The sequence below is a fragment of the Astyanax mexicanus genome, chromosome 1 (assembly GCF_023375975.1).
Source record: "Astyanax mexicanus isolate ESR-SI-001 chromosome 1, AstMex3_surface, whole genome shotgun sequence".
In the NCBI taxonomy this organism is placed as follows: domain Eukaryota; kingdom Metazoa; phylum Chordata; class Actinopteri; order Characiformes; family Acestrorhamphidae; genus Astyanax; species Astyanax mexicanus.
The window spans coordinates 113,369,422-113,799,266 of record NC_064408.1 but is presented as its reverse complement, the minus strand read 5'-3'; the positions used below and the strand labels follow the sequence as shown (position 1 = coordinate 113,799,266).

Genomic DNA, 429,845 nt, shown 5'->3' with positions numbered 1-429,845 from the left:
AATTCAATTTTATTTCCGATTTTAGGGTCACAATTTGATTCGATTCTCGATTTTCTTTTTTTTTTTTCCCCAGCAGAGAGGCTTATTTCAAAAGGTGGGCTTGATATAAGTGATGCAAAGTGATATAAGTAATCTTTAATACACCACATAAAGCACTAATGGGCAAATGTAAATAATTTGATTAAGATATATATGTAATGCCATCTAGTTTTTTTTTTTTTGGTAGCAGCAGTGTGCACTATTGAAACAGCAAATTTGCAATATAACAAAATAAATAATAAAAAAAATACAGGAAGATTCATGTACAAAATAATAGAACAATTAGAGCTTTAACCAACTGAACTCTAAAAATAAGACTCGTACCTGAGAATGACAAATATTTATTTTTTAATAAAGATATATTATTAGCTTTATCTGAGAGAAAGATGCTCCTTTGTACCAAAACTATTAACATATTTGAGGCTAGACAAAACATCTGTTATTTTTATATTTTCAAGTTTTTCTTTAAGAAGATGAGAATGTCCACATTCTCTGGAGAAAGGGCTGCTCTTTCAGCAGTCACAATGCGACTACAGTGTGCTGTGCCATTTGTGTAGCGCGCGTCAATGCTCTTTTTGACTTTGAGGCTCGAGACCATGACATAATTCCGATCGATTTCGCTGAAATATCTATATCGTGACATCCCTAGTTAGTATACACCACATTATGATTACTGGATAAACATTTAATCTGTTTAGTTAAATTAATAGAGATGTTGATGTTGTCTGATGTAAAAGAAAAAGATTAACTATATAAATGAATGGTGAATCACTATTTGGAAAACGACAGGCCACTATTCTATTCTATTTCACTGTTCTATTTGTTTTATTTGTTGTAACTGCTTAATAATGGTCTAAAAGTATTTACAACATAATTAATAATCATTTATGAACTCATTTATAAACCCTTTATAAAGGAGCCTTGTTTTAATGTGGTACCTTATTATTTATATTTATTTGTATTTATTTAACAGCCAACATGAGTAATCTCATTCTCATGCTGTCACCAGGAGAGGCTACTGTTTAATAAACGTTTATGGGTGTTTCGCGCAAAGTGTCAAAAATAGACCCCAAATTTCTTTAGACCTTTTGGTACTCGGTAGTGCCAAGACATTTCATTTGGTACCTTTTTGGTATCGAATTTCGATACCCAGCCCTAAGTGTGAGTGCTTTGTGAAAATGGTCATATTACAATGAAATATTACAATGGGACTGTCATTTATATTTGAATAAAGCAATAGAACACTTGAGGGAGTGTGTTATCTCGAATAACATCACGGCTGTGATTTGGTCATAGATCATCGTAGATGATGATATTCGCGTGACAGATGACCTCGAGTGTTCTATTGCTTTTATACAGAGACTGTAAAAACAGATGGACGCCGTGTCTCCGTTCCCATTCATTCAATGAAAATGAAGCCAAAATCTTCCGCCATGTTGGAGATCCTGACATCCGATTCTGCGCAGTAGAGACCAGAGGAGGGAGAAAGACTGTGGATAGCAACCTACTCATTTGAATAACCCCGCCCCTGAGGGCTGCCTCGCGGTCACAGACTGCAGAGCGGAGCTGACGGTCTGTTATTGGTCCCGCCCATAAGCAGCCCTTTTACCATAACCACACCTTTTTTGAATAGAGCTGAATAACGTTTTAAAAACCGAATTCTGTGGGAATATAAAAATTTGACAATATAAGCAGAGGTTACACTAGCTGCTGCATTTAAATAAAGGAGATAGAATTACAGTATATTAGAAAAAAACGTGATTGAATGTTGTTTCTCCATTGAAACCTATGGGGATGGGTGGAGTTAAACAGCTTTCTGCAGCCGAACAGCAGGGGGCGCCCGACCTGTGGTGGCTTCACTTTTGAGAGACGATGCTCTGTCCAGCTATATACAGTCTATGGTTTTATACAACAGTTGTTGTTTTTTTTAAATGACTAAAGAAAATTTTTAATGAATATGCTTTAATACAGACTGTGCCTTCCGCCAAAAAGAAGTTCCACAGCAAGTGAACTGTAATAGAACTGTAGCTACAAAACAGTGTATGATTTATACTTTAGCTTAAAATCAAAATTGGGGGTTAAGGGGCTTAGTAAACGTTTGGAACGTGAAATAACGCCGAAACTCTCCTCTCCTGCTCCATGGTCTTCAGTTGAAAGCTGCGCGTTTGTAAGCATTTCTGCCTGTTTTGCAGGGTGGTGTTGGTTAGCTAGCTGCACCTGCAGGACTGTGGTTAGGTTAGTGTAGCTTGCTTTAGCTTAGCCTTAGCTTAGCTAAGCCTAGCTAAGCCTAGCCTGGCTGGTTACCGTTCTGGTACTTAAAGTGTGCTATTTAAAATATACTTAAGTAACATTTAAACATATTATTTCATTTATGTAATCCCCTATTTTAAATATTCTTACAGTCAAATTACAATACATTTAATTAGTATTACAAATGTATCACTATTATACACCAGGTATATTAGAAATGTACTAAGAATTGATGTTAAATATATTTGCATTAGAAGTACTATACTTCGTTGGGTCTAAAAATATATTTTAATACACTGTACTACAATTTTTAGCGTGCTATAAATTTACTTTATATTTTATAAATGTAATAATTTAATTTACTTTCTTAAAAGTTACATGATTGCACAAGTGAACTACTGTAACTGTAACTGCTAAAAATGTACAAAAGTATATTTGGAAATAAGTATTTTAGAAGTATATTGATTTACATTAAACTTAAAGTGTACTTTATAGTATTTTTTTATTTAAATACACTATTGTATTTAAAAAAAAAGTATGATCAAAGTTTCAAGCATTTTAAGGAAACGTAATATTAATTTACTTAAATCTGTACATTTACAGCATACTTAGACATTTCTGAATATGTTTTAAGTAGAGTTAGATATATATTTAGTTGTCATAAATTGTCATGTTAGCCTGAAACTCCCAGTGGAAATTGTACACTAAACATGATCAACTACATTTGGGGGCAAATGTGTAAATTTGATATTTGATCAAAAGCAAACATCATAAATTTAGATTTTGTATGTTTCCTCCCTTTTTCTTTTCAGCCATGACATATCTGAAATAAGCATAAATGAGATACAGTTAAAGTTACAATACACCTCATATTTAAGCTCTGTTTTCACTCTGCTATTGTATCTGGTATTGTTTAATGACCCGAGGCCGTTATAATCCTGTTCTGCTGGTTTCAGAACATGATGGCGTGGTGTCCTGCAGAGATGTATGTATATATTTTTATGTTTTTATTTTTTCGTGTATGCTGTAATGTGAGAAAGTGAGTTTTCATTGAGCTTTTTCGCTCCCCTGGAAGACTATCCTGTAGAACTAGTCGGCTGCTTAATCACAGAATCCACTCCCAGAAACACTCAGCATGACTCCAGCTCAGCAGCACCTCCCTCCCACACTGTGTGTAGAATCAGATTCAGTTCAGGCTGTGGAGGTTTGATAGGGTGTGACAGTGTGTTGCATAATAGTATGGATTAGCTTGGGGTTGCTTGGGTTGTTATTTAGGACATGGATACAAATAAGAGACAGACCAACATCAGACAGTCTCTATCACATTTGTGCTGGATACAATAGAATGAAATCTGTGAGAACACAAACACACAGTGAGAGAGTGAGCTCATGTGCCCAGACCGGTGGGCAGCCTTTACTTCTTGTATAAGGGCTCAACATTGCCATTTAAAGATATGGAACCCACAAACCTCACAGGTTTACTGCAGAAAATCAGATTTTGTCTTTTTTTTTCACTCTGAATTTACAGTCAGAGTCAAATAATAATGCAGTTTCTTCTTTGAGTCCAGCCAATAATCTTACAGAAACATCAAACGCAAACATGAATCACGCTTTTCTAGCAGATATGGATATTCATTTTTAAATGTTTCCTTTTTGACTGAACATCTGACCTGTCTAATTACATATGCATGCACACACTGAGTAAACTGAAATTAACCAGAGGAAAACTGTGCACATGAGAAATCTGATTACTGAGCTAAAGTTCAGCTCTCTGTAGCAAATTTCCTAATCAGATCCAGGCCTTAATCTGGTCTAAAAGACTGAAGTATGTAGCTAGTTTACGTGACTACTGCTATGTATACGTGGCCACTAAAAAAAATCAGATAATCCAATCCAGGAAGTATGCAATTTATGTTATCGATATAAGAAACTTGAGTATGACATTTACATGACCATTTAAAAAAAATAATAATCCAATCAGAAGAGTTGAAGTACGCCACTTACATTGACTGCTGGAAAGTCCAATAACTTAATCTCAGGAATTTTAGTATGCCACATATGTGACCACTTAAATAATCAGATAATCCAATCTAAGAAATTTATTTTTATTTACAGTTACATGGCCACCTGACAAATCTCATCATTTGGTCTGAAAAATTGAAGAATGAGTCATTTAAAGCAGCACTAGGTAGGATTTTCTTGATTTTTGATCTTTTTAAAGAAGTAAAATTGCAGCTTGAAACTCATTGCAGCGCTGCACTGAGGTGTAACAGGAGGAATCGTGGTGCTCTCGTGTCTGTGCCGGAGCTCCTCTGAGCTCAAACCAGACTCTGTAAGTTTTCCGAGGCGGCTGCGACCAACGCTCGCGAGAACTGCGACCTGCTTTCCGACCTTTAGTTCTAATGAAACATTTATTACACTCTGCAACTGTAGGGGGAGCCCACAAGCACAAAATCTCAATCCTACCTAGTGGAGCTTTAAACATGAATCTAAAGATCTGAAGATTGCAGTATGTCTTTTATGTGGCCACTTGAAAAAACAGGTAATCTGATCTATTAATTAGAGTATGTCTTTTACATGATAATTTAACAAAAATTAGGATTAAAAATTGGTGTATATCATTTGTACATGGCCACCTGAAAAATCTGATAATTCAATCAGAAAGTTTGGATAATGCTGTTAACATGATCACATGAAAAATCAGATAATCCAATCTAAAAACTGGAGTATGCCATTTACGTGTCCAATCAAAGACCTCAATGCATGCAATTTATACATGGCCACCTGAAAAATCTGATAATTCAGTATAAGAAACCTGACCACTAAAATCTGTTAACTCCGGAAATCTGATTATGAACTGAGCTTATGTAAACACACTTAATAACTCAGAGCTGTAATCACTGAGCATCCACTGCTCCAGTGTGAAATGAATGTAATGAGCTGAATGGCACTTCAGAGTGTGAGTTTATTTAATACTAATACAACAGTACAAATGCATGAGTATAACTGACAGAATACACTGGATTAGTTTAGAGAAAAAGCAGGACTAGCTCTGATTGATATAAAAGTAAATGTGCGATCATATCTTTAGCTGTAAAATCATCTGACAAAAAAGCCTTAAATATATATGATATGGCAGCTTGATTATTGGAGAGCATACTTAAGGCTATGTGACACATATATATCGTCACTGTTGTGCATGTCAATACCTGGTGATTTTATAAATAGTTTAAAGGCTTTGGTCACTTCTCATGACAAAGGATGGATGCTTGTTGGATTAACAAATAACAAATGTTAATACTGGTTTATATCAGTTGTCATAAAATGATTATATAAAGTGCCATATAGCCTTAATAATGATGCCTTACATTAAATCATTACTGTGTTATTAAAAGATTATTTTAAAAAAGGTTAAACATGTTGAATAGAAAAGGGTAGAATATTATATTGTTTGGTTACAAACCATAAAATAAAGCAAAATTTCATGTTTATCAAAACGCTAAACATTCAAAATATCACAAGCGCTCAGAACCTAAAAATCCATTCATACTGTATCTCATGAGCTGTACAGTCTGTGTTGCAGGAAAAGTCCCGTTATGAAGGCAGAGTGGGCAGAGGCAGAAGCAGCGGCGTTATTCCAAAACCATGTCAACAGTTCAATTCTAAATGAAATCCAGCTCCAGTTTAATTCATGGATCTTTAATCCCTTCAGCCCAGCTGTGTGAAGTACACCATGGCAATCAGCAGCATGAAGAACTGGGGGAACAAGAAGCACATTACAGACTTTATCAGACTTGAAAACATTTTAATATGTCCATCAGAATGCCTACGTTTATTTAAAGTACTTTAAATATATCTCCTACAATTTTTTTAATCTCTAAACACCTGTGTGACTTTATATACCAATATTAATTCACAATATTTTTTTATACATTAAATTAAATAGGCTGTTTTTAATACTGTGCCCTTAAATGACCATCTAGTACTGTGTTTCAACAGAACATTTAATACTGTATTGAACTGGAGAAACTAAAAAGATACTGTTACATTTTTGTCATGTGTGAACACAATACTTACCACAAACATTTGCACCGAGAAGCCGTACCAGCTCACTGCCCAAGTGTAACGACTGAGCACAGACTCAATGTGGGTGAAGCAACCCTGAAAAAACAAGAGCAGGTGTTTTATCAGTCATGGAGAGCATATTTTAATACTATATATTTTTTATTCCTGTTCCTGCGTCTAGCCACAAGAGGGCATAACAGTGCTTCCCTAATTGCCCTCTTAGAAGCTTCTCATATCAAAGGCTACTTATGGGTAGTGTACCTCCTGGTGAGAGATTGTTAACTACTAGACGTGCCTCTAATGCCCTAAAAATGTCTATAAATATCCCTATTGCCCTATAAAAAGCTATCAGGGGCAAATCTTGCGTAGTGTACCCCATGGTGAGAGATAACTGTTAACTGCTAGACGTGCCTCTAGTGCCCTTTGAATACCTCCGTTCCTGGGGGCGTAATAGTGCTTCCCTCACTGCTGCATAAAAAGTCTCTCAGAGGCGATTTTTGGGTAGTTTACCTCATGGTGAAAGATTGTTAACTGCTGTACAGGACTCTAATGTGCAATAAATGCCCCATTGACCCCTTAAAAGGCTCTCAGTGGCAACGTTTGGGTAGTGTACATCCTGGTGAGAGATTGTTGACTGCTAGACATGCCTCTAATGCCCTATAAAAATACTTTAAGAGTCTCCAGAAATGTTCCCATCAGATTGCAAAGACCTTCTTGGCCATCCTGTTTGCCAGATGTGTTGGCAATTATACATTTATAGGACCAGCTGGGATGCCAGCTTTAGCAAACTGTGAGTGTGCAGCAGAATCTAAAGACACAGCTACAGCAACATCTGTGGGTGAAAGGTGCTGCAGGATCCCACATGAAACCTGTATACCTCCATGCCCAACCGTCTCCATCTCATCTTATATCAAGGCTAGAGGCTCCAACAGGGTACTAGAGCCACTGTACAGTTTTCCCCAGTAAGCATATCCCTTTACTCTAATATTGTATCATCATTACATTGATTTACACATATAAAATTTCACTCTAATCCTACATCTCCTAGCTGTATGACCTTCTGGCTACAGTTTATTTAAGATTGAAATATGAAGCCTGTTATGAAACATGCAACAAGTGTTTCTGAAGACAGTGAAATGTAGCCTGTTGTTTTGAGGATAAATAGAGATGGTGACACACGTGGAACGCTGGCCGTTCTGCTGTATCAGAGCGTTTACCCGTGTGAACATGGTGCTGGTCTGGCCGATGATGCAGCCTTGAGAGTCGGCCACCTCGAAGCTGCTCAGACGCTTGCAGCAGTTGAGTGGCCATGGGTAAGTGGTGCCGTACAGCTGCCTGAAGGTGGAGTTATACTCAACCCAGTCCAGTGGGCTGTCTGTCCCACAGCATTCCACCTGGAGGCAGGAGAGGAGGAGCACTGCAGTTAAATGGTTGTATGGTTTTTATTTTGTGAAAAAGCTATATATTTAAATATAAGTGTACTTGAATTATATGCGAAACAATAATAATTATTTTTATATTTTTATCTGTTTAATCTGCATTCAATATACTTAAAAAAGTATATTTTATTTGGATGTGCTAATTTTGTACTTGTGATGTACTTAGTATTATTTTATAAAACTGTGCTTTTACAAAATGTAACTTTGGATCCTTATTTCTGCAATAAAACTGTATTTCAGTGAAATTTTCCAGCAAAACATTCATTTTGTGCTGCTCATGCTAATTAAAACTGTGCTGTTAAACCTTTTATGTGTTAAAACTCTATCAAAACTTTAGCAGTTACAGCTTAAGTTGTGTGTAGATTAAATAACTTTTGTAGGTTAAAAAGCTAATGCTTGCAGCATTGAGCTAATGCAATGTTAAATCTATATTTTAATCACACTTGAAATATGTTGAGTTGGACACACAAATATATACTTAATTGTATTAAATAGTGGCGAAAATAACATATGACTAGTGTACTCAGTATAAAACTAGTGCAAATATACCGTATATCATTTTAATTACGAACAAGAAGTAATTAAGTTAATTACTAGCTAATGAATAAATTAGTGGTTGCTAAATAACATAACATAAGTATAGACTTATTTTTAAATATACTTTTTTTTCCATAAGTGTTATTAGCTCAGTGTAAGAAACAAATTAAGAAATTGTCTTGCCAGTAATACCAACAAATTCACAAGTTCATAGATAATTCAAATAAATCATCTAATTTTTCAAATAAAAAAGAAAATGTTAAAAATTTGTCATTTGGACAGATATGTTTTAGCACAGTCACAGTGACGCACTTCAAGCCAGTTTAAGCCAGTTTAAACCTTATACTGAGATAAAAATGGCACAATCCGTTTGGAGAGTTATGTCATCTGCTGGTGTTGATCCACTGTGTTTTATTATCAAGTCTAAAGTCAGTGCAGTTTTGTTTTCCCACAAAATCTTACAGCACTTCATGCTTCCCTCTGATGACAACTTTTATGGAGATGCGGATTTCATTTTCCAGCAGGACTTGGTACACTGCCCACACTGAACATTGATTCATTAAAGATTACATAACTATCAATGGTTCAGCAATGCTTCATTTGATTGGCTTTGTTTATAATGCAGCACAGTTAACAGGTTAGTGTGACATTTCATTTTTTCCAGCATAAAAAAGCTAAAATAAAAACAATAAGAGATATATATGTTCCTTGAGCTACACAGCAAAAAAGGCAAGTGTTAAATTAACTCCCACAGAGTTGATTTTAACTCTTTTTCAGGGTTTATATAGCTCCACACTCTTTGGAGTTAAATCAACACCTTTAAAATAGTTAAACATTTAACACCTTGCCAGAGTGAAGAACAGAGTCTAAGGGGTTAAACTTAAGAAGAATAAACTTTTGCATTGAGAGAGATGATCAGAGCTCCTCTAATGTGGATGTGATCATTAACAGGGATGATAGAGATAGGAAGTAATAGAACATTAGATATAGAGGAGGGGCTTCAGGTCTCAAATTTTTCTCATAACTTCCCCAACTTTATTCCATGTTCTTTGATTGATTTATCAAATTGTGTTCTTGTCAAAAACGGCCTGATTTATTTTTGACCAGAAATAGAATAAGTAACAATTTTTAGCACATGAAATTTAAAAGAACTGTTCTCACCACTTGTTGATGAGTTTCTTTGATTTTACCAAATAAAAAAAAAACCTCTAGAATATAATCAAGAGGAAGATGGATGATCACAAGCCATCAAACCAAACTGAACTGCTAGATTTTTTGCACCAGGAGTGCAGACATAAAGTTATTCAAAAGCAGTGTGTAAGACTGGTGGAGGAGAACATGCCAAGATGCATGAAAACTGTGATTAAAAAACAGGGTTATTTCACCAAATATTGATTTCTGAACATTATGAATATAAACATGTTTTCTTTGCATTATTTGAGGTCTGAGGGCTCTGCATCGTTTTAATTTTTTCAGCCATTTCTCATTTTCTGTAAAGAAATGCTCTAAATGACAATATATATATTTTTTTAATTAGGGAGAAATCAGAGAAACTGATTTAGAAACTGAAGTGGTCTCTTATATCAGTGACTTTCTTACTGCAAGTAAAGGAGCCCAAGTGCTACTTCTTACATAGTAGATTTTTAGGGGGGCTGTTCACACTATTTTTAATTTGACTTTAATCTAACATTCATCTGAAGAGTTCAGACTCAAAAACGGAAGTGATAAAAAAAATGCACAAATTCCAATCTGGTTGTTCAGACAGTTGTATTGCTATATATTGGATATTTACAGTATCGTATTTTAAGTCTACATAAGACATTATCGAAATTGGAATTGAATATATCTGATTCCGTGTGTTTTTGTGTACACTGACAGACATCTGTGTCACATATGGTGGAAAAGATGGGATTGGGCCACATTTTTTACGTGCTGTGTAAATGTAGCTGTGTTAACACTACTTCTGAGTTAAAACTGACCCCACAGTGTGGAGGCTGTACCTCAGCTTGCCAAGCTCTCCCTGTGGGCTGTTTACAAGCTTCAATACTGTGCTCTATTACAGCCTTCAAGAAGGAAAACTAAATATCAGTATGAATTCTATGACACAACATAGTATCGAAAACACTTGATGAAACTTTATCCCACGTCAGTTTGTGCCCCGCTCTTGCCCTCTGTATTTCTGAATGTACGTCTTAGCGGTTTCAGTTTGCCACCTGTGCATCGGAAGTATGTTATCCGATCCGTTTCTTGCTTTAAGACAGAACAGGGTGGTACACTGAAAGCCCCCAGACTGGTTCACACAATGCCTGCCTGGAGTGCATGTAATGAAAAGGATGGGTCAGACATGCTGCGTCAAGTCTAGGTTGATCCAGAGGGTGTGTGTGTGTGTGTGTGTGTGTGTGTGTGTGTGTGGTAAGAAGCCAATCCCTTGTGGGTATGGCGCACAATACACTGAAACATGAGCTTTTATAAGAACAGGTGGATTGGAATGTGGCTTTTGGATGTGTTCAGTGGAAAGGCAGAGAATGATCTAGTAGAGATAATGTGTGTGTGTGTGTGTGTACTCACATCCTGCATCACTTTGTTCCATGTTTTAGTGATCTCCCGTCCTTTGGTACTGTCCTCTGCATAATACTGCAGCATCTGCTTCTTCACAACATTACTGTTACCCACCAACTACAACACACAGAAAAGAAACATTACAAATACAGATACAGTTTTCCTTGATTTTATCAAATTAAAAACCTTTGGAACATAATCAAGAGGAAGATGGATGATCACAAGTCATCAAACCAAGCTGAACTGCTTGAATTTTTGTACCAGGAGTGGAATAAAGTTATCCAAAAGCAGTGTGTAAGACTGGTGGAGGAGGACATGACAAGATGCATGGAAACTGTGATTAAAAACAGGGTTATTCCACCACATATTGATATCTGAACTCTTAAAACTGTATGAATATGAACTTTGCATTATTTGAGGTCTGAAAGCTCTGCGTCTTTTTTGTTATTTCAGCCATTTCTCATAATTAAAGCATGCCTAATTCTAGTTGTGAGCTTCTAGAGGGGTATAAAGCCCTCCAGTATTGAGCTGTGGAGCAGTGGAACTGTGTTCTCTGAAGATTGGCGCTCCATCCAATACTTTTGAGTTGATTTAATAAGTTAGGGATAAATAAGGTGAGGTATTGATCATATAACTAACCTATCTAATCCTGACTAACACTCACTAACACTTTTATTGCTGAATGCAGTCCATCAAATCCTCACAGCAATGTTTCAAAATCTAGTTGAAAGCCTTTTCTAGCAGTAGAGACAGTTTACTACTTTAGAAGACAAAAAAATCAGCCCACATTAGTGCACCATTTCAATGGAAATCGAACAAAAATCAAGTAAAATATGGAGAGAACAGCCTGACCGCAGAATACCTTCAAAATGGCACTAAACGCAAATAGAATCTCATATGACGTAAATATGTGCATATTTTTTAATAAAATATTAACACCGTTTAAAGTTCCAGAAACAGCTATTTTTGATTGCATAGTCTACTCACATAGTCTCTGTTGGTGGCAGCTGTGATGCAGGAGGCACACTCGAATATGAAGATGATAAACATTATGATCAGATACTGTTGGACAGAGGCAAAAAAAAAAAAAAGAAAAGTTAGTAATAAAAGAGTTTTGTATAAAGCTAAAACATGGGACAATGAGGCAATAACGTCCTCATGCAATACAAAATGTGCCCCGCCCTGCCGGACAGAGCTGTCAGCTTTCAAAACTTCCACATCAAACCTGTGAAAGCATGTGGTGTAAGCACTTTTATTAATTAACAAGATGTTAAAAAAAACAGTTAAAGCACAGCAATGGCAAGTTAAAAAATAATAATTACATTTTATAGTTTTATAGTCACCTATAGTCACGTTTACAGTCACCTATATTACCATAACTTGTTAATAGTAAAAAAAAAATGGATCATAGAAACTTATTCCACTTGTTTTATGGGGTGGTCTGAACAAATACTGCCTGAAAGGTCCAAATTATTATGTGGAATTATAGTTCATTAAAAACAATTTAATTTGTTTTTACTTTTTAACATCAAATAATTAAAAGTAACTATGTAACTTTTACTCAAAGTACATTTTAAATTGAGTACTTTTTTACTTTTACTCGAGTAGATTTTTAGATGGGTACTTTTACTTTTACTTGAGTAGAATTTTAGCACAGTAAAGGTACTTTTACTCAATTACAATTTTCTGTACTTTTTCCACCTCTGCAAATAACATTGAATAAACATATTTTTTTGGTTTAGGGTTGATGATGGGAAAACAATCTTAAAACAACCTTTAATTATCATTGCCTAAAAGACATCATAGGTTAATGATATAAATTCTTACACTGTATCAACATTCATATACAGGTTTTAAATTGAAAATCAAATTCCCATTAATGTTTTTAGACGGAAGGATCTTCCCACAAATAATAATATTAATATTTATATGCAGCTAGACCACAATACATGCTATAAGAATGGAATACAGACGAGAAATAGATACTTAATGTAAATAAAGTTTAATACAAATCACACATATTAAACTATAATGTTGAATCATCAATGTTGAACATATGCACAAATGAATGTGTTAGCAATGAAAAAATCAATTCAACATTCTTTTGCTATCTGGGTACTTATGTAACAGGTAGGTGGATCGGACCACAAAGAGGTAGTGATTTAACAGCATTGATAGCTTTGGAATGTATAAAAATGAAGTACAATAATATTAAACACATGTAATTTTTTTTTTTTTTGGCCAAGTTGTATGAGATATAAGTTACGAGATTTGAGATATGCACCTTACATACTGTCTTTTGAATAATCTAGAATACCTTTGCAGTCTGTTATAGACACTCACCGACAGCATAAGTGATCGCCTCTGTTTCCGAGCAGCATAGATGCCAAAGATGCAGGTGCAGAAATAGGCAAAGCCAGTGAAGATGGCTATCCAGGCTCCAGCAAAGATATCATCCTTTCCTGACACTCCAGATATTGGGTAGAGCTTATATCCATCCACTGCCACCCAGATAGCCAGAGCAAATAACGCCAGTCCAGCTGCCTGGAGAGAGAAAAGACCATAGTGTTATGTTGTGGACTGTTTTTTGGGGTCCTTGGACAGGTCTAGGAACCTTTTGGTGGATTTAAATATAAAAAGACCTTTTAAAATAGTTATTTCATTTATTAAAGGGAGAGAGAGAGAGAGAGAGCACTCAGTCAGAAACTTCACTCCTTCATTTCTTTATTTTTACTATGAGGGACAGATCTACTGAGCTCTGAATTTCACCTTCTGAAGTCTCCATTGCTTCACCACCCGCTCACGTTCAGTAAAACTGAGCTGGATCCTCTTTTAGAGGCTGTACGTGTAACGTAAGTACGTAAAGACGCGTGACGTAGCCAGAAGAACTCCTGCAAAAAGTGTGAAAAGCTGAAAAAAAAGCTGAATCTAATTTTACCACTAACCACAACCAGACCTGATTACTTCTACATTACCTGTAGAATCAAGAGATCACTTAAATAGAACCTGTCTGACAACATGAAGCAGCTAAAAGATCTCAAAAAGATCCCCGATCTGAAGAAATTTAAAAACAGATGAGAAAACAAAGTCATTAATCTTTCATCAGTCTGGAAAAGGTTACAAATTCATTTATAAAGCTTTGGGACTCCAGTGTACCATAGTGAGAGCTATTATTCACAAATGAAGATAACATGGAAGAGTGGTGAACCTTCCCAGGAGTGACCAGCAGATCGAAATTACCTCAAAAGGGCATGGACAACTCATCCAGGAGGTCACAAAGGAACCCAGAACAACATTTAAAGAACTGCAGGTCCCACTCGCCTCAGTTAAGATCAGTGTTAATGATTCAATAATAAGAAAGAGACTGGGTGAAAACGTTAAACATGGTGGTGGTAGTGTGATGGTCTGGAGCTGCTTTGCTGCTTCAGGCTCTGGACAACTTGCTGTAATAGATAAAAGCAGGAATTCTGCTGTTTACCAGACCATCCTGAAGGAGAATATCTGGCCATCTGTTTGTGACCTCAAGCTCAGGAGTACTTGGGTTCTGCAGCAGGACAATGACCCAAAGCACACAAACAAGTCCACCTCTGAATTGCACATAAAAGAATTGATAACTCGTGGCCAGTGATCAGTAAAGCTTGAGTGTAGTTGTTGCCGCCAAGGGTGGCACAATCAAGTTATTAGGTTTAGGGAGCAAAACACTTTTTTCACATATGGTTAGATTGATTTGGATTTTTTTTTTCCTTTAATAAGTAAAATTATAATGTTCACATTAACATGCTATAAGCTTATTTTGCTAACTAAGAACAACAAACATATTAGTATTAGTAGCAGTACTAGTAGCAGTGTATAAAAGTAAAAAATAAAAATAAAAATAAAAAAATTATGTACATTTATTACACAGGATTATTATGGATTATGGACATACCCTGGAAAAAATAATTATTTTGTGCCACACCCACATGTTATCAATGTTTGGGTTCTCAGACTTTGGTTTAGGCTTGTTCCTTAATAATTTTGATAAAAATGTATTATTCAGAGAGAATTAAAAAGTTATTTAATGAGTTTTTATTTATAATTAAATTAAGTAAAAACTAGAAAACATAATGAATCATAATTGGATTACAAGTGAAATGTTAACTACACACATATCTAATTAATAACAAAAATGAGACTTACAGCAGCAAATGCATTGCACAGAATGACAATGATCATCAGCCAGGTCAGGCCTCCTCTACTCGCCATGGCGGCAGTGTGTCCGTGGTGCTGCTGTCGTGGTGAAACCCGTCCTGAACAGAGACTGAATGATGGCTGGGGCTGATATTCAGCAGTAGTGGTAAAGAGAGATGGGATGGGATTGGGAGAGGCTTGTTTACACCATCAGTTATTCCGTGTGAAACAGGAGGGGAATAAAGTGAGCAAACCTGTTCTGCCCCTATCTTCAAGCAAAATAGCAGTTTTGGCTTCACTCTGAATCAGAGCTCATACTTGCTGCTTTAACTCACACTGTGAAACTATTTATTAGTATAAAATATCTGCCTTATGAACAATATTCACTAAATATTCATTTTCACTAAATTACCAATTGAAAAGGTATTCCTTGTAATATTCTTTAGGGAGAATAATTAAACACAGCTCTGGAAAAAATTAAGAGATTTTGCTGATTTTGCTATTAATAGGTTTATGTTTAAGTAAAATTAACATTGTTGTTTTATTCTATAAACTACAAACAACATTTCTCGCAAATTCTAAATAAAATATTGTCATTTAGAGCATTTATTTGCATAAAATGAGAAATGTCTGAAACAACAAAAAATGATGCAGAGCTTTCAGACCTCTAATAATGCAAAGAAAACAAGTTCGTATTTTCAAAGGGGTTCTTCACATCTTCTGTTCATTTCTAAATAACTTTTGTAAAGCTTAAAGGCCCTATAGTTAAAGAAAGGGAAGAACACTTATGTAAATATGTATTGGTATTTATAAAACCTAAACTCCTCATAGAAACATTTAAAAGTACCTTTTTTAATAGAACAATTTCAGTAGTTTATTTCTAAATTGCTAATATATACTAAATGGCAAAAGTCATGAGATAGCAATATGTAAAATGATCATGAAGTGTTACCTCAGGGGATTGCTTAGATAGATAGATAGATAGATACTTTATTGCTTGGGAATGCCCACACCTGTATAAGTTGTGAGGTGTTATCTTGAACACCGGTCATAGTACTCATGGCAAGAGCAGGTCTACATGACTTATATTTATTCCTCTGACATAAATTCATTTATTACGGTTCTTGAAGAAACATTTCAGGACTAGATGAGTTTTAAAGATCCATTCACTGAAAGATTCCTCAAGCGAGTGGTGCTCAAAGTCATCCAAAGAGTGAGACATTGCTAAAATTAACAGATTTATCAGCTCTGAAAGGAGTCTGCACCACAATGCACAAATTAAAACTACTTTTCTACATTCTAGGTGCACTTACATGTTCTCACTAGACAGATCTCCAAAACTTACAAACTGTCACTTTAGGAGTTCGCTTTCTGCAGGTGATTTCTGACCTTTTTCCCAAATGGTGTAACTAAGAAACAATTTAGCCAGTTTGTACTGTTTTGCATGTACTTACCAATTTATAATAAAAAGTCATGAAGCACATTTTAGTCAATTTATATTGTAATAAACCATTACTGTTATAAAAACAACCCCTTTTGTTCAAAATACACATTATACAGGTCTAAATCATATCTTTTCATCTTAAAATATATAAATTAATCACTTTTTGAATGGATGATTTTTTTTGTTTTACAATGCAGGTATGGCTAGGGTGTAACTAAATCTCAGAAATACAATGAAAGTGGGTGTAGAATTATGACAGGGAGCAGATTCACCTGACACAAGACCGTTAAACAGGAGCACACCTGTTCCCTGACGAGTCACAGCCTGCCCCGCCCGAACTAACTGCTCAACAGGTGCTTCCAGTACACCACAGGTACATCTGAGCTCTATACTGAGATTACAGGACTATATAAGCCCTGCTACTACATGCTTTCACACACACACACACACACACACACTGTTCAAAAGCAGTTGTTATATTATATATTAGTTTTCATATCATATCAACACCTGTTAATTTATCCAATAGTAAAAAATACATTTTAAACCAGCAACAGGTTCAGGTGCTGCTGCTTATACAACTTGCTGCCACAAGGTGGCGATGTGGTGATACAATTTTGCAACCCAAGGCATCTAAAACCAGAAAGTTGCCCATATAATTTTCCTCATATATAAGCCTGTGATGTTATACTTTGTATTTTTAATATACATGGGCAAAAGTGTTGGGACACCTGTTTAATTATTGTTTCTTCTGAACTAAAGGGTATTAAAAAGAGTTTATCCTGCTTTTGTTGGAGTAACTGTCTAGGAACTGGCAACAAGCTGTGTGTGTAGTTGGGTTTAATGTATGGTAGCTGCATGAATTTATTAGAAGGGGTTATTGCTTATTATAATATATTGTATTATATTATATTATATTATATTATATTATATTATATTATATTATATTATATTATATTATCCAGGTATGTAGTCAGTGTGAGGAGAATAAAGCAGAGGGAGCGAGTAGAGTGTAAATAGAGACATTTAGCTACTGAAGTAACTTCACTAAATTAACACTAAACCACTAAAAATGCTAATAATTACCACTAGCGCCTCTAAAGACTAATTCCTATTAGCTAGCACTTCTATTGCATTTCTTGTGTTTTTTTATCAATGAGCGAACAGTGTTTCTTTTCTGATGCTGATGGAAATATAGCTAAAATACAACAGTGCTGGTCTTAACGTAGCAGCTCCTACTAGAGCTTAGATCGGGCCCAAAAAATCTGACCCAACCAAGCCCGAGCCCGTGCACGTTCTGCCCGAGCCCGACCCAACCCGAACCATAAACTGGTTGTCATTATGAGCCCGAGCCCGATCCATGAACTGGCTGTTTTCGGGCTGATTGAATGAGCGAAATAAGATTAGAATTATGTTTATTAACACTGTAACATAGCAGCATAGAACAATTATTTAATTAAAATGATTTTAAGAACAGCTACACACAGTGCTGCAAGTCAAACGCGGAGGAGTTCACGTGTGCCCAGAGCTACGTGATTATAACATTTTTCACTATAGTTAAATTTTATTTTCTTTTTCGGTAACACTTTATAATACTGTTCCATAGTTAATAGGTAACTAAGCAGGAACTAAGCAGGAACTAATTAATAGTGCTGCATTAACACCTAAATATTTTCTATTAACTACCAGGGAGTACTGAATAATTACTCAGTAGATAGTACTGAACTAATGATTATAGTAGTTCACTAATAACTCCACAATAATTACTGAGACTTACATATCTCCCAGAGAACTACTTACTTATGTCTCCTTTATAATAACTATTCATTAATTACTGCTCAAATCAACATTAATTACTGAAAACCCTTACATCCCACCTGGGGAACTATAGATCTAAATCAGTCTACACAAACAATTATTCTATCAGTGGTGATATTAAAGGCATATTTGAGTGACAACATTTGTAGTAGTAGTAACCTTAATTACCTTATTATCATCATTATCTTCCAAATATTAGCAACATATAGTAAAATACTACAGTGTGTCGTAATCTGCTTAAACCCCATTTTTGAAAGAAAACAAAAACTTAATAACGTAATATTATTACATAGTAGACATTATTTATGTTCTCCAGAAGACTCTAAGACTGACTGTACTCAATTTTGTTTTAATGGTCACTGCTTTAATTTTCAGCACCAACCTTAAACGTTCATCTTTAGCCTTGCAGTCTCACAGACTTTTAGTGCCCATTATTAGGGTAATTACGGTAATTCCACAGCGCCAGACCGCTAGCCTCTATCAGCGTGTTTATCTGCTGCTGCAGGTTATTCTATCAGTGGTGATATTAAAGTCAGTGACACCACTTATCATATATTAACCTTACTTACCTTAGTATGCTCAATATCTTCCAAATGTTAGACACACTGAAATGTGCAGTAGTCTGCTTAACCCCCATTTCTGTAATGTTCTATCAGTGTGTTACAGGTGTTTATTCTAAACCTGTGCTCTTCTTCAGTCCTCCTGGAGATGTGCTCAGTAGAAGTGATGGCTCACATACAGCTTTACTGTAGGTTGTGTCCTACATCCTTATTCTGGGGGAAATCATGTTTAAATGAATAAATATTTGTGTTAGATAACGAACTAGGCATCCCTGTGTTCTTCATAGATAATTAATAAAGGGTCCCTGTCTTCTTTTTTCGGGAGTTAACAGCAGCACATGGTAACCCATTACTAATGACTAAGGAGTTACTGTGTTCTTATTTAGGAGTTACTGTAGATCATGTCACAGTATTATAAAGGGAAATATACATTAATAATAATAATAATAATAATAACACACATTTAACCTAGCTGACTAACACACACACATTTAACCTAGTTAACTAACACACACATTTAAACTAGCTAACACAATTAACCTAGCTAACACACACACATTTCCCCTAGCTAACTTAGCTTGCTAACTTACACACATTTAAACTAGCTAACTAACACACACATAACCTAGCTAACTTAGCCAGTTAACTAACACACACAACTTAGCTAACTTAGCTAGCTAACACACATCCTAAAGCTGGTTAACAACCCACAAAGAGTCCTCCTCTGATCCGGGGGTAAAATCAGCTGGAAAAGATCTCAGTATCTTGATTACTAGTTTATTTTCAATCAAATACAGAAATATGAAAGCAGCAGAGTTTCTCTTAATCCTCCTCCAGCAGCAGCAGCAGCAGCACAGCAGAGAATTTACACGAAGGACCTGGAGAGCTGCGTCCGCTGTGAAATTACCGTAATTGCCCTAATAGTGCGCAGTCAAAATAAATCTCTGTGAGAGTGCAAACGCTGAAGATACACTTTTATAAGGCTGATACCTAGTATTAAAGCAATGATTGTTACATTTTTACAGTCTTACAGTCATTCTTAGAGTCTTAGATGCCTTCTGGAGAACTTTCATCAATGTCTTCTATGCAATAATATTACGTTATAATGTTGTTTTTTTCTTCCAAAAATTGATGGTTAAGCAGAGTAATACACACTGTAGTATTTTACTATATGTTGCTAATATTTGGAAGAAACTGAGGATAATAAGGTAATTAAGGTTACCACTACTACAAATGGTGTCACTTGCTTAATTCAAATATGCCTTCAATTAATATGCATTTAACTCAAATATGCCTGATTTAGATCTATAGTTCCCCAGGTGGGATGTAAGGGTTTTCAGTAATTAATGTTGATTTGAGCAGTAATTAATGAATAGTTATTATAAAGAAGACATCATTAGTAAGTATAGTTCTCTGGGAGATATGTAAGTCTCAGTAATTATTGTGGAGTTATTAGTGAACTACTATAATCATTAGTTCAGTACTATCTACTGAGTAATTATTCAGTACTCCCTGGTAGTTAATAGAAAATATTTAGGTGTTAATGCAGCACTATTAATTAGTTACTGCTTAGTTCCTGCTTAGTTACCTATTAACTATGGAACAGTATTATAAAGTGTTACCATCTCATTCCCACCCCTTAATAAGTCATGGCCACACATTTATTTATTTTTTTTACTTGATGTCACCTTTGGGGCTCCGTACATAACATCCATCAGGCACAAACACTTCTGTGCCCTCTAGTTTCTGCATTAGAGCAAAAAAAGTCAATTTTCTCCTTGTTAGACCTCTGTAAAGTGGAGAACTGGAGCTTTACAGCTTTTATACTTTTTATCTAAAGTATAAAACATATTCTGGTTTGTTTAACACTTTTTGTATACAGAATAATTCTGCATGTGTTCCTGTATAGCTTTACATATAGTCTTCAATATTAAAATTACAATAGAACAGTAGAATATCATAAAAAGAAATAAAACACATTGAATGAGAAGATGTGTATCCAAACTTTTGACTGGTACTGTATATATAAAATAATAAAGAAAATAGTATTAACATTCACTATATTAACTGCCAGTCATAAACAGCTCATGTTTGTACTAAATGGCCTGCTGGGATAGTTCTTCCTCCTTCTGTCAGAAACTGGTTTGTGTTTGCTTTTCTGTGTGATTATATTATAAGATAACACCCTGTGACCTGCAGTCCTGTCCAAATTTACTAATGACCTCACCTTCTGAAAACTGATGTAAGATCAATATAGATATTTTTTCTATTTAAGCTTTATTTAACCGTATTTAATCAGGTTAATCCCATTAAGATCACAGATCTCTTTTAGAAGAAAGACCTGGTCATGCATGTAGCAGCACAGAGTCGCAACAAAGAGTTTACACAAGAACAATTATATAAAACATCTACACAAAGATGGTGTTAACTCAATTCATTTTGCAGGTGAAAAAGTTGGCCAATCATTCTGAAGAAGAAATTCTCTTCTTAACATTTGCTTATACCATTTTTAATTACAATTAAAATGAACCTACTGCTGGAATTTAGGTGTGTCTTCTCTGTTTTACTGCTGGAAATTAGGTAACTGTGAATTTAGTTAATTAGTTTGTGTAAATGTTATGGTATATAACTGAAAGTTATATATTAAAATATATAATAAGTTGTATTTAATGACCCATTGAAACTTTTTTTTTCATTGAACAAAAGAGTCAAATTAATGAACCGTTACTGTAATACTAAATATGTTCATTTTGATTTTGTTGTTCCACAAAAAGTGTTTTTTCTTTTCCTTTTACACAAGACAATAACCCATATATAGCTTAATCACCTGTAATTCACCCTCCTTACAAACACAGAGGGATACTGTTCCCTCAAACCCATTGAGAACTGTAGGTGAGAATACAGTTGTTTGGATTAAAGTCTTGTCAGACTGTTCCTTGGCTCAGTTCAGGTCAGCATGTTTGCTGAAGTTCTTTACTCACACCAAGTAAACTTTAACGCCCTGGGAACACTGTTTGTATTTCGCCTTGTCTCCCTGCCAAACAAAGTATTGACTTTGCAGTGCAGCATTATGGGCCCATCATATCATTTCAGTTCAGCTGGACTGAAGTGCAGACGTCTGGATTTTACTGCTGACCCTTTCCACAGGTATTTTCAGTGTTTTTTTGTGTTTTTTCAGTGAAATATTGATAGTAGTTCAGCTGTATTAACACTATTTCTTTCAGGAGGCGATGGAAGGGAAGCTTCCAGAAGAGCAGGTGAAGTCTTTGTTGGCTCCATGGAGGTTTTCCCTGCAGTCGAGTGGATTTGAGAACAGGCTTGTGACAGCTCTTGAACTTTACGAGCACTTCCCATTGGACATAGTTGTCACTGGTGGGACCAGGGATGCTAATGTACATCTAGCTAACGCTGTCTGTGCAACGAGTGATGAAAAGGTGGAAGAAGAGGAGGAAGAAGACGAAGAGGAAACAGGTGACAAAGAGGAGGAGGTAGAGAAAGATGACAAATCCAAAGATAAAGTCAGCAAAAAAGTTAGCATAGTCACTAAGGAGGATGAAAAAGATGAGGAAGGTAAACTAATAAAGGAAAAGAAGAAACAAGCAAGATCTGTACATTACGCAAATGTCGATTCAGTGGAAGAAGGTCCTCTTCTCTTGCACCCTAAAATCCCCAATGTCCGCATTTGGACAGTAGAAGGTGGACCTTCTTCCATTCAGATCAGCTATGATGTCCTGGTGATCCTCACCACTGAAATACACCACGAAGACCACATTCGGTTCACCATGGAACAGCGTGAGAAAGACAAGCCCTTGTACCTGGTCAGAGCTGACCAAGAATGGGATCTAGTCTCCGAAAAGCCTGACGGACCCTGCAAGACCTGCGCATGGGAGAGAATGAGAGCTCGCAATCTGGAGCTCCAGAAGAAACACAAGCTGGCATCTGAATCAGGACACCATGCAAAGGAAGGGGAGACGTCTTCAGAGTTTCCGTCAGTCGCAAAGCTTCTTGGCCTGAAGGAGATTGCAGAGGTTTTAATAGAGGCATTACCAGAACTGCGCAAAACAGCTTTCAGTCAGTTTCTGGTGGACATCACGAGAGAAACCAGGGTTTCTAAAGCACCAAATATGAGCACAACGTAAGTATCAAAGTTATCTCAGCAATATGATTGTTTTTACTTGAAAAAAGCACCATATATGATTTGAACAGATGCAAATCAACAGTAAAACGTAACAAGAAATTCTCATTCTAACTACATATGTTATATCCTGTGTTATATCCAGAGGTGGAAAAAGTACTAAAAATTTGTAATTAAGTAAAAGTACCTTTACTAAAATAAAAGTACCCATCTAAAAATCTACTCAAGTAAAAGTAAAAAGTACTCAATTTAAAATGTACTTTAATAAAAGTTACATAGTTACTTTTATTTATTTGATGTAAACAAGTACAAATCATAAATAAAAAAATATTATTTTAAATAATTTGGACCTTTTAGGCAGTATTTGTATAGACCACCCCATATTTTGTTTCTTTACTGTTAAAAGGTTATGGTCATATAGGTGACTATAAACTGTATTTATAGTTTTACAGTTCATTATTATTTTTTTAACTTACCGTTGCTATGCTTTAACTGCTATTTACATGTTTTTTTTAACATTCAAGCAGATTGTTTAGTGTTTTCAATAAAGACTTAAGAAAATATAATTAAAAACATGAAAACATACAAAGAAATGTTGGTCGGCGCATGCGCAGTGCCGTAAAGAAGCACATATCGATGGGTAGCATAACTCGACAGAACACCGGTTCCCCCTGAACCACGTAAACAGACCCCAGGCTACTGATTTAGTAAATTACTTGTGTCAAAATGTACTTGAGAAAAAGTAAAATTACCTAATTTAAAAACTACTTTAAAAATTACTAATTACTCATAAAATCTACTCAATTACAGTAATGTGAGTAAATGTAATTAATTACTTTCCACCTCTGCACATTTAGGACCCCCCAAAATTGGGACAGTAAAGCATTTCCTAATTTGTAATTTTGCCATTCCTAAAAGATGTTTTGGCACTGATCAATAAAAAGTACAGGTCCGTCTTTGTCACATTTTGTTGTTTTTAAAATTCTCCACACTTTCTACAGCAGGCAGGCCAGTTCAGTTTCTATACCCTCTTCTTCTGATTCATCCCTTCGTAAAGTATGCAGCATGTGGTTTTGCATTGTATTGTTGACAATTGTGAGGGTTTATCGTGGCAGTATTAACACAGGAAAGTACATTGAGATCTTTAAGCATCATATGCTGCCTTTAAGAAGACATCTGTTATAGGGACTTCTATTCAGTTTTCAACAAGACATGCAAAAAAGCAAGAAACAATTCATTACTATGTATCCTTGGGGCCAACAAATATAATACGTCTTGTAAGAAGCAATGGCAATATTACAAAGTGATAAATGCTTTTAATGTTTTTCATTAAAAGCATTTCATGAGTTCAATTCAATTATTTCTACTGTAGGGTTAAAACTTTTGTGTTGGATGTTAAAAGATAAATATTAATCAAAAGATCAACATTTCAGCTTTTATTTCCAGGTATTTTCATCTGGTACACAGTTCAGGAGATATCACCTTCTGTCTGAACCCACCTATTTTTCTTACGAGGAAAATTATTGGAACATGTGACTGTCAGGTGTGTTTTGTTGCCCAAGTGTATCCTGTTACATGTATTATTTAAACAATAGATAAATAGCACTGAATGTCTACACTCAGTTTCTGATTTGGGTTTTATCTGTGCAGACTGTGCATCTACAGTTCGAGGAGTAAACAACATTAAAACCAGAGAGCTGTCTAGGGGGTAAAAAAAAAAACAAGAAATTGTAAAGCTTAGAGAAGATGAAAAAATCGGAGCCATTGCTCTGAAATATTGTTCATAGCCAGTACAACCGTATGGAATGTCCTGAAGAAGAAAGTCGTCACTGGTGTACTAAACAACAGACCAAGGAAATCCCAGCAGTTGATGAGAGAAACATTGTGAGTTCTGTAAAGAAAGGCCCTAAAACAATTGTTGACATCAGCAACAATCTCCAGAGGGCAGGAGTGAATGTATCGCAATAAGCATAGGAAGACCAGGCCAGGCTATTTTTCATAAATTACAGAGAAAAGCCTGTGGACTGATTATGGACTGATAATCTCAAACATGCCAGCTCAACTGTAAAACACAGTGGAAGTAGTGGCATGGCTTAAGCTTGCATGATGTCTTCTGGAAATGGCTTGTTAATCTTTAAGTTTAATGAGTTCAGAAGTCTACCAAAACGTTTTATCTATCAATTTAAAGAAAGATGAAACCAAAATGATCATTAGATCTTTCATCATGCAGCACAAGATAATGACCCAAAACCCACTGCAGCCTGGAAAAGCATTACAGAAAAAGAACGCAGATAGTGATGCCAGTTGGTCACAGATGTGGTGCAGTTACTACAAGTAAAGCATTTGTAGCTAAAGATAAAGTCTTATTCACTTTAATTCACTTTAAGTTTATCTGTTTCAGTACTTTTGCTTACAAGAAAAATGGGTGGATTCAAACAAGAGGTGCTATCTTTTGAACTGTGTATCAGACCCAGATGTAAATTTTAATGACAAACCCAGGTGTTTTCAGTCTACAGCAGAACTAGTTGGATCGGCCTTACTGTTTCAATACTTTTTTGTAGAGAACTGTATCGTGTAAATTAAGAAAGAAATTATCTTGAATTTATGCTCAATAATAAAGTCAAAGTAAATATAGTTTTGCATTTTGTCCCAACCTTTTCTGATTTGGGGTTGAATTTGAATCTATTTCAAATACCTCTTGTATGTTTCTGCATGCCATTTAAATACCTGTCCATTACTCCACAGGCCTCTGGTATGCTCAGCTTTGAAAAGTGGGAAGATAAGTCAAGAAGACCTGGACCGAATCTCTACAGTTTTTCATCCCAGAGATCTCACTGACCAACCGTCCAAGCTTCTATCTGTCCTCAACGCCCTGGAACACTTTAGACTGGACATCGGTCTCATTGGGGAGACAGGCTGTGGCAGCTCCAGCTTGTTCAACTCCCTCCTTGGCCTGGAGGACAGCGACCAAGGTGCTGTCTCCATTGGCGTCACTGAGACCACTCAGGAACCGGTGTCTTATCCTTATCCAGGCTGCACCAATGCTTTTGTGTGGGACCTTCCTGGGCTGGGAAGAGTGGGGGACTTGAGAAACCAGTCTATTGGGTTTGGTTTGCACCAGACTCCTCTGTTACCTTCCGATCTCCCTGCATGTGATGTCTATATCTTGGTATCACCCCTGAGGCTCGGTCTGGGCTACATCCGGCTGTTACAGCACCTTCTGTCACAGGGCAAGTCCTGCTACCTGGTGATCTCCAAGGCTGACTTGATTGAGGAGAAGTCTGCTGGAGAGGTGAGGAGATGGACGGAGGAGGCTTTGGAGAAGCTCGGTCTTAAACAAGATGTGTTCTTGGTGTCAGCGCTCCATCCTGAGACCATGGATTATGATGAACTGAAGGAGACACTGGGTAATGCATTATCACTGCATAAGAGAGCTACTCTGGCCAGTTATGTGGCCAAGCTGCTGGATCAGGATGTCTTCTGGAAGAGGGCTGACCCCTGCAAGCTAATGTGACTCTATGTGCCTTATAAAGCAGGGGTCAGCAATAGGATTTAAGGATTTTATTGTCATTCGCATCACATGTGGTACATGAGGTGGAACGAAATTGTGATCTCACGATCCAGTTTACACCCAAGAGCTGTTGTTAAAATAGATATATAGATTAAAAAAAGCATTAAACATCTGGCCCATGAGGTTGTTTGAACTATAATGAACGATAATGAAAAAAAAAGCTTCTCTGGCGAGCTTTCGTTTACATTCCTCCTTTGTCTCTCTGTTGCACTCGGCACGACTTTAGTTTCCAGCAGTTCAGTTTTTCCGCCCGTTCTAGGCCCTTGTATAAGGGCATTTTTCCCCGGCTGTGTCCCAATTCACTAGCCGGGGCAGCGGCAGTGATCTATTGATCCCGTGTGAGGTGCGGTGTGTTTATTTATTTATTTTTTCCTTTCTTCTTGGGTTTACCTGCTTTGAGATCAACTGTTCTACAAATGGGTTCCACAACCCTCTGGGCTGGAGAGCTACTAGTCTGTAGCAGAGTTTATTTTGAATATTTGTTTTAAGTCCCTCATGGTTCTACTGTAGGACCTGTGAAGCTAATGTTAATTGTGACAGTTATGCAGCCATACATGTGTGGGCTGCAGGGTCTAAAGGGTTACATTGCACTCATTGCCTATTGGCACCAAGCCTAATGCCAGGTGTGGACTACAATATGGGTAGATCTGAAAGTGTTCTCTGGAATGCTGGTGCTCAATCTAATACCTTTGGTAACATCATGACCACAGTAACATTCTTCTCATCAAACAAAGTCCAAACTAATCCTCACAGCAATGCTTTAACATCTAGTAGAGACAGTTACTCCAACATAAGCTAGATAAGCTCTTTTAAATACCCTTGGAATACATAATGTAAGAGCACCAATACTCTCCGTGTTCATATAGTGTATGTACCTGATAATAATTCTGTATAACTCTGTATAATTCTGTTACTCTGTATGTAATCGTTTACATTCTTCATTAATAAAGCATTTTGTTTCCCATGCTTGGTGTGTTTGTTTGTAAGGGAGGATTTCTGTTTGCTTGGAAAGCCTAAAACAAACTCCACAGCTAATTAAATAAAAGTTCCATAATTCAGTGATGCTGTAATGAATTAGGACATCCCTTTTCAATATTTGCAAATGCCTCCAAATGAAAATACACTGCCTGGCCAAAAAAAAAAGGTCACACCCACTAATATTTGGTTGTACCGCCCTTTAATTACTGCTTTAATTATGGCATGCATTCACTTTGGCATAATTTGGCATAGCTTCTGCAATGTCACAATATTAATTTCTGGCCAGAGTTGCATTAATTTCCACCCTGAGATATTGTATTTTTATACAACAGTTAGTTCCGACCTCACAATCTGATTGGTTGAGAAGTGTTCTAGCCTTGACGATATTTGTGATAACATCAGAGCATTCTCACACTAAATCTGCATCACTCCGCCGACGTGTTGCCGAGTAACGCCGTAGATACACAGGACAGTTTTGAATCATCGCCTCCAGCAGCAGCAGCAGCATTAGCTTAGCACAGGCTAGCGCTCAGCCACGGCGCGCTCACCCACAGTGCTGGCTCGTCTTTTGTGGAAAAAGGGAAAGAAAATCACCTCGGCTAATGCCGTCTAACAGCCAGAGCGGTAACTTAACCAGCCAGGCTAGGCTAAGCTAAGTTAATGCTGAGCTAAAGCAAGCTACGCTAACCTAACCACAGTCCAGCCAGCTAGCTAACCAATAACACCTAGCAAAACAAGCCGAAATGCTTAAAAAACGCACAGCTTTCACCTAAAGACAACTCAGGAGAGGAGACTTCCAGCGTTATTTCATGCTCCTAACGTTTACCATCTTCGCTTATTGCCAATTTTGATTTTAAGCTAACATTCGTGGTGTTAGTCTGTATAAACCCAGACTATAAGCCCCATGAATCCTGCATTGTTATCTTGGAATTTGCTCGTGATCATCAGGGAAGAAAAAAAAATCCATTGATGAAATTACCTGGTCTATATTCATTATATTCAGGTTGTCTCTCTCTTCTTACCCTGATGTGCCATCACTCTGGAACAGGGTAAATTTAGACTCATCAGACCACATGACCCTCTGTCATTGCTCCACTGAGTCCAATCTTTATGCTACCTAGCAAATTGAAGCATTTTTGGTGGTTTACCTCACTATAAGTTGGTTTTCTTAAGTCTACACATCTGTTCAATCCAAATCCCTTGAGTTCCCTTCGTACTGTGTGTAAGGAAATGCTCGTACTTTCACTATTAAACATATCCAGTTCTAGTGTCGTTTTTCTGCATTTTAATTTCACCAAATGTCGCCGATCACAATTATGTCATTTTTCTGGTACCTCTCCTGCACTAGATGGTATGTTTAAACCCTAAGAAGACTTCATAGCTGACGGTTTTCCCAGGTAATTACATAATTATAAGTGCACCACAGCACATATGCTGAGCAACAAGGCAAATATAGAACTGAGGAAATCTCAGGTCTGTGGGTTCACTGGTTTTACAGGGATTACAGAGGGACACAGGACTTTAGCTCCCATACTTTATTAGCAGTTATGCTTATTAAGGTCATTTTTAGAGGCAGGCTTGCAGGATACAGCATGAAAAAAGGCTTGCTGCTTTTGTTTTTGCTGAACGATGGATAAACACCCTGTCATGCCAGCGGCATGCAGCTCACAGGCACTGATGAACATTCACCTGCTGAGCTGATCTGACAGCACCATCTCCATCCCTGTCACTCATCTGCTGCTTAGTGTTATTTACTCGGAAACAGTGGAGCGATCCAAACTGTTGGGTCTATCCTTTGGCGTCCCACCTGCCTTCTACCTACTCCACCCAAGTGCAGCCTGGAGGTGAGGTTATATAATTTAAACACTCTGAGGGTCCACTTAAATATTCTTTATTAATATGAATACAATAGATGATATGCTTTTTATAGGCATTATTCAGACATTGATGTATACAGCTTATGGATATGTGCAAATGTGCAAAAATAATGCAATCCAATAATAAAATTTGTCCAACTTTTAACCAAAATTACTACACACACCAAATAGGGCACAATTGTCGAACTAATAGCAAAGCTTTATGAGTTATGCCTTTTATACTGATCCAACTTACAGTTTAAAAAAACAACAACATCAAAGCATCATCAAGACAACACCTTAACAACCACTTAGAAACAACTTAGCAACTCTATCTTATAGCTAAACCTTATTATTCACCTAACAGGCTCTTAGCAACAGTCTAGCGTTTCCATAACAACCAACTCATTACCATACCAACTACCCAGGAACCCCTTATTACCACCACCTCTCAACACCTTGGCAACCAGCATTAGCATTGTAACCACCTTGCAATGCATTAGCAACCCCCAGGCAACATTTAGCAACCACCATCTGTACCCTAGAAACATGTTACTAAACATATTCCTTTGCAACTGCCAAGCAATACCTTAGCAACCACCAAGAAGCATCTTAGCAACCAACACCAATACACTAGTAACATCTTATCTACCACCTAGCAACACCCTAGCAATCCTCAGACAACACCTTAGCAACCAATGCCAATACACTAGTAACATCTTATCTATCACCAAGCAACATCCATTGCAACTCTCAGACAACACAATAGCTAAAGTATAGCAACACATTAGCAATCAAAATCTATACCATAGCAACAACTTTAACCTTTGATGTGCAACATATGCACCCCCAAGGGTCAAAAATTAGGGAATATCTAAAATTCTGATAAAGTAAATTAATTTATTGCTAAGATATATCACTGAAACCCAGCCATACAGTGATAAAATATACATACAGCCATAAAATGAATGTGGGTAATTTGTTCCATGAGTGTATTAGAGGGGTAGTGATACAAAAAGTGCTTTTATTCCAAAAGTAAGAAATGACAAAATAAAATTATTTGAGGAATACCCTGAATGATCAAATTAATTTATTGAAAAGATATAGAACATTAAAACTCAGCCGGGTCAATTTTGACTCATGTTGCGCATAAAGGGTTAATCAACACCTATACCTCAGCAACCATGTAGCAACACCTTACCAACCACCTAGCAACTCCTGAGCAAAAACAGCTACACCATTGCAACACTTTAGCAATAAAGACTTTGCTATATTATAGCATAACTGCTGAACTGCAGTCACACTCACAGTTTCTGCAGGAAATTCAGTCTGCAGTTTTTTTAATTTGTGAAGGATGACTGCTCGTGGACAAACCCTGAGGGCTAAATTCAGACATGCCTGTTTGCACAGGTGAATTATGATAGGCCAGACAGTTCTAGCCAAAATATTATAAAAGGCTATTGCTTCACAGCTTCTTCAGACAGATACTCAACATCTGTGAGGCATTTCTCACAAACAGGAACCTACCCGAGCATCTGAAGACAGTTTGTTCCTAGAATCTCACAAAGAACATGTTCTTTTACTAAATATCTGACCACTTTTTGGAAACAGGTACAGGAAACTCTGCTCTTACGTTCTTTGAATAGCGGATCTGCAGGGACCACAATGCAACTGGACAGCAACGGCCTGTCCGTGCAGTGCTACCTGAAGCCCAGGATTATGGGTAAGGTAAGGCGTCGTCTTCAGGAGATGAAGAGCCCCTCCACCCAGACGTCCACTATGGACTTGAGTCACAATGAGAGTGCCCGTATGGCCACTGATGCTCTTCTGGACCAGGGCCTGAAGGCCTATAAGGAAGTTCTGTCCAGAGAAGAGGAAGCAGACTTTCTGTCTATGGAGGAAAAGGGCTACATATTGGGCAACCTTAAAGAGCCTGGGATAAACAGCGTAGAGGAGGTGAAAGAGGAGGAGATGTCCTGCTCCAGCTCAGAGTCCAGCTCACAGACCTACTTCCCCATGGTTTCAGAGAGTGAAGCACCCTGCCTGGAAATGGGCTGGCCAGTGGCAGACTGGAGTTACCACCTACAGGGGGCTCCCAGTGTGGAGGTCTACTTCCAGTCACATCATTCAGCCAGTGTGAAAGATCTGCTACGAGAATTCATCAGAAAAGCTAGAACTGTGAGTATATTGTATTCAAAGGGATGTCTTTATGGAGGGATAACTTAATTGTATTTTATATATTTTGCTATATTATGCTCTGGCTTCATCCTTACATGCATCCCTAAACAGTGCAAATATAACATACCTCTTAACATACATTTTTTAGCCACACAAATGAGTTATTTATAGGTTTCTGACATTCCCTTTGGCAGCTTCTATTTGTAAAAATGTACAATCCCCATTATCCCATTTAGAAAATCACATTAACTCTTTCAGACCCTGCATCCATTACAATGAACATCATGTGTTTTCTTTATTTATTTTAAAATGTTTTGTTGCACACAATACTATTTGAGAGCTGTTGTCCATCAAAATAGACCATGAAGCAGCCAATGAATAAGTTTATAAATCAATGAAACAGTAACTTGGCCAAGCCCCTTAGTGTAATGTGATTTAGAATACTTTTTAATCTTTCTTTTTTTTACTATTTAGGGATGATTATGAAATAATAAAACATAACACACAGGCTTTAAACGCAATGAAATAAAAACTATTAAATATTTTGTATTTGGATTGGATTTATTTGCTATATAGATTTTAAAGTACAATATTAGAGTCTTTGTTTTTGTGCATTACAGACAGAAAGCAGCATTCTTACATTTTTTTCCAATAACTGGAGATAATTCAGGTCTGAACGGGTTAAAACAGAAAATTGGGTACCACTTTAAAATACAGCTCCTTTACAAAGGGTTTAAAAATAGTCTATGAAGGAGTTCATAAATGGTTAATAATTAGATTGTAGATACTTTATAAACCATTAATAAGTAGTTACAACACAAAATCAACACAAAAATAGTTACAACACAACACAAAATCAGTCAGTCAGTGTTAAAATCTAATCTAATAAAATAATATACAAAGTCAGTTCAGTTATTTAATTATGTTAATTAGTTATTTTATGTTAATATACACCACATTATGATTATTGGATACATTATCAATCTAGGTAGTTAAAGTTAATAATTATGTTATGTTATCAGTTATGATAATAACATATATGTTAATAACTGCTGACTGATAGAACAGATAAAGTAAGATAAGCATCCAGAAATATCTGGAATGGGGAATCACTAATTGGCAAACAACAGGCCACTGCTGCCCTTTCTATCTATGTGTTGTAACTGCTTATAAATGGCTTATAAAGTATTTAAAATCTAATTCATAACATTAATAAACTGCTTTACAAACTATTTAAAACCCCTTTATGAAGGAGCCTTATTTTAAAGGGGTTCTAAACATGTATTAATCAAATTATTTCAGTTAACCGCCCAGCCCTAATATTAATCCAATAAAACCCTTGGTGAGAGCAGCCAAGACTGTTCAGAGGATTCACAGCAGCGATATCAGTATTGCAATAGTGGTTAATAAACAACATGCTATTGCTGTCTAATCCTAATTACAGGTTCTGGCAATTGTGATGGACACTTTCAGTGATGTGGAGATTTTCTGTGACATTCTTGAGGCCACAAAAAAGCGCAACGTGTCCGTCTACCTACTACTGGACCACATCAACCTGCAGGTGTTTAAAGAGATGTGTGCAAACTTACAAATCAACAAATCACATCTTACTGTGAGTAAAAAAAAAACTTTCTCAGAAACAACCTTAGTAATAGTATATAGTATATTGTTGCTGTCCAATTAAAACTTACGTCTCCAAAACAATAATTTACAGAAAAGAGATAAAACCTTCTTAACTTTTAATGGAAGTGAATGTAAAAAGAGTTTATTTCAGGTAATTTTGGAGAATTTCTGTTGGTCCATTCACAGAGAAATTTTGATACAGTGCAAAAGAACAGTTTTTGTGTTGAAATTGTGTAGAAAAACAACAAAAATACTTTATACTTTATACTTTATTTTAATTGGACAGCAATAATAAACACTATATGGCCAAAAGTATCCGCTTGCCTGTATTGTGTTTGGTAATGTGTGACTTGGATGGAGCTACTCAGCCATGGAAACTCCCCATTCCATAAAACTCTCTACACTCTACTGTTCTTGATCTAATCTGAAGCTACATGACGTTTGGAGGTGTGTCGTGATGTAGTGACTCTGCAGAAAGTTGGTGAACTCTGTGCACTATGCTCCTCAGCATCCGCTGAGCCCACTCTGTTATTTTACACTGACAGAGCACAGAGTTGCTGTCGTTCCCAGTCTCTTCCACTGTGTTATAATATCACTGACAGTTGGCTGTGGAATATTTAGTACTGAGTAGTAAAAAATTTCATGACTAGACTTGTTGTACAGGTGCTGCATCCTATCACTGTACCACAGTGCTGGAGTTCACTGAGCTCCTGAGAGAGCCATTATTTCACTAATGTTAGTAGCATGACTATAGGTGCTTGCTTTTATATACCTGTGGTCATGGAAGTGATTGGAGGTTAATGATTTGGATGGGTGAGCGAAAACCTGATATTCAGACCATATTAAACAGTAATGTTTCCTTTTTATTTATTTTATATAGCACATGTCCATTCGTAGCATATGTGGAGAGACCTACTGCTCCAAATCAGGGAGGAAGTTCACTGGACAGGTGAAGGAGAAGTTTGTGATCATAGACTGCACCCATGTGCTCGTTGGCACATACAGGTAAAAACCACAACAGATATGACCAGGATGTACCTTTGTCAATATCTAAACATATTGTGGCGTGTGAGAGGAAAGAGACACTAAAGACAGCTTGGCTTTTTTTTTTTATATCACAGCAACAGTGCTGAACTTTCTCCATTTGTAGAGCGTCTGTCTTACCGTGGACACATGAACATCAGAGCTTTTAGAGATATTTTGTAACCCTTTCCATCTTCATGCAAGTCAACAATTCTGGATCATATGTATTCTGAAAGCTCTTTTGTGCGAGGCCTGATTCACATCAAGCAATGCTTCTTAAGAACAGCAACCTATAAGTGGTGTATGTTTTTTTATAGGGCAGGGCAGCTTTCAAGTCAAGTCAAGTCAAGTCAAGTAGTTTTATTGTCAATGCTGCATATGTACAGGACATACATAGAATTGAAATTACGTTACTCTCCTTCCCAATTTTACAGCAAGTACAGATAATGGATAATAAAGAAAAATAAAGAAAAAGGGGAGACACTATGTGTACAATACAGCAGCAGGGACACAGACATACATGAGACAGAACAAGGTGCAGTAGTGGTGGGGGTGAAATAGATATATAAATAGAAATAAAAAGAAATAAATATATAATCTAAATCTAAATGAGTGGGAGACACTATATGTACAATACAACAAAAACACAATAGACATTTGTGAGACAGAAGATAATAGTGCAATATTAATGGTGATTAAGATCAAGTGACAATATAAATAGAACCCGTATAACAGTAGTGCAATGTTGTATCTAGCTTAAAACCAACACATTAACCAATTCATCACATCTTGGCATCTTGGAACTCCTGGGTAATTGCTGTAGTGCCCGATGCAGTCCTTCAGGTGGACGGTCGTTTCCGGTTGAGAGTACGCTGTGCGCTATTGGCTGCGGCTTCTCACCGGTGTGTGGATGAGTGTTAATGTGTGAGGTGCTTGTGTGTAAAACGTGTCCTTGGGTTTCTAGAAAGGCGCTATATAAGTTGAACTTCATCATCAATTAGCTCTTAGAAAAGTCATTAGCCTCGGGGTTCACATACTTTCTCCACCCTCACTGGAAATGTTAACATGTGTTCAATAAAACCATGCAAACATATCATTTTTTTGTGTGGTATTAGTTTAAGCAGACTGTGTTTGTCTATTGTTGTGACTTCAGATCACAGATCAGAAGATCAGAACACATTTAACAACCAATTTATGCAGAAATCCAAGTAATCCCAAAGGGTTCACATACTTTCTTGCAACAGTTTTTTCTGCTTAATCTGTATTTCAGTATACTTTGAAAGAATATACAACTGCTTTTTATGATAAAACTATACTTTTACTAAATGTGTCTAAAGAAAGCTTTATTTCTGCAATAAAACTGTACTTTAGTGAAATTTGCTCATACAAATTAAAACTGCTGATGAAGCTTTTGAGTGTTAAAACTATACTTTAAAAGTTTTTTTTAGTTGTATGTAATTAAAATGTAGATATCTTGATTTTATTTTTTTAATGTGATGTTAAATCTATATTTTAAGCACACTTTTAATATGTTTTAATATCAGTTGGACACAGCTCACACAAATATTCTTACATTGTAATAAAATAGTGGCAAAAATAGCATATAACTAGTGTATATGGTATACATTTAGTGCAAATATATATCATTTTAATGATATAAACAAGTAGTAATTAAGTATATCAAATTAGTGGTGCAGACCTAGTTTAGCATAATTCTGTAAAAAAAAAAAGTATATATTTTTTTCCACAACAATTCTGATGGTTATCTTATATACATTCATATACAAAAAGTAATGGACTAATATTGTAGTAGTGTGTCCCATGACTTTTGCCATGTCCCATTAAGCCATATCAAGCCTTGCTTAAACTCAGATAATTCATATCGCTGTGTCATATGCAATACAGCTCTGGAAAAAAATTAACAGACCACTTCAGTTTCTCTGATTTTGCTATTTATAGGTTTATGTTTGAGTAAAATGAACATCGTTGTTATATTCTATAAACTAAGGACAACATTTCTTCCAAATTCCAAATAAATACATTGTCATTTAGAGCATTTATTTTCAGAAAATGAAAAATGGCTGAAATAGCAAAAAAGATTATATGAATTTATATTCACAAGTTTTAAGAGTTCACAAATCAATATTTGTTGGAATAACCCTGTTTTTTAGTAACAGTTTTCATACAACTTGGCATGTTCTCCTCCACCAGTCTTACACACTGCTTTTGGATAACTTTATGCCACTCCTGGTGCAAAAATTCAAGCAGTTCAGCTTGGTTTGATGGCTTGTGATCATCCATCGTCCTCTTGTTTTTATGCCAAAGGTTTTTAATCATAATTTTTAGGTGGTCTTTTATTATTTTTCCAAGAGCTGTATATAGAGAGTGTACAGCCTCACTCACTCATACAATTGTGGGCATTCCTAATTTAATCTGTCTCCTTTAGTGACTCTTCATGATCAATTTACATACTGCTGTCCCATGACTTTTGGCATGCCACTGTGTAATGACAGCCTTCTTATCTTCTCCTTCTTTTCGTTCTAGCTTTACCTGGTTGTCCTGGCAAGTTCACAAGAACATGGTGATGCTCTTTAAAGGAGCCAGTGTGAAGGCCTTCGACATCGAGTTCCGCCGGCTGTACGCCGCCTCAAAACCAGTCCCAGAATTCTCCACTGCAGCAGGTCCGGACGATCGCTTGAGTCCACTTCCACATTTCATACAACCACTGACTGCAAAGTTCCTGACAGGAACGAACGCTAACATGATCCCACAAGCCGGCGTCAGTCACCCCAGTCATCTCCCCCATCTCCAGAAGCCCAGCTCCCCCACACTACCCGTTATCCCCGGCCTGTATAGCCAGCAGTTTCTCAATACCAGACCCCTGCTGTCACTCTGGCGCCCGCAGAGGATTCATCAGCCTGCCGTGGGTCAGCGTTTCCTCCCAAGAAATTATAATAATAACTCTGGGAACGTTTCCTGGCATCTTCAAAACAACAACTACCACTACCAATTCCTCCACGGAGCAGCTCCTCTCAGCACTCCACGGTTTTCACACACCAAGGCAAACTGTGGACTGTTTGGGGAACAACACTGAAGGGGTGCCATAATGTGTTGCCACCATTATACCATGATTTCATGTAATCTATACAATTTTATCTTTCAAAAGTTTGGAAGGAACATCTGACAGTTGACTGCCAGGGTTTTAATCAGTCAGTGGCGCACCTGTGTTTTACGCTGCCAAGATAGCAAAACGTCAGAAATTTACCTAAATACCTCTTTTTCAGACCACCAGACCAGTATAGACCTACAGCTCTGGAACAAATTAAGAGACATTATAGAGTACATTGTAATAAAGTATTAAATGTGGTCTGATTATTACCAAAGTCACACTATACTATATTGTGCTGTTTTTCTTTTTATATATGGTTCTGAGTGTGCTCTCATCCAGCTGCAGCCTCTGCCGAGACTCCTCAATTCCCTTTTTTAAATTTTTTTTTTACAGTTTCTAAAAATTGGGATGTGACTAGGGCTTGTTAAAATTTCCAGTACCGATACGATACTTTGAATTCGATACCAATACCCAAACAACATTTTTTTATACCTTTTTCTAAATTGTAGAGCAAGAGAGGCCAAGAGAGCAAGAGACAGCGCGGGAGAGCGAGAGAGAGCAAGTGAGGGCGAGAGACAGAGCGAGAGACAGCGAGAGAATGAGAGACAGTGCAAAAGAGCAAGAGAAAGCAAGAGCAAGCGAGAGACAGTGTGAGAAAAAAAAGAGAGGGAGAGAGAGAGTGAGGGACAGCGTGAGTGAGAGAGTTTATGCAATGTATTGAAAATAAGCACCAACTTTTTTTTAGACCTTTTGCTACTGGGTAGTGCCGAAAAATGATAAAACAACAACTTCTGATTTCTTTAAATTGTAGTGTACATTTCAAACACAAAATCTACTATTTCTAAATCGTTTTCTACTATTTACTCGAAAAACAGTGAAGATGTCTTGTAGACAGTTAAAAATAGCACAGAATTTGTTATTACTTATTTGATCCCTTTTTGTTAAGTGTTATTGTATATTATTGATTTAAACATCTTTGAATAGTAGTAAGGATTCTGTAACTAGCTTAAGAACTGAAAACATTAATAGCTTACAAGATTTACGCCAATACGTCTGTGAAAGTATTTTAAACAAGGCTCTTGGTATTATGCCCATGGATGTTTTACATACAAAAAAATGATTCCACATGGTATTATTGTCATTATTTATTAAAACACATGGTAAGATCCACACACAACATTTTATTTATAAACTCTCCACCTCAGAAATATACAATTCATCATATCTGAACATTTACAGACAGGCATAAACATTTCACATAGCAAAAATGTAAAATTGTCATTCTTTAAAAAAAACTATAAATGATGCTTCTTAATGATAAATGCTCTTTAAAACTTGTATAATACACTTGTTTAAATACACTCCTACAGTAAAAGCTGTTGTGTTCATGTTCACCTGTTCTCCGGAGTCTTATTATCAGATAGATCGGTTTTCTCCATCAGCAGGCATGTGTGTAGTCTGTTCCACCACCTCTCGTCAAAGTCCTTGATGGAAAGACCTGATAAACTCTCTCCATCCTGGTTCTCCTCCCGCATCTTTTCTGGGATCAGATCTTCTGCCATCACCTGGATAGACAACAGCAGCAGCAATGCAGACTTTCTTAAATGTAATATTTAATCCAGTACTGTATATCTGAAGGCCTTTAAATGTTATTCATTTGGCTAAAGTTAGGGATTTTTCAATATTTCAGGCATTCTGGAACATTCTGGGAACAAGTCTTAAGCTCATACATGACTAACTAAAATTGTAATGAATTATTAACTATTTGTTTAAATATATTACTATTATTGCTATATTATTGCTTGGGTATCTTGCTTGGGATATATATATATATATATATATATATAGCGCTTTATTTCTCTCTCTATTTCTCTCTCTTTCTTCTGTCACACGCACACACACTCAAACATACATAAGTATATACTATTGTTTTAATCGACACCACTAATATACATATATAATTGCATTTTACATTCATTCATTTATTTAACAGTTACTTTCATTATATATATATATATATATATATATATATATACATATATACACACATTATATATATATATATATATATATGCTTTTATTATATATTTCCTGTTTGGCTTGCCATAATATATATATATATATATATATATATATATATATATATATATATATATATATATATATATATATATATATATATAGATATATAGATAGATAGATATACACACACACACTTAAGGTTTTAAATATTTTTGTGGGTAAAATAAATGAATCAATTAAAAAAAGACAAAAAAAAACTATAAATATAGGTCTCTATGATTACACATTTTGTTATCATTTCTTTTTTGATGTTTAATGTCATTTTTGATATTCTAATGCTTTCTTAGCCATGTTGTTCATTGTGTCCACATCTAAAATGTGTTTCCACTAAATTGGTAAATAACTTATTATAAAGTGTGCCTATCATTTTAGAACTATATTATTTCTTATTACAACCATATGTTTCAATAACAGCTAACTTTCTATAAATAAAGTGAAGAAAGAAAACAGCACTTTTCTACACATCTGAGATCACGAGTATTCTATTTCAATTTCTATTTATTCTATTTAAATTTAAATCAAATGTATTTAATGTGACAGTACTTTTAACAGGCCACAGGGGGCACTGTGCTCTGTGTGTCTTTGCTCCTGACTCCTCTTATTTTGCATGATAAAGTGTGCTCAGTGACATTCATCCTAGACCTTGTCATGCACCGTTTTGAAATAATCTGTATTTCTGTGTTGATTTTTTTTTATTTTTTATTAAATCTGTTCTGATCATTATCAAAGTCACAAAACAGTCTTATACAAGATAAATAGTCTAAAACTGTGCTCTATTTACGATGTAGTGCTCTGTTTTACCTCAGATATGGTTATGAGCGTGCTCTCTTCCAGCTTTAGCCTCTGCAGAGACTCCTCGATTTCCTTTAAGGCTCTCTGACTTTTCTCCAGCACGAATGAGAACTGCTGAATCATCAAAATCTCAAGCAGCAGCCTAAAGAAATAAAGAGAACACACACTTTACATATTTTATTAGTCTATTACCCCTTAATTTGAGGACAACTAAACATTTAGACCCCAAGATCAATTTTGCAGAACATTTTGATAGTTTAACATACCTATATTAAACAAAAAATTACAAAGTATATTATAGGAAACATTCACACAGGCTGGATGTTACTTTCAGGAGATTACGATATTTATATATAAGGAGATACCTCCCTCAACAAAAATAAAGCTTTTTTTTATTAAAGTCTGTAGTTACTATAACATGTAACTTCAGTATCTCCTTAACACTTATTCAGCTAACATTATTTTAACCCTTGTGTGGTGTTCGGGTCTATGGGACCCGTTTTCATTTTTCATCAAATGATACAAAAAAAATATTTTTTCTAACTCAAACTCATTGGCATTGACTCATTATTTGTGAAAAACATATATCAAAACCCATTTTCGATAAACACACACTGTACACCCCCCCCCCCCCCCCCCCCCACACATTTATATTACATACAGTCTGTTTGGCCAAGGGCTAATAAACATTGCTTCATTTGTAAATTTGAAACTAAACAAATTTTCTACTCATATCTTGAGTTTAATTCATTTTCTTTTACATTTTATTAAAAAAAAAATAAAAGAGTAGCACTTTTTGAAAGAAATGTAACATAAGAAAGATAAAGGACAAATATTAACCATGTAAGCTGTTTATATTGCTTGCAATTTAGGTGAAGCAAGTATGTGTAAAGCATTTTAATGTAGAATTGCTTAATTTTGCTGAATTAAATACAAGTAACAAAGTAAAAATTGAGTAACAAAAATATGAACACCACACAAGGGTAACTAATGTTAGTAATGTTAATGAAGGAGTGAAGCCTGTTTAAACTCACCTCAGCAGCTCTCTGCAGTAATTTAACTCACCACGGCTAATATAGAAGTCAGTGTTTAAACTGTACAAAACTAATAAAGAGCGACTTTAGAGTATAGCAGAGTTAAATGAGTTTATTTGTGTTTTCTGTGTATTTGTGTACACACAGAGCTGCTATTACACTGTATGCGCAACTTTACCGCTCTCTCTCACAGCTCCCATCCACACTGAAACCTCATTGGCCAACTAAGCATGAGAAGAGGCCAATCAGGATGCTCAGGATTTATGACTCTCTCACTATGTATGTGTGTCTTCCCCTTTTACCCTTTTTTCGACTGATCATAGCATCCTTAGTGAGCTTCCCCATCATGTAAGAGACTGGGGTTCAATTCCCGCTCTGGGTAACTATGCTGTGCTACACCAATAGAAGTCCTTGGGCAAGACTCCTAACACTACATTGGCCCACTTCTGTAACACAAATAACCAAGTACAGTGCATCACAAAAGTGAGTACACTCCTCACATTTCTGCAGATATTTAAGTTTATCTTTTAATGCGGAAACACTGACAAAATGACACTCTGACACAATGAAAAATTAGTCTGTGTGCAGCTTATATAAAACAGTGTAAATTAATTCTTCTCTCCAAATAACTCAATATACAGCCATTAATGTCTAAACCACTGGCAACAAAAGTGACTACACCCCTAAGAGACTACACCCCTAAATATCCAAATTGAGCACTGCTTCTCATTTTCCTTCCAAAATGTCATGTGACTCATTAGTGTTATTTGGTCTCAGGTGTGCATAGGGGAGCAGGCGTGTTTAATTTTGAAGTACAGCTCTGACACTCTCTCATACTGGTCACTGAAAGTTCCAACATGGCACCTCATGGCAAAGAACTGAGAACTGAGCAAAGAACTGAGCTTGGCATTAGATATTAATGACTGTTTATTGAGTTATTTTGATGGAAGAATAAATTTACACTGTTAAATAAGCTGCACACAGACAACTTTTCATTGTGTGAAAGTGTCATTTTGTCAGTGTTGTGCCATGAAAAGGTATACTTAAATATCTGCATAAAAATATGAACGGTGCACTCACTTTTGTAACACACGGTGAGTCGCTTTGGATAAGAGCATCAGATAAATGCAGTAACTGAAAATACAACGACCAGGTGTTGCATTCTACCATGTATACATTTGAATAAACTGAATAAACAGACCTTGTCCTGACAAAACACATTGAGGCCTTTAACCCAGCCAGTTTCTCCAGGCAGCTGCTGGACTCCAGGAGGCTGTGGTAGCTTGTAGCCAGTTTTAACCAGTGCCATGGATTGAATGGATGAAGGGAGCAGAGTTGCTGCAGGCTGGAGATGCTGTTCCTCCGATCTTCACAGCCATCGTAGATGGTAACCTCCAGCAGAAGGACACAGGTCAGGTGGCAGGTGTTTGTTGCCTCTTTCCTCTGTAAATGCAAGAGATCAGAACAACCAAATAAATATGTTCAGACAAGCAGGGAAATGAGACACAGTCCAAGCATGACTGATCCTAAAACTTCCTTCTTTTTTTTACCAGATTTTCACACGTCTCCAGAGCTTGTTCTCTCAATCCGAGATGACTGTAGCACCGGGCCATACTCTCCAATACATCTCTCTTCAGAGACAGATTGCCGTTAGGCACCAAGGAAAGGCACGTGGTGTAGTCGTCTAGCGCATCCTATAGTTTTCATATAGAAACAGCAATGTGTAATCGCTCTTTTAATCATTATTATTCATAATCTGATAAAATGGCAAGATCCAATTTAAAACAAAAAAACATATTAATCTGAGCAATAAAGCACCTGATACTGTTTCCTCCTGTATTTCAGGTCTGCTCTGAACTTCATGGTCTTCTGCTCGTCCAGAGCATCTTCAAATTTTTCATGATGACAAAACCACTGAAATAAGAACCAAAAAAGTCATGGTTGCATTGGCTAGCAGTATGTACTATACCAGTATTAATATTATTTGTAAGTAATATAATACATAATCCTGCACCTCACAACTGGGGTTACGCATAGGGCCTGGACGTATTATTATTATTATTTACCCAACTAACAAGTAAATAAACAATTAATTAAAAAGATATGTTCTTTTTGTTTCAAAAAGAAAAAATATGAAAATAAAACATATGCATTTTTTTCAGTATAGAAAAGCAGGCCTTGTGTGCATTCCATATCATCACAGTCATGATTAAGCATTGCATCTTTAACATGATATGGACATTAGATTTTTTTTTTCTATTCTGATCATATGGCCCTATTAAAAGGTATTTTTCTATTACTAAGAGAAGAATCTGTATTATATTTGGGTTTCAATACTGTATAAATATATATATATATATATATATATATATATATATATATATATATATATATATATATATATATATATATATATATATATATATATATATATATATGGCTTATTTGATTCACCATCTCTAAAACGTTTTGTGATAGTATATTGTCAGCAGTTTGGCAATGTAATTTAATATTTTACTTTCCAAAGGCTGCTTTGGGAGAAACTGTATTTTCACTTTAGTCTTTATTTTTCACTTAACTAAACCACAGATACATATGAATACTGTATCTTCAAAATTATTTGCACATTTGGTGTTTTTATTTGATGTTTTTGCATATTCTGTTCTGATAATATGCTGATAATATATATATATATATATATATATATATATATATATATATATATATATATATATATATATATATAATTTTATGTATATATATATTATTTTATGTATATATATATATATATATATTATTTTACATATAAAAAAATAATAATAAATAAAATATATATAAATATTCAATCTTTATTTAACTAAAATAAAACTAAAATACGTATGTATTATTATTATTATTATTATTATTATTATTATTATTATTATTATTATTATACAGATATAATATACTCTATGCACTGACTACAGGGAGGGACCTCTCCAGCAGGGGGCAGCAGCACTATTCTACACCAGCACAGTGAACGATCCATTTGTTTTGGTCCTGATTGGCCATGCTGGTCCTGCTGCTGCTGCTGGAGGAGCAGGGTGGTCCTGCTACTTATGGTCAAGGATGGTCATGTTAGTTCGTTAGTTCAGCAGTTTGATTAATGGGTAAATGGGTTAATGGGTTAATGGTCATGGTAAAGCTTGGTCATACATACATGTTATTCAGCTTTTTTCAGGATGCTCATGCTTGTAGATCAGATAAACCATTAAACTCAAATAAAAGCCTTCTCTAATGCTACTGATCAAGAGCTGATAACCTGATAACCAGCTTTACCAGCTCAGTACCTGAGCCAGGTTAGTAAATTTACAGATTCTCAGTATCACATGCTGTTACTATAAGAGCTATACTAGCTAACGTTACAGTACTAAACCCAGCTCACTGTACTCACCTCCGGCTCGCAGCTCTTGGGTTTGTACTCCGGCAGCACTGCAGATGATGAAGCTCTGTTTCTAGACTCCTCAAACACTGAATCATCAAACGTGCTGCCCAGTATCTCCATTCTACCCCACTCAGCTCATCCCTGCCCTGTTTACTGCACATGTGCAGCAGATCCTGCTCTTCTGCTGCAATTCAGCAGCGCTGCAGCCAACCCACAGCACAACATCTCCCCCTACTGCCCGATACTATGAACTACAGCAAAGGACAGAGGACAAGGATGCAATTCAAACAGCTGCCTGCACCCTATCTAGTGCACTAACCTTGTGAAAAGAAGTATACTTAAGAGCATTAAAATTATGTTCAAATTAGTGAAGAATATAGAAAAAAATCTATTAAAAAATATATATTTAAAACACATTAATTATACTTTCTCTTTTTTTTTTGTTTTTCCATAAAAAAAATATGACATGTTCTCCTCCATCAGTCTTACGCATTGCTTTTAAAAAACTTCATGCCACTCCTGGTGCAACTATTCCTCTTGATTATATTCCAGAGGTTTTTTAGTTTGGTCATAATTTTTAGGTGGTCTCTTATTTTTTTCAAGTGTTGTACGTTGTGTTTATAGAAATATACCACAGTTAGTTCCGATTCTGCAATGTGATTGGCTGAGAGGCATTCTATGAGTGCCATTATCAGCCGGTAATGAACTTTAACCAAAGCTCTCCATGTATTACTCCGCCACATACAGGTAACCTACCAACGATGCAGCGCTTACAAACCAAACAGCACAGCTACAAACAGAGCAGCTACAAACAGAGCAGCAGTGGAACTATTTTAACTCGCTGAGTTTTTATAACCAAACAGATCAAGGGTGGACATACATGGATTTTTATGCACTTTGAAGATTATGGATCTCTGAAGACACATCAAAGAAACATTCTTGCTCACTCCACAGCTGCACCAGTTTCTTCTCCTTTTGTACACTCCAGGAGAACCATGGTTTCCAAGCCATGTCCAGTTCCACAATGCTGTAAAATTGGAAGTAGGAGAATAATATTAATAATATTCCAGTAGATACAGTATTTTTCGTACGTTAAAGGGCAATAAACCCCCTGTTTTTAGCTGACTCCACCCTCAGCTAAAATTTTTAAAAGGCCAAAAAAATAGGATATAATACATCAGCACAGTGAATGTACAGTTTTTCTATTCTGGTCATGATCGGCGTGCTGGTCCTGTTGCTGGAGCAGGGTGAAGATGTGGATTTCATTTTCCAGCAGGACTTGGCACACTGCCCACGCTGCCCAAAGTACTTTTTATTTTGTTCTATTTATTTAGTTTACATATTTTATAAAATAGATCACTTTGTGTGTAATAGATTTATATATTATATAAATGTCACGTTTTGAACTGAATTACTAAAATAAAGTAACTTTTTTTAAAATAATATTATTATTTTTTTTAGATGCACTAGTATTGATGTATAGGGACTCTCCAGCAGCTCTGCTGCAGCAGCAGGGGGCAGTAGGGGTAATTCAGGGGCTGGTTGTGTCCAGTGCTGTTCTGCGTGCTGTAAACACATGGTGGTGAGCTGCAGTGTGTTTACAGGGTGAGAGAAGAGCGGGATTATCTGTATATATTAAACCCGGCTGTGTGATAAAACCCCGGGGAATAATCCGGTATGAAGGTGAAGGTGCTGTGCCGGAATCCGGACGACTATGTTCGGGAAACAACGCGAGATATCCAGCGGGGTGAGTGCGGAGCTAACGAGCTAATGCTAACTGGCTAACTAACACACACTTATATATAACTTAATATAATTAACTAACTATAGAGGCTTGACATGGAGATGAGCAGATTTAACCCTGATTAAAAATATCCAGTGTCTGTGTTTTCTACTGTACATTAATGTAAAATAACAAAATAATCCGCTTTTTACTGGAACCAAGTGTGGATAGTAACTAGCTAGCAACATGCTAACAATCATGTATAAACAAACAGCTCTGGAAAAAACAAGAAACCACCTAAAAATGATGAGTTCCTTTGATTTTACCTAATTGAAAACCAGTGAAATATAAATAAGAGGAAGTTGAATGATCACAAGACATCAAACCAAACTGAACTGCTTGAATGTTTGCACCAGGAGTGGCATAAAGTTATCCAAAAGCAGTGTGTAAGACTGGTGGAGGAGAACATGCCAAGGTGCATGAAAACTGTGATTAACAACCAGGGTTATTACAGGCCCAGGGTATTGTAGTCTCTGACATACAACAGCAGACTGTATAAATGAACCACAATATTCTAAATGTAAATGTAACCTAGTTGTGCACAAAGGTTTGATCATTCCTATTTTTAATTTGTAGAATTTTTCAATTTAATTTGGTGCCCATATCTTAATCATTACAAAAAAGATCTAAAGCATGGTTATTTGAGTTTTGTTGCATAATTTAACATGTTAAATGTTTAACTTTTTTAGCTATGTGTTTTATCCCCCCATTTAAGTAAAATAGAAAATAACTAAAGTAATTTATTTTCATAAGGAAAATCAACAAAACATTTTAACAAAGGTGTCCATTTTACAGCCACAAACATATTAGTAACGTTAAGTAGAATTTCATATTTGTTTGCCTGTCTGTTTATATGTTGTATAAACAACATATAATGTTCACACAAAACCTTGAAGCAACTTTTTAGGAGGAAAAAAAACACTCTTAACTCGCAGTGAATTTTATTTTGAAAAGATTCAATTTTAAGAACCAAATTACAAAAATAAATAATGTACCAGGTTTATGTTATGCCGAACATTTTTTTAAAGAGATTTATTTTGGAACAGAAACAGTGTGTCTTCATACAATCCAAACATACCATGTGTAAATTGTACATTGTACGCACAAATCTACTGATGTGCAGATAAATAACGAATACTGTGATGGACAAGAAAAGTGATGACAAGTATTACATATACCATAAAACTGTTATATTATGACAGTTTAAGCAATGAGTGTCATTGCACAGTGCAGGCTACAGAATAAATAGGACCCAGACAGAGAAATGCACTGTCCATGTTAAGAGGTGATCATGTATTTATGGTAGATATATAGTACATATAGTAGCTTCAGTTTACTGGTTTAGTTTGGCCATGTCATGCTTAAACCTTTGATCTTACTAGTTAGTTTTCATAGTATGGAAAGACAGATACTACTTAAGTTTTAACTTTTTTTTTTTTTTTTTGCAGTTCCCAGGAATTATGATCCTACACTCCACCCATTTGAAGTGCCGAGAGAATACACCAGAGCCCTGAATGCCACCAAGCTGGAACGCGTCTTCGCCAAGCCCTTTGTGGCCTCCTTGGATGGTCACAGGGACGGCATTAACTGCATAGCTAAGCACTCTAAGAGTCTGTCCACAGTGTTGTCTGGTGCTTGTGATGGAGAGGTAGGTGGCGGTCAAGCCTCTACCCTTATTTTTATACATATGGACTGTTTTTATTTGTACAAATATAAAGATGGCAGAGATGTAAGAAATATTTATATTGAATTGAGTGAATTATTACTATATATAAATATATATATATATTTTTTTGCAATACTCTTGTTTTAATAATCAAACTTAGATTAATACAATTTTTTAAAATCAGATTTTATGAGTAATAAAGAATATGACTGTGTTCGCCAAAAGAAAAATAAATATATTACCATAATTACAGTATTGCTGCGTATTACAATGTGCTGAATTAAAACCCCTGTATCATGATGTAAGTTATATCGTTTGTTCTTGGTAATACGCAGCCATAGTACAAATGGTGTCTTCAGGGAATTAGATTAGGACATACAGACAGACAGAGAGAAAGACAGATAGATTCACTGTTCTAGGATTAGCTTTTGAACAATCTTCTCTTTTGCAGGTGAAACTTTGGAACCTGAGTAAACGGGAATGTCTGCGCTCAGTCCAAGCTCATGAAGGCTTTGTGAGGGGAATATGCTCTCGCTTTTGTGGAAGCTCATTTTTCACGGTAAAATATATTTATATTTGCGCTATGTGTGCCTGTCTGTATATATTAAATGTGTGTGTATGTTTGGACTGTTCTTATTGGTTGTTGTGTCCTTTGGCAGGTTGGAGATGATAAAACGATCAAACAGTGGAACATGGGGCCTCCTGGTTATGGGCTGAAGGAAGAGCCTCTGAACACTATTCTTGGAAAGGTGAGGTGTTACATGTTTTTAAAGAATTTCATTTATGTTGTGTAGTAATTTATCATCAAACTAAATATGAAAATGCAGTTTATTGTGTTTTCTTGTGAACCACATTACAAGACAGAATGTGAAATACATGTTATTTGGGGGGTCTTACTTATTTATGCTGTACAGCTTATTTATATCAAATATAGAGTTAAATATCTAAAATTTCACACTTTTAAACAATAGAGTGCATCGCCAAGAAACTGTATTTTCTACTATTGATGTCTGTATGATTTTTAGAAGAAAGGATCCTCATTCACTTGCTCACATTTAGCAAGACTATCCACTAGAGGGCTCTGTCATAACTTGATGATTTGCTTTCTGTGTGTTTTGGTTAATAATCACATTTTTAACAATGCAGTGTTGTTTGAGCTGGAGTTAAGGAGTCATGAACTGGTGTACATTTTGTGTACATCCTGTATTTTGTTTTCAGATATGTTTATTTTGAGATATTACCTTAAAAACTGCTCTTTTTGTGGCACTTACATGTTACATGTTTCTTTAAGAAGAAACACCCACAAGACAAAAAAAACACCTTACAAACAATCCTTCCCTTAACCCACCCCTTATTCCTCAGACCCATGTCTGCCCTCCATTTCCTGGAGTGCCATGTTACAGGATTGCTTGATCGGTGTCCCTATCAAAATAAGAGACTAAAGGTTGCCAGATTTTCTCCCTCTGCTTGTCTTTCAGGATAAATCTAATCCTAACCAATTGGAGAGTGTCTGTCAATTCAGTCAAGCAGTGTTTAAAGGGAGGCACCCCTTTCTTTTTCCAGAAAAGTAAAATCATCAAAATAGAAGATGTTGCTGTGAATGCTCTACATTAAGTTTCCTAAGTTCCTCAGATACTTCTAGAATTATTAAAATATTAGAATAGGCTCTGGTTGTGTCTGAACCTCTGTTATCTTGAAAAATAAGGGGAATATGTGGCACTAGAACCCTTGTAACTTAGAATATAGGGCATAGCTTTTTGATAGGGTAGCCTCCATGAATTTCGCATTTCTCATACAGAGATGCTACTTCTGGAAATGTTCTATGCAGCTTTGTTTTTGAATAGTGTAATCTGTAGGATTTTAAATTGTATTTAACAGTGTATGGCATTAAGCTCTAAGCTCTCTTCCCACACACATGGAAGTATCAAAGTTCCCAGCTCTTTTCCCACTCTTCCTTTAAACTGTCCAATTTAGAAAGACACATATTTTGCAGTGTCTCATTGGCCTTTTACTTGTGAATTGTTTAGCTGATAAAATTAAAGTTCTGAATTATGATTAATTCTCTCTCTCTCTCTCTCTCTCTCTCTCTCTCTCTCTCTCTCTCTCTCTCTCTCTCTCTCTCTCTCTCTCTCTATCTCTCTCTCTCTCTCTCTGACAGGCTGTGTTCACAGGCATTGACCACCACCAGTCAGAAGGCACATTCGCCACCTGTGGTCAGACCGTGGACATCTGGGACGAGCTGAGGAGTAGTCCCATCCGGTCCTTCAGCTGGGGGGTGGACAGCTTCAGCTGTGTCCGCTATAACCCTGTAGAGGTGAGAACACACACACAAACCACACAGTATTCTCAAACTACCACACTTTGTACAGAACCAGTTCTAGCAATGTTGCTGGTTTTGATTGTCCAATACCCAATGAAAAACACTGCCAAAACAGCAACTTTACAGAAGAAAGATAAAATCTTGTAAACTTTCAATGGAAGTCAATGTAAAAAGAGTTAATTTCAGGTCATTTTGAAGAGTTTCTATTGGTCCGTTCATCAAGAAAATTTGGCAAAGTGTAAGGGACAGTTTGTCTGTTCAAATTAAGTAGTAAAATAAAAATCAACAAAAATGGAGATGTGTTTTTCATTGGATAGCGAAGATCTGCTTTTCAACGAAATAAACTGAATCTTTTTCAAATGTTTTTTACAGACTGAACTTCTTGCCAGCTGTGCCTCAGACAGAAGCATCATTCTGTATGATATGAGGGAATCTACTCCTCTTAAAAAGGTATAGGACGACTTCAGATTTTAGGGTGTAGAATCTATTCCTTTTGTGTAGCTCAGTCTAGATACTTTGGAGAACTTTGGAGAATTTTGCAATGAATGTTATTTGTATTTATTCTAATATTATTGTTTAACTAGGACTGGACAATGTTGCAAAAATCGATATAAAACTATATATATCACATGTATATCAATAAATTTCATAATTTCAGTCGATACAACACAATTCTGATATCGATATAAACAGTATAAAAGCCACACCTTTGGTCTATGTAATCACGCACTAATAGAGCTGGGCGGTATGGTAAAAATATTAGATAACAATATTTAAAGACATTTTTTTTTTACGATTCTCACGTTTTGTTTCATGTATTGATAAGCAGACTAAAGTAACCAGCTGGGGCAGATCCTGCTTTTGTTCTATTCAAATAGCCTTTCATGTATATTACTGTGACTCTTATTTAAATCTCGCTGCACATCGTCCAAATAAATAGGATTTCTATTGGGATGTCCCTGATATGCTTTTTGTCAATACAATGAAATTGATCCTGATATGATAGAATATTAGTATATTTTCCAGCTATATGTTTAACTGTACCATATCAACACCTACTGCCCAGATAAGGAGCTTACATTGCCATAGAAAGACATGGAACGTCAGGAAAAGTGTTGAAGCCTCTTCCAATAATTTATATAAGCCATTTCAGTCTGGCTTTCATCATTTTCTATGTTGTATGTTTTTTTTTTTTTTTACGTTTTTACCTTTCACTTTTTGGTTCTTCTTGACTTAACAGCAGTATTTTAGACCATAATTCGTGAACTTTTAATTCCTAGACAATGTCTGTATTACTGATCTATCCTTTCAGTCTTTGCAGTTTTATCTTACTGATAGATTTAAATATATCAGTATTAGCTCTCATAAATCTGCTGTAGGTTCTGGTTATCCTGGTTGCTATAGGTTTAGGTTATTATTCCTTCTGGTTATGTTTGTGCCAAGATTTATATTATAAGATTATTTTGTATATGCTAAAATTCTTGCTGTGCTGTATTTCAGGTTATAATGAAATTGAAAAGTAACACACTTTGCTGGAACCCAATGGAGGCTTACTACTTCACATGCTCCAGCGAGGACTACAAGTGAGTCATAAGAAGTGTATTATAAAATAATGGATGAAGTGTAGTGAGTTGATTGGTAGTATCCTAATTTAAATATTCTATTAGTGAGTATAAGTGACTATTACATTTTCCAGCTTAAGCATGTCTCTTGCCTATACCCTGCTGTATATATATATGTTTTTAATGAATGTTTACTGCTTCTCTCTCTTTTATTTTTTTAGTCTGTACACATATGACATGAGGTGTCTGGACTCTCCAGTGAGGGTACACATGGACCACGTCTCTGCAGTGCTGGATGTAGACTATTCTCCCACAGGGAAAGAGTTTGTGTCGGCCAGTTTTGACAAGACCGTCCGAATCTTCCCCAAAGACGGCGGCCATAGCAGGTCAGTGAGCAGTGACATATCCTCAGGCTTTTCATATAAAAGACACGGGATGGAAATCATGCTGGGGTGTTTAAAAAAAAAAAAAAAAGCTTTAAAGTAGGGTTATCAATGTTAAAGCATTAACACACATGATTCACGTGGAATCAGTAACATGTTATTCTTTTTTTTTTTACACAAGGTAATTACGCCACCAAGCGTTGGCCCCTGCCCAATGCGCAGGTTTTTTTTTGTGGTTGAATGAGCTTTGGGGCAGACGTGAAGCACATGGAGCAGATAAGACACTCGGACGTGTTTTGGTGTAATTCCATGTGCTTGTTTTAGTTCTTACATGAGCTATGGCAGCATCAAAGCACATTCATGGTGTTACAGAAATTAAATAAATAAAAGAAAGTAGCTTGGTGCAGTGGTCTACATGGTATCATTACAGCACCACACACTCTTTGCTCTCAGCGTAGTGCCCGCACACTTAGCATAAGAGTCACTTAAAGAGACAGTGTACACATTAGTAAATACTGGCTGTTACATATTTCCCCCAGGTCATTTAAATGCTCTTCCCCCCTTTTGATCATGTGTGAAATTGTGAGAATGTGTGAGATTTTTGTCCCCAGTAAATTAAGTTCTAATTCAGAAATCCTTACAACCAAGCTGAGATGTTTAGAATAAAGTAAAAAAAAGTTTCCTCTGTCCAATTTATCATGCATTCTTTATTCCAGCATGTATCCCCACGTTGGCTTTATCTCCCCTCAAACATACAAGTATATATTAGTGTTTTAATTGATACCTCTAAAATAAATATAATTGCATTTTACATTTCTTTCACTCATTCTTTTATTCGCTACAAAAACTTGTGTCTTAAGAAGAACAAGTGCGATCAAATGTTTTAATCTGACTGATATTTTAGACTGATATTTAATGATTTATTTATTAACCTCTGAACTTTTTAACTATTAAATTATTCAGTGAAACTCTTCAGTGAATATAGATAATCACTGTGTCTCTTCCTGTCTCACTGCAGGGAGGTGTACCACACCAAGCGCATGCAGCACGTCATCTGTGTGAAGTGGTCTGCAGACAACAAGTACATCCTGAGCGGCTCTGACGAGATGAACATACGCCTCTGGAAGGCCAATGCCTCTGAAAAGCTAGGAGTGGTGAGAGACTTTAGAATTAAGCTTCCAAAAGATGCTAAAATGCTGAACAGCATTCTTTTAATTTAATTACATTGTACATTGATTCTAATGATGCAGGATTTCTCAATGTTTAATGATAGATAGATAGATAGATAGATAGATAGATAGATAGATAGATAGATAGATAGATAGATAGATAGATAGATAGATAGATAGATAGATAGATAGATAGATAGATAGATAGATAGATAGATAGATAGATAAGATTACATTTGTAAAGTTATCTTTGCTTATCTTGAACAGCATGGGTGTTTTTTGGGATCTGCAGCTAAAAAAAAAAGCTAAAGTTTGTAGCAAAGGTCATCAGAAAGCTTTTTTTTGGACGACACGTACATCCCTCCATTCATTTAATAGATCTCTCATTTACTCTGACCCTCAGTGGCTCTAAGACGGTAATGCAGCTCCGTGCTGGCAGCTTTTTGGCCTCTTTCTGCACTGTACATACAGCGGATAAGATTTATTCCGGCGCTTTGCACTTAAGCGGATCGGACGAGCACTGCACCTGTCAGCACTTTAAATCGGCCAATCACTTAAAGCCGGCCACTTCGGAAAAATAATGAAGAATCAAACAATCAACCTGTAGAGCTGGAGTTTTATTTTTAATTAAATTCAGAGGAGATGCTGAATCGAGACTCTGATCTCATGTCAGCCAGAAGTAATACTATAGGACAGCTCCAGCTCAGTCTGTGGAATTATGCTGAATGTGCTGCAGTGCTTGTTACCAATAAAGACAGCATGTGCAGAACGTGGTCAAGAAACTTTTTAAAGAGTTTGAATGTCCGGGTTCTGCAGTAAGCTTTATGATGTGAAGTGGTGCAGGACTACCTGAACAGGAACTTTGTATTTGTGAGAGACAAGCAAAACATGATTTCTAACATCTCCTGTATGCAGCCAATCAGCTGAGACATGTGTGAAACCTGCAGTTTTTAGTTTAGAAATGGAGAGTCTAGGCTAATGTTGCTAGCAAACATTAAAAACATGCCTACTTTATTAAAAAACCTGTTGAAGACAGAGGAGTTGTCGGAGCTGAGCGCTCTCTCTCTTGAGCTGATTGGCTGAGCTAAAGGAACTAAGCTGTGAAATGCTCCTGCAGAGACATGTTGTGGACAAGTTTTTCCCGTTCACTTTAATAAAAGCAATAAACATGGATATACTGTATATACACCTCTGGAAAAAATAAGAGACCATTTAAAAAGATGAGTTTCTATGATTTCACCAAATTGAAAACCTCTGGAATATAATCAAGAGGAAGATAAATGATCACAAGCCATCAAACCAAACTGAACTGCTTGAATTGTTGCACCAGGAGTGGCATAAAGTTATCCAAAAGCAGTGTGTAAGACTGGTGGAGGAGTACATGACAAGGTGCATGAAAACTGTGATTAAAATCCAGGGTTATTCCACCAAATATAGATTTCTGAACTCTTAAAACCATTTAAATATAAACTTGTTTTCTTTGCATTATTTGAGGTCTGAAATCTCTGAATCTCTTTTGTTATTTCAGCCATTTCTCATTTACTGCAAATAAATGCTCTAAATGATAATATTTTTATTTGGAATTTGGGAGAAATGTTGTCTGTAGTTTATAGAATAAAACAACAATGTTAATTTTACTCAAACATAAACCTATAAATAGCAAAATCAGAGAAACTGATTCAGAAACTGAAGTGGTCTCTTAATTTTTCAGAGCTATATATATGTTTATATATTTTATGTACAAAAGAATATTTGGAAATAAGTATTTTAGAATTATTAAACTAAAAGTGTACTTTATTGTTGTCTATTTATTTAAAATATACTATTGTACTTTTTAAAAAGTATGAACGAAGTTTACTTTACAAACATGTAATGAAAGCATAATATTAATGTACTTAATTTAATTACATAAATCTGTACAAATTTAGACATTTCTCTATGTTTTAGATAAAATTAAGTATATATTTTTCCACCAGGGTACTAAAATAGTCATTAGTTGCAAAAGTCAGTAGTAGCAATAAGGATTTGATTGCATTTACTATCAAGATCACTAGTGAGGTTGGGTGACCACCACCCCATGCCATCCCCAGCTATACCTAACACATCTTCAGCATATCCCCCAAAGTACTGGATGAAGCACCATCGTTCGCACAGTCATGAAAAACCTAGAAAAGTCATGGAATTTGAAAATGGCAATTTCCATGTCTGGATAAGTTTTGGAAAAATTTAAATACCCAGAAAGGTTTTGGAAAATTAGAAAAAATGGAAATTTGGTCTACAAATCTTTGTGTTTCAGTTTATTGATGGAGAAAATCTATTTTAATTATTGTTTTAGTTGATTTTTTGTTTTATTGTCCATGTACCTGCACTGGTGTTTTAAAAATCGTATGGTCATGGAAATGTGCCATGTTTGAACCATGAGTTCTGTGGGGCTTTATATCCCTCCAGTCCACACCTGGCATTAGTCATGGTGCCAATAGGTTCATGTTTATCTGCTCCAGAGAGTCCTATTCTATTTACAGTACTGACTCTACTACAGGGACTAGACTAAGTTGTGTTTGTGCACTTGCACATCTGTGTCAGCAAAGTTATTTTAAAGCTGTATCTCCCCTGTGTACTGTAACAGTAACTCTAAAAGTTTTACGGTGTTCTGTGATGCAGTGTTTAATGTCTATAATAGTCTATACAGCCTTGTGCTACTCATCATCTCGCTCATGTGAACGTTGTTAAGAAGGTCGTAAATTAGGTTTAACGGGCCTCTGCTGTTTTGTCCAGAGAAGCAGAGTGTTTCTATAGCATCAGCAGCTATTAGCCTTAAACACATTCAATTTGGGAGGAAAAAAATCATTGCTTTTAATTAGAATAAAAGCCTTTAGTGGGTGGTGCGTTAGATGAGCTGCGGGCAGAGAGAGAGGGAGGACTTTTATGGGACAGTGAGAGAGAAGCCCAGTGTCTTTAAGCACAGAGCTTCTGCTGTATTGATGCATTCTTTTGTCTTCTTCTCATAGATTTATTGTATTGATAGAATAATTAAAGAGTTGGTTATTATTAGACACATCTGAACACATTTTGGCCATCATATCTATTTATATGTGAGCATGAGTCTTTTTAGAAGAGTATGCTATATAGAAAAAAGTATTAGGACAGTTGCTCATTCATTGTTTCTGCTTTTGTTTGAGTAATATGTTGTTCAGGTCATTTTTTCAATCATGTGAGAATTTGCAACACTTACATTTAGCAACATTCACCACCACAACCTATCTCCCCAACTTATCCTTAAATTATTGGATGGAGCTCCATTTGTCCACTGAACACCACAGGCGTGGGCTAGAGGTGTTTAGACATAGTTAGACATGGTTTATCTGTTCCAGAGAGTCCTACTTTAAATAGATTAAGACTTAAAGTAAAACTCTGGTGTGAAATGGACTGTGGGCATAGTGAAACATGAAACTGAGCATTTCCGTCTGTTAATCTTCAGCATTCTGAAATACAGCGCTTTTCAGACAATGTTAGAAATGCTAGAGATGCAAAGTAATGACTATTTTTACACCATTAACAAGCTCAAATTAAAAGAAAAATTGAAATTAAGTCACAATTAGGGGTGAGTTTAGTGTTAAAAGTTTCCTACCTGTACAGTACCTTGAATTCATGCAAAGTATCGAAAACAGGCACCGCTTTTTTTTTTTTTAGAGATATTATAATCTGTGCCTTTTTAGTATCGAATTTCGATACCCAGCCCTAGTTACAATAAGTCAACTGACGAGCACAAAGAAATAGGTAGGATAGGAGAACAGATTGCAAAATAAAATTAATATCCCTATAATGTTCATGCATTTCCACAAAATTCATTTTGCAAACCTGATGCCTATCCTACTAATTTGTTCTTTGCATGGGCAATGCTATGCCCCTATCACTAGCATTGTTAGGCTTTTAAGATCATCGGCTAAAAGTGCTGTATTTTAGAATACTGCGGGTAAATGGAGTTGGGCTATTTGACAAAATCTACTATATGTTCAGAAAATATATTACAAAGTATAAAATGTATTGTTCTACTTTTGTCATATTGCATATAACCTCTCACCACCCTTCTCTCAAACCCCCACCCATCTGTCACCCTCAGCTCACCGCCAGAGAGAAGGCAGCCTTACACTACAACCAGAAGCTGAGAGATAAGTTCCAGCACCACCCGCAGGTGAGGCGCATCGCCCGCCACCGTCACCTGCCCAGAGGCATCTTCAGACAGAAGCGAGAGCTGAAGGAGATAAAGGAAGCTCAAACCAGGAAGTAAGTGTCCTTCTCTTCTCTATCTTTACCACCTGACAGTACGCTGTTTTCTGCTTTCTGTGACCTGAAGAAGAAGCTCTGCACACCTCACCAGGCCAAGCTAATGTAAACTTTTGTGGGCAGAAATTATGAAGTACAGGCACCTTAAACTCAGAAGTATAGTTAAAAAAAAGGTTAGTTTTAAAGCTCTGTTTACCTAAAAACCCCTTAGCAGTCCAGGATTTTAGTCAATCTTCTGCCTGACATTACATCACTAAATCTTGAGGATTTAGTTACTGAAAAGCATCATTGTAATTGTAATAGAAAATCTAAAAAATATATAAGTAAATCTGCTAATGTCAAAATGTAATGACTAAAATCATAAAATTGACTGATTATTTCCTGAACTTCATTTTAAAATCAATATTTTCCTGAATACAGATCTAACAGTTAATGTTCTCCAAACTTAGTTTCGCTAGAATTTGTGCTAATTCCTGTTACTGATCTAAAAATTAAGTGAAGTGAAGTGAAGTGGAGCGTGAACAGGCAGCTTCTCCAAGTGTCTTCTAGGTGATTTCAAAGCCCTCAATTTTTCTGAATGTAAATAACCTACTGTACTGCAGAAAAAAGGGGTTTCTTATCACCTACACCTGTAGCCTGTATACAGGACAAGGCATTTTAAGGGGTTAATTAATGTCTGGTTTAAATCGGGCTCAGGCTCATAATTACAGCTCCGATTTCTTTGGGGCCGATCTAAGCTCTAATAGCGGCAGCCTGACAAACACCTGCAATACAACTGCAACCAGGGCGGTTTTAAGGCCTTTGGGGGCCCCAAGCAAAATGTATTGATGCTGTCATATTTTGCCGGCTGCAGGAATCATAAACCTGTTTGGCTGGCTACTTTCAGCAATGAGCAGGAGGGCCCCCTATAAGGCGATTCTGATAACAGTGTCCTTGTACATTCCTGCATTATTGACATTAAACACTTTTAGTTCTTAACCTGTTGTTTCCAGTGATTAACTCCAATATTCAACTTGCAAGTAGTTTTTGTAACAAAATTGTCAAATGACCAAAGACAACTAATATTGTTAACTGTAAATAAAGGGCACATGACTAATAGTGTCTCTATGTAGTGTCAAGTGTTAGCAGCAAGATGGGATTTTAGTGTTTTCATTGAGTTAACACTTCTGTACTGTATCTTTTCCTGGCGCACAGTACCAAGATGCACTCATATGACCCCCTCTTTTCCTTATGAAATGCACTACCTAAGCTTTAATACACCTGCTGAACCTAACAGTGAATATGTCTATGTTCAGCCAAGTGTTGTTTGGCTGAACATAGACATATTTGTGGGCACTAATTGAGTATCAGAACTTCATAACACACACAGTGCCCTAGCTATTGAGTAGAAAGGTAAATTGAGATATAGCCTGGATTTTATGCCACTTTTTACTGGACTAATTAGAAAACAGACCAATTCACAGATATTAAATGCTGTTTCGGGATTAAAGTGACTTGGCGCTGAATATAAGTAGAGGCGTGCAATTTTTTTTTAGCCAAGCTGATCATTTAAGTTCTGTTTTTTTTTGTTTGTTTTTTTAAATAAAGAAAACTAATTGTGAGTTCACTCAGTTATTCCTGCGATTAGTGTAACAGTCCATTAACAGATCATGTTTTAAATTATTTTAATTGCTGAGAGTTGGTATGTATACAGCTCTGGAAAAAATAAGAGACCACTTAAAAATGATGAGTTTCTTTGATTTTACCAAATTAAAAACCTCCAGAATATAATCAAGAGGAAGATGTATGATCACAAGCCATCAAACCAAACTGAACTGCTTGAATGTTTGCACCAGGAGTGGCATAAAGTTATCCAAAAGCAGTGTGTAAGACTGGTGGAGGAGAACATGATGCCAAGATGCATGAAAACTGTGGTTGAAAACCAGGATTATTCCACCAAATATTGATTTCTGATTTGGAATTTGGGAGAAATGTTGTCTGTAGTTTATAGAATAAAACAACAATGTTCATTTTACTCAAACATGTTCCTATAAATAGCAAAATCAGAGAAACTGATTCGGAAACTGAAGTGGTCTCTTATAAGCAGAACTATTTTAGAGTGCAGGTATATAGTGCACACACTCATTAGTTATCAGTGCAGATTTTGCAGGGCGAGTTTTTGGCATGGGTCTGCTTGGCACAGGTCTGCTTACTGCTTGTGATCGCTCTTGCACTGTGGCTGAGCTCCAGCAGCCAATGAAAGGTCCTTATGGGCTTCGTGCTGGGTGCTGCACCCTGAGATCCTGGCTGAATTCCAGACTGTACTCCTACTCGGTGGTGTGGTGGAAGAGAGAATGTGGAATTGCCACCTTGTTTCATAATGTGATTGTAAAATCAGGATCAAACTTTAACTTCTGCAGTTGATTATTTGATTATTCAATTATTAATGTAAACATTATGCTCTGATTTCTCAGGTCAGATTAACAAATCATGAAGTACATGTAAACCCACTTAGTGTTTCTTATATTATCCCACTAAAACACTTTTTCATGCTGTCATCATGAATTTGACTTTACCTGAACTGAGCATGGTCTGCAGTTGTGTAGATGTTTGTGTGGGTTCTTTTGGGATGATCTGCGCTCTTTTGGGGGGAATTTTAGTAGACTGACTGCTTCTAGGAAGATGCCCCTTTTTTATTTGGAGATAAGAGCTCTTACACTGGTTCACTGGAGTAATTAAAGAATTGGCTTAATAACTGTTTCCATATTTTTCATTTCTCCTAAAAAATAATTTTGATAGCAGCATTGTGCTGCTTGCTAAATCCTTTTAGCCTTCCTTACACAGCTGAAAAGCTGCTGTATAATTGATGTTTTAATTTGATAGGCCTGGCAGTAATCAAGCACGGGTGTGTCAAGTTTAATTAATCCTATTTATCTACTTATCTATCTATTATCTAATGAAATTTGGCTAATTGGTTGATTTAATTATTCTTTCTAAGATGGGCAAGAGCTTTGTCTGTATTAAATGGTATTTTAAAAACTGCGCTTTGATTGAAAAGTTTTTTTTATAGCAACCAGATAAAATACCACAGTAGCTTAAATGCAATAGCCTAGCGTCCACCTGGGATATCATAGCAACGACTTAGCCATTTTTTTCACACAGGGTTAACAACCTTCAATAAATTAGATGAAATGCTCGTTTAAAACAGCATTTTTAATTTGTTTGATCTTTTTCTTTTTTTCTTTTTTTTAATAAATAAACAGCCTAGTGTCCACCTGGGACATCATAGCAAAAACTTAGCAAGTTGCTTTATCATACTGATTTTTAGTAGCCTTCATTATTAGTAATCTTAATAACTCTCTGGTTAAGTGGTTATTTTAATCTCTAATTGCTTTCTTTATTTAAGAACGGCCACTTAGCTAAGGTTAGCTTAGCAAAATCATATTAACCATGTAGCAACTAAGGTATCTAACTGAATTTTGGCTAATTTATTTATTTTTATTTGTTAACTTTCTTCAACATTCAATAAATGAAATTTAATTCTTAATTCAAACAGCATTTTCATTTGTTTGATCAACCTAATTTGGATGTGAACTACCCAAGATCCACTTGGGACATCATAACAAGTACTTGTCAAAAATAATTAGTCAAAAAGTGATAAATATGCAGAAATACACAAGATCAAATACACATTTTCAGCAAATTAACTCCTCCCCCCCCACAACTTTTGCTTTTATCTATATACACTATGACCTTAATATGTGTAGACACCCCTTCTTATCTATTGCTGACAAAGATAGACAATGTGTATGCACAGCTTGTCTATCTACTGTAGAGAGGTATTGCCAGTAGAATAGGACTCTCTAGATAGGACGCTCTAGACTCTCTAGGCATGGACCTGTTTTTCTCTGTAAAGCTGCTTTGTGACAACTTTTGTTGTAAAAGCGCTATATAAATGAAATTGAATTGAATAGATAAGATAAACATGAAGCGATTAGAACCATGTCTAATACTAGGTGTGGGCTAATACATGGGGAACTGTGTTCTTTTGGGATGAGTTTGGAATAAAGTGAGGTGGTGAATGCAATCAAATCATCACAGCGATGCTCCAGAAACCAGAAGAAACCTTTCCCTTGAGGGTAGAGACAGTTACTCCAACAAAAGCAGGGTAAACAGAGACTGAGCAGGTGTCCCAATACTTTTGTTCATATAGTGAATGTATACAGTGAGTCATGGTGAGCTCTGATGTGTGTGAGTGTGCTTGTTTGGAGTTGTGTTCACCTCATACTCAATCTCATTGTGTGTGTGTCTCTCTCTCTCTCTCTCCCTCTCTCCCTCTCCTTTTTTTCAGGGAACAAAACGTTCGCAAACACAGCAAGCCGGGCTCCGTTCCCCTGGTGACCGAGAGGGAGAAGCATGTGGTGACTGTGGTGGAGTAGAGCGTCACTGGAAGAACTTCCAGTCGTCCCAAAATACCACTGATGCACATCATTCAGACGGCTTTTGGACCTTTTTGGACCTTTTTGGACCTTTTTGACCTGAGGACCTTTCCAGGCTCTCAACATTTTAGTTTGTTTTTGCTTTAAAGGAACTTTCTAAAGATCTTCCGTGAACATCAGAGTGGAACATCCTCGTCTGACTCTCCTTTTTTATGTTTTCTTTTGTTCCTTGATTGATTTGCAGTAAAAGACCTGATGAGACTTTAGGCGGCCACACAATGTGCTCAATGCCCCACGATGTAGCCCCTTAAAAATGTAAACCGTGCGTCAGCACTCAAGAACTCTGAGCATTGTTTAATTCCTTGCTGTATTTCTTTATTAAGACATTAAAATAAAACCAAAATTTAACCTCTATTTAATTGTAATAATATATGACTTTTGACTTCAAATGTACAGCCAGTGCAAGACATTTGCTGTCTTACTAAGAACATCTTGAACTTGTTGTTATGGTGTAGTTTCATAGTTTCAAGTTTTCCACTTGTCATGTATCAGCAAGGTGTCTACTAATTGCTGGGGCTTGCTTAGGATTACCCACAGACCTGCAAAATTTTTCAAAGTCTTTATATTATTCATATTACCTCCATATATGTCTATTTGCAAGGAAATTAAAACTATTTAGATATATAATTCTATTTAGATATATAATATATTCCTGATTCTTGACTTTTCAGTTTGGTCTGAATCAAAAATAGCATGTTTGAAATGTGATTCTAGCCATGGCTCAGACCCCTTCCCAAAATTTGGTCTAACAAAAAGAGACTCGCAAAATGGTTAAGTTAATTTGCAGTAAGGGCACCGAGTGTTCCACTATGATCAGGAGAGCGCTGGTTCAAGTCCCGGTCATGCAGCTTGCCATCTGCTGCTGGAGCCCTGAGAGAGCAAAATTATTGGCCCTGCTCTATCTGAATGGGTAGATGGCACTCTTTTCCCTCATCACTCCTAGGGTGATGTCGATCAGCCCAAGGCGTCTAATGTCTGTGAGCTGGTGTATCGGAACCGAGTCGCTGTGCTTTCCTCCAAGGGTGTTGTGATGCTACTCGGTAATGCTGCAACAGCAGCAGTTTAAAAAGAGGCGGTGGCTGACTTCACATGTATCAGAAGAGGGATGTGCTAGTTTTCACCGTCCTGGTGTTGTGGCATATACAGCTGAGTAATAGCTGAATGGGTGGGACAGTTAGCTTAGCTAAATTGTGAAAAAAAAATGGAAGAAAATTAGAAATAAAATTATAAAAAACAGAAAAAAAATTAATTTGCAGTGTGAAAGCCATTTTTGGATAATTCAGAACTTCAGACTAATTAACAACCTATAATTAATTAATTAATTCATATTTTTTTCATTATGAATGTGTTAACGAAACGTGTTTTGCCTGTACTGTTATATTACATAATGACTATTTTTCTTTTCCTTTATTTGGGCCAATATAAAAGTAACAGTTGTGATGTCATAATAATACACAACCTCTCATGTAAGCAATAATACACAAGAGGGAGTGCCTTGTGCCTATGACCAAAGCACAGCAGTGCCAATGTTACATGTTATAGCATGAACCTCGAGTGTATTATTGCGATTATACCACAATTCTATTATCACTGTTTATTAAAAGATTTTAAGTTAAAGAGACTGAGAAAATATGATCTGTTTGGTTATAAAAACTCGAGTTAAATCGTTCCATTACTGCTCTGTTTGTAGCTGCACTGTTTGGTTTGTAAGCGCTGCATCGTTGCTAGGTTACCTGTATGTGGCGGAGTAATACATGGAGAGCTTTGGTTACAGTGCATTACCGGCTGATCATGTCACTCATAAAACGCCTCTCAGCCAGTCACATTACAGGGTCAGAACTAACTGTGGTATAATATCTGTTATTAAGTAGGAATTAATCTCTGATAAAGCCTTATTGATTCCTACCTGATGCTTGCCTTGGCATCCTAACGAGTGATGACCCTTTAATCAGAGTCCTACTTATCCTTTTAATCGTAGCTCTGCTTCACCTCCCTCCTCCGTCCTAATTCCATAATCCCATCATTCCAATCTCCTCAGCTTGATCTCGGTTTGGCTTTCTCCACTGCTGTATCAACTCTGAGGAGACATTCAGAAGACTGGTGACTGGTGATGGTCACTCAAACACTTGTCATTGCTCAAGGTAACATAGTGTAGAGTAGTGTTCTGCAATAACTGTACAAAGCATAATATGCAATAAAACTTACTTGAGCTGTGATGACTATTCTATGATAAATCTATAATCTATGAAATCTATAAAAATATGCTTATTCATGCAGTTAGTGTTTATTTACTGAGTAAAAATCTAATACTACAATAAATAAATAGATGCCTAAAGTAGTGGATTTACATCACTGTGTCTTCTCAAGGAGTCTAGTGTTATATATAGTTCTCATCATACAATTAATAGCTGGTTTGTTTAATCATTGCTTGATAATTTTCAATCAAATGAGCTGGTGATGGAATAAAAGTAAATGCAGGCTGGCCTAGGGGTGTCCAGGAGAAAATGATCATTGATAAAATGATGAATAAAGAGAATACAGTGTAGTGCAGGGGTTAGTAATCCCACCAATACTAAAGATCAATAAATATTGTACCAGTACATATGTGATATTTGGCCTCAAATCAGTAGCAATAGCTATCTAGCCCCATCGGTTTTAGCTAATGTACTGTTCTGGGCTCAGAGATAAGACCAATTTAGTACATTTGGCAGTGTGGGCAGTGTGCCAAGTCCTGCTGGAAAATAAAATCCGCATTTCCATAAAAGTTGTCAGTAGCAGAGGGAAGCATGAAGTGCTGTAAGATTTTGTGGGAAAACAAAACTGCACTGAGTTTAGACTTGATAATAAAACACAGTGGATCAACACCAGCAGATGACATGTCTCTCCAAATCATCACTGATCATCAGTAAATTTTACATTTCATTTGTAAATCAAGGGAGCAGAGTCTGGAGGTTTGAAGAGACATGTCATCTGCTGGTGTTGATCCACTGTGTTATACAGTATTAAGTCTAAAGTCAGTGCAGTGTTTTCCTAGAAAATCTTACAGCACTTCATGTTTCCCTCTGCTGACAACTTTTATGGAGATGTGGATTTTATTTTCCAGCAGGACTTGGCACACTGCCAAAAGTACCAACTGGTCTTATATAATATTTAAATTTGAGACACTGATTGTTGGGTTTTCTTTGGCTGTAATCATCAACAATAAAATAAATAAACGCTTAAAATATGTTTCACATTTTGAACTGAACTACTGAAATAAAGTAACTTTTTAATGATACTCTAATTTTTTTAGATGTATATTGTGTTTTTACCTGGACCAGTTTTGAGATTTTCAGCAGGGAGCAGACTTTGCTGTAGAGGATTATGGAGGTCAATGTAAAGCTCTATAGTATATCACTAGACAGACATAATAATAATGGTAAATCATGGTGCAGTTGATGGGTTGTGGTGGATATGCTGAATGGTGAATCCTCAGTATGAGAAGATCAGAGATGCTGTGAGAGTCTTCAGGGCTTCTCCTGCAGAGCTGGTGAACACAGGCGTGGGAAATCCTGCTCTATGAATCTGCGGCTTTATTAGTGGGCATTTCTGCCAGTGTGGTATTTTTAGATCAGGATCCGGATCCTCCACTCTTTGATCCAGTCCGGGTTTTCGAGCTGCTCTCCTCCTGGCTGTCAATGAACGAACGTCCTCCCCCAACTGAGAGCCCGTGCAGGTTATTTCTGTTCCTCCACCCGTACTCGGACAGGCCCCGCCCACATAGCTCTGATTGGCTGTAGTATCCAGGCTTCTGTGCTGGGATTGGCTGGTGGTAGGCAGTCTCCTGGGATAGCATTTGCTAGTAGGCCAAAAGCCAGTATCTATCCTCCTGAATCAGGATTCCTATCGCTGTATATAAAACATACTTTTTAATATATTTTATCCAGCAGAGATAATATATATATATATATATATATATATATATATATATATATATATATATATATATATATATATTTGTACTATATGCTTCTGCATTAAACATTAAAGATATTGTACCTCTGAGGGTACATTTACTCTATTTGTAGTTAAATAAATAAAACAACTGTTTCTCGTATCTGAGCCTCCAGAACAACCATAATGTCTAATCAGGTTTACTTCTTTCATTTCAAGTGTTGTCTTGCTCTTATAAAAGAGGCTAGCTACTCATACTTGATTCAATATAAAACAGTTTTAGGAACAACATCAGAACCATTAGGAAAATGGAGATTCAAAGGCCACTGAGTGGGAGATTGCATTCTTTTCACTTATCACTACTAGGGTGATGTTGATCAGCACAAGGCATCTGTGAGCTGATATATCAGAACTGAGTCTCTGCGCTTTCCTCCGAGTGTGCTGTGATGCTACTCGGCAATTCTGCATCAGCATCAGTTCACTCCTTGTGCATCACCCGTGATAGTGGATATACAGCTGACTAGCAGCAGAATGTTGGGACAATCGGCCAAGCGAGAAAATTAGAAATTTAATTTAGTTTAATTAAATTTTATTTCTATAGTGCTTTTTACAACAAAAGTTGTCACAAAGCAGCTTTACCGGGAAAAACAAGTCCACGCCACCACAGAGATGCCAATTATTGTGGTGACAACAGTGGCAAGGAAAAACTCCCTTACATTAAGAGGAAGAAACCTTAGGAAAACCAAGACTCAGTCAAAGGAACCCGCCCCCCTCGGGTCAACACGCTCAGTACAAACAAATAACAAACAACAAACAAATAACAGAACAAAACAACAGTACAGAGAGATAATGTGGAGCTTTAGCTAATGTAACAGGTACTAATTTATGAATGTAAAAATGTGACTGTTCATAATTAATAATGGAGAGTTATCGCCAGTGTAGAAACAGATTCTGAGTGTGAGTAGGTGTGATGAGTAAATGCACAGTGTTAATGTTGATCAGTACAAGGTTTGTAGAGCAGGAATGCAACACAGAAGAGATAGATAGAGAAGACAGAAAGAAAAGAAGTTGATGGGTTCTGATAGGTCCCCTTTGTTTGAGTTAAAACCACATAAAACCCTCAGTATTAAGCTAAAGAAGATGCTCCCAGATCAGAAGACATCCAAGATAAAAACAGATGCTAGCATCTCACACTCACAGCCCAGCCCCCATCTGTGATCCAACAACCCACCAACCAATCCCTGCTCTTGGTGGGCGTGGCGTGTCGGAATACAGGTGTGAAAGGGAGAAGCCTCCGCGGGCGCTCTTTACGCATCTCCGTGGCTCCGCCCACGCGTCCGGTGAGAGGCTTTTTTTTCCTGCTTTTTTCGGTGCGTCCATTTTTTCCCTTCACTTGTACTGAAGAAATCTGGAAGAATCACCCAATCTGGAGGGACAGGGAGGAAGAGGAGGACAAAACAGAGGGAGAGGAGAAGGAGGAAGAGGAGAGCTCGGGAAAAGCGGACTGGAGAGGGGAGAGTCTCGAGCTGCTTGTTTCTACTGCGCTTTGGAGATGCCAAGAAGCTTTATTCTTGGAGGATGATGATGATGATGGTGGTGATGATGATGACGGCGGCGACGACGGGGCTGGGGAGAAGGATTTAGCTAGCTAACATGACTGCAGAATAGAAGAGATTAAACAGGCAAGGGTTTGTCTTTTTGTTTGGTTGTTTTCTTCACCATCAATTTACTGGGTGTTTGTGGTTTTGATGGATGGAGAGCATTGGGGAATGAGAATGAGGTCTGGAAGATGATGGGTGCTTATTATTGATATAGATACAGATATAGATAGATACTTTACTACATACAGCTTATATAGTGTTTGGATGATGTTCTAGATGTTCTAGCTAGCCCACCTTCTTTGGTGTATACTTTATTACCTATACTACTACTACTACTACTACTACTACTACTACTAGTAGCCTTAGCACTATTGATATAGAATCGTTGGAACATCTAAAAAAAAAAAACACCTGGACAAAAGCTGTAGGACCAGTAGGACCAGTTTGAACCCTCTTTGAGACCACAATAACCCAAGCTTATGATGCTATAAACCCCCTCTGCCCCTCTGTTATGTGAATGCCCTCGTGTTTGGTGTCAAAGACAATGAGGACAGGGCCTAACCCCCAGTAGAAATGTTTTTTGAAGGCAGATTAAGCTTTTTAAAAGCCATTCATTGGTGCTGTTTGTTTTGTTTTGTTTTGTGTGTTTCTCCTCCACCAGCCAGTGGTCGTGAAGATGTCCGCTCCACTCGGGCCCCGAGGTGGGCCGGCCACGGTGCTGCCGGACATGCCGGACCTGAGCCACCTCACCGAGGAGGAGAGGAAGATCATCCAGGACGTGATGGACCGACAGAAGCGAGAGGAGGAGAAGGAGCAGTCCATGCTGAAGTAAGGCCGGGCTGGGGTGCAATCTTGGGCTAGCTTTAGCCTAAGATGCTGCTGCTGTTGCCCTTTATTCCCTGTATTCAGGCTTGGTTTGGGTTCTTGTTGAGGTGGAGATTGGATGGGTTCTGGAGAACCTTTATCAGTATTAGGATCGTGCTTTGATAGTGTTATCCTATATCTAGCTCCTTTTTCTTTAGCCTGGACTGTAGCAGGCCTGCCTGCTGGCTCTCTCTCTGTCTCTGTTGGTTGGATATGGTTGTTTCTCTCTAGCTGTGCGGCTAATAACGAGGGACGCCATTTTTCGCATGTTTTACACTTTATATCGCAAATAACAACACTAATACAGCCGTCTACATCTGCAGCACACGGTCTAGCATGAGTTCCGTCGATGGTGTAAGGTTTAGAGCTGCTGGTAGAGCCAAACAGAGCGGTTGTGGTTGGGTGGTGCGGTTGGGTGGTTGGGTGTACTGAGAGCTCCAGCAGCTGAAGCTGTAGTGCTAGCAGAGCGCGGTTCAGCACCCTGGCGCTGTCCACTACTACTGTGGAGCTCTGCCATACACCCATACACTCATACACTCATACACCCAAACAATCCATTATAGCAGCTACAGCTGATGCTTATGGTTCTGATTGTTATCGAGAAATTTTCCTAGAAAGCTACAAAATATATTCTTATTATAGAGTCATTTAAGAACCATGTTTGGTTGCCTAAATACAATGAATGGTTCCTTTAAAGGGACATACTATGCAAAACCCATACAGCTCTGAAAACAAAATTAAGAGACCACTTCAGTTTCTGAATCAGTTTCTCTGATTTTGCTATTTATAGGTAAATGTTTGAGTATATTGTCATTTAGAGAATTTGTTTGCAGAAAATGAGAAATAGCTGAAATAACAAAAAAGATACGGAGCCTTCGGACCTCAAATAATGCAAAGAAAACGAGTTCATATTCATAAAGTTTTAAGATTTCATAATTTAATATTTGGTGGAATAACTCTGGTTTTTAATCACAGTTTTCATGCATCTTGGCATGTTCTCCTCCACCAGTCTTACACACTGCTTTTGGATAACATTATGCCACTCCTGGTGCACAAATTTGATGGCTTGTGATCATCCATCTTTCTCTAGATTACGATCTCTTATTTTTTCCAGAGCTATATATAGTAGCCTGCTTATGGCTCTGTTTGTTAGAAAGAGATTTTCCTAGGAAGCTACAAAAGAGATACTTATTACAATTTAAGAACCACATTTGGTTGATGTAAATCAATGGTGGTTCTTTAAAGGGAACATATTATGCAAAACTCTTATATAGTAACCTTATTGGTACTATTGGTAGAATCTACTATTGGTGGAACATCCAGCTTCATTCTTGATGTCGTGGAAGAATGATATAGTTGGTTAATGACCTGTTTTCCAATGTACATACAGAGACCACAACAAGAAGAGGAACTGAGGTGTCGAAGCCTTTTACTGGATGGTTCTTTAAAGAGTTTTTTTGGGTTTTGTAAATGAACTGTTCCCGTATCACCCTATAGGAAGGTACCACAAATATTTCTCAGAGCAATGCTATAGAATTCACATGGTTCTCTAAAGAGCTTTTTAAAATAGATGGTGCTATAGGAATGGTTCTTAGAAGCCTTTTAGTGGATTAAAAAAAAAAAACGTTTGAAACTGAGAGGTTTGCCCAAAACCCTACAAGTTAGGTACCATAAAATGTTTTTATTGCATTGCCATATACACTGCTTGGTTCTTTACAGAGCCTACTCTAGTGGATGGTTCTTTAAAGAGCTGTTAGTAAATTAGAGGTTTTTCTTGAACCATACAAAGATATTCTCAGTGTCAATTGTGTTTTGGTAGATCAAAACTTGGAGGTAGGCCTTCTCAGACATTCAGACACACTTGAATCATCCATTAGTTGATTACCAGACCAAGCGAGTGGGTTTGACTACAGCAGGTGCCAAACTTTGCAGGACATAATTCTGGTAATGACCAGTACAACTGATCTAGACATTTGTGTTTACAAATGCAGCCCCCTGTTTACTCATACAGCTGGGTAATATCCAGAAATGTATTTTTACAACTGATTGAGATAGCTGCTCTGGATGGGTATACTGAGCAGCTATACAGATTTTCCCTATAGCTCTATTCACGTTTATTGCACCAGTCTGACTCGTTCTGCTCAAACAGGTTCTTTAAAAAGGCTGTGTTGACACAATGTATGTTCTAAGGTATTTAGACAGTGCCTCTAAGTAGTGAATTCAGCTATTTTAAGGTGCACACACTGCTGACACAAGTGTCCAATTACACACATAGCACTGCCAACTGCCAGTGAATGATTCTGGAACAGTTGGACATGAACATAGAGTGACCATGTACAATCGTAAGCCTTGCCTAGAGGTGTTTTTATTCTGTTCTGTTGGTACCTATGGCTTCATCCAGCCTCGGTACCTGACTACATTGATGCTCCAGTGGCTGAATGCAATCAAATCTTCTCAGTAAAGTTGACACCCAGTGTAAAGCCTTTCTTGAAGAATATAGGCTGTAGGCTGCAAATACACTTTATTAATACCCTTGATTTAAGAAGGAACGGTAGATCAGCAGGTGCCTACAAATAAATACAGCTTTATTTAACGATGCAGTTAGTCTAGTTGTGGATATACGAGTGACATGACCTGTTGTATTCTAAATGAGGCCACATTTTATGGCCCAGCCCATCAATATGATAGCTGTGGACCCGACCCCACTATAAAATTATGACTGTGTGTATGTGTGTGTGTGTGTGTGTGTGTGTGCTGTAATGAGTATGGAAGATAGTTCATTTCATTAAATTATGTAGAAAAAGGCAAAAACAATGTGTTTTTAACTCTTAAGCTTTGAGCTTTTGACCATTGGGTCCAAGTGATCCATTCTAGAGGTTCTGGTCTCGAGTCTCGAGTATACTATATGGGCAAATGGACACCAGTTTATCCAGTGTTTCTTCCAAAGTTAAGGATATTACAAAGGTTTGTTTCGGTGTTTTACAGTTTAACCATGAAGATGAGAATATGAAGCAGGAAACATACATCTTGACGGACCAATCCCAGCGTTATTTCAGGCTACAGCATAGGGTATGCGGCAATGTGTTGGGTACATGTTAGGTACAGCACAGTTTCAGTGCAGAAGCTTAAATTGGCCCTTTAACTCTTTCTTCTCTTCTAAGGAGCCTTTCCACTAGATCAGTAGTGGGTGGGCAACTACAGTCTTGGAGGTTCAGGTTCCTGCTTATTTTGAGTTTTTCCTGCTGAAGCACACCTGAATTAACTCTCTTGGTAATTATCAGGTTTATGAGGTTTTAGAGAAATCAGCAGATTGAATGGACTCTGATCCCTGATTCCTGCCCCAGCACTAGAATCTGGAGCACTGCTGTAAGGGTTTGACTTCCTTCAGCAATTGGAGCATTTAAAAGGTCAGGTGCTGGATGATTTGTTCTGTCACTCCAACATCTTCCAGATGTATTGGATGGAGCTCAATAACCCAAGGGGAAAATTAATACCAAAGGGAAAATTAATACTGCATATACCAGTAGAGGCACTGGGTAGCGCTGTGTAGAACAACCGCCAAAGAAGCAGATACAGCTCTTTAGCTAACACTAGCCAGTTAGCATAACAAGCTAACTGGAGCACTGGAGTGACAGTAGGTCAGCTCTATGGAGTCAAACCCTCTGTCCTGCCTGGAGAAAAAAATGAAAACAGCACTTTATCTGAGGAGCTCCTGCTGCTGTTTCTCTCTGTAATGAAATTGTGTAATCAAGCTATAGCTCTGAGAATCGTTTCTCACATCTCCCAAACGAGCCCAGAGTCAGTCCTGGGTATAGAATTATTTATTCAGCACAAGTGATAAAACTCCCTATAACAAATCCCTGGATATGAGGTGAAAAAAACTTCAAGAGCAGTAACTATAGCCCTGTTTAAATATATTTATACTGTAGTTTAAAGGGTCATTTGTATGCACACAGAACTGAATTTATTTGTTAACTGGAGAAAAAGGGAATTTTGGCTGATGGTAATACTGGAATGCCTTGGCTTCAAGAGTAGCACATTGTAAATTGATATTAAACTTGTATCTAACTTGTAGTGTTTATGGAACTATTTAAAATATTTCATTTTGTGGGAGACTGGGGTTCAATTCCAGGTCCGTGTGACTGAATTCTGTGCTACACCAATCAAAGTCTTTGGGCTAGACTCCTAACACTACATTGGCCCACTTCTGTAATAGGAATAACCTCGTAAGTCGCTCTATGTAAGAGCATCAGCTAAATGCTGTGAATGTAATGCATTTGTTACTTATACTGCTGTGTGCATACAAATATTTTATTCTTTGCCAGATAAAATGGCTCCTTTGTATGAATGAAAAATCCGTTGTCTGTACTAAGCAGCGTGTGTCTTTAAAATATGGTTTTATTCCATATTGTAGCACCAAATAGGTTTTTGCTATTTTGATAAGCCATAGAACCTTTTTGTTGGTATCAGTTATCACTCAATCTCTGTCACTAGTCTTGTCCAGTCACATGTATCGTGAGCATGCTCAGTAGCTGTGTATGAAGCATGTGGTCAGTGAAAGCAAGCTAATGACGTGTTCTTGTGAAGGTCCCTCTGTAGCTGGATTTGTTTACAGTAGCTTTGGGAATGTTTGTGACAGCTTACGGAGCCGTAATGGAGGCTCGTAGTGGCACTTTCTCGTCATTAGTTAAATATTAATGCTGGTGGGCGTTAATGGGGGTGGGAAACCGAGCAGAGCTGGTGCAATACTTATGGTTAAAGTGACTCATCCACTCGATGCTTCTGCCACCTCAATGCTGGTGTGTGAATAATCCTATATGCATACACACACACTCTCACTCTCACTCTCACACGCCATTCAGTGTTTGGGAACGTTTCATTGTTCCTGAGAGAAACGGAGAGAGAGTATTAGCATCAATAGCGTGAGTAATGAGAGTCAGCATCGTCATTGGTTACTTTCATTACATTACCACCACCCTGGACTGGAGCCTAGTCTTTGATCTGTTGGCATATTGCGTGCAGACAACTGGTGTAGAGTTACAAAACAACAGAGGGGGCTAGGTAGCTCATGACTAATGCGTAGACCTCATGTCCTCCCTTTGTCAGAGGCCTGCGGTTGGCTCGGGCTTTGTCATGTGCTCCCCCGGCCTGCTTCATCTATTTTTGTTTGTTTGTTCGTTTTAGTTAGTTTCTTTTATTTAGAAGGGTTATTGTAAGGTTATTGAAGAGGCAATACTATTGATCATTTCATCAATTCATAACCTACAGTAGACCTAAATATTCATATCCCCTCATTGTTTGGAATTGAGCTGAACTGAGCTTTTCTGTGTATTATAATTGGTTAGTTCAATACTGTATCTGTGGTACTTTCAAAGATTCCTGGGAGAATATAGGGTTATAGAGCATATGAGTGTGTGCGTGTGTGTGTGTGTGTATTTATGTGAATGGGACAGGGCTTAGTTAGTAGTTACTGGAACCCAGTTGGCTTTACACTAATCTCACATCAGTCCCATGTAGGCTGTATACAGTATGTAGTGTACACAATCCATATGGGACCCATGTTTGACCCAACTTATATTACTGTCCTTGATGCTAATAATAATTGATTATTAATCAAAATGTGGGTTAATATGGAAGCAGTACACAAAACCAGTTGGGCTGCCAGTTGGGTTACCCATACAGGACTCACATGAGCATGTTTTCTGGGCAAAAAACCTAGAAGAGGCATTTGAAAAATATTTAAAAACTTGTAGCTTGCACAGAGAAATGTGTCAATCTATAATTTGTGAAAAGAACAGACAAGTGTTAGCTTGCTAAAAACAAACACTAAAGTCACTAAATGACATTGAAATTATGTCTTATTCCATTAAGTCTGCTCAAGAAGGAGAAAACTTTTATTTGATGGACATTTTCTGGGCTGTTTAGTACAGAATGGGAGCCTTTAGATTAGCTTTTGCTGCTGTAGCTTTTTTAATAATGGGAGGATAGATATAGAGCCTAAGTGTGAGTGTTTAGTTAGTGGTTACTGAGATCCAGTTGGGTTTCACACTAATCCCAGGTCATATATATGTAGTGTACAATCCAGATAGCGGCCGTGTTTAACTCCCCCAACTTCATTACTATCCTTGGTAAGCGTAAAAATATAGGACTAATATGAAACCAGTTTAAAAAACGTTCTGCTTACCAGTTGGGCTTACCCATACAGGCCCCACATGGGCATGTTATCTGAGATACAGCATGGAAGAGGCATTTGAAACATGTGTGTCAATCTATAATTTGTAAAAAGAGCAGACAAGTGCTAAACATCCTCATAGCATCTTTCTTTCCACTTTATCTCCCAATTTTGCTAGGTCAATTGTCCCAACCATTCAGCTGCTACACAGCTGTATATCCCCCATCACTGGTGATGCCACAACACATCACCCTTTGGAGTAATGAGGGGAGAAAATGTGCCATTTACCCACCCAGAGAGATCAAGGCCAATTGTGCTCTCTCAGAGCTCCAGCAGCTGCCATGGCAAGCTGCATGACCAGGATACGAACCATTATACCATCTTTCAGCTTAAAAACAGCAAGTTAAGAGTTAACTCACTGAAAACAAACAATAAAGTAACTCAATTATACTAAAAATACGTCTCTTTTCATTAAGTCCGCTCAGGAACAAGAACATTTTAATTTGATGGACACTTTTTATGGGCGGTTTGCTACAGAGCGGTAGCCTTTTTATGCTTTCAATTGTAGACAAAGCAGATAAGAAGCTCAGATCAAATCCATACATCAGTGTTCTAAAATCTACTGTAAGGTATTTGCAGTAAAACAGAAAACAGAGAAAATATACCGTATTTTTCGCACTATAAGATGCACTTAAAATACTTTAATTTTCACAAAATTGTCAGTTCACCTTATAATCCAGTGCTCCTCATGTGTGAATTCTATCAATCAGGTTGTAAGGAGCGGTAAAGCCACATTGCTCCAGTGTTATAAAGGAGTTTCAGTGAAGTTTCTCCAGCACCAAGGCTGGAGCTGATTTAGCATTAGTCACTAACTGTTGCGCTAGCTCTTTTTTGGCGTTCAGAGGTCAATATATCTGACTATATAGACTGTAGCCTACAAAACTAAAAGCTAAGTGGGACGAACCGCTAGCTGATAGAGCCCTGGCTTACCGGAACACTCAGGGTTCCTCAGTGTAGCGCTATCGGATGGCATTTGATAGCATTTAAAAGTGCTGCTAGTGCTTTTGCTAACATCTAGCACTGGATTAACATCCAGCAATCATTTCACTTTGAAAGAAAATGCTTTTTTTCTTACTTGCTGAATTAGAAGGAAAACATGGTGACACCCCTCCCTGTTCCTTATGATCTGGTGCTCCTTATACTTCGTAAAATATAGTACTCTGTATTATTGCCTTTGGTATCAGAAGCAATTACGAAAGAGCAGGTGTCTACAGTCCTTTCAGTGTACAGTTTAGACTGTAGTGTACATGTACATTGACCAGCCCCTTTATTAATACAACATTACTGAGAATAATGATCCAACACCCAAAGAATAATAATAGCTGCTCTGTGGTGGTTTTCTCTCCTGTGGGGTCCTGATCATTGATACATGATCATTTATCATAAGCTGATAAATTGATAAATTGATAATTGATAGCCCCTTCATTAATATAACATTACTGAGAATAATGACCCACCACCCAAAGATTAATAGTAGCTGCTCTGTGGTGGTTTTCTCTCCTGTGGCGTCATGATCATTGAAGAACAGAGTGAAAGGAGGATAATAATAAAATATACAGAGAAACAGATACAGAAATACAGTCTGTAATAACAGAACTACAAAGTGCTCCTATATGGTTTTAATTAAGTGGCCATTTATGTATATATAAAGGCAATTGCAATGTATTTATATTGGATACAGCAAATACTATTGTATCAGTATCGCATTCCTACATGCTATTTATTTAAAATCCGACGATAAATGTCTGGTCTTATATGACTGGAAATAGCTGTCCAGAGGCGTATGAGCAGATTTTCCCATAAGGCCGTTGACTCAGTGATTACTAATACTATCTTATGCTGAATCTTTAGAACCTCCTTATGCTTCTATTTCCTCCAAAGCCGTAACCAGCAGCCTCCAAACGGCCCTGTTCCTCCAGCACCCATCACAATCCCCGCGGTCAGGTGGAGAATGGTGTGCTGTTCCTGTTCAGAGGAACATGCATTATATTCACATATGGCACATATTCCCCTCCACCATGTACATGCGCTCTCACTGCTCGCCCCTCCGCTCCTCCCCCCTCACTCTGAGTGCCCCCAGGGGTCAGGACACTGCGAGGGCAAGTGCACACCACACGGCCGTGTTACGCTTGTGAGCATGCTTTCAGAGCGTGCGCAGTCCTGCAGACAGTAAAACAAGTGGCTTTTTCGATCCTGCTCCTGGAGTACTACGCCTGTCCTCTAACAAACCACCCCCCCCCCCACACACACACACATCCAGCTAATGAGCTAATTAACCCCTACAGCACTAAAGTCACTATACTATTAAAATGCAATTATGTCATTAAATCATTTAATAATTTAAGCCACACAGTATTTAAGTGCATTTGCCACAAAAAGTGAGAAAGAGGTGTACAGTAATAGATGTTTTTTGTCATTTTGTCATCATTTGCAGTTCTGGATCTGTGAATCTGTGATGTTAAAGGGCTGTGATTGGGTAACTTTAAAAATGTGTTGGGAAGCACACACACACACTTTTACTCAATTATCCATTAGAAGTCTGTTAGAGATATTAGTGTAAAATTGTACATTTAAAGTGCATTATGATTTAATTTAACTACGGACAACATTTCTCCCACATTCCAAATAAAAATATTGTCATTTAGAGCATTTATTTACAGACAATGAGAAATGGCTGAAATAATAAAAAAGATGCAGAGCTTTTAGACCTCAAATAATGCAAAAAAATATATATATATTCATAAAGGTTTAGGAGTTTAGAAATCAATATTTGCTGGAATAACCCTGGTTTTTAATCACAGTTTTCATGCATCTTTGCATGTTCTTCTCCACCAGTCTTACACACTGCAGTTGGATAACTTTATGCCACTTCTGGTGCAAAAATTCAAGCAGTTCAGCTTGGTTTGATGGCTTTTGATCATCCATCTTCCTCTTGATTATGTTCCAGAGGTTTTCAATTTGGTAAAATCAAAGAAACTCATCATTTAAAGTGGTTTCTAATCTTATTCCAGAGCTATATTTAATTCAATTTATATTTTATTAATTGCTGTGTTCAACAGTATTTTGTCCCATTTTATTTAAAGTTGCAGGAACAGTTATAGAAATTCTGGGTAATTTTTTATTCATATAAATTTCTACTTATATGAAAACGTTTTGTCATGGCTGGACAGAAATCAGACATGTGCAGAAGAAATTTAATACTTTATTAAGTAAAGTAACAGTACAAAGGGTGGTCAAAATGAGCATGGTCAATACCTGTCAAAACACAGGTAACAGCCGAGGGGTCAGTTTTGAAGAAACATAAAAAGTGTGTGTGGAGTGAAGGTATATTTAAAGTGCAGTGAATAGGTGAAATCAGTAATCCGGTGATTAACTTCCTGGTAGTGCCGTGCGCATTGTCAGGTGATCTAGTGAGGGAATGGGATTAATGTCTGGAGACTGGCTAGGCCACTCCACGACCTTAATGTGTTTTTTTTGAGCCACTCCTTTGTTTTGGGTCATGGTCCTTGTTTCTCAATATTAAAGTTACATTAAAGGTATTTAGCAGATGCCCTTTTGCACAGGGCTTTATTAATTTCTGAAAATACCCATAGCTTGTTTGTAGAGACTTGTAGAGAATCATAAATTTACATCTAGCGTCAATAGTCTTTAGACACCTAGGAGAAAAATGTGTTAGTAGATACTCTCAGGTACTGACCAGGCTGCAGGGTGAGGAGGTTCTGTAAAGGAACGTGGGGGTGTTTTGTTCAGTGAATTAGCGTATCTATTGTGGCTACTCCACTTGTGACCTGTTTTAAGCCATTTGGGCAGCTGCTTGGGTTCATAGACAGGGGAGATAGTGGTGTTATGTTGCAGAGCCTTCTGGAGCTTGTGGTCAAAGGGAGAGTTCAACCGAACAGCACCACTGTGTCCAGTAATGAATACCACCCACATAGTCTAAATATAGCTTCTGTTATGGTTCAGTCTGAATATTAATATTGCATTAAGCTATAATTAGCCACTGATGAAAATGTTCTACAGTTTCTAATAAGGTGTTTCATTCATTCATTCAAATGGGAACATGCTAACTGGTGTTTTTGGTTGTTTGTTCATGCATTTGTTGCATTGTGAATATTGAGTACGGTTAGTTTTGGTTTCACACTGCTCTTTGTAGAGAACAGGCCAATCAGAACCCTCTCTGTTCTGCATGTGCTTCATGAATATGCACACGAGAGGTTTGTGTTCACTCTTGGGTCACTCATTCTAAATTCATACCCATTTATATCTCTTTATGTGCTAATAGATTCATGTTTATTTGCTACAGAGAGTCCCATTCTATTGGCCATACCTCCCCACAGGCTGCGTAAATCCATTTGCAGGGGTGTCCATTAATATTTGGACATATAATGAAGTTGTAGAGGCGTTTTATTCACCTTAAAAGGCCCAGGCAGCTTACTGAAGGAAGATATTAACCCAACAAGGCAATCAGTCTAACAGTGAAACAGTGACTACCAGCTGATAATCATTTAAAGCGCTAAATGCTAATTATTAGCTATTCAGCTTCGTTTCTGGCTAGCATTATTAGCTTTTTCTGGCCAGACTCTCCTTATGAGCCGTGTGCTGGAACATTAGAGCAGTTTAGCAGCTCCAGGCACAGCGCAGAACAGCGTGGCACAGAAAGGCTCGGCTTGGTGTACAGTACAGCTCTGTCGTTACGTAATAGCATTGAAGCGTGGACAGAGAGAGAGAGAGAGAGAGAGAGAGAGAGAGGGAGGCAGCCAGAGAGAGCACTTGCTAGTCATGTGAAGGTATATGCTAGCTTCAGCAGGGCTAGCTCTACAGCTTTACAGACCTGTCACAATTATTACTGTATCCACTTATTGTACAATAAATGGACATTAGCTTAAGATTCTTTCACTAACCTCAGAATTTTACATTGAGTTTACTTGTGTGTTTATTAATCTTAGAGTTATTGTCTCCAGTTTTTAGCAAGACATGCAATGACCAATGCATCGATACGATAACAGTGCCTTCATACTAGGGTTACTAGGCAATATGGCTCTAAAAAGAGTATTTTTCCAATAACAATATTCTCGATGATCTTATAATGATTTTGTTTAATTTGTAGTATATCAAGATAAAATATGACAAAATTAATGATACATTTTATATAGTAAAATTAAGCATTTAATAGAAATGAAAAAACTAAGTAACTGATAATGTAAAACATATTTACCACTAACTTAAAATGCAGAATAATTTACTGTAAAGCTTTAATAGTATTTTTTCACATAATTGTTCATGTTTGCAGTTCATATGCATTATATACCACAATAATTTCTACCATCCTCTCTCTAAACGTGGGATTTAAGTGCCTTTTAAAGGCCCAGAATATGTTTAAATGTGCAATGTTCTGACATTTAGTGAGTAAATATGTATTCTGTTATGTTTGGACACTTTTGGAGACACAGAGCAAGTTAAGTGTAAACTGTGTGAGTGAGCCATTTACCCATCTCCCATTGGGAGTAAATATAAACAACATACCAGAGAGTAGTCAGGCAAAGCAGGGTCATACATGGTATACCCAGCAAAGCAAAGGAGAAGGCCAAAAAATATAAACAGTGATACAAAAAAGGGTCGGTAACAAAAAAGGCAAAACCAGTAGAACGCGTCATAGAAGAGCTAGGAAAACTAAATTCAATACTCAGCAGCAAGGCAAACTTAGAGGTATTTATACAGGGGAGAACAGGTGGAAACAATCAGTATCTCGGAGAGATATATCCCTACATTAATAGATATTGAATTAATCAAATTGAATCAGAAATTAAATAGAACTGGGACCTTCTGGGTAAATCGCAATTTAATCTATTTGGTAAATCAGTGATACACATCTCTTATATATAGTTACAGTAGTAACAGGCCTGTGTACAGCTGTCAGTGTCTTCCTCCAGGTTACAACTTTTTTGTGTTAGGTGTTAAGTGTTAGTTATGTACTATTAATTATTTTTCTTTTAAAGCATGCATTAGCTTTGCCAGTCTGTCTCAAAAGAAAATAAACATAAATACGTAAATTTTTGGCCACATTTTCCAATTATTTGCTAAATTTAACAAAAACACTACACCTAGTACTGTACTCTCTATAGGGCTCTAGGACGTGCCACCATCTGTCGCCCGAGAGACATTGTTTGGCGAAGCTCCTTGTGCAGGAAGCCCCCCTGGGGGTGCTTCAGTGGCCACAGAAAGGTCATCTTCTGCGTGCTTTTGTGTTTCAACACCACAAACACTGCTGCTGCTGCTGTTCCCAGAGGACAAGAGAAAGGGGCGGGGCAGAGAGAGATAGAGAGAGAGAGAGAGAGAGAGAGAGAAGGCTGGAGAGAGTGATTAGAGAACGGACAGTTGTGGGAGTTTAAAGGAGAAATATGGTGGTGGATCCTCTTCATCTGATTGGATGGAGGAGCTTGGATGGCCTGGACTGATGGCTGTACTGAGCTAAAGGAAATGAGCTGTAGAAATGTTGATTCAGAAAATTCAGATTTGGGCCAAAAGTTAATTTTACACAGTGGTGACTGTGGTGACTTGAAGCTAATGATAAAGTACTTAGACCAGGGAGTCCAGAAGGAGAAATAAAGCATATGTGCAGTCATGAAACAAATAATGAAACATACTACTTATAATAATACATTTTCTTGATTACTCTCATTTACACATCATTTTACTTTATCTTTGTCTATCTTTGACAATATTGTGTAAACTAAGATTTTTCAAATTGGTGTTTAGTTTCATAATGTCTCTTAATATTATTATACTCCCTTATTCCGGCACTGATTCCTGACAAATATAACATACACACTTCCCTCTGAAATCAGTAAAAAAAATAATAATAATTTTGTGCATTGCTGTCTTTTTTTCGTTTCTTTGAAGTTTCCATGTTCTCCCAAAAGCTCAGGAACATTATTGTAGGCATAATGAAAGAAGGAAAGGAGATGAGGAGTGTTTTAAATTGGGTTTATTTCATAGCGACACCTAGTGTTAAACTTTGAATCTCACATTATAAAAACCTGCTTAATAGAGAGAGCCCACTTTCAGTTTGTTTTTAAAATACCTTGCGGGCCATTCCAAAAAAGGAAATACCCTTGATTTGAATGTAGCAATAATTGAGAATTTTGTCCCAATACTTTGTACATAAAATACACGGTTAGCACTGCTGTATCCAATCCTATTGCAGTACTGAGAATAAATTACTCACCACCTAAATAATAATAATATAATAATAAAGTATACAGAGAAACAGATACCGCACTACAGTCTGTAATTATTATAGAACTTCAAAGTACTGAGTGGTAAAATCATTGAATTTTTTAAATATTAAAAATTAAGTCAAAAATAGGCATATTGTTGTGCCCTTAAAAAAAAAAATAACATAATATATACAAGGCTAATTGAATTTTCAAGCATAAAAATATGAAGAAAACGTGAGGTTTTATATAATTGCATATATTTATTGTCAACAAGCTAAAACACACATATCCTACGTCATTATTTGTAAGTCGCTTTGGATGAAAGCATCCACTAATTGAAATTTAACATAATGTAATGTAATAAAACTGAGGCTAAATACTAAAAACAGAAGTTTTTTTTATAATTATTATTATTATACTATTTTGCCACTTTTTTACCATTGTATAAATTAAATACTGTAAATATATTATATCTTAAAACTGAAATTAATATTTATTCAGTACTGCGAGTCCCGTGAGCGCGAGAGTGTTTACACTCAGTCCTGAGTGCAGGGGTCAGTGACTGCGCTGCTGATTGACTCAGTGCTTCTGTAAGCTCAGATCCAGCACTGCAGCCAGCGTACTAATCCCATAATATCACTGCAGAGAGAGAGAGAGAGAGAGAGAGAGAGAGAGAGAGAGAGAGAGAAACAGACAGACAGAAAGACAGAGAGAGAAAGAGAGAGAGAGAGAAAAAGAGAGAGAAATAAAGATAGAGAGGGAGAGAGAGATAAAGAGAGAGAGAAAGTCAGTTCTTCCTATCTACCACCAGTGTTTTTCTAATATTTAAGCTACATTAATGGCTAATTCTTTTGCATAAATGTAACATGACAGGTTAGTTAAATGTGCTCATGTTCATATATTGCATATAAGTGTTTATGTATTAAGTATTAAATATTAAAGTTTCGGTCCATATTTTTTTGTTTCTAATCTAAAAGCAGAAGCATTTCTGAATGAAGAAGGGATAACATATTGTGTTTAATGGTACCAGTGTATTGGAACAACCATCCCTGCTAAGGCTAATATATTCATTCTAAAAACTGAGGTGTTGGTTCACTTTTCGTGGGAGTTCTTCTTCTGTCCACGTCACGCTTCTTTACGTATTTACGTCGCACGTACAGCTTCTAAAAGAGGATCTGGCTCAGATTTACTGAACGCGAGCGGCTGGTGGAGCAATGGAGACTTCAGAAGAGGAAACTCAGAGCTCAGTAGCTCATGAACCCATAGTAAAAACAAAGAAACTAAGGAGTGAAGTTTCTGACCTAGCACGCTCTCTCTCTCTTTGAATGAACATAACCTGGAATCGGATTCATCCGCTCTGAAAGGAGACCGCATCACACCCTCCCAGTTTAAAATGATTCTTCCGCATGCTCCGTGCAATTACCCATTCTCACCAAAGAGGGCCCTGAATCTCCCAAATCCATAAATTTACGGACATCTGTTTTATGTTGTTCTTTATAAATAGTCACATCACAGGAAGTGCAATCGCATATGCAATGCCAGACTGTTGTAAACATCATAACACTTTAGAAAGCTTTATTTTCTGCTCAGCACAAAAGGAATATTTATTTGTATGTTTTAAAAAAAGCATATATTTCCCTAGTGTTGGGATGGACCAATAAACACTGCCTGGTCAAAAAAGTCCCCACCTAAATTTAAATAAGCAACTAAATAAGAGCCCCCATTGGATAATTACTGCATGGGTGATTATGATTCAGTTGGCGACACGTTTCCTAACCCTAACTGATGCAGTGAGTAGCTTCTCATTTATTAAACAACCATGTGGAAAAGCATTTCTTGTGGTATATTCCAAGACGACAATGCAAAGGTTCATGGGGCTTGGATTATAAAATAGTGCAGGGTTCAGGGAGCATGAGATCATCATTTTCACACATGGATTGGCCAGAGAATCTTTGGGATGTGCTGGAGAAGACTTAGATCTTTGGGGAAAATGATTGGAACTCTGGACAGAAGTCTGTGTTCACACCCGGTCACTTCAAATCCAGTTAGACTGAAATTGTATTGATGTGTTTCCACTGCTATAATGTGTCTCAAACGTGTCTCAGAAGTGGTTTGAGTGATTGGATTTGTATCTGTTTTAAATTGGTCTTGGGTGCGTTTACACTTTCATTTTAATGTGAGTTTGCCTTATCCAGATAAAACCATTATATTCAAGAAGCGTGTGTGTGTGTATGTGTGCGTGTGTGTGCTCACTAGTGTGTATGTGTGTGTTCATTTCATAGATAGTTCACTGCTTAGGCAGAGGTCAGTTTCCTTCTGTGTGCAAAACGAATGGTCATTAGGATTGTTATCGCCTATTAATATCTGTATTCATGCTTAATGGTATAGATTATGAATTATAAAGGCATAGTTTTGAACACATAGTTTTTTTTAGACTTGTTTTGACTGAAAGGTTTGACCAGGCCTGTGACGTGGTTTAAGCACATCTCCATGCTGATGATGGAAGTTGATATAGGTATCAGGTGACCGGTCCAGTCAGACTGGATAGAGCGGCCCGTAGTAAAACCACATTAACAAACAATATCATGTCCCCGTGTCTGTTTTCATCTGGCTTATGTGTGTGTATTTCAGTGAGAGAGTGTGTTTAATGCTGCACAATGCCTTGTCATAACCAATGAGCAGTTTTTTTTTATTGAAGTTGTTCAGAAGTCCCTTAACCCAGTTCTGGCTCATGCTTATTCTTTTATTCTTTTAAAAATGCTGTGGCAAGCCTTTAAATGGGCTGTATTTGGCTTAGTACTGTCTGTTGTCATTGTTAACTGCTGCTCAGCTTCTTTACTTTAAAGACAAAATTATTAGGGGTTGGATCACAGGGCATCTCACAGTTAGATATTATTATGATACATTGCCTGCAATCACAATGATATCACAATTCTCTTCAATGCTCTTTATTTCTGTGATACCTGATATATCACCAGACAATTCTCTACAACACTTCAGAGCAACTGTGTCACTGAAGAGGATAAAATGCTCTCAAATAAGCAAATACCAGGAATTATGGATTTACTAGTGTCAGTTTTACAGAGTTTAACAACCAATAATTTTTTTTACAGCAGGTTTACCCTATTCATTTATTATTGTGATTATAGTGCTACCATATGGAGTATTAAAGCAGTAACTTCAGTAAGTCAAACTAGAGGTCAAGTTTAGAGTGTCTATGCTTAAAAAATATTACACTCAAAACAATATGATATATCGATGTATATCTACAGAAAGATCACTTAAAAATAATGAGTTTCTTTGATTGTACCAAATTGAAAACCTCTGGAATAAAATCAAGAGGAAGATGGATGATCACAAGCCATCAAACCAAACTGAACTGCTTAAATACCAGGAGTGGCATAAAGTTATCCAAAAGCAGTGTGTAAGACTGGTGGAGGAGAACATGCCAAGATGCATTAAACTTAAGAGTAAAGAGTTTATTATGCTTTAGTTGTAGAAAAAAACTGTCTCTACTGTGCACAGAAGTCTTTCTACTAGATTTTGGGGCATTGCTGTGAGGATTTGATTGCATTCACCGACAAGCGAGCATTAGTTAGGTCTGGATGTTGGATGAAGACCATTTAATCTCATCTCATCTCATCCCATCTCCAACCCAGTAATTGCAAGTATTAGATGGAGCTCCATGATTCCACAAAACAAAAATATAAAAAGTTCTTCCACTTCTCCATAGCTCAGTACTGGGAGCTTTATAACACTCTAGTAGTCAGGTTTAAATAATCTGAAGAATGCATTCAATAGAAGAAGTGTCCACAGATATTGGGACAGATAGTGTGTGTGTGTGTGTGTGTGTGTGTTACAGAATGACCCAGTAAAGCTGAAAGGCTATCTGTACATGGGGTCACATGCTAAAGCAGTCAGAGTCAGGGCCTCAGTGAAACACACTTTCTCAGTATCAGGTGGACGTCCGGCTAAACATACACACGCACACACACACACACACACAAACACACACACACACACACGTGATCCCAGCTTTCTCTGAGGTAAAAGTACTGAATAGAAAATGTGAGAGGAAGTCTGATGAAGTGGGAGAAGACCTACACACACACACACACACACACACACACACACAGTCAGACACTTTCATTAGCCTAAAACACATCCTGTAGGCCGTTGCCCTGCTCTGACCCCAGGCATGTCCTATAGATGGCACAGTGGTGGGCACTGATGGTACGTTTGCGCAGCCATGCTGAGCGCTCGCCTGACTGGGGCAGGACTGACACACTGGCAGCTCTAATTGCAGAGTAATTATGCCCTGCGCTGCCGTGCTGGCTTCAGCTTGGCATTATGTAATGGGACAGTTTTTTTTCTTCTTCTTCTCTGTGTCCTGCTGGCGGATGGCTTAGTGGGCTGGAGAAAAGAGAGAGAGCGAGAGAGAGAGAATAAGAAAGAGAGAGAGAGAGAGAGAGAGAGAAATGACCCACTGTAACAGAGACACACAGCACTCTTATGTTACTGGCTGAAAGAGAGTTACACCAATCTCACTAAAAGGCTGTGTGTTAACCTGCGCTTTTAGCCTGCGCTGTGTGATCTGATACGCGTTACGCCGCGCTCATAATCAAGGATTTACTACAACTGGCTGTTTGCGTTAGTGGATTACAGCAGGGAGAATATGACTGCCAGGCTTTTAAGGCAGGTTTAATTAGAGGAGGCGGAAGTTTATGAATGGTTTTCATGCGGTCTGTCTTTCATCCCTCAGCTTTGATACAGGCACAGCCTTTAGATTGGACCTTTGCTTACTAATATATGTGCTGTATAATGTGTGTGTGTGTGTGTGTGTGTGTGTGTGTGAAACGTTAAGGAGCCTCCCAGCAACTGTTAAATACAAGTACATCTCTAAATAATTAGAATATCATTGAAAAGTTAGGCTTCAGTAATTCAGTTCAAAAAGTGAAACTCACATATTATACACTGCAAAAAAACTAAATCTTAGCAAGTGAAATTTTCTAAATTTAAGGCAATAAATCTTATTTTCTTCTCTGATAAGACCCTTTGTCTAACTAAGCATTGTAAGTGTTATACTATTTTGCTTATTTTAGAGATAAATATCTTAATCATTCTTACTTAGAATTTGTACCTTATTTGAACTCAAAATAAGCCCAATCAAGCAGCAATCAAAATATTCTGATTCTTGTGTCCAAAAACAGTGATTTTTTTGCTTAATATACATATATTTGTCTTAATTTGCATATATTTCTTCTAGTTTTTGCCAATGGATTTTTTGCAGTGTATAGATGTATTCAACACAGAGTGATCTGTTTTAAGCGTTTGTTTCTTTTATTGTTGATGATATGAAGATTTCGGCTTACAGACAATTAAAAGCCAAAAATCAGTGTTTAAAATTAGAACATAATATAAGACCTATTGCTAGTTTTGGAAGTTCTGCTGGAAAATGAAATCCGCATCTCCATAAAAAGTTGTCAGCAGTGGGAAGTGCTTTACTCACCCAAATAAGCATTTTTCAGGAGAGAAATCTGTGTAGATTAACATCAAGCACACAACATTCATTTGACTTTACTTAGCTTAGTCCTGCTGAATTAGAAGGAAAACATGGCAACACCCCTGTTCCTTACTAGTGTCACATAATGTACCTTATAATCCGGTACACCTTATAGTGCGGAAAATATGGTAGTTAATTAAAAAAGTATGTAAATTATGAGGGCATGTATTTGAGGGAATGTTTTGGAGAAGTGAAATTCTGTTTTTTTTCATCTAAGACTTTAATGCTGAGTTATGGAGTTAAGGAAATGTAATAAGGATGAGGTGGGATGTTATCATTCAACATATTGACCTCACTAATGCTCTTGTCACTTTTGTGGCTAAATGCAGTCAGATCCTTACAGCAATACTTTTAAATTTAATAGAAAGCCTTCCCTTGACAGTAGAGACAGTTACTCCAACAGTCAAATCAGCATAATCTCTTTTAAAATTAGTTTAATTACAGAGGAAACAATGAAAAAGCAGGGGTCCCAATACTTTTGGCCATATAGAGCATGTATATACAGCTCTGGAAAAAAAATAAGAGACCACTTAAAAATGCTAAGTTTCTTTAAATTTACCAAATTGAAAACCTCTGGAATATAATCGAGAAGGAGATGGATGATCACAAGCCATCAAACCAAACTGAACTGCTTGAATTTTTGCACCAGGAGTAAAGGCATAAAGTTATCCAAAAGCAGTGTGTAAGACTGGTGGAGGAGAACATGCCAAGATGCATAGAAACTGTAACTAAAAAACAGGGTTATTCCACCAAATATTGATTTCTGAACTCTTAAACTTATATGAACTAAGTTTCTTGGCGTTATTTGAGGTCTGAAAGCTCTGCATCTTTTTTTTTTATTTTAGCCATTTCTCATTTTCTACAAATAAATGCTCTAAATGACAATATTTTTATTTGGAATTTGAAAGAAATGTTGTCTGTAGTTTATACAATAAAACAGCAATGTTCATTTCACTCAAACATAAACCTATAAATAGCAAAATCAGAGAAACTGATTCAGAAACTGTAGTGCTCTGTTAATTTTTTTCAGAGCTGTACTACTGTTTGAAGCCTGTGCTGTTGTACACAAGAGAATCCATCCCATCTGGAGCTATTAGTATTGTACTGGCTGCTTCTGGACCTGCCACAGCTCTGATGATGAGGATGAGGATGATGATGATGGTGATGATAAGGCTGATGGTGACAGGGGGGACGTGCGTTTGAAGGAGGGGAGAATGTGATGACTAAGGGCTTCCTGTTTGGCCGTCACATTAGCGTGGGTTATCTCACACTGGTCTGTTACGGACGGGGAGAGGGAGAGAGCTTGTGCTGGATAAGCATTTTAAAGCTAGAGAGAAATAATTACCTTAATTTGACCATTAATTGAAATGGATTTCATTTATTTTCGAAAACAGTTAAAGAGATACAGCAGGTTTCGCCAGTTTTCTGCTGTGGAGAAACTGGATAGGTTGGCAAAGGGGGGGGGGGGGGGGGGATTATAAATTCGATATGTCTTTATATTTACACATATTTACCAACATAAGACATATAATCACCCTAAATCAGTCCAACTGTTTAACATGGCAGCTTATTGGCCATAGGCTAAAAGTGCATGAATGCAAATGTAAATAACTGCTGTGATTAAATAGAGTTAGTCATTTTTTCCCTTTATTATACTGAATATTTTTATAATGGATATTTAAATGTAAAATATAAGAGTCCACTCAAAATAATCAAAGTGGCATTTTATTTTTATATGTTTATATCTAAAAAAAACAGTTGAATTGTACTGATAAACATGACTGTGTGGGTGTTTATGTGTGTGTTTGTTGCAACAAAGAGAAAGAGAGAAGGGGAAAGAGAGAAAAGACAAGACAACAGGAAGAGGAAGGAAGTGTAAGAGAATGAAAGTTAGTTTTGAGATTTAATCCATTTTCCATATTAATGAAAAGTAAACTAATAATAGTAATCATCTGATCTTGACAGTATCGATGCTGTGTTAACATTGCTAAATAAAGCTGCTAATACTGCTAATAAAATAGGGAATTTATGGGAGGAAGTTTTGGCCAACTTGGTTAAATGATAAATCTGCATTAAAAAAAGTAAAGCTGTGAAGTTTCCAGATTAATGGTATGTGTGTGAATGCATTAATGCGGACAGTACAGGTGTGCCATATTGTATTGTACGTAATACTCTTTTCGATATGATATCCCCAACATTTTTGAATACGGTGAACGCTATTATACCCTGAAATAACGTGCCATATCACACACCCCTAATTATCTCATCAGGGTACTACTTTTTTACTGTTTTTAGCAAAAGAAAAATTCACACTGTTCTCATTTCCCATTATATATCTACTAGAGACTATTATATCTGGACAGTATAATTTATTTAACTTTAATCCTGGATATATGGAGATATTTAGAGCGCATTATTAGTATTATGACATTCTGGATCATTGACTTTTGTTACAAATCTGATAGTGTAGTAGTGTACTCTTGTTTTATTTTTTATTTAATGTTTTGTCTGACAGCAATAAAATAAATACAAATTAGTTTGACTGTACCTGACTTTTTCATTTTATTTATGTAGTTTTTACATCAACATTGACATGTAAATGTATAGGCGTTGATAATGTGTCCGTGTACTTTGGTACGCAGACACATCACAATATGCAAATGAGTCAATCAATAATATCGCCCCCTGCTGACGTCCAACCATCTGGGTCTCATCGCTACAGCCAATCAGCTCTCCCTCCTGCCCTGCCTCTAAACCCATACATCACCCAATACCTCTCTCAAGCCTTTTTCAAACTTGCGCTGAGGGTGGAATCAGCTAATCAGGGTGTTTAGTGCCCTTTTAAGACACATAATTTAAATTAAACAAGGACAAATTGCTATGGTACTACAGCATCCTAATCACGATGGACTGGTCACGATGGTGTCCCCAGTGTGCTCTTTTATAAAAACAAAAAATAGTCCTACTAATTAGGTTTGACTAAGTGTGTGCTGCCTGTGTAAGTGGAAATTAGAATTTTTTATCATTAATAAATCATGGTAAATCTGTGGTAAATCTAGACTTGCAGGTACTTTCCTGTACTGAACTCAATGATCCCTAACTCAGGTCAGTGCACCTCGTGTTTCTTATGTCCATTAGAGGGCAGTGCCTGTCCACTTCACCAGCCTGAGCGTTCCAGCTGCTCTCAGCGTGTGAAGTGACGGGAGAGAGATGACGGCGCGGACGCTCCTCTCTGAATCATACGTGCTAACACTGCTGTATCCATCTGATGGTGTCATCTTGCAGGAGATAACATGCTTGCGTGCTAGTTTTCATTTCTGGTGTCAGCTAGCACGTCTTACCGGAAGCTCAGATGGTGTGTCCACTCTGTGGTGACCACAGCGCTTTTCGGGCGTGCTGAGGATCTTTCTTACGGTTGATCGGGGCATTTTCTCCTTGGCATCATGTTGGCGTTCTCCACGTTTGCTTCAGAAATGATGTGAGGGAACTTGTGTGAACTCTTTTTTCCCTGGCTTGGCTTCTTTAAAATGAAGTGCTTTTATTGGCAATGCTCTCTTTAATGTTTCATTAAGATAATTAATATATTCTGCCGAGTAATGCTTGTGTTGGACTGTAACTTAAGGCTTCCTGGCTTGGACCTTCTTGGCAAGGAGTGGACTGTTGCCTTGGCATTTGTAAGACAGCAGTATCTTCTGTTGAGGAGGAGTGATGTGTGCTTTAAAATGTATCAGTCAGTGTTTATACAAGGTTTAGAGGATGTCTGTCACAATTATTAGTATTAGTAATATAGTAGTAAGGGCAAAAACTAAGGCTGAGCAATATAAAAATTAATATACAGCTCTGGAAAAAAATAAGAGAATATAAAAAATGGTTAGTTTCTTTAATTTTACCAAATTGAGAACCTTTGGAATATAATCAAGAGGAAGATGGATGTTCAGAAGCCATCAAACCAAGCTGAACTGCTTGAATTTTTGCACCAGGAGTGGCATAAAGTTATCTAAAAGCAGTGTGTAAGACTGGTGGAGGAGAACATGCCACGATGCATGAAAACTGTGATTAAAACCAGGGTTATTCCACCACATATTGATTTCTAAACTCTTAAAACTTTATGAATATGAACTTGCTTTCTTTCGTAGTTTAGAGAATAAATCAACAATGTTAATTTTACTCAAGCATAAACCTATACATAGCAATATCAGAGAAACTTATTTAGAAACTAAAGTGGTCACTATTTTTTTTCCAGAGCTGTATATTGATATATTTAAAATATTTTATAACTGGGATATGTTAAATATTTCTTAGATATCTGATTTTTTGGTGAAACACAGATTCTTTAACATTATATTTTAATAGTGTTTGTGTCATATAATATACTGTATTCCCATTCTATTGGCCTTGCTCTCTCTGGGTGGGTAGATGACGCTCTTTATCTTTGGACGCTGCTTAAATTCAGTGGTTTTCCATTATTTAAAAAACATTCTGCATTGTAGATTAATACTTAGGTAATACAAAACATATTGAAAATTGACTTCAGTATTCATTTACATTCATTTAATAAAAACATTAAATAAAAAAACAAACTTTTGAATGGTACTATGCATAACATTATGCAATATATGTGGAGAGTTGAGGGTTGGAAGACCACCAGGGAGGATGAGCCTTGTAATATGCCTGCTGTTGATTTATTTTTAATTTTTTAATTTGAATAATATAATGTTTTTAATTTGTGTGCTTTTATTTTCATATTTTTGTCCTTTTTTACACCAGAACTAATCAGTCATTTTATCTGTTTTGCATGTTGGATGGATCTATTTCTGTCCTTTTTGTGTGTATTTTTGTATTGTGTGCTGTGTGTGTTTTTTATGATGATGTCCTGTTCATTACATCTCTGTGATTAATTTTATGTCGATGTGCTCATTTTTTATGCTTTTGTTAAACTTTTAATTTAAGGAATACCTCAGTGGATTGAGCCTGATCCCTGTATGCTGCATATTTATCACATGATTACCACAGACAGTTGTTTAAAATATTCTCAAATCACACAAATAATAGAAGCCAGTGGGTAGAAGCTGGATTACGATGGTAATCATTTGCGGGATAAAGCTAAGGCTAAGACTGCCACTGTAATTAGAAGATTGCTGGTTCTAATCCCGGTCATGCAGCTTGCCATCAGCTGCCGGAGCCCTGAGAGAGCACAATTGGCTTGGCTCTCTCTGGGTGGGTAAATGGCACTCTTTCCCCCCATCACTCCTAGGGTGATGATGATCAGCACAAGGCGTCTGTGAGCTGATGTATTGGAACTGAGTTGCACCCTCCTGGTGTTGGGGCATCAGTAGTAATAGGGGATATACAGCTGAGTAGCAGCTGAATGGGTGGGGCAACACGTTTAAAAAACTTATATTATTTGTATATTTACTTGTAGTGTGCTGAGCCAATGCTCTGTCCACATGCTAACATGCTAACCTCAAGCAAACATGTGCATTTTAATTATATCTGACTCACAAATCTGTAGAATTTGTATTATTGCCCCTCCTGAAGTACAGACAGTAGACACTTTTAACCACTTTTACCACTAACCGGATTCCCGTCTTGCCTTTAGTTATTGGCTATAGGCTGATTGTGCTGAAAGATGATTGGAAATCGTATCAGCAATGCAATATCAGAAATAGGAGGATTTGTCCTGTCTAAAAATGATACCGCAGAAAAAGCAGAAATTGTTTTAAAATAAACTTTTATTTTGAAAGTGCGGCGAAATCTGCACCCCCGCCATGAAAAGTACCCCCTCCCAAAACCGCTTTTATAATTAAAGTTAGCTATAGCAATTATCTCTGCTTTTATCAAGAAGACGCTGTGTATGCACTGCCGAGAGGGGGTGCTTTTCATGGCAGGGGTGCAGATTTAGGCACTATTATGATGCCGGATACAGCACCCCCGCTAGGAAAAGCACCCCTGCAGGTGACGTTTCTTTTTCCTTATTTCTTACATTGCTTAGAAAATTATCTTAGGTATTTCTATTTTCTAAGTAAAGTTAAAGCCAATAAGACGTGGGTGTGCGTTCCTGAGAGGGGGTGCTTTTCCTGGCGGGGGTGCTGCCCCAAAAAGCTTAATTAGTCTATTTTAACTAGTTATAAGACAATTTTATACAATTCATTACATCACATAGATGCAGCAGACAGAGACTGGGCTGAAAACCACTGTAGCGTTTTTTTTTTTTTGTAACTTCAGTCTTTTTTTTTGTCTTTCTGTTGTGTTCCCCTCCCCCACTGAGTTGGTCATTTATTTTTATTTTTAGGGTCAAAGAAGATCCAAAGCCTCAGTCAGCGCAGTAAGTATCTCTTTACCCAGAGCGCTCCAGGCTTTGACCCTTCCCTTCTCATTGGTTGCTGTGTTTTTCTTTCTGTTGATTGTTTCTGGTGGCTTCCTCTGTGATCAGCAGTGCTTCCTCCCTCCTCTCTCTCTCTCTGGTCATTGGCTGGCTAGAGTTTGTCACTGCTTTTTTTCTTTATTGGCTGTGTTTGAGAGCTGTGTTTGAGAGCTGTGTTTGAGAGCTGTGTATAAAAGCTGTATGTGTGAGAGCTGTGTATGAGCTGTGTTAAAGGTTTTGAGAGCTGTGTGCGAGAGTTTTGTGTGCGAGCTGTGTTTGAGAGCTGCATGAGAGCTGTATGAGAGCTGTGGGAAAGCTGTGTTTGAGAGCTGTGTTTGAGAGCTGTGTTTGAGAGCTGTATGTGTGAGAGCTGTGTGGGAGAGTTTTGTGTGCGAGCTGTGTTTGAGAGCTGCATGAGAGCTGTATGAGAGCTGTGTGAAAGCTGTGTTTGAGAGCTGTGTTTGAGAGCTGTGTATAAAAGCTGTATGTGTGAGAGCTGTGTATGAGCTGTGTTAAAGGTTTTGAGAGCTGTGAGTGAGAGCTGTGTGTGAGAGCTGTGTTTGAGAGCTCTGTTTTAAAGCTGTGTATCAGAGCTGTGCATGTGAGCTGTGTGTGAGAGCTGTGTTTGTAAGCGGTGTATGAGAACTGTAAATGGAAGCTATGTGTTTGAGAGCTGTGTAAGAGAACTGTGTTTAAGAGATGTTTGAGAGCTGTGTTTGAGAGCTGTGTTTGAGAGCTGTGTGTGAGAGCTGTATGTAAGATCTGTGTTTGAGAGCTGTGTATGAAAGCTGTATGTGTGAGAGCTGTGTATGAGATGTGTATGAGAGCTGTGTATGAAAGCTGTGTATGATAGCTGTGTTTTAGAGCTATGTGTGAGAGCTGTGTGTGAGAACTATGTGTAAGAGCTGTGTGTGAGAGCTGTGTGTGAGAGCTGTGTTTATGAGAGCTGTGTATGGGAGCTGTGTTTGGGAGCTGAGGCCTTTTGCTTCATCCAGTCGGAGATCACTGGATGTGTCTGTCCTGCTTTACCTGCTTATCGGCACAGTCTGTCAGATCCAGAGAGATGCTGTGTTTGATCTCTCTCACTCTTTTTCTCTCTATCTCTCTGTTTCTGTGTGTAACATGTGGCTGTTCTGTGTGTTCTGAATGTGGTTGTTTGAAACACAGCCTATGTTTCACAGGCTGCAGCTCCATCTGCTTTCTTTGAAAATGAAATGAAACTTTGAACATAAATTACAAAGACTTTGGCCAATAATTTTAATATCTGCTTCTTTAGTTATGCACAGGAGCTACAAGGCTAGTGTAGTAATACGTGATAGAAACACCAGGCTGCACAGCATTACACAATTCATATTAGCATGAGCCTGCTTCAACAAAATTACATAGTGCAGTTAGCGGATACTGAGTTCTTAGTAAAGGCCAATATATACAGCTCTAAACTAAACAACTTAAACACTTCAGTTTCTGAATCAGTTTCTCCGATTTTGCTATTTATAGGTTTATGTTTGAGTAAAATGAACATTGTTGTTTTATTCTATAAACTACATACAACATTTCTCCCAAATCCCCCCAAAAATTGTAATTTAAAGTATTATTTGCAGAAAATGAGAAATGGCTGGAATAACCTACTCCGTAGCATATGTGAACCCTACACCATACACTGTAGCTTGACGCGCACCTCCCCAGATATGTAACTAAGCGTCACAAATGCAGCAGTATAAACTCGCACAGCCATAGAGCACACTTGTGCAGGCTATGCCATAAGCAATGCATTGACGACACAGAAGTATAAATGGTGTGTTTACCGTATGGCATGTTCCTAACTAGCATAAAAAAAAACACACGGAATTATTTAGTAAACAAAAAAGTGTTAAACAAACCAGACTATGTTTTAGATTTTAGATTCTTAAAAGTAGCATCTCTTGCTTAGATGACAGCTTTGCACAAGCCTATAATCCATATTATGGCAAGAACTACTCATCTAAGTAAAAAAAATAAAAATACTTAAAGAAATGAAGGTCATTCAATCTGAAACAATTCAAGAACTTTTAAAGTGCAGTCGGGAAGATCATCAAAAAAACGTTATGATGAAACTGGCTCTAATCAGGATCACCCCAGGAAAGAAAGAGCAAGAGTTACCTCTGTTGCACAGGATAAGTTTATCAGCGATACCAACCTAAAAACCACAAGTTAACAGCACCCCAGGAGAGTTCTTGTGTCTTTACGTACTTACGTCACATGTACAGACTCTAAAAGAGGATCTGGCTCAGTTATACTGAATGCGAGTAGCTGGTGGAGCAATGGAGACTTCAGAAGGGGAAACCTAGCTCGTTCACTCATAGTAAAAAAACAAAGAAACGAAGGAGTGAAGTTTCTGACTAAGCTCTCTCTCTCTCTCTCTCTCTCTCTCTCTGACTAAACATAACCTGGAATCGGATTCATCGGCTCTGAAAGGAGACCGCATCACACCTGCCTAGTTTAAAATGATTCTTCCGCATGCTTGGTGCAATTACCTATTCTTACCAGAGAAAACTCTAAATCCTTCAAATCCCAAAACTTATTTTGACAGATTTAACTGAACACTGCTTGTTCGCTACATTAGCGTTGTACCTCTCTAGTGCAGAACTAAAGAAGGAAAGAAACACAATTTAGGTATCAAACATGGCTAAATGATTACGTTAGGGTGTTAAAAAAGGGGTGTGTAAATGAGATTTTTGGCCAGACCATTGCTTTATTTGTATTTATTCTATCTTTCTATTATTGTCCTTTTCTTTCTCTTCCCAATTACTTTATCTATCTATTTGTCTCTAGCTCTCTCTCTTTTTTAGTGTGCGCATTGTTGATGTGCCGCTGGTTCCCTTCCTTTCTGTCCCACAGTAGTGTAGCGTGCTGTAGTGTGCTGCTGCAATAGTGATGATGGTCATTCTGACCTGCTGTAGCTCCTCCCCCTCTCTTATCCTGTCTTCTGTTCTGAGGGTCAGTCTCGCTGATGTCCTGCTTGTCTGTGCAGGTGGTTCAAAGGTCCCTTTAGCGGGATATCGGAGCTGGTGAATAATGTTCTCCAGCCGCAGACAAAGCCCGAAAACGAGCCCCAAAAAGAGTCTCCGAAGGAGCCGGATCCGTAAGTAAATCAGAAGGCTTTCATCCATGTCCTGCCCAGGTGAAAACTACACTACCCAGCAGGCACTTCTGCCCTGAGGCTGGCAGTTGAGTTTATTTATATAAGTGTAAAATAATCACTGATATAGTAACTTAATCATGCGCTTTAACTTAAAGACATCTAGAGTACATTTAATATATTTTTTAAGCTTGTTTGGGCCGTTAAGTTTAAGGAACTATTAAAAAATGCTCATAAAGGGCATCCTCTTTATTAGCCCCCTGAGGTCCACTTGCGACATTTGAGAGGATTTATGTACCAAACAGACGCAAACCGACATAATTGATTTAACCTTGTTTTTTCCTGTGTATTTTATCATTTTTTTATACCGTGTTCTTTGGAGTGATAGAGCTTTGTAATCAGTCAGACTGACAGAATTAACAATACAACATCAGTAGCTGATCTCATTGTATGCTGAGGTCAGCTGTATGCTAGGCTATATAAGAGACCACTTCAGTTTCCGAATCAGTTTCTCTGATTTTTCTATTAATAGGTATATCTTTGAGTAAAGTAAACATTATTGTTTTATTCTATAAACTACAGACAACATTTCTCCCAAATTCCAAATAAAAATATTGTCATTTAGAGCATTTATTTGCAGAAAATGAGAAATAGCTAAAATAACAAAAAAGTTGCAGAGCTTTCAGACCTCAAATAATGCAAAGAAAACAAGTTCATATTCCTAAAGATTTAAGAGTTTAGAAATCAATATTTGGTGGTATCCCCCTGTTTTAATCGGTTTTCATGCATCTTAGCATGTTCTCCTCCACCAGTCTTACACACTGCTTTTGGATAACTTCATGCCACTCCTGGTGCAGAAATTGAAGCAGTTCAGTTTGGTTTGATGGATTGCGATCATCCATATTCCTCTTGATTATATTCCAGAGATTTTCGATTTGGCAAAATCAAAGAAACTCATAATTTTTATGTGGTCTCTTATTTTTTTTTTCCAGAGCTGTAGATTTTGTCTAACAGAAATGTCTAATAGAAATGCATTTATTTTATAACCAAAGTGCAAAAAGCTGATTCTGGACAATTCATTAATATTAATAATTCTAGCACTGGAAAATCATGTGTTAAAATGTATGCATAAATTATATTTATTTGCTGAAATACACATATTGTAAAGCTAAAAAAAAAAAAAAAAACAATATACACTGACATTCCAAAAGTCAGCATTGTTACCTCAGGGCACAGCTTGGAAAAAGACCCTATGTGTATAAGTTGTCAGGTGTTATCTTGTGTATAAAGTTGAATACTGGCCAGAGTGCTCATGGCACAGTGATATGAACTATTGAGTAGGAGCGAGGGCCTGACCTTAATTGGCTGATCGCCAATGCTTATCAAGGGTGGGGTTGGGTGCCACATTAACATTCATTATTTGGTAAAGCATCATCATTCAGGACTTGTTAGGGATTCAGGATACATTCAGGATAATGTTATAAATGTTAATTGTTATATTATAGGAATGTTATATGCTAATTGTCTTTGAAGAGTGGCCGAGAGGGGAACTCTCAAGAGGGGTGTCCAATCAGAAATGTTACATTTGTTTTATACATGCTACAAATATGAAGATACGCTAAAAAAAGACTATAACTGACTTCTACAATGGATTTGATGTGATTCTGCTGCTGTACATGAGGTCTATATTGTCATCTACTAACTGAATGAGCAACTGCATAAGATTCGAAATAAAGCAAGTATTGGTTGAATTATTGGTTTCTGCATATTTGGTGTGAAATTGTCGAAACTGAGGACAGGAAGGCCACAAACAAGCTGCATCTGAAGACAACAGAAAACAACTTCAGTAAAGAAAGTCCACTGTGGTGGTGTACAGAGAAGCATTACTCATTGTGGACCCGACTGTACATACGGTGTTCTAGAAAGCAGGTCCAAAACTGCAGATGTGACATAAACGTCTGGTCGGTGGGTCGCGCTCCTGTCAGTCATACGAGGAGTCGGTATCGGAGTGTTGGTTTATGTTTCTTCAGACGGCAGTGCGTCAGCTGAGAGGTGAGGAGTATGTGTGTGTGTGGGTGTTTGTTATGAGACACAGAGCAGCGTATGGTTTCATGTGGGCTGTGTGTCGCAGCTGGCTGGCCTGCTATCTGACCCACTGCCTGCTGCCAGGTCCACTGGAGCCCATCCAGGGCCGAGGTGCCCGCCCGCCTGCCCGCTGTTTGGTGTCTGGGGCCTGGAGTCGCTCTGGGAACCTGGTGCAGTGGGCTGAGGACAGGGTGTAGAGTGAAGAGCGTTGGGTGGACAGGTTTCCCTTGGAAGTATAGTTTGAGTGGCTTTGAGTGGTTCTAGGGTGGGTGGAGGCTGCTGTGGAATCTCAAATATTACTGTATTTTTTTGTAATTTTCCCAATAATAGACAGTGCACCTTATGTAAGAATTCTACCAGTCAGGTATTAAGGAGCAGTAAAGCCACTGCACTGAAGTACAGCATTATAAGGGTGAGTTTTCAGTGAAGTTCTTCCAGCACTAAGGCTGGGTGCAGCAGCATGAGCGTTAGCCGCTAACCGCAGCGCTAACTCTTTCTCTGTTCAGAGGCAAGTATATATTGTACTGTAGTCTGCGTGTTTGCCATGTTAAAACAAGCTACTTGGGACGAACCGCTAGCTGATAGCGCCCTGGCTTACCGGAACACTCAGGGTTCCACAATTCTAGCTCTATCAGGTGGCACTTACGTCCCACTAGCACTGCGGTTAGCGGCTAATACTAATGCTGCTGCACCCAGCCTTAGTGCTGGAGAAACTTCACTGAAAACTCTTAGATCCCCTTTAGACACTTTAAAATTTTGGAAATTTAAGCTTGCTCTAAATAAACAAAAGCACTTTACTCATCAAATTAAAAAAGTTTTCAGGAGAGAAATCTGTGTAGATTAACATCCAGTGCTCGTTTGACTTTGAAAGAAAATATATATATTTTTTAATTACAGTTTTGTTTACTTAGGCCATTCCCCCAGCTCACTTCGATGTAGGCATCTTTACTAGTGTTGCTTAATGTGCCTTATAATCCAGTGCGCCGAATGTATAAAAATAGACCATAAAATAGACGTTCATTGATAGTGCGCCATATAATCCAAACAAATATCGTAGTCACTCAAACTCAGTTGGACCCATATTAGAATCAATGATTGCTCTTTAAATATATGGACGTTTGAAGCTCATAATATTTAGTCATGTAAGATTCCTTACTCTGACTGATACAGTAGTGAAACTATACATTTTACATATAAAAAAATTACAGATTTATTGATTTATTGCATATCTTACTGTTGATGAACCAATTAGTCATGTTAGACATAATCTGTATATTACATCTTGCCCAGGTCATCTTGGGTTAAAAATTTTAATGTGTCCAACTAGGCCTGTCACGATAACAACATTTTCAGGAAGATATATTGTCCCAGAAATTATTGCGATAAACGATAACATTGTCATTTAAAGCACAACTATAGAAAATGCTTTTTTCCTGCTTCTGGGCTCCCTAAGGAGCTTTAAGACAATGTGCCACAGTAATAAAATACTAGCATAATAATACTATTACACCATTTTACAGTTAAACTAACTTTTTATTATTAAGAGCAGACATTGGGCTTCCAATATAAAATATTTTAATATCCTAAATAACTAAAACAATTAAAGTACAACCACCCTGGGACTCTGTGGGTTCTGAGAAAAGTTACTAAATATTTTTATAACTTTTCATATAAATGTATTTAATGTAACCGTCAGACTAATTCCGAGCACAGACAGTCACTGCCCACTCTCACTGCCCACTCTCACTGCGTGCACTTCCTTTATTAACCGATAGATGTCGCTGTCGGACAGATCCGTCAAGAACCGGGGAGAGCGGGACTTGCTCTCTCATGTAAACAAATCCACGCGGAAGCCCTCGACTGTTATCGATGTCGGCAAAAATTATCGCGATTAAAAAAATTATCGTACGATAAGTCGATAACATAGTTATCGTGACAGGCCTATGTCCAACTATGGTTGGCATCTTTAGAAGGTGTTCATGTGGTGCCTTCTGTTGGGAAACTTGTTTTTTCTTTAAAACTAGCACCAACTGAAAGCAGCACAAGTCTGTCCTTCTAATGCAAGGAGCATAAGGAGCTTCACTGCATTTTTCAATGCATGCTTGCAGGTGAGCACGAGTTGCCAGTGCTTACAGCAGCCTTCGATGGCTAGCATTATTGCTAACACTTTGGAGCAAATTTACCAACCCAGGAATAGTGAGACCAGTTATGCTCCATTAGACTCTCATGCACAGATATCTGTGTCATCACTATGAAATAAATGTTCAATCTCCTGATGATACAGTCTTTTTTGAAGTATAATTTATATATTGGATTATTATTGGCCTGTAATCAAATTTCAATATTGGTATTGATATTAAAGTAGAAAAACTGGCATTGTGCACATCTCTTGTTTAAAATCGATGGGAGTTTAGGTTTGGAACGAATGTTCTCAGGCTATATCTTGTTTCAGCTCAAGACTTCAGGTAAAAATGAAGATAATAAAAGCACAGACTTTCTAAGATTGTTTTTTAAGCCTTGATTTCACTGAAATGAGGTTGTCTCAGTGTGGATTATGTGTTCTAGCACTACCTGGAGGCGAGCATGCTTGAATGGTTGATTATGTCTTGTGCACATGAAGAGATGGAGCCGTTGACCGTGAGGAGGAGGTGCTGAGTGGGTTCCGTGGTTATTGTGTGAGGACAGTAATCTGAAAGAGTAGGTCAGTGGGACAGGAAGGTCAGGCTATAGAGAGCTGATTCTGCATTGGAGAGGAGAGGTTCAGTGGCATTCATCTGAGATGACAGATGACTTGAGAGTTTCTTGAGAGTCTCTTGGCCAGACTCTTAAATCATGTTTTTTTAAATGCATGTCGTGAATTTAACACCAACTAAGCAGGTCAGATGAGTTTTAATGTGCAAGTTTAACTTTATCAGTATGTCATTTTCGGCTCAAATTAATTGTTAAATTAATGTGCATCAGATATGTGCAAACTCCAGCTCTGAAAAAAAAAATTAAGAGATCACTTTTGTTTCTGAATCAGTTTATCTCATTTTGCTTTTTGATGTGCTATAAAGTGCATCCCAGCAAAATTAAATAAAGCAGAACAATATGAAGTAATATAATAAGTAATATAAAACAATAAAAAGTAAGAATTTAATTAAATAGTAGGAAATAAGACATTTATATTAAAATAAAGTAAATAATAAAATAAATGTAATAACAAATGATAAAATAAGAATAAGAACAACAAAATCAATTGAATAAAAAATACGTATAAGCAGAACAGAACTAGTAGAAAGCTAAGCTAAACAGGAAGGTTTTATCTGCCTTTTAAAGCTAGTAACACTTGATGTCTGACTAATATTAATTGGTAACGAGTTCCATATTTTTGGGGCATAAAAACAGAAAGCTGCTTCACCAGTCTTTTTGTGATTTATTCTGGGAATGTTCAATAGAGCAGCTCCTGATGATCTTAACATATGATTTGGTATGATTTGGTACAACAATGATTATTGTTGTTTAATTCTATAAACTACAGACAACATTTCTCTCAAATTCCAAATAAAAACCTTTTCATTTATAGAGCATTTATTTGCAGAAAATGAGAAATGACTGAAATAACAAAAAAAGATGTAGAGCTTTCAGACCTCAAATAATGTAAAGAAAAGTTTTAAGAGTTCAGAAATCAATATTTGGTGGAATAACCCTTGTTTTAATCACAGTTTTCATGTATCTTGGCATGTTCTCCTCCACCAGTTTTACACACTGCTTTTGGATAACTTTATGCCTTTACTCCTGGTGCAAAAATTCAAGCAGTTCAGTTTGGTTTGATGGCTTGTGATCATCCATCTTCCTCTTGATTATATATAGGTTTTTAATTCTGTCATTTTTAAGTGGTCTAACTTTTTGTATGCACTATTTGGTGCATTATTGAAATAAATTGAAACATCACAAGTCATCACAAGTTAGCAGATTGTAAATTAATTATTAAGTGTTACCTCAGAGCACATTTTTGTATAAATTGTGAGGTGTTATCTTGTAAGTAATGGCAAGGGGAAGTGAAATATTGAGATTACAGAGATTGAGGACTGGTAATGGGTGCAGATGGATGGGAAATTCCATTTTTAAGTTCAAAATCAGAATCAGGTTTTATTTGGCCAAGTATGCTTACACATACAAGGAATGTGTGTTTGGTTACAGCAGCTCACACAATAACTGATACACAAAAGCACAGAGTGCAAAGACAAACAAAAAGTGCAGTACAGAAGAAGAACACAGTGAACAAAGTAGGACAGAACGTTCTGGGTATGGATTGTGTGTAACAGCCATGACTATGTAATAGACTGTATCCAGAATGTGGTGTTGTAGTGTTCAACTATTCATGAGTGTGAGGGAAGATGCTTCTTCGTAGTCTGGTAGCCTAAATACTCAGTTGGCTAAAACACCGCCCTGAGGGAAGATGCTGGAACAGGTGATGTCCAGGGAGTGAAGGATCAGAGACAATGTTCTGTGCATGCTTCTTGGTTCTGGAGGTGTTCAGATCCAGCAGTGTGGGTAGCTTCACTCTGATGGTGCTCTCTGCAGACCTGATGATGTCCTGCAGTCTTTGGGTGTCATGTTTGGAGTCTGAGCTGCCCCACACTGTAATGGATGCGATGAGGACAGATTTTATGGTGGTTCCTGGGGCAGGTTGAACTTTCCCAGCTCTTTTGATGATGGTGCTGATGTTGCAGTCCCATTTCAGGTCCTTGGAGATTTTTCCTTGTACCAAGGAAATTGTGAGAGTCCACAGCCGTCACAGTACACAGGTGACAATTTTTAAAAGCAGTTAAAATTCCTCCATCCAAAGTGTCACCTGTGTACCAGGAATACTTCACAGAGGACATTACCACCCACGGTGTACAGTGCAGTAATGATTGTGACTGGCAACATCTTGCTAGAAGCGTCCTTTGCTGAAAAGTTTGTTGAACTGCATGTTGACTTGATTCAAAAGCATATATTAAACGATGGGGTCCCTCTGTCACAGTTTATCCAGATCCAATTAAAGGGAGTTTGTGAAAAATGTGTGAAAATTTCACAAATTCCAAAATGTCCGACTGATGTTGACCAGTGTTGGGCACGTTACTTTGAAAAAGTAATTAGTTATAGTTACTCGTTACTTCTCCAAAAAAGTAACTGAGTTACTAACGGAGTTACTCCACTATAAAAGTAATTAGTTACCAGTAAAAGTAACTATCGCGTTACTTTTATTATTCGCCCTCAAAAAAAAAAGGAAATCAATTATGTATTTACTATTATTATTAGAAAAATAACAAACGAAAATAAACCCAAAATGTTGACAAAAATATAATCTAACGAATTTCAAAAGAAAAAAACGAAATTCTTCACACAACCAAAGAAAATTACTAAAACTTGTAATACTAAAAAAAACGGAAAAAACGAAAAAACGCGTCTGGGGATGAAATTAAACAAACCAAGCCACACTCAAAGGAAATATGTATATATAAAAAAAACAAAATAATGGACAAAAACAACAATGTAATGACCATTAAAATGGTATTAATATAACAGCTTCACCAAAAGAGAACTTAGATCGGGACCAAAAAATCCCACCCGACCCAGCCCTAGCCCGTGCACGTTCTGCCCAAACCATGAACTGTCATCATGAGCCCGACCCGATCCGCCCCATAAACTGTCTGTTTTCGGGCTGATTGAATGAGCGAAATATGATCAGAATTATGTTAATTAACACTGTAACATAAAAGCATAGAACTATTATTTAATTAAAATGATTTTTAAGAACAGCTACACACAATGCTGCAAGTCAAACGCGGAGGCGTTCACGTGCGCCCAGAGCTACGTGATTACATTTTTCATTTTTATTATAGTTTAATTTTATTTTTTTAAATTTTTTTTTTTGTCGTATTTTGCGGCTAGCGCGAGTGCTTTACACAAGAACTAACGCCACGGACCAGGTGCCGCGCGCTCGGCACAACAACTCCCGCTGTACAACTCCCGCTGTACAACTCCCGCTGTACAACTCTGCTGTACGACAGCGCTTATAAATAAATTAAACACGAAAATGAGGGTATTCAATCAGTAATTTCAGTTCATTTTAGTTAGTTTTATAAACACAAAATACAGTTCGAGATAGTTATGTTTTTTCCTTTTAATTACCGTTTTTATTAGATTCAGTTAACACAAATGTTTTTCACTTTCAATTTTCGCTATTTCGTTCGCTTTAGTGAACAATAATAATTGGTTACTTAGCAACATTGTGATTATCACACCAGAGCTTTATATAAAATAAAAATAGGAGCCCGATTTCGGGTCAGTCCTCGGGTCAGGTCGGGTTCGGGCAGAGAATCTAAGCTCTAAAAGAGAAAGCAGCAGCACCACAAAAACCGGAGCAGCTAAAAAGAGCTAAAAAGCGAAGTTAAAACAAAAAAAAATCGGCTAAAGTAACGTGCAGTAACGGGGTGTTGGAAATGGTAACGGCGTTATAGTTACAGTCATTAGGTAGATTACGCCGTTACTACCAACACTGGCTTTAACTAACCAATAACTAATACATGCAGCATCATAATATCTATGTTCCTATAAAATTTCAAGAATATTAGAGAAATTTAGAGACGGCCACAGCTAATTTATTAGCCGAACAAAATAGGGGACGACTGTAGTGAGTCTTAAGTGATCCTTGTTCTTTACGAGGCGGTCAATGAGCGTACCAAAGTTGGTGCATATTGACCGTTGCGGTTGTTTAAGTGTCCTATGGAGCTCCTGAACCACACCCAAGCCCATGCTCTATGGAACTTTTTCATTTTCGCTGAGTTTTAGGCCTGTGCCAATTTGCATCAGTTTTCAGAATATCGGAAAGGCTTTAAAAATGAACATTCCAAAAACAATAGGGCTTTGCACCTGCGGTGGAGGCTTCATCTGCGCCTTCGGTGCTCGGGCCCTAAATATGGTAAATTATAAACAAAATACGTAAACTTTTATCAGATTTACACATTTTGTTCCTTCCATTTGCCTGAAAAACATCCTATATAGCATCTAGTATCGTCCTGAGCCTGGCTGATTTGGCATCAACCATGCAGAATTGGGCCGAATGTGGTTTAAACTTAGCAACCGGGGTGTTGGCAAAAGTGGCCTGGGCCAATTCCTACATTATACTCTGCAAGTGGAGTGTTGGCACATGGGGCTTGGGCAGACTGCTGTTATATACTCAGTAACCGGGGTGTGGTTACATGCAGTACTCAGCCTGGACATGAGAATCGTTCACACGGTAAAGAGATATGGGTGATGAATAATTCAGTCCTCTAATGCATGTTGCAGGGGCAGATGTAGGGGCCAAAACTGGCCTAATCGGTAGATTACGGAGTGCACCGCAGGCTTCAGTTTCCACGGCGGCGGCTGATTGACAGGTGGCATACAAAATGCATGTGCGTCACGCGGGCGTGAAGGTAGCATTGCAGACGCACTGCCTGACCCCCAAACTCTGACCGCTGACCCTGGAGGGCTGACTCCTGCCCGGGCATGGCAGGGTTGTACGGGCAGTGGGAGGAGCAGAGGCTCCGACACTCAAATGACTCCCTAGTCCCTATGTAGTGCACTACAAAGGGCGCTAGCTTTTATACCCTAGACAGTTAAAGAAAAAGTTTGAACATATCTACTTATAGAAGTGCATTCCCATATTTGTACTATTTCCAAATTAGATTATTAAGAAATAATGCAAACATTAAATGCAGAATCTCCAAAATGGAGGAGGAATGTATCTTAATTTTTCATAATATTTTGACACAATCTAAAGTATGACTGCCAAATTTAAAATGTATCAAAAAGGGAAACACTTGACAACCACAAAATACCGCTCAGATTTATTCTAACTTGCAGCACAGCTGATTGGCTCAAATGCACAAATGACAGCAAAGTTAATTGACTTAAAGGCACCAATACAAACAAAGCTGATTGACTCAAATGCACTAATACAAATCGAGCTGATTGGCCCAAATGCACCAATACAAACAGAGCTGATTGGCCCAAATGCACCAATACGAACAAAGCTGATTGGCCCAAATGCGCTAATACAAACCGAGCTGATTGGCTCAAATGCACCAATACAAACAGATCTGATTGGCCCAAATGCACTAATACAAACCAAGCTGATTGGCCCAAATAAATCGATACAAACACAACTGATTGGCCCTACCACACCAATTGGCCCAAATGCATCAGTATGAACACAGCTGAATGGCCAAATGCATCAATGACGGCACAGCTATTTACCCTGAATGCACCAATGCAAACGAAGCTAATTGGCTCAAATGCACTAGTGGCAATGCAGCTGATTGGCCCTAATATACCAATACAAACAAATCTAATTGGCCCCAATGCATCAATGACAGCACAGTAAATCAGCTCAAGTACACCAATTCAAATAAAGCTGATTGGCCCCTATGCAGCAATAACAGCACAGCTGATTGGCCCAAATGCACCAATAACAACACAGTTGATTGGCCCAAATGCACCAATGACATCAAAGCTCATTGGCCCAAATACACTATTTATAAATCAGTTACTAAATATATGTTAGTGTCAGATGCAATTTCAAGCTCAAGCCTTTATAAAGTATCATGTATCAAATATCATGATTATAAAAAAAACATTTACATTTTTGACAATCAGGATAAAACTCTGTCATACTTGATTCAGGTAATCAGCTAATTAAAGTGCATCATTCTGGGTGTATAGAAGAAGAAAAAAAAGTTGGGTCCCCATTCCATCTTTACAATTCTAATTTAAAGTTTATTTTGGTGCAAATTACTAAAGATTATGTAACGTGCCAAACACATTTTGTCTGATTGACTACATATGGAGCAAAGTGTGAACTTTGTGTGTGTACATGAAATTGAACTGTGTTGCTTTGCAACATTGTTTCTGTATTGTTCTGCTGACACTAAAACACATTGTCTCGAACAAGAAAAGCACTTTGTAACACAGAGCGCATCACTATGTTTTGCCGCCATGTGAATGCAGAGTTTGCACACGAGCTTGTGCTGCTCCGGACTGTGAATGTGCCTGGTATTAGCTTACGGCTGGCCCTGAAATAGAAGCAGAGGCGCAAATGATTCATTAAACGACAAGGAACCTGAGAAAGTAGAATTAGATTCAGCCACAGCTTGGCACTCCTCCAGACCCCGCCTACTATTACTGATGGAGCTTTTTTAATCTGAGGGAGTGTCTCTGTGGATGGACAGCTGTTCACTCATTGGAAAGAAGGAGATGATGGAATGGAATGAAACTTATAAATATATATTTGAAAGTTGGTGATAAATATATTGATAATTAATCATAACTGGTCTCATAAATGCTTGATTGGTGATTAATCTGATGATTGGACAGGACAAAAAAACTGTTGTAGTCTAGTAGAGATATTCCTGCAAAACCCTTGCTGTGTGTCAGTGAGCATTATCCTGCTGAAACATACCATTTGGAGGCAACACAGAATATCCTGCACATATCACTGAGCTTTTAGTGTCTCTGGCATCACTACTAGGGGTGACCGACTGTCGGATGCAATAGCTGCCCTTGTCATTACACCATCAGTTGGCAAAATGTGTTCATATCACAATATATTTCTTAATTTGAATCGTTACGGGATAATTCTGACTTTAGTATAAATAATAATACTGCTACAGTTAACCTGCTAAGAGTGCCCAAAACAGATTTAAAATAAGACTACCTTTATAAAGGTTTATAAGTGGTTTACAATTAGTTTATTAATAGTTACTAATTAGGGTGTAAATGCCTTAAAAATCATTAATAATCAGTTATAACACATACGTAGAAAGGGCAACAATATGAATGACTGTGGGTTCACTATTTGGCAAACAACAGGTCATTGTTTCCCTTTCTGTGTATGTGTTATAACTGATTATTAATGATTTTTAAGGCATTTTCAACCTAATTAGTAACCATTAATAAACTAATTGTAAACCATTTATAACCCCTTTATAAAGGTAGTCTTATTTTAAAATGGTACCCAGATGTTTATACTTATAAATTCAAAACAAATTATTAGCTGTACAGACATAGAAATGACTATGTTCTTCTTGTTACTCTTGGTTGAGGTTGTCAAAGGCACTTAACACTGATAAAAATGTTCAGTTCCCCTGTTAAATGCTTAAAAAAAAAGTGTTTCTGTTCGGTTTTGCGAAGCAAGGAGACGTGGAAGCAGAAAAAAAAAAAAACAGTAAACCAAAATAAAACACAAAAACAAGATAAACATGCACTGCATTAGAGAAAACAAACAGATATGGCTACAAACACTAAATACAGAAAGAATCCAGGACAGAGGAAACTAACAGCTGTGTAATACGTACAAGAATTGACAAGGGACACTGAAACAAAGAGGATATAAATACACTCAGGAAAGAGGAACAGGAAACAAGAAACACCTGGGGTTAGGTAACGAGGGGGCGGAGTTATGAAAACAAACATGGGTGAAAACACTAAAGATTGAGGAGGAGACATGTAAGGAACACGTGTAGGGGAGCACATGGGAAAAGGACACACAGGGGAGCCGGAAAAAACATAGAAACAGACAGGAAAACAAACGTGACAGTATCTTCTCTGATCAGGTGATTATCCTGCGGTATTCTGATGTTCTGTGTATTGTTCTCTGCAGGAAGCTGCACCAGCAGTTCGAGTCGTATAAGGATCAGGTGAAGAAGATGGCAGACGAGTCCCAGACCACACCCGAGCAAAAGACTGATGCCCCCACCTGCGGAATTTGCCACAAGACCAAGTTTGCCGATGGCTGCGGCCACCTCTGTTCATATTGCCAAACCAAGTTCTGCGCCCGCTGTGGGGGACGGGTGTCGCTCCGCTCCAACAAGGTAAGACCACTCAGCGCAATCAGATCTGACTGTGCTATGAAATGAATATTTATTCATTTATCTGAGTGACATAAAAATATAAAAATGTATCTAGAATAGAATAGAATAGAATAGGATAAGATATCTTTATTGGTGATTATACCAAGTACAAGAAAACAATAACACACAAACAAACCAAAAATACAAAGGATGACTAATTGCACACTGCCCTGTTTAAAGTGAAAAATATTGCACTTATTATGAATTAGCAAATAAAATAAGACATATTACACAGTCCCATAATAAGTACTATATTGTACACCATTTTTTATTTAGTGCTCGTACTGTGGTGGGGTAAAAACTTTAAGTTGTTTTGTTCTAGTTTTTTTTTTTTAGTTCTGTACCGTCTACCTATCTAACTATATCTACGTTAAACATACAGTAATACAATATAATAATAATGTGCTCTTCCTGAAGAAACCCATTATTAACAGTTGTTCCCAATCAAACAGATTTTTTATCCAATTTTATCCATTATTCATTATAATAAATCAGGTGAGCTGCTGGTAGAACTGAATAAATCCATACAGTATCTGAGGTTCACAGAGCACAGCAGCATCCACATGCCCACAGAATGTTCTTCTAAATCCTATTTTTATGCTCATTTCTATACTTTAATAGAAAAGTTCCACATGCTGATCCATCAGTCTACATATTTACTGTGAAACAACTTCAAAAGCTGCAAAATTACACAAATGACACTTATCTGCAGAAAACCACTGGTCATGATCATGTTATCTACTTAAAAAGATCTATCCATGCTTAAGGTTTTTAAAGATCTGTACTATAAAGGTGAAATGTGTAAATTGGGAATATATAATGTGTACATTAGTCAGTTACAATAAAGGCCTACTAAAGGTGTTTGTTTATATATATATATACTGTATATCTCCATATCTTTCAGCTGATTTTTACATTTTGACATTGAATCTGGTAGTTGTTCTAAGTGCCCACATTTCAAGATGTATGAACTAATATAAAATGCTTCAAAATTACTTGTAATAAAATCTTTTTACATTGAATTCACATTTACATTTTATTTCTTGTAAAGTTGCAGTTTAGGAGTTATGGCCGCCAAACAAGTCTTGGGCAATTGACTTTGGGATATTGGGGAAATTTGGCGAGTTTTTTTTCCTTTTTCTAATTCCATTAAATGTACAGTTTAAGGTGTTTTGTTCCTGAAGTTTTGATATTATTATCTGTATTTTCTGTCATTTTTTGCTTGCTATCTCAATGCACTGAACGTACTGACCTCACTGAACTCTTAGATAAGTTTAGATTAAGACACATTAATTATTTAAGGAAAGAGAGACTTTGTTCTTGGCTGCTCTCTTAAGTTGAGCTCAGACAGTAGAAATTAGAGGAAGTTTAAGTCAGTATAATGTGTTGGAGGACCACAAGAGGGCAGCACTGCGTTAAGAATAGGCATAGATGTATATCCTGCACTATGTGTCCAAATGTTTGTGGACACCTCTTTTAGTAATGACCGCATTCAGCAGCTACTTTAGATTGCACTCATTGCTGACACAGGTGTGCAAATGCACACACACACACACACACACACACACACACACACACACACACACACACACACACACACACACACACACACACACACAGCTTGTCTAGTCCCTGTAGAGAAGTGCTACCAAAAGAATATGACTCTATCACAATACTTCATTTTATTTGTCAGTAGTATATATAATGGGAAATGAGAACAGTGTGATTTTTTTTCTTTTTCTAAAAACAGTAAAAAAGCAATGTCCTGATGTGATAATTAGGGGTGGGTGATATGGCGTAATATTTCAGGGTATAATATCGTTCACAATATTCAAAATTGTTGGCGATATTATTGCGTACTATATGATATGGCCCAACCCTAATAATGATCCCCAGCATTACGCTGTGGAGCAGTAAATAACCATGTTCTCTTGGATGATGGTGCTTCATCCAGTACTTTTGGGATTTTGAGTTGTGGAGTAATGCCTTTTATTTCAGAAGAAACAAAAAATGAGTAGGTATCCGAATACTTTGTCCATATAATATTTGAATATCCACCAGTTAGCATGATATGGTTTTCTAATTAATGCTAATTTGTGTTTGTTTGGTTGTCTTTTCTCTCTTTTTTGTCTCTCTTTTTCTCCTCCCTGTGGATTTGCAACAGGAGGACAACACGGTTAGCATCCTTTTATTTCTTTTTTAGTATTCCAGTCATGTTGTTCAACTAATGTGGTACTGTAGATAAATGTTAGAGTTTAGAGCATTAAGGAATTGTCCATGATAAAAATGGAAATGGGTTGTTTGGCCAAAATGTAAATGCAGCCAAAATGTGTATAAAATTCACTCATAAAAATCAGTAAGCATGAGTTTAATAATGTTAACTAGGACTAGCTTTTATGTCATTGCTAACATACAGGTGTTGAACAATAAAACTGAAACACCTGTCATTTTAGTGTGGAAGGTTTCATGGCTAAATTGGAGCAGCCTGGTGGCCAATCTTCATAAATTGCACATTGCACCAGTAAGAGCAGAGTGTGAAGGTTCAATTAGCAGAGTAAGAGCACAGTTTTACTCAAAATATTGTAATGCACACAACATTATGGGTGACAAATTGTTGGTGCACGTCTTACTGGGGCATCTGTGACCAAGACAGCAAGTCTTTGTGATGTATCAAGAGCCACGGTATCCAGGGTAATGTCAGCATACCACCAAGAAGGATTAACCACATCCAACAGGATTAACTGTGGACTCAAGAGGAAGCTGTCTGAAAGGGATGTTCGGGTGCTAACCCGGATTGTATCCCAAATCACAGCAGGTGTTTCAGTTTCATTGTCCAACCCCTGTATATCATCAAAGGTACCTTGTATTGGAGTTAAGTCACACTGTTTGTCATAGATTGTCAAAAATTCTTAGGCCACTCATTCTAGATTCTGGGCCATTTTTTCTGACTTGAGGGACATCAGGGAGCCGTTATTGATAGGTGGTAGACTCCCGCAACTTCCGAGAGACTTGGGATGTCTGCTTATAGAAAAGTTACCATCAAAAATACCCTATGCTGGTTAAAAGATAAGCTAGTCAACTAGTGTTTATAATCAGCAGGCTATGCTGTTTTTATCAGGGTACACAGTCTAATTTTAAACATTGAGCTGCCAATGGCTGTTTTAACACAGTAAAAACTGTACAGTTCTTTTCATCATGATTAACATTTCAGTGTGTCTGTAGAGTATGTTCACACACTGTATGGCTGCTTTCACACTCTACAGTACTGCACTGATGTGAGTGAGTGAGTGTTGCTGTGTTGGAGGAGTGCTGTGCTGTAACACTGTGTCTCATGTTGTAATAGCAGTGTGGAGCAGTATAGTGATGTAACACACTGACTCTGGCTGTATTAGTAATACAGTGATGTAATGTGTGTCAGCACTGATGGGGTTGACCAAACTGCTTTTTGACTCTCTTACTCCACCTAGCAGTGTGGAGGTGTTATATATAGCGAGTATTACCTTACTGTAGCAGTAAAAGTACAGTGATGTAACAGGCCTGTACATCTCAGTGTAGACAGACACATCACCGTGACTTGACAAGGAATATTTAGCGAATCATTAAATGCAATTTCATGCAAAATCATGATTGTATTACCAGATATTTTTATTTGTAATAACAATAACAGTAATAATCACAGTAACTAAAAATCTTTAAGATAAAGTTAAATATTTAGTAATTTATAATAATAACAAAATAAACAATATATAACAATATAAAACAACGACAAAAACCCAACAGTAACGACAACAATAAGAATAATGATAACAATGAAAAATAAAACATTAAAATAATATTATAATTATGAAAAAGTAAATATAGACTGTATGACCACATACAAAACACAATAGTGGAACATAAGCTGTAAAGAAAACATATTTATTCTATTATGGGTATGTTTTAAATGATTTCAAACATGTTTTATACATATATTAAATACAGTTGTATTGTATTCTTATATTTCAAAACTAAAGAAATTGTGTAACCACTATCAGATTGATGTATCACTGTGAATTGGTGTGATCTTACATAGAATAATATCCTGTAAAAAAAAAATCTATTTTAGCTTTCCATCTTAGATTTGCAAGGCTTGTAAAATACTTATTACTTAGTAATCTCAAACTGACCTCAGAACCAAATCTAATAATAATAGCTCTGAAAGCTGAGCTACACAGGTGTCCTTTTTGTTTTCTTTTCTTTTTTAAAGTATTTTCATCTAATATAACTATATAAGGGTCATTGATATCAGTGGACAGCTGATATATTGATCGATATTTTGCGCTAGATTTCACCGTATTCTAATGTATGACAGTGTAAGGTATATTATACATATATTCCACGTATAAGAGTGTGTAATAAATGTGTATATGTGCTTACACTGCAGCAGTCTGATGATGGAGTATCCTCATGGTTGTGCACTGGTCTGTACTGGCACAGGGCCTCTGTCTCTTTGTGTGGGTTGATAATAGCCACGGTGTCGAGTTCTGCTGGGCCCAGATGGTGCAGCTGTAGTGAACGTCAGAGGCGGGTTCAGCTGGAGTGTTCCGTGTCACACGCTGGGCATATTCCTGGCTGCTGGAGGAGTTTCCCCTACAAACTCATCTCAGAGTTAGAGCCCAGTCTCTAATACACTGAGTTACTAATACACAGTAGATCAACTATTAACTAGTTTAAACAGTTCTTACGATACGATATTATCATTATCCTAGAAATGCGCACTCTCCGCTTTTAGACTCTTTGGCACGTTTTTCTGCGCTAGAAATGTGCATCCACTCCGCTTTTAGACTCTTTGGCCTGTTTCTGACACCTAGAGTTCAAACTTTAAATCTCTCATTATAAAAACCTGCTTAACAGCGGCCAACTTTCATTCTATTTCTAAAATACCTCGCGGGCCGCTCCAAAAAAGGAAACAGGCCGCAAGTGGCCCGCAGGCCGTAGATTGGACACCCCTGCCTTACCCCTAGTATACACTCACTGGCCACTTTATTAGGTACCGGTTGCCTTCAGAAGTGCATTAATCCTTCGTGGCATAGATTCAACAAGATACTGGAAACATTCCTCAGAGATTCTGGTCCATATTGCCATATTGACATGAGAGCATCACACTGCAGTTGCTGCAGATTTATCAGCTGCACATCCATGATGAGAATCTCCCGTTCCACCACATCCTAAAGATGCTCTATTGGATTGAGATTGGTGATTGTGGAGGACATTCCAGTACAGTGAACTCAGTGTCGTGTTCAAGAAACCGGTCTGAGATAATTCTCGCTTTATGACATGGCCCATTATCCTGCTGGAAGTAGAATACCATACCTGTGAATCTGGAGTGTGGCGTTTGGTGTGTCCGGTTGCGGAACTTGGAGGACGCCCGTTCAAGCAGGTCATGGATTGGGTTGCTGGACAGTGCAGGGTGACCGGCTGCTCTGTGCTGAATGTATATTATAGTATGAGGTGGTGTTTGGTGGATCAGTATAAGAACACTTATCAAATGTGCACTACTCTGTGATATGTCCTCATCCAGGGCTTTTAAATTCTATCCACAAAGGGCCAGTAAGGCTGTCAACATCTGATGACATACTTCTGATGGCATGGCATTTCACAAATAGGATAGCACACCCCTTTCCTAGTCTAATGCTACAGTTAGTTGTAGTATAATGCTACAATTAAGGTTACTCTTAATATAGCAATAGTAATAATAGTGTTGTGTCACAGCTAAGCCACTAAACACTTGTACATTTGAGTGGTACAGCTCTGGAAAAAATAAGAGACCACTTAAAAATTATGAGTTTTTTTTACCAAATGGAAAACCTCTGGAATAGTATCAAGTGCAAAATAGATGATCACAAGCCATCAAACCAAGCTGAACTGCTTGCATTTTTGCACCAGGAGTGGGGTAAAGTTATCCAAAAGCAGTGTGTAAGACTGGTGGAGGAGAACATGCCAACTGTAATTAAAAACCAGGGTTAATCCACCAAAAAAAAAAAAAAAGAATGAACCCTTATGAATATGAACTTGTTTTTTTTTTTTGCATTATTTTAGGTCTGACAGCGCTGCATCTTTTTTGTTATTTCAGCCATTTCTCATTTTCTGCAAATAAATGCTCTAAATGACATGGTTTATCTGATCCAGTGACTCCTTTGCTGTTGGCAGCTGTGTGCTTTTGCACATCTGTGTCAGCAATAGGTGTAGCTGAACGCATTTACTGAATGGGGTGTCTACAAGTTTATTTGCAGTAAATCAGTGCTTTAACTTAAGGCTGATGTCCGTAAGTTTTGGGATTTAGGGCCCTTTATGGTGAGAATGGGTAATTGCACCGAGCATGCGGAAGAATCCTTTTTAAACTGGGTGGGTGTGATGAATCCGATTCCAGGTTATGTTCAGTCAGAGAGAGAGAGAGAGAGAGCGCTTAATCAGAAACTTCACTCCTTCGTTTCTTTGGTTTTACTATGGGTGAATGAACTTCTGAACTCTGAGTTTCCACTTCTGAAGTCTCCATTGCTCCACCAGCCGCTCGCGTTCAGTAAAACTGAGCTAGATCTTCTTTTAGAGGCTGTATATGTGACCTAAGTATGTAAAGACGCGTGACGTGGCCAGAAGAACTCCCGCCAAAAACAACACGACATCTCAGTTTTTAGAATTAATATATTAGGCTTAGGAAGGATGGTATATTACATATTAAACAAAAGATTTGTCCCTTCTCCACTCAGAAATGCTTCTGCCACTGAACTCAAAAAGTACAAATAGTGAAATCAGTGCAGGAACAAACAATCAGCATTCGAAGTCGATTAGTGGTCAGTCTAAGCAAACCCTTAGTCATGCTTGCACACAGACGTTGCCTCATGTAGTTTTCCCAGAGCCCAGCTTAGGCTCAGCTATCGTGTTGCCGGGGTGCTGAGTCCGACAGCTCTGCTTGCTGCGTGTGTAAATATTCATGGCGTCTCGGACAACACGATCAGTATGGCTGTCAGCGTGGTGGCGGAGGACAGAAAAACGCTGATGGAAAAAAGATTTCAACACTCTTCTTTTCACTGACATTCAAGCTCCAGAGTGAGTGAAACGCCACCAATTACAGACTGCAGTATCATCAGCTGTAGTAGCCTAGTGTTGATATCACTACACAGATACCACAACTACAAGCACAGCTTTAGAGTAAACTACAGCAAAGCGGAAGTGTCCCATGACTTTTGCCATGTTGCATGGAAGCTGAAGAACAGTGCACTGATGTTTGGGCCCTTCTACAATGAACTTGGATGCCACCAGACACAATCATTCCCACTCACTGCGGTGTCCACTCTGGTTGGAAATGTGTTCTATGATATATTGCCGGTACATATGTGCCACTCTAGATTAAGAAATGTTAAATAAGTGGACAACTTCACAAATATATTGCTCCGTTCATCACAGGAGTCACATTGTATAGTTTGTATTTTAAGACTGTTACAAGAACATTTACATTTTTGTAACCCTTCCTGCATTTTTGGATATGGTTTGTGTTTCCTCAGTGTGGAGCAGGAAGGTTTATCTAATTCATTTGGTTAAACTGTTCTAATACAATTTTCAAAATGGGATAATGAAAATTGTACATCTTTACATACAAAAGCTATTTACTTCTGTCAGAAACCTGCAGAGCTCTTTTATGAGGCAGTGATTTTCATACTTTACAATTTTCTTAACTGAAATACAAGCAGGTTATGTTTGCTCTGTGTTTAATATAAAAGCTTCATGTACTTTTAAAGGGGGCTGCTTACTATTTGTAAAAAAAAAAAGGAACATTTAAACAATAGCTTGCCCATTACTGTTTACAAATAAATCTAAAGTTGTTATGCAAGAGCAAAGAAATCGTAATCATAATCAAGAATCGCTCATATGTTCAAAGAAAATAATGATTATTGTTTTACAACATCGCCCAGCCCTACTAAAGTGTCCGTATCATTGTGCTTGTTTGCTTTTTGTGCCTTTTTGATATTCTTAGATTTAATCTGTGGTCTGATGTAGTCTAGAAAGAAGAAAGAAGAGATGGTAAAAGCTAGTTGTCTAATAAAGCCATATCTGGACAGAATTAGTTTCTCAGGGGGGACATCTGTAAAATGAAAAATATTTCACACTTCTACTCAGTGATAAAACTCCTGCATCTGGACTGCAATTGAAAAAACAGGAGGACCAGTGAATTTTTTTGATTTCTCGGTGACATGACATCGCGTTCAGTAGCTCCTCCATTTCCACTCGCTGTTGTGTTTACGTGGATCTCCGTGGAAATGCGCAACCAAAGTGTAATTACGGTGCGTTGCAGTGGACAAATAGCTATTTTATTAAACTCAAGGTGATGAACCTCAGAGATGTTGAGAAACTAATTCCGTCCAGATAGGGCTTCATTAGTTAGCTTTTATCCAAGCATGATACCCCATCACTTCTCTGCCTCTAGTTTCCTTGTTCTTAACACTGCAGTGTGTAACACTGATTAACATGATGGTGGTGTATGAGGTGTTAGTGTGTGTTGTGCTGCTGGTACAGTGAATGGATCAGATACAGCAGTGCTGCTGGAGTTCTTAAACACTGTGTTTGTAACTCAATGTCCTCCACTCTATTACACACTCCTACCTACATCTGCTCTACCTTGTAGATAAAGTCAAAGACAGAAGCTCTGAAGCTATAATTGCACAGTTTGTGTTGGTAAACTTCTAGTCTTATCTATTAGTGGTCATCAGATGCTGCCCATTGGACACTAAGGTGTTTAAAAACTCCAGCAGCACTGCTGTGTCTGATCCACTCTTGGGACTTAGCTTCTTAATGAACTGAATTAAAAAAATCTCTAATTTAGAAGGCCAAATACTCAACCAACCAATTAGGACTAATCCCATCACTACTAATGTCCCCAACACCAGGAGGGTGAAGACTAGCACATGCCTCCTCTGATACATGTGAAGTCATTCACCGCCTCTTTTTGAACTGCTGGTGATGCAGCATCATCGAGTAGCATCACAGCGCGCTCTGAGGAAAGTGCAGCTACCCAGCTCTGATTCATCAGCTAACAGATGCCTGTGCTGACCGACATCACCTTGGGAGTGATTTGGGAGCACCATAAGAGCCCCATCTTCCCACTCAGAAAGAGTGTGACCAATTGTGCTCTCTCTCAGACTCCGGCTGCTGATGTCAAGCAGCATGACTCAGGATTCAGATCCTCAGATCGTGGTGGCAGCACCTTAGTCTGCTGGACCATTCAAAGCTTAAGAACTTACTTATAGGGCTTATTGACCTGATGATAATCTTATTCTACGAGCTTCTCTCATATTATGGCTAATTCCTTTGATCACCATAAAAACAGACAAAAACCTGCCTTATTACACCAAGATCTTGCAATGTTTGATGTTTGTGTAACAGCGTGAGGTTGTGCCTACCTAATGAGTGAAGCCCCACCCATGCCATGCATATTCATTATTGAAGAGAACAGCACAACTGCTGCTGTGGCGGGAAAACGCTCCACGGTCCTGCTCGCGCTGTGACAGCTGTTTTGCTTTTCAGTCGCTGCAGTTTCCACTGATTGGCTTCGCGTCAGCGCATTTCCTCAATACTCGCTCAGCCGCACATCTCTCCTGCCTGCTGGAGGAGGAGGAGGTCGGGCTACAGGAGGTGAACTGGAGGCTGGTAGCGGCTGGAGGCTGCTGTCCTATAAGCCCTGCATTCTGATTAGAAACTGTTGAGAGAGGAGCTGCTGCTGCTGCCTGACATACTGGAATCTGAGGAGATTTCTGGAAAATATATGTATTAAAACAGCCTTCAGATTGGACCTGTTTAAAGAAATGGGCATTATGGGTAAGCATCTGGCTCTGTTAAGATTTTAATGTTAAGCGTTAAGCATTAAGCTGAACCTATTGGTAATGAGTCTTGTTTCAGCATGTTTAGCATCATTATACTATATATGGCTCTAATAATATGGCTAAAATGTTGTAGATGTTTAAGCTCTAATTATGTGGCTATTAATTATTGTTAATAGAATGTTACAAATCTCCATATTTGTCCTGTATATAAAGACAGGGATTTATACAGAATTCTTATAGCAATATTTTATACATAGTTTATACACTACAGTGTACTAATATGAAAATAAATTATAGTATATTAAATAATATATACTACATATAAACAGGTGTTGTAGAATAGATTGCTGTGGGAATATTGCAATATAAGATGAAACATGAAAAAAAAACATATTTTTGTTTTATTCTATAAACTACAGACAACATTTCTCCCAAATTCCAAATAAAAATATTGTCATTTCTCATGCAGAAAATGAGAAATGACTGAAATAACAAAAAAGATGCAGAGCTTTCAGACCTCAAATAATTCAAAGAAAACAAGTTAATATTCATAGAGTTTTAAGAGATGAGAAATTAAGAGTTCAGAAATCAGTATTTGGTGGAATAACCCTGGTTTTTAATCACAGTTTTCATGCATTTTGGCATGTTCTCTCTTCTCTTTATGCCACTCCTGGTATAAAAATTAAAGTAGTTCAGCTTGGTTTGGTGACTTGTGATCATCCATCTTCCTCTTGATTATGTTCCAGAGGTTTTCAATTTGGTAAAATCAAAGAAACTGTATGTTAGATAAATATGTAGTTATTTCATATATGTATATGGATATATATGTATAGTTTATATTGCTATAGTTATTTAGGGCAATTAAGATTATCTGCTGCCCACATCTGCCATCCTCTAGCCTGCCTCACCTCAAATCAGCACTGGACAGCAGAAACGCCCGCGGCCCTCTCACAACCCGTGGCATATGTGACCCTGCACTTCTTTTTATATATGTTGAAGCCCTGAAACCAGTTGTAGTTGGCGCTGCTCCAACTTTCACAAAATTCACCGACTTTCTGCAAAATAACAGTAAAATACTGGAACACCGGACTACGACACACTGGGACACTTTATAGCTGATGTTTAAATAGACTATTAATACCACTTAAACTCGTTTCATAGTTTTATAAATCATTGGTTGTTCAGATCATCAATTTCAGTTAAATATATCATATAGCAGATGAACACAGTGATATTTGAGAAGTGAAATTACATCAATATTTAGTAGATCCTTCTTTTGCAAAAAATCAACCAACCAATCAATCAATCAATCAACTGTTATTTTGACTCATTTTCAATGTAGTGATGAGCATTTACAAAATCATGACAAATTGGCATGACAAAGAAAATAAAAACTATGTTTAATCATTTTAAAATAACTGTAAATAAAATATAAAAATAGATAAAAACAAAAAATAGAATTAGATAAAACAAAATATTATAAAACTTGGTTTAATTTATAAGCAATGAAGATAAAAAGAAGAAAAGATTAATACAACGAAAAAAAGAGCTAAAACTACCTTTTACATAATACAATAAAATACAAATAAATAAATGAACTGAATATATTAAATCAATAATAATAATAATAATAATAATAATAATAATAATAATAATAATAATAATAATAATAATGATAATGATAATAATAAAATCTAAACAAGTAAACTATAAAAAAAGAAATGAAATGAAATGAAAGAAAAGAAAATAAAGAACAACGAAAATAACTAAAAAAAAATTAAGAATAAATAAGATTGAGTAAAACAGGTACAGGCTGTCTGAAGGTGGTTAGATTTTTTAAGTTTAAAATAATTTAATACAGAAATAACAGCCTCTAAACTCTTCCTATATCTTCCAGTGAGAGTCTGGCTTCTGGTTGAAGGTGTTTTGGATTATTCTTCTTTATAAATCATCTCCAGTTCAGTCAGGTTTGATTCAGGTTTCTGATCATGAACAGCTGCTTTAAATCACACCACAGATTGTTAATAATATTCAGGTCTGGGGACAGAGATGATCATTCCAGAACGGTGTACTTGTTCCTCTGTATGAATGATTTAGTAGATTTTGATCAGTGTTTATTGTTTAGGGTCGTTGTCTTGTTGAAGTATCCAGCCCTGGCGCTTTAACTTCAACTCTCTCACTGATTCCTGAACACTATTCTTAATAATCTGCTGATATTCATTGGAATCCACGCGACCCTCAACTTTAACAAGATTCCCAGTACCTGCACTGATCACACAGCCACACAGCATGATGATGAACCACCACCAAATTTTACTGTGGGGAGCTTTAAGTGTTGATCTTGTAATGTTGAGTTATTTTTCCACCAGGCATAAATAACCACCCTCCGAATAACTCAATTTTAGTTTCATCAGTCCACAGAACCTTATTCCAAAATGAGCTTACCAATGAGCTTACCAAACAATTTTTGTGTTCCAGTAATTGGTGCTAAAGGTATTTAATCAATAAAAAGACAATTTATGCACCTGCCTTATTTTGTTTAAAGAACTACTGCACACTTTCTGTAAATTCTATAAACTTCATTTCACTTCTCATCTGCTATATGATATATTTAACTGATATTGCTGATCTGAACAACCAATGATTTATAAAGGAAAATCATTAAAAATAGTGTCTACAAACATTTGGACATATAGTGTATAGTGTATAGTATTTATTATTATGTGCTGTATGTGCTTAGTAGATATCCTTAGTAAGGATAGTGCATTAATATTCAGCACACATACAGCAACATCTAAGCAAAATTATAGTCATTGGCTGACAAAAGCTACAAACCCCGCTGGCTGTGACCTTAAAATGTAGTGCTCAACCTGACCTCCAACACCACCACAATAACTGAATTTATATGTTCTTAATTATCTGTCATTAAGTAATAATAACCAATGCACCTAAAGTAATCTACAGCTCTGGAAACAAAATAAGAGACCACTTAAAAATTATGAGTTTCTTTGATTTTACCAAATTGAAAACCTCTGGAATATAATCAAGAGGAAGATGGATGATCACAAGCCATCAAAACCAAGCTGAACTGCTTGAATTTTTGCACCAGGAGTAAAAGCATAAAGTTATCCAAAAGCAGTGTGTAAGACTGGTGGAGGAGAACAAGCCAAGATGCATGAAAACTGTGATTAAAAACCAGGGTTATTCCACCAAATATTGATTTCTGAACTCTTAAAACTTTATGAATATGAACTTGTTTTCATTATTTGAGGTCTGAAAGCTCTGCATCTTTTTTGTTATTTCAGCCATTTCTCATTTTCTGCAAATAAATGCTCTAAATGACAATATTTTTATGTTGTAATTTGGGAGAAATGTTGTCCGTAGTTTATAGAATAAAACAACAATGTTCAATTTACTCAAACATTTACCTATAAATAGCAAAATCAGAGAAACTGATTCAGAAGCTGTAGTATTCTCTCTTAATTCTTTCCAGAGCTATATATATCAGTACTATAACCAATATAACAGAATTGATGTAATAAACACTATAACAAATGTAGCTGTATTTATTATTTATTTATTTATATGTTCAACAGCACTATAGCCAATTTAACTAAATGTAAATGTATATCAGTACTATAATCAATATACTGTAACTGAATTAATATGTATACCAACACTATAACCAGTTTAACTGATCTTTTTAAGCTTATAGCTGTTTTCAATTAGAACATGAGATCAGGACACTAGGGCAGTTACATAACCAAAGGAATTTGTTTATCTGTACCTGTATAACCAACATAACTGGATAAATCTGAACATTATCACTCTAATATAACCAATATAATTAAATGTATATGTGCATATACAGCTGTACTCAAGCAAAACATGAGATCAGGACACTGTTAGTGCATTAACTCATGACCATGACTATAATTTCTTATGTATTGCTATATTGGATAATGCATAATCATTTCCGGTTAGAGAGTGTTAACATTTCATATTAACACGTATTAATTTTTATTAAATTAAAGAGAAATATTTTACTCATCACCCCCCTCAATAACCATCTTCAGCTCAGTGTCAGTGAAGAGGAAAACAGCCATATGATACTGATGACATCTCACTCAGCGCTGCATCAATATTTCACTACATCTTTTTGTGCATCTCCAGCGCTTTGTGCAGAATGTTAGCTTGTCATATGAGAGAGGCTTGATATTCTTCATATGCAAAAAAAGCATGGCAGAACTAAAGACACAAAACCAGACGTTTCTGAATGTAGAAAACAAAGTGCATAGAAAGATTGAATGTGAAATTATTTCTGTCTCTGCAAAAACTATTGGATCTAAACCTTGAGTTCAGGATAAAAGTTTTTTGATTATCAACTGCTTCCTTTGCTGGTGTGATTATTCACATGAATGTATTAGACCTATTTGAATGTATAATTACTTTTTAACATTTATTTATGCTAAATTGTCTGACTGGATGAGGATGGGTCCAGCCTTATATACTGCCTGGCCAGTAGGGGTGGGCGATATGGCTCTAAAATAATATCACGATATTTCAGGGTATTTTTGCGATAATGATATACTTGGCGATATAGGAAAACAGAAAAATAATTAATTAATTTCAGGAATATAGTATAATAGTATAACAGAATAATCATAATGTGGCAAAATAAATAATATAGCATAAAATAATATAATGCAGCAAAAATATTGCAGAATATTTAGTACATGCATATAAACTGCAAACTAAAACAATTATACAATAAATAAACCTAAAGCTTCACAGTAAATAATAAACTACTTTTAAGACAGAGCAGCCCTATTATCACGATATGGATTTACTTTATAATCATATTTTTTTTATATTTAATATCATGATATTTCTGTGTCACGATATATTGTATACGATATAATATTGCCCACCCCTACTGGCCGTGCAGCACGCATTCACTGTGGCATTGTTTCAATAATCTTCTGCAATGTTACAAGATTTATTTCAATCCAGTGTTGCTGGATTCATTTTTCTCCAAGATCTTGCAGCAGCATTGATGATGGTAGAGGCTGACCACTGCTCAAAACAGCTCTTCTCCATCCAGCACATCCCAAAGATTCTCAATGAGGTTAAGATCTGGACTCTCTGGTGAACTCTCTCAATCCATGTGATGATGATGATCTCATGCTCCCTGAACCCTGAACTCTTTCACAATTCCAGCACCATGAATCCTGGTATTTTCATCTTGGAATATGGTCGTGCATCAGGGAAGATAAAATCCATTGATGGAATAACCTGCTCTATATTCAGTATATTCAGATAGTCAGCTGACCTCATTCTTTCAGCACATACTGTTGCTGAACTTAAACCTGCAGACCAACTGCAGCATCAACCCCACATCATTTACATACTTAAATCCAGGTGCAGACTTTTTTTTGGCCAGGCAGAGTAGATGACCTGGTATATAGCAGTTTAACAGTGACTCTTTCAGGAAAGTGGCCTGGCACAGACATGCTGTCACTGTTTTTTCTAACAAATGATTGATTCCTTGTTTGATTACAGCACCATCACTGTCAGTGGTCTATGTAAGATTTCCAGAATATCAAAGCTTCTTCCTCTTCCTCTTCTTTTTCTTATACTTATTATTAGAATTATTATTAAAAATCTAGCTGAAGCCAAGCAGGTTCTGATTGTCAGGGTAGTTGAAATGAATACATAATGAATATATAATGGTAAGTTAGCTGTAGGGGTGGGCGATATGGCCCTAAAATAATATCGCGATATTTCATGGTATTTTTGCGATAACGATACTTTTGCCGAACTTTTGACAAAACACTATTTTTTCTGATTTTTTAAAGAATATACTACTGCACAATACTAATAATTATGCTTTAATAATGCAATAATAATGACATTGGACAGATATAATCTATCTCTAGTAGATATATTATGGGAAATAAGAACAGTGTACATTTTTCTTTTGGTAAAAACAGCAAAAATGTTGTACCCTGATGTGATAATTAGAGGTGGGTGATATGGCACCATATTTCAGGGTTTAATATCGTTTACGATATTCAAAAATGTTGGCGATATTATCGTGTATGAAATGATATGGCACACCCCTAGTTAGCTGGTTAAACAGCTCTTGACCTGCAAAGTGTACAGTTACATTTACGTACATTCTGTTGTTTGTCCATGCTTGATCTTACTGGTTGTTTAGCTTCATCACTGCTTTGTGGTTTTTTTAGTCAATATGTAATAATGTAGTATTACCAGGTCTGCAGTATTTGCAGAGTTTTAAAACAAGTGCTATTGTATTTAATAAAATGACGAGCTCTGAGTATTTTAATTCCCATCCCTTTTCTAAAGACATAAAAGTTTCTGATGATTCAACTCTAACTAACTGATCAGTGCTGTCTGTCTGAAATTGTATTGCACTCACTGCTGTGCTTTCAGTGTCCCATTACTCTGAGTACTGTCTTTTGTTTGCAGTGTAATTTTATATCCACAAGAGGGAGCTATATGACTAATAAATGCTGAAAGCTCTGTATAATGAGTCCTGGTATTAAAAGACATTTAACCAGCATTCATTCATAGCAGAAAGTGCTACGATGCTTGAGTTATCTTAGTAAAGCGATTACAGATATTTAGCAACCAAATAAGGAAAAATATCAATACAATCTATGAATTTATGAGCTAAAACAGTTTCTACCAGACCAGTATGATCTGGTTAGAGACTAAAACTGAAAAAAAAAAGAGATCAAAAGGAAAATACAGTTTTGAGATTTGCTTAGTAACTTTCTATAGAGCATACAGAGCATATCTACAGTATCAGCAGCTTTGGAAGTTTGTACTTTGTTGGTGACGTAAATATGCAGGTAATGACTGTTAATGCAGTGCTCACCGTTTTTCCTTCTCCTATTCCTTACGTTTCCTTTTTCTCTCTCTCTCTCTCTCTCTCTCTCTCTCTCTCTCTCTCTCTCTCTCTCTCTCTCTCTCTCTCTCTGTGTGTGTGTGTGTGTGTGTGTGTGTGTGTGTGTGTGTGGTGCTGTCCATTATCAGAGTCTATTTTTGGACTCAAGTTCAATGACTATGAAATGTGCAGACTCAGGAAGAGGTGGCTGTGCAGGAGAGGAGGAGTAGGGGAAAAAGGGGGAGTGGAGGGAGGAAAAGAATAAGGGTAGTAACCTGGTAGTCCTGAATCTATTTCTCCAGCTTTCAGATCCAGATGAGTTTTCTTGATTTTAGTCAAAAATAATGCAAAACAACAGATAATGTAATTAATTTTTAATAATATTATATCTTTAAATAGACTGAACACACTGTTTATCTATTACATTAACACCACCGACAGTGTCATGAGTACAGATTAGGGATCTTTGGAGGAATGAATTCACAGTTTTAGGACTTAAATCAATATTAGGCAGGTGGTGTTAATGTTTTTGCAATTTTTTGCACTATAAAGTGCACTTAAAATCCTTTAATTGTCCCAAAAATCGTCAGTGCGCCTTATAATACAGTGCACCTTATGTTTGAATTGTACTAGTCAGGTTGTAAAGAGCAGTAGTTCTCCAGCACCAGGGCTGGAGCAGTATTAGCATTAACCGCTAACGGCTATTACTCCGTTTAGAGGTGAGTATTATCAGCCTGCAGCCTGCTGCCAACAGTGCTAGAGCATCATTAGCATTACCCACTAACCATGCTAGCTCTTTTACTGTTCAGGGACAAGAATTATCGGCCTGTACCCTGCTGCTAACCCTGGCTAGCACTGCTGGAGAAATATTATCATTATCTGCTAACCACGCTAGCTCTTTCTCTGTTCAGAGGGGAGTATTATCGGCCTGTTGACTGCTGCTAACCTTGGCTAGCACTGCTGGAGAAACATTATCATTATCTGCTAACCACGCTAGCTCTTTCTCTGTTCAGAGGGGAGTATTATCGGCCTGTTGACTGCTGCTAACCTTGGCTAGCACTGCTGGAGAAACATTAGCATTATCCACTAACCACACAAGCTCTTTCACTGTTTAGAGGGGAGTATTATCAGCCTGTAGCCTGCAGCTAACCCTAGCTAGCGCTGTTGGAGCAGCATTAGCATTAGCCGCTAACCCTGCTAAGCACTAGTTATCGCTTTTGCCGTTCAGAGGTGACTATATTGGCCTGTTGCCTGCGTGTTTACTGTGTTAAAACAAGCTTCGTGGGAGGAAACGCTAGCTAATATCATCCTGGCTTACCAGAGCACTCAGGGTTCCTCAGTGTAGCACTAGCAGTTAGCGGCTAAGACTAATACTCCAGCCTTAGTGCTGGAGAAATTCAGGAAACTAAGCTTACTGTAAATAAAGGAAGCGCTTTACTCACCCAAATAAACAGTTTTCCGGAGAGAAATTTGTGTAGATTTACATCCAACTCTTGTTTGACTTTAAAATAAAGTCTTTTTTGTTACAGTTTTGATTACTTAGCTTAACTTTACATAACTTAGTTAGCTACTCTCCAAGTGTCCCTTAAAATGCGCCTTATATATGAAAATAGACGAATATTGATAGTGCACTTTATGAAAATTGGGTATGGTATGTATATAAACGGTTTCTGCTTAAGACATTGACAGTGGACAGTTCATGGACAATTCTCAGTGGACATACTGTTGGCCTTTCTCGTATCAATGGTGCAAAAAGATGTTTTATAAAGGACCTTAACCCTATTTGGAATATTTGGGATGTGCTGGAGAAGGCTTTGTGCAGTGGTCAGACTCTAACATCATCAATGCTGCAAGATCTTAGTGAAAAATTAATGCAACACTGGATTGAAATAAATCAAAACCCACAGTGAATGTTTGCCGCAATCAAAGCTTAAGGCGGTCCACTGAAATATTAGAGTGTGTGACCTTTTTGTGGTCAGGCAGTGTATATAGAACAGCAAATTTATACCAAGAACACTGTTTTTTTTTACCTTTAGCCCAGGTTAAAACAATCAGGCCATGATAGCCACATAGCTTCCATGCATTCAGCCCTACTCCTTCATCAAATGAAGAAAATCGAGGGTCATGTTAGAACACCGTGGTCCCATCACTCCCTGTTTTGGAAGCTCCGGGAGTGATCAGAGAACTACCCCAGTTCATCTCATGGCTCGTGAATGCTAATGTCCCATTAGATATTCAGGATGGGGAGCGAGAGAGTGCCCAGTGGTTCCTGGGCTCCGAGCGTGTTTAATTACCCCTGGCAGATAGTGATGGAGAGGAGCACCGATGCTGACTCTCTGCTAATTGCGATCGGGGGCTGGGTAAATAGGTCAGAGCTGACGTGCTGGGCCCTGGCAGGGGCTGAAAGAACAGGGATATGTCCAGGAGAGGGTGGAGAGATTGGGCTAATGAAGGCTAGGGATGCCAGAGGAGCCTCAGGGTGCTGTGATGACTGTGCTGTGACCCTCAGGGAGCAGAAAGTGACTGTCTTTTGGCCCAAGGGGGCAGAAAATGACCTTGTTTTGGGGGGTGGGGTGGTTATGAATGGAAATGTACAGTTACACCAGTGTTCCCTTTAGATGGTGTGGTGATTAGGAGTGAGACGTGTCGTATTGTACGCAGTAATATTGGCAACATTTCTGACACACTAAAAAAACTACATATCGTGATATCGCATATTTATTGAGAGCAGTCTGTTTTGTAATTGTTTTAACATATGAACTGTATTTGCTTTTGATTTTTTGCAGTTTATATACATGCAGTCAATATGCTACATTTTGGTTTTGTGGTAGATTTTAGTAGTTATATTAGCTTATTTTTGTTAAATTTGTTTTATTTGTTACACTATTATTATTTTATACAATATCAGAGTCACGATAGGGTACCCATATGTTAAGAACTATTTATATTTATCCTTAGTAAAAATATTTTAATTTATTCTGTTGCAGTAGTATATTCTTGAGTTAAATTGTAAAAAAAATCATGTTTTTGCAATGTTTTGTCATATAGCTGAGAATATCCTTACTGAGAATACTGCAAAAAATACCCTGGTTTATTTACTATCCACAGCTCTGGGAAAAAAATGAAGAAACCACTTCAGTTTCTGAATCAGTTTCTCTGATTTTGCTATTTATATGTAAATGTTTGAGTAAAATGAATGATGTTGTTTTATTCTATGGACTATGGACTATAGACAACATTTCTCCCAAATTCCAAATAAAAATAGTGTCGTTTAGAGCATTTATTTGCAGAAACCTGTTTTTTAATCAAAGTTTCCATGCATCTTGGCATGTTCTCCTCCACCAGTCTTACACACTGCTTTTTGAATGTGCAAATCCACATTCAATGCATAAGGCACATATCCAGCAGATCAGTGCAGTTTTCTTTAGCTTTTATGGGATGTGCCATCAATATGAGGGCTTGCTCACTAATCCTCTGTTCATATCATGACAACTTAAAGAATGCTTTAGATGTTTAAATGTGTTTTTTCCTGGTTAAAAGTTTCTTTGCATTGGTGAAAAATCTTGGGTAGGGTTTTATTTTTACATCACATTAACATCAAATGTTAACAGTCCATAAGCTGTGAATTCAATCCTATAGAGCAGGTGTTCAACCCTAGTGAACACCCAGAGCAATTGGCAACCACCTCATCCCCCAGGTAGCATATGGGCATTAGGTGCCATGCTCAAGGGCATCTCAACTGTGAATGTTGGGTTGTTTTTTTTGCACTTCTGCTCCTGGAAGCTTTTGGCCAGGGTGTCAAATCTGCCCACACTGGGTTGGTGTGGCTGCAGGTTTTCATTCCAACCACCGAATAAACACATGATTTCAGGTGTGCTGATGGTTGGTTAGAATGAAAATATGCAGCCACACCAGGCCAATATGGACCGCTTTTACGCAGTGCTGTTGTGATGCCATAGAGAACCTGAAGGCTTTCATACTCATCCATATCTCACCTTGGCCATTTTTGGCAACTTGATTTGAACAGGAAATGCCTCCAGTGGAACCATATGGAGAAAATGTGAAGTTTAATTTCTTTCCAACAACTCCTACTTGATCCTTCTTGGTGCATACTTCAAATGATGAATCATTGGCGTAGGAACCGGGGGGGATTTTTTGGGGGGGACAAATCCACCTGTTTCTGATATTGGGTGGGACCCACTGTGTAAATGGGTAATCTCTTAGCGCCAATCACGGAGCTGGTTCAGGGAGAAAGTTCCGCCTCTCAGCAGAAACAGCCAGTCAGCTCGCTGGTTTTGTGGAGCGCGGAGGAGAGTGGGGAACCGCACCCCCCTACTAGCTGGGGAGGATTTTTTAAGTTTTTTTTTTATTTAGCAGCGGGGTGCAGCGAGCTGACGTTAAAACATATCTGGATATACGGTGATTTTTCAAAAAAAAAGGTAACGGGGTAATTCTGATTGCTGGTTAAAAATACACTAATCAAAACCCACAGATCAAACCCACTGTGAGTTTTATAAAATACAGTTTATGATAGTCATTGTGACTTGTAGACTAGGATTGCAGGATTACTGTAAACTATAATGAAGGAATGTTTTTTTGCTAGCCTAACTAGATAGATAGAAGCTGAATGTAGTAGCCAGAATTTAGTACAGTACTTTTTGATGGTAGTTTAAAGCAGGTTCTTAACCCTGATTAGATCCCTAAAATTGTGTGTTTTTCACAGGATTCATCTGATCAGCTAATAAACAATCATTTATTGAGTTTACCTGTTAAAATCCCTTAGCCCCTTAGATTTACTAATGGAATATATCTGGTCCTTTAGTAAAAGCTCATGAAACTAACAGACTAGGAGGGTTTGAGTTATCTAATGTTTATATTAACATCTGCCAAAAATCTCTATGAAACATAAGGTTACATTCTTTTACGTAAAAGACCACCATCATAAGTACTTTTAATCGAAAAAATATATATAATAATAATAATAATAATAATAATAATAATAATAATAATAATCACATCTGTTATATTATTTTAAACATTAGGTGATACCTCATCAGTTTTTTTCATATATGTATTTAATTCAGACATTGCATGCATATTTTTTTAACAACAGTAAATGTAAAGTGGAGTAACATGTTTAGGTTGTAAAGTGACCTTTACTTGGATGTAACTAATAAACAGAAGTACAGAAAAAAGGTTTATTTGTGATAAAAAATTTCGCAATAAGGTGGGCTTTGATTTATATTAGCAAATGTGTCCCCCCCAATATCAAACCCGCTCCTACACCCCTGATTTGAGGCACTGAACCATCCAATATTACAATAATCCAACTCACCCAGAACCAAGGTGCCAACAATTCTTTTCATCACTTCCTTTGTAAGGAATGGTCTACATCTTCTAACTAACGCAAGAGCACAACTCATTTTAGTCACTATTTTGTTAAGTTGTTTTGCCCAGGACAGTCGGCTGTTTGAAGTTACATCCTGTAACTTTGTTTCCTTTACCTGTTCAATGGGTATTTTATGCTTTAAGAAATGCTTGGAACCAAATAAAATACTTTTAGTTTTAGATAAATTAAGGACCAGTTTATCATTTGTCAATTTCCTACTAGTGTTTTTGCAGATGCATACACTGTTGTGTCGTCTGCATACATTACAACTTTTGCATCATTTACAGCTAAAGGAAGGTCATTGGTGAAGATAGAAAACATTAATGGGCCCAAACAACTTCCTTGTGGCACCCCACACTCTACCATTACACCATCTGAAAAACTCCCATTACTCTTACCATGTCTCTCATTCCTCAGGCAGCTGCTAAGGGGCTATTTTGCTATGCAGATGTTAACATTACATGACATGAATGAAAGCTAATGGTGGAAATAGATGGCGTTGATTTCATTCATAAGCTTGCTTTCTTTCATTCATCGTTGGCTGTGTTAGTGTTCCTGAAAGAAGCTCTTTCATTTCTCTCCCCCTCAGTTCATCCGCTTACGATTTCTCCTGGTGTCTCTCACGTTGGCCAGACTAGTCTCTTTTTGCCAAAATGACAGGGACAGTCTGCAGTGCCATATGCCACTGCATACAGAGAGAAAAAGATAGAGAGGGAGAGAGAGGGAGAGAGAAAGGCAAGGAGTTACTTAAAATAGCATCTGATGAGGAATACTGTCAAACAACAATATGCTGGAAGTTTCTCAGAGAAACAGCTGATATATTATCATTTCTTGCTTTATGTCAGTGATTACAAAGCTCAAACAGAGCTCTAAATTCTACTTTCTGTCTTTTACAATACTTCTTAGATAGGCATTATTTGCTGGGCTTTGGTGCCTAATGTGATAATGAGGCTTTGCTCACCATGCCGTGTACATGGCAGTTAAATGTGAGTTCATAACTGGTCTGTGTAAAAAAGAGGCGTGGCATAAAACAGAAATGGACAGCTTTGAGACAACCGTTTTGTAGCATTTGTTAAAATGTTTTTAATAATGAACACATTAGTATAGGTAGAATATTGCTGTGAAAATAATTTTTCAGCAATATCACAGTGCAACCTGTGGCCTTGTTCAGCCATTTAATTAAAAACAAGCCTTCTAATATTATTGGAATAGTGACAATATCGCAAGTAGTTATAAGCTCTGTTACGTTATTATCCCGCTACTGAAACGATCTGACTCTTCAGACAGAATCGTATTGCTCTGAATACATTAACCCCTTAAAATGCCTTGTCCCGTATACAGGGTGTAGGTGAGACACAATCCCTTTTTTCTGCAGTAAAATAACTTACTTACACTCTGAAAATTTGAGGGCTTTGAAATCTCCTACAGGACACTCGGAGAAGCTGCCTGTTTACTCTCTACTCCACTTAATAATTACAGATCAGTAACGGAAATCAACCCAAATTCTGCATATTTGAAAATAGACATAAAAACTAGACAAACATCACAATACTAAAAGTTTGGAGGACATGAACTGTTTGTATTCAGGAAAGAGCCAATTTTGTGATTTTATTCATTATTTTTTGACATTAGCAGATTTACTTTAATACTTTTTTATATTTTCTATTGCAATTACAATTATAGTTTTCAGTAACAGTCATTATCAAACATAAAATCTTTGAATGTAATGCTTGAATAGAAATCCTCAAGATTTAGTGTTTTTTTTTTAAATTAAAAAAATCCTGGTTGTTCCAAGTCATTATGTGGCGAGCCACAAAAAAAAAAAAGAAATGGGATGAAGTGCTACAAACTAGTAGCTCTCCGGTCCAGAGGGTTGTTCAACCCAATTGCAGAACATTTAAATTTAAAGCAGGTAAACCCAAGAAGAAATCTCTCACGCGGGTTCGAACCCGTGTCGCGGTCTAGGATCGTGGTCCAATACACTACCGCTATCCCGGATAGTGAATTGGGACATGGCCGGGAAAAACGTCCTTATAAGGAGATAGGGAGCCCAAGAACGGGCGTAAAAACGAGACCTGGCGGAAACTAAAGTCACACAGAGCGCGACAGAGACAAGGGAAGAATGTAAACAAAAGCTCTCCAGAGAAGCTTTTAATTATTTATTTATTTTCATTATCGTTCATTATAGTTTAAACAACCTCACAGGCCAGATGTTTCATGCTGGCAAGCCACGTCTGGCCCGTGGGCCGCCTATTGCCAACCCCTGGGGTAAAATTCCCAAATTGGAAATTAAAATATTAGATTGACTGTGTTGTTCACACTGATGTTGTTCACACTGCCACACAAATTTCACATTCTACACAAAAAGATTACACTTTAACCTGCTGTGTAAATGTAGCCTATGCCATTTCAATTCACCCTGTCATGAAGACCTGATCATTCTCAGCTCAGCGTCTAATTTTCTTCTTCCTCCCCTCCTTTTCTTGCTCTCAGGTAATGTGGGTATGCAACTTGTGCCGAAAACAACAAGAAATCCTCACCAAGTCCGGGGCCTGGTTCTACAGTGGGTCAGGGGCCGCACTGCCCCCAGGAGTGAGTGACCCCCGAGGGGTCTCGCGCAGGCGCCACGAGGAGGCTCCTCAGGAGAAGAAAGCCAAACTGCAGGAGGCCCCGCTCCTCTACCAGGGGCCGTCAGGGGACCGTAGCAGGGCCGCAGGCCTCTCCCGACAGCACTCTCTCGACAACGGCTCGGGGCTGAAGCCCGACGGCTTACTGGCCGACAGGTGAGTGGCGACTGGCTGTTATAATTTTTTTGATATCTTATAATGCTTGGCTGAGATGGAGAGTTGTGATAAGCTTGATGGACTTACAGCAGTTCTATTTGGAGTCTATATGGTCAAAGTATTTAGGTGTTTAGAAGTGTGTGAATGCACTTAGCACTGGTGGTACAATACTGGGGTTTAAGTACTGTATATGTGCAAGCTGGTAGTTAGTAACAGTAGCAAGTAGCATTGGTTTACATTGACTCAGTTTGTAAAGTTGTATTTTTGATTGGTTAAATAGATGGATAAATGGATGAATGGAGGCAGATTTATTTCAATACTGATACTAATTTTACACTGACAGGCCATGTGTCACAGTACAGAAACTAGTATAGTGTCCCATGACTTATGTCATGACCAATTAAAGCTAAAGAACACTATACTGACTTGTGGGATGTATGTGTGGAGCCCTCTGTATTAAGTGTGGATGTGCTTGTCTGCTCACATGGACAGTTCTAGCCAGATACGACCAGTGATGGTATAGTTACTTTGAAAAAGTAATCCGATTACTGATTACTGATTACTCCTTTAAAAAGTAACTTAGTTACTTTATGGATTACTTGATTTTAAAAGTAACTAAGGTGCTTTACAAGTTACTTTATTAGTTACTTTCAGCAGCTGCAGACACCACCTCCCGCCGCCTTAACATAAACATTATAACCAGTTTTGCCAATACTCCCTTTATTGTAAAATGCATTTTTAACAGCAACAATTTATCTCTATTAAGTTAAACTATTTCCTAAAAAAATAATTTTTTTTTATAAAAATAAAAAAAAATTAACTTAACATAATTTTTTTTATAAAAAATAAAATATGGTCTTTCTTGATTTTACTAAACATAAATACTTGTTTTTATAAAAAATATATAAAATAAAGAAAGTCTTTCTTGACCTGACATATTTAACACTGTAAAACTGAACACTGACCCTGTTGTTCTCTGCAGAGCAGCAAAGAGTGGTTTTATAAAACAGAACCGTGTATATGGTCTAGACCAGGGATCACATATTTGCAGACTGCGGTCCGGGTCCAGACCCAGACGTTGTCCAATACGGACCCATACCGGACCCAACTACTGAGAAGGATTTAATTCTGACAGTGTTCATTTAAAGCACCGGAACTTTTCTTGTCTTTACGGTATGTGCGCTCTGCGCCACAGTGAACTTCCAATCACGTGTGGTGTAAAATCTTTAAATGCTCTCCTCTGCCAATCAAATTTGTGGCAGACCGCTGCCCTGGCTAGTGATTTGCGACGTGGCCGCAAAAAAAACACCTTTATAAAGAGATAGGGAGCCGAGAACTGGCGAAAAACAAAAACGGGCGGACACTAAAGACACGCCGAGCGCGAGAGAGGGAGACAGGGGAGAAAGCGAGACGCGTGTGATTGGGGAAGAGCGGAGGGGGAATGGGTAAGGGAGCGGTGTGTGTGTGTGTGTGTGTGTGTGTGTGGAGGAGATGAGGTGGAGAGAGAGAGAGAGTAACGCACAGTGACTTGGAGAAGTAACTTTAATCTGATTACTGGATTGGAAATAGTAACGCGTTAGATTACTCGTTACTGAAAAAAAGGGTCAGATCAAAGTAACGCGTTACTAAGTAACGCGTTACTGACATCACTGGATACGATAATAATGTCCACCCACTGCACTGTACACTGTGGGTGGTAATGTCTTCTATGATGTATATGATGTATTCCACTCGACACTGTGGATAGAGGAATGTTAAATGCCCACCCAGCTTCAGAAATGTAATGTTCCATCCATCTGGAACCCACTTTTAAACCTCACTCCATCTCTGATAATTCACGATGCCTTGCCATGAGCACTTTGGCCAGTGTTTAGCCTCACTCATTCAAGATATCGCCTCACAACCTATGCAGACAGGTGTGGGCATTTCAAAGCCGTCCACTGAGGTAACACTTTATGGTCAGTTTGCATACTGCTGTCCCATGACTTTTGGACTACCCACCTCCACGTGTTTACATAAGTGTTTACATAGGATCTCCGGTGGATTTGGCATTTTATAGAGACTCTAAGACTAGGTCAGTGGCTGAATTGCACTTAGCACTTAGGGCATTACACATGTTGTAAAGGACCATATGACATTGCAAAGACTATTATTTGTGTAAAAATGATTTTATTTTAAAACATTTTTGTTGTCTGTCTTGCTGCCTTGCAGTGCTGTTAGCCAATCAGAGGTGATATGTTTGCATGTATGAATGTTCATGAGCAAGAGCTGAAATCCTATCGTTCTCTCCACTACCTCTCCTCCACCAGACTAAAGCATGGTTAAACTGGATCACTGGAGCACTGCTTTTTCACAAAAGACTGCTCACATGGCATTCATTTATACTAAAAAAACACAACTAAACGTTTTAAAATGAATAAAAAAATGATGGAATGAGACCTTTAAGCTTAGTCTTTGACTGTACAGCAATTTGAATGGAGATTTTAACTGGAAAGTAATATATAATCTTGAACTAATATATCATGAACACTGGCCTATAGTGTATTTAGACCTCTCTGCAGGTCTGCAATTCTATTTCTGACCAGACGAGGGCTCTTTTTCGTGTCTCTCTGCGGACTGCGGTCTCTTTCTCTCTCGCTCTCTCTTCCTATCTCTCTCTCTCGCTCCCTCAGCGCTGTGTGTGAAGTGCCCTGACAGTAATTCCACTGGTCCTGATTAGATTCCTTCATGCAAACAGATGTCTGCACCCTTGTAGCCGGGCCACCTGCTGCGTGTCATGTTGATCCTGTGTTCTTGTGCGTCCACGGGAGGCAGGGGATTGTGGGCAGTGTGTCGTGCAGAACGCCGCAGGGAAGGGCAGGTGATCTCACCTGGACTTGGCTGGTGTGTGGAGTGTGTGTGTGTGTCAGAGAGAGAGACAGTAAGAGAGAGAAAGAGAGAGTTTTACAGCATGTATACAGCTCTGGAAAAAAATAAGAGAGAACTTAAAAACGATAAGTTTCTTTGATTTTACCAAATTGAAACTGAACTGCTTGAATTTTTGCACCAGGAGTGGCGTAAAGTTATCCAAAAGCAGTGTGTAAGACTGGTGGAGGAGAACATGCCAAGATGCATAAAAACTGTAATTAAAAACAGGGTTATTCCACCAAATATAGATTTTTTAACTCTTAAAACTTTTTGAATGTGAACTTGTTTTCTTTGCATTATTTGAGGTTTGAAAGCTCTTTTTTGTTATTTCAGTCATTTCTCATTTTCTGTAAATAAATGCTCTGAATGACCATAATTTTATTTGGAATTTGGGAGAAATGTGGTCTGTAGTTTATAGAATAAAACAACAATGTTCATTTTACTCAAACAGAGAAACCGATTTAGAAACTAAAGTGGTCTCTTAATTTTTTCCAGAGCTGTTTATTTCAGCAACTTGTCACCACTGCGTTCGTATAAAAAAAGTGAAGTTTTTCACTATTTATTTCAGTAAAGGAGAGGCTGACTAGAGTGCGACTTACTCCATGAGATGCTCACCAGCATGCCCCATTGTTAATTATAGTAGACTAGACAGGGAGATCGGTTATTATTAAACATTTTTCCTTTTCTTCTTTAGTGTTGCAATGTTAATTAACATAATTCTGAATGGATTTCATTCATTTAAAGAGCCTGAAAATGTTTTAAAAAGCTCAGTTTTAAGGCTCTACTTACTAAGAAAAATGTCAGGTTTAAATCGGGCTCGGGCTCACAAAAGACACATAAGTTTATAGGGCAGATCGGGTCATGCTCGGGCAGAAAGTGCATGGGCTCGGACTGGGTCGGGCTAGAGTTTTTAGGCCCTATCTAAGCTCTATAATTGGTCCAGTCCACATTGCTTTTAGCTGCTGATTGTATATCTTTCAGCTTTCAGTCCAGAAATAGGCAGCTGCTCAGTGGATGCTATGGTTGTGAGGATGCTTGGTGGCTGCTATGGTATACTGTGCAGTTAATATAGGGTTGTTAGGTGGCAGACTAGGTTTTGATGCTATTCTGCAAGTATTTTATTGCGTTTAGTGATTACAAAAGTGTGTAAGTAAGGTCAGGATGTTGAATGACCCCCACCCACCTCATTTTCAAGTACCCAACTCATCCCATTCCAAAGGGCACAGTTTCACTGGTGCACAGCTCATTGTAGGAGGATTTATACCTGTTTATTGTCACTAAACAAGCTGTGTGTGTGTATTTGCACATCTTTGTCAGCAATACGTACAACTTATAGTAGTTAAATGCATTCAATAGAAGGGGAGTCCACAAACCTTTGGAGTTAGAGAGTAATAGATAGAAAGATTATAACTGGTGGGTTCCACCTGGCCCACTGCAGCTGACCAACTCAGCACAACTGGTGGGCTTTAAGCTGCTTATACCAAGGCAGCCCCACCAGCTTGGGATCAGAATGACTGTTGTAAAAATGAGAACACACACATATACATACACCCTTGCACATATATACATGTACACATACAGGGCCGTGAGGCAAATGTTAGTGCTGTTCTTTTAGATTACGGAGGCTGGCCTCATGAATTATAAATAAAAGCTCTCTGTAGTAGATCTGCATATAGTTCTTTGTGTTGGCATGCGCCCGCCGCTGAAACGCTTCTCCTCAGCAGAAAGGTGAGAGGTTTAAGGCGAGTGTACCATATGGCTCTGAAACACTGCCTGCCTTCATCAGAGCCCGCTCGCTCGCTCGCTCCAGCATTATGTAACAGGATGCATTAGAGCGCTGTAGCCTTCACTCCACTGGACTCCACAGCTCCTTTAAAGGCAGCATGAGTGAACTCAGTCTCTCAGTATACAAAAGCTCATCTAACACCATTTACCAGTGTAAACAGTTTAAATGAGTTATATATTCAAGTACCGTATTTATCGCACTATAAGGCACACTTAAAATCCATTCATTTCCCCTAAATTCATCAGTTATACAGGAGTTTCAGTGAAGTATCTCCAGCACCAGGGCTGGAGCAGTATTAGCATTAGCCACTAATCGTGCTAAGCTCTAGCTCTTTCGCCATTCAGAGGTGAGTATTATTGGCCTGTAGCCTGCTGCTAACTCTGGCTAGCACTGCTGGAGCAGCATTAGCATTACCTGCTAACCACACTAAGCGTAAGCTCTTTCGCCGTTTAGAGCCGAGTATATTGGACTGTTGCCTGTGCGTTTACCATGTTAAAACACGCTATGTGGGACAAACATGTGGGAGCTAATATCGCTCTGGCTTAAAGGAACACTCAGGGATCCTAAGTGTAGAGCTGTCGTGCGGCAATTATTAGTGCTTATGCTTAGTGGAAATCTGGAAATCTTAGCTTGCTGTAAATAAATGGAAGCGCTTTACTCACCCAAATAAACAGTTTTCAAGAGAGAAATATGTGTAAATTAACATCCAGCGCTCATCTGAAAATGTTCTTTTTTTTTTTTTAAGAATAACAATTACAGAATTTGCTTACTTAGCCCAGCTTTACTTTAGTTACCCCACCCCCCCGCCCCAATTAAGTGTTCAGCAGAAAGTTGTGTTCAAAATCATGACGTCCAATTATCTGCCTAATCAACTTCTGCCCTGCCCCTAAACCCATACATCACCCAGTGGCCCTCCCAAACTACTTCTCCCATTTTTTGGAATTTAAAAAAAATTGAGTTAGAGTGGAGTTAGCTAAAATCAGGGGGGTTATTTACACTTTTATAAAAAAAAAAAACAGATTTGATCAGTCAGCATTTTGCCTCTTGGATTCGATTGGTGGGTAAAAAATGTATTTGTACATTTGGACATTATGTGTATCAAAATTGTCTATTATGTATTGACTAATACAGTATAATACATATCTGACTGTTCATACAGCATACTGAAGCCAACAATAAAGCCCTAATTTCTATATCATACAGTTATTTTATTTAGCATCATCTACAGCTCTGTTGATCTGTCCGAACACACCCAAAACGTCATCTGTAAAGCCTGCCATTCGGTATATGTAACGGTAGACGAGAAGTGTACTGTTACAGTAACTGTATATGCTGTTTTTTATGGCTGAAATGTATATGTGTATAACGGTAGAGCATTAAGAGGAGTAAGTGATGTGCTCGCTGTGTGTTTTCCTGCTCTAAATCCATTGGGCTCTCCGGTCCTGCCGCCTGTATCTGCAGCAGCAGATCTGAATGCTGACTGACTCCAGTTCAGTTAATGCTCTGCTGAACGAGCAGCTGCCAGGACCGGACGAGGCCCGTCGGAACGGGTCCGGGAAAAGCCTGCTGCTGATGAATCCAGCTGCGGCCGCCTAAGCGCTGAAAAAGCGTGTTCATTAATCTTAAAGAATGTTTAAATTAACTCCCAATCTCCTCTACTGAAAAAGCGCTGACAGCCTATTTATATCCTGGAATAACGTGGGAAGGGGCCCTAATTTGTCTTGGTCTCCGAGGTGTCATTCGAGTGAACACACGGATATGGGATACGGGCGGAGTGTGTGTGTCTGCATAGAGAAAGAAAGAAGGAGGGAGGGAGGGATGGAGGGAGGGAGGGAGGGAGGAGTGGGAGAGAAGCGCTGTTGGATGAAACAACATTAATTGTGCTGGGATTCGAATTTAATTACGGCTGTGGCGTTTTCTCAAGGTTTCACACTTTTTGTTTTCACTGCCACCTCCTCCTCCTCTTTCTCCTCCTCCTCTTTCTCCTCCTCCCACCATCAGTACAATGCTTTAGATTAGTCTTATCACTGCAAAACTCAACATGGCAGCCAGCAAGCGGAGCTGGTTTTAGTGAGAGCTGACAAAAACTGCTGCTTTTATTTATCACTCTATATTAAAATTCACTAATATTGGATTTTTAGCATTATTTATTGTTGATACTGTCATGCACAACCCTTATGTTGTCTTATTTTTTCAGTTTTTTGGCTTTATTTAATCTGGTAGTTTTATATAGGTAGCTTTATATTGTTAGGTCATAACAGGGCTGAATATGGAGTCAAATTAGGGTCTTTAATGGTGACGAGAAAATAAAACTATTACACAAAAAGTCTCCATAAGTTACAAGAAATTATCCAATGTAGCAATCAAAGAAGAGAACATTAAGACAAGCACATTAATCAGTCACATTTAAAATACAAATCAGTTTTACGAACATTATTTTAAATAAATACAGCTCTGGAAAAAAATGTGAGACTTTAATAATATAATATATATAATATAATAATAATGATTTTCTTTGATTTTACCAAAGTTAAAACCTCTGGAATATAATCAAGAGGAAGATGGATGATCACAAGCCATCAAACCAAGCTGAACTGCTTGAATTTTTGCACCAGGATTGACATAAAGTTATCCAAAAGCAGTGTGTAAGACTGGTGGAGGAGAACATGCCAAGATGCATGAAAACTGTGATTAAAAACCAGGATTATTCCACCAAATATTGATTTCTGAACTCTAAAAACTGTATGAATATGAACTTTTTTTTTAATTATTATTATTTGCGGTCTAAGAGCTCTGCATCTTTTTTTGTTATTTCAGCCATTTCTATTTTTTTTGCGAATAAATGCTCTATAAATGACAATCATTTTATTTGGAATTTGAGTGAAATGTTGTCTGTAGTTTATAAAATAAAATAAAGTTCTTTTTACTCAAGCATATACCTATAAATAGGAAAATCTGAGAAACTAAAGTGGTCTCTTAATTTCTTTTTAGCTGAATTTTAAATAAATATATCTTATGTAGAGAGTGAAACATATCAATCCATATACTTACATTTTTTAAAATGTCATATGGTTCAATAGAGATGTGTGGAAATGGTCATGTACTATTAGAAAATGGTTTAGAATATTACGCTACCCTTAAGTAAATAGATAAATATTTTCTCCCATATCATAGTAATGATATTGAATTAATAGCTTTTAGAAAATTGTACATGGTAAATCCGTTTCATAATTTTTTTTACATTTTTACACATGTAAAATAAGGTGCATTTGGTGCATCCTTAGATCAAGATAATCGTCCTGACAAAATACAAAAACATATTTCCCCAGATAATAGTTTCCTTTTATTCAGTCATGTGAGTCACCTTCACAATAAAAACATAGTGGGTTGTGTGTGACAGGGTGGTAATTTCATCTTAAAATAGCCCCAGTTCTCAGTGTGATGCCAATTAATTTGAAATATAATTTAATTTGTATTAATAATGCAAGAAATGTAACAAAAAACTGTTTTCCCTGTGTTTTGCGTGATGAGGAGACGAGCTCAGTAATCAATCAAATTTTTACAAATGTTTTACAAACATTTTTTTTATAAATATTGTGAATAAATATATCTTGTGTAGAGAGGGACACATATCAATGCATATATTTGGTAAGATTTTAGATTTTAAATAGATTTCATATAGTCCAGTAGGGACATGTGGAAATAGTCATGTACTATTAGAAAATGGTTCAGAATGTTATGATAGCCTTAAAAAAAATAGTATTTTCGGTACCACTTTAAAATAAGGCCCATTTATAAAGGGTTTATAAATATTGTTTTAAGGAATTTATTAATGTTTTTTAATTAGGTTATAGATATTTTACAAACCATTAATAAGCAGCTATAACACATAAATAAAAAGGACAGCAGTGGCCTGTCGTGTTTTCCGAATAATGATTCCACATTCATTTATACTGTTAGACCTCAGATATTTCTTGATGCTTCTCTTACTTTATCTTTTCTATTAGTCATCATTAAAACATATCTGTTATTAACTGGTATTAACTTTAACTACCCAGATTAATCAAATCCAATAATAATGACATCTTATTTTATGTATATTAACATAAAATAACATTAAATAACTGAACTGACTTTCTATATTATTTTATTACATATATTAATACTGACTGATAAAGGTTAAAGGTTTAAAGGTTTATAAAATATTTACAACCTAATTATTAACGAATTACAAACTCCCTCGTATACTTTAAGAGTTTATAAATCCTGTATAAAGGAATCTTATTTTAAAGTGGTCCTGTTTTTTTCTCATATATTATGGTAATGATATTAAATTAATAGCTTTTGGATAATATTCATTATCCAAAATTATTAGTCTAAAAATGACAAAAAATCATTTTGGTATGTGGCCGAATTGAAATTGACAAACAATGTCTGCTGGCATTATAAAAATGTTGTTTCATGTTAAATAACATTTAATTTGTAGTTTTGTAAACTGCCATATTTTAGGCTATTCAGTTTATGTAAAGTGTCAAAATTAATAAAATAATAATAATCATAATAAAAAAAAATCTTTCGGTATTCAGCCTTTGGCCAAACATAGTTTAGTTGTCTCTCTTCTACAGTAGCTTCATTTTAAAGGTAAAAATGGTTCTCCTTTTATACCATTTTAAAGATACTCATTGTAACGCAGTACCTGCAGTTTATTATAACAGCAGTTTGTTTGGTTCACACTTCTGCGGTATAATACATTTGTATAGGTTCAGACTGCAGACCATATTTCACAGCAGTGCCTCACAGTTTCAGCCTAAGCCTCCATCACGCCGTGGTCTGTGCTGCAGCTGATGGAGCTGATGGAGCTGATGGTATGACAGAAGCGGAGCTGAAACAGGGTGCTGCTGTTTGTGTGAAATGCTGAGGCGGCGGAGTGTTTGTTGGTGCGTGTGGTCGGGCGTCTTGAGAAATGCTAGTGCTTTAAATGGTTGGGGGATGGGGGCGGCGCAGAGCTTAAGCTGCACCTGCACAGTCGGGGGATGCATTTACTAATATTAAATACCCACCTGTCTCTCCATGCAGCAATTAAAGTGTGATATTTAAAACACTTATAAACCTAGAACTGCAGGAGCTACCACTGGAAGAGGGGGAGAGGTACTGATCAAAGTCAATGCATTTGGCCAAAGTAAGTGAAGAATAGAAATAGATAGAAAAAAATGAGGTCATTTTAGATTATGTAATAATGCAAGAGGATTATAATGACATACATTATAGTTAAAACAACATTATGTTGCAATTTTACCTTAAAATCTTACCAGAAATACATTGAGGGTGACCCTCATTTACAAAGCAGCCGAGCATTTACAGTTTAACCCTTTCAGACCTTGCAACCATTACAATGGACATCACATTTTTTAAAGACTGTTTCACATAGCAATGATTGAGACATATTGTTAATCTGTAAAGACCATAAATCAGCCAATAAAAAGCTTATAAGACAATTAAACAGTAGCTTAGCCCCTCCCACTGCACTGTAAAAAACAGCACTCAACTCAGACATTATGGCAAGGCAGTGAGGCAATTTTACAAATTTTATGTTATTTATAAACCTTTTTATTATGATTATAATTGTTTTTTAAATAAAAAAGTATATCAATGTCAAATGTCAAATACAATGTTAAGCACAGGCGTCCAATAAAAAAGCAATTAAATATTTTGTTAATTGGGTTTATTTTTTCCATAGAGTTTATATCAGAATATAAGAGTCTTAATTCTTAAAAATTAAGTTTTAAAAGTTCAGTAATTAATATTTTGTGGAATAAGCCTTGTTTTTAATCACAGTTTTCATGCATCTTGGCCTGTTCTTCTCCATCAGTCTTGCACACTGCTTTTGGATAATTTTATGCCACTCCTGGTGCAAAAATTCAAGCAGTTCAGTTTGGTTTGATGGCTTGCGATCATTCATCTTCCTCCTGATTATATTCCGGAGATTTTAATTTGATAAAAACTAAAAACTAAAGAAACTCATCATTTTTAAGCGGTCTCTTATTTTTTGTATACATTAAATACTTCTGTGAGCTTGTCTTCTGAGTTTAAATTGAGTTAATTATAATGTTTTTAATCTCGTTTTGTGCCATTTTAGACCCCAAACACACCGTGTTCCCGTGTGCTTGTTTTTCTTCTACCTTAAAGGTACACAGTTAAACCTTAAGGGCCGTGCTGTACCTTTGAGGGTACACCTGCACTGTTTGTACTGATTGTTCTTAAAGGGACAGTTCAGTGAAAAGTCAAATAAACAGGACTTATTGTTGACCCCAGGTTCAGTCCACTGGTCAAAATATGCTTAATATATTGATTGTAAAAGGTTCAGTAAGGTCAGGATGTTAGATGGTCCCTAGTATTGGATGGAGCACCACCGTTCCAGAGAACACAGTTCCACTGCTCCACAACTCAGTGCTGGGGCTTTATAAGCCTCTATTGTCTACACTTGGCATTAGGGCCTAGGGATGGTCCCAATAGGTTTATGTTGGTTCATGTTCTATTTAATGCCCTGTTTACATTTTGCATTAACTTTAGCATCATGGGTGATGAGATTACAAATGTTTCTGAAAATGCATAGCAATTCACATCTGCAATTTTAAATATTTAGGGTTCTAAACATTATGAAAGCTTGGTGTATCTCTTGATCCTAGTCTCTACAAACTAGCAATGGCTATTTTGAAGTAAACAACAAAGCACTTTTGTAAGTCCCTCTGGATAAGGGCTGCTTAGTATTGTAAATTTAAGTCTGCTAAATACCGAGATATACTGCTAAATACTGAGATGCTTTAGGGTTCACGCTACAAAAATGTTGTGGAATTATGTGTCTCTAATCACCTCTTGATTTGGTTTGATTGTTTTACAGCACGTCTTCAACAAATAGTCTACCCAGTTCACACCTGTACCTATGATCGGGGTCTAAAATGGCAGGTGTGAATCACTCAGGACACATGTTCATGCCAAGAGCATAGGGTAGAATCTGTGCATTGTCATTTATGCATTTTGTAGAAAACTACCAGAAAACCCTCATCCTTTCAAGTAGTACAATTTTGGTTTACCACCCTGCTACAAAATCAGCTGATCATCCAGAAATATCTCATTCCTCATAGTTGTGGATCTGGGAGGGTGGAGGAAAGAAGAGAAAAAGAGAAAGAAAGTGAAAAAGAGAGGGATGAAGACAGGGAGAGATGCTGGACTGGGACTTTGGTTCTTAGAAGTATATAAGTAAATACGCTTAAATGGGCACCGAGTGGTCCAGAGAGCTACAGGAACCCCGAGGGAGCACACTTGGCCTGGCTACCTCTGGGTGGGTAGATGGCGCTATCCCTCCCCACCTCACTCCAAAGGGTGATGTCGCTCAGCACAAGGCATCTGTGAGCTGATGTATCAGAACTGAGTCGCTGCACTTTTCTCCAAGTGCGCTGTTATGATAATCAGCAATGCTGCATCAGCAATAGTTTGAAAAGAGGTGGAGTCCGACTTCACATATATCAGGGGAGGCATGTGCTAGTCTTCACCCTCCTGGTGTTGGGGCATGACTAGCGATAGGGGGAGTCCTAAGGAGTGGGATGGGTAGTTGGCTGAGTAAATTGGGGAGAAAATAGGGAAAAATTTTGAATAAAAAAATATATCATTTGAAAAAGTCTTGTTTTTTTTTTCTCAACAATTCACTTTGACCCGAACGAATTACCTCAAATGATTTGAGTAGTCTTAAATTATTAGGGGTAACATTCTAACTTTTTAGGATCACAGTGTGATTTGTTACTTTGCTATATTGTCATTATCACGCCACAATGATGGCCTATGTAAAAGACCAATTTCTTGGGCTCTATTTTTTTTCTGTTTGAGAAATCCCTCAGAAAACCCCTGTGTGCACTGGGGTGGGTTTTAGTGTGAGAATGAATACAGACTCCCGCCCCCCTCCTGTAGAATAACCCTTCTCAGTCCTTTATCACTCCATCCATCCCTCTTTCCTCCTCCTCCTCCTTCCTTCTCATCCCACTGTCCTCCTCCTCCTCCTCTTTCTCTTCTTTTTCTAGTTCCTGTTCCTTCTTCACTGCTGGAGCGCCTCACGCTCACTCTGGTGCGCTTTTCCTCAGTTAGCAGCAGGCTAGCTTACCAACAAACAGCGGCTGCGAGGAGAAGGAGGGAAGGAAGGAGGGAATTAAATAAATAAATAAATAATAAAAGCCCTGACGCCAGCAGAAACATCTCACTCCTCGTGGTTGTGGATCTGGGAGGGCGGAGAAAAGAAGAGAAAAGGAGGGAGAAGGAGAGAAAGAGGTGGATTAAAAAAAAAGAGGGAGAGATGCTTTGGATGTTAATGTTCGCTTATTGGCTTCGTATTTTTTTCTGAAGCGTTTTAAAGCATTTTTAAAGCCTTTTCGCCCATTTTTCCTCAGTTTTTCAGCTGTTTTTAACGCGTTTTTTTTTTCTCGCCAATTCCTCGCTTCGACCCGGGACCGCGATGCCTGGAGCAGCCCGGCGCGGCCAGCGGTGCTGCGGGAGCCCGGCAGGAGCAGCGGGGCGCGGGGCTGCGCTCCTCCTCCTCCTCCTTCTTTCCTGGAGGTAGTCGCTCGCCTGGCTCGGTGGATGGAGCTCAGTCGGGAGGAGATGATGGAGCTCAATCTCCGCTGAGAGGAGGAGAAGCTGAAAAGGGGGAGCGGAGAGGAGTGGGGGAAAACGAGAGAGGAAATAAGCGAACACAGCGATGCAGTTCGAGACGCTGCGTCAGTTTTGTAGCTCGGTGTTGTCCCATTTTAACGGGGCTTTCACTGCGCCCCAGAACATTCTGCAGACCGAGCTGCTGGAGCAGGCGCTCGGCAACATCGGGTAAGAGCGAGCGCGCGGGCGGGCGGGCTGGAGAGAAGGAAGGAAGGAAGGAAGGAAGGCTGGCTGTTACATGCATGCATGGGTGTTTGCGTGCGTGCGTAATGCTGTATAAATGTGTGTATGTGCGCCGCGCGCGCGTGTATCGATCAGTAGGCTATAGGAGAGAGATAGGTGCTGCTGGCTGGATGCAGTTAATGCAGTTCAGATGCGTTTGGCTTTCTGACGGAGCAGTGCGGCACTGGAGCCCAGAGAGAGAGAGAGAGAGAGAGGGAAATGCTACAAAGCTCTCTCTCTCTCTCTGTGCCGCATGAGTGTACGCATGTCTATGCGCCCGCCTCTGTACTCCATGGAAGAACATCCTCACGAGCCTAGCTGGGTTCTCCTCGCGCCTGCTGGGTGGGTTCTCTTATGCAAGACTGATGATGTACAGTAGCAACAAAACCACATGAATGTCATTCAGTGCATGCAGAACCTCAGGTTCCAGCCTTATTGTACTCTTAAATAATGAGAGTGCTACAAAGGTTTTTTTTTTTTTTTTTTTTACCAAGTAAGAGGTTGTGGAAGAAACACTTTTAGATCAGTAGGAATGAGAGGCATATGCAGCTCTAGAAAAAAAAAAAGACCACCTAAAAATAATGAGTTTTGAATTTTTGCATCAGGAGTGGCATAAAGTTATCCCAAAGCAGTGTGTATGACTGGTGGAGGAGGACATGCCACGATGCATGAAAACTATGATTACAAACCAGGGTTATTCCACCAAATATTGATTTACAAGCTCTTAAACTTTATGAACATGAACTTGTTTTCTTTGCATTATTTGAGGTCTGAAAGCTCGGCATCTTTTTTTGTCAGCCATTTCTCATTTTCTGCAAAAAAAAAAAAAAAAAATCAATGTTCATTTTACTCAAACATATACCTGTAAATAGCAAAGTCAGAGAACTTCATGAAGCATTTGTGGTTCAAATGAAATGTTAATAAGCAGGAGCTTTTCTTTTGCTTAGCACATAGTCTGTTTATGGATGAAGTCCTGCCTTTCAACACAGAGTCAATCTGCTCACTGGTAACAATGCAAGAAAAGGATGGTTAAAATGGTTAAAAATGGGAAAGGCCCTAAAGCAAATAATTGTGGTTGGTGGATTGCCATGTCAGTCAACTGTGGAGCAACGGTGGCAACTTCTCCTTCAAAAGCATCTTTACATTTGCGCACAAGCTGTGCAGGGCTAGGATAATAACACTTCTGAGCCAACTTATCCTTAACATGTGCTTGATTACCAAAAGTCTGTCTGCCTCCCTCTGTGTAAATTTCACTCACACATGGTCTTCTGTGGCTTTTTGTTTTCTTCATGTGGCTCTAATTTAATATAGCATTGTTAAAACCCTATTGTGGCATGTGTCTCCACTTCCTTTATCTGTCGTTTCTTTTTTTTGTTTTTTCAATTCTGTAGCAGCAAGGGCAGTAGTTGACTGGCAATTAAAAATAAGTTAAAAAGTCAGGAACTGAAAAACAAAACAAAACATTGCACATGAGGTTTTGTTTAGACTGTGTTTTTGCTTATAGGCTGTATATTATTGCAGTCAACCATGAGGTTGGGTTCCTCTTTTGAGACTTAAGCCCTATCTGGACAGGATTAGTTTTTAGGGGGACCTCCAAATTATTCCACACTTCTACACATACTACGTGAAAAAACTCTTGCATCCGGACTGCAATTGCAAAAACAGGAGGACCAGTGAGTTTTTTGGCTTTCTCGGTCACATGACATCATTGCATTCAGTAGCTCCTCCATTTTCACTCGCTGTGGTGTTTACGTGGATTTCCGTGGAAACGCACAACCAAAGTGTAATTACGGCGTTGCAGTGGACAAATAGCTATTTGAAAATTAAGAGATGTGCATCTGGACGGGACTAAAATTACCAGAGGACCACGGAGTTCAGGGAAAAACTGTAGGTAATTCAGCCTGTAATTTTCTCAGAGGACTTCTGAGAAAAAACAAATACATGGTCGTTCCGGACAGGAATAAAATCACAGAGGACCCCCCCAAAAAGAGAAAATTACCCCAGAACCCCCTGAGAAACTAATCCTGTCCGGATAGGGCTTTATTTTATTTTTTATTTTCTCAGACCAAAATCTCTATAAAGCTGCATTTTGAAAACGTTCAAAAAACAAAGAAAACACTTCTTTGTCTTAATATTTTATTTTATGTAGTTTTGAAGGAGTTATATTGGTTCATTCATCATGAACACAATATAAGGTACAATTGCTAGATTCACATCATGTCAAAAAGTGGAAAAAAGCAAAAAGGAGCGAGATTTGCACCCTGTGATGGGTCAGATTTCTCAGATTGTTTAAAACAAGAAAGGATATGATGTGTGTTGTTGCCTCAGTGTGTGCATCAGTGTGTCAGCAAATGACTGGGGAAAGCCTGAGAGTGCAGTAATGTGGGCAGCATAGATTTGTGTAATGTGTATAGAAGCATAGCCACAAGCAGCAGTTAGAAGGTTTGTGCTCATGCAGTTAAAAGCTCTAGAGCCCCTCAGTGCCCACCGCTTCTCAGCTCCATTCCCTCTGAGGTTTCAGGCTCGGTAAATGGCCGGAGCCTTTCAGTGGCGGGCCGTGCTGGAAGGCCCTGCGGGTTCAAGCCGTGTAGGCTGAGTGGTATGCTTTTTGTCCGGTGGGGGAAGAGAAGCTCAGAGCCGCTTCTATAAAATACAAGGACTTTTGTGTGCTTAACAATCCCAACACACTGAAGTTAGCACAAGCTTTTCACAGGAGGACGTTCTGCGCTGATGGAAGTTCTCTGGCTCATTCTTTCACTTTTATCCTTATCCTCAGTATGCCTGCGAGCTTCTTCTGCTCTTCTGAGGGTGAAGCTCTCTTTTATAGTAGGAACGTGTAGAGGATGGGTTTAGGGACCACTGGACTGTTGAGTGATTTTAATATACCCTTAAAAATAAGGAGTGCCATAGATGAACCATGTTTACTGATTTGCTGATGACACTTTTGACCCAGTTGTTTAGAGCCAGTCTAAACAATTTGAGAGTCTTATTGGAATGAAATGCGGTTTGGCATCATGGTCTCTGATCCACTGCAGGTCAAGTTGATTCTGAATATGGAGGAGCATGGAACACTTACAAACTGGCCAAGCCCAGTAGTTTAGCATGGTTAGCTAACCATACCACAGAACTGTTTAATAAGAGAGCTTATGCAGCATTCTATTTAAATCCTGTTTATTTACAGTACTGTACAGTACTGTAATGGTAGAGTCTGTGGAGGTTTAACTCTTTCAGTTGGCATTTGTGAAGTTTATATAGAAGCATATCCGTTATGATGTTATGCTGGCGTGCTAATGCTGTGGGAAGCAGCCGGTATGCTAGTATCGTAGTATCAGTGTTGAACAGGGCCTTTGGCCAGTATACTAAAGTTGTGTTAGTGATATTGGATGAGGCTGATCACCGGAATGCAGAATTAGATATTGCTTTTGATTATATCAAAAGATGCCATCAAGCTGCCGGCGTTAGAGGGAGCAAAATTGGCCCTGCTCCCTCTGGGTGGGTAGATGGCGCTCTTTCCCCACATCACTCCTATGGTGATGTCTGCAGCACGGGGCGTCTGTGAGCTGATGTACCGGAGCCGAGCCGCTGTGCTTTCCTCCGAGCGTGCTGGCTGCTCGGTAATGCTGCATCAGCAAGCAGCTCGAAAAGAAGCGGTGGCTGACTTCACATGTGTCGGAGGAAGCATGTGTTAGTCTTCACCCTCCTGGTGTGTTGAGGTATCACTAGTGATAGGGGGAGTCCTAATGAATGGGTTGGGTAATTGGCTGTGTAAATTGGGGAGAAAATGGGAAAAATAAGAAATAAAATTATTTTATATCAAAAGATGACTTCTGGTAAAGTAGATATTTTACAACCACAGTGTTGCTGAAATATCTAGATTTAAAAGTGAATTTAATTGAATTTAATTGAATCTTTAATGGTCAGGAAATCAATCAAAGGATAGTCAGAGGTTAACAGTTAGCGTACTGAACTACAAACAGATTAAGTCAAATCAATAAAATAAGTGTCCCGTGAAGGATATTGGATAATAAAATCAATTCTTCAGTATGAGTAATGAGCATGTTGTCTTCATTAATATTCATATTTAGCTGATCAGCAGTATCTTGACTCTAGTGTAGCCCTGCACTACATATGTTATGTTTTTTTTTTTTTTTTTAGAAATTTCTACCAAAAAACTAAATGAAATGGGATATACCATGACAAATGTACTGTTTTCTGCTTCTAGTGAATATATATTTGGCAGCATATATATTTTTGGGTGCATGAACTGAGTCAGTTGGGTTTTGAATGTTGACACAATGTTCTATAAAATAAAATAATGTATGTCACAGTTCTAATAAGGATCCTAAATAGAACAGGTTGGGCTATAGTGTAATTGTTCCATAGCAGTCCTGTGCCGGCCTGTCTGACTGTGCTCCTCTCCCTCAGTAAATCCAGGTCCTCTGATCTCCGTCCAGTCCCGCTGTGTCCCTCACACTAATGCACTCTGCTCCCCTCTCACGCTCCTTGCATTATGCATGCCTGGCTCCCACTCACTCCTAATGGGGGCTGCCAATTGTCCGCTGAAGTCCCGAACTGTACAGAAATGCTGTACTGTACAGTGTCTTCCTGACAGATGCCTGTCTGACACTTACTTTAGTGCAGGAATTTGGAGCTGAGTGACAGGCCAGGCTAAATGTCACTTGCAAGAATAAAATTTAAAAAAGAAATTAGGCTGACTTGAATCTTCCTGGTCTTTGTAATCTAAAAGCTCTGTGTTGGATTTGTGTGTTTATTTGGTTTTAATGTAATAGTTCTACTATTGTATGACCTTAAGGTTCACCATAAAGTGACTGTTAGATTCCCCTCATTTCAGCAGATACAGCTCTGGAAAAAATTAAGAGACCACTTCAGTTTCTGAATTGGTTTCTCTGATTTTGCTATTTATAGGTTTATGTTTGAGTAAAATGAACAATGTCGTTTTATTCTATAAACTACAGACAACATTTCTCCCAAATTCCAAATAAAACTAGAAAATGAGAAATGACTGAAATAACAAAAAGATGCAGAGCTTTCAATATTTGGTGGAATAACCCTGGTTTTTAATCACAGTTTTTATGCATCTTGGCATCATGTTCTCCTCCACCAGTCTTACACACTGCTTTATACACATTGCTGATAACTGTATGCCACTCTTTTCAAGCAAAAATTCCAAAACATGCCAAAAATTCAAGCAGTTCAGTTTGGTTTGATGGCTTGTGATCATCTATCTTCCACTTGATTATATTCCAGAGGTTTTCAATTTGGTAAAATAAAAAAGAAAATCATCATATTTAAGTGGTCTCTTATTTTTTTCTAGAGCTATATATTGTATGCCTACACAATACATTAGGTAAGTTAAGATTTTATCTAGAATATGCAGCTCCGAATTGAAAATACTATAAATACCTTTTCAAACCAATATTATCTAGCATTTTTGCTTTAATACTGGCACTTGTTCAACCCCAGATTGTGAAATATTGTTTTTTTTACAGTGTTTTCTTCACAATGATACAAAGCCACTAGTAAAACCCAAACAACTATACAGGGTTCCACCGGCAAACAGTGGGCAACACCCTAGCAACCACTTGTGACACCATAATCAACCACCTGGGATACTATAGCAACCCTTAGCAACCACCTAGCAATAATTTAAGAACCACTTCAAAGCAGTCCCCTATCAACACCATAGCATCCACCTAGCAAAAACCGGACTGTTTTTACATTCCTATTAGTGTATACCATCACATGTGCCACATGTCATGGGACAGCAATTAGTATCATATCGCATGACTTTTGCCGTGTCCAATAGAAGCTTAAGTTAGCAGCACTGACCTGTGGCATGTACAGCTCTGACAAAAAAGAGACCTCTTAAAAATAATGAGTTTCTTTGATTTTACCAAATTAAAAACCTCTGGAATATAATCAGGAGGAAGATGGATGATCACAAGCCATCAAACCAAACTGAACTGCTTAATTTATCTGCTCCAGGAGTGGCATAAAGTTATCCAAAAGCAGTGTGTAAGACTAGTTGAGGAGAACATGCCAAGATGCATGAAAGCTGTGTTTAAAAAAAACAGGGTTATTCCACCAAATATTGATTTCTGAACTATTAAAACTTTATGAATATGAACTTGTTTTCTTTGCATTATTTAAGGTCTGAAAGTTTTGCATATTTTTTGTTATTTCAGTCATTTCAGTATTTGGAATTTGCGAGAAATGTTGTCTGTAGTTTATAGAATAAAACAACAATGTTCATTTTAACATGAACCTCAAACATAAACCTATAAATTACAAAATCAGAGAAACTGATTCAGAAACTAAAGGGCTCTCTTAATTTTTTTCCAGAGCTGTATATATGTGTGGTGTCTCCTGCGTTAAATGTGGATGTGATTTTTGTAAGAGATGAGTGTCTCTGCTCACAGGGACAACTCCAGCCAGACACAGCCGGTCACAATCATTACCACACACCACTATGCTGTGTGTGCAGTGTGGGTGGTACTGTTAGCCTTCTATGACCCCCTATATTCCCTGTACACATGTTACACTGTCCCACTGTCTCCTAAGGTTACGCAATCAATTTATACATTGCTATTTAGACAATGCTATACCTTGAATTTAGACATGTACGTATATGTGATTTTGTAATCACATTTAAAAAGTACTGTAAAATTCTTGAGAATTGAGGATTATTGTTATTGAAGGCTGTATAATTAATAAATGGCATAAGGAATTGCCTTACCATTGGAGATAAAAGCCCTATAGATGCAGTTTAGTCCAGGAACGATGGACTTCCAAAACGACTTACAATAGTGAAGTACAAAAGTAAAAGAAGTTAAGGGTAAAAATATCTTTAGATAGGGCCTAAAGAAGGTCAAAGGGAAATAATGGGATAGAGGAGTGAAGGAGGGGGAGAAGGAAATGAGGTTAGAATAGTTAGTGTGTTAGAGGTGTTAGGATTGTAAGTGCCCTTTGAAGAGCTCTGTCTTCAGGAGTTAGCAGACACCTTTATCCAAAGCCACTTACAAATGATACAGAATACATAAGCAATAGAGGACATAAAAATCCAAGGCAGACATATAAAAAAAAAAACATTTACCAGGTCCTAAAAGAGGCCAACATGGTAATATTGGGACACAGGAAGTAAGGAAGAGCAGGGAAATAAGGGAGCAGGGAAATATGGGGTGGAGTTAATGCCAACACTAATCAACGCAAAACACTACTGTGGAAAAAATGTTAATGCAATCCACAAAATGCATTGCTTTTTCCTTGAAATCACCATTACATTACAGTTTACTGCATTTGATCTCTTTATTGAAAAAACAGTACTCAAAAATGGACATTTTCAAAGCCTTTTCAAAATGCTGAAGTAATTTTAGAATTACACACAAACCTCCTTAAAATGCAATCAGCTCAACTGCATTGTGTTTCACTGTGTGGTGCTGTGAATGTTCAAAAGCAAATCACAGTGCACATGATTGCATTTCGTCTAGGAGCAGTGCAGTATTTAAAGCAGCACTAGGTAGGATTTCCTTGATTTTTGATCTTCTTAAAGAAGTAAATTTACAGCTTGAAACTCACTGCAGCGCTGCACTGAGGTGTAATAGGAGGAGTAGCGGTTCTCTTGTCTGTGCCGGAGCTCCTCTGAGCTCAAGCCAGACTCTGTAAGTTTTCTGAGGCGGCCGTGACCAACGCTCGCGAGAACTGCGACCTGCTTTCCGACCTTTAGTTCTAATGAAACATTTATTATACTTTGCAACTGTAGGGGGAGCCCACGAGCACAAAATCTCAATCCTACCTAGTGGAGCTTTAAATCCCAAAATGGATTGTAATAACTGTCTTATCAGAACCCACTACTGTAATTGGGGCGGAGCTCCAACTATTTACAGTTTTACAACTTTTACAATTTTACACGGAAGTATTTGCTTTTCAGTTTGTCACTAATTCTTCTCTATAGGGAAAGAAGTTTGAAGTTTAGAAGGTTTTCTGGATTAATATCTTCCTTTCTAAAAAATCTCTAGGCAGTGTTTTTAAGTATTTTAGGGTTTCTTTGGAGGCTTAGAAAGGGACTTCTTTTAGGGCCCTATGAATCTCGGGATGCGTAGATTAGAAATAAAAGTGGAACTCAGCTATAAACATGGAATACACGTGGACACAGAATTATTTTCATTAATATACATGCATGTGCATTATGGTATACATGCATATATCTGGCAAGCTGGTGTGGGAATGTGCGAAAGCCTAGCTTTGATTGTACCAAAAGCAGTTTAACTGCAAAATTCATATTGTATTGTGCATTCGCGGGATTATTTATTCCACTTCTTCATTTTAAATGCTATGCATGGTACTAACTGAGTGCTACTTCTGACACTTTTGTGGAGCAATATTAAAGTAAACTACAGATATAGGATTGAATTTTGTTTAATTATATTTATTTACTTTAAAAAAATATTAACAACTTAAACATTTGTAATGTGAAGGTGAAAATTCATTAAAAAACAGAAAAGAATAAATTCGCAAAAGAATAAAACCGATTTCATAGAGGCATATTCTTTAGAATAAACTTAAATCAAATCAAATTTCAGCACTTTGTATGAATAAGGCACGCCAAAGAAGACAGTGGCAGGACTAACTTGTTCAAAGCTGGAGGAAGAAACCTTATAGGAGCAACAAAGGCTCACAAGGTGGACCCATCCTTCTCTGTTCAGGCTGCTTATTACTGAATAATTCATGTTTATAGGTCATTCTACCTCCATTAATGACTGTTGTTATGTTCAGGTGTACAGTGAGGGAGGTGTTTTTGATGATGTGATTAAATCACAAATAGCTGAAAGGTTAAAACTGTTCAGTGTTAAAATTGTTTTTTTAAAATTGTATTTATAGTATGTATGATAGGGGTCACAAATAACAGAACTCACAACAGTAATACACATAATTAAAAGGTTAAATAATGTCTCAACTATTACTTATGAGTAGTTAAGACATTATTTAACATTACTGGATGTTAATGCCTAAAAATGTTGTAAATAATGAATTAGGACATTAGTTTAAAAAAGCTGTAATGAATAATAATATCTTAACTAGTGTTGATTAATAATTAGTAAAACCATTCTGTTGTAATGTACTGTTGATTAATGTACCCTTATAATCAAACATTTGTACATTAAAAATAGATTATGTTTTAAATTTAGACAACTTTAATTTATGCAATGGAAAAAAAAGCAAAATGAATGAAAACGTGTTAAAGAGCACTAGTATGATCTTGTAATGATTTCTCGTGATCTAAATTATCCGAAAAATATTAAATGGAGCTCCATCATTCTAGAGAACGCAGTTCCTCCACTGCTCTACAGCTCAATGCTTTGTAGGGTTTATATAACTCAATCTATCTGTTTTAGAAAATCTAAAACAAAAATTCTGCCATCCGAAAACTGTAAATTTGTTCTTTTATGGTCTGTACTTACTACAAATCCCAAAATGCTTCTTTTTTTTTTTTTGTTCACATACATGCATGTGCATCAAAGTATGCAAGCATATAACTAGCTAGCTGGTGTGGGAATGTACGATAGACTAGCTTTAAATATACCAAAAGCCGTTTAACTGCTAAATTAATTCCATTATTCCAGAGAACACAGTTTAATCACTCCAGACCTCAATGCTGGGGGTCTTTATATCTTTTAACAGCAGTCAGTTAGAAAATCTAACTATACCAATCATTTTTATTCTTTTTATATTTATTAATTAATCACTGGTGTTTAACATAAGGATAAGGAGTGTTCTGGAGAGTTTTGTCTCCCTGTATAGTACAATAGTACAGTATTCCTGAAATATAAAGGTATCTGCTGGTCTTCCATGATCTAAATTGTCCTGCAGTGAGTGGAGGCCTGGCTGGCAGGCTGGCTGTGTGTGTGTGTGGATGAAAGTTCAGAGCATGGCGTGGTGTGAGGCAGCTGTGGGGGCAGGCAGGCAGAATTAAGGGCCTGAGCGCTCAGCCTCGGTCTCTGAGGAGCAGACCTGAGCCAGAACCACAACAGGACACTCATCGTCTTCAGGAGATTGCTTTGTTTAAGGATGAATTAAGAAGCGAGCTTTGTGGAGAATTGTGGACATGAAAAAAGAAAAAGAAGAAACACAGAAGAAAGACTGGGAATATGGACATGACTAGGGGTAAAACTTATATTGGCTTTATAACGTTAAAGTCATTAATTTGGAATCAGTAATGTGTTGTTATTTTTTTTATGCAATTCATTACGTCACCAAGTTTGGCCCCAACTTCCAGTTTAATTTTCCCCAAAAACGTCAGAGGGCCTTTTAATCCAGTGTATCTTATATATGAATTTTACCAGTCAGGTTGTAAGGAGCAGTAAAGCCACTCTGCTGAAGTGCAGCTTTATACGGGAGTTTCAGTTTAGTTTTCCAGCAGTATTAGCATTACCTGCTAACTACGCTAAGCGCTAGCTTGCTGGACGTTCAGAGGTGAGTATAATTAGCCTCTAGCTTGCTGCTAACCCTGGAGCATTATTAGCATTATCCGCTAAGCGCTAGGTCGCTCGACGTTCAGAGGTGAGTATATCGGACTGTAGCCTGTGTGTTTACCGTGTTAAAACAAGCTACCAAGTTTGGCCCCGACTTCCGGTTTAATCTGCCCCGCCTAATACACAGATTTTTTTTCTGGAGTGATTCGCTTGTGGTGAGAACGTGATCTGATCTGAATCCAACACAGCAATCAAATATATTTACTTTTAAATGTAATTAAACTGCTGATTAAGCTCTGTTTAATCTGATATGTTAGCCAGATTATATACTGTTGTGAACAAACGCTGTCTCTGCTGCTCCATGCTGTTTACATGCATGGTCTGTGCAGTGATCACTGTTTAGAGCCACACCACTCTGTTTACTACATCTGTGCTGCACGTCTCTTTATTAAAAACACTGTGTTGAAGCAGCTTTACACTGCACAGATATATGCTCTGGAACACAGAATCTTCTTGCTATATTTACTTCAGAGTAGATTATGTGCTTGTGTGGTTTATTTTGGTGCGCATTTTGGTGCGTTTAGGTTTGTGCTGAACAATAGTTGCTGCTTTTTCTTCACGGTGTGAAGCTCCAGCTCATCTCAAATCACCTCAAATCACCATCTCAGATGATCAGGTTTAGATAATTTTTGTATTGATTGAAGACCCAAGATTTAACATTGTTATTGTCACATTTTAGTCACAGAGTACATGTGTACAGGTATGTGCAGGTTCCCACAATTGTGCAGAGAACAGTATTTACAGCAAGTGGCAAAATAAAATGAAAAAATAATATACAGATAACTTTACAGTATAAACTATATACACAATAACTAAACAATAAAATAACACTATAGACATACTGACAAATGGTATTGCATGGAAATTATGCTAAGTAAGACTAAATATATAATGCTATAAAGATGTGCAGATATCGAAAGTGTGTGTGTGTGTGTGTGTAAAAAAAAAAGTAAAGTGCAGTACAAACACTTTTTTTACTGGTTACTACATAATTCTATATGTGTCCCTTAATTGTTTTCATGCCTTTAATATTAATCTACAATGAAGAAAATAAATGAAATATAGCATTAAATAAAAAAAAATATTGAATGAGAAGAGATATTTAAACTCTTAACTATATGCTATATATTGCAATAGTGATATTTTGTCCTACACCTAATTTACATGTAAGTGTAAAAAGCAAGCCCTGAAAGATATATTACTTACATAGAGATAAAAAGAGAGATGGAGAGAGAGAGAGCAGTGTGCCATGCAGTAAGACAGATTGAATGCTCTAGAGAGAGAGGGAGAGAGAGTGTTCTGGTCTTTCTCAATAGAGCAACGTGGGACAGGGACATCTGCATTCTTTCATGTTCAATGAGCGCGACTGATTCTCTGAAAAGATGAGAGTGTGTGAGTGGAGGCTGTGTGAGAGCTCTAATGGCAGGATGAAGAACGTTATTCCTCCAGGTGGAAGGTCTTATCCTGCTCGCTCTGTGTGTGTCAGAGAGTCCCTGTCTATAGAACAGCAGTGTTAAGGGCTGGACTTGGTTTTATACTGATTGAGAATATGTAAGTAGTGCTCAGTACAGTTAATAATCTACACACTCTGTATGTGTGGATGTGTTTGCATGTGAGTAATATGTACATAAGCAGTATGGGTGTTGGCATCTGTGTGTGCTATGAATAGTGCCATATTTTTTGCACTATAAGGTAGGGGTGGGAATCGATTACTATCTCACGATTCGATTCGATTCCGATTTTGGGGGCCACGATTCGATTCAAAATCGATTTTTGATTCAAAACGATTTGAATTATAAAAATTTCTGCTTCTGGCATATGAATCTTATTGAAAAAAAAACCCTCCATAATATACACTGGTCCTGGAGCAAGTAATGTGTTACAAAAACAATAAAATGTGCAGGAATGTGGGTCCTCAGTGACAGAGGAATCACTGGGATATCACAATGACGTTAATGAACAATAAATAAATAATAAATAACACTGCTTTATTACCAGGCTACTAGCGGTGGTGTGTAGGTGACGCTGCTGGGCTGATGTGATGATAGCAGTGGAGCGCTAAAGTTCAGGAGCAGCTGCTGATTAACTAGTTAATTTAAGGTCGTTGTATTTCTTCAGAAAGGGGGCAGGAGGTGGAGAAATTAATTCATATTGTCCATTCCTTAATTCCTCTGTGATGAGGAGCTGAAATGAGCTCTGATTAGCTTATTGTTATTTTTCCGTTCCGCCTTAAATGCTGCAGCCCGCAGCCACCTGTAGCGTTATTTAAGGTGGAACTGGAAAGTTAGCTTGTTAGCTAGCTAACAGTTACTGAAACTAACTACTAGCGATCTTTTTTATGCTTGTTATGAAGCATTCTGCCATAAAACATTAAAACTACACGTTAATCTAAGGTAATATAGTGCTTGTTCTGCCATCTTACCGGTGATTCTCAAACACCTACTACGCTCTGTGTGGGTCTGGAAGACCTCGGTTTGAAGGGACAAGCGGGTTGCCAGGTCCAACAAAAATACCCAGCCCAAAATCAGTCCAAAACCCGCCCCTCAGAATCGATTTTGGGACATTTTAAATCGATTCTGAATCGTAGTAAATGAGAATCAAGATTCTTATGTGAATCGATTTTTTGGCACACCTCTACTATAAGGCACACTATAAATCCTTTAATTATCTCAAAAATTGTCAGTGTGCCTTATAGTTCAGTGAACCTTATGTTTGAATTTTACCAGTCAGGTTATAAGGAGCAGTAAAGCCACTCCGGAGTTTCAGTTTAGTTCTCCGTATTATTAGCAGTATTAGCATTAGCTGCTAACCGTGCTAAGCGCTAACTCCTTCGTCGATCACAGGTGAATATTATTGGCCTGTAGCCTGCTGCTAACCCTGGCTAGCACTGCTGGAACAGTGTAGCATTAGCCACTAATCATACTAAGTCCAAGCTTCTTCGTCATTCAGAGGTGAAAATTATTTGCCGTTAGCATGCTGCTTACCCCGGCAAGCATTGCTGGAGCAGTACTAGCATTAGCCGCTAAGCACTAGCACTTTTGCCGTTCAGAGGTGAGTATATTGGACTGGACTGTAGTCTGCGAGTTTACCGTGCTAAAACAAGCTACGTGGGATGAACTGCTAGCTAATAGCGCTGTCTTACTGTAAATAAATGGAAGCACTTTACTCACCCAAATAAACAGTTTTTAGTAAAGAAATCTGTGTAAATTAACATCCAGCGATCTTGACTTTAAAAGAAAATGTCTTTTTAATTTTTTTGTTTCAGCTTAGCTTAGCTTTCCAGGTCTCACCACCCAGCAATGAGACCTGCTAAATTAGAAGGGAAACATGACCACACTCCTATTCCTTACTATTGTTGCATAATGCGTCTTATAATCCAGTGCGCCTTATGTATGAAAATAGACCGAAATAGACTCTTATTGATCGGCCTATAATCCGGAGGGTTATGAATAGCAAGGATGTGTCATTTGCATATGTGGATTTTACTTAATTATTTTATTAAAGCATTATTTTATTGTTGTATTTTGAAATAACTAATCTCTAAAATTAATAAAGTTAATTTAATTTCTTGTGAGTAAAAGTAAAATACTACTACATTTATTACTACGTAAAATGTGCAAAATTAGATTCAGTCGCACCATCAGCTGCAGATGAACAGAACATGGTTAGATAAGGATAAGGATGTTGGTAAGGATGTTGGATGTTCCATTCTTATGTGTCATGTGCTGCGCTGGCCACTCACATTCATGCAAACTACTGTTAAAATCACTAGTGGTATGTGCAAGGTCTTTAGAGTGCATATTTGAGGTGTGAATAAAGGTGAATAAATAGTCACATTAGACAGAGCAAATGGACATGTGTGTATGCTGAGCTATGATTTTAGAGAGAGAGAGAGAGAGAGACTGTCATTTGCATATCTACAGACTCAGTCCCCTGAGCGTGAGTGCGTCTCTCTGGAGGACTGTGTGCTCAGCAGTAAAGCAGATGCTGTGGATGTGGATGTGTGGGTTTTCTGCTATTTAATGAAGGAAAGAGAAACTGTAGCGTCACGCTCGCTGCGTCTCTATACACTGCGTCCATTAGTTAGCCTAATGCTGCCTAATGCTCTTATCTAAGCTACTGTAACTCTACTATAGCTTTCACCCTGTGAACCTCTAACCCCCGCCTGCTGTATAATGTTCCTCCAGGGTCAGCTCTCCTCTCTGAGGAGATCACAACTCACTTTACTCCAGAGTTCATGTTCATTACCTGTGCCTGATTATTGATTTAAAGACCTGTTGTAGTGGATCTTCTTTTAAAACACTTCAAATATCAAGACCCTGTAACTTCTCACACTCTACACTCTCACAATGATGGTTTTATCGCTAAGTATTACTTAGTTATTAGTAATTGTTAGCAAATTATCAAACATTGGATTTTACAGCCATAGCATTAACTCTAATGTTGGATAAAATAAAACAATATATACTTTGATTTACAGTGGCACCCATCAAGGGGTGAAAACAGTATATTAGGCAACAACTGAACAGGCAGTTATTGAAGGAAAACATTAGAATATGAGACACTCTGGCAAGGACTGAGTAATGTTCTTGACCAGTGGTTCTCAAAGTGGTACTGGTACCACTGGTGGTACTTAATGCATCCCAAGGTGGCACACTAAGCTTAGCTATAATTATAATAAATGTACTTCTAACAGTACAGTAACTCACAAACCTATATTAAAGCCCAGTCATGCAAAAAAAAAAAAATAAATAAATATACCATGAAATTGTCAGAATCTTAAAAAATACTGTGATATACATTTTGGGCCATACTGCCCAGCACTACTTCACAGTCTTAGGCAGGTGGTATCTTCTTTTCCCTCTGTTCTAACGCTCCTGTATGCATTTACAGTATTCTTATGCTGTAGGTTTGCAGGGCTGGTGGATGTGGTTTTCGTGTAGCTGCAGGAGGAAGCTGAGGGAGAATAAATCAGGCTTAGCTATGCTAAGTAAGGACTGAAACTATTCAGAACTGCTAGAATGGGGGCACTGAGTGGTCCAGTGGTCTAAAATGCTGACACTATGATAGGGAGATTGCTGGTTTGAATCCCAGTCATGCAGCTTGCCATCAGTTGCCGGAGCCCTGAGAGAGCACAATTGGCCTTGCTCTCTCTGGGTGGGCAGATGGCGCTCTTACTCTCTTCACCATCCTTGTGTTGTGGCATCACCAGTAATGGGGGATATACAGCTGAGTAGCAGCTGAATGGGTGGGACAATCAGTCTAGCTAAATAAAAAAAAGAACCCATAAGCCTACATTACAGACCTTTACTCTCAGAACCACAGTTTTATAAGTATTAACTTCAGTTACACTGGCCCTAGAGTAAAACACAGTGGAATGCCACAAGCCAGAGTCACTCACAAAAAGTTTCTGCACTACAATTAACAGCTCAATAAAGGTATTAAACACTGTAATTCACTCCCTGGCACTGTTGTTTTTTTTCCAGAAACAATAATCAAAACAACTTAACACACTAACTTAGCTCCACACAACAGGTGAAGAACAATCGGTAAAGGAAGTGCAACAAGGACTGCTCTGGATAAAATGAAGAGACCACTTCAGTTTCTGAATCAGTTTCTCTGATTTTGCTATTTATAGGTATATAAAATAGTATTATTTCTTTACATTTAGAGCATTTATTTGCAGAAAATGAGAAATGACTGAAATAACAAAAAGATGCAGAGCTTTCAGACTTCAAATAATGCAAAGAAAACAAGTTCATATTCATAAAGTTTTAAGAGTTCAGAAATCTATATTTGGTGGAATAAACCTGGTTTTTAATCACAGTTTTTATGCATCTTGGCATGCTCTCCTTCACCAGTCTTACACACTGCTTTTGAATATCTTTATTCCACTCCTGGTGCAAAAAGTCAAGCAGTTCAGTTTGGTTTGATGGCTTGTGATCATCCATTTTCCTCTTGATTATATTCCAGAGACTTTCAATTTGGTAAAATCAATGAATCTCATCATATTTAAGTGGTCTCTTGTTTTTTTTTTCCAGAGCTGTATATAGGTGGATACACATCTAGCTTAAACACACATGTTGCTGTGAAATGGCTTGTAGATGGTACGTGGAGGTTTTAGTTTGGTCATTGGTGGTACACGGTGTAAAACGTTTGAGAAGCACTGTTCTAGATGACTGGGTGAGGACATCAGGCTGGTCTTTTTGGGTGTGTCTTGTGTGCAGTGGTCAATACTGAACCTACCAAAACTGCTCCAACGAGTGGACTGGAGTCACGGGATTCTGACACTAATTGCTAATTGTGGTCCATTGCATGGAAATCAAACAGACACCACATGGCCCTTCAGAGAGGTCTTGTGAAGTTCATACCTCATATGATCAGATCTATTGTAATGGTACAATGGGGACCCTACTCAGTAGTGCTGGGTGGTATACCGGTTCATTTGTTTCTCTCATACCACCATACCACTAGAGGGTGCTGCAGAGCACCATGCAGAACCGAATCGTCAAAGAAGAGAGTCAAATAAAGTCTGATTTCTTCATATATTGTGTGATTTTGTTGGACAAAATAAACCCAATACTAATCAAAGCCTTAATTTAAAGCCTTAGTGTTTTATAATAAATGTACTTCTAACAGTACAGTAACTCACAAACCTATATTAAAGCCCAGTCATGCAAAAAAATAAATAAATATATATATATATACCATGAAATTGTCAGAATCTTAAGAAATACTGTGATATACATTTTGGGCCATACTGCCCAGCACTACTTCACAGTCTTAGGCAGGTGGTATCTTCTTTTCCCTCTGTTCTAACGTAACATAATCCTGTATGCATTTACAGTATTCTTATGCTGTAGGTTTGCAGGGCTGGTGGATGTGGTTTTCGTGTAGCTGCAGGAGGAAGCTGAGGGAGAATAAATCAGGCTTATTACGTGCTCTGCCAGAGCGTTCAGTCAGGAGCATGCAAGGCCAGGCTTTGCATTGTTCGGTTTTTCATCTGATATAACAAATAAATAATGCTCTTATGCTCAATAATGCTGTAATAAAGCTGGGCTGTGCTCAGCAGTTGCTAGGACACTCAGCTGTTGGCAGTTGCTGTGGAGGAACTCAAGGGCATTTTATAGCTTCCAGATAAACGTTGTCGGAGATAAGACCGGCCTGTTCAAGTGCAGACCCTCCTTAATTCATTACCAGCCGGTCCGTACGAGAGACGCTGTCTACTCCAATTACACTCAGCCCAACTAACCGCTATCTCCTCCTGATCTGTCTCTGTTTATCCTCCCGCCCAGACATCTCTCAGTCCAGCTGGGGGATTCTGGACTATTGTAGAGCATATTTAATGTGATTGTTTTGCCTACTGTATTGAAAGTTGGCTCTGTATTGTTATTTAAACTGGTATTATAGCAGTTGTGTTTAAAACACTTAGCTTAACAATTGGCTTTCTGAATACGAACTGCACCAGTCTATATATGGTAGGATAATTGCATTCATCAATTAGACTGAAATGTTATCATACTTTAGAGTCATCTGTGTGAGTTTTATCAAAGAAAAGAAATCAGAAATAAATCAGAAATTAACAGAAAGTAACTTTTGTATAAATTCAAGAGCAATTTACATGCTGACACCAACATGCCAAAATTCTACAAAGGATTAATATCATGTTCTATAACTTTTTTTCATGTTCAATGCTTATAGGTCCTCCTGAAATAAGTATAAACGAATTTATGCTAAAACATGTGGCCCAAATACATCTCATGTGTATACATCTCATTGCATTTTAATGTCCAATTAATCAACCTTTATTCTCACTCTGTAATACATTGAGGGTAACCCTCAAAATTAAAATCAAGTATTTAATCAGGTGAGATAAAATAAGGAACTTCGTAAACAAAACAATCTAAATTAAATGGTAAAGGCATTAGAAAAACAAGAAATATAACCAATATAAGATTAAATTAACAATAAATAAAATCATTCAGAATAAAGGTTAAAGTGGACAGGCTAAAATGTAAAGCAATAAAATGAAGAGATAAATATATCAAATAAAAAGGTAAAATGAACGACATAAAAAGGTTAAACAAGGAATAAATAAAAGGATGAAATTAATAAAATAGATAAAATAATCAAAAAGGGTAAAAGGTAAAACAGAAAATGAGATGAATAAAAAGACAAAATAAAAAAATAAATAAAAGGTCAAAGAAAAACTCAACTAAAACAGTTACAGGTTGTCTGGATATTTAGCATACACACCTTCTATCAAATTTCCAATTTTGACTTTTCAAGCAGCTGCTTGGTGAGTTTAAGCACAGAATTTGCAAAAACTATTAGGCCATGATGTGTTTCATGCTGCAGAATGAGCATAATTAGATTAATCTTGAATTATTTTATTAATGTTTATAAAAAAAGAGGTTATTATGTAGTTACTGTAGAAACAGCAATAATCTGTTGAAGAACCCGTACTGTTTCATTTGGGACTACATTGGATCTTTTTCTTCTAGTTTTGAAAGGGTGACAATAGCCTGCCTCAACCTCCGGAAAGATTGAACCAAAAAAAAGTGTGTGCCCTTGGGGACAGGGAGATAGGGGCGTGGCCACCATGACCCGGCAGTCTTTATGCCTGGCCCAGCTGGCTGCATAATTAGTCCAATACAGGCCAGCTGGGACAGACAGGGGCTGCAAGTCCGTCTCCGCACGTCACACACTGCAAACGAACGGGACCATGGTACGGTAGATCTGGATGGAGATCACTTTTGGTTCTGGTCGTGGTTCGTAGCCCCTTTCACACCTGCTACTTTGATTCAGATCAAACTAAGAAAAGTCTATGAATCTAGACCAAACAAGGCAAGGTGTAAAAACCTAGTAAGCTTTTTTGCACATTATTATCCCCCAAATTGTATCAGATATCCATTTGATTTCAGATATCCTGGAGAACACTGGACCAGTGTGTTTTCACCCTCACTATAGCAGGGTGAGGCTATTCTGCAGCCTGTGAGGATCTTGTGAGCACACAGTACCCTCAGCCTGCCTCCTGCCTCCTCGCCCAGAACTCTCCCGCTCTGAGTTTATTTTCTGCCTCCCTGCCTTTTAGTGTTCTCCCCCCTGGGGACGCTACGCTTCCAGAGTGTCATACACAAGCGTTGTGAGTGAACACCAATGCAGAGCCTTGGCATCTCCATCTCATATGCACTCGTATGAGTGTGTGAGTGTGAGTGCTGAAGCGGAAAGGAAGGCCAGGCTGCGGCCACGCGTGCCGCTCTAGCTCCAGGCGACACAGCAGGGCGCCGCAGTCTCTCCCTCACTCTTTCCTGGAAAACCTCGCTGAGGCAGCGAGAAACCACCAGCTGTGACGTCCCTCAACCGAACAGCTCCGTTTGCTCTGGACCCGGAGTCATTTTTCTTATAGCGCTTATAGAGAGAATAGTGGAGTTTAACCCCCACCCCCAAACCTCAACCTCAAACCTCCACCTTTAACCTCAAACCCCCACCTCAACCTCAAACACCCACCTTTAAACTTAAACCCCCACCTTCATCTTCAAACCCCCACCTCAACCTCAAACCCCTACCTTCAATCTTAAACCCCCACCTTCAACCTTAAACCCCTACCTTCAACTTCAAACACCCACCTTCAACCTTAAGTCCCCTACCTTCAACTTCAAACCCCCACCTTCAACTTTAAACCCCCACCTTCAATCTTAAACCTCCACCTTTAACTTCAAACCCCCACCTTTAACCCAAACCCCCACCTTCAACTTCAAACCCCCACCTTCAATCTTAAACCCCCACCTTTAATCTTAAACCTCCACCTTCAACTTCAAACCCCAACCTTCAATCTTAAACCCCCACTTTTAATCTTAAACCTCCACCTTCAACCTTAAACCCCCACCTTCAACTTCAAACCCTCACCTTCAATCTTAAACCTCCACCTTCAATCTTAAACTCCCACCTTTAACTTCAAACCCCCACCTTCAATCTTAAACCCCCACCTTCAACCTTTAACTCCCACCTTTAACTTCAAACCCCCACCTTCAGTCTTAAACCTCCACCTTCAACTTCAAACCCCCACCTTCAATCTTAAACCTCCACCTATGACCTCAAACCCCCACCTTCAATCTTAAACCTCCACCTTCAATCTTAAACCCCCACCTTTAACCTAAAAAAAAAACTTCTCCATGTTCACCTTTCAGTCATTTTAGACTAAGGGCCCTATCGTACATCCTGCGCAAGGTGCATTGCAAAGCTCGTTGCTATCTTACACCCCGTCAACTGTCTATCTTTACACCTTGCACCCACGTCGTTAAAATAGCATCAGAGTTAAGAAATAAATCTACACTGATGGGTGTGTTGGTCTGGAAGTGACGTGTGTTCAGGTAAATTTCTAGCATGTTTCATGGTGATGGGAAATACAGTTGTGCTACTGACTGATTAAAACCCTGACAACAGTCAACAGTCAGTCGCACAGTCCTATCTTAGCCATGCAGGAGTAAAGGACAAAGAATGAAATAACATTGCTGCTCCTTTAAATGCTTAAAAGCTGCTGGTGTATCTTCACAGTGTGATGGTGCAGGTCAGTATTCTCTGTTGAGATGCGCAAAAGCGCCACACTGTTAAAATACGAACGTGCCAGAGTCAGAGCGCATCTTGCACCTATTTCTTAAAGGGAATGGCAAGTGATACACTGATTGGTTCATTTCTCGCTACGCCCAAAACACACCCATGATTAAGAGTACTCATTAAGAGAATGAGAACATGCCTTTTGTGCATTTCGAGCCACAAAAGGTGTATTTTATACCGACACGCTCTAACTGATAATCTGGATGATAAGTCTTAATTTCTGTATAGACAAACAATGCTTTAAATTAGACAGTTTCATTGCACTGTGATAAATTTGTGATTAAAAAAACACAGACCAAGCTGTACATGTAACATCAGAGAGTATTCATTCATACATAATACTGTAAATGCAGTATTTCTCTATTTTTTTTGATGTGCCGTTTATTTCTTTAGGTGGAAAATGCATTCATATGATGACACAAGATCATGTGCTGGGAACTGAGCATCAGAGCCAGACTTACAGTAGCTCTGAATGAAAGAGATCAGAAGCGTTTACAGTACGTTCACTGCATCACAAGCTCATTACAGGAAATGATTCGTGGAGGCTGGAGGGAAGAGTCCTTGGGATTGGGATTCTCTGAGTGCATGGGCAGTGCGAAGTGCTGCATTACTGCAATGAGAAGTGTTGCACGCCGTGTGTAGTGGTAATTATTACTGTAGCACTCGGGCTTCCTTTTATCATAATTGATGGCGGTTAAAAATAAACTGTGTGATGATTGCTTTGGACAGTGCAGTGGGCCTCCAGCCATGTAGTTACTGCAGTGCAATCAGCTCAGGTTTAACAGCAGCACAAAGAAAGGCTTTGTGTTGTTTTCATTTTAACACCTAGTTCCTCTTCAGTACATTTGAACAGATACTGTTGTTGAATGTTTATCTTTAGTTTTTTTTTTGGACCTGATTGGAAATAACCTGGACTTCTGCATTGGGTGTCCTTGGGTGTCTGCATTCAGTCCTGATATGAAAATGCTTGTGCGAACCATTACAGAAATATTGATCAAATTTTGCATATTTGCCAGGAGAAATGGCCCAAAATGTTTGTGTTGTGTTGTTTTGTTGAGTTGTGTCGAGGTGATGTTTTTACACCAGTAGAAAACATTGTAAAGGTGGTGGTTGCGAAGTAAAGATTCAAGATTCAAGATTTGTATTGTCTCGTCACAGAGTACAGGTGTACATGAATGAAAAACGTGGGTGCAGGTTCCCACTAGTTTGCAGAGAACAGTATTCACCACAAGTTGAATAGTAAAATAAAATAGCGAAAACAGTGACAAACAAACACAGAAAGAAAGAAAACCTGCAAAAGTAAGTGGGAGCTCACAACACATACAGTTCGTGAAATTTACACTGGAATTGGATGATTCTTGGGCCTTCACTGTTTTTCTGAGGACATATTAGTGAGTCAAGATGATCTGTTTTGGGTTTTTTTTCCCCATTCTTCTAACAGTAGTACTTCTACTCTATTCATTTCTTGGCATTTCCTAAGGTAACACTTTATGGGTCCTTTTTTAGCGATAGGTATGTTTTGGGCATAACGTGAAATAAAGCAATCGGTGTACTAGCTGCCATTCCTTTTAAGAGCCAGCTGTGCTCTGACTTTGGCACGTTGCTGTTTTAGCAGCTCAGCACTTTTACACATCTCAGCAGAGGATACTGACCTGAGCGTTCATGCTGTGAAGGTATGCCAGCAGCTCATTTAAGGAAACAGCAATGTTATTTTATTCTTTATTTTGTTCTTTGTTGATTACATTACATTACATTACATTACATTTGGCAGACGCTTTTGTCCAAAGCGACTTACAATAGTGAAGAACAAAAGTAATAGAAGTTAAAGGTAAAACATATTAGGGCTGGCCCGAATAGCGTTTTTTGAGCTCCGGATATTCGGCACTGATTCGAAGCGAATATTCGAATATTCGTTTTTTAAAAAAGAGGTAAAAAAAAAAAAGCAAATCACGGCCCCTTTAATCCACTGAAAAATGTTCAATTTGCTCTGACCGACGAGACATATTCACCCCGGATTTTTGGTGTTTTTATCCCGGATTTTTGTGTTTTCACCCCATATTTTTTCTGTGTTTTTAGCCCAGATTTCTTTGTGTTTTCATCCCGGAATTTCTGCTGCCCCACACGCGGCTTATCCGCTGCATAAGCAGGCTAGGAGGCTGCTGCTGCACGGTTTCTCCGCTGCGCAAGCCAGCCCAGTAAATTGCTGTTTGTGTTTTCACACTTAGGCTATTTGCTTAAAAAACAAACAAAAAAAACGTTTGTTCAGGAAGTATTTTATATTCTTAAACATTGTTAATTATATTAGAGGACAGTCATTGTAAACTGTACTTGGTCTATTTCGGTTAAAGGATTGTGCAGGGCATATTACTGATTTTGTATTTTTGCACTTGGGCTATAAGCTCAATATTAAATATTTCGTTTGTTTAGAAATTATTTTATATTTTAAACCATGTTAAATTATATTAGAGTAGAGGAAAGTCATTGTTAATGACGTTATTGTACTTGGTCTATGTCAGTTTAAGCATTGTGCAGGGCATAGTCGTATTACTGATTTTGTATTTTTGCACTTGGGCTATAAGCTCAATATTAAATATTTCGTTTGCTTAGAAATTATTTTATATTTTTAAACCATTTTAAATTATATTAGATAAGAGGAAATTCGTTCAGACATCATTTTTGTAGGCCAGGCTTTTGTAACCGATTTAGCCCCTACTGTTGCCACATTACCCCTTACGTTTTATTATATAAATCGAAGAGCCTGCATTTTTTTTTTATCATGTATAATAGAGGTCTGCGCGAGACTGATTTTTAAACCCACTCTTCCACGCTCCCGCGTTTCTGTCTCGTTACCGCGCCGCAAAAAAATTGTCCCGTTCCTTACCCCAGTCCAAACACCATCGGTGTGTGCGTGTGTGTGTCGGTCCATCCTGCGCGTTGAGAGTTTTCTTTAGGTTTTTTTTTTTTTTTAAATTATTACAGTTTTCTTAACTATTTATTAATTTGCTCCCGCATCGTCTGGATTAAACTCCCGCTCCAGCCAATAACAGTTCAGTTCTGTCCCGCGCGCAAGATATTCTGACGGGACCCGCGAGAACAGAAGTGGTTAGAGTGAGGAGGAACTCTGGAAAGGAGAAAAAAAACGAATATCCGAATACCAAAATTAAAAACCGAATACCTACTCAACGAACGAATATCCGAATACCCGAATATTCGGGTCCAGCCCTAAAACATATTTAGATAGGGCTTAAAGGAGGACAAAGGGAAATAATGGGAGAGAGGAGTGAATGAGGGGAAGAAGGAAATGAGGTTAGAAGTAGTTAGAGGTGTTAGAGGTGTTAGGAGAGTAAGTGCTCTTTGAAGAGCTCTGTCTTCAGAAGTTTCTTAAAGATAGTGAGATATTCTCCTGATCTGGTAGTAGAAGGTAGTTAGTTAGAGGTGTTAGGAGAGTAAGTGCTGTTTGAAGAGCTCTGTCTTCAGGAGTTTATTAAAGATAGTGAGAGATTCTCCTGATCTGGTAGTAGAAGGTAGTTAGTTAGAGGTGTTAGGAGAGGAGGTGCTCTTTGAAGAGCTCTGTCTTCAGGAGTTTATTAAAGATAGTGAGAGATTCTCCTGATCTGGTAGTGGAAGGTAGTTTGTTCCACCATTGGGGAATTCTGTATGAGAACAGTCTGGATTGCTTTGTGTGAATGTTTGTTTGGTAAAGCGAGGCGTCGTTCATTGGAGGAGCGCAGCGGCCGGGAGGTAGCGTAAGTCTTCAGGAGTGATCAGTGCAGGTAGGAAGGAGCTTTTCTGTCATCACCTTGTAGGCGATTGTAAGAGTTTTGAATTTGATGCAAACATCAACTGGTAGATAATGGAGCTCAATGAGCAGCGGGGTGACATGAGCCTGTTTTGGCTGGTTGAAGAAGTAACTGTGCTGTAACAGCACTGCAGCTTATCTGTGTGTGTGTGTGTGTGTGTGTGTGTGTGTACGTTCACTGAGCATGCGCAATGCACATGGTGCTCCTGCTGGCTAAGATAGGATTGGACGGCTGACTGTTGACTGTTGTCAGGGTTTTAATCAGTCAATAGCTCACCTGTATATCGCACCACCAAGATAGAAACACGCCAGAAATTAAATACTTGAACCACCACAGCCATCAGTGTAGATTTATTCCTAAACTGTACTAAACTGAAACAATATTAATGTTGCAGGCGCACGATGCAAAAATAGAGGGTTCACTGGGTGTAAGATAGCAATGAGCATCGTGGCACGCCTTGCACAGGATGCACGATAGGGCCCATGATCTGTTTACCAGCGGTGTGCAGTGAGGCCCTTCTAACCCTTCAGAGAAGGGGTGACAATAAGTGCATGTAAATAATTACATAATTTTTTAATCAGGAAATATATATTATAGTTATTGTAAGTGTATGGACTTATTTTATAAATTAACTAAAATAAAAAACAGCAACTAATTCAGAGCATTAGTCTGCGTATTTCAGTTGCTATAGGACTCTGACTGACAACGTCACTGACCAATCAAATTTTTAAAAAATGGTTCTGCCCCCTTGTGTCTAATCATGGACCCTTCTCCTGATTTTGAGAAGGGTGTAGTAATGAGTCTGTTAGCAAAGTCGTAGGACAATCTAACCAATCAGATTCATCAGAGTGGGGGCAGATGGTTTTGCAGAAGGGGTACCCACTATATTCAGTGCACGCCACTGCTCTTTACATACTGCTGTCATGTGACTTTTGGCAGGTCAGTGTACTTAGTAAATATGATCACAACCATATATGGAATATATAGCTTAGCCTTATAGCAGAACTAAAAATTAGAGGCTCTTCAGTCTACAAACAAGCCAGTAAACTTCTGCACATCAAGTACTTAACTGTGTATGTGTGTGTGTTTATGTGTGTGGGTGTATGTGTGAGAGAGAGATAGAGAGAAAGAGAAAAAGAGAGAGAGAGAGAGAAAGAGAGAGAGTCAGGAATAGAAGACAGACTTCTATGAAAAGCAGGGCCCCCAGCATTAAGATGTGGTTATTTTTGGGGCTGTGATTATTGAAGCGTCTTCTGACTCACCCCTGGCTTTTTCATTACCTTCTCCCCCAATCTCTACAGCCACACACACACACACACACACATACACACACATACACAGCTGCCTGATGCTGCCGCTGCCTTTTTGACTTCAAATGCTGCTTCCCCACTGCAATGAAAAATGCATAGTTTGCAGACCTAGGAAGTAAGTGTGTGTGTCTGTGAGTGTGTGTATAAGGCCGAGTGAATGTAAATGTGTGTCTTAAGCTGGTTATTTGTCCTTTGTAGAAGGAAGTAATGTCCTGAAGCTTTGTAAAGTGTGTGTTTGTGTAAATGTGCGTCATTCATTCACAGTAATTCTGTACTGAATCTGCTGTGCAGCCTGTTATTTAAGATTATTTGAAATCATCCCGTTCTGCAGTTAGCCTGCATCCCAGACCAGCATGCTGGTGTTGGGCTGCTCACATGGGTGGAAAGTGGGCTAGGAGGGTTTCTAGTGGATATGAGTTCAGAGTAGGTTTGCATGTCTGTTTTTATTGTGACACAGATGGATCTCGCCACTGACATTCATACAGTATGTGGGGCCAACATGGATCCCATGAATTTTGGAAACCCACTCAGGCCCTAGTGCTGAATACTGTTAATAATCTAGTGATATGATATACATCATCATGATACAGGTGCTCAGTTTTATTACAATGTCTGGCCGAAAAAAAAGTCTCCACCTGGATTTAAGTAACTAAATGATGTGGGGTTGGTTGATGCTGCAGTTGGTCTGCAGGTCTAGGTTCAGCAACAGTATGTGCTGAAAGAATGAGGTCAGCTGACTACCTGAATATACTGAATATAGACCAGGTTATTCCATCAATGGATTTTTTCTTCCATCAGGGAAGAAACAAGATAACAATGTCAGGATTCATGGTGCTGGAATTGTGAAAGAGTGATTGAGGGAGCATGAGATCATCATTTTCACACATGGATTGAGAGAGTTCACCACAGAGTCCAGACCTTAACCTCATTGAGAATCTTTGTTTGATATCGCTTTTCCCTCATGATGTGTCAAGCTTGTCTGTGGGAGTGTGTTTAAAGCTGCTTGTTCTGTTGCACTGTTTATCGATGTTGAATTACGTCCAGTTAGCACAAATGCTAATCCAGTAAGCTACCTATAGAGCCATACACTACTTTCCTTCACTTCATTTTCCTCCAAATTATCAAAACAGCATCTCTGTGCTGCAAACTCTCTTTGTAAATGAATAAAATTAGTATCAAATAGCCAAATAAATAGCAGGATTTATTCGGGATCATTACATATACAGCTCTTGAAAAAAAATTAGACCACTTAGAAATGCTGAGTTTCTTTTATTTTACCAAATTGAAAACCTCTGAAATATAATCAAGAGGAAGATGGATGATCACAAGCCATCAAACCAAGCTGAACTTTTTTTGAAATTTTTTGCACCAGGAGTAAAGGCATTAAGTTATCCAAAAGCAGTGTGTAAGACTGGTGGAGGAGAACATGCCAAGATGCATAAAAACAGTGTTATTCCACCAAATATAGATTTCTGAACTCTTCAAACTTTATGTATTATAACTTGTTTTCTTTGCATTATTTGAGGTCTGAAAGCTCTGCATCAGCCATTTCATATTTTCTGCAAATAAATGCTCTAAATGAGAGTATTTGTATTTGGAATTTGAAAGCAATGTTGGCTGTAGTTTATAGAATAAAACAACAATGTTCCTTTTACTCAAACATAAACCTATAAATAACAAAATCAGAGAAACTGAAGTTGATAATTGATAATTGTTTAATAACAATAGCCGGTCATTCATTGCCTAGAAGTTCCCACCGTTTGCTGTTACATTATAAAAACACACCAGCATATGCATGAAAAGGCTTTGTTGCAATGTTAGAAATATACCAAATTCAGAATTAAAAACGAATCAAATGAAACTTTGGGGTCAAAATAAATGAACATTTTTTACCAGTGCATAAATTATATAGCCTTTTCAAAGGACAAGAAATCATAAAACTACAAATAAAAAAATATTTAACATCATAGAAGCATCGTCGGATTGTGTGTAGAGACAGTTTAGCATAAGTGAGGTCCTAATTGTTTTTGTGATTACTACCTCGTCTCATCCCCAACACCCCAACTCATGCCTAAAGGTAGTGGGTAAAGAACCTTCATTCCACAGAACACAGTTGCAGTACAAATCTACACAGACTAGACCAGACTAGTTAGAGTAAAGAAGCTTTTTTCAATTATTAGAAGAGGTGTTCACAAACATGTGGACATATAGTGTCTGTATATTGGGGTTATTGTTATTTTATATAGCGTCTCTTAGTGTATTATGTTGTTGTGTGTGTGTGTAATTGCTCTCAGTAATGAGTTTAGTGGGGGAAGCCGGTGTGTGATGTGGTTGAGTTGCGTCTCGGATCAGTTAAAGCAGTATGTGCTTCCTCCTGCTGAGGCCGTTAGCGTGAGATGTTAATTGCGGCTCCTCTGGTGTTGATTGCTGGATGCGGATACTGAGGTTTCCTCCAGGCTGTGGGGGGTCCGCGCAGTCTGAAGCTCAGCTGAAGCCACTTCTCCAGGCCTGTCTGACGGCAGGTCCACTTTACGCATTTGTTCTGAACTTGGTATCTTTTGAAAGTGTTTTGTGTGGTTTGTGACTGGGTTTTAATGGAACTGGTGGTACAGTGTACATATGAGGGGGATAAGGAGAGAACTTTAAAGGGATGTTGAATTGTTGTGTTGAGGAGGGAAAATAACATTTATTTAAAGGTTTGTTATGGTTCCACAAACTATACTTTTTAGTTATGTTATGCCAAATGGTATGATGCATGTGAGGATCAAACAGGGACACCCAGCTGGCCTGTAGTAGGGCACTAAATGCTTTATTCACCTACGTCACCACTGTCTACCAAAACAAGGCTGTCGGGGATACTAGCAATGCTGCCTCACTGCTGCTTTTACAAATGCAAAAAAATCTTATAAATATCAATCCTTCCATAGTTTCCCCAAAAGATCCTGTACTTTACTGTAAATGGATTCACAAAATCAGTAGAGATTGCCATTTCAGTTTAAAATGTATGTTAAGGCGCTAGCTAGCTAGCTAAGGCTAGCCATATTAATATTACTCAGCCAGCTGATCTATCCAGATGAACACTAGCAAGATTTTATAGTGGATATTTAAATGTAAATAAAAGAATGAATGTTAGAAATGTAAAAAAAGCTATTATGTTTATGTTAGTGGTGTCAATTAAAATACTAGTATATACTTGTATGTTTGAGGGGAGATAAAGCTAATGTGGGGCGCTGGAATAAAGAATGCATGATAAGTTTTACTTCATTGTAAACAAAAAATAAATAATTTGCGTTTAAAAAAATGATAATGTATTACTGATTCCAAATTAATCGCTTAATAGGTTTTTAACAGTTTTTTAAAAAGGAAATAAGTGGAATTAAAGGAAAATGGAAGCGAATGTCAACTTAGTTTATATTGTATACATTTAGCTAAAAAACAAACAAATTGAAGTTAATGTAAAAATGTATTAAGAGCACCTTGTCTGATTGCAGCACATCTCTTTTTTCAAACAAAGATTATTTTAGTAATGCTCATATATGCTTAATCAATACAGCTTTAAATCTGTAGTTCAGTTTAATAGTTTCTCCAAAAGGGGCTGAAGGTAGCACTCGGTTAGTTCTACTTTAGTACTTTCGATTTTAACATGACAAAGTGAAATAAATCCAAAATGACCACAACACAAAATTGACTCATAAGTACAAATATTTTTTTTATTTACCCAATCATAAAATTCAGAAATTGATTCAACAAAAAAATAAAAATCAGTTAAATGAACTTACAATTTAGGCATAGTATTTAAAGGTTTTTAGTCTGATTAATTCTAATAGTTTTTTTTGTTAAACATTACTTAAAAATCTTAAAGCGACCATTTTCCTCAAATAATTTAAGTGAATTCAACGTATCCAGGCTTACAGTGTATTAGAGAAGTGCATTCTAGGACACTGAGAGCCTCTGATGTCCCCTGGTGACTCCTGATCTAATCCCGCACTCTAATACAGCATAATTGTACTGCATAATACCTGATACTGCGTGATGTCTGGGTGATTATTTAAACTGTTAGACTGTGTGTTTCAGTTTTGTTCAGTGTACAGTAGTGTACGTGTGTGTTGTGAGTATAGAGAGAACAGTGTAACAGTGAGAGTAATAGACTGTAGGCTGGAGACAGTGGAGCCGGTCAGCCTGGGCACTGCTGTTTGATGGTGTGAAAGATAAACATGGCAGGAACACAATATCTCCGTACGCCGGCACCAGGTGGGGGCCGTGATGACGTGTTCACCACTGTGGTGCAGAGCGCTGAGCCTCTTCCTGTGTCCTCCTGTTCAGGAATGTTCGCTAACATGCGGGCTTTGTGGGTTCCTGCCATCACCAGATGCCCAGCTCCTTTTTAGGCTCCGGCTGAAAATAAAAAATAAAAAAAGGAGTCAGATCTGAATCACCCAGCAGATGGGAAGCTTGGGGTAGCTTGTGTGAATGGAGTCACAGGTAGGGTTGTGGTGATAATCGGATTAGGTGAATGATGTGAGTTTGTAATACTGATACTGATACTAACATGTGAATTAGTATTACAGTGCTCTATACCAGTGGTACTTTAGGGGTGCAAGAAAATATTGTAAAAAATATGAGGATTATAAGGCGCACTTAAAATCCTTTAATTTTCCCAAAAATCATCAGTGCACCTTATAATCCGGTGCTCCTTATGTATGAATTTTTCCAGTCAGGTATTAAGGAGCAGTAAAGCCACTCTGCTGAAGTAGAGCGTTATACAGGAGTTTCAGTGAAGCTTCTCCAGCACCAAGGCTGGAGCATCATTAGCACTAGTGCTTGCTCTTTTGCCGTTCAGAGTTGAGTATATCGGACTGTAGTCTTCGTGTTTACTGTGTTAAAACAAGCTACATGGGATGGACTGCCAGCTAACATCGCCCTGGCTTACCAGAACACTCAGGGTTCCTCAGTGTAGCTCTTTCAAACAAAGCATTTACGTCTCTCTAGCGCTGCTAACCACGGCTAGTGCTGTGCTGTTGAAAACACTGGAAATCTAAGCTTACTGCAAATAAACAGAAGCACTTTACTCACCCAAATAAACAGTTTTCAGGAGAGAAATCTGTGCAGATTAACATCCAGCGCTCATTTCGCTTAAAAACAAAATGTTTTTTTTTTAAATTACAGTTTTGTTTTCTAGAGAGACCTGCTGAATTAGAAGGTAGACATGGCGACACCGCTGTTCCTTACTGTTGTCGCTTAAAATGCCCCTTACAATCCGGTGCGCATTACGAAAATATGAAAACAGACCAGTGGACAATATACTGTTGAGGTAGGCGATTTTATTGTCCTTTTAAGATGTCCTTTTTATGTCACTCATATTTTGATAATATAGTAGCATAATAATGCAGTTACAACTTTCTAAAAAACAATGGACTTTTACTTAATAATATTTTGGAAGATGTAGGTTTTTTGACCAGTTTACATTCTTAAAGCATATTTTTTGTTTTCTCTCTGTAAAACAGGACTGTACGGTACAATCATAATGTTTAATTTTATTACTTATCTACTTACATTTACTACAAATACAAGGACAGCCTGTATTAATAATGCATAAAGGTTAATTGTGCTTGTTTAAGAGCCACTAAACCATATTTTGTTCCTTTGATAGCGACCCCCTGCTAATGCAGCTCAGCCAATCATCTCTTTCTCCTGCCCTGCCTCTAATACTTCACTTAGTGCCCCTTCCAAACTACCCCTCACATTTTTTTTGTTTTTTTTTTTGTTTAGATTTTTTAAAAATGAGCTGAGGGTGGAGTCAACAAAAATCAGCAGATTTTGTTACCCTTTAAAGCAGCATTGTGCAGGAATTGTCATCTCTAGCTCATAGCTTCCTCTAGCTTTAGCCAGGAGGTGTAATTTGCACTTTGATCCATCCCTAAAAGACACGTTGTACACATGAATTTCTGGACAAGCTGAGGGATACAGAATTGTCACTAAAAGTGAAAGCAGTATGTGGACCGAGGTGGTAGATTATATATTTCTGGTGCGGTTTCTGGTGTGCGTAAAAACAAAAAGAGTAAAACTGTTATTTTAAAAGAAACTATATATACTGTTAATTTAACTAAGCTACAAGTGAAGAACAGAATACAGGAATATCTAATTTCACCATGTTTTACGTATTTTCATTTCAGATGAACAAGTGCGCTCTTCATCAGTTCAAACTTCACAGATCTTCAGTCCTCATCCCTGTCTCTGGGTGCTCTTCATCCTCTGACGTGGATCAGAATATTGGCGTCTGTGGGGAGCGCTGAGATTACAGCAGCACCTGTAGTTGTTGCTGCTCTCGCGCTCCCGCCTGTCAGTCAGCTCCTCTCTGCTGCTGCTGCTGTGCTGTCTGTTATTAGCTTCCTGCCTTCAGAGGCTGCAAACTTTTCAAAGCAGTGACATTAATTGGCTAGGCCTTCTAACTTCCTGTTCTGTCATATTTTGTGATTTCTGAGGCGATTTATTAGTCACGGCTGGCCAGGCCCTCCTCGTCTGAAGCAGCGTTCTGCTGATACGGGTTCTTTTCTTTGTACTAAGAAAATATTCCATCATTTTGTCATTTATCCACTCGCCACCATTCGCTGTGCAGCTGTGTAGGCGGATACATGGTCAAACAGATGAAGTGTGGTGCACTTAATTAGTAGTTGTGTACTGGTGTATACGAGAATGTATTATTTTTTAACCAGAAAACTTAATAAATTAGATGTTAGATGTTTTAAGTTTTTTTATCATCAAGCTATTTTTAATTAGGGGTGGAACATAATATTGATACACAGCTCTGGAACAAAAATTAAGAGACCTCTTAAAAATAAAAATGATAAGTATTGGATTTTACCACATTGAAAACCTCTGGAATATAATCAAGATGAAGATGGATGATCACAAGCCATCAAACCAAGCTGAACTGCTTGATTTTCTTTTTTAAATCAGGAGTAAAGGCATAAAGTTATCCAAAAGCAGTGTGTAAGACTGGTGGAGGAGAACATGATGCATGAAAAACTTTTATAAGTTTTGTTTTATCTTATCCTTCCTATTTACTTTTGTGTACCATGTATACCTGCTGCTGGATGGATCTCTAACTGGGATTAAAAACCAGGATTATTCCACCAAATATTGATTTCTAAACTCCTAAAACTTTATGAATATGAACTTGTTTTCTTGGTATTATTTAAGGTCTGAAATTTCTGCATTTTAATATTTTTGCAATATAAACTAGCTTTGTCAGTGCATGATTACATACACCACAGGTGGTGGCTTTTATGCTATATTCATTTCGTAATTATATTGTATCGAACTGAATGAAGAAATATATTGTGATTTAAATCACAACATATCGTCCAGCTCTATGTGAAATGTATTTTTTTGAGCTTCTTAAACGTCATAGAGTTAAAATTCAGTGGAAAACAATGGAATGAATATATGTTTGGTAATACAGAACACTTGAAGGATCTTCTGCCTCTTGCTTTGTGGATTGGTGTGTCTGTCATCTGCCTCTTATATGTATTTGGTGGATTCATGCATGAATCAATTGTGTGAAACTGACCAAAGTGTGCCAAGTCCTGCTGGAAAATGAAATCCGTTGATGGAACACAGTGGATCAACACCAGCGGATGACTTCTCTCCAAACCATGACTGATTGTGGAAACTTCACACAAGACCTCAAGCAGCTTGGACTGTGTGTCTGTGATTTCATTTTCCAGCAGTTTTTTTATTGCCTGTAGGCCATAATCATCAACAATAAAATAAATAAAGGCTTAAAATAGATCAATCTTTGTTTAATATGTCTATATAATATAAGAGTTTTACATTTTGAACTGAATCACTGAAGTAAAGTAACAGTTTTTAATGATATTCTAATCATTTGAGATGCACTAGTAATATTGCGATAACACTAAAAGTAAGATTAATCGTTAACCCCTTCACCGTGATAGGGATTATCTGCGGCTGAACTCTGGATACATATCACTGTGCCATAATCTCAGGGATAATCATTTCCACAAAAAAAAATATCAGAGAGAAAATCAGGGATTCATCATTCTCTCAGACTCAGGATGCGGTCGTGTGTGGATGCGCTCTTAGAGCCGATTACGCTTAGAGCCAAATCCCTAGACGGGACGTCTTATAGGCTAAGCCTAATGTGTGTTCACCAATCATCACCAGGCTGACCCAGCCCCCTGCCCCAGACTGACTCCACCTTCTCTTGCACGATCGCTGACATTAGCCTTGTCTGAGCTCCCAGCATGCCTTGCGGCTGTTTTTTAAGCCTGGGCAGTGGCTGGAGGATGAGGCTGGACACACTCACTCGGACACGCAGCAGAGAGGATGCTGGAAAAGTGCAGCTACGTGTTGTACTGGACGGAGGAATAGTCAAAGGGACATGATTTCTGGATTGGAAGGATTTAGAGATTGGATTTGAGATTGGATCTAGTTCAAAGGATGGAGTCTGTTGGACAGGTTATACAGACCTCTACAGGCCATGATGATGCGGGCTGCTACTGAGGGTACATCATTTCAGTAAGGAGGACCAATCGAAAGGTCAATATCTTTAAATATACACGATTGATTGAGGAGATGTTGGTGGTGGACGCTCATTTTTACTTCAGATGTTCCATATTTATTTCTGAATTCTCCTTTATTACTTTTGTTGAGTGCCTTTCCACATGTTTTCACTGTAAATGTGGGTCCAATATTTCTAATACACTATAAGGCTCACCGGATTATAAAGCGCACTATCAATAAATGTCTATTTTCTGTTCTATTTTCATACATAAGGCGCAACGGATTATAAGGCGCATTTCATGCAACACTAGTAATTAGTAGTAGGAATAGGGGTGTCGCCAAGTTTTTCTTATAAAAACCTAGCTAAGATAAACTAAGTAAACAAAAATGTAATGCTTAAAAAACTTTTCAGACGAGTTGAACAAGTCAAACGAGTGCTGGATGTTAATCTACACAGATTTCTCTTCTGAAAACTGTTTATTTGGATCAGTAAATCACTTCTGTTTATTTACAGTAAGCTTAGATTTCCACTAAAGCTGGGGAATAAGCATTAGCGGCGAACCGCTAGCAGTCAACAGCGCTACACTGAGGAACCCTGAGTGTTCTGGTAAGCCAGGACAATATTAGTATTGTATAGTATTAGTATACTAATGCTGCTCCAGCAATGCTAGCCGTAGTTAGCAGCAGGCTTGACTGGTAAAAATAATACATAAGGTGCACCGGATTAATAGGCACACTGACGATTTTTTGGGGGGAAAATTAAAGGTGCTTCCTCCAGTACATTTTGTTCTACACCTTCTTCAGTGTATGCAGATCATTGGACAGCTAAACATGCTTGGAGGAGAACACTAACTTTCTCCTGAGGAATTCTAAAATTTAGGGATTGTAATTAAGTAACTCCTTTTCTATTAATACTTATCATGCTAAAAGAACTGTCACTGAAGTGAGAGAAGCTTGTGGACTGAGGTAGATAAGTAATATTACAGGGTTTTACACAAATATGGCTGTTATAAATATGCAACAATCAATCAATCAACCTTTATTTCCACTTGGTAAATACATTGATTCAAACCTCATTTTCAGTGCAGCCGAGAATTAACAAAATTAAAGGGACTGACAAATAAGTTTAAATGATAAAAACAAGCAAACTATATAAAATGTAATTAAAAATAAATAAAATATTTCAGAATAAAAGGATATGCAGACAGGCTAAAATGTAAAGAAATAAAACAAAAATATAAATAATTAGAATAATAAAATATAAGCACAATTAAATAATAAGGACCACAATTATAAAAAAATATATGAAAACATAAAAATAAAATGATGAAATAAATGAAATAAAAAGGTGAAAGGCCAAAAATAAAACCAGAAATAAAAAATGAAAGGATGAAATTAGTAAAAATAAAATAAGTAAAATAGTGCATTAGCTGTGTTGTGGTCTAAAATGGGAAGAAAAGTACAGTCAGTGGAGCATCGCCATGATTTTGTAGCTGATATTTTAAAGCAAAAATGCTACATATTGTTCTTTAAAAGGCACGGTCTGTTTAAATCTGAGATACAAGAAGAGTTTACAGCTTTAAACAGCCGTAAATCTGTGAAGAGTCTATAAATCAGTGACAGGGGAGTCAATCAGATCTATGTTTTGATGAATAGAGGGTCCTCCAGCTTGGCTGCATCCAGGAGAAGTGTGATGTGTGAGACAGTGACCTGCTCCTCCTCCTGCTGCTCTGCCTCAGTGATGTAAAGCAGATGTATCTGCAGTGCTGAATGTGGGGCAGATGCAGTGGAGAGTTATTGGATGCACTACGGGGAAAATCTCATTTGGATGTGCACAAGTGGTTCTTTTTTGTAATTCGTGGCTAACCAGGTCAGCACTTGACTCTGCAGAGAACGGTTAAGCTTGATGTGTATGAGTGTATGAGTGTGTGTGTGTGTGTATGTGTGTGTGTTTATCTGTATCACGCTGACCTTATTCCCTGAAAGAGAAGATGTGGAGAAATAGATGTAGCATGCTAATGAGAAGGGGATCTAAGCACGAGAGGGAAAGAGAGAAAAATGACTGTTGATAGAGTCCAGCCTTATCTGCTCACTTATACTCACTTATACTTCCTTTACGTATAAACAGGAATATGCTTTTTTACATTGGCTTGGAATTAAGCAATGCATCCACTAGAGGGCATTTCAAAGTCAGAAAGTACTTTTTTATTGCAGGTGTATTACACTGATTTTCAATTGGTGCGCACCAAAACTTCAAGTGCTGCTTCTGCCATATTGTGTAAAAACTGCTTAATTATTATTGTTTGTATGATTATAGATTGTATATAATCGTCTGATAAATCAAAAAAATAAAATTGGTAGACAATAGGTATTGGGGAAAAACAGGGCTTTACATTCATCCATCTATTTTAAAGTCAAAAGGTATTAGACAATCATAACTGTATGTATGGCTGATAGATTTATTACAGTATCAACTGAGAATTGGCATTGGCATAAAGAATTGGGCCAAATGTGGTTTATACTCAGTATCCAGAGTGCTAGCAGTAATCAGTAAGTGCCGATTGCCTTATTATACTGGGCAACCAGGGTGTTTCACTTGAACTGTTGGATGGATATATTTCCCCCACAATCTCCAGTGGTACCTCTTCATTCTGTCCGAATTTATGCACTTTCAAAGATTGTTCACAGATACAGAAAAAAATTAATACAGATCACATACAGAAGACTCTGTCTGTGTCCATGTCCGTATACATTTTGTAGCACACTATAGATGGGACAAAAAAAGATACTTACTTAAAATACACAATCTCTATATACCCAAAACACACCTCAAAAGCAGGATACTTGTTTATTGCAGGTGTATTACACTGATTTTCAATTGGTGCGCACCAAAGCTTTACATGCTGCTTCTGCTATCTTGTGTAGAGACTGCTTAAATATTATTGTTTGTATAATCAGAAAAATAAAATTGGTCGAAAAAGGGCAACCGGGGTATTTTACTTGAACTATTGGATGGATATATTGCCCTCAGAATTTCCAGTGGTACTGCTTCGTTTGGTCCGAATCCATTAGCTTTCATAGAATGTGCACAGATACGAAAAAAAAAAAAAAAAAAAAACAGATTACATACAGAAGGCTCTGCCTGTGTCCATGTCCGTATACGTTTTGTCGCACACTATAGAGGGGACAATAAAAGATTCTTACTTAAAATACACAACCTCAATACATCCCTTTAAAAGCAGGGTACTTGCTCATTGCAGGTGTATTACACTGATTTTCAAGTGGTGCGCACCAAAGCTTTGCTTCTGCCATCTTGTGGGAAAACTGCTTAATTATTATGGTTTGTTTAATTATAGTTCATACATTTGATGAATCTGAAAAATTAATCGAAAAATTATTCAAAAATAGGTATTGAGGAAAACAGGGGCCTACATTCACCTATCTATTTCAAAGTCAAAAGGTATTAGACAACCATAACTGATGTATGGCGGATAGATTTATTACAGTATCAACTGAGATTTGGCATTGGCATAAAGAATTGGGCCAAATGTGGTTTATACTCAGTAACCGGAGTGCTGGCAGTAATCAGTTAGTGCCGATTGCCTTATTATACTGGGCAACCAGGGTGTTTTACTTGAACTATTGGATGGATATATTGCCCTCACAATCTCCAGTAGTACCGCTTCATTTTGTCCGAATTTATTTAATTTCGAAGAATGTTCACAGATACATAGAAAACAAATACAGATTACGTACAGAAGGCTATGTCTGTGCTAACATTATGCTAACACATTGCAGATGGGACAATAAAAGATTGTCCGATTTTTCATTGCAGGTGTATTACACTGATTTTCAAATGGTGCGCACCAAAGCTTTGAAAGCTTAATTAATACATTGTAGAATCATAGTTCTTATGTCCGATAAATCTGAAAAATAAACCTGGTAGAAAATAGGTATTGAGGAAAAACAGAGCTCTACATGCATCTATCTATACATCCAAACATCAGTCCCTCACTCGCTCAATGTTCTGAAAAAATGAATGAAATGCAGAGGATGCCAGTATATCGCAGGATGTCTTTAGAGTAGTTTGATTAATATCACTAAATCCACATCAGTACATGGACAGTATGCCTCTCAGAACCAGTCAGATTACTAACTCATAAAAAAAACTTAAATATGCTTTTAAACAATAGAAAATGCCAAAAAAAAAGACATACATGTTTTTTGTGCAGCACTGAAGATAAAATAAAGGCAGCATGAGTGTGAGTAGATGTCCATTTTTGGAGGGACAGGTGGTCTGGCCCATGTTTTAGAGCTTTCTGGCCTGTCTGCTCTCTGGACTTAAATGTAGCTGTGTGATGCAATACTTTAGCCTGCCAACTTCGATGTGCGTGTGTGTGTGTGTGTGTGTGTGAGAGAGGGAGAGAAATTGATGACGAATGAGGATTGGAAAAGGTAAAACACAGAGCAGAAAGAGAGAGAAAGAGAGACTGTGTGTATGTGTGTGTGTGTGTGTGTTAGCGTGGATTAGTGTGTGTTTGCCAGAGTCCTTCAGAGAATTTCATAACAGAATATCTTGAGGGGTACTGTCCCTGCAGGCTGACTAAGAGCACTTACCAAAGCAATTTACACACACACACACACACACACACACAGACTTACACCCCTTGCTGACATGTTCCTTCCAGTCAACACACACACACATGCTCATCATGCAGCCTGACAGAAGCCAAGAGTGCACAAAAACAAGCACACACACACACACACACACACACACACACACACACATACACACATACACACACATACACACACACACCCTAAACACTGACACATCATTCTGCTGCGGCAGCGTTTTAGATTTGTGAATGGAGCGAGGCTTAGAGTCCGGCACCTACTGAATAATGCATGAAGGAGGCCGATGGAAACCACTGTGCACACACACACACACACACACACACACACACACACACACACACATTCCGATCTGTCAGATCTGATTTCACTTGCAGCCCACAGAGCATTTCAGTCACAGTCAGAGTCAAGCTCACAGAAAAATCCAATCTGTCAGAAAATGGATCAGAAGTGATTTAATGACTCAAACACCAAACTCAGAACAGCACACAGCATTACAGCAGCGTTTACACTGACATTTACACTGATGTGCCACAAGTCACGGGACAGTATACTACTTTTGCCCTGTCTCATGGAAGCTAAATAACCCTGAGCTGAGCTTCAGGATGTGTGTGTGTGTGTGTGTGTGTGTGTGTGTGTGTGTGTGTGTGTGTGTGTGTGTGTGTGTGTGTGTGTGTGATGGGTTTAATGTTGTGAATGATGATGTAATTTAATTTATCATGGACAATTCTAGCCAGACACTGCCGGTCACGATCATTACCACCCACTGCACTGTCCACTGTGGTGGTAATGTCTTCTGTGCTGTGTCATTTGAGAAATGTTAAATGTCTGCACTGCACTTGTTTTAATAGGGTATTGCAGTCATGCACAAGATCCATATTTCTATCTAGCAGTTACATAGGAACTACTGAAAATCTGCCACTACTGAAACAAATAGTAGCAAATAATATCAATATTTCTATCATCTTTGTTTTTATAATTTATTAGTTTATTTATTATGTTATAATATTCTCTGGTTGTCTTTCTTTTGTATTCTTCTTCTTCTTCTTCTTCTTCCTTTTCTTGTTCTTCTTATTTATTTATTTATTTATTTATTTATTTTAATATTTGTTTAGCTAAAACCTTATATAATCTTACTTTATCTTTTTTTACCTTTTATTTTATTTGCCCTTTTATAGTTTTACATTGCTGTTTTATTTTTATAATGTCTTATTTGTCAGTTACTTAATTTAACTTAATAATAGTTGTTTAATAATCTTACTTGTTTCTTTTATTTCTCTACATTTTACTGGTGTTCTATTCACCTGTTCGTATGTACAGAACAGAAATTATATAAATAATGTTTATTATTATTATTATTATTATTATTATTATTGTTAAATATGTTGCCAGATATCTACACATACAACACTCATATTGTAGTAGAAGAGAGTTAAGAGGTGTAATATTAAAGATGTAACAATACACTATTGTGTTTGAAATGTGTAGCAGTGAATGAAGATATTTTAAACAATTATACTGCAATGGAATAAGCAAAGTTTGTATTATGTTTTATGGATTATGCTGCAAATTAGCCTTGGTCTGCTGGTAATGAACTGCTGTGCTTTCTGGACTTTTTTATTGCAGTTGCCAATTTGTATTTTTCACATTTGTGTGTTTTATCATAAAGAAATTGATAAATTTTGCAATTATGCATAACAGCAGCTCTTTACTATGCTATAGTGACAATAATACACAGTCTGTTGTGTCTTTTTGATTTAATACGGTATAACAAAATATCATCATACATTAGTCCAGTAAGGTTTACAGGCTACAAGCTTTTATGAGAGAGAACAGGTCTAATTTAATTAATCCCAAATCTGTGATTACAGCAGATGCTGGATACATCTGGAGCATGTGTTTGAACTGTATGTGGGTCAAACCAATATAATACTCAGGAGAAAAGAGAGAGAGAGAGAGAGAGAGAGAGAGAGATCTAAGATATTAAGAAGGTAGACCTGTATCTCTTCTCCACGATTCATTCAACTGTTTAGGTGGTTAATGTGGTATTACTTGTTGGCTGCTATTGTTTTGCTAAGTTGTTAGTTGTAGTGGTATTCAGATGTTTGCTGTGGTGTTGACATGCAGAGTGACATGCAGAGTGATTGCTTAGGTGTTTCTAGGATGTTGCTAGGTGCTTTCTATGCAGTTGCAGTGGTATGTGGTATGCAGGTGGGGTTTGTGGGGTTTCTGTGTAGTTACTATGGTAGTCCAGGTGGTCAAGATGATGTTGCTAAATTGTTTCTATACAGGTGGTTGATAAGGTGTTAATAAGATGATGCTAAGTGGTTCTTAAGCAGATACTAGGTGGTTGTAAGTGGGTGCTAGAGCGTTGCTATGCTTTTGCTATGAGGTGGTTGCTAGATGTGTGTCACTGTGTTGCTATACTGTTTCAAGTGGTTAATGTGGTGTTGCTTAGTGGCTGTTATTGTTTTGCTAAGTGGTTCCTAGTTAGCTGTTAGTTGCAGTGGTGTTCAGGGGTATGCTGTGTTGTTGCTAAGGGGATACAGAGATAAGGGTTGCTTAGGTGTTGCCAGGGCGTTGCTAGGTGTTTTTTATGCAATTGCAATGATATGCCTGGTGAGTGTTATGGGGTTGCTAGATAGTTGCTATGGTATTCAGGGTGGTCACAATGCTAAATTATTACTATACAGGTGGCTGATATGATGTTAATAAGACGATACCACAATACTAGGTGGTTGTTAGTTGGTGCTAGGAAGTTCCTATGGTTTTGCTATGAGATGGTTGCTACAGTGTTTCAAGTGGTTAATGTGGCATTGCTTAGTGGCTGTTATTCTTTTGCTAGTTACTTGTTAGTTGCATGGGTATTTGGGCCTGAGTGGTTGCTTAAGTGTTTGCTAGGTGCTTACTAGGCAGTGGCTAGGTAGTTACTACAGGTGGCTGATATGGTGTTAACAAGCCAATGCTAGGTGATTCTTAAGCAGATACTAGGTGGTTGTTAGTTGGTGCTAAGGAGTTGCTATGATATTGCTATGAGGCGGTTGGTAGATGTGTGCCACAGTGTAGCTATAGTGTTTCAGGTGGTTGCTGTGGTGTTGCTAAGTGGTTGCTATTGTTTAATTCTAAGATTTTTTTGGCAGTTGAAATGCTATCCTATGGAGGATATGGAGGTTTTAGGTGGTTGCTTAGGTTACATGGTGGCTACAGTGGTTACCCAATGTAGTTGTTGCTAAGGTATTTGTATTATTCTGATTATTTTAATTTAATGGATGTTTAAATGGGTGTTTTCTAATATGTATTATTTGTGTTTGACAGGAAAAGAAGCCCGTCAGCATCCAGGGACCCGAACCAGAAGTACGACCAAAGTCAGGAGAGACTCGAGCCCTCGCAGTATGCTCCAGGGGAGGGTGGCATGCCGCGATCGCCATCAGACTACGGGGCTGGGGACCGGCAGAGGCGCGGGGGCTACGGTCCCTATGATGACGCAGATTCGGCGCGGGGGGCTTACCGTGCCCGGCGTGGTGGGTGGCACTCCCAGGAGGAGTACCCACCCGAGCCGGGCTTCATCCCAGACGGCCCTCTTCTGAGCGAGCACGAGCTGCAGAGGCAGCGGCAGGAGGAGTACCAGACCCGTTACCGTAGCGACCCCAACCTGGCCCGGTACCCGGTGAAACCGCAGCCGTACGAGGAGCAGATGCGGATGCACGCCGAAATGTCTCGCTTCCGGCACGAGCGCCGACACAGCGACGTCTCGCTGGCCTACACGGAAATGGATGATCGATTGGGACTCCCTCTCAGGGGTCCGTACCCACCGGGCTCGGGTCACCCGCACCACAGGACCTCCAACCACAGCCCGCCGGCGGGGGGTGGACCCATGGGGGCGGAGCCGCAGATACTGAGGCGGGGTCAGCAGCACCTGGACCCGGGCTCGGCCGTACGCAAAAGCAAGCGGGAGAAGATGGAGAGCATGCTGCGGAACGACTCGCTCAGCTCGGACCAGTCCGAGTCGGTGCGGCCGCCGCCGCCCAAGCCGCACAAGAGCAAGCGTGGGGGCAAAATGAGGCAGGTGTCGCTCAGCAGCTCCGAGGAGGAACTGGCAACCACGCCGGAGTACACCAGCTGTGAGGACGTGGAGATCGAGAGCGAGTCGGTCAGCGAGAAAGGTAAGACAGATGCAGAAACCTGGAGAAATCCTGCCTGTGCTTTAGAATAGGGCTGCAACTTATTTATTTATCATTTTGCTAAACTATGCTAATGCTAATGGTACTTCTCCAAATGTTCATAACGGATGTATACATAATTAAACATCTAAACTTTTTTGGATAGGCGTCCAAGTTACATCGCCTCTAATGTAATCTTTATCCATCTCTAATGTAAATTATAATTATCTTTGTTGCAGCCCTAGTTCACAGCTGTTATGTAAAGAGTTAGTCTACATTTTGAAAGCATTTATTTTCCTAAAAAGAATACTTCATCCAGTATTGTGTGTTAGAAATAATAAATATAATAAAATATAATATAGATAATAAAACTGCCAGTTGTGAAGCTAACAATCATTTTTTTTTATTTATTTTGTTAATACACATTCACACTTATCTCCATTTTTTATATTCCGATCTGATAAATTATTGGAAAGAACTATTTTACACAGTAAAGTTTTCCTGATACTTATAGTTTACCTTATTCTGTATTTCTCCAGCTTGTCCATAAATGCATATTTAAAGCATGTCTCTTAGGTTTAGAGATAAAGGTGAATTACCATTCCTGACTGTAGGTGGAGCCTAGAAACAACATAAGGCAATGTGTGTTGACTTTTCATCTGTTAGCAATATTAGCTTTTAGACTAAAGCACTAAAATAAAATGGCTTAAAATACAGCTCTGAAAAAAAATTAGAGACCACTTCAGTTTCTGAATCAGTTTCTCTGATTTTGCTATTTATAGGTTTTATGTTTGAGTAAAATGAACATTGTTGTTTTATTCTATAAACTACAGACAACATTTCTCCCAAATTCCAAATAAAAATATTGTCATTTAGAGTATTTATTTGCAGAAAATGAGAAATGTCTGAAATAGCAATTAAGATGCAGAGCTTTCAGACCTCAAATAATGCAAAGAAAACAAGTTCATATTCTTAAAGTTTTTAGAGTTAAGAAATCAATATTTGGTGGAATAATCCTGGTTTTTAAATCACAGTTTTTATGCATCTTGGCATGTTCTCCTCCACCAGTCTTACACACTGCTTTTGGATAACTTTATACCACTCCTTGTGCAAAAAGTCAAGCAGTTCATCTGCAGAGGTTTTCAATTAGGTAAAATCAAAGAAACTCATAAATTTTAAGTGCTCTCTTATTTTGTTCCAGAGCTGTATTTTATATATTGTATGATTTATATATAGATGCATTTATTTAACCTTAAACTCATCAGATTTTTAAAAGTCCTAAACGTAGATAAGAAGAACCAAATCAAGCAGTTGAAGCACAACCTAGACGTGCTTGTTTGTTTATTCATTAGGACTAAACTACTTTTAGGACAAAATTTTATATGTACATATACAACTTAAACTGTATATATTATCACTAAATCATTAAATCTGTACTAAGATTCCAAACTGTTTCTTTTATATAATAAACATGAAAGGGATATTTGTATCTGGTGGGTTTCAGGTGTTTAGGGGCGTCATCTCTGCTGGGTGAAGTATTCTTGTTAAGAATAGGCTATATGTATATTTACTCTACGTGTTTGTGTGTAAAGTATGAATATATGTCAGGGTCAGACATTAAGACTGCAGTTATTGTTCATGTTATCCTCTGATGTTTAACCTTCTTACAGTTTAACAGTATAAATGTTCTGCTCCGAGATGCTCTGTGGGAGTGTGGGAGTGTGTTAGCACAGTTTGAGTGTTTGAGAGACTGTGAGAAGGTACGCTGGAGTGTGTGTGTGTGTGTGTGTGTGTGTGTATGCGCCCCTGAGAGTGTGTGTGAGAAAGTGTGTGTGTGTGTGTGTATGCCCTTAAGCAAAGTGTGTGTGTGTGTGTGTGTGTATGCCCTTAAGCAAAGTGTGTGTGTGTGTTCCCATTACTGTTTGCCCTCATGTCCCTTTTACTCTACGTGGGTGTGTATGTATTTAAGTGTATGTTTGTGTGAGTGTGTGTGAGAGAGCGTGTGTGTGTGTGTGTGAGTCTCAGGCTGACATAGCTGCCCTCACTTTTCGCCCGTCCTCTTCTAGCACGATTTGCAGCACCCTGGTTGGCTCTGATCTCGTGGTTCATTGTGCTTTAATGGACTGAGTTACGTAACAAAGGAAAAGAAAAAGCGAGAGAGAGAGAGAGAGAGAGAGAGAGGGTGTAACGGACGAAAGACACTCGCGGAGAGCTAGAGTCAGAGTCACTGTGAGCTTTTGCTGTATTGCACTAATAAAAATGGATTGTTTTTGTGGTATGAAGCACTCCTGTGACTCTGTCTGACTGTTTTTTAGTCAGGCAGAGCGAGAGGCAGGCTACCGGTGGGGTCCTCATGGCTGAGGGAGGTGTCATCAGCACCTCAGATTAATTAAAGGAGGTATAGAAAAGGTAATTAAAATGTGGAGGCTAATTACATGATTCCCCATCAGAGTTCACCCACAGACCTCAGATCAGACAATCAACAATTTTGAGATTTAGGGGATTTAGGGCCCTCTCTGGTGAGAATGGTTAATTGCACCGAATTGCATGCGGAAGAATCATTTTAAACTGGGCGGGTGTGATGCGGTCTCCTTTCAGAGCGGATGAATCCGAATCCAGGTTATGTTCAGTCAGAGAGAGAGATAGAGAGAGAGCGCTCAGTGAGAAACTTCACTCCTTCGTTTCTTTGTTTTTACTATGAGTGAATGAGCTACTGAGCTCTGAGTTTCCTCTTCTGAAGTCTCCATTGCTTCACCAGCTGTTCGCGTACAGTAAAACTGAGCCGGATTCTCTTTTAGAGGCTGTACGTGTGACGTAAGTACGTAAAGACGCGTGACGTGGCCAGAAGAACTCCCGCAAAAAGCAACCCAACACCCCAGTTTTTAGAATGAATATATTAGGCTTAGCAGGGATCAGCACACTGGTAATATTAAACACAATATTTGATCCCATTCTCCACTCAGAAATGCTTCTGCTTTCAGTTTAGAAACAAAATAATCTAATCCTGATTCAAATGTAAGGAGATGGCTCTGTTCTGCCCTCTAGTTATGTGTAGATCATAAGTAATGCATACTAGGCGTGTAACAGGTCCCAAATATCACTTTTTTGGTTCATGGACTAAATCAGATTTTTTAAATATGAAGTTTGCAATTGAATATTCACTTTAATTTATTCATATTAATATATTTCAGATGTAAATATCTGGAGATAAAAGCTGATATGTCAAACTTTTGTCTCAATTTTTTTCTCTAATTTTTTATGATTTTCTCTTCTCTTTTTGAACTGCTGCTGATGTAGCATTGACAAGTAGCATCGCAGTGCGCTCGGAGGAAAGTGCAGCGATTTGGTTTCAATACATCAGCTCACAGACGCAGCCTTGTGCTGAGCGACATCACCCTTTTGAGTGATGAGGGGAAAGAGCGCCATCTACCCACCCAGAGAGAGCAAGGCCAATTGTGCTCTCTCAGGGCTCCGGTAGCTGATGGGAAGCTGCATGACTGGCATTCGAACCTCACTGGCCTCACTGTTCCAGTACTTTAGGAGGGGACTGTATATGAAAAAATAGTTAGATAATTGAACAAATATTGTTTTTAGTTGTAATGTTTTCTCAGGTTTTGGCTGAATAAAAGTCTACTGTTGGCAGTAAGTTGAGGGTGGAGTAAACATGACTAGGCCTACTGCTAGACCCTCTTGAGTGACAACAGCCCCCTGTGTGACATCCCAGAGGAAGAGGAGGACGAGGGACAGAACGGTCAACAGGAGAGACAGATGAGCTAGAGTAGATGGAGGAGGGCAGAATAGTGGAGAAAACGAGGGAGTGAATGAGAAAGAGAGAGAGAGAGAGGGAGATAGAGAGACGACAGCCCAGTCATCTCTTCTTATATAACCGTTCCCAGCACAAAGGGGGAAACGCAGCCCTACATTATTGATGTCCAAGATTTCCAGGTTCTAACGCCAGCCTGACAACAGTGGCGAGGAGCGGCAGCTTCTCCTGAAGGTCAGGTGCTTTTTTTCTGCTGGAGGAAGAGAAGGAAAACACTTCAGCCCAGATAAGGCTACCTGTCTCTACCTGTCTCTACCTATCTGCCACGTTTGGTGTGTCAGTGTAACGTTTTTCAATCTAATTTTCTGACCATTTGAAAATAAAAGTACATTTTGAGTGTAAAACATAATTTAATTAAATTTCCTCATTTAGTACAGTGAAGAAAAAATAGATTTGCATCAGTTTTTTTTTCAAATATTCATTTCTGCCAATATAAATTTCAGTTAAAATTTAATTTTTGGCACTGAAATGAATCTGCGTCTCCATAAAAGTTGTCAGCAGAGGGAGGCATGAAGTGCTGTACAATTTTCTGGGAAAACTCTGCACCGACAAACTGCTCTCTAAGCCATCACTGAGATTTTAAGTGTTTATTTATTTTATTGTTGATGATTAGGATGATTATGGCTTACAGCCAATAAAAACCTAAAAGTCCTGCTGAAAAATGAAATCTGCATTTGACGTTGGACTTATAACTCTGGATAAAACACAGTGGACCAACACCAGCAGATGACCATCACTGATGGTGGAAACTTCACTCTAGACCTCAAGCAGTTTGGACTGTGTCTCTCCACTCTTCCTCCAGACTCTGATCCCTTGATTTACAAATGAAATGCAAAATTTACTGATTGTGGTTTGGAAAGACATGTCATCTGCTGGTGTTGATCCACTGTGCTATAAGTCCAAAGTCAGTGCAGCGTTTTTTCCAGGAAAATCTTACAGCACTTCATGCTTCTCTCTGCTGACAACTTTTGTGGAGATGCGGATTTCATTTTCCAGCAGGACTTGGCACACTGCCCACACTGTCTACACTGCCAAAAGTAACAATTGGTCTTATGTAATATTTTAATATTTTAAGACACTGATTTTTGATCGATTTTTCATTGGCTGTAAACCATAATCATCGCTTAAAATAGATCACTGATGTACAATACATCTATATAATATATGAGTTTCACACTTTGAACTCAGTGACTGATATAAAGTAACTTTTTAGTGATATTCTATTTTTTTTAGCTGCACTAGTATATGTGAAGAAAGAACTGGTGTGTGTGTGCTTTAAGGGGGATGGGCTTTAAGTGCAGGCCGTGCGAGCAGGCTGACAGGTACAGCTCTGCTGCTGCAGCTGTGAGGGATGCTGGGATAGCGGCGGGTGCTGTGCAGGAAGTTTAATAAGCTGTAGTCGTGCACGGCAAACGAAGCGTGATTTAGTGGCTTGTCCCTCGCTCTCAGTTTTCCTCCGAATCGATCAGGGGATGTGCAGACGGAGCAGGAGAAGGAGAGAAAAAGCTGCAGAAAGAGCAAAACGGAGGATGGATGCAGACACAGTTCATTAGGACGCTTCAGGCTGAGGAGCAGGCGTGTGCGTCCACTGCCAGTTTAACACACAGAGCTAAAGATGGTCAGGGGTTGGACCAGAACTGGGCATCACTGCCTATGGGGTTGCGCGGTGACTGTGGTATACCATGAAGTTGCGATAAGGTTGCTAGGCTGTTGCTATGATGTTGCTAGGTGTCTGCAAACAACCCTATAGCAACCACCTGGTATACCACTTTATAGCAGCCACCTAGCAACATCATAACTGCGACACCGTGCTTCACATCTCTATACAGGTCTGGAATGGCCACTTTATTCAAATGTTCACATGTGGGTGAAACATAACGTGGTTCCAGAACATTAATAAGACTTTGGAAGCCATCAATTTCAACAGCGCTGTATGAACATATATCCTGACATTTTATTAGATAAAACAAAAAACATAACATGCTTTATGAATTTATTTTTTATTTGCAAATAAAACACTGTAGTCGACGCCGCGGACATTGTGACTGCTCAAAGAGCAGCCCTTTCTCCAGAGAATGTGGACATTCTCATCTTCTAAAATAAAAACTTGAAAATATAAAAATAACAGATGTTTTGTCTAGCCTCAAATATGTTAATAGTTTTGGTACCTTAAGGAGCATCTTTCTCTCAGATAAAGTTAATATTATATCTTTATTAAAGAAAAAAACTTGTCATTCTCAGGGACCCAGTCTTTTTTTTCATGTTTAACTATTATGGTAGGATAGAATTCAGTTTGTTGAGGCTCTAATTGTTCTATTATTTTGTACATGACTCTTCCTGTATTTTTTTATTATTTATTATGTTATGTTGCAATTTGCTGTTTTAATAGCGCACAATGCTGCTACCAAAAAAAGCCACTAGATGTGGTGTATTACAGATCACTTGTATCACTTTGCATCACTTATATCAGGCCCACCGTTTGAAATAAGATATTGTAAATTTGATGAATCAAACCAATGACTGACCACAGACTAATCTAAAACTGGCATAGGCCTCTCTGCTGTAAAAAAAAGAAAATCGAGAATCGAATCGAATCGTGACCCTTAAATCGGAAATAAAATCGAATTGAGGATTTAGAGAATCGTGACACCCGTACTGTACTGCCGCCTGATGCTGCTAGTGCACCGGCAGGGGTTAGCTTAGCGCACCAGCCACGTTTGGTGCTCAGGAATTCAGCTAAAGGAGGATTAGCTTAACCTGTGAAACGGCTAACCCGCTAAGCTAATGGTGGATTCAGCAGGTCAGGTCTTACTTTAAATCAAGTACAGGTGAAAACAACACTGGAAAACAACTTAAAACAGTGTAAAATTTACTAGTTTGGTGAACACAGGCAACAGTGAGTGAAAATACAGAAGAAAATTACTTGCATTTTTACAGAAACTCCCCACAGTGCTGAATCCAGAGTGCTCCAGCTCCATCTTAACTGATCACCCAGTCAGAGGGCGGTGCTCGAAAAAGATGTTTCAAAGCTCGATCCGGGTTTATATAAATCAATACTGGATCATTCAAATGAAGATAGATTTAAATCGAAAAATCGGTGGTGATCTATGCTCTGGTCATTAAGGGCTAAAGTCTATAATTATAAAACTACAAAGTGTTTAATAAGCTTAGTGTAGCTAAAATAATTGATTATGGGTGTAGAAACAAGAATAGGGGTCATAATGTAATACTTAATCAGAGATCCGAGTATGTTCCTCTCTCTCTCTCTTTTAGGGAGGAGCTGTAGGCTAGACTGTGTTATTGTTATTGGCACAGTTATCTTCTGTCCAGGCTTTGGGACGCCTGTGTATCAATACGTGTTTTATTAACAGACAGGATGTTTCGTTTGTCTCTCTCTCTCTCTTTCTCTTTCTCTCGCCCCACACTCGTCCCCCCCCCCCCCCCGCCCCACCCCCACCCCTGCTGCTCGTAGTAAAAACAGTGTCAATAATTAATGATCCAATTAATAGTTTACACTGGGTTTTTATTGAGTTGTCAGAGTGATGGAGAGCCTGGAGACTGGAGCCTCAGACCGGTGTGCAGGCCTGATTCAGCAATTCAGCACTTCAGCCTCCCGCTGAGAGGGGGCGAGAGAGGCAGAGAGAGAGAGAGAGAGAGGCCCCAGAGCTAAGGTAGCGAGAGCGTTGACACTCACGCTTTTCCCCGTGCCAGAATATCGGAAGCAGCAGAGAGTGGAGAGCACAGTCTCCTAAGTTAACTAGAGCAGCTGAAGAATTAATTTCAGGGAAATAGAGAAAAACAGCACTTTTGAAGCCATTTTTTAAATAAAAGGGAATGTGCACCATTTAAAAACAGGTTGCAAAATGGATTGGTGGTGTCTGTAAATAATGGTAATTACTAAACTTACTATAAAGTTGATTTATGTAGTTATTGTAGTTTTTTTATTTAATGTATTATTTATGTATCAAGCAATTTGATAATTATTTTTATTTTTATTATTTCTATTATTATTATCTTTTTTGTAGGGTTGTGTCTAACCATATGTTAGCTCATTTATTTTTAAGTTACTTTCTTTTTTATTTTATCTAGTTTTATTTATTTTATTGTATTTTGTTTATTTCTGTTAATACATAATTTGTCTTTCTAGATAAATCTTAAAGCTGTTGTTCGTAAATTTTGAGGGCCCTCTCTGGTGAGAATGGGTAATTGCACCCAATTGCATGCTGAAGAATCATTTTAAACTGGACGGGTGTGATGCGGCCTCCTTTCAGAGCGGATGAATCCGATTCCAGGTTATGTTCAGTTAGAGAGAGAGAGAGAGAGAGAGAGAGAGAGAGGGGGGGGGGGCGCTCAGTCAGAAACTTCTCTCCTTGGTTTCTTTGGTTTTACTTTGAGTGAATGAAATACTGAGGTCTGAGTTTTCTCTTCTGAAGTCTCCACTGCTCCACCAGCCGCTTGCATTCAGTAAAACTGAGTCAGATCCTCTTTTAGCGGCTGTACTACTTGTTTTCATTTTAGAAACAAAGTAATATGGACTGCCTCTTTAATTAGTTCTTTTTACACTGACATGCCAAATGTCATGGGACAGGGAATGCTGTAATGGCACATTTGCCATCTCCAATCTCAGTTTATTGTAAATGAGGGGACCCTAAGTGTATTTCTGAGTGAAAATAGAGGTTAATTGATTGGATATGATTTGCCATGAGTCTCAAAAACAGATGTACATACTGTATATATGTCATAAATGTGTCTATGAGCTGCTAAGAGACATTATAGCTTCTTTGCTAGAGCCCATTGTACAGCATATGCTTCATCAGAGGATCCCAGAGAAGCCATTTAGGGTCCCAAAGTTGACCACCCCCTGAATACATGCTTCTACTACACTGGGGTCAAGCAGGGTCGATTTCAGGCATAAAATATTTATACCATTTTCCAGTGTGAAAAGCTGTGTTAAAAACATGCAAACGCTACATCTCATTTACTTTCACTTCTTCACTGCTGGATAAACGACAGAGCCGAGGGACCCTCGGGCACGAAATTTAATCAGAAAGCTATTTTTTTTCAGCTGCTGATTTTGTGCAATTCTTAACAGTGCTGTTTTCTTATAACAGAACAAACTCACAGGTTATCACATTCCCTTATTTAACTTCAAATTAAATTGACCATAGTTTCTCAGGGCTACCTGATATATTGCTCCTGTATCATTATCATAACACCATAACACCAGACCTAATATACTAACAAGCCAAAAATCAGGGGACAGAAAGTGGTATTGTGTCCCATGACTTTTGTCACATGTTATGTGTGCGTGGGGTTCCCTGTATAAAATGTGGATGTGACACTCGCTTATCCGTTCACATGGACAGTTCTATCCAGATTTTGCCAATCACAATCATTACTACCCACTGCACTGTCCACTGTGGGAATAGACCTATCACAATAATTACATTATCATACATAATATATACAATAAATAATTTTACTTATCGAGGAGAGTTCATTAATGTAAAACTGTATGTTTAAAACTTAGATTTAAAACGCAATATGTAATATATTTTATATATATTTGATTTTATTTATATACAATTTAGGCCTGCCTGTCATGATAATTATGTAAATAACAACTAGTACAGTATAAGTTTTAAGATGTTTGTTGACCTTGGCCAGAATATCAGCTTTGTTTAAAAACACAGCAGTTTTATTTTATTATTGTATTTATTATTATTACTATTAGGATGTCTCATAAATGTAGTATTTTAATTTGAATGTCTGAATATTCTTTAAAAAATTAAAGTTCACGACTCTATGCTTTGTTAACCTCTGTAATTGTTTTATTATATTAAATCATTATTTCATTATTTATAGGCCTGTCACAACAATTGCAATATCGATTTATCGTACAATAAATGAGCATGACCTCAATAATTTTTTATAATCGTGATATCGACTATTGTGTTTATTTGCATGTTTGTTCACATATATAACAGTGAACAGTATTTTAGCCATTCATGCTTCAATAACTGTGACTCCATACACACAGTGTGGACTAAAGTAGGTAAAGGAATAAATATATAATTCCCAAACTAATTATAATTAAAGATTAATTAGAATGTAGTTGTGTTTAAAAAGTGTAGGATTGCCTTTTTTATGCTATTCTGTTATCATTATGTCAGTGGCATTTAATAGTCTTAAAATTACAAAAATATTGTGAACGCAATACTTTTTTTTTTTTATATATTGTCCACAAAAAAAAATCATATCGTGACAGGCCTATATCATTATAATGATAAAATGGTCTTAAAATGACAATAATATTATTATCGCCATAAATTTAATGTAAATTCTGGGACAATATATATTGTACACTCAAAAATAGTTAATGTGACAGGCCTAGGATGTAATTTTAGCCTTCTTCAATGAATTTCTTGTAAGTTTTTGTATGGCCAGTGTTCAGCATCCCTCACAAGATAGCTCCTCACAGCGTATACCGTGGTCTGAACTAATGATAAGGATCAGTTGAGTTTACATACTGCCGTTTTATGACTTTTGGCATGTCAGTTTTTAATGTTTGCGTTGAAAGTTTATAGAAATGTCAGCCTGAGAGAGTGTGTGTGTGTATACAGTATGTGTGTGTGTATACAGTATGTGTGTGTGTGTGTGTGTGTATACAGTATGTGTGTGTATACAGTATGTGTGTGTGTGCTCACTGTGTGCTGTTGTATGGGTTATATGACTGTATGTGTTCTTCTGTGCTGTTTCCCTTGTACTTTTTTCCCTCACTTTTTACATTGTGCTCTCTGCTGCTGCTGCTCGCTGCTGTGTGCGTGTGTGTGTGTGTGTGGTGTGTGTGTGTGTGTGGTGTGTGTGTATGGGGAACTCACAGGAGATTTAGATGGCCACTGGTGGGACCATGCGACGTGGCATAGCAGCGATACCTCCTCTATGTCTTTGGTGAGACGTGCAGAGCCTAGTCCCACCCTACTACCTCCTCCTCACTCTCTCTCTCTCTCTCTCTCTATCAATCTCTCTCTATCAATCTCTTGTCATTTCATGGTTTCCTTTGATTTATTTTCACCTTTGCATGTCTTTTTTTCTTTCTTTCTTTTTGTGCTTTTTTTTTCTTTCTGTTCTTTATCCCACGCCTGTAGGGGACAGTCAAAGGGAAAAAAGAAAAACTATTGAGCAGGCACACATCTTATCAGAGGGCCAAAAGAAAATGGTGCGCTTTTGGGGCCACTCTATGGAAGAGGATGCCGAGTGGTGTGAGCCGCAGGTTAAAGACTCGGGCGTTGACACGTGCAGTAGCACCACGCTAAACGAGGAGCATAGCCATAGTGAGAAGGTACTGGGACCTATTCCAGCCTGCATTCTCTCTCCTTTCAGTTCATTTACTGATTTATTTTGCTCTGTTTTGCCTTTCTTTCACTTGTTTTCTCATCTGACCTTTGATTTATTTGTGTTTTTGTTTGTATTTGCAGTTTTGAATAATGAAAAAAAATGTTGATTTGCTTTCCTTTTTCTTCGTATTGAGTTGGTTAAAGTAATGGTTTGGCCAAAAGTCTTGTTTATTTGATTTCCCCCTTACTTCAAAATAGTCAACTCTGACCAGAAGGATAATATAGTTGTGATTTCTGTTTTCAGAGTTACTTTAAGTTTGAATGGACAATTCTAGCCAGACACCACCAGGCGTGATAATTACCATTCAGTTACTTAAAAAAAAAGAAAAAAAAAAAGTTATGTCAAGTCTGTTAAGGTGTCTACATTCTAAAGTGTGCGCCTCCAGTTTCCCACTGGAAGTTTTAGATCAAAGCGCAGTACTCTACTGTGCAGAAGTTTAAAACAGCTTTAACCACATTTTTTAGAACCATTTATCTCTGCAGTAAACAAAAAATATGCTAATTTCAGCACAATACACTGTATCATTAGAACAGATTCAGGTAAACACAAAAACAGTAAAAAGGAAGAAGAAGAATGTCTGGAGAACAAAGCTTGGTTCCAGATTTCTTCTTAATGACTCCAGCCAGTGTCCCAGTGGATATAGGCTGGTACTAATATGCAGCGGATTTTGACCATGCCATACATTTATTTAAAAGCAACCAGGGGCCAAAATGATTTTTTTTATCTTATTTTATTGAAGAAGAATTCAGCCACTAAAACCCAAAATATATATATAAGACCAACTGGCACTTTTGGCAGTGTGGGCAGTGTGCCAAGTCCAGCTTGAAAATTATATCAACATCTGTATAAAAGCCATGTCATCTGCTGGTGTTGATCCACTGTGTTTTATCAAGTCTAAAGTCAGTGCAGTGTTTTCCCACAAAATCTTATAGCAAAGTCAAAGTCAAAGTGTTTTTATTGTCATTTCAGCTATATACAGAGTACACAGTGAAACGAAACAACGTTCCTCCAGGGACCATGGTGCACATAAACACAGTGTAGACAGAACAATAGTGCAACAGTATAAAAGTGCAGACAGACAATACAACACCATACAGACAAAGAATAATAAATAACAAGACAGTGTGCAAATTATGCAGTGTGCAAAAAAGACCAGTGAGGTAGTAATTACCTCTATTACACAGTGTGCAATAGAGTCCAGTGAGGTAGTAGGGTTTTTGGTGCTTCCATTTTCTGGGGTAAGTGGGGTAAGAGTGTGTGCGCATGTACAGAAAACCATCAGTTCAGTCCCTGCAGTTGAGGAGTCTGATGGCTTGGGGGTAGAAGCTGTTGCAGAATCTGGTCGTGCTGGACCGGATGCTGCGGTACCTTCTTCCCGAAGGCAGGAGGGAGAACAGTTCGTGTGAGGGATGGGTGGGGTCATTCACAATGCTGGTTGCTTTGCGGATGCTGCGGGTGGTGTAAATGTCCGTGATGGAGGGGAGAGAGACGCCGATGATCCTCTCAGCTGTCCTCACAATACGCTGGAGGGTCTTGCGGTCAGAGACGGTGCAGGTCCCAAACCAGGCAGTGATGCAGCTGCTCAGGATGCTCTCAATGGTCCCTCTATAGAAGAGTGTGAGGATGGGTGGAGGGAGACGGGCCTTTCTCAGCTTCCGGAGGAAGTAGAGACGCTGCTGGGCTTTCTTGGCTGTAGAGCTGGTGTTCAGGGTCCAGGTGAGGTTATCTGCTAAGTGGACACCAAGGAACTTGGTGCTCTTAACAATCTCCACAGAGGACCCGTCGATGTTGAGTGGATAGTGGGTGTGTTGTGCTCTCCTGAAGTCAACAACCATTTCCTTTGTCTTGTCCACATTCAGGTGAAGGTTGTTGACTGTACACCAGTCTGTCAGCCGCTGCACCTCCTCTCTGTATGCTGACTCGTCGCCTTTGGTGATGAGACCCAGCACGGTTGTATCATCGGCGAACTTGATAAAGCTGTTAGAACTGTGTTTTGCAGCACAGTCATGAGTCAGCAGGGTGAACAGCAGAGGACTCAGGACACTGCCCTGGGGGGCCCCCGTGTTCAGTGTGATGGTGCTGGAGGTGCTGCCCCCGAACCGGACTGACTGGGGTCTCCCCGTCAGAAAGTCCAGGATCCAGTTGCAGAGGGGGGTGTTGAGGCCGAGCGAGCTTAGCTTCCTGATGAGGTTCTGTGGGATGATGGTGTTGAATGCTGAACTGAAGTCTATGAACAGCATTCTGATGTAAGTGTCCTTCTTCTCCAGGTGGGTGAGGGAGAGATGAAGAGTAGTGGTGATGGCATCGTCTGTGGAGCGATTGGGACGATACGCAAACTGCAGGGGGTCCAGTGAAGAGGGCAGTTGTGTCTTGATGTTCTTCATGACTAGCCTTTCGAAGCACTTCATGATGATGGGTGTAAGTGCAACGGGACGGTAGTCATTGAGGCAGGACACTGTGGACTTCTTCGGCACGGGGACAATGGTGGTGGAATTGAGGCACGTTGGGACAGTGGCGCTGCACAGGGAGATGTTGAAGATGTCCGTGAGAACATCTGTCAGCTGGTCTGCGCACTCCTTGAGCACTCTGCCGGGGATGTTGTCTGGTCCTGCAGCTTTCCGTGGGTTGACTCTGCGTAGTGTTCCTCACGTCCACTGCAGTCAGGCACAACACCTGCTCGTCCGGCTTGGGCATGGTCTTTCTCACCACGTGAGAAACGTGTTGTTTTGTGCCTCAAACCGTGCATAAAAGTTGTTCAGGGCATCAGGGAGGGAGGCATCACGTTCACAGGACGGTGGCATTGTCCTGTAGTTGGTGATTGCCTGGATGCCCTGCAACATGCGCCACGCGTCACCCGTGTCCTTGAAGTGGCTGTGGATTCTCTGGGCATGTGCGCGCTTTGCGTCTCTGATGGCTCGTGACAGGTCGGCTCTCGCTTTCCTCAGGGCCACCTTGTCACCCACTCTGAAGGCGGAGTCGCAGGTCCTCAGCAGCGCACATACCTCAGCAGTCATCCAAGGCTTCTGGTTTGGGCGTGTGGTGATGGACTTGGAGACAGTGACATTATCAATACACTTGCTGATGTAGCCAGTGACTGATGCTGCATACTCCTCCAAATCAACAGAATCGCCTTCAGTAGCAGCCTCCCTAAACATGTCCCATGCAGTGCACTCAAAACAGTCCTGAAGGGCAGAGATGGAGCCTGCCGGCCAGGTTTTCACCTGCTTCTGAACTGGTCTGGAGCGTCTGATGAGTGGTGTGTATGTTGGAGTCAGCCAAACACACATGTGGTCCGAGAAAGCGAGGTGGGGGCGGGGCTCCGCCCGATACGCGCTGGGGATGTTTGTGTAAACAAGATCCAGCGCGCTCGCTCCTCTCGTTGCAAAGTCCACATGTTGATGGAATTTAGGGAGCACTGACTTGAGATTTGCGTGGTTGAAATCTCCGGCGATAATAAACAGTCCGTCTGGGTGTTTGTTCTGCAGATCGCTGATAGTCCGATAGAGTTCACACAGAGCCTCTTTAGTATTAGCACAAATGCTAGCGCTGGGTGGGATGCAGACAGCAGCTATTAGCACGGCTGAGAACTCCCGTACTAAATAAAAAGGTCTGCACTTGATTATCAGGAACTCCACCAGCGGAGAGCAGTGTTTGGCGACAGTCACAGCGTTGTTACACCATTCCGTGTTGATGTAAACACACACGCCTCCACCGCGGGTCTTCCCGGATAGAGCCGCGCTCCTATCCGCTCTGAACGCGGTTAGCCCGGCTAGCTGAATGGCGCTGTCAGGAATGTTGTCGTTCAGCCACGATTCCACAAAAAACAAAGCACAGCAGTCTCTGAACTCACGCTGGGTAGTTCGCTGGAGTCGGATGTAGTCCAGTTTATTGTCAAGGGAACAGACGTTTGCCAGAAAGAGCGATGGTATAGCCGGCCGGCTAGGACTAGCCTTTAGCCTTGCGCGGATCCCGGCTCTCTTTCCGCGCTTCCGCTTACGCTCGCACCGCTTGCGATGGCACTTCCGCTGGGCTCCGGCGTCAGGAAACACCGCGGGCTGGCGGCCTGGGTCTCTTAGCAGGCTAAGCTCAAGTAGCGTCTGCAGAACCTCGTCCGGTAGCGTGTTGTCTGGCTGATTTCTCCACTGTAGCAGGGTCTGGCGGTGGTAGAACATGTGCACGGGTGTTCTGATGCACATATTTGCAGGAAATAAACGGAAAAAACGACAAATAGTAACACAAAAGCACCATTTAACGGACCCGGAGCGGCCGCTGCGTGTTAACGCGCTGCCATCTTGGGTGGGTAAAAAAAAAAAAAAACTTCATGCTTCCCTCTGCTGACAACATTTATGGAGATGGGGATTTCATTTTCTAGCAGGACTTGGCACACTGCCCACACTGCCAAAATTACTGTACCAACTGGTCTTATATAGTGTTCTAATTTTCTGAGACATTGATTTTTGGGTTTTCAGTGGCTGTAAGCCATAATCATCAACAATAAAATAAATAAACACTTAATAATAGATCACTCTGTGTGTTTAATACGTCTATATAATATATGAGTTTCACATTTTAAACTGAATTACTAAAACACTTGACTAGGATGAGAAAATGCATGTGACTAAAATCTTATCAGGGTACAAAGTGACCAGGTGTAAACGGGGCCTTTTTTTGAAGATAAACGTATATTTCTGACAAAAAATTGACACACTATTAAGTTTAATTTATGAACAGTGCATTGCATAGCAGGAACGATAGAAGAACCATCAAGAATCCTTTATTCTGGACTTGGATTCGTCATACAGTGTACAGAAACCTCATTCGCGATGATTTAGTTGTGAGATGAAGCCTGTTAGCACAATGCTAACTCTTCCAGGCCTTATAGCTCCAGTACCAACAAAAAATCAAGGCACTTGGTTTGATGAACTACATTTGGAGGAACTGGGGGGAGCTGTGCAAATTTGACTGAAAATCTTAAAATCTTATCAGGGTGCAAAGTGACCAGGTGTAAACGGGGCTTTTTTTTTTAAGATAAGCGTACGTTTCTGACAAAAAATTGAAACATTATTAAGTTTATTAATCAATAGTGCATTGCATAACATAAACGATAGGGGAAACCATCTAGAATCCTTTACTCTGGACTTTTGTTTGTCGTACATTTGCAATGATTTAATTGTGAAATTAAGCGTGTTAGCACAATGCTAACTTTCCTTGAGAGCTTAAAGCTCCAGTTTTTGTTTTGATGAGCTACATTTGGAGTAAGGGGGAAACTGTGTGAATTTGGCTGAATCATCACTTTCAGTTTTGGGAAAATTTAGCTTTTGTTTCGTTGTTTTTGTTTGTTTGTTTGTTTTTTGGCAGCACTTTGGCTGTAGCTGGGGTGTTGCTGAGGGAGGGGGGGGTTTCCTCTTGCTTGCTCTGTGGTGGTTGTGGGCTTGGTAGCTGCAGCTGAGTGTGGCGTAGTGTGGGTACTGAGCTAGGATGTGTGTGGCGGGAGCTTCACTCTACCTCCACTCCTCGGTGTGAATGTTCTGTCATGGCACTCAGAAGAGAATGTGGGTCCCTCTCTTGGTGCATGCCCTCCAGCCTTCTTCTCGCACTTTTCTGTTCTGTGTTGTTGCCCTGTGGTGACCATTTACCACTTACAGCAAGGCATATAGTTCTCTCATGTAGGCCCCAGACCCTCTGTGGTACGCCCTCTTTAACCTAATACCCTCCCCAAAGCCCCCCAACCTCAATCCTGACCCCCGACCCCAACCCCTAATAGTACCCCACCTCACAACACAACCGGCCGGACCACCACACGCCCCAAAAACTCCACCGACTCCAGTAGAGACACAGCAGAACACCAGAACATCTCCACACATGCACAGGGTAGCCGGGTGGGGGAGGGGAGGGGGTTGTTTTGGCACAGATGAGCTATGTTTTTCTTTTTTCCCTTTCACTGTCATATCTGTCTGAAGTTTGGTTATTATCACCTATTCTACTGTTTATGCAGGGCGGGGGGAGGGAGGGAGGGATGGAGGGATGGGTTACTGCATACTGTCCATCTTGCTCTCTGTGTTTGTGTGTCGTTTGCTTTCTCTATCGTGGGATTTGTGCTTGGTGCTGGTGGGCTGGCTGTGTTGGGAACGGACTTTTGGGTGCAGGGGTGGGGCCATGCTGGAGCTTGGGGAAGGGGCTTGCATGCTAATCACTACCACAATCATTTGATCACATAAACTCTGAACCATAACATTTTAGAAATCATTTTATACTATTTATAAAATAAAAAGTAAAAAAGTTAGCTTTTTGTCCAATCAGTACAAACAGTACAACACTGCCATCTAGTGGGCTAGGTTTAAACACAACATTAATTGAACCACTGTCAGGTTCATTGCATAGCAGAAACGTTAGAAGGAACCATCTAGAATCTCTAATTCTGGGCTTTGGTTTAATCATACAGTTTCAGAAACCTAATTTTAGATGATAAAGTTGTGAGATGAAGCGTGTGATGACTATAAATTACTGCTAATTTATACATAATACATTTAAACTCCTAGAGCTGAAGTTCCTACTGTTTCAGCGGTCTAAAGCACCAGCTGCCAATATGATCAGAAATCCCTGGTTTGAATCCTGTTTATGCAGCTTGCCATCAGCTGCCAGAGCCCTGAGAGAGCACAATTGGCCTTGCGCTCTCTCTCTGGGTGGGTAGATGGCACTCTCTCCCCACATCACTCTAAAGGGTGATGTCGATCTGCACAAGGCATCTGTGAGCTGATGTATCAGAACCGAGTCGCACTTGTCCTAACCTTCCTAGTGCTAGAAGCATCGCAGATGATTGGGGCAGTTGGGCTTTCTAAATTGGGGAGACAAAAAGGGCTATAATGTTAAAAAAAAAAACTAAAATATGTGTTATGTCTAGGACAGTTAGTTACCGTTTCTGCTATAAAAGGAAAAACAAAGCCCTAGTGACAAGAGTGAATCCTAGTGCCATTATATCCTAGTACCATTATATTTTTAAGTAACAATAGGACACATTTTGTTGTTATTGGTGTTTATTGAAATCTCAGGAAGTTGTCCAGTAGTGTTGTTTGGAAAAAGGTGCTGGCACTACAATCCGAGGATCCCTAGTTTAAATAATAATAAGTAAATAAGTATATAAAATATTTAAGTGATAGCAAAGAAGAGACCTTTTTGGTAAAGGGGACGCTAAATGGTCCTGGCCGTCTAAAAGCAGCCAGTATGATTGGGATTTCGCTGGTTCGAATCCTGTTCATGCGGCTTGCCATCAGCTGCTAGAGCCACGAGAGAGCACAATAGGTCTTGCTCTCTCTGGGTGGGTAGATGGAAAGGAGGCGGTGGCTGACTTCACATGTATCAGAGGAGGCATGTGCTAGTCTTAACCCTCCTTGTGTTGTGGCATCACTTGTGATGGAAGATATACAGCTAAGTTTGGGAGAAAATAGGAAATAAATAAATATATAAACAAAAAAGATAATGGTTATTCTATAGCATTGCACAAACGTACCTACAGTAAATGTGTCTGATTGGTCATTAATTTAAAAAACAGAGTTCATGTGATCACCTGAATGCTAATAAATGAACGCTCCTTCCCCACCCCCCACCGTAGTCTTCCTCTCTACCTGTCACTCTTATGATGTTCTTAAAGGTTCGGTTGTAACCCAGAGCTTTTTTCTGTGACTTGGACCTCGTAGCACCCTGTCACATGGCAGCCGTCCAAAGACGGAGATCGGCTGATTGGCCGAATTCTGCTCAACAAGCGCATGAAGGACGGGAGCGTGCCGCGGGACTCCGGAGCTCTCCTGGGTCTGAAGGTGAGAATCTGACGCCTGTGTTTCTCTCTGTTTGTAGGACGTTGAGGTGGACCGTCGGGATCTTTGCTGAAGTTTGTTTCAGAGAAAATCAGGCCAAGGTTTTAAGGCTTCGCCAAATGAGACAAATGACACACAAGTACTAATCACAGCCTCTACGGCTTATTAACACAGAGACAATAGGCAGAGGAACTCTGTCTTCAATAACATTAAAAATAAGAATCCTCAATGATTCTTTTGTAAAAGTCTGTACAAACCGAAACACTGCAAAGACAATTACTAGGTTTCAGATCTTGATAAAAAAAAGTCAGGCCTTAAACAAACATACAGTAACTGTCATAATACATTTCACTACAAGGTACACTACTTATCTCTATCTGACCCATTCTTATGAACTGCTTTGTTCTATATCTTTTTTATCACATTTCAGTGTAATAATAAAAAAATAGTCCAATAAATTATAATGGAATAAGTGTGATGATCCTGTCCTTAACATCGGTCCCCCCTTATACAGCCCTGGAAAAAATTAAGAAACCACTTCAGTTTCTGAATCAGTTTCTCTGATTTTGCTATTTATAGGTTTATTTTTGAGTAAAATGAACATTGTTGTTTTATTCTATAAACTACAAACAACATTTCTCCCAAATTCCAAATAAAAATATTGTCATTTAGAGCATTTATTTGCAGAAAATGAGAAATGGCTGAAACAACAAAAAAAGATACAGAGCTTTCAGACCTCAAATAATGTAAAAAAAGCAAGTTTATATTTATAAAGTTTTAAGAGTTCAGCATCTTGGCATGTTCTCCTCCACCAGTCTTACACACTGCTTTTGGATAACTTTATGCCTTTACTCCTGGTGCAGAAATTCAAGCAGTTCAGTTTGGTTTGATGGCTTGTGATCATCCATCTTCCTCTTGATTATATTCCAGAGATATTTAATTTGGTAAAATCAAAGAAACTCATCATTTTTAAGTGGCCTCTTAAGCTGTATGATGTAACTAGGCCTATAATAATATAAATGAAGTGATATTATATTCCACTTGTGCTTGTTTTATTAAGACCCAGCTCTTAGCTAAATAAGCAGACAGGTCATTATTAAGTGTATGAGAGAATAGGAACCATCTCTGTCACTCTACTGTCTGCATGTGTGTGTGTGTGTTTAGTGTGAAAGAGCTGAATGGCTATTAAGTGAGTGCAGAGATGGACTAGCTGTTACTGATCGAGTGAACTTCCTGAATGGCTGTTCTTGTGGCCAAATGCTCTCATATATCCTCTCCCCTCTCCTTCTGGCAGTAGCAGCGGCTTGCTGGTCACATACAGGCCACCCGTATACACGTCACACACACACACAGACACACACACACACACATGCTTGGATACGAGTGAGATTCCCCGCGGCTCTGTGCCTCGTGTTACGTAAAGCCATTTTCATCCAGGAGGCGTCTCTGTAATCTTCTTTTGTGCGTTTGCATCGGGCTGCCATTAGCGTGGATTTGATTTGTATGATGCTCTGAGGAGGCGATCGGGTTTGAACGGGGTGTACAGTACAGATAGTACACACCTCCGGCTCTTTCTCCATCAGTCAGCTCTTTCAGCACCGCGGACAGCTCCTCGGCACACGCAACACACAGCATCAATCACAAGAGCAGGAACGAACGCCTTTATTATTCATCTAGAGAGCTGTGCTCAATACATTACATAGTGTAAAACTGAGGGGTTAATGTATACATATACAGTACTACAGTCAAAAGTTTGCAAGTTGAAATGAATAAATTTGAATTAATAAAGTGCCCATCCATATAGGTAGTTTTGTTCATTTGACTAGCTAAGGTCAGCTAACCCTAGCTGAAGCTCAGTGCTTACCTGTTCAGGAGAAAATCAGTAGCTCAGGCTACGTCTTGTAGTCCTTCTGGGTTCTAAGCCAGAAGACATCAAGACTAAAAAGAAATGATATGCAGTTATGAAGTAAGGAGTTCTAGAGGTGCTGAGGTCTTAATTAACTGCTTTTTCTTCACTCTGCTTCACTCCAACCTGTCCTAAACCACCTGGGTTGGGTTTTTATATCAGGTGTCTGTGGAGGCCAAACTACCTTGTTTTGTCTACTACCATAACTGCATATGTGATCCTTTTTAAGTCTTTTTTTAAGTCTTTAATATTATTCTACAAAATAATAAATGATACTGTCACATAGGAGAAATGAGAGGACAGACATAACATGGGTAATCGCCAAAAACAAATAAACAAGACAAAGCAAACTAAACTACAAAGACAAGACTGCAGATAACGAGACTAGATATATAAAACACAACTGAGAAAACAAGAAATTGAAGAACTAAAAACACACAAACCTGACAAGGGGCACACAAATCATACAAAATTACGACACGGAATACTGAAACAAAGGGGCTAATATACACTATGAGGGTGAGGAACCCCTGGGACTGGTAACAAGGGGGCGGGGTAAAAAACAAGACATGTGGGAACACTACAGATTAAGGCAGGGCTAAGGCAGCAACACGACAATAACAAAACAGGGCCATGTGCTAGTGGAGCACATAGGAAGAAAAAAAAAGACAGGAAAACAGAGGACAGCAGCAGGTGTAAGGTGTGACAGATACAAGTCAAGAACAAATATTAATAAAAACGTATGTCCAAACTTTTGACTGGTTCTGTACATTTAAACATCTGGGGATGACAGATTCCCAAATGTAATGTTTTTCTATGTTTCCCTTAAATATTTGCAATAAAACAGCACAGCTAAGAAATGCATCTTCTGCCTCTTGTTGTGTCTAGCTGCTGGAAATTTTTGTTCTCATTTGTAACTGGCTGATTGGTAAAACTGTGATGTATTATCACAATAGACGCATTACCACATTAACATATGTGTGATAATCAGTGTTATATTTAAATAATTAATCATATTAAACAACTCTTAAATGATATACAACAAAGCAATACAATACATATAGTACATTTAATACAAATAAATTATTAGCATGAACATTTTTGCTTAAAACCTAAGCTAAAATATGCTTTTCTTTGTTTTAACAAAATAAAATGTGAGCAATAAATTTCTGATGTTTCAGAAAGCAAAGTGTTTTTTTTTTAATAATTGAAAAATTCAAACAATTCAGAAACTTCAATGCACACAGTACAAATTAAGTAATGAAATAATTTTTAATTACAATTATTTGGGTATTAGTTGAAGTTATACAGTTTTACAGTACTACAGTCAAAAGTTTGTAAGTTCATATAAGCATGTTGAAATGAATAAATTTGAATAATTTAAGTGCCCATCCCTATAGGTAGTTTTGTTCAGTTGACAAGCTAAGGTCAGCTAACCCTAGCTGAAGCTCAGTGCTTACCTGTTCAGGAGAAAATGAGCAGCTTAGGCTTCGTCTTGTAGTCCTTCTGGGTACTAAGCCAGAAGACATCAAAACTAAGAAGAAATGCATATGCAGTTATGAAGTAAGCAAACAAGTGTCACACAGGCCAAAATATGCTTTATACTTAAGATTCTTCCAAGTAGCACCTTTTGCTTTGATGCCAATTTTGCCCACTCTTAGCTTCTTAGATTCTCTCAGTCAGTTTCTTCCTGAGGTAGTGTTCAGTGTTATATTCAGTGTTATATTTAAATAATTAATTATGTTAAACAACTCTTAAATAATATGTATATACATATTATAATTGTATATAACAAAGCAATACAATAAAGCAATACATTTAATACAAATAAATAATTAGCATGAACATTTTAGCTTAAAACCTAAGCTAAAATATGCTTTTCTTTGTTTCAACAAAATAAAATGTGAGGAATAAATTTCTGTGTAGTGTTTTTTTTTTTTTTTTTTAATAATTCAAACAATTCAGAAACCACAATCAATACTAATGAATGTAAGTAGTAATTAAGTAGTGAAATACATTTTAATTACACTTATTTGGCTATTATTTGAAGTTTCAGGATGTTAAGCAATACTTAAACAATAAAATGCTGTTATTTTTATTTATCCTGATTTGGTGAGCATACAGTGCAGCTCAATGCAGCAGTAAAACACAACACATCTGTATACAGAACACTTACTGAAACATTGCAGTCAGTGTTGGAAGAGTTTCTTTGCTGAATGCTGTAGTTTCACATCTCTAGAGCAGCGCTTCTCAAACCGAAACCCTGAGGCTCCCATTGTCCTGTGCATTTATTGCTTTCTCTGCTCTAAACGCTCCTGACTCAACCTGTCAGTTAATTAGCTAATATGTCAGAGGTGTAGGGGGCGTGTTAAAGCAGAGAAAGCATTAAAATGTGCGGAGCAGGGTGGATAAAAGTAAATAATTTAAAATGAATTAAGAATTGCAGTTAGGGCATCGAGTGGTCCGGTAAAGTGCTAAAGTGTTGCCACTATGATCGGGAGATCGCTGGTTCAAATCCCAGTCATGCAGCTTTCCTTCAGCTGCCAGAGCCCTGAGAGAGCACACTTGGCCTTGCTCTCTCTGGGTGGGTAGATGGTGCTCTTTCCTTGTGCTGATCGACATCACCCGTTGTGATGAGTGATGAGGGGAAAGAGCGCCATCTACCCACCAAAAGAGAACAAGTCAGTTGAGCTCTCTCAGGGTTCTGGCAGCTGATGGCAAGCTGCATGAGACAGAGACTAGAGACAGATTATATCTGTCCAGTATCATTTATTTTACTTGAATCCTGATTATCTGGAGTGCATTATTATTAGTATACTGACATTCTGCATCACAGACTTCTTTTACAAATCTGTTTCTTCTTTTACAAATTCTTGTATTTTTAAATATCTCAGTTAGAGGCAGGCCATATCATTTCCTATGCAATATTAAAATGTATTTTTAATTTTGTTGCAGTACTGTATTCTTTAAATATTTTTTAAAATAAATTGTTTTCGTTATCACGAGAATACCATGAAATATCGTGATATTATTTTAGAAACATATCGCCCACCCCTATCGTCAACACAGAAATAGTTTATTGTGACAGGCCTAACACAGCCAGTCATGTTAGTTGAGGATTAATCTTGTCTGTTTTATTTCTTCACTCATATTTACACACATATTTTAGCTAGTGTGTTTGTGTGTGTTGATATATCATCATATTCCTTACTGTTTTTTAAACAAAGGGCTAGGACTGAGATCTTCTGATTTCCTGGTCAGTTAGAGTCTCAGTGTTCCTTAAGCTAAAACATGCTCTGTTTGGATGTAAAGCACACAGTCAGTGGAAGAATGGATTCTGAAATGAGTCAAAAAAGACCTGATGCTGTGAGTAATAGAAAAGTAGCAGAGTTTATGTTTGGTGAGCTTATTGTGGTAAAAATCGAGTTATTTTCTCAGGGGGTCCTGGGGTAATTTTCTCTTTTATGGGTTTTTTTCTCTAAACTTTGTGGTCCACCAGTAATTTTAGTCCCGTCCTGAACCTCTGAATCTCTTTAGATTCGTCACCTCACATTTAATAAAACAGCTATTTGTCTATTACCATGCACCGTAGTTACACTTTGGTTGCGCATTTCCAAGGAGATCCATGTAAAAACACAACAGCGAGTGGAAATGGAGGAGATAATGAACGCAATGTCATGTGACCGAGAAAAGCAAAAATAAAAACTCACTGGTCCTCCTGTTTTTCAGTAGAAGTTTTTACTGTATCTGAAAATGCTGTTGTGATTAGAATAAAGAAAATATACATTATTTTGTCTTTTTTTGTCACAGTTTATGTAATCTTAATCTGGCAGTTATTACTCATATTGCGTCAAATACACACATGATAAATCGATGGAAATGCTGCAAAATTACTTGAGGTACCACGTTAAAAGAAGGCTCTTTTATAAAGGGTTTATAAATAGTTTATAAAGGTGTTTTTTAAAGGTTATAAAGTAAGTTGTATATACTAGCATTACATAAGTAAACAATAATTATCACTTATAACACATAAATAAACAGAACAACAGTGACAATGTGTTTAACGTATCTAATAAAATAATATAGAAGGTCAGTTTAGTCGTTTAATATGTTATTATAGTTAAATGAATAAAGATATTAACAGAAATGTTATAATGATGACTGATGGAAATGACAAAGGAAGATATGCATCTAGTAAGATCTGAGGTTTAACAGTATAAACGAATGTAGAATCACTATTTAATACACGACAGGCCACTTTCAACTATATATATATATATATATATATATATGGACTGGTGTCAGGAGAAAGTGTAAGAATGAATGTAGCACTACAGAAATAATGGGATGTATGCTAACCGTGAGATTGTGTGTGTCTGTTGAACAGGTGGTTGGTGGGAAGATGACAGAGTCGGGTAGACTTTGTGCGTTCATCACCAAAGTAAGAAAAGGAAGTTTAGCAGACACTGTCGGACACCTCAGACCAGGTACCCCACACACTGCACCTCTGCACTGCGTGTACTGTCACACACATTAGTACAGTCATGGTGTGAGTGTTTAAAAATCATTAACATAATCTGTTACCTCCACGTCTTCCTTCAGGTTTATAACAGAGTACAGTTTTAGTGGTAAAACATACAATAATATGCTTTCTTTAATTCTGGTTTCTAGGTGATCAGGTCTTGGAGTGGAACGGCAGGAATTTACAAGGAGCCACATTTAAAGAAGTTTACAATATCATTTTAGAATCAAAGCCAGAGCCTCAGGTGGAACTAGTCGTCTCCCGACCCATTGGGTAAGATAACTCTGAGTACTGATATTTGTTCATTAAAATCAGATTCATACTGTGCAATCTGTAGCTTCACCCTGAAACAAAGTGGAACAGCATATCCTCAAATGTTGGAATGACTTACAGTAAAGTGCCCATTCCTACTAGTGGCTGTATTAATTTAACCAAGCTTAGGTTAGCTATCCTTAGCTGAAGCTCAGTTCTCACCTCTTTGGGAGAAAATTAGTAGTTTGAAGTCCATCTTGTAGTCCTTCTGGGATCTAAGCTGTCTCCATCTATCTATCTTATTGCCTATATTTACTAGCATTTTACTCTGTCTCTGGTCATAGACCTTTTTTAAGAATGAAGCAGAAGCTGCAGTATGCTATGTTTGCCTGCTATTGTTTTCCATACCTGGCAACCTGGGGTGAGGAAATGGGACTAGAGACTGTAGGCGGAAAGAGAGGCTAAAACACATTAGATTCCAATCTAACAATAAAAAAATGTATATATATATCCGGTGCACCTTATGAATTATGAATTTTACCAGTCAGATATTAAGGAGCAGTAAAGTCATTTCACTGAAGTACCGCATTATACAGAAGTTTCAGTTTAGTACTCCAGCACCGAGACTCGAGCAGCATTAGCATTAGTCGCTAACTGCAACGCTAGCTCTTTCGCCATTCAGAGGCGAGTATATCGGACTGTAGCCTGCTGCTAACCCAGGCTAGCAATGCTGGAGCAGCATAAGCATTAGCCACTAACTGCAGCGCTAGCTCTTTTGCACTGTGTGCGTTTACTGTGTCAAAACTAGCTTTGTGGGATGAACCGCTAGCTGATAGCACTCAGTTAGCCACAGTTAGCTGCTAATCCTAATGCTGCTGCACCCAGCCTTAGTGGAAATCTGGAAATCTAGGCTTTCTGTAAATAAACTGAAGCGCTTTACTCACCCAAATAACAGTTTTCAGGAGAGAAATCTATGTAGATTAACATCCAGCTCAAAAAATGTTTTTTTTTTTTTTTTTTTTTTTAGAATTACAGTTTTGTTTACTTAGCTTAGCTTTATTAGAAGGAAAACAAGGCGACACCCTGTTCCTTACTAGTGTCACATAATGGGACTTATAATATAATATAATATAATCTATAATGAAAATAGACCAGAAAATAGACGTTTATTGATAGTGTGCCTTATAGTGCATTTTTTATTGTGATTTCTATATATATTTCTAATGATAATTCCACTCTAGAGCATCCTTCCTCTCTTATTAGAGCATTTTTAATGCTTTTCCCATATACTCCCATACACTATCTCAGAGAAAGCTACGTATCTACTCAGCAACCTGCACGGCTGCTCCATTTCAGGAAACAGCAGGAAGCAAATGGCTTCTGAACGCAGAGAAACCCCAGAAACCCTCCACACAGAATGTACCGTTCTGCACCTCAGCGTCTGCCTCGGCTCTGTGCATCTCCTGCTGAAGTGCTGATGCGGGATCAGCACGTTCCGTCCCAATCCTGAACGTGTGCAAAATGGGGAAATGTGCTGGACTGACCTGAGTTCAGCGTATTGGTTTAGCTGGTACTGACACTATAATAGAGACTAATGTGGTGCTTAGGGTCATTAAAAGCTCATGCACTCTTTTTTAAAGCTCCTATTGATCTCTCTCTCTCTCTCTCTCTCTCTCTCATTGCAGAGATATCCCCAGGATACCAGACAGCGCACACACGCAACTGGAATCAAGTGAGTAGCCCCCGTGTGGCTGGAGTGAAGCAGGGCACCGTGGTGGAATACAAAATATCATTAGTTATCTACTGTTAAAATCTCAGTTTCTGGAGAAATTAGTTGATAATTACTTTATCAGCAGAAATTAAAGTCCAGTGTATTTACTGATTTAATCAAAAATCACACAAATAATTCACATTGACATTGTGGTTACAATAAAGAAAAGATAATTTTTTTGTCATTTTTTACAGTTGATGTAATCTTAGTTTGGCAGTTATTACTCATATTGTATCAAAATTTCATGATGAATCAATAGAAATACTGCAAAATTACTTGGAATTGAATGTTTTCGTACTGATATGCACTAAAAATTGTAAAGATGTGTAAAATATTTGGGTAAAAATCAACTTTTTGAAGATACAATGGCTCATGGATGACTGGTTGAGCTTAAACTCTCTTAACTAAGTACAAACAATGAACTTATTAAATGTAATTGTAGTAAAAAAAAAAAAAAAACTAGGTGCAGAAATAAAAAATTGAGTTAATTGAAATTTTAACAGCACACAAATGATTTAATTTAATAAAATTTAAACATCAGCAGATAAAGTAAAGCAAGCTGGCCAAGGGTTGTGCACCTGCATCCCAAGATAGGAATGAACATCTAATGGTTGACTGTTGCCAGGGTTTTAATCAGTCAGTGGCACTTGTGATTTCCACTGCCAAGATAGCAATACGCCAGAAATGTACCTGAACAACAAGTCATTTCCAAGCTCTGTCGCTATTTTACAGTGCAAGCAGAAGCTGTGAAAATAGACTGTTGGTGGAGTGTATAATAATTTAAATTAGTTTATTAAATTTTTTTTGTTTGTTTTTCTAATTTTCTTATTTTTCACCCAATTTATCTAGGCCAGTTGTCCCACCAATTTAGCTGTTACTTAGCTGTATATCCTCCTATCACTGGTGATGTCCCAACACACCAGGAGGGTGAAGACTAGCACATGCCTCATCCAACACATGTGAAGTCAGACGCCGCCTCTTTTCAAACTGCTGCTGATGCAACATTGCAGAGTAGCATCACAGCGCACTCGGAGGAAAGTGCAGCGACTCGGTTCTGATACATCAGCTCACAGACGCAGCCTTGTGCTGATCAACATCACCCTTAGGAATGATGAGGGAAAAAGGTGCAATTTACCTACTCAGAGAGAGCAAGGCCAACTGTGCTCTCTCAGGGCTCCAGCAGCTGATGGTATATAATTGTCATTTAAAAGTCATTTTTTTCACATATCAGGTCGTATCAGTCATATCGGTCAGGCCGTGGTCAGAATGCAGCAGGACATAATGCTGTGTGTATCACACTCTTATCTCAGTTTGTCTCTCCTCTTCTTCTCCTCTTCCCCTCCTCCCTCTTCCTGTTATTAAATTCCTCCCGAAGGTTCCAGCTCATTTGAGTCACAGAAAATGGAGCGGCCGTCTATATCCGTCACATCCCCCATGAGCCCCGGCATGCTGCGAGATGCACCCCAGTACTTATCCGGACAGCTCTCAGTGAGTACCCACAATGCATCACTCTGTCATACAGTCTCTGTGAGTCGGGAGGATGGTGTTTTTTTATTAATACAAGGTCAGTGTACGACCTCAGACACTTTTTTTAATATACCTGTCCAATACCTGTCACAATATATCACTACAGACTCCTCTGTTTGAATTAATTAAACACATACTGAGTGATTGGTGGAACAGATTATTGTTTTATTATTAAGCGTGCAATAAATCAGTGAGATAAATTTCCCTAGTATGTATACAGTTTTGGAAAAAAAAATAGGAGACCAGTTAAAAATTCTGGAGTGTATTTAGGAGGAAGATGGATGATCACAAGCCATCAAACCAAACTGAACTGCTTGAATTTTTGCACCAGGAGTAAAGGCATACAGTTATCCAAAATCAGTGTGTAAGACTGGTGGAGGAGAACATGCCGAGATGCATGAAAACTGTGATTAAAAACCAGGGTTATTCCACCAAATACAGATTTCTGAGCTCTTACAACTTAAAGAGCAAATAAATGCTCTAAATGACAATATTTTTATTTGGAATTTGGGAGAAATGTTGTCTGTAGTTTATAGAATAAAACAACAATGTTCATTTTACTCAAACATATACCTATAAATAGCAAAATCAGAGAAACTGATTCAGAAACTGAAGTGGTCTCTTAATTTTTCTTAATTCCAGAGCTGTGAATATAAATGCAAAATAAATCAGATACATCACTACTAAAATAGATTTTACACAGAACCCAACACACTGAGGAGTGAGTATACTTATCAGAGTCGTGATGTGAGGTCTATCTATCCTGTTGTCCTTTCTTTTAAAGGCTGGTTAGATCACATTACTGTTAAAGAAAGCAGCAGAATAGCTGAGACTTTATTTAGATCTTGATCTACTGAGGTGTACTGTTTCTGAAGCCATGGCTTAAGTGCTAGCTGTTCTGCTTTGTTTTCAAGGCCGGTTAAGAGGTTGGCAAACACTTGTGAGGTGAACAAAGCTGACATGAAGGAAAGATAAGGTTCTGGCCCGGCTCCACAGCGCCTGTGCTCAGCCGCAGAGCTGGAGCCGTCCCAGCGGCCCTTAGCGCTGGAGCTGATCATGTTACTCTCAGTCCTGTGTTCTTCTTTGTCTAGCTGTAAAATCTTCCACCTGGGGAGGCCTGCAGGTGGCTGTCGTACATCAGCAGCACTGGTGTAAGGTTTAGAGGACAACTCGCTTGATGATGATTAAATGGTGATCAGCTTCTATATATAGAGTGAGGGTGGGCCATTTAGTAATACTTCACAACATCACGATTATTTTATTGTTATTTTTTTAACAATTGGGAACGAATAAAAAGCAAATATTAAAAGTAAAAGAACAAAAGAATCTAAATGATGGTGAAAATAAAGGAATAAAATAAGATAACAGTGAATTATATTATATTTATTAATGCATGTTACTATATAACAATGCTAAACTATACAGCTCTGGAATAAAAAGAGATCACTCTGATTTTGCTATTTATAGGTATATATTTGAGTAAAATAAACATTGTAGTTTTATTCTATAAACTACATACATACTTTCTCCCAAATTCTAAATATAAATATTTATTATTATCACAAAAAAGACGCAGAGCTTTCAGAAATCAAATAATGCATAGAAAACAAGTTTCATACATTCATAAAGTTTTAAGAGTTCAGAAATCAATATTTGGTGGAATAACCCTGGTTTTTAATCACAGTTTTAATGCATCTTGTCATGTTCTCCTTCACCAGTCTTACACACTGCTTTTGGATAACTTTATGTCACTCAAAATTCAAGCAGTTCAGTTTGGTTTGATGGCTTGTGATCATCCTTTTTCCTCTTAATTATATTCCAGAGGTTTTTAATTTGGTCAAATCAAAGAGACTCTTAATTTTTTTAAGTTGTTTCTTATTTGTTTCCAGAGCTGTATGTCCAAATATTTGAGGACACCCTTTGTAGTTGCTGGAACAGATGTGCAAACGCACTCACACAACTTGTCTAGTCCTGGTAGACAAGTATTGACAATAGAATAGGACTCTCTGGAACATTTTCGCTGTCCAATGACAAACATGTAGCTTCAAAACAACAACTTTACAGGAGATGGATAAAACCTTCTTAACTTTCAGTGGAAGTCCATGAAAAAAAAGAGTTTATTTCAGGTCATTTTGGAGAAATTCTATTGGTCCATTCATCAAGAAACTTTGACACAGTGTAAGGGACAGTTGGTTTGTTGAAATTATGTAGTAAACTAAAAATCTAAACAATCTAAAAAAATCTGTCCATATAGTGTATTTATAATAAGTGTAATTGTTTATTTTTTATTATTATAAATGTAGTACAGATAAGAAGCTTGATATACTCAGGAATTAGTATTGTGACATAATTTATCACAATAAAAACACATGTTGTTATATCGCCCACCCAACATAGCTTTTATTAGTTATGAATAGTTTAAAAATATTGCTTCTGTAACCTCCCTGTGTATCAAACCCCGAAGTGCACTGTCTTTAACACTCTGACACATTTATATCTGTGTGTGTGTATTGTGTGTGTGTATTTCAATAACATAATCTGGTGTGTTTCTCTGTATTTGATGTGTGCTGGGACAGCGATTCAATTTAAACACTTGCTTCTGTTAAGATTCTACAGTGTTCATGTCATTTTATAAATCCATATAAAAACTTTTTTATGCTTATGCTGCGTTTAATTCCAACTCTAATGCCAGGTTCACACTATACGACTTTTTCAGCAACTGAGCAAAATCAGAGTTTAAAAATGTTTGATCATTTTTTTAACTGAAATATGTACTCATGTCCTCAACATAGAACTATATGAAATTTTTCACTACCACAGACATGTTTTTTTTTTACGTTTTGAACTCCAGTTATAAGCCTTTTAAACCAATCAGCTCACAGTAGCAGTAATACTAGTGCTTTACAGTGTAGACTGAAATATACAGGCACACTTTTTTTGCTTTTTAGATAAAATACATTAATCTACTTTCTAAAATTATAGAAAGACTCAGACCGAGTTGTTAATTATTATTTGTATTATTTTTTATATTTTAAGGTTTTACTGTTTAGCTCCATTCACCCCTATTCATAGAGGACTTATTCGTGGACAGGACTCACTCACGGACTGCCTCTAGAGTTTAACAGTCATTTACTGATATAACTGAGGGAACAGAAAGTGATCAGGCTCCTGACTCCCAGTCGACGACTGGGTCAGATATCTAGCATGCCAAATGTTTGCCAGGCATCTGCGACTCGTCAGAGATCACTCAGCGATGGATCGGTAAGTGTCTTTTAGTAGTTCAGACCACACAGATGAGCAAGCACCAAGTGATTCCAGATTCCCTTTTGAGCTGAGTTTTTGTTGGTGATCAACGTAAAACTGTCGGCCATTAAAAAACTGGGCTAAAATCATGTAGTGTGAACCTGGCATTAAACTTAGAATTTCTGAATGTAAAGTTCAGAATCCAAGAATCATGCATTGCTCATTAACAGTATTGAAGCTTTTAAAAAAACGCAATCGTCTTATTAAATTAGTCATATACACATTATTGATCAACTTATATGTGGACAGGTTTATATGATTTTATGATTGGATGTGCAAAAAAACTATAATATAATGCTGATAACAGTGATAACCTAGGACATATTTTAATGTATGTCCTAGAAAAAAAAAATATATATATATACATATATTTATTTATACATATATGTATGAGCTTTGAAGTATAGATGCATAGAATATAGTTTTCACATGTGATCATATAGACACTAATAGGTCTGTGCATAGACTAGAACCTAGCAAAAATATATGTATCACAAACAGGGGAAATATATTCAGTATTGCTACATATTACAGTACTGTATGCAAGGCAATATAATTATGATTTATTTTAATAATAATAAAAAAAATATATATATATATATATGATACATGTTCCCTTATGTAGTGGTGAGGGTTTAAACAAAACCAAATAATCTATTGTCTGCACCAATTTGTACATTTAAACTAATAATTCAACAGCATAATAGCATAATATCACAATTAATAGCATAATATCACAATACTTTGATATATATCAATATTTTATTACATCCCTAGAAATAAATTATTGTTTCTATTTTAAGTGAAATGCATTCTTCTCTATTTTTAAAGTCAATATGGCAAAATTATCATTCATTGTAATTAAAGGTCTAATACATCACATGTGACAAGAAAGATTAGGTTAATAATAAATGAATCATTATTAAATACATTTTATTTATTTAACATTTCTGAATTTTCAGTGGGAATATGAGGTGAGAAACACAACGCTAAAGACACTCGTTTATTTATACCCCATTTTCACAGATTAACACTCACACCAGCCCCTATTGTTTACTCTGAACAATAGGCAAAATTGAAATGAAGGCTTGGATAGACGAGTGAAGGGGTAATTATATGTGTTTGACAGAAAAAGACAGAGTCTCTCTCGAGTGACGGCGTTTATTTTCAGTTGGAACAAAAATCCGCTCATGACATGTTTCTGCAAAGTTGGAAAAGTTTCAACTTCTTTACTTTAAACACAAAATCGTACCCAGTTTACAGTAAACAGGATTTCAATAGAACTGCTTAAATTACTGAGAAAAACCTGAAGTGTTTAGATTGAGTCTCTGTCTGAGCCCCCCTAACATTGGTGGTGTCATTTTGGGTTTTAGTTTTATGGCATTGTTCCTTTGTTTTGTTCTGTTTTTTGTTTTATTTTTGTTTGTTTTTTTGTCATTAATTTTGCTTATCCAGAGCCAAAGCCTTAGTAGGAGAATCGAGCCTTTTAACCCTAGGGTTCAGGTAATGGTCTCTGTCTATGAGAAAGACCCCTACCCCCCGCTATGTACCCCCTCCCCCACCCCCTGTTTTTATCTTCTGCTTTTAATGAAAATGCACAGCTGAGAAATGGCTGCATCCTGTTATTTCTTTTCTGTTTGCTTGTGTAGTTTTATTATTACTCTTAATTTTATCATCATCTTTTTTCAGCATTATGGTTTTGCAGACAGGCTTGATTCATCTGCATGATGTAAATCAGAAATAATGTTTAAAGGGACACAGATATTGTCTAATTATATTGCACATCATTCATCATACAATCAGGGTTCATACGGTCATACCTGGAAAACATGGAATCTGAAAATAGCAATTTCCAGGCCTGGATAAGTTTTGGAAAAATAAAAATACCCAGAAAGTTTAGAAAATAATGAAAATTTGGTCTGCAAATCTTTGTGTTTCAGTTTATTGATGGAGAAAATCTATTTTGAGCTAACAAATACATCAGTTCAGAGTTAATTCAGTAATTTAACCCTTCAAAATGGAGCTTTTAGAAACGGACACTCATTTTATTATTTAAAATTGTGTGTCTCATTCATTTTAGACCTACTATAATCAATTTTGATTATAATTTTAGTTGATTTTTGGTTTTATTGACCATGTCTGCACTGATGTTTTAAAAATCATATGCTCATGAACATATGCCTTGAAGGAACCCTGACAACACAGAGTATGATTGTAAAACAACATGTAAAGATCACACTATGACTTTTAAATGTATTTTGCATGGGCAGGACTATACTGTGTCTCTTTAAATGTTATGGTGGAAAAATGGGTTTGTTTCTTTGTGTGTGTAACCTGAAACGACCTGGAGCATCTAAACCTACCAATTCTGATTTCTGATTATAATAATCTAGTTTGAGACTCATATAAATGTTATGTATTTTAAAGCTTTATGGTTAATATTTGTGTTTAAGGCCGCTGGAAGTTTCATGTTGCATTTTAAAGATACAGTTTGCTGTTCCCTTAAACTAGCCTTTGTTTTTTTTCCAACACAAATAACTTGTCATTAATAAATGATCCAGCTGCTTTATCTTTTTTTAACCTGTAAATCAGGTGAGTATTCTGGAATGGGAGTATGCATTGGATGATAGATGGAAATTTGACTGCTGTTCAATATGCTCAGATATCTTCTATTTATTTCCACCTAAAAATATATACATTATATACATGTGTAAAAAGACTACTTTTACTTTTTCACTACTAATTCACTATTGGTTTTATTTTACTTATTTAATTTTGTTTATTATATCAGCATGCTATTAAAGTTAGAAAAGTTAGAAAGTTAAGAATTAAAAATTTCTTGACATTAAAGTCTAGAAATGGCTTCAAAAATAGATCTGAATTAATGAAAATAAATAAATGTAAATGTATAAAATTAACGAACAAATTAAATGGACTAATACACAAGTACAAATCATTTGGGCCTGAAACGCAAGAATGTAATTCGATTTGGTCCCTACTAAAAGTCCCTTTTCTGATTTGGGCTGTAAAAGCTTTATCTTACAGGGGTACAGAACTGAGTCATTTCATAGAACACACAATAGTAATGCAAAAACTAACTTTTGGTGTCTTAAAATATTTGTTTCTAAGGGTGTTTTCACACCAGCACTATTTGGTCCGGTTAAAACGAACTCTGGAGCGGTTCACTTGTGGTGAGAACGTGATCCGGTCTCGATCGGATCCACCTATTAAATATAAGCCATTTATTTAATCTAAACTGCTGATAAAGCAAGCACAGTTTAAACTGATATATATTAGCCAGATAACGCTAATTACCACAGCTGTGAACAAACAGCTCACAGCCGCGTGACTCTGTTTATTATGTGTAAATCTGCGCTGCACGTAGAAACACTGTGTTTGAAAGTGCAGCGTTCAGTGTTAAAGCACAGATATTTGCGCTGGAACACAAAATCTTCTCGCTGTATTTACTTTTTTTTGTATATTTATATTTAACGTACTCCCGTGTCAGACAGCTCTGACCAATCAGAGGACACAGGCTGCTCGCGTGGTTTATTGATGCGCATTTTGGTGCGTTTACATTTATGCCTATGTGAAACCAGACCGAACAGAGCGAGAAAACTCTCCAAGTAAACGAACTCTGACTTGGACCAGAGAAACGAACTACAGGTGTGAAAACGCCCTAAATAAAATATATTTGGTTCTTTAGACAGACTGGCTGGCGCAGGTGTCTGTTAGCTTATGTATCAGAGCTGGAGATCTGGCACTTTCCTCTGAGCATGTTAAATACCTTATAATGCTGCATTGGAGTATAAGCAGTGATCTTACCCTCCTACCCTTCTATTTATAAATAAAATACAAAATATTTTGTAAATATAAATGTTCAAAAAAGTGTGTCAAAGTCTGATAATTGTGAAAGAGATTTCCTGATCTTAATGTGACTCCTTGGTAAAGTAAACTTATCAAAACTTTTAACTTTTAAATTTTTGTTTATTAATAAAATGTATTTGGTTCTAATGGTTCTCATTTAACATTGTTTTTTAGCCTTTTAGACTACTTAAAGTCTTCAGATTGATATGGTTTCTTTCTGAATAACACTCAATAAATCTATATATATATATATATATATATATATATATATATATAGATACACACACACACACACACTGTACATCTATTCTTCGACTGCTGTTATATTGAATGCCCCCCTCTCCTTCTGCATGTGTTTCTCAGCAGTCTGAACAGGCTGTTTTTATACCAGAATGACTTATTATATATTATTTTATATAATTTAAGCAAGTATGGGCAAAGGCTTAGAAGAGTTGTTCTGTTTCTCCTGTTTTTTCTTTTCGGTTTGTTCTGTGTGCTGATGGGTTTGTTCACTCTCTGTCTGACTTCTAAGTGTGTATCTGTGTTGTCCATACTTCACTGAGCGGGGTGCCTGTCTGCTGCGTTTCACTGCATGAGGAGTCTACTGCTGCTGTGTGTTCAGTCTCTCAGTCTACTGCCCTCTTTACCCCGTTCAGTTTAATACTGATGTTAATTCTGCAATATAGAAATGTGAATGTAAATAGCAGCTTGGCTAAAGCAAGCAAGCAGTCGTGCTTTTTTTTAATGTCTTTAGGAAGAGTAAAGATTAAAAATAAGAATAAAAACATTAAATTAGAATAAATAATGTTTATTATATTAATAATAACGAACAGTTCTCTGATATTTACAGTCATGCTACTGTGTTTTCAACCTAATCTCTGTTCGCTGCATCTGATCGGAGTTTAAGAGCTTAAGTTTAAGAGCTTAGGAGCTGATACAGCACAATTTCCCACGCTCTCTCTCTGGGTGCTTTTGCCTCACATCACTTCTGGTGTGATGATGGCTGGCGCAGGTGTCTGTTAGCTAATGTATCAGAGCTGGGCATCTGGCACTTTCCTCTGAGCATGTTAAATACCTTATGATGTTGCACTGGAAAAGAGGCAGTGATCTAACCCTCTTAAGGTAGTGGGGGAGTCCTAGTGAGGGGGTGGGTTAAATTGGCTAATCAAAATTTGGGAGATAACATATAAAATAAAATAATAATAAAACAAGTTTGTACAGATCGTATTTTGACCAGGTATCTATTCTAAAAGAGATCTTAATGAGACTCCCTGGTAAAATTAGTTTTTAACAAATTTCTTTACTGCACTAGATAATTCTCACATTTTATATTAATTGCAGCTTGATTTAGAAACACATTATATTGTCACAAAGTAAATACCCTTGTGAAAAAGTTGTATATTTAAATATGATAACAATGTACTTGAACTGTATTTATAATTAAAGAATAAAACTTTTTCTCCTTATAATTATTACTCCTTATACTTCTCCTTCTGTATTTCATCTGTATCTGTATTTTAGTGTACTTTATTTGGTTGTGCTTATTTTGTACTGGTGATGTTTTTAAGAAAAAACTTAAAACAGCTTTTTATGATAAAATTGTACTTTTACTAAATAAATCCTAAACCTTTTATGTGCTATACTATATATTATTTTATACTATACTTTAAAACTTTACTTTAGTTGTGTTTAATTAACATTTTAATCAGCTAATGATTTTGATTTGATTTGTTTTTTTAATGTAATGTTAAATCTATATTTTCATCTCACTTTTAATATGTTTTTAATGTTCGGTTAGACACAGCTCACACAAATATACTTACATTGTATTAAATAGTGGTGAACATAGCATAAGAATAGTAAATGCCAAGTAGTTTTAGTGCAAAATTATATCATTTTAATTATATAACAAGTAGTAATTAAGTAAACATTTGTGGTTCATTAAGTAAAGACCAATTTCAGCATTATTTAAGTATACTCTTTTTAACAAGGGTTTTTTACAGGAATCCTGACAATTCAGCTGGACAGAGACTTCTGTAATAATATTATATACTGTAGTTATAATATAATGTATGCTACACGTGATTGCATCATGCTGATTGGCTGTTGTAACTGAACAGATGCAGCAGATAGAGATTATCCTGTAAAACACCTAAAGGGCTATTCCTTCAGCATGACAGTCATGAGATCTTCTAAACTCCTCCTCTCTTGAGACCTTGCTGGTTTTTGTGCAGGTTAAACTCTGGTACGATAAAGTGGGCCATCAGCTCATCGTCACCATCCTGGGGGCCAAGGACCTGCCTTCTCGAGAAGACGGCCGGCCGAGAAATCCCTACGTCAAAATCTACTTCCTCCCCGACAGAAGGTAAGGGTAGGAAAAGCTTACAGGGGTATAAGATTTAGTGTAAATGTTTATTCAGGGATTTGGGGTTTATGGTTGTGTTTTTCATTGTATGAAGTGGTTGAATTTTATATCATCGTTGTCTTCTTACTAAAGGGGTGCGTTTCCCAAAAACAGTTCAAACTAAAGGCACCACCAGTGCAAAACTGAACCACTATTTCACATACATACCGGATTTTTTGCACTGTAAGGCGCACTGGATTAAAAGGCGCACTATGTGACACTAGTAAGGAACAGGGGTGTCACAATGTTTTCCTTCTAATTCAGCAGGTCTCTCTGCTGGGTGGTGCGAGACCTGTAAAGCTAAGCTAAGTTAAAGCTCCACTAGGTAGGATTGAGATTTTGTGTTCGTGGGCTCCCCCTACAGTTGTAGAGTGTAATAAATGTTTCAGGCGGATTAGTTTCTCTTTCTCGTTTTCTGGCTTTCACAGACATATTCGGTCTCTTTCCAGCTTCTGCCAGAATGTCTGTATGTTAGTTTGTAAAGAATGAACCAGTAGTCCTTGTAGAACTGTTAGAACTAAAGGTCGGAAAGCAGGTCGCAGTTCTCGCGAGCGTTGGTTGCGGGCGCCTCGGAAAACTTACAGAGTCTGGTTTGAGCTCAGAGGAGCTCCGGCACAGACACGAGAGCACCGCTATTCCTCCTATTACACCTCAATGCAGCGCTGCAAGCTGTAATTTTACTTCTTTAAAAAGTTCAATAATCAAGGAAATCCTACCTAGTGCTGCTTTAAGAAAAACATTTTCTTTTGAAGTCAAACAAGCGCTGAATGTTAATCTACACAGATTTGCATTTACAAGCTTAGATTTCCAGACTTCCACTAAGGCTGACCACGGTTAGCGGCGAATGCCGCCCGACAGCACTACACTGAGAAACCCTAAGTATTTCGGTAAGCTAGAGCAATATTAGCAAGTGGTTCGTCCCACATAGCTTGTTTTAACACAGTATACACGCAGACTACAGTCTGATATACTCGCCTCTGAATGAAGAAAGAGCTGGCACGGTTTGCGGCTAATGCTAACGTTGCTCCAGCCTTAGTGCTGGAGAAACTTCACCGAAACTTCTTTAATGTTGACTTAGACGATAGTATTACTTTTAAAATGTGAATTTTTAATGTACAAAATCAAAAATTTTCCCTCACCGCTAACATATGTAGTTTTAGAACATCTTTAATGATGATGTTACACAATACTTAGAATTACTATTATTTTGGGAAACCCACCCCTGACCAGTGGTTTTACATTTTATTTTCTCAGATGGCGTAAGATGTGTGCACAGTTCCTCAATTCTGTGTTCAAGTGTTTTCAGCTTTCCGTTTTCAGATATCAGCTGGTGTGTCATTGTGTGTGTCCCAGCATGCCTTCTGCCCTGGTGGTAAATAAAAACAGTTTGAATTATTGTTCCTCCAGCGACAAAAGCAAGAGGAGAACAAAAACGGTAAAGAAATCACTGGAGCCCAAATGGAACCAGACTTTTATGTACTCTCCCGTTCACCGGCGGGAGTTTCGGGAGCGCATGCTCGAGATCACGCTGTGGGACCAGGCTCGAGTCCGGGAGGAGGAGAGTGAGTTCTTGGGAGAGGTGAGTGATACCTGCGCTGTTTAGATCTTCAAAAAGGACTGGTAGTGTGAATATGCACCCACTATTTTGCTTGGAATAGTGGGTGCTGATAGTACTCAAATAACATTGGTGCTTCACATTAGTGACACTGTGCTACTCTTTATGTACTAAAAAGTATTGGGATTCCTGTTTGTTGTTCATTGTTCCTTTATACAACAGTTGGTTCTGACAATCTCACAATCTGATTGGTTGAAGTGTTCTAGCCGTGACGATATTTTTGATAACAGCAGGGCCTTCTCACACTTAACCTGTATCACTGCGCCAATGTGTTGCCGAGTAACGGCGTATACACACAGTACAGTTTTGAATCATCACCTCCAGCGGCACCAGCGGCAGCGTTAGCTTAGCACAGGCTAGCGCTCAACCGCGGCACGCTCGCCTTTTGTGGAAAAAAATGGAAAGAACATCACCTTGGCTAATGCCGTCTGACAGCCAGGCTAGGCTAAGCTAAGTTAATGCTGAGCTAAAGCAAGCTACGCTAACCTAACCACAGTCCAGACAGCTAGCTAACCAATAACACCCAACAAAACAGGCAGAAATGCTCAAAAAATGCGCAGAGTTCACCTGAAGATCAGTCCTCTGATCAGGAGAATAGAGTTTCAGCGTTATTTCATGGCCCTTACGTTTTCCATCTTTGCTTATTCCCAATTTTGATTTCAAGCTAACTTTCATGGCGTTAGTCTGTATAAACTATACACCGTTTTATAGTTAAGTTACAGTTCTATTACAGTTGTGGTGGAACTACTTTTTGGCAGAAGGCACAGTCCATATTAAAGCATATTCATTCTTAATTTCTTAAGGTTCTTTGATTTATTTTCTTTATTCATTTTGTAAATACACTCCAGATGGATGAAAGGACATGTGGGTAAGTGGATTTACAGGTAGGAGCAGGTGTTTAGGGGGGGTTCTTATTCAACTACAAATGCTTGTTGTAGTTTTAAGCTTACTTTTTAGGTAGGTAGATAGGTAGATAGATAGAATGGATAAAGTGACAAAAGCACTTTCTACAGGGTTTGTACGGTCATGAAAAATCTGGTCAAAGTCATGGAATTTGAGCATAGCAATTTCCAGTCCTGGATAAATTTTGGTAAAAAAAAAAAAATAAATAAAAAACATTAAGTTTTGTGTTTTTTTTTTCTGTTTATCGACTGAAAAATAGTTAAATCATTGACTTTAAATTATCTAGCTGGATGTGTGGGCTTTAGCTGCACTATAACTGTAAATTCACACAGAAATAAAAATTATAATTTAATGCTGTCAATCTTCATTCAGACAAATATAAGGCATATATGTACATAAATGTTATTCAGCTAGTAATATGTGTGACACTTAATATCATCCATTTTAGGTAAGATGAAAACCTAGTATAATCAGTTTTTACATGGATTTTTAGTTTTATTGTCCATGTCTGTCCTGATGTTTTAGAAATTGTATAGAATTGTAGAATTTACAGTGAAGTCATGGAAAAGTCATGAAAAAGTCCTGGAAAGTTACTGGTTAAAAAGTGTATGAACCCTGCTTCTAGAGTCACTAATTTAAGATTCTATAACGAAGTGCAGAACTGCAGATTGTAAGTATTAGTCAGCTGTATTAGACAGATAAACAGAGATAACTCTTCAGGATGTTAAATACCTGTAGTAACTGTGTGTTTGTCCTCTGTTAGATTCTGATCGAGCTGGAGACGGCGCTAATGGACGATGAGCCTCACTGGTACAAACTACAGACGCACGACGTCTCTTCAGTGCCCCTGCCCAAGAGCTCCCCCTACCTGCAGAGAAGAGGACTGCACGGAGACTCCACACGCAGACTACAGAGTATGCAGCTTTTCTCATACACACACACACACACACTTTACACCTCCTACCTGCAGTCACCAAAATACAGATCCTACATAAGGGTGCAAGCAGGTAGTGATTCAGCTGGTTGTTCAACTTTACCGATTTGTTTGTATCAGTTATAAATTGATTATATTGAATATATATTGCTATGAAAATGCCAAGACATTGGATGTTTTTTAAATCCGAAAAAGAAACAAAATATGAGTCTGTTTTTCCTTAAATGTTAATCAAATTGATTTATTGTAAGGTCAGCAATTTACACCCCTATATCTATATTTTATGGATAGATAACCGGATGGAAAGATGGGTAGAGAGATAGATGGTTAGACAGATAAATGAATAGACAGATGGATGAAAGGACACGTGGGTGGATTTACAGGTAGGTAGGTAGGTAGGTAGGATGATAGATAAAAAGGGAAAGTTGATGGATGAATAGACAGATTGATAGATAGAGAGATGGATGGAGGTAGAGGTAGATTGATGGATGGTCAGATGAATGGCTAGCCAGACAGATAGATCAGACAAATAGAAAGATAGATTAGATTAGATTAGATTAGATTAGTTCTCCTGAAACAGAGGTAATATTTTTGAATAAATAAATTGAGAGTAATGTTGGATCATTTCACAGTACTGTAAACTAAAAGTACACCAGATTAAACAGCACTGATCTGGTTTTGAATCAGTGTAAACAGTGTGTGAAACACTTGGCCGACTGCTCCTGCATCATCTTTCTCTTGACCTGGTTGTCTTTGCAGCACAAGGCCCGGTTTCATACAATTCAGGTAAAGATCACTGCATGTTGACTGCGCTCCCTGCGGGGCTGTCCGTCAGCTCCTCCTGTGTCCTGCAGTTAGTTATCCTCACCACTCCTTCCTCCTGCTTCTGTGGACCAAAAAAAAAAAGAACATAGAAAACAATAGAACAGAATACATGGTACCATCTCCCACACACGCTTTCCCACAATGCCCTCTGATTCTCCTCAGCAGTGTTGTGCTTCTCTCTCTCTCTCTGTCTCTGTGCTGCAGTTCTGTCAGAGCTCCATCATCGTGGCTAACTTTTACATAACAGACTTTTCCAGCTGACATTCTAACACCTGACTGCGGAGGATGTTCCTGTGTGTGTGTTATTAACTCGCTGTTCTGTGTCTGCCTCTCCATACATCACCCTGAAACACTCAACCCTGGACATACTCTCTGGTTGTTGTATTTGTTTTGGGTTGCTGTTGTTGTGCCATATTTCTGTGTGTGTGCCGTGTTGGTTTATATTTCAGTGTGCTGCTGTTTTTACGTTTTTTTTGGTTGCTGTGTTGTTGTCTTTTTTTGTCAGCAAGCTCTAACTATAGGTTTTTACAAAAAAACAGAGTAATTAACCTGACGTAAAACCAGACAATTATCTATTGCTTGTTCTGGATTTGGTGGGTTACAGTCTTTGCATTTTTGGTTTCCAGCCCTACTGGTGTAGTAAAATTATCATAGTGTTTTTAATTGCAAACTAAGGTATTTCGGAAAAGTATGCAGACCCCACCTCCTCTACCGGTCAATTGTGGATTGTGTATATAATTATAGCCTTCAAGGGTGGCTTTATTTCATGCTACATATTCATTAGGCCTAATCCAGGTCGAATTTCTGATCAGTGAGCATTTCATTCATTTTAACTGCTTTTGAATTTATAGATCTAATTAGGGGTGCGCCATATCATATCGTACGTGATAATATCGCCAACATTTTTGGATATCGTGAACGATATTATACCCTGAAATACCAGGGGTGCCATATCACCCACCCCTAATAATCACTTCACGGTACTACTTTTTTGCTGTTTTTATCAAAAGTAAAGTTCACACTGTTCTCATTTCCCATTATACAGTATATCGACTAGAGACAGATTATATCTGTGCAGTATCGTTCATTTTACTGCAGCACTGGATATATGGAGATATATGGAGTGCATTATTAGTATTGTGCAGTAGTGTATTCTTGAAAAAAAATATCGTCAAGAGTATCGTTATCGCAAAAATACCATTAAAATATGGTGATATTATTTTAGGGCCATATCGCCCCTAGATCTAATATTAAGTAAACCAAATCTTTAGGTTTGAAGTGTTAGTGCTAAAGTCTGGATAAGATTTTTTTTAATATAAGTTAAGTTATTTAGATTGACTGAGTTTTTCGACGTTTTTGTTTGACTCGGGGGACAGACACAGTCTGAATACACATATCTTTATGTATTTAGAGTTTAAAGTAAATGAAAGTTTGCTTACTACTAACTTTACATGTTATTGAGTACATATACTGTACATGCAGAAAAATCTGATTACTACTTTGCTACAAGCCAATAATCTCAAAGAATGATGTGACATAAACTTCAATCTTCCTGCTAAGGCTTTCGGTAAACATGGACCCAGTTTACTCTCTTAAAGCTTTTCAAATTCAATGATTTTCTGTTTCTATCAATATATACTGTAATTAAAATAATAGAAATATGGGTCTGCTCGTCCAATTGCATTTTATAGTGAGATTGTACATGACTCACATCTGGAGTTTAAGACTTGTAAGAATATGAACAAGACTTGTAATTTACCTAGAAGCAAGTTTTAAAATACATTTAAAGTCATCCTGCAATTATACTATGGCTCCCATTGGTCAGTTTCACCCAAAACGCAGATGGCACACAAATCCACCTATTTCTAATGAGAGGCAGATAACAGACACACAAATGCACCAGTTAAGACAGGATGAGAGGTAGAAGATGAAATATATTTTTGCATTTAGATATTAATACATACACTGAAAGGCATAAAGTTAACTTTTAGATCATTTCCATAGTAGTTCCCCAGTCAAAATAGATATAGCATCACACTACAGGCATTCAAACTGCTTTGTTGTGTGTATTAAGAAAGTGTCTTACTGCAGTATGTTGTGAATTAATACAGTTATACAGCAGTGAAAACAAAGGATCGTAAATTAAACTAGACAATACATGTATGAATGAAGTTCTACTTATATAGCGCCTTTCTAGAAACCTAAGTTCAATACTCATCTACATATTGGTGAGAAGCAACAGCCAATAGCGCACAGCGTACTCTCAACCGGAAACAACATCTGAAGGACTGCATCGGGCACTACAGCATTTACCCAGAACAATCCATATCTGAGCACAGTCATAGATACATTTTATACACACCAAATCCTATACAATACACATACCAATACATACATATACAAATCAATTTAGAGTATTACATTTTTCTGGGCAATTTTTAGAGCAGCCAATTTACCTGATCTCCATGTTTTTGGACTATGGGAAGAAAACCAGAGTCCCCAGAGAAAACCCACGCAGACATGGGGAGAACATAGAAACTCCACCCAGAAAGAGAGTTGAACCCAAGACCCCAGTGCTGGGATATGAACATGCTAACCACTAAGCCACCGTGCTGCCCAATACATCAATACATGATCCATTGTATCAGATCAGGACATCTCTAGTTATATGTTCTATTTGTATATGACCAACATACACTTTTGGACATTTTGGATCTCGTCTGCTCATGCCAGGCTCTGTATTGATTTGATGTAGAAGAACCTGATCTCTGCAGCGTTCTTTAACCTGCTCTGACCAAACCTGCAGCATTTTTAGTGCAGAGAAATGTGTGTGACTGTGTGAGAGGAAGACAGAGCTGACTGATCTAAAAACAGAGTGCTAAAACAGTTTCTGTGAATCTTGAGAAACACAGAGAAAGAGAGTGAGAGAAAGAAGAAGTGAGGCAGGAGAGTTGTTCACCTGTCATTCCTGTAAAAGCTGCAGTGTCTGCTCAGGTTAAGTTGACTGAGTGGTAAACGCGGAGGCTCGGGGGTCCGAAAGGGGCCGCGGCGTGTAAGGAGCGGCTAAGTGGAGCTTCTGCGCGGCCAGTAGCCTTCCCACTCAATCTGCGCCGGGCCTTTTGACTGATTGAGCTGCCCGCTGAAAGTGTCAACTCGGAAAGCGTCAGTGCTGTAGAGCAGGGCAGAACCGCTCCACTCTGTTTACCTCCTGCTGCTGAAATGGATGGATTGAAGGAAAAAAAGAAGAGAATTTATTTTCCCCGTTGGTTCAACGCCTGAATAACTCGATACGGATTTTGCGAACCTGCCAAACGGATGGCGAGGGAGGAGTGTGTTGGATTTGACGTGTTTGATTCTCTGTGAAAGGTTTGAGATGCGTGATTCGACATTCGGCAGAGGGTAGCTTGTTTACACACCAGCGAATTTATCACAGAAAATATCACTCTCAAATTTTCACTCTTCTTCACATTCCCAACTGTCACAGAAATAAGTCTAACTACCATATATTTTTAACTATAAGGCGCACTTAAAATCCTTTCATTTTCCCAAATATTTGTCAGTAGTGCACCTTTTGTATGAATTTTACCAGTCAAGTTGTAAGGAGCAGTAAAGCCACTAAAGGATTTTATAAAGGAGTTTCAGTTTAGTTCTCCAGCAGTATTAACATTGACGCTAATCGCATTAAGTGCTAACTCTTTCACCATTTAGAGGTCAGTATTATCAGCCTGTAGCCTGCTGCTAACCCTGGCTAGCACTGCTGGAGCAGCATTAGCATTAGCCACTAACCACAGAGCTAAGCGCTAGCTCCTTCACCGTTCAGACGTGATTATTATTATTACCCTGCTAACCCCAGCTAGCACTACTGGAGCAGCATTAGCCACTAACTGTGCTAAGCGCTAGCTCTTTCACCGTTCAGAGGTGATTATTATTGGCCTGTAGCCTGCTGCTAACCCCAACTAGCACTACTAGAGCAGCATTAGCATTAGCCACTAACCGTGCTAAGTGCTAGCTCTTTCACCATTCAGAGGTCATTATTATCATCCTGTAGCCTGCTGCTAACCCCGACTAGCACTGCTGGAGCAGCATTAACATTAGCAACTAACCACAGGGCTAAGTGCTAGCTCTTTTCCCGTTCAGAGGTGAGTATATTAGCCTGTAGTCTGCATTTTTACTGTGTTAAAACAAGCTAAGTGTGACAAACCACTACCTAATATCGCCCTGGCTTACTGTAAATCTAAGCTTACTGTAAATAAACAGAAGCTCTTTACTCAAATTCCCAAATAAACAGTTTTCAGGAGATAAATCTGTGTATATTAACATCCAGCACTCGTTTGACGTTAAAAGATAAAGTTTTTTTTAAGCATTACAGTCTTGTTAACTTAGCTAAGCTTTACTTAACTTAGTTACACCCCAACACCCAGTGGTGACACCTGCTGAATGAGAAAAAAAAAACATGGCGACACCCCTGTTCCTTATAATGTGCGTTAAAATCTGGTACGCCTTATAGTATAAAAAATACACGCTACCTGCTAATACTGCGTTCCATTTAAACTTTGATATCAGAATTCCAAGTCGGATTTTTTAGCCAAAACGTCCCCACAAGTCTTACCAACACAGACTTCAGAATCCAAGATGGCCGCCCTACACATCAGCAGTAGTATACTATCATCAGTTTATTATCACTTCTGTCTAATTGTGTCTCCTTTAAAGCAGTTGTACACAATGTACTTCCCAAGTTATATCTGTGAACATGTTCTCACGATGTTGTCGATGCTCAAAATACTGTACAGCTCTGGAACGAAGAAAGATATCACTTAAAAATTATGGGTATCAAGGGGAAGATGAGGAAGATGATGTAGATGAGGAAGATGGATGATAAAAAGCCATTAAACCAAGCTGAACGGCTTGATTTTTTGCACCAGGAGTGACATAAACTTATCCAAAAGCAGTGTGTAAGACTGGTGGAGGAGAACATGCCAATATGCATGAAAACTGTGATTAAAACCAGGATTATTCCAACAAATATTGATTTCTGAACTCTTAAAACTTTATAAATATGAACTTGTTTTCTTTGCATTATTTGAGGTCTGAAAACTCTGCATCTTTTTTGGTTATTTCAGCCATTTCTCATTTTCTGCAAATAAATGCTCTAAATGACAATATTCTTGTTTGGAATTTGGGAGAAATGTCTGTAGTTTATATGATCATATGATTCAGAAACTGAAGTGGTCTCTTAATTTTTTCCAGAGCTGTGTACTCAAGTGGTATAATTAACAATGAAACATATTTTGGGACAAATTTTGCTTTACTTTGCTTTAAATAATTACGATGGTAAACTATTTTAAACTGTTAGGTTCTCTAGTCTACACAGTTGGCTGTTTTAAGTGAATACGTTGCCAAATAGCAAGTATATTTTAAGCCTACGCGGTTTTAAAGATTCCTGACTCACTGATTTCAGGTTTCTTCCTACACTCACAAATATAGAGTTGTAGAGTTGTGAAGTGGTATAGTTTGTGTATAGTGAGTATAGTTTGTAATTAACCTACTCTCTTTCTCTTGTTTTCCTCCACCTGCAGGATCTCACAGGATTAGCGACAGTGAGATCTCTGATTACGACTGTGAGGACGGCGTGGGGGTCGTGTTAGGTAACTCTGCACTACATCTACAAATACGCAACTCTCAAACATTTAAATATCTTACCCCTTGTGAAAAGACATATACCTAAGAGCATTAAAAGTATGTTCAAAAATACTAAAAGTGCATTTTCAGTTTAATGTACTTTCTCAGTGTTTCCATAAAATGTATTTTTAAGCAATATACTTTAAATTAAAAGTTGTGTTGATAGAAAATATACATAGTGGCATTAAGTACTGCTTAAAGTGTATTTTTTTGTTGTCCAGTAGCATTAAGGTGTATACAATATGTGCATCAAAATGCAGAGTAGTACATTTTCAGTAAACTTCAAGCATATTAAAAAATATGTTTAAAAACAGTTAAATGTACTAAATCTACTTAAATGTACTTTGAAATCATACTTAAATCTACTTAAGTTTGAAGACGTTATATGAAAAAAGCACTCACAGGTACAATCTAATGATTTTTTTGTTGTATTTAAATATATAGCTTTATTACAAATGAAATATGCATAAGTTGCCATAAGTTGTTCCAAAATAGTACATTTAGTATCTATTTTAGTACATATTTTAATTTTAAAAAGTATGTACTTTTACAAATACACTTTTTTTTTTTTTGCTGTGTACTTTTTCCACCTTATTTTTTTGGACAACAATATTGACAAACCTGCTTAATTCATTATATCTTCTGAAACAAGAGTATTAAGAAGATTTTTGTCCTGCTTTTGTTGGAGTAACTGTCTCTACTGTTCGGAAAAGGCTTTCTATTATTTTTAAAACATTGCTGTACAGATTTAATTGCATTCAGCTTTAGTGAAAGGATGGATGTTCGATGATCACCACCTCACATCATCGACAACTCAATAACTTATCCCAAACGTGTTGGCTGGTGTGCCACCATTCCAGATAACATAGTTTATATCTCTTTATCCCACACTTGGCATTAGTTATGGTACCAAAAGGTTCATTTACCGGTATATCTGTTCCAGAAAGTCCCGTTGTATTGGAAATACTCTCTATCAGGCCTCACTCCTGCTGTCCCATGACTTTTGTCAGGTCTGTGTAATTGTAGGCAGATGTATTATAGGTGAGTATGAGCTGAAGATGATGAGGTAGGTGGGCTGCTGCTGTGCAGTTATGGTGGTGATGCTGCAGTTGATCTGTTTTATAGGAGAGATCTGGTGAGTTTTATAGGCCACTCTTTCTCTCTGCCCACAAATATGTCTTCAGAGCAGATGCTGCTGTCAGAGAGCGGCTCAGAGCTGCAGGCTGAGCACAGAGGAAAGCCCCCAACACACACACACACACACACACACACACACACACGCCTGTTTAAAATTCTGATCCATACCTTAAGAGATTCTTAAGGAGGGCTGTCCCCACCGCTCCCCCTCCCTTTCTCTCTCCCTCTCAGTTTTTCTCTCTCATCCTCCGACCCTCTTTTTCTTTCAATTCATGTTTTTCATTTTCTTTTACACTCTTTGTCCTTCCATGTCTTTTTCTAAGTCTCTCTGTTTGTCTCGCTTTCTCTTGATGTCCATCTGTCTATATCTCTTTTTGTCTGTATCTACCTGTTTCTCTCTCTTTGTCTTTTGTCTCTCTTTCTGTTGATCTTGTTCTCTCTTTTTGTCTTTTGTCTCTCTTTCTGTTGATCTTGTTCTCTCTTTTTGTCTTTTGTCTCTCTTTCTGTTGATCTTTTTCTCTCTCTTTGTCTTTTGTCTCTCTTTCTGTTGATCTTTTTCTCTCTCTTTGTCTTTTGTCTCTCTTTCTGTTGATCTTTTTCTCTCTTTTTTTCTTTTGTCTCTCTTTCTGTTGATCTGTTTCTGTAGTTGTCTCATTTTCTCTGTTCTTTCTCTCCCAGTAATTCTATTGCTCTTTCTGTCTCTCTCTGTCTGTCTCATTCCCTCTCTTTTTCTCTGTCATTTTCTTTCTGTCTGTCTGTTTCTCTGTTATTTTGTTTCTCTGTCTGTCTTTTTTGTTTGCTCTTTTCTTTTTCTGTCATGCTGTCTTACTTTCTGTGTATCTCTCTCTGTCTGTCTCATTTTCTCTTTCTTTCTATAATTCTGGCTTTCTTTCTCGCTCTCTCTAGCTATTTCCCTTTTTTCTGTTCTTTCTTTCTACTGTCCTTCATTCCCCCACTCTCTCTGACTTTCACTGGCTGACTCTCTCTCTCTCTCTCTCTCTCTCTCTCTCTCTCTCTCTCTCTCTCTCTCTCCGGTCTGGTGTGTGTGTGTGTGTTAGTGCTGATTCAGCGTTTCTCTCTGTAGGAGATGATTACTATTCAGAGAGATTGCTGCTCTTTCTCTCTCTGAGCTGCCGTGGTTGTTTTCAGCTCGGCTGCATCCGGCCGGGTCTGCTGCACTGCACTGAGGCAGGCTGACCTCATCCACCATAGGGAGTTACGTGTGTAGTGAGGGTGTGTGTGTGTGTGTGTGTGAGTGTGTTACACTTCCTCCCAAAACCTTCATAACAGTCTATTACTTTACGAGGAGCATATGAAGCAGATGGCGGAGCTCCATAATATCATTATCAGTATAGCCTTTACCATACTAATATCACAGACAAGCTGTGAGATCCTGACCAATCACAGCTGTTCTTTCAGCGTTTGGTAAAGTATACACTGACATGGCAATAATAACAGAATAGCAGCATTTAAATAGATCAGGAAATGCCCACATCTGTATATGTTGTGAGGTGTTTTCTTGTGATTGAGGTTGAAAACCTGGACAGTGTGCTCAAGGCAAGGCGATGTAAATGTTCAGAGTTTGAGTGACAATACTAATTCAATGCAGGAGACCAGTGCAGTTCATACTGCACTATATGTCTAAATGTTTGTAGACACGCCTTATAATGAAGGAACTAAGCTACTCTAAGTTGGTGTTGTGGAGCAGTAGAACTATGTGATCCATCTAATCACTGAATGCAATTAAATCCTCACAGCAATGTTCTAGAATGTAGTATAAATCATTTTCCTGGAGAGTAAAGACCAGGAAAATCAATATTTCAATCAATCAACAAGTAAAAAGAGGCACCATTGTAATAAGATTTACAAATAAGATAAAAATAAGAATTTAGCAGAAATCATAAAAACATAAGAAAAATTATAAGAATGCAACTACAGATGAATAAATGAAACTAAGCACATAAAGGTGTATATATATATATATATATATATATATATATATATATATATATATATATATATATATATATATATATATATATATATATATACAGCTCTGGAAAAAATAAGAGATCACTTAAAAATAATGAGTTTCTTTGAATTTACCAAATTAAAAACCTCTGGAATATAATCAAGAGGAGGATGGATGATCACAAGCCATCAAACCAAACTGAACTGCTTGAATTTTTGCACCAGGAGTAAAGGCATAAAGTTATCCAAAAGCAGTGTGTAAGACTGGTGGAGGAGAACATGCCAAGATACATAAAACAGTGATTAAAAACCAGGATTATTCCACCAAATATTGATTTCTGAACTCTTAAAACTTACTATTAATATGAACTTGATTTCTTTGCATTGTTTGAGGTCTGAAAGCTCTGCATATTTTTTGTTATTTCAGAAATGTCTAATTTTCTGCAAATAAATGCTCTAAATGACAATATTTTTATTTGGAATTTGGGAGAAATGGTTTCTGTAGTTTATAGAATAAAACAACAAACTGAAGTGGTCTCTTAATTTTTTTTTAGAGCTGTATATAAAATAAGCAATAACTAAAAACAATATAAAATAAAAGAAGCTATAAAAGAAAGGTAAAAATAGACAGCTAAAACAAACTCAAATTTAAAAAGTTTACTAAAATTAAAAACTAAAATCAACTATAACAGTGGCAGGCTGTCTGAAGGTGGTTAGAGATTAGGAGTTTAAATTTAATTTATGAAATTATGCACTGTAGCTACAGTAAAAGCAGATTTTCCCAGTTCTTCCCAGTAAAAACTCTTGTAAAACTCTTGTAACAGTAACAGAACAAGTCTGTTACTCTAATAAAAGCAGGAGCAACTATGTTTTAATATCATTAATTTCAGAAGAAACAGTAAATGAGTATGTGTCCCAATACTTTTGGCCATAGTGTATTCTGGTGTTTGCTAGTGTACAGCTTTTAATGCAATACTCCAGGAACATTCGCTCTGTCAGGGCAATATATGCTCTGTACAAGTAAATAATTAAAGCTCTAAATGGCTTATTTGCCATCATAATGACTTTAAAGTAGCATTATGTAGATGTTGATATTTCTGCAGCTATAATAGGAAGCTTATTAATTGAGCAGCCAGCATTAAACCCTCGTTAGGTTTGGCATTTCAGTATTAAAGCATGTTTCGCTGCTTCAGAATGAATTCATCACTCGACTTGAACAGATTAAGTCAGGCACGTTCACGCGGAACTGAAAACCGCCTTTAAAAAAAAGCAAGACGAAGTGAAAACTGCCCAAGCAGGCAAATTCCCCCTCCAAATTTTCTTTTAAATCCACGCTTATATCCCTGCCTATTTAACGTGTGATGCACTCCATTGGATAGCAGTCAACTTCAATCATGCTAGGCACTGACCTTAGCCATGACAGCGCACCGTGGCTGATGGCTGGATAATGAACTCCTTCCATCTGACTGCGCACGCCGCTCTCCCAGTCATTATTATGGTTTGGGTTGTGAAAGCTGTTTTCCGATTGAAGGAGAAAGGCCAATTTAATGATTTACATCCAAGCCTGACTCTTTATAGAAAAGCTAATGTTTGTAAAAAGACGCTTAACCCTTGACATACTAAAGTAACTGCTTTTTACTGTGCTGTTTCAGTGATATTACATAATTATACAATTAATTGCCTGTGTAGTTATGCAATACATTGTTTTTTTTTTTATTGGGAGTTCCATTCTGTCTGCAATTTCTTTTTTTCCACTTGTTTTAATTTTAGGAAACAATATTATGTTTGTTTTTCACAACATTACATCAACTTCAACAGATCATATTAAAAAAAAAAAAAAATTATGAATCAATATTTTTGTTTTAATTATAGATATTGGATTCAGCATAAAAAAAATCTATTTAGTATGTTAATGTCTTAATTAAAATGCAGCTTAGTTTGTAACTTGAACATTTTTCTAAGTGCATTTAGTGCAAAAACGTGCCATAAATTTAAAGGAACAGTGTTTTATTTTGAGCTGACAGCTGCACAAATTAAATATCACTTCTGTATATCTTGTCCAGAAGTGCATGTGTAAAGTGTGTCCTAGGGGTGGCTTTAAGTGCAAATTTAATTTCCAATTCTTACGTAATGCTGCTTCAGGAGCTTTAGTAAGTAATGCTGCTTTAGTAGCTAAACGCTGTTTCTCTGTGCTTAGCTTTAACCTATTACAAGACTAACTAACTACTGTATTTTTTGCACTATAAGGCGCACCATATTATATCAGTGAACGTCTATTTTTTTGGTCTGTTTTCATACATTAGGTGCACTGGATTATGAGGCGTGTTTTAAGAGACAATATAAGAAAATTTTAATTCAGCAGGTCTCGTTGCTGGGTGGTGGTGGTGGGGCGGGGGTAGCTAACTAAGTTAAGTAAAGCTAAGCTAAGTAAACAAAACTCTAATAAAAAAGACTTTCTTTTAAAGTCAAACGAGTGCTGGATATTAATCTAAACAGATTTCTCTCCTGAAAACGGTTTATTTGGGTTTATTCACAGTAAGCTAAGATTCCTGATTTTTTTTTTTTTGCAATAAGTATGGAGCATTAGCATTAGCGGCTAACCACTAAAGGATAGCTTCTAATGCCACCCAACAGCACTACACTGAGAAACCCTGTGTGTTCCGGTAACCCAGGATGATATTAGCTACCGGTTGGTCCCACGTAGGACGTAGGGATTTTGGGGAAAATTTAATAATTTTAAGTGCACCTTATAATGCAAAAATGATGGTAGTCCTTTAAGATATGAAAGTTTTACATAGATTAAATTAATAGTCAATATATCTGTGTTGTGCGAACATCATAAATCAATGAAAAAAAAATCAAAAATAGATTTTGCTGCTTTCATGATGTTTTTTTTTTTAATACTTACAGTAGAGAGAAAAACAATTATATTATATTATTTTGTGAAGGTCTGAAACTTCCAAAAAAATGCTGTCTGTTATCGATTAAATTAATCATTAATTTGTCTATTCAACTAAGTTAATTGTGATATTAATTTCGGGTTGCTCAGCAAATATGCTCAGATTAAAATATTTCTCAGATTTAAATATTAAATATGTGAATCTGGAATTTAAATTAATGTAAACTGTTATATATTGCGACCAAAGTTCATGAAGTTTGGGTGAATAGAGGTGAAAAGGTGAAAAAAAGGTTTATAAGTTACATGAATGATATACTGGTGGTTTTAAACATGATTGATATTTTGATATACTCATTAATTACATTACTTCATGTGTTCTCTACAGACTACCGTCAAAATGGGCGGGACCTTCAAAGCTCCACCCTTTCTGTGCCAGAGCAGGTCTTATCGTCCAATCACTGCTCACGGTCGGCAGACATTAACCGAGCGCGCTCACGGTCGCCCAGTGTTCCCCCTCCTCAGAGGTATGATCATGTTTCCTATCTATCTACTTCATCATCTACTTCAAATAACTGTGTTAAACTGATTTCAGAACAGTGCAAGTATGTGGAGAAATTCATGTTAACATATGTAAAGTTTAACTGAGGTAGACAAGCGTTCTGGTCAGCTTCTCTTTATTGCTGCAGTAGTATTTTGGCTTTGTCTGTGCTTTAATAAATGTTTTACTGTATTACTGTATGTGTTACCAGTGCCACAATCCAGAGTATCTTCTCTGTCACCTTCTTTATTAATCTTCTCAATATTCCATAACCTTTAAAAAAAGACAAAAATCCAAGGTTGCTTGTATAAATGGGATTCTGCACCTGTTATTATAATGGATATTTTGTTGTTCTGTTGTTGTTGTTTTGGGATAAAAATATTTGATGCACATACAGCTCTGAAAAAAAAATGATAAGACCATTTCAGTTTCTGAATCAGTTTCTCTGATTTTGCTATTTATAGGTTTATGTTTGAGTAAAATGAACATTTTATTTTATACGTTTTATTTTATAAACTACAGACAACACTTCTCCCAAATTCCACATTAAAATATTGTTATTTGTAGCATTTATTTGAAGAAAATGAGAAATGGTAGAAATAACAAAAAAGATGCAGAGCTTTCAGACCTCAAATAATGCAAACAAAACAAGTTTATACTCATAAAGTTTTAAGAGTTTATCAATATTTGGTGAAATAACTCTGTTGTTCATGCATCTTGGCATGTTCTCCTCCACCAGTCTTACACACTGCTTTTGGATAACTTTATGCCACTCCTGGTGCAAAAATTCATCTTCCTCTTGATTTTATTCCAGAGGTTTTCAATTTGGTAAAATTAAAGAAACTCATTATTTTTAAGTGGTTTCTTATTTTTTTTCAGAGCTGTATTTTTCTATGTCGTTTTAGGTTCTCTACACTGTTCTTCTTTTGTTCTTGGAACATTGTGTAAATGTTGATAGTGTTTTTTTTTTTTTTCCTGTTAGAAATGTGTTATATCTCTGAATAATAACCGCATTTCTTAAACAGAAATTCAGCTTTAAAGATGGTTTTATTGATTCATTGATATTGTAAAGTTGTTGTAATTGTCATACTTGCAATGCATATAAAAGCATTATACCTCTTTATATAATGCATTATATTGCATTGTATTCTCAATAAGGGAAAGATAAGGTAATCCTTCCCTCTGAAGTGAGTGTGTGATTTAGGGATTGGACGGTAGGTCACTGTGCCTCGCCAGACTGTACCATAATTCATATTTCTCCAGTTGGACCACTCTGACCTCCCATTCCACCATCAGACCAACTGGGTGGGATTTCTTTCTCATCCCTGCCTTCAACTTCTTTCCATCTTTCACTCTGTTCCTCATCTTCCTCTCCTCCTCTGCCTTCTGTTCTCTCCGTCCGCCTGCAGTCATTTTCTCACCCTACCTCGAACCAGACACAGTCAGCCTGTTGATCATCAACAGAAGGAACTCAGGTAGATCTGTCCACATGTGTGTCTCTGTCCTAACTACCGATATGGTACAACGTCAGGGTTCCTCAAGTCTGGAGTTTCTTCATAAACCCATTCATGCCTCAACCCTTAGAAGTCTAGCTTGGTGACATTTATTTAACTCATTTAGTTCAAACATAATCGCATTATTTTATATTCAGTCACATGCAATGAACTACATATACAGTGGCATTATCAATAAATTAATAAACATGTATTTTCTGGTCTATTTTCATACAAAGGATTCATACACTGGATAATAAGGTGCATTATGCGACACTAGTAAGGAACAGGGGTGTTGCCAATTTTTCTTCTAATTCAGCAGGTTTTGCCGCTGGGTGGTGGTGGTGGGGGGAGACTAATTAAGTAAAGCTTAGCTAAGTAAACAAAACTGAGATTAAAAAAAAATAATCTTGTAAAGTCAAACGAGTGCTGGATGTTAATCTACACAGATTCAAAAATCTGGGAGAGTAAAGCGCTTCCGTTCATTTACAGTAATCTTGCCCGGTAAACCAGGGCGATATTAGCTAGCTGTTTGTCCCACGTAACTTATTTTAACAAGGCAAATGCGCAGGCTACAGTCTGTTTACTTGCCTCGGAACGGCAAAAGAATTACCGCTTAGAGCAGTTAGCAGCTAATGCTAATGCTGTTCCAGCAGTGCTAGCAGGTGTAGGCAACAGGCTTCAGGCTAACAATACTCACCTCTAAACGGTGAAAAGCCTAACGCTTAGCGCGGTTAGTGGCTAATGCTAATGCTGCTCCAGCAGTTCTAGCCGGGGTTGCCAGCAGGCTACAGGCCGATAATACTCACCTCTGAACGACAAAAGAGCTAGTGCTTAGCGTGGTTGGCAGCTAATTGAGAAAAATTCACTGAAACTCTTTTATAACGCTGTAATTCAGTGGAGTGACTTTACTACATCTTAGGACCTGACTGGTAAAATTCATACATAAGGCACACAGGATTATAAGGCACACTGATGATTTTTGGGAAAATGTAAGAATTTTAAGTGATACATTTTACATTTTATAAATTTTAAACAAAATAAATATATTATTTTTTGTTTTGTAGAGTTTCAGATTGACAAAAAGCGGGGTGCACCCCCACCCCCAGAGATCTGAGCTCTTCCGATTCTTAAAACTGTTCACTAAGCAGTTATTAAACCTAAGAAGAATGGTTGAATTCAACGTTAAGTACTAATTAGCCTGAGCTTCATGTTTTTGGACTGTGGGAGAAACTAAAATTCCTGGGGAAAACCTACACAGACATGGGGAGAACATACAAAAAAAACACCACCCAGATAGGGACTTGAACCTAAGACCCTAATGCAAAGAGCCACTAAGCCACCATGCCACTCTAAAAAAAAGACAACCAGGATGTTTTTTTAGCAGACTCTGGAGTAGCGGTGCACTATTCTACTGTGCAATTGATATTTGCAGCAACACGAGAAACATAGAAAGTTGCAACAGGTCAGAAGCTCGCTTAAAATCCTATATAGTAACAGGAATAAAACCTAATTAATAGTATAAGATTACACCATGCTTTTGTCATTTCCATTCATTCAACTGATGCTTCTAAGGGTTGACTTGGATATGAATAGTAAATAATTCTAAATTGTTTAGATGCATGAAAACCCTGACTTTGAGAAACTCCAACAAATGCTTAACCAGTCTTAACCAGTGGTGCTCTCCTGGCTTTTCAGACAATGTAGTACTATTGTCTCTGCACCAGTGGCTAACTAAAAAAATGGCACACTGTATTTGTACTGTATAAATACTCTTATTGCAAGACACCATTAGAAAATTTGGAAATATTGGAAACTTAAAAAATAAATCCTCTTTTCCTCTGCCATATTCACCTCACTCTGTACCTAAGTGCCAAAACCACTGACATTACTACAGCTGTGCATCTGTATATATTTATCAGCGCAGTGAAAATATATACAGTCATTCCAAGTGTGTATCTTTGTACTATACAGGCAAATGGTGAGCTACTGTATATTCATTCAGTCACGCTAATCTCTTCATAATATCATTATAATCTCCATTAAGAACCTCTCCCATGTCGAGCATTTTCATCTTTAGCGTATTAATTAATGAACATGTTTTTGAACATTTTAAAAATGAAAAAATACAGTACTTCACCAACTCCACAAGCATTTGATACACGAGTATCAAATCGTATAGCATACTATAGGGTCTATAGAATATCATGCTGTGTAGATACTCTATATACTATAGTATGCAGCAGAGTAATTGTGTGAACTGTAGTTGTGTAAAGTTGTCCAGCAGCAGTAGCACGTCCTTTTGTTCTGTCTATATGATATATGAATCCCATAAAGTGTACTGTACATATTACAGCACATGTCGACGCTTTACTACATGTACAACAAATGTGCGAGTGTTAAATCTACACTGTTATTGTTAAACACTGATAAATGTGCTATGTGATTTAAAACATGGGGAATCATGGGAAATCTTTGGTTAATTTTTTTGTATTATACCACTGACATCTCATCTGGGTTATGCCAGAGAGTGCTCATGAGAGAGTCCAAAATGAATAAAAAGTAAATTTTAGTATATAATTACTGTTAAATATTAATGTTTTTGTAACCCTAGTTATAGGATATTGTAGCAATAAGGTGATGGCAGTTATTTGTTGTTTTTATTTAGATTATTTAGCTTGCCAACCAATCAGCTATCAGTAGCAAGATTTATAACATTTATATATATTTATGCAGTTTTTTTTAGATTCACATATAGCTGTATTATCAAATAATTTTAAACATATTCAGACACATATATTCTCCTAATTATATTTTATTTTATAATTGTTTAGCCATTACAAATAGGGCTGGGCATAAAAAAATTAAAATAGCAAAAAAGTACCGACCAAAATGTCTCAGTACTACTGAGTACTGAAAGGTGTATAATAATTTAGTGCGTGTTTTCGATACACAGAAAAGTTTAACATGTTACTTTTTGATTTCGTTCAGATATTCAAATGAACAGTAAATACATATTTTTTTAAAATAAAAAATAAAATACATTTTTTACTTTGTTATGTTTTCGTGTTAAAGCAGCACTTTAAATGAGCCATTGCTTAAAGGGGCACAATTGTTGTTTCTACTTTTGTTTTGCCCTCAAAAAAATGCAAAAAACAAATTGACTTTATTGTGTTCTATTGAAATATAAAACTAAAGTCCTCAAATGTGGAACTAATTTTTTCTTAGAAATTACTAAATTCTTTTTTTCTTTTTCTGTTTACACTAATCAGGTGCCAATTAGCCCAAATAGCAAGGATAAATAAAAAATGCATGGCATGCAGTGCAAGTTTGGGTCTTAGGAGATTAAGTATTGTGATTTATATACTGTGATAATTTTACAACAAACAAAACTAAATGCACAAGCCAATAGCAGCAGATTTTACAAACTGCTGTTCGGTGACTCCATTCTGTAAAATAAAACTAATTGCATTATATTATTCCAAAATGAGCCTACTTTAATCATGATAGCATTAAATATTTTTAAGAATGTAAAAATTAAAGAATTTTTCCAAGAATAAAGGAAGCTCTTATGTGAACAGCTGAGTCAAGTCAAGTCAATTTATTTATGAAGCACATTTAAAAGACATCAAGTGTCGACCAAAGTGCTGTACAATAAAACACGATTTTAAAAGAATGCAAATCAGTGGTAAAACTATAAAATATTCTTAGAGTATAAACAATAACAATAAAAGAACAGGGGCCACACCTAGGAAGATTCAAATGTCTGGGTGAATAGATGAGTCTTCAAGTTAATCTTAAAAGTTTCTAGTGTAGGGGAAAATTTTATTAAAGCTGGCAGGCTGTTCCAGAGTTTAGGCGCAGAGACTGAGAAAGCCCTATCACCCTTGAACTTCAGCCGGGAGTGCGGTACGGCTAAAAGCAGCTGATTTGAGGACCGCAAAAAGACCTAAAGGAGGAAAGAAGGAGATCTGATATATAGCTTGGTGCTATGTCATGTAAGGCCTTATAGACATACAAGCTAAGACACTTATCAACAATTGTAACCGATAAGCTCTATTAACTTACCCTTTATTAAGGACTCTCTCTATGATGTGCTCTCTAGCGTTATGCACTCATGTTTTTGGTGTTAATGGGATGAATAGGAGGTGGGCTTCACTTCACCTCACCCTCTTTCTGACAGCCGAGGTGGTGGGTACGTATACCCCATCAATCGAGAGGAAGCGGTCAGGTTACTGCGCTCCACTAGGATGTCCCGGGCCTATTCTGAAGGAGCCTACAGTGACATGGAGAGGTACCCTCCCTGAAGACTCTTTGTGTCAGCCGTTTCGTTGTTCCGTGCCTGGTTTTCTGCCAGCGTTTTTCTTTATGTAATTGGTCACACTGGATGGCGACATGCTAGCATGTCAGCTCACATCCAGTTGCGTGTTCCAGCAGAATTCTATAGTCTGGCCAAAATCAGTAGCTGGGCTGCTGTTTTTTTCTGCCAGATTCGTTAACGTATTGTTGTGTATGATGTTTTTTGTAGTTTTTTTTTTTTGTTCCTGTCTCAAGCTTGCGTTCAGAAAGCTGTATGGTAAATGTTGTCTATGTGCAGTGGCGTAACTACTAGCAGTGCAGTCCCAAAGCACATCACAGTGTTCATTAAAACCAAAGCTCTCTGAAGCTCTCCTCATGGGAGTATATTAGTAGTTATAGTTATTATCATATCAGCAGTGGCTAATGATGTTAAATCAGGTGAGGTGCTAATGGAACTGTTATGCCACTGTCTCTGTTTGTTCATTTGTTCTGGCGTTTACCCATCACCCAGAGCCTCTGGCTCCCAGCGTAAATCGTGTGAACAATTTACTGAGTCCACAAACACTCTCCAATAGATCGGGAGAATTTATGCAGCTGACGGCTGCAAGACTGTCTTACTGAGAGTCTCATCAATCCATAAGGCCATCAGTGATCAGGTCAGTGGTCAGGAACAGCCTTGTCTGTTTCCTGCCTCTCAGCAGGGTTTCTGTGTGTTTTAGAAGCTGCATGGTATGGTCGTCATATAGGTAGACTCTAATGGTGTAATATGGTTTAGGCTCTAAAGCCTAAACCATATTTTTTTCCATTAATAACTGAATAACTGAAATGTAGTGAAACATACCAGTCCTTCTTACAATTTTTATAAACCTTTCCTAACCTTAAAAAACACTTTTATTGTGGTAGTTTCTGCCTCTAACTACCTATTCTCTGTCTTGACTTAGTTACAATAATTTAATACACATAAACAGCCCACAAACACAAACACGGCCTATTATTGTGTATTAGTCTCATATTGAAGGGCAGCATTTAAAGGCTTTTTAATTAGATACGACACAATATCTGTCTGACATGCAGTCGCAATTCTATGATAGTTCGCTAACTATTGAACTAATCCAGCATGCGCTCCATTTTACGACTAAGCAATGCATTCGTAGCCCCTTCATCAGAACGCTGAGAAGGGGTTAGACAGCCATGGCCCCGCTCCTGTAGTGAAAATCATGAATCTGATTGGTTAGATCATAGACTGTATATAAAGATGGACGCCGTGTCGCCGTTCCCATTCATTCAATGAAAATGAAGCCAAAATCTTCCACCATTTTGGCGATTCAGAGACCAGAGTCTGCGCAGAAGAGACCAGAGGAGGGAGAAAGGCTGTGGAGAGACCGCCTACTCATTTAAATAACCCCGCCCCTGAGGGCTGCCTCGCGGTCACAGACTGCAGAGCGGGGCGGAGCGGAGCTGACGGTCTGTTATTGGTCCCGCCCATAAGCAGCCCTTTTACCATAACCACACCTTTTTTGAATAGAGCCGAATAAAGTTTTAAAAACCGAATTCTGTGGGGATATAAAAATTTGACAATATAAGCAGAGGTTACACTAGCTGCTGCATTTAAATAATGGAGGTAGAATTACAGTATATTAGAAAAAAACGTGATTGAAAGTTGTCTGTTTTGCCATTGAAACCTATGGGGATGGGTGGAGTTACACAGCTTTCTGCAGCCGAACAGCAGGGGGCGCCCGACCTGTGGTGGCTTCACTTTTAAGAGACGATGCTCTGTCCAGCTATATACAGTCTATGGGTTAGATTGTCCTATGACTTTTCTAGTAGACTCATTACTACACCCTTCAAAAAATCAGGAGAAGGGTCACGTAGACGCGGGGGCAGAAGCCATTTTAAAAAACAGTTTTGATTGGTTAGTACCGCTATCAGTCAGATATGCGTCCTATAGCAACTGAAAAACACAGACTAAAGCTTTGAATTAGTTGCTGCTTTTTTATTGTAGTTAATTTATAAAATAAATGCTTACAATTTACAAAAACTCTAATATAGATTTCCTGATTAAATATTATATAGTTATTCACATGCACCTGATGTTACCCCTTTTCTGAGGGGATAGAAGGGCCTCACTGCACACCACTGCAAGAAATGCAGATAATTCAATCAATAAAACCGCCCCCCTGTTAACGTCCAACCATCTGTGTCTCACTGCTATAAGAGGCACACTGCTCAGCCCAAACAGCCCCCCTCTTCTGCCCTGCCCCTAAACCCATACATCACCCAGTGCCCCTCCCAAACTACCCCTCACTTTGTTACGCTTTTTTCAAATTATAGCTAAAGGTGGAGCCCGTTAAAAACAGGGCATTCAGTTACGCTTTAAAGTGCTGACACTATGTAGTCTCTGTCATGCACTTTCTGTTTGGGGAAGTCCATGTATCTATGAAAAAAATGCTACTCTAATGTCTAAAAGCTACAAAACCAAATCAAAACTTTACTACTAAGCTAAAGTGGAATCAACCAGCATAACCAAAAGCTAGCAAGCAAACCCTAACTAGCAATCTAACAATGAGTCAACCAGCATAACCAAAAGCTAACTAGGAAGCTAAAGAACAGTCAAGCTGCATAACCACAACCTAATATGCTAACGTTGAGTCAACCAAGAAAATCATAACTAGCAGGCTGATTCTCATACTTAATTTGCCAGAACAAGCAGAAGCTAACAAGCTAAAGCTAAACCAACCAGCATAATTAAAAGCTAGCAAAACTAGCTATTTAGTAAGCTAACGCTGAAAAAAAAAAACATAATTAAAAGCTATTATGCTACAAAACCTAATTGGTAGTTGAAGTAAAATCAAACAGCATAACTCAAAGCTAACAAAACACAGAGAAAAATATATAGTGAGCTAAAGCTAAGTCAACTATCCTAACTGAAACCTTGTGTTGTAAAAAGCTCAGATACTCCGATCAAACTGTTATTTTGTTAACATTATTATCTAAAGACAATATTTCCCATTTAATTTCTGTGCGTGAGAGACACAAAGACAGCTTGAAATATGTGTGTCTCACGTCCAGTGCGTGAGACTTGAGATCCCTGCAGTTATATTCCCTACTATAGAGTTAGCATAAATAAAAATCTAGAAATCTAGAAAGCTACCAAGCATTACTTAGCTACCTAAAGTTAAATCAACCAGCATAACCTAAGGCAACCAAAACACCTAACATATTCTAAATTAACTAAAGTTAGCATAGCTAAAGGCTAAAAATAACCAAACAAAGCTTAATGAGAATGCTATCAAATGCTATCAGAAACAGAACAATTTGAAGCTAGCAAAACACCAAGCTAAAAGGAGCTAATGCTAAGCATAATCATAAGCTAACAAGCCACCAAGGAAAAGCTAACTAGCTGGCTAAAGCTAAATCATTTAGCATAGTCGGAGTCAGTTGCTTTTCAATCTGTTTTTCATGTCTGTCTCTTTATCCATTTATTTGTGCAAAATGTTGCTGGTTGTTTAATATTGTATAACGCTCTATTTAAAATCATCAGAGCAGTTTCATGTGGTATTGTTTCAGTGCACTGGATTATTAGCTTGCTTTCATATGTTTACTATATTTCATGACACATTTTAAATTTTACCTCCTTAACAACCTCATACTATAGTGATATTCAGTATATTATAAAAAAAAATATTTGGTAATCACTTTGATATGACCTGATTAAGATTTAGGCTCGTTTTATTTGTTCTTGATGTGGCCTATTTTGTACAGCTTAGAAAGAAAATCACAGATTATCATAGGTTTGGTAATGCTAAGTGGACACTGTGGACTAGAGTCGTCAAAACTTGCCCGACAGGCTACATCTTACCTTCTCATCCTCCCTCTCTCTCTCTCTCTCTCTCTCTCTCTCCCTCTCTCTCCCTCTCTATCTCTCTCTTCTTTCTTCTCTTGCACTCGTCGCCATCTGGCTGTCAGTCAGAAAGCTTGAGCGGTGCGTTTCTCTCCGAGTGGAACTTGATGTGTCATCAGAAACGCAGGGCCACGGCTGAATTAAACTGTCAAAAACTGCTCGTCTTCTCTGAGTGGTGGCCTCACTTTCAGCAGCAGGATAGTATAGGGCTTGTCCTGAAGAACTTTGCTACGACTGGAGTAAATATTACAACTCTTGTACTGTACAAATCTCAGTAACTTTATAGTAGGGAATCACACGCAACATCGCTTTCAAGCTAAAACTGCTCTCTCCATTATTGACATTTTTCTTTTTTGGCTTAATATAAAACTGGTGTTTGTTTTATACTGTTTCTAAATTTACTGAAGAACAAACTAATATAAATGCTCTAAAAATGCCCAAAAAATCATTAGTGTGGCTTATAATCCGGTGCACTTTATGTATAACTTTTACCAGTCAAGTATTAAGGAGCAGTAAAGTCGATCCACTGAAGTACAGCGTTATTACAGGAGTTTCAGTGTAGTTCTCAAGCACTGGAGACGGAATCAGTGTTAGCAGTAGCTGCTAACCGCGCTAAGTGCTAGCTCATTTACTGTTCAGAGGTGACTATATCGGACTGTAGTCTGCGTGTTTACCGTGTTAAAACAATCTACGTGGAACGAACCACAAGCTTATATCCCCCTGGCTTACCAGAACACTCACGGTTCCTCAGTGTAGCACTAGCGGTTAGCTACTAATGCTAATGCTGCTGCACCCAGAAACTCGGACATCTAAGCTTACTTTTAAATAAGTGATAGCGCTTTACTCACCAAAATGGACAGTCTTCGCTTTACAGGAAAACATGCAGACAGCCTTATTCCTTACTAGTGTTGCTAAATGTGCCTTTTAATCCGGTGCGCCTTATGTTATTATGAAAATAGACCAGAAAATGGACAGTTTTGCAGAATTACAGAATTATGGTGAAAAAAACATATATATGTAAAAAAAACTTGTGAATCATAGTATTTTGCAGAGAATGACATCATGGCATATTAAAAAGCATTTGAGCACAAATATTATATCTTTTAAATATTTTGTAAATTAACAAGCATTTCCTTGTTTGTAATTTATACAGGAAGTTATAGTATAAAGAGAATAAAGTTACGGTACTGTAACTGTAATTGTTATTTGGGCATTTTGCATTTTGCTAGTGCAATGTTTAATGGAGTAGAGTCTTTTTTTTTTTTTGATTCACCACCAGTAAAAGTGTTCCCATTTTCCTTTCTAAGCTCATTTCAATTAAAAGTGATTTATCTCCAGTTGTTTTTAAGCTATCAGATGGGCGAGCTGCTGCTGGACAACTTTTCATACACTTTAATAATCCCACCTTCTTTCTGTATGTCAGTTCCCACAGTCAGTGGTGTGTTTATCTGTGGTGTTTGTTTTATTTAGTAGTGTACATGACTTTCAAAGATCTTTTCTTATCTATCTAGTATGTTTTATATGTGTATCATCTGTGTGATTTTAGTTGTTATTTTTGGCTATTTTTTTTCCACAGTGTTGAACAGACCTTTTTGATGCTGCTTTTCTCAGCTTCATGGAACGATCAAAGCAATTAGTGCCAAACGCTGCTCAATTAAAGAATGTCACTTTTACATGAGCATACAGTTCCCACTGATCTCTGAAATTCAGTTTGTGATACACAAGTGAAATTAGAATTAAAAGTCTGGCTAAGATGTAAAAAAGTAATTAAGAGTGGCTTAGAATTAAATCTACAGCTGTAGAGTAACGTAGTGGCTTAGTAGAGTTGGGAGATGTATATTACTTAACGGTAGTTCATTATTATTAATTAGTACCAGTTGACACTTTAGATTTATGTCACCATGAAGTTGGCTGTTCCATGTACAGCTCTGAAAAAAATAAGAGACCACTTTAAAATGATGAGTTTCTTTGATTTTACCAAATTGAAAACCTCTGGAATATAATCAAGAGAAAGATGGATGATCACAAACCATCAAACCAAACTGAACTGCTTTAAATTTCTGCACCAGGAGTGATTAGCATAAAGTTATCCAAAAGCAGTGTGTAAGACTGGTGGAGGAGAACATGCCAAGATGCATGAAAACTGTAATTAAAAACCAGGTTTATTCCACCAAATATTGATTTCTGATCTCTTAAAACGAATATGAACTTGTTTTGTTGCATTATTTGAGGTCTGAAAGCTCTGCATCTTTTTTGCTATTTCAGCCATTTCTCATTTTCTGCAAAAAAAATGCTTTAAATGACAATATTTTTATTTGGAATTTGGGATCAATGTGGTCCTTAGTTTATAGAATAAAACAACAATGTTAATTTTACTCAAACATAAACCTATAAATAGCAAAATCAGAGAAACTGATTCAGAAACTGAAGTGGTCTCCTATTTTTTTCAGAGCTGTATATAACTAACAGAAAGTTAGAGTCAGAGTCAGAGTTTTAAGAAGCACTAGAAAAAGGATCTGGGCTGTAGACTAGACTTTGGAATACACCTTTTGAGGGAACTGAGGTGTTGATGGGAACTAGACATTGGAGGCAAAATTGGAATTACTGTGTAAACATAAACATTGCACATAAAACCTCTGGTATTTTTCTGTTTTTTGAGTACAAAAATCTCAATTGTTGTGTTATAGACCCTTGATCTTTTTTTTTTTTTTTTTACAAACATTTACAGTAGACCCAATTTATTTCTGTACAACAGAAAAAACACTCTAAATGACCTTTTCTCAACATCTGTATTGAATTGTGCATATTAATTGCAATTTCACTTTAATATGACTAATGTTTTCATTGCAGTTTCCCTTCAGTATTATTAATGTTTAATATTATGGCCAATAGTTTTATGGGCTTGTAGTAGTTTGTTTCTGTTAGCTCTGCTTTTAGTGTTAAATGTATTATAATTTTATCTTAGACATTCATTTCTAACCAGTTATATGTTAAAGGAATGTTCCTGTAATGTTTTTCTGTGTGTCTGTTATTTTTTATTTATTTATAATTAGACACTATTGTTGACTATTTCTCTCTTGTACAGTACTCAAAAAACAACTTATTGACTTAAAGGAGAAATGTGGTGTGAAATGGACTTGGGTTGTAGTGAAACATAACAAATACAAACTTTTGTTGAATAGCCCACCTCCATTCACCCCCAGTATTCCAAAATACAGCCCTTTTAATCAATGCTCCCAGCGGGCTTACAATGGTAGTGATTGGGGCATAGAGTGGCCCATGCCAAAAAATGGCAAAAAATTGAGTAACAAACTCAAAATAGCTTCACAAGGCACTGAGAGCTTTGGAAGTGCACATCTGAAATTAAGGGCATTTTCACACCAGCACTGTTTGGTCCGGTTAAAACAGACTCTGGTTTGTTTGTACCCGTAGTGTGGTTCGATTGAGTAGGTGTGAACACAGTAATTACACTCAGGTGCAGATGTTCTCATCAAAAGTAAACCACTCCAGAGTTCTATTGGGACCGGACGGAGGCCACCTGCTCTAGAAGGTCTTGTTCTGGTCCCAGACAAATGATCTGGTCTTGATCTGCCCCAGCTATCAAATATACTCCTTTTATTCAAGCTAAAAGCTAAATTGCTGATAAGACGCAGTTTAATTTGCTATAATAGCAAGATAATGATACTTATCACAGTTATGAACAAACACTGTCCCTGTTCCATGCTGTTTACACACATGGTCTGTGGTGCATTCACTATATGCAGCTGCGCAACATTGTGTTTAAAAGCACAATGGTTCTTTTTCAGTGTTCTGTGTTAAATCAGTTTCACACTGCACAGATATATGACCTGGAACACAGTATCTTCTTGCAATATTTACTTTCTTGCTCCCACGCCAGATACGTAGCTCTGACCAATCAGAGAAGACAATGTGCTCACGTGGTTTATTGGTGCGCGTTTTGGTGCATTTAGGTTTATGCATGTGTGAAACCAAACCAAACCGAGGGAAAAAGGCTCCAAGTAAACAAACTTTTCAACTGATCTGGACCATAGAAATCGACTTCATGTGTGAAATGCCTTAAAATGCCTTTTACAAAGATTTGTACTCGTTATCATCTTTCATACTACACCCCAAATTTGTTGAATATAGCTACTGGCCTACAATATACACTGACATGCCAAAAGTCATGGGACATCAGTATGTAAACTGATCTTGAAGCGTTACCTCAGAGGATGACTTGGGAATACCCACACCTGTATAAGTTGTGAGGTGCAATCTTGTGAGTGAAGTTGAACAATGACCAGCATTCTCATAGCAACATCAATTATCATGTATTACATGTGTACCTCATAGAAGGCATTACAGCCCACAGTGGACAGTGGTGAAATCCATAACTTTCACATTTAATGCAGGATTTAATGCTTTAGCATCAGTGAGACATGACAAAAGTCAAGGGACACAATAAGGATATACAGTATGTGGCATGTCAGTGTATTTGAATGGCTGTTAGATATTTGACTGGAAACGCTAAAATAACTCATAATGTGGAACTCTTTATTATATACTGTAGGTTTAAAGCTTTAATACTACCTCCACCTTCTCATTAAGAAGAGAGGTCACACCCCTTTATTGCTGACTCCACCCTAAAACCTAAACCTCTGCTTACACTGATTACTACACAACCAACCTGTCTTCCCTTCCTCCATGACGTTCTTTCAGGAATTACGGTGCTCTGGACAGACACGACTTTCACCACAGGTCCCGTTCAGCTGACCAGCGGCCCGCTATGGAACGGCCCATGTACACCCGCTCCCGCTCCACCGAGCGGCCCCCCGACGGTCCCCACATGAGATCGTCCATGCCCACCCTGTCGTCCGGACACTCCGCGCCACCCTCCCCCGCCTTATCGAGGTGACCCAGACCGGAGCAGCCCATTCCACCTGCTCTGCAGCCCTGAATAACCGACAACCAATCACCATTCCTCCACTCCCCATCTTCCCTCCTCCAATCCCAGCCAACCAATCCAAAGCCACACCTCATTTTCTGTTCTGCAGCAGTGCATTTCCCCCCCCTTTTTTGCAGCAGTGCTTTTACGTTTGCACCGGCCCAGTCACTCTGCACCGTAGCGTCATTAGAAACTAACACTCGTCTCTTAGTTTCTACGTGTTTGATTTTTCGTTGTCAAACTACACACCACTTATATTCAGGCTGAGTATAATGGTGTTGAGTCTCCATTCATTTTTTTTTCCTTTACTAACATGATCAAATGTTTATTTTTTTTTATTTCATTTTTATTCCTGTTTGTTTGTATAACTGTAACTCATACGTTTTTAAACACACCTCTTGTCTTGCAGCAGAAACACAATCAGTGGGAGACACGCTACAGTTGTGCCAAAAACATTTTTGTACAAGCAATAATGCAAACAGTAGTGTGCAAACTTATTTTTGCTTAGTTATGTTTCTTCTTAATGCAATACGAAGTGGAAAAATACTTTATAGACTGTTCATACTAACTTTATAAAATGTTTAAAATATTTTATAAAATTAGTATAAACAGCTACACTGTAGCTCTGTAACCGCTGGATCTCAGACCTGGAGAGACTCTTAAGCCCTATCCGGACGAGATTAGTTTCTTAGGGGGTTAACTTTTTATTTTATGGGGGGTCCTCTGTGCTTTTATTCCCGTCAAGAACGACCATGTATGCGTTTTTTCAGACGTCCTCTGAGAAAATTACAGGCTGAATTATCTACAATATTATATAAATTATATCTACAGAATTATATAAAATAGCTATTTGTCCACTGCTGCGCACCGTAATTACACTTTGGGCATCTGTTTCCATGGAGATCCACATAAACACAACAGCGAGTGGAAATGGAGGAGCTACTGAACCAATTTCTCAGTGTAGGAAAGTGTCTTTTAGACCACTTAGGTGCCACCTTTGTGCTCTGTGTGCAAAACCTGATATCACGTGACAACTCAGTTTCATGTGACCGAGAAAGCCAAAAAACTCACTGGTCCTCCTGTTTTTTTTCAGTTGCAGGCCAGATGCAACAGTTTTATCACTGTGAAATATTTTTCACAGACTTCCCCCTGAGAAAACAATCCCGTCTGGATAGGCCTTTAAATGGTCTACTCTTTTCTTTACCCCTTTATCTCTTTTTCTATGTTGGTGTTGAGCACAACATTTTGAGGACTGGTTTGAGGACCACTGTTTTACTCACTCACTCACTCACTTCCACCCAGTCACTCCATAAGAGGGTGCTATTCATGCTCACACTGCTTTTAGTGCTTTGCCTGATACTGTGACTTAATAGTTTTGCCAGATCTAATACAACAACTGTATTATACAATACACATTCCAATACAGGAAGAGAAGATCATTAATTTAACATCTGGCTATTTTTTTTATCCCTGTTTTGTTAAAAGGGTTTGAAAAACAAAGCATGCAGATTTAGTTTTTTATTGCCTTTACCTCTACATCCTCTCAGCATCCAGCAGGCTGTGCATGGTCTTTCTTTGGTTCATGAGATCTATATATGTATATGTGAATCAGCATATATACAAATGATTCCTGCAATCATATATATATTTAAACCTTTTTTTTTAGCAGACACTTCTCAACCCCTTCATTTACCTCATTTATAGATCAAAAACTAACATTTTTATGTATACAGGGTGTATTTATTTCTAAATACATTAAAGAGCACAAGCAGAGCAATACAAATAACTTAGTATATAAATAAGTGGTTAAGTGCCCAGTGTATAAACAAAGCTGAGAATAGCCATTTACAAGTCTTATTTTACATACAGCTCTGAAGTGGTCTCTTTTTTTCCAGAGCTGCATATGTATTATATATTTCTAAATATAAAGTCCTAAAATATATTGTCACAATTTAGAAACAATTATTTTTAATATTTTAAGCACTTAACATTTTGTTTAAACTTTAGTTAAGGCTGTTTTAGTACAGAAAAGTAAATGTGTTGTGTTTAATCAGATAGATAAAACTGTAAATATTGTCTAAAAACCATATGTATATATTAATTTATATATCCTAGCAGACTGTATTCAGCATCAGCTCTCCAAATATATTATTTAGTAATAATGTTTTAATCTGTTTTTTCATATGGATATTTATTTATTCATTGTTGCATTTTATAAAGACATGTATTTAAGTTAATCATCACTTAAATACATGCATCAGTTATTACATGTAAGCATTTCACTTAAATACACTTAAAAAATTGTTTAGTACTTTTTTATGCACTATTTCAACAGAGCGTGTAATAAACGTGTGTAATATTAGTCTAAAGGTTAATTCTTCAGCACTAATTGATCTTCATGCTGTTAGTGTTGCTAAGTGAATCTGCAGCTCATCCTCACAGACACCTCCCGGCCTCCAGCTGTAACGAGGTGCTGTCTGTGTGTGTGTGTGTGTGTGTGTGTGTGTGTGTGATAGGGCGCACCCCCGCAGCGGATCGGTCCAAACCAGTCCCACCAGCACACCCATGAACAACAGGAGAGGACGGCAGCTCCCACAGCTGCCTGCCAAGGGGACGCTAGAGAGAAGTGAGTACTTTCACATTTCTCGATTTATATAATATCTGAATCAACGGTGGCCCTCGCTTTTAATTGGCTGGGTGTTTTGGAAGTTTTGAGACGTGATTGGTTACTGAATGTTGTTTTGTTTTTTGGAGGAATCTTATTTAAAGCTGTTATTAAAGCTTTTCTTCATGCTCTCCAGACTATCAAAGATTATTCACAGTTGGACACTTTGAAATAGCTATAAATTGAAATAGGATTTAAGTTGCTTTTGGAATATTTTGGGTTGTTTGGAAGTTTTGTGGGAGTTTTTAACACAATCTCAGCTATGAATACACTGTATGTCCACAGCATTTTTGTATTGTGTGGTTTCAGCTGGTGTTAAACTAACTGAGTGACTTGGACTTGGACTTTATTATCTATGGACTTTATCTAAAATCTGAGCTGATGATGTGAAGAGGCGCACTAAACTGCTCTAAACTTCAGTAATACAAACACTTTAAGTGCAGAATTACACACCATTACAGTTTACAGTTTCATGTTTTGTCTACACTTTAGCTGATACTTAGTTAGATCTGCGTATTATTGGTAAAAAAAAAAAAAAAAAACTAATATTGCAATATATATTTTTTTTGTTTCTGTGATTTACAGCTCTGGAAAAAAAATAAGAGACCACTTAAAAAAGAGATTTTCTTTGATTTTACCAATTTGAAAACCGTCAAACCAAGATGAACTGCTTGAATCTTTGCACCAGGAGTGCCATAAAGTTGTCCAAAAGCAGTGTGTAAGACTGGAGGTGGAGGAGAACATGCTAAGCTGCATTAAAACCACAAAATATTCCTCCAAATATTGATTTCTGAACGCTTAAAACTTTATGAAAATGAATTGGTTTTATTTGCATTATTTGAGGTCTGAAAGCTCTGCATCTTTTTTCATCTCTTTTCATTTCTCATTTTCTGCAAATAAATGCTCTAAATGACAATATTTGTGGAGGGAATTTGGGAGAAATGTTGTCTGTAGTTTATAGAATAAAACAACAATGTTCATTTTACTCAAACATAAACCTATAAATAGCAAAATCAGAGAAACTGATTCAGAAACTGAAGTGGTCTTTTTTTTTTCCAGATCTCTACATTGCAATATTAAAGTAAATAAATGGATTAGGACTCAATCTGTGCATCTAGAACTGTAGTAAAATTGATATTGATATTTGTAGACATGTCATTTTTTTTAAATAATATATTCTTCAAACAATTATAATTATAAAATATTTATAAATTATGTTGTCATTTTAGACCATTTTATTTTACTGATATGTGTAATGAGAGAATGCAATTGCACCATTTTAATAAAGGACCAAATTATTAAGGTTAATCAGACACTAGAATTGTAAATTCCATTAAATTTGTTTAAATGTTCTTAATATATACATCTTATGCTGTTTTGTTAAATAAAAATTCTTTAAAAAGTGATGTATACAGTACAATACAATTAAATAGCAATGCTGTTTTAATAGGCCTTTTTTTCACTCTTAAAAACAGTGGTCAATACTGGTCAGTGTAATTATTGTGACAGGTCTAGATACTGGGCGAATACTATCTGTCTCTGGTAGGTACAGTATGTCATGAAAAATGAGAAAAGCAAAGCCTTTCTGTTGTATTTAACATTTAAAAAAAGTTGTAAGCACTATAAAAAGCTTTGCATGAAATCCTGTTATATCCTGATATATTAACATATATCTGGATCAGCTCTAATCCAGTGAATCAGACTGGGACTTCCTTAATTGTGTCATCCTGTTGCCTGCTCCCACATGTTTAAGTGTTGTGAATCTTGTTGCACATCCTTAAATTACATTTAACCTATTTTTACACACACTATGACTTGACCTCTGGTGACTTTACTCAGCTGGAGTTGGAGTAATCCCATTGTTTAACTCTGTTCGTTCGTCATTGGTCGTTGACTGTTTGAGTGTGGCTGGTTGCATCGCAGCCATGCATGGTTTAGTGTGTTGGAAGCACTAGCCAATGCATGAGCTCCAGTTTTAATTTCCTCCCTCTCGTTCCCTTTCTCTCTCGTTTCTTTCCCAGAAGATGGACGGGAAGAAGTCGAGCCGTGTCCAGGTCTGTAGTCTGCTTTTATGGGTTTAGCCTCTCTGGTTCCTGTTCTGCTGTGAGCTAAACCCATCTGCAATAGCCTCCAGGCATAGCTTTATACAGAGAGTCGGTTTAGCTTTAGTTAAGTCCTTTTTCAAGACTAGAACTTAAGGGCAGTGCTTGCTTACATACTAAGATTAAAAGTATTATCATTGCAGGAGTAGTTCAGTATGTATGTTCAGTTAGTATATGTAATAATATCAGCGATAATGTTTCTAAAAAATAATAAAAAGTAGCATAGCTAGCATCAAATAGAAGCAATTGTAATAAGACATGCCTCTATTAGGTTTTAGGGTGTACTCACACTAAGCACAGTTTGGTTGAATCGTGCTAAAGCAAGGTTCTGCCCACTCACTTGCTGGCCTGCACTCGTACTGCGCTTAAACAATCCGTGCCCGAGCACCCTTAAGTCATTACTCACTGCTCAGTGGGTTTGCTGGTCCAGTGTCCTCCTTAAAGCTGTCCAATGGGTTAGACTTTGTTACAGACTCTAGAACATTAGGTTGGCTACTTGTTTTAAACCCGATTATTTTATTGGCAGCATCATAGCACAGAAATGAATCCTTTTCATCTGATGATCTGCCAGAATTACAAAGCGCAGCCCAATAAAGTAAATGATACTGGACAGATATAATCTGTCTTTAGTAGATATACTGTATAATGGGAAATGAGAACAGTGTGAATTTTTCTTTTGTTAAAAACAGCAAAAAAAATAGCACTCTGATGTGATAATTAGGGGTGGGTGATATGGCACGATATTTCAGGGTATTATATCATTTACAATATTCAAAAATGTTGGCGATATTATTATGTACGATACAATATGGCACACCCCTAGTGTAATATATAATCTTGTTCTGTGCTTGGGTACGGATAATGCTCACACTGCATGTGTACGGCACGGCACGGATTGCCTAGTGTGAATACACCCTTAGTCATTATTATTAGAACTGTTTAAGGAAATGTATATGAGAGCCTGGGCTATTGCAGGCTTTCCATTGTGAATGTGTGTGATTGTGAAGTCCACGGTTGAATTGTGTTGGTTTATCATTTACCTGTTTTGAAGCTTGACATAAAAATCTGAATATAAATGTATACAAACTTTGTGAAAGGAAAAAAAAAACATTGTACCTAATGTGTTGACTTCTATAGACGTTTAATGGCAGTTCTTCATTACTCTTTTATCTCTTTTTCCTTCCTGTGGTAGAGTATTTTGAATTGTGCCATAAAAGAACCACATTTTTATTCCAAAAAGAGCCATGTTTTAAAAAGACATGGGTAAGGCCCTATCCACATGTACAGTTTTCAAATATGTGAACATTTAAATGGGTTCTTTAGATGTTCTTTATATGGTTTTCATACTCAATTTTTATACTGCATGAACATGGTTCTTTAAAGAAAAGATGCTCAGTGTTTAAATGAAGAGCTTTAATTACAAAAAGCTCATTTTACATGCAGCCTAATAATCTGTTAATAATCTGACTGATAGCTCAGTCGGAATAGAACACATCCATGTAAACACCTCAATCGGAGTAGAGTTGCCTGATTGAGACTATTCTGAATAAAATGTTATTTATTCTATAGAACGAGGTGGATAATACTTTAAAAAATCCATTAAATAGAAGAATAATAGCCTTGTAAACACCTGTACCTGTATTCTGATCCCCAATCGGAACGTTTATGTATGTATTGCACTTGTACAGCATGTGCAGCATGGTGGACATTTACAAAGCTGAACATTACTCCTCACTTTCATCCATCCACTGGTTTCTAGTCATGGGCAGTGAGACTAGCATTCAGCTCACTTGCCTCAGAATGTTTGAAGACATGGAGGACTTAATAAGCTCTTCATCTCGCTCCTTCTTTAACAAAAAAAAAAGGTGAATTAGGTTGTTGTTACATGGCCCTTGTAAGATGGTGGCTGGGGTTTGAAAGGTACAAGGGAGGCAGTAACATTAGAAGTGTGTTTTGAAAAACCTAGTGTGTCTATACAAGTTTTATCCTACTGTGATGGAATGTATAGGCACCTCTCCTTTCCTGTCCATGCCAGGGTGGTTAGAAACAGAACTGACTAAAAATTGCAGCTGCTCATAAGAACACAGGAGGCTAAAACTCAGGCTAAACAAATAGAGGCAAACAGCATAATCCTCTACAGAGCTTCAATATACTCTAACAGTCAGTCTCAGACAGCATTAAAAACTACATAGCAACATGAAGCATCACAAACACAAGCCTCACACAGACAAAAGCCTCCTCCATTAGTCCACACGTTGAGGTATTTAAACAAGAAGCACCACCCCTTCCTGGTAAGCCACTCCCTCTATTGTTGGATCTGGTCAGCTGATCCTTTAGCATCTCTACCATTGGCTGGCAGAACTCTGGATAGTGCAGGAAAGAAGTAGAGCAGAAAGAAGGAAACAAAATAGAAAGAAAAAACAAAAAAGGGCCCTTTTGCCACGTAACAGTTGTCCTGAGTCCTCCATAGTTAAAAATTTAACAAACACACCAACTGCAAACTCTGGAAACATAGCCAGTTGCTGTTGCTCTTTTCACGCTGACTGGCATCACGCGATGCTCTTTGTCGTTGTCATGGTTACTTGTACACTAAGCGATACTACACATGCTTGTCGTGTTTGATTGGATTACTTGTAGGATGCAAATAAACTGAGAGTTTACTCAGACTATTGGGGAAAGTGTTCATATAAACATCTGTCAGATTCTAGAATATAGTCACTGTGCTGCTGCTCATGCATTTTGTCTATGGTGTCAAACTCAAAATCACAGTGGGCCAAAATTAAAAACTGTGACAAAGTTGCTGGCCAAACTCAATATTGATTGTAAAAATTGACTGCAATTGTGCATGTTTTCCATTCTCTGCCCTTTTCACATGGAGAGAAAGTATGTAAATTTAAATTTCACTGAGATTTTGCTTTTGCTTTACGTCCAGGTCCTTGTATTTGTTGCAGTGTTTCGTTTCATAGTGTCTTCTATATTATTTCATTACAGCCACGATGGCTCCGCAATTAAAACAAACAGGTCCCACTGTCCTTTATATTCGTGAACAGATAATCTACCTCCCACCTGTGTTGAAAGCTCCTGTTTTCTCTTTCTCTTGGCCATCTCTGTCCTTGATGACTGGAAGCAGTCATTCTAGTGATTGTGAACAGAAAAGAAGGTGGGCGCTTGGCGGTCTCGACTGACGCGTGAACGCACTAACAAAGCATTCTGGGATTTGTAGTATTAGCTGTGTATGCGCTATATATACTGGCAGACCAGCTGTAATACACATTTGATATAGTCTCACAGGCCAAATATAATAACACTGCGGGCCAGATTTGGCCCGTGGGCCTGAGTTTGACACCAATGCCATAGACTGTTAAAACATGTTCATGTTAGATGCTCATCAGAAACAACCCCTATCCACTGGTTTGTAATATAATCACCGATCTGGATATTATCAATAAGTTCTGGAGGTGGTATTATGATGGTGGTAATTGACTGTTCAGTACTGTACAGTTCCAGCAGGTAAAGACTGGACAAAAAAAACGTGCAGTAGTATTTCATTAAAAGCTTGTGTAAATGAGGTGGTTTGTACTGTGTACAAAGCGATGCTCTCAGGGGAAATAAGTGCATCTATTTCTTTTTTTTGTGCTGGTGTCAATAGGCTCCTGTGTAACGTGGGTGTCGGTACGCTACGATTATAATTCTTTGTAGCTCTTTATTGAAATGAGCTCCCGTGGGGCCGTTCAGTGGATTGGTAGACCAGCGCTTGGAGGCAGTCGTTTTAAATGCTGTGTTCTATACAGTAGGCGAAAATGACGAGCTTGCATTTTTCCAAAACAATTAGCTCTGTACTTATTGGAAAAGCTGTGTTGCGTGAGAATGTGAATGAGAGGCCGTGTGTGTGTGAAAGAGTGAGAGAGAGAGAGAGAGAGAGAGAGAGAAAGCCTTAGGGGCTGTCAAATCCCTAAGAGAAAACCTTTCATCACTGTCAGAGCATGTGAATGTTCAGCCAGCCAGCACTAGCAGCCTCAGTCCTGTGTGTGTGTCTGTGTGTGTGTGTGTGTGTGTGTGTGTGTGTGTGTCTGTCTGTGTGTGTTGCGTGCTAGTAGAGCACAGCACTGTCCATTCATACAGGTCAATGTTATGGGGTAAATATATAAAATACAGTCTGTAAAGATGGTGAGAATGTTACTGAATGCTGTACACCAGTATATTAGAACAGTATATCATTTCATCATCGACATATCAGTGCGTATCGACCTGCATGTGCAGTAGAGATTAGATCTGGCCCAAAAAAAGTAACCCTCACCCGTGTACATTCTGCCCAAGCGTAATTCGCCCTGCCCATAAACTGCACATAAGCCAGAGCCTGATTTAAACCAGACATTTTTGTATAGTGTTAAAACTGAACTTTTGCAACACTGAAGAAGCATAGACCTACTATTAAAGCAAAATGTTTTTTAATAAGAACAGATCTCTGAAAGATTAAAACACAAACAATGCGAACAATGATCCACAGGAATTAAACATCAGTAAATTAGGCTACATAAATGATGTCTGTATGACTTTCCTCTAATCTAATATAATTTTACATGGTTTAAGGATATAAAATTATTTTTTTATATTGAGCTCATGGCTAAGGCAATAAGGCTATGCACTGTACAATCATTAAACCCAAATAGGCCAACAACATTAAAATAATGTACAATGACTTTTATCTACTTTAATATAATTAACAAGGTTTAAGAAAAAAACACTTCCTGAACAAATATTTTTTTATATTTGTCATATAGCCTACATCCAAAAACATATAAATAAACAGCAATAAAGCTACACCCTGCGCCCACTCATGAAACTGAAATAGACCAAGAACATTTAGACCAAGTAATTTACTATTACTTTCGTCGACTGTAATATAGTTAACAATGTTAAAGAATATTGAAAACTTTATGAACAAACAAAAAGTGCGAAAACACACACTTTGCAGGATTATACATCACACCTACATCACAGACCATTTTCTTGAGCCTGACACGACCTGACCTGAGGAAAGTGGTGGAAAATCTCCGCCCGACTCGGCCCGAATTCGGGTTGGGCATCGCGCTCAGGCTCATGCAAAGAAACTAAACTCTAATGTCTAATCTCTATGTATTTTCCATTGCTTATCTACCAGATGTCTACTCCAATATTGGATACATACACTGTATCAAATAATGTACTGAGATTTTCAAACAAAAAACAACAAATAAGCATTAGAATACTAACATAGCCTGTATTGCTTACTATGAACTTTTGGTTGTTGCATATGAATGTGAATCATATGATGATGGACCTACTGTGGATCTTTTGTCTGATTATGTTCAAAGTTCTGAGTAATAATTAATGTACTTGTGGCATTGTGTAGAACTATGCTTCAGTGGCATAGCAGGCTGGAGTATTATATTTATATCATAATATCAGCTTTTCATTTGATTAATTTTTACATAACATGTTCCATAACCTTTCCATGTGAAATTCATGCTGTCCTAATGACCATCCATCTCCCCCTGTGTCTTTGACCATTTCCCAGATGACGAGGAGAGGCCTTTCATATATTACTCCACCCCTGTCCACTCATTTGACGCAGACGCAGGTGTGTCCTCTTGTGTCTCCACCTACTTTTCTGGTTAACCCTTCCAAAACTAGACTACTATCTATTCAGCTATTGATCTTAAGACTTTTTTACATTCAATAACTTTCACTCAATTAAAAAAAAAAAATAGTTGCATCCAGAAGGAATCAACTGACAGTGGGTCAACCATTGAACACCTCACATCACATGTGTAGAGAGCCTGGTGTCATGGTAACATGCACTTTGACAGCCCAAGATTACATTAGTGAGGTCTTGCCATCAGTGTCCCTGCCTATTCAACAGGACAATGTTCAACTCGTCCACATACTGCTGCTATCTCAAGAGCTTGTATTAAAGACATAGATACCATTCCATGGCCTGATCTGTCCCCAAGAAAATGTGTGCAATGTCCACCTTCACTACAAAATCTCAAATATAAGAAATATACGAGCTGCTTAGGGATGCATTATAGTGGGACACCATTAGGATCCTCTACAATCCGATACTTCCTTCTGGGTGCAATTATTTTTGCAACCATTTTATTAATAATAAGTCTATATAGAATATGGTTGTGTTCTATTTTAACAAATAATACATGTTGTATTATGACCTCTTTGGGTTGCCACTGTCACTTGTCCCTTTCCTGCGCACACTGTGATACCAAAACATACCTTACCTTACCTACCATATTTTTCTCACTATAAGTCGCACTTAAAATCCTTTAAATTTCCCAAAAATCTTCAGGCATGCCTTACAATCTGGTGTGCCTTATGTATGAATTTTACCAGCCAGGTTGTAAGAAGCAGTAAATCCACTCAGTGAAGTTTCTCCAGCACTAAGGCTGGAGCAGTATTAGCATTAGCTGCTAACCACACTAAGCACTAGCTCTTTCGCCATATATTGGACTGTAGCCTGTGCGTTTACTGTGTTAAAACAAGCTATGTGGGATGAACCGCTAGAAGCATAGACCTGTGTTAAAACAAGCTATGTGGGATGAACCGCTTGCTAATATCACCCTGGCTTACTGGAACTTACCGGTTTTAGAGGAAATCTGGAAATCTAAGATCACTATAAACAAACAGAAGCGCTTTATTCTCCCAAATAAAACGTATTTAGGAGAGAAATCTGTGTAGATTAATATCCAGCAGCGAGACCTGCTAAATTAGAAGGAAAACATGGCGACACCCCTGTTCCTTACTAGTGTCTCATAACGCACCTTATAGTCCAGTGCCCCTTATTTACAAAAATAGAGGTTTATTGATAGTGTGCCTTATAATCCGGTGCCCCTAATAGTGTGAAATATACAGTAATTTAATTTTCATTAATTAATTAATTGTGGCACATGGTTTGGGTTTGGGGACCACACATGGCAGTACACACAGTCCACACCCACACACACATACTGACATCCAGCACTGTGTGATTTTGTTGTAAGAGAAACATATGCACGCACACACACACACACACACACATACACACACTTGCGTCATGTTGGCATAGCATAGAGTTTCAAACAGATTGCACTTCCTCCTCCATCCCTCCATCTGTTTGTGTGTTCGTCCATATCCTTCCAGAGTCACATGACCATGCTTTCTTTTGAGTGTGTGTGTGTGTGTGTGTTTGTGTGTACTGTCCTGCTGCATGCTTAACTAACTCTCTCTTTGTGTCTGCATCAGCTTTTCCAGTTCACTGCTGACATCTTCATATATTTCCCCTTTATTCACAAGCATGCACTAACAGAGCCTAGCTTTACACTGAATAACAGTAATATCAGATTAATGAAGTCTATAGCTGCACTTAACCCCTTCATCTCCAGACTTACATCTCAGATAATCATTGTCTGTGTTAACTATAGAATTAATAGGATTAATGTGATTCTTCAGTATCTTTTTATTATTATCGTACACCAATTAAACTGGCTTTTGAACTTAGAAAAAGAAAATACTTTAAATTAATTCATTCAGAAATATTATTATATATTTATTTATTTGCCAGGGTGCCTACTGCAGGAAACCAGGGATATATATATATATATATATATATATATATATATATATATAGATATATATATAAAGCTTTCCTAAAGAAAATGTTGTTAGAATATGCAGTATATGATTATAAGATTATTCATAAAAGCATTTATCCAAAATGTCTTAAGAAATACTTGAACAAGGTGTTAAACAATTGTTATAAGTTAGTCTTAATTCTTTCTTAACAAACATTACATTGAAAATAAGCAAATATCATATTATGTATCTTCTTACGTCTAAAAGTTATTATAAATACACAAAAACACACTGACTTTATCATTTTACTGGAGAAGAAGATGGTTTTTGAAAGACAGTGATGGTGATGAGTTCAAAGGAAAAAATAGATGATGAAAATTGACAAAAACATAATAAATAACTAGATTAATCATTCTTTAATAAAGTCTTTATATGATGTAATTAAATCACAGTTGCATAAGTTAGAGTTCCCTAATTGAAGAATCGCCCATATGAAAATACTGTAGAGATTAGTCAAATATTAGTGTAATAGATGAGTTAAATAGTTAAATGTAGTTATTAAGTTTATTTAGTAAGTGTGAGGGAGATGTGCTGAAAGTGTTAAAGTGCTGATGTATGTGTGTGTGTGTGTGTGTGTGTGTGTGTGTGTTGTGTCTGTAATTGTCCTATGAATATAAGACTATGAGGGGAGGCATCAGGAGCCGTCAGCCAATGGAAGGAAAGGCAAGTTCTTGAGTGAAGTTTGGACTTGCAGTGAATTTCTGACCTCTGCTCTCAAACCCAGCGTTTGCACTGTGTGTGTGTGCGTGTGTGTGTGTTTGTGTGTTAAGGCCCAACTGATATCAGATATAACCCTGTGAACTAACACACACCAGTAAAAAGAGTCAGGATTGCACATACCCAGAGAGTGGTGGGAAACCACAGAGGGGAGTAATTATGGGATAGGTGAGTTGTTTAAGAGCACCTCTGCTATAACTGTGAGGATGTGAGGGAGAGTGCAGTTCATTCTCCCACTGTTAGCTGATCCAGGGGAATAGATCCTGCATCCTTCTGACTCAGCTGCTCTCCCTCAGGAATGCTTGATCCCTTCAAATCGATATCAGTCACAAAATGTTCATACCAGTTGGGCCTTAGCGTGTGTGTGTGAGTGTGTGTGTGTGTGTGTGTGTGTGTGTGTGAGTGTGTGTGTGTGTGTGTTTGTTTGCTGTGTTTTTGTGTTTTTTTATAGCTGCCACATTTCACAAACTCCCACTCTGTCTCCAATTCTATTTTCTAGGCCAGTGTGTGCCTTTTTATTTTACCACATTCTGTTCTCTCTATCTCTGTCTCTCACTCTCTTGCTCGCTCTTTTGTTCTTTCGCTCACACTTCTCGCTCTTTCTCTCTCTCTCTCTCTCTCTCGCTCTCTCTCTCTCTCTCTCTCTCTCTCTCTCTCTCTCTCGCTCTCTCTCTTGCTCTCTCTCTCTCTCTTTCTCTGTCTTACACTCTTCTCTCTCTCATTTTGTCTTTTTATTTCTCTCGCTCTTTCTCACACTCTATCTATTACACGCTTTTATCTCTCTCTGTCTTAACTTCTTCTTTCCCGCTCTTTCTCACACTCTTCTCTCTCTCTCTCTCTCTCTTACAGTTTTATCTCTCTCACTTTCTCTCTCTCTGTCTTTCCTTCTTTTATCCCTCTCTCTCACACTCCTCTCTCTCTCTCTCTCTCTCTTTCTGTCTTTTACACTTTTTTCACTCTGTTTTACACTCTTCTCTCTCTCACTTTGTCTGTTTATTTCTCTCCCTCTTTCTCACACTCTATCTATTACACGCTTTTATCTCTCTCTGTCTTAACTTCTTCTTTCCCGCTCTTTCTCACACTCTTCTGTCTCTCTCTCTTACAGTTTTATCTCTCTCTTTTATCTCTCTCACTTTCTCTCTCTCTGTCTTACGCTCTTTTATCCCGCTCTCTCACACTCCTCTCTCTTTCTCTGCTCTCTCTCTGTCTCTTTCTCCCTCTGTCTTACCTTCTTACTCTTATTTTGTTCTCTCTTTCTCTTCCTCTCTCTCTCTCTCTCTCTCTCTCTCTCTCTGTCTTACACTCATTTATTTCTCTCTGTTTTAACCTCTTCTGTCTTTTTTGCTCTTTCTCACATTTCTTTCTCTTTTCTTTTATTTCACTCTCTGTTTTAAACCTTTTTATCTCTTTCTTTCTTTCTCACTTTTGTTTTCTCTCTCTCTCTCTGTCTTGCCTACATTTCTCTTACACTCTTATTTTTGTTCTCTCTCTCTCTTTCTTACACTCTTCTCTCCCTGTCTCACACTCTTCTTTTAGTCTCTCTCTCTCTCTCTCTCTCTCTCTCTCTCTCTCTGTCTCTCTGTGTTTTTGAGGCAGTGTGTGGTGTAAATTGTATTAAGTGAAAGTCAGGGCAGGTCTCAGTAAAGGCTCATCAGTCTGTTGTCTCTGCAGTTTAAGTGTTAGTTCATCTCACGCACGTCTCTTAATCCAACCTGCCGGTCCGGTGAAGTGTGCACTTATTAGACTGAGCTCACTTCTTCCCTCTGCTGACTTTCTTTAGACGAGCCTGTCACACTCATTTAGATAACCAGCAGTAATGGTGTGGCGGTTCTGTGACAGTTTTAGAGCTTTTTAGATTTTACATTTAAATTTAGGAGTACTTGATTAAGGGTATTAAGGGTATTGGATCTGAAATCAGTAGAAGTGTATAAACTTCCACCTTCTATCTGACTGTGAAAGGAATGTAAAACTGTGGCTGTTACAACATTGAGCCAACAGATGGCAGCACAACATCCCATCATGAAGGGAGCTGTTCACTGCGGTGGTGCTGAAATGGCCTAGATAGAACTTCAGCACTTTTGCATCCAGATCAAAACGCTGTCCCAGAACGTTCAGAGAATCCTTATTCATTATAAAATACTTATTATTAATCATGAGTGTGTTATACTGTGTTTTAATTAGAAATATATCTACTCATTTCATATATATATGCCATATCCTTTGACACAGTAGCATGCTTAACGCTTTTAACTCAAAAGTGGGGCTGCATGCTCACTATCAGTCCAAAATTGCTGGGTTTTAGAAGTGGATAAGTGAAATTTAGCAATATATAACAGAATTAGAATGTGAGCAAAATGATCAGGATTAATACAGTGTTTTAAAAGCTTTGTTTGATCAGCTTCAATGATCGTATAGGAACACTTTGCATCTTTATTTACTTGTTCTCTTCTTCTCTGCATCATTTAATATCCTCCTTTCACCCTGTTCTTCAATGCTCAGGACCCAAAGGAGAGAAAATGTGGGTCATTATACTCAGCACTACAGTGACACTGAGATAAGTAAAGGAGTGATAGTGAGTAATGTGCTGGTTTGAGTGGATTGGACACAGCAGTGCTGCTGGAGTTTTTAAACACCCCAGTGTCACTGCTGGACAGGGAATAGTCCATCAACCAGAAATATCCAGCCAACAGGGTCCTGTGGGCGATGTCCGGTGGGCAGCTTCTCATGGGCAACATCATGTGGTCAGCGTCCTTTGGCCAGGGTCCTATAGGCAGCATTCTGTGGTTATTGCCCTGTGGGCAGCATTCTGTGGTCAGTGTCCTTTGGACAGTGTCCTGTGGTCAGCTTCCTGTAGGCAGCATCATATGGGCAGTGTCCTTTGTACAAAGTCCTGTGGGCAGTGTCCTGTGGGCAATGTTCTGTGGGCAGCAACCCGTGGGCAGCATCATGTGGGCAGTGTCCTGTGGACAGAATTCTTTTGTTAGTGTCCTGAGAGCAGTGTTCTGTGGGCAGTGTCCTGTGTTCAGTGTCCTTTGGGCAGCAACCTGTGGGCAGTGTCATCTGGACAGTGTCCTGTGGACAGCATTCTGTTGGCAGCATCCTGTGGGCAGTGTCCTAAGTGATCTACCACCCAAATAATAACAGCTGCTCTGTGGTGGTCTGATCTTTGAAGAACAGGGTAAAAGTAGGATGATAATAATAAAGTATGTAGAGAAACAGATACAAGACTACAGTCTGTAATTATTATAGAACTACAAAGTGCTCCTATATGATCAGTAAAGCTGAAAAGCTGTAAAAAGAGGGAGGTGGTTTTAATGTTATGGCTATGTTATTGTAGTGTTAATACATCTGCATGCCATATAAAACTGCAGTCTTTTCAACGCTAGAACGCTAGACTGTGTGTTTTTACCCTGATCAACTCTACTGACCTGCTTTGATAGAAGTTACGTGGGAGGACCAGCGGCTCACGCACAACGGTTCTGTTCCTGCTAATGGCCACCCCCCTATGGCTCCACCAGGTTGGTCCGGCCCTGTTTTGCCTCCCTCTGGCGTTCTGTTCTTTCCTCCAGGCCAGACTGTGTGTTCTGTGTGCTTTCCTCTCTGTCTTTGAAGCACTCTGAAGTCTGACTCTCTGCTGGCCCTCTTCCTCAGCGTGCAAAGAATAGAACGTGCGATAATGAAGTGGAATGTGTGAGCGTGATGATCACAAGTCTGAGAAAGTGTGAAGAAAAAGAAGGGATGCCTAGTTAGCAGGACTGCACTGAGCAGTTTGAATAAAAAAAAAAAGAAAAGACACAGCACTGTGAAAGTAGGGCAATACTGAAGTAAGAACTCCCAGTGGAGAAGATCTGGGGCCTCATGTACTAAGACTTGCGTGGACTTCCTACTAAAATGTTCCGTACGCTCAGACCTGAAAAGTTCCGTACGCACAAAAAAATACGGATTTATCAAACCGTGCGTAGACAGAATCCCACGTACTTTCTCTTAGTACATCACAATCAACTCGAAATTAAGCACAAGTGCACGAACACATCACACCTGCCATGACTCCTCCCTCAATTACGCAGAGTATAAAGTTAGAATAATAATAATAATAATAAAAAAATTATAATAAAAATTATTATTATTATATTATTATTAATATGATATACGCGTAGCGTTTAATTACCCATGTTTTAAATTGTATTATTCTAAGAGGGATAATAAATGATTTCATTTAAATGCTTTAAATGAGTTGCTTACCAAGAAGCCACACGTCACGCACTCAGCTTGTTTTCTTATCCTCATATGCTCTTGGAAATCTAAAACGGCTTATAAGTCAGTCTCATCATCATGGGCCAAAAAAACATAATGGTCACAGAGAATGCCCTCTCAATGAATTTGGCCATTAGCAATATTTTCCAATAATGCCAACGTTGCCAACTCCAACAACTCCAGCGCAAACTTTTATGCATGTTTATATAATCTAGGCTAAGTGGAAACACGTTGAACGATTATTTATGTAAGCCAATGAAATTGTCTGATTTATTAACTTTATTTTACCCAGTAATGCTTACTACAATGTGTGCATAAAGGATATCTTAATAGTTGTAATTTCAATGCATCGCCTCTAAGTGTCGACAAATGACAAAAACACAATATATACGCACAAAAAAAAGGCGTACGCCCGAAACAAAAGTTCCGTGGGGGAACGCACTTTCTCACGTTCAAGTTAAATTTAGTACATCTGACCGTGAGCGTGAAATATGGCGTACGCAATATTTTTGTGCGTATGCACCTTTAGTACATGAGGCCCCTGGTCGATGTGGGTTTAGTTCCAATAAGAGCTAGAGTAATTGGATATTGGATTGTTTTAATCAAAATACCCACACACACTGTGAACCTGGGACTGAGGCTAAATCGCTTATTAGCCGGGCGCTAAGTACGTACCTTTATTGCTATTAGATTTGTTTGTGCCGCACATGGAAATTGTTCTCTTCACAAATCCCAGCTTTGAAAGCCAAGGCCAGAGCACAAAGGACCTAATAGACCAGGGCACCGAACCTACAACCTTGCGATCAGCAACCCAGCACTTAAAACACTTGTACAGTACATTGAAAGGGTTCTCTACATATATCTTAGCTTAGAAAATCTAAGCACACAACTCTAAAAGAGGGTTAAAGAACCTCAAGAACACAGACGTGGCAGATTAGTGAACCTGGGTATCAAACCTACAAAATTGCGATCAGTAACCCAGCACTTTAAACACTTGTACAGTACATTGAAAGCGCTCTCTACATATATCTTAGCTTAGAAAGTCTAAGCACAGCTCTGTGAGAGGGTTAAGGATCTCAACGACACAGTAGTGGCAGATAAGTGAACCTGGGTATCAAACACGCAACCTTGTGATCAATATGCCAGGTCTCTTCCCACTTGTATAGTACATCAAAAAAGGCTCTCTACATATATATATATATTAGCTTAGAAAGTCCAATCTTAGTTCTAAGAGAGCGTTAAGGATCTCAAGGGGGCAGAGTAGTGGCAGATTAGTAAACCTGGGTATCAAACACACAACCTTGTGATCGATATACCAGGTCTCTTCCCACAATCATTTCTCAGCATAACCAAAGTTGGGTTTCAAACCCACAAACTTTTGATCAATGATTAACTGCTCTAACCACCTACAAAAGCTGGGGTCACAATCAGCACTCCTGAACCTAGGTATCAAACACACAACCTTGTGATCAATATGCCAGGTCTCTTCCCACAATCATTTCTCTGCATAACCCAGCTTAAAACATTGGAGTCATGCCCGATCCCAAAGCACAAGGTCGTGCATGCTACAGCACTCTTGGAGTAAGATAGGGTTGAATACTACAATAAAGGGCCCAACCGAAGTTGGGTTTTGAACCCACAACCTATTAATCTGTAATCAAGTGCTTTAACCACTTCAAACAGCTCGGGTCAGTGAGCAGCATAAGCACCCCTGAAATAGACACGGTTAAGGGACTTGTGATAGAGCACAACAGTGGCAGCTTTGCAGATCGGGGAATAGAACCAACAACCCTGTGGGCAAAACCCACTGCATTTATTTAACCACTTATAAAGTGCATTTATCTTTATATATCCCATATAAGAAAGCTGGAGTTAGAGCACAGGATTTGTGGCAGGCTAGGAAAGTTGGATATCGAACCCACAACCGTGTGATTAATAACCCAGTGCTCTAAATATTTATACAGTACACAGAAATGGTTCTCTTTCTGTATTTATATATCTCTGGCTTGAAAGCTAGGGTAAGAGCATAGGGACAGACATGTTTTACAGCACCTCTGATCTTGAGAGATTTGCAGCAACAGTGGATATCGAACCCATGACCTTGTTATCAGTAACAAAATGCTTGGTCCACTTGTACTGTACAATGAAATTCAGAAGTTAATTTTTCGTATCCCACTAAGAAAGCTGAAGTCTGTGTAGAAAGCTATTTAGAGCGATAGATGCCAGAAAAGAACCACTTTGGGTTCCATTTAGAACCCAAAATAAAGGGAAGGTTCTTTAAATCTTTAATTTCTCTTACAGATATGGTTACAGATATATTCATGAAAACAAAAGTGTTTTTTTGATAGTATTTCTCCACAAAACATTTGAATAATCTTCTCAAGGGTTTTACAGTGGCAGCTTGGTGAACCTAAAGTTTGAACCCACAACCTTGTGATCAATAACCACTGGCTGTAGCAATGATTGGCAATGATTGGTGCTTTAGATGGATGTAGGCCAGTAAAAGAAATACAATTGCACAGATCTAAACAGAAGTGTGGGAAGTAAAATTAAAAATGCAGTTTATAAGTTTAGTCTAGATATGATATCTTACGCGATTACTCATGATAACATTTGTATTAATAATCTGAATCATAGCTGGAGTAAATAACTCATTTCTGCTGGGTTTGACAGCCTGTGTTGTTCCCGTATGTCAGTTGACTCAGTATTAACTGCTTTGCCATATGTCTGTTCCTGCGCTCGCTGTTCGAGACAGAAAACTAATTGATTACCAAATCAGAGTGTTCCTCAGGGCCTCACGATTTAGCTTAGTCTGCCTTAGCAACACGTCCATCCTCGGGGGGTTGTGAGGAGGGGTGGTTGTGTGAAGCTTTCAATTATCTTGTCCTGTTTGACTGCTTATCTGAAAATGCTCTGTCAGGCCTCGAATTTTAAAGCTCCTCAGAGATTCGGACATTAAGAAAGCCTCATTGACATTAACGTGATGGAGAACATATAGATAATCATTGTAATCTATAATAGATAATGCACAGAATGATTTACTGAGCCTGGTATGTTGTACCAGTACATGCTTTACAGTATTAACTAAACACACAAATCCGCCATAACTTTATTACTAACTGCCTAATATTGAATTGGTCCTCTTGTTGGTGCACTCCACATAAATTCTGAAGGTGTTCTGTGTTAACTAGCACGAATACGCAGTACTAACTAGTACTAAGCAGATCTTTAGGCTTTACAATGAGCCTGATTGAGTAAAATTTACGTGAATTAAGTACTTTTTTGAAGTGATATCGATTGACAACTAGAGTTAATTTAAGCGATAATACACAAGAGGGAATTCTATATGACCGCAGCACAGCAATGCCAATATGACACGTTATAGCACAAGCCTTGAGTGTTTTATTGTGATTATACCACAGTTTAATTATCGCTGTTTATTGAAAGATTTTGACGAGAAAATACGATCTGTTTGGTTATAGACACTCCACAAGTTAGAAGAGTTTCATTGCTGCTCTGTTTGTAGCTGCCCTGTTTCGCTGTATCGTTGCTAGGTTACCTGTATGTGGAGGAGTAATACATGGAGAGCATCGGTTACAGTGCATTACCGGCTGATAATGGTACTCATAGAACGCCTCTCAGCCAATCACATTGCAGGGTCAGAACTAGCTGTGGTATAATAGACTTTAAACTTTTAGTTATTATGCCTAAATTGTAACTTTCTCTTACAGCCCAACAACATTGAGACCAGATAGTTAATCACAATATATGAATTTCAGGTTTATTTAAGGTTGCCAAGGGATAATGGCTACACACTGATGGTCTGATGGTGAGGGTAAGAGTTCAATAGAAAAGAAGTGGTCAGTTCCAACAGGCTTTGTTTAATTCACTTATTTTAAGTAAATTTAACTCATTTAAATCTCCATTTGAATGTATATGCGGTCACAAATGTTTACCTAAATCAACTGTGTAATTTGAGTTCAAAGAAATTGTGGGCTTAAAGTTTTTTTTTGTAATTATGACCAGCTCTTAATGATCTTAATTGTCATGCTCTAATTAATTATTCTGTTTCTGAAGTAATTGCTGAAATTCATCCATTGTGTGACACCAGAGACACTAGTGATCTTGTGAAGTGTAAATTGTACATGGTGCTGGACATCATTAGTCCTGTAAGTGTTTGAATTCAATGATGTCTAAAAAAAAATCACATTAATACATTGAGTTTCAGTCTTTAATTAATCCCAATTAATTAGGTTAAACAGTGTTTTAAACTGATATGATGAGGAACTGTGATGGGCAACTTTGCTTATGAATGTCTGTTCATTTTAGTTATGTTACCGTCAAAAATCCCAGGTAAACTTAAGAAAAGTAAGTAATTTTATGTGGATAAACATGCAGAATCTTTTAATTTGACAGATAATGGCAGATTCATAGAGAAGTTTAAAAAATACATTTTAAAGCATCATCATGTGAGTCATTGTATTTCTTGCTCTTGGGCGGCTCCGCCTATGTTTCTGAAGTGATACATGTGCTGTGGGTCTGTGAGTATGACACGCTTTACACATGCATTTCTGGACAAGCTGAGAGAGACTAAACTGTCACTGAAATGCAGTTCTCATTGGTGTTATTCTGCCTGCTTCACCAGAGATACATAGTGCAGAAATCGAAAGAAGTCAAAATGAGCCCTGAGTGGGAATTAAAGATGCACTGTTCACCTTATTACAGTCAGTGGAGCCTTAAAAGAAAAAAAATACATCATACTGTTGCTTTAAGTATTGGTTCAGATACTGATAAATACATGAAATTTAAATTCTGGTCCATTCTAAACAGTAGATGCTAGATATTTCATGCCCTCGTTTAGTCACTCTTTATGCTTTAGAGGCCCAGTAAAAAGCTCCAGCGTTACGCTGCCTGTGTGTAAATCTGTTTTTGCTGCAGGAAAAGCTGTTACGCAAGCTTCAACGCACTCCGCTCAGCGTATGATTAATGATAGCTGCAGATGAAAGTACAGCTCATTGTTATTAAAGGGTAAAAAATTAAAAGACGGGAGGAAAAAGCGCTTCCGTCAGCAGATTCTGCTTCCTCTGAAGACTCTGATAAGAGATTTAAATATTCAGCGCCGGGGCTGCAGTCCAATTAGTGGCATTCAGCGCCTCGAGAGAGAGAGAGACGTTTTATTACGTAACCTGTACCACACCAAACATCCAGGCTCCAGCTGAGTCTGGGGTATGTGAGTGCATGTAGGTACAGGTTAGTCAGCGTAGAGTTTTATTTTATTATTATTTTTTTTAGGTTTTTAGGGCAAAAAAAAATCCAAATTCTAGATTTTATAAAGTAGGTTTTATATATGAAATAAAATAAAAGTGTATTCATGCACAGTTATAGATTGTCCAGTGTTGGTAACTTTGCAACTGTTATAATGTCATGAAGAATGCACCAATAGAAATGCTCCGAAATGGTTTGGAAGAAAATCTCTTTATATTGACTTTTTAAGATTTGATGCCTTCTCCTGTACAGCTTCTGTTTTTATAGATTTTCTAGTATTTTATCGAACAATGACAGTATAAAAATATGAAAAATAATATATATTTATATTTAAACAGCATTTAACTTTTGATAGTTTATGTCAGTGAATACAAAGATATGCAGAGAGATATGCGGAGAAGTGATTTTTTTTGTACAGTTTTGATATTTTATTTGTAGTAACTTTTATACATGTAGCTGTCATGTTCCTGTGTCAGTTTCTTTAAAAAAATGCTCTTAAATTATTTTAAATTATATTTTAAATTAAATTGAAGTTTATTTATGCACAGATTTAGAACTGTCAGGGATATTTAATAATTGCCCGTTGTTATATTGTGCTAATATAAAGAATGGGACGATATAATTGCTCCTTAAATGAATGTCCTTACCTGTAAGATATTTTTTGACTTGGATTTTTATTAAAATATTTTTTTTCTTTTGTAAATTTGTCATGTACAAAGTTTCTTTGTTCGCCATCATGCGAACATCTTGTATCTCCAAAAAGGTGTTGGCAACTTTGTAAATAGAAATGCTACAAAATGGTTTAGAAGAAATTCTCTTTATATTGACTTTCAAAATGTAAAGCTGCTGTTTTTCATAAATTCCCTTCATATATTCTTTAAACAATGACACTATAAAAATAAGAATATATATTTATATTTAAACAAAAATTTTGATAATTTATGTCAGCGATTCTCAACTGGTGGGTCGGGACCCAAAAGTGGGTCAAGGACACGTTCTGGACGGGTTGCGTAGAGCTTGTAAAAAATAAATACAATACGTTTTAAAAAATATATAAAAATGAAAAATAATTAATTTTCATCTGATTTTGTACTGTGTATTTCGTTTTCTTTATATTTTTGAGAAAACAACAGAAAGAAAGAGTTTCTTAATATTGTTCTCTGAATGCAGGGATATGCAGAAAAGTGAAATATCTCATTCTGTGGCCTTATTTATTTTGTGCAGTTTTGATATTTAATTTTATCATAGTGACTTTTATACATCTAGTTTTCATGTTCCTCCTTAGTTTCTAAAAAAATAGCTTTTAAATTTAAAATTCACTTTGCATGCATATACATGTTTAAATGGGATTTTGAAAGCTATTTAAAAAAAATAGCTTTCAGTAAAAGTGGGTCATGACCTAATGACCATGAGAAATTTTGGGTCCTGGGATGAGACCAGTTGAGAATGTGATTAGTGGTTTATGTGATTAGTTATGAGATTAGCGTGTTAAAATGAACTTAAACATGCAGTTTGTCTGATTGCTGCTGGCTCTCCCTCATAGTGCTGGCAAAATAATTCTGGTTCTCAAATCTTTGTGCATCACAAGTCTGTGTGTGTCCCAAAGTTTAGTAAAGGTACTCAGAAGTGACTGTTATCAGAGTTTGTGTATGGAATAGTCCCCCAAATGTGTCCTTAATAATACTTGTCCCCAAATGTGGGGTATTATGTCACATTGGACAAAATATGCTTGAATCAAAAATATCAAGTGATTGTTGTGTTATTAAGGCATTTTAAGAGCAGAACTGTGTTGTCAGCTTCTCTCTAGCTCATTCAGAAAGGGGTGTCCCCACAGTGGGGGCTTTTTGTCATACAACCTCAAATGTGTCCTAAGACAGTATGTGTGTGTGTGAGAGATAGAGAGTGTTATGCATTGCTATCCACTCTGTAAGGGCCTACCTCTCTGCTGCTCTCTGTGCTGGTGCTGCTGTGTGTGTGTGTGATTCTCTCAGCTACAGAGTGCAGTGTTTCTTTTTATGCTAGCATTGCATTTGCGGGTGGAGCTTTTTTCCTCTCCTCTCTCGTTCCTGCTTCCTTCTTCTTCCTCTCCTTCTTCCTTTTTCCTCTGCCCTCTTCTTCCCTCTCTCTCTCTTAGGTGTGTTGGCTGGGCTCTGTGTCTTCATCTAACATCTCTTTAACATTTCCAGAAAACGTTGCAGGATCTCTCCCTTAGAATCATCACCTCCTTCTCCTCTTTTTTTCTTTTACTGCTTTTCTAACTCTTCTCCAGTGTATGCGGTGTTTTCCTGTGGTGATAATGGTGTCTTTATTTCCCTTTATGTTCTGTGATTGTTGTTGTAATTGTCGTTGTTGTTGTTGTTGTTGTTGTATTGTTCGATGTGACCCCGCCCCCTTACCTACACTTTAACCCTGACATATTCCATACGTTTTAACCCCGCCCCCCCTCCCCAAAAAAATCTACGGAGCGCTCACACACACACACCCTCTCACACCCATCTCCTCTGTCTGTGTCTGTCCATCTGTGTGTGATGTGATGTGACCCCCCCACCCCAACCCCTCTCCAGAAGACACGGAGTCGCCCGCTCGGACAAACTCAGGTCTGTCTGCCTGTCTTCTCTGAGCCTTCTTCTTTACCTCCTGTACTTTATCTCTTTATCTCTCCCTCCTCCTCCGACTGCTCCTCTTCCTCCATTATCCTCCGTTATGCTTATCCTGGATTATAATCCTGTATATAAATATATAATATATAATAAATCCATCTGGCCGGTTGCTCTCTGTGTGATCACACACACAGTAAATAAATAAACCGTAGCACATGTGCTGTGCTACATCTGGACTCTCATCATTTTTGGATTGATTGGAGGTGATTTTGATACACAGTGCGTATATATCTGATATAGGGAGGGAGATGGGGAGGTAGATGTGACACGACACCTACAGCTTGTTCTGACACTTACTGCCCGATTTCACAGGTACACATACCCTATAGGTGCATTTTGTAGGTATTAAAGCAGTAATCAGTAGAGATGCACCAAAAATAATATTTTTGAGTCAAGCGGAAAAAAAAATAACATTTGTCCAAAGGCCAAAAACAAATACACTAAAATTGTAAGTTAAAGTTTTTTTTTATTCATTTTGCAATTTTTTTCACCATTATACACATTCAGTAGCCTTATTTTTTTCTTCCTTTTTTAAGAACAATACAAACCAACAAAGCACAATAAATGTGGTTTTTTTCTCAAACGTTTAACCATGTTATAATGGCATGATAAATCAACCAATAGAAATGCCTTGAAATTACTTAGAATAACTTATAAATAAAAAAATAATTGACTTCCTTTGAAACTTCAGAAAGTAAAGTTATTTTAGAGACTGTAAGCAAAAATTGAAAGTGCACCTTATAATCCAGTGCACCTTATGTATGAATTCTACCAGTCAGGTATTCAAAGCAGTAAAGCCACTCTGCTAAAGTACAGCGTTATACAGGTGAGTTTTCAGTAAAGTTTCTCCAGCACTAAGACTGGATGCAGCACCATCGTTTGGTATAAATGATTTAATTTTTTTTTCTGTATTCAGTTAAATACCAAAACACCATTTATTTATTTATATTAACTTTTGGTTGCCAAATATTCGGTGCATCTCTACTGTTAATCTTAGAGACAGTCAGTAGTCTCTGGAGTTACAGTCAGTAACTATGCACATAGAAAGAACCTACACACCTACAAAGAACACCTGTGTGGTGCTATTTTAGTTTGACGTCTCCTTTTGTAGCTGCTCTTGTTCTGATCAGGAGCCACAGTTTTCTATCTTCTGTCTTTTATTTTCCCCATTTCCCCTATTCATTTCCTCATTATTAGACCATGGGAGTTTACTTTTGACCTCTGTCATGAAGCCACAGTAGTAAAGTCACAGCACTCTGTAGCTTCAGCACTGACCGGCTTTTATTCATCACATTTGATCAGATAACTGTCAAACCTGATTGCAGAATGAGAAAATGCAAAGTCGATTGACAGTTTTCTTATTAATCAGTTCATCAATTGCTTACAATAGACAATATGTACAATAAACTGTGTAAAGGGAGGAAGTGGTTGAAAATTATAGTGAAAATCACTTTGCCTTCAAAATGTTGCAGTGGAAATAAATGAGGGCATACTGCCTGTTCTTGTATACAATCTATAATCTGTATGACTCAGCTTACCTTATAAGAGCTAGGCTTTAAGGCTAGCATAAGTGCCCACTCACTCCACTTTACCCACATTCAGCTAGAATTAACTTTAGGGGGTAGGGAGTAGCTCATGAGCTGCTGACTGCTTTAAGTTCAGTGGCTTCATAATAATAATAAACTGTAAGGCAAAGGGCCTTTTTTAGTTTATTTAAAATTTTTACCCCATTTTCTACCCAATTTACAAAGCCAATTACCCAACCCATTTATTAGGACTCCCCCTATCGGTTCTGATACATCAGCTTACAGACGCAGCCTTGTGCTGATCGACATCACCCTTTTGAGTAACCCTCCTAGAGAGAGAAAGGACAATTGTGTTCTCTCAGGGCTCTGGCAGCTGATGGCAAGCTACATGAATGGGATTCGAACTGGCAATTTTCTGATCATAGTGGCAGCGCTTAGCCTGCTGGACCATTCGGAGCCCCCAAAGAGCATATCCTTTTTTTTTTTTTTACAAATCTAGTGCTATTAAGAATATTTTTTATTTTCATTTTTTGTGATTTGTAAATGGTATATCGATGAGCACAATACACCCATAGAGTTACCAACTGTGCACAAATCTCTTATTTACACAATTTTATGAATAAAGGCCACTGAAAAGCTTTCTGATTTGACCTCATGTTGCTCATTCTATTACCCCATTATAGCTCCACTGGCTACGTGGCATTCACCTCAAATGATGGCTGTAATAATCAGAAGTTTATATATTGATAAGTTTTCATAAGTGGCAGTGGCTTCATAACAGTACCGTCAATAAGTGAAGTCAATATCAATGAACTGCTGGTATTAATTCTCCCTGAAAACTCCCGACTCATCTGTATTATATCAGTACTGTTTCAACACCGATACGATCACTCATCGGTTGTTTCTCTCCCTCCTCTTCTCCGTCTGTTTGCATTGCCTCTCATCGCCATCTTTCTAAACCAAAAGTAGAGAGAGAGAAAGCAAGCCCACAGAATGAAGATGAAGGTAGGCTGGCTGGACCTTTTTTTGGCGTCACTGACTCCAAAAAAAAGAGTGATTTTCTTTCAGCCACAGTAACTTCTGAATGGAGAGTGTGAAGGACTCTTGTGAATGGAGAAGCTGAAAATCTGAGCCAGGTCCTTTTCTTGCCTTTTTAAAGCAGCTGTAGCAAACATCAGTGACAGGAATGACTTTCTGATGCAAGAATACCTCTTGTTGTTGCAAACGCTGAAGACTTTTCAAGTGGACACAAAAGTAGAAGATGTATTTTAGGATTTAGTAATAGAAATATTTTTAATACAGTGCAGTATAGTGTTCCAAAACCCTAGGAGTGTAACGTACATGTGTTGGTATAGTAGAGACTTCACCGTTTAGTCTCACAGAGAATAGACATGACACAGTCGATGAAGAACAATGTGCTGTAGTATGAGAAAAAAAGAAAAAAGCCACTTTTATCTATGTGTATATTTAAGCTAAGGCTAGCCAGCTAAAAGGATTGTAGTGGTGTCAGATGGGGCTAGCATGGATGTCCATTCACTCCCCTTGACCTGCATCCATCCACTCTAATAAACCCCAAAACCTTTAAGCTGTAAAAAGGTAGAAAATAAAGTTTTATGGGAATTGTAGTTCTATCAGCAATAATAACAGCTTTTGAAAACAGATTTTGATAGTATTAATAATGTACAGCTGTAAAAAAAAATAAGAGACCACTTAAAAATGATAAGTTTCTTTGATTTTTTTTTTAAATTTTATTTCACTTTTATTCAAATTGAAAACCTCTAAAATCAAACAAAGCTGAACTGCTTGAATCTTGGTACCAGGAGTGGTTATCCAAAAGCAGTGTGTAAGACTGGTGGAGGAGAACATGCCACGATGCTTGAAAACTGTGATTAAAAACCAGGATTATTTCACCAAATATTGATTTCTTAACTCTTAAAACTTTATGAATATGAACTTGTTTTCTTTGCATTATTTGAGGTCTGAAAGCTCTTAATCTTTTTTGTTATTTCTGCCATTTCTCATTTCCTGCTAATAAATGCTCTAATTGACAATATTTTGATTTGGAATTTGGGAGAAATGTTGTCTGTAGTTTATAGAATAAATCAACAATGTTCATTTTACTCAAACATAAACCTATAAATAGCAAAATCAGAAACTGAAGTGGTCTTTACATTTTTACAAGTTAATGTCTTTAAAAAACCAATGAAAAAACCCAATGTTGATCCTGCCAATGAATATAAACGCAATGCAATTCAAGTTAATTGTGCAACTGTATAAAATTTAAGCAGCAAACTGACATAATGATAAATAAATAAATAAATAAATAAATAGAAATTAAATGTTAATAACCCAGGTTTTATAGTCAAGGTAAAATACTAAATAAAACGTTAAGATATAATGAAATTTGTTTGATGTAAAATAAGTATAAAATATTTAAAGATTTATTTATACATATTTATTTAAATGTTAAATAAAACAAATTTTAGTACACACCATTTAAACTTAAGTTTTTTTTTATCATAAAATAAAAAACTATTCCTACACTATAATATATAACATAATACAACATTATAGAGTGTGTATCCCTCATCGATATGATTTACCTAAATGATGAAATAGTTTAATAGGAGTTTGATAGGGGAATAGATGTTTGTGGCTAATCCTGTTGTTAGATCTCGTATCAGAACACCCATTCCCCCAGACTAGTGAAGGGGGTTTCTAACCTCCAGTGCATTTTCCATTTAAATTTCACCCAAATCCAGCATCATCAGACCCTTATAACCACACCTTCTCTCCCAAACACACACCTCCTCACCCACACACACTCACCGCTGCCCCGTCTGCTCCACAGGTGCCATGGACGTGGAGGAGAGGGCGCGGCAGATGAAGCTGAAGGTGGATAAGTTTAAGCAGGGAGCGGCCTCCGACTCCCGACTGGAGCAGGACCATCATATGAAGGTAAGTTAACAATATATGTACAATATTATTCAGAAGTCTGAAATCAGGATGCAAACCAGTTTCAAGAATATTTAACACAATGCAAACATATGAATGTTTAGTATGCCTGTTTTTAATAATGTTAGGAAGTTATAAAGCTTTATATAGTAGTGCATCAAAGTCACTTTATTTGAGTAATTCAGTTCAAAATGTGAAACTCATATATTATATACAGTGCCTTGCAAAAATATTCAGCCCCCTTGAACTTTTGCCACATTTCAGGCTTCAAACATAAAGATATGAAATTGTAATTTTTTGTGAGGAATCAACAACAAGTGGGACACAATCGTGAAGTGGAACAATATTTATTGCATATTTTAAACTTTTTTTTATGATTTTTTATGAAACTGCTGTTTGTGAACAGCAGTTTTCAGCTCTTTCCACAGATTCTCCATTGGATTCAGGTCTAGACTTTGACTTGGTCATTCTAACAACTGGATACGTTTATTTGGGAACCGTTCCATTGTAGATTTTGCTTTATGTTTAGGATCATTGTCTTGTTGGAAGATAAGTCTCTGTCCCAGTCTCAGGTCTTTTACAGACTCCAACAGGTTTTCTTCCAGAATAATCCTGTATTTGGCTTCATCCAACTTCATTCCCATCAATTTTAGCCATCTTCCCAAATATGTCCCTGCTGAAGAAAAGCAGGCCCAAACCATGATGCTGCCACCACCATGTTTCACTGATACTTTTCAGCCAAACAAAGCACTTTGTATTTAGGCCAAAAAGTTCAGCTTTGGTCTGATCTGACCACAGAACCTTCTTTCACATGCTTGCTGTACAAACAGCTCTTCTTATGTCTTTCTTTTAACAGTGGTTTGCTTCTTGCCACTCTTCCATAAAGGCCAGATTTGTGGAGCGCACGACTTATAGTTGTCCTGTCGACAGATTCTTCCACCTTAGCTGTAGATCTCTGCAGTTCATCCAGAGTGATCATGGGCCTCTTGGCTGCATCTCTGATCAGTTTTCTCCTTGTTTGAGCTGAAAGTTTAGAGGATCTGCCTGGTCTTTAGTAGAATTGCAGTGGTCCTTGAGATGTTTAAAGCTTGGGAAATCTTTTTGTATTCAAATCCGGCATTAAACTTCTTCACAACAGTATCTCAGACCTGCCTGGTGTGTTCCTTGGTCTTCATGATGCTCTCTGTGCTTTTAAACAGGACTCTGAGACTATCTCAGAGCAGGTGCTTTTATACGGATTCTATTTATCATCTTCAGTCATTTAGGTCAACACTGGATCATTCAGAGATCCTCACTGAACTTCTGGAATGAGTTTGCTGCACTGAAAGTAAAGGGGCAGAATAATATTGCATGCCCCACTTTTCACTTTTTTATTTCTAAAAAAAAAGTTTAAAATATCCAATAAATTTTGTTACACTTCACGACTGTGTCCCATTTGTTGTTGATTCTTTACAAAAAATTGCAATTTCATATCTTTATGTTTGAAGCCTGAAATATGGCAAAATGTGTGCTTTCTGCATTCTGACCAATCCAAATGAGTGACAACGTGCTTCTATATCATCAGTAAAGTGGGTAGTGAGTGGACAGTGAGTATAGAAACAAGGAATTGGTGTTCTTTAATATAAACCAATTATAATAATATACATTAATAAGAGTGTGGAAGATATTTATAACTTTGTAATTGATTATATGCTTCTCTATCTGGGTACCATCATTCAAATATAATTCAATTTGAGTCTATGTAAGCTATATTAATGGAGAACAGTTTCTTGGTTCTGGGTCTGTGCTGTAAACGAAATGGTTAATCAAATGTGGCCACTGTCTTTGACAGCAGCTCCCTGCTTTACAGAGCAGCTCCAACAAAAGAACATTACAACCTACTTTCTGTAAAATATGTTCCACACATTTTCTACAAGCTTGCTGACAACTCAACTTTAGCTGCGCTGAAGCTCCCAAGAATTCAAAGCATAGCTAGTCTGGTTACCTAAAGGCTCGTCCTGGTGCTTATCTAAGCCTGACACCTCAGAGTTGAACACTTTAAATCTTCTGCCTTGGTCTACTTTGAAGTGAGGTCACACTGTCCATTGGTCTTCCAAGGAAGAGGGAGATTGTTGCTCTTAAGAGGATGCTTCAGGACACGCTGTCTTCTTCCAGCAGATAAGTTATGAGGGCTAGTGCAGGGGTGCATTGTTTGAGGCTAATCTCTCAGCTCCATATTAGGCCATTCATGCACGCCTACAACTTCCCTGTAAGTGTGCGGTATGAGAACGGCATTGGCCCAGCTCCACATTTCTGGCAGCTGCTATTAAAAGCAGGTAAAGAAAGGCTGTTCGTCATGCTATCTGTTTGGCCTGTGTGGACGGCGCCATGAAGGACACTGTGTTTACAGTCGTCACAGAGGAGCCGGAGCAATCTGGAAGCTCTACTGTTACAAAAGGCCTCTGAGGTGGATCAGGGCCACCGTGAAACACAAACCCAAAGACATTCAGGTTCGAAAAATGGGACGGTTAACAGTGCCTCAGAATTCAGATTGCACAGTACATTCTTTTGTAATACATTGTGAATGTTGGCCTTGGCAAAAAAATACTGTGTGCAGAAAACTCTCCAACCAATCACAGTGCTCTGTAAATGCATGCTATGAGCATTCGGAACATATTGCCTGTTCCAGATTGGTGTTTTCATTGATGTATGTATTAATTAAATGAAGATTTTAGAAGAAATTCTGCCAATGCAGGGATGTTATTTTATCACATTATAATATGTTTTTCTCATGCCAATACACAATTTTACTATCTGGCCATATTGCGGATATGATAAGCAATTACAAAGAGGACAAAACAATGGCCAACTTCACACAAAGTGTGCAATTAGTCCTGTTTAATTGGATTCAAAAGGGGCATACTTTCGAAAAATCTAATTCATTTTAGTAAATTCAGTTCAAAATGTAAAACTCATATATCATATATATATATATATATATATATATATATATATATATGTATTCACACAGAGTGATCTATTTTAAGTGCTTTTTTTTATTATTGTTAATTATTATAGCTGAATGCTAACGAAAACCCCAAAAAATCAGTGTCTTACAAAATTATAATATAATATAAGACCAATTGGTATTATTGGCAGTGTGGGCAGTGTGCCAAGTCCTGCTGGAAAATGAAATCCGCATCTCGATAAAAGTTGTCAGTAGCAGAGGGAAGCATGAAGTGCTGTAAGATTTTGTGGGAAAACAAAACTGCACTGACTTTAGACTTGATAATAAAACACAGTGGATCAACACCAGCAGATGACATGTCTCTCCAAACCATCACTGATTGGTGGAAACTTCACACTACACCTCAAGCAGTTTGGACTGTGTGTCTCTCCACTCTTCCTCCAGACTCTGATCCCTTTATTTACATATGAAATGTAAAATTTACTGATGATCAGTGATGGTTTGGAGAGACATGTCATCTGCTGGTGTTGGTCCACTGTGTTCTATTATCAAGTCTAAAGTCAGTGCAGTTTTGTTTTCCCACAAAATCTTACAGCACTCGACAAAAGTAAAAGTAAAAAAAATAGTAATATTTCTTTTATTGTAAAATTTTAATACGTCTATGTAATATACGAGTTTCACATTTTGAACTGAATTACTGAAATAAAGTAACTTTTCAATGATATTTTAATTTTTTTAATGCTCCTGTATGTTTTTAAAAAGTTTAAATTTTGCAATAATTAATTTAGATTATTGCCCAGCCTTAATGCAATATTGGAGAGACACTTTGTGGTTCAGTCACCCACTCATATATCTAGCATATATAGTGATTTTAAAAGCACAATGCTTACAAATAGAGTCATATACAGACATTAATCAATGTGTTTTCATAAACCAGAGACAATAAATTAACACTGTATGGAACAACATATTGAGACACACCTACTTCTCACTGAATTACTAAGATCTAGTGTTTTTTTTTTAGTCCCATCATATATTACCGACTCCACACTAATGACTATAGGTTTAGAATGGACTGTAATGAAATCTCCTGTATGTGGAATGTGTAGGTGCCCAAATACATTTGTCCACATATTACTGTATATATAAAACAAAGAAAAGAGTTACATACATGAATATTTGCAATTCATCACACATCTCTAGGAGGCTGCAGGCACAGTGAGATATTCCAGAGACAGAGAAACAACTTTTCCCGGCAGTGTTACGCCATTTTTTTTAAATAGAAAGAAATTCTCACAGAACCTCATATATCAAAAGCCAAAGTTTGGGAATGGGAGGGGGTCTCTTTCCAGTTATAAGAATTAAACCTCTTGTAAGCAGAAAGGAATTCACTGTGCTGTTTGAATGTGTGAATGTGATTTTGTTAGGGCCAGTATCTGCTGATGCAGCTGATCCAGATAGTCTAAATAATGGATCAGGTTTAAGCATTAGATCTGTTATGTCTGAAATATATGAGAACAATTATTCCAAGTTTGGACAAGAGAAGGATATGTGAAAGAAGGTGTCAGAACTGTTTACATCTGATACAAGTACCACTGATTTCTGGGAAGAATGTCTTAAGTATGACCTCGCACAGATAAAATTGGTCATTATTCATGAATTTAATGGGGCCATGCTTCACACATATGTATTCAACAAACTGTAATAGATATACAGTTGACAGCTGTCTTTAATTAGGATTACCTGGATTAGATCTTGTTCAAAGTTACAATGTAAGCCTGGATAAGTTGAATTTACTTTAAAAAATTAAGTAATGGGTAATGAAAACTTAAGTTAGCATAACTTAGAACATCAAGTTATTACAACTAAAGGAGAAGTTAATTTAACTTTTTTTTTTATTTTTGTTATACTGTAAGACCGGATGAGATGAGTTAACTTAAAAAACTTAAGGAAACCGGTTGGCTTAAAAAAGTTAAGTAATGGGGGAAGAAAACTTGACAAAAACATCAAGTTATTACAACTAAAGAGGAAGTTGATTTATTTCTAAGGTAGCTCAGGGGGAATCACTACACACTGATGATGAGTGTTAGTCAGAAACTGTTGGACACACCCAGTATGCAAATAGATTGTGACAGGAGCCAATGGAAACGAAGCTGTTAATGGCAAAAGACTAAACTCAGTTATTATAAATTGGTTCAACTCAGAGATCTCAGGTTGAATAGTACAGTATATGTGCTCACAAATGTTCAACTAACTCAAATTAGTTGAGTATTGTTCAGAAATATCCAATTTTATGTAAATCATTTGGGTTTAGGGATAGGGTAAAAGTCTGGATTAAGTTTTGGGCTGTTGTTAGGGTTAGGGTGCGATTAAAACTAGGACTGGGAATCAGGTCAAGGTTAAATTTAGTTTTTACGTTGAAATTATGGTTAGATTTAGAGTCAGGGTGAGTGTTAGGATTAAGGTTAGGCTTAGGTTTGTAGCCAAAGTCTAGGATTAGAGCTAGGATCAAGAATAGGTTTCTGAGATCCAGTATTTTGTGCACTTTGCCCAAACAGGCTTTAGAATAAAGCCTAGAGTAACACAGGGCATGGATTGAGCCTGCAGATAAATCACTTTTTCCACCGTTATTCAGGCCCAAAGTAGCTCCACACCTCATAGGTAGAATCCGGAGAGCTCTGAGATTTAAAACGAGGCATTTAGAACTTTAAAGCTGCACAAGAAGTTTATTAAAAGCCACTGTTTACATCCTATAGTTAAAGTAAATCCCCGGGCGCCACCATCTTTAATTTAAGTCACAATAATCATCGAGCACGAACAAATAGGTAGGATAGTTAAGCAGATTGCAAAATGAATTCCTAGTAAATGCATGAATTCCAGCAGTTTAGGTCATGGCTAGGATCAGGGTTTGGGCTAAGGTTAAGGGTTAAGATTTAGGTTTAGATTAAATCTTAGATTTAAAGACAAGGTGAGGATTAGGATTAAAGCTAGGATTGGAAATCAGGTCAGGGTTTTGGTTTTAATTTGCGCCAGTAATTGGGAATAACTCACAGCCGAGAGAGAGTGTCAGTGTGTTAACAGCACAACTTTACAACAACCAAGCAGTAGGCTGGCGTTGAGATTAAGGTTAGATTTAGAGCCAGGGTGAGTGTTAGGGTTAAGGTTGGGTTAAGGTTACACTTATGTTTTTAGCCAAGGTGAGGTCTAGGATTAGAGCTAGGATTGAGAATAAATTCAGGTTTAGGGTTAAGATTTAGGTCATCATTAGGATCAGAGTTTGGGTTAAGGGTTAAGGGTTAAGATTTGGGTTTAGAACTAGAATTGGAAATCATTTCATGGTTAAGTTTTGAGTTTTGGGTTGAGCCAAGGTAAGTGTTAGGATTAAGGTTAGGTTTAGGTTTGTAGGTAGGATTGAGAATAGGTCCAGGATTAGGGTTAAGATTTAGTCCATGGTTCGGATCAGGATTAAGGTTAAGAGTTAAGATTTGGGTTTCGATTAAAGATTAGTTTTAATGCCAAGGTTAGGGTTAAGGTTAGGTGTTAAGATTTAGGTGTAGATTAAAGGTTAGATTTAAAGCCATGGTTAGGGTTAGGATTAAAGCTAGGATTGGAAATCAGCCAGGGATAAGTTTTGGTTTTAGGTTGAGATCACGGTTAGATTTAGAGCCAGGGTGAATGTTAGGATTAAGGTTAGATTAAGATTTAGGTTTAGATTAAAGGTTAGATTTAGAGCCAGGGTGAATGTTAGGATTAAGGTTAGATTAAGATTTAAGGTTTAGGTTTGTAGCCAAGGTGAGGTCTAGGATTAGAGCTAGGGTTGAAAATAGGTCCAGGATTAGAGTTAAGATTTAGGACATGGTTTGGATTAGAGTTAAGGTTAAGGGTTAAGATTTGGGTTTAGGATTAGGATTAAAACTAGGATTGGGAATCAGGTCATGGTAAAGGTTTGTATTTAGGTTGAGATTACAGTTAGAATTAGAGCCTGGGTGAGTGTTAGGATTAAGGCCAGATTTAGGTTTGTAGCCAAACTGAGGTCTAATATTGGAGCTAGAACAGATAATATGTCCAGGTTTAGGATTAAGATTTAGGACAGGGTTAGGATCAGAGTTTGGGCTAAGGTTAAGGGTTAAGATTTGGGTTTAGATTAAAGGTTAGATTTAAAACCAAGATCAGGGTGAGATTAAAGCTAGGATTTGGAATTAAGTTAGGGTTAAGTTTTGGTTGTAGGATGAAATTACAGTTAGATTTAGAGCCAGGTTGAGTGCTACGATTAAGGTTAGGATTAGGTTTGTAGCCAATGTGAGGTTTAGGATTAGAGCTACTATATAGGCTATGGTTAAGGTTAAGGGTTAAGATTTAGGTTTAGATTAAAGGTTACATTTAGAGCCAGGGTGAATGTTAGGATTAAGGTTAGATTAAGATTAGGTTTAGGTTTGTAGCCGAGGTGAGGTCTAGCATTAGAGCTAGGATTGAGAATAGGTCCAGATTTAGGCTACGGTTAGGAACAGAGTTTGGGTTAAAGGCTAAGATTTGGGTTAATGTTGTAAATTGGTGATTTTAGGGCTAAGATTAGATTATACTGCTATATCTGTGTAGAGAGTTGATGAGGATGAGTTCAGATGACCTGGTTTAAAGGCTGTAATCTGGTTTGAAGGTGTTTTGGTGGTGTTATTATCAGCTCTGTTGTGTCTGCGTCTACAGAAACTGCACTATTACGCAATTAGCAGTTTTTCTCTGCACTGCAGTGGAGTCAGCTGTGGTGCTGATCTGTGTTGTGCTGCTTTAGCACCCGAGGCTAGCTCTGCTAATGTTGAGTAATGGGGTTGGGTTGTTTAACACTGCTGTAGTTCAGAAGGATGCTGAATTATTTCTGTGAATGCTGACCTGGGCATAGAGAACTGGAACTGGAAGATACAGTACTGTGCAGGGGCTAGAATTACCATATTTCTACAACTGATTATTCTACTGATATTCAATTATTTGATTGGTTTTATTCTCACTTTTCTAATCTCAGCATCATTGCCATTTAAAGATCATCTGTGTTTCACACTTTCTTTTTAAAGTGTAACAAAAGCAATAAAACTGTATCTATAAATGCTACATTTAGTGTATTCCAGTCAGAACAATAGGACATAATAGTATTGTTGACTTTAATTTAAAACTAATAGTTTGCAACAACTAAAATTCGACTAGTCAACTAATTGACTAAAATAATTTTATTAAAGTAAAAAAAAACTGTTATGTGACTTATATTTGACCATTTTGACCAAAATGTGTCAACAATTCAATTAAGATTCAACAGATATTTGATTAAAATTGGACAACTATCTGTCTAAGATTAAAAAATGATTCAAACTGAATTAGTCAATTATCTGTCTAAGATTCAACAACGACTAGACTTAAATGTGTTGATTTTTTGGCCACAATTCAGCAACTATTTGACTGAGATTTGACAACCATTTGAGTAAAACTCTACAACTATTTAATTAACTACAACTATTCAGCTATATCTACAACTATTCAAAACCCTTAGACTACAATTCACCAGCTATTGAAATACGATTTTGACCATTTTTAGGAATTTTCAACTATTCATCTAATTCTGAAATCTTTTTGATAATTTTTTTTTTAACTAATTTGACTAAATATGAAAAAAATGTTTTAAATAAGGTTAATCTATGTAAATAAAATTTGACTATTTTTGCTTAAGATTCTACAACTGGTCGACTAAGATTTGACCATTTTTGGCTGAGTAAGGTTTGACAAATATTTAGAATTGTTGTTGTGGAGCAGTGGATAACACCAATACCTGCCAGTGAACTAACTACCTCATTGCGGTTCAATTCCCTGCAGTTCAAGATGGATGATCACAAGCCTTTAACCAAGCTGAACTGCTTGAATTTGTGCACCAGGAGTGACATAAAGTTATCCAAAAGCAGTGTGTAAGACTGGTGGAGGAGAAGATGTCAAGATATATACAAACTGATTAAAACCAGGGTTTTTATCTTCGTTTTCTTTGCATGATTTGAGGTCTGAAAGCTCTGCATCTTTTTTGTTATTTCAGCCATTTCTCTTTTTCTGCAAATAAATACTCTAAATGACAATATTTTTATTTGGAGTTTGGGAGAAATGTTGTCTGTAGTTTATAGAATAAAACAACAATGTTAATTTTACTCAATCATATACCTATAAATAGCAAAACCAGTGAAACCAGTGATTCAGAAACTGAAGTGCTCTCTTATTTTTTTCTAGAGCTGTAATTAATTCATGTGGGAATGATGTATATAAATAAATATATATATATATATTGTGGCGTGAGGAGGCGGGGGAACCGTGGGTCCGCCCCACGCCGGAACTCGCAGCCATGTCTGTCCCAGCCGGTGTGCATTCAGGACTGATTAAGCAGCCGGCTGGGACAGGTATAAAACTCAGCCTCAGCTCACTGAAGGGAGACTCTTGACTGGGGAGCTGAGGGCTGAGGCTGCACGGACCTTTAAACGAGCATAAAAAGAAGACTAAAGTAATTCTACAGACTCTAGAGCCCCATTGGGCTGAGTATGTTGTTTTGAGTTGTTTTTGGGTGTGGTGGAGGGCGTTTAAAAGCAAATAAAAGGTACGTTTTGAGTTCATTTGCTCCCCGTGTCTGTGTTATCTGTGCGCTTCCTCCTTCCGGGTCACAGTGGTCACGCCCCTAACCCCAGGGCCTACCACAATATATATATATATATATATATATATATATACATATATATATTATAAGTGTAGAATGTTTCCTGTCACATGATTAAACAGTCCTGTGTCCTCTTTCCACAGCGGAGGGACGGTCATCGGGGGACGGACAACCTCTCGGCCAAGTCTTCAGACAGCGACGTGAGCGACGTGTCCGCTGTGTCGAGAAGCAGCAGTGCCTCTCGCTTCAGCAGCGCGAGCTACATGTCCGTGCAGTCAGAAAGACCGCGGGGAAGCCGCAAGATCAGGTGAGCCTCCCGTCACTACGCCCTGCTCTCAGACCACGCCAGGGTCATGTGCTGCTTGCCAGAGATGAGTGAAGACCTGAAGTAGTCTTTTATTCCCTTTTGGGTGGAGGAATTGGGAGCAGTTCCGGGGTTTTCTCTGAGGAAGACCTCTGAACAGGAAGTGCTCCTTTACTCTTTAATCATTTCCTGCACTGAGTGAGTTCAGGTTTGGCTCTGTATGTAAGCTATGACTGGAGCCAAACATCTGAACTTTACTGTAATCTCAGATACTCATCACTGGCAAACTGCCTGACTGTGACTGTGAATTACATCACGACATTACAACCCTTAGAAGATCAGAGCTGTCATTGATTTGCTATGCAGTTTGAATAGCCATTGCTTAAATTACCTGTAGAATTGATTTATATTTGGTGTCAAAAGATTTCTGTCTGCATTTATGACATTTTTAAGCTTTAGAATCAGATAAAAAAGGACAAGAATGGAAAATAAATAGTAGAAAAAATGATATAATGATATTTTAACTGGGAAAGCATGCTCATTCTAACTTATTCTGATACTCCAGTGTTCTTAAGAGATTGTACATGACTGATCAGCTAAATACATGGAAAGACCCCTTTAACAGGCCAGGATTTTTGTCAATTTTCTGCCTGACATTACATCACTAAATCTTGAGTATTTCTATTCAAGCATTACATAAAAAGCTGTCATGTTTTATTAGGAACGTTACTAAAAAAAAGCATAATTATAATTGTAATAGAAAAAATTAATATATATATATATATATATGTATTTAAGTAAATCTGCTAATGTCAAAATATAATGAATAAAATCATAAAATTCGCTCTTTCCTGAACTTCATTTTAAAATAAATATTTTCCTAAATACAATTCAATTAGTTTATGTCCTCCAAACTTTTAGGTTTCTTATATTTGTCTAATTTTTACATCTATTTTCAAACCTGCAGAATTTGGGTTGATTCCTGTTACTGATCTGGATTTATTAAGTGGATGTAAATCATTTCAGAATGTAAATAATTTATTTTACTGCAGGAAAAAAATGGTTTTGTATCACCTACACCTGTAGCCTGTATACAGGAAAAGGCATTTTAAGGGGTTAAATCAGACTTCCTCTAAAAGAAACACAGGGCTGTAGCATTTTACTGCTCTTTAAGCAAAAGAATCAGCCCAATTGAGAATCAGCCTTAAAATGAGCCGCAGCTAGTACAGCATTAAATGCTCATAAGGACTTGATTTTTTCCACTCAGCGGATAATGTACCATAATCATTCAAACCATTCATACATAATGTGAATCTGACGGTTGTTTACATTGTGTCTAAATCTATTTATTTAATTTAAATTATTATGGCAGCTGTTTGACCAAGATCTGACATTTAATTCATTCAAAAAATTGTCAACTAAGTTTTTTATTTAATGGTCCATTTAAGATTTTACAACTACTTGACTAGGTTAGACAAACTATCTGGCTAGGAATAGACACATTTTCATCCATTTATTTATTTTAATCAAATTGTTAGCCTATTGTAACAGCTATTTAACCAAGACTCTAGACTCAAAGTTTCATTCATTTACCATTTTTCGGACTATAAGGTGCACTTAAAATCCTTTTTTTTTTTCTTTTTTCAAAAATCGTTAGTGCAACTTATGCATGAGATCTACCAGTCATGTTGTAAGGAGCTGTAAAGGCACACAGCTGAAGTGCAGCGTTATTAATGACTTTCTCCAGCACTAAGGCTGGAGCAGTATTAGCATTAGGTACTAACAGCAGCGCTAGCTCTTTCGCCGTTCGGATAGTGAACAGGAGGTGATGGCTCTGACTTCTAAGGGTTGAGTTATATCAGTATGATTTTTATGTACCACTGCAAACACTCATTCAGTTGCTCATTCAGTTTTAATTTGATTCTGTGGTTTGTTAGTCTGTACAGTACATTGTTGCTTTGTTAAATGTGCTCTTCGTCCAGTATGTGTTTGTTTTTTGTGTCACATGCATTAATTGAACGTGCTTTGGTCTGTTTCAGTGCTTTATTTGTTGAATGCTATCAGCTCGTGTCGGCTGTGTTTTTCACTGTGCTTTTCTTCGTCTGCTTTTTTTTTTCTTTTCTTTCTTTCTGTTCTGCATGACCCTCGCGGCTGCTTGCCCCGCCCACAGCAGAGCTATGCAAGGGGAGGAGCCTGTTGGGGAGGTGTTGCCTGAGGAGGAGGGAGGGGTGGGGGTAGAAAGTGGGCGGGCTGGAAAGACAGAGAGACGGACGAGTAGTGTAGGTAGAGAGGAGGAGGAGCCTAACGAGGACATGGCTCAGAGGAGGTTCTCAGAGAACGACCTCAGGTAAACTCCCCCGACCATGGTGGGCTGCTGTATCTCATACTGTAGCTACAGGCGAGTCCGCAGAGTGACCTGTAGCTACAACTCTGGGGGTTCACGTTTCCTAAAAAATTAGGTATTAAATTCTACTGAATATACAGCTCTGGAAGAAAATAAGAGACCACTTAAAAATTATGTGTTTCTTTGATTTTACCAAATTGAAAAGGAAAGTGGATGATCACAAGACTTCAAGCTGAATTGCTTGAACTGTTGCACCAGGAGTGTCATAAAATTATCCAAAAGCAGTGTGTAAGACTGGTGGAGGAGAACATGCCAAGATGCATAAAAACTGTGATTAAAACCAGGGTAACTCCACCACAAACTGATTTCTGAACTCTTAAAACTTTATAAATATGAACTTGTTTTTCTTTGCATTATTTGAGGTCTGAAAGATCTGCATCTTTTTGTTATTTTAGCCATTTCTCATTTACTGCAAATAAATGCTGTAAATGAAAATATTTTTATTTGGAATTTGGGAGAAATGTTGTCTGTAGTTTTTTTGAATAAAACAACGATGTTCATTTTATTCAAACACATACCTATAAATAGCAAAATCAGAGAAACTGATTCAGAAACTGAAGTGGTCTCTTAATTTTTTCCAGAGCTGTAGCTTAGCTACTTTAAGTTGCACTGACTGCTGACACTGAACTCTAGTACGAATTATTCACTAGACACTAGAGTCAGTTACTTCAACAAAAAAAGCAGAATAAACTATTTTTATTACCATAAGAGCAGTTGTCTCAATACTTTAGACCATATATTGTACATTATTTAAATAGTAAATAGCCAGAATAAGTGAACACATGCTATTACTATCACTTCTCTCACTCCAAAATATATCTATGTTCTATGCATTATTGCACTCTGGTACACTTTTCTAAAAAAGCTCATTTTACAGCTTTTAAAGAAAATAATAATGGAATATCATGTTTAGAATCAATAAGCAGATTAGATTTCCTGCATTTGTGAGCGTTAGTGAACGTGAACATCAATACAAATTAGTACAGAATTGCACGTATACACTGACATGCCAAATGTCATTAAACAAGGGACTTGTGCTGGGTCCCAATTCCAAATAAAAATATTGTCATTTAGAGCATTTATTTGCAGAAAATGAGAAATGGCTGAAATAACAAAAAATTGTTAAAAAGATGCAGAGCCTTCAGACCTCAAATAATGCAAAAAAAAAAAAAAAAAAAACAAGTACATATTCATGAAGTTTTGGTGCAATAACCCTGTTTTTTAAGGAATTTTAAATATTCACACAACTTCAGGAATGGAATGTTCAATCCAGTCGACACTAAATATCAGGCCTCGCTCCGACTCTGATCATTACAAGATAACACCTCACAATTTATACAGGAGTGGGCATTTTAAAGCAGTTTCTAGAGGTAATACTTTAGGGACAGTTTACATACTGATGTCCCATGACATTTGGCATGTCAGTGTACTTGTTTTCCTAACCAAAAATAGATGTATCTAACGTATGAGGCAGCACTAGCCGTTATACGTCTTGCGCAATCCTCTTCATTCCAGGAAGAATCTCAAAAATGTAAACAGTCTTCTTTAAGCTCAACAGGAAGATATAAAAAGCAGTTGAAGGTCATGCATGCATCGAGCAATTGTATGGATACAGCAAAGAACACACCATGGTGACCCACCCATTCTAGCTAATATACTGAGAGACGATGTCACTGCTATTGTCTTTATAATTTGCTGTGTATGAGATGCCCTTGTGTTGTGTTTTTGTCTTGTGTGCATTGTTATTTCATCTGCTTTTGATATTAATGAAACAAGTTGATGGATTCTGTTTAAGAAACTGCTGCTTCAAATGCTTCCCTGTTTCTCCTCACTGCCCTTTCTTATAAACCCTGTGTTTCATAAAGGCCTGCAGTCAGCCCCAGCAGAGTGCACAGTCAGATACATATCAGCACAGTCTGAAAACCATCAGGCGAGGCTGAACTTCACTCAGAAATGCTTAAATTATTTATAATAAATGAAGGCTAGGAGGGATAGCAGCATAATTTAACTAAATCATGTTATTTAACGAATTACAGCAAGTAAAAAAAGAAGGAAGCAATTAAAAAGAGCATTTTTAATTTTAGAAATTGCTTAATGCATGAAAATTTCCATGGTCTGGTGGCATATTAAACTTTATAGGCTCTTAGTTTCTTTGGCTTCACAAGAAGTCCTGCTGGGTCTGGTGGACATATTGCATTTCCTTTAAGAGCCAGGTGCACTCTTGACTTTGACTTTAGCACGTTGATATCTTAACAGCGTTGCGCCATTGTGGTATTGGCTGTGTTTGGACACATGAATGAATGATTAAAGTTTAACTTATATAGCACCTTTCTAGAAACCCAAGGACGATACAATTTACAATGTACACGTTTTATACACAACCAATTATACTCAGCACTCATCTACATACAGCCAATAGCGCACAGCATACTCTCAACCGGAAACAACTACAGGGCACTAAAGCATTTACCCAGCACAGAGAGCAAATCCATATCTGGGCACACAGTCAAAAAGTCCTGCTGGGTCTGGTGGACATATTGCATTGTGGGGCTTAAAAATATTTTCGGATTTATGTTCCTCACAAAAAATGGTTCAAGGCCAATGAATCTTAGCATGAAAAATAATTATTTGTATCATTTTCAAAAAACTAAAAGCTAAAAACGGATCCCACACCTTATAAGGGTTAAAAAGCAGAACATCACATACAGAACTCATTACAGATGAGTAACCGCTTGTGAATCAGGAGAGTGCATTAGCATTAGCGTGAGTTAGCGTGAGCTTAGTAAGCTTAAGTCTGTCTGATCATGGTGAAATCATGCCTCTAAACATTTAGATGAGAGGTACTTAGCTATAGCTAAGGCTCAAATCACATACATTTAAAGGGTCCAGTTTTAAAGATCTATAGGCGAGGCATCAATTGTAGATCGTGCAGCTGGGTTTAGGGCGTGTCGGTGTGTGATTGGTATTGCAAGGACTTAAAAAATATGCCTTACTCAGCTTGAAACACACAAAAGGTGTGTACTGGACTAATTCTCTTAATTAATTAGGGGTGTTTTTTTTAGTGTAATGTGAAATAAACCAATCAGTGTGCCAGTAGTCATTCAAAACCATGTGTGCTCTGACTTTGGAACGTTGATATCTTAACAGCGTGGCTGCATTCGAACACATGAATGAATGAATGAAGTTCAACTTATATAGCGCCTTTCTAGAAACCCAAGGACGCTTTACAATTTACACATTTTACGTACAACCATTCATATTCAGCACTCATCCACACACTGGTGAGAACAGCAGCCAATAGCGCACAGCATACTCTCAACCGGAAACAACCGCCCACCTGGAGCACTACAGCATTTTACCCAGGACAGAGTGCCAATCCAAATCTGGGCACACAGTCATATATACATTTACACACACAATCCTATACAACACACATACCTATACATATCAATTTAGATTGTTTAAATTTTCTGGGCAATTAAGAGTATCTAATTTACCTGAGCTCCATGTTATTGGACTGTGGGAGGAAACCAGAGTCCCCGGAGAAAACCCACGCAGACACAAGAAGAACATGTAAACTCCACTCAGATAGGGACTTGAACCCAGGACCCAGTGCTGGGAGGCGAACATTCTAACCACTAAACCATTGTGATGCCCAAAAATTGTCAGATGCATGCTGGGGATTGTAGTTCTAAAGAGGTGCATGTCTATTAAGAGGAAGGGAAAAGGAAGAGTTAGGAACTACAATGTCCATATAAGGCATGACAACAACAAAATGTTAATAAATTAAAGTTTGTTTTTTTTCTTCACACACTGCAGTCTGTCCACACTGTGTGTATAGAGTCACAGTTATGGAAGCATTTGTCTGGTATTGCTCGACTGTCCAAAATACTGTTCACTGTTACAGTATATACAGGGGTTGGACAATGAAACTGAAACACCTGGTTTCAACCCACAGTAATTTATTGTGGTGATGGACAGTTCTGGTGGAAACAGGAGAGTTGAGATGCACATTGAATTCTGCCTTGATTTGATCAGCCATGGTTTTGTTTTTTTTGGATACAATCCGGGTTAGCACCCGAACATCCCTTTCAGACAGCTTCCTCTTACAGCGTCCACAGTTAATCCTGTTGGATGTGGTTGGTACTTCTTGGTGGTATGCTGACATTACCCTGGATACCGTGGCTCTTGATACATCACAAAGACTTGCTGTCTTGGTCACAGATGCACCAGCAAGTCGTGCACCAACAATTTGTCCTCTTTTGAACTCTGGTATGTCACCCATAATGTTGTGTGCATTGCAATATTTTGAGCAGAACTGTGCTCTTACCCTGCTAACTGAACCTTCACACTCTGCTCTTACTGGTGCAATGTGCAATTAATGAAGATTGACCACCAGGCTGCTCCAATTTAGCCATGAAACCTCCCACACTAAAATAACAGGTGTTTCAGTTTCATTGTCCAACCCCTGTATGCTAACAAACATACAAATAGACACAATATATATCAGATACCATGATTGTCAAATGTTTTTGAGGTCATGTGCATTTATTGTAGGATGATGTCGATGATGTATTTTTTTAACAACAGGCCTAATTAGGTTGTTTTTTTTTTGTTTTTGTTTTTTTCAATCATTGATAGCAGTTAGGGGTCAGACTGTATATTGTAGCTCACCCTGAGCTGCTTTATTCTGACAGTTTTAGCTGTATTAAGACATATTACTGTCTCGAGACTCCCAGGGACAAGTTGGCAATTTTGCAATCAGGCAGATTGTCTCTGGAACATGTTTTTTTGCGTAGTTAATCAGTTATAGACAGGGTACACTGACCTTTGGTTTGAGCCAGGCTGCAGCCTGTACTGTACGTCATGTTGTTCTGTGTGGAGTGGATTTGGGTCTGGGTGGATGAGCACGTGGCTCTGCAGTGGATGGTTCAGTGTGTTCAGTTTGCTGGTATAACATCTGGAGGTGGAGAGTTTCTGAACTAAACGCCCATTCCCGGCGATCGTCTCACGGTCATGCCTCCATCAGATGATCCAGTTTTCATTCTCATATCAGTGTTTGCCAAGATTAGCCATCCAACTCAAAACTGGACTCAAAACAGGAAGTGACATCAGTGGCTGTTACATTAGCAGGGCAGGAGGAACCGCAGGCCATTCTCCCTTCATTTACAGACTGTTTAAAAAGCATGTGTCAGCTGGACCACTCTGCAGAGAGCCTGTTATGTAATCTTATGAGCTAGTGTACAGTACAGAGTACATATGAGACCAAGATAAGCAGAAGAGTCAACTATTAACTGGGCCAGTGGCTGTTCAGGGTTGATTACTGGAGCTTTAGAAATGTAGCTGTAAAGTAGGGTGTGGTTTATGTCACGTCATTATCACAATAAATAACTTAATGGAAAGTTTTTAAGCCAGGGGTCGGCAATAGGCGTGAGGTTGTTTGAACTATATAACTTAGTTTCCGCCCGTTCTCATTTTTCCACCCGTTATTGGGCTCTTTGGGCATTTATAAAAAGAAGCCCAAAAAAAAACGCACCCAGCCCAATTTGGTAGACAAACCATGAACCTGGCAACGCTGCCAAAGAAAGGTCATATATGAATACTGTATTTCAGATTAATGTGGAGCATTTCTATTGTACTATTCCTTATGAATATATATCTCATGCAGCTTGAATATTCTCCCTCTGTTTCTGCACATTTTACAGTAGGGGTGGAGTCAAAAAGCATCCCATACTGTGCATAGTTCATGTGTCTTTAAGGCCAGCTCTTGAGATGGCAGCAGTATGTGGATGAGCATAGTCCTTTTGGAATTGTGCAGCAGAACTTGATGTTGGCTTGTCAAAGTGCCAGTAATAAAGACCATAATAATGCAAAGTAAACAAGTTCATATTCATAAAGTTTTAAGAGTTCAGAAATTAATATTTGTTGGAATAGCCCTGTTTTTATTCACAGTTTTCATACATCTTGGCATGCTCTCCTCCACCAGTCTTACACACTGCTTTTGGATTCAGCAGTTCAGCTTGGTTTGATGGCTAGTGATCATCCATCTTCCTCTTGATTATACTCCAGAGGTTTTCAATTTGGTAGAATCAAAGAAACTCATCAATTTTTAAGTAGCTTCTTATTTTTTTTCCAGAGCTGTATATTGGCCAAAGTCAAAGAAGTCAGAAGCTGATTTCTTGTGGAGATGGCCAATAAATCTTTTACACTTCTAACAATAAAGATTACAACTTGTGCGTGCTAATAATGACATTTTGTTCATTAGCCAGCTAAATTACTCTACTTTTGTCTGCTAATTAGAACATTGTTCTGTCAGTTTCAAGTATGATTTCTATGAGAAAACTGAGCAAAAATGAATTTCAATCAGTATTTAACTCTCTCTCCTGCTTCTGTGTTTCCATGGAAACCAGAGAGCCTTGCCTAATCATGTGATGAAGGGAGGGGTGAGTGTAAGAAACTGGGAGAAATCTGTCCTCTCGCCTCAAGTCACCCCGTCCATTTATGCTAATGCTGCTGTGAGAGGAACTGGCAGGACAAAACCCAGCTGAACTCACATACATTTTTAATGTTAAATTTATAGATTGAATCTTTAAATTGCATCTTATCTGATTGATTCATTGAATAAGTTATATCAGGAATATTCAGAGTTTGTAAAATAATTATTTTAGCATTAATTACTATGTTATTTAATAAAAATGTAATAATCGTTCACTGAGTATACACTATCCTTTATATGTGACGCAAATGTCACGTTTCCAATTCAAGTTTCCACTTCAATGTTATATTATTGGATTTTTGCGAAAAACCGAAACTTCATGTGAAGCATTGTTGGTTTATCCATTTCATCAATTACTCAGCATGAACTATTCACACACATGTCAGATATGGGTCACATTAAAACTATTTTAATGCTGGATTTATGTGAAAAAATCTGATTTAGGCCACTAAATTCAGTTGGATTTCTTAAGGATTTATTTAATCATTGCAACTATCTTAAATTCCATGCAGTTTTTAGTACATAAATGATCAGCCATGTGTTAGTCATCTCAGAAGAAGCCAGCTGAAATAAAGCACAGGACAGAACCGCACCCTCTCCCCATATTTTCCAGCATATTTGCTTTAATTGGATGCCGAGACCGAATTCTTGTCCAAATGAACGTGGCTTGGGTAGTCTCTGGCTTGGTTCCCATGGAAACAAGTTTACTGATTCACGAGGCTTTGGTGAAATTACACAAATTACTGGGTCCTTTCAGGCAGCAGTGTTAGAAGCTCCAAACAAAGAAAACAGGTCATCTCTTCTTTGTTATTATATGTCAGTTCTAAAGTCTTGCGCCATCCACAATGCATATACTATATATATTCTACTATATTCTACTCACACATACATAACTCCTACAAATAAAAGTATATATGTGGATCTTGACTCTATCATACAGTTTAAAGAAATTGAGTTGTGATACAACAAATTACAAATAACAGTCTGCATGCATATGCTATATAGGAGGAGGTAGAGATGACTCAATCTTTCGTTAATAAGGTCCTGCATCCATTGGCCCTACTTTTTCTCAAGGCACACTTTACTCTGGTGCACTATTCCAACATTGTTTAGGGCTGACAATGCTTGTCTTTATAGGAGAGCTTGCACAGACACACAGGCTATTTTATGGTTGCATTGTCAAATCTAACCACAATTAAAACTCGTTAAGTATTTCAGTTGATGCTCTTATATTGGCACCATCTCTTGGTATTTAACTGTACTTAAAGCGTAAAGCATCTCCAGTTTTTTAGAACATGCATTGTGAAACAAGAACTTGCTGCAAATCATTGCTAGAAGCCTTTCTGTATGTCGACAGTGTGAGAGGTTCTGCAAAGCAAATTGTTGTTTGATGGAATCTGCAGGATTGTAGGGGTGTAAAAAATAATGTATTGTGTTCTATTGAGTTTCAATTTAAATTTACAATTTAAATTTGTAATGCTGTCGCCTCACAACAAGAGGCCTGGCTGGGTGTGCCATTTGCATGTTCTCCGCTTGTCTGTGTGGTTTTCCTCCTACAATCCAAAGACTTTGGAGATGTTTGAAATTTCCCATAGGTGTAAATGTGTTCTGGGTGTGCCCTGCCTTTTGCCTGATGGCTGCTGGGATTGGCTCCGGCTCACCCATGACCTGACTGAATGAATGTAAAAGATTTGTGGCAGACAGTGGTTCATTTTGTTTTATGTTTAAACTCCACCCACTAGATGGCAGTGCAGTATTCAGATTTTATGCAATAATACACTCGAGCTTTGTGCTATAACATGTAACACTGGCACTACTGTGATGCCGTCATAGGCATAGCACGAACCTTGAGTTTATTATTTTGATTATACCACAGTTACATTATCGCTGTTTATTGAAAGATTTTGAGTTAAAGAGGATGAGAAAATACGATCTGTTTGTTAACAGTAGTTCCATTGCTGCTCTGTTTGTAGCTGCACAAGTTTGGCTTGTAAGCGCTGCATCGTTGCAAAGATACCTGTATGTGGCGCAGAACTTTGGTTACAGTGCATTACCGGCTGATAATGGCACTCATAGAACACCTCTCAGCCACTCACATTGCAGGGTCGGATCTAACTGTGGTCGAATCAATTGTAAACCATGTATTGTGATACAAAAAAAAAATTGATACAAGTTCTTGCCAATACACAGCCCTACTGGATGGTGTATTTAACCTTGTAACTGACTACCAAATATTCATCGAACTAAAAAAAAAAAGACAAAAAAAACTAAAAACTAAACTTGTCTTTGGATCTTCATGCAATGATCATGAGGAACTTCAAAGCGAAAAATAAGAAGGCTCTGCTTTTCCAGTTGTCCAGTTGTTTGCCCAATTTGTAGGTTATGTCATTTTATCCCCATTGTGAAGAATATCCAGAGGAGCTAAAGACAATTATCTATTTTGATGGACATTCCACCTCCACCTACCTCCCCACCTTTGCACTCCCCACTTTAAATAATATTATTTATTGCACTTTTTATATTCTCCTCAGTATTAATATATTGTCCTGAATTATCTTATTGATATGGTGCTAAATATATATATATATATATATATATATATATATATATATATATATATATATATATATATATTTTTTTTTTTTTTTTTTTTTTATGATTTTTATTAAGTCTGTTATTGTAAACGCTGCCTTAGTGAGAGGACGCTAAAACTGCATTTCACTGCTTTAACATTGTTTTTAACATTGTTTTTTCAGCGACAATAAACTATTCTATTCTATTCTATTCTATTCTATTCTATTCTATTTAAACACAACATGTCCTGCACGCATCGCTGACCCAACGATTCTTTTTAAATTGTTGAACTTTTTTAAGGTTCATCACATTCAAATATCTTATTTAGACAAATGATCTGCCAACAACCATCTCCTGAAATGCTTTTTTTAGCAGCCATATTTTAATATATTTTAAGTGCGCAGATGAACCGAAGTGTTCAAGGTTGTATAAATATATCTTCTGGCTGCTTGTACCGTTGTTATGTATCAAACCCTGCAAAACTGAACGTCAGACGTTTCTGGGCAAACAGGATCATGCCTGCGGTTTCTAATCAAGGCATTTTCAATGAAAGAAGGTTTCTAATCACATTTAGCTTCCAGCGCTAGCGCTAATCCAATTTCGTCCAGAGCGTAGCTGCACATAGACTCGCAAATGGACTTAACCACGCTGCAGCCTATATGCGCTCCCACTGATAGTGCTGTATGGTTTTTGTTTTAACTGGAGGAACTGGAGGAGGAACATCGTGGCCTAGATGAGAATGCACTTAGCGCAATCTGGATGAGTGGAACATGCTGTTCAACAGGGGCCAGGAAGCATACGTTTCCCCAGAGAAAGGCTACACTGTTCCAAGTACATTTAGTTGAGGGGACCGGCGTGTGTGTTTGCGTGTGCCAAAGCCTCCTGCAGGAGCATGAGGGGTCAGGTAGATTGCTGCTAATGGTCTCTTTCACCATAATTGGTAAGGCATGTTTTTGGAGCTGGCTCCAGAATCTGCTCCTCATGAAGAGCGTGACTTGTCAGGGTACGCTTATTTATGCCTTCAGCTTTTAACTTTTAACACTCACCTCTGGCAGCCTCTTCATTGTACGCTTCTTCTCATTTGATTCAACCTAAAAAACCTTAAATAGATGATTCAGCCAAAATCTAATTTGCACTTTACTCTAACTGTAATTCACCAGCTAAAAGATTTTCAGGGCCCAATTTTAGCGATCTATTGTGCAGCTGGGTTTAGGGCATGTCAGTGTGTGATTGGTATTGTGAGGTTGCCATAAATACGCCATGCACAGCTTGAAACGCGCAAAAGACATATATGAAATAAACCAATCAGTGTGCCAGTTGTCATTCCCTTTAAAAGCCAGATGTGCTCTGACTTTGGCACGTTTACATCTTAACAATATATCTGCTCATTCACGCTGTGAAGGTACACCAGCAGCTCATTTAAGGGGACAGCAGTGTTATTTTATTATTTATTCTGTTTATTGTTGATGTAAAAAGATAGGATTGGGTGTATTTCCCACCACCAAGATAGAAACACGGCAGAAATTTACACACACCTGAACACACCTCACTTCCAGACCACCACACCCATCAGATATGTTATATTCCTAAACTTCTATGGTATTTTAACGGCGCAGGCACAAGGCATGAAAATAGACTGTTAATGGTGTTAAGATATCAACGATGAGCATCGCAACTTCCTCAGTGTCCAAAGATTTGATTTTAGCTTGTCTGGTTTTGCACTAAAATACAAGGCTAATGTAAAGTAAGTAATGAAGAGTTAAAATGACCAGGTCGGCATTAGCTATACATCCTTAGAATAAAGGGATAAAGTTGTAAGAGTAATTTAATTCTATGCGATTCAGTGGAACTGGATGAAAATGACAGCAGTACACCATTTGTATGGTGCTAGTCTAATCTGATAGTCTGTAAACTCTAGTGCAAAAATACAAACACAAACATGACTTGGCTGATAAATTAAGTTGTTTTTCTCCAAATTGTCTTATAGTGAGAAAATGAATGCAAAGATCAATTATAATAATTCAAACTAGAGTGGTTGCACATCATTAAGTGGTTCCCACTTCCGGGCAGTTGCTGGAATTTTCTGTTTGGTTAATAGAAAATAGAAACTGTTTCTTCTACTTCAGAAACTGTAATTGCTACAGTGTTGCCAACCTACAGTGGTTGCCATGACTCTGCTAGTGGTTTATATATGTTGCAGGGTGGTTGGTGTGGTGTTGATTTGATTATTGATTCTATGGATTCTATAGAGTTTCATGAGGGTTGCTTGGCTGTTGCTGTGGTGTTGTAATGGTATTGTAAGTGCTTGCTCTGGCAGGTCTAAGTGGTTGCTGTGATATCTTAGATGGTTGCTATGGCACTGCTATTGGATTCCAGATTGCTATGCTGTTTCTCTTTTAACTTTTGATAGGTGGTTGCTTGGCGGTTTTAGTGAAATTCCAGGTGGTTACAGTGGAGATGGCACTGTAAGTGGTAGCAGTGTCATTTCATTTTTTGGTAGTTTGCAATGGTCTTTTGCTTAACGGTTTGCTAAGCCATTGCCGTGGTTCCCAGGCGGTTGCTGTGGTGTCTGCAGTGTTTGCACTGGGGTTTCCAAATGGTTACTGTGGTAGCCCATGCCATTGAGGGCTATATACTCAGTAACGTATCAAATATGTACTCATTGATCTGGAAGTAGATGAACAAACATAGTTTTTTTTATATAGTTTTTTTTTATTTTCATTGGACATAGTTCCTCTGTAAAACTACTTTTTGGGCCCAGAAGAATTTACGTCTGGCTGTAAACAAGGGTATTAGCACCCTTTTGAATGTTTGACCCTTATCCTCTTATTCCTCTGTGAAAGGAAGCTCTGCTAGGCACTGGAAAGCACTGGAAGGCTCCAGGCAGGCGTGCCATTAAATAATGGCATCTTCATTAAAAGTGCAGTGTGTTTGTGGGCTGTGCTTTTGAAGTCGGTGCTGGAGCCGAGGTGAGGCGAGGTGCATTAAAGAGAATAATCCTGCAGAACACAAGCGCTGTCGAGGTGTCACAGTCCCTCTGTGATGCTTTGCAGAAGATGCCAGGACTCGGTGCCCTGGCATTTACACCCGGGCCATGTGTGATCTCTGTGTGCACAGCGGATTTCTCCAGCACTTTCTCAGCTTGGCTGAAGCTTCACAGACCAGCGCTGAGAGGGAAATTGGTTTACCTCCATGAAATATAAGTGTGTCACGTTGAAGCAACTGATCCTCAGAGAAAGAAGAACGTTCTTCCCATTTCCATCTTTAACAATGGCCATTTCCATACATCTTCACTCCCACACACTCACAGTAGTGTGTTTCCCTGGAGATGTTCATCTGCTCTACTTTCCTGCTTCTGTACTGTTTCTATACATCCTCAGAGGAAGAGATTTTTAAGAGCGATCTTTAGTCATCCTCCACAGGTCCATTCCCACAGGTCTGCCATAGCTTGTTTTATTTAATATTGGGTCTAGCTAGAGACGTTCATCTGCTGTACTTTGCAGTAGTTGCTCCATAACCTTAAGGTAATGGATCTTAGAGGGATCTTTAGACGTTAAAAGGTCCATCACTACGTCTACCATAGTTTGCTTTGAAATACAGCATAGTTATTAAGTCTATCTAGGTTTATTCTTTCTACCAAAGTAAGTTTTTTATTGTTGTGTGTCTCAACAAACAGCACTAATAGGCAGCCAAGAAATAGCCGATAACTGTGAGAGGCTTCGACCAGAGGAGGATGGGTCCCCCCTTGGCTTTTGCTTACTGTCTCTTTTATCTTAGTTGAGATTGCAACATTATTATTGCACATGTGGCCCTAACCTGAAAATATGACCTATGACAATGCATATATTAAATAATCTATTAAATTCCATGATTAACTTGTATAGAGTGAGAGGACTTGAGTAGATAATTAGTAGAACAATTAAAATAGTCATTCTCTGTCAAAATGCCAAATATTTTGGTGGTTTTGGGGAGTTTTGGGATAAATGATTCTGTACGCAGGAATGATTCTGGGCTTTTCTGGGGGACAAAAGGAACTTTTCTCTCTGAGCTGGGGATTGATTGCGTAGTTTAATTTATCTCTTTTTTGAGTGAATAATTGCTGTTTGCTGTTGTTTTTCTATTTTACTCAAGATAAAAACACTCAAACAGCAGCAGGAGCTCCTCAGATAAAGTGCACTGGTTTTAATTTCCCCTCCAGTATACCTGATGAACTGGTATACTGCCCAGCACTATAATAAGACTGTATTACTAAAATATGCTTACTAAAAATGACTGTTTACATGCTGTGTACATTTTGGCCAATATAGGGATTCCACGAAATCAGGCTAGTAGTTTTATCTGCCACCTAGCTGTTTTTGCTTCTTTACACCAGAAGTCGTCGCTCTACGCCTTTGTTTAAAGAACCATTTGAAGCACCTTTATATTTAAGCGTCTACGTCCTCAAAAGATATAGTATCACCTTCTCTTTAGTTGGTACATGTGTACCATGTGTTCTTTTATCATTTTAGTTTTTTCCTATTTTCTCTACAATTTACACAACCAATTACCCACTCATTAGGACGCCCTCTTATCATTAGTGATGCTCCAACACATGCCTCTTCTGATACATGTGAAGTCAGCCACCGCCTCTTTTCAAGCTGCTGCTGATGCAACATTACTGAGTAGCATCACAGAGCACTCGGAGGAAAGCGCAGCAATGTGGTTCTGATACATCAGCTCACAGATGCAGCCTTGTGCAGATCAACATCACCCTTTGGTTGGAGTGATGAGGGGAAAAAGAGAGCACCATCTACCCACCCATAGAGACAGAGAGAGCATCCCCAATTGTGCTCTCTCAGGGCTCCGGCAGCTGATGGCAAGCTGCATAGCCAGGATTCGAACCAGTGATATCCTGATCACAGTGGCAGAGCTTAGCCCGTTGGACCACTCAAGAGTCCTACCTATGTACTTTTGAGACTAGGACGTCTAGTATTGAACTGCAAAGTGCATCAAAATAATTAGTTTTACTCCCATTTCCATAACAAATGTCACTCCGGTCTGGAGAGCACAGTGAAGCAGCACTGTAGTGGCAGCTTTAATGACTTTAATTGACTGTGCTAGTGCCCTGCACTGCTCTGCATCTCCAGCAGCAGTAGTAGTAGGAGTGTGTGTATCTGTATCTGAAAGCCACCCTAAGACCTTCTCATTATGGAGATGAAGACGAGGTAATTTCTATCTGCTCCCCCGTCGCTGACAGCCAGGCATTGACCTACCTTTCAGAATGATGAGAGTGACAGGGAGACAGGCTGGCAGCAGCTCACCTGCTCTGCCTCTCTGCGGGCCGCCTGCATAATAAGGTCCACGCCTCCAGCTCATGTCAGTAAAACCACAAGTGCCTGGCTAAAAATATGACTTGATGACAATCTATCTATCTATCTATCTATCTATCTATCTATCTATCTATCTATCTATCTATCTATCTATCTATCTATCTATCTATCTATCTATCTATCTATCTATCTATCTATCTATCTATCTATCTATCTATCTATCTATTAAAATCCATGATTAACTCGTATAGAGAGAGAGGACTTGAGTAGATAATTGGTAGAAAGTTTAAAATAGTAATTTTCTGTCAAAATGCCAAATATTTTGGTCTAAACTGCTCATGAGTCATGTTGACTAAGTGAAGTTGAGTATTGATATTGATATTTGTGAGACAGACTAATTTTAAAGAAGTGTGTTCGAGATAAAATCAGAAGATCAGTGTGTTGATTCTATTTTGAGAAGATCCACACAATGAAAACCCATTTGTCCACATTTTTTTTCCTGTTTTTATAGAAATTTTAAAATGGACCCATTTTTTCATTCATCATGGTTATGATGTTTCAATTGCAAACATTGTGCTGGGATGTTTATATATTAATACTTATCTCAGACATACAGTAGATGTCCTGGAAATAAACTTTCAACGATTTCTTTTTAAATAAAAGTACAGGTGCATCTCAAAAAATTAGAATATCATTAAAAAGTTCATTTATTTCAGTGACTCATATATTATATAGATGTATTAAACACAGAGTGATCTATTTTAAGCATTCATTTATTTTATTGTGGATTATTATGGCTTAAGCCAATTTAAAAAAATCAAAATCAGTGTCTCAGACAATTTGAATATTATATAAGACCAATTGGTACTTTTGGCAGTGTGGGCAGTGTGCCAAGTCCTGCTGGAAAATGAAATCCGCAACACCAGCAGATGACATGACTCTTCAAACCATCACTGATTGTAGAAACTTCACACTAGACCTCGAGCAGTTTGGACTGTGTGTCTCTCCTCTCTTCTTCCAGACTCTGCTCCCTTCATTTACAAATGAAATGTAAAATTTTCTGATGATCAGTGATGGTTTGGAGAGACATGTCATCTGCTGGTGTTGATCCACTGTGTTTTATTATCAAGTCTAAAGTCAGTGCAGTTTTGTTTTCCCACAAAATCTTACAGCACTTCATGCTTCCCTCTGCTACTGACAACTTTTATGAAGATGTGGATTTCATTTTCCAGCAGAACTTGGCACACTGCCCACACTGCCAAAAGTACGGAGACACTGATTTTTGGGTTTCCATTGGCTGTAAGCCATAATCAGCAACAATTAAAGAAATAAACGCTTATAATAGATCACTCTCCGTTTAATACATCTATATAATATATGAGTTTCACATTTTCAACTTTTTATCTGAAATAAAATAACTTTCCAATGATATTCATTTTTTTTTAGATGTGCCTGTAAATATAAATAGAAGAGAAGGATTTGTTGCACATTTTGCATACATGCATACACCCACTTAAATGATTAAATCATAAGTGTTGATTATTATAAAAAATTGAGTTAGTCTAGGTCAGTGGCTCTTAAAATCCTGCTATTGATCATGATTTGTTTGGCTTCAGCCAGTAGTTGCTCTGTGCTTTGTGCAGAAAAAGAGTTTGTTTGATGGTCTCTTTTGGATTGACCAAAATGTACTACTATTGGAAAGCCCAAAAAGCTCAGTGCAGATCTGTAAAGCATGACTGTTCATTTAGACAAGACAAGAGGCAATAATTTTTAGTAGTTTCTTGAAGCTATTTATGAAAAAAAATGCATATACCGAATCAGTTCAAGCAATAAGTGGAAATTGGTTCAAATGTTCAGAAAAAATCCAAGAACCATCAAGGCTCAGACTTGTCAGAAACTGGAACATCAATGTCATCACAGTCTACAGTAAAGCAGGTTTTAGATTGTCAAGGAGTAAGAGGCTGCTGTCCCAGACAGAAATCTCTGCCCTTCACAGCTTAACCACAAGGACATACACAAATCCCTCTGGAGGACAGACAAGGCAGTGATTGAGTTGTAAAGCAACCATGACGTGGGGTATCTTTGTAGGAGTAAAGCTGAGATCTTTACTGATCCAGCTGTGAAACATGCTGGTGGAAGTAGCATAGTGTAGAGTGTAGTGCTAGAGCATTTATTTGCAGAAAATGATTGAGAAAATGGCTGAAATAACAAAAAAAAAGATGCAGAGCTTTCAGACCTCTAATAATGCAAAGAAAACAAGTTTATATTCATAAAGTTTTAAGAGTTCAGAAATTAATATTTGGTGGAGTAACCCTGGTTTTTAATCACACTTTTTTTTCATGCATCTTGGCATGTTCTCCTCCACCGGTCTTACACACTGCTTTTGGATCACTTTATGTGCACACTCCTGTGGCTAAAGATCAAGCAGTTCAGTTTGGTTTGATGGCTTGTGATCATCCATCTTCCTCTTGATTATGTTCCAGAGTTTTTATTTTTTTATTTTGTAAAATCAAAGAAACTCATAATTTTTAAGTGAGCTGTATATTTTTTCTTCACTACAACATAAGTCAGGTCTGAAGGGGTTAAGAATCATATCCATAGCCTGTTTAGCTCTAGTTCCAGTTCTAGGCTGCAGCATGTAGGTCACATTAATTTGTAATGGCACGCTTGATACATTTGTCTGTACTTTTAAAGGCCTAATTGCTCCATCTGAAGAGCTGCACTGTCAAAGTGCTCTGATTGGAATTCGCTTGTGTCTTTAGATTTGTTTAAATTGCCCTCACAAAGGGAATTGTGGGAGAAGGAGTCAGGGTGATCGTTTAGACGCATTTATACTCATTAGGATCTCATTAACAGCCTCTATATAGAAGTCAATTATATCAAAGCCGGTCTGAAGCCTGGATTCAGTCACGTTTCTGTATTTCTGCCAAAACATTTCTGAACTGAGATAGCTCTCAAGGTCTCGCATCTCTTGCAGAGATGAAAAGATGAAAATAAAAAATGCTCCAGTGTAATTAGCAGTGAAAGAAGAGCTACAAAAACGTGAACTTCAGCTAAAATGTTTGCATTCCATTTCTGGAACTCTGGAAGTTTAGAGTTCGAAAATGCCATGGTGCCGTCTGTGCCATCTGTCCACAAAAAAAAGAACAACCAGTCGTGCTTTCTGAGTGACAGGTGGATTAGTTACCTTCTTTAGGAAGAAGGACCCTGAGGACTGGTTGGTTTGAGAACCACTATTGTAGACCTCAGTGTTAAAGCTTTAAAAAAATGCTAATTAGGTTAATTTCCCTCATGTGGGCACAATTGACGCATGTACTTAAAAATGAAAAGGCTCTATGAATAGCCCTTTAGTGTTTTCACAGATATTTCTAGAATGTCCGCTCTTTCAATGTGATGGTAAAATGCTACCAAATCACAGTAGGTACTCATTGCTTGTGGCTTGTGGTTGGGGTGGATTAGTGCCCTTAGTGCCCTGGTGTTTTGTACTTTCACCTCTCAGTGCTGGGGTCTTGGGTTCAAGTCCCTGCCTGTGTTCAAATGTGCCTGTATATGGATTGGATCTCCGTTTTGGGTCAATGCTCTTAGTGTTTGATGCAGTCCTCCAGGTGGACGGTTGTTTCCGTTTGAGAGTATGCTGTTTGCAATTGGCTGCCACTTCTTTCAAAACTGTGTTGGTTGTGTTGTAAAGCATCCTTGGGTCTAAATGAATAAAGCTAAACAATTTAACCCCAGCAAGACTGTACTAACTGTAAAGCATGGTGGCATTAGGTAGTAGAATTACAAAGAAACGGGACTAGCTCAGAATTATTTAGCACAAACACTTCTAAACTCTGAGATAGATGAAGCTTGGACAATTGAAACTGGATGTTCCAACAGGCCTTAAAAAAAAAATCTTATATTCTTATATCTCCTAAAGGCATAACCTATAAGGGTTTTTCTAAAGTAGGTATATGAGTGGAAGCCTAAACAGAGCTGAGATAGGTCTAATAAATAGATTTACCTTAATTTTAAACCTCCATTTATTATATTAAACCCTTTACATTGAATGTTTATTATACAACACAGCTATATTTCCTGGAAATGACTTGCTTTTAAAGGCCAGTTCTGTACTTGCACTCTATGCTTGGGCTTGATTTAAGGTCCTAATGCTCAGGTCGTCTCAGAAACAACTACAGCAGCTCTTTAAAGCTTAATTAAAAATGGAAAAAATAAACAAAAATAAAAAACATACCCCTTTTTCAAGATTTCCTCCTTTAATATAGAAGTGCCTGACTTCAATTTCAACCCAAATCTAAAACACACAATACTAAAGATTAAAAATATATGAACATTTATACTAACATGACAGAAGTCATGTGACGAGAACTAATATCATATCACATGACTTTTGCCATCTCCCATTAAAATAAAGAAATCCTGAGAAATGCTATCTTGTGGGGCCTGTGAAAACATCTACATCTGTCCAGATGGATAATTCTAGGTAGATGCAACTGGTCACATTTACGGTATTACCTTTACACCATGACTCTGTGAATTAAGGAATATTAAAATGTCCACACAACTTCTTAAAATTTGTGTCCCTCCCATTTGGCTCCCACTATCTGGCCATAAACGTTTTTGCTGAACTCCATGATCCTCCATCAATTTTAGTCCCGTCCGGATCCACATCTCTAAGTTTCATCACCTTAATATGATGATTTAATAAAATGGCTATCTGTCCACTGCCACGCACCATAATTACACTTTGGGCGCAGGTTTCCACGGAGATCCATGTAAACATAACAGCGGGTGGAAATGGAGGAGCTACTGAACGCAATGATGTCACGTGACCGAGAAAAAGCCAACTCACTGGTCCTGCTGTTTTTTCAATTGCAGTCCAGATGCAAGAGTTTTATCACTAAGTAGGAGTGTGATATATTTTACACAATATCACAGACGTCCCCCTGAAAAACTAATCCTGTCCAGATAGGGCTAAAGTCTGGAATTCAGGTGCCCCTGAAGATGCCCCTTTATTACCTAGATGAGGTGTGTTAGAGTAAAACTGAACATAACCTGATCAGGCACTTCTATCATTAAGGAACATGAGGAAACCTATGGCCTTCTAACAGCCAGCCTTTAAACCTTCGTCCTTCTACCTAATCCTGATCTCCTATGGAATCCCTTGTTCACCTATCTCCTTTTCTCCCCCTTTTTCCCCTCCATCCTTCCCCCTCTCCCCAATCTCTTCCCCTCTCCTACCTTTCCCCTCCATGTGCTCCTTCCATTTGTTGATGGCGGCCCACTGACAGCGACTTTACGTCCAAAATGAAAAACAGGCAAATGGGCGTGACGGGCGGCAGCAACATGACCAAGAGCACCAGCATCGGCGGAGACATGTGCACCCTGGAGAAGACGGACGGCAGCCAATCAGACACGGCCGTGAGCCTGGTGGGCACCGACAACAAGAAGAGGCGCTCCAGCATCGGGGCCAAGATGGCCGCCGTGGTGGGCATGTCCCGCAAGAGCCGCAGCGCCTCGCAACTCAGCCAGACAGGTAAGAGGATGAGCTGTGACCACGTCTGTCTGTCTCTCTGTGTGTCTGTCTCTCTGTGTGAATGTGTTTTCTTCATTTTCCCATCTCTCCTTGTCCCTTATTTAATTTTATTACTCCCTCATGTCCTCCTTCCCTTTCTTTATAAAGCTAAGTGCCGGAACTGTTTCTGTTCAACAGGTCTTACTTCCACTGCCTTTTACAGCTTCTGACTGCGGGGGTGACACTGGGTGTGGGCGATATAACCATATATATCACGATACACTGTGGCACAATATACTGTTCTGAGTATTAGCCCTTGGCTACAACACAGACATTCTACATGGTTAATTAACATGAGAAATTATTAAAAATTCTCATAGGAGACAGTATTGTATGTATTTTGTCATATCTGTTAAAATAAGTGTGGAATACATGCTAACATTAGCCTGTTTAACATTAGCTTAGAGTTGCTGAGTCAGGGATGATGCCTTCAAGCTTCCATCAAGTTAAAATGATAAGTTGAGGAGTAGCTGGTACTTATAGCATTAATGGATTATAATATTGATAATTTCCCAGCTGTGTTTTCTCTTTGACAGAACTCGAGAGAGCACAATTGGCTATTGTGACAAGCATACTTACAGAAACGATAAATGAGCTTGTGTTCCAATACTTCTGTCAACATAGGTTATTAATACAGCTCTGGAAAAAAATAAGAGACCTCCTAAAAATTATGTGTTTCTTTGATTTTACCAAATTAATGATCATGGATAATCACAAGCCATCAAACCAAGCTGAACGGCTTAAATTTTTGCACCAGGAGTGACATAAAGTTATCCAAAAGCAGTGTGTAAGGCTGGTGGAGGAGAACATGCCAAGATGCATGAAAACTGTGATTAAAAACCAGGGTTATTCCACCAAATATTGATGTCTGAACTTTATGAATATAAACTTGTTTTCTTCGCATTATTTGAGGTCTTAGAGCTCTGCATCTTTTTTTGTTATTTCAGCCATTTTTCATTTTCTGTAGTTTATAGAATAAAACAACAATGTTCATTTTACACAAACATAAACCTATAAATAGCAAAATCAGAGAAACTGATTCAGAAACTGAAGTGGTGGAAAATTGAGTAAAACAAAGTTAGGATTCCATCTTAAATAAGCCAGCTATTTTATTCTGATTGCTGCAAAGACAACAAATTGAAATGCTGACTTATTTATTAGTTTAAACAAGATTTTTAAAACAAGATTAGTGTATTGTTTTTATTTTTGTACAAATTTTGAGTGAAAATGGAAGGGTGCACCATGCAAACTTTTGGGAGATCTGAGTTCTCAGATAATTCAGATTAACTTTATCTCAGAAAACATTTAGTTTATTTAGGGTTATGGCTTTATAATTGTATAAGTTTATAATCAGTGTTAAGAAAGGTAATGCAAATTTTCAAGCATCATACATAGACTGACTCATTGTAAAAAACAGCATCAGCAGCTATGAGCTCCTCTAAGCAGCTGCCAGCTAACAATCTGACATATATGGGATATATGACAATAATAGGAGTACACAAAGGAGAAGCTTATAAAGGCTAAAGCATGGTGCTTTACAAACTTAGTAGATAGTTAGAATACTTAGATTAAGAATTGCTCATATGATTGCTTAAAAACTCCCTGTTTGACTGTAAAAAACCTTAAGGACGATTTTGCAGACTCTGTAGAGGAGGTGCACTATTCTACTGTGCAGCGACATCTAAATAAATATGAAATAAATGAACAAATAAACAAAATTCAGCATCAGAAGTACAAAAAAATTCACACAGTAAGTCTTATAGTAAATATAAAAACTATTGTGATACACATCGCATGTCATGACAGTGCAGTATCGTGATATTACATCATCTTGAAAGTATCGTGATATATTATTGCATTATATCGCCCACCCCTGATTGATTCGCTACAGGATGGAGGAGCAGAAAATGATGGGAATGCTCACTTCTTTTCTTTTCTTTTCTTTTTCTAGATAAATGAGATGGTTTATCCTTCTCCCATCTTTCCTCTTTTTTCTTTATTCCTTCCTTCTATCTTTCTTGCTCTCCTCTGTGGACAGCTGCTGATATGAGTCACTCATTTCCCTGCTGTGTGTATTGTTTCTCTTCTGAAGCGAGTGAGGTGGACGCTGCTTTTATTTATTTCATTTCGTAGCTGAGTGTTTGTTTCATATTCAGAGGCAATGAGGAGCTGGGGGCTCTGTAATGACCGTGGTGTGTGTTTATTGTTACCATAGCTGCTGCTCTGGCCCTTGCTCTCCGCATGCTTTAAATTAATGATGGCAGGTGAAGGTGAAGGTGGTGGGGGCTCATTGCTGTCACAATGCTTGAGGAGTCTGTATTCACAGCTCTGCGTTTAGTTCCGCTCGCTTGCATATGATCACAGCTGCAGCTTGGCGTGAATGTTGCAGAGTCGTATCGTATATGGATGATATGGAGATGTGGAGGTGTGTTTTATAGGGCTGTGTATTGTTTAGCTGATTTAGATGTTTTATTACACAGATTTATTATAGTAGCGAAATGCAATTCAAAAGTAGCAGCAATAATGTCTAAAACATGGGATTTAGTCTTTTTTTTGTTCAGGTAAGATTTTTTGGTACCACTTTAAAATAACACTACCTTTATAAAGGGTTTGTGGTTACTAATTAGGTTGTAAATGCCTTAAAAACCATTAGTAATCAGATATATCACATAGACACTTAGAAAGGGCAACAATGACCTGTTGTTTGCCAAATAGTGAACCCACCGGCATCTATATTGTTGCCCTTTCTACGTATGTGTTATTGTTATTGATTATTAATGATTTTTAAGGCATTTACAACCTAATTAGTAACCATTAATAAAGTAAATGTAAACCATTTATAAACCCTTTATAAAGGTAGTCTTATTTTAAAGTTGCCACTATTGTGTGCACTATATCGTTGCTGTCCTATGAAAAACACTTATCTCCATTTTTGTCGATTTTTAGTTTACTACATAATTTGAACAAACTGTTTCTTACACTGTGCCAAAATTTCTTGATGAACGGACCAATAGAAACTCTTTAAAATGATCTGAAATAAACTCTTTTTACATTGACTTCCTTTGAAAGTTTACAAGGTTTTTTCTCTCCTATACAGATTTCTGTTTTGGAGATACTTGTTTTTCATTGGACAGCGACAATATATACAATGCACTGTACATTACACTCCATACAGTTCCATAGCTTACATAGCTAACCACAACACAAAACACCATCATTTTGTTTTTTTAAATGCCTTAGTTCCATATTTTTACAAACATTTATGAATGAGAAAAAGAGCTGTGGTGTGAAATGGACTTTGCGTGTGTTAAAATATGATAAAAAGTATTTACCTTTGTTAAATAGCCCACCACCGCTCTCCTGCAGCTTTCTGAGATTCAGTATTTTGTGCACTTTGCCCAAACAGACTTTAGAATGAGTGAGACAATGAGTGGGACATATTTTGCCCCTGCAGATAAATCGCTTTTTCAAGTCAAGTCAAGTCAAATAGTTTTATTGTCAATGCTGCATATGTACAGGACATACAGAGAATTGAAATTACATTACTCTCCTTCCCAAATTTTACAGCAAGTACAGATAATAGATATAATAAAAGAGAATGGGAGACACTATGTGTACAATACAGCAGGGACACAAATAGACATACATGAGACAAAAACAAGGTGCAGTAGTGTGGGGGAGAAATAGATATATAAATATAAGTAAAAAAAGAGTGGGAGACACTATATGTACAATACAACAAGACACAATAAACATACGTAAGACAATAGTGCAATGTTGATGGTTAATTGAGATGGGATGACAGTATAAATAGTATATAACAGTAGTGCAAGTATGTTATATAGCTTTTTCACACCGTTATTCAGGCTCAGAGTAGGTTTATTGAAGAATACTTTAAAGAATCCGGAGAGCCCTGACATTTAAAAGAGGCGAACTTTAGGCGAACTTTAAAACTGCACAAGAAGCTTATTAAAAGCCACTGTTTATGAATGAGTAGTAAATCATTTTGAGCAGTGTTTATGTCATTTGTTGTTGGTTCTTTACATTCTAATATCAACAATGACCAGATATTTTCAGCAACAGCTGGAATTCATGTATTTCCAAGGAATACATTTTGAAATCTGCTCAACTATCCTACCTAATTATTCGTGCTCGACGGTTAACTTATTGGGACTTAAATTTAAGATGGCAACACACTTAAACAGCACTACACAGTGCATATTGAATGTGTGGCATAAATATCCCAAATGAGGAACTAATTATTTAGTCCTGATCCTGCAAGAATTTGTCAGACTCTCACAGAACATCAGCATTATCTGTCCTGCTCTCTCCCACAACCTAAGCATTTCAGCATTGCTCCCACCTTCAGTCCTGTACAGGATCAACGACATCTAATATGTGACTCTCTGTTCACGAATAAGTGATTTTCTGTTCTGTAGTTATGGTCATCAGGACTGTTATTATATTAATTATTGTTTTTATTGTTTGCACAATATTCAAGTAGATTGCTATCTAGCTTTCTTAAATACTCTATACTACCTTCAGTACATCACTAATATGAAGACTGTTCATGTGTTAGCCTGTTCAAATTCCCCATTCCACCTTAAATACTGCTAATTTCCTATTCCACTTTAAATGCTGATAATTTTCTATTCCACCTTAAATACTACTAAATTCCCATTCCACTTTAAATGCTGATAATTTACTATTACACCTTAAATACTACTAATTTCCCATTCCACCTTAAATACTGCTAATTTCCTATTCCACTTTAAATGCTGATCATTTTCTATTGCACCTTAAATACTGCTAATTTCCCATTCCACCTTAAATGCTGTTAGTTTTCTATTACACCTAAAATACTGCTAATTTACTATTCCACCTTAAATACTGCTAATTTCCCATTCCACTTTAAATGCTGATGATTTTCTATTACACCTTAAATACTGCTAATATGCCAGTTCACCTTAAATGCTGCTAATTTACTTTTACACCTTAAATACTATTAATTTCCCATTCCACCTTAAATGCTGCTAATATTATATTACACCTAAAACGTTGCTAATTTACTATTCCACCTTAAATATTGCTAATTTCCCATTCCACTTTAAATGCTGATAGTTTTCCATTCCACCCTAAATGCTGATCATTTTCAATTAAACCTTAAATGCTAATAATTTTCCATTCCACCTTAAATGCTGATAATTTTCCATTCCAACATAAATGCTGATAATTTACTATTCCACCTTAAGTGCTACTAATTTAACATTTTACTTTAAATGTTGATAAGTTTCCATTCCACATTAAATGCTAATCATTTTACATTCCACATTGAATGCTGATGTGGTGCCACACAGGCTTCATGCTGAAGATACATTTTTTTATGCACTTTGAACTTAATGTCTTCAGCTTTTAAGATGGAACAGATCATTATATCTTTTATATAGATGGTTTATTCATTTGTAGAAAATATCTGATATCCAAATGTCTTTTGAAAAATCTGAACCATATAATTGCAGGACGTATTGTAGGCTGTTTTAATTTAACTTTATTAAACTGCATCAGCTGATTTAATCAGATAACACAATTGTTTAGCTTTTACCTTTTTTTAAAAAACTGATTCATCCTGGTGATTTATTTAGTATTTGAATTATTTAGGCACGTGCAGAAATTGTATGATCATGCGGAGAAACCACACTTGTGAGTTTTTCATTTTCCACAAGATGCAATTTCATCTATAATTCAATGGGAGGAACGAGGGGAGCTGCTGAGAGATGCTGCTGGGTCATCAGAAATCTAACAGCTAGACTTTAATGCTCTTTATGAGAAATGGAGGCAGACAATGTTCTTAGTGCTGAATAGCTGGTTGGATTGATTTAATCTTTAACTTATTGTTTTGCATATAATAACTACCCACTTATGACATGGTGCAGCTGTATTCTACTTACGGATGGCTGTTGTGATTGGCTAGATGAGCTCTTTCATTATGTTTGTGGAAAGCACCTGTGTCTGCTCGATGCGTCATTTCTGACAATTTCTCACAATGTCTTTAGTCTTCAGTGATCTTCTCAAAATGTTCAGAACATTCAGTGTTTACTGGTTTAAGACAAGGGAAAGAAAGAAAGAAAAAAAGAGTAAAAACTGTTTATTTGATGGCAACCCACTGAATGGCATCAACAGTTCTGTGCACATTGTGTTTGCCCCACTTTTTTTTTTTTTCTGAGTGTATGAAGAGAAATAAAAAAAAGCACCCACATCTGTTTGTTCGTACACAGATACCACCTTCAGCTCCATCTCCGTTTTGTACGTTTTTGCTCTTCCACACAGTCTTCAGGTGACCCGTAATCACTGCCAGCACGCCCGGTCTGTGCTGCAGCACGTATAGAGCCAGTGGTATCGCCCACGTGTGGAAGAAAAAAAGGGAAAAAAGGCTGTCAGGCGGCTCGTGCCGGCCGGCGCACATGGCCGGCTGATCTGGCTGAGGGCTTTAATAATTTGTGTGAATCGCTGTGAGCTCTATCATTCTGTCATGTCTGCAAACACGGTCTCCGAAGTCTGGCTGAAGAATCTCAGACAGCCAGGAGGGACTTCTGGGGTGTGATTGGACTGCTTTGCAGATGGAGGACACACAGGCAGGTGCCAAAAGTCTGGGGTTTATAATTGGAACCTGATTAATGATGTGGAAATTTTTGATTGACATTGTCATTTTCATTTCCATAAGGCGCACTTAAAATCCTTTAATTTTCCCAAAATAGACAGTGTACCATATAATCTGGTGCTTCTTTTGTATGAATTCTACCAGTCAGGTATAAAGGAGCAAAAAAACATAAAGCCACTGCTGAAGCCCAGCATTACAGGGGTGAGTTTTCAATAAAGTTTCTCCAGCACTAAGGCTGGGTGCAGCAGCATTAGCATTAGCCGCGAACCCCAGCGCTAGCTCTTTCGCCAATCAGAGGCAAGTATATCAGACCGTAGTCTGTGTTTTTACCGTGTTAAAACAAGCTGTCTAGATCTATTGCACGCCATTCTAGAGCTAGCGCTGTGGATAGCAGCTAATACTAATGCTATTGCTGCTGCATCAAGCCTTAGTGCTTAACCAAATGTAATATAAAATGAATGTAATTACTCCTTAATGTTAAATAACTCTCCATATATTATTTATTCAATCAAATATTACAGTTGCATGGAAAAATGTTTGCTTGTTGCTCTATTAACATAAATCCTTTTAATTTGTCATGTTATGAAATCCAAAAACTCCATCAATCAAGAACCAAACTATTCAAGTGAATAGAAATTACATCAAATACAAGTTATATTAACTTTGATCAAAACGTTTGAAACGTATGTCTCATTTCCACCCGCGAAGTTATGCCTTCCCTCCGGCAGGGTTTCCACATCAATGACTACACTACCATGTAGTGGCAGTAAGCCATAACTTCGCGGGTAACGCAATCGACAAGCATTGTGGGCAATGTAGTTTTTGGTCAAAGCATGCTTCACCTATTTATTATAGACATTAAGATCTTACAAGCTCCCGCGGGCCATGTGTTTGACACATGTGCTTTAAAATGTAATACATTTTTTTAAAGAATTACAGTTTTGTTTACTTAGCGGCTTCCCTCAGCTTCCCCATTAGAAGAGAAACATGGCGACACCCTTGCTCACTTCGATGTAGGCATCCTTCCTAGGGTCGATTAATGCACCTCATAATCTGGTGCACCTTATGTCTAAAAGAAGAGCACAAAATAGATGTTCATGGATAGTGCACCTTATAATCTGGTGCCACTTATAGTCCGAAAAATACAGTAATTGACTAAATATTATACACCAAATACATACAAATACACATAAGCTTAAAGGTTAAATAACAGGCCCAATTCTTCCTGTTTTTTTCACATTTCAACTTCACTTCAAGTCCGGTGAATTACCTTGAATTATACAATTTGAACTCCAATTACTTTAAATCAAAATACAAACAATTTAGTTTACAAACCCTTTATTTGCTCTGTATTTTTACAGGCTTTCCCCAGTAAACTTTACAGTACTTTTTTAGCAGCATTTTCTGATAATGACTGTAGAACATGACTGTTGTCATGCTGTATCAATGTCAAAAATAGTTATAAACTGCAAAATAGTATGCTTGAGATTTCAATTAAAGAAAACTGTACCTGTCTGGCAGCAGTGGTGTCAGAATTTATATGTACCAAAGTGATCATTTTTGGCATACCTGCTGCCAAAAGCTTAATATTATTTTACAGTCTGTGAAACAAAACAGAGAAGTATGTTTTTCACAGTGTACAAAATATAATTGGAACACACCATGTCGCTGTACTATTTTCTGCAGTATTAATACAACACTGCATGATAAGAGTGCTTCATTAATGAGGAGAAAGTAACATTTAACAAAGAAACACAACTAGAGCATGGTAAAGTAAATAAATCTAGTACTGAGGTTTCCTACACCACCAGAAGACTCTCAGAAACTGAAGAAACTGAAGAGCTCAGATACGTGAAGAGGCCTGACGCACTCAAATCCACAAGTGCATCAGCAGACAAGTTTAAATAATCAGTTCAAGAGTCAACAGCTCGTGTTTTATGTTGTAGCTCAGATTATCACTGTACCAAGTTTTAGATTTAACTATGAATAGAAGATTTGGAGATGTAGATTTAAAAGGGGGCAGTAGGAAAGCAGTGGCTTTGATTAAAAAAAAAAAAATATATATATATATATATAGGTAAAGGCTACTTAAATACTACTAATATTGGCACTGTTCTTAAACATGTGACCAGTTGTGTATAATGGGTTTACAGTGGCTTGCAAAAGTATTCATACCCTTTGAACTTTTCCTTATTTTGTCACATTACAACCACTAACATAAATATATATTTCATTGGAATTTAATGTGAAAGACCAGCACAAAGTGGTATACAATTGTGAAGTGGACAGAAAATTATGCATGATTCGAAACATGTTTTACAAATAAAAAAAGTGCGGTGTGCAAAAGTATTCACCCCCCTTTTCTTACAGTGCAACCAATTACATTCAGAAGTTGCCTGATGACTGCTAATGACTAAAAAGGGTCCACTTGTGTGTAATGTGACAAAATATGGAAAAGTTTAATGGGTATGAATACTTTTGAAAGCTACTGTATAATGTGTATTATTTAAGGTATTTAATACAAATCATATAATGTCTGTAAGACTAGAACTAGAACTAAAACCAGGTATATGTATGTTATTCTAATGTCCACACATATTGCTGAAATAGACAAACACACACAGCTTGTCTAGTGTCTTATGTGACATACGGCCAATAGAATAGGACTCTATGTAGCAGATAAATATCAGATTAAACCAGAGGCAGTAGGAAAGCAGTGGCTAAGGTAAATAAAATGAAGAACAATAGGAAAAGCTGACTTGGTTTGACCAGGCAACAGTGTTAGTGGACTGGTGTTCCTAAACATGTGACCAGAAGTGTATAATTTTAGTTTATAATGTGTTTTATTGTAGGCATTTATTACGAATCCTATAAAAGCTAGTCTGTTAGACTAAAACTAGAACAGAACAGAAACAGAAGAAATAGTGGAAACAGCTCAGATCAGCATGCAGTACAGTGAGCATATTGTCTCAGTGGGGAAGAAGGTTTTAGCCAACTGAGCTGTTTTGTAGTTAGCGCCCATTAATTTCATTATTTTCAGGCAGTCTCAGAATTGTGATTACTCTATTTACTGTTTAGAAAACAAGTGTTTTGAATGTTGGGTCCTATTATAGTATGACTATTGTAGCACTGATGATCCTGTTTCTTGTTTCTTAATGACAGCTATTTCATTCTGTTAACACACTGACTTCTAAATAATTCTAAATAAACAAACTGCGGTTTAGTTTTGGAGGAAAAGTTGTGAAATCAAAGCCACATTTCAACATACAGCACAGCTACCTCTGACGTGGTGTGTTTGTCCTAATAGATCCACCTTTTAACCATCTTGATAATGGTTTGAGTTTAAGCTAAAGAAAGGACTTATTTTATAAATTAGTTTTGATTGCTGCACACATTCACTGTGGCATTGTTACAATAAGCTTCTACAATGTTATAAGATTCATTTCAATCCAGTGCTGCTGGATTAAATTTTCACCAAGATCTTGCAGCAGCATTGATGATGGTAGAGGCTGACCACTGCACAATGTCTTCTCAATCTCCAGCACAACCCAAAGATTCTCGGTGAGGTTAAGATCTGGACTCTGTGGTGAATTCCCTCAATCCATGTGTAAAAATGATGATCTCATGCTCCCTGAATCACTCTTTCACAATTCCAGCCCCATGAATCCTGGCATTTTCGTCTTGGAATATGCTCGTGATCATCAGGGAAGAAATATAAAATCCATTGATGGAATAACCTGGTCTATATTCAGTATATTCAGGTAGTCAGCTGACCTCATTCTTTCAGCACATACTGTTGCTAAACCTGGACCTGCAGACCAACTGCAGCATCAACCCCACATCATTTACTCACTTAAATCCAGGTGAAGACTTTTTTTTTTGACCAGGCAGTGTATCTTTACAATCCAATTTAAATGCATTTTTTTGCATTTTTTTTTTTATCTTGCCACTGTTTTTTTCTATCGAATGTATTTGAAATGTATGATGAGCAGAGGTGAGGCAAAGGTGAAGCTCAGAGCCTCGTCCAGGAGGAGGACCAGGTTGATGCAAGCTATAGAAAGTCTGGAGCAGAATGAAGCGTGCTGTATTGTATTATTCAGCACTGAGCCGCACAGATTCGCTCGACACGGCCTCTGAGAGAAATGAAGAATAAATCTGCGGCTCTGTTCTGTACACACACGTGCAAGGAGGTCTGAATCTCAGACAGAATGAATATTTGAAGCAGGCTGTATCTGGAGTGCATGGTCTGTCTCAGCTCGCTGCCCTAGTTCATCGCTCTGTACCCAGCAGGCCTGGCAGCTGCCTCTGATGGGGGCATGGATTCAGAGGGTGGCGTTTTTTAGAAAGCGGGTTATTTCAGGCTTTGTGTGTGTCTCTGACTGTGTGCTCTGTGCTTTAATGCACAGAAAGCTTTATCTGAATTCTTTCTGAAACAGCAGCAGCAGCTCTCTGCTCGCCTGTCTCTCCTCTGGGAATGCGTCCACTACCGCAGCATGAGCACCTGTCACGTGCATCGCCTTTTTCTCTCTTTTTTTTTTTCTCTCTTATTACCTCTCTTTTTCTCTCCTCTCTCTGTTCCTTCTCTCACTCTCTCCCTTTTTCTTGCACCTCGTAGACAAATCGATCCGACAGCGGGAAAATGGATACGGAAATGTTGGAGCGACATGTTCACATTTTTACACTTTGCACTTTCACTTTTTACATATTTTATATGACGCTCTCCACATGCGAATGGCTCTGAGATGGCTCTACCTATTGCGACACTATATGGACAAAAGTATTAGAATTGTTGATCATTTATTGCTTTTTTTTTTTAATCAAATGTATTAAAGAGACACTAAACCCTAAATTATATATATATATATATATATATATATATATATATATATATATATATATTTTTTTTTTTTTTTTTTTTTACAATTAATAACTGAAATGTGTTCCTTTGAAGGAACAAAACATAACAGTCCTGCTTAAAATTTTAATAAACATTTTGATAACACAATTTTAAGGAACACAAATTAGGCACCTATTAATGCCTTATTATTTGCTTAATAATTAGACATTTGTAAATTAGTTATTCACTACTTATTAGGCTTTATTCTGTGTAAGGGGTCTGTGATTGATTAAATATTTATTTCGTTCTTTTTAGTGTCTAAATAGTGATGAACAGAACCTCACTTTAGAATATGGTGCACGTCTTGGTCTATTAATGACTTATTAACCCCTTATTAACTCAGTAAACTCCAGCACAGCCATAACCTTGCCAAACTCACATAGATCAAACTGCTGCCAAATATACACTAATAACATGTAGAATTAACTAATAGTTATAATGCTTAATAATCTGCTTAACAGGGTGCATAACTGTACATAACTGTTTATTGTGCACTATAAGAACTAATACAGCCATTATTAATCATTTCCACATAACAGACTCCTAATTAAGCACCAATAACACTTACACAGAATAAAGCCTAATAAGTGGTGAATAAATAATTTACAAATGTCTAATTAAGGCTTTATTAAGCAAATAATAAGACATGAATAAGCGCCAAATTTGTGTTCCTTAAAATAAAGTGTTACCAACATTTCCTAACCTTTAAAAAACACTTTTATTGCAGTAATTTCTGCCTCTGTAGCGCCCTCCCAGGTTTAACTGTGCTATAGGCGAGGATGATTGTGTTCGTGTACATCTGGGTCTCACTGCTATCAGAGAGAGGCACACTGCTGCTGCTGTAGCTCAGCCAATCAGCTCTCCCTCCTACCCCACCTCTAAACCCATACATCACTCAGTGCCCCTCCCAAACCACTCCTCCCATTTTTTTACCTTTTTAAAATTTGAGCTGAGTGTGGATAATTCAGGCTGCTTTTGTCGGAGTAACTGTCTCTACTGTCCAGAAAGGAGGGCTTTTTACTGGATTTGATTTTAACACACATTCTTTGTTGAGTTACATGTACACTTTCAAAATAGTTAAACATTTAACACCTTGCCAGAGTTCCTTTATAACTCACATTTGTATTTGTTTAACTCCTTAAATTGTTGCGCTAACACTGAAAAGAGTTCAAAAATGTAAATTGATATGATAATTTATTATTGAAATTATTAGGGGGAGGTTTGCTTGTGTTTTTGCGTCTTAGTATAGGAAAAAACATCCCTGCTTACATCCTGCCAGTGTTTTTTTCCAATAGCATGGGAATTTTAATCCTGCATTGCAATTGTCAGTGCATTGCCAACACTTTGTCACAATTTACAGCACAGAGATAAAGATGGTAACTTGCTCTTATAGCCTACAACACATTGGCCGGGCAAGCAACCATTATTTTAAATATAATGATATAATTAAAAACCCAATGGAAGGTAGCCTTAGTGGGAAAAGACTACACACTGATGGTAAGTTTGGATTGGGAGGGGCACCGATATGCAAATAATGAGTTCAATTGGGCGGGGTTTAATTAAACCTCTATGGAGTTTAGGCAGTATTTGTTGGGTTTATTTACAAAATCAACTCTGAAATATTCAACTCTGTCAAATAACTCCAACGCTGAACACCATTTAAATCTGAATGAGTTAAAATTACACGTTGGGAGTAAAAAAATCAACTCTCAACTGTTTAACTCTCCAGTTTTTTTTGTTGTTTGTTGTGCAACTCAAAGCAGCTGAATGCATCTACAAACATTTGATGCTAGATGCTAGTGCATATATAATTTTAATTAGAACTAAATGAATACTCAAACATTTAAACCAGAGAACGCCTGTGAGTGTGTTCGAAAAAAAGTTTTGTTCATTAAAGCAGTGTAATATTATAATACTGTTGCCTATGGGTTTTTATAAAACTCATTTACAGTTCAGTGCTCGTATAATGACAGTAGCTTTAAAAAATGTATTGTTCTTTTTTTTTTATGAAAGTGCCATATGAGAAGAGTCTCACACCTTTGCATGCATAATTTCACACTTTAAAGATACAAACATCTTCTGTGTGAGAGAAGTGTTAATTAAAAAATACCAAACGAGCAAAAAGACTGTCGTCCTCCTTGAGAGTTATTCAGGTCAAGCAGCATATTCCTCAACCTTCAGCTCTTCGTTCCTTACCCTGTGGCCATGTCCCTGAGGTAGCTGTGGTTTTGAAGTGCTTCTCAGGTTCAGCTGTTTCTAAGATAGACCCAGGGCCGTATCTTAGAATTTGTGCAAGGTGTGCTTGATGTTCATTGCTATCTAACACCCAGCCAACAGTCTAGCAGTAATCTGTGTTTAGGTACATTTCTACTGTGTTTCTTTCTTTGCAATGGAAAACACAAGTGTGCCACTGACTGATTAAAACCCTGACAGTCCATCTATCCATCTATCGTCAGGCGTTCATTGCTATCTTGGCTACTCGGGACATGCAGCAGCACACAAATCCAACTTTTACATCAACCTTAAACAGAATATAGAATACAATGGTATTTCTGTTCCCGTAAATGATCTGCATGCGCACCTTCACATCTCTTCACATGCTATTAAAATAGCAATCTGCCAAAGCTCTTAAAGGGAATGGCAAGTGACACTCTGACCTGCTTGTGTCATATTACGCCACAAACACACTCATGATTATCATGATTGTCATTAGTTTAAATGTACATTTTTGTTATGTACGTTTTGTTATGGTTGCTATGATGTTGTGATGTTATGGTGGTTGCTGTGGTATTCCAAGTGGTCGCTATGGTGTTGATAAATGGTTGATATGGGATTGCTTCAACAATCCAAGTGGTTGATGTTAGATTAAGTTAGTTAGTTAAGTGGTTGCTTAGCTACCCCATGTGTTTTCTGTGGTATTCCAAGTGGTCGCTACGGTGTTGCTAAATGGCTGATATGGGATTGCTTCAGCAATCCAAGTGGTTGATATCAGATTGTTAAGTGGTTGCTGTGGTGTCACTAAGTTGTTGGAATGGTATCCAAGTTGGTGGCTGTGATGTTCTGAAATGGGTACATGGGAATCTGAGGTGGTTTATATGGGGTTGTTAAGAAGGTGCTTAGGTATATTGGTAAGTTGGTTGCTGTGGTGTTGCTAACTGCATGCTAGACTGGTGCTACAATGTGGAAAGGTGATTGCTATGGTGGCTAGGGTGTTTCTGCATAGTTGCTAGACTATGTTGCTCTGGTATCTGAAGTGTCTCAGGCGGTTGCTCAGGTATTACCAAGTTGTTGCTGTGGTACCACATGTTGATGGTTGTGTGTTACAAGTGTATATGTATTATGTTTGTTTATTCTTATAGGGGAAAAAACATTTGTTGCTACACAGAAATCAACTAAAAAACTGCACTCAAGCACATGTCACACAATCATAAAATAAAATATAAAACAGTAATAAAAGGAACAATAAAGTACAAAATATTAGGAAAGTTTTCTTGTATCTCTCTTTCTCAATTTCTCCCTCTCTCTTTTTATCATCTCTCTGATTCTCCTCGCCATGATGACTTAAACATTCATTTACCCCGTATCACAGGTTAATATCTCACTTATGTTAGCGATGGCGCTCAGCTGGCTGAGTGTATGGCTGTGCTAACCCGGCTGGGCCCTGCTGGCTGTAGTACAGAAAGCGCCATAGTTCCTGCAGATAGCAGTAATTAATCTTTGATGACACAGCCTGCGGGATAGAGTTTCATAGGGCTCCATCCTGCCCGTATTATTCATGAGCAAGCTAAAACCAGCCTGCTGATTTATAACATTCAATTGTCCCTAACAGACTTCTGCAGGCCTGAAATCCCAAAAAACTGCAGTCCGTCCTCCAGAGAGACCCTGACCCTGCCCAAAAAATACTAACTCTGTATCAGCAGAATAAAAAACACGAGAGGGGGTAAATAGTGCAGTGTCATCATTACTGCATGCACAGTTCTGTTTATAGAACATACTGTACAGGCATCGCAGAGCAAAAATAGCACTTACTGTACTTTCACACCTAATGTGGTTGTCGGTCCTGACGTTGGCAGTGTGCCTGCCATGAACTCTGTTGCAAACACTTAAGACTCCAACTCCCAGCATGCACTTACACCAAACCTTCTGGACACTGCTGATCACTGAATGCTGTTCTAACTCTAACTCGCCAAGCTTCTGATTACAGACACCTGGTCCTGTTAGTATAAATACCCCCCTGTTTCTGTTCCTCATTGCCTGGTAATTAATCTAGTTTCTAGAGTTTTTATTTAGTATTAAATTTGTTTATTGCTCTTTTGTTTCCAACCCATTTTTGTATTTTTATCTACTCTTTATCCAAGCCCTTGTACTTATTGTTTATCGTTGCCGACCCTTATTTTCCTTGGTATCTTGTTTACAATTGCTGTCATTTTGTTACTGACCCTGCCTGTCTCTGACTTTTTTATTATTAAAATGTGTGTTTGGTATCCGCGTGTTTCTGGCCAGTGTGGCAGTAGTAGAGTTAATATAATAATATAATAGAAGTATTGTAAATTTAATACAGATATTAGGTGACAGTGCTTAGTTTTTAAACAATTATATGGAAAAAATATTCAACTTATTGATCGTTTATTAAACTGTATAGATTTTTTTTTTGTTTTTATCTAAACTTGCTTATTATCTTAATATCTTTCAGACAAAATTCTTGTATCTCCAAGTTCTGTTTATCACTTTGTGACATTGTATAATTGTGGCAGTTGTTCTGTACATTGTAGAAAAGTTTCAGTGTGAATGGACCAATAGAAATTCTCCAAAATAACTTGGATTCAAATCTTTTTACATTGACTTCTGCTGTAAGATAAGACGTTTTTTCACTTTTGGGAGATACATAGTTATAACATGGCTGACAGCATACACTGACATGCCAAAAGTCATGGGACTGAAACTAGTGGGAAATATGTGGACCAGTGGGATATGTGTGTGTGTGTGTGTGGAGTCTTCTGCATTGAATGTGGATGTGATTTCTGCCTTGCTATAGTTGCTTGCTATAGTTTGCATGGAATATTGAACCAGACACCACCGGTCACAATCATTACCATCCACTGTGCCTTCACTGTTCACTGTGGGTGGTATTGCCTTCTATCACATATTCCTGATACACATGTGACCCTGTGGATTGAGGAGTTACAGCTGGTCTCAGCCGCTCTCAGTGTGGTCCAGAGGTCTGTACTACTGGTCAGTTCTGCTCATTATTTACACAAACGTCATTACGAACAACGGCTGCTTTCACTTACAACAACACAGTGTTACATAACCCAGCGTAAATAAGAGTAAAACATGAAACATGACCAGTCAGCTGACGTTGGCGTTGAGTTAATAGTTGCGCTAGTGTTTACACTCTGTAGAAATGCTGTTTAGGGATTGTTTTACACTGACTAAATTTAGCTCTGCTTGTTCTGTGTGTTTGGAAGCCCCACACTGTGTGTTAAAGGTCTCAAAACTCTCAGACATGACTCCAACTGTTTGGACCATATTTTATCTAAATCAAATTGGTCAATTATGCATTGCACAGCTTGATTTAGGGCGTGCCTATATATAAAAATACGCCTTGCGCAGATCGAAATGTGCAGAAGGCATGTACTAATTCTCTTAATTATGCGTATGTTTTGAGCATAACATGAAATAAACCAATCAGTGTGCAAGTAATCATTCTCCCTAAGAGCCAGGTGTGCTCTGACTTTGGCACGTTTGTATCTTAACAGCGCAGCACTTTTGAGCGTCTCAGTAGAGGATACTGACCTGTGCGTTTACGCTGTAAAGATGCACCAGCAGCTCATTTAAGGGAACAGCAATGTTATTTTATTCTTTATTCTGTTTATTGTTAAGTTAAAAATCAGGTAAAAAGCAGGAGTGCACACAGTGCACACAGCGCTTCTGCATGACTGTTGACTGTTGTCAGGGTTTTAATAAGTCAGTGGCACACATGTATTTCCAGACCACCACGCCCATTAGTGTAGATTTATTCCTAAACTCAGTCACAATGTTATAGGCGTGAAAATAGACTGTTGACGGGGTGTAAGATAGCATCAAGCATCACAGTGTGTATGATAGGTCCCTATAAATTACTATTACAGAGTTTTGCTGACCGACCTCTCACATCACAAGAGACACCTCACAGCTAATACAGGTGTGGGTGTTCCCAAGCCATCCCCCGGGGAAGACTTCCTGATCAATTTACATACTGCTATCCCATAACTCACCCCGAGAAAACATGTCCAGTAATGTCCTTTTAGTACTTGGTTCAATAGTCCTGCAGTTTGTTTCTTTCTCCCAGGTTTCTGAAGCCGGTAAAGTGATACTGTATGTCTAGCTATGGGTAATGGATCGCTCTTATGGGTGTAATCTCATCTCATCTCTGCCTCCTCTGTGACCTTGCTGATGCTTCTCAGACTCTGAGCTTCTTTCACAGGTTTGTGTGCTGTGGAATTAATAAGTCACAATAACAACTTTTTGAATTGAAAACCAGCATTAAATGTTATACAACAAATACAATGTTAAAAAAATGTAAAGATTTGTTTCCAAAGCTTAATGTTTATTGTACTGCACACAAATCTGTGCTGAAATTGATGCAGCTTGTTCATTCTTACTTTTTTATTTTCCGAAAGAATTAAACCAATAAATAAACCATAAATTAGTGTGCTCATTGTATTCATACTAAGATTACCGCCAAGTGCATTTCTGCCTTTTTACATCCACCATTAGTATTACATAAACTACACCATATAAAATGTTTTTAATTTTTTTTTATTTAAACGGTTTAATAATAAACAACCATAAATGGCAATAAAAGAAGCAGATGTACTGTATATTTAATTATATTTTCTACCAGCTCCATAACAACCACCTAGCAAACACCCAGCAACTCTATAGAAACTACCAGCTCTAAAGAAAACACCAGAAATTCAGTAGCAACTACATAGCAAACAAAATAGCAAACCATAGCAAACGCCACCATAAATACTGTAGCAACTGCATAGCAACCAGCTGGCAAACACCGTAGCAACCCTAGAGAAACCACCATAAATACCATACCATAGCAACTGCAAAGCAACCACTTAGCAAACACCATAGCAAATCGTTGCAAATGCCACAATAAATACCATAGCAACTGTGTAGCAACCACTCAGCAAACACCATAGCAAACTGTAGCAAATGCCACAATAAATACCATAGCAACTGCATAGCAAGCAGCTAGCAAAAGCTATAGTAATTCTATAGAAACTACCATAAATACCATAGCAACTGTGTAGCAACCACTTAGCAAACACCATGGCAAACTGTAGCAAACAGCACCATAAATAGCATAGCAACTGTGTAGCAAACTCTTAGCAAACACCATAGCAAACTGTAGCAAACGCCACCATAAATACAATAGCAACTGTTTAGCAACCACTTAGTAAACACCATAGCAAACCGTAGCAAACGCCACCATAAATACCATAGCAACTGTGTAGCAACCACTTAGCAAACACCATGGCAAACTGTAGCAAACAGCACCATAAATAGCATAGCAACTGTGTAGCAAACTCTTAGCAAACACCATAGCAAACTGTAGCAAACGCCACCATAAATACAATAGCAACTGTTTAGCAACCACTTAGTAAACACCACAGCAAACCGTAGCAAACGCCACCATAAATACCATAGCAACTGTGTAGCAAACAGCTAGCAAAAGCTATAGCAACTCTATAGAAACCACCATAAATACCATAGCAACTGTGTAGCAACCTCTGAGCAAACACCATAGCAAACCGTAGCAAACGCCACCATAAATACCATAGCAACTGCATAGCAACCACTTAGCAAACACCATAGAAACCATACAGAAACCTAGAAATACAGTAGAACTCTATAGAAACAACCAGAAATACAGTAGCAATTTCATAGCAACCAATTAGCAAACACCATAGCAATGCTAGGGAATCCACCATAATGACAGTACTTGTGAATATATCTGCGCTGATGGTCTGGAAGTGATGTGTGTTCAGGTAAATTTCTTTTGCTATCTTGGTGGCGGAAAACACAGGTGCATCATTGACTGTTTAAAACCCTGACAACAGTAAATCGAGATGTCAAATGTTTATTGCTATCTTGTCAACACAGGTACGCTCAAAGTACGCTCACCCCTGTTTGTTAGGCACACAAGAGCAAACAGCAGTGCACAAACCCAACTTTTACAACAATAAAAACAGAATACAAAATACATAGTAACATTGCTGTTCCGTTGCTGCGTGAACGAGTAGGTCAGAAGCGCAGAAGGGCTGCACTGTTAAAATACCAAAACTGCACCAAAAGTCAGATGTTAAATGCGCACCTGGCATTTAAGGGAAATGGCAAGTGACTCAATGAAGAGTTTATTGCACATTATGACCAAAACACGCTTGTGATTAATTAAGAGAAGTAGTGCATTCCATTTCGGAAGGTTTTCTCACAATCAGTAGAACATTAGCATGATTCTAAAGCTGCTATCTCAAGGTACTGTATAATTGCTACACAGTGTTGAATGGAAAGAGTGAAAACTTTATTGAAGTTTTTAATTTAATTTTATTTAGTTTGTTGAAACAACTTAAAAAATATGAATAGACTGCAAGTCTCTGCTAAAATCTCTCTCTCTCTCTCTCTTTCTTTCTTTTTTCCTGTTGTTGCTAGAGTGTGTAGTGTGTAACAGCACGTGCTGCTGTTGATACTCCGCTCAATTAAGCCTTTCTTGCAGTGAGTCTGTGTCTCTGAGCTATGAAGCGTAAACCAAACAACAAGATGCTTTTTTGGCTTTTCTCACTACGACTACTGGCCTCAGCTGCTCTCAGTGTGGCCAGAGCTCTGTCAGCCCTGCTCATTATTCACACAGATCTCATCAGGGATGAGGCTGCTGTCACTTATAACAACATTAAAATGACTGATGAGTGTTATTGTTACATAATTGAATGTAAATAAGTGTGAAATGTAAAACGTGACCACTCAGCCCACCTCTAGTCACAATGCATTCGAGGAAACTGTTGTTTTAGTGTTTTTGCTGTGCAGAAATGCTGTTTAAGGATAGTTTAAACTGTCTAAATTTAGCTCTGCATTGGCATTGTGTGCATTTTTGTTGTTTCATGTGTGGATTTTGGCAGGATGTGGCGCGTGACGGCAATGTCTCGCTTCTTCTTTTATTGTCTGACAGAGAAAGACAGACAGAGGAAGAAAGAGTGAGAGAGTGAGAGAGAGAGAGAGAGAGAGAGAGAGTGAGAGAGAGAGAGAGAGAGAGAGAGAGAGAGACATGAAGAGTGCACACTAGACCATAGATGGCTAACAATGCTGCATTGCAGTGATAGAAGGAAATTGTTTTTTTCCTTTCTTTTTTGAAACACAGCGCAGTTTCACAAGCTCTGTTGACAACTAACAAATCAACACCACTAGTCATCAGTAGATTATTATTATTAATAACACAGTAAATCGATCCTTTATGATGTTATGATCATAATTTATTTGCAGCTACTATACCAATAATAAGATGTCTCACTGATGTTGTTTTATTTCTTCGTGCATAATGAACGACAGATAGATTTGCACATAGATTTGTGTTTTCTTGGTGTGAAACACTCACTTTAAATAGGGAAAAGTCTTGTATCACTTTACAGTTTACAGTAAATATGATTGAAGAAAGCTATAAAAAGCAGATGCCAATACAAGGTGAGCTTTGCATGTACAAACGGATGTTTGATTGGAGTTTTAAATTAGCGTTTGTAGCGCCACCTTTTGCTGTGATTACAGCTACAGGTTGCTTAGGGTTTGTCTCTATCCGTTTTGCACATAAAGAGACTGAAATTTTGCCCATTCTTTCCTGCAAAACAGCTGGAGCTCAGTGAGGTTGGATGGAGAGCGTCGGTTTGTGAACAGCAGTTTTCAGCTCTTTCCACAGATTCTTGATTGAATTCAGGTCTGGACTTTGACTTGGGCATTCAAACACCTGGACACATTTATTTGTGAATCATTCCATTGTAGATTTTGCTTTATGTTTAGGATCATTGTCTTGTTGGAAGACCAGTCTCAGGTCTTTTACAGACTTCAACAGGTTTTCTTCCAGAATGGTCCTGTATTTGGCTCCATCCATCTTCCCATCAATTTATACCATCTTCCCAAATATGTCCCTGCTGAAGAAAAGCAGGTCCAAACCATGATGCTGCCACCACCATGTTTCACAGTGGGGATGGTGTGTTCAGGGTGATGAGCTGTGTTACTTTTCAGCCACACAAAGCGCTTTGTATTTAGGCCAAAAAGTTAAACTTTGGTCTGATCTGACCCGAGCACCTTCTTCCACATGTTTGCTGTAAAAACAGTGGCTTTCCTCTTGCCGCTCTTCCATAAAGGCCAGATTTGTGGAGTGCACAACTTCTTATAGTTGTCTTGCCGACAGATTCTTCCAGCTTAGCTGTAGATCTCTGCAGTTCATCCAGAGTGATCATGGGCCTCCTGTTCACATCTCTGATCAGTCTTTCTAAAAAAAAGTTTTACATATTGTGGCGTGAGGAGGCGGGGAACCGGGGGTCCGCCCAACGCAGGAACGCTCAGCCATGCTTGTCTCAGCTGGTCTGCATCAGGACTGATTAAACAGCCAGCTGGGACAGGCATATAAACTGAGCCTCAGCCCTCAGGGAGGGAGAACTTTTACCGGGAAGCTGAGGGCTGAGGCCGCACGGACCTTTAAAAGTAAAACTAAAAGGGTCTCTACAGACTCTAGAGACTCTCCATTGGGCCATAGGAATGATTTAAGTTTGTTTTGCGTGTGGTGGAGGGCGTTGGAAACCAATAAAAGGTATGATTTGAGTTAATTTACTCCCCGTGTCTGTGTTATCTGTGTGCTTCCTCCTTCCGGGTCACAGTGGTCACGCCCCTAACCCCAGGGGCCTACCATAATATCCAATAAATTTCGTTTTCAGGATTGTGTCCCACTTGTTGATTCTTCACAAAAATGACAATTTCATATCTTTATGTTTGAAGCTTGAAATGTGGCAAAAGGTTGAAAGTTCAAAGGGGCGTAATTCTTTTGCAAGGCACTGTATATACACCTTCACTTCACACTCACATTGCTGAGTATTGCCTGGTTTATTCACATACAAAGCGTTTTTTCCATGACTATTACTGCCTTTCGGTACGGCCTTATTTTGTTTTTTCACTGACTCTGATTCTTGCCTGCTCTCTGATATTGCCTTCTCGTGTATGACTCCTCAATTGTTACCTGTTATTGATATGTTGTATCTCTCTGGCTGTTGTTTACTGGTATTTACCCAGCTCGCTTTGACTATCCCCAGTGCTTTATTTAATAAAGTTTTCATTTTACATCTGTGCTTGATTGAGCCCTGTCTAGCTAAGACACTACTGTGAAAATACTGGGGAAGTTATGTACAGTTAGTAATCCAGGTATGCAGTTTTATACTAAGCAGAGAGTTTTATTAAAAGCTGTGATTATTGTGTAATAAAAATGTTCCCATAATCGTTAGAATGCAACTCAAATTTAGAATCCTGAAAACCAGAATTGATATTTCTGTACCTGACTCATCCACATTAAGACCCACACAGCTTTTAATAGGCTGAGCTGAGTCATCAGTTGATCCTCTGTGCAGTTCAGCTACAGGCTGGTGTAGTGTGAAGGTACTGGATGTGAGACTGGTATAAAAGTGTGTGGGTTTTGTTCTTCAGGACCTGTTCCATGGCTGCCGGTGCTTGGAGCGATCCCAAAGCACAGTCACATGCTAGCTTTCAGAACTAGGTCAAGTGCTGCTGTCCGACGTGAGTGTTCTGACGTGCAGGTCAGTGACTGGCCAAGATTTTGAGGCGTTTTCTTGTTTTTCCAGCCTTTTAGAAACATGTTGACGACAGTGTGACACATTTAAAGTGAGAATCTTCCCTAAAGGTGAAAAAGCACTTAGAAAAAGTTACATTTTCTTTATCCAGACCATTTCATTTGCTTTCCTGTTTGTTCAATCCACAGTTTAGAGCTAATTATATCTCATACAGTGGTGTCAAGAAATTAAGTACAAATAAATTTAGGTTACATACAGCTCTGGAAAAAAATAAAATATTTATTTTCTGAATCACTTTCTCTGATTTTGCTGTTTATAGGTATATGTTTGAGTAAAATTACACATTCTTGTTTTATTCTATAAACTACAGACAACATTTCTCCCAAATTCCAAATAAAATATTGTCATTTACAGCATTTATTTGCAGAAAATGAGAAATGGCTGAAATAACAAAAAAGATGCAGAGCTTTCAGACCTTAAATAATGCAAAGAAAACAAGTTCATATTCATAAAGTTCATAAATCAATATTTGGTGGAATAACCCTGTTTTTTAATCACAGTTTTTATGCATCTTGGCATGTTCTCCTCCACCAGTCTTTCACACTGCTTTTGGATAACTTTATGCCACTCCTGGTGCACACATTCAAGCAGTTCAGCTTGGTTTGATGGCTTGTGATCATCCATCTTCCTCTTTGGTAAAATCAAAGAAACTCATAATTTTTAAGTGGTCTCTTATTTTTTCCAGAGCTGTATATTGGGGAAATTATTTTTCAGACGACTTTTTGGTTCTAGTCCTTACATTTTCATAGCTGCTGTCACCGTGCCTAATGCCAGGCATAGGCTGTGAGGTTTATGAGGGTATATAAAGTCCCCCAGCATTGAGCTTCTTTGGAATGATGGAGCTCCATCCTGTACTTTTGGGATGAGTTGAGGTGCTGTGATGCAATCAAATCCTTACAGCAATGCTCTAAAATGTGAACCAATGAGATCTGATCTGAGTAAAAACCATGCTAGTATTTAAGTCCAAGTCCAAGTTGTTGTGATATTTTTTTGTTTGTTTATTTAAAGCTCCACTAGGTAGGATTGAGATTTTATGCCCCCTACAGTTGTAGAGTGTAATAAATGTTTCAGGCGGATTAGTTTCTCTTTCTTGTTTTCTGGCTTTCACAGACATATTCGGTCTCTTTCCAGCTTCTGCCAGAGTGTCTGTATGTTAGTTTGTAAAGAATGAACCAGTAGTCCTTGTAGAACTGTTAGAACGAAAGGTTGGAAAGCAGGTTGCAGTTCTCGCGAGCTTTGGTCGAGGCCGCCTCGGAGTCTGGTTTGAGCTCAGAGGAGCTCCGGCACAGACATGAAGGCACCGCTATTCCTCCTATTACCATGAACGTGCTGGCCAGTGTTCATCCTTACTCACAAGATAACACCTCACAACTTGTTTACAAAAGAGGTGTGGGTGTTCTCAAGCCTTCTCCTGATGTTTGAACCTTTCACGTTCAGTTCATATATTGCTATAATATATCACATCACTTATCCCAAAGGAAACCTGTTCAGTATGGGCCTTTAACTTTAAAAACGTCTCAAATGAGGGCAAGAAAGTAATACTTTTACTTTACTTTACTTCAGCTTTCTCCAGTCTGACACATGCACGTTGTGGCACGTGGACAACAAATCCTGCAGCTCTATTTTAAAATATTCTATATTCTGTATTTACCAGCTCTCGCTCCCTACCCGCTGTCCTGTTTGGATGCGTTACAGCTGAATATGATGCTTTGAGGTGTGAACATATCACCCCTGGTTTCTGCCTATAAGCAATGCACACTGGTTGAACTAAAGCGAACGGTAATTCATCTTATCCTGAGTGCCTATCTTATTGCTGCACCTCATCCTCCGCAGGGCTTTAATTAATCTCAGCGGGGCCTCGGGAGCGAGAGATCGAGCAGGATGATGTATGGGCTGGCTCTCTGTTCTCAGACGCTCCTTTTTTCAGAGTCCAGGGCTCTTCAGGTGCACTGCGGCGTACCAGCTTCCAGGCTCAGGTCCCCACCGCTGAGGCTAAATCTACTCTAACCTAAATTCACCTGAGATACGGAGAGATGTGTGTTTAATCTCGCCCTGGATCTTGCAGATATTAGTGCCTTGCTGTTGTTGTAAGGTGTTGGAGCATTAGATGGGGTGATACAGATAATTTAAGGTTATCATTTTGTAGTATAATGTTTTGGAACCGCTTCTGTATTTTGTACCAAGATGTAAGGCCATTCTTTATAATGGCTATGGTTAGATCCATATTAAAGTACATAGTAAGACAAAAATGGATAATATCTACAACCTTAGTTCCAAAGAAGTTGTCATGTTATGTGTAGAATTTAACAGAATTTGGACTGCCGCTAATGTAGCATTACCGCATAGCCAGTGCACTCGGAGGAAAACGCAGCGACCCAGCTCTCTAAGACTCTGGCTGCTGATGGCAAGCAGCATAACTGGGATTCGAACCAGCGATCTCCTGATCATAGTGGCATCACCTTAGGTATCCGTTTGCCTGTAACAATGTCCTCAATATTGCCATCATCAGCCATTACTGACAGCACAGTATAACAATCTCAGTGGCATGAATTAACATACAGCTCTGGAAATAAAAAAAATATATTATTATATAATTATATAATGAAGAAGTGCTGCAGAGTTAATAAAAGGACTACATGTTATAACACCTCACTTTGAAATGCTGGAAAAGGGTATGTGCCTCAACATACAGTGGCTTGCAAAAGTTGTCATACCCCTTGAACTTTTTCACATTTTGTCACAACCACAAACTTAAATGTATTTTATTGAGAGTTTAAGTGATAAACCAACACAAAGTAGCACATCATTGTGAAGTCAAATGAAAATGATACATAGATTTTAAAAAATGTATTAAAATAAAAATCTGAAATGTGTATGAATACTTTCGCAAGACATTGTACCTACTTTTTAATTCATCGCTTTGCTCATTAGATTGACATGTCAATCTCTTAATCCTGTCTGGATAGGGCTTAAGGAAAACTACAGTAAACTCGCAGTGTATTGGTTTACTGGTGTAACACACACACATACACACACACACACTTTTCATGCCTCAGCTGTGACTCTATTGAATCTTTTGATGTTATTTTTGTGGCTCATGCGCCCCCAGCATGGCCATGAGACCAAACAATTTTGGCTATGCCTCCTACTACCCTCAGCCTACACATGTTCCTCGTTGGCAAAGAGCGGTTGGACTTCCTTTTTTTGGTCGTTTTAATGCTTAGTTCCTCTTTGTTTGTTTCCTCATTGGAACCATGCAGTTGTACATTAAGGGGAAAGTCTTAATCATCAGCTGCTCATGCATGTTTGGTCATTTCGGTATTACAGTGCATGCAGTCACTCAGCACTGTTTCAGTTTCAGCTTTCTTTTAGTTAGTTCTTCTGTTCGTTTCAGTTCTTGGTGTTTTTTTATTTTGTCTGACTCAATGCCATTACACATTACACAAGTTAGATTTGCATAAAACGCTCTGTCGACTAGATGTGCTAGATGTTAATTTTGCATTTTACTTGTTTATGGTGCTTTTTTCTCTTGGTCTTTCCACTTTTTCTGCTTTCTCTGATTCTCTTTTCTTATGCCATCTGTCCACATTTGCACCATTGCTGCGAGAGAGAGAGAGAGAGAGAGAGAGAGAGAGAGGGATAGTATCACAGATACAGTATGTGGATGTCTCACCTCTCCTCTCTGGTCTAATTTGTGTAATTTGTGTACTATACATACCTGCTGCTGGACGTCTAGAATTTCCCCTCGGGGATCAATAAGTATCTATCCATCCATCCATCCATCCATCCATCCATCCATCCATCCATCCATCCATCCATCTATCTATCTATCTATCTATCTATCTATCTATCTATCTATCTATCTATCTATCTATCTATCTATCTATCTATCTATCTATCTATCTATCTACCTACCTACCTACGTACCTATCTATCTATCTATCTATCTATCTATCTATCTATCTATCTATCTATCTATCTATCTATCTATCTATCTGCCTGCCTGCCTGCCTATCTATCTATCTATCTATCTATCTATCTATCTATCTATCTATCTATCTATCTATCTATCTATCTATCTATCTATCTATCTATCTATCTATCTATCTATCTATCTATCTATCTACGTACCTATCTATCTATCTATCTATCTATCTATCTATCTATCTATCTATCTATCTATCTATCTATCTATCTATCTATCCATCCAATCCATCCGCCTATCTATCTATCTATCTATCTATCTATCTATCTATCTATCTATCTATCTATCTATCTATCTATCTATCTATCTATCTATCTATCTATCCATCCATCCATCCATCCAATCCATCCGCCTGCCTATCTATCTATCTATCTATCTATCTATCTATCTATCTATCTATCTATCTATCTATCTATCTATCCATCCATCCATCCGCCTGCCTATCTATCTATCTATCTATCTATCTATCTATCTATCTATCTATCTATCTATCTATCTATCTATCTATCTATCTATCTATCTATCTGCCTGACTGCCTATCTATCTATCTATCTATCTATCTATCTATCTACCTACCGACCTACCGACCTACCTACACCGACCGACCGACCTACCTACCTACCTACCTACCTACCTACCTACCTACTGCACAACAGCTTTGCTTCTGATTGCTTTTTCACAAGCACCTATATTACTTTGTACTTCCAGTATATGGCACTGTGATGTGTGTGTGGTGTACTGAAACAAATGACGCACCAAGTAGTTCATTGTTGGAATGGAATTAAACTTTGTGTTTGTTTGAATGTAATGATGATATATGCAGGGTAAGTGATTACAAAATTGGGCTACTTCTAGCATAAATACAATCAATAAAAGGGGATTGTTTACATGTCTGATGGACAGCCTATCCTGCTTCTCTCAGTTTATTGATGCTCCCTCTTAAAGTCTGGGCAATCTGGGCAAAATGTGTTTGACTTTGTTGAAGAGACGAGATGTCTAGCAGTCTCTCACCAAGACATGCACTACCTAAAAGAAGTCTCTGACAGTCTCTTGTGGCAAGACCTGGCGCCCTATTGTACACCCTGCACAAGGTGCATCACAATGCCAATTGTTTTTTATACCCTGACTACAGTCTGTTTTCATGCTTCTGCCTGTGTTGTTTAGTTTATGAATGTTTCTACACCGATGGGTGTGGTGGTCTGAAAGTGAGGTGTGTTTAGGTAAATTTCTGGCCTATCTTGCTATCTTGGCAATAGAAAACAAAGGTGCGTCACTGACTGAATACAACCCTGACAACAGTCAGTCGTGCATTATTATCTTGGCTACGCGAGTGCACTGTGTGCTCTCAGCTTCTGTACACCCTGCTCATTACACAAACAGGGACACGCAATTTGTCGAAACACTGCTTGTCAAATCGGTGTTCTCTCTGTCCATGGATGCTCCCCCTCTTAAAGATTTTTTCTGGGCAAAATGTCTTTGATTGTGTTGTAGAAGCATGTCTAGCAGTATCTCACCAAGAGGTGCACTACCTTAAAAAAAGCCTCTGACAACCTCTTAAGGGCAATGTTTACAATCCTGTATGAGACATAACTTCATGCCAAGAGTTGCATGTAGCAATCCACGTGTTTTTTAGGTTTTTTAGTCAACGTCTAAATGAATGAATATAATTAGCTGGCGTTGCACATTAATGAAGCCAGTGTAGCACATTGGTGTAGCTGAAACAAAAAAAAAATCATCTAAGGGCAGCTCCATGACTGATATAAGATGACTAATACAAATTGTTCACCAATAGATAGACTACAGGATCTGACTGTACACCAGCAACATTCATCTCTAGAAAAAAAGATCACTTCATTTTATAGGTTTATGTTTGAGTAAAAGAAAACAAGTTCATATTCATTAAGATTTAAGAGTTCAGAAATCAATATTTGGTGGAATAACCCTGGTTTTTAATTACATTTTTTTTTTTTTCTAATTTTTCCCATTTTCTCCCCAATTTACACGGCCAACCACCCAACCCACCCACCGGGACTCCCCCTATCACTAGCGATGCCACAACACACCAGGAGGGTGAAGACTAACACATGCTTCCTCCGATACATGTGAAGTCAGCCACCGCTTCTTTTCGAGCTGCTGCTGATGCAGTATTGCTGAGCAGCCAGCGCGCTTGGAGGAAAGCGCAGCTTGATGGCAAAGCTGCATGAGCGGGGGTTCGAACCTGCGACCTCCCGCTCATAGTGGCAGCGCTTCAGACCGCTGGACCACTCGGCGCCTTTAATTACATTTTTAATGCATTTTGGCATGTTCTCCCCCACCAGTCTTACACACTGATTTTGGATAACTTTATGCTTTGCACTACTGGTGCAAAAATTCAAGTAGTTCAGTTTGGTTTTGACGGCTTGTGATCATTGATTGACCTCTTAATTATATTCCAGAGCTTTTAAATTTGATAAAATCAAAGAAACTCTTAAAGACACGTACTTCGCAAAGCTGAGGGCAGTGATTCACATGCTGGTGAATATGATAGCTGATAGCCCAGCAGTGAGAGGATGTGGCTCAGGCTCAAGAGGCAGAATCCTCAGCCAGACATAAGCGCTAATGATACTCCCTGTTATATGATCTTAAGTGACATCCCTGGCTGGGCGCCTTTTACCCCGGTGCCCACGCCGATCTGCAGAAAGGGCACAGGCAGGAAAGTGACAGTGTACAGAAAAGCGAGTCGGGGGTGCGGGGCAGAGCTGCTGCTGCTGCACAGGATCAAGACAGTTATCAAAGGATGTAAACACACCCGTCTGCTGCGTTATGGTGTGTTTATACACACTCCCGGTCGCGCTGCAGTGTCTGGAGTCTCATCAGTCACACGTATGAACACACCATGAACACATACTGCTGTTTTATCTACACAGTGATCCGGACATGCTTAAGTCTATTACACATCTACAGCTATTCTTACAGGTGTGGAAATGTTCAGATTTCCCAAAACCTCACGTGTTTTAATGCCTCCAGACAAGACGTCTGCATTCAGCACGACATGCTTTATCGTCTGCTTATGATTATGGGATTCTTGCGCCTCGGCGAGCTGTGAGGCGGGCTGTTGGCTCCCCCGCTGCAGTTTGAATCATGTTGTTTGGCTTTTTGATCATCCAGCGTATGTTCTCCCTCTTGTTATTATTGTTTGCAGCGTCTGGCTTGAGCAGAACCGCATGATTTGTCTCAGGCCTGTTGGAGGATTTCATCAATTTCCAGAAAGGCCACCTCATGAGACGTCATGTTTATGAGTGGTCGCGGCCCTGGCAGCTGTTTTGGCGCTGGAGTTTTTTAAGAAAACAACTCCAGTTAGTTTACGATATTTTTAAAGGTTTTCCAGAAGCCTCTGACCACAGACCCTCTCCCTCTTCATCATTTATCCACAGATGTTGGGAAATATGTTCTGACTGTTCAGACTGAATATATGACTTTCTTTAACATTCTTTAACAAGCACATCTTTCTGGATATTATATTAGAGTACTTCTCTTAAAGTGGAAAATGCTGAGCTCTGTACTTTAAATGGCTCTCTAATATGAGCAGGGTTGAGAGGTTTGCTTTTTAAAAATAGAATCACTTACCAATGACTGACTCCCTTGTTAAAATGTAATTTTAACATAATAAAAATGATTGCTTTATTAACAAAAAATGTAATCAGATTACTTTCTGTTATTTTTAGATTGCTTTCTTTTTAAAGCCATCAACTGAAATGTAGACAAAATCAGAAACAGACACGGTAAGATTGGTGATGTGGTTTAGTCTATGATGTAATCCTACTAGTAATCACTGTATATTTTTAAAATGTACTTGTAATTGAATAACTTACTTTTATCTGTTATTGTGTTCTGATTACTGAACATCATTACATGAACCTGCTTATGAGAAATGCCCTATATTTAAAATCAAATCTACTTTAACTTCCATACATTTGTAATGTCCCTGATTATAAGGCTTTTAGACCTTCAACCCTTCATTTTTCTAAAATTGCTTCTCTGTTTCTTATTGAAGAAGGTGTTAAACTGGACTTGAAGCTTAAATATATGATTTTGCAGGGGGACTGCCAGTGCTCTAATGCGCTGCCACTATGACTGGAAGATAACTGGTTCGAATCCCATTCATGCAGCTTGCCATCAGCTGCCGGAGCCCTGAGAGAGCACAATTAGCCTTGCTCTCTCTGGGTGGGTAGATGGCGCTCTCTCCCCACATCACCCCAAAGGGTGATGTCGATCGGCACAAGTCTGATGTCTGTGAGCTGATGTATCAGAACCGAGTCGCTGCGCTTTCCTCCAAGCGTGTTGTGATGCTACTCTGCAATGCTGCATCAGCAGCAGTTCAAAAAGAGGCGGTCGCTGACTTCACATGTAAAAGTTCTTGTGGTCAGAGAATGGATCTGTGGATCGTGGTCGTTCTAGGTAAAGTTCTGCCCTTTATTTACCAATAAAAAAATTACAAGTAATATTATTTTAAAAGTTAGCCAACTTTACAGTCCAGTACAGTGTTAAATGTTAGAAATATTAATGTTATATCAGAGAGTAATGATTTTACTACCCTGCAGTGCAGAGGTGGCTTACAGTGCCCCGGCTGAGAGCTGATCAACAAATATAGCAGTGGGTGTTTATAGCTGGTAATTACTGCAGGTTTAACACTGGAGGAGTGCTAGAATAAACAATTAAAGACTCGAAGGGCAAAGCTCTGAGTTCCCACAGGCAGTGGCACAGAGCTATGAATAATATTACATCACTGGAGACCAGTTTATAATGCATTTCCTATAACATGTGATCTGTTTCTGCTATTTAACTCATTTTTCTATGTTTTATTATAGCTGGAATTGTCATGTTGTTTTAAATTAAGCTGTTAGATGCACAGGCTTTTTGTAATAATTACACTTGTGTAATAATAACAATAATAGTAATAAACTTTATTTATATAGCACCTTTCATACATTAAAATGCAGCTCAAAGTGCTGTACATAGAAAAAGGGAATCAAAACACTAATAAAAAAAAGAAAATGGAAAAGGAAAAAAACAGTAAAATTAAAAAAAAGGAACATTCAGATAAGATGTAATAGAAAACAAAATAATATAAAATAAAAATTATAAAACTGTAAAAGAACAAAAATAATAATAATAAAATAAAAAAAACATTTAAAACATAAAACAAATGGATTAGTTATTAAAACAAAGTTTGAAGAAATATGTCTTAAGCTGCTTTTTGAAACTATTTCCTGATGATGCTTGTCTGATCTCAAGTGGTAAATTGTTCCATTTCTTTGGATCATAAAAACTAAAAGCTGCTTCCCCACTTCTCCTCTTATTAACTTTTGGTACTTTAAGAAGATTGGAGGTGCTAGATCTTAAGGAACGACTGGAAACATAAAGAGCCAGACAGTCTGTAATATACTATGGTGCCAATCCATTTAATACCTTAAAAACTAATAACAGTACTTTAAAATCAATTGTAGATAATGTTAGAAAGAGCGCGTTTAGATTATGAACACTGTGGGGAGTGTTGTTCACGTGTCGGACAGTGTGTGTGTTGTGTGTGTTTCAATTCTTAGAAGCGTCACAAAGACGATGTGTCGGTGAAGGCTTGGGTCGTTTTGGAACATCTGGGGGACGTCCGCCCACACCAGTCAGATTAGCTTAGTACATAGGAATGACCGAATAAATGAATATTCCTGCTTTTTCCTTTACATAAAAGAGTTTATTATACTCTGAGGAGCCAAAACTATATGACCACTTACAGGTGAACCAGGAAATGTGTATATATTGCAGCCTAAGGCTGAGTAAGGATGTATAAAGGTATTGCAGTATCAGAGTATATTGCGATATTATGTTTCACAAAACTGAATGGATTATCGAAAATACAGTATTTATTTTTATTTAATAGTTTATCTAAAGATTGGTGTCAGACTTTGGTTGCAGTGTTGTACTACCGCTGTTCTGATTGGATAAGTAAACATGTCCTTTATTTAGAGTTTAAATAGATTATCAGTCAAAAGTTTGGAGACACCTCTTCTCAGTCAATGTGTTTTCTTTCTTTTTATGTTAATAATTATAAATAAACATTGTAATTTTGTAAGTTTTGAAGCTATACAGGAACACATTTAAACAAAAATTCTTAAACAGACCTGAATATGTTTTGTACTTTAGATTGCCAGTTTTTTAAGAGGTAGAGTCACCTGGAACAGTTTTCTCACCCCTAATAATCTAGATTGTAAAAAAAATGGAAATAAAGAAATATAATAAAACATTGAATGAGAAGGTGTGTCCAAACTTTTGACTGTTGATTGGTACTGTATATGACAGAGTGTTTTTTATACTATTACAGCTTTATTATTATTCAATAGAATGAAATCACCCTATACTGTCTTGCTTACAGTTATACACTATATCGGAATATATATTAAATATATTATATACCACAGTTAGTTCTGGCCCTGCAATGTGATTGGCTGAGAGGTGTTCTGTGAGTGTCGTTATCAGCTGGTAATGCACTGTATTCTAAAGCTCTCCATGTATTACTCCTCCACATACAGGTAACCTAGCAGTGAAGCAGCGCTTACAAGCCAAACAGTGCAGCTACAAACAGAGCAGCAGTGGAACTATTTTAACTCACTGAGTATTTATAACCAAACAGATCCTATTTTCTTATACTGTTTAACTTTAAATCTTTCAATAAACAGCAATGGTGGAACTGTGGTGTAATTACAATGTTACACTCCCTCTTGTGTATTATTCCTAAAGTAATCCCAATTTAACACTATATGTTTAGCACTAAGATGGGGTTGAACTTGTGCCATATTCCTCCTTCTGTTGATTTTTGTTTTACTACAGCCTATTCTAGATTAATTGATCTATTTTTATTTTAGTCTAAAATAAATTGTCTGATGTTAATATAGAAATTAATTTTAGGTTATTAACTGAATGGGATTTTAGAATTGATGGCACTGAATCTATCTGTTATTCACTATGTGCAGAGTGAATTAGGGAAGCTTTATAAACTGACTCTGAGGTCCAGTTTAAATAAGTGCACCCCTCCGCCTGTCCTCCCAGGTGGCTCATTTGAATGATAAAGAGTCATATTTACATGTGGCGTAATACGCTAATGCACTAGCTCTCTGTGTGCATGCTCTAGTGACGCATGCTTGACATTTGCTTTTCATTTGGGTCAGTGGGTGTCTGAGTGCCTCTTTGGCACTCGATACACATTTTGCTTAGTAATTAATTGTTGTGACTGTCCCAGACAAGCACATTTAAAATTCATTCAGCAGACTGTTATTAATAATTATTATAATGAGGGCTTTAATCTTTATCGTGTTAAATAGTAGGATATAGTGGCCCAAGGATACAGTGCCTTTTTTTCTGGACTTTTTTTGGAATTTTAATACTAAATTTAAGCAACCAGTGTTGATTGGTGTTGCACCAAAATGCAAACCAAAAGTCATTGGACAGGAACTAGTATCAAGTCCCATGGACTAATGGGAAGTGTGTGTGGGAATATTCCATTCATCTGCATCCACTAGAAGACCTTGTTTAAACTTCAATTATTTGCATTGCCTTGCCATGAGCATGCTGGCCAGTGTTCTACCTCACTCACAAGATAACACCTCACAACTTAAGCAGGTGTGGACGTTCTCATGCTGACCACTTCCTGATTTGTTTGTATACTGCCCATTCGGCCTGTTATGAGTATTACATTATTATGCATATCAATTTAATCTGCTGTAACTGTAGTATATAGTCTGTAGTGTATAGTATATAATGTATAGTCTATAGTGTACAAAATATAGTATATTCTGTACAGTCTATATTGTACAGTGTATAGTATATAGTCCATAGTCTATAGTATATAATGTATAGTATATAATGTATAGTCTATAGTGTACAGTATATAGTGTATAGTCTACAGAGTACAAAATATAGTATATACTGTACAGTGTATAGAGTACACTGTATAGTATAAAATGTATAGTATATAGTCTGTAGTGTATAGTATATAGTCCATAGTATATAGTATATAATGGATAGTCTATAGTGTACATTACATAGTGTATAGTCTATAGTGTTCAAAATATTGTATATAGTGTTTAGTCTATAGTGTACAGAGAATGATTTATAGTGTATAGTTTGTGGTATATAGTGTATAGTCTATAGTGTACAGAATATAGTGTATAGTCTATAGTATATAGTGTATAGTCTATAGTGTACAGAATATAGTGTATAGTCTATAGTATATAGTGTATAGTCTATAGTGTACAGTATATAGTGAATCATGTAGTGTATAATCTCCAGTCTACAGTGTATAATGTGTAGTGTATGGTCTGTAGTGTATAATCTACAGTCTATAGTGTATAATGTGTAGTGTATGGTCTGTAGTGTATAATCTACAGTCTATAGTGTATAATGTGTAGTGTATGGTCTGTAGTGTATAATCTACAGTCTATAGTGTATAATGTGTAGTGTATGGTCTGTAGTGTATAATCTACAGTCTATAGTGTATAATTTGTAGTGTATGGTCTGTAGTGTATAATCTACAGTCTATAGTGTATAATTTGTAGTGTATGGTCTGTAGTGTATAATCTACAGTCTATAGTGTATAATTTGTAGTGTATGGTCTGTAGTGTATAATCTACAATCTATAGTGTATAATGTGTAGTGTATGGTCTGTAGTGTGTAATCTACAGTCTATAGTGTATAATGTGTAGTATATGGTCTGTAGTGTATAATCTACAGTCTATAGTGTATAATTTGTAGTGTATGGTCTGTAGTGTATAATCTACAGTCTGTAGTGTATAATGTGTAGTGTGTGGTCTGTAGTGTATAATCTACAGTCTATAGTGTATAATGTGTAGTGTATGGTCTGTAGTGTATAAGCTACAGTCTATAGTGTATAATGTGTAGTGTGTGGTCTGTAGTGTATAATCTACAGTCTATAGTGTATAATGTGTAGTGTATGGTCTGTAGTGTATAATCTACAGTCTATAGTGTATAATGTGTAGTGTGTGGTCTGTAGTGTATAATCTACAGTCTATAGTGTATAATTTGTAGTGTATGGTCTGTAGTGTATAATCTACAGTCTGTAGTGTATAATGTGTAGTGTGTGGTCTGTAGTGTATAATCTACAGTCTATAGTGTATAATGTGTAGTGTATGGTCTGTAGTGTATAATCTACAGTCTATAGTGTATAATGTGTAGTGTATGGTCTGTAGTGTATAATCTACAGTCTATAGTGTATAATGTGTAGTGTATGGTCTGTAGTGTATAATCTACAGTCTATAGTGTATAATGTGTAGTGTATGGTCTGTAGTGTATAATCTACAGTCTATAGTGTATAATGTGTAGTGTATGGTCTGTAGTGTATAATCTACAGTCTATAGTATATTGTCTTAAGTGTATAGTCTACAGTATATAGTGTATAGTTAACATAATTCTGATGCAATAAAAATTACGTTGACATTAATGCTGGAGTATTCCTTGAAGTTTCAAACGAACCATTGTGTCATCCTTGTCTCTTTGAGTTTCCTCTTTTTTTCTGGTAACACATGTGTGTGTGTTTGTGTGTGTGTGTGTGTGTGTGTGTGTGATGTATTTGCAGTAGTACAACTGGACAGTCCATATCCTTCTTCTGCAGTATTGTTTGGTCATGTGGCGTGTGTGTGTGTGTGTGTGTGTGTGTGTATCAGCTCTGGATGAGTAACGTTGACTCTTGTGACTCACTGCCGTATGAATTTAACTGACCCGTAAACCCAAGACATTCAAGACGTTCCAGCATACTATAATTAACCAGTGTAAACTTACACATGAGTAGCTTTACTGATTTGATGATCCATCTTCCCCTGATTCACTTTCTAGCTGAGTCATTTGGTATTGAGCGTTTTAACATGTCCAAAAGTAAGTGTGCATTGTATATTGTGATGTGCAAAAGACTCAAATAATTTACCTGTCCAGTACTTATATATGTTAAATATTTAAAATAGAACATAAAACAGATTAAATGCAAAAATGCATAGAGTGAGGCTAGCTTACAGCAATGCGGTTACTGATTGCAGAGTGTTCAAGTAAAGTTTTCCTTATCAGTGATCAGAGGAGCTGTAGGGGTGTTTCTTCTCTTTTTTATTTTTAGATTAATTTACAATGTGTCAAATATAGTAAGTATAAGAATGAGAAAAAAAAAGCCCACAGTGTGTCTTCTAGGAACTTTACCAAATTAATGAAAAAGAAATAGGGATACAAGAAAAAAACACAATTAACTGATAAATAAAAAATGAACCATTTAAAATGTCAAAAATGTCTTGGTGTGTTGAATCATTATAAGTTCTTTTCATTGTAATGAAAGAGTTGAGCCCAATTTCTAAAAAAAAAAAAAAAACTACAATCCCCCCCCCCTTCACCAAATTTTACACTTGGCACAATGCAATAAACTGACCCTGCTCTGTTATTTTACACTGACAGAGTGAGTTTCTGTCGTTCCCAGTCTTTTCCTCTGTGTTATAATATCACTGACAGTTGGCTGTGGAATATTTAGTAGTGAATAGTGAAATTTCACGACATCCTATCGCATCCTATCGCTGTGATCTTTCCAGCTTTTCCTGAGTTTCTCACACCCATATCCACCATGTTGTTATTCTTATTTTTAGGAGTGCAGTTTGATATTTAAATGCTCTGTTTGGATCAGCAGGGGCTTGGTGGAGTTCATGGAGTGTGGCCTGTGGCAGGTGGACATATTGGCTCCATATGCAGGAGTGATGAGCGCGGTTCTTGTCAGATTGGCACGGCTGCCTTGTCAGTTACCTCCGAGCTAAAAAGCTTGTCTCTTAGCTCTGAAAACGACTCAGCCTGTCGAAACATCCCCGCTCTCCTCACCTCCTCATTTAACACATTCTGGAGCTCCAAGCAGACTGACATTTGGCAAAAAATCCATGATCAGTGCAGAAATAGTGCTAAAAATAGGCTATTGTGGCATAAAAATAGTGCATAGTAGAGCACACAAAGACAATAACCGGGTAGAGTGCTAACAAAGTATCCAATGAGGATAAAAGCTCTGTTAATAAGTCATTTTTTTTTTTTGTAAAAATGTGTGTATTGTGAACTTATGTATTATAACATTAGTTTTAGGGATAAAATATGCAACCATGCACCATGCAGCTTGATTTAGGGAGTGTCATCACATGTTTGAAATCATGAAAACACAAAAATGCACAAATGCACAAAAAGCAAGTTTTAATTAATTAACTCTGAATTAATAGTGGGTGTGTTTTGGCAGTAACATAAAATAAACCAATCAGTGTATCACTTGCTATTCCCTTTAAGATTGTGGTGCGCTCTGACATTGTTGTATTGCTATTTTAACAGTGCAGCACTTCTGCACTTCCCAGCAGAGGAAACTGACCTGCTTGTTCACTCTGTGAAGATGCACCAGAATATCATTTACAAGAACAGCAATGCTTTTTTATTTAGCAATCTGTTGTATTGTTGATGTAAAAGTTATGTTTGTGTTCTGGGGTGTGTCTGTGTGTGTGTGTGTGTTGGTAACAAACGATGGTTTACACACAGCATGCATCATGGCTCATCTGCGTAGTTAAAAAGTTAGGTATAGACATGTAATGGTTGACTGTTGTCAGGGTTTCAATCAGTCAGTGGTGCACCTGTGTTTTTTTTGGCCAGGCAGTGTGTGATGATCATCCGATTATGGAGAGAGAGAGAGAGTGCTCAGTTCAAAGCTCACTCAACCATTTAAGAATCCTCTTAGAGCTTAGTACTCTCTGGGATATGCAGTCCTGATTTGTTAGTTGTATTTGATACATCATACTTGTATACTGTTGCGGCCAATCCCATAAGGCTGTGAGTGACATATTGAGTCATTAGTGTTTCGGCTGGTTGTCGTTACCTCAATGATGGTGCTCGAGCAGATAACATCAATAATTACGAAATGTTCACAACAAATTGCAGTATTGATTAGTTGGATTGATGACGGATGCAAGTCCCATTTACATCACATGACTGACAAAGGAGAGATACAGCACATAGTTCTGTACGTTCCTAAAAAATAAAAATGTAAAAAATGTTACAAAAATTTATTTTATTACATTTCTCTAGATTATATTACTATAGATCTATCTCTAATGGTTAATGGCCTTGGACAAAACATTTACCGTTTAATATTTAGCCATAGAGGGGTCTTAGAAATGCCTAGCAGATAGGACTAAGTAATAATTAATAAAGATTGAAATACGTATACCAATATTATGTTTTCTTTTCTAGATCATCTAGAGAAACACCCAGAAACCTTTGTTTACACCTAATTGCTACTTATTAGTGCTAGTCCTGAGAGATTTTTTTAATACAATGTTCTTTTGGGCTTTTGGAAGATTCTCTCCCAAGTGCAGTGTTTTTGTAAATTTTTTTTTTTTTTTTTTTGGAAAATGAGGTGAAAAAAATAAGAATTGTAGGCAACAGGATTATAAACTGTCTGCATATAATTTAAAATGTTTATTTTGAATAATTATGATACCTTTCTTTTCCAGATTATTTGTTCAAATAAATCATAAAGACAACCAATTAATCAGTTATGCAATCAGTCTTCAGTTTTAGCTTTTCGTAGCACGTAAATGTTGTGTATGTTGGCAAGAAAACAAGTTAAAAAAGCGACATTTTGTCTCTAATTATTTAATGTGGCTTCATTTATAAATACACTATCTAAAGTTTGTTTTTCCTGATCACAATAGTTAATACAGAAACTTGATTTCTGATTAAATCAGATAACAGTAATTATATTACTATAGATGTATCTCTAATGGTTAATGGCTTTGGACAAAACATTTACCGTTTAATATTTAGCCATAGAGGGGTCTTAGAAATGCCTAGCAGATAGGACTAAGTAATAATTAATAAAGATTGAAATACGTATACCAATATTATGTTTTCTTTTTAATACAGTATTGATTTTCCAAATGTTTTAATTATTTTACAGTTTACATTTTAGGATAGGTGGAAACACTAGATAGTCTTCAGATTTCACTTTTCTGATTGGTCAACTTTTATTTTATAATGATTGTAAAAACAATGGCATATGTTTTATATTATGACAGATTTTCAGTCTTTATTACAGTATCATTCAGTCTTTATTACAGTATCACAATATATTAAATTGTTGCCAGTACTCAGCATAGTAGCTAGCAGAGGCGTGGTACAGCAGACACTGCTACAGTTCTTTACTGTAGCACAAACATATTTAACCTATTACCATTTATACTGATATTCATTAAATATATGTAGTATAGTCATGAAAAGAGCTTTCAGCTCTTCGTTATCAGAGATCTAATCAGCAACTGTGTATAAAAGGATAGAGGGCTCTCTCTTAAATCAGATATGTGTGTTCAGTTCCCCAGACTTCCAGCTCAGTTAATACAGCAGTTACTGAACACTTTATAGCTGTAGTTATTGGATAATTAGTACTTAATGAATTATCCGTCTTCAGATTCAGAAATAAAGTCAGGATTTGTGTGAGTAATGGATGTTTTTATTTTGTTATTCCTCCTTCTGTACCTCCCACAGTGTCTCATGCTGATATCGGTGCAGATTTGCTTTTTACTTTTCCTCCAGACGAGTGCCTTCAAAGCAGCCGGCTCTCTGTGTAAAGGTCATTATTGTGTAATAGACTTGGCATTCGGAGATCAATAAGCATTAGAGGCCTTACCTCTCCCTGTGTTCTCTCTCTCTAATGAAGTCTGATGCTGAGAGGCTGCTGCATAGGTACAGACTGTCTTACCAAAATATGCAGAGATCAGCTCCTTTCATCTCATATTTCACTTTATAAACTCCAATCTTACTCAGAATCAATATTTTCTGTAATACAGAACCTTTAATGACATATTATTTGAAGGGTATGTACATGTGGCTTCATAACACATTCATAAGCATTGAATAATGCATTTATAAACCATTATTTGAATATCTTTGAAGCGCTTATGCCATTACTCTCAACATGACGTAAGACTTTGTAGGAAATAAAAGATACTGTATTGTTGTAATATGCATGAGTGTTATGAGTGCTGTGCATATTTTACAACAGTTAGTTCTGTTCCCTGCAATGTGATTGGCTGAGAGGTATACTATAAGTACCATTATCAGCCGGTAATGCACTGTAACCAAAGCTCTTCATGTATTACTCCGCCACATACAAGTAACCTAGCAACGATGCAGCGCTTACAAGCCAACCAGTGCAGCTACAAACAGAGCAGCAATGGAACTATTTTAACTAGCAGAGTTTTAATAATCAAACGGATCGTATTTTCTCCTCCTTTTTTTTACTCAAAATCTTTCAATAAACAGCAATAATGGAACTGTGGTATAATCCAACCATGCAATGTGATTGGCTGAGAGGCGTTCTGTGAGTGCCGTTATCAGCTGGTAATGCACTGTAACCAAACCTCTTCATGTATTACTCCGCCACATACAGGTAACCTAGCAACGATGCAGCACTTACAAGCCAAACAGTATTTCAATAACTGGAGAGAAAATGGGGTAATATTATAAAAAACTACTACAAAATACTGTTTTTTAGGGTCAATACTACAGTATATTGCAAAACTGAACATTGCAATACTTATACTTATATGCAATATACTGATATTTTCACTCCCCTAGTAATGACAAGTAATGCTTTTGAATAGTGTATATACAGTAGTATACACAACAGAAGAAATGACCTGTTAATACTGGTTCACTGTGCATTAGTATTCAAACTCTAATCCTAGCAGCGCTCACGTTGGTCAGCATGCATGCTGGGAAATGATGGATGGGTAAAAGGATGAGGAGAGAGGCTGGTAATTACAGGCAAACAAACAGCGGGAGACAAACAGCAGACTGGGCTCTGTTTATCATGAGAGGAAGAGGACAGATAAGTGAGATGGGGGTGGAGTTCACACCTTAAGTGTGTGTGAGTGTGTGTGTGTGCTGCGTCTGGGTTTTTTACTCTGCACGTGAACTGAGAGTGACTGGCATGTGGCCCATGGACTGTCTGGCAGTTGGGGGCTGAGGAGGATTTGCTGACACGCCTCCTAATGGCCACACACACACATACAGCTCTGGAAAACAATAAGAGAGCACTTAAAAATGATAAGTTTCTTTGATTTTACCTAATTGAAATCCTCTGGATTATAATCAAGAGGAAGATGGATGATCACAAGCCATCAAACCAAACTGAACTGCTTAAATTTGTGCACCAGGAGTGTGTGCATAAATGTATCCAAAAGCAGTGTGTAAGACTGGCGGAGAAGAACATGTCAAGATTCATATAATCTGTTAATAAAGACCAGGGTTATTCCAATAAATATTGATTTCTGAACTCTTAAAACTTTATGAATATGAACTTGTTTTCTTTGCATTATTTAAGGTCTATTTCAGTAATTTCACATTTTCTGAAAATAAATGCTATAAATGATGATATTTTTATATGGAATTTGGGAGAAATGTTGTCTGTAGTTTATAGAATAAAACAAAATGTTAATTTTACTGAAACATTTACCTCTAAATAGCAAAATCAGTGAAACTAGTAAATGTCTTCCCAGAGCTATATATATATATATATATATATATATATATATATATATATATATATATATATATATTTATATATTTATATATACACACAAACACACACATTAACTCTGCTGCTGTATCTCTGGGTAGAGCTCATGCGCCCAAAGGACCATTCGAGGTGCGCATCCGCAGCGCATCCTCTGATTGGCTGAGGGAGGAGGAGCGGAGGGAGAGGGGGGGGTTAGGATGGGTGGGCTTTGCTCCCATCCCCCAGCTATGTGCATGTGAGTACGAGTGTGAATGCGCACTGAAGAGAGGAGAGGAAGGAGAGAAGCCGAGACGAGTGCAGAGCTCAGAGTGCAGTCTGTCGACTCAGCTTTAGTGCTGCATACTCAAGACAGCTTACACACACACACACACATAGCAATCATCCTTACACACTCACACACTGCAGTGCTCACACCAGAGTAGGCAGACTACTATAGGAGCAGAAGAGGCATCCTCAGCCGCATCTTCAGCCGCATCCTCAGCTCTTCTTCACCGAGCTCTGTTCATCCCTAGTCGTCTATGGGCTTCAGTGCTGGTGATCAGCAGCTTATTGACCATAGGACGTTTAGGTTCAGCATAAAAAAGCTTCGTAAAGGTCCGGTCAACACTTGAGCAGTAACCATGGGCAGACAGAGCAGTGACGGGAGCACGGGATCGGCCAGCAGCGGTGGAGGAGGAGGAGGAGGAGGAGGGGGCAATGGCCGCATGCAGAGATCTCAGAGCCGCATGAGCCTGTCGGCCTCCTTCGAAGCTCTGGCCGTCTACTTCCCCTGCATGAACTCGTTTGATGAGGAGGACGGAGGTAAGGGGCTGAAGCGAGATGAGATGAGATGAGAGATGTCAGTGAGATGTCAATGAGATGTTAAGAAGGTGTCCATTCATTCATGTCTTCTTCGTTTCTTTAATAGATTAGAAAGCTATTGATAGAGGTTTAAAACCTTCATGAGTTGGTTAGAGTTAATTAGCCTAACTGAAATGCTGCACCAGCAAGTGGTTGTATGTTGTATGTTAGTGATTTTGATGGTGGTAGTAGTGTGTTTGAGAAGATTGATGTTTCTTGGAATATGTTAAAACAACTTTGGACTTCTGGTCATTATATATATCGTGATAATATACAATATAAATCGGTTTCCTGAACTATAATTTCCTTTTTAAATGTAGAATCTCCATTTAAAATGCTGTGCAGTCTAGGGCTGCCACTAATGATTATTTTTGTAGTCGACTAATCTGATGATTATTTTTTTCAATTAGTCAACTATTATATCTGACATGTTCTTCATCTCTAAAAACAATAAGGCATTTAAATGTCTGGATGTTGTTTAAATGTGAAAAGTACTGATATTTAGTGATTAAATATGTAATGTAATATGCTGTGTTTGGGCACTTTTGGAGACTCAAACATAAACTGTGTGAGTGAGCCCATTACCCATCTCCCATTGTGCTTCTGTCCCCAGCACTTTGTGTAATGCAGTACTGTTACAAATTTACAATTAGTGGACAATGACATTTTGTAGTCGACAAATTTAAATAATCAATATTGCCGATTATATTGATTTATCGTTGCAGCCCTAGTGCAGTCCAAGACTAGACTGTCTGGGAAACTGCTGCCTTAATGTCTAAATATTTGTGAGAGAAAAAAATCCCTATTAATGCACATATTGCTTGCAAATATGGGCAAATTCACATTGCACACTCTTTCCAAGTCCGTGTGAAGAAGCTTAGCCAATAGAATAGGACTCACTGGAGCAGAGGGATAAACATAAACCTGTTGGCACTATGCCTAAAAGCAGATGTGGACTGTTTGATGGGTTTAAAGCCACCCAGCATTGAGCTGTAAAGCAGTGGGTCTACAATAAGTTATAAGGTATTAGTTGGTTAGGAGTTGTAGCTCAATGCCATCAAATCCTCACAGCAAAGCTCTGAAATGTAGTAGGAAGTCTGTAGAGTCACAGTAGAGAAAGTTATTTTAACATAAACAGGATAAACTTACATTTGTGTACTCTTAATTTAATAAGAATCAATGAATGAGCATATTATGAAGAACTGAGTTAGTTCATCATGTAAGCTTTTGTTGCAGTAAATGTTTTTATGTTCCAGAAGAAGGAAATATTTCTTAATTACTGTGAGGTTTATTTGCATTTAATGCAAGTGTTCTACAGCTCAATGCTGGGGGGCGTTATACCCCTATAGTCCATGCCATGCATTAGGCATATCTCCAACAGGTGTCGGTTCTATTGGCAGTACTCCTCTAAAGGGAATGGAACCGTTACTGATGTGTGTGCATTTGCACATTATAGCAATGCTTGCAACTTGGAAGTATCTGAATGCATCCCATAGAAAAAACAGGGTTATTCCACCAAATATTGATTTCTGAACTCTTAAAACTTTATGAATATGAACTTGTTTTCTTTGCATTATTTGAGGGTCTGAAAGCTCTGCATCTTTTTTGTTATTTCAGCCATTTCTCATTTTCTGCAAATAAATGCTCTAAATGAGAATATTTTTATTTAGAATTTGGGAGAAATGTTGTCTGTAGTTTATAGAATAAAACAACAATGTTCATTTTACTAAAACATAAACCTATAAATAGAAAAATCAGAGAAACTGATTCACACTGCTTTCAAATATGATGCTGCTGAGTTTCAAGGATCATATATAGAGAGCAGGTGAAGCTGTGAACAGAGCTTATATGTATCCTGACCTTGAAGCTTTTAGTGCACTCCCTCTTTCCCAGTCATGGCACTTCGTTTCATTGCTATCAACTCTGTACCAGTGGCTTAATCGTCTCCTGGGAGTGGATATATTTAATCTTGTTTGAATGAGAATGTGAGCTTTGTTGGTGGAGAAGTGCTAATTCAGTCCGAAACACGAGACTACAGCGTCCAAAATCCAATCTAGGTCTAATCTGGTTTAATATGATCAGTATTAAACAGTGGCTGCGGGGGTAATGCGATCTCCTCGGCCCGGCTAATATAGATGGCCTTCATTCAACTCAGTGATTCAATGAAGGATAAAAAGCAATAATTAGGAAGAAGCAGCCAGTGGCCTCTTCCTTCTGCTGATCTCATTTGGATCCGAGTTTATCTTTCGGAGGTAATTATGACCTCGTTAATGAGGGCATTAGCGCTAACGGCGGTCCTTCATAAGCCTGTGATGTTGGTTGTGCTGTGCTGTGTGTGGTCAGTGTGTTTCTGCAGCGTTTTTTCACTATCGCTCGGTTGTGCCTCTTTCTCTAGCGACTCAGTGAGGGATAAAGGAGAAGGATGCTGAATCACAGTGTGTGTGTGTGTGTGTGTTTGTGTGTGTGTGTGTGTAATATCATCCCCACTTCCTGGCGTCTGCCTCAGTGTGTCTACTCTGCTCTCAGCTCCAGACACACAAACACAGAGAGAGATCTTGTTTATGATACAAGGCTGAACCTTGTCTCTTCTTAAGATCGATCAACGCTGTTATTGTATTACAAGATATTAGACATATTAGATTTTTTTATTATTATTATTTAACAATAAGAACATAAAAATAGTCTCTTTCTGTTTTGTTGCATAGCTATTTTTTTATTTATTCATGTTTATTTTTGTATTACAAAAGAGATTATGTATTCTTGCTGATACATATAAACCAAAAAGAGGAAAAATACCTGCTTAACCTTCAGTGGAAGTCAATGTGAAAATAATTTGTCATTTTGGTTCCATTCATAAAATCGTGACACAACATAAACAACAATTATACCATAACAATTATGAGTTTCTTTGATTTTACCAAATTGAACATCACTGCAATATATAATCAAGAGGAAGATGGATGACCACAAGCCACAAAAAAACAAGCTGAACTGCTTGAATATTTGCAGCAGGAGTGGCATAAAGTTATCCAAAAGCAGTGTGTAAGACTGGTGGAGGAGAACATGCCAAGATGCATGAAAACTGTGATTGAAAAAACAGGGTTATTTCACCAAATATTGATTTCTGAGGTCTTAAAACTTTATAAATATGAACTTGTTTTCTTTGCATTATTTGAAGTCTGAAAGCTCTGGATTTTTATTTCATTTTCTGCAAATAAATGCTCTAAATGATAATATTTTTATTTGGAATTTGGGAGAAATTTTGTCTGTAGTTTATAGAATAAAACAACAATGTTCATTTTACTCAAACATAAACCTATAAATAGCAAAATCAGAGAAACTGAAGTGCTCTCTTATTTTTCAGAGCTGTATGTCAAAAAAAGTTGAACTAATCTAAACTAAAGACAGCTTGGCACAACAGTAAGAGTGGTATGGTAGAAGGTCTTTGCTCAAGGGCTCAACAGTGGTAGCTTAGTAGACCTGGGTTTATTAAACCCACAACCCAGTACTCATGAACCCACCACTCTTACCACTAACCCACCACTGCCATTTACTTATTTCTGTAGTGCACTTGCATGTGGGCAGAACTTGAACAAGTTAAAGGACACTTCTTAAAGTTCGTTGGTGTCTGAAGGAATTCTGTTTAATATATTTGGTTAAATGTTCAGTAAAACACTAAACCTGAAACTCTTTGGTGTGTGTGTTTGGAGTATGACTTGTTTTATTAGTTTTTCTCAGCATTTTAATCTAAATTGAAGTTTTATTGTGGTGCCTAAAATAGCTGTCTACTATAAACACAGCATTAGTGTAACTTGTCCAAAGACAAGACAAGAGCCAGACGTGATGCAGAGAACTCTTTTACTGTTCTGCTGAGTGATGCTTTCTAATATCAGCAGTTTGCTTTACATAAATGACAAATGGGTTGGTAGATGGGTAGATGAGTGGACGAACGGACAGATGTGTGGACAGCTAGACATTTGGATTGAAGAACGGATGGACGGCTGGATGGACAGATGAATGGATGGAAGGATATGTGGATGGATGAATAGAAAAAAGATGGAACAATGGATGGATGGAAGGATATGTGGATGGATGAATAGAAAAAAGATGGAACAATGGATGGATGGTTGGATAGATGAACAGATAAAAAAGAGGGCTTTACAGAAGAAGAAAGTAACTTTTGAACTTACAATGGAATCAGTGTACAACGTTTTTATTGCCAATAATGTTGGATGCAAAGAAAAGCTTATATAAATCCGTGAATAGAGATTATAGAAATTATATATATCAATCAAAACAATAGAAATAATTGAACACTGGCAGTGCTATAATAGTCAATAACTCATGTATAGTACTTTTTTTATTATAGCTCTGGAAAAAAAGTAAGAGACCACTTCAGTTTCTGAATCAGTTTCTCTGATTTTGCTATTTATAGGTTTATGTTTCAGTAAAATGAACATTGTTGTTTTATTCTATAAACTACAAACAACATTTCTCCCAAATTCCAAATAAAAATATTGTCATTTAGAGCATTTATTTGCAGAAAATGAAAAATAGCTAAAATAACAAAATAGATACAAAGCTTTCAGACCTCAAATAATGCAAAAAAAAACAAGTTCATATTCATAAAGTTTTAAGAGTTCAGAAATCTATATTTGGTGAAATAACCCTGTTCTTTAATCACAGTTTTCATGCATCTTGGCATGTTCTCCTCCACCAGTCTTACACACTACTTTTGGATAAATTTATGCCACTCCTGGTGCAAAAATTCAAGCAGTTCAGCTTGGTTTGATGGCTTGTGATCATCCATCTTCCTCTTGATTATATTCCAGAGGTTTTAAATTTGGTAAAATCAAAGAAACACATCATTTTTAAGTGGTCTCTTATTTTTTTTAGTAACTAAGTAGCAAATAATTTCTTCCAAGGCTGGAAAGTCCTGCAGAGCTGCTTCTCCTGTAGCTGTTGGCTGTTTCTTTAATCTTAACACCTTTGTCTGGTGTCAGTGACGCTGGTTTGGGAGGTCTCGCTGGCAGGTGTGCAGGCTGGGCATGAGTGAGCAGAAGGGGGCGGGGGCAGATCCGCAGCAGTGGAGTCACGTGTTGGCGCACAGTGCCCGTCTCCTCCCCGGCCCAGGATGAGCAGCAGGTCTGATACAGCAAGTCAGCTGTCACACTGGATCAGCTGAGGAAGCCCAGAGAGGCCGTGTGTGTGTGTGTGTGTGTGTGTGTGTGTGTGATGGAGAGCAGTGTAGTAGTATTCTGTCTCGGACTAAAGGGCAGCAGTAAGACAATACGCATCCAAGTGAGTAGCTTAAACTGTACAGTTCTCTACAGTACCACTGCCTGGGTTTATGGGGAACACACAGTAAATTTTGACCGTGTTTGATATCGCTTATTAGCAATTTTAATAGAAATTCATACCATATAACAGGGGGTCGTCAATTAAGATATTTTCCATTACATGGCAGAACACAAAAAATTCTGTTCTGAAAAAATGGTGTAATGGGACAGAATGCTACAGACTAGCAGCTCTCCAGCCCAGAGGGTTGTTGAACCCAATTGCAAAACAGTTGAATTCAAAGCAGGTAAACCCATGAAGAAAAAACACACCGCACCTCACACAGGATCGAACCCGCGTCATCAAGGTCACGGTCCAATACTCTACCGCTGGTCTGGCTAGTGAATTGAGACACGGCCGGGAAAAACGCCCTAATAAGGAAACAGGGAGCCCATGCTCACAGGCCACATCTGGTCCTCGTGCCACCTGTTGCCTACCCCTGCCATACAGTATGCCTGTCATGATTTGTAATAAAATATTTTTGAGCAATAAATTGTTACAGAAATTATTGTGATAAACCACATTATTGGTGATTTTAGGACCACTGATAATAAAATACCATAATAATACCACTAATAAAATAAAATACCATAATAATGTGGTTCCACTCTTTTTTAAGAGGAAAAAAAAGTTGACATTTTTAGGAATATTCAGACATTGGAAGTAGAACATTTCAAATGTATAAATAAAATAAAAAAATGTACAAATGTATGTACAAATAAAAAAAAACAACTGTGCTTTTAAACAAAGTTGATGTTCATGCTAATGAACTTTCCTTACTAAAGCTAAGCTTAAACAATGGACAATATGAGCCTCAGCAAAAATGTGAAAATTCAGAATGATTCCATATATTGTACAATAAATCAATGATGCAATTATTGTGACAGGCCTTCCATATAGGTAGAGTGCCTTTTATTGATTTACAGTAACTGTGTCTTGGTCATTTGTTGTTATTGAGTTAGTGATGTATCGTGGATATCACTCTACTAGCAGTAAAATGCAATGAAGGTCTTGCCTTTACCTTTTCATACAACTTGTTTTACAGGTGGTTCTTAGTCTGTCCAAAAGCTATAAGGACATGTCCCAATTATGTACTAATTACTAATACTAATTACTAAAATTAAACTATATCCAAGTAGGAAGTAGACAGTATAGAGGTGGGAATCTTATCTGAATATCAGTAAATTTTAAAGCATTTCATTTGTAAATCAAGGGATCAGAGTCTGGAGGAAGAGTGGAGAGACACACAGTTTGAGGTGTAGTGTGAAGTTTCTACAATCAGTGATGGTTTGGAGAGTTATGTGATCTGCTGGTGTTGATCCACTGTGTTTTATTATCAAGTCTAAAGTCAGTGCAGTTTTGTTTTCCCACAAAATCTTAGAGCATTTCATGCTTCCCTCTGCTGACAACTTTGATGGAGATGGAGATTTCATTTTCTAGCAGTAATTGGCACACTGCCCACACTGCAAAAAGTACCAATTAGTATTATATAATATATATAATTTTTATAATATAATATACATTTTTTGATGCAATTATTTTGTCCATAATCAACAACCAAGGGCGTGGTAGTGGGTGGGAGGGGTTGTTGGGGGGTTGTGGACCTGACTACCCAGGGCCTGAGTAGTGAGACGGGCCCATGAAAATCCTTTTTTTTTTTTTTTTTTTTGCTCACGTCATGGATAGGGGCCCAGTGTACAGGGTACAGGGCCCAGAATTTGCTGCTACACCCCTGTCAACAACAATAAAAGAAATAAATGCAAAATATATGCATCTATATTATATATGTGTGTCACATTCTGTGTCACTGAATTACTGGAATAAAGTCACTTTTCAATGATATTCTATAATTTTCTGAAATGCACTAATATCATTTATAGTATGAGTCTATAGTACGCAGTTGGGACGCTGAGAGAGGAGATTGTAGATTTGCTGGTAGATCTTTGTGAAGGAAACCTGGTGTGATAATCTCGTTTTCCTCTCTTTTGTCTCACTGCAGAAGCCGGAGGGAAGAAGTTGCGCAGTACGATCCAGAGGAGCACAGAAACGGGTCTGGCCGTGGAGATGAGGAACAGAATGACCCGGCAGGCCAGTCGCGAGTCCACAGATGGAAGCATGAATAGCTTTAGCTCAGAGGGAAAGTGAGTATCACGTTCACACTCACAAACTCACACTCACACACCTAATTAGATTTACCAGAGGAGATACTGATACTGTCATTTAAGGGATTTACAATAAATAGTCTGGCAGTAGTACTAGCAGAGCTCATGGCCTTCTGTGGGCTCCTGATATCGGCTGAATTCAGAGCATTAGTAATAGTATTGGTCCTCAGAGGTAAACACCACCTTTTACAGTTAGTAAGAGTGATATGGGTCCTGTTCCAATACTCAATCTCGGGTTATTGGAATATAAAATAACCCTAAATGTCACTAATTTAGCTGAAATAAGGCAGGTTTCCATTCAACTTTTCACAAATGTTATGAGACTTTGAAGAAAAGTCTCTAAAGTAAGCGTCAAAACAGTTTGTTGCTGTGTATATGCTGTAAGTCAAAAATGTAACTAATGAAAAAGTAGGTCCTAATAAACATTACATTACATTTAGCAGATGATTTTATCCAAAGCGACTGGCAGTAATGATGTACATTTGGCAACAGAGGGTGTAAAAATTCAAGTAAAAATAAATAAATAAATAAATTTAGATAGGGCCTAAAGGAGTTCAAAGGGAAATAAGGGGATAGAGAAGTGAAGGAAGGGAAGAAGGAAATGAGGTTAGAAGTAGTTAGTGTGTTAGAGGTGTTAGGAGAGTAAGTACTGTTTGAAGAGCTCTGTCTTCAGGAGTTTATTAAAGATAGTGAGAGATTCTCCTGATCTGGTAGTGGAAGGTAGTTTGTTAGAGGTGTTAGGAGAGTAAGTGCTCTTTGAAGAGCTCTGTCTTCAGGAGTTTATTAAAGATAGCGAGGGATTCTCCTGATCTGGTAGTAGAAGGTAGTTAGTTAGAGGTGTTAGGAGAGTAAGTGCTGTTTGAAGAGCTCTGTTTTCAGGAGTTTCTTAAAGATAGTGAGAGATTCTCCTGATCTGGTAGTAGAAGGTAGTTAGTTAGAGGTGTTAGGAGAGTAAGTGCTGTTTGAAGAGCTCTGTTTTCAGGAGTTTCTTGAAGGTAGTGAGAGATTCTCCTCATCTGGTACTCTGTATGAGAACAGTCTGGATTGCTTTGTGGAATGTTCTAGAGTCCTTTTTTTTATATATTTTTACATTTTGGTCTTTTTCTATTCAGGTTTTTTGCACATAAGAAAAACACAAGAACTTTGAAACTTGAACTGATGGAAAACCTACTATTGTGCTATTGTGCAACCATGCTAGATTTTTATGGCACTTTTTCAATGCATGGTATCTAGACTACTCCACTGTAGTTAACTCTGGTATCTAGTATATCCATTGGTCACTTTCACAGGCCTACACTTCCTGGTATAGTCTTTGACAAAACATGCAAAACACTGCCTTGTCTACTGTCTCTACAATCTTCTAAATAACAACACAATAACGGTAGTTAGTGGTATTGTAAGATTGTGTTCTAGGTTTGTGGCTTTTTGCGTTGCTTAGAGTGACGTTTAGTCTCCACCTCTTTCACTAGAAGCTACATGTAACCAGGTACTAAAAATTCTCTCTTTCAATTAAGAGGTACAAATTTTCCATAATGGAAAAGCAATAAAGCTGAGTAGTGTTGAGTAGTTTAGGTACAATGGAGTGGAAAAGTTCCTTGATACACTTAAAAAAAAAAAAAAAAATGAATAAACATATACACATGCAATATTATAAGTCAAAAATGCAGATGTTCTCCTCTGGTAAAACTATAAATACTTCAATATGACCTTAATGATTATTGTATTATTGTCATGTATTAATATGTGTACTTGTATTTACTGTAACTAAAACTAAAGTCATCTCCCACAGCCTCATCTTCCCTGGAGTGCGTCTGTCTTCAGACAGCCAGTTCAGTGATTTCCTAGATGGACTAGGCCCCGCCCAGCTGGTGGGCCGACAGACTTTAGCCACACCTCCTATGGGTAAGAGCCAAACAATTATTTTACTTTATTTCTGTGCCTTAAATTGTATGCACATTATTGGTTCCTGCAACAGTCAAAGTCGAATTCTACGTGGATGATTTATTCTGCAATATCTCTCTTTATGTGTTCAGGGGACATTCAGATCGGAATGGTGGAGAAGAAAGGAGCTCTGGAGGTGGAGGTTATTCGAGCCAGAGGCCTCGTGGGGAAACCAGGATCCAAGGCACTGCCAGGTAGGAGTCCAGTTGGATCATTGAACTTGTACCCTTTGATTCTGCAATAAGTTCCCAGCTTTATTTGAACTTTATATCAACTCCTCCTGTGTTCTTATAGCCCCCTACGTGAAGGTCTACCTTTTGGAGAATGGAGCCTGCATAGCCAAAAAGAAAACTAAAGTAGCACGCAAAACCTTGGACCCTCTTTACCAGCAGCAACTGTCATTTGAGGAGAGTCCCGGAGGGAAAGTCTTACAGGTGAGTCGCTAGTTTAGCCGCACGTCTATTAATTCTGCTAAATTTAGACAGACTAAACTGAAAGCAGAAGCATTTCTGAGTGGAGAAAGGATAAAATATTGTGTTTAATGGTACCAATGTGCTGAAACAACCATCCATGCTAAGCCTAATATATTCATTCTAAAAATTGGGGTGTCGGGTCACTTTTCGCTGGAGTTCTTCTGGTCAGTTCTTCTAGTCTTTATGTACTTACGTCACATGTACAGCTTCTAAAAGAGGATCCGGCTCAGTTTTACTGAACGCGAGCGGCTGGTGGAGCAATGGGGACTTCAGAAGAGGAAACTCAGAGCTCAGTAGCTCATGAACCCATAGTAAAAACAAAGAAAACATAGGAGCAAAGTTTCTGACTGAGTGCTCTTTCTCTCTCTCTCTCTCTCTCGCTGTCTCTGACTGAACATAACCTGGAATCAGATTCATCCTCTCTGAAAGAAGGCCGCATCACACTCACTCAGTTTAAAAAGATTCTTCTGCATGCTCTGTGCAATAACCCATTCTCACCAGAGAGGACCCTGAATCCCAAAACTTTGTTTAAGGATGAGATGTCACAATATGTTATTAATGTTGTAGTAAAACCCAATTCTTAATGGAGATAGAGCTTAGATCAGGCCCAAAAAATCCTGTGAACGTTCTGCCCAAGCCCAACCTGACCTGCCCCATAAACTGTTATTATGAGCCCGAGCCTGATTTAAACCCAACATTTTTTTAGTAAATAGAGTGTTAAAACTGAGAAATCTGTTCAGAATGATGTTAATTAACACTGCAACACTGAAGAAGCATAGACCTGTTATTTAAGAACAATGTTTATTAAGAATAGCTGCACACAGTGCTGCAAGTAAAGTACATAATGCGGAGATTGCGGTGATTATAGCATTCCAAATTTTTGATTTGTTACTTTGCAATATTGCGATTATCATGCCATAGCTTTATATAAAATAAAAGTAGCTTTGAAAAACAGACACCTACGTCACAGAACGTTTTCATGATCCCAAAATTGGTAGGATATCTTGAGTTCAAGTTGAGCATTGAGTTGGGCTCAGACTCAGGCAGAGAATCTAAACTCTACTTGTGGGCAAATGTTTCTTTTTAAAGTAATTTAAAGTAATAGTTTGTGAGAATTAGGATTTTTGGCACCTGGACTCCCCCTATAGTCAGGAAGCGTAATTTACATATTTGATTCACCCCAAAAAGGACACAATTTACACATGCATTTCTGGACAAGCCAAGAGATACAGAAATGTCACTATAAGTAAAATTATATTGAAGATTTTACACAAACTTGACTACAGGTTTTTGTCTGCTTCAACAGAGTTACATAGTGCAGTTAGCAGCATGCTAAGCACAGTGTAGCATTGATAGAGATGCTATTCTCTCTGTAACAGTCAGTGGTGCATCAACATGATTTTAAAGCTGTTATTTTAATACTAACAGTAAATGAACAGTGCATTGTATCTATCGCTACTTACCAAACAAGCTTCAGAGAAGTAAATAAAGTAAATGTAGCTGTTTTTTTATTGGTTTGCTTTGATACCTGAGCACTAATAAAAAGCACTGTCTCTTCTCTTTTCTCCATCAGATCATCGTGTGGGGAGACTACGGGCGAATGGACCATAAATCTTTTATGGGAGCCGTTCAGATACTTTTAGACGAGCTGGACTTGTCCAACATGGTGATTGGCTGGTTCAAGCTCTTTCCTCCTTCCTCGTTAGTGGACCCGACGTTGGCCCCCTTGACTAGAAGAGCTTCCCAGTCATCTCTGGACAGCGGGTCTGGGCCGTTCGGTCGCTCGTAGCGGTGCGCTGATTGGTAGCGTTGTTGTAGCAGCCAGTGGGCGGGAGATTTTCCGATTTTGCGACGGGTCGCGCCCCTCCCCCCGGTAAACACACTGCATGCTTGGTGTTGTGTCTTCTGAGCCTGTTTCTTAGGGGTGAAAATAAAAAGCGGTCCTGTGTTTGCTCGCCGAATTAAAAAAGAGAATACTACTAATAAATAAAACCTGAAACCTCGCACACGTCGTGCATGAAGAGCGCCCCCTGCAGACTGGGAACAGGCAGACGAAGGAAGCTGGGAACGGACTCCTGTTTTTGTCCTATTTGAAGCCATTGGGTATGGGTTTGAACTGGGAACCAGTCACTGAGTTCTACTGAAGCCCTGCTTTTTTTGAAACACAACGAGGAAAAAAAAAAAATACGTTTGTTCGAATCGTTCTGTTTTCCATTTCTTCCGTTCTTAATTTTTCTCGGTTGATTGTTTGTTTTAATGTCAATGTATTTGTATATGAATGAGCTAACAGTGTTTCTTATCAGAGCCTGGGTCACGCCATGCCAACAGATCCAGAGGTCCAGACTGAGAGATTGCATTACGGAGACTGTGCAGAGTACAAGCCCTAATCAGTGGCCACAACCTTAAATCACCTGCACAGATATGCACACATCCTAGCTGATCATGAGACTGTTTGTAGATTTTTAAAAATGCAATACAGAGGAGGCTTATCGGCATCTGTAAAGCGAAGGTCTGATGTTTTTCTGTTTGTAATTATTTTTATTTTATTGTTTTTCTGCAATCAGCCTGAATGGTTTCATCGTTTAAGGGGACTGTTTATTTGTATATTTATTTATTTATTTTATTTTTGCATGGACACAGGTTTAGCTGAACATAAATAAATGATTATTTTCTTGAGATTGCAACTTGCAAAAAAGAAAACCGATGAAAAAAAAAAAATAGACAAACGAAAACAGATCAGCCATTTTCGACAATTTCTATTATTTTTAAAGATTTAAAATTTCACTAGTGCATGGTTTTCATGGAGAGTGAATGCAATGGCGTGATTCTAAAAAAAAAAAAAAAGAAAAGAAAATGAAAAACCCTGTTTTATTATCTTATTAAAGACCCTTCTGTGGTCTGTACTGTATTTTTACGGACATAAAACCGATAAAAAGTGAGGAACTTTAAAAAAAACTATTTACAGAAAATAATCCTCATGCGATGAAGAGGTGAAGAGGTGGAGAAAATAGATCAATTTACTATTTATTAAAATAACGAGGCAGTACGCCTTATGACGAAGATGACGTGCAAATTGTACACATTTTCTTTTCTTTTCTTTTCTCTCCCTCGTCCCAGGGTAACTGTCGTACGTTTCATCGCTGCTGTCGTCCAGATTTCCCCCCGCCCCCTTTCCGATAATGTTACGAAGTTTCCGCAGGGCTGTTGAGTTCGTACAGTCTTGTGTGTTATGTTAGTTTGTACCTCATTTGGATTTGATTGATTTAACACAAGCATGTTGAAAAGGGTTTTTTCTGCAACATGGCTTGGGCACACCGTGCAGTCACACAGCATGATAAAGTTTTGATAAAGACTGATGATATTTGGAAGATTTAAAAAAAATAAATAAAAATAGACTAAGATTTTTTGCAGTTTCTTGTACAGTGCATGTCAACTGTCTTTCTTTCGTCCCTGAGCCCTAATCGAATCGTACGATACGTACGTGGGTGCGTGCATACGGAAGATTTGGCCGGTCTGTAGCGGACCTCCACCGTACAATTTTGTTCGATAAAACATTCCACCCAATGACGTCATACCTTGTTGACAGTTCCTTAAAAAACTGATCTTTAAGAAAAATGAAAATGCGATTAAGGAAATTTTGTATCCTGGTGGAACTAGTTGAGAAGAATTTTTAACCCCGCCCCCTTGCCCCGCCCAGTATTCCAGTATATGGACGAAAAACTGAATTCGCAAGAGGTTTCCTGCATCTCACAGACAACGGCAGTATTGTCCAGTTGCAGTTTTAGAGAAATCACACTGTCTGCTGGGACTGATGAGCTGGGCTGCATGACTTGGAAATTTGCCACACAATATGAGTTTGTAGATTTTAGTTTTTCTCGCTTAGTTTTGAAGAAAGTAAAAGTTCATTTACTATATTTTTGTTAGTTTATTTACAAGCCAAGACCAATTAATTTTTTATTTTCTATTTTTAGTAATTATCAAAAACTTCTCATATCTGGGAAGTAGAGGACTCTTCTAGTTCAAATGTCTGAATGGATCTATACGGAGACATTATTCCTCTTCCATGTAAATTGAATTATATTTTGATGTTCATTCAATCTCTTTTTTTTTCTGAAACGAGCTATATATATATATAAATATAGTTTCCCTCTGATTTCAATTGTACATATTAGGTGTCAGAAGTCATGGGATTTGGATAAAAGAAGAAAATAAATAATCATACCTCTATAGATAGGATCTTGCGGAATTGGGATAATGTCTCATTTGATGACAGAGACATGTTATATACCCTTTTGAATGCCTTCTCTTTTTTTTCTGGTGCAATGTGTTCATGCCAAGGCTATGTCTTGGTCGAGTATGGTTGAGTACAGAGATTTATGTAAGTTATTTTTCAAATTAAACAATAAAAAATGGATACTACACTGAACTTGAGTATGTTTTTTTATTGGGCAGCGATGATATTAGGCAGGTGGTTATAATGTTATGGCTGACTGGTGCATGTACCTCTACGCAATGCTGATGTGTTTTAGGATGTTGTCCAGATGTTGTACAGGAGAGAGAAAAAACCTTCTAAACTTTCAATGGAAGTCAATGTAAAAATAGTTTATTTCAGGTCATTTTGAAGAGTTCATTAAGAAATTTGGGCACATTGTAAGGGACAGTTTGTCTGTTCAAATTATATAGTAAACTAAAAATCGACAAAAATGGAGATACTTGTTTTTCATTGGACAACAACGAAATGCTTTATTCACCTATGTCACCATCATCTCACAAAAACGAGACTGTGGGAGACTGAAGTAGCGCTGGAATGCTGGGTGCTATCAATGCCACCTCACTGCTGTGTTCCCAAATGCACTTCTTGTTAAAAAAGAAATAAATCTAATGAAGGTCAAACCTTCCATAGTTTCCCCAAAGATCATGAATTTCACCGTGAATGGATTTACACAATCAGCAGAGATTTCCATTACATTTTAAGATATATGTTACTGTGCTAGCTAGCTAGCTAAGTCTAGCCATATTAATATTAAACAGCCAACCGATCATAATGCCAGATAAACGTTAGCAGAGAGAGACGGCAAGCTAGCTAAACCCACCATAACTAAATTCACCATAACTTTGTCAAAAACTTGACTTTACAATATTTTTCGCACTATAAGGTGCACTCAAAATCCTTTAATTTTCCCAAAAATCATCAGTGCACCTTATAATCCGGTGCGTCTTATGTATGAATTTTACCAGTAAGGTTGTAAGGAGCAGTAAAGCCACTCTGCTGAAGTACAGCATTATTAGCATTAGCTTCAAACCACATCTTTCACTGTTCAGAGGTGAGTATATCAGACCATAGTCTAGGTGTTTGCTGTGTTTCTTCAGGCCAGGGCAAAATGTGTTGCTTTTTGACATCTTTCAGCTGCAAACACTTTTTCACACAGGGCTAGATTGTTTTTTTATTCTTTAATAAATAAAATCATCATAAAAAAAAGTGCTTTTCATATTTACTGAGGCTATATCTGTTTGATATTCAAGTTTCATGTTTGATAATCTGAAAAATGTTAAAGTATTAGGGCTGCAACGATTAGTCGATATAATCGACAATGTCGATTATTTAAATTTGACAACTACAAATTTCATTGTCGACTAATGGTTAATTTGTAACTATACCGCATTACATAAAGTGATGGGGACAGAAACGCAATGGGAGATGGGTAAATGGCTTACTCCAAAAGTGCCCAAACAGATTATGTAACACTTTACTTAGATGGTCCATTTGATGGCCTCTTTGATGCTCAACTGACATTCAACTAACATTCAACTGCATGTCTATTAAATGCAAATGAAGTAAAAGATGAAAGTAAATGATTCTCTATTGAATATAACTCTACATTCAACTTTAATCCAAACGCTTAATATTTTAGGATCGGGTTTAGGGTTAGATTTTAAGCTCAGGTTAAGATTAGGGTAAGGGTTAGGTGTAGGGTTAGATTTTAGGGTTGATTAAGGGTTAAGGTTGGGGTTAGGTGTAGGGTTAGATTTAAGGGTTGATTAATGGTTAAGGTTAGGGTTAGGTGTAGGTTTAGATTTTATGGTTGATTAAGGGTTAGGGTTAGGTGTAGGTTTAGATTTTAGGGTTGATTAAGGGTTAAGGATAAGGTTAGGTGTAGGTTTAGATTTTAGGGTGGATTAAGGGTTAAGGTTGGGTTAGGTGTAGGGTTAGATTTTAGGGTTGATTAAGGGTTAAGGTTAGGGTTAGGTGTAGGGTTAGATTTTAGGGTTGATTAAGGGTTAAGGTTGGGGTTAGGTGTAGGGTTAGAGTTTAAGGTTGATTAAGGGTTAAGGTTAGGGTTAGGTGTAGGGTTAGATTTTAGGGTTGATTAAGGGTTAAGGTTGGGGTTAGGTGTAGGGTTAGAGTTTAAGGTTGATTAAGGGTTAAGGTTAGGGTTAGGTGTAGGGTTAGATTTTAGGGTTGATTAAGGGTTAAGGTTAGGGTTAGGTGTAGGGTTAGATTTTAGGGTTGATTAAGGGTTAAGGTTAGGGTTAGGTGTAGGGTTAGATTTTAGGGTTGATTAAGGGTTAAGGTTAGGGTTAGGTGTAGGGTTAGAGTTTAAGGTTGATTAAGGGTTAAGGTTAGGGTTAGGTGTAGGGTTAGATTTTAGGATTGATTAAGGGTTGAGGTTAGGGTTAGGTGTAGGGTTAGAGTTTAAGGTTGATTAAGGGTTAAGGTTAGGGTTGGGTGTAGGGTTAGATTTAAGGGTTGATTAAGGGTTAAGGTTGGGGTTAGGTGTAGGGTTAGATTTTAGGGTTGATTAAGGGTTAAGCTTAGGGTTAGGTTTAGATTTTAGGGCTGATTAAGGGTTAAGGTTAGGGTTAGGTGTAGGGTTAGATTTTTGGGTTGATTAATGGTTAGGGTTAGGGTTAGGTGTAGGGTTAGATTTAAGGGTTGATTAAGGGTTAAGGTTAGGGTTAGGTGTAGGGTTAGATTTTAGGGTTGATTAAGGGTTAAGGTTAGGGTTAGGTGTAGGTTTAGATTTTAGGGTTGATTTAGGGTTAAGGTTGGGGTTAGGTGTAGGTTTAGATTTTAGGGTTGATTAAGGGTTAAGGTTAGGGTTAGGTGTAGGATTCGATTTTATGGTTGATTAAGGGTTAAGGTTAGGGTTAGGTTTAGGGTTCGATTTTATTGTTGATTAATGGTTAAGGTTAGGGTTAGGTGTAGGTTAGATTTTAGGGTTGATTAAGGGTTAAGGTTAGGGTTAGGTGTGGGGTTTGATTTTAGGGTTGATTAAGGGTTAGGGTGTAGGTTAGTTGTAGGGTTAGAGTTTAAGGTTGATTAAGGGTTAAGGTTAGGGTTAGGTGTAGGGTTAGATTTTAGGGTTGATTAAGGGTTAAGGTTAGGGTTAGGTGTAGGGTTAGAGTTTAAGGTTGATTAAAGGTTAAGGTTAGGGTTAAGTGTAGGGTTAGATTTTAGGATTGATTAAGGGTTGAGGTTGGGGTTAGGTGTAGGGTTAGAGTTTAAGGTTGATTAAGGGTTAAGGTTAGGGTTAGGTGTAGGGTTATATTTTAGGGTTGATTAAGGGTTAAGGTTAGGGTTAGGTGTAGGGTTAGATTTTAGGGTTGATTAAGGGTTAAGGTTAGGGTTAGGTGTAGGGTTAGATTTTAGGGTTGATTAAGGGTTAAGGTTAGGGTTAGGTGTGGGGTTAGATTTTAGGATTGATTAAGGGTTGAGGTTAGGGTTAGGTGTAGGTTAGATTTTAGGGTTGATTAAGGGTTAAGGTTGGGGTTAGGTGTAGGGTTAGATTTAAGGGTTGATTAATGGTTAAGGTTAGGGTTAGGTGTAGGTTTAGATTTTATGGTTGATTAAGGGTTAGGGTTAGGTGTAGGTTTAGATTTTAGGGTTGATTAAGGGTTAAGGATAAGGTTAGGTGTAGGTTTAGATTTTAGGGTGGATTAAGGGTTAAGGTTGGGTTAGGTGTAGGGTTAGATTTTAGGGTTGATTAAGGGTTAAGGTTAGGGTTAGGTGTAGGGTTAGATTTTAGGGTTGATTAAGGGTTAAGGTTGGGGTTAGGTGTAGGGTTAGAGTTTAAGGTTGATTAAGGGTTAAGGTTAGGGTTAGGTGTAGGGTTAGATTTTAGGGTTGATTAAGGGTTAAGGTTGGGGTTAGGTGTAGGGTTAGAGTTTAAGGTTGATTAAGGGTTAAGGTTAGGGTTAGGTGTAGGGTTAGATTTTAGGGTTGATTAAGGGTTAAGGTTAGGGTTAGGTGTAGGGTTAGATTTTAGGGTTGATTAAGGGTTAAGGTTAGGGTTAGGTGTAGGGTTAGATTTTAGGGTTGATTAAGGGTTAAGGTTAGGGTTAGGTGTAGGGTTAGAGTTTAAGGTTGATTAAGGGTTAAGGTTAGGGTTAGGTGTAGGGTTAGATTTTAGGATTGATTAAGGGTTGAGGTTAGGGTTAGGTGTAGGGTTAGAGTTTAAGGTTGATTAAGGGTTAAGGTTAGGGTTGGGTGTAGGGTTAGATTTAAGGGTTGATTAAGGGTTAAGGTTGGGGTTAGGTGTAGGGTTAGATTTTAGGGTTGATTAAGGGTTAAGCTTAGGGTTAGGTTTAGATTTTAGGGCTGATTAAGGGTTAAGGTTAGGGTTAGGTGTAGGGTTAGATTTTTGGGTTGATTAATGGTTAGGGTTAGGGTTAGGTGTAGGGTTAGATTTAAGGGTTGATTAAGGGTTAAGGTTAGGGTTAGGTGTAGGGTTAGATTTTAGGGTTGATTAAGGGTTAAGGTTAGGGTTAGGTGTAGGTTTAGATTTTAGGGTTGATTTAGGGTTAAGGTTGGGGTTAGGTGTAGGTTTAGATTTTAGGGTTGATTAAGGGTTAAGGTTAGGGTTAGGTGTAGGATTCGATTTTATGGTTGATTAAGGGTTAAGGTTAGGGTTAGGTTTAGGGTTCGATTTTATTGTTGATTAATGGTTAAGGTTAGGGTTAGGTGTAGGTTAGATTTTAGGGTTGATTAAGGGTTAAGGTTAGGGTTAGGTGTGGGGTTTGATTTTAGGGTTGATTAAGGGTTAGGGTGTAGGTTAGTTGTAGGGTTAGAGTTTAAGGTTGATTAAGGGTTAAGGTTAGGGTTAGGTGTAGGGTTAGATTTTAGGGTTGATTAAGGGTTAAGGTTAGGGTTAGGTGTAGGGTTAGAGTTTAAGGTTGATTAAAGGTTAAGGTTAGGGTTAAGTGTAGGGTTAGATTTTAGGATTGATTAAGGGTTGAGGTTGGGGTTAGGTGTAGGGTTAGAGTTTAAGGTTGATTAAGGGTTAAGGTTAGGGTTAGGTGTAGGGTTATATTTTAGGGTTGATTAAGGGTTAAGGTTAGGGTTAGGTGTAGGGTTAGATTTTAGGGTTGATTAAGGGTTAAGGTTAGGGTTAGGTGTAGGGTTAGATTTTAGGGTTGATTAAGGGTTAAGGTTAGGGTTAGGTGTGGGGTTAGATTTTAGGATTGATTAAGGGTTGAGGTTAGGGTTAGGTGTAGGTTAGATTTTAGGGTTGATTAAGGGTTAAGGTTAGGGTTAGGTGTGGGGTTAGATTTTAGGGTTGATTAAGGGTTAGGGTGTAGGTTAGTTGTAGGGTTAGAATTTAAGGTTGATTAAGGGTTAAGGTTAGGGTTAGGTGTAGGGTTAGATTTTAGGGTTGATTAAGGATTAAGGTTAGGGTTAGGTGTAGGGTTAGAGTTTAAGGTTGATTAAAGGTTAAGGTTAGGGTTAAGTGTAGGGTTAGATTTTAGGATTGATTAAGGGTTGAGGTTGGGGTTAGGTGTAGGGTTAGAGTTTAAGGTTGATTAAGGGTTAAGGTTAGGGTTAGGTGTAGGGTTATATTTTAGGGTTGATTAAGGGTTAAGGTTAGGGTTAGGTGTAGGGTTAGATTTTAGGGTTGATTAAGGGTTAAGGTTAGGGTTAGGTGTAGGTTAGATTTTAGGGTTGATTAAGGGTTAAGGTTGGGGTTAGGTGTAGGGTTAGATTTTAGGGTTGATTAAGGGTTAAGGTTAGGGTAAGGTGTATGGTTAGATTTTAGGGTTGATTAAGGATTAAGGTTAGGGTTGGGTGTAGGGTTAGATTTTAGGGTTGATTAAGGGTTAAGGTTAGGGTTAGGTGTAGGGTTAGATTTTAGGGTTAATTAAGAGTTAAGGTTGGGGTTAGGTGTAGGGTTAGATTTTAGGGTTGATTAAGGGTTAAGGTTAGGGTTAGGTGTAGGGTTAGATTTTAGGGTTGATTAATGGTTAAGGTTAGGGTTAGGTGTAGGTTAGATTTTAGGGTTGATTAATGGTTAAGGTTAGGGCTGGGTGTAGGGTTAGATTTTAGGGTTGATTAAGGGTTAAGGTTAGGGTTAGATTTAAGGGTTGATTAAGGGTTAAGGTTAGGGTTAGATTTTAGGGTTGATTAAGGGTTAAGGTTAGGGTTAGGTGTAGGGTTAGATTTTAGGGTTGATTAAGGGTTAATGTTAGGGTTAGGTGTAGGTTAGATTTTAGGGTTGATTAAGGGTTAAGGTTAGGGTTAGGTGTGGGGTTAGATTTTAGGGTTGATTAAGGGTTAAGGTTAGGGTTAGGTGTAGGGTTAGATTTTAGGGTTGATTAAGGGTTAAGGTTAGGGTTAGGTGTAGGATTAGATTTTAGGGTTGATTAAGGGTTGAGGTTAGGGTTAGGTGTAGGGTTAGATTTTAGGGTTGATTAAGGGTTAAGGTAAGGGTTAGGTGTAGGGTTAGATTTTAGGGTTGATTAAGGGTTAAGGTTAGGGTTAGGTGTAGGGTTAGAGTTTAAGGTTGATTAATGGTTAAGGTTAGGTGTAGGGTTAGATTTTAGGGTTGATTAAGGGTTAAGGTTAGGGTTAGGTGTAGGGTTGGATTTTATGGTTGATTAAAGGTTAAGGTTAGGGTTAGGTGTAGGGTTAGATTTTAGGGTTGATTAAGGGTTAAGGTTAGGGTTAGGTGTAGGGTTGGATTTTATGGTTGATTAAGGTTAGGGTTAGGTGTAGGGTTAGATTTTAGGGTTGATTAAGGGTTAAGGTTAGGGTTAGGTTTTATTTTGAATCATTTACATTCAACATAGGGTTAAGTTAAATTTAATGGACATTCAGTTTAGTTTTAGTTGAATGTCAGTTGAGCATCAACAAGGCCATAAAATGGAACAGCCACTAAATATCAGTAATTCCTACATTTCAAACATCTAGATATTTAAATGACTTTTAAATCTCATGTTCAGCTGTTTTATCATTCTAATATGTTTAATCATTCTGTCATAGAGGTGGAGAACATGGCAGAAATAATCGTTGACTAATCGAAAAAATAGTCACGTAAGTTGCAGCCCTGGTAAGTATGACAAAAATGCAAAACCAAAGAAATCTGTAAGGAGGCGAATACTGTGTTTACACTACTTTATAAGTTATGAGTATGCTGGCTAGTGTTCAGCCTCATTCACTAGATATCACCTCACAACGTACACAAATATGGGTGTTCCCAACTGTTCCCTAATGGAACACTTCCTGATCAGTTTACATTGTGCTATTCTGTGTTTTTTAAGCATTTGAGTGTAGATATCTTGAGTTTGAGGCTGATGATTAGAAGTATACTGTAGAAGGCTGAACTGAAAGAGGAAGACTGTTCATAAACAAGCTTTTTTAACTGTTCAGAATCTCTCAGTGGTTGTGGTTCAAGCTTGTGAGATGTCTCATGGAAGGTGTGAGCAAGCACTGTGGTTAGGACGAGATGAAATAAAAAAAGAGGAAACGTCTTACTTCTCTCAGTCCTTTTAAGAGAAGAGTCGCAGGAGTGTGTCAGCACAGCTCTTCTGCTGGAGACGTCTGGAGGTAGGCAAGCTCATCCTACAGCTTTTATATGGTGGGATTCTTGTTATGAGACACTGTTTTTGGTGGATGGATGCTCAGAATAGGTATTATTTGAGTGGTGGGTCTCAGTGAGTGTACTGACATGGTGCTGGTGTTTTAGTGTGTGTTACATTGGTTTGAATGAATTTGAATGGTTTGAACAAGGAGGTGGTCATAATAATTTGATATTTGATTTGACTGTGCATTTATCATCTATCAGCTCTGTATCAGCTCAGTGAGAAGACAAATCTAGGACAAAGCTGTAATAGGAGTAGCACAACCTGGTGAAATATATATATATATATATATATATACTTAATTGTACTTAAAGCATACTAAGAAATGTCCTTACTTAAAATATATTAAAAGTATATTAATATTATGCCTTCATTAAATGTTTGAAAGTAAACTTTGATCATAATTTATAAAGTACAATATAGTGCATTAAAAAAACAGACTACTCTAAAGAACACTTTTAGTTTAATGTAATTCAATATACTTCTAAAATACTTATTTCCAAATATATTTTTGTACTTTTACAGCAGTTTACTAAAAGTACAATCTATCCTTTTTAGAAAGTAAATTAACTTACTACATTTATAAAATGTAAAAAGTAAATGTGTAACACGCTAAAAATTGTAGTACAGTATATTTAAATATATTTTTTTATACTCAAAGAAGTATATTAGGAGTGTGCTACTTACAAAAGACAGGAACAAGAAGCGTATTTGTACTCTAATGTAAGTAGATAACATATATTTAACATCAATTCTTAGTACATTTCTAATATACCTGGTGTATAAATAGTGATACAGTTGTTATACTCATTATTAAATGTATTATAATTTTACTGTAAACATATTTAAAATATGGGGTTACATACATGAAGTAGTATGTTTAAATGTTACTTAAGTATATTTAAAATAGTTCCATTTTAGTACAGTTAAGTACACTTAACACAATTTAAGTAAGACTTTTGTACTATTATTTTTATACAATTAAAGTATAATAAGTACAAAAAAAAGTTGTTCCATTTTAGAATTCTTTAAATATACTGATTAATAAAGTGGCTACAAGAACACCATAGTGCACTAAAGCATAATAATGCTTAATATACTTTAATCTACTTTTTTATACTAGGGGCAACCCAGCTGAAAAATCCAGTTTAAAACCAGCTTTTTCAGGTGGTCTAAGATAGAAAGGTGGTTAAAAAGCTGCCCATCCAGGAGAAAACATACCTTATACTGGCAAACTAGTTTATAAGTTTCCCAGTTTAGATCTTGACCAGTATACAGTAAGGTTTTGCTTGAGTTTGATGGTTTAACTGGTCTACAAGCACGATCAACCTGACCAACAACCCTTCTATTGAATGCATTCAGCTACTTTAAATTGCACATATTGCTAACACAAATGTGCAAATGCACACACAGCTTGTGAGTTATAGCCCCTCAACATTGCTATAGAGCAAAGGTCTTGAAACGCTTTTTTTGGAATTTACTGTTTCTGACAAAATTAGGATTTAAAAGAGTTTATCCTGCTTTTATTTGAGTAACTGTCTCTACTGTCCAGGTTTAAAGTTTTTCTAGTAGATTTTAGAGCGTTGCTTTGAGGATTTGAGTGCAATTAGCAACAAGAGAATAACAAGGTATGACAAGGTATGTAAGATGTTCGCCACTCCACCTGATCCCCAACTCCCCAACTTATCCGCAAAATACTGGATGGAGCACAGTCCTTCCACTGCTCCACATCCCAAAACTGAGGACATTGTAACCCTTGCCCAGTATTAGGCATCTACAGCTCTGGAAAAAATGAAGAGACCACTTCAGTTTCTGAATCAGTTTCTCTGATTTTGCTATTTATATATATATATATATATATATATATATATATATATATATATATATATATTAATAAAATAAACATTGTTGTTTTATTCTATAAACTACAGACAACATTTTTCCCAAATTCCAAATAAAAATATTGTCATTTAGAGCATTTATTTGCAGAAAAGTTTTATGAGTTCAGAAATAAATATTTGGTGGAATAACCCTGGTTTTTAATCACTGTTTAATGCATCTTGGCATGTTCTCCTCCACCAGTCTTACACACTGCTTTTGGATAACTTTATGCCTTTACTCCTGGTGCAAAAATCCAAGCAGTTCAGTTTAGTTTGATGGCTTGTGATCATCCATCTTCCTCTTGATTATATTCCAGAGGTTTTCAAATTGGTAAAATCAAAGAGACTCATCATTTTTAAATGCTCTCTTATTTATTTCCAGATCTGTATATCTGCTTTGGAGAGTCCTATTATAGTGACAATGCTTCTCTACAAGATCTAGACAAGCTGTGTGGGTGCATCTGCCTGTAAGAGAATCCTGGTCATGCAGCTTGCCATCATGTGCCGCCTAGAGTGATGTCAGTAAGCACAAGGCTGATATCTGTGAGCTGATGTATCAGAACTGAGTCGCTCCAAGTTCCTCCAAGCTGGTGAATTTACAGCTGAGTAGCAGCTGACTGGGTGGGACAATTTATCTAGCTAAATTGGGAGAAAAAGTTTAAATCAATTTTCACAACTGCACATTTTCTACCTGGTTTCAGATTACAAAACCAACAATGGCGAGAAATCCAGGTCACTTTAAGGCAACCCTTAAGAAGACTTCGTCCAGGATTTGCAGCATCTACACCACAAAGAGCAAGACTAGCCGTACAGGGAAGCTTCTTCTGATCATCTCCTGCCTCGTCACCAGCCTCATTCTGGCCTTACTTCTCTTCCTTGCCTTGATCTTCCCCTTCAAATGTGGCTACACGGCGTCCATGGCTGCTACTGGTGCTTTTTGGCTCTGCATAACTATAGCCATGTGCATCTCTCAGAGAGTTCGCTGCTTCGCAACACTCTTCCTGATGTCCATCGGTCTTAAGCAAGGCAAGAGCCTGCTTATCATGGCTGGAACTGTGGCGGGGCTCTTTCTGAACATTAGGAACATCCTAAGCAACCTCAAAGGACTTGCCAAGAGCATGCTCTGCACGGTGGAGGCGAAATTAGTGTCCATCAATCAACCGCCCCTCAGCAATTACATCAAAATGCTCAAATGGGTGGGTCAGCAACTCAAAAACTACCTACCGAGCGGTGGGTGGGGGACTTATCTGGTAAACTTCTCAACTGAGACCAAAGTTGACTCCCAAAACTTCACAGACAAGATGGCGGAGGCTGAAAGAGCTCTGAACCAGACCGCAGAGAGCGTCCTGGCCGTGATCGACACCGTGTCCTCTGCAGGAAAGACAGTGTCTCCGGTCTTAGGCGTCGTCCTGTTGATCATCCTCACGGCCCTGTACCTGAAGAGTTTTCGCTCCGACCCAGAGCACAACAACACCTTCATCACCAGGAGCTTCATAAAGTACGATGAAAACCAGCGTCTGCAGGGCAAGCCCTCAGTCTTCCCCCTCAACAAGAAGGAGTCCAAACGTTACATTACTGTTCCCTCCGCCAGCTTCACCAGAAAGGAAGCGATAGCCATGCTGAAGTTCAGCATCCCCATCATTACCCACAGCCTGGCCTGGGTCTTTTTCGTGGGAGTGGACGCTCTGCTGTACTGGATCATCATGACTCTGAGGAAGCATCTGGAGGAGCTAAAGCCGCTTCATGTGCCCGTGGGGGTGAATCTGAAGGTAATATATAAAAAAAAAAGATCATACCACTTGAGTTCTTGAGTTTAAAGCAGGTATACTATATTGATAACGATAACACTTTACAATAAGGGTACATTAATTAACAGTACTTAATAAACACATAATAAACATTGTTAAATGCTTAAGTAATGTCTTAAGTAACTAATAATTAACTGTCGCTACCCTAGTGAAAAAAGTAGATTAAAGTATACTAAGCATTATTATACTATAGTGCACTAAAGTGTTCTTGTAGCCACATTATTTATCAGTATATTTAAAGAATTCTAAAATGGAACTTTTTTTGTATTTATCATACTTGAATTGTATAAAAATAGAACAAAAGACTTACTTAAATTGTGTTAAGTGTGCTTAACTGTACTAAAATGGAAGTATTTTAAATATACTTAAGTGACATTTAAACATACTACTTATTATATGTAGTCCCATATTTTAAATAAATGTATTAAACAGTAACATTATAATACATTTAATGAGTATTACAACTGTATCACTATTATATATTTTAAATAAGTACATACATCTGTTAGTATACTTACAGCATACTTAGACATTTCTCAATATGTTTTAAATGCAATTAAGTACTTTTTTTTTTTTTACCAGAGTAGTTAAGACATTATTAAACATTATTACATTTTAAAGCTTTATAATGTTGTAAATCTATTTACCATATTTTCCGCACTATAAGGCACACTGGATTATAAGGCACACTGTCAATAAACATTTATTTTCATACATAAGGCACCCTGGATTGTAAGGGGCATTATGTGACACTAGCAAGGAACAGGGGTGTCTCAATGTTTTCCTTCTAGTTCAGCAGGTCTCGTCACTGGGTGGTGGGGTGTAACTAAGTTAAGAAAAGCTAAGCTAAGTAAACAAAACTATAATTCTGAAAAAAAATAGTGCTGGATGTTAATCTACACAAATGTCTCTCCTGAAAACTGTTTATTTAGGTGAGTAAAGCGCTTCCATTTATTTACAGTCATATTATATATATATATATATATATATATATATATATATATATATATATATATATATATATATATATATATACATATACATATATTCCACTAATGCTAATGCTGCTCCAGCAGTGCTAGGCGGGGTTAGCAGCTGGCTACAGGCCAATAAACTTTACCTCTGAGCGGTGAAAGAGCTAGCACTTAGTGCTTACATTTACATTTATATTTTTCTGCATTTAGCTGATGCTCTTATCCAGAGTGACCTTCAAGGTTATTTCTATTACAGAAGTGGGCCAATATCGTGTTAGGCGTCTTGCCCAAGGGCTCTTATTGGTGTAGCACAGCATTCAGTCACCCAGACCTGGAATTGAACCCCAGTCTCCCATATGATTTGGTTATTATGCGGTTGTAATAACTAGACTTTGGTTTCCATTTTTCTTGCAAAGCATCTTCCACAGATGTTCAAATTATTAAAAAAAACAACCAACATCTGACATACTTACATCACATCTACAGTGCGCTGTACAAATTACCAGTCTTACCAGATGGTTTACAGTTCTGTAGACCAAATCTGAATCATCTGATTAGTTTGTTATGAAAACTTGTTCCAAGATTAGAACTGATATAAATATGATAGAATTTATGCAATATCTATTCTGTAAACAGATTACATACAGCACATTTACATAACAAAATAAAGTAGAATAAAGTATACAAAGCATTATTATGCTATAGTGCATTAAAGTGTTCTTGTAGCCACATTATTAATCAGTATATTTAAAGAGTGCTAAAATAAAACTTTTTTTAGTATAAAAATAATACAAAAGTATTATTTAAATTATGCTAAGTGAACTTAACTGTGCTAAAATGGAAGTATTTTAAATATACTTAAGTAACATTTAAACTACTTCATGTATATAACCCCATATTTTAAATATGCTTACAGTAAAATTAAAATGCATTTAATGAGTATTACAAATGTATCACTATTATACACCGAGTATATTAGACATGTACTAAAAATTGATGTTAAATATATTTACATTAGAGCACAAATATGCTTCTTCTAAGTATCACACTTCTAGTATACTTTCTTCAAATACTGTACTACAATTTTTTGCATGTTATAAAATTACTTTTAATTGTATAAATGTAGTAATTTAATTTACTTTCTAAAAAGTTACAGGATACATTGTACTTTAAGTAAACTACTGTAACAGCTGTTTTTAACACACTTTGCTAAAAAAAAAGTACAAAAGTATATTTGAAAATAAGTATTTTAGAAGTATACTGAATTACATTAATCTAAAAGTGTACTTCATAGTTGTCTATTTTTTTAAATGCACTGTATTGTACTTTTTAAAAATATAAGTTTACTTTCAAACATTTGATGAAAGCATTATATTAATGTACTTCTAATATATTTTAAGTAACTACATAAATCTGTTAGTATGACACTTCTCAATATGTTTTAATACAATAAGTATATATATAGATTTTTTTTACCAGGGCAAACTTGTTGTTAAATGTTACACCAGGGGACAGCTTAGAAAAACCCACACCTGTAAAAGTTTTGAGGTGATATCTTATGAATGAATTTGCGCACTGGCAAGTATGCTCATGGCATGGCAAAATTAATTAGTTAAAAAGTTTAAGTGAGGACTGATAGTGGGTACAGATGGATAAAACTGTTCCATTTCTGAAGTTGAGTGGGTATTAAACCTTACCTGATCCGCAGTGTGATATGTGTACTGGGAACTCATCATAAAAGGCGAATATTACCATTCACAGTGGACAGCTCGGTAGGTGGTAATGATCGTGACCAGCAGCATCTGGCTAGAATTGTCCATGCATACAGACAATTGCCTCTGAAAGAAATTACATTCACATTCAATGCTTTAATATGCTTCACACAAAGTCTGAAGGTCATTGTCCATGCTGAAAAAAATATACTTAATTGTACCTAAAACATATTGAGAAATGTCTAAGTATGCTGTAAATATGCTTACAGATTTATGTACTTACCTAAAATATATTAAAAGTATATTAATGTTATGCTTTTCCCAAATGTTTGAAAGTAAACTTCGATCATACTTTTTAAAAAGTACAATATAGTGTATTTAAATAAATACACTACTGTGAAGTACACTTTTACTTTGATGTAACTTAATATACTTCTAAAATACTTATTTCCAAATATACTTTTGTACATTTTTAGCAGTGTGTTAAAAAAGCAACTGTTACAGTAGTTCACTTAAAGTAAAAAAAAAAATCTTAAAATTTTGTAGTACAGTATATTAAAATGTATTAAATATTTTTATACCTAATAAAATATACTAGAAGTGTGCTACTTACAAAAGACAGGAACAAGAAGCATATTTGTACTGTAATGTAAATAGATCACATATATTTAACATCAATTTTTAGTACATTTCTAATATACCTGGTGTATAAATGTATTTTAATTTACTGTAAGCAAATTTTAAATATGGGATTGCATACATGAAGTAGTTTAAATGTTTAAATGTTACTTAAGTATATTTGAAATCGTTCCATTTAGTACAGTAAGTAAGACTTTTGTACTATTTGTATACAATTAAAGTCTAATAAGTACAAAAAAAGTTGATTGATTTTAGCACTCTTTAAATATACTGATTAATAATAATGTGACTACAAAAACACTTTAGTGCACTATAGCATAATAATATACTTTAATCTACTTTTTTTCACTACGGGACCTGGCAAAAGTCATGGGACATGAAATTAGTTCCTGTACCATGTTGTATATATGTTGTATGTATGTCAGTGTGTTTAGATAATCAAATGTGATTAAAAATATGCTGTCATCACTGTTGTGAAACTCATCTTATCTTATCTCAGCAGCTTTGCTTTATTTCTATTTTGTCTTCTTCTCTCTCTTTATCTTTTTTTGTGGAACAGCAAGACAGGATTATTTTGGGTGTTGTCCAAAATGAAGGCAGAATAAACAGGAACTTCTCTTACGACGTGCACATTTTTGAAAACAAGTGTCTGCCTGAACCAGAACTGTGGCTCTACAAGTCTCTGGTTCCTCTGTCTGTCATTTTTGGTCTGCTGCTGCTTCTGGTCCTGGTTTCTTCAAAGATGGATCAGCTGAGGCTCCTGGTGTCGGAGCAGTTCTTCTCAGATCAAGCTGAGGAGCGGATCGCTGTGCTTCATGCCAAGATCCTGAACAGAAGAGCCAGGAGGAAGGTTCAGACTCCACAAGTAGCCCTGAAGAGCTTCACTACACAGGTGGGTTTTGTAGATATGATGGTTTGATCTTATAGAGTGAATATAGGCCATGTTGAGACATGTCCTGAAGGCAGCCTTAAGCGGCCCTGTCCTGTTCTGAAAAACTGCACTATATGAACAAAAGTATTGGGACAACACCTTATTTATTGTTTCTTCTGAAATCATGGGAATTAACCCTCCTATTATGTTCATTTGTCAGGAACAGCAATGGTGTTCCAGCGTAATTTAAACCGGTACATGTTTAATTATCCAAAAGATGATCTGAACCCCCCCCCCCCCCCCCCCCCCAAAAAAAATATTATGCAGTGTGTATATTTCATTACTAACTCCATTACTAATCAATATTTAGAGCAATGGTGTTCACAACCTCTAACAGGTAATGTTTCAATTAAAAGAATTCACTCATTTTTCATTTAAAAAATACATTTTTAAACTTTTTTAATGTTGCACTACTTTATTACTTATAAACCACATTTTAACATTAAAACATAACACTGCAATTTAGTTTTAGTTTTTATTTTTGCAGAATATTATTAATATTTGCGAATATGTAAGATGAACCATTTTCATATTATATGTTAATTACACTAATTAAGGCAAGCAGAAGAAGTTTTACACTGAAAAAAAATACTTTTAACTATTTTTCCTAGATCTTCAAACTTTAAAACATGTAAAATTGACCCGTAACAAAAAAACAGATTTATGCACTTACCTAAAATATATTTAAAGTACAATAATATTATGCTTTCCTCAAATGTTTGAAATTGAACTTTGATCATACTTTTTAGAAAGCACAAAATAGTTGTTTTAAATAAATGTAATTTTAAATAAATACACTACACTTCTAGAATACTTATTTCTAAATATACTTTTTTACATTTTAAGCAAAGTGTGTTAAAAACATCCGTTACAGTGGTTCACTTAAAGTACATTGTATCATGTAGCTTTTTTAGAAAGTAAATTAAATTACTACATTGGTAAAATATTTTAAAAATATATTTAGGTATTGCATTAATATATCAGTTAAAATGTATTTCAATGCTTTGCAATTATATTTAGGAATATATATATATATATATATATATATATATATATATATATATATATATATATATATATAATATATTATATACAATATAGATTGAATAATATAATATATTATATATATATATATATATATAATATATTATATACAATATAGATTGAATAATATAATATATTATATATATATATATATATATATATATATATATATATATATATATATAAGTAAATATAGGATACAGTGTTAAATAACTAATTTTAATGTCAAATAAACAAAATTAAAGTAAAATTTAAATTTATATAACAGAAGGGTTAAACATGTTTTTCCTGCTTTAGTTGGAGTAACTGTGGCTACTGTCCAGGGAAGACTTTCTTTTAGCATCACTTTACTAGAACTGTGATATAAAAAAATAACTGTGAAAACAAGTTGTGATAAGTGTATTTTTGTTACTCTTTTTCAGCTGCAGTTTTGGTTTCCCATTTTCTTCCGTCATGATCAAAGCCACCTAGAGAACATGACATGAGGTTTGTTTAAGGGTCCTGTTTAAGTTTTGCTTTTACAAGACAAAATTGTTTAATTAAGGTCTGTTTTACTACCTTCACTAAAACTGCCATACAGTTAAAACAGGTAAAGTGAAGAGCATTGACTATCTGGTTACAATGGAGACATAATAGTATTAAAGTGTTGAATTGAAGTATTGGAAACAGTTACAATCAGCAAAGATTTGAAAATACAATCTTCACTGCACACCTAAAAGTCCGGACAAAAGTCTGGATAAAAACTTGGTTCATGTTCACACTGTAGTGTAGTGAGTGTCGCTCTCATCTATGTGGTCTGCGTCCACTTGTGTCACTTGAATTTGGTTGGTTTGTAGAAGGTTGTGTGTTAGACAGTGGGGTGTTTTCAGTTCACTAATGATGTTTGTAGAAGCAGTATGCCTGACTGTAGGTGCTTGGTTTTATATATACCTGTGGTCATGGAAGAGTGATTGAAACTTGACTTTAATGATTTGGATGGGTGAGTGAATACTTTAGCAATATAGTGAAGATGTGAAAGCATACTGTGATTTTAAACATATATTGTGGTGTGTTCCCACTGCATATTGTTGCTGTCCAATGAAATAACTACATTTTTGTCGATTTTTAGATTACTACATAATTTTAAAACACAAACTGTCCCTTACACTGTGACAAATTTTTTTGATGAACAGATTAATAGAAACTCTTCAAAATGACTGTAAACACGTTTACATGGACTTCCATTAAAAGTTTAGAAGTTGTTTTCTCTCTCCTGTAAAGTTGATGTTTTGAAGATACTTGTTTTTCATTGGACAACTACAGCATGCATTAATCCAAACAAACCAAGTCTCCCTGAAGCTGCGGGAGTCTCCCGCATTTCGGTAGTGGCTCCCTGATGCCCGCGAGTCACATTTAATCTCCCGGAATTCAGAACGAGTGCACAGGCGACAGACTTTTATTCTCTAATCGCGTGTGGGAAGGAGAGAGAGAAAACAGAGAGGGTTCTGATTGGCCTGTTCTCTGCAAAGAGTCTGTGAGACAGCCAATCAGTTTTTAGTGTGGGCGGGCAGTGTTTTCCCCCCTCCCGGACGGGATTTGTTCAGCGAGTGAGAGAAAGCAGATAATGACGGAGGCAATATTAATAATTATTGTAATATGATATGAAATGTTTTTGATGTTGTGCAATTTTTTGTGATATTGTAACTGTCAATTTTTGTCAAATAAAGGCTTTTTTTCCAAAAAAAAAAAAAAAGGAAAACAGAGGCAGGGCCTTCCAAAATAAAAAAAAAAGATAAAACTCATTTCATCTCTGAATACTCTAAATTTAATTAAACAAAAAGTCAAATGAATTAATATAAAAGTAAACTTTCGTTATCCTTCGGTGTGTGTGCAGGGGGGGGGGGGGGGGAGGGGTAACCTCCCTGAAATCAACTTTTGCAACTTGGGATGTCTGTTAATCAGATGCTTTGTGTAGCTGCACTGCGAGTTACAAATAACTAATCCTAACCTTGCTTTAATATTTCAGTAAATATCACTGAAAAACAGCAAAATAATTAACAAGTACTATCAGTACATTCTAGATAAATGCCTCATTTTGCTGCTCTGTTATGCTGTTATAGTGTTTTCTTAATCTGATCTAAAGTAACTGTTTCCCTCACAATCTCCACTGCTGTACACTGACCTACAGAGACTGGGTTTATTATCCTGTTCCTCACATTGCCCAACATGGTCCAGTCCCTCAGGCTCTCAGTCAGGTCTAAATCTGGTGATGGTGTCACCTGAACTTCCTCATTCCTCTGCCCACTCCATCACTTGATGTGAGCCGTGTCCTCCTGCATTGTCATCTTGACAGATTAAATTCATGATTTCCTTGGTCTCAAAAAATGTTCATAAGTTCATCACTAATCCAAAAGATATCTAAAGAACCTCTGCATAGCTGGACTGTTCATCAAAGATCTTCAGTTTGGGACTATCCATCATCTCATCTAAAAAAAACTATACTAGCCCCAGTCGTTTAAAACTCATCTTCTCTCATTTTAACTAATTAAAATCCATAATACTGTTTATTCACATTTTTTGGTTTAATTTTCTTTCTTTCTTTGTTCTCTTTAACCCTTGTGTGGTGTTCGGGTCTATGGGACCCGTTTTCATTTTTCTTCAAATGATACAAAAAATATATATTTTTTCTAACTCAAACTCATTAGCATTGGTTCATTTTTTGTGAAAAACATATATCAAAACACATTTTCGATAAACACACACTGTACACCCCCCCCCCCCCCCCCCACCCCTACTCATTTATATTACATACAGTCTGTTTGGCCAAGGGCTAATAAACATTGCTTCATTTGTAAATTTGAAACTAAACAAATTTTCTACTCATATCTTGAGTTTAATTCATTTTCTTTTACATTTTATTTAAAAACTAATAAAAAGCACTGAAAGAAATGTAACATAAGAAAGGTAAAGGGCAAATATTAACCATGTAAGCTGTTTATATTGCTTGCAATTTAGGTGAAGCAAGCATGTGTAAAGCATTTTAATGTAGAATTGCTTAATTTTGCTGAATTAAATACAAGTAACAAAGTAAACGAGTAACAAAAATATGAACACCACACAAGGGTTAAAAGCACCAGAAAATTTATTTGTATTTATTTGTTTTATTTTGTATTTTTTTGTAATAAAGTTATTCTACAGCAGAAAACATTTAAGATGGTGCATGTTTTTTCTTTCTTTTTTTTTTTTTTTTACCTGGGAATGTCATTTTGGAATGGCTATATCATTTCTATTTTTTTATTATTTAGATTGTTTATTATCATTTTCCTTTTTTTTTTACTAATTATTGCATCATATGATGTGAAATTCTGGATTGTAAGAGTGCATTTAGATCATTTTCAGTACTGTTTTAAAGTTGAAAAGTTTGAACATTTTATTTGCTTCTTGATCAATAAAGGACTATATAAACACAATCCAATTAATCATGTGAAAACATTTTTTTTGTACTAGCATATTTCTACAAAAAAATACATTTGTATGTCTTAATCATGGTTAGATTATGTAGAGAATACAGAAATAAAGTATCTCTATTCACCTCCATTTGTATTTCACATAAAATGCAGTTTTCAGAATACAGTTACTGTTTATATTTTTAAGAGAATAGTGTATTGAAGACTTAGCCACTAAAGAAACAAGGTATTATTGAAAACCCATATTGATATTGACATTTATGTCCATGTTCAGTGTACATAAACATCAAAGCATAAAAATAAGTATTATTTACCCTTTTACTTGATGTAAAAAGCTTCTGCAGGTCTGAATATTTCACATTTTGGTTTAATTCCATTAAATTCAATGTGCAACAAATTTTATTTATTTGTTATTACACAGGACAGTGACCTCAGTAATCAAACATATTCATCAGTGATAATTTGAATGTCAGTACTGAACTTGTTTATGCATTTTATTACTATCATGCAAAAACCTTGTATCTCCAAATGCCAACTTCACAATTTCACAACTTCACAACTTTAAAAGAAAGCATAAAAAGATTTTATTCTATCATTTCCATAGGTCCATTTTATTGAGCATTTCCACTGGTACCCCCAGTATGGAATTGTGATACAAGATAAAACAAGTTTCAGATTCAAATTATGTCAAAAATTAAAACAAAACACAAGTGGAGCTACAATGTTTTTGCAGAACAACAAGAATAGGTATATATATTTTTTAAACAAACTAACTGAAGAAATGCAGAAAAAAATCATCCAGTGGTATTTTGCTAATTAGTTTTTTACAATTTTTTTTATTTATTTATGTATGTACAGTACCAGTCAATAGCTTGGACACATTCAAGGATTTGCTTTATTTCTAACAATTAAGAGACACATATGGAATTACGTAGTGAATAGTAAAAAAGGGTTGGTCCTTCACAATCCCCTGATCTAAACCTGATAAACTGAGACGGGGATTTGAGGTGATTTGGGATTAGCTGAAGCTTCACAGTGTGAAGAAAAGCAGCAACTATTGTTCAGCACCTCCAGGAACTCCTTCAAGATAAGAAAACTATTCCATGTGTTCCTATATAGCTTTAATGTCTTTAACATTTACATTCAAAATTTACAATGTAAAAATCATAAAAAATGAAGAAAACACATTGTATGAGAAGAGGTGTATCCAAACTTTTGACTGGTATTATATGAGAACATTTATTTATTGACAGCTACTGACAACAATGCTTTTTCCTCATTATTCTGTTTGAAATGTAATAAATGTGAAAAATTCTCAACCATTACATTCTAAACCAGGTTCAGTTCTGACAGCGGTACATTAACATCTGTCCTCCTTCTAGAGCAGCAGAATCCTCAGCACTGAATCTGATTGGTCAGTCCTCCTGGGATATTAAACAAGTCTCTGTTCTGAAAGGCAGGACAGAGTTCTCTGAGGAATTGCAGTTTTCCTGTCTGTAATTTAGGATCTGTTTGGTGTTATAGAGTTATAACCTCTCCATCGTACGGCTTCCTGGTCACAGCGCTGGGCTTCCCCACCTGAGAATTCAGATTAGATTCACTCAGTACATTACAGCACAGATACTGACAGCACAGATACTGACACTTATATATAATCTATAGCAGAGTTCAATATGCTGCAATTTGTCTGCCGATGGCATTAATGACAAATACTGTATGAACTTCCACTATACATTTAAAGTGTAAATTACTGACTATTTTACTGCAGAACATAAATATAAATATGCAATTATTAGTTTTATATAATGACCATGCAAATCTACATTCTGCATTAATAGGCTTGAGTCTTACATTTTTCAGGTTGTTTTAATGTCAAACAATGACATAAAGTAGGCTAATTCACTAGTGCATCTAAAAAAATAATATCATTGAAAAGTTACTTTATTTCAGTAATTCAGTTCAACACATTAAACACACAAAGTGATCTATTTTAAGTGTTTATTTATTTCATTGTTGATTATTTTTTTGGCTTACAGCAAATGAAAACCCAGAAATCAGTGTCTCTAGACAATTTTAATATTATATAAGACAAGACCAATTGGTACTTTCGGCAGTGTGGGCAGTGTGCCAAGTCCTGCTGGAAAATGAAATCCGCATCTTCATAAAAGTTGTCAAAAGAGGGAAGCATGAAGTGCTGTAAGATTTTCCGGTAAAAACACTTGATATAACTTTTATGGTGATGTGGATTTTATTTTCCAGCAGGACTTGGCACACTTCCCACACTGCCAAAAGTACCAATTGGTCTTATATAATATTCTAATTTGCTGAGACAGATATTTGGGTTTTCATTGGCTATAAGCTGTGTGTTATACATGTATATAATAAATAAGTTTCACATTTTGAACTGAACTATTAAAATAAAGTAATTTTCAATTATATTAATGATTATATTTTTTGGAGATGCACTAGTATATATATATATATAATATTATATTGACTGCACTTATAATCACTACATTAATACTTAATATTATCCATAAAGTTAACAAAAGAAATACACTGACATGCCAAAAGTCATGGAACAGCAGTGTATATGACTTGAGAATGCCTGCACCTGTTTAAGTTGTGAAGTTGTGAGGTGTTATCTTGTGAGTGAGGTTAAACACTGGTCAGCATGCTCAGCGTGGCAAGACATTAGATCCCACAGTGAAGAGAACAGTGAGTGTTAATGATTGTGAATAGTGACTTCAGGCTAGAACTGTCCATGTGAACAGAACTTATGTTTAAGGCAGGAGACCCAAACACACATACCACGTTTTTGTTTTTTTTTTTATGGCAAAAGTCATGGTACATGACACTTTTGAAATGTCAGTGTAAATGGATGAAAACAAAATGCAATATAACTTTAAAATCTCAAAAAAAAAGAGCAAAATCAATTACTAATGGAATTTACTTCACTTTAATTCTCACATAACCACATAAATATTTTGTTATTTTACAAAAAAAGATGTACTAAGTTTCCATTGTTACAGAAGAAAGGTTAAAAACTGAACGATAGTAACCTTACAGTTAATGAGGTGAAGCTATAAATCATATGCTACAGTAAATTTAGAGTAACAGTGATGTACAGAGGCATGAGCTCTTACCTCCTCCCTCTGTTTAATCCTCTTGTACACAAACTCAGCGCAGGGCTTGCGGGGAATAAACCTTCCTGTCCCGGGTTCAGCCACAACACGGCCGTGCTCGTAAACCACTCTGCCTCTGGATATGGTCACCAGTGGAACGCCGTGGCACACCATGCCCTCAAATATGTTATAGTCCACGGCCTGGTGGTGGGTCTTGGCTGAGATCACCCTGAAACACACACAGCAGCCTCTTTACAAATACACTTTTAAAAGGAGCTCCATCACTTACCCAGCACTCCTACATTCTGTGAATCCCACATTCACACATTACCCTGTGCTGCATTCAGGATGTTCAGTATATGACACTTAGGGACTGTGGGGGTGTAAGGTGCTTTCCACATCTTTTAAAGGGTTTGTGACACATACAATACATTACCATGGGCTCTTTTCGGTTAATTTATAAATAGTCTAATCAAAGGCAGATGGGTTCCCCCTATATGTGAGCCTAATGTCTGAGGGAGTTTTTCCTCTGGGGTTGTTAAATGTGTCGGTGCATCAAAATCCACTTCTCTTTGCTAATCTGCTCAGATTTCTCTCCTGTAAACTGTTTATTGGTTTATTTGGGTGAGTAAAGCACTTCTATGTATTTACAGTAAGCTTAGATTTCCGATATTTTTTCTAAGGGGGAGTTTTCAATTAAGTTTCTCCAACACCAAAGCTGCAGCAGCATTAGCATTAGCCGCTAACCACAGTGCTAGAAGGATGTAAATGAAGAACCCTGAGTGTTCCGGTAAGCCAGGGTGCTATCAGCTACTGGTTCTTCCCTCCTAGCTTGTTTTAACGCAAACTACAGTCTGCAATCAACACATGCATTACACTAACCCATGCCTAGGATAGGGTAGCTTTGGGCAACAGACAACACAAAGATATAGTGCTAGGAGCCTTATGGGAAAGCTGTATGAACCAACACTTTAGAAAGAGCCTTGACACGTGTAGTAAACTAAAAGTTGGTTGAAATCACATTTTTCCATTGGCTCAACAAACATTTTTTAATTTTTTAGGTTGAAGTTCTAAGTTCTTTGAACTCATTTTATTGAGTTGTACTGTCTGGTAAGTTCACTCAACTTAAAAATAATAATAATTTTAGCTCTTCTGATTAAAACACAAAATCACTTGTTAGGGTGTTAAAGACAAAGAATCAAGTGCTGGGGCATAATGAAAATCATCCAACCCTTCTTAATAGCCTCACATGTCCAGATGTTTGTCACGTATGATGTGACAACAGTACCTAACCTGTAATGAAGACTTAAATATCGCTGGACTTTTTAAACAGCTCAGGTACATTGCTAGAAGGACTAGAACATGCCCAGCAAAAGCTGTGCAACAGAAGATTAAAAGCTTCAGTCTCTCACATTTTACATATAGTATAATAGAGTGGATGACAGTGAGTGAATACAGTGTTTAAAAACTCCAGCAGCACTGCTGTATCTGATCCACTCACTGTACCAGTGCTAGTCACTGCAGTACTGAGAATAATTACCCACAACCCAAATATTAATTATAGTAGCTGCTCTGTGGTGGTTTTCTCTCCTGTGGGGTCCTGAGTATTATAGAACAGAGTGAAAGAAGGATAATAATAAAGTATACAGATAAACACATACAGGACTACAGGTCCATAATTATAGTAGAACTACAAAACACTGTGTCCATCAATGTGTAAAGTACTGTACTTGATGGCAATGGTCAAGATCTGCACCAAGAGCTCTTAGAGCTTCCAGTACGGCTCGGCTCGAACCTCCATCCCTCAAAACACACAGAAAAGGACCAAGGTGGTGGAATAAACTTCCACTGGTTGTCAGAACAGCAGAGTCACTCGCGGTCTTCAAACGTCGACTGAAGGCTCATCTTTTTAAAAAGTTCCTAAACTAACCCCCCCCCCCAAAAAAAGGGTTCCTAGGGTTCTAAACATGATCAAGCTCTGTGTATCTCTTGATCCTTGTCTACAAACTAGCTCTGGATATTTGAAGTAACATCAAAGCACTGTTGTAAGTCTAAGGGCGTATAAAGGCGTCTGCTATATACTTTAAATATAAATGTACTTAATATAGAAAATAAGTTTTTCCACAAATACACAGTAAATAAGTGGGGCGGGGTTATGCTGGGGCCCATAAGATCTTAGTGAATCTTCTACACAACGCTGTTCACTGTAAATTAACTCCGTCACTAATAAAGGCCACAGTGTGTGATTGTGCCGCGCTCTGGGCGGTGGAAGTGCGGATGAAGGTGCAGGCGCTCTGCTTTACGAGCTGCTCTTACACAAGCGTTCAGCTCGCATTAGCCGGTGCTCGGTTTGCGCTAAATCTCAGCGTGCCGGGCGGCGTGCGCTCCGCTGCTCACAGCAGCAGTTGGTTATTGGCCTTGCGGGAGTTAGCCCAGATTCAGAAGGGGAAGAGTCCGTGTGGCCTGCTTATGTAAGACTCATGGCCTTCTGCTGCTTCCGCTTAATGTGTGTGTGTGTGTGTGTGTGTGTGTGAGAATGAGTCAGTGTGCGTGTGTATTCTTATATTAACATCTTCAAGAGAGATAAAAAGTGCCCTTAGAAATAAGGAAGTATTCAGAAATGTACTTAAGAGGGACATAAGAGGAAACTTAATTAATATATTAACCTATTCAGAACATAAAATGTGTTTTTAACTGCTGTATGCAACTCAGTATCTAAATAAATTATAATTACCTTTGCAGAACAATTTTCCAGACTCTTGTTTTTCCTTTAAAATTGAAATATTAGTGGTATCTTTTAAGACCTTTAAGACAAACATATACTAGTTCCACTCCAAAAATGAGAATATAATTGAAAAGAAACTTTATTTCAGTAATTCAGTTCAAAATGTGAAACTCATATATTATATAGATGTATTAAACACAGAGTGATCTATTTTAAATGTTTATTTCTTTTTATTGTTGATGATTTTGATTTACAGCCAATGAAAACCCAAAAATCTGTGTCTCAGGAAATTGGCATATTATATAAGACCAATTGGTACTTTGTGCAGTGTGGGCAGTGTGCCAAGTCCTGCTGGAAAATGAAATCCGCATCTCCATAAAAGTTGTCAGCAGAGGGAAGCATGAAGTGCTGTTCTGCTGTGTGTCTCTCCACTCTTCCTCCAGACTCTGCTCCCTTGATTTCCAAATGAAATGTAAAATTAACTGATGATCAGTGATGGTTTGGAGAGACATGTCATCTGCTGGTGTTGATCCACTGTGTTTTATTATCAAGTCTAAAGTCAGTGCAGTGTTTTCCCACAAAATCTTACAGCACTTCATGCTTTTCTCTTCTAACAACTTTTATGGAGCTGCGGATTTCGTTTTCCAGCAGGACTTGGCACACTACCCACACTGCAGAAAGTACCAATTGGTTTTAAATAATATTCTAATTTTCTGAGACACTGATTTTTGGGGTTTTCATTGGCTGTAAGCCATAATCATCAACAATAATAGAAATAAATGCTTATAATAGATCACTCTGTGTTTAATACATCTGTATAATATATGAGTTTCACATTCTGAACTGAATTACTGAAATAAAGTAACTTTTAAATGCACTAGTATGTTAATGACCTGTGTTCTCATTGGCTGTCTTGTGCTGTGCCTCGGTCCTGGGTGGAGCACTCCTTCTATGTTGAGTATAAATGGGTGTGATTTAGCTTTTGTAGACTGAACAGATGAATCAGTAAATATATACAGTTTAATGCACTGTAGATATTCTAGTTTTTAATGCAATGAGCCAAATGTGGTTGAATTATGCACAAAACATACACAGTAGTATATGAAGTATATAATGCAAAAACATTATATCTTCATTTATTTTATAGGTTTTTACATTTTGACACTTTTCTTTCTGTATTAAACTTTAATTATCATCCTGTAAATTTACCACTTTACAAGGTTTTTGTGTGAGACTGTACATAAGAAGGCATTTCTATTGGTTAATTTGCACCCAGATTAATTTCTATAGCAAGATGGACAAAATGTATTGGGTCAAAATAAAAGCTATTGATATTACTACCACATTTTGAAGCATTGCTGTAAGAATTTGATTGTATTGGATGGAGCATCATCATTCTAGAGACCACAGTTCTACAGCTCTACCGCTCAATACTGTGGGGCTTTATATCCCTCTAGTCGCTGGCATTAGGTATGCTGTCACTATATACATGTTTGTCTACCTGCTCCAGAGGTCCTATTCTATTGGCAGTACTTTTCGACAGAATCTAGACAAGCTGTGTGTGTGTGTGCATTTGCACTTTTGGTCAGCAATTAGAACTTAAAGTAATAAAGCTGAATGCATTTATTAGAAGAGGTGTCCACAAACATTTGAACATATATTAATATATACAGCTCTGGAAAAAAATAAGAGACCACTGATCAGTTTCTCTGATTTTGCTATATAGGTATATATTTATAGGTATATATTTGAGTAAAATGAACATTGTTGTTTATTCTATAAACTACTGACAACATTGCTCCCAAATTCCAAATAAAAATATTGTCATTTAGAGCATTTATTCACATTAAATGGCTGAAATAAGAAAGAAGATGCAGAGCTTTCAGACCTTAAATAATGCAAAAAAACAAGTTCATATTCATAATAGGAATAACAGGAATAATCCTGTTATTCAATCACAGTTTTCATGCATCTTGACATGTTCTCCTCCACCAGTCTTACACACTGCTTTTGGATAACTTTATGTCACTCCTGGTGCAAACATTCTAGCATTCAGCTTGGTTTGATGGCTTGTGATCATCCATCTTCCTCTTGATTATATTGTGGAGGCTCTGGGTTGTGTGTGTGGCTGCCTGTAGGCAGGGTTCTGTTCTCCTGTGTGCGAGGATGACAGGGGTGGGGCATCTCCCTTGGGAGGGGTTATGCAGAGAGGGTGGGCACCACTCTGGATCTGCCATCTGGGAGACACACAGCTGGGTTGGTGGCCTTTGGGCTGTTTGAGCTCTGTGGGGTAATGGTTTTAGCTCTCCTAGTCTTGTTAAAGACTGTAAGCGAGTGGCAAGCTGGTTCAATAAAGGAGCTGTTGAGCATTCAGCATGAGTCTCACGGGTCTTCCTTCCTCTTCCACGCCACATTTGGTGTCAGAAGTGACCCTGCTGGAAGATATTGAGCTGCTGGCAGGGGAAATCGAACGGCTGAGGAGGAAGACAGCGGACCAACGGACTAGAGGCAAGGCTCTCCAGCGGAGTGGACTCGGACCTGACGGCGCCAGCGGGCTGTTCGGAGGCGCTGAGGGTACTGATCGAGCTCCCCGCCGAGTGCCGCTGCGAGCTGCCTGAACTGACGCGGGCGCTGAGAACACATTTCAGCCGCCAACCGTCGGAGGCGGCCGCCAAAATGCTAGTGGCGGACAGACGCCGACAGCAGAGAGAGACACTGGGCGTGCTGGCATCGGAGATGGCCCTGCTAACCCGCCATGCTTACCCAACGTTTCCGCGAGCGGCCCAGAGGAGGCTCACGTTGGATCACTTTCTGCGTGCCCTCGAGCCGAGTGAGCTGCGCAAACACGTGAGGCTGGCCGACCCGCAGACCCTGGAGTCCGCAGTGGAGGTGGCGGAGCGGTCCGAACTCATCCTCTCAAGCCATCCTGGACCGTGGGGGGCGTCGCCGGTTGCCCGTGATTCGCAGAGGTGGGGTCGGAGCCGGTCTGATGCCCAACTGGAGTGCTGGCGCTGCGGGGGGCGTGGCCACAAACGGAGCCGGGACCACCCAGTGAGGGTTACGGTGGCCCCAGGAACGCTATGCTTACCCTCGGGATCTGATTCCGGAACTGCCGGACTCAGCGGCTATTTCCTGAAATGCACATTGAATGGAGTGACGGTGAACGCGCTGGTGAACACGGGCTCGTCAGTCTCACTGATACGGCCCGAGCTAGCGACGGAGGTAGCGGCCGAGTTTGTGACTGACAACAGCCAGCGCATCGCTCTCTCTTCAGTCACCGGGGATCCTATAGGTCTCCTAGGATTAACGGAGTTGACGATTGATGTCGGCAAGGGGCCCTTTCAACAACAGTTCTTGGTAGGACGCATCAACGACCCGTGCATTCTGGGCAAGGACCTGCTCTCACGCGTCGGAGCTATCAGTGACTGTGCACGGGGCTCGGTGCTGGTGACTGGACTCCCCGTAGAGATACGCGACGAGTTAGGGGTAAGTGAACTGGTGGGAGGGAATGTGTGTGATTCGGTGCGTGATACGGTAGAGGGTCCGCTGGATGCGGGGTTGAGTGTAGATCCGATAGAGGAGATGCTGGAGCGCAGTTGTGTGGGTTTATCTGGTCCCCAACAACTCCGTTTGCGCGAACTGATCGGCCGTTTTCGCACGAGTTTCGCTGTGTCTGAGCGCGAGTGTACTAAAACTAGCCTTGCGGTTCATTCGATAAACACGGGTGACGCCCAGCCCATCAGGCTGAGGCCGCACCGTCTGGCGTTAGCAAAGCGCGTAGCGGCGGAGCAGTTAGTCCGTGAGATGGCGAGTACGGGCATTATTGAGCCTTCGAGCAGCCAGTGGTCGGCCCCGGTGGTCCTTGCGAAAAAGAAGGATAGAAATTGGCGCTTTTGCATGGATTATCGGCGACTTAACGCTGTCACGAAGCTTGACTCCTACCCGCTCCCCAGGATCGACGATATGCTGGACCAGCTGTCTGGCTCAGCCTGGTTCAGCTCGTTAGACCTGAGGAGCGGATATTGGCAGGTGCCCCTCGTGGCGGGGGATAGGGAGAAAACCGCTTTCTCGCTCGGCTCAGCCCTATGGCATTTCACGGTGCTTCCGTTCGGATTGTGTAACTCGCCGGCTACTTTTGAGCGTCTTATGGAGCGTGTTTTATGCGGGGTTCCGCGGTCGTGCTGCGTCGTTTATTTGGATGATGTCTTGGCGCACGGAACCGACTTCGACTCCGCACTGTCTCACCTTGAAATGGTGCTCGGCGCGATTCAGGCGGCTAACCTGAAGCTCAATCCGGCAAAGTGTAATCTGCTAAGGCAGCGCGTGAGCTTCCTGGGCCATGTAGTGAGCGGTGCTGGCGTGGAAACCGATCCAAAAAAGACGGAGGCGGTCCGTGACTGGCCCACACCGCGAGACGCAAAAATGGTTTGCAGCTTCGTGGGGCTCGCCTCGTATTACAGGCGGTTTATTAGGGGGTTCGCGGACGTGGCAGCGCCGCTTCATGCTCTGACTAAGCCTAGTGTGAAATTCCGCTGGTCTGACGAGGCGGAGCGGGCATTCGAGGAGCTAAAAAGCCGCCTGTGCAATGCTCCGATTCTAGCGTATCCGAAGGTGTCTGAGAGTTTCATTGTGGATACTGATGCGAGCGACCACGGCCTCGGAGCAGTCCTGTCGCAGGTTCAGGACGGCTCCGAGCGCGTAATAGCGTACTATAGCCGCCGCCTGGACAAGGCGGAGCGCAACTATCGCGTAATGCGCCGGGAACTACTCGCGGTGGTCGAAAGCCTTAAACATTTCCGAGCGTACGTGTATGGGGTGCCCTTTCTGCTGCGCACTGACCATGCCTCGCTACAGTGGCTCATGCGTTTCCGCGAGCACGAGGGCCAACTCGCGCGCTGGTTATCTAGACTCCAGGAGTTTCGTTTTGAGGTTGTGCACCGTCCGGGCCGTGGCCACAGTAACGCGGATGCTTTGTCGCGCCGGCCGTGTGTGGCCGCCGACTGCAAACATTGTGCTCGTGCTGAGGAGAAATCTGCTGAGACCGCACGCTGCACTGCAATCTCCGGGGATGTTACTGGCGCTGTCGGGGTGGCTCAGGTGTCCGTACAGCAGCTCCGCGATGCTCAACGGGCGGATTGCGAATTATCATGGGCAGTACATGCGCTCAGTGCGAACGTCACACCATCGTGGGGGGAGGTGGTGCCGCTGGGCCCGATTGCTAAGGCGTTGCGCTCCAACTGGGCTAGTTTTAGTTTGTCTGACGGCGTGCTGTGCCATACCTGGGAGGATCCGGCGAACGGGCGGCGCGTTTTTCAGGTGGTGGTACCACGGGCGCTTAGGGGATCGGTCCTACGGGGAGTTCATGGGTCACCTGGGGCTGGGCACTTTGGTGTCACCAAGACTCTGAAGCGCCTGAGGCAATGCTTCTATTGGCCTGGGTGTAGAACCGACGTGGGACTCTTCGTGCACTGCTGCGACGTGTGCGCTGCCAAGAAGGGACCCTCGAGGGTGGCCCTCGCCCCACTTCACCCTTACCAGTGCGGCAGCCCGATGGAGCGGGTGGCCGTGGACGTGCTGGGCTCCTTTCCGGTGACGGACTCTGGAAATCGCTTTGTTCTGGTGGCGATGGACTATTTCACGAAGTGGCCAGAGGTGCCGGACCAAGGGGTGGTCACTACTGCGGATATCCTGGTGCGGGAGTTCTTTTGCAGATTCGGGGTTCCGGAAGAACTGCACAGCGACCAGGGGATAAATTTCGAGTCGGAGGTCATGGCGGAGGTCTGCCGCATCCTGGGAATCCATAAGACCAGGACGACGCCCCTTCATCCGCAGAGTGACGGACTGGTGGAACGCTTTAACCGCACGCTGGCGGCGCAGTTGGCCATGGTGTCGGACAAGAACCAGCGTGACTGGGACAGGCACCTGCCGGTAGTGCTGCTGGCCTGTCGCTCCGCTGTGCAGGAGACGACGGGATTCACGCTGGCTCTGCTTATGTTCGGGCGCGAACTGAGGACGCCGGTCTCCCTGGCTTTTGGGGCGCCTCCTGACAGGGGCGGGTACGCTTCGGACACGCCCACTTTTGTCTCGACTTTATGTCTTTGCTGGAATTAGCACACCATCTAGCGTGCTCCAACCAGTCTGCTGCCGGACAGAAGCAGAAGCGTGCGTATGACACGCGCTGCTTTGGGGACCCGTTGGCGGTGGGGGCGAGGGTTTGGCTATATAACCCTCAGCGGAAGAAGGGACTGTGCCCGAAGCTCCAGTCGGCCTGGGTGGGTCCGTGCTTGGTGCTGTCCAGGCTGGGGGAGGTGGTGTATAAGATCCGGTGGGGCAGACGCACTATGATTGTGCACCGTGATAGGCTGGCCCCCTATAGGCCGAGACTGTCGGACACTGTGGACGGTGGTGCGGAGCCTGCCGGCCTTGCACTCGTGCCTGACCTGAACTCTGGCTCTTCGGAGCCGCTGGCAGGCGGTGCCGTGCCCGGCCCCTCCAGGCTGCCGCAGGCACGGAGGCCGCCCGCCCGTCTTTATGACTTTGTTTGCGATTGATTGTAAAAAAAAAAAAAAAAAAAATGTTCGGTTGTACACAGGGTTTGTGTTGGGTTGGTGGGGTCACCGGGACGGCTGACCCTTGGGAGGGGGGCTATGTGGCGGCTCTGGGTTGTGTGTGTGGCTGCCTGTAGGCATGGTTCTGTTCTCCTGTGTGCGAGGATGACAGGGGTGGGGCATCTCCCTTGGGAGGGGTTATGCAGAGAGGGTGGGCACCACTCTGGATTTGCCATCTGGGAGACACACAGCTGGGTTGGTGGCCTTTGGGCTGTTTGAGCTCTGTGGGGATGGTTTTAGCTTGTTAAAGACTGTGAGTGAGTGGCAAGCTGGTTCAATAAAGGAGCTGTTGAGCATTCAGCATGAGTCTCACGGGTCTTCCTTCCTCTTCCACGCCACAATATTCCAGAGGTTTTAAATTTGGTAAAATCAAAGAAACTGATCGTTTTAAGTGGTCTCTTACTTTTTTTGCATGTACATATTTTAGTCATATGCAAATGATGAACACATCCGAGTGAAGTACATTCAGAGCAACATTTTTCACTGTACATAGGTCAGTGGGGTACATGTGTATGTATGTGTATGTATGTGTGTGTGTGTGTGTGTGTTTGTGTGTGTATGAGTATATATGTGTGTGTGTGTGTATGAGTATGTGTGCCTGCAGCTGTGAGGCACAGCGCTCTGCACGTACTACCATTTATGGCTCTATCTTTTCACCCAATCCACACACTCCTCCCCTGCGTCATAATGAAGAGACACTGCTGTAACTGCACACGCCGTACACATGTTCACTATACAGAAACACTGCAGCGCATCACACTATCAGCATCAGTACAGCTCCCTTTCTACACTATAATGATGACCTACAGTGAGATTACACTTATCAAATCGTTACAATGAACATTAATTAAAGACTGTGTCTCAAAGCATTACAGATAGACTGTGAGAACAGAGCAGATAAGAAAGTGCAAACTGCTGCAGTTTGGAATAAAAGGGTAACATTATAAAAGTCACACTGTTTTATGCAGAAGTGATGATCATTATTCTGCAGTTACTATTATATCTATTATAATAACTGCAGTTATTCATCAGGCCAATGTATAATATTAAAGTTACTGATTAAAGAGAGTTTTTTTCTTCTAATGAGTAACCTTAGTTGTACCAATAGACAGTTTTCATCATATCGCTCTTGTATAGATGGCAAGAGGTCCCACTAGCCACAGAAAAAAAAGCAGAATACAGAATTTATTCATCAATTATAGTTACTGAATATTTGAATAATTCCACCTTCATTCATTTTATTTGTAAAAGAAGACAAAAATCAAACAAAAAATGGAAACATTATAAAATTAATTATTTAATAAGTATACTGTATATATTTTTTCATATCAGTGATCTTCTTTTCTTAATATACATAATATGTATATTAAGTATACTACGTATACATAATAGAAATAATCTAGCTAAAATAAATTAATGATTGAATAAATATACTTTAAACAATGAAGAAAGATAATCCATAAAACATGTACAGTTTATGTAATACATAAAGCAGCATACTAAAGGCTAATAGGCTAAATGTACCCATGTGCTCTCCAACTCATTTAGTATTCTGGATATTAAATATCAATAAAATTGTAAACATACCTGCTGTAAATATAGAATTTTAGAATGTTAATGTAAGTATATTTTTATCCAAGTATTTTATTCCTTGTTAATATTTCATGATTAATGTATATAATATAATATTACACTTTAAATACTAGATAAACTAGATAAATATAATTCACATTTGACAATGTTTGATAAATATATTGAGGGGAGAAAATAAGAAATAGTGAGGGATAATTTACTCCTACTTAAATTAAACCCCCCGCCCAACTCCCAATGCTATGTTAATGTTAAATTCTTTTTAGACAATTCCAAAAAAAAAAACAGTTAAATATATAAATATCAATCTTAATATTTACATTTTAATTGCAATTTCAATAACACTACAAATACTTGGTACTTAACCTTGGTACTATTTTTACATAATGGGGTACACAGTACATTTGCCATTGTGACCTAATCAGGTATGAACTAAATGTATAATTTTTGCATGTTATTCTGAGTAATAATTGGTCCTTCAACAGGCTAATGTTTTTAGATAAAGGATCTGTATCTTCAGTGAACTACATGCATTACTATATACAGGTCTGAAAAAAATGAGAGCACTTAAAATTATGAATTTCTTTGATTTTACCAAACTGAAAACCTCTGGAATATAATCAAAAAGAAAATAAATGATCACAAGCCATCAAACCAAACTGAACTGCTTGAATTTCTGCACCAGGAGTGGCATAAAGTTATCCAAAAGCAGAAAAACCAGGGTTATTCCAGGGTTATTCCACCAAATATTGATTTCTGAACTCTTAAAACTTTATGAATATGAACTTTAGAGCAAATAAATGCTCTAAATGAATATATTTGTATATGGAATTTGGAAGAAATGTTGTCCGTAGTTTATAGAATAAATCAACAATGTTCATTTTACTCAAACATAAACCTATAAATATCCAAATCAGAGAAACTGATTCAGAAACTGAAGTGGTCTTCAGTATGCTGTATACACTGTATCAGTGTATTTACCTGGTAGCTTTTGGGTCCCATATGACGAGGTCAGCATCGGAGCCCTTGGCAATCCTCCCTTTCTGGGGATAAAGGTTGAAGAGTTTTGCTGCGTTGCTGCTGGTGACGGCGACAAATCGATTCTCGTCCATTTTGCCGCTGTGCTGAGGAGAGTAAACATTCACATTGTGAGTGTTTTGCTGGTATTCCCCGGGGCCGCTTCACCTCTTGTGCAGGCAGTGGACTAAAAAGGCAGTCTTAAACTGTGCCGCGAGCAGGTTTCCTACCGCTTCATAAATCAAACTACATCCTTTTCATTTTTAGCCAACAAGGCAGAAACCTGAGCTGGACCTACAGGTCACCTGGCAGGCACAAACTTCTCCTCCACACTGCTGCTGAGAGCTGCAACAGCACGTGTACCAAAACACACTGTTCATTTACTCAGATAAAGTACAGGACCAGGTTTCAGATGTACAGTACAGGTAAACTGTCACACCTACATCTTTAAGATCAGCCTCACCAGAGTACTAATTAGTTGACTCCGCCCTTCCCACACACCTGTGGGCCATCAGCATATTACACGGACTATATATACTGGGACACTTGCTTAGTTTAGTTGTGAGATATTGCCACACTAGTGTCTTATCGAGCGTTTATCTTCTGTGTTTTGTTATTTCTGTTTTTTGGTCCTTGCCTGTCCTTGACTACGATTTTGCCTTGTGATTTATTCTTGGTTTTGAACTGATCTTTGAATTGATCTTTGCCTTGTGTTTTTGGATTAATCAAACCTGCCTGCATTTGCATCCAAACCACTTGGTTGGTTCTTACATAAACTGTATACTATGTCAAACTATTTATCTTACTAGGAAGTGTGTTTTTGTCTTTAAAAATGTACATTACATTATTCAAAATATAAAAACAGAAATATAGCAGTCAGTAGTCAATTCTAACCCCTTCTTCTTTCCTTCTTTTCTGTTCTCTCTTTATCTCTTTTGCATATATCGAAATGCCTGGCCTGCCTGCCTGGAGGTGTTCATTTTTGGTTTCAGAGTTTTGCACAACTTTAGTCAATTTTCTTATCTTCCTTTCTGTTTTCTTCCTTATTTTTTCACATGTATTGATTTGCCCTGTTCCTTGTGTTGCTCAGACTGGCTCTCCACTGACCTGCTGCCAACTGTGATGCAGTCCTGCTGTAGAACCCTGAACTGAAGTACTGATTCTTTACTGTCACATGGCATAGCTGTACATATAGATGTTTTTAACTGTCACTGAGCATGTGCCCATCACCTATTCACACTCATAACTCAGAACCTGCTTCTACATTAGCTATAGCTCTACATTATCTCTCTCTACAGTTGTTTTTGTTGTGTCATTTGTTTGTGCTGTTGACCAGAGGAGGATGGGTTCCTCTTACTGAATCCTGGTTCCTCCCAAGGTTTCTTTCTCTTAGTATAAGGGAGTTTTTGTATGCCACTCATATCACTGTAAAGCTGCTAAGTGCTATATAATAAATATAGCTCTGGGAAAAAAACAAGAAACCACTTAAAATGAGTTTCCTTGATTTTATCAAATTGAAAACCTCTGGAATATAAGCAAGAGGAAGATGGATGATCACAAGCCATCAAACCAAGCTGAACTGCTTGATTTTTGCACCAGGAGTGGCATAGATTTATTTAAAAGCAGTGTGTAAGACTGGTGGAGGAGAACATGCCAAGATGCATAAAAAACTGTGATTAAAAACCAGGGTTATTCCACCAAATATTGATTTCTGAACTCTTAAAACTTTATGAATGTGAACTTGTTTTCTTTGCATTATTTGAGGTCTAAAATCTCTGTATCTTTTTTAATACTTTTTTAATAAATGCTCTAAATGACAATATTTTTATTTGGAATTTGGGAGAAATGTTGTCTGTAGTTTATAGAATAAAACAATAATGTTCATTTAACTCAAACTCATACCTATAAATAGCAAAATCAGAGAAACTGATTCAGAAGCTGAAGGCCTCTTAATTTTTCCCAGAGATGTACATTTGAATTGAATTGAATTGAGTAGTCAGAATGTGTTGTATTTTAGTAACATTACTGATATTTTGTTTAGAATTAGATATTAGATATTTTGAACGCAAAAAATCCAGTAAAAAAACATGACACTCGTTTTCTGTTTTCATATTCAGACGTCCTTTAAAAATCCCACCAAAAATCATAGGCTACAATCACACAGACACAGATAAAATTAGCTTAAATCAGATGTTTTGGGCATATGTGGCAAATTGGCAAATTTCCAATTCCAATATGCGCCACTTTTACATATATATGAAAAGCCAGAGTTCAGGCACAGTGTTCCATTATTTTAATAAAATGGCCAAACACAGTAAGTTTAGGAGCGTGAACTGTTCAGACAAATGTTGGGTATGCACCATAATGACAAACATGGTGTAAATAGCCTAAATTTAACTTGGGATTTGGTAAGAAAATGTAAAAGATAAGTGTAAATGTAGCACAAGTGTGTTTGCTGCCCTTGCCCTTTTATTCTTCCTTATTTACGTTTGTTCCACACTTTTAGTAATAAAATAGCAAAACAAATGATTTACTTATTGCATTTGTTGCAGATCTGTGTTCTTAAGACTGGAGTAAGTGTTACTTTTGTAGGAGCACCGGAGTACACTAATCAACTCTGATTATACAGAATAAAACTATAAAGATGTAACTGACCACGCCTTTTTCCCATATGACAGACATCCTGTCCTCCACTCCGTTCACTCCGTTGGGGATTTTGGTGAAGTCGTCTTTACCCAGAGCTTTCTGACACACAGAGAACGTACAGTTATCAGTGCCCGTCACACTCAGATCATCACTGCAACACAGAAAACAGCATATAATCATGCATTGTATTGGAAGCTACAATAACACACTGTCAGTACTGGCATTCTGTTTGCTAATGTATAAAGACTTTCTTTCCAAAACTCTGTATAACCTACAAATTCACCTCTAATACTACTACTACTAATAATAATGACACTAGACTGCAGAAGCATCACTGTATAAACAGAGATGTAGTATAAAAATATCTTTACACTCCACAGAAAGATCAGGAGCGCTCACTGGGGGTTCTGCATTCTGTATTTTCTATGTTTAATCTTTTGCCTGATTCTTTGTCCTGTGATCATGTTTCTGTAAAGCTGCTTTGTGCCAACACCAGCTGTAAAAAGCGCTATACAAATAAATTTGAATTGATTTGATATGTTCTGCATTAACAAGAGCAACATGTATTAACTAATGAAGTACCTGACAGTTTGAGGGCTTGAAACCTGTATCTTTAGCATTTTACACTTGTGTATATTGTGTGTGCAGTCAAATATAATCATAAATTGAAAAAGAACTGCAGTTTAAGGCAGCTTAAAATAAACTGGAGATTAGAACCAAATGCTTAAAACAATCTGGAGAATAGAACCAATCACAATTTTGGGGGTTTAGGAAATAATTGCAGACCACAAGAGGTCTTGAAAAAATGAAAGGCGACAGGCACCAAGGGGGTCTAAGAGTAACTAGTGACTAGAGGAGGTCAATCATATTTATTTATTTAAGCCTTTATTTAAGGCTTTATTTTGCAACACATGTTGAATAATTCTTCAAATATTGATTATCTATCTTATTCACCATGTCATATTATTTTAAATATTTTTCACCCATACACTCATAATGTCCTACTTTTTCCTACTTACTTAGCCAGCAGGTCCATCAGGTATCCAGGGGTGCTGGGGTCAGGCCTGAGAGGAGGTCCCATCACAAATCCTGCAGCATGAGCCCAGTCCTTATTCCAGTAGTGAGTTCCATCAGTGCCCAGTCCAGCTGCTATAGGTTCCCCAAACACCACTCGGCCTGGTGGAGCACGTTCCATACGGTTAGAGGTAAAGAGTGCAAAACACTAAAAGACAACATTTTAATATGAATTCAATGCACTCCTTTACTTCCACTCTTTTAAATGCCTTTGTTAATTAATTAATTGTAATTTAGGCAACAATGTTAGAAGCCTAAAATGACTAATAAACAGGTAAACTTACATCTATTTAGGCCAGCAATAATTAAAAAAATAAAATGTTTATTATTGTTCATAAAAATGTTGTTTTACTTTATTTATTATATTCATAAAACCTTTATGTTTATTATAAAGTACTGTGCTATTTTTTGCATTTTTAAATGCAAGAACTTTTTAAGGCCAAACAGAGGCTTTGGATTAAATTATGCATTTTTCAGCTTAACTACAATCTGCATGTTTTCCAAGATGTACAGTTCTCCAGTCCTACAGTTTGTAGATAATATTAGGTAATGTAGGTAATATTCTTTAAGAACTTAATTGTTAAGATGGTGAAAGTGCTGAGCATATATATATATATATGAATATGCTTTAATAATTATATTCAGGAGACTGGAGGATGGGTGGGAAATAGAACAAAGGAAATACATATTAATATTTGGCATATAAAAAACAAAAGGCAGCTTTCAGCTCCCAGGAAACCAAACAAAAACACAACACAACTCAAAACTCTATTTTTATTTCTTGGTTAACTCAAACAAATTAAGAATAAAATTATATTGACGGTCTTCTCTTAATTGTACTCTTGTCTTGGGTTTCTTTGATGATTTTCTCTTTTCTCTCTCTTGTTGTATTTTATCTTCTTTTCTATGTTTTTTTCTGTTTTTCTTTTTTCTATTGTTTCCCCTTTGTTACCATTTACCCTCTACAAAGGTGCGACAGAGAAGTGTGGTTTGATCGGAGTTTATATAGTGTGCTGTACAGGTGTTTTAGATCCAACTCTATCATTTCTTTTCCTATGTGTACTAGTCCTCCCTGCTGGCATTCTGTGGTGCAGCACTGCCCATTACAGTAATTCAAATTTTGTTGGGAAACCCATAAATTCAGCATGATCCCCCACCGTTTCTCCGAGCACTGGCCAGCACTTTGGCTGCGGATTTGCTCATGACGTGGACCACGTACAGCGGGCAGTTCACAGAGTGGGCAATGGTGATGGCTCTCTGTGTGGCCTCTGCTTCCACCTCCTCAGGACGGCACAGCTCGTGACCCTCGGGCCCTGTGATGCCCAACGACAGCATCTTCTTAGCACCCTGAACAAACACATACATGTGCAGGCAAACTCAAGATGTGCAGGCAAACTCAAGACTGTATTATTACTGTAAATAATATTGTGTCTCACTGTAAAGCTGTCAAGACATTTTACATTTATATAACAGTACAAACTGCCTATTATAGTACTTACGTCATGCCATTTTTTTTTTATTATAGTGGTTCTCTATTAAAAAAATATACATTTTCAGTTTTCAGCAGGATTTATCTAAACTACCCTTACCTTAAAATGGTCCCCACTTGTGCCATATTGTCGAATATATATACTTGGTATTTGGTGCCCTCCAGTGGTGCTGGCTGTTAAATACCCATAACATACCTAGTAGTGTCTAAACACTAGAACACTAGAGTGTATAAACAATTATTACAAAGTGCATATATACATATTTTAGCCATTTTACCCAACAATAGCCATTATATAATATTTTGTAAAAACTGAAAAGGTACTTACATTATTTGTTTAAATCATTTTAGATATAGATATGTTATCACATTAAAAAAATTAGATAGAAAATATATAATTATAATTGAGTCATCTCAAATTTAATGAGGCTATCCAGAAACATAAGACTCTGAAATTCACTTCTAATGGTTTAAAAGAAGACAAAAATATGGTTTTGGACTTGTCAAGTCCTAATCAATACATAACCAACTTTATATTTTGTTCTGGAAGCTGTTTAAAAGTGAGTAAGAGAAATAGGCCTCTGTGTAACACCATATTTATACCCCAGGGAAACAGGAAGTGGTAAATTACTAATTAAAAGTTCCTAGATACTTTGATTTTAAACTACAGTAGAAAAGACTTTTAACACACTTTAACTAGGGGTGCCAATAATTATGCAGGGTGCTGTAAACACAGTGACATGCCAAATGCCATGAGATAGCAGTATGTAAATCAGAATCCCCATCCATATCCTCAGTGCAGCATTCTTTAGCTTACATGGCACATGGCAAAAGTCATGGCACACAATACTAGCTCCTCTCCAATGACTTTTGACATATTAGTGTACATTTAAACACTATTAAATCTGTTTACAGCATTTTACAGGACATCTTCTCACAAGCCTGTGACGACCAAGGTAAGAATGTGTGACCTCAGTGTTAAAAACAGACATAAGAGTTTAGCTTGGCTTGAGTTTGCATCACAAACATGCCTCACTTTCTCTGAATGCAGTCCTTTTTCACTGAACATCTGCAGTCTTCATTATCTTATCTGCTTACATTTGGTATCTATAACTGCTGCAGTTTTGTTTTGCGTTATTTTCCCAGTTTCTAGTTATTCCTGTTTATCTGAGCTGCTAATCATAACATATGAACTACAAGTTTACCTACGGTAGCCTACCTAAGGGGAATGACTACACACTGAGGGTGAGTGTTAGAAACTGGGAGACCCAGTATCCTAAGAGATGGTGTCAAAAGGCAAATAAAAAAAGTGGCCACAGACAACTCAGTAATTAGAAAGTGATTAAACTAAACTTGTATATACAGCTCTGAAAAAATAAGAGACCACCTAAAAATAATGAGGTTTATTTTATTTTACCAAATTTAAAACCTCTGGAATATAATCAAGAGGAAGATGGATGATCACAAGCCATCAAACCAGGAGTAAAGGCATAAAATTATCCAAAAGCAGTGTGTAAGACTGGTGGAGGAGAACATGCCAAGATGCATGAAAACTATGATTAAAACCAGGTTTATTCCACCAAATATTGATTTCTAAACACTTCCTGTTTATCTGAGCTGAGCTGAGTTGATTTATTCAGACTAATAGTTATGCTTTTTAATTCACTTCAGACGTATTTGGGTTCAGAGTCATCACAGAGTTAATTATTAATGATTTGATGTCAGGACCTCCTAGCAAACATTGCAGGCAAATGAAGAGGGCAGTCTGGGTTTAGGTATTTAGGACCATAGCCTTGAGAAGACACGTCTCTTTCTAAACATTAATAGACACTGGTTTAACAAAAAAATATCTGTGTGTGTGTGTGTCTAACCTCTGCAATTAGATCTCCGTTCTCAGCGTGGACCTGTGCGATGGCTCCGATGTCTTTACAGTGAGAGAAAGCAGAGTACAGCTCATGGTCACTCAGCATGAACACGTTTTTGTAGGCCATGAACATCTTGAAGGAGTTGACTCCTTTTTCCTGCACCAGCGTCTCCATCTCTCTCTTTACCTAAAACATTAATATATATTAATTACAGATTTATAAAAGACAAAATGATACAAAACACAAAAATACATTTTGCACACTATTAGACCCCAAAAAATTAAGATTAAGAAATATCCAAAGGTTGAAAGAAACCACTGCACTGGAAAAGTTAAATTTACTTAAGAAAAATTGCAGAAGCTGGTTGCTTTAACACTTTTAAGTAATATTTACTGAAAGCTTTAGTTGATTAAACTTAATTAAACTGTACGTTACCATGCCTAAATTGTAAATTAATTTAATTTATGTTTTTGGTAACACTTTACAATAAGGGTACACTAATGAACCTTTTCAGACCCTGCATCTATTGCAATGAACATGGTGTGTTTTCTTCTTTTTTGTGTATTCTTTCACTGATTTCACACAGATTCAGACCTTTTATTTATCATATTAGACATTTATTAGCCAATCAAACAGCAGATTAGTCCCTCCCACTGCATTGGAAAAATACAAATCTGCATAATGTATGTATTGAAATGTTTCTATAAAATAAACATAACAGTGTTTAACAAATGAGTTAAAATGAAATCAGTTTATTTATTAGTTTTGTATGTATTTATTTACTGAATCCTGTTTTTGAGCACATTACTGACAGAAGCAGCATTAATATATAATTTCATCACTAGAACACAAGTCAGGTCTGAAAGGGATAACAAAGTGATCTAAACAGATTTGTACTCAGTCCTCAATTTGATTTAATTGAACTAAAATATAGATGTGAAATACTTAAAGAAACATTTATGAACATTGTAGCCTACAGCAAATACAATGTGTGTTAGCTGCTTAGCTTGGTTTACAGCCTACAACATCAAGACCAGGCAGCTAATCATTACATATGAACTACAAGTTTACCTAAGGTAGCCTAAGGGGAATTTTAAAACTGGTGCCTGGTGGAGCCGCTCTACTTTACAATAAATAAAAATAAAAATCTTGCCAAATTCATTAGAATTACCTTTTAGATTGCAAGAAACAAAAAAAGTCCTCAAAATATTACTGATAAATATCAAAGCGGAGGATGGACTGACAGATATGCACACACCGATGGGACAATCTCCAATTCACCTGACGGCATGTGTTTGGACTGTGGTAAGGAATGGGACAGCGCTATCTAGTGCTATATTGCTGTTTTAATAAATACACAAGTAAGATTAAAGCATTAACTTAATGAATTTAATTCATATTAGGACTGCGTGTGGGAGTGGCAGAAATGTGTATGTGTCAGTTTGAGATTACTGAACACCTCAACCTCCACTGTCTGTTAACTACATTAGATTTCTGGCTTTAGTTCAAAGCTAAAGAAAGAACTGGACCCTGAACTTTTTTTTGGATTTCACCCCAAACCAGGACTGACCTGGTGAGAATGAAAGTATAAATAGATAAAGATGAGTTCAGGTGTCTGGGGCTCTAAGGGTTAATTACGTACAGATTCATCCCACCAGGTGACGGCTACATGCAGGGAGTAGTCACAGCACACTTTACGGTCAGCCGTGTTCCTCCACCTCTCATACGCCTCCAGCAGAGACGCCCCCTTCTGCGGGATGACAAAGTCCAGGATCATGGTGGTCCCTCCTGCTACTGCAGCCTGCAGGGAAAGGAGGAGGCAGAAGCTGAGCTCACAGACACTTTACAAGCATATAAGTTATTAGCTGTGTTTGACTCTAAAATAGTCATTAAATCAAGTCACTTATAAAGGTAAAATAAGGCTTTATTAAGGCTTTATTAAAAGAGATGATCCTGCATTTTTGAGATTATCTGCCTCTATTGTTCAGATGGAAGACTTTCTACGAGAGTTTGGACACAATATTGGTGTGAGGCTTTGATTGCCTTCATCAATTACAAAAGCGTTAGTAAGTAAGATGATGACCACCCCATCTGATCACCCCAAACCCCCTCTAGCAGCTCATACATTCTGGCCTTTGGTATGGTGCCAATACAGTTTACAGTGGTATGAAAAAGTTTGAGCACCCCTGATCATTTTCAGGACTTCCTTTTATAAATCATTGCCACTTTTCAGAGAAAATGGATTCGCCTGTAGGTTAAGGGTCAATGAGTTAACAAAACTAATTTTGTGTTTCAATAATTAGTGCTAAATGTATTCAAATCAATAAAATGACAGGGGTGCCCAAATTTAGGCACTAATTTAGTTTAAAGAATTATTGCACACTTTCTGTAAATCCCATCAACTCCATTTTACTTCTCAAATACCACTGTGTTCATCTGCTATATGATAGCACATCTGTGTCAGCAATGAGAATGTGCATCTAACAGTAACAAAATTGAATGCATCAATTGCATTCATTGAATAAACTGTAAAAGTACTGAATTAGCACATACACAACATGGACAAAAGTATTGGGACACCTGGGTATGCATTGTTTTTTGCAAAAATCATGGGTGTTAAAAGAAATTATACCACAATTAGTTCTGACCTTGCAATGTGATTGGCTGAGAGGAGTTCTATGAGTGCCGTTATCAGCAGTGTTGGGCAGTTACTTTGAAAAAGTAATTAGTTATAGTTACTGGTTACTTCTCCAAAAAAGTAACTGAGTTACTAACGGAGTTACTCCACTATAAAAGTAATTAGTTACCAGTAAAAGTAACTATCGCGTTACTTTTATTATTCGCCCGTCAAAAAAAAGGAAATCAATTATGTATTTACTATTATTATTAGAAAAATAACAAACGAAAATAAACCCAAAATGTTGACAAAAATATAATCTAACGAATTTCAAAAAATAAAAACGAAATTCTTCACAGAACCAAAGAAAATTACTAAAACATATAATACTGAAAAAAACTGAAAAACGCGTCTGGGGATGGAGTTAAACAAACCAAGCCACACTCAAAGGAAATATGTATATATATAAACAAAACAAAATAATGGACAAAAACAACAATCTGATGACCGTTAAAATAGTATTAATATAACAGTTTCACCAAAAGAGAATAGAGCTTAGATGGGGCCCAAAAAATCCGACCCGACCCAGCCCGAGCCCGTGCACGTTCTGCCCAAGCCCGAACCATGAACTGTCATTATGAGACCCAAACCATAAACTGTCTGTTTTCGGGCTGATTGAATGAGCGAAATATAATCAGAATTATGTTAATTAACACTGTAACATAGAAGCATAGAACTATTATTTAATTTAAATGATTTTAAGAACAGCTACACACAGTGCTGCAAGTCAAACACGGAGGCGTTCACGTGCGCCCAGAGCTACGTGATTACATTTTAATTTTATTATAGTTTAATTCAGTAAGTTTTCATTTGTTTTTAGGGTGGGCTTGCTAGTTTTTATTAGTTTTCACACATCTCATCTAATAAACGTGAGAGAGAGAGAGAGAGAGAGAGAGAGAGAGAGAGCGCGAGAGATTTGCTTGTTCTGGAATGAGCTACTCACAGGTAAATGTTCTCACACACTGTATCTCCTGTTTCTCTTTCATCTGCCTTGCGCTCATATTGTAATCCCATGTAATCTGCAGTTTTTCAGTGTTTTCTGTCGTATTTTGCGGCTAGCGCGAGCGCTTTACACAAGAACTAACGCCACAGACCACGAGGTGATGCGCGCTCGGCAACACCGCCCGCTGTACAACTCCGCTGTACAACAGCGCTTATAAATAAATTAAACACGAAAATTCAGTAATTTTAGTTCGTTTTAGTTAGTTTTATAAACACAAAATACAGTTCGAGATAGTTATGTTTTTTCCTTTTAATTACCGTTTTTATTAGATTCAGTTAACACAAATGTTTTTTCACTTTCAGTTTTTGCTATTTCGTTCGCTTTAGTGAACAATAATAATTGGTTATTTAGCAACATTGTGATTATCACACCAGAGCTTTATATAAAATAAAAATAGGAGCCCGATTTTGGGACGGTCTTTGGGTCAGGTCGGGTTCGGGCAGAGAATAGCTCTAAAAGAGCTCACTTCACCACGCCAAACCACAGGCACAGCGGCCAGAAGCTCAAGTTCACCGGAAAGAAGAGGGGTTAACCAGGGCAAAGCAAAGTTACAACAAAAAAAAAGTTCATAGAGCAGCTAAAGTAACCTGCAGTAAAGGGGTGTCGGAAATGGTAACGGCGTTATAGTTACAGTCAGAGTAATTAGTTAGATTACTCGTTACTGAGAAAAGTAACGGCGTTAGTAACACCGTTAGTTTTAACGCCGTTACTCCCAACACTGGTTATCAGCTGGTAATGCACTGTAACCGAAGCTCTTCATGTATTACTTCACCACATACAGGTAACCTAGCAACGGCCTGCGGCCTTGTGCCTATGACCAGCACAGCAGTGCCAATATTACACGTTATAGCACTCCCTCTTGTGTATAATTGCTTAATTATCCTGCTTTTGTTGGAGTAACTATCTCTAAACTGCCCTAGGAAGAAAAAATTAAGCATTGCTATGAGGATTTGATTTTATTTAGCAACCTAAATCGTAGGAATTTCTTTCAATCAATGAATAAACACATCATTACATTACATTACAGCATTTGATACCTTAGTGCCAGTGTAAAAATCATCCACAGCGACAGTGCCCATAAAGGCCAGCTCCATGTGAGTGTGTGTGTCTATCCCACCAGGCAGAATTAGCTTCCCCCGGGCATCGATCACTCTTGTTCCAGCTGGAGTCTGCAGATCTAATCCCACAGCCTGGATAATCCCGTCTTCAACGTAGACATCAGCTCTTTCTGAGCACTCCTCGTTCACAACCTTACCTCCCTTTATCAGAATACGGCTTTTGTGAGCCATAATTGGTATCCTGGTGTTCTCCTGATGGATGAAGCCTGGGTTAAAATTATAAAGATTATCAATCCAAACTCTTAATCCAATCAAATTTGCTTTCTTTTATCCAGCAGCCAAACAGTTTCAATGGATATAGATCCAGTTTATTTGGCTGAAACAGCTAAAAACAATGCTATTCAGTAGTGCAGCAGATATCTAGTGGGCTTCACTCTTGTCCCACACTGCCACACATGCTCCTGACAGACAGCTGCAGGAATGCACTCAGCTTGGGTTCCTCCCTCACCTCTAGAAACCAGGTCTTGTGCAATCTGACCAGAAATCTTCAGAAAAAAAAGAAAAAGGTTTAATAGTTTATATTACATAACTCCTCCCACTTCATTGATTGATTGACAGCTGAAGAATAATCTTGCAATAAATATACATAACACCACTCATAGAGCAAGGACATATATTTATGTGT

The 429,845-nt window shown here is 37.8% G+C and overlaps 8 protein-coding genes and 1 long non-coding RNA gene across 37 annotated transcripts; 6 read left to right on the top strand and 3 right to left on the bottom strand.

Annotated features, from left to right (window-relative positions):
* Nucleotides 1-5,234: 5,234 nt before the first annotated feature.
* Nucleotides 5,235-15,224, bottom strand: upk1a (uroplakin 1a). Its single transcript, XM_022668680.2, has 7 exons — nt 15,069-15,224; nt 13,233-13,433; nt 11,877-11,951; nt 10,899-11,006; nt 7,572-7,748; nt 6,367-6,450; nt 5,235-6,045 (listed from the first exon to the last, which is right to left on the bottom strand). Exons 1-7 carry the CDS (start codon nt 15,132-15,134, stop codon nt 5,998-6,000), a joined length of 759 nt encoding a protein of 252 aa, XP_022524401.2. The 5' UTR covers nt 15,135-15,224; the 3' UTR covers nt 5,235-5,997.
* Nucleotides 15,225-21,834: 6,610 nt separating this feature from the next.
* zmp:0000000951 (uncharacterized) lies at nt 21,835-27,551 on the top strand. The gene is made up of 3 exons (XM_007242187.4): nt 21,835-22,028; nt 22,106-23,016; nt 25,762-27,551. The coding sequence occupies exons 2-3, from the start codon at nt 22,112-22,114 to the stop codon at nt 26,528-26,530; spliced, it is 1,674 nt and encodes a 557-aa protein (XP_007242249.3). The 5' UTR covers nt 21,835-22,028; nt 22,106-22,111; the 3' UTR covers nt 26,531-27,551.
* A 3,354-nt stretch (nt 27,552-30,905) lies between these two features.
* On the top strand, nt 30,906-38,396 carry LOC107197335 (protein FAM83A). Its single transcript, XM_015604017.3, has 4 exons — nt 30,906-31,599; nt 33,044-33,211; nt 34,103-34,227; nt 36,790-38,396. The coding sequence occupies exons 1-4, from the start codon at nt 31,087-31,089 to the stop codon at nt 37,337-37,339; spliced, it is 1,356 nt and encodes a 451-aa protein (XP_015459503.3). The 5' UTR covers nt 30,906-31,086; the 3' UTR covers nt 37,340-38,396.
* Nucleotides 38,397-38,484: 88 nt separating this feature from the next.
* zgc:101716 (uncharacterized protein LOC492784 homolog) lies at nt 38,485-44,888 on the bottom strand. Its single transcript, XM_007242118.4, has 6 exons — nt 44,696-44,888; nt 43,081-43,176; nt 42,813-42,956; nt 42,464-42,705; nt 40,238-40,370; nt 38,485-38,919 (listed from the first exon to the last, which is right to left on the bottom strand). Exons 1-6 carry the CDS (start codon nt 44,804-44,806, stop codon nt 38,746-38,748), a joined length of 900 nt encoding a protein of 299 aa, XP_007242180.3. The 5' UTR covers nt 44,807-44,888; the 3' UTR covers nt 38,485-38,745.
* A 1,329-nt stretch (nt 44,889-46,217) lies between these two features.
* On the top strand, nt 46,218-62,685 carry dcaf13 (ddb1 and cul4 associated factor 13). The gene is made up of 11 exons (XM_022668681.2): nt 46,218-46,433; nt 47,918-48,117; nt 48,587-48,694; nt 48,795-48,884; nt 50,294-50,449; nt 50,828-50,905; nt 51,956-52,038; nt 52,239-52,403; nt 53,419-53,554; nt 57,690-57,853; nt 62,184-62,685. The coding sequence occupies exons 1-11, from the start codon at nt 46,364-46,366 to the stop codon at nt 62,269-62,271; spliced, it is 1,338 nt and encodes a 445-aa protein (XP_022524402.2). The 5' UTR covers nt 46,218-46,363; the 3' UTR covers nt 62,272-62,685.
* Nucleotides 62,686-67,631: 4,946 nt separating this feature from the next.
* On the top strand, nt 67,632-382,419 carry rims2a (regulating synaptic membrane exocytosis 2a). Of its 29 annotated transcripts, none has more exons than XM_049467467.1 (35): nt 67,632-67,946; nt 68,527-68,693; nt 94,034-94,066; nt 97,116-97,226; nt 109,978-110,188; nt 134,877-135,166; nt 191,532-192,379; nt 203,348-203,541; nt 211,292-211,411; nt 217,702-217,801; nt 217,986-218,109; nt 219,774-219,820; nt 221,235-221,347; nt 226,145-226,192; nt 230,791-230,921; nt 232,347-232,539; nt 234,242-234,392; nt 235,172-235,198; nt 240,814-240,882; nt 247,309-247,447; nt 248,871-248,936; nt 253,138-253,248; nt 261,874-262,065; nt 264,616-264,725; nt 266,786-266,818; nt 287,332-287,364; nt 289,920-289,958; nt 291,805-291,911; nt 301,669-301,832; nt 323,928-324,145; nt 375,417-375,558; nt 377,369-377,481; nt 377,613-377,714; nt 377,815-377,954; nt 379,567-382,419. In XM_049467467.1, the coding sequence occupies exons 2-35, from the start codon at nt 68,542-68,544 to the stop codon at nt 379,780-379,782; spliced, it is 4,887 nt and encodes a 1,628-aa protein (XP_049323424.1). In that variant the 5' UTR covers nt 67,632-67,946; nt 68,527-68,541; the 3' UTR covers nt 379,783-382,419. The 29 variants fall into 29 exon arrangements, with proteins under 29 accessions (XP_049323424.1, XP_049323421.1, XP_022524431.2 ...); XM_049467464.1 differs by having other exon boundaries at nt 67,633-67,946; nt 232,368-232,539; nt 323,901-324,145; XM_022668710.2 differs by having other exon boundaries at nt 67,633-67,946; nt 323,901-324,145.
* LOC125783414 (uncharacterized) lies at nt 183,630-187,581 on the top strand. The gene is made up of 2 exons (XR_007426142.1): nt 183,630-185,949; nt 186,990-187,581. It is a non-coding gene; the product is annotated as an uncharacterized LOC125783414 (long non-coding RNA).
* Nucleotides 382,420-392,123: 9,704 nt separating the features above from the next.
* On the top strand, nt 392,124-400,716 carry LOC103047774 (dendritic cell-specific transmembrane protein). The gene is made up of 3 exons (XM_015603990.3): nt 392,124-393,498; nt 397,422-397,754; nt 399,260-400,716. Exons 1-3 carry the CDS (start codon nt 392,446-392,448, stop codon nt 399,320-399,322), a joined length of 1,449 nt encoding a protein of 482 aa, XP_015459476.3. The 5' UTR covers nt 392,124-392,445; the 3' UTR covers nt 399,323-400,716.
* Nucleotides 400,717-402,634: 1,918 nt separating this feature from the next.
* On the bottom strand, nt 402,635-429,645 carry dpys (dihydropyrimidinase). The gene is made up of 9 exons (XM_007242117.4): nt 429,140-429,645; nt 426,065-426,223; nt 424,429-424,608; nt 422,226-422,415; nt 421,014-421,170; nt 420,004-420,145; nt 417,313-417,455; nt 405,430-405,637; nt 402,635-403,861 (listed from the first exon to the last, which is right to left on the bottom strand). Exons 1-9 carry the CDS (start codon nt 429,389-429,391, stop codon nt 403,802-403,804), a joined length of 1,491 nt encoding a protein of 496 aa, XP_007242179.3. The 5' UTR covers nt 429,392-429,645; the 3' UTR covers nt 402,635-403,801.
* Between the last annotated feature and the right edge of the window lie 200 nt (nt 429,646-429,845).

Bases quoted from the DNA above. Each gene is read 5' to 3' on its own strand.
- upk1a (XM_022668680.2), bottom strand. From the start codon at position 15,134: ATGGCGAGTAGAGGAGGCCTGACCTGGCTGATGATCATTGTCATTCTG. The intron at 13,434-15,068 runs GTAAGTCTCATT...TTCTCTCTCCAG, and splicing joins TGTGCAATGCATTTGCTGCT to GCAGCTGGACTGGCGTTATT. The intron at 11,007-11,876 runs GTGAGTAGACTA...TGTGTGTTGTAG, and splicing joins CTGCCACCAACAGAGACTAT to TTGGTGGGTAACAGTAATGT.
- rims2a (XM_022668710.2), top strand. From the start codon at position 68,542: ATGTCCGCTCCACTCGGGCCCCGAGGTGGGCCGGCCACGGTGCTGCCG. The intron at 217,802-217,985 runs GTACCCCACACA...TCTGGTTTCTAG, and splicing joins TGTCGGACACCTCAGACCAG to GTGATCAGGTCTTGGAGTGG. The intron at 235,199-240,813 runs GTAAAGATCACT...CTCCACCTGCAG, and splicing joins CCCGGTTTCATACAATTCAG to GATCTCACAGGATTAGCGAC.
- LOC103047774 (XM_015603990.3), top strand. From the start codon at position 392,446: ATGGCGAGAAATCCAGGTCACTTTAAGGCAACCCTTAAGAAGACTTCG. The intron at 393,499-397,421 runs GTAATATATAAA...TTTGTGGAACAG, and splicing joins CCGTGGGGGTGAATCTGAAG to CAAGACAGGATTATTTTGGG. The intron at 397,755-399,259 runs GTGGGTTTTGTA...ACTCTTTTTCAG, and splicing joins TGAAGAGCTTCACTACACAG to CTGCAGTTTTGGTTTCCCAT.
- zmp:0000000951 (XM_007242187.4), top strand. From the start codon at position 22,112: ATGGAAGGGAAGCTTCCAGAAGAGCAGGTGAAGTCTTTGTTGGCTCCA. The intron at 23,017-25,761 runs GTAAGTATCAAA...ATTACTCCACAG, and splicing joins GCACCAAATATGAGCACAAC to GCCTCTGGTATGCTCAGCTT.
- LOC107197335 (XM_015604017.3), top strand. From the start codon at position 31,087: ATGCAACTGGACAGCAACGGCCTGTCCGTGCAGTGCTACCTGAAGCCC. The intron at 33,212-34,102 runs GTGAGTAAAAAA...TATTTTATATAG, and splicing joins TCAACAAATCACATCTTACT to CACATGTCCATTCGTAGCAT. The intron at 34,228-36,789 runs GTAAAAACCACA...TTTTCGTTCTAG, and splicing joins GTGCTCGTTGGCACATACAG to CTTTACCTGGTTGTCCTGGC.
- dcaf13 (XM_022668681.2), top strand. From the start codon at position 46,364: ATGAAGGTGAAGGTGCTGTGCCGGAATCCGGACGACTATGTTCGGGAA. The intron at 48,885-50,293 runs GTGAGGTGTTAC...TCTCTCTGACAG, and splicing joins TGAACACTATTCTTGGAAAG to GCTGTGTTCACAGGCATTGA. The intron at 52,404-53,418 runs GTCAGTGAGCAG...GTCTCACTGCAG, and splicing joins AAAGACGGCGGCCATAGCAG to GGAGGTGTACCACACCAAGC.
- zgc:101716 (XM_007242118.4), bottom strand. From the start codon at position 44,806: ATGGAGATACTGGGCAGCACGTTTGATGATTCAGTGTTTGAGGAGTCT. The intron at 43,177-44,695 runs GTGAGTACAGTG...TTCTTATTTCAG, and splicing joins CCAAGAGCTGCGAGCCGGAG to TGGTTTTGTCATCATGAAAA. The intron at 38,920-40,237 runs GTAAAACAGAGC...TTGTCTATCCAG, and splicing joins CGCTCATAACCATATCTGAG to GTGATGGCAGAAGATCTGAT.
- dpys (XM_007242117.4), bottom strand. From the start codon at position 429,391: ATGGCTCACAAAAGCCGTATTCTGATAAAGGGAGGTAAGGTTGTGAAC. The intron at 420,146-421,013 runs GTAAGTAGGAAA...TCTGTGTTGCAG, and splicing joins CTGATGGACCTGCTGGCTAA to TGATGATCTGAGTGTGACGG. The intron at 403,862-405,429 runs GTAAGAGCTCAT...CTGAATTCTCAG, and splicing joins GGATTAAACAGAGGGAGGAG to GTGGGGAAGCCCAGCGCTGT.